Here is a 576,716-nt window from a genome sequence, read left to right on the forward strand (position 1 = left end):
GGACCACTGCTTTTTAACATATTTATAAATGACCTGAACATGGAAACAATGAGGTAATCAAATGTGCCAATGACACAAGATTGTTCAGATTTGTTAAATCATAAGAGGGTTGTAGGAAGACCTTGCAGATCTGGGAGACTGGGCATGCAAATAGAAAATTAAATTTATTGTGGAGAAGTTCAAAATGATGCACCTTAGCAAAGAATAATCCAAATTATAACTACACAATGCAAGGTTCCATATTTGAAGAAAAAGGATCTAGGCATCATTGTAGAGAATATGTTGAAATCTTCTGTTCAGTGTGAAGCAGCAGCCAGGAATGCAAATAGAATGCTGGGGATTATCAGGAAAGAAATGGAGTTCTGGTCACCACATCTTAAAAAAAGATATGGCAGAATTAGGAAAGGTACAGTGAAGGGCAACCAAAATGAGAGAGGGGATGGAATGATACCGCTATGAGGAAAGGCCAAAGGATTTAGGATTCTTCAGTTTGGAGAAGAGATGACTAAGGGGAGATATGATAGAGGTCTATAAAATGAGTGGAGTAGAGCAAGTAAATGTGCAATGACACGATGAATTTACTAAGTTGTACATTTAAAAGTAATAAGAGATAATATTTTACTCAACACATACTTAAGCTTTGGAATTCATTGCCAGAGGATGTGGTGAAAGCTGTTAGTGTAGTTGCATTTAAATAAGGTTTGAACAAGTTCCTGGAGGAAAATTCTATAAACTGTTATTAAGGTGGAGTTACAGAAATCCATTCTTTATCCCTGAAATAAGCGGCATGGAATCTATCTATCCTTTGGGATCCTGCCAGGTACATGTGACCTGGATTGGCCACTTTTGGAAACAGGATGCTGGCTGATGGACCATTACCTTTTATCTTTTCTCTGCTCCATCTTCCTCTGAGACTACATTACCAAGAAGTATTACCTTTTTTCTCTCTTTCCCCTCTGGAGTGTTCTCTGTTTGATGGATTCCATATCACCGGGTTGCTTCTGCATGTGCAGGATCCCCGATCCTATACAATATGCATTTCAGTGATGTACTGTGCATTTTATGGCCATCAGGAAAGCATATGATATCTAGCAATGTGTTAGTGTGAAATAAATATTGTGACACTTTCTATCACATTTCAGGCGATGTCTTTGGTGTGATAAGTAAGTCTTATGCATCAATTTGCTATTTCAGGATCTTACTGTATCTATGTTTCATAAACGTTCTGCATGCATAACTGCTATCGCTGGGTATATTTGGGATGTGCAATGATAGATCCCTTTCATGGCATTATGGTTCAGTAGTTTAGAATCTGAAAACACAAGTGTTCCTCTCTTAAGAAACGTGACAGCAGAAAAAGACCATATCACCTATAATCAGGGGTAGGCAGCTCCTGTCCTGGAGTGTGCCACAAACAGGTTTGGTTTTCAGGACATTCACAATGAATATGCATGACAATGGAGGCAATGCATGCAAATATACCTCATGCATATTCATTGTGGGTAGATTGAAAACCAGGCTTGATGGTGGCACTCCAGGACTGACGTTACCTAGCCCGACCTATCTAGTCAGCAGAGATTAAGCCTTGCTATACTGATTCCCTATTCATACTCAGAATTTAACCCATTCCATGGCTACCTTTTTAATTCGTTATTCATGAATGTAAACTGGTGTGATATCTCAATTGAGATGAATGTCTGTATATAAAAATAATAAATAAAAAAATAAATAAATAATGAAACCATTAATTTGTTTGTTAAATAATATGTACAAGCTATAAGCAGAGAAGATGATACTCTAAATAATTTTGAATAATCTGCCAGCCTGATGGCTCATTCGCAGGGACCTGCTGATTACTCGCCCAGCCAGGGTTGGAAATGATTTGCAATTAAGAACATTTAGCAAAGCTGTCGTCATTTTAGACATCAGGTAATGTATTGTCAAACAGACTTGATAGTAGATGACAAGAATTGAAGAAGCTTCTTAACAATTATGATTTACACACCATATACTATAGTTTCGCTCAAAATATTTATTGAGGTTAAAAGGGGGGGTAATGTAGTGCAATTCTAAATTTCTGTCTTATTTCTGCTTTGACACTTCCAGTGAAATATCCTCTGACGCCGCATATCAGGCACTTCAGGATTGTAAGTGAGGGGATAAATATTGAATATGCAGACATTTCTTCTCTCTTCATTCATTTGTCTCCACTGATACAGCTTTAAAAATGACTTTTTTTTATGCTTTCTAAGATGCTTTGAGAATACAGTTAAGAGCATTTGGCATTTGTTGATCGGATCTTGTATGTTCAAGTCCCCATAAAAAGACTTCATGCACAATGTACAAGGAACAGCCAGAGTATATGGCACTGACCATCTATAGGCATATCTATGGTGATTAATAGACCGTCATCTAAAATTTTACTGCATTTCTGCTGAAATCAGCTTATTACCTGTTGTTCAGATTCTTATTAATCTTTGGCTTTGCTGCTTTGCTGTCTTGCGTTTGGAGCGTGAAGCTGTCAATCAGTCCTCAGCCCTTTGTTCACCCTGAGAAACAATCTTTTCAGCATGGAAGCATCAAATGAATGCAAGAACTGAACAAATACCCCCTTTATCACTCTACAGCCAGACTACAGTAAATTGGGAGGGGATATAAAATAGAATAATTTTGAATGTTAATATATTAATATTCAGTTCTACCTGGCAGCACACAAGAATGATACTACCTCATCAGAAATCTGTGTAGGTCACAGCCTCAATGAGAATGCATGAGATCTATGTGCCTATACAGAGTCTATGATGTATGCAAATATATCACATGCCTGTTGTTTACAGATATCCTGAAAACCAGACCAATTTAGTATGCCTCCAGGACTGGGTTGGGAAACATTGAGCTACAGAAGACAGCAGATGTTATTCTAGCAAACAAATTCATGTTTTCATGAATAACAATTATGTAAGAAGGTGGCCACGGAACACGCTCACCGAGGTGATGAAGTGGACTCTTGTCTTCGAAAGCTTGAGCCTCAATAAATCTATTAAGCCCTTAAGGTGCCACCAGCCTCCTGGTCGTTTCTGCTAGCACAGACTAACACCACCATCCCTCTGAAAGTTAAATCCCGGTATGGCGTTGTACAAGGGCAGCCAGTTGCTTGTTTAAACATTCTGAATAAGAGCCATTACATTTGTGTACAGGGCACAGATTTACTTTTCTCAGTATCTTTAGTGCCACCCTTGCAGAAACATGAGTATTTGTGCCTCAGCCCAAATCATTAGCTGATCGGTTAAATTCGCAAACTAATTACAAAGCCGCATAAAACAAGAAGGTAAGGCTTAAGTTTAAATGCGACTAAAATATTTTGTACTTTGAAAGATGAATTTTCAAAAGTTGTGTGCATAAAAATGTAGCACTTGCATGTATAAAATTTATATGTGAGTATATGCTATTTTAAAAACCTCAGCGTACACATGTAAATCTGACTATTTTTACAAATGTAAAAAAAGGGGCGGGCCATGGGATGTTCTGGGGAGGAGCCAACATTTACATGAGTAAGTAGCTATTTTATAAGCAATTTATTAATGTAAATGTGGCAGCTTGCGTATATTTACTCCTGCTCAATACCTAGTGAAAGTGATAGTAAACATCTCAAAAGTGGAAAAATGACTGGGGGGGGGGGGTCTACGTGAAATGGGAAGGACTTCAGGCTGAAGAGCCATGATTATCCAGCTAAGTCAGATAGCCAGATACATCTACGGCTCTCTGATTTAGCTAGCTAAGTAGTGCTTTTTTGACATATCCAGCTTTCAGGCTGATACAGTACAGTGTGCTCCAGCAGAGCGCACTGTTATCCCTCATTTGGACGCACGTTTTCAATGCACTAGCTTTACCCCTTATTCAGTAAGGGGTAATAATGCGTCAAAAACGCGCATCCATCCCCCCCCCCCCCCCCCGAAACTAATAGCGCCCGCAACATGCAAATGCATGTTGATGACCCTATTAGTTATTCCCACGCGATTCACTAAGTAAAATGTGCAGCTTTTTACTTTCAGAAATTAGTGCCTACCCAAAGGTAGGCGTTAATATCGCCAGTGCCGGCAGAAATTAAGTCGGAGGTCCCAAAAGTTAAAAATAATTTAAAAAAAATAAATTTAAAATCGGCCCGCGGCTTGAAAACCGGACGCTCAATTTTGCCGGCGACCGGTTTCTGACCCCATGGCTGTCAGCGGGCTCGAGAACCGACGCCGGCAAAATTGAGCGTCGGCTGTCAAACTCGCTGCCAGCCGCTGCTCCCGTCACAAAAGAGGCACCAGAGACTTAGCTGGATAAGTAGCATTTTAAGACTTATCCGGCTATCTTAGGGCCTCATTTACTAAAGCGTTTTCCTCATTCTATGTCTATGGGAAAAAAGCTTAGTAAATAAGGCCTTTACTTATCTGTGTAAGTCTGACAAGAGCTACTTAGATGGAGAAATAGTGCTTTTCAGACATATCTGACTAAGTAGCGGCTCATAACTTAGCCAGATAAATCAGAACTTAGGGCCTTATTTTCTAAGGCTATCACAGGCTTGCGCTACTTACATCGGGGCGGAGTCAGCCCCGGAAGAGGAGGAGTCGGGGCATCACCGGGGCCGACTCTGCAAGGACGGCGTGGACAGCGAAAAGGTAAGGAGCCTTTTCGCTGCCTATTTCGTGTCCAGTAACTACACCTTTTATGGCTAGCGCAGGAGCTGTGACCACAAGATTTTCTAAGTTCTGCAAACTTAGAAAATCCAGCCCTTAGCTGGATAAATGCCACTACTTAGCTGGATAAGTCTGAAGTTGTGTGGTGCATGGTTTTTACATATGTGAGCATGTTTGCATGCATATGTACTCATATTTTATAACCTGCGCATATCATATATGTGCACGTAATAAAATACTGTAGCAAACTTTGTGCTTGCCCATATATGGTCTTATATGGGCAAGCACACAGCTTTGAACCTTATCCTCCCTGACTGTTGCTTCTTAAAGATGTTAAGACAACATTTTATGAAATAATCCATGACTTAAATAGATTTTGGATGAAATAGTATATCAGTTTTAGTATGTGTCCTATACGTAGATCTGAATACTGATGAATTAACTTTCAAAATCATTCAGATAATTTCTCCATGGGTACAGAATTTAAATATTATTTATTGAAATTATAATGTGTGGTTTATCATAATAAAGGGGATTTAAAAGCTAAGAGCGGTGTTCCTATTATTGAGCCTACAACGCTATATTCCCAACTCACACACCCCTACCTTCACCCTCATAACATACATAGAGACACTACGCAACTCTGCATCATCATGTTCTCCTTCTTTTATTATTTAGTTGCATGGAAAACACATTTAAAGAAAAAGGAATAAAATTATCTTCTAGTGAGCTAAGAGAAGGGGCGGGGGAGAGCAGAAGGCAGCGCCAGCAGATACTGGGACACTGTCTATCTAAGAAGCTCTTGTCAGCTCATTTACATACAATTCCCAGCTGCCTTGGCTGTGGATCTTTGAGGACACGGGTTTATGCCATCCTGCACGCCTACCACCCCATGATTCTTCTGTCAGAAAGCGTGTGCCAGAGGCCCACCTCATTTCAGCTCCCCCAGGAAGACATTTTAAGTACTGCAGGTCAGCACTGTTTCTTCTTTTTCTTTGCTTCCTATGGCTACTATGCAGCTTCTTCCTGAGGCTCACCCTTCCCAGTCTTATTCCCCACTGCAACCCATTTGAAATATCAAGTCCACTGCCCCTTTTCTACATTCCCCATCCTTCCATCCTCTCTTCTTCCCTGTTCATTGTTGTCATGCTAGATTAGCTTCTTCCTCACATCCAGTATCACCACTCTCTCGATCCCTGTCATCACATCTCCTCTTCTTTCCTCCTCCTCCTTTCAGCTTCAGATTTCAATCCCAATCCTGCGACTTCATAATAACTCTTACTCCATCTGCACATATCAGTCTCTTACCCCTCCAGCCATATCCTTCTTGTCCTCCTTCTGTTCTTTCGTTACATTCCCTAGGGCATGCCTGCTCACTTTCCCGTAACCTTGCCTACCTTCATGGCCTCTTCATCTCTTATATCCTGAGAGCACAGACCTCCCTTCAGAACTCAGCCTCCATATCGGAGAACATAAATCGGGGCAACCTTTTCTCCCACATATCTTATTTGGTGGGCTGTGGTGGCAGGGTCAGGCTGGTACTCTCCCTCCTTCCCAGGCCTGGATTTGTCAATAAGCACACTAGGCCTGTGCCTAGGCTGGTAAACATCGGGGGGTGGGGGGGGGGAGGGAAGCAGCTGGCTGAAGATTTACTGCCTTCCAGCTGTGCTCAATCTCACTCAGCAGAGATTAGCCCCTCCCTTCCCAGACAGCATGCAAGGACAAAATGGGAGGGGGGGGGGGGTGGTGAGCCTGGCGCACAGCGAGCAAAGGGGCATCATTTTGGTAAGATTAGGAGGGGCTGAATGGGCATCATTGGGGGTGAGAAGAGAGGCTGAAGAATGAGAGTGGATCAGATGGGGGGGGGGAGGGGGCACTGTTTGTGAGTGTGTGTGTGAGAGAGAGAGAGAGAATGGACTGATGCTGGTGTGTGTGTGCCAGATTTGGAGGATAGAAAGGAGTTGGAATGGGGAGCAGAATCAGAGCACAGTAGGGATAGCTCCTTCCCCTCCCTCACCCACTGCAATTCAGGTCCTCGCTCCCTTGATCTCAGATTCTATCCCCCAGATCCTGGAATCTCCCTTCTTTCCTCTCCCTTCCCTTGAGATCCTGGAAGTCCCCCCGTCCCCCCCGTCATGTCCTACTGCCTTTCTCTATTTCTCCATCCCTCTCCCATCTCAGATTCCTGATTTCCACCTTTCCTCTACCTTCCCCATCTCCCATCCTCCCCATCCCTTTCTACCTCTCCTCCCCCCAGCCGCAGTCCTTCTCCCATCCCTCGTTCTCTTTCCTTCTCCTATTCCTTCCTCTTATCCCCAAGTCCATTCACCTTCTCCTCACCCCCCATTCTCAGTCCTCTTTTCCTCTCCCCATCCCTGGTCCACTCACCCTCCCTTCCTCTTTTGTCCATTCCCAAGATCTCAGCCCTGTCCTGATATTTAAGATCCCCTTTTCCTCCCCCAATAAAAAAAATAAATTATATAGACACAAGCAAGGTTGGGAAATTACTTAATTTTTATAATATAAAAGACGGAAATGTTTGCCAATGTGCTTGAGATGTTTCCAGTTTTTGCCACAGAGTCTATGCCTGAGCTGCCCCAGCAAACTGTGGGACTCTGCCTCACACCTCCTGAGCTCTGTTGTCTGACCTCACCCAAGGGGAAGAGGAGGGGGGGCCAACACCAGGAAGAGTGCCTAGGGGTGGCAAACTCCTAACTCTGTCTCTGCACAGTTATCTGGCCCGGTTCACCCAGCAAGGGATTCTGGGTCAGGGAGGTTCTCTTCAGCCAGGGATAAGAAAGCAGGGCCCAGAGGGGAGAGGCAGATCCCTGGAGAAAGAGAATTGCACTGACTTGTAAGTTGCGTTGTCACATTTTTGGGGGTTGAACTGCATAGAATAGCAAAGTTGCTTTGGCTGTTACTTTCTACAAATAAAGAGATTTATTAAAGATTTTGCCACAGTCCAGCGTGAAGTCTGTTCCCTGGCTACCCTCTAACCGCTCGGTACCACATAAACCTCTGTCACTTTCCCAGTTTCATATCTTTCTTTCCCTTAACCTCTGCTATGTCTTCTTCCTTTTTTTTTTTTTTTTTTTTAAATCACAGAGGAGGATACTGCCCAACTTTCCTTCAAGCTTGTTATTTATTCTTCTCACCCCCATTCCCACCCTATCTCTCCCAAAATCATTTCCCATATCTATCACATTCTTAAATCTTTTGCTTTCCACTGCACTCTTGGAACTTGCCGGGATCACAGCACTCCTCAAAAGTCCTTCGCTGGAGCCCACCTTCCCGGCTCTCTCTTCCCTGTTACGTTCCAAACTACCAAGTAACTCCTCTCTCGTCACTTGGTTGGCTCCTCATCCACTTCTACAAATAGATCAAGCTTCTCCTACTCACTCTGCAGCCCCTTATTATCACTCTTACCACCTAGATATTGTCGAACTCTATTGAGCGGGGAAGCTGCTCTTATCTGTTCCTTTTCGTTCATCATTAAATTGCAACTCCACGCTTTCGAGCACGTTGTGCCATGTATCTGAGACAGCCTCTCGGAAGTAGCACATCAGGCCCCGGCTCTCACGTCCCACCTAAAAACCTATAGTTTCAGGTTGCCTTTAAATCTTAATCTCTGGCTCTTTCTGATTACATCTCTGTCCATTTTAACTATTTATACAATTAAAAAAAAGAATCAAAAAAACCCAACAAATTTTCTAAAACCTCTCACTTTTCTTGTCTGTCATGACTAGATTGTAAACTCCAAGGTGCAGTCAGTGTCTCTGCTATTTATCTGTACAGTACTGTGTACATCTAAAAGTACTAGAGAAATGATTTTGTTTGATCGTACTTTTCTTTGTGTTTCTTGTAATGACTGTTTTGCTTTTGTAAACTCCATAGAACTTTGAATATTGTGATATATAATTAAATAAATAGTAGTAGGCAGGGGCAAGTTTATTTCTCTGTTGTGATCTCCATTCGGCATAATTGCTTTGCTGTGGACCACATCGATTGGGACTATGTCTTATGAGAGATTATGGGGCGGATTTTCAAAGGGTTACGCTCGTAACCCCGAAAACCCGTTCCTGTGTGCGCCGAGCCTATTTGCATAGGCTCGGCGATGCGCGCATGTCCAGGGGCTTTGGGAAGGGGCAGGGCCAGAGTCTCTAGGCACAGCTGGCCAGCCGTTGCCCGGTGCGCGCAATCTACACCTGCCCGGAGGCAGGCGCAACTTATAGGACAAAGGTAAGGGAGGATTTTAGGTAGGGTTGGGGGGCGGGTTAGGTAGGGGAAGGTGGGGGGGGAGTGTAAGGAAAGTTCCCTCCGAGGCCGCTCCGATTTCAGAGCGGCCTCGGAGGGAATGGAGGAAGGCTGTGCGGCTCGGCGCGCGCAAGTTGCACAAGTGTGCACTGCCTTGCGCGCGCCGACTCTGGATTTTATAACATGCGCGTGGCTGCGCGCTCATTTTATAAAATCGGGCGTAGATTTGTGCGCGCCGGGTTGCGTGCACAAATCTACGCCCGCGCGTAGTTTTTAAAATCTGGCCCTATATGTTTACTGCCAAGCACAAATGGCCATTTTTGTCTTTCTTGCTCCATAACTAATGCTCCCATAAGTATAAGCAACTATGTTACAGTGGTGGGGAGAGGGGGGGAGGAGGGGTTGCTGGTATAAAATATTTATGCGACCTAATCCTTATTGATAAATGAGAATATATATGCAGCACATAAAACATTGCTGAGAATGACATTGTCAGCATTACAAGGTTAATCCTGACCATAGCGTGTTCTTGAAAAATTCCTACAAGGTCTAAAATACAAACATAATAATAGCCCTGCGGGTATAAAACAATTCATGTGATTTAGTGTGAATTGTAAAATGTCAACGTTTCAACTGAAGTAAACTACCACTGCAATCAAAACAAGTAGTTCTACATTTTTGATGCATATACTTATAAAGTTTCACACGGACGTTGCTTAAAATGTTATGAATGGATCATGTAGTTTGACTCTGGCTGTGATATTGTGCATTATTTACTAGGGAAAGTGCATTCATTTGAAATGAATAATGAATCCAAACCAGATCAGGTGGATTCATTTTGATTTGTGGAAAATGAATGCGAGTGGAAGTGCTCCAAAAAAATGAATACAAATATTTGTTTGCATTTGTATTTTTTCCTATTGATGTCTTCGGGACAAGCAGAATTGCAGAGATTTGTTTTCTTCTCAGGGCATCTAGAACACTGCTTAGCCAACAGTGAGGTCACATTTGACCCTAGTCTGACCGGAGGTAGGATGGGAAGGGAGAGGGAGCCAGCCAGGAAACAGGACCAATCAATGTGAAGCATTGTTTTTCAACCAGCCTTTCCTAGTTGGAATATGCATGGATTAACAGTGATGTCTTTTTTTTTCCCCCCCAATTTGAAATTGAAAGTTTGATCAGCCAGACAGTACCATTTTCAGCTCATTTATCTCTGGGTGGGAGGAGAGGGTGATTGGATTTTGAGCTCTTAGAGCTGAACTAAAATTGTAAAAAGACTGAGAAGAGACTGTGAAAAGAAGAAGTGAAAGGTGAGGTGGCCTCTAGCTTTGCTTGTTTCTTCTTGTCAGGCACACACTTTGTTATTCTATGTGTAATCGTTTACCTGTTTTGCAGTAACTACAACACTGCAAAATGAACACTCATGGTGAGCTTTCTGCAATGGGTGTAAGTCAGTGCATTGACACAAAGATGTTTAAGCTATAGAAGTGCACTGCAGTGTATGTGTGTATTAACTGGGAAACCGAGAAACGAAGCCAAGCTTTTTCCTTCTCTGAGTCTCATCTTGTAGTGGGAAAGTGTGTAAATTCTGTATATGTGGCAGTGCCTTTATCTGTGGAATGAAACAGTGCCACCTGCTACCAGGTACAGCCAGTGTGTGTGTGAAAATAGTGAAAAGAGGGGAACACATTTTATACAACTAACGACAAACCCCTTTCCATAGGAAATGGGCACTGGGCACTCCTACAGACTGAGTCACATTTCCATCATGACAAGTGGGGAAACAATGGCAAAGGGAGAGGAAAAGCTTTCCCTCCTTCTGGAATGACATTTAAAATGAAAATCCCAGTACATCTGGAAGCAGTAATAGTGTTACCATCACTTCCCTGCCCAAGCTAAAGATAGATTTTTTTTTCTCTGGGGGGGAAAACCACAGGCACAGGTAAGCATCAAGCAAGAAGAAGCTGAGAATGGAAGAAGATGGTGCTACCTGCTGCCACTGTTGGCTTTAGGCCTAAGGTGCAAAGCAAAGTCATTGGAGGGAGGCATTGACGCAGACGGTGAAGGGGCAAGGGCAGCGTAGAACATCCATAAGTCGCATTGCACTCCTCTATGATGGTTCCTGAATAGTATCTGCAGGGGGTCTCTCAAGAAAGTACTGATTCAGAGGAATCATGTCAGGCATTCTCAGAATCAGAGTTAAGTCACTGAGCAGAGGCTGGGAGAGGGGGATCTAGTTACTAGCATGCTGTCTTCCATTGAGCAGATAGAGAAGACAGAAAGCAATACTGCCAGGGCAAAGAGCAGCCTCCGGGAAGAGGAGGTAGTGGAGGGCTTGAGTGATGTTCCTGGCTTTTCCCGTCCCATCAGCAGCACTCAAACCTGCAGAGAGGGAGAGGAAGTCCCACAAAATATCCAAGGGGTGGGAATACTTCAAAGCAAAGGGAGACCTGCATTTTGCAGAATGCCTTCACTGTTGTCAGTGCATCAGTAGAGGAAAAGTACTGGTGTATCTTGCAAACAATGTCATGCTGCATCACATGAAAAGAGAAAATCCATCATCATGGTCTTCAGGGGAGAGCATCCATGTCACTAGCAACATCTGGACCAGCTGGAACAGTAAACATAACTATCTTTCCCTGATGGCACATTGGTGGCAGCTGTCTGAGCAGGACCAGTTCTAGACAAACTGGCACCCTGTACAAAAACTGAAATTGGTGCACTTGGCAGCAGCTCTGGCATAGCACTCCCACCTTTGGCAATGGCAGTGGTTCCTACGTAGTATACCTACCTATCTCTCCCCCATACACACACACATTTTCCTTACCCTTTGTCTAGCACCATTATCCTCTATGTCCTCCTCATTTTAACCCTGCCCACAGCACCCAGCATGCCCCCCTCTCTCCAATTTCCTGCCCTGCAGTCTCCCCTCCTTTTTTTTGCCTTCCTTCTTACTCCTCCCTGCAGGCTGATCCTTCATCCCCCTGCACAGCATCCCTGATACTTCTGCTTGTAGACATCATATGGATGAGTCCGGGAAGGAAGGGACAGTGGTACCCCCTTGAGCCCAGCACCTTGTGCAGCCGCAGAGGCCGCATACCCCAAAAGTCGATGGCTGAGACAGGGGTAGGTAGGAGTTTTAGTGGGGGTGGAGCAGCAAGTTACAGGTGGGCTATGTTGCATACCCAGGTGATGGACAAAAATCATACCATGAAGACATCTTAGCAGCAATAAGGAAGGTGATGGAGGACTAGCAGCTACAGCTGAGAGACAGGACTCTTGTTCTTGGGAAGTGTTTGTGAGCGAGAGTGGTGCAAATTGGAAAAAGGTGGGAAAAGGTAGAGACTATGAGGATATCTGTTCCTTTGCACACTTACTGCACCTGGAGGCCAAGGAGCAACACAGCAGCTTAGCCCTGAAAGCAGTGATCAAGATGTTCAGGAAAATAGTGAAGAATTTTCATTGTAATGTAAAGCGTGGGCAGCAGTTGCCTGAAAAGCAGGAAGCAGCAGTGGTGCCTGTACACCGGTTGATTCAGGATGTAGGCAGCAGGTGGAATTCCACCTATCTAATGCTGCAGAGGTTAGTGGAGCAAGAGACAATTTTTCATGCATTGGATGTGGAAGGCAAGATAGGTATGGGTTGGGTTGTCCTCCGAGGCATCATGATTGGCAATAGAGATGTGCATTCGTTTCATTCATTTAATTTGTTTCATACGTTTCCCATTACATGTCAATTAGATGTGCATTCGTTTCATATTACAAAACAGATGAAACGAATGCACATCCCTAATTGGCGACACATAACACATCTGGTATGAGTCCTGAAGCCCTTTGAGGATGTCACAGAGAATCTCAGTTCCTCAAGAGCCACCACATCCTACAGAATATGTTAGAGTGTTTCTGCTCTGGGGTCTTCGTGCCACTCTTTGTGCTGCTTTGACTCTCTATTGGTGCCTGGGGGGGGGGGGGTTTCTGCCACTGTGGATGCTTTGGTCCCCTTTTCATGATGCCTTAGGCTATTCATGCCACTTTGTAACATTCTTAATGATGCAATGCTCTTCCCACTTCTAAAGATGCCTACCCACGTTTCATTAGAAAACCTCTGTTTGGAGCCCAAAATAGGATTCTTTTCTTCCCCCATTGACTTTAATGGGAAATGAATAAAACAATTTTTTTTCATTTGAAACTAATGAAACAAATTTTGAAGGCATACAAAATGAATGAATAAATGAACCAAAACACGTTTTTTTCCTGCACACATCCTTATCTACTCCAGTTTGGATCACTGAAACACATTCCTTACTAAATCAAGTAAAGGCCGATGGATTTTTTTTTATGTTCATTAGATTGTAGTATTTTCCCGAAGGATCTTCCATATTTTAGCCCCTCTTGATGTATATGTTGAACAATGAACATACATATTTTTGTAAACAGAATCCATGCAAAATATCCTTTAGATTTATTGGAAAGCCATATAGTACAGTAAGAATTGCACCAAATAACAGTGCAAGTCTATTTTTTCCACTTGCATTAATAAACTTTCACATCTCTATCACAGGATCAGAGCACTGATGCAGTGCGAGACAGTAATAGTTTTGTTACAATATTGTACACATGTTTGAAAAAAAATTGCTTTTTGCTTGTGGCCAATCCTCTGGCAACTTTGGAATCCCATCCAGCATTTTTAAATTTGGCAAACTTGAAAATACTCTAAAATAAGGAAAAAGAAGCAACATGGAGCAACACTGATGTAATAACAACACTTTAACATTTGTAAGATCAGGCAACAGCAAACCTCAGTGAATCACTATCCTAAAATAAGCTTAGAGGCTACAGAATAATTTTCAGTCCGATTCATACTGCTGAGGTATCCAGCATATAGATGCATACAAGGATTGGGTGTGCCAGCAAACTATTGGGGTCATTTATCAAAGGCTTATCGCACGCGAAAAGGCCCTTTTCGCATGCAATAGAATGCAAATTAGGGGGAGGGGAGGAGTCGGTGTGGGGAGGGGAGGGGCGGAGTCAGCGGTGTCTTCGTTGCCGGCGATAACGTTACTAACGTTATCGTCGGCAGTAGCACACCAAATAGCACCGCTTTTCACGGGCACGCCCCCCGTTTTCGCTGGATTCATCATTCAGCGATGAATGATGAATCCAGGCCTATATTGGACCAGCCAAAAAATTACCCAATGAGTGTAGCTTAGTTTGCAACTTTATGCACTGTCTTATTTCAATCAAACTATGTAAAGACTCAATATATGTCTTCATTTCAATTGCTTAAGGGAGATTTGAGCCCTAAGTAATTTACAGGGCAATTTTCAAAGGAAAATACAAATGTAACATACTATTATAGCAATTTTCAAAAGCCCATTTACTTGTGTTAGGTACTAGGGATGTGAATCGTTTTTTAACGATTTAAATTATCGTCCTATAATTTTAAAATCGTCATTAATCGGTAAGGGACTCGATACAATAGGAATTCCCTCGATTTATCGTGAAAAATGGTTTAAATCGAGTACGGGAATTATTTGGGGGGAGGGCAGGAAAACCGGCACACCAAAACAACCCCTAAACCCACCCGACCCTTTAAAACCAATCCTTTACCCTCCCCCACCACGCCAAAATGTTAAATTACCTGGTGGTCCAGTGGGGGGGTTCCGGCGCAATCTCCCGCTCTCGGGCCATCGGCGCCATTTTGGCTACCACTGATAAAAATGGCGCCGATGGCCTGATAAAAAATAACCCCCCCCGACCCTTTACAAATTACCCCTTTGTTTCTCCCACCCTCCCACCCCCCCCCAAAAACCTTTTACATGTACCTGGTGGTCTAGCGGGGGGTCCGGGAGCCATCCCTTCAATCATACCCTCGGTGCCGGTGCCGGACTGGTATCAAAATGGCGCCGATCGCCTTTGCCCTCACTATGTCACAGGGAGCGACCGTCGCTCCCTGTGACATAGTGAGGGCAAAGGCGATCGGCGCCATTTTGATACCAGTCCGGCACCGGCACCGAGGGTATGATTGAAGGGATGGCTCCCGGACCCCCCGCTAGACCACCAGGTACATGTAAAAGGTTTTTGGGGGGGTGGGAGGGTGGGAGAAGCAAAGGGGTAATTTGTAAAGGGTCGGGGTGGGTTATTTTTTATCAGGCCATCGGCGCCATTTTTATCAGTGGTAGCCAAAATGGCACCGATGGCCCGAGAGCGGGAGATCGCGCCGGGCCCCCCCCCCCCCCCCACTGGACCACCAGGTAATTTAACATTAGGGGGGGGGTTCGGGAGGGTGGGAGAGCAAAGGGGTCATTTGTAAAGGGTCGGGGTGGGATTTTTTTTATCTGCTCAGGCCTCACTAAAAAATTAACAATGTGAATTGGAATTGGAACCGATTCCAATTCACATCTCTAACGATCCGATTTTTTTCTCCCTCCATCCGAACCTGATCGTTAAAACGATCGGGCACACGATTCACATCTCTATTAGGTACATGTAATGTGGGTAAAACCTACTGACAATTTAATAGCATATATTGTAGCAATTTTGAAAACTAAAATCATTATAAACAAATCTCCCGCCCACCCCCTTTCTTCTCCCTGGGATGAGTTTTCTTAATCTAGCCAAACTCCCTATGGCTAAATATTGCCCCCATCTATGTCTGGCTTTCAAGAGCTATGCCCTCTTCATCAAGTCATTGAAAGGAGCATGGCTCTTGAAAGCTAGGCACTGATTTGAATTAGTCCAATAGAAAGATATTGCCTACGAGTTGTATGTTGGCTTTTATTTTTACATATTCAAGACAACACAGCAACCACAATACAGTCACAACGTCTACATTTTAAAATATCTGAGGCTGGTACTGTCAATATTTTATAATGTATGCGTAACTGAACTGCCTGCTAATAGACAAGATATCATCCTCGGAAAATAAGAAAGGTGTAACATGTTTAAAAGACAGAATTGACTAACGAGCAGGCTTAATGTACTGCTTTTATAGCCAAAAAAAAGGGGGACTTACTGACGTCTGTAGTTTTCTTGGAACTCACATGGGTTTGTCTTCAGGACAAGCGACTCCAGTGGAGTACATTTCAAGTCTGAAAGACTACTCAGCATCTCTATGTTGTTTTCGGATAATGACAAATGTTGAATCTGGGGTATCTTTGGCAGCTGTTCAAAGGATGTGAAATGATTTTTGCTGACATTTAACTCTCTGCATCTAGAAAGGATAAAAAATATGTTTCTCGTTATTCCACACGTACATGAAGCTAAAGAAAAGTCTACTATTATTGGCTGAAAAATATGCAGTGAAAAACTTAAAAAACAAACAAATCCAAGTGATGGGCCAGGTTAGTGTTTTCTGCTGCCAAGCTTATTTATTTCCAGTTCAGAACTTGGCTAATAAACAGGATCATTTATCAAAATGTGCTATGGCATTATCGCGGGCATTAGGGCCCTAATGCTCGCGATAACACCATAGAACATGCAATATTTATTACAATGCATGGCGCAAATGCAAATTTTTTAAGTATATTCAAAGGGGCAGGATTAGGGAGGGGGTTTGGGCGGGATCAATGAAAATGAGAGGCTCTATCACATGTTTTTAGGCCAGAAATAACTACACCTTTTTTTCTGGCATTAAGCTGCCCGAAGTGGAATTTTTGATAATTATCGTGTATTCCATTTTGGGCATTTTCAGGCAGGGAGAAGGGAAAAGGCTGGAGAAAGGGGAGATAGAGAGAGAGTGCCTCTGGGGGTGGCACCATAACAAGCTGCTATTTATGCTACTATAGGAGGCCCACCCAGTAACGCGAGGTGAGGTTTAGGTAGTAGTGTAGGGGTTAGGGGGCGGGACCACTTTTACATACAGAGTGAGACGTACAAACAGAGCCGTGCACTCTTGTGAAGATTTGATGTCCAGAGTGAGGAAACTCAGACAACAATGACATTTGTACAATGTTCTATCAAGCTAGCTTGATGGACTCTACCTGGGTAATCTTCACATGACTGTACTGTTCTGTTCGTACGTCTCACTCTGCATATCAAAGTGACCCCTAACCCCTACACTACTACCTAAACCTCATCTCGAGTTACTAGGTGGTCCTCCTATAGTAGCATAAATAGCTAACTACTACAAGAGTCTTATAGTCAGTCTCTCTCTCTCTGTGAAATGAGCACTTTGCAGGTATTACTGCAAAGTGCAAAAAGTTAATGTACTTTGCAATAATACCTATGCAAAGTGCTAAGATTTATTTATATTTATTTATTTATTTAACACTTTTCTATACCGACCTTCATGGTAGAGACCATATCAGGTCGGTTCACATCGAACAGGGGAACTGAACCAAGAACAGTAACCAAAACAAAAGGTTGAACGTGAAAAAGCAAAGTTACATTTAACAGGGAAATTAAACTTGGAGGCATAGACTGCTGGAAGGAAGGAAAGGCTAGAGATAGCGGAGAAATTATTAGTATAAACAGAGCAGTCAGGAGGCTCTTATTCTGGGCTTAGGGGTAATATGGAAGATAACGCACATTGCAATAAATAGGCTATTACCATAAAACATGCCCCTCTTCCTATTGCATGCAATATTTACTGCTTTTTGATAAATCTAGGCCAAAGTTTGATATCTGTAATCAAAGAAGCTTTAGGCCTACCTTGGCAATTTTATGGCACTCAGATCTGTCAAGGAATTGTCCACCAACCAAAGTCTTTCCACTCGAATTAATCTGCGTAAGATCCTATGAAAATTTTTTTGCTGATATTGGTCCCCTAAGCACTGAAAAGAAAGGTTCACATTCTAAAAGAAAAAATAAAATCAGAATCAGATTATTCTGTGAAAAACAGATTAACCCCTTTTCTATTCTACTTAACCCCTTTTCTATTCTAGTACAAAAATATAAAAGATATTGACAGATAAAGGCTACTTGGTCCTCCCCAATCTGCCTGCCATGCGATCTGTGGTCTTCTTTTTCCACCACTAAAATCTCCTTGAGGCCTGTGCAATACAGTTTAGAGTGCATATTAAGGGACTTTTGTGCATGCTAAAATTGCAAGCTATGCAAGAAGGCTTTATTGAATATGCTAAATCGGTCCCCCAGTAATTTATCAAGTAGGTGCTAAAATTAGTGCTTATATGCATGTAAAAGAAGGAACATAATAAATTAATGCGGCTGTATCAGGTCTACAGGAAACTGCAGGGTATGTTCTCCATATCTGCTACTTTTCATGGGCTTGGTAAAGCCTGAAATTGTAACACCTGCCTGTGACCTCTGACCCCTTCTTGAAATCCCCTTTTGGGGGGGGGGGGGGGCAGGGTGATTGGAGGAAGCCCCAAACTGGTGCTATACTCATTTTTTGGCATCGTGGTAAGAGCTTTAAGAGGTGAGGCAAAATAAAAAGCTCTTATTTTACATTTACAGCTGGTTGGGGGTTGGGGTGGAGAATTGGGGAATCCACATGGACTCCTAGGGACTTTGGGAAACCACAGGAGGCTGAAATTGATCCTGTGGCCTTTTTAACACTGCACACCAGTGTATGCAAACTACCACTTCACCTGACCAGCTTTCAAAGATCACCTCAATGAGGTGTGGTTATCTTGTTTTGTGAAAGTTTTTTTGCATGTCTGTTTTCATGAAATGACACATTAGTGAGATCCTTTGCATGAGTTTGCATCCTAGTAGCTCATTAATGTGGCATTTAAATAAACCTTTGCACGTAGTAGATTTTGCACTACAGTGTACCACTGTGAATTCCACGTTTGCAAAGTTGTTTTTTTTTTCTCAAAAGGAGGCTTTGCAAGAAAAGTAGCACATAATGCCAACATTTTTTGTTTTGTGCTATTTGACATGCAAAGCCCACTTCTGAGCCAACAATTCACAGCTTAGAAGAGCATTGGTCTCTGAGTGTGGTTTTAATGTGCATATAAAACCTTTACCCAATGCCACGTTAATGTTCTTTTTAGTGCAAGTCCCATTCCATAGGCTCTCATGTGCGTGCTTGAATGCTGCCACTGTTTTGGCTCCTACCACCTCTGCCAGAAGTCTGTTCAAGATTTTACAGTCTCCCTCCCTCGGCTTCATATGATGACCCTTTGTCCCTGAACTTTTCATGCAGAGAAAAATGGTATCTGCTGGTAACTTACTGAAGCCTGCTGGATACTGTAGCCGGCTTCAGTGTATATCATATCTCCTCGTTGTTTTCCATCTGCTAGAGAGTATAATTTATTTATTTCTAAGCATTTGATATTCCACCTTTCATTAAAGGTAGACCCAAGTCTTTGTCTCCTTCATTCTCTGTATGTATGTATGCCTTATAGTACAGGGCATGTATCTTATATGAATTGCCTCTACCTTATCAATGTCCACTCTAGAGAACTGCGTGAAGTACTCAAGGTGTGGTCTCACCAGAGAGCTATATAAGGGTAATATTACTTCCCTCTTTCTATAAGTGATGCCTCTCTTTATGCAACCAAGTATACTGTTATTTTTTCCAATTGCTTTGTCACACTGACTGGTTATATCGAGCCATGGCTCTGTCCTATGAAAGAAAGCACTGGAGATTAATATATTGCTTTTCTACTGTGACGGATTAATATTTGCATAATTCTATTTCAAATGGCATGAAAAATGTCATCTGATTTCCTAGTTTATAGGCTTCTTGCTGAGAACGCTGATACATTCTGGTAGAATAACATAGGGAGAATAATTTTCAAAGGTGCTGATGTAATACAACCGGGGCTGAAATCGGCGCTATTTATAGCGCGTATTTTTTAGAGCACGCATGGCAACCCCACGGGACGAGCAGAAAAACTCACCCTGGAACAAATACCCGCAAAACTGCCTGCACTAAAGCCCCAATGCAGAAAGCTGCGGGGAAAAAGAGGCACTAAAAGAGGGGCAAATGTTGCAGAGTTTATTTAAAAAAGTATATCTTGGATTTTCAAATCCATGGCTCATATTAAATCGTGCACTTTAAAAGATTCCTTGTTTTGATACAAGTGTAATTAATGTATTATAATGATGCGTGCTGTTTCGCATAGGTAAATGCCTGGCCTCTGATGGGGAATAAATGTCCAACAGGAAAATCCGATATAGGTGCTGTGTATGCAGTCAAATATGCAGCAGAATCAGTCAAGGTTGGCATGGTAGACAGGCGCTGTAACTTTTACTCCTTCCCTGACCCAGAAGCTAAAAATCCCGCATAAAAAAACCTCACACATTGACGGTAACTTATAAACAGACGCGTGGCTGCACACTTGTCAGCCTGTGCCCAGGAACAAAACCATTCTATAACAGTCAGGTGTTATAAAATAGCCTGACCGTGCACACATGCACGCAATTTTAAGTGGACACACACCTATGCGCAGAAATGCCACTTCTACCGCATAAGTGAAGGGATTTTAATAGACCTGTGCACTGATGCCATTGCCAATTTTCCCAGCTCATTCCGAGTTCGCCCAGGTAAGGGATAGGATTTCCAAATCCCACTAGTTAAATAGTTAGCCCCAATCTTTAAAACCCCTTTAATCTACCTAGAATTTTTTGTTTTACAACTACGCGTCATCCATAGCAGAAGTAAAGTTATGCAGCAGGGGACTCCACCGTGTGCCTGTGAGCAAAAGCATTTACGAGCAAATTTCAAGTTAAAATCCAGGAACGCCCATGCCCTGCCAAGATCACTCCCACACCCAGTGCCATTTTGGAAACTTTTCATTTGTGCGCGTAGTGGCCCAACTTGAATGCGTAACTCCCGGTTTTGTTGCGTGCCAGGCTTCTAAAGTTCACCTTTAATAGTTCTCCTTGCTAGCGTGGCTCTCTGCATTCACCATAAATACATAATAGCTTCCTTTACATGCTATTTGCATGGACCTGTGCTAAACCAGCCATGGGTTTTTGAGCAGGCTTTTTCAGTGCTAAACACTTTATCACATACATGTGCATGATTAGCATGGGAAAACCAACTTAATAACATGCACAAAAACCCCACGGATGGTTTACAGTGGCTTATTACAACAGCCCCAAAGGGACTTAGGCAGGTAGAGTAGTGCTTTACCCGCAGAAATGCCCTTCAGAAAATCACGTCACCAATACGCGCATAAAATTACCGGCATTAAAACTGTCTGCTTGTGCTTTTATGTGCATGGGAGAAAGCATTCCAGTGGGTGGCGTCTGGGCAGGGTTGGAATTTACATGTATAAGTTTTGATTTTATAAAGTATGCTCGTATTTTCTCCCAGAAAAGTGCCAGACACCAACTACAGGTGTCATAGTATGTGCATAGTTTTGCTGTGCTAATTTTCAAAATTAAAGAACCCACATCCCCCTAGAATCAAACCATTTATCCTGTTTTTCTTATATTTTTAATTGACCTTAAATTTCTCTAAATAGAGGAAAAATTCACAAAATTTCTATAACGACAAAAATCCTACTACATCAAAAGGAAAATTGTGGTGGAAAGCGGTTGTTTCATAAATCTGAATCAAGAGGTGCCAACCAGGTTACCCCTGTTCTTTATTATAATCACGAACAAACCACCGTCCACCTATTAATCTTTAATAATCGTTTTCTCCAAAATTGTGAATTTTTGTCAAAAAAATGGGAATAGCCCATCACCCACAATAGATTTAAAAAAAAAATTGTTTTTTTAATAATGTCATAACTTTCTGCATCGATGCTGAACTCTTTGCATTGTGAACAAAATCCCAAACTTCTTAGCTCAATACACGCTGATCAATCACTGAGGAAGAAATCCATGGTAGCGCTGTAACCCGATGTGGGCCAGGTTTCGAAACGAATTCTTCTTCGGGGAAACTGCTTACCCCAAAAATCATCTCAGCTTGCTTTAAGATGCCTGTTTTGTCCAAATAATTTTTGCTCTTTCATTTCTCAGCTCGTTCATATAATGCTGCATGTATCATCTCACAAAATGGTGAACCTAAGTTCCCATTCATGGCGTTCTCTTTTTAAAGGGACCCAATCATGTGACCTTCTATTGACGTCAAAGAAACCAGCCTCCTCCTTCAAAAACCCATAGCCAATAATATCACAGCAACAATAGCCAAGCCACCTGGTCATTCAGTCCTGCCAGAGATTCTGTCTTCAACTTAAGGATCCAGAGCTGTTCTCTGTAATTGAGTAAAGCAGCTAAATCTGCAAACGGCGCTGTACTAGCCACTTTATCAATCACTGTCCACATTACATCTACAAAATGATGTCCTTGTTCAATACAATGCCCCACCAATGGTGCTGAAAGAGTCTTATTGCTGATCCTGGATCTGTGTTCCATCATTCGCAATTTGACAGGTCTCTTAGTCTATCCTACATACACCTTCGGACAACCACATACCACAATGTAGACTACATTAGTCGTTGTACAATCTGTCAAGTATGTATGCCTCATTTCTCGTCCAGTATTTGGGTCTACCCACACATCTTTTTCAATAGTGTTATCACATACTATACACATTTATGGTGACCTCCTCGTAAAGGTACAGTAACTTTACTGTTCGTGATGTTCGCCCTTACCACCTTATCCCGGATGTTTGAACCCCGGGTGGTCGCAAACATAGGCATATTTATTTATTTATTTAAATGATTTATATACCGGAGGTTCCTGTATAGTATACATATCACCCCGGTTTACAAAGAACAGTAACTATCGCTAAAAAATATAGCGGTTTACATAGAACATAGAACATAATAAAAGAAGTTTTTACATTGAACAAATCTAAGTAAGCAAAGTTTTTACATTGAATAAATTAATTGAAGCAAATAGTGTATGATATTTAACCGTTAATAAACAAGCAGTTAATAAATCAATGAATAACATGGAAAAATGTGAAGTCAATATGAGTATATGTATGTAGTATGTATGAATTCAGCATGTGTAAATTTCTGATTGAATAAAATAATAGATCTGAATAAAACGTTGTGGGCTTGAAAATACTTTTCTTCGTGTTCTTGGCTCTAGGGGAAAGCTTGTTTGAACAGCCAAGTCTTAAGTTTCTTTTTAAATGTAGGGTGGCATGTTTCCAAACGAAGGTCTGGAGGGAGCGAGTTCCAAAGTGATGGGCCAGCTGTGGATAATGCACGTTTCCTCAAAATGGATTTCGCCGGTTGTGTGATTAGTCTGTTTTGATAGGCGCTTCTGGTTGGTTTCACGGATGTGTGTAATCGAATTTGAAATGTTAGGTTGAGAGGTGCGATGTTGTGTAAGGCCTTATGAATCATCATTAAAGATTTGAACTGGATCCTGTATTTAATCGGAAGCCAGTGGAGATGGTGGAGAATAGGGGTGATATGATCTCTTTTTTTGGCATTTGAAAGAATTCTTGCAGAGGCATTCAGGACCATCTGAAGTGGTTTGATGGTACATGCTGGAAGGCCTAGGAGGAGGGAGTTACAGTAATCAAGCTTTGGGAGAATGATGGCTTGTAAGACCATGCGGAAGTCTCTGTAAAGGAGGAGAGGTTTAAGTTTCTTTAATGTTTGAAGTTTAAAGAAACATTCTTTTGTTGTGTTGTTGACGAATTTGTTGAGGCAGAGTTTGCTGTCTAAGATGACTCCCAGGTCTCTAACTTGTTGCGAGGTGGAGAGCCCTGCGGTGTCCGGATGTTGGTTAGTGGTAGAAAGTGAGGAGAGGGTATAGTTTTCCGGTGAAATGATGAGGATTTCAGTTTTGTTTTTGTTTAGAACCAAGTTGATGCTGGTGAGTAGATTGTTGATAGCTAACAGACATTTATTCCAGAATGATATGGCTTTTTGTAGGGAATCTTCTATAGGGATGAGGATTTGAATATCATCCGCGTATAGGTAATGTCTTAGCTTAAGGTTAGTAAGAAGTTGACAGAGTGGGAGCAGATAAATATTGAAAAGGGTCGGGGAGAGGGATGATCCTTGTGGTACCCCCCTTTTGGATTCGATGGTGTGGGACTCTTTGTTATTTATCTTGACCTTGTATGATCTGTTCTCCAAAAATGATTTGAACCAGTTAAAAGCTATTCCTGTAATACCGATGTCTATTAGGCGTTGCAAGAGGCATGAGTGGTTAACAGTATCAAACGCTGATGAGAGATCCAGGAGAGCGAGGAGGCAAGGTTGGCCCTTTTCTAGGTTGAAAATGATAGTGTCTGATAATGATGTTAATAATGATTCGGTATTCATAGTCTTACGAAAGCCAAATTGGTTTGAGGTGAGGATATTGTTTTCGTCAAGATATTCTGTAAGTTGTTTGTTAACAACTTTCTCCATAACTTTGGCAATCAAAGGGAGGTTTGCTATGGGTCTAAAGTTAGCTGGGTCTGAGGTGGGTAAGTTGGGTTTTTTGAGGAGCGGCTTGAGCATGGCTAACTTGAGTTGGTTCGGGACATGTCCTTGGTTGAAAGAGCAGTTAATAATGTCTGCTAAAGGTTTGGCTATGGTGTTGGTGATAAGACTAAGTTTGTTGGATGGAATATGGTCTGATGGATGGGAGGATGGTTTTATCTTCTTGAGAATGTTCTCTATTTCTAGAGTGGATGTGAGCTCAAAAGTGTTGAGCACTGTTAGTGAAGTGTTGTGTTGATTGACATTTGGGTGCGATGGTTGTTGATCTGTTGGGAGTGGAGGTTGTTGAGTGGTTGAGAGTGGTGTTTGTTGAGCGGGTGAACTCGAAGATTGAGGGGTGAGGTTGATTACGTGTTTTGGATGTGTAGATGGTCCCTTGAGGGGGGCTAGGAGTGAGGTGATTTTGTTGTCGAAGAAGTCTGCCAGTTCGTTTGCTTTATTGAGTGCTTGATCGTCTGGAATGATGGGTGCCGGGGGTTTTGTGAGGGTTGATACATAGGAGAAAAGAGCTCTTGAATCAAAAATGAGGTGGTGGATTTTTTTGGAGAAGAATAGTCTCTTTGTTGTGTTGATGTTGTTTCTGTAAGAGTTAAGGCATGATTTGTAGGTGAGGAGGGTGGTTGAAGATGGGTTTTTTCGCCAATTTTGTTCCTTGCATCTCAGTTCGTGTTTAAGATTTTTTAGCTCCTGTGTGAACCAGGGTCTCCTGTTGTCTTTATTTGGATTTATAGATTTAATTGTCATGGGGCAAATTTGATCTGCAACCTTTTTAGTGATGTTGGTCCATGATGAAGTTGCTGAGTTTATGTCGGATAGGTCAAGGTGCTCTAGTTCCTTGGCCAAGTGTTCACTGAGTTGGTCTCCAGAGCACTGTTTCCTAAATGATATAGTTATTGGTAGTATGGATTGTGGTGGAAGATCTTTAATTTTTAAAACTGATGATATAATTCTATGGTCTGACCAAGGTATTGGAGTGCAAGTTGGAGTGGTGTGGGTTGTGATACCTTCATTTATGAAGATAAGGTCCAGTGTATGGCCTGCTTTGTGTGTTGGTTCAGTCACTATTTGTCTGAAACCCATATTGTTGAGAGAGGAGAGAAGAGTTTTACAGTTGGTAGAATGAGGTTGAATATCTACGTGCAGATTAAAATCTCCCATGAGGATGGTAGGTTTTCTGGAATTTAGGTGTTTTGCTGTAAGTTCTATGATGGGGGATGTCCTTAAAAACATCATGAAACATAAGCACATGCCAGTGCTTTTTGATTGAAGCAATTATGGCTGTAGCTGAAGTGCTCTGCTGTAACACGTAGACCAGCCGGTCCTGTTCTCTCCAACCACAGTATTGTAAAAGTTGTTCCCGGTCGCTGTATTTAGTTCTTTCATATGCCTGTTGAATTACCTTAAAAGGATATCCCGATTTTTGAATCTCTCTGTGAGCAAAAGTGCTTGTTTCTCAAACTCATCATTAGAGGAACAAATTTGTTTGATTCTAAAAAAATTGCGAGACTGGTAGCCCTTTCTTGAACGAAGGAGTGGGGTGGCTTTGGTATCGCAAAAGATTATTTTTATCCGTAGCTTTCCTGTTCACAGTTGTCTTAAATTGACTTCCTTGTACAGATACCCAGTACCTCCAGCTAAGCAATACTGGAAGCACTATATTGGTAGGTAGGTAAAACATAAATTATTATCCAATGAGTTGATCCAAAATATAAAATCATCTAAGGACTCTTTCGAAGCATTCCATATTAAGAAACATCATCAATGTAGTGGTACCATCTGATGATCTTGGACCACCACTGAGAGCCATAAATGAATTTATCCTCGAAATCTGCCACATAAAGGTTAGCTACCGAAGGAGCTAACGAAGAACCCATCAGAATTCCATGATCTTGATGAAAAATTTCTTCTTTAAAACAGAAGTAACTATTGAACAGCACTTTCCACCACAATACATTTTTCCTTTTGATATAGTAGGATTTTTGTTGTTATAGAAATTTTGTGAATCTTTCCTCTAAATTTAGAGAAATTTAAATTTAGAGAAATTTAAGGTCAATTAAAAAAATAAGAAAAACAGGATAAATGGTTTGATTCTAGGGAGGAAATGGGTTCTTTAATTTTGAGAGTGTGATTATTACCCACATCGGTGGATTTAAGGCTTTGGTGTGCTAATTTTCAAAGCAGACTTACACATATAATTTGCTTTGAAATGATTGCGCATATTTGCTGGCTAATTTATGCATGATGGTAGAAAATTATCCCCCGAGATGACAATTTTCAAGTGTAAATGGCTATTTAGCCGGGCAAAAGGGGCTCTTTGCCCTCCCTATACATGCCCCAAATGAAGAAAAGATGTTTTATATTCAGACATCTACCAACAAGGACTGAATTACATAGTCTGGGTAGAACAAAAAGCATGGGTGTAGCTTGCTTGTTACGGCGGTTACTACCCCAAATCAAGCCTGATACTTCACTTAGAATACATTTCAAGCGCAGCCCACTGCTTCAACAGCAGGGGGAATGAAAGGAGGATTTATAGTCAAACAACCAACAAAGACTGAATTCACAGGCTGGATAAACAAGCGTGGGAGAAGCTGGCTTATTACAGCGGGTACTACCCCAAACCAATTAGCTGGATACTTCACTCAGATGCAGCCCCAGCACTGCTATCTATGATGGTGGGGGGTGGAAGGGAAATAGAACCAACAAAGTTAATTAAAGGGACAAGAGTAACAGAAAACTATGAAAAAAAAAAAAGTGTGAAAGCTTGTTGGGCAGACTGGATGGACCATTTGGTCTTCTTCTACTGTCATTTCTATGTTTCTATGCTTTTACCTGCATATTTGTGGAGGCATCCCTGGGGTGGAGTTAGGTCTGGGGAAGCAACTATGCATGTTGTTCTGGTCAGAAAAAATTATCTGCAGAAAAAGCAGACGCAAATCTACACCCACATGACTTCTGGACTGTACTACACCTTCTACACCCTTCTGTACTGTACTTCTGTACTGTACTGTACTTCCGGACTGTACACACCTTCTACACCCACATGACTTCCAGACTGTACTACAAGCTACAATATTATCGAAATTGGACTACCACAACGCTTTACCAAATAACTCACTTCAACCACTACAGATGCTACAAAATGCAGCTGCACGCTTGCTTACTAACACGCACCGCCACGAACATATCACACCAGCGCTACAATTCCTACACTGGCTTCCAATTGCCTCAAGGGTATTATTCAAAGTGCTTACCCTTATACACAAGTCATTACATAACCAAGACATGCACTGGTTCTCTGATATTTTTACAGTCCATACTTCAGACAGACCAATAAGAAAAATGCACCAAGCTAAACTCTCCTTCCCTACGCTCAAAAATACAAAATATGTTTTAACAAGAAAAAGTACTAGAAAGAACATGCAAAATCAGAGGACAATAGTGCCCCGGGGACTTTTCCCCTATCCAAGCAGCTTTGAAAAATGCCCCCATAAAGTTCTGCACAGTCCTAACAACATTGAGCTAGTACCAAGACTCCAAAATAATGTGATATTCACTTGGAAGAATTCCATCCAGAGCAATGTCTTGGGATATAACCAAAAACAAATTGCTGCAACCGCGCTTACTTACATCCTGCACCATTCTCCAACCCTCCCCAGATCTGCTCGCAGCACAGGCCAATCTCTACCGCCGCGTTCCCAATGGATCCTCGTGGCGGCTGAGACGCTCCCACCAGCTACGTTGTCTCAGGCCTTCCTAGGCGTGCGCGTGTCACCGGGCCCTCCTTTGAAGCCTCTTCGGCGGGAACCTCGGGGGTGTCCCTACTTGATGATGTCATTGGATCAAGGTACTTAAGCTCCACCTTTACCCTCAGCTAGCCAACTTGGCAACAAGTTCCGTACGTCTCTACTAGCTCCTGTTCTGTGTTCCGGTGACTATGCTGTTGGAGTCCGTTGAACATTGAACTCTGTCTGGTACCCGCTCCTCCGGGGCCAGTGGCGCTCTCATTGGGGACCTTGTCTCCTGGCCTCCCCCACTCCTCGGACTGGCCCTGTGCTTCCTGAAGTCCTACTCTGTAAGGTTCTCTGCTCCTCGGGGCAGCCCCTTGGAACTCCCTTACCACTCAGGAGCTACTCTAGTGCTTCCCTGCTCCTCGGGATTGTGCCTACATGCTGTCTGGACTGTCAGCGCTTCCCCGCTCCTTGGGGCTGTGTCTCTCTACTTCTCAAGAGACTCTCAGCACTGTCCCGATCCTCGGGACAGTGCTGAGAGTCCCGATCCTGATCCTCGGGACAGTGTTTACTGTGACTGTCCGCGCCTCCATGCTCCTCAGGGTTGCGCCTATGAGCTATGAGACTACCTGCACTACCTGCACTACCTGCACTTCCCCGCTCCTTGGGGCTGTGCTTCGCTATCTACAGAGACTGCCGGTGCTCCCCGCTCCTCAGGGTCTACCTACGTCATCGGAGACCTGACTCAGGCTTCCCTGCTCAACGGGTTAGCCTGTGTCACTACACCCGCATCTCCCTCGCTCCGCAGCTCCACTCCTCGGGGGGGGGGTGTCTCCGCTATTCCTCCTTCACGCCAGTCTCAAGTCTCCCACTCTAAGGCCTGCCTGGCGCCTTCCCCTCCGGGGATTTCAGTCAAGGTATTATCGGCAGCCCACTTGTCTTCTGGGGTATCCCTCCTGACTCCTCGGGACCCCTCCACAGTCTTACCCAGAACTCCCTGCTGAACCTGACCTCGCCTCCCATCGGTGAGGGCCTGTGGGGCTCCTCCCCACAGGTTGTAACAACTCATACCATGGGCCAAGAGTCAACCAACCCACAAACCATAACACAAATGTTCAGTTTTAAACTTTACCACACAGTTCTCCCAGTTTTCTTGCAGTCTTTGTTGCCATATTTCTTGTTCTGTTAGCTTTAATTTTCTTTGCAAAATATGTGCTTCCCCTCTCATGAACAGTTCGTCTTCTGAAGGACCTGTTTGGAAAAATACCCAAGTTTATGCTATAGATTGTTTTTTTTTACAGTTCTTCTATGATTTGTTTTATTAAATCTCAGGGATGTGTAGAACAAATATTTTCATTTTGGTTTGGTTTTCACTATATTTTTTTTGGGAGGGGGTCATTCTTTTTTTTTTTTTCATTTTGTTTTCCAGGTTTATATTGGTTCAGTTCATTTGCCTCACCGAAATAAACATTTAAAAAAATATTCCCCCACTCAAGAAAAATGAAATGGGTCCTCCCTAGACCCCTACTGCTGCTTCCTAAGGCATTTTCAGGGCTGCCTTGGGATTTTCTGACACACACCCCCCCCCCCCGACCCCATCAAGATGGTTCAGGCAGACCTACCCAGCTGAGCTGAGCAAGCAAGGGGCCTCCCTGTGCCCCTTCTCCCCTGGAAATCTGTCAGGGCTGGGAGCCTCCAAACTTCGATGGAACGGAAACTGTAGAACTAGGGGTCACAATTTGAAACTCCAAAGGGGTAGATTTAGGAACAATGTCAGAAGGTCATTTTTTTTCACAGAGAGCATAATGGATGCTTGGGGTTTTTCGTAGACACCGTGCATTTGATTCAAATGGGCTTTCGGCTCAAATATCCCATTCATTTTAAACAAATGTACCTTCCTGTTAATTACTGTTAATTGCTTCCTGGTACTTCAAGTGTATTAGTAATTATGTAAGACCTTTGAGAAACAATCTCATCAATGATAAAGTTTTAGAAGACCGGTGTATAAAAATATTGTGATTATTAGATAGGAAGAGGACAATTTTCCAATGGAATTATGCAGATAAAAAGCATTTCACCTGTGTTAATTGGCTGTCTCAAAATTGTTCTCCCTTAAGGGCAGATTTTAAATGCCCGGCGTGCGTAAATCCTGGCTTTTACGCGTGTGGCCGGGCCTTACACGTGCTGGGCGAATCCTCCAAGAGGCCCGGCCACGAGTGTAAAGGCCGAGACATGCTCAGGTGCTGGGCCCCTTGGAAGGGGTGGGCCGGAGGGCGTGTTTTGGGCGGGGAAGGGGGGGCCAGGACAGCGCCATCGTTCGCTGTCTCAGAGCCTTGCGTGTGCAAGTTACTTCAGGTTGGGCCCTGAAATAACTTGAAAAATAAAAGGTAAACAATTAAAAAATATTTTTTAGAGGGTGGGGAGGAGAGGGGGTAGAAAAGTTTATTTATTTATTTATTTATTTGTGTTTTTTCTATACCGGCGTTCACGGAGTTCGTATCATGTCGGTTTACATAAAACAAAAGTTCCCTCCCAGTCCGCTCCTAAATTGGAGCGGACTGGGAGGGAACTGGGGAAGCCCGACGATGCGATGCCGCGCGAATTCGCGAATTTCGACCCCCACATGCACACGCCGACTGGGATTTTATAACATGCGCGTGTCAAAATCAACCCCTTAATGTAGTTAAAACTTCTTGAGTTGTACTTTTAACCTCATCAAAAGGAGGCATTCCCAGGGGTGTGTTCGGTCCTGGGAGGAAAAGTATGCCTGCATACAAATTGCATTTTCAGCTCTACATGCATTATTTTCATGAATAAAGATCCTGCAAAAACCAAAACAAAGCGGGTGCAAAGTGCTGCAGGTACGGGTCTCAAAGAGAAAGCACAGGTGGCACTTTTGCTTTGAAAATTGACAGGAAGTCTTCGGGTAAAAAACACTCCCAGACTTTGTCCTCAAAGTCTGCAAATTGCCTTTAAAGCAAGGATTAACATGAAGAAGAGACGGCTGCAAGAGCACCCAAACACACCCCGTACTTATTCATCTTCTTCTCTCACCCTTTCAATAAATCGATTGAGAACTTTTCCAAAAAAAAAAACAAAACAACACTGTTGGGGGGTAATCCAAACTGAAATGTATTTGCATGTTCAGGGAACATCCTTTCTTCATTTCACACTGTCCAGAGGATATACCCTTGAATGCCGCCGACACAAATGTATTGGCCTAGTCCAATTTAGGACAAAATTGTATTTTTATTTATTTATTTGTTTTTTTTTAAAGTTCTTGTAGTTCACTTCTCCATAGCTTGGAGCGGGTTACAAAAATCATTAGAACTGTTTGAAGAAGAGCTGTGCTGCTTTACCTGCTCTTACCCTGGGACAACGAATCTGGGACCCTCGAACGTCATGTTCCTTCAGCTTGTGCCAGGTAAGGTACTTGTGTGTGTCACATGGCAGCTCAAAAGAAAGAAGACAAAAGAAATCAAAGATAACATTCCTTCTGAGTAGTAAACTGCTGTATTTAATATTTGATCATTTTGGTTTTTTTATCAGTAGGAAAAAAAAATTATTGTTGTACTTAATTGCTGTCCATTCAGTGCCTATAAAGCTACAGATCTGCAGAAAGAAGACTTTATTCACATCTGTTAATTGAAAAAAAAAAAAAAAACAGATTAAGACAAAAGCCTTGTTTTCAACTGAGTGCCAGGATGTAATGTCAGGGGCATCTGTTATCAGCTGCCAACCACACATCAATTCACAACAAAAACTTGAACCTTGCGAGATGCAGAGGTCGATTTCAAAACCCGCGCGCTGATTTTATAACATGCGCACGCCACCGCACGCATTTTATAAAATCAGAAGTCCGCACGCACATGCGTGCTGGATTTCAATATCTGCATGTGCGGGCGGCCTGCAACTCGTGCGTGCGGGGGGGCGGGGGGAGGGGGAACGTTCAAATTACATGCGGAGCTGCGATCCTCCTTTTTTTCCCAGTTCCCTCCTAGTCCACTCCAGTTAAGGAGCGGAGCGGGAGGAAACTTCTCTAACCCCCTACCTAACCTTCCTCCCCTTTCCCCTCTCCACCCCGACCCCTAACCCCTACCTACCTACCCTATTTTCTTTTCTTCTGTAACTTACCTGCTCTGATGAGCAGAAGTAAGCTACATGCGCCGGCCTGCTGCTGGCGCATGCTTCCCCGGGACAGCGTTGAGTAGCACTGTCCTGGCCTGCCCCCTGCCCAGACCCCACTCTCAACCCGTCCCTTTGGAGAGACCCAGCACTTCGACCTGTAACGGGGTTACGCGCATGGCCAGGCCTTTCCAAAAATTCATATCTATAGGAAAGGCCAGGCCTTTCCAAAAATGTGTGCAGTGCCCACAAGGCACAGCCACGCACGTAACCCCCGTTATTTATGCTCGTGGCCCTTTCAAAATCGGGCCAACAGTTTGTACAATCCTGAATTTATTTTTTTTTTTCTAAAGGTGCAGTGACTCTGAGGTTCTGCTGAGTTTCATGCAAAAAATTCCAAATGAGATCTCATTCTTGTGTTTTTCTCAAACTCAAAATGATAAGATCTCTAGTTTCTTTCTTCAAAATAGCGTGAAAGCAAAGGAAATCAGCATTAAAAGAAAAGGCATAACTGAAAACAAAATAAACCTTACATGACATGTCAGCTAAATCAAAGTCTAAGCACTTGAATAATTAGATTAAATGATCTTACTTAAACCTAACATTGCTAACAAGGAAGAATAATTAAGAGAAACAAACAGGACCTGTTGAATGATCTTCCAAGAATTTCTCCAATTTAGCTATAATCTCTCCAATAAAGTTGGAATTTCCCCAATTTTGCAGGAAACTTTGCAAAGAAATTTGCTTTAAAGATACAACCCTGGGAAGCATCTCCAGATCAAGTTTACGGTTTATCTAAGTGACCCAAAAAAAATCAGGGAATATCCTATTTTTCTGATTAGAAAAATTTAGCCAACTACTTTTAGAAGTTAAATATGCCATCATATTTCATTATACTATAGGTTTTCTGATACTTCCCTTTCTTTCTAGACCCAAATTTTGAAGATGTGAATGAAAAAGAGTCAGTTCTGCATACTTAAAAAAACTAAACTAAACAAACACGGCTTTGGAAAAATTTTAAAACCAGCAATTTAATTTGCAAATTTATATATCATGTGTCCAAAATACAGATCTGCTCAAGGCAGTGTACAATCAATATCTCACATCAAATCCCAATATTACAATATATTAAAATAAGCAAAGAATATAAATAATTAAAAATAACAAACATAAAAGAAATAATGTACACATCAAAGGACAAATCATAACGAAATCCTAATTTATGACCCCAAAATGAATACATTTACATTATAAAGTACCTGAAGAACATGGCAAGTAATAGATTTCATATAAAAAAATATAAACAACTTATCCTTTCTGGCATGTAAATTCCCTCTATATAGATTCTGTGCCAGTCAAAAAAAATGACTGGCACAGAATTCCTTTGTTGATCATCTTCATGAAGTACCACTTTCAATATGAAGGTTGGCAGTTCTGGTGTGCCTTTGTTTTTGTCCATGTTTCCAAATCTTGACTATTTTTTTAATGACATCAACCTAGACTGCACTCTGTTTTACTCTTCTCTTCTGACCTCCATGATGCTCTTTAGTACTACATTAGCTACATTACCACCAGAGTCTCTGAGTACATGACCAACAGATCTGATTCTTCTGCTAGGGGTCTTCTACCTCCAATCATTTCATGATCCCTTTCATTAGATATGATGTCAATATATAGTATCATAGTTTGTGAATTACATTTTCCTTTCTTATCTGGCAGTGTTTCTCTTCAGAGTTGTTAACTCTCCTTGATGATGGACAAACTTTTATCATTTTGTTGAAATTTCTATTGTCTTCTCTTTAGCTTATCTTGACCACATGCATTCCAATGAGAGTGCATATCCATCCTTCATTCAACCTCTTTCTCTCTTCAAAACTTTAAAAAAGAGTCACAGAGAGATTTTATCATCTGGGCCAGGATATTAGTTTGATGATCCTTCGTCTCTAATTATTACGACTTTAAAGAATTTGTTTTCATTTTGTGACCCCCATCCTCAAAGAAGTGTTTGAGTGGATGTCTCTCTTGCTCCCCACAAGCTTGTCAGGCATGAAATCAACCATTGGAAACCAGGAAAAGTATCATACTGAAAGACACCTGAAAAATGGTAGCAAAGCACAATCAAACAATTCTTAATCCCAAGGTTGATAAGAGGACTTCAAGACTTGTAGCAATTTGTAAAACATTAAAATATATTTTTAACGTATTCTGTGAAACATCAAGGTCATTATGTTGTCCTTTTACACGGTAAGCTCAATAACCAAAACCACAGCTGAGAAAAGGTATTTATACCTATCACAAACCAATCTTTCTTAACATTTAACTAAAACACTGGTTCATTTACACTAACAATACCAGAAAACTGTTGATAAGACACAGTTCCCGGTATTGTCTTCTTAGCGCGTACTGTTTTTCTTTTTTTTACAGTATTTTAAGATACCTGTATACCTAATAGGGCATACAGTGATTTTCTGAAGCATTCTGTAATTTTTCCATGAATTGTCAGCAAATTATTAGAAATAGAAACATAGAAATGATGGCAGAAAAGGACCAAATTATTCACCCAGTCTGCCCAGCAAGCTTATGTCAGTATCTGCTGCACTGTGCAGGTTACCCCCATGCTTATCAGTTTCCCAGACTGTAAAAGTCAGGGCCCTCGGATTCTGTTCATTCCAATTCCCCTTTTCCCACTGCTGTTCAAGCAGAGAGCAATGTTGGAGTTGCATCAAAAGTAGCAGGATTAGTGATTAAGAGTTGTAAGTGCCACATCAGCAAGTTACCCCCATGTTTATTTGTTCCCCAAACCGTAAAAGTCAGGGCCCTCATTTGTTGCTGTCTGATTACATAGTGTATCATTAATAATCAGTAATTAGCCATTCCTTAGGTATCTGGAATGTATCTTTTCCCTATATTTAATATTCGTGGAAATAGTTTGTCTTAGGGGAGGGTAGGTGGGAAGCAGCATTTGACTCAATTGATCTTCCTTTCTCCTTCTTAAGACCATAAGTAATGTTATGCTTCATCAGAGCAAGGTCCATCAAGTCCAGCATTTTGTCTCTGACAGCGTCCATTTCAGATCACAAGTACCCGGTAATTCCAAAAAGTAAGTCATTTTTTCATTCCCAGGGATAACAATGGCTTTCCCTAGCCATAATGGGGTAGATTTTCAAACCAGCGTGCGGGCGTATATGTGCGCGCGCTACCCGCCCGATGCAGGCGGTGCAAGTTATAAAATCAAGGGTCGGCGCCCACAAGGGAATGCACAATAGTGCACCTTGCATGAGCCGATGCCTGCGGGCTTCCCCAATTCCATCTCCCCCTTAACTAACATTCCCACCCCTTCCCCTAACCTTTCCCCCCAGCCCTACTCTAATCCCCCGCTCCCCAATTTCTTAGCTCACCTTTTGTGCCTGCCTGGAGGCAGGCACAGTTTGCGCACACCGGCAGCCTGCCGGCATGCGATCCTCCGACACAGCAGCAAATAGCCGCTGTGTCGGAGGCCTCTGGCTCCACCCCCACCCCACCCCCAGACCACCCCTTTAGTAAAGCCCCGGGACTTAGACGCGTCCCAGGGTTTTACGCGCGTCACTGGACCTTTTGAAAATAGGCCCGGTGCGCATAAACCACTCTACAGGCGTAATTCCTTGAAAATCCGGCCCAATGTTTTAGGGATTTTTCCTCCAGGAACTTGCTAAACCTCTTTTAAAACCCCGCTGTGGTATTCACCATTACCATTTATCCTCTGGTAGCAGATTCCGCAGCTTGATTGGGCGTTGAATGAAAAAGCACTTTCTACAATTTGTTTTAAATTTGCTAGTTGTTAATTCAATGGAGTGTTGCCTTGTTTTTAGTATTATTTGAAAGAATAAATAGTCATCCTTTATTAACCTGTTTCATGATTTTATAATCTTCTATCGTGTCCCCTTGCAGCCATCTCTTTATCAAGCTGAAGCACCCTAACCTGTCTAGCCTCCCATCATAGGAGAGAAGTTCCATCTCATTTATCATTTTTGTTGCCCTTCTCTGCACTTTTTCTAGTTCGGTCACCCTCATCTCTAGTTGAGATGGGGGACGACCAGGAAGATAATCAAATTTGCAGATGACACAAAATTGTTCAGAGTAGTTAAATCACAAGCAGATTGTGATAAATTGCAGGAAGACCTTGTGAGACTGGAAAATTGGGCATCCAAATGGCAGATGTAATTTAATGTGGATAAGTGCAAGGTGATGCATATAGGGAAAAATAACCCATGCTATAATTACACAATGTTGGGTTCCATATTAGGTGCTACAACCCAAGAAAGAGATCTAGGCATCATAGTAGATAACACATTGAAATTGTTGGTTCAGTGTGCTGCGGCAGTCAAAAAAGCAAACAGAATGTTGGGAATTATTAGAAAGGGAATGGTGAATAAAACGGAAAATGTCATAATGCCTCTGTATTGCTCCATGGTGAGACCACACCTTGAATACTGTGTACAATTCTGGTCGCCGCATCTCAAAAAAGATATAATTGCGATGGAGAAGGTACAGAGAAGGGCTACCGAAATGATAAGGGGAATGGAACAGCTCCCCTATGAGGAAAGACTAAAGAGGTTAGGACTTTTCAGCTTGGAGAAGAGATGACTGAGGGGGGATATGATAGAGATGTTTAAAATTATGAGAGGTCTAGAACAGGTAGATGTGAATCGGTTATTTACTCTTTCGGATAATAGAAAGACTAGGGGGCACTCCATGAAGTTAGCATGGGGCACATTTAAAACTAATCAGAGAAAGTTCTTTTTTACTCAACGCACAATTAAACTCTGGAATTTGTTGCCAGAGGATGTGGTTAGTGCAGTTAGTATAGCTGTGTTTAAAAAAGGATTGGATAAGTTCTTGGAGGAGAAGTCCATTACCTGCTATTAAGTTCACTTAGAGAATAGCCACTGTCATTAGCAATGGTAACATGGAATAGACTTAGTTTTTGGATACTTGCCAGGTTCTTATGGCCTGGATTGGCCACTGTTGGAAACAGGATGCTGGGCTTGATGGACCCTTGGTCTGACCCAGTATGGCATTTTCTTATGTTCTTATGTTCTTATGGGAGACCAGAACTGCACACAAAGTTAAGGTGCAGTTGCACAATGGTTCAATACAAAAGTATGTATGTATTTATTCGATTTCCACCTTTCGGCCACTTCAATGCAGATTACATTCAGATACTTTAGCAATATATTTTCCAATTTATTTATTCCTTTCCAGATCATTCCTAACACTCTATTTTCTTGTTTGATCACTGACCCGCACCGAGTCGAGAATTGTCCTTTTTTTCCACAAGGATTCCATGGTCCTATTTCTAGGTGCTGACTCCTAATCTGGAACCCAGCATTGTGCCCCTGTAGTTGGCATTATTTTTTCCTTGCATGCATCACTTTGCATTTTTCTACATTGAAGTTCATCTGCCATTCAAAGGCCCAGTCTTGCAAGATCCTTCGGCAGTTCCGTACAACCTGTTGCTATTTTAGCAACTTTTAATAATTTCTTGCCATTTGCAAATTTGATCACCTCAGTCATGGTTCCCTTTTCCAGTTCATTTATAAATACTGTATGTTAAACAGCATAAGTCCAAGAACAAATCCCTGTGGTATACCACTACTGACCTTTCTCCATTTGAAAAACTGACCATTTGTCCTTCCAGCTCAGTTAGAACCAGTGCTGGGATTTTGACCCTTCAGGCCTTCAATAATTACCCGGCAATTATTTCTAGGGACCCTGTATCATAGGCTCTAAATCTTGTCCATGGTTGCCCATGGCTCCCTCCCCACCCACCCACCCCAGGGACTGTGAACACCACCTCTGCAGCATCCTCTGCCCCAGACCCAGGATATTCATGTACTTGCTTAATCACCTTTCTAAATTACAGAGTCAAGGTGATGCTGCGTCTGAGATTTTGGGCGGTTTTATGTTCCTCTTTTAGTTACATATGCAATGACTGTTTTGTTGTCTACCGATATCTGCAAAGAGGGATGTAATGGAAATCTCAATGTTGTCAACGTTTTATCAAAAGTAAGAGGTTGTTATTTATTCTAAGTTCCAGTCCCCATCATCTTTTATGCTAATCACTGCATCCCCTAAGATGTTCTGGGGAGAGGCATCTATTGCTATAAAAGAAGCCAGCTGTTTCTAGATCACCAGGGCTGGCCCAAAGCCGGTTGTTTTATTTCTAGCCAAAAGGTTTCTGATTGTGGGAGCCTTCTGTTACTAACTGAGAACTATAAATCAAAGAGAAGACTGCCACAGGACATGACTTTGCTCATTTTTGTCCGTAGTCATCTTACCACAAAAATGATATTCATTTTTAAAATATAATTCACAGGGAGGGCCATTTTCAAAAACATTTTAGCTAGCTAAAATACTGATTTTCCCCAGATAAAAGGGTTGTCTGAATACTGATGGCTTAGAGTGCACTTAGGTCTCCATGAGGTGCATGCTTTTTGAGGTGGGGTGTGCTCTGGGTCGGATTAAGAAATAGCCTGCTTAACTTTGCAAATGCTCCCGTGCTATTTCCCGGCAAAATTCAGCCCATCCAAAAAACAGGTGGCAAAGTCCAGGGGCCAGTTGTACTGGCGAACAATTTTCACAGGGAAAGTGCACATTCCCTTTGACAATCTGTACAAAGTCCGCGGGTGCACAGTTCACATGGACTTTGCACCTGGCTGGGCTGTTTTGAAGCTTGTACCCTAAATGACCCTTTCTGCAAGTGAGAATAATTTTGTATTCTAGCAGGCGGGAAGCTAGTACAAAAACGTATTCTTTAAGATTGCCTTAAGAAAAGCTTTCTGGAGAATCATAGGTAAAAACCAGAGCAGTACTATAGCGCAAATGATATCACAGGCTGTGACCAGATAACCCCTTGCATATTTTTCATTTAGACTTTGGTTTCACTAGCAAGACTTTTCTGAGACAAGATAGCCACCAAACTAAGGCCTGGATTTATGAAAATGCACTAAATATCACATGAATATCGCATGCGGTAAAAAAATGAGTGTTTCTATGTAAATGAATGTTTGTCCGCTTCGCAAAGGTAAGTATTGCAGTTTGCGGTGATATTGCACGCCACGAAACTGTTTTGCGGTTTGCAAAGTCACATCGCGGTTTGCGAATTGGTATCACGTTTAGCGAAAACATCATCATGTTGTGCGATAATGTCTCCAATATAAAAGCACACTTCCTGCACCTTCTCCTTTGAGGGTGTGTTTGGCGTTGGAGGTTTTGGAGAGGAGGTTAGTGTTTGCAGAGGGTTTTGGAGGAGTTGTTAGCGATATCTGAGTGAGTAGTGCTGTCTATTTGTTGTCCTTTGTTTCCCTTTCCCTTTGTCTTTTGTCCTATTTGTTGGAGTACAAGTTTGTCTTGTTAGTCTATTTCTGTGTGGAGGAGGTTAGGAGTGGAGGAGGTGAGGTGGAAGTGAGGAGTGGTGGGAGTGAGGCATGGAGGAGGTTAGGAATGGTGGAAGTGAGGCATGGAAGAGGTGAGGAGTGGTGGAAGTGAGGAGTGATGGGAGTGAGGCATGATGGAGTGGAGGGGGTGAGGAGTGGTGGAAGTGAGGAGTGGCAGAAGTGAGGAGTACAGGGAGAGAATGGAGCATGAGAGGAGTGGGAAGAGGTGAGAAGAGGAGTGAGGATAGTAGAGGGAGGAGGAGTCAGAGGGAGTGGGAGGAGGAGGTCAGGAGTGGCAGGGTAGGAGGAGTAGAAGTAGGGCCAGGGTTAACAGCAGAGACAGGCAGGAGGGAGGAGATAGGAGGGTGGGGGAGGGGGAAGGGGTAAGTCTGGAAAGAGTGCTGGGAGGAGGACAGCAGGTAAGAGAGATAGGACAGAGGGGAAGGGAGCTGGTAGGGCAGGATGAGGTGGGGGGATGAAGGGAGGGGAGACGAGAGCGGGACGGAGAGTGAGGGCAGGGAGGATACTCCGGGACCGGAAGTGGCACCCCCGTCAGGCAGCCAGGCAGTACGCTAGTAGATTCAGTGCACAGGAGAAGGGGCTGCTCATAGCAGGTGTCCTGCGTAACTATGCACACCTCTTTGGAAACAAAGCAGCCAAGACCAGCAAGTCAGCAAAAGTGTACATTTGGAACGACATAGCCCAGACCATCACCCGGCACAGTGGCATACCGAGAACTTGGGAGCAGGTATCTCCTAGGTATAGAGATGTGAAAGCACAACTGAAATCAGAAATAGCATCTCGCCGAAAATATCAGCAGTAAACAAGAGGAGGGGCACCTTGCCCGACACTGATCACAGAAATGGAGCAGAGGTTTCTGGAGCGTCCAGGACTGGACATTTTTGAAGGCTTGGAGTCGTGGCTGGACGTCTCACACGTCGCAGCTGGTAAATTATCATGAGCCATAAAGGCCCACCCAGCAACTGCTAGACACATACTGGGGTAGATTTTAAAACCTGCTCGCTACCCGGCGCGCACAAACGTATGCCCGATTTTATAACATGTGCACGCAGCCGCTCGCATGTTATAAAATCCTGGGTCGGCGCGTGCAAGGGGGTGCACACTAGTGCACCTTGCACGCGCCAAGCCCTAGGGGAGCCCCGATGGCTTTCCCCGTTCCCTCCGAGGCCGCTCAGAAATTGGAGCGGCCTCGGAGGGAGCTTTCCTTCGGCCCCCCTTCCCCTCCCTTCCCCTACCCTGCCCCCCAGCCCAAAAAAAAAAATACCCCTGTACCTTTATCCCAGAAGTTACGCCTGCAAGAGGCAGGAGTAACTTGTGCGCACCAGCTGAGTGCCGGCTGAGTGCCGGTGCGCGATCCCCAGGCCCAGTGGCCGAAGAGGGGCCTCTGGCCATGCCCCCACCCCACCCCACCCACGGACCGCCCATTTTTCAAGCCCCGGGACTTACACACGTCCCGGGGCTTTACGCGTGCCGCCGGGCCTGGCGCGCATAACCCCCCGTACGCGTGTAAATAAGAAGGGAGTAGGATCAGGGAGGTGAGACACTGTGACAGTTACATATTGAAGCAAGCAATCGAGTTAGGGAGGATTTTCATCAGAAAGAGAATGCATTGCAACCAAATGAAACAAGGTGAGGCCAGCAACCTCTTCAGAAGGTGGACGAGTGATGGTGTTTTAAATGGAATAGCTCAATTATAGTAACAGATTCAGAAACAGTTCCTGGAGCCCCCACAGTGGGGCACCCGACCAAGGTATATTAACGAGGGGTCTGGGGGAGCCCACAGAGGGTGAGAGAAAGCAGAGGTTGGGGAGGGGGCTAGTTAGAAAAGGCAGCCTTTTTTTTTTTTATGGAGGCAGTGCAGAAGAAAACTAAATGAAATAAAAGATAAATGATATTTTGATCATTCTGCATTCGTTTAATTTCAAAAAGAAAAAGAATTAGGAAATGTCGGCATTTTCTATTTTGTTTCAGATGACATCACATCTCTATTAGGAACATAAACCATGATTTATTTTCACAAAACATGAATTAGGAACATAGACAATGTTTTATGCTTATAAAACAGCTAAAAGGTGTGCTGGACAGAGGTAAAGTTACAAACATACAAACACGACAACAGAAAAAGCAGATACCGTCTATCTAATCTGCTCATCTGTACAATCCCCTAGCACGCCGTCAGAGCTCCCCTGTGTTTGTCCCACGTTTTTTATGAATTCCAGAACATTCTTTGTCTCACCACCTCCGCAGGGAGGCTGTTCCATGCATCCGCCCCCCTTTCAGTAAAGAACTATTTCCTTGGTCTACCTCCTCTCATCCTCATCCAACGATCCCTTATTCCAGAGTTTACTTTCCGTTGAAAGAGGCTCGCCTCCTCTGCATTGATACCTTGGGGGTATTTAAAGGTCTCTTATTATAACTCCCCTGTTCCGCCTTTCCTCTAGTCTAGGGTGTGCATGTTTAGGTCTTTGTCGGTCCCCATATGCTTTATAGCGAAGACCAGTGATCATTTTATACTCATCCTCTGGACCAATTCCATCCTAATTTATATCCTTTTCAAGATGGTTTCCAGAATTGTTCACAGTACTCCAAATGAGATGTTACCAGCAACTTCACACAGAGGCAATATCACCTGCCTTTTTCTGCTGACCATTCCTCTATTGATGCAGCCCAGCATTTTTTAGGCTTTTGCCATCGCTTTATCCACCTGTTTGGCCACCTTAATTTAATTAGATGCAATTATCCCCAGATCCCGCTCTTGTTTCAAGTATAGAATTCCAACCCCTATATATACTGTACTGATCCCCTTGGGGTTTTGCAGCCCAAATGCACAACTGTACATTTTTTAGCATGAAATCTTAGCTGCCAGACTAGACCATTCTTCAAGCTTCACTGACTTCCTCCTCACGTTTTTCACTCCTTCCTGGCTGCTGTCTACCAGATTTTGGTATCATTGGCAAAATGACAAACCTTTCCCAATAATCCTTCTGCAATATTGCATATGAAAATGTTGAAAAGAACCAGTTCAAGGACTGTATCCTGAGGTATACCTCTGGTAATGCCCCTCTCCTCGGACTGAACTCCATTTACCACACCCTTTGTCACCAGTTTTTTTTAACCCAGGACCCATAAATATGCTTCTCTTTGGAGCAGGCAATTATTTGCACAATTATCTCCATTGCAACAGTGCCACCTTCAGAATTATCTCAGTGTATAAGACCTGAGAACAGATGGCCGCAGAATATTGGCCAGACAGGAGTTGCATGACAGCAATGTGATAGAGGGATGGTGAGACTTATGCTCTGAAATGCAATGTATCTGGAGAAGTATAAGGCAGCAACTTTAGACAGTTGTGCATGCAGCAAGCACTGCACAATAGCAACAGTTGTGCTACTATAAGTTCCTTCCCCAAAGAGCTTACATAACAATAGAGAATTGCACATAAGAACATAAGAAAATGCCATACTGGGTCAGACCAAGGGTCCATCAAGCCCAGCATCCTGTTTCCAACAGTAGCCAATCCAGGCCATAAGAACCTGGCAAGTACCCAAAAACTAAGTCTATTCCATGTTACCATTGCTAATGGCAGTGGCTATTCTCTAAGTGAACTTAATAGCAGGTAATGGACTTCTCCTCCAAGAACTTATCCAATCCTTTTTTAAACACAGCTATACTAACTGCACTAACCACATTCTCTGGCAACAAATTCCAGAGTTTAATTGTGCGTTGAGTAAAAAAGAACTTTCTCCAATTAGTTTTAAATGTGCCCCATGCTAACTTCATGGAGTGCCCCCTAGTCTTTCTAATATCCGAAAGAGTAAATAACCGATTCACATCTACCCGTTCTAGACCTCTCATGATTTTAAACACCTCTATCATATCCCCCCTCAGTCGTCTCTTCTGCAAGCTGAAAAGTCCTAACCTCTTTAGTCTTTCCTCATAGGGGAGTTGTTCCATTCCCCTTATCATTTTGCATTTCTTGACTCGTGGACTCTGGGACAGAGTTTCTCTGATTGAGGGTTCCGGTTGTCCTCGGGCAGAGGGCCTAAGGCTTGGGAAACTAGACTCAGGTACTCAATGCTTAAACCATGTTTTTTAGGCTTGATAATTTAACTCCTGAGTCAGAAATGGAATAAAAATTAACTCATATTTTGGGGCTATTTGTCTATTGCACTGTGGCAGCAAGGTCTGAACCCTTGGGGTTTTTAGCTATGGCGCTCCACTATGGACCCAATAGACCTGAGTCCAAGACCCCTGAACCAGGATCTCCAGATCCAGGACCACAGTGAGGCCCAACACCATAAACTAGCACTAACCCCAGAAATGTGAGGCAGCTTTACTCTAATAAAACAGTACTACTACTACTACTACATACTGTATGGCAGCGGATAACCTCAGTTCATGTTAATAAAGGGGATCATTTTCTTGATTTAAAACTTGGTGACATTTTCCTTTCCCAAGTCTCTCCTCCATAAGCTGCATACTGGAAACCATTTTGGAAAATGCCGGATAAACATAGGAATTTATGTGAGCAGAAGCAAATTAAAGGGCATTTGTGAAACACCAGAGGCTGTTTCCTCAGAGGTTTGCAAATGGGCTTTCATAATTTTTTTTCCCCTGCTTCTTCTAGAAATTAATATAAAAAAGTAATAGGCCACAATTCACTAAATTGCAGGACAAGATGATGGCAGTTTAAATCTCATATTTTCTACGATTTTATTTTCTAATTGGAAGATTAGCATACTTTAGGCATTCTGGTAATCTCAAAAGGGGATGGGGGAATTGAGGGGGGGGGGAGGGAATTGCTGGCTAATATAAAATACAATTGTCAGGCCATTGCCGCATTGGTTCTGGAGCAATCTGGACACTTTCTGGGCCGTGATACCTTTGATTGAACTAATTTTAAAAAAGCGTTGGAGAGCCTGAGCTCAGCTTTTGAAACTGCACAGATCTGAAGAAAGGACCTAGGCAATCTTAGAAACACAGGCCCTGCAGTATATTTTTCTTTAGCCCAATAACATATACGAAGAGACTCTTGTTTTCAGTTTTTATTTTATTCTGCCCGGTAATTTCAACATTATGACAAAGAAAATTCTATGAAACAGTCACTTTGATATAAAGTCATTCTTCTTTTGTTCTAACATTGAAATTCCCGGGCAAAATAAAATAAAAACTGAAAAAAAAAAGTCCCTTACATGTATGACAACCTACAAAGTATCCAGTTTTTAATCATAATAAAAACTGTTTATAGTTTGCTGTTTGTTTTAAAGAAAACATGATGTTTTTAAAGTTCAGTTATTTATGTTAAATTAATGGAAACCATCACAATCACAGGGCCACAAATATGCCACAAAAATAAATAATGCAAAAAAACAAACAAAACAAAAACCAACAACAACACAGCAGTATGGATCAGTTTAATAAGGACTTAAAGGGACTGGTTTTTGGTCTTTATAGCATGCAAAGTTCAACATCCAAAACTAAACAATCATCAGTCCCAGATGTGAATTTTTTCCCCCATTTTCTTGAAACTATTTGAAAATTCGTATGAAATAATTATCAGAGTGATGAATACAAAAGTCATAGATGCTTCCCTAAATGAGAGCTGTAGGAACAAATTTCACCGAAGATAAAGCAAGGGTAAGTCATTTTTCTACACCACTCTATGTTGAAACAAGTTGATTTAGGAACAGCAACCCAGCACTGTGTTTCAGCAGATGTTTTGCTTTTATCATGAAGAACATTACCCAGACAAAAAAAAAAAAAATCCGTATATTTTGTGTCATCAGTTTTGCTAAAAACTACCAATTGGTCTGTATTTCTTTGTAATATGAATGGGACTGATGCCTATTTAGTTTCGGATCTTGAATACAGTCACCGAAAAAAATAATTATACGATAGTCCCCATAAGTCTGTATGAAATGTGATAGTCTGAACAGCTGTTTTTGCATCATGCTAGAACAGTGAGCATTCCACAATATTCTTGTTATTTTGTCTTGCATTCATTGGCTGTTGATCAAGTACTTACTGGAGACGATATGCCAGAATCCCAGCTCTGCTGTAGTATGTCTCGGTTTCTTGATAAAACTGGTAACAAAGTATTTGCATCACTTAAATCAGAGCAGTGCGAGGAGAATGATCTAGAGAAGCTATAACTGCTTGTGTTCACACCTGAGGAGCTGAGGAGAACATTGGAAAACATAAAACTGGCAGTGTAGAAGCTTTACAAAACCCTTTTAAAAAGGACATGCTAGCAGTTTCCACAGTATTACAAGGTATAGACCGTAAAACAGAAAGGTAAGATTTAAACGACACCATCTTCTGCTTTGAGGTTGTAATTTTTAAAGTCTCTTAGGCATATAAAACTTAGTTTTATGCTCATGTTTCTTTGAAAATAGTTCTGGTGAGGAACATGCATAGAAGTAGGCACACAGCCCGGCTGACGCGTCCAAAATAAAGGCTCTGGGGGATGGAACTGGGGCCAAGTTGTGACCTAGGCATAGAGATTTTCATTTTAAAAGGTGCGCCCCATGAGTCACTGTGCACAAGTTTTGCCCTGCCTGGGAGAGTCATAAGTTGATGTGGGTGGGTCATGTGTGCGCGCATACTCAGCCAATCACACACAGATTTTCAAAGCAAATGTGCACGTGTGAACTCCCTTTTGAAATAGTAAAGCCTGCAAGCGCAATGTAACCCAGACCTTATCGCTATGCAAGCAGTTTCAACATTACCGTCTAAAGGTATGGGGGGATTCTCAGCAGATATGTATGTAAAAGCAGGCAAAACGATTTAGATGCTCTGGGCAGGGATTTATGTGCATACTTTCAATTTTCAAATACGTGCATGTAAACCCACAAACCCAAAGTTATAGCTGGTCCCTTACGGGTGTAACTTTGCGTGTCTATGCCATGCACACCCACACATTTTCAAAGCGGATTTATGTGACCAGGAATTGCTCCTGCCCCATGAAGAAACTAAAATATAGTAAGGAGGCAGATCAGAAGGGAGCCCAGGAGAGGTGGGGGTTTTTTTTCCCCCCATTTCTTATGGGGATCTGATTGTTTTCCCTGTTTTTAATTTTTTCAATTTTTAGCAATTTTTTATTTTTCATTTCAAATCAAAAGAAATGAAACAAACAAATGAAACGAAAAAAAAAAAAAAAAAAAAAGAAATGAAAAACTATCTGTGCACACCCCTAGCATTTAAATTTCTCCTTCACACGGTTTTCCCCCACTGAGATAGCACAGCTGAGATTAAATAACCCTTTAATGTCAAATGGGTCTTAGCTACTTTCACATTCTATATTTCTATAAATGTGTCACAATCACTGCCGTAGGAAACAATCGGGCACATTTTCAAATGGCCGCGCGCATGAATGACGGGGGTTACACGCGTGTCCGGGCCTGGCGCCTGCATTTTCGGAAGGGCCCGTCACGCGCAGAAGTGCCAGGCCCTGAAAAAGAGGTGGGACGGGGGCATGGTCTGGGCAGGACGAGGTGGGGCAGGGCAGGACTGAGGCCGGCTAGGACAGCGGCTATTAGCCGCCCCCCCCCCCCCCCCCCAGGGAACTCTGCACTGGCAGCCGGCCAGCGGGAAGACACTATTTGTGCGCCGAGGGAGCAGTGAGAGGTAAAATAAAAAAAACAAATTGGCCATAGTTAGCTTAAGTTAGGGGGTGGGGAGGAGAGGGAAGAGGGAGGAAGGTTAGGTAGGGGGGTAGGGACGTTCCCTTCCTGTCGCTCCTGAATTGGATAGGGCTGGGGTGGATAGGTGATAAGATGCGCGCAAAGGTGTGCGATTGTTATAAAATCGGGGGTCGGCGCACGTGAGGGGGTGCACCCTGCGCGCGCCAATGCCCGAGGGCTTCCCTCGTTCCCTTGCCCCTAAACTTAACCTTACCACCCCCTCCCCTAACCTATCCACCCCAGCCCTATCCTAATCCCCCCCCCCCCCCCCCCCCACAAATTTTAATTTACCTTCTGCGTCTGCCTCGGGGCAGGTGCAGGTTGCGCACGCCGGCAGCTTGCCGGCATGAAATCCCCCTGCACAGCGGCAAATGGCCGCTGTGCCGGAGGCCTCTGCCCCCCACCCCCCCCCCGGACCACCCCCCACTCCCCACCCCTTTTGTAACGCCCCGGGACTTAGACGCGTCCTGGGGCTTTACATGCGTGCGCTGGGCCTTGATAAAATAGGCCCAGCGCACGTAACCCCCTCCACGTGTGTAAGTCCTCTGAAAATCTGGCCCTGTGTGTCCATGATTCAGACAGAAGTCTTGTAATGGAAAATTGCTGTATTCCAAAAGAACGACAACTGGGCTCGCAGCTTTTCCCTTGATTTTACATCTTTCCAGCAGTTAGGCCGATGCAATATAGTGCGCTCAGTCGGGCACACTGCTTTATCCGCGGTTGGATGTGCGTCCACAGCCCCTTATGCTATAAGTGGATTAGTGCGTCCACAACGTGCATCCAACATGCAGCAAAACTAATAAAGCTTATTATATGCAAATGCATGTTGATGAGGCTATTAGCTGTGCTCCCCAGATGCAAAAATAAAAAATGTGCAACAGACCCGCATATTTTTTCTCTCAGAAAGTTGTACAGAAAAGCAGAAAATACTGCTTTTCTGTACATCCTCTGGCTTAATATCGTGGAGGAACTAAAAGTTTAAAAGATTTAAAAAAAAGAAAGATGGCCAGTGGTCAGGTTAGGGAAGCAGACGCTCAGTTAATGAGCATGCATTTTCCGAACCCGCGGCTGTGCACCGGTTAGGAAAACGGACGCCGATAAATTCAGCACCCACTTTCTCAAAACGCCGACAGCCGACCTCTCCTGGGTGGCCGCAACCAAGAAGGCACTAGGGGCATGCAATTGACCCTAGTGCCTCCTTGGCAGCATGGCCCCCTAATTTAAATATTGCATGGCACCCCCCCCGGAGAAGTGCCCGGGCGTGCATTAGGAAAGCAAGCGCTGAACACCGAGCACCCGCTTCTGGCACACGTTTATTGCATCGGCCCCAGTGTGCCATGCGCTGTCTGTTTCTGTAGGTATTCAGAAGGAGCAGCCTGATAACGCTGCTTTTAATGGAAACTATAAATTGAGCTCATCGGGTAATGCAGAGGGTGCTTGTCCCATTGGTACCCTGCCTTCTGCACCACTATTGTGATCTAACCTGCAGTTTCCGTGTATATTTGCGCAACAGCAGCCTTGGCACATTCTGCACTGACCTGATGAAGAGAGCACAGAGCTTCTCAAAGCCTAATCACAAATATATTGGGCTATTTTAATAAAACAGTATCATCTGCAACTACTTAGTGAAGAAGAATGCTCAATCTTACAAGTACCCAAGTGCTGTTTAAAACCAAACATTCAAAAGACAGTTTTCTGAAGTTAGTCAACTCACTGTTATGTTAACTGTATTGTATGGTTAGAAATGAAAAGCTGCTTTTCTTAACTTTAACTACCCTACTTAGCTTATTTGAAATGAACTGCTTACTCAAAGACTTGCAAATGGTTACTAGAAACACCTGAGTTCTCACTGCTGCTCTGTCCTAAGTTTAAAATTACAACTAGTTGTGAATAGACTGATACCTAATGGATCCCAAAATATATCACAATAATACTGTATAAAATACAATTTTTATTAAACTTTTTTTTTTTTTTTCATTATTTCATAAAAACTGCCATTATTTTCATTTGTTTTCTGAGCTCAGAAAACAAATGAAAATAATGACAGTTTTTATGAAATAATGAAAAATTAAAAAAAAAAAAAAAAAGTTTGTTTAATAAAAATTGTATTTTATACAGTATTATTGTGATATATTTTGGGATCCATTAGGTATCAGTCTATTCACAACTAGTTGTAATTTTGTTTCATATTGTATACTAGTTTTTCTCCCTTGCAATTTTTCTCATTCTAAGTTTAAAATTAACAACTTCACTTTTTTTTAAACACTTTGCTCCAGTTGTAACATGCAAAACAAAGGAAAGGGTCTAGGTGCTTGAGGATTAGGTACTTCTAAGTTGATGCACAGCCGCCATCAATATTCTGCCTCTCATACTCCCCAGCAAGTCATTTAATCCTGTAACATTAGCTGCAATGGCTAAGAGTCTATATTTCACAGTTCATTCTCTTACCTTTCTGACATGTCTTCCTGCTGTTGTTTCTCAAGACGGGCGTGCAAACATTTCCTACGTCTCTAACAGCATTTCTCACCATGCTGCCTCTTGGGGGCCATTATTGCATGACCATTGATCTCGCTGCAACAGCCTGCTCGCCCCCCACCTGCCCTTTTACAGGGTGGTTCGCAGCGGTCCATAGGAGTCACTTTCTCCAGGAGATAACTGGCTTGTTACCAAGGCAACATGCTGTCACTTTCGCTCAGTGGAGCATCAGCTTGGCGGGCGTAAGCAAGCAGAGCTTCCATAATGCAATGCAGCAAATTGAGCAACTTGGCAAGGAACTGGAGGTGTAACTGTAAACTCCAAGACACTTAGGGCTGGTGGCCACACGGGAGACATTTTAATTCATCAGTGAGTTAGAAGAGCAACAGTGCTTCAGTTGAATTTTAACATTTTGAAGTGAAATCATAAGTAAGGCCTCGGTTTTAACGAAACCCGTCTTTGAAAGTTGAAAATCCATCAAGCACTTTTTTGGAGAATTTTATAACATTTTGGAAGTAAAGCACGTCAAGCAGCATTGTCTGAATTATCAAGAAGGCTCCTCACCCAGTAAAAAATGTTGCTAGCAATAATTTATGGGTTTGACAGTTGCTTGGATTTGATTGATTATAAATATTACTACCCTTATCATAAGGCTTGGGGGCGACTGAACGAACTGGCAGTTATGATCCTTGAGAGAAACATGGGGGTATCCTGCAAGGAACAGCAGATACTGTCCTAAGAATCTTGCCGGGCAGACTGGATGGGTTATGTGGTCCTTTTCTGCCACCATTGCTATGTTACAACTAGTTTAAACGATAACTGAATGCTGCTAAATAAAATTATCTCTGGATCGAGTAAAAAGGTTTCTCTCAAGTGGAACACGCTCTAGTCTAGCGCATTCCAATACTGCACATTAAAGGGCAGATTTTATAATGTGCACGCGTTCGTCCACGTGCAAGCGCTTCCTGGCGGGCACACATGGACGCGCCGATTTTATAACGTGCACATTGGAGCACGCACATGCGCTAGATTTTATAATCCGTTGCATACATGTGCATGCGACGCGTGCAAGGGGAAGTGTACTTTTGCAAACTTTGCACGGCCATGCAATCGGGCCTTCCCCAGTTCCCTCCCAGTCCACTCCAATTAAGGAGTAAACTTGGAGGGAACTTCCCGAACTCCCTGCCTAACCTTTCCCCTCTCCACCCCACCCCCTAAAACTAACCTACCTTGGCTCAGTTTTTTGTTTTATTACTTGCTGCTCCTCAGGAGCAGAAGTAATTTATGCGTGCCGGCCGGCTGCCAGCGTGCTTCCCCGGGACAGCGGCTAATGGCTGCTGTCTCAGCCGGCCTTCGTCCCTCCCCGCCCAGAACACTCCCCCGGCCTGCCCCTTTGAAATGGCCAGACACCTGGGCACGTACTGGGGTTTATGCGCGAGACCGGGCCCCTTTGAAAATTCGCGCAGCAGGCGCGAGGCCCAGCCTCGCGCATAAACCCCAGGATTTACGCGTGTAGGCCTTTTAAAATCTGCCCGTAAGCATGGCAACCTCTAGCAAAAGGAGAAACAAAATGCAAGGTGGAACCTATTAGACAAATATTGCATCATTTCTAGAATACTCTAAACCAGGGCACTATGTATAAGTACAATGTGTCCCTCCCAAGGAAGCTTCCAAGCTAATTGGGAACCTGCAGCTGTGGGAGATAACAGTAACTTATATGAGGTCATATCATGTGTCAGCACCCACGTATTTATTTATTTATTTAAGGGTTTTTATATACCGCAGTACGTAAAGAAATATGTCACCGCGGTTTACATTTAACAATAACTTAGCAACAAGCTTTACATTGACATTATTAATAGGTATTAAATAAAATACATTACATATAACAGTTTTGACGGAAAACAGGCTGTACAGACTGTGGACCATCCAATAATGTATAACATACAATTAAAATATTGATGTAACTATTAAACCTTTACAAACTTCTTCTTAATATAATCCCCACTTCTTCTTAATATAATCCCCGTTAACTTTAGCTCACCCGTCCCCTCAAAAGCAAAACCACAAAACAAATAATAATAAAAAGCACTGAAAGGCATTGCAACAAGACCTGTCATGAACAGGTTGTGAAGCACTCCCTGCAATAACTTATTTATAACTGTGGTGCGGAGGACATAGGTCCTCGAGGTCAAGCAGAGTAACACTATACAGTTAGAGGGATTTCTGAAGGCAGGCACATCAGCAAAGCAAAGTACACTGTACGTGCCATTTTTAATTTAACCGTACATACCAGGATCCTCTTATGTCTTCTGAAAGGATTCGTCCTCGCAAGAAACTTCATATCAAGCAATTACTGTCTCAGACGACCAAATTGTTTTCTTTTTACTTCAAATTTACAATAGAGAAACTGTATTTATTTAAAAAGATGTATTTGTTGACCATGGGTTACAAAAAAATAACAATTTATATTTTTTTTTTCTGTATCTACATTGAATCTTGTCTACTCATTTGCAAGCACTCTGATGGCAGTGCAAATACTTAGGCTGGGATGACAGATAAAAGCCCCAAGGCCAATCAAATCTGTCCACTTTCCCTGCCTATTGTAATAGCACATCACAGACCTTATCTCAAATCGTTTAAGAGCCTCTGTGTTTGTCCCAGGCTTTCTTGTGTACATTACTACCATCCTGATAAGTAGGCAGTTCTATGTATGCATCAAGCTTCCTGAAATCATTTCTAACTCTGCCCCCTTCCAGCTCTATATCATGAGCCCTTCTTTGGAATCTTTCTTTCCACTGAGAAATTATTTCTTTTTGGGTACTGGAATATCTTCTAACATATACCCCTTCTCCCTCTGTTCCTTCATGGTACACATGGTTCCTTTAGGTCCTTAAGCCTCACATCATAATCCAGGGTGGCCAACTCCAGTCATCAAGAGCCACGAATGGGCCTAGTTTTCAGGATATTCAGAATAAGCATGCATGAGATACACTTGCATACAGACCAGTCTGTGGCTCTTGAGGAGCTGAGTTGACCACCCATGTACCATTTTGTTAATTCTCTTCTGGACCACCTTTATCTGTTTTTCTTCTTTCTTTTGGAGTATTCCAAATGAGGTCTCATCAATGATTTGTACAAAAGTATTTTCACTGCCAATTTTCTACTGATTCTAACTCTCCTTATATCTTGGTCTTCCTCTGACTCTTCCCACTGCCTTGTTATACTGTTTGGCAACCTTGAAGTCCTCAGCTATGTTTGATAATCAAAAGTATCTCACCCCTATCATTTATTTGTCCTCAGAGGTTTTTTTTTTTTCTTTCTGCAGTATATTTCAACTGCCATATTTTTGACCACCTCTCAAGCTTTTCTAAATTTCTTCTAATTTTATAGCACTATTGTAGATCATAAAGTACACTGCAAAAAGATATACCTTGCCTTCTAACTTCCTGTATCATATCACTTACTATGCAAGATGGCTACCATTGAGTTTTTAAGAAATCCACTAATTGTATACAAGATGGCTGCCACTGAATAACCCAACTCTTGGTGCTCTGATGAGTTTACAATCTTGTTGTCATTTCCTTCACTTATTTATTGTCATTATGGGGAAGAACAAGGCCAAAATCAAATCTTGCCCTACTGAAGCCACCTTGGCTCCACTAACACTTTGTCCAGCAAACAACGAGTGTTGGAGACGCTGGAATCATTGGGTTCTCAGAGGAGATGAGAAATTCCCTTACCAGCCTGGAGGCATTGTTGAGCTTAGGGGAAAGGTCTCCCAGCTGATGAATGCTGGGGAACCTGGAAGTGATTTGCTATGCCCAGTGTCATCCAGCAAGGCTGCAGGAGAGAACAGAAGGGGGAAACACACTGGAGACAAAGTTAACTGCAGGAGCTGCAGAGTTTGAAGTTCTATTAGAGACTGAAATGATGGGTTCAAATGACTGGCAGTGAGAGGAGTTGATTCACCCTCAGTGATTGTGGGCCATAAGACTCTCATGAATGCCTCAGGGAACACTTTGTTGCCAAGCTCTTCCTCACTACCAATCCTTATTTTGATTAAATTTATAATGGACCCCCCTGAGATTGTGTTCTTGAAAAAGATATGGACAATTGAGGAATAATAGAATCTTCCCTAACTGGGTGTGCAAACCAATTATGTACCTTTACAGCTAAAACAGTCACTAAACTTACAAGGCAAGATAAACATTTAGAGGACTGTAACTGAAGGCTCCAGGAGTTATGACAGTCAGTTTGCTATCTTCCAGGCAACATAAGCTGTCCTAAGTAAGAATAATTTTATGCTGCAGGCTAAAGTGAAAAACTTAGAGAATGCCAACAGAAGGAATAACCTAAACCTTCTCAATTTTCCTAGAGCTCTGTGTACTACTCCTCTCGATATGTTTGAAAAAGGACATTTTGGATATTTTGAATTTTCTTCCTGAGGCTATGCCACTGACCATCAAGATATACTACTTACCTTCCCATAAAGGTGAATTTTAAAAGCTTGATGCATGCCAAAACAGGAGATACGTGAATATTTTGGGCCAGCGAGTGCCAACAGATTTTAAAAGCCACCCAGATACGCGCATATTTCCTGCTATGCACAGTGGGAGGTGCAGTGGGAGGCTATCCTACCTTTTTTTTTGCTTTATTTTTACATAATTTTTTATTTTTTCTTAGCTAAGTATTTTTATGGCTATTACTATAAGTGATCGGAATGGATTTTAATTATGAGGAACTGAGATTCCAAAATAAAAGTTATAAGTAAAAATATAGAAAAAAAAAATTAAGCGGAAGGACAGGTGAGGAGGTTTTTTGACCCATGATTGATACTGTAGTATCCTCTGGAACATCAGTACCCAGTGCGTTTAAATTTCTACACTGAGGTTCTTTTCCTCTTCAGTATTGTATGGTGAATCTGATTTTGTGAGGTAATTTTGCCTTTTTGTTTAAGTATTGCTGTTGTACTGTGTACTTTATTCTGAAGCCTGGCTTATTGCCTAAGGGCTTCTGCTGCTGCTAGACAGAACCAGGTAGCACCACTCATGCTCACCATGTCACGAGCCACTAACAGGATTGAGTAATTGAGCCTGGAGTGGAAGCCCTTCTAACCATTGCTGCTGCACAGTACACTTTATCCTGAAGCCTGGCTTACCTCTTGAAAGCGTCTTCTGCTGCTAGATGGAGCCAGTTAGCTCCACCCACACTCACCATGTCACGTCCTCATGGGCTACAAAAGCCTCATGGGGTGCTAAAAGGAGTGGCCTACAGGTGGGCATGCCGGCAGTGGGTCACCGGTGAAGGGCCCTGGCAAAGGGCCTTATCCCATTGCTTGTCCCTTGGCCTTTTGCTTGGGGTTTTGCTATTCTCGATTATGGGATTGTAAGCTTAGGCTATCCCCGTTGTTTGGGGAAGAGGGCGGTATGGTTTATTAACTAAAGTTAATTTATATAGAACTCATCATTGCAATTAGATATTAGTACTTCCTCTTCAATTTGATTATCATTAAATGCTAAATGTAAATCTTTTTGTTTCTTAGAGCAAACGCTATCCTTGGCTTTCATCAACAGCTGTTCCATAAAATCCAAGGTTGATGTTCTTACGGCTTTACTGCTGGATAGTAATTTAGACATGTGGGAGTTAATATTTAAAAGCTAGCCAGTTAACTAACAGGGTCATTTTTCAAATCGCATTAGGGCTTTATTGTGGGCGTTAGGGCCCTAATGCCCATGATAATGCCATAACTATGTGTTATTTTTCGCAGCGCGAGATATGTATGCAAACTTTGAAAATTTAATCAAAGGGGGGGAAATTGGGTGGGTTTTATGAAAATCAGGAGTGCTTAAAGTTGCGTGCAATAGCATCATGCATGTTATAATGCCGGAAATAACTACACCTAGAGTGCTATCAAGCTAGGGTGAGAGTACATTGTAGAAATCTCATCTTTGTGTTCTTTTCCTCATTCTAAATCACATCAAATATTCACTGATATGTACTGTGCTGTTCGTACCTTTGACTGTGCATGTATAACTGGCCCCCAAACCTTAGGCCACCTCCAAAATCTCACCTCAAGTTACTAGTTGACCCTCCTACAGTGATATAAATAGTTGACTAATATGAGGGCCTTATAAAGAGTCTCTCTCTCTCTCTCTCTCCAGGTGTGATAAATTTACAGTAAAATACCTATGTGAAGCACATGTTGCAGTAACTAAAAAATTACCATAATCACACCTTTTTTTTTTTTTAAATCACAGGCGCTATTCATGTGAAATTTATAGCAAAATGATAAATCTAGGCCTAACTTAGCTGAATAGGCATATCTAGCTAATTTACCATATTTATAGCGTAATGATGAGCCACGGCCAGAAAAGGGGCGGGGACAATAGTGTGCAGCCGCCCACATCGTGGTGGTGCATTTTCGCCCACCACGGTTGCGGCTATGCCGCACACTATCACCCTCATAGTACCATTGCAAAAGGTGTTATTATTTCCGGCTCCACTGCCGGCAATAATGTGTAAACCATTATTGCCGGCAGTGGTATCGGCATAAAAATGTTTTTACCCTGCCCAAACTCTGCTCTAGCCCCTCCCCTTTCCCTCATTTAAATGTTAAAGTCACAATAACGGCCCATTGCAATTTGAAAAATGACCCCCTTAGATAGGATATTCGGCAGCATGGCTATGCTGCCGAATATCCCCCTAAAAATCGCTACTTAGATGAGTTATATCCCTCTAAGTTTAGACCTGCTAGCAAGTTGTCAATAGGCTTTTGGGATACTCAAGACTAATGTCGCCCAATGGGAGTATTACTTCTCAAGTATGCACAGATTTTTTTAGGAACTGTTCAACATCAGATTTCTAATAGTTTACTGCAGTGTTGCTATGGGACACATTTGATTGCGCTTCCAAAGCGGAGGCTGAGCGCGTTTGGCCATTAGAACCCTGTCCCACCTGGGTCCTTTATGCATTGAAGGACATTTTTGTGGATCCTCTTATAGAAATAGCTTATTTGCCCCTTTCTGGAGCTTTTGTTCCTGAAGTTTTAAAAAGATCTGTATAAGTCCTGTCAAAAGAAAGGTAGCTCATCAGCAATGCGTTGTGCGCCTGCTCACGGACCTGGCCGCGAGCAGGCGCTTACCTTCACGGCTGGAGCCACCAACATCACCGGCGTTCCGCTGTCCGGAGGCCGCAGTCCCCCGGACTTCCCTGCGGCATGGAGGCTGCCATTTTCACCGCCCCTGCGGCTGCCCAAGACCGCGCCTGACTCTTCTTCACCGTGGCAGGGAGCCGCGGACTTCGAAGCTCCTCTTCAGCGGCAGGACACCGCCACTCCAACGTTGGGGCCTGCCTGTGGCCCAGCTTCCTCCTGTGCAGCAGCATGGCCGCTCTCCAAGGTCCTGCTCCCTTCTCCTAAGGGGCGAGACCGCGCCTCTTTCCCCTTCTTAAAGGGACAGCGCAGGTGTGGCCCTCTTTGGACTCCTCCCTGGGCATTCCTGGTCCAGCCCTACAAAAGGGCTCCTCACTCACTCACTCCTCGCCTTGGCAAGGAGCCAGTCCTCCTGGGAGTTTCTCCTCATCGGACCACTGCATCTTGCTCCTGCCTGGCATCTTCGTTCCTGTGAGTCCTGATGTCCAGGTCCTGAGTACCTGTGCGCCTCAGGAGGTTCCTTGTTTTTAAGTGATCCGAGTTTCCAGTTTCCAAGTTCCGTGTTTTAAGACTGTATCATGTTACAACTCTGGAGGATCCAAGGGGTAACTTGTTCCTGACCTGGTCTGTGTGGTCCAGAGCTTGCCCCACTCCTCTCGTGGTCCGCGACCAGCGGTCCGGCTGTGTTGGGCGCATTGAGGACACTGTGGTCCGCGACAAGCCTACGGGCTGTGTAGGACACCTGAGGGACCTTGCTCTCCACGTCTTTACTTCAGAGTTCCAAGCTGACTTCCAAGCTCCATTCCCAGACAAGGCTTCATCTCACCGCAAGGGCACACATCTCTCTTCCCGCTATGGGGAGCGCCCCCTAGCACTCCCTTCCATCGCAGTGCAACACAATGCATCCATCTAATTTCTGTCCAATTTCTAATTTATAGGGAAATAATTAGAGAAAGCAGTTTGTATTCAATTAAATGATTTTTTGCAATTTTTTGACTAACTACCAGTGTGGATATAGTTTAGGACGTAGCTCTGAGACATTACTTATTTTAGTGTTTGAATACTTATTGAAAGATGCAGGGGTGTTGCTGTTATTACGAAATTACTTGATATGTCAACTGTGTTTCACACTGTTAATCATAGGATGGCACACCTTACCGCGGGTGTGCCATCCGTGGCAGACCCGCGGTAAGGCCCTTTCACCTTTCCACAAGGACTCCAGTGTCTGGTTCCTCCTTGCTGACGGTGGTGGGCCACCAGCTCCGTCCTCGGGCCTTCCCCGGTGCCTCTGGCCCTGCTACAGTCTCCAGCATTCCCAGTCCTGATGCCACTACTCGTCGAGCTTCTCCATGTGGCCCGCAGAGAGACACCACCACTCGCGCCACGCCCCTCCCTAGGCGCGCGCTGATCCTTATGTAGGGACCGAGGCGGGAACCTAGCCACGGCCTCAAATGATGATGTCATAGTATTTAAGTTCAGGCTCCACTTCATAGCGTAGCTACGGGTACTCGCTGGTCGAATTTGCTTTGCCTGACTATGCTCCAGCCTATCTCCAGTCCCAGACCTCTGCTTTGCCTGACTACGTTCCAGCCTATCTCCAGACCCGTACCTTTGCTTCGCCTGACTACTCTACCGTCTATCTCCAGTCCTAGACCCCTGCTTCGCCTGACTACATTCCAGCCTATCTCCAGATCCAGACCTCTGCTTCGCCTGACCACGCTACAGCTTATCTCCAGACCCAGACCTCCGCTTCACCCGACTACGCTACAACCTATCTCCAGCCCAAACCCTTGCTTCGTCTGACTTCCTATTGACTATCTCCGTGATTAGACCTTAGCCTTGCTTGCCATTATCTCTAGATTGCCACCAGCCCTGACTCAAGCCTATTATTGGACGCCTCTTCTGTCTACTTCCTGGACGTGAATTCATCAGGCTTTGGCCTACCTTTGCTCGAGCTCCCTCTGTTTGCCTTTGTTCCATTGATGCCCAAGTTTCCAGGACATCATCCAGTCCAAAGTAGAATATCATCCCTCGCCTGCTGACTCTGGGCTGAACCCACTTCTCCTGCAACTTTGCACAGAGGCCCACCTAAGTCCTGCCAGCCCTGGCACCCAAGGCTCAACCCGCGGGGTAAACAAGAGCTGGTGTAGGTGAAGCTCTAGAGGCCCTCTGCTTTCAGCCCACTCCACCTGCCCAACGGTGTGGACCCGTAGGTCCTTACCTATGGGTTGCATCAATCCTACCTCGGCTCATGGGTCCACCTCCAATGCAACAGTTAGATTGAGAGAGCTGGGAATGGGTGGTGAAGTACTCATATGGTTTACTTCCTACTTGTCCTCTCAAAAAAAAAAAAAAAAAAAAAAAAGGCTAAGGTTGGTGATTTGGGATCTGATTGATTTCTTTCTAAGATGGGAGTCCCACAAGGCTCTGTGTTATCTTCAACACTATTCAATATTTATTTAAGACCATTTTGCACCTTAGAATTATTGAGTATTTTTTTAAAATTATATTCAGATGATATCCAGCTGTTTTTTTCCTGATCTCTGGCAATATAGCTGATTGAATATCACAGTATTTACTAGTGGTTAACAATTGGACTTTTGATAATAATTTGGTGTTACATTTTTCTAAAATAGAGGTCCTTTGGATCTCTAGGAGGCCAAGACCTATTGATTTCTCATCCTTTCAATTAGTGGTGAAGTTATTGTATTTGTTGAACATGCTACAAACTTACGATTTTCAATTTGATTTGTGAATTATAAACATCATATTGTCTGTCCTGTCATTAGGCTTTTTTAAAAGCCTAATGAAATCACCTGAACTATATTTTAGGTGAAACAGATTTTGATATGATTGTACAAGCATTTATTTTGACCACCCTGGATTACTGCAGTAAACGTTATTACTACAAAATTCAGCAGCTCCATTGATAGTAGGTATATCTTCTCATGATTATATGCTTCCTTCGTTACATCATCTTCATTGGCTTCCTATTTCACAAAGGAAAATATGTAAACTTCTTGTTCTGTTACTTAGATCAGTTCAGGAGGGTATTCCATCTTATTTATCATCCTGTTTATAGAATATATCCCTTCCTTTTCACTACATTCTGACAGTAGTCATTTTATGCAAATTCCAAGTATGAAGGTAGCATAATTCCATGAAATGTGGTCATGTTTTCTCTAGTATTCAGCCTATTCTATGAAATGGCTTACCAGATGAGCTCCAGATTTTGTCAGATGTTAAAGTATTACAAAAAAAGTTGAAAACCTTTTATGGTATCTGCTGATTTGGTTTAAGCTTATGTGGATTCTTTTATGCTTTATATTTCATTATTTCCTTTTAGTTCTATAGTATGTTGTTTTTATGTTATGTATATTATATGTTATGTGCTGTCTGTGTTTTTGTTTTATGTTGTATTTTATACATTCAGCAAGCCTTTATTATAGGTGGACAAATATTTTAAATAATTAATGTAAATAAGTTGTTGGGGGAGGAGGTGGGAGAGTGGAAGGTCAGGTGAAAACCGTTGCAATTATCCTTACAATTACCTCGTTGATGATGCTAAGGTTGAGGAAATTTTCCCGGCTTTGAGGCACAACTTTGTTGGATTTGATTTCCTGCTTGTGTCATCATTCTATAAGCGACTTTTCCAAGACTACGAATACAGGACTGATTTGCGGTTTGCCTGACGAGGGGAGGGTGGAGAGTGGAAAGTCGGGTGAATGCAAACCTTGCAATTACCTTGTGATGATGCTAACGGGTGAGGATAATTTTCCCGGCTTGAGGCGCAACTTTGTGGATTTGCATTTCCTGCTTGTGTCATCATCTATAAGCGGACTTTCCCAAGACTACAAATATAGGACTGCTTTGCGGCTGCCCTGACGAGGAGGTGTGGAGAGTGGAAAGTCGGGTGTGAAACCTTGCAATTACCTTGCAATTACCTTGTTGATGACGCTAAGGGTGAGGAAACTTCTCCTGGCTTGAGGCACGACTTTGTGGATTCGATTTCCTGCTTGTGACGTCATCAATAAGTGACTTTCCAAGACTACAAATACAGACTGCCTTACGGCGCACCGTCAACGCCAGCACTCCGCCCAAGCCGCGCGTGCCTAAGGGGCACGCGGCTTTGTCTAAGAATTGGACTGAGAACTTTGCAAAATATTATGATACAAGCCGTTAAGCCCGTTAAAACGGGCTACATCCCTCTGTCTCTCACCTCCCCCTCTTTCTCTCTCCCCTCACTCTTCACCACCACCCCCCTCACCCACTCCTCCCCACCCACTCCCTCTCCTATCACTCAGTCCCTCCCTCCCACTCAGTCTCACTCACTCCCTCCCCCCTCTCTCCTCCCTCCCTCACTCACTCAGTCCCACTCACTCTCACTCAGTCCCCACACTCCCTCCGTCCTCTCCCTCAGTCCCACTCCCTCCCTCCTCTCCCTCAGTCCCACTCCCTCCCTCCCTCTCTCCCCTCAGTCCCACTCCTCCCTCAGTCCCTCCCCCTCACTCAATCCCTCCTCCCACTCAGTCACTCCCTCCTCCCTCCCTCTCACTCAGTCCCACTCACTCTCCCTCAGTCCCACTCCCTCCCTCTCTCTCCCAGTCCCACTCCCTCCCTCAGTCCCCCCTCTCCCTCAGTCCCACTCCCTCCCTCTCACTCAGTCCCTCCCCCTCACTCAATCCCTCCCTCCCACTCAGACCCTCCCTCCCACTCAGACCCTCCCTCCCACTCAGTCACTCCCTCCCACTCAGTCACTCCCTCCCACTCAGTCACTCCCTCCCACTCTCTCTCTCTCCCGTCCCTCCCTCCCACTCAGTCACTCCCTCCCACTCTCTCTCTTCTCCCTCCCTCGCTACCCCCTACCCGCCCCCCAACCCCCCGCCCGCTACCGCCGCCGTCGCTACCAACCACCTACCGCCGCCTCTCGCTACCGCCGTCCCCCCGCCGCCCGCTGCTGCCACTGGACGCCGCCATTTTTTTTTCTTTCTGAAGCTGCCTCAGAGCGACGTGCTCGCCCGCACATGCGCGGTAGAGCTGGTCTCTACTGCGCATTTGCGGGCCGTCGGTCACAGGCCATTTATAAGGTAGATGGGAAAAAGAAAATGAAACCACTTTAAGAAGAATCATGAGTAACACTATTACCTTTTTATCACTCTCCTCCGAATCCTCCGTCCAGGAAGGTTTTAATGTTAGAGATAGAAAGCGAATTAAGCAACCTGAGATTATTTATTACTCTCAAAACAAATGCCTCATACAAAATGGAAGGCTAAGGTTAGGGAAATGGCTACATCCTCTCCCGTGCCTGAACCTTTCCAATCTCAGATTTTGACTTTTTTTGCTTCTGCAACAGAAAAAAGTCTGATAGAGCAAGCTGCTGAAGGATTAGGAACAGAGCGGGTTCCTACCTTCCAGGCAGAAATATCATTGTCCCGGAGCCCTGACTACTCCTCCTCCACCTCAATTAATTCCAAAGGACTTCTACAAAACAGAAGAGAAAGGAGAATGGAACCAGTTAATAGTGGGGGAAAGAGAGGCTGGATCTTTGAGTAATGGTCATATATTATAACCAACTGAAATAACTCTTGATTCCCTCTGGCAGGCAGTAAAAGCCTTAGAGAAGGCCATAGTTGACCTGACAAAGGTAACTATGGACTCAAACAAACTATTTCAGAATATTGAGTCTTCCCTTGTCAAAACAGATGAAAAAATGGAACATATGAGAAAAGAATGACAAATATTAAAACATGGCAACAATGGTTTACAAGAGCTGAAATCTACGGTAAAAAACTTGAAGAAATAGAGAATACCTTAAAGTATCTCAATCTTAGGATTGTGAATTTCTCTAAGCATGATCTAATTACACCTCAAGATATGCTAAAGGAATATCAACAGATTCTAAAAATGCTATGCCTGTTTTTTCCAAAATTTATTACATCCCATCTAAATTAAAAATTGCTTCAATGGGTAAAGTACAAGATAAATCCCTGAATTTGACTGAAATAACTGAAGCATCATCTGATACAATTATAACATCCAGGGCTAATTTACATGTTACCTTTGCTTTTGCTATGGATCAAGAAGCAATTTTTTGTTTATATATGAGAAATTGATCTGTTCCATTTCATGGAGATAAGGTATGGATTTATCCAGACTTTTCTAGGTTTACGCAAGACAAGAGAAGGAAGTTCTTAGCATTTAGAAATGAAATTGAAAAGAAAGGGGGAAAAATGACGCCAAAATTTCCATGTAAGTGTGAGTTGTTATGGCAAAGTCAAAAATATATTTTTTTTGAAGTGTCACAATTGCAAAATTTTCTAGCCTCTTACCCTAAAGAGACTGTTAATTTGGATGTCGAGGCATAATAATGAAATCAGTTGCATCTCTTTATTTCAATTGTTAAAGGGGGATTAATGTCCCTTCTTTTTTCCAATTTTCTGCTTAATATGTGATGACCTTTATCCTGGGTTATTACTATAATATCATTATTAGGAAACATATAAATATATTGTTACCCAGTATGAGAATATAAAATTGTTATGGTTATCTGTATTTAACATTATTATGGAATTGTATGAGAAAATGCATAAATAAAAAAAATTAAAAAGTTGTTGGGGAGGAGTCTTTTGGATAGAGCCAGGCAGAGGTGTAGATTCAGAGTAATGAATAATAGTGTCCCAGCGTATCCTTTTTTCTATCTTTTGCTGGCCTCCTGTGATTATGAGTGGGCAGTATTTGTACTATCTGATGCAGCTGGGAACTCAGTTTCTTTTGATTATTTAAAGGTATACTTTTATGAAAGAGTTTTTGTGAGGAAGATTTATTATATTGTAATTTTTTTGTTTGTGGGATGTGTATTTTGATTACATACATTCTTATGTGATCCACCATGCACTATGGATATGAGCAGAATATAACATTTTTCAAATAAATAAATAGCTGGAAGATTTGAAGTTGAAACTCACTGTCAAGTCTTTCTGATAGATGATTCTCTGTTAGAGTATATTCCCTGATTCTTCTCCCTTATCTTATTGTGGACTTGAACTATGAGAATGATAGACTTGTTTTTTTTTTAATTTTTATTATCATTTTCCTTTTTTCCCTTTTAATTTTGGATGCTGTATACATTTTCCTTATTTTACTATGTCATGTAATTTATTGGTTATAAACGTAAAACATATTAACGAGATGATAAAGGAAAAAAAAAAAAAGAAAACATTGAATAGAAGCAGTCTCATAACTGATCTCTGTGGCAGCCCTTTGGAGTCTAGTAATTTTCATTTCCTCAGAGTTGATTCAGTTAATAAGCATCCTCTGTTGCCTATCAGTCAGTTTCTAAGCCAATTTAGCATGGTATTTCCCACTCCCAGGTTATCCAGCTTATTTGAGTCTCTTGTGAGGGATACTGTCAAAGGCCTTATCAAATACTCTCCCTTACTTCCCTGGTGGTCACCTGGTAGTAGCAATCAATGAGATTTGTTTGATGTGACCTTCTCGTGCTGAATCCAAACTGCTTGTTATGTTATCCTGCAATCTACTGGACACGAGATATTCCACATCTTTCTTTCAGCAGGGCTTCCATTTGATTTTCCTACCACCATGATCGGGCCTACAAATGCTAGCTTCTGGCCAGCTCCTGCTTGCAGTGCGACAGTTCCCTAACTCCAGTCCTCTGGAACCACTCCTGTCTACAGCGAACAACTGAGAAACGCTGGCAGTGGAGCTGCCAGTGCCTCTCCAACTCCTTTAATATCCTAGCCTGCATTCTGTACAGCCCCACTGCCCTGTCCACTTTAAGGTTTTTTGTTTTTTTTTAGTTCCATCAGGAATCTTTTTTCCATGAATAAACAATGTGCCACCCCACTACTCTTGTTTGTACTCATGTCACTTTTCTGCTATCCCATTCTAACCCCTTCCTCTGAACACTGCACACGAGTATTTGCTTCAAATTTATGGGGGGTTTTTTCCACAGTCTTTTTCCACACATCCTAATATTTTCTCTCTCAGTCTTGCCATCTCACTCTTGCATTTTCTCCTGCCACTAAACTATAAACTATCTTGTCTCCTTGCAAGTGAAAACCAGTTTGCCAACATCATGTGCTACCACACACAGTATCTGTGATTTGCAGTCACAAATAAGCAATAACATTCCAAGAAGTAGTCACCTTTAAGTGTTTGTTGAATATAAATAAGGCTGAGATCAGGCCTGTTGAGAATTGATTGTTTTGATCACTTTAAAGAATAAGCGGCAACCGGTAATTCTGTGCCCAGCAAACAGCTTAAGAGCAGCAGCTAGGGGGTTGAATGGGTGTTAAAGCCAACCATTCACAAACTCTAAGCTTTGGTTGCCATAAAATGATTGTTCTTCTCACTTCATGGAAAGGTGAAAACACACAGGCATGATCCGTTTGAGGCAGGCTCTGAACTTTTTCTTCAGGAAGTGCAAGGCATCGTTCGTGGCTTCGGGTTCCAGTTCCGGTTCTTCGGCAGCCTTTAGCCAAACTTACGGACAGGAGAATGAAATCACACTGCAAAGCATCCTGGATCACAAAAGCAAGGAGTAAGTGAAACAATACTTTGGGTAGAATACAAATGCAAAGATCAGTCGTATTTTTATGAAAATTCATTTTCTGTAACTTCGCAGTGATCCTGTGATCCATGTTAAATAACTATTCTCTATGGTACAAAGAGTAATTACATTGCTGATAAAACTTTAAGACTCATTCATTAGAGAAAGTGAAACTTCCTTAACACAGCTAAGATGAATCGGTTATTTACCTTTTCAGATGATAGAAGGACTAGAGGGCACACATGAAGTTAGCATGTGGCACATTTAAAGCGAATCATAGACAATTCTTTTTCACTCAGCACACAATTAATCTCTGGAATTCATTGGCAGAGAATGTGTTTAAGGCAGTTAGTGTAGTTGGGTTTAAAAAATGTTTGGATAAGTTCCTGGAGAAGTACATAAACTGCTATTAATCATTAAGGAACACATTCACCACTTGATACCAGGATTAGTAGCTTGGGATGTATTTAATGTTTGGGTACTATCCAAGTACTTGTGACTTGGATTGGCCACTGTTAGAAACAGGATGCTGGGCTTGATGGACCCTTGGTCTGACCCAATATGATATATCTTATGAAAGTAGGGTTACTGTTCTGAATATTTTTCCTTTATCATTTCCTCCGTTGTCACTAATAACAAGTTATAATTCCATTTCCTCCACAGTATGTTTTATTAATATGCTGCAGCATGGCGTGCAACCACTACACTATTATTTTACCATAATGCTAACTGACAAAACTGTTCGGAGTGCTATACACTTTGTAAGAATAAGAAGACTTAGATGCATTACAGTATGACTGCAGTCACACTGGTTACAAAAAAGTACCTTCAGGTATTAATGTCTAGAAAAAAATGATTCTGATTTTATCCTTGGCAATACGGTTTTGCTTCTGTTATGGCAATACAGTAGATTCCTTACATTCCTTTAAAGTCAGACCGGGGGCGGGCAATAAACATTTCTGCCAGTAAAACATGTGCTTTAACCACAGAATTAGGGGTTCTGATTATCGCCCACCCTCAGGGTGGCGAGAAATACATGTATGGTTCTGCAAACACTTAGCTTTCCCCTCACTGTGTCTCCTGGGGCAGGGAGAGGGCGGGGAAATCAAACAATCCACGCAGGTTTGATTGTTCAAAAGTACATGCATTATCTTAGGCAAAAATAATTACACACAGAGAGACAGGGGCAAACCTCTCGGAGGAATTTTTAAGTCGGTAATAAAGAAATAATAGCCACATAGTTTTGCTATGATTATTGGTGCAAACCCCACGGGTAAAACTTGCCTTTGGGATTTTTGCACCAATGCTGGTACTCTAAATATTGACTCATTAGATTTATTCTCAGAAAAAATATTTAGATATTGTGTGAATATCCAGGCTTTTCTGTAACGTGTAATCACATGCATACATCTTAACAGAAAAAGTTACAATTATTAAAGAACCATACAAAAATAAAGGAGTCTTCTGGAACAATGCTTTTTTCAAGCATAGACTGGCAAAACAAGTGAAAGTGGGAACTAATTACTCAATTTCTTCTACCTAAGGGATTTGGGGTTCCTGAATAGAGAAATAACTCTTGAAAGATAAGGTTTAAATGAATATTAAAGCAGATAAGCAAGGCCTTTTCTGAGAGTTAGTAACATGATTCTCCCATTCTAAACTATGAATGATAAATATTTCTGTATCTTATAATATCACATTGACAGATTTAGTTTATTATTTAAGAGAAGATTTAAAAAAATCTGCCAGTTCTAGTGCTCATTTTGTTCTATAGTTGTTCATTCAATCAAAATAAGATACCTTATACAAGACCTTTCCTTTAGCTTTCATAAATAATGAATGCATATGCCTGAATGGCCTGACTTCAGTACGTGTACAGGATGTATAACTGCTTCTGAAAGGGAGAATACTTCATATTAATATCCACACAAAATTATATCTAGAAGTATGAAGGCACATGGAGGTGGTGTGAATATCCTAATATCTGATAAGGATGTGTTAGCAGAGAACAAGTATTAGAATCCAGTTCCTGGCATCACATTACTAGTCTCATGCTTTGAGACTACTCCTCCATCATGTATCATCTTCTCTGAACATTCCAACAGAAATGCAAATATCTTTTTCTTGAGTGGACATAGTCAAGCTAAAGCTAGTAGATCTGTAAATTGTAGTAGGGGTGTGCAGAGGGAACATTTTTACTTTGGTGTTCATTTGTTTTGTAGGGCACCTCCATTCATTCCATTAGCTTTAAACAAAAACTTTTTTCGTATGTTCGTTGTATTTGTTCATTCATTTGCCATTATAGTAAATGAGGGAAGAAATATATCTTATTTTGGGCTCCCAAATTGGGATTTTGTAATCATTTCTAATGACTCTGATGGGTGCCAACACATCAAGACTATGTCAAAATGGCACAAAAAGTGGCATGAAGACCTCCCACGGGCCTGCAATCAGGCAAACTGGTAAACTGGTATCAGTAGTGGCCTGTGTTGGGTTTGTAGCGAATTGGACCCTTGGTCATATCGGAGTTGACTCCTCCCACAGGGAGGGCCCCATGGGGAACCAATACGATAGGCTAGAGCAGACACAGATGGAAAAGTCTTTATTATACTGCTGTAGTAGATGGTATCCAGGAAGGTAAGGCACTGATCCACGAGGTGCCAATACGCTCATCAGGCTCAGTGGTGTGTTCTCACCCAGATGTTCACGATAGGCAGGAGCCCGCAGAGCGGGTAATGCCGCAGCTGGTGGGTGGAGTTGGAGCGCCAGTTCGTAGAGGTACTCACGGGAGAAAGGCATCTTCTTGGTGGTAGATAGGAGGGGCCGAAGGTCCATGGTGCAGGATAGGATGAAGCAGGCCCTCGAGGAGCGAGTACCTGGTGGTCCGATATCCTGAGAAGAGAATAAGAGAAAGACTCCCGAGGAGCAGTTGTCTTGGTTAGTGAAGACCCCGAAGGGAGATAGAAGCGAAAGATCCCCAAGGAGCAGGTGCCTAGAGCTTCTGAGGGAGCAAAGCCCTTAGCGAAATGGAAGTCTGAGCAACAGTTTAGACTGGCAAAGTAGCGAAGCAAAGTCTTTGCTAACTCATCAGAAGATAGGAAGTTGCAGCCTTAAATACCCCCACAGAGGTGGGGAACTTCCGGGGCTGGCCCAGGTATTTCCTGCACTGGTCCCTTTAAAGAAATGGCTGTCATCACCGTGCGCGTCTAAGCAATGTCAGGGGGTGGGGCTTCGGCAGCAGCAGTTGCATCGGTTCTTCGGTAGGAAATGAAGGCTTCTTGGACCGGAAGAGTGAGCCCGAAAGGTGCCCTTGTCACCTTGTATGGGCCTCCTGGGCCCGTTCCTGTAACCTCCAATCGATCCTCCCTGTGAGGTTAATAAGTCCCTCCAGAGAACCGGGAAGCTCCCATGCCGCTAGTTCGTCCTTAATCTGTGGAGATAGGCCCTCCAAAAATATGGCATTTAAATTGTTCCCTTACCAGTTTAATTCTGTAGCCATAGTGCGGAATTCTATAGCATAGTCACAGGGTTCGAGAGCCCTGTCGAAGATGAAGGAGGTCCGCACCCATAGCTGGCAGCCTGCCAGGCTCCTCGAACACTTGTTTGAAGGTGGAAACAAACTGAGTCAGGTCATATAGCTGAGGATCGGAGTGCTCCCATAAGGGTGAAGCCCAAGCCAGGGCTTTGCCATCTAATAGGGAGAGGATAAAGGTCGTCTTAATTAAATCATTCGGAAACAGCGATGGTTGTAGTGTAAAGTGCATATGGCACTGGTTTAAGAACCCCCGACAGTGCTTAGGATCCCCAGAGTAACGGGGTGGATTAGGCAGTGAAATCGCTGTTCGATAGGCTCCAAGGGCCATTGGTGAAGCAGTTGGTGTGGGAGAAATTGCGTCTAACTTCTTCAGAAGGTCCTGGGGAGGGTCAAACGATGGACATCTGCCATTACTAATTCTACAGAGGTCTGAAGGCTTTGAACCCTCTGAAGGAGACCAGGGAGTGACTGGAGTACTTTCAATTCTTCAGCTTGCGAATCCAGTTGAGCATTCAGTCGGTCAACAGAGGTAGATAGTGCTTCCAGGAACCTTTGTTGTTCTTGACTCTTCTGGGCCAGGCCAGGAATGGCCTGGAGTATGGAAGTCTGAGGTGGGTCCATGGAGTTAGCAATCTGTTGTGTTTGTAGTGAATTGGACCCTTGGTCATATTGGTTGACTCCTCCCACGGGGAGGGCCCCGTGGGGAACCAATACGATAGGCTAGAGCAGACACAGATGGAAAAGTCTTTATTATACTGCTGTAGTAGATGGTATCCAGGAAGGTAAGGCACTGATCCACGAGGTGCCAATATGCTCAACAGGGTCAGTGGTGTGTTCTTACCCAGATGTTCACGATAGGCAGGAGCCCGCAGAGCTGGTAATGTCGCAGCTGGTGGGTGGAGTTGGAGCGCCGGTTCATAGAAGTACTCACGGGAGAAAGGCGACTTCCTGGAGGTAGATAGGAGGGACTGAAGGTCCGTGGTGCAGGATTGGATGAAGCAGGCCCTTGAGGAGCGAGTACCTGGTGGTCCAATATCCTGAGAAGAGAACAAGAGAAAAACCCCCAAGAGTGATGGTCTTGGTTAGTGAGGACCCCAAAGGGAGATAGAAGCGAAAAACCCCTGAGTAGCAGGTGCCTAGAGGTTCTGAGGGAGTGAGACCCTTAGCGAAAAGGAAGTCTAAGCAACAGCTTAGACTAGCAAAGCAAAGTCTTTGCTAACTCACAGGAAGATAGGAAGTTGCAGCCTTAAATACCCCCACAGAGGTGGGGAACATCTGGGGCTGACCTGGGTATTTCCCGCGCTGGCCCCTTTAAAGAAAGGGCTGTTGACGCCGCGTGCGTGTAAGAGAAGTCAGGGGATGGGGCTTCGACAGCGGCAGCATTCCTGCCATGGAGGAAGGGTTCTCGGCCTTGTGGCAGGCCCTGGGGAGAGCAGGCGCACTGTCCACCCTCGCTTCATCATCTCTGGGGCCGGTGGGCCGCCGCGGAGGTGGGTGAGCATGGTCGGCCACGGCCTCGGTGGTCGACCAGCGTAACAGCCGGAGTTCTCCAAACCACTGTCAGAAGTACAAAACAGCAATAAAACTTGCCAGATCATCTCAAGGCTTCAGAGCACCAACAGCAGTGGCATGAACCTCCCAAGGCTATACAAGAGGGATAAAGTGCCACCAAATGTGGAATTAATTGCTCAAGGCACCATGAAGGGGGAACAAAGCACCACAAGAAGCAGAAAATTCCCCAAGGCAATGATAAAGGTGAAAGCAGCTGAGTGGCATGAAGACCCCAAAGCATTATGAGAGTCACAAAGCAACCACCCAGAGAGGCAAGAACACCCAAGGATCTAAATGAGGGGCAAAGGGCACCAACCAAATTAGTAGAAAGCCCTAGGCAGGGAAAGGTCCGTGGAAATTCCTGGAGGATACCCCAATGTAATTTCTGAAGGAGCTGGCTGTTTGGGCTTGGAGTTTGTATTCACTGGAGGTTAAGCTGTTACTTTCTAGAGGCTCCACTAGCTGTTTAATGTCCTGTGATTTAGAGAATCCAGGATACAAATCTTCTTCTGAATCAATTTTTACAAATACTCTTCCATTACCTCACAAGCAGTAATCATGGAGGAACATGGTCCTGGTGGTTCTGGGTGCTGCATTTCTGCAGCCCTTGACATTTTCTGTGATATAATCCATCAAAGACAAAATACTGAATGAGACCAATCATCACAAGAACCCAAAAGGGAACAGAGTTTGAAGAAAATGTCTAAGAGAGCATGAAATCCTTAAAGATAACTAGGTGATTGAGGCCTTTGTAAAGCATTGGATGGCCAGAACAAAAGCAAAAGTCAATAAATACCATAGGGGAAGGGGATTTGGAAGAAACCTTGTAGACAGCTGGAGCAGCAGAGGAAGCACCCTAAGCTACCAAGACTGGCTTAGAGTAGCAGCAGCAGCAGCAGTGGTTCTGGTGATTATTAAAAACTGAAATAGTAGGAGTATTTATTTATTTGTTTATTTAAAATCTTTTCTATACCGTCACTAAGTTATATACCATCGCAACGGTTTACATGCAGGCACATATTTAATGTAGGTAAAAGTGTACTATAGTACATTCTAATAGGTGCCGTCAAACTTTCGGTTACAATAAATCATTAGACAAAATAATTTTTAGAGAAGTAGGTCATGACTAAGTGTACTGAAGGTACTTTCACGGGTAAATTTATCATACATAGTGTTATCAATATGCTTACTGTGATGTAGAGTTCATAGACTACTCTACTGTATCGTCCTAAGTACTGTGTGTCGGTGCTTATCTGCCTATTCCTGAATATTTCCTATTCTCCCGTCTCTTTGTAAAATGCTTGTTTAAAAAACCATGTTTTTAAACTTTTCTTAAATGCCTTGAGGTCACTTTGTAATATGATCTCTGGAGGCATTGTGTTCCATATTGTGGGTCCTGCTAATGATAAGGCCCTTTCCCTCACTTGGGTTAGTCTTGCTGTTTTTACTGAAGGAATGGTTAGGAGTACTTTATTTGCTGATCGAAGGTTTCTGTGTGGGACGTGTACCCGTAATGCTGTGTTTAGCCAGTCTGATTTCTCATCATGAATTAGTTTATGGATGGTACATAGGGTTTTGTATTTAATTCTGTGTTCAATTGGTAACCAATGTAGTTCCGCTAGGGTGTCAGTTATATGGTCCCTCCTTTTTCCGGTTAGTATTCTAGCTGCTGTTTTCTGAAGTATTTGAAGTGGTCTTAATGTTATATTTGGTAGTCCTAGCAGAAAGGCATTACAGTAATCCGTGCTGGTGAAAATTAGTGCCTGTAGAATTGTTCGGAAATCATTTTGAGTTAGTAGTGGTTTTAGTTTTCTGAGTACCATGAGTTTTGCATATCCTCTCTTTACTTTTAGTGATATGTGCTGTTTTAGATTGATTTCAGGGTCCATTATTATTCCAAGGTTACGTACTTTTCCAGCTAGTTCAATTTTCTGGTTGTCTTTGAGGATTATTGAAGTTTGGCTGATTTCAGTATTTTTCTGTTCTAGGTGTAGAGCAACACAGTGAGAGGAGTGGCTGTAAAACCCCCAAAGTGTATCCAGGGCCGGATTTAGGCATAAGCAACCTAGGGAACCACATTCTGAAGGCACCAAAAAACTGAGATTGCCCAGTTGCTCTTTCATTTCAGGGAGGTGAAATCCCCTTCCACCCGTAATCTATGGTAATCTGGGTGTACCTTGAGAGCTAAGGTGGAGGAAAAATGGTATCAAATCCTAAGGAGTGGCGCATCAGCTGGGCAAAGCAACGGATGACCAGGGCAAGACCAAGTCGATAAGTACCAAAGGGGAAGGAGATTTGGAAGGTAGCTTTTAGACAGTAGGAGCTGCAGAGGAAGTATCATAAGGTGCCAAGACTGGCTTGGAGCATTGGCAGCAGAAGTGGTGCTGGAAATTAAAAACAGAAATGGACGGAGCAGAAGAATAGCTGAAAACCCCCAAAGTATTCCTCAAGTGCTGAGGCAGGAGGAAGAATGGTATCAAAAGCTTGAGGAGTGATGTAGCAGATGGTCAGGGCAAGAGCAAGAGTCAGCAAGTTCTGTAGGGGGAAGGGGATTTGGAAGGATCCTCTTAGAGGAACATCAGAAGGTACCAAGACTGGCTTGGAATGGCAGCAGCAGCAGTGGTGCTGGTGATTTATAAAAAAAAAATGAAATAGTAGGAGCAGAGCAACACAGGCAGAAGAGTAGTCAAAACCCCCATTCAAGATGTACCTTGATGCCTGAAGCAGGAGGAAGAAGAATGGTATCAAAAGCAGAGGAGTGGTGCAGCAGATGACCAGAGCAAGCCCAAGAGGTGACATGTGCCATCGGGAAAAGGGATTTAGATAGAAGCTCTAAGGCAGCTGGAGTAGGGGATGCCTGCCCCAGTCAGAGATATCGTTGAACCTACCAGTAACCAGGCCTGGATTTGCCAATAGGTACACTAGGCCTGTGCCTAGGGCAGCAAAATTCGGGGGGGGGGGGGGGGGGGGGGGGGAAGCAGCTAAATATTTCCTGCCTCCCAGATGTGCTGACTCTCACTCGGCAGAGAACAGGATGAAAGGGATGAGGCTACAAGGGACAGAGCAAAGGAAAAGTGATCTACTCCCTTATTCCAGACTTCACTGCCCCATGCCCCCAAACCCCAATCTGGGGAGTGTGCTCCATAATCCAGTCCCCCCTTCCCTGTCATTCAGAGACAGAAGGGGAAGAGGTGAGCATGGAACAGGTAGAGCAGAGTAAAACAGCCTGTGCCTTGGACTTTCGGCTCATTGTCCCTTTGCCTAGAGGTGGCAGAATCCTAAATCCATCATTGCTAGTAGCATATTTCTGTGAAACTGTAATGATCAAGCAGCCCCTGGAGTGGTGTGAAGGGCCTAAGGAATGGTGCACCAAATGTGCAGAGCAATGCATGGCCAAAGGAAGACCAAAAGTTGGCAAGTACCGAAAGGAAAGGGGATTTGAAATGAATCTGGAATAGAGGCAGAGTGGGAGAAAACTGTCTCAGTAGGAAGAATGTGGTTGATCTTATCAGTGGATTAGCATATGCTTTTATCAAACTGTAAATATTGAGCCATGTACATGTTATGTTCACATATCCGGTACAATGAACTTGTAAAAGGCTCATTAAATCGGTTATGGTTCCATCTGTTACTTGTATAACTAATGATAATAGAATTAATATATGCAAATGAATGCTTAATCCAAGACAAACTGCTTAGAATCACAAATAGTATAAAGGTGTTACATTGAGTCACAAATAACATAAAGACTTCAAAACCTCCATAGTGTACAGTGCAGGGAATCACAAACAGCACAGAGGTGTTGAAATCCCCAATCAGTGGATTGCGGTTCATTACAAACAGCACAAAGGTATGGAGTGCAGTCTATCACAAATGTGTCTAAACCACCAAGGCGTATAGTGTGGTGAATTGCAAAAAAATAGCACAAGTGTCTAAACCACCAAGATATATAATATAAAGATACACAAACAGCACAAAGGTCTAAACTACCAAGTCACGAACAGCACAAAGGCCTAGATAAGTCTTTTCAGCAAAAAGAAAGGTATAAAAAATGGAGTGGGAGGAGAAACTTGTAATTTTTTTTTCTTTTTTCACATTTTTTTTCTGGAGCCAAAATCTCCAGTATAACCAACAAACAGGGTAGGAGAACTAGACTGGGATTGTAGAGGGGTAGAACAAAATGAAGAAAGATAAGAGGTAGGATGGGAGAATAATTTTTTTTTCATATTTTTTTGGGGTGCAAAACAGTAAAACCAACATCCAAGCAAACAGGGTGGGAGAACTAAGCTGAGATGGAAACAGCAAACAACATTTAAGCACCAAAACTCCCATGCTAGGTCTCAGTTGCAAAAGCCTAGGTCTAGGCCCATGACCTAGCTATGATGCTGGGGCCTGGTGTAGGCCAGGTCCTGGTCATCAAGGCCTAGGCCTGACACAAAGGCCAGACCCAAGGCCAGGTCACAGTCATAGAGGGCCAGGTCTAGGCCTGGATCCAATGACGGGGCTTGGCTGAGATCAAGGGCTAACAGTAAGACCAGGCACCAATGCCTGGACCTGGCCAAAGTTGAGCCTTGGTGACCTAGGTCTGGGCCAGACTCCATGGCCTGATTGAGGCCAGGCTCAGGCCTGGGCAGAGGCCCAAGCATGATTACTGAGCCTGGGCAAGACTGGGTCCCATTCGTCAAGGCCTGGGCTTAGGGCTTGGTGCATAAGCCTACACCAGTGCCGGGGCCTGGCCAAGACAGGGTATCAGTCACCAAGGACAGATGCTGGACCTAGACCTGGGTCCATCAGTGGGGCTCAACAGAGGATGGGTCCCAATGCCGAGCTCAGGGCCTGATGCTAGAGATCAGTAGATGCTAGGTCTTGGTCATTGAGACCTAAAGGAGAGTCCCAGTTCCCAAGGCCCAGGCCTAGCCTGCTTCTGAAACTAGGTTCCATTTTCTGAGATTCAGGTTTAGAACCAAGGCCAATTCATGGTCAACAAAGCCCACGTAGGCCTGGGTCCAATGACAGGGTTCAGCTGAAGACTAATCACAGTGCCAAGGCCCGGCCAAAGCCAGATCACAGTGGCCTAGCCCTGGGCCTGAGGCTGAATGCAGTCATTGACCTCCGGGCCTGGGACATAATGCTGGGGTCCATTTGAGGCATGGTCCCAGTTGCAAAGGCATGAACCCTGGTCTCAGCCCTAATGCTGGGGCCCAGCTTAAGATACCCTCTCATAGGCTTGCTCAGCTCTAAGAAACCAGGAAATAATCGTTTCCATTGCTATGCCAGACTTCTGGACATCCTCCCTATCAACTTGCAGCTTGAGACAGATACAAAAATATTTAAATCTGGTCTGAAGACTTACCTATTTGACTTATATGTGATTGCAAGCCTCACTTTTAGGTCTTATGTGACATTTATGCTTTACTTTGTCAACTAGACCTCGTTCATGTTTTATGTCTTACTTGATTTGTTTTAGTTATTACGCAAAGAACCATGTACACCTAGCAATCCATACATTATTAAACTGTAAATGGTCCCAGTCACCGAGGCCCAGACCTAGGCCCAGGTCCAATGCCTTTCCCCAATGACTTTAATATAAAATGAAAAATCAATGAAATGAATGAACACATTTTTGGGGGGGGTTGAAACTAATGAAACAAATTGGAATTACCCCCCGTAAATGAATTAATGAACAGAAACTAAAACTTTCCCTCTACATGTCCCTAATATTAACAGCATGACCCACCAAGTTCGTATATCTGTGGACTGGCATGTAGGTACAACAATAGCAGTAAGATCTCTAAGGTGGTACATCTGGGGCATTGGAGGTAGTCAGAGCAATAGCAGTAAGACCCCATAAGGTGGTACATCTTGGAGCTGGCAGGTAGGCAAAGCAGCATCCTTTCCAGAAGGCATTTATGAGTCAACCTAGTGATATGGTTTGATCATGTTATCCTTTAACTCCATTATTTCTGACTGATTAGCCTATAATTTATTTGTTTTTACACTATGTGTTTTATGTCACATTGGGTTTTTTTTTGTTTTTATTGATTATGTATGTAAGGTTGTACCCTGCTCTGATTGTATGAAGGGCAGGTAACAAATGTTTTAAAATAAATAGCAGTAAGATCCTTTAAGGTAGTATATAAGGGGCATGGCAGTTAGGCATGATGCAGCAAGAGCCCTAATGGTACATGGCAGGTAGGCATAGCAATAGCAGTAAGATTCCTATGGTGGTACATTTGCAGTTAGGCAGAGTGGTAGCAAGACCTTCAAGGTGCTTTTAGTTGTCTTGCCAATCATTCGGAAATTCTGGAAACCCAGAATTGATTTTCAAAAAGATCAGCGTTTCCATCAACTCTGGTGCCAGATTTGAGCAATGTCCCCTGCCATTGAGAAGCATGTTTACTGAGCATGCTGGTTGGTGGATAGAAAGATGATGCTGAGCCACCTTGGCTAGGTCTGGCCAGACTGCAGACTAATGTGCCCAATATACCAGCACATCTGTGTCCATTTCCTCAATGTGCTTTGCGAGATGGCACAATCCAGGAATCTGTGCTGGGATGGAGCAAAGGACTCTCCTGCCAGCTGCTTTAGTCTTGACCTATGTCAGGAGAGATGGTCCTTTGTGAGCAATGTGACTTTGGTGTATTAAAGCGGGAGAGGAAGTGATATCTGACAAGGTACTGTGCATGCTTGCACTGTTCTCTGAGGTGACCATTACTTCCTGTACTACTTTTTCACTGTGCCTCTGTGTCATTGGCACTCCTGTTCATTCATCCTAGCTACCAGCTTCCCCTTCGTGAATGTGCGATACTGGGCTGGTCTGTGAGACTCCTTTTCACCCATGGATCACAAAGTATAGCAAGCATGTATGTGTTGATTTTGCCAGAGGTTTCAGTTTCTCTTGAAACTCCTGTTGCAAGGAGACCAGAAAATGCAGCACTTCTGCTTTCATTCCCTTTTGTTCACAGAAGCCCTCTAACATTTCCTCCAGAATGTTTACTTTAAGGATAACCCTGTCCGGGGTCATCCCCAGTTCTGGAACTCTGATCCTCCATGACTTCCTTGAAGGGCTTCAGGATTTGTTCCAGCTACCTCATCACTACCCAATCATGGTGCAGTGGGTGCGAGACACATCTATCTCTGGTGCAAGAGACAGATCATAAAGATGTGTCTGCTGTGAGATCACTGTAGCACAGAGAAGATCAGAGGCAGCCAAAAACCAATGCCAAATCCAAAACTTTCTAACCTTTTTTTAAACTGAGAGAGCCTTTAAGCACATGGCCTTCTCTACAAACTACTAGAGATGAACTACAGAGCTTCTTAAACATGCTCAGAGTTTACAGCAGGAGGATATTAGTGTCATTTGATGCAGCTAGCAGCTATAGGTCAGTTTAGAAAGATTTTCACTGTAATTTGTCTTCTGTGTGATTTTCTTGATGGTGAGACCGCACCTTGAATACTGTGTACAATTCTGGTCGCCGCTTCTCAAAAAAGATATAATTGCGATGGAGAAGGTACAGAGAAGGGCTACCAAAATGATAAGGGGAATGAAACAGCACCCATATGAGGAAAGACTAAAGAGGTTAGGACTTTTCAGCTTGGAGAAGAGACGGCTGAGGGGGGATATGATAGAGATGTTTAAAATCATGAGAGGTCTAGAACGGGTAGATGTGAATCGGTTATTTACTCTTTCGGATAGTAGAAAGACTAGGGGGCACTCCATGAAGTTAGCATGTGGCACATTTAAAACTAATCAGAGAAAGTTCTTTTTTACTCAACTCACAATTAAACTCTGGAATTTGTTGCCAGAGGATGTGGTTAGTGCAGTTAGTATAGCTGTGTTTAGAAAAAGATTGGATAAGTTCTTGGAGGAGAAGTCCATTACCTGCTATTAATTAAGTTGACTTATATAATAACCACACTATTATTAGCAACGGTAACATGGACTAGACTTAGTTTTTGGGGTACTTGCCAGGTTCTTATGGCCTGGATTGGCCACTGTTGGAAACAGGATGCTGGGCTTGATGGACCCTTGGTCTGACCCAGTATGGCATTTTCTTATGTTCTTGGCTCCAACAAGGCCCTGACAAGGTTGTGAAGCTACAGAGGCAAGAACTGGTTGCTGATATATTTATCAGGTTTTTTTTCCTCAGCAGTACACAACCATACACCAGTGGGCCACAGAATTGAATGCGAAACATAAACAAATGAAACAAATATTGTTTGTTTCATTCATGGAACCCTCCATTTGTTTTGGGGGGGGTCCCATAAATTAAACAAATAAGCGGTACATCAAATGTAATAAATAAATAAAAATAAAACAAATGAATATCTCTAGATTGCAGTCCCTTTCGCATGCATTTAATTTTATTCATCTGTGCCACTGACAGGGTGCAGCAAATTAAAATATGATTGCATGGATAGGGCAACTAAATTCTGTTTTCAGGAAAATTAAACAACTGTGTGCTGCAAAGTTCAAGATCAAAATTATCATCAAAGTAATAATAATTTCTGTTTATTGTATAGAAAAGAATGTCTTTTATTCAAAGCTGCAGAAGAAAATAACGTGCAGCTTTTAAGGAAATTAATTGGAGAAGATATCATTGATCCCGGTACAAAAGGTACAGGATTAAACCTTTTTCTAGAAGAGAAGTTATTTCCTCAGAACTGTAATTGTTAACAAGTGTGTACCAATGTCATTTTTTGATTTGTATTTCCAAGAATCCGAGAGGAAGAATGATATATAATACAAATTTCTATATCTTTACATCATTAATATATTTGTATTCCTATTCACAAAGGTGCAATACTGTTTTAACATGGAAAATGAGCATAATAACGGGCCGATACAGTAAAAAACGAGAGAACGCACAGGACACTAGCGCGTCTCTAGCGCCTCTTTTCAGACCGGAGCGGCGGCTGTCAGCGGGTTTGACAGCCGACGCTCAATTTTTCCGGCGTCGGTTCTCGAGCCCGCTGACAGCCACGGGTTCGGAAACCGGACGCCGGCAAAATTGAGCGTCCGGTTTTCGACCCGCGAGCCTATTTAAAATTTTTTTTTTTTACTTTTTTAAACTTTCGGGACCTCCGACTTAATATCGCCATGATATTAAGTTGGAGGGTGCACAGAAAAGCTTTTCTGTGCACTTTCCCGGTGCCCTGAGAAATTAGCGCCTACCTTTGAAAGTAAAATGTGTGGCTTGGCTGCACATTTTATTTACTGAATCGCGTGGGAATACCTAATAGGGCCATCAACATGCATTTACATGTTGCGGGCGCTATTAGATTCAGGGGGGGGGGGGGGGGTGGGGATTGGACGCACATTGGACGCACATTTTGGACATGCTATTACCCCTTACTGAATAAGGGGTAAAGCTAGCGCATCCAAAACGCGTGTCCAAATGTCGGCTAACAGTGCGCTCCGTACTGTATCAGCCCATAAGTGAATAGACCACACTGGAAATAATGAAGGCTATGGTTATTAGCACCCATTTTTACAGGTTAACACATAATGCACCTTAGGTAATCATCCCAAAGCTTTGAGTAATTCTGATGGTGACTATGGACTGGATAAGATTAAAAACAAAACAAAACCTCTTCCAAAGTTAAAATGGCAAACCAATGATATTTTGGAAATGTTCTGTTTTATTGCAAGTTCTTTAAACCCTAATGACTCCAAACATTAATAAATATTCTATTATGCCTTCTAGGAACATTTGGAGAAAGCATTTTGCATACTGCAGCACTATACAATAACCAAGAATCTTTCATGATATTACTAGATGCTTACCCCTTCCTGATTAATAAACCGATGGATTGTGATATGTATAAAGGTATGCGAATGTGGTAAAAGAACATACTGTAAACAGATTATACATATAATGAAGCTTATTGATATGCAGCTTAGCTTTTTCCTAATGTTTAACATTTATTGTAACCTATACCTTTTTAAAAAAAATCAAAGCCCATTAAGCACAATCACACATTTTCCTCAGCAGCATTCTGTTGCAAGAGTACAACAAAAGTGTCTGATGCAATAAATCTAATTAAAGATGTGAAACTTTTTCCTTTGTGTAGGGGCAGATCAATTTTCTGAGTATTCCTGAGTTTTCTTGTTGAGTGGAAATAATATAATTTTCCAAGTTTTTTTTTTCACATTAGAAGCCTTTTAAGAGCACGAGTAATGTGTATGAAATTACATGCTCTCTTTCATGTCAGAAAAGTTTAAGGGAGAATCAAGCAAGCAAGACCTGAGGAATTAGTGCTAACCTAAACAGGGCTAAAGTTTTTTTTCTAATTTTCTAATGATTTTTATTAGCAATTGAGAATAACAACACATAATACAAACTCATAATATATAACACGACTAACAAAATGTTGCGCGTCCCGCTAGTGCCCAGCTCCCGGGTCCGCTTACCCTTCCTCCACGCCAGTCAGTCCCGGGTCAGCCTCCCTCACATCTGCCACCAGCTCCACTCGGCCACAGCGTTCTGCAGTGGCATTTCTCGACGCTTCACCACCCAGCTCCAGCCAGGCCTCACAATGGGACTCGGCGTCCTCCGTGGCATTGGCCCCGCCCGGCCTCTTGAAGGGCCTAGAGCGGGTCCCAGCTCCGTGACACACCCTGATTGATGCATATACTTAAGGAAGTGGTCAGACACCACTTCCTTGCCTTGGCAATCGGGTCGATAACTTATTGATAGCATGTTTGCCTTCCTGCGTTTCATGTGTCTACTGTTCAGTCTCTGTTTCAGCGTCTCCTGTGTCATCAGTTCCAGCGTCTCCTGCTTCTTCGTCTCTCCATCCCTGGTAGTACCCTTCGGACTGATCTCATGGTACTGACCTTTGCTTGTTCTTGACTACTCTTTGCTCGCTGCCTGCCCTGACCTCTGCCTGGAACTCCAACTACTCTCATTTGCCACCTGGAATCTGACCTCCTGCTTGACCTGATTATGTCTGAACTGACCTCTGCTACCAACCCTGCCTGGCTGACCATTCTACACCAAAACTCTAGCCTTGATTCTCGCTATACACTTGGACACTCTATTTTCGCCTCCTGAGACCTCTGAACTTCCTTGTCTGAAACTGATCATCCACCCTTGTTTGTGGTGGGCACTCCCTTGAACTTTTTCTCTAGGAGACCCTGCAAGGCTCACATAAGACCAGGAGGCCCGGGCAACCAAGGGCTCAACCTGAGGAAACCCCGGGTTGCTATTGATGAAGCTCCAGCTAGCCTCTGTCTCCTCCTGTGTTCCACCTCCTGGTGGCAGGCGCTCTCCAGGTCTGACCGGAGGGCGGTACCAATCTTTCACCAGGCCAAGGGTCCACTCCTAGTGCAACAGGTTGCCAAGGCCATAGATTTGGCAGAGTCTCCTGCCTTACAGGCCATCCCTAGCCTAGCAGCTCACATCTGAGAACAACAGCGAACTCTAGAAGCATTGACTTCATCTGTGGAGAGACTACGGTCTCAACTTGAAGAGTCTCTTAAAGCCAACTCCAGGGGCTGGGTCCAACCAGCACCCTCGTGGGCATCCTTGGCCCTTCCTGCTCCATCCTGCTTCAGTGGAGAGCCGCGCCTCTGTCGAGGTTTCCTCAACCAATGGTTTATGCAATTCTCATTACAGACTGAACTGTTTCCAAGTAAGAATGCCAAGATCACTTTCATCCTCTCATGCCTTGAGGGGAAAGCCTTGTCATGGGCTTCCCCACTTTGGAAATATTCGGATGACATCCTCCGCCAATTCTTCCACTTCATCTCCATGTTCAAGCGACCCCGGCTGACAGGCAGTTGCTGGTCACCAGCTCCTTCATCTCTATCAAGGCTCACATTCGCTCACCGAATTCATAGTAGAATTCAGGACATTAGCCACCGAACTGGGATGGCAAGAGGACTGCCTACGGGCAATCTATCTGGATGGCTTATCTCCTGCCCTCAAGGATAAGCTGGCTGCTCGCGAGATTCCCACATCTCTAGATGACATCATCACCTTGTTTGACAAGATTGATCACCACCTACGTCAGCGACATCAGGAGGTAAAAGCCTCTCGCCCTTCTACCTTATGCCCAATCCGTGCCATCAGTCCTCAGCTGAAGACCATACCGGCACCTCCTCCATTGACAGAGGAACCAATGCAGATCAACCGCAGGTGCTTGTCCCCTGAAGAGTGCCTTCGACGAAAGAGGGAAGGCCTTTGCCTGTACTGTGGCGGTTCCGGACATCTCTTACAAGCCTGTCCAGTTCGTCCGGGAAACTGCAGAGCCTGAGTCCGGCAGGGGTCCCAAGCTTGGGTGCCACTGTTGCTGGCTCCCAATTACTACTTCCTATGTCTCTCTCCCGAGAGTCACGAGCCTTTGCCACCACTGCCCTTGTGGACCCCGGGGCGAGTGGCAATTTCATCTTGGATGATATCATCAAACTCCTCCAAATTCTGCTCCATTCCTCTCAGGATTGTGTCCATTCAGGGAGAGCACCTTCCTGGATGCATCACTCATCGCACCCTAGCCTTTTGCCTCTCCGTGGGAACTCTCCATGAAGAAGAAATCTTGTTATATGTCCTGAAGCGTTCCACGCACCCAATAATCCTCAGACTTCCATAGCTCCAGGTGCATGGTCCACAATTTGATTGGCAATCCCTACAGCTAATCCAATGGGGGACCCCATTGTCAACACCACTGCCTACATCAAGTGTCTCCGGCAGTCAACGTGTTGAACTCTTCAACCCTAACTGGGTTGCCTGCTCCATATACAGACTTCCAAGATGTATTCTCTAAACAGAATGCTGACATCCTACCTCCACACTGGAGGTTTAATTGCCCCATTGAATTCCTACCAGGTAGCATGCCTCCCAAAGGCAGGACCTACCCTTTCTCTCTACCTGAGACTAAGGCAATGTCCGAGTACATTAAAGAGAATCTTGACAAGGAATTCATAAGACCCTCTGACTCTCCGGCAGGAGCCAGTTTCTTCTTCGTGAAGAAGAAAGATGGCAGTCTCTGCCCTTGCATCGATTACCGTGGGCTAAAAGCTGTAACCCACAAGGATTGCTATCCTCTACCACTCATCAGCAAACTTTTTGATCGCCTCCAAGGAGCCCAGATCTTTACAAAGTTAGATCTCTGAGGGACATACAATCTCATCAGGATCCAACCAGAGGACATTTGGAAGACCGCTTTCAATACTAGGGATGGCCACTATGAGTACGTAGTGATGCCTTTCGGACTTTGCAATGCCCCTGCAGTCTTTCAACACTTGATGAATGAGATCTTCCGGGACCTACTATAATTGTTTGTCGTTGTATATCTTGACGATATACTAATCTTTTCCAAGGATCTAAAATCCCATCGTTCTCATGTTCACAGTCCTTCAACGCCTCAGGGATAACCACCTCTAAGCGAAACTAGAGAAGTGTATCTTCGAACAGACTCGTCTTCCGTTTCTGGGATATATTATTTCCAATCGTGGTTTTACAATGGACCCTGAAAAGCTCCAAGGAATCCGAGACTGGCCTCAACCTGTAGGTCTCCACGCCCTACAAAGGTTCCTTGGATTCACAAACTATTACAGGAACTTCTTCGCCAATTACTCCACATTAGCTGCCACACTCACTGCCATGACTAGGAAAGGCAGTAACCACAAGGAATGGAGTCCCAATGTTCAATTCGCCTTCCAGGCCTTGAAAGAGGCTTTCTGCACTGGACCTTGTCCACGTCACCAGGATCCTAACCGCCCCTTCACCGTCAAAGTCGACGCCTCCACCATTGGGGCAGGGGCAGTCCTGAGCCAGTACTCCTGCATAGGTGTCCTAGTACCCTGCTCCTTCTATTCGCACAGGTTTCCCCTGTGGAGCAAAATTATATGATCGGGGATCGTGAACTCCTAGCAGTAAAGTTAGCACTCCAAGAATGGCATCCTTGGTTAGAAGGAGCACAGCATAAATTTTCAATCTTTACAGATCACAAAAATCTTGAGCACTTGAAGGAAGCCCAATTGTTGAATCCCAGACAGGCCCACTGGGCGTTGTTCCTTGTACGCTTTCATTTCAAACTTCATTACCGTCCTGCAGCCAAGAACACATGAGCAGATGCTCTCTCCCGCTCTCTTGAGCCAGAGGATATGCCTGACACCCCCAGGCATATCATTGACCCTGCCTGCTTAACCCTCTCAGTCACCCATACAGTGTCAGAGGGGAAGACAGTGGTCCCACGATGTTTCTGTGAACATGTCCTTCGCTGGGCCCATGATTCGAAGTTGACCAGCCATCCTAGCCGGGCTCGGACCCTTGAAATGCTTAGGAGATACTATTGGTGGCCCAACATGGTCAAGGATTCCCGCAATTATGTGGACTCCTGTCCCATATGTGCGCAACAGAAGCCTCCGACTGGCTGTCCATGGGAACTCCTCCAACTGCTCCCAGCGCCAATAGAACCCTGGTCAAGCATCTCCACTGACTTCATTACTGGCCTACCTCCATCCAAGGGCCACACAGTCATTTGGGTCATCATTGATCGATTCTCAAAAATGGGTCACTTCATCTCACTCCAGAAGCTTCCCTCAGCTCCTGAACTGGCTAAACTTTCCTCAAACACGTCTTCCGCCTACACGGGCTACCCAAAGAGATAATCTTGGACCGAGGCCCACAGTTCACCGCCAGATATTGGAAATCCTTGTGCAAGAAATTCGAAAGCACCTTGAGTCTGACTTCTGCTTATCATCCCTAGGCGAACGGCCAAGCAGAAAGAACAAACAGGTCCTTAAAGATCTTCTTACACTCCTACTTTAACGACCAGCAGGACGACTGGTCTGACCTGTTACCCTGGGCTGAGTTATCTCACAATACTCATGTCACCTCCGCTACAGATGTATCACCCTTCTCGGTGGTATTTGGCCACCAGCCACATCTGCGCCTACCAGTCCCACTCTCAGTGCCTTCACCTGCAGCCCAGTCAACAGCTCAAACAATCAAAAGGTTATGGAACCAAGTTAAGGAAAGGCTGAGCCAAGCCGCCGAACGAACTAAGCGCTTTACCGATGCTCATCGTTGCACCGCTCCCTTGTTCCAACCATGCCAAAAAGTCTGGTTAAGCACAAAACATATTAGATTGAGGCTGCCCTCTCAACGACTAGTGCCAAAATTCATTGGGCCATTCCTAGTTCTCCGCCGTGTCGGAGCGGTAATGTATCAACTCCAGCTACCAAGATCGATGGATATCCACAATATCTTTCACGTATCCTTGCTGAAGCCACTCGTACTCTCCTGGCTATTCTGTAGGGCTCCTCCTCTTCCTCCACAAGTCTCCGCAGAACCGGAGGAGACCCTACAATTCAGAGAGGTTCTGGATGTTTGAAGAAGACATGGCCATTGGGAGTATCTCCTATCATGGGGGGGCTTCGGACCAGAGGAGAACTCCTGGGAGCCCTCCCACCACATCTACAAGCAGCAACTCCTCCAGAACGTCCATCGAGACCAACCTGTCAGACCAAAACCGGTAAGGGAGAGGCCAAGAAGGGGGGTACTATTGCGCATCCCGCTCATACACGACCCGCTCCTGGGTCCGCTTACCCTTCCTTCATACCAGCCATTCCTGGGTCAGCCTCCCTTGCGTCTGCCACCAGTTCCACTCGGCCACGGCATTCCACAGTGGCATTTCCCGACTCTTCACCTCCCAGCTCAAGCCAGACCTCATGGTGGGGCTCAGCATCCTCTGTGGCGTTGGCCCCGCCCTTAGGTGCGTGGTGGGCACTCCTTTGAACTTTCTCTCTAGGAGACCCTGTGAGGCCCACCTAAGACCAGGTGGCCCGGGTAACCAAAGGCTCAACCTGAGGGAACCCCGGGTTGCTATTGGTGAAGCTCCTGTGCTTCGCCTCCTGGTGGCAGGCGCTCTCCGGGTCCAACCGGAGGGCCGTACCAATCCTGCACCAGGCCAAGGGTCCACTCCCAGCGCAACACAAAACAGCATAAAGTGATAATACATCAATCTTGTTTCCATATCTCACCGCCACACACAAACACACACACTCACCCTCACTAGCAACTAACATGCAAGAGACAATTGCTATTTAAGGAGCCTTAGTACACATTAAACACAGCATCCCATAAACAAAAATAATTTCTACAATCTAACATTGATCAATTGCCCTGCATTTCTCGCTGACATACCAGTTCCAACGCTGCAGATAGTTTCATCGCCATCTTCCAATCATTAAAGACAGGGAGTTCCTCATTATGCCAATCCAAAATAATTGTTTTCTTTGCTAGTGTGAGAGCAACTGCAATGAACCTCCTTCCTCCTTTCGGTAATATAGCATCTTTGTCAAATGAATGGAGATACAAGATAATATTCCATACTATTTGTCATGCTACAATCCTCTCCACAAATGCACAGATTTTCCACCAGAGGTTTTGTATTTTGTGACTATTCGTGAGCATATGACTACAACCCTCACTCAGGCGAATACATTTCACACATTCATTGGATTCCCTCAATTGCATTTGAACATATTTAATTCTAGTTAAATAATAGCCATGCACTACCTTATACTGGATCTCTCTTAGACTAGAGGGAGAATATAGTGATAGATAGTAAAAAATGCTTGTGTAATATCCATCTCCTCCTAATCTGATCCACAATCATCTTTCCACCTATTCACAAGCTGAGCCACTTGATGCTGATCTAATTGTTTTTTTAACATTAAAATCCAGATCTGGATTTTATTAAATCTGGGATAGTCTCCAAAAGAGCCCTAATCCCATGACAGACCTGTGAGCTGTAATGCCTTAATGTGTAAATATGCAAAAACATTTTTAGCTGATAATTCATATTGTTTGCATAATTGTTGAAATGAATATAAACTCCCTATATCCGCATCTGCTAGCTGTCCAAGACAATAAAGTCCATTCCATTCCCAAGAGCAGAACACTGATGTAGTGAATCCCACCCTAAATTGCAAAAAAGGGGAAACAATAAAACTTTTTAAAAATTTCTTATTACTCCAAATAAAAGCAGAAATTTTGGACCAATATATTGGAATCTTCTTTATTTATTTATTTTTTATTTAAAAGTGTTTGTATACCGTCTTTACAAACAGTGTTTAATCAAAACGGTTTACATAACTAAATAAAAAAAACAAACGTAAATAAAGATTAAACTTAAAAGAAACATAAAGATTATCAAATTATAAAAGCTCAAAATTACAAAAAAATATGCAATAAAATAAAAAATCTAAAACAATGAATAGTTTACATAAAAATAAATCAATATATAATAATGTTGTGCTCTGTATGATGGAGAAGTAGTTATGTTATTTAGAGTGTGATATATGGAAAGCAGATTGAAATAAATGTGTTTTTAGGGATTTTTTGAAGTGTTTGGAGTTGGATATGGATCTTAAAGAGTCTGGTAATGCATTCCATAAGATTGGTCCAATGACAGAGAATGATATTTTTCTGGTGATGTCAAGACGGGCCTGTCGTGGTGATGGGATGTCTAAGAGGTTTTTGTCCAGTGATTTTAGATGTCTGGCGGGTTTGTAAATCCGGAGAATGGAACATAAGGTAATTGAATTAGGAGTGTAGATGAGAGAGTGTATAATGGACAGGATCTTGAATTGTATTCTGTATTTAACTGGTAACCAATGTAATGATTGAAGTATCGGAGTGATATGATTTTTTATGGAAGAGTTTGTTAAGATACGTGCTGCTGCATTTTGGATCAGTTGAAGTGAGTGAAGTGTGTTATCTGGGAGACCTATATAAAGAGAATTACAGTAGTCAAGCCCCGAAAAGATGAGTGATTGAAGTATAGTCCGAAAGTCGTGAAAGAAAAGTAGAGGACGAAGCCGTTTCAAGAGTTGAAGCTTATAAAATGAATTTCTGGTAATTATGGATATGTGTTGTTTTAATGAAAGGTCTAAATTGATGGTTATACCTAAGTTTTTTGCAGATTTGGAGGTGGGGATAGTGATACCGTTAAATACCAACTGAGGGGGGGGACGGGACCTATGGATGAATCTGTAATTGATGAGAGGTGGACTATTTCTGGTTTTTTTGGATTTAGTTTTAGTCTATTGTGAGAGAACCATGTGTCAATAGAAATTAGATGCATGATCATCCCCACACACTCATTCACCCTTTTCTCTTTTCCCTGATCCACACACACCAAGCAGCCCACAATTACATCAACAAGCACAGCCAAAACCCACCCATATTCACCCTTTGTCCTCCACTCCCTCAATACACCCTTATTACTCATTACAATATATGTGAACAATCACAGAGTTGAACAGGCTCATGTAACCACAGCCCCAAATTATTTCTGCTCTCGGCACCAAGCACGCTTCCATGCTTCAACCCTTGATCTCCCGATGTCAACAATGCCATAGTGCTGCTGCAGTTTCACCAACAGTAGACTGTTTCCACATTTGCCTTGCAGGTTACCTCCCAAAAACAGTGAGCTCAACTGAAATAGTTTACCAGGGCAACCATGTTGACATTATTTCTAATCACATTATGAAACACCGACTTCCACAAACAATTGGTAACTGAAGAAAATGAGAAACAGTGCTCTATAAACCATACTGGAGCACGCAAACTAAATGAATCAGAGTTTTCTCTCTTTGTCCGATTCTCAGCAACTGATATGTAGGTTTAACTGTTTCCGGCATATCTCTAGATGATAAACCACTTCATATCAAGGAAAGCAATGGTTCCAGTTCAATGAGCATAAAATAAAAAGCTCATCATGATCTTCCAGAGCATAGATAACCCCGTCTTAATACCATCATCACTTCTCAGCCTACAGTCACTCCAACTTAATGCGCCAGCGAATTCACAAATACTTGCGCATCTTTACCAGTGGCGAGTAATTTAGCATCTCTGGCATGGAACACCATGATCTTGGCTGGAAACTGTAGTGAGAATTTAATACCTTTGTTGAAAAGCTGTGTGCAATAAGGCGTAAATTTTTTCTGGGCTACCGTAATCTTGGCCTAAAAATCCGGAAATATTAACAGTTTGTTGTTTTCATATTTAATTTCTGTATTCTTACAATAGGCAGTCAATATGTTCACGTTGTCAGAGTAATTCAAATATTTTGCAATAACGTGGCACAGTCTAGCCAGGTCCGAACCTCCAGCTTCCAGACGATACGCCCTTTCAACTAATATCGGTTATTCAGCAAGCGTAATATTGAGCATTTCAGGAAGTCATTTTTTGCGGACTATTAAATGTTCCTCACTTTGGATTGTCTCCAGAACTTGCAAAATTCTTAGGCTATTGCACCAACTGCAGTTCTCGAGGTCATCCAGCTTTTCCTCGAGTGTGTTTATTTTTCCTCTTTGGCTCAGTTGTCTCAGATCTTAACGCATCCAGTCGGTCATCATGATCAGCTAGTTTGTGTTAATCCCCATCATCACCAGATTATAAACTTCAAATTTATCGCAGAGTTCATCTACCGAAGACTGAATTTTCTGCAGTTGGTCTGTTAGTGCAGCTGAGAATGCCTGTGTAAGATCTTTTATGGCTCCATTAGTTAGGCCTTCCATTGCCACACCAGTCTCTGACCCCATCTTGTCATCCATGATGGGAAGTTTACCACACCTAATCTCTTTGATCTTTCTGCCATCTCACCAGATTTTTTGGTAGTAAGATTATCCATTCACTCCTGCACATGCCACAAGTGGAATTTGTGAAAAATGTTCACTTTTTCAGGCAATTAAGTAACTTGTCCTCCTGTTTCCCTCTCCCTGGTCCTCCCCACCAAGGCACCTTCTTGAGAACTTTATTCTCTGCACACTTTCCTCCCTTCTTCCCTCCTCCATGGCCTCTTTCTGAATGCTTGACCCCCTTCTACCAAGGCCCCATCTTATGTAAATTCTCCCCACATGACCCCTACCTGAGTGCTTTGATGCTTGTCATTTCTCCTTGCAGCCCCTTCCCTGGTTCTCTCCCTCCTTCCTTCTCCCCACAGCCCAATCCGGTGTTCTTTTATTTATTTAGATTTATTTTTTTTAATATGAAATTCACCCAAGGTGGGATAAAACACATTCAAAAGGTAACATAGATTATGAAGAAGACTGTTACGAAATAGAAGGTGGACCCCTATTCTGAGGTAGAGTTAGCGCTACCCAAAAAGGGAGTCAACACTTTTAGGTCTCTACCATTGGAGGGCAAGGCCTGAGGATGCAGACGTAGAATGAAGACTTCACCCTGGAAGCTCGCGATCCCCCCAGGAGGAGCCCATAGGGACCCGGCCGCTGGGACTTAGGAGACTCCCTGAAGACTGAATGTAGGTCTGGATGCAGGTGCCTCCTGCAGGTCATGGATTCCAGATGGCTGGCGCCTCCAGCAGGTCGTAGTCAGTCCAGGAGTGGGAGTCAAAGAATAGTCAAAAGCTGGTCCAAGGGTCGAATACCAGAGGAGGGTCATAAGCCGGTATAGGGACAAGTCAAGAGCGTGGTCCGAAGCCGGTCCAGGAGCAAATCAGGAGAAGGGTCTGAAGCTGGTCCAGAAGAAAGCCAGGAGAAGGGTCCGAAGCTGGTCCAGGATCAACCAGGAGAAGGGTCCGAAGCCAGTCCAGGATCACAGCCGGTCCGAAGGTCAATAGCTAAGGAATCAGTCCAACGGGGCAAGGAGCAGGAACATGATGACAAGCAGAACCGAACCAGGAACATGGAGCTCAGGCAGACCTTAGCTAGGAGCCTCAATACCAAGGCAAGTTCTGAGGAGCAGACCTTGCCTTAAATACCAGAGGCGAGGGAGAAGTCCCAGGAAGGAGCTACGACAACTTCCTGTCGTGGCCCCTTTAAATATCTTCTTCAGCCGTGCGCGCAACTCTAAACTAACCCAGAGGGGCGGAGTCTTCCCGACCGTGCAGGGCCATGTAGCTGGCCTCAGCAGCGGCCATGGCCACGAGGAGAGTGCCGAGGGAGGCTTCCTGCCCCAGCAGGAGCCACCGAGATGACCCGATGCAGCAGGTGAGCCTTTGGTCCCGGCCGCGGACTGCTGCGGCCGGGGGCCATGACAGTCGGGCCCGGTTGAGGACCGCCGCGGCCGACGGCCATAACAGAAGACTTGATGAAGTCTATATTCAGAAGCATTTAGCCAGATAATTCAGAAGTTATCCAGCTAAATGAATATATGAGCAATTATCCGGCTAAATTCTATCCAGATAACTTATTATCCAGCTAAAATTTGGCCGGTTAAGTTAGGGGCATTCTGGGGACATAACTGGGAGGAGCTGAATTAGCCAGATACTAAGCTAAGTCTGGTTGTCCTGTAGACCTGTCCTAGTTGCGTCACTGAATGTACAGGCTAAGTTAGCTGGGTAGTTTTATCTACCTAACTAGTCAAGCCACACAGTAGCTGAATATAAACCTTAATAGTTCTATTCAGTAAGGACTAAACTTGATATCCATCAACTAGGTAAGATGTAGAACAGGACTAAATTTGAAATGTCAACAGGACTAAGAATGCAACAGATTTCAGTAAATCCAAACACAAGACTAATTAAGAATCTAAACCCAACAATAGCTTGCAACAGCACTTTTAAAGCATTCCTATAAATACAAACATCTCTCTAAAATATAAGGTTGCAGTAGCAACTTTCAGCACCCCAGAAGGTACCAAGCAGTTTATAGTACAACCTTCTGCTCTCCTCCCTCTTAAAGCCCTTTCCAAGTGTTTCCCTCCTGTGCTCTCTTGCCCTCTCCTCCCTATGACCATGTCTTTGCCCCTTTCTGAGTGCTGAACCTGCTATGGCCCTTCCCTCCAACCATGGCCATACTACGCCCTCGGTGCAGCTTTTTTCCATCACTGTCAGGCCTGCAGAACAGGCAGAGCACATGTAGCAGCAGCAGCCAGAGATGCTCCTCAAGGTCCTGCCTCTGCTTGCTGCTGCTCTCAGGCTGTCTGGAGCAATGGCCGCTGAAGGTGCTGGATATAATGCACTTCCCCCTCCTCCTCTCTGTGTAGCATCAGACTCCATATGGTGACAATCAGCTGCACTCTTTCCTGCCTCCTCTCCATGTCAGTTTGGGTTTCTTGCAATCCTTGGCATGGGATCAAGCAGCGGGATTAGGCAGCAGAAGCCTTAAAGCAGATCTCCTTAGAGGTGAGATCAGCTTGCTCTATCTCTAAGCATCTGTACTTTGGTTGCTTCTTTTCCTGTGAACCCCTATGATGGCCATGGGCCCCAGGTTGGGAATCACTGATCTAAACAATTTATAGCAAAAGATGAAATCTTCACTCAATGTCCTACTTATCTTGGTCAAAAAAAAAAATATAGCATGAAACCGTGGGCCATTATTACCTATAGCAAATTACTGTTTATTTCCTAAGAATATTCCCTAATTTCATAAAGGTGCAAGTCTTTTTATGGTTTTCATGGTTTTAGACTGAAAAAAAGTGAACGCAGAAAGGAAAACTGTGACACTTAATGATAGTGTCAGTTATAAATTAGTAGATACGACCAGGAATCTAGGAGTAATCATAGACTATGAATTGAATTTTAAAGCTCATATTTTGAAGAAAGTTAAAGAAGGTTTTAGCAAATCGATGATGCTAAAAACGGTTGAAACCTTATCTTTCTAAGGAAAACTTTAGAACAATACTCCAAGCTTTAATATTGACCGGTCTTGATTATTGTAATTCTACCCTGTTAGGACTTCCAAAAGCAACACCCCATCCTTTACAGGTTCTTCAAAATACGGCTGCTCGCATCCTTTCGAACACTAGAAAAATGGATCATATTTCGCCGGTTTTAAAGGATTTACACTGGTTACCGGTTGAAAGCAGGATAATTTACAAAGCTTTATGTATTATTCATAAAATATTATATAGTGACATGTCTGCTTGGTTAAACTCTACACTAAAATTACATGTCCTTCAACGCAATCTAAGGTCGACAAATAAAGCACTTCTGACAATTCCAACAGTCAGGTCCGCACATTTAAGCGGTCAGAGCATGGGCTATCTCTATTGCTGGGCCAACTCTTTGGAACAAATTGCCCTTAGAGTTACGGTTACAAGAGAACTTGAAGAGGTTTATAAAAGATCTGAAAACATGGCTTTTTAGACAAGCTTTTGAAATGGTCAATGAAGTTTAATCCAGGCCTTTTATGCTTCTAACCTGTTCTTATCTTTTTTAATGTTAATTTTATTTCTATTTTAATGCTTTTAATTGATATTGTATTTTTAATCTTCTTCCTTTTATCATGTTCTTAAAATGTGATCTATGTAAACCGTAGAGATGGAACTTGTTTCTGTGCAACGGTATATAAAAACTGTACAAATAAAATACATACCACTGAAATACAATTTTTAGTGCTTTTCAAAGTCACTGAAACTCTTATGCCCATGGTTTAATTAGGATCAGATTTGGGGAAGGGTGCAGCATGGTTTTGGCCCTTACCCTATTGAAAATTACCTAGAAAGTAAGATCATTTTCAATCAAGTCACAGTTAAAAAGCACTCCAAATCCAACCCATGCATGTTCATGACCTGTCCTCTCTTGTTTAAAATAAGAAATGCTAAATGAGGCCAACTGTCAACAAATTGTTTTTCTATTTCAGTAGTTTTATAATTTCATTTAGATTGTTCTAGTTCTTAAGAGCATGTGTTACTAAATAGATATGTCTTTGTACAGGGGAAACTGCATTACACATAGCGATTGTGAATCAAAATGCTGCAATGGTCAAGGAACTCCTGGCCCGAAAAGCTGATACTGAAAATTCTCGTGCAACTGGACAGTTTTTTGCACCAGGAAACAAAGGACATTGCTACTATGGTACTGGCACCTATATTGTTTTAGTTAATCCAGTATTCCTATGTTATCTATGCTCTATCCAATTATTTGTGCAAATGTTGGTCTGTCTAGATGGAATTAAGAGATGAAATCCAGCACATATCAAAGATAATTATTTATCTTTTATAAATATCAGAAGTATGACATGGTCTGCATTAGGCCTTCTGTAGCTTTTTTTCAGTTGCAAATTTATCTGAGTAGAGAAATCATAGAGCAGGAGTAGGCAATTCTGGTCCTGGAGTGACACAAATAGATTAGGTTTTCTGGAAATCCACAATGAAAATGCATCAGATATATTTGCCTTCACTGTCTCCATTGTATTCATTGTGGATGTCCTGAAAATCAGACCTGTTTCTGGGACCCCAGGACTGGAGTTGCCAACTCCTGTTATAAAACAATGGGACTAAAATGAAGAGGGAGTGCTGGGGTTGGGTTGTGGAGTGAACAAACTGCTGGGGACAGGCTGGAGGAAAAAGAGAGTGGCAGGAATAGGCTGGATGGGGTATGGGGGGAGAGTGTTGGATTGGCTTGGAGTAGTAATTTGATCATAAATGTTTCGTAGGTCTCTACTAGTAAATTATGCTAAATGCATTACTGTTCGAGTTGAAACTTAATTACAGAAATATTCTAGATGATTGCAAGACACGATTGGGGTAATTTTTAAAGCTATTTATGCACATAAACCCCAGTATTATGCATGCAAATGATCTTTTAAAAATTGCCTGGGAGGTGCACTTAAATTATGCACCAAAACAATTTTGCACTTTCTTTTATGAGCACTACAAAAAGGCATTCCAAGGGGGCGGAGTTAAGACGAGGAAACCATTTATATGCACACGTTTGATTTTCAAAAGTGCACATAAATCTACATGCACACATTTATACCTGCTCCTCTGCGTGTGTTTGGGTGTGTGTGTCGGTGCTGTTTCCGCACATACCTGGGAATTTTCAAATCAGATTTATGTGCGTAAATTTGCTTTGAAAATTTGGGCTAAAGTCTGTGTACTTTCTGCACGCCGTCACGGTCGGCGAGCACTTGGATCTGAGGCATGATTGATGCAGCCTAGCAGGCGATCCCGCTAGGCCCATGCTGTCACAGTAGGCAGACACGCTTGGGGATTGGGTCTGGGTTTCATCTTTACCCACCCCTTTCCCTGCAGGTTGAACCCTTGGGTTCGGGGGGGCCTGACAGGATTTAGGCGAGGTCCCAATGAGTGAAGGAAGTCCGGGAACAGGCCAATGGTCAGGGCAGACAACATACAGGCAAAGTCGGATACCAGGCCGAAGTCGGGGCAGGCAACATTCAGGCAGAATCAGATAACAGGCCAAGGTCAAGCACGCGTGGTCAGTCTGAGAGGAAGTAAGGGTCAGGGCAAGGAGCAGGTGAGAGCGAGGCAAGGGCAGGGGATACAGACAGAATCAGGAACCCAAGCAGGCACATGCAGGACCAGGAACAACAAGAGTAACAACACACACAGCAGCACAGGAGGAGGCGCTGTCTTGTTGCCTTCAGCCAGCGCCACAGGAAGCCCTGGCTGAGGGACCTATTAAAGGAGCCCAGAGCTACAGAAAGTTCAGCCATGTTCTTTGGATGCAGCATGATGAGGGAGGTGCTTCAGGTGAGAGGTTAGGGGCATTACACGCCCGGACCTCTCATTCCTGTACAGGCCATTGAAAATTGCCCTCTATATGATTTTGGTTTTCCTTATTTTCTCAAACCTGTCCTAGGTTCAGGAAATTCACAATGTCTGTGCATGGATAAAATGTGCATATCATGGAGACTCAGTATATGCAAATTTATCTCATGTATATTCATTGTGGATATCCTGAAAACCCAGCTGGCTGCGGGGTCCCCCCCCAGGATAGGTTTGGAAAGCCCTGGATTAGACAATCCATGTTTTCACACTAACTCACAACCCAAAACGGGGTTTAAACAGCTTTCCTTGCCACATTCTTATATTTTGGATGACAAGCCAAGTTTTGAAACTTATGTTTTTTATAACTTTCTCACCTCAGGGTTCTCACGTTGCAGGTGGAACGTATAAAATATTTCGAATTCTTCAAAGAGTCCAAAAGTGGGTTGCTTACCGACCCTGGTGGATTGAAACAGTGTGGCACTAAAAATAAATATTTCCATAGCAAAATTTGTACTGGTCCACAACATTAAAGCTATTTTATTCTGCAGAGGAAGCAAAGCTAAAGGTTAAAAAAATGTATTTGATCATCACACAAAATTAAATTAATCACATAAAGCTCAAAAGCAATTGAGGTGCTTGCTGCATCAATATAGTTTAAATATTGAGTTAGCTCCAAAGGTTTTATTACATCTTTCTCTCTTTGTGGCAAACCAGCGCTATTACCTTCGAGGACAACCTTAAAAAAACTACACGCAACAGCATATACACACCTATATGGCCATGCGTAGATTTATGATAGTATTTTATAACCCAGGCATATCATATACATATTATAAAATACACATATCTTTACCCCGAACACACCTGTGCATGCAGTGCATTGAAAGAGAGTACTTCAATGCATTGAATGCACATTCTTTTCCCATTGATTATATGTGCATATTTTATGTGCGAAAATACAGTAGGAAAATACAGGAAGACGGCATATTTTAAAACATTCGTGCATAGATGAAATTAACCAATTTACCAATGACTTCATCAGTTTGCCCAGTCCTTCTCCAGGTCATCGAGAATGTCCTGATTCTTTAATCTGAACTACCCCAGGTTACCCAGGCCTCCCGTCCAGCGAGTGCTATACAATAAACAAGTCTGATATCAGTTATGCAAGATAATTAGTAGGTGTAAAATTGAGCAAGTAAGTTGCCAAATGTACATGTGTTAGTGTCTTTTATAATAGCAACTTATGCACGTAACCATTTGCCCCATGGTGGAATGTCCCTAGACAGCCACATTTTTACATGCATATATGTGCACGAAATGTAATGTATGAGTGCACTTTTGACGTTTATACAACAGAGATTATACATGTGCAGGCTACTTCCGTATATACATGCTATTTTTGCATACATAGGGATAGATTTTAAAAGGGTACGCCCGATTTTATAACTCACACGCAAGTTATAAAATCGGGAGTCGGTGAGCGCAGTGGGGTGCACAGTTGTGCATCTTGCACGCGCCGAGCCCGCGCCGTCTTCCCCCGTTCTCTTTTTGTTTTATTCATGTTTTCTGTTTCAGCAAATAACATCCACAATTTATAAATGTGAATGCTGTTTGCAATCAGTGCACACTAAGGGCCAGATTTTAAAAACCTTACATGTACCGGGCCTATTTTCAAAGGCCCGGCCATGCGTGTAAAGCCTCGGGGCCTTGGGAAAGGGGCGGATAGGGCTAGAGGCCCCCGGCACAGCGGCCATTTTCTGCTGTGCCGAGGGATCATGTGCCAGCAGGGTGGGAACTGGAGCGGACTGGGAGGGAACTGAGGAAGGCCATGGGCATTGACGCGCGCAGGATGCACAAGTGTGCGCCCCCTTGCATGCGCTGACTCCCGATTTTATAACATGCATGCACCTGCGCACGCATGTTATAAAAGCGGGCGGCCATGTGGGCGCGCCAGGTAGCGCGTGCCCATCTTTGAAAATCTACCCCTAATTGCAGATGGTGCACACTGCTGAAATGGATAAAACAAACATTTTCATGCTTTTGGGAGACATTGACAATTTATTTAGTATTTCATAAAACAAAATTAAAATGACCTAATTTGGTTTGGATTGTATATTTAAAATGAATGCACATCCCTACTTAACTCTGTATTATTTAAAACACGTCAGTGCGTTAGTTCATGTTAATTTTCATGCAGAGTAATCCTAGTCTAAACAAAAATATATTAATGAATTATGTCATCTGGAAATCCATGCAAAGTTGTTCATAAATATTCATCGCATTATCATAACTAGTATTAGGTCACACAATTTGCATTAGCCTGTAGGCCAATGCATTTGTGTTAAAATTTGGTTTTAATATCAGGTTTACTATAGGCTTAACACCCTTTAGTAAATTGGGTGTTAAATAGGGCACTGATTGCATTACAATTATACATTAATACATGTTAAGGGACAATTTTAACATAGCTTAGTTCATCAAATCCTTATTTTGTTCTGTAGACACACATACGCAGATACATGCCTTCTAGTCAACTCATATTACGTATTAAGAATAAGCTCCACTCTGTCTCATTTTCAAGATAACTAAAATATGCAAATTAGTCTTCTCCACAGACCTAGTGCAGACAAATATATCTAATGAATATTCATTTTGAATGTGCCAAAAAGCAGAACAATTTGCAGCCTTCGATGGCTGGAATTGCCTATTTTTGTTCCCACAAACAAGAGTGTCCAACTCCAATCTTCAGGAGCCATAAACAGGCCTGATTTTCAGGATATCCATAATGAATATGCATGAGATATATTTGCATTCAAAGGAGCAGTGCATGCAAATTGATCTCATGCATATTTATTGTGGATATCCTGAAAACCAACCTGTTTGTGGCTCTTGAGTACCAGAATTAGCCACTGCTGCCACAAAGGTCAAAATTACTACCCCAAGGGGACTCCAAGTGTCTTCCCCTCCAAAATAGCTTGATTAATGCTAACTATGGGACCTGAACTGTAAAGAGAAAGATTTATCTAATTAATTAGTTTCACAGCAAAACTCAGCAGTTCTGCAGTATGCCTTGCATGAAAGCATGTTATAATAATGATATTGTGCTGATAATGTAGACTTGTCTAAATGTTTCTGACATATAGCACTAATACAATGTTTATGCTTCTCCAGGAGAGTATGCCCTGTCTTTCGCTGCCTGCATTGGCAATGAGGAAGTGGTTCAGCTTCTAGTTGAAAGTGGAGCCCCACTGCACTCACAGGACACACAAGGTATGAAAAATAAGAGTAGGAAAATATTTTGTATCTGCATTTAGACTGGACAGACAGAGATATATATTTTATTTTTGAAATGTATCCTCTGTATAGTAAGGTTAGGATGAGCATTTGGTTTATTTACTGACTTTATATCTAAAACTTCGTTAGTGCTTGGTGACTAATCTGCCACCTCTTCATAGTATTTGTTCTCCAGATCAGTGTTTCCCAACCACCGTGCCATAGTGCACTGGTGTACCTTCAGACCTGACCAGGTGTGCCACAGAAAAGTCACCACTTCCTGATTCTCTGATCCTTTCCAGTCCTGGGCTCTGCTCTCTCAGTGCCTCACAGCAAGAAAAGCCAATAATGGTTCTTACACTTCCTAGACATAGCATGAGCCCTGGAGTGTGGTAATTTGTGGACAGTATGCAGGGCATGGATAGCTGGGCCCCGCTTTCAGTACCATGCGCTGTGGCCAGCGCACAGCTCAATACGTGATTGCATGAGCGTCCATAACCCCCGCTGCAAAATGGGGATTATCAGGTTCAAAATGCACGTCCAATTGAGCAGGTAGCTAATAGCACTCATCAAAAAATATTTCCCACGTGGCCAATGTGCCCTTGCAACATGGCAAAGTTTAGGCCAGCCCAGGACTGGCATAAAGATCTGCCACACTTAAGGCCATTGTAAAAAACCCAAAATTCCTGCTTTCTATGATCCCTCCTGTTAGTATCATTGCTATACCAAGTAGGAGGGACCACAGAAAGTGGAATCATAAAAACAAAAATGTTTGCTAAAAACAAACAAACAAATAAATGAATAATTTCTGGCCGCCCAATACACACCCACAACATATACGGTCCAGGCCGTGTATATTGTGCCAGTAGTGAAAGAAAATGGATCTTATATTGAGTGTCCGTTTCATAACCCGCACTGACAGCCTCCTCTCCTGGGCGCCCGATGCCGAGGAGACACTAGGGACGCACAGTTTCCCCTGGCGCCTCCTCATCTCCCCCCCTCCCGAGTTTCCTTCTTTGAGCTCTTTTAGCCTATTACCCCCCAGGCTGATTTTTGTTAGCTCTGCCTTGGATTTGAAGCACTGCTCCAGAACACACCTTAGGAGCAGAGAGAATAAAAAGCAATCTAGGTAAAACTTATGGAGTGGTTAAGTTTTAGCCATTGAGATTCAATGCCAAGAACTGTAGAGTCATTTGGGGTGCAGAAATCCATAGGAGATGTACATGATGGGGGCTTAAAGTCTGATGTGCATGGGCTGGGACAGAGACCTTGGGGTGATAGTGTCTGATAGGGATGTGAATCGTTTTTCTGCCGATAGAAAATATCGGACGATATTTTCAATCTCATCAAATATCAGGGGGTCCCCGATAGCAATAGGAAACCCCATGATTAATTTCGTGGGTTCTCTTATTGTTATGGGGGGGGGGGGGGGCGGGAAGAAAGGGCACTTACAAAAACACAGCCAACCCTTTAAAATTAGTTCTTTAGTATCCCCCCACCCTCCGGACCCTTCCAAACCCCCCCCCCCAAATATTTAAGTACCTGGTGGTCCAGTGGGGGTCCCGGGAGCGTTCTCCCGCTCTCGGGCCGTCAGCTGCCAGTAAACAAAATGGCGCCGATGGCCCTTTGCCCTTAGTATGTGACAGGGTAACCGTGCCATTGGCCGGCCCCTGTCACATGGTAGGAGCAATGGACGGCCGGTGCCATCTTAATGGCACCGGCCAATGGGTCGGATACCCTGGGTGGTGGATGCTTGGCACGCCCTCCTCCCAGCAGAGGTAGTGAGGACAAGGAGGGTAATGGAATTCAAAAGAGTACGGGATAAGCACAGAGGACTCCTAGTGGCTAAATGATAACCTGCACGAAGCAACAACTACCCAAAGAATATACCAAAAAATAAAACAAAAACCAAAGATTGCTGAGCACACTGGATGGACCACTTGATTCTTTTTTTTTTTTTTTTTGCTGACATTTACTATGATACTATGTTTCTAGTGAAACTTCTGGTGAAATTGTGGTTTGGTTATTTCTGTTATATCAGAGTTTGCAAAATATAATCTGGCTGATACAAAAGTAGCAAGTACTTAGTGGTGGAAAGAAAGTCATAAAAGAAGGGGGTCACAGTATGAAGGTGGCTGGTGTAGACTCAAGAGTAGCAGAAGGAAATATGTAGTATTTGCTTTCCTAGCATTCAGTCTCACTTTGTGTCATGCAAGGAATCATGCCAAATATAGATACAGAAAAGACAAATATGTTTCTGGATAAACAAAGTTCAGACTGACACTTTAAGTGACCTCTAAAGTCCTTCGAGCATACCAAGCTTGCACTTAAGAAGTTCTTTAAGAGGAGTTTGTTCCTACTGTGTAACAAATGACCTCATCTTGTGGGAAGACAGTATTAGGACTAAGTGCGCTATCTGGCATTCAAAGAATAATAAATAACAATCAAAATGATAGTGAGCTCAGACCAATTCCTAATCACTGGGTCTCCTCTCGTTTCAGGAAATACTGTCCTCCACATGCTGGTGCTACATCCTAATAAGTACATGGCCTGTAAAATGTACGACTATCTGCTTTCTCTCGTTCCAAAAGAGAAGATTCTCCATTTGGAAAGCATTAAGAACAAGCAGGATTTTACTCCCCTGAAACTGGCTGCGCATGAAGGAAATATAGTGGTAACGTATTTTTGCACGCTCTGCTCTCAGGCATTGTGTTAATGTACATCTCCAGTACTATTCAAGCCAAACATGACAAGCATTTCTTTCACTTTCTTTATTTTGGGGAGGGGGTAGAGAGTGATAGTTTCCTCCTGCTCTTTTGGGCTTCCAACTCATTCAGAAAGAGCGCGGTTTGGTCCCATGAGCCTTTATTCACAACTCTCTGAGGTTTTCTCCCCCCTTTATTTTCATATTCCTCTCCGGTCCCAACTCAGCCCCAGACATTGCAACGACAGTCCTTGGTCCGGGGGGCATAAACTGCCTCTCCCTCCAGAACACGGCTAATGTATCCCCTAAGTCTGGCAACTCGTTTTAATCATTTAATCAATTTATTGATTAAATGATTAAAACTGAACATGACTGAACATTTTCTATCAAATAGAATATTTATTTAATAGAACATTTATTTAATAGAACATTCTCTTCTAAACTGAATCAGACACTACCAATCAATCACTACAATGTTTTACTTCTTGCTAAACTGTTTATCTTTCCTTTAACTCTAATCCCAGTTAGAATAACCCCTGTTTTATTGTAACTTTTTCTTCCGTGCACTTGTTATACTCCTGTAATGTATACTCTTATGTTTTAGTTATGTACATTATAATGTATTGATCACCCCTTGTTTTATGTAAACCGACATGATACGAACTCCCGTGAATGCCGGTATAGAAAAACACAAATAAATAATAAATAAAAATTGATTTTGTTTTCTTCCCCATCTTTACAAAGAGCTCCCAAAATAGGTTGCAAGTAAACATAAAAACACCACCATCATTAGAAAAACATAACAAGACATAACTTACACTGAAATCAACATTTCACAGATAATAAGAAAGTATCCTAAACTTACTGAAATGTAAATAGAAAACACTAAAATACAAATAAATAACCAAATGAACTATCATCCTAGTTGTTAACTCCTCAGTAGTCTAAAGATTCTGCAGAATGTATAAAATAAACACCTAATCAGAGTTAAAAAGCCATGTTTTCAGGGACCTTTAATCATCCCCTACTAGGTGAAAGAGTCTCAATAAAGAAATCATTTTTAGAGCAGTCATCCTAGCATATAAATGGCTGAGACTTCATCCACCCACTGGGTAGTTCTGTACCATCTCTAGGCCTGGGTGGCCCAAGAAACAGAAGCCTAGCCTAGGGCAAGAATCAATCCCAGGTTATCCCCTTGGCAATATGCAGTGCTTGCCACTAAGCCACTAGGCTTCCCAGCCCACTTGTACTTTTGTATGCAGTAAGAGGTATTGTGCATAAAAAGCAGTGCGTCTATTTCATATTAAGCAAGTATAGAAACTCTTTGTAAGAATAACATATGATGCATAATACATAACTCATTTGCTATGAATATTTAACAATAAAAGTAGGATAAGCCTTTATAAAACTTTAATGAAATAGTTTATATCTTGAAAAATAATCAGCATGCACATAGAATCAAGTGCAAGATTCCCCATGCTTCCTTGCCAATGCTCCTCAACCCTGATCTGGAGGGATTACCTCTAGGAATTGGGGGGTAATTCGGTTTCCAAGCTTATTCCACTTGGGTGCTCTGCTAATTCTGCTAACAAGGGGTCTGATTAATGCTAGATGTGATAGTGTCTTGTACCAGGGCTGGATCTAGGTAGAGGCAACATAGACAAGTGCCGAGGGTGGCAGATTCTGAAGGTGCCCAAAACCTGAGATGCTCTGATTTCTGGGGAGAAAACATCCTATCCCCGGTCTTCTGCCTATGGGCATCATAATCTTAAATCCAGCTCTGGTCATGTAATAATGTGGATGCCTATTGCCCTGAGATCCAGATTGAAAGCATCAATTTAGCTCATACAGGAAACCAAAGATCTTTCAGGTGGTATCAACTGACCCCAAATTATTTAAATTTATGACCTAAAGATGAAAGCTCTGCATTTCTGTCATTGTAAACAAAACAAAGAAAAACAGCTTAAATCATGCTGCAATGTATATATACTCTAAATTAGAGTATTAACTAGCCAATAAGTTAGATCTTTAAAAAAAATCTACAACAGATTTTGGTAGAAATGACACCTTTATACAGCTTAGGAATAGTCAATCTTTATCAAGATACCATCTTCACACAATTGCTTTACAGGTTTTGTTTTAGATAATTATACTTTTGGCAGAGTAAAACTGTTCCACAATTGCAGCTACAGACTCCATTCCTAAGTGGATCAAGTTTTGGACCTTTTAGTCACTGCTCAATTATGGGGGGAAATGTGACCCTTCTAAAATCCCCAGCCTACACTCATTCTGAAAGCACATTTATTCATTTATTTATTTAAGTAATTCTTTTCCATACCGACATTCATGACACAGGTCATATCACATCGGTTCACATCAAACGTGGGAGTTTAACTTAACAATAATCATAGCTAGAGAGCTACTGATAGAGTTAAGGGAAGTGGTAAGTAGTAAGTTACGAAGAACGAGGGTTACAGGAACTTGGAGGTTGGAAGAGAGGAAGGAGAGAGGAACAGTTGAGTTACAGTAAATATATGGAACAACAATAACAGTAAATATATGGAATAACAATGGTAAGAAGATCAGTTAAATGATATGTGTTATGACAATATATATAAAATAAATATGTAGAACAATATATACAATATAGAATAAAGAATACAGAATGTAACGTTACTGCTTATATGGTTATTGATAGGCTTGTTTGAACAGCCTTCAAATCTATCATATCTTTCAGATTTAAAAGTCTGAAACTAAGGACCTGATTTATACAGGATTCTGGTCTTATGAAACACTTGATCAGGGCTAGGTCCAGGAGTACCACAAACTGGTTTGGTTTTCAGCATGTACACAATAAATATGCATGATATATATTTTGCATGCACTGCCTCCATTATATGCAAACATGCATATTAATTGCATAGGTCCTGAAAACCAGACCTGTTTGTGGCCCTCCAGGACTGGAGCTGCCTACCCTTGCATTCAATAAAGTCCTGAACATTTAGGGGTTGATTTTAAGACCCGTGCACGCGTGTCCATGTGCGCGCAGTCCCAGCACGCTCACATAGATCACCGGTTTTATAACGTGCTGGATTTTAAAATCCGTGCAGGTGACCCGCAACCCGCATGCGCAGGACATAATCGGCCTTTTTTCCAGTTCCCTAACCCCCTACCTAAATTTCCTCCCCTTTCCCTTCTCCACCCCGACCCCTAACCCCTTCCTACCTACCCTATTTTTTTTTTGTTCTGTAACTTACCTGCTCTGATGAGCAGATGTATGTTAAGTGTGCTGTCCTCCTGCTGGCATGTGCCCCCCCCCCCCCCCCGAGACAGGGTCGACTGGCACTGTCCCCGCCCACCCCCAGCCTGCCCCCTTTGGAGAGGCCCAACACTTTGGTGCATAATGGGGGTCACGCACATGGCTGAACCCTACCAAAAATGTGCGTGGTGCACACAAGGCCCTTTTAAAATTGAACCGTTAGTGCAGAGGTGGCCAACTCCGGTCCTGGAGAACCACAAGCAAGCCAGGTTTTCAGGATATCCAACATGAATATGCGTGAGAGATCTGCATACAATGGAGGCAGTGCACACACATCTACCTTATGCACATTCATTGTGGATATAGCCTGAAAACCTGACCTGTTTGTGGCTCTCGAGGATGAGGTTAGCCACCCCTGATTTAGTGTGGGGGGGGGGCTTTTTTTTTGTCCCATTTCTTTCCCAGTGGTCTCTGTGGTTGCCCCTTTCTCGATGGTATGCTCTGTCAATTCAGGAACCCTTAGTGATCTGAGATGAAACCTCAGTACTCTGATACCCAACCTCAGCATTGCTTATTAGCTCAGTAATGATAGGCACTTTCCCTTCCTACTCGGGCCTAGGTTTACCTGGCCCAGCTGTCCTCAACAGCCTTGGGCGTTCTGAACTCAGATCCCCTACCCTGTAGAGTGACTGCCTGTGCCATGGTGGCTAGACCTGAATATTGATAATAATAGCTTTTGGAAGAAACTTTGGGCATACAAAAAAATGCATGGCTGCTTCATGAAGTGAAACCTGACTGATTACCAATGTCATAATGCCTCTATCGTTCCATGGTGAGACCGCACTTTGAATACTGTGTACAATTCTGGTTGCCACATCTCAAAAAAGATATAGTTGCAATGGAGAAGGTACAGAGAAGGGCAACCAAAATGATAAAGGTGATGGAACAGCTCCCCTATGAGGAAAGACTAAAGAGGTTAGGGCTGTTCAGCTTGGAGAAGAGACGGCTGAGGGGGATATGATAGAGGTCTTTAAGATCATGAGAGGTCTTGAACGAGTAAATTTGACTTGGTTACACTTTCAAATAATAGAAGGACTAGGGGGCATTCCATGAAGTTAGCAAGTAGCACATTTAAGACTAATCAGAGAAAATTCTTTTTCACTTATCGCACAATAAAGCTCTGGAATTTGTTGCCAGAGGATGTGGTTAGTGCAGTTAGTATAGCTGGGTTCAAAAAAGGTTTGGATAAGTTCTTGGAGAAGTCCAAGTTAACTTCGGGAATAGCCACTGCTATTAATTGCATTAATTTTTATAGTTGGAAATTCAAACAGCTACTGTGTACCTGTTCGGACACAGCATTACCCCACCCGTAGCCCCTGAAGCAGGCACGGAAGTGCCGAAACATGGCCCATGTCGGGCTAGCAGACGCGTACCCGTGAGAAGAATTTGAGACGGCTGCCTGGATAAGTATATATACACCAAATAGCGGGTCGCCTCGAAAAAACGGGCAATTAGGGGTTTTTTATGACAATCACTGACGTTCTAAAAAACTAAAAACAAAAAAAAGGGATTTACAAAAAATTGAGATAATAAAGAATAATAGACGGGGCGAAAGATAAGGGCACCCACCAAATGGGTAGTCCTTTAACATAGCCACCGTACATAAGCAACACCAGAGCACTAGTTGTCCCTTGCATTGGTGTAGGTGTATGATTAATTGCATCAGTAGCATGGGTTTTTCTTGGTGTTTGGGTAATTGCCAGGTTCTTGTGGCCTGGTTTGGCCTCTGTTGGAAACAGGATGCTGGGCTTGATGGACCCTTGGTCTGACCCAGCATGGCAATTTCTTATGTTCTTATGATCTCATTATTGCTAGATATTATCTTGGGTTAGTACAATATTTATTTTGATAACATTGCCGGATTCTTCAGATGTTTCAGCACCTAATGAAGAAACAGCAGCAAGCCTTTTGGACATTTGGACCTGCAACAACTACTCTGTATGACCTAACAGGAATTGATACATGGAATGACAGAAATTCTGTTTTGGATATTATTTGCAACAGCAAGAAGAATGAAGTGAGCACATTAAACCTAATCATGGTGGTGAGGTCTAGTAGCCATATTGGGCTTGGCAAAAATTGGACTTGTCTACAAATTGTGATTTCTTTTAACAGACCAACATAAAGATTTTGTAGCCTGGCCTGGATTTGCCAATAGGCACACTAGGCCTCTGCCTAGGGTGGCAGAAATGGGGGAAGGAGGCAGCAGGGCAGCAAAAGATTTGCTACCTATCATCTATGCTTAGTCTCACTGCTTCCTGTTCCAGCTTTTCCCCCTCTCAGTGCAGAGAACAGGAGGGGAGGGGCTGAGACTGGAAGGGACCAGAGCAATGAAAACCTTCTCTACTTTACTCCAGCCCCTCCCCTCCCCTTCTGGAGGAGAGAGGTGACACAAGAGCACACAGCAGGCAGCAAAGAAAAGCTGAAGCAGATAGAGCAGAGCAAAGAAGGTTATGCTTTAGATCTGCTCTGTTATCCCTTGTCCAGCAGTGGGAAGGGAGCAACAGTACCAGCAGTGCTAAATCAATCACTGGTTGTAGTATATAAGCTTTCGAGCTCTAAAGAAGAGGCCTATAAGGTCCCACAGTCATATGCTGCTACTTTTTGGTTGGTCTTTTTAAAAAATGTTACAAACTACAAAGACTTTAATTCTCCAGCTATAACTTCACACCTTTGTCATATTTAACCTGCTTGATTCCCAGAGATTAATAGATTGGCAGGCAAAATGTTTCTATCATATCCATTTCCTTGTTTTCTCTAAAGGTAGCCCATTTTTCAACCATATAAAAATGCCAAAGCTGGTCCAGAGTTTTGAATAGAAAATTAGCAAATCGCCTTGCCTCACTCTTCATAGTTCCATTGTACAACACACTTCCACGCACCGCAGCTTGCACGCCAAAAAAGTAGTTTACAATTGCTGCTAGCACAGGAAATGTACTGTTTGTTGTCACAAAAGCATCTATTTCTCTTTTGCTTTGAGGCAAGAAATCTTTTGGAAGTAACCCCTGTGAAGGAACTTCTGCACTACAAGTGGACCCACTATGGTTATAAATATTTTCTGTTCTGGACTCTGCTGTACATTCTGTACATAGTCGTTCTGACGGCATGCTGCTTGTATCGTCCCCTGAAATCAATAACTATTGAAGGTGACGTAACCATCAAGGTCATAAAACCCCTAAAAGTAAGAAAGCTTTCTTCTCGGAATTTGAAGTCAGAAATGTTGGCATGGCCTTAAATTTATATTTTCATAGCAAATTGTGCCTGGTTGCTCGAGCATCTTTGTTTCAACAAAGATGCTTGAGCAACCAGGCACAAGTTAAGTGCCTGGTTGCTCAAGGAATGTTACTGTTTTTAAATGTTATTATTTTTATATTCCTCCTTTCGTGACTCTTCAAAGCAGATTACCTTCAGGCACCGTAGGCGTTTCCCTACCCGAGGAAGGTTTATTTTATGGTGAGATTAAGCCTCCTAGCAGGTGTTAGGGGCACTATGTCACCGTTTTAATCTAGATCTAAGTACTTTTATGCTTTCTCTCATCTTAATTCTATATGTACTATATATAAACAACATTCATGAATTTGAAAAGGCATATTCACTTAATTCATAGGAAGCATATTCTGCACCTGAGGATTTTATCCGACTGGCTGGTGAAATATTAACAGTCCTGGGAGCATTCCTGATTTTGTTCACAGAGGTAGGTTGGGCTGGACCAGGAGTTTTTTGGCACTGTTGTTCTGTATGCAGGTCTTCTGCCAAATGTAGCCAATGAGGGCTGAGGATATTTATTTATAAGACCATAGCCTCTGTCCCCAAGGGGAGGATTGAGTATACATGGTACAGGCCACTCTGTCCCAGTTGACCTTCGTCCTGCCCCTCCCCACCCAGACTGTGCCCCCCAGCCTGGTCCTTGATCAGGACCCGGCCTTTGTGCGTGTAAGTATCGATTTTTATGTACGCCGGGCATTTAAAATTCAGCTGTCTGCTTTTGCCTTTTATTAGTAATGAAGAGCAATTTATGAATTCACCATATAGGCCTCTTCCTATTAAGAAATTGTCCTGTTTGTCTACAGAGAATATCTGAGGAAGGTGACATTTTTCATGAATTCTTCCACAGAGGCAAAAAGCACCAAGGTTTTGTCATTTTCCCTTTTTACAGGTTTCTCATTTCCTAAACTGAAGTATCAAATGTACACTTGTTCACAATGCATCATACCCTAACAAGGCAACATGGAAACTAAAATAAGAGTCTTTGTAATGCACTATCTGACCTTTCAAAGCTTTGATTTTGTCTATCCAAAAAAAACAAAACCTGCATGTTGATGGGGCTTTACCTTTTCCCACAGGAAAAAAAAAAATGTGCATGGTCCTATTAAAATCTGGACTTGCTTTTGGTCTAGGTTCCTGGGCTTATGAAGAGAGGGCCTTGGCAGTTCTTTGGAAACACGGTAAATGGGGGACCATTTCATGTTACTATGTAAGTATTTGCTCAGAATGATATGCATGAAAGCTTATCAAAAGCACCAAATTTAGTTTCAGAAAAACCTTTCCAAAATAACATTAGACATTAGATTGCGTATGATCTCTGAACTTTACAATACCAAAACAAAATCTATTGTAACATTCAAAAAGCATCAATATTTGCTGTATAACTCACCCTTAACATTAATACGTGCAAACTTGTACCACTAAACCTCCAGGAAAGTGTGCTAGGCTTCTAGCTAAGGGATCATCATACAGGGTATGAATTGACACATCTCAATGACAGCCAAATCTTTAGCCCATACTATACTCATCCACGTAAATTTTAAAAGGAACACACATATTGCGGTGCAAGCAAAAATACACCTCATTTTATAAAGCATGTGCGTAGCATTTAAAATACTTTTGCCGTATGTACTTCTACAGCCTTTATGCATGTAATCTTGCACACAAAGAGAGAGAGAGTGCACACCTCTGTATAGGGTCAGTGAGACTCTCTATATAGGTACCACTAGAGGTAAAAGAATTTGTACAATGTAGCTAGCACTGCAGTAAATAAATCAACTTCTCGTTAGACTTTTCAATCACTTATAAGGACTATAGTTCTTTACTGATGTCAATTTTACTATGAATACCTCTGAATGTGTCTGTAACAACACCTCCCCAACCCCAACCCACCTCCTGAAAACCCATCCGATTCAAAGTGCCCCTCTAGAGTGGTACCTATATAGAGAGTCTCACTGACCCTATACAGTCTCCCTCCCTCCCTCAGGCTCTTGTGCCTCATGAGGAGCAGTAGCATAGTTACACAGGCAACATACATGCATTGCCTGCATAAAACTTGTGGTTACGTGTGTCAGTTTTGGATCCATCCTGGAACACCCATGACCTGCCCCTTTTCCACCTCCTTATTCTGGGCACACGTACATGCCTGTACACGCTCCCTTGCCGGCTTCTTAAAATTTGCATGGCTCACATTCAGCCCACAAATATGCGTTTGTGGCAGTCTTTATGCGAGCAACACTTTTAAAATCTACTCATAATTTTTATGAATCTATGGTTATAACATATTATTAACGATATAGCAACCATTACGAGCTTCCAATTAGTCCTCTATGTGATGGTCCTTTAATCATAAGCCTTGAGCATTTTCCTGGAGTTGGATACCAAATTTTATATATTAAAATTTGGAGGAAAATTATGTAATCAGCTTTATAATCAACTCATTATTCAATCAAAAAGTGTATGCAAAATCTACTTTGAGACATGTCCAGATAAATGCAAACCTATCCTTTGCATTGTTCCCCCAATTAACATGTTCACCTTTATAGTAAGATGCTTTTTGTCTACTAAAAAGAAATGAAAATGTTGTTTGCCATTACTAAATATCATTTACCATGGAACTTGGCTTTCTTTTGGACCTCTAACAAATGATAAACATAAAAATTCTCACTGAACAATATTAATCATTTGTCAGATCTGTTGGTTCAGAGTAAGATATTGCTACTTCCCTGTTATGTCATATTTTTTAGTGTCTACTTCCTTGCAGAGAAAATGTACAATTTTAAAATAACAGTACTGTAATTACATCTGATTTCATTTCAGGCTGCTCTACGCCTGCTTCATAGTGACCATTTTAATACTGAGGGTTTCAAACAGCACAGGAGAAACCGCTGTAATGCCCATGGCTCTTATAAGTGCCTGGTGCAATTTGATCTACTTTGCCCGTGGATTCAATTTTCTCGGTCCCTTATGCATTATGATTCAAAAGGTTAGTTATAAAAGTATTTCTACCAGTGTGGCACAGAGCTAAGAAGAAATGTCTCTGTCCTCAAATGCTGCAGTGCCATGGAGAACATGAGCACTTTTTTCTCAGTTTCTTCTTTTATGGCTCTTTATGTATCAGTATACATACTGCAAAGTGAAAAGGAGAATCATGCTGGCACCTAATACAGAAACAGATGGAATTTGACTTCAAATACTCTCAGAACATCCTAGAAGAGAAAATATTGTCTAGTCAATTCTATCTGTAATGATGATAGCATCTATTGTAAAAATGTGTGTAGGGATTTGTATTTGTTAAGTGTTCAATATCACACTCTACTCTGTTTATGACAATTGGAAGAAGATGGACCCAAGTGCTGCCTTGGATTTAATCAAATCACTATCATTAACCAACAGGGATGTGCAGTAGTTTGAAATAACATCAGAAATGTCAACATGTCCTTCATTTCATGCCAATATCTAGATGAAACCACAGGAAAAAAATCCCAAAATGTCAGTTTGTCATTTTATATGCACACTTATTTGTAAACAGCATTAACTAAAAACTAAATAAAAACTAAATGCAATATCAAAAAATTACGAGAAACAAATGAAATATAAACGAAACAAAGCAAAAATCTTTTTTGCATTCACATTCCTGTTAACCAGTTGGATGTAAGTGAATATGAATACCCGGAAAGAACCACTCTCTCCCTTTGATACAATACCAGTTTACTAGTTGTATGTCCCTTTTTTTTTTTTTTTTTTTTACACACTTTCAATTTTCAAAGGAGTTAAGTGCATAAAATTAGCATATACATGCATAAGTAGCTTGTATTCGTGCACATGCTGTTTTATAAACATGAAAAGTACTTGCATATTTTTGGTTTTGTGTGCACATTTACCTGAGCAGAAAAAGGGATAGTCGAGGGACGTTTGATGTTGTGACCAAGAGGTTCACACATAAGCTGTTATTTTATGAGATTTATGCATTTTCATTTCTTTTTTTTTTTTCATTTTTATTAACATTTATTAATCGCCTTTCACAAAAGGTCAAGGCGATTTACAATAAGAACATACATAAAATGATTATAGAACATATATCATAAAAAACATACCATGAATCTCATGTAAATAATAATTGAGAACATTGGTCGATGTCAACAAACATTACCCATATTCAATCATATCAGCAATTGTTGAAAACATTTAGCAATATCCACAAACATTACTCATATTCAGAATCACCAAAATCATACTTACTCTATAAGCAATAATCACAGACTTCTATAAGAAGAAGCAATTAATTTAGAATGCCTGGATATATAAGAACATAAGAAGAACATAAGAAAATGCCATACTGGGTCAGACCAAGGGTCCATCAAGCCCAGCATCCTGTTTCCAACAGTGGCCAATCCAGGCCATAAGAACCTGGCAAGTACCCAAAAACTAAGTCTATTCCATGTAACCATTGCTAATGGCAGTGGCTATTCTCTAAGTGAATATATTTAACACATATCAAAAGCACGGTGGAGCAAGAAGTCTTTCAAAGTTCGCCTGAATTTTTTCAAATTATCAATAGCATGGAGTTCAAAAGGGAGGAGATTCCAGACCACTGGGGCAGCTACCGAAAAGGATGTCTCTCTAGTGGTAGATAGATGCGCTAAATGAACAGAAGATACCTCAAGTGAACAACGTTGAGAAGATCTTAAACTTCGCGTGGGCTTATAAATGCGAAGCAAAGCATTAGCCCAGGTTGGAAAATCAGGGCTAAGAAGTTTGAAGATTGTCATGGCTATCTTGTAATTAATGCGTTCAGAAACAGGTAACCAGTTTAAACTGGATAAAACAGGAGACATGTGATCATACCGTTTGGAATTTGACAATAGGCGAGCAGCTGCATCGAGAAGTAACTGGAGCGGATAAAGCCGAACTTTTGGTATACCTATCAAAAGACAGTTACAATAATCCAAATGAGTAAACAGTATAGCACGAATCACTGAATGAAAATCATTTGAAAACAGTAAATGCCGAAGACTGGAGATTAAACGAAGTTTAAAAAATCCAGTTTTAACAATTGCTTTGATTTGAGGCTTAAAGGAAAGGGTTTCATCTAAAAGAACCCCAAGACTCCTAACAGGCTTATTTAGAGAAAAAGAATGATTGGCAATGGACAGAGTGTTATTTAATGGGACAGAATGAGGACGATGAATTAAGAGAAACTCAGTCTTATTGGTGTTAAGGGATAATTTATTTTGATGTAACCATTTCTTGATGCAAATACATTAGGCAGTTTATTTGCATGATTTTTCATCTAATTAACTATCACAATTAAAATCAGACTTCTTTCTTGTTTACTATTGTTGGGTGGGTGAATTAGATGAAGTAGTAGTAGGAGGATCTCTGTGAACTGGTAGTTATTGGCAACTGGTGATTTCAAGTATGCACACATTTTAAAATATGCCTGTTTTTTCATGGAATTCAAGGTTTTATGCATACAAGGTATCTTTTTTTTGCACTTAAAATATATGCCTATATGTTTATGAAATAGGTAGAGAAAGAACCCACTTTCAAAGAATTGCTAATATTTGCGTGGACTGAAACATACGTGCATAAGTTGGGTGGTGGATATACACGTATTTTACAACTGCATAGACCAAATACACACAGGCTATAAAATACTTTAGTAGATCGCTGAATGCCCATATATGTGTGTATATGGAGCCGTGTGATCTTTGAAAGTTATCTTTTTAGTAGTTGTACAGTGAAAACACAATCTAAAGTCTTAGGATGCATTTTTCTGGAGCTGATGTTCTCAGACAACTGGATGATACCAACTGTCCTAATGTCTAAGAAACATCAGCAAAATGCAGAATGCATGCCAAGTTTCTCATTTAAATTCCAACTACACAATAATCAAGTAGGGGAAAACTCGATTTCAACCAGCAAATGCATCAAATATGAATTAGAAGTCACACTGAGGGAATCTGTTGCACTCGGGGGTGGACCCTTGTCCTGAGGCAGTGGAGATCCACCTCCTGGAAGGGACCAGGAGGCAACTGCCTCCAGGGGGCGGAGCACGGACGGAGATAGAGGCTAGGAAGAGCTTCACCACTGGAAGCCCGAGGTCCCCCCGGGAGGAGCCCGTAGGGACCCAGGCCGCTTGGACTTAGGTGGGCCTCGCAGGGTCTCCTGGGAGAGTGGAAATTCGGCGTGCCTACAGACAGGAGGGGAGCACGGTCAGGTTCGAGACTGGAGGTCAGGTGGAACAAGGAGGACCAGAATAGTGTAGGTGATAACAAGGCTAGGAACAGCCGGCTGAAATAACTCTATCATCAATTTGGATAGCCTTGCAATCACTGGAGGCAGGTGGCAGGCAGGCAGGTCAAGGAACAGACTGGAGTCAGAAGACAGGCAGCAGGCAGACGGGTAAAGTAGCAAGCCGAGGTCAGTACCAGAGAGTCAGTCCGGAGGTACTACCTGGGAGACGAACAGATGAACAGAAACAGGAGGACGCTGGAACTAGGAAGCAGGAACAAAGCAGGAACAGAACTGGAACAGAAGGATCCTGGAATGAGACTTGGAACAAGACAGGAGCAAGTACAAGCGCGGAGGCAATCTAGCATAAGCCGACCAGATTGCCAAGGCAAGGAAGTGTAGGCAGGGACTTCCTTATAATGAAGAATCAATCAGGGCACGCCGCGGAGCTAAGATCCGCCCTTGGCCCTACAAGAGGCTGGGCGGTTTGCCCGCGCGTGCACGTAGGGGCGTGGCCAAGATGCTGAGCTCTGGCGGGAGGCCTGATGCGCAGTGGAAGGCCCGGCGACCACCGCCGCAGGTCGCTGGGGCCTGGAAGTGCTAGCAGCTGCCGCTAGGGAGGCCGACCCAGGACCTGCTTAGGAACCATGAAGGTGAGCAGGGATGGGTGCGGACAGGGCGTGTAACAGAATCCAGAAGCTCTGGTACTTGAACTGGAATCTTTTCATTAAAGTCCATGTGGGCTTCCCTGGATTTCTAATGGGCACCCATTATACCTGTGCCTAGGGCGGCAAACATTTAGGGCAATAGGCTGGCTGTCTTCCAGTTCTGCTCATCAGCTTCTAACTCCTCATCTTACTGGAGATGAGGAATTAGAAGCACCAAAAGTGTCTTGTCTGGCAAAACCTAAATCCGTCCCTGTCTGTGGTGGATTCCATGGCACGTCTGCTTTCCACCAGAATGAAGGGAGGTATTTTCCAGAGTTGCACTGAGGGCAAGGTTGGGAAAACAGTGTGTATGGATGAGATTTCCTGATCTGTGTGCAGTGTGCACTGTTTTCCTGCAAAAAATCTGCCTGCAGAAAAAGTAGATGCAAAGGCCATGGGTTCATTGCATCTATGGGCACATTGTACTGAGGCCAGCTTGAACATTTCCCACCCATGTTATAGTGAGCCTGGAGAAACTATTCAAATCACTTGCATAGCACTGCAGAGTACACATCCCTGTTTAGCTGGAGTAAGGGGCTCCCATAATTGTGTACCATTCCTCCCTCACTAATCACCCACGTTCATGCAATTCCCTGAAACACAAAACATAGGCTTCAAGTTATGGGTAAGCACCTGGCCACAGCTTTATCTACTTAAATCCATTTTCTCATGATACTCAGCTGGGATTCATCTGAGCTTATCATTAAATCTGGATATTTTGATTGATTCTGGTGGTCACCCACCCATGTGGCCATGGGAGGTGGCCCTCCCGCTGCACAGCAGGGGCAAAGAACAGTCCTGACCTCTTTTCACTTTCAAAGGAGCAGTTAACTTTGTGGGCCACAAGGCCCCCAATCCAGCTGCGATTGGCCCGACCTCCCCACTTTCAATTTCTGGTGTAGGTAATTAAGGTCTCCTCCCCTGCCATAAGAGCAAGTAGTAGCTAGACCTTCTGCCCAAACTTTAAAGTTTTGCATCTTGTTCACTTCAGCAGAATTCAGAGGGTCTGTCCCTGTTAAAAGCATGTGAATGGGTCGCTTCAGCCATAAGTCATCATCATATATGAACTGCAACAATTTTACTGGAATTTGACAAACAAGCAAACAGTAGGTACAAAATGACATACAGGCCCAGCTGATCCTTCAGTTTTAGAAAAGCTGTGCCAAAAAGGTGCTATCTCCCCTTATTCTCCTCTATCCCTGCCACAGAAAGGGTGGGACACACTGTGGTGAGGAGCCACGAAAAAGGCCAGGGCTAAGATCCCAGCTTTCTTTTATTCCCGCCCACCCACCAACACCTGTTGGTTCACCCTGGGCAGCCAGGCCCTGCACTGAGCATGCTGGGCCAGGGCTAGGGGCCAGGATACCCCCTCCCCTCATCCTCAGTCAAACTCTCGCCCATGAGGCCAATATCCACGTTAACCCTCGGCACCATGGCAGAGGCAGCAGCAGCAGCCTTGGAAACATTGTCAGAACGTATTTGCATGCCCAGCACCAGAGTAACTCTGATAATATCTTTCTGGGACTGAGCAACAAGGAAGGGTTCTCCTCCATTAGGGTGTTTCCAAATGACCTGGATCAGCCATTCTCAGAGACAGGATGTTGGGCTTGATGGACCACTGGTCTGAGCCAGCAGGCACTTCTTATGTTTATAGTTAGCCTTAAGGACTTCTGTATTGCAAGTCTGAATCAAGCCCCACATAAAACCATAGTCAAAATAGCTTCTGAATTTTTTCAGTGAATAGACAGATGCAGTAAGATAAATTAAATTTTCAGTCATTGTGCCTGGAGCATCAGTGATGCACAAGCATTTTAAACTGAGCATGTGATTTTATTAACCAGATATGCCCGTAGGATCCAGAATTCTATTTAATGCAAGGGGCAGATTTTAAAAGCCCTGCGCGTGTAAATCCAGCCAGATTTATGCGCGCAGGGAACTTGTGCACCAGCGCTCCTATGTTGCATAGGCCGGCGGCGCGCACAAAGCCCCAGGACAAGCGTAAGTCCTGGGGCTTTGCTTGGGGGCATGTCAGGGGCATATCGGGGCATGTCGGGGGTAGCGCAGCATTCGGGGGCGTACCGGGGGCGGGGCCGAGGCCTCCGAACCAGTCCCCGAGCCGGGGAATGGCGTGCCGGCAGCCGGCCAGTGCGCGCAAGTTATGCCTGCCTCGGGCATGAACAAATCTACGCCCACGCCTAACTTTAAAAATCTACCCCTAAGTTGTCAAGTGAACTGACATGAAACCAAAGTTTGAAACTAATTGTAATTTGAATAAAATACATCTCTTTGTAGTTTCTTCCCTGCCTTTCTGCAGTGACAAGATAAGAATGCAGATCTAGCTACAATCATTTGCATCGTTTGGCATATATAAAATGCAATTGATAACAAGCATATACTATTTTTGGAGCATGCAAAATTAGGCATGGGGAAGATGGCGACCTAAGCAGGTATGCTAGCAAGAGGCTCCTGGAATTTTTCTATTTCCGTGTTGAATTATGCCTCACACCAAAAGGAAAGCCAGGGAACGGTGTGGGGAAAGCTCCTCCACACCATTGGAAGTCACTCAACCCTGAATAGGAAGCTTCTTTGCAGCGATTCCTCCAATATCGTCCGGTGTGCAGGTCACTGGAGGATCGGTCGAAGAGCGCGTGCCGTCGCCCCTGACCGGGATATCTTTAACCCCCGGATCACCAGAGAGACCGGAGCCGCCAGCCCGAGACAGAGTATTGGCAGCAGGAGACCGTTAGCCTACCGGAAGGTCTCCGAATTGAGGCAGGAGTGGTCGGACAGAGAGAAATATCGTATTTGCTTACCATCTCAGAGCAACGAGTGAAGGTAAAGCCCCGTGGGGGGAGTTGGAGGAGAGGGGCTGGACTTTGCTGGAGAGCTGGAGTCTTTGGGCGTTGGCAGCAGCTTAGGTTTAGCAGCGTGTGGAGGGGGTAGAAAAGGAGCCGAGAATCTTCAAAGCAACAAAAATTAGTACAGCCGGCTGAAATAACTCTATCGTCAATTTGGATATTTATTTATTTATTTAAGGCTTTTATATACCGACTTTCTTGATACAGATCAAATCAACTCGGTTTACATCGAACTAAGCAGAACTATAATCAACAATTCAACAACAGATATTTAGAAGGAGCATAAAAGTTACATTATAACAAGGTTGCCTTAACTGGGAGAGGGAAAAAAAGAGGGGGAGAAAGAAAGATATATAATTGTATACAATAAATTACTATATACTATGGAGTATGGGATAGGGGCAGAGGATAGCCTTGCAATCACTGGAAAAAGCAATAATGGGACTTACAAAAGAAGTGCTGGATGTCAAAAAGCAAGTAAATTTAAATGCAAACGAAATTGCTTCTCAGAATAAAAAAATAGAAAAGAAATGGAGGTTCATTTACTAGAGACTGAAAAAACACAAGCAGCTATAACTCAGAAAGATGGAGATCTGGATAAAAGACTGGAAAGGATAGAAAATAGCCTTAGATCACACAATCTAAGGTTTATTAATTTTCCTGTTTTGAGAAATATACCACCGCTGGATTTATTTAAGTTGTATGTTTCTCATACATTGAAAATTCCCGAGGAAATAAAACCTGTTATTACTAAGTTGTATTACCTATACGCAAATGATCGAAATCAAGATAATTTGTAAGACCAAGATCAAGCACCACCCAGTTTAACAACGTTATTGGAGTCATCCCAAGAGATGGTAGTTTCCCCAACCAAGACTGCTACTAGTTTCTTTTGCTTACCTAATGGATAAAAACAATATTTTCAAACAGTACTTTAGAAACAGTCAAGCTTTCTTTTTCGGCCAAAAAATGTGGTGCTATCCTGACCTGGTGAAGCAAACACAATTAAGGAGAAAATCATTCCTAAATATGAAGGTGGAAGCGCTCCAAAAGGGTGCTACACTTAAATTACAATTTCCGTGTAAATGTTGTTTATTTCACCAAGGGTAAAGATATGTTTTTTTTCGAATCACGCCAGCTGAGGTCCTTTTTGGATACCCACTCCACACCTAGTTAAAAACCCATTGTTTGGTGAAACTGGTACAGTTGTATGGAGGTTCTGCTTAGGTTATCCAGTATGTACGAATTAGATATTACCTTGATGAAAGCGCTCTAGCTCTCCCGTATTTCCTCTATTTTTTAAGTGCAGAGAGTTTAATATTTGTAAATTTGATGGATAACAATATGTACATTCTTGTCTAGCTGTACTTAAATGATTCCTATAACAAGTGGATACTTGTAAAATTAATAAAATGCAATAAATAAAAAATAAAAAAAATAAAAAATTAGGCATGGGGCTATGGGTTCAAGTAAAAACATTTTTGCATTAGATAAGAATGAATTTTTCATTCATACTGTAGGGGTGCTAATCTTTTCTTCAGAATTTAAACTATGGCCTTTTTTTTTTTGTAGATGATATTCGGTGACCTACTTAGATTTTGCATCATCCTGATCATTGTCATTATAGGATTTTCTGCTGGTATGTTTCGTAAATCTTGTGATGATTTGTTACCTTACTATGTCATTTGATTATAAACCTTGCTTAATTCTGACATCTTCTAGACCTTAACATACCAGGACATCACATGAATAGACTGTTACTATCTTAAAAGAAAAAGGTAACACAGGTGTCATTAAGTCCACTTAGATATGTGAAAATAAGAGGTCAATAAATAAAGTGGTAAGTGATACATTGTGAGCAGCTTTCAAAAGCCATGCTTCCTTCATCCTCTTCTTCACAGAGAGAAAGAGAACAAAAGAAATAAGAAAAGGCTTAAAATCCTCCTATAAGATGTCACATCCTAGCAGTTCCATTGAATGGGAATTGATTTCTAGGACTTTGTACCTTTACCTCTTCATCCACCCCATGCAAATTAAACGGTGGGATAATTAGGAACCATGGGAACCACACAATAAGAATGAAAACAGGAGTGGTACACAAAAGGGCAAGAAGATAATAAATATAACATTAAATAAATTAAAAATGTTTTTAAAATTATAAATGTAATATCAATAAATACAAATACATTAAAAATAAAAAATCAAATGTAAAATCTGATTTGTTGTAATCTGCCTAGCATATGTTCATTATAGGCAGAATATAAGTGTTTTAATAAATACATAAACACAGTGATGGATCCAATACATACTACATGGCCATTTTTCGACAAGATGTCTACATCAGGGGTGATTACATAAATGATTATCCTTAGTCCCCATCAAGAAACAATACAAATCTATCATCAAACTAGTAGAATTGTAATAAATAAATGCTACAAAAATTGTATACTAAAATCATAGGAAATAAAATGTACATAAACCAATACTACTATAAAAATATTTAAAAATAATACACATTTAAAAATGGTATCACATAAAAGAAATAAATGAAAAGAAACAGAAACATGATAGAGGGAGAGGGAGCAGATATCTGAGCATGCAGGATGATTAAGTGTAAACAAAAAAAATGCATGAAAGAAGATGGCAGCTGGATGTACAGTGCTTGCAAATTATATCTATTTTCAGAAATTTTGGCCATCTTGTTCACCACTCTGAAAACTTATTTAGAGTCCCATTTATGTACTAGACTAGAGGACATGCAAATCTAGTATAGTTTAGATAATCAAGAATCCCATTATCTTCTAATCAATTCCTCCTTTCATTCCAAATGGCATGACCCATAAACTGGGCAGGCTGCAACCATCTGTTGCTAAAGGAGGGGGGAAGCGACAGCAGCACACACTCACATATTCAAAGTATTATAGAGACCAGATATGGAGTAAAAATTGGCAGTGGCTTTATTCATAACAATATACAACCTCTACAATGCACCCAAGTCATAACATAGATAAAGCTGTCAGAGTGCCCCCTTCCACGCAGGCAGCAGGTCACATCCGGCACCGGTGCACGCCACAACCATGCAAGGCCCTGCCTTCCGGGAGGTAGTTATTGTCAGGGCATGCTGGTCACCCGTCTCGCCCAAGCAAGTTGACTGCCCAAGCGAAGGATGGGGGCATCCGGTCTGCCGCCATTACGGGTCCAGCGGGCCCTGGCGACAGACAGCCCCATTGCACTGAAATTGGGTATACCACATGCTATGCACTGCCTCCAACTGGTGACCCCACCCCCTCCTGACTCGGGTACCCCCACCATAGGGCCTGGATAGCCGTACGGCTTATCAGGGACCTTCCCCCCCCCCCCCACACACACACACTACAGCCAATGACTAGGAGCCCAACAACACCCTGTGCACAGCACACTTCAAATTGTTCAAGAACAGATCCTGTCCTATATCCGAGAGAAGCACCCCATCATTGCAGAACAACTCCATGCAATCCACACATATCCAGTCGTGGTGTCTTGTGTGCAAGCCAATCTACTTGTTTAATTTCTTCATCCACCGCCCCCAGAGTGGCGAGTTCTGGAATTGGTGACGGCAGATCTCTGATCAAAAAAGCCTGGTGCAGGGCATTAAGGACAAGATGATCGTGATGTTATTCCTCATATTGTCCATGAGCAGGCACCCCAGTGTAGTTCTCAAATCATTACCTCCAAAGTGTATGATTAATACCTCTGGAGGGGCAAATTTTGTTACTTGCTGCCTCAGCAAGGGGACAAGCTGATCCTAACGCATGCCCCTCTGACCCAGCCATCACACTATCCTGTTCATTAGTACTAGGCCCAGCTGTCCGCCAATGGTATTTTTTTTTGTGTGTGCTGCTCTGCCCAAAACACAACCAAGAGTCTAGTAATCCATATCACCCAACATCGCAGGTGGGGGCCTGAAAAACAGAAGGCGTTAGAAATTGCCACAAGGGGGGGGGGGGGGGGGGGGGAGACAATCCCTGCCTGTAGATTCCTGACCTAAATCGCTAAGGTGAGCCAAGTCCCAGTGATCCGATTACCTGTCTAATATAGGCCAGGTAAGCCGGGGAGCGCCATCTGCCGATACACTAAATGGTGGTATTTGACAAACCAGATGCCGCTGCACTGGAGGCTGCACCAATTTGGAAAGAGTGAGTTCCAAAACTGTTCTGACCTCAGTCCGGCCACATCTAGGGTGCGCTTAAGGATTGCATTAAATTGATACTTGCTCAAAGGGAGTGAGCTGGAATGCAATAGAAACTGTATCCCCCAGATGACCTGAGTGCCAGATAGCGCGTCTCATTGGCAACGGGACATGTAATCAGACCTGGTACGTCATCGAGTGTGACTGACGCCGCCGATCAAGATGATCGGTCTTAGATCTCCATATCCGGAAAGTCAGTTTTTCATTGGTGATGGAAACATCGGAAGCACAGAGACTGGCACGGTCGTGTTTACAACCGACCACGCAACTAATTTGCTCATGCGACATACAGCAAAGAGTGCAATGCAAAAGACGGCTCGGAATAAGACCAATTCGAAATGGTCCAGTACCATCAAAGGCAAACAGTGCCATAGGGCAAGCAGGTGATTGTGTAGGATAGGATGCCGTGCGTCAGGGACTTGTGGATTGTATTTGCCCCAACCTGTAAGGTCACACCTAATTGCGAAATCCCTTACCGGGTTGGGCAAACCTTAGACCTTTGCAAAAAAGGCTTAACCCATTAGATTGGTTTGCATTGTGCCTTGGGATGACCTGCGCTGCTTGGCCTGTGCAATATATTCCACCATCTTGTGTCAAAGGCTCAGGTCCTCTGACCAGTCGGAGGTTTCCAGGAAATCCACAACTTTGTTGTACCCCCTCAGGTATGCTTGCCAGATAGATCATGCAATCGACTGATAAGAACATAAGAAAATGCCATACTGGGTCAGACCAAGGGTCCATCAAGCCCAGCATCCTGTTTCCAACAGTGGCCAATCCAGGTCATAAGAACCTGGCAAGTACCCAAAAACTAAGTCTATTCCATGTTACTGTTGCTAATGGCAGTGGCTATTCTCTAAGTGAACTTAATAGCAGGTAATGGACTTCTCCTCCAAGAACTTATCCAATCCTTTTTTAAACACAGCTATACTAACTGCACGGACCACATCCCCTGGTAACAAATTCCAGAGTTTAATTGTGCGTTGAGTAAAAAAGAACTTTCTCCGATTAGTTTTAAATGTGCCCCATGCTAACTTCATGGAGTGCCCCCTAGTCTTTCTACTATCCGAAAGAGTAAATAACTGATTCACATCTACCCGTTCTAGACCTCTCATGATTTTAAACACCTCTATCATATCCCCCCTCAGTCGTCTCTTCTCCAAGCTGAAAAGTCCTAACCTCTTTAGTCTTTCCTCGTAGGGAAGCTGTTCCATTCCCCTTATCATTTTGGTAGCCCTTCTCTGTACCTTCTCCATCGCAATTATATTTTTTTTTGAGATGCGGCGACCAGAACTGTACACAGTATTCAAGGTGCGGTCTCACCATGGAGCGATACAGAGGCATTATGACATTTTCAGTTTTATTCACCATTCCCTTTCTAATAATTCCCAACATTCTGTTTGCTTTTTTGACTGCCGCAGCACACTGAACCGACAATCTCAATGTGTTATCCACTATGTCACCTAGATCTCTTTCTTGGGTTGTAGCACCTAATATGGAACCTAACATTGTATAATTATAGCATGGGTTATTTTTCCCTATATGCATTACCTTGCACTTATCCACATTAAATTTCATCTGCCATTTGGATGCCCAATTTTCCAGCCTCACAAGGTCTTCCTGCAATTTATCACAATCTGCTTGTGTTTTAACTACTCTGAACAATTTTATGTCATCTGCAAATTTGATTATCTCACTCGTCGTATTTCTTTCCAAATCATTTATAAATATATTGAAAAGTGAGGCACTCCACTGTCCACTCCCTTCCACTGAGAAAATTGTCCATTTAATCCTACTCTCTGTTTCCTGTCTTTTAGCCAGTTTGCAATCCACGAAAGGACATCGCCACCTATCCCATGACTTTTTACTTTTCCTAGAAGCCTCTCATGAGGAACTTTGTCAAACGCCTTCTGAAAATCCAAGTATACTATATCTACCGGTTCACCTTTATCCACATGTTTATTAACTCCTTCAAAAAAGTGAAGCAGATTTGTGAGGCAAGACTTGCCTTGGGTAAAGCCATGCTGACTTTGTTCCATTAAACCATGTCTTTCTATATGTTCTGTGATTTTGATGTTTAGAACACTTTCCACTATTTTTCCTGGCACTGAAGTGAGGCTAACCGGTCTGTAGTTTCCCGGATCACCCCTGGAGCCCTTTTTAAATATTGGGGTTACATTTGCTATCCTCCAATCTTCAGGTACAATGGATGATTTTAGTGATAAGTTACAAATTTTTACTAATAGGTCTGAAATTTCATTTTTTAGTTCCTTCAGCACTCTGGGGTGTATACCATCCGGTCCAGGTGATTTACTACTCTTCAGTTTGTCAATCAGGCCTACCACATCTTCTAGGTTCACCGTGATTTGATTCAGTCCATCTGAATCTTTACCCATGAAAACCTTCTCCATTACGGGTACCTCCCCAACATCCTCTTCAGTAAACACCGAAGCAAAGAAATCATTTAATCTTTCCGCGATGGCCTTATCTTCTCTAAGTGCCCCTTTAACCCCTCGATCATCTAACGGTCCAACTGACTCCCTCACAGGCTTTTTGCTTCGGATATATTTAAAAAAGTTTTTACTGTGAGTTTTTGCCTCTACTGCCAACTTCTTTTCAAATTCTCTCTTAGCCTGTCTTATCAATGTTTTACATTTAACTTGCCAATGTTTATGCTTTATCCTATTTTCTTCTGTTGGATCCTTCTTTCAATTTTTGAATGATGCAGCAGGTCAAGTATGTCCTGGCTCCAATGCCCCAGAGGTGTACAGGAATCGAGGTCCAGAGCAAGCCTTCAGAAATCTTCCGACTTAGAACGAGAGACAATCAGCAATCTTGTTGCGAAGACCGGGAATGTGCCTTGCCCGTGCTAATGCATTTCTCTGCAAACACCTCAAGAACATTAGCCTCAGTAGTTCTGAAACAGTCGGCAGTCTGCGAGATTCACTCCTATGCGTATGACTGCTAGGTTGTCACACCAAAATATCACCTTTCTGTCCGCCAGTCACATGCCAAATATGGAGTGCCACCACTATTGGGCATAACTTAGTCCTGGGGGAATTCTGCGCTACTGCAGAGCACAGAATTTGAACAGAATTTGCGCAGAATTCCCCCCTGCACAGAAAATAGCAGAGGAGATCCCGACATGCCGCAGGATGTGCTCCATTTGCGGCGAAGATGAAGGCCCGGTGTGCCGTTCGTGGTGAAAAGGGAAGACCCCTGTGTACCATGAATGGCGCCCCCAGGCCTTCATCTTTGTCGTGAACGAAGCGTGTCCTGCGGCACATGGGGACCTTCCCTTTTCACCACGAACGACGTTCCGGGCCTTCAGCTTCGCCGCAAACGGAGTGCGTCCTGCAGAAAACGCGGGGGAAGGATGCCGGTGAGAGAGAATGTGTGGGTGTGTGAGAGAGGGGGGGATGCTTGAGTGTGGGTTTCAGAGAGGGAGCCTACATGAGGGGAGGGGTGTAGGGGAGGATGAGAGAGAGAGCATGGGAGGTAAGAGAGGGGGTGGAGGGGATGCTTGAGTGTGGGTTTCAGAGAGAGGGAGCCTATATGAGGGATTGTGAAGGAGTGTGTGTGTGTGTGTGTGAAAGATTGGGAGCTCGTGTGTATGAAAAAGGGATTGTGTGTATGTGAGGGTGCTAGTCTGTGTGAAGGGATTGTGTATGTGTGATATGGAGCCTGTGTGAAGGGTATGAGAGACATAGGTAGCCTGTGTGAGGATGTATGTGTGAAAGAGAAAGGAGCTTGTGTGGGTATGTATGCAAGAGAGAGGGCCCTGTATGAGGGGATGGGTGTATGTGCACGAGAGAGTGAGGGAGCCTGTATGAGGGTGTGTGTATGTGAATTACAGAGAGGGAGCATGTGTGTGAGAGAGGGAAGGACATAGGGAGTGTGTGTGAGGGGCAGTACTGAGAATGGGGTCAAACTCTGGGACTGGCAATAGAGTGGAAGGGGTTGAGCCTAGAGGTGGAGGGGAGAGATACTCGGCAGGTGGAGGAGTTGGGGCCTGAGAAGGCAAAGTGGCCAGGGGAGTAGGGAGAGCGAGTGGAAGGGACACTCTTACAGTGAATTTCAATGGAAATTCTGCTCAAAATATTTAAAATTCTGCATCTTTAAGTAATAACTTTTATGTATTAATTTAAAATTACTTAAAACTGTCATGTAAATTGTGTTATTTTGACCAATATAAAGTTTGCAGAATTTTAAGTATTTGTGTGCAGAATTTTAATTTTTTTGCGCAGAATTCCCCCGGGAGTAATAACTCCAGGAAGGTGATGTTTGACGTGATCCCTGAATCTGCCTAATTTGGCCATCTCCGCACACCAGCTGCCTTGATAGTATAGGCCAAAGCTAACATCCCCTGAAGCATTGGAGAACAGCTCTGGATACTGGTAGGGGTAGCCACGCCACTGAGCCATTGAAATCAGTCAGGAATTTCTCCCATACCCCGAGATCTTTGTGAATAGTGCGTGTAACTCATAGGCAGTGGTACTTCTTTGTGACTGTTATGGGCGCATTAATCAATTAATCATAAAAACACCCACCCCAAAAGAATTACCCAAGAAGCAAAAGCCAGGCTCCTGATTAGGGATTGCATAGCGGCTAGGGTTATCTTGCAAGCCAAGCGCATGTTCCAGATCAGTTTGACCGGCTCCTGATTTTTATTGGCTGGCCAACATTTGAATGGTGTCGAGCTCGATGCCCAGGAATGTTAACACTTTAGTTGGCGGTTCCAGCTTGTCCTCTGCCAGCAGAACGCCAAAATCTCTAGTCATGGTTTGAAAGCCGTCTAAGAGATCGCGGCACGCATCTGAGTTGCAAGGGCCCACGAATAGAAAATCATCCATGTAGTGAATGAAGCCTGTCAAACCAGGACAACTCCCAATGCAAGAAGGTGCTGAAAGTCTCAAAGGGTGCACACGAAACAGAGGACCCCATGGGCATGCACCTATCAAACTAATAGGCGCCCTCAAAGAAGAACCCCAGCAGAGGGAAGTCATGTGGATGCATCAGTAAGAGCTGGAAGGCAGACTCAATGTCCACCTTAGTCATGAGTGCCCCCTCCCCACAATCCCTGAGGAGGTTGAGTACGCTGTCGAAGTAGGCGTATTGAACCGTACAGGCCTCTTGGGGGATGAAATCATTCACTGCCCGACCAGCTGGGTAAGAGAGGTTGTGTATAAGTCTAAACTTACCTGACTCTTTCTTGGGCACCACTTCCAAATTGATAAAACCATCCTGTCAAAGGAAGGCAGGGGAAAGGGGCCTGCCACCCTGCCGAGACCACTCTCCACCGCTAGCTTCTCCCTCACAACCTTGCCAGAGGACCCTCATAGGGGATGCTGAAGCCATCCTTAAAAGCCTTGTACAGAGTTTACATTGCATTCCTTCTGGGGTAAATGCTAAGACCTGTCACCAACTGCTTTCACCTAACTAGAATCGAGGCTCTAACATAAAGGCTACATGCCTCTACCACCGGGAGCTATCTTTGTACATTTGATGGCAGGGTGACTGGTGGCGCAGGAGTGCAAATCTGTTTGTACTTACAATCCTGCATCATACACCCCCATTTTTGTTATAATGCCAACAAGCTTTGGCAATGGGACTGGACGCCTGACCCCCAACCTTGGGAGCCCCTTTGGGGCGGAGAGGAGCGATTGGTCACTTGAGCCTCCCAGCTGTCATGTGAGTAAACCACAACTTGATATTGTGAGTGCCCCAGGACATAGATGGGGTGCCCACCGTCTTCTCTCTGAACCACTCATCATAGTTCAACCAAGCAAATCCCTCGTATGTAGTGTGAGCACTGACAATGGTGTCTAAGCAGGACCACATTGCCAAGTGCTGTGAGGGGGTCAGCTTGGCCAACTATCGATGCCAGACCTGCAAAGGACCGCACCCAGTTATTAATAGTCCTCGAGACCCACAGGGGCTTCCTGCTGCCTGCACCCCTTGTGCAGCCCTTCCTCCCGTTTGTGCTCATCCATCAGACTAAGTACGTCAACATATTGGCATCAGAGTGAATGTGGGACACCCTGCCAAAGCTTCTTCGTAGTGTTGAGGGCAGGTAGACCGGCAGTAGCAGCTGTGGTGTTCTATGACCCCTCCCGTGTGAACCGAGGAGGATACAGATGAGGAACTCCTGCTGCCTGAGGAGTCAGAGTGGTGGGAGTGCCTCCTACTTTTCCTTTTTGTGCCTCCGCTTGGCAACTTTGTTGCCATCTGCAAGGAGTTGGTCGGCAGCTATCTCCGGTGGTTGATTAGAGGTCTCCCCAGCCCCAACCACAGCAGTAACAATGTTGGACTCGCCTTCAGCAGACACAGGGGCTGCTGACTGGAGCCCAGGGACTGGAGCTGGATCCACATTGGTGGCATTCTGGAGGTCCAGTGAAGTCCAAAGGACTGGCCCTTCCCCATAAATGCTGAAACACAAGCCAGAGCCGGGGCCAGGCATCCCCCCAGGGTGCGAGGGAACTATCGCCGTGTGTTCCTGCAGTGCAGGCAAGCTGCTGCCCTTGGCTTGCGGGCACAGAGCATACCCAGAAGCCCATTGCCCCGTGCGAAGGAGGCGCCCCCAGGTTGCCATTGGGATTGGGCCCCCTGATAGAAACCAGGAGGGCCCGAGTATGGCCACACAGGCCAGGAAGGAGTTACAGCCTCTGTAACTCTCCAAGCTGGTATCTGCACTGAAGGTGCGCTGTATGGAAAGGCAGGATTACTTGCACGGTTGGGCTTCCCCAACCAAATACCAACCTGTTCTCGCAGGGATGAAAGCACCTGGATGGCTGGCTGAGTGGTCCCCACCCCACTGGCTGGAAGGCCGATAGGGAGGACAGAGGGATGTAGCTGCCTTCAGCAGGGTGACTACCCCCAAGAAGCCCCAATCCCACTCCCTCACTGCGCTGCTTTTCATTGGATGGATCAAAGCTGACTGGCGGGTCCCCTAGGGGAAATGGGATCTTTCTTCGGCTCTTGCCTGAAGTGCTTTGTGGCCTCCTGATCCTGTGCCCCCCTCCCCCCAAGGGGTTTTGGATGGCAGTGTACCCGGCGATTCTGCCTGAGGTGGGTCTGCACAGTCAGGATCCCCCCCCCCCCCCGTTGAGTAGGGTGGCAAGCCAGGGCTCTCGGTTTATGACCGCACGGCATGGCTGCAAAATTAAAGGGCTTAAAACGCCCTCTCTCTCTTTTTTTTTTTTTTTTATTTCCAGCAGTCCAGGGAGACTAGAGACTTAGTAGAAGCTGGATTTGAATCCTGGCTTCTCTGCTTCACAGCCAGCTATTGTAAGAACTTCTCAAAAGGAGAAGGCAGTAGTGTGGGGAGCAGTAGCAAAAAGAGATTGAATCCAGGTGTGCTACTCATAAAAAAATCCCCGCCCCGCTGCCCCCGTTCCCTGGGACAGCTCCCGGGCTTCAAATGGCCATCACGGGATGTCCCAACCCCTTCCCCGGGCCCATTCCATCATCGGGGCCATTCCCCTGCCCGGCCCCTCTGCCCTTCTTCCTGGCCTTGCGGCGCTCGGCCACGCATGCCCACACCGCGGAAGTGACATCAGTGTGTCGGCAGCGTCATTGTGCAGCACTGATGCCGCTCCTGCCCGCGCCGCCCCACACCAACGTGAGTGCCGTGATCCTCCTCCCCCCGCCGTTCCAGGCATGGCACGGGGTTAACAGCGGCAGCCATGTACCAGCCTGGCACCATGCCTAAAGCAGGGCTGAGATCTTACAAAATGATCCGATTTCTCACTGCCTTTTCTTGGCCAGCAGAAGCCACACTATTAGCAACAAAGACTGTGATCAATAGAACAAAAAAAAAAACCCCATTTACATTAATAGGTGGTATTTGCTGATTAAAGGCAAAGAAAACAAATGAAATGGTATTCCACGAATACAGAGCATGCTCCTCCACTCACCTTCCAATATCTGTGTGTTCATTGAATTTTTCTTTATATTACAGCCTTTGATGTTCACTTCCAAGCCATGAATGTGACATTGTTTCCATATTTCAGCGACTTTCCAATTACCATCTTTACGCTCTTTCAACTCATGATGGGTTTAACAAATTTGCCAAGCACACCCACAGTCAAAATGCCAACAATTATCATCATCCTGTATCTGGTTTACATGGTTTTTGCTTATATTCTACTTTTGAACCTTGTAATTGCTTTGATGGGCGATACTCACTTCCGGGTGAGCAATGAGCGGAAGATTCTATGGAAAGCACAGGTATGAACAAACATTTGCTTAATCTCTTCTCCATTATAAAATTGACTGATCTGTAACACACACCTTGCCTAATTTTTTTTTTTAAACCCACATTGAACATATCAGATATAAAATGGTATAAATAAATAGCCCTCTGCTTTGATGGCTCACAAGCCAATATAAAATCAGCCATGCATATGCGTGCAGGTCGTGGATTTTATAACATGTGCGCCTATGTTATAAAATTGGCGTGACCATGTGCGTGCGCCAGGAACTGCACGCACACATCCTTTAAAATTTAGTCTTAGTTGTCAATGCATCATAATAGATAAGTTTTCCAAACCCTCTCCTGGAGGCACACCTAACCAGTCACGTTTTTAGATATACATACTGAATATGCCTTAGAGATTTACATACACTGGAGAGGCAGTGTATGCAAATCTAACTCATGTAATCCCAACTGGATAGGTGTGCCTCCAGGAGAGGGCTGGGAAACACTGCAATAGGTTTTTTTCTTTTCAAAGTATCTATACATGCAAATCTTTCCTTTATGGCAATTAAAGATTACTATACATTTGGGTTGCAGATGCAAAGCTTTTATATAGCTACTCTGATCAATTCTGCTTATATTTATTTAAAATAAGCACCTTTTACCAACTTGGTCAAAGTTGAATTATTGCTCAAGACACATAACTTGACATTTTAATTTTCTCCCCTAAACCCAAGGCTTGCATATCTTAAAATGGCAGTGGCTAAAAAAATGTACAAATGTGCTGCATTAAAAAAAAAAAAAAAACCAAACATTCACCTGCAGCAAAATTCTCTTCATGGCTGATACTCATTTAAACCTTGCACACAAATTCCAGACTTTTCTCATTCTTAAATCAGTAGCACTACCAATTTTCTTTTCAATACCAACTTATATGTCCTTAACCCTATTGCTTCTTCAGTCTTACTCATTGCTGCCTTTCCTTTTTCCTCTAAGTGGTGGGGGGTGAGGGGGGAAGATAATGTGTGAATCTCTACAGTAGATTCACCATCCAGTTAAAAAAAAATAGATTTTTCACACTTGTGTTTACTTGGCTCTTTTTTTTTTTTTTTTTTAAAACGGAAAGGCTTCAGTTCCAGTAAAACTAACCACCATTGACATAGCAACATAGTAATGATGGCAGAAAAAGACCAAATGGTCCATCCAGCCTTCCCAGCAAGCTTCCTTAGGAAGCAATTACAACGTCATGCAGGCTACCCACATGTTTCTCTTAAGGGTAGTAACTGCTGCTCCGTGCAGTTATTCCAAGCTTTATGACACTAAAATTTCAGCTAGCAACATTTTTTACTGGGTGATGTGCTTCCTTGAAAATTCAGACAATGCTGCTTGACGTGCTTTGCTTACGAACTTTGCCATAGAAGCAGTCCTGTGCTTTTTCCCCTTATACCTACTTATCAGTAACCCAGGCTGTAGAATTCAGGGCCCTCTTGGTTGTTGTCAGAATCCAATTCCCCTTTTCTCCCTTCCCATCCTTGACTTCCTCGGGCTGGTATATCGGATTTGGATTTTCAACGATCCGGTGTGAAAAAACACAGCATGTCTGAGAAATTCTACACTTTGGCAAATTCCAGCTAGCTGAAGTCAATAAGATAATCTAGTTGAAAATACAATTTTGTAGCTACTCGCACTACTACTACTATAAAAATGTTCCCCTAATCTCTTAATATTACACAGATCCTTCACACACTATTATATACCTGGCGATATTCCTTGCATACAAACTTAGGGCATTGGAAAATGGACTTTTACATACTTAGTATATAAGATAGAGTGGCTGTGAACTCAGAAAACACTGCTTTACTAATAATCATCACTTTACTTAAGATTACTGCAACCATACTGCTGCTGGAGAGGAGAATTCCAAGCTGGCTGTGGCCCAGAACTGGAATACCAGGAGAAATAATAGGCCTGGAGGAAGGGAAATGGTACTTCAGGTAAAAAGTGAAATCTAGTTATCTTATAAGATTAAAATATCCAATTAAATTCTAGACTCTTTCTGCACAAATAGGACTTGCATGCTAAGAAAGAATAAATCAGTGTACCAGATGTTGCATACCCTTTGCTTCACCCACAGCGCCCCACTGCATTATCCTAATATAATTTTTGTACTATTTTGAAGGTTATTCAATTCGGAATTTAACAGTACTTTACACATTATTTAAATTTATTATTTATGGCCGAAATGCACAATAGTGAAAAACAGTGTCAGATTGACCGTATTAAAAGGTAGGTTTTAAGAACCGCGCGTGGGCACCCATATGCGCACGGTTGCCGGCTCGTGCACATTGATGCACTGATTTTATAACGTGCTCGTAAATGCACGCATGTTATAAAATTGCCTACCCATGTGCATGTAAGTGGGGGGGATTTTAGTAGATGCATGTGGCGACGCAATAGGCCTTTTCCCCCAATTCCCTCCCAGTCCGCTCCAGTAAATGAGTGGACATTCTAAACTCCCTAACTAATCTGCCTTCCTTTTACCCAACTAGCTCCAACCCCTAAAAACCCCCTAACTACCCTAGAAAGTTTTGCCTTTAGACTTACCTGCGGTCTACAGCAACAGCAGGTCACGTGGGCTGGTTGGATCCCAGCGCGTGCTTGTGCGAGACTCTGCCTAATGGTGCTGTCCCGGCCAGCCCACGCCCATCCCCGACCCCTTCTTCTAAACCCTTCGCAATGTGCATACCGGGAGATACGCGCGTGGCTGCGGACCTGTGAAAATCTGCGCGGCAAATGCATGGCCCAGCCACGCGTATATCTCCGGGAATCGCCACGCGGAGGGATTTTAAAATTAGCCCCTTTAGCGTACTGCATTTCGTGAGGTGCGTGATGCCTGAGCAACCTTTATTATGGAAAAAGTGGATTGCTGAAAAATTAGTAACAAGCAGGAAAAACAAAGATGTTGCCAGGAGGAATGAACAATTTTGGATGACAGGAGGAAAAAAAGTTCAGAGAGGAACAGTTAATCGTTATAGAGTCAGGGCTGGTATACAGGCATTTCATGCTATTTTGAAACCAGTGAAAACCGAAACCCATATCCAAAGCAGGCTGTGTCTGGCGAATTGGTTACAAAATTGGGTTGAAGAGGACTTCCTTCATTGAGCGCCTTCCAGGGATTTTTTTCATTTGGTCAATTTGAAAACCACATTTTCAAAATGATCGTGTTTGGTCAGAAAATGTGACGAGGTACGTTATTGCTAAATTGTCAGAAACCCTGCTTGTGTTGATCTTTTTGCATGTTCACAGTGGAAAAAAATGTGGGTAATCAGAGAACATGGGGAATCTTGGGATGGTGCCTTTTTGGAATTCAATTTTAGCTGAAAATGTTATCCCATTTTTGAGTGATCCGGAAAATGTTTTGGAAGTAGGTGAAGCTACTTTTGTCCATAATGCACCACACATGCGAGCCAATGCCACACAACATCTGCTTAAAGACAATGGCTTTGACTTTTGGGGTAACAACGTTTGGCCAGAGAACTCTCCAGACTCGAACACTGTCAAAAACATAGGTGCCATTATTAAGGACAAGATGAAGAGTTTAATATTGAAGAAAAGTGGTCAAGAATGTTATTCCACCAAAACTTTGCATTGAAATTTGGAATTGATCATATTACATTTGGAAAATGAAATAGATTTCAAAATTGGTTGCGTTCATACCCCGCTCATTTTAAAACCATTTTGCAAGCAGATGGTAGGCTCACTAATTACCAGTTATGTTTAATTCAGTTTTGAATGCTGACTAAAATGGTATATTGCGGGTTTCTATCAGATCTCTGCTGCAATGGGGGAGGTAAAGGTTATGCAACACCTGGTATAAATTATCTCTGTATGAAAACAAATATCAGGTCTTTATGTTTTAACCAATACTGTAATATAATGGAGGGATTTAATTTTTGCTGATAAGAGTTCTTCAAGTCATATTTTATATATTTACCATAAAGTCAACCAATTATCTTATTTTATAAAATTACTAAACTGTGGTTCTTATATAATCTGAATGCTGTTAAAATGTTTTCCAAAATCTGAGGCAGGCTTGCTTTAACTGAATGCATCTATAGAAAAAGATGGAGAGCTGAAGTGTAACAAAAATGTTAAAAAAAAAAAAATAAATAAATAAAACTCAGACACCCACAGCAGAAGGTTAGAAGCCATAAAACATTTGTATATATTTTTGACCAGCTCACTTTCATCCACACCTGGCCTTCCATCCCAATCAGAGCTCACCCCAACCAATCATTTACACTGGCATTTATGATGAAGAGAAGAGTAGGAAGAAAGAAAGTAGGTGAGGGAGGTTGACCAAGTGGAAATATTTCTGACCCCCAATTGAGGTCAGTGGGCATGGCTGGATTTGAGATGATGACGCACATAAGTAGAGGACTTGCAGCAAGGCATTCCCTCCTTCTCCTCTTTCCTGGAAATCAGAGAACAGCCGTGGGAGCCTCAGTTTTTGAGTACCTTCAGAATTTGGCATCCAAGGCACGTGTCTGTTACCTAAATCCAGTGCTGTGTAGGATCTTCTCTCCAGATAGTGGCTTATAGAAGAAGAAAACTGGCTCTATTAGTGACCATCCTCAGGAAGAGTCCGGGGATGTGTGCATCCTGAATCCTACCACTAGGCAGAAATGTTGGGTGAAGGCCAGAATTCCCTTTGCAGAACCATCCCTACTTGTGGCCATGAGCAAATGCTGCACCCAGGAATCCAACCCAGATCTCCCCTATGGGCTGGACCACACAGCCTTATTTCATTTTTAATTATTTTTTATTTATTGAAATATTTTGAACACAAAAAAATTCTTTAATGGAAATTTTATTTTATTTTTTTTTTATTTCTGGTCTATTCTTCTGCAGGGTGGAAGAAAGAAATGACCCTCTCTCAAAGAAGAAACAAAAGCCAGGCTTGGATAATGCCAATACTGCGGACGGCATTTCCAAAAGACAAATGTGCTAATGATTTACCAGCTCAGATAACTGTGTTTTAATGTTAGAGTGATAAACTTGCTTACTTAGGTGAACTTAATTCATCTGTTTAACTGCACGTTTAACTCAAAGCTGAATTTCTGGTTTCTACCAAGTGGTGAGTTTGCATTGCTGGTAGCAGGTATTACAGCATATCACTGACGTAAAAGATAGGGCAGCTCAACACACAATCTCACAGAATAGGATCCATCATCAGTATCAAACTTTATTATTAAAGTAAAGTACAAGTTTTCACATTCCTGTACACAGGGTACAATGTGCTCTTCAGAGAAGAAGTGCTGCTAATTTTCTATTACATCGGTTGAAATTCATCTGGGAAACGTGCAGCTGTTTTCTCATACACAAGACCAATGACAACATGCCAACATCATCATCAGACACAGTCAAGGACTGAACACAGACTGTCTATTAGACTAGTAATTTAAACACACATTTGAAAAGCACATTGTTCTACAGGGAAAAAGAAAAAAATCACCATTGGGGTAAAGTTGACGACTATTCTGGTAGTGCTCAGTGTCTGCATATGAAGAGCAGTCAGTGCAGTACTTGTCAAATATTTTTTAATACTGATAATACTGTTAAGGAAAAGAGCTTTTCACACGTACCATAATTTGATTTTGAAATTTGGCAAACAATCACAATAGCAACAATGCGAATATTGGAATACTGACAGCTTTACTCCACAACACAAATACTGACTTCCTGCTTGAAATGTAATCAGAAGAGATATTAAACAGTATCATACATTGCAAACCTGCAAACATTAAAGGGTATCACTTGCAAACAGTGTGCTTCCTCTTGGACTCTTGTTTTCTAACTAAAGTGCTTCAAAATCATGGCCACTAGAGTTCAGTGCTTCTGGGTGCATGACTCTTCCCATAAACAAAAGGCAACCTTGAAGGAAATAAAAGGAACATATTTTTTAAAAATGTGTCCTTGAAGTGTTTAATGCTTTTCACATTTTTCATAGTACGCAAATGCTGAAGGAAAGTAAAACCTCAATGGGCCCTAACCTGAAATCTCTAAATTAAAGTAAACTGGACATTTAAAATTGTACAATCCTTAAGATTGCTTCATCCCTCCTTCTTTCACTGTAAGTACTAGATTGACTGTATTTAATGTTTTCCATTGGCCATTCCTATGTGGCCTAAAATTATTCCAAAATAGTATTTTTTTTCTTATTTATTCCAGGTATTTAAGATAGAGATTCTTCTCCAGGGATACATAACAGCATAAAATAAGCCTCACCTTATTGTTAATGTGTATAGATTACTAATAGTTCGTTTTAGAAGCTATACACTTTGAGTAATTATTTTATCTGATCAGGCACTGCTGCAGGGGCAATAGCTTTTTGTGACCAGAACTGTCAAAGGCAGGTTTAATCCTCAGCCAAAATTATGTAAGGAAGGAAAATGCTGGAAAAAGATAACTGGTTGATAATGCTCACAGTACCTGAATATAATGCATTTTGAAGAGTGGAACAAATTAAAACATTAAGGAATTCTGTCACTAAAATCCTTGCAACTCTGTGTGGATCATGAAAAGAGGATGCTTTGCCACACTGGTAGGGGAGACAATGTGAAAAAATGCACTGCCACCAAAAGGCAAAAGTACTCACCTGTTTTTCTGTTCCTGATCAGAAAGAAGAAGGGGTGGTCGATAATAACTTGTGGGTACAGCACTGCCATCCTACTGATAGCTATCATTCCTATAGATCAGCAACAAAACCAAAAACACACCATATTACCTAACGCATTGCCTTTATCTGCCACCATTTAGAATGTAAACAGGAGTAACTTCAGGACAAAAAGCTGAATGCTTGGCAGCGAGATGACCCCCAAAAACCCCACAATTTAATCTAAACTGAAACAATGTCACTGTAAGCAAGATAACTCTGTAGTGGGAGTAAAATGTTCAAGAGCAAGAGCTGCAGATAAACTATGAAGCTGATTCCCCAACCAACTAGTAGAGTGAGTATTCGCGTACATAAATTGCAAAGCCCAGTATTCCCCGCTAGAAGTTTTAGGTGTTCTATTTATTCATATTGTTTATGTACATAAATGTTTTACACACACAAGAAAATCAAAATTAACAGGACTCTCTCAAGACCATGTCTGAAAAGTGCTTGTTTTGGACTCCACAGTAACTAGATGCTGCCCTTGTTCATGAAAAGAAACTAGGTTATCCACAATGAACATGCAAGAGATATTTGCATACAATGGAGGCAGCGCATATGAACAATATGAATATGTTTTTTTGCAGATTATTTCTACCCTGTTCGCCGAGTTATCCAGGTTACTTCTACCATGTTTATTGTAAAACAAGACTTTGTCTCTGTTATTTTTTTGCTGGCTGTAATGTAAACCGAAGTGATAATTAACTTTGTTAGTTGAACTCCGGTATATAAAAGTTATAAATAAATAAATATAAATATACCTCATGTATATTCATTGTGGATATCCTGAAAACCAGACCTGTTTGTGGCATTCTCGAAGCAGAGTAGCCCACCCTTGTGCCAAGCGATCTTAGACAATTTTGTACCAAATGCAAAAGCTAAGCCTTATCTGGTATGCTGAAGCAGTCATTAAAGAAAACCTATTCTGTAAACACTAGTTTCTCAATGTCATCCTACTGGGTGGGGGGCAGAGGGCAGGGGGGTGGTAAAGCAAATTCCTTAATTCAGTGGTTCTCAATGCAATCCTCTGAAGATACCTAATCAGTCAAGATTTCAGGATGAATATACATTACATTTGCATGCACTGCTGCCATTTGTATGCCAATCTCATACGTCTTCATTGTGGGTATCCTGAAAATCTGAACAGCTGGGTTTGTACCACTATTAAATTAAATAGCTGGTATGTGTTAGTGGCGATGCAAGAAAATGGGAAAATTTGTAACCTACATCATTCATAGGAACGGAATAAAAAAAAAAAAAAATCTTCACAAACCATGTGTACTATTCCTTCAAACAAAATTTCAAAACAGACTGCCAACTTGCCCAAACTGTTTGCCCTGGCTTTGCACGGGATGCATGTTGTTCCACAAAACTGCCCAATGCCAGATCACACATCCTGGTACAAATCGAGCTTTGATGTTCAACTCTACTTAGTTTTTATTTTTGAAAAAAAACCCGAACATTAATTAGTTCACTATTTAGTATTTCAGAAATCATGTACTGTACCAGAGGCTGCAGCAGCTTCTGACCCTTCCTCATTAACTTCTAGAAAGGCCTTGTGAAACGCCTCGGAAAGGTAAATCTCTTGATCTGCTACACAAAACAAAAGATAAAATGTAAGTGGGTGCATCATATAAGCTTAGACAATTCAATGTGCATTACTTAAATCTACATTGTAAAACGTTTGCCAAAATGAAACAACAAAAAAAACAAACAATTGGGCTTGATCCAATCTCAGCATTTACACATCTGCTGTGCAGAAGGAATTTGAGCTTTGCCGATAAGAAGAAGTGACTAATCAGAATGTTTTCCAGAGAACAGACTAGCTCCATCTGAGAGATGTGTGTCAGCTAGGATTGTTAGATATTTATGGATCCAAAATTCTAAGCATGTTTTCCTTTCTTCTGTGACTTGTTTCTTACCTTTCATTTGTTCTACTTTAGGTTTCTAGTTCAGATTTGATACAATCAATTAGCTTTCCCCTTGCTGCCATTAGTCACCAATCTGGATAAATCTGGCTGCCAATTTAATAGATCGATGGGCTTTCATAGGGTTTAAATGTGTTGCAACTGGATAAAAAGATTTCCATTAATCTTAAATACTTTATTTGCAGCGAAGAGAGACATTGAAATTAAAGGAAAAAAAGAGGGTCTGTTGATAGAATACCACTACAGTTCTGTATGTTTCTTTGAAAAGGGTCGTTTTAATTCAGACCTGTTAGTTCTCATTTTTACAATGACAATACAGGAACTGTTAATTATCAGTCTACTCATTTAGGCCTACATTCATCATTTTGCTATAATTTTCGCATGAATAGCACCCGCGAAAAAAAAAGGGACGTGGTTAGGGTAATTTTTTAGTTACCGCAACACGCACTATTTTTAGCACTTCGCATAGATATTTACCGCAATGCATGTATATTTGTCGCACTCATGCTATTTTCACTTCACAAGCTGAGAAGTGCCCATACAGGCATTTCTATGTTTTGTGCTGGGCTGCACGCCTGGCGAATGAGCCTCTTTTCTAAGGCTCTCATATTTGTCATTTATTTATATCACTGTAGGAGGGTCAACGAGTAACTAGAGTCACCTCTAGTTACTCGTTGACACATCAGAGAATGCATCAAGCTAGGGCAAAAGTACATTGTATAATTCTCATATTTGGGTACCTTTCCTCATTCCAAATCACATCAAATGTTCACTGATGTGTACTGTGCTGTTCGTACCTCTGACTGTGCAAGTAAAACTGGCCCCCAAACCCTAGACCAACACCCAAACCTCACCTCGAGTTACTAGTTGACCCTCCTACAGTGATATAAATAAATGACAAATATGTTTGCCACCCAGAGGCTCTCTCTCTTCTCCCTGAAACAAGATTAGTGATAAATATCGCAAATCCTGGTTCAGGCACATTGCACAGCTTAATGCCAGGAAAAAAGATGAGTTATTTCTGGCATTAAAATGTGCGATAACTTGCGTTATGCTATCACACACAACGTTAAACACCCCTCGTTTTCGTAAACCCCACCCAAACTCCTCCGCTTTGACTACATTTTCAAAATTTGCATATGCATCGCAAGATGTGAAAAATAACATTTTGATGGATGACCCTGTAAATTTGCTTTGAGGTTGTTGGTATCATGTGTTTAGTCACCACTAAACAATAGCTAAATAGCACCAGCTATACATCATATACCAGACTTAAGCTTCGTTTTGTGGTAGTTCTCACGTTTAGACATCATTCTTTTTTGAACACCAGATCATGAGGTTCCAAGAGACTGTCTAAATGTTAAAACTGAGGATTTTATTTCATTTCTGTATTTTAGAAAGGCTCAGAAGAGGATAAGAATGTCTCACTATTTTAAACATATCTCCTTGACCTTTAGTAGATCAACACATTTTTTTTGGCATTAAAATGAAGGGCTTAAAACAAAAAATAAAAATGTCATTTTTCAGAAAATGTTATAACTTTTTATAACCAATTTATTAATGACTGCTAATCTTGATTCATCATCTCTATTATATTTTGTTGTATTTTTGTACATACACTACATGTGATTACAGCATTTTGGGATATACTTGTATGAACAAAACTACAGAAAAGCAAACACTATTGTATAAAAATTTACTATAAAACCAGAATAATCTTGCTACATCTTGACAAGAATATGTTAAAAAAGCCTTCATTTTGGTTCAACTGTATGGCATTTATTTTCATATGGCCCAGTGGAATATGGAAAATCTAATTTAATAATTTCATTACAAAATATTTTGTGGTTAGATAATACTTCCTTCTTAACTTTGGCTCCAAGAGAAGGATATTTCAGCGTTATCTATTTTGCATTTGTTCAAGTCACAAAATTATAAACCATGGCAGTGCCTGATCATGAATGGAACAAGACTGGAAAACTCTTAAGAGTGAGGTACATTTAAAGAGGTGTGAGGGGCAGGGCTGACGTAAGAGGTGGACAAGCTGTGCAACTGCCCGGGGCATCAAGCTGGGGGTGAGAGGGCGCCAAGACAAGGTTTGGTCAGTCATCACCTGACCGAACCATGCAGAGCTCTACAGATACAGAGCACCATGTGGTTCAAACAACCAATGAGTGAACCATATGGCTGCAGAAAGAGGGGAGCCGGCGCTGTGACAAGAACAGCAACTGGATTTGAAGTGCTGGGCTGGGGTTCAAAGGGGAGAGAGAGAGCAGAGACTCTTCTCTGGAGTAAGCTCAGTCTCCGTCATGCCATTAGATGGGACCTCCACCACCCCCTGGGGGCATTGTTGTGCTTGGCGTCAATCCTAGGCATGAAAGGCTTGAAAAGTATTTGTCCACGAGTCTTGTTTGTAAAAGCACGCAATGAAAACTACTAAATATTAAAAGAAAATAATAAAAGTTTGTGCAAAAAAATCTTAGTGGTTCCAATTCAAAACTTCTAACTGGCTTACAAAGACTCTGTTGCCAGTTTTCGAGTTTAGTCCAATTTAGAATAAGAACACAAATGCCGTGCTGGGTCAAAGCAAGGTCTATCGAACCCAGCATCCTGTCGCTGAAGGTGGCCGATCCAGGTGGCAAGTACCTGGCATCCCATAAAGTAGATCTAATCCCTGTTACTCACTCCCAGGATTAGCCATAGCTTTCTTTAGTCTGCCAGCCTAGTAACATGTTATGGACTTTCCCTTTAGGAACTGATCCAAATCTCTTTTAATCGCCTTGATAATGTCTTCTGATTATAGATTCCATGCCATGATAGTGCACAGAGTGAAAAAGTACTTTCTATGATTGTTTTTGAATCTGCTGATTATTTCGTGCACTGTCCCCTTGTTTAAATATTATTTGAAAGAGTTAAATAAACATTCTTTAGCCATTCCACCCCACTCATGATTTTATACATTTTTATGTCGTCTGCTCTCAGCTGTCTGGTTTCCAAGCTGAAGAGCCCTAACCTGTGTAACCTCTTATCATAGGAGAAGTGTTCCATCCCCTGTATCATTTCACAGAGCTCTTCTGCTATGTTTTTCTTGATATGGGGTAACCAGAACTGCACACAATACTGAAGGCTGAAGAGGTTAGGACTTTTCAGCTTGGAGAAGAGACGGCTGAGGGGGGATATGATAGAGGTGTTTAAAATCATGAGAGGTCTAGAACGGGTAGATGTGAATCTGTTATTTACTCTTTCGGATAATAGAAAGACTAGGGGGCACTCCATGAAGTTAGCATGGGGCACATTTAAAACTAATCGGAGAAAGTTCTTTTTTACTCAATGCACAATTAAACTCTGGAATTTGTTGCCAGAGGATGTGGTTAGTGCAGTTAGTATAGCTGTGTTTAAAAAAGGATTGGATAAGTTCTTGGAGGAGAAGTCCATTACCTGCTATTAATTAAGCTGACTTAGAAAATAGCCATTGCTATTACTAGCAATAGTAACATGGAATAGACTTAGTTTTTGGGTACTTGCCAGGTTCTTTTGGTCTGGATTGGCCACTGTTGGAAACAGGATGCTGGGCTTGATGGACCCTTGGTCTGACCCAGTATGGCATGTTCTTATGTTCTTATCTCTAAAGACCGAAGCAAAGAATTCATCCAATTGTTCTATTTCCTTGTTCTCTCTGAGCATCTTTTTTGCCCCTCAGCCCAACCGACTTCCTCACAGATTTTATGCTTTGAATGTATGTGAAAACATTTTTTTTAACAGCATTTATGAATGTTTCCAAACCAAGAAGGATTTGGCCAAAGCACTTCACATAGAATTACAACACAAACACTGAATCACAATATAGTTAAAACTAAAAACAAACAATTTCAACAACTATCAATGGCTGAGCATCCTCCTTCCTCACCTATCATTCTCCTGGGACATCAAAAGAGTTTTTGCCTCACTGGCAAGCTTTTTCTCAAAGTCTCTTGGCCTGTTCAGCTACTGTTTTATAGATCATTTATCACTGCTTATTGTCTATGTCTATTTTCATCCTTGGTCTGAATTCCATTTTTTGAACAATGCCCTTTTAGCTTTAACTGCCTCCTTTACTTCACCATTAAACCACACCGGCAGTCATTTTGGCTTCCTTCAATCCGTTTTAATGCATGCAATACATTTTATCTAGGCTTCCAAAATGGTATTTTTAAATCATATCCCTGCCTCGTGGAAACTTAACCTCTCAACAGCTCCTTTTAGTTTTTGTTTCCCTAATTCTATCAGTCTCCCATTTTAAAGTTGTATGTTCCTATAGTAGTTTTACTTAATGTCCTCCTCTCCAGTGATACTGTCAAATTTGATTGTATTATGATTGCTATTGCTTAGTGACCCTACCACTGTAACTCCTTGCACCACATGGTGCGTTCCTCTGAGGGCCAGATCTAAAGTAGCTGCTCCTCCATCTATTCTAGGACCAGCTACTCCATGAAGCAGTCATCTCCTGATAAGACACTGACCCAGTCAGTACTGGGGGTAATTGAAATCTCTCATTATTATTATACTGCCAAATTTATTTACTTTTTAAAAAAATTTCAGCTAGCATTTCATAGTCCATTTATTCATTTTGGCCAGGTATACACCAATTGCTAGACATGATTCCACAGTGCATTTTGTCTCCTGCAGGATTTTTAGCATGCTTAACTCTAGCCTTACACTAATTGGATCTGCCCTATCATGTCAATATAATTTATACCCTAGTATCACAGTGTCCCAGTTATTCTCTTTTCTCCTTGTTTCTGAAATGCCTATAATGTATTCTCATATAAGGTTATACATTCTAACTCACCAATCTTACTATTCAGACTTCTGGTATTCACATACAGACATTTTAAAAGTATGTTTTTATTTGTTCTTTCATTTCTCTTTCTATTCACAACCAGTTTATTAGCAAATGGTACAGGCCATTTAGAGTTCTTTACCTCTGGATGCTCTATCTACATCTGTCTAGGCTACGTCAGCCTTAATCACCCCCTCTCTACTGGGATATTCTAACTTCCCTCTTTTGCAAGTATCGTTGAAAGATACATCTCTCTGAACAATGAGGGGTAGATTTTCAGACGAGCGCGAACAGCCTACTTTTGTTTGCGCTCCAGGCGCAAACAAAAGTACGCTGGATTTTAGTAGATACGCGCGTAGTCGCGCGTATCTACTAAAATCCTGGATCGGCGCGCGCAAGGCTATCGATTTTGTATAGCCTGCGCGCGCCGAGCCGCGCTGCCTCCCCCCGTTCCCTCCAAGGCCGCTCCGAAATCGGAGCGGCCTTGGAGGGAACTTTCCTTTGCCCTCCCCTCACCTTCCCCTCCCTTCCCCTACCTAACCCACCCGCCCGGCCCTGTCTACACCCCCCCCCTTACCTTTGTCGGGGGATTTACGCCTCCCGGAGGGAGACGTAAATCCCCGCGCGCCAGCGGGCCTGCTGCGCGCCGGGCCGCGACCTGGGGGCGGGTACGGAGGGCGCGGCCACGCCCCCGGGCCGTAGCCACGCCCCGTACCCGCCCCCAAAACGCTGCCGACACGCCCCCGGAACGCCGCGACGACCGGGCCCGCCCCCCGACACGCCCCCGACACGCCCCCCTCCGAGAACCCCGGGACTTACGCGAGTCCCGGGGCTCTGCGCGCGCCGGGAGGCCTATGTAAAATAGGCTTCCCGGCGCGCAGGGCCCTGCTCGCCTAAATCCGCCCGGTTTTGGGCGGATTTAGGCGAGCAGGGCTCTGAAAATGTACCCCTGAGCTTCTCAGCAACTGTTTGCCTCCCCCCATAGTCTAGTTTAAAAGCTGATCCATCTCCTTTTTAAATGTTAGTGATAGCATCCTAGTTCCACACTGATTAAAATGGAGCCCATCCTCTACTGGACACTGGAACTCAGCCTGCCTAAGGTCCTGCACATGGAATGGGGAGCATTCCTGAGAATGCAACTCTGGAGGTTCTGGATGTCAGTCTGCTACCCAAGAGCCTACATTTATCCTCTAGAACCTATGTCATTGGTACCCACATGTACCATGACAATCAGCTTTTTCCTAGCACTCCCTAAAATCTTATCCGGGTGGCGCTTAAGGTACACTACCCTTCACACTAGGCAGATAAGTTAAGTGATCCTCACACCCATCAGCCACCCGGCTATCTACATTCCTAATGAATACATCACCAACTGCAATGGTTGTCCTAACGCTTTCCTCCTGGGCACATGTCCCTGGATACACATACTTGGTGCACGAGCATAAAGCATCACCTGGAAACCATGTCCTAGCTACAGGATCACTTCCTGCTACACTCAAGTTGATGGTGACCTGTCAGATGACCTTGCTCCTCCAAAGCAGCACAAGGATTGCTTGAATGGATTTGGGACCACTTTATTATGTCCCTGAAGGTCACCTCTATATACCCTTGTCTGTCTCAGCAATTCCAGGTCTGCCACTCATGTCCAGAGATATGACTCATTCACTGAGAGGCAGGAGCTCTTCGTATTGAGTGCATACACACAACCTGACCTTTTCAGATCGTGAGTAACATTTGCAAACCCAGAATTCTAATACTTACAAAGAAATACTAACCTTTACTAGTTCACAAAATAAATCGAAGTCTATTTTCCCTAATCATACACAAATTCTTTAGACTTGCAAACAGATACTAGCCTTAAAAACTTATACATAGAAACATAGAAATGACAGCAGAAGACGACCAATAGGCCCATCCAGTCTGCCCAGCAAGCTTTCACACTTATTTTCTCATACTTATCTGTTACTCCGACCGCTGAGTTCAGGGCCCTTATTGGTAACTTTTTGATTCTAATTTCCTTCCACCCCTGCCACTGATGCAGAGAGCAGTGCTGGAGCTGCATCAAAGTGAAGTATAAGGCTTAAAGTTTGAGGGTAGTAACCGTCATATCGAGCAAGTTACCCCAATGTTTGTATACTCATACTGCTCAGATCAATGCCTTGTTAGATGTTGTCTGGATCTAAATCCTATTTCTTCATTCTCCCTGCCGCTGAAACAGTGAGCTGTACTGGATATGCTTTTCAAGTGAAGTAACAGGCTTAATTGGTTCGGGGTAGTAACCGCTGCAACAAGCAAGCTACTCCCACACTTATTTGTTTACCCAGACTGTGCAATTCAGTCCTTGTTTGTTGTTGTCTTCATTACCCCATAATGTGCACAGTCAGTAAAAGTTTAACTGTTTGTGCTCTCTCTCAATTCAACTTACCCCCAAGCTGATGAAGGTTCTGCATCAGCAGACCAAAATAAATTTTATTCTGGAATATGTAACCTTGAACACTTAAAGGTGAATTTTCAGAAGAGTTGCGCACATAAAAATCAGCATATATGTGCATAAATAGCATATACTATTTTAAACTTCAAAATACACATGTAAAGGTATGCGAGTAAATATGAGCACATTAAAAAGGAGAGGGCCAGAGGCGTTCCAGGGCAGGGCCAACATTTACCTAAGTTGCTATTTTATAAGCAATTTACACATATAAATTGGCAACTTACTCACTTATATTTATACTTGCTCTATATCAGGAGTAATAGTAAAAGTCTTAAAAGTGAAATACTGACTGGTGGGGGTGGGGTGTCTGGGTGAAATGGGGGGAGGTTGAAGAGCCAGAAGGGTCTTGACCTAAAAAACGGACTGGGTAAGCTGGTAGACTAATTGATAAAACTGGTATTTTCATTACCATGTGCATGTTAGAAACTCTCTCAATGTACTGTGCATGCATAAAAGCTGACTTACATTGAGTAAGTGTGTGTAAATTATGCAGGTAAAAATTTCCACACGTGTATTTTTAAAGTTGAAGCAAAAATACACGAGTTTAGCAGTTGTACTCTATTTATCAGGATACATTCTGATTTACCCAGCTAAATCTTGAAATCAGCACTTAACTGCACAAGTTTCAAATTAGCTGGACAAATTCTGATGTATCCAGCTAAGTAGCCACTACTTAGCTGGATAAGTCTTAAAATACAACTTATCCAGCTAAGTCAGATAGCTGAATAGGTAGCGCTGTTTAGACTTATCCAGCTATCTCACTTAGCCAGATAAATCAGAGATTGTCCGGATAAGAAAAATAATGGATTTCCATGTACATGTATGCGTACTTTATAACCTGTGTACACCGTATAGGCACAGGCTATAAAATACTTGAGTAGAATTGCGCACACCCATATACATGCATATATAGGCAGGAATGCACATGTTTTAAGGTTTCCTCCCTATATGGCAAATACATAAAACAATATAGCCGCATTTACAAAAATTAAGTATGACTCATTTTTCTAAATTTGTAATTTTTGCAAGTTTAACCTTACTCAAACACTTCTGTTAAAAAAAAAAAAAAGAAAAAAAAAAGGGAATGGGCATGTTGCTCATCTACCACTTCTGCATATTTTTCAGATACATTTCTAAGGGGGGTCATTTATCAAATTGCGTTAATGCCGTAACGCATGCGATAAGGCCCTATCGCACATGATAATGCCGTAACACATGCGATAAATACCGCATCGCAAAATGCATATGCAAATTCATAATTAGTCATCAAGTGGGAGGAGTTTGGGCAGGGGTTAATGAAATTAGGGTGTGCTAGTGCTGCATGCGTTAGACTATCGCATATTATTGTGGGATTTTTTTGTGGGAAATAACTACACTTTTTCTTTTGGGTGGTACACCGAAAAAAGTATTTATCACAGATCACGCTATTATCACGGCAAATATTGCATACGATAAAAACTGTAATGATCATAGACACCTTCCAGGCCCAATAAAACCACTGTTGTTACCCAGTCTACCTTCCTAAAGCCATATTGTTTATGGCAATCATGTTTTTCGTGGCATACTCGATGCATCAGCAACGTGCCCCATGCTAACTTCATGGAGTGCCCCCTAGTCTTTCTATTATCCGAAAGAGTAAATAACTGATTCACATCTACCCATTCTAGATTGTCCGTCATCAGCCACCACGTGAGACTGTCCTGCGCCGCCGTTGTAAGCGGTAGAGGAAGAAGGAACAGCTCGGACACTGGGTTCCATCGGGATAGCAATGTGTACTGCAAGGGCCGCATATGAGCAAAGGCCCAAGGCACCAGCTCCAAAGTTGAAATCATGGATCTGAGCACTTGTAGATAATCCCGGACCCTGGGAGTACCCTTGAGTAACAAGCTCCTCACCTGGCCTTGTAACTTGGATATGTGTTCCATGGTAAGAAAACTCGCCCCTGCTGAGTGTCAAACAGAGCTCCCAAATATTCCAAGGATTGAGAGGGTACGAGTCTGCTCTTTGAGAGGTTGACCATCCAGTCCAACGACTGAAGAACCTGTAGCACTCTGTGGATCACGTCCCTGGCCAGCGACTGATTTCGCCTGAATCAGCCAGTCGTCCAAGTATGGATGAACCAGAAGACCATCCCTTTGGAAGTGAGTCACCACCACCACCACCACCAACACCTTGGTGAAGGTCCTGGGCGCGGTCGCCAGACCAAATGGTAGAGCCCGAAACTGAAATGCTGTCCCAGAACGCAGAACCGAAGAAACCTTTGGTGATCTGGATGGATGCCTATGTGAAGGTAAGCTTCCATAAGATCAGTGATGCTAGAAATTCTCCCTTTCGTACTGAAGCGATGACAGACCGCAGGATTTCCATGCGAAAGTGAGGAACCTTTAGACACTTGTTTATACTTTTGAGGTCTAGAATGGGCTGAAAGGATCCCTCTTTCTTTGGTACTACGAAGTAAATGGAGTAGCGCCCTTTTCTTTGTGCCTCTGGAGAAACTGGGACGATGGCCCGTAACTGTAGAAGCCGCTGCAATGTCTCTTGCACCGCTGTTCGCTTTGTGGCATACTCGCAGAAGGAGACTAGGAACCGATCTCAGGGCAGTCGTGTAAAATCTAAAGCGTAGCCTTAATTTATCACAGACAGCACCCACTGGTCTGTAGTCACCTTGGTCCACTCCTCAAAAAACAGGGACAACCTGCCCCCTACTGCTGGGACCGAGGAGTGGACCCGCACCCCTTCATTGGGAAGACTTGGGCCCTGGAGAAGGCTGAGCCGACCCGGGTATGCCGAATCTTCGGCCCCGAAACGGCTGGGACTGGACGAAAGGAAGAGCTGGGCGCCTTTGCTGGACGATACCTTCGATTCCCTCAGAATCTGGCCCAAGATGAGATGGAACTCCGAGAACGAGGCCTATCCTCCGGTAAACGGTGAACCTTATTTTCTCCCAGGCACTGAATCATATCCTCCAAAATCTTTCCAAAGAGCAGTTTGCCCTTAAAAGGTAGAGATCCCAGCTGCGCTTTAGACGAAACGTCCGCCGACCAGTGTCTCAACCACAAAAGCCTGTGGGCAGATACCGCCGACACCATGGATCTTGCCGACGTCCGCAAGAGGTCGTGAAAAGTGTCCGTGCAGTAAGGCACCAAGGATTCTAGCTGGCTCGCCTGGGCAGCCTCCTCCGCAGAGAAGCCTGCATTGACCTGTAACTGCTGTACCCAGCGAAGACTCGCTCTCAGTGCAAAATTACTGCATATAGCCGCTCGAACTCCCATGGCTGAGACCTCAAAAATCCTTTTGAGTTGTACCTCCAACTTCCTGTCTTGTAGGTCCTTAAGCGCTGTCGCCCCTGTGACCGGAATCGTGGTTTCTTGGTCACTGCCGAAACCGCCGTGTCTACCTTAGGGACATGCAACATTTCTAAAGCCTCCTCTGGCAGAGGATACAGCTTATCCATGGCCTTACTGACTTTCAATTCGAGGTTTGGGGTATCCCATTCCTGGACTAATAGATCCATGGCCGAGAAGAACGGAAAAGCGGTGGCAGGACCTCTTAGGCCCAGCAACACAGGATCCATCTTCCCGAGCTTGGAATCCTCTGGAGGGCTGTCTATACCCTGCTCCGTTAAAATAGCTAGGATAAGTGGAAGCAGCTCCTCTTTACGAAAGAGGCGTACCACCTTAGGGTCATCACCCTCTGTGACCTGCGAGCCCCTCGCCGCCAGTTGTGGATCCAGATCCCCCTCATCTGCACCATGTGGAATATGGGGCTGAGCATCTGGATCTGAATCCTGCATAGAGGAATCAGTACCCCCCTGTGGATCCCCCGGGCAGAGGGGACGCTTAGCCTTGACAAAACCAGCACCCTTATGAACTGTTGCCCGCTTGTGATTATGGGACTTAATCCACAAAGAGGCAAGCTTTCCCCCTTCCTGCATTTTCCCTGCTTTTTTTTGCCTTAAATGCTTTATGCAAAAACACAATGAAGGAGGAAACATAGAAACATAGAAATGACGGCAGAAGAAGACCAAACGGCCCATCCAGTCTGCCCAGCAAGCTTCACACCTCCTTTTTTTCTCTCTCATACTTATCTTTTACTCCTGGCTCCTAGTAACCTTTTGATTCCATTTCCCTTCCACCCCCACCATTAATGAGGGAGCAGTGCTGGAAGTGCCTCCAAGCGAAATATCTAGCTTAGTTAGGGGTAGTAGCCCCTGTAATAAGCAAGCCTCACCCATGCTTATTTGTTTACCCAGACTAAACAATTCAGACCTTGTTGGTTGTTGTCCGTACACAGATCTACCTTTCCCCATTCCCCCCTGCCGTTGAAGCAGAGAGTTATGCTGGATATGCATTGAAAGTGAAGTATCTGACTTTCTCCCCTGCCGTTGAAGCAGAGAGCTATGCTGGAATCGGAGGAGGAATCAGAAGCCCCCTCAGGTCTGTCCTCCGTGTCGGGGGAGGCAGGCTGCACAGATTCCCTATCTTCGGGAAGCCTCGCCTGAGGAGGAGGAAAACCCACCTCCCCCATGGCGGACTGAGTAGCAGCACGAAACGTGTGTAAGATGGCTCCGTTCCTGTGCTTAACTGAAAAGGATCTGGTGCAGGCTAAGCATCCCCTGCTGCTACTGCAGAGACTCCTACCTTTTTTTGATTTTCCTGCTCCAGAAAACCCCTCTCCCCCCCCCCCCCCAGCAAACACTTGGAACACAAACCTGTGCAGGCCAAGCCGCACGCGCAACACACGGCCCACCGCGACGTCAGAGAAACCAGTAATGCACACCACACCGAAAAAAAGTTGAAAAATCAGCTTCCCCCCCCCCCCCCCCCCGACAAAAACATGGCAAAAATCCCCCCTGCGATGAGAGGGAGAGGCGGCCCGACAAAGTGAAAGTAAAAAACGGAGGGTTTTGTTTTGTTTTTTTACAATTTAGACTTGCCTGAAGTGGTCCACGGTGCTGATCTGGCCTGGGTGGAGTGAGCCGGGCTCCCAGGTATCGCACCCACGCTGCCCAAATTGAAACAATAGGGTCCTCAACCCTCGTTGGCAGCTGCCTCAAACCAGCAGGGGATGGCCCTCTCAGAGCCTGCCGACCCTCTGGGAGGCTGAGCACAAGAAATTGCTGAATCAATACTTTTTTTTTTTTTTCATTAAAGAAACAGTCCTCTAATACAGACCAGAGAAAAAACCAACTAACTAAATCTGACTATCTCAGAAAATTAATATCCTGACTAGACTGTAGGTTTTGCACCTCCACCATCTGCTTGGAGACAGAGTAATACTGCTGGACTGTAGGTAGCACTCTCCTATATAAGGCGGAGCTTTGTTTTAAAAACATCTCTGATCCGGGTACATGCAGGGAACTGCTGTACAATCTAGGGGACAGGGTCTGCATTGCATTTTAGGCGCTTCACTTGTACACTAACCTAACTTTCCCTTCCACACGGCTGTGTTCTTGCTGAGTGTTGTCACAGAGGGTCAGCTGCTGAGTGACAAGTAGGGAGGAGGAGTGAGGAAGTAGTCTTTTCTCCACAATTTTCACAACCAATGAGCTGAGGGTGTAGAGGGGGCTGCTGCTGCTGCAGGAGAGCAGGCACACTTCCACACACTGACTGCCATCCCTGTAGTGGGCTGTCTTCGGGATCTGGATGGTACCTGTATGGTCAAATCCTTACCTTATACATATTATACTGACACCCAAGCCATTGCAGTACAGGGGTGGCAGGCAGTCTGTGGAAGTGTGCTTGCTCCCCTGCAGCAGCTGTAGCCGTCTAGGCTCTCAGCTCTTTGCCTGTGGACATTGTGAAGAAAAAGACTACTACCCTCACTCTTCCTCCTTACTTGTCACAGCAGCTGACAGTGTCACAACACCCAGCAAGAACACAGCCTATGAGCTTTCACGTACCATTTCTGTGACGACACAAATAAGGGGGCCAAATATCAAGTGTTGTGTGATAATGACTAACCTCCCCTTAAACACCACACAAGCTCTGCAGGTACACAATTTGTGTTGGCCAGCAAGCTACTGTCCATGTCACATACAGGTCCATGTAAGCCGAAGTGAGCTAACAGTATGGTGTGTGAAGAAGGCAACAGGCTATAATGAAGGTCCCCAGTAATGAGCTTCTTTACTGCTGGCTGTCTTCCTTAGAACCATACACTGAGCATTCACTTGTATGGTTTCTCACATCCAAAATATTGTTATATCCAATATAAAATATAAAATATAATAATATAATAAATATAATATAATATAAAATATATATAAAATATAAAATATTGTTATATCCAATATCCAAAATAAAATCACATTTCTCACATCCAAAATATTGTTATAATATTTGTTAAGTTTCATACTATATTTGTTCTTGTATTGGGAAATGTTCTTTACTTTGTTACTCTCTGCCTTTACTCACATTGTTAATTGTAAACTGGGTTGATGTGATTCCTATCATGAAACTCGGTATAATAAAAATAATAAATAAATAAATAAATAAATGGTGCAGGCCATAGTCTTGCCTGCTAGATAAGTGCCAAGTTTGAATGTGCCAGGGCATTCTAGCATGCAAGGTCAAGTGGAGGCCAAACCTTGTACCTTCTGAACCATTAACAATAAAACCACACAATGAAAGGAGAGAAACCGTAAGTTTATTTTTCAAAACAGTCACCACTTTATTAGCAGACATCTAATGCACTGTTTGAAATAAAAAGTCTATGACTTAGTTAATCACATTCTGCAAGGACAAGATAGCAAATAGCACAACACATTGTAAATTTCATGAACTGCACATTCTGTGTACACCTGTACATAAATAATTAGAAATGGCCGGATTTACTCGCGCGCCTATTTTGCATAGGCCGCCGGCACGCGCACAGCCCCGGGATGCGCGTAAGTCCCGGGGCTTCGTAAAAGGGGCAGGAGGGGGCTTGTCCGGGGGCGTGTCCATGGGTCAGGGGGCGGTTCGGGGTGGGACCGGGGGGTGTGGCGCTGGCCCGGGGGCGTGGTTGAGGCCTCCGGACCAGCCCCCGGGTCAGGTGATGGCCCGGAGGCAGATTTACACCTGCTTTCGGCGTAAATCTGCCAACAAAGGTGGGGGGGGGGGGGGGTAGAAAGAAAGTTCCCTCCGAGTCCGCTCCGATTTCGGAGCGGCCTCTGAGGGAACAGGCAGCGCGCGCCGGGCTCGGCGCGCGCAATTTGCACAAATGTGCACCCCCTTGCGCGTGCCGACCCCGGATTTTATAAGATTTGCGCGGCTACGCCTGGTGAGCGAACAAAAGTACGCGCTTGCGTAAATTTATAAAATCTACCCCATTGTGTTGACATGGAAAACTTATTAGTAACTCAGGCCCTTAATTCCAATTTCATGCAGGTCCCCACCAGTCCCTCGCTCACCCACTCCTCACACCATCACTCTCTCAAGCCCCTTCCATCCCCAGCAAGCCGTTCTCCCACAACCAGCCAACCCCACTACCAGTCAAGTCAACACTTCTTCCCACCCCTTTCCTCTCTCCAGCTAGCCTGCACATTGCACCCCCCACCCAGTTAGCCTTCCTCGCCCCAGCCAGCATCCCCAAACTCCAACTAGTTACATCTCTCCTGCCCCTCTCCTTCCAGCTGCTGCAGTGTAATTTTGCACGCGCAGATTTACAAGCATACTTTCAAAACACAAAAGTGTGTGTATATCTTGGTCCCGCTCCAACTCCATCCCCTGGAACACTTATTTAATATGCATATAAAAGTTCATGCAAAACCATGTGATGTACGCATACCGGCCAGGGCAATTTTCAGAGCTACTTATACACGCACATTTTAGGGCCTCTGATAATTATGCATGCTATTTAAACTTTAAAATAATACTAAAATCAATCGCTACAATGTACTTTTTTTTTTTTTTTTTAAAGCCTTACCAGATATTGCAGAGAGATCGGCATTTCTGTCGAAAACTTCTCTGATCCCAAAACTCCTCAAAACTTCTTTCAGATCCATACTTTGTTCTACTTTGAACCTAAGAACATATTAAATAGAGAGAAAACAATGAACCTACCAAACTTCATTTCAATATATATATTTCTCTATTTAAAGACAGAGAACCAACCTTTCTTTTCAGACCAAGAACGAACACACAATGAAGAGGGTATCAGAACCCAAAAAAAAAAAAGACCATAACAGAATATACAAATCAAAGAAACAATATCCTCCATTTCCAACAGTCTTCCCAGACCTTATAACGTTTCAATATATTTAAAACATTTATAGGCTGTGCGGTCCAATGTTGTCAGTGGCTTATAACACACTTGAACAAATCTGTTGAAGTTGACAATCTGTTCATATTGTAAGATCTCTTATTTACAAGCCAGTATACCAGTGCAGAATGGAGAGCCCTTACATACTTGAAAGAGACTGTTAAATGTAATCAGAGTTCAAACTTGAAAGCTTCCTTAAGGAAATTAATTTTAGTTGCTTCTTAAAGGTGGTAGAGTAAGGCTCTTTCTGCAGCTACTCAGGAAGAGAGTCCACATTAAGGGCCCAGCTCACAGCCTTTCAGGAAACTCCACAAGCCTAAATGACCATGTGGTTGGAACATCAAGACGAGAGCAGCCAACGGATCTTAGCTCCTTGACTCATCTAAGGTTTCAGGAGGGAGCCAATATCTATTAGCTTATCATTACCAAGAGCTTTGTGTAATAAAAGCTCTTTGTGTAATAAAAGCTCTTTGTGTAATAAAAGCTTTTAAAAAAAGTTAGCTTCCACTGGACCAGGAAGCCAGTGGAGGGTGTGCAATACAGGCATGATGTGGTAACTATGGGTGGAGCCAATCAATACCAACACTGCTGTTTTTGGATCTTCTGTAGTGCTTGAAAGGTGGGGAAAAAAAAGGCTCAGATAAGGAGATACAATAATTAAGTTTTGTGAGAATAAGTTATTGCAAGACTGTATGAAAATCTGTGGGATTTAGATAGGGTTTCAAACTTACATTAAGAGTTGCAATTTGAAGGTAGGACTTTTTACAACAAATTTAATTTGAATATGGAACAAGAGGTCTGATTTGAGTATTTCTAACCTGACCAGTAACGGGAACACTGCAATTATCAAACTGAAAAACCACTTGTGCAACTACTGGCGTTATTCATATAGCTCGATATCCTTGTTATATATTGGCAAAACCACACGTTCGATCTGTACCATAATCCAAGAGCATATGAGCTATGTATGCCGGGGAAGGAGGGAAGCACCGTTAGCTTCACATTGGAGTCCGTTAAATCGTACCCCTTGAGAACTTGAAATCTGCAGTTTTAGAAACCCTCAGAAAAGATCACTAGTTGGGGAGTTTTCACTTTTTCTAGTGCAACAGAAACAAAAGGTGGATTTTTAAATGGTAAAGCAATGCTGGATGGTTTAAATAAGGAAACTGAGTGGTAAGTATTTTATTAAAGTTTTTACAAAACGTTTTATTGAGACAGGTACATTTATTTTGGACACCGTGACATTTTTATTCTACGGTTTTTGATTGGCAGAAGAATATTTAAAAGCTATAATGTAACAACAATGCTTGCAGCAGCCATCTTTAACCATGAAACTGTTGTCCGGTTCTTAGAATGAGAATTTTTCATCTTTTTGTCTCTTTTTGAAAGTTGGTTTAGATTTGTATTTAACTTTTGTTTATGGTAAGTTTAGATGATATATATATGTGGCCCCTGATGCAGCCGCTGGTGCACTGAAACACTGCAGTGTTGAGCAGAGCAGTTTTTTTTTTTTTTTTTTAATCAAACTGCCCCCTGCCTCTCAGTTTGGGAAATGCTGTCATGTGAGAAACTATCATGGGTGGAAGTTGGAAGTTTGTTGGAAGTTTCTGAAATATGCCATATCGTCTGGTTAAGATAAGCTGTTTAAGTGTATAAAGGCAAACTATCTCACAAAAAAAAAAAAAAAAAAAAGGATCGAGTTAACAGTTTTCAAAAATCATATATAGGATGTGAGATGTTTAAATTTTATTTGCAACTCAAAATACTAAAAGTTAATGGCCGGATTTTAAAACCCTGGTGCGCGTAAATCCTGTGGTTTATGCGTGTGGCCGGGCCTTACGCACGCCGGGCCAATTTTCAAACGGACCCGGCCACGCGCGTAAACCCTGGTATGTGAGTAAGTGCTGGGGCCTGAAAAGGGGGTGGAGAGGGGAGGGTGGGCTGGAGGCACTGGTACAGCAGCCGTTTGCCACTGCGCTGAGGGAGCACGTGCGGGCTGGCGCGTGCAAGCTGCATCTGCTCAGAGGAGCAGCAACTTAAAAAAACCAAACAAAAAACAAACAACCGAAGGTAGGAAACATTTAGGGGGTGGGGAGGAGAGGGGAAGGGGAAGGGAGGTTAGGGTAGGTGGTAGGGAAGTTCCCTACCAGTCCACTCCTTAATTGGAGCGGACTGGGAGGGAACTAGGAAGGGCAGATTGTGTTGCCGCGCAAATTTAGCTCAACTGTGCACCCCCCTTGCGCACCCCACCCCTGATTTTATAACATGTGCACACGTTATAAAATTGCATATCCATGTGTGCACCGGGTAGCGTGCGCACATGGACGTGCGTGCGTATTTTTTTTTTTTTTTAAATCTACCCCTAACCTTTTGCTCTAAAGACTGCAACTCGAGACTAAATTGGAATTCAGGTTTTCACAAAATAACTGGTATATAATTATAAGTAACATAGTAAATGACAGCAGAAAAAGAACCAAGTGATCCATCCCAGTCTGCCCAGTAAGCTTTATTTATTCTTTTAATCTATTCTTATAATGTTAATATAGCAACTACGTTGCAGGCAGTTTGCTTTGGAAAAATAGCACTTTGCATGATACACGTTTAGATTCACATGAGAAGTAAGAGACAAGAATTTAGTTATACCCTGCCTTGTTTGTTACAAGAGAAACTGACTAATCTAGAAAGATCAACATTTATTCTCATAAGGCAATAAAGCTTATGTTAATGAAAACAAACAAACAAAAAAAAACACGCAACACTAGCTTATTAATACTGTCTCTTCTTTCAAAGATAGTTTGAATTAATTATCATAAAGTAGTAAATTATGACATGCATTATGTTACAGCATCAAAACAGATGGCAGTTTCTACTTACAGGCGAATTTTCAAAAGGAGTTACACACGTAAATGTGATATACTATTGTAGCAATTTTCAAAAGCCATTTACTCGAGTAAAATACATTAAGAATATGCCATACTGGGTCAGACCAAGGGTCCATCAAGCCCAGCATCCTGTTTCCAACAGTGGCCAATCCAGGCCACTGGTACTAATGCAAGTAAATCCTATGGGCAATTCAATGGCATATACTATAGCAATTTTCAAAAACCCACTTATTCCAGTAAATGTATTTACATGCGTAAAATCCAGTTTTACGCATGTAAATGCTTTTTAAAATCAGACCCCTGGTGTACAAAGTATCATGAGTAGAAACAAATGACGTATACTATTTGTACCTGCAAATATCTGTACTTACAATGATGCAAACTAATGTCCTTTTGAGGGGGAAAAGTGAAAGTTCTACAAGTTACTATGCCCATGCAAATACTATTTCATGAAATGTTTTCAGTTACTGGACAAAAGCAGAATGCACTGTAAAACAAAACCAGCAGAAGGTTTCATGCTTTGTGTAGTGGCAGCAGGAAAAGCTATTTTGGTGAAATGACTAAGGAGCCCATGCTGGTAGCTCGCTGGATTAAGATCTTGATTAATTTACTGGAAATGGAAAGGATTTATGGGAATTAAACATTTATAAGCAAAACCTTTTTTTGTAGCAGTTTGAGAGGTTCATAGATTTGCCCTCCTGGGTTCTCCAAGTGGCCATTCACCATACTTTTCCCTCTGGATGATACTGGGACGATGCAATAACTTGTGGGTTAAAAACTATGCGCTGAGTTTCAGTGCAGAGTTTTAAAAGCATAGGTTAAATTTTTTTTTTTTTAAACTCATGATGCAGTTTAAAAAAAAAAAAAAAAAAAGCAGACTGGAAAATGTGCTTACAAACCCCGGTTAAAATGTGCGTTCAGCAAAGGCTGAAAGCATATTTTAAACTTGTGGGAAGTCTCTCATAAGTGATTTATGCACACAAAACCTGCTTTCAGGGCAGAAAGTTTTTTGAGCTCATAAACCATATTTATGCATTGCATGTTCTCTGCACATAAATCCTGATTTCCATCCTGGTGTCTGAATGTCAGCTTTTGTCCATAGTCTGACACTAATATTGGAAACTTTACTCCATCTCTGACTAGGATGAAAACCCGAGTTCCTGGGCACTTCTCTGCATTAGGTGGGTGGGGGAGGGAAGAGAGAGTAGAGGTAATGCCTTCATTTGCATGAGATTTCCATAAGAGAGCAGTAAGCAGGATGCACGGTTTTATTCGCCTGTTTGTGTAGAAAACTCCTTTCTGCATTGGGAGTAATATATGCACATAAAAAAATGTGCATAACAGAAGATAAAAACTGCATTCTGCTGAATGCACCTTGTTGCATCTGCCCCACAGAGTATAATAAAGACTACCTCAGACTGAATTAACACTGTAATCAGAAATGTGAATGTATGAACAGATGTTTTAGCTCGTCACATTGTACATTGGCTTATTACAAAAAAAAACAGACTGTCATTTTCTGGAATATAAAATGTTTTTGTAAAAAGAACCTGTAGAAACAGGATTACACACAAATCCTCGAAAAACATATTACACTAATTCCTGTGTTTAAGCCAATAAAAATACTTCGAGGGACGGGAGTAAAAAAAAGCCATCACAAGCACAACTGTAGGCCAGGGCCACCTAAAGGAGTACAGTGAGCACTACTGGCACATGTAGGGCTACAGACATTACATGAAGAGATTTCCAAACAGGTTCTTGTATTTCTAAGCCTAAACTTACTAAGGAACATCAGCCTGAGCAGCCACTGAAAGCCTAGAAGCTAACAGTAAGAAAGTGTGCTTTTCCTCAACAGCAAGATAGATTCAATCCACAGCTAGAGGTTCAGCAGAGCTGGGGAAGGTCTTAATGGTGGGGCTTGAATTGTTACAGACACTTCAGAGACTTCAAAAGTATTAGGCCTTATTTTGTTCAGTAGCTTGGGAGAAATAGGATTTAGTACTGGCTGTCCAAGTGGGTGAACACATGGAGGCCTTCCTAAAGTCTCAGATTTATGTCCACTTGCTGATGGTTAACGTAGGACTTATATCAGCTTCCCACTTAAGCTGGTATCTGAATTCAAATGCTTCTGACTTGAAAGAAGTCAAACCTGAGAGTTCTCCACCATTGGCAGAAATGGTCTCAAAAGTGGTCAGGTTGGAGATACTGGAATACTGAGGCTGTGCCTTTAATCAAGCACAGCGCCAAGCTCAGCTTTTACCTAGAGACTTGTTCTTAATAAGGTCCTCCACAGAAAAGGACATTCTCACTAGTTAGCCAGGCAAAAACACAGCACATTCTCCAGGACTGGAAGACATTAGAGTTTGACAAATGAGAGGAGTCAGATCTGTGATTTTAGTCAGATCTCTATAAATAAGCTTTACAACCGGATTCATTCTAAATTTCCATACGAGACTGAGTGGGGAAAACCTGAGATGCCCAAGGTCATTGGGCGCCACATAGGACTTTTGTATCCCAATACAATATATGTTCTTATCTATTAATATTACAGTTTAATTCTCGCTAAAAATGTACAATCGCCAAGGAAAACAAACAAACAACATACGAGCACTGCTGCTCTCAGCATCCCAGTGGACAGTGTCTGCAGGCTACATTTCATAGCTTGCCAGCTTAAGGCCGGTCATAAAATATTTACGAAGTGTTTATTTAGTGCATTGGCAAAACCCTGCAGAGCACCTCTGAATCCCAACAGAAATCAACCACAGTGAACGTCTGCTGTTAATCTTTGCAATTTACCAAGGGTATCACTGCAACAAATTTCCAACTTGCTTTTCTGAATATGTATCAGTATGTCACAGAAATAGGAAAAAAAAGAGGGGAAACAGTAGGAGATGTAAGGAACAGATTTCTAGATTTTGATTAAAATCTCTTCCATCTGGCATATACTAAGCAGGTACAGTAAACAGAACTAGATTACCAGCTACTTAGCATAATCAAATCATTAATTTCCAGAAGTACATGGTTCACATTGTGGTTTTTTTTTTGTTTTTATGATGAGTATGACCCTGACAACACATTTCTCCTCTGAAGGTGCTGTTTAATTACCCCCTCCCTCCCCCCCCCAAAAAAAAAAAAATCCCAACCTTGATTTGATCACAGAACTTAATATTTTTCTGTATGCATAAACTACAGATACTGAAATTTACTTCATGAATTATCTGTTATACAAGCATCTATAAATGAGTAACTATTTTAAGATAAAATACAGGTCTAAAGAAAGACCGATACTCATTTATGATAAAACTACAATAGGCTAAGCATCTACATACTGTTCTGAAACAGCAGCATGTTCATTTAATATGTTGGAGAAAGGTAGAGAACTCAGCTTGCACGTCATCCCTCATTACTTGGTAATAAAAATGCAAAAATGTTCATATTTACAAGATAACACAGGGTCAAAAACTACACTAGCAAGGAAGAGATTAGGTAGAAAAAGGTAATATGCATTTTGCTTTGCGGTGGAAAAGCTGAGCCTTTATCCTTAATCCTCTCTAGACTAATGCTGTCAAGCACCATTTTATTTATGTACTGTTACAGCATTCTATGATACTAGCTGCGGGCTACAAATTATAGCACAATTTACAGTTATACTGTATAGTCTTCAGATTAGCTTGGGTACAGCCAGGAACAGAACTTCCATTCATAGTAAATGGAAGAATGCAGCAATCTCTCTCAAATGCATTAAGAGAAAAAAAAAATCCACTATGCTCCTTGAAGTCTATAAAATATTACCGATACTCATAGTCAACTGACAAATTTGTTCTGCACAACAAGCAAGCAGATTAATGGAGTGCCTCAGGGATCCATCCTGGGGCTGGCTCTGCTCAATATCTTTGTGAGCAATATCATGGAAAGGTTATAAGTGGAGAGCCCCATTTGGTTCTCTACTAGTTCAGGATTAAAACATGCATTTGGCATTCTGCACCTGATGAAGTGACTCTGTCCTTGAAAGCTCATGCCTCAATAAATTGGTTAGTCTATAAGATGCTACCTGCCTCTTGTCATTTTTGCTACACCAGACTAACACTGCTATCCCTCTGAAGATCTTAACCAAATGGTACAGGGTTTCTACTAAAAGTCATGTGAGATGAGGCTTATGCACCTAAAGAGATAGGGGAACATGACAGACATTTAAATACCTGAAAGATATATTAATGCACAAGTAGTAAAGCTCTTTCAATAGAAAGGAAGTTGTAGAACTTAGGGGGTCAAGATTTGAAGCTCCAAGAGGGTAGAATCAGGAATGTCAAATATTTTTTCACTGAATAGGTGGGGGGATGCCTGGAATCCCCCCTCCTAGAATGGGTGGTGGAAGCTAAAATTTTAAACAAACTTTATAACATTAAGGGATAAACCAAGGATTCTTACCTGAAAAAAATAAAGGGATATCAGAATCATGATCTAATGGCACCACAGATCATAGGGATGGCCAAGGTGTAACCTGCACAGAGCAGCAGTTACAATCCAAAAAAATATGGCAAGACTACATCGGGCTTTCCAAGAAGACAATGGAGAAACTTGCATGGAGTAACAGTGGTTAAAAATCAATGAGCATGGTGCTGCTGGATGGTTCGGTCAGAGGCTTTGTGGATTATTAGAAAACTTGGTGGGACATGGAAAGGGACGTGGGTGTTGATTTAGTGTTGGTCACAGAAGAAGATGGAGTGGGGAAGAATAGCCCAGTAGTTACGAGCAGCAGGGCTGTGAGCCAGGGAAGCCAGAGTTCAAGTACAGCTGCCATTCCTTGTGACCTGGGGCAAAACGCTTTACCCTCCATTGCCTCAGACACAAACTTGGGGCCTGATTTACTAAGACTTTTCCCCTATTCTGGGTCTATTGGGAAAAATGCTTAGTAAATGAGGCCCTCAAGATTGTAAGCCCTTTGGGGAAAGAGAAATACCTACAGGACCCGAATGGGACCCACTTTGAAAAATGTCTGAAAAGTGAAACAAATTAAAAAAAAACCAAAAAAAAAAAAAACCACACCTGAAGTGGTAAGCAGTGGTGGGAAAAGTGTTGAGGATGGGAATTTATTTATTTAGTAGTTTTTATATACCGATGAACGTTGGGAACATCTCATCGGTTCACAATAAACGAAATGCAGCGAAACGGGCTTTACAGTGAAACACAGAACTATGAGCATAAAATTTGTAATGTTATCTACCCAACTGGAGGAATTGTATCTGAGCACACTTGGACCAGGTTAGTAAATGATGGCAAAAAAGGACTACGTTACTATGGAAAAAATTGTTTGGAATTAAATGTTTGCACCCAAGTGCTTGTATAGATATGAGCAATTTACAAACTAAAACTAGTAAAAATCTAAATTTGTACTAGAATAGCAACCTTTAAACATTTGAAAATAACTTGCAGCTCTAGTTGCCCAAGATACTCATGGCATTTTTAAATATTTTCTCCATTGTTTGTGCCATTATGGACAAAATACCCAAAATGCCAGAGTAAAGTTGTTCATTGCTATAGGAAAATTGGTTCTTACCTGCTAATTTTCGTTCCTGAAGTACCACGGATCAGTCCAGACAAGTGGATTTATGCATTCCTACCAGCAGATGGAGGCAGAGAACAAAACTTTGAGGCACTGCTACATAACCGAGAGTGCCACCTGCAGTTGCTCAGTATTGACTCGTATCCAAGCCAAGATGTCCACCTTAAACCCCAATAAACCTTGGGTGGATAGAGACAAAGCTGGAGCCCCCTGCAAACTAGGCCCCCTTCATTTAACAAAACATATACCAACTGAGGGCCTTGAAGGGGGAGAGAAGGGAGCTCAGTCGGAGCCCTCCAAGCACTCGTGGTAAGCCCTGACTGAAATCAGCTGCTGCAGCTAGGGCTTCTGCAGAGAGACTGTCAGCTGGACTGGGGCTTTAAAACCCCGTGTATGGCTTAGACTGGCTTTGACTGTCTTCTGATTGCTGTATTTTATTTTGCAATTGTTTTGGGATATATGGGGCGCAAGAGGAAGGCCAAGATCATCACCTCCTCTCCAGCTACTTTAAGACTCGGTCCGATGGATGCTCATCTAAGTAGGCTCAACTTGCCAAGAGAGGACAGTGTTAGAGACATATTAGATGTCTCTTTAAGTCCTGGTGCTGGACCAACTCCTATACAGCCCCCAGGATTTACAGAGGAGGGCAATTCCATTGAAAATGAAGCAGCAAGTGTGAGTTTTGCAAATGTAGGTGAGTTATATGTAGATTCAGCAGCTTTACAACCCTTGAATATTCATCAACAGGGAGTAAATGGAAGCCCCTCTGAAAACATTGGTGGCATACAGGAGACTGCTGTAGATGCCACCAATGTTACTCTGGGTGACTTGTGGAGAATGCTGCAGAAACTAGATACTAATGTAACACAAATGAATTTATCCTTTTCAGCTATGGTAGGTGGAATTAGATCAATGATTAAAGATCAGGGGAAAAAATTAACTGAATTGGAATCTAAGGTAAATAGTTTATCATTGAAAATTCAGAACGCTCAAAGTGTTGAATCTAACTGTATTTCAGATAATACAGTGTTACATAATGAGATAGAGAATTTGGAGAATTGTTTAAAAGTTAAAAACTTGCGGTTTGTAAATTTTCCTTATACAAGACTTGTCTCCTTATGAGATGTTTGTAAAATATCTTAAGGAAAATTTAGCATATAAAGATAATGAGATTCCAATCATTTCTAAGATCTATTATTTTCCTCTCCAATTAAGAGACACTCCTGGGAATCAGGGAGACCCTACAATCCCCAGGAGTGTCTACTTTTTTGGAAGAATCTATTGACATCATAAATAAGAGAGCTACTCTTCTTGTATCTTTTTCCCTAGAAAAGGATAAAGAGTTTATTTTTGAAAAATCTCTAAAAAAAATAGGGAACTATTATTTTGTGGTAAAAAAAATGTATGTTTTTCCAGACGTTTCAAGGGCCACTCAGGTTCGCAGGAAACAGTTTTTGGTTTTGAAAAGTAAGACTATTGAATTGGGTGCAACTTTTTATTTAAGGTTCCCATGTAGATGTTTAGTCAATTATCAAGGCAAGAAATTTATTTTTAGTATGCCACAACATCTAGAAAGTTTTTTGAGAGATAAAGAGTTAAAGGAAAATCAGGTTGAAGCAGCAGAAACAGGTCTGTAAAAATAAAGATTTCTACCCCTCTCCTCGTTAATTGTATTATGTAAGTTTTTTTTTTACCGTATAAAGACCCTCATTTATTGGATAAACAAGCCGTTAAGCCCGTAACAACAGGCTACATTAAATTTTTTTTTTTGGTCCATTTCCTTTCCACCCTCCCCCCACCTCTCTCTCTCTCACCTCCCCCCACACCTCCCTCTCTCTCACCTCCCCCCACACCTCCCTCTCTCACCTCCCCCCCCACACCTCCCTCTCTCTCACCTCCCCCCACACCTCCCTCCCTCTCACCTCCCCCCACACCTCCCTCTCTCTCTTCCCTCCCCCCACCTCCCTCTCTCTCTTCCCCCCCCCACATCCCTCTCTCCCCTCCCACCTCACTCCCTCCCCCTCCCCTCCCACCTCACTCCCTCCCCCTCCCCTCCCACCTCACTCCCTCCACCTCTCCCTCCCACCTCACTCTCTCCCCCTCCCCTCCCACCTCACTCTCTCCCCCTCCCCTCCCACCTCACTCTCCTCCCAGCTCATCCACAACCGGCAGACAGGGGGTGTCCCTCCTGTGCGCGTGCCGCCGCCGTTACTGCTCCTCCCTGCCTCTCGCACGCTGCCGCCACTACTGCTCCTCCCTGCCTCTCTTTCGTGCGCGTCGCCGCCGCCGCCACTATTGCTCCTCCCTGCCTCTCGCGCGCTCGTCTTCGCCGCCACCGCTGCCGGTCCTGCTCCTAAGGAGCAGGCGCCATTTTTTTTCCTGACACGCTGCGCTCTGGCCGATGTGCGCGCATGCGCAGTAGAGCTGCTCTCTACTGCGCATTTGCGGCACGGTCAAGCTTCGTTTATTAGTATAGATGTGACAATCAAATTTACTTTTGACTGTATTAGTCTTCTTGTAATAAGTTTTCCTGTTTATTGCCTTTTTATGTTAATTTTATTTATTGTTTTGAATTTAAAAATTGAATAAAGTATAAATTATAAAAAAAAACAAACATATACCAACTATGTATAGTTTATTACTCTGATCAAATCAAATGCCAGTTCAATCAGCTTAGCCATAGCCAGAAGCGAGGAAGCTTTTCGCCAGAAGGGGCCAGGTCTCTGGACTGATCCGTGGTACTTTAGGAACAAAAATTAGCAGGTAAGAACCAATTTTCCTTTCTTGTTCGTACCCTGGATCAGTCCAGATGAGTGGGATGTACCCAAACCCCTCTATTCTGGGCGGAAACCCGAAAGACCCACGTGCAATACACTCTCCCTAAACATCACTTCCTCTGCAGCACGCACATCTAAGTGGTAATGTTTGGTGAAAATGTGAAGAGAAGACCATGTCGCTGCACGACAGATCTCCTATGGAGAAAGCAGTTGACACTCCGCCTCACAACCCTTCTGGCACCAGCCAGCCCGTGCAGATGTAAGCCAAAGTTATCATCTTTTAACCAGTGAGCAATCATGCCCTTGGAAGCTTTATTTCCCTTCATTGCTCCATTAAACAGACAAACAGATGATCCGATCTCTGAAAGGGATTTGTCACCTTGAGATACTGCAAAAGGATACAATGCACATCCAATAAGTGAAGTTCCCTAGCCACTGAATAATTAGCTGCCAAGTTCAAAAAGGTGAAAAGAGGACACTACCTTCGGCAAAAAGGAAGGAACCGTGCATAGAGAAACCCCATCATCCAAAAAACGGAGGAAAGGGTCCCTACACGACAAAATTCGCCTAGCTGAACAGATGGCCATCAGAAAAACAGTCCAGGATTAAATCCTTCAACGACACCCTTCACATTGGCTCAAAACGTGGCTCACACAGCACCTGAAGAACCAAATTCAAATTCCATGTTGGACAGATCTTCCACACCGGAGGACGCAGATGCTTCGCCCCTCTCAGGAAATGAGCCACATCTGGATGAGATGCCAACAGTCTTCCCTGAATCCTGCCACCTGGACCCGAAGGGAATTATATGCTAACCCTTTAGATAACCCACACTGCAGAAAGTCCACAATCTGCAGGATATCCACCTCTAAGGGGTGCATTCTATTCAGCAAACACAAGGATTTGAATACTCTCTATACCCTGACATAAGCCACTGAAGTGGAAGGTCTTCTCACCTGAAGCAAAAGTTGCAATCACCGGCTCCGAATATCCCTTCAAACCGAGCCACCACCTCTCAAAAGCCAAGTTGCTAGACAGAAGTGATCCTCCCGGTCTGAAAATATGGGTCCCTGACGAAGTAACCCTGAGAGATGAGCCAACGAATGGGTCCATCTACCACCAGATGCAGAAGTTCCACAAACCATGGCAGACACAGCCACTCAAGTGACCAGAATCACTCTGCCCAGATGAGCTTCGATGCATTGCAGCACCTGTCCTACGAGCAGCCTCGGAGGAAACACATACAGCAAGAGGTGTATCAGCCACAGTTAATGAGCATATTGATGCCCTCCAATCCAACCTCTGACTGAAAAAGTGATCCATTTTCAAATCTGCCGGAGTCACCATGAGGTCTATCACTGGTTTGCCCCACCTTATTTGTAGCAAGGTGAAGGCTTCCGTCAACAACTCCCATTCCCCCGAATGCAGGCGTTGTCTGCTGAGGAAGTCCGCTTGCACATTGTCCACTCTGGCCACATGAGAAGCAGCCAGTCTCTCCAAATGTTTCTCCACTTACACGAACAGCTCTTGCACCTCCAGCGCCACTAGACTATTCTTCGTACCACCCTGTCGGTTGATGTACGTTGCTGTCATTGCATTGTCTGAGAATACTCACACCGATTTGCCCTGAACGAGCTGAAGAAACGCCAACAAGGCCTTGCACACTGCCCTGGTTTCCAGTCGATTGATCGACCAAGCTGCCTCCTCTGACGACCACTGACCCTGGGCCAATTTCCCTTAAATTACTCCCCCCATCCAGAGAGGCTGGCATCTGTGGTTATTGATACCCAGTCATGTATTTCCAGATCCGCTTCCTTCTCCAGATTGTGCCGCAAAAGTCACCAGAAGAGACTGAACCTGGCATCCTCTGCCAATGGTAAAGGAAGCTGAAATTCCTTTAATGGCAGATTCCACTGGGATAACAGAGCCCCCTGTAGAGGACATATGTGAACAAAAGCCTATGGCACTAAATCCAGCATAGAAGCCAAGGACCCCAGGACCTGCAGGTAATCCCAGACCTTGGGCACAGATTAGGTTCCACAACCAAAGAACCTGACTCTGCAACTTGAGGACTCTTTCTGAAGTCAGGAACACCTTCCCTGGTCAGGTATCGATGTGAGCGCCCAGCTATTCCAAGGATTGAGTCGGCTTCAGATGACTCTTTGTGAGGTTCGTCACCCAGCCCAATGCCCACAGAAGCTGGAGTACCTGCTGGACTGAATAACCACAGTCTACCTCTGACTTTGCTCGAATCAGCCAATCACCCAGATACAGGTGTACCAGGACACCCTCCTTCCTGAGAGCCACCGCCACTACCACCATCACCTTTGTGAATGCGCGTGGCGCCGTTGCCAACCCAAAGGGAAGAATTCGAAATTGGAAATGCTCTCCCAGAACCATGAACCTCAGAAACCGCTGATGTACAGGTTGAAATGGGATATGAAGGTAGGCCTCCGACAGATCCAAGGACGCTAGAAACTCCCCTTTGCGCACCATCACTTTCACTGTGCTCAGTCTCCATCTGAAAACGTGGCACCCAAGGCAGAGTTTACCTTCTGCAGATCGAGAATGGGTGAAAAGGTCCCTTCCTTCTTTGGCACCACAAGGTAGATGGAATACCTACCCTACCCCCTCTCCTGAGGGGGCACCAGAACAATGGCACGTAGAAGTTGCAAGCGCTGAAGTGTGTCCTGCTCTAACTCTGGGAAAAGCAGCAGGAGACTACAAAAGCGTCCTTAGTGGCTGTGAAAATTCTAAGGTGTAACCATCTCTTACTACCTCTAGGACCCACTGGTCTGATGTTATTCTGGTCCACCCCTCATAAAAAAAGATAAAGCCTCCCTCCGATAACTTCCCGAGAGGTGTGGACCACCACACCTTCATTGTTCGACCTTACTTCTGCTCTCCCCTTGGGACCCACCATCCCTTGGGGACCTGCGATGATTCTGAAAGGGCTGCTGTCTGCCCGAATTCTATTTCTGCGATGCCTGACAGGGGCTCTGCCTGCTCGAAATCTCCTAGCCTCTCGAAAAATAGGCTTGCGGCAGAAAGGACTTCCTAGGACCCTTCCTGTCTTTAGACAACTTATTGCCTTTTGAATCTCCCAACTGCTTCATGAGCTTCTCCAAATCCTCCTCTAAGATGATCTTCCCCTTGAAAGGGAGGTTTGACAGCTGGGCCTTAGACCACACATCTGTTAACCAATTTCATAGCCACAAGAGCCTTCGTGCTGCCACCCTCGAGACCATACTCCTGGCAGAAGTCCAGACCATCGGCCACATAGGCCACTCCCACCTCTAAACAGGCCACCTGCGCTGCTTCAGATGCCTTTCCTGAATGCTTATCATGTGCCTTCTGCACAACGCTGCCAAAGGGCCAAAGCTGAGACTTCAAAAAGCCACGAGCAGAATCTCCAGCTTCCTATCCTGGAGATTCTTGAGAGCTGCCACTCCCATCACCGGGATGGGTAATCTTCTTAGTAACAGCTGATATGATATGGCTGCATCCACCTTGGGAATTCTCCATAACTCTAAGGTCTGTTCTGGCAAGGGATATAATTCCCTCTTAGCTCTTGCGACCTTCAGGCCCCCCTCAGGAGATTTCCACTCCCGATCCAACTTCTTCACCTGGTCCCCACAATCCCTCCAGGAGCAGATTCATTCCTTCCTTGTCAGATTCTTCCTGGATATCTTTAATGCTGAGCTCCTCTAGAACCTGGGGAATCAATGGACCCAGTTCCTCTCTCTGGAACAGCCGGACCACTCGCAGGCCATCTCCTTCCATGACCGGAACCGCCTGAGGGTCTGGATCTTGCAAGGGATCCCCCAAGACCTCCAATGGATCCCGGTCCAGGTTTTGCCTCTGATCTCCCAGGGCACTAACAGGATCCTTGTCCGGTACCACGGACCCCCTTGAAGCTGCTCAGGATCATCCAGGCTATCCGACAAATCACCCTCCTCCGGGGTTCACCAGAGTCCCAGCATCCATAGGATCCCTCCAGACTCCATAGGCCCTCTACCCTTCTTGGCCATCCAGGACTTCCTAGGCAAGGACCACTATGCCCCTAACTCCTTCCTGGCTAAATAAGCCTTATGAAGGAGAAGCACAAAACCTGTGGAAAAAGCCTCCAGGTCACAAGCCCCACTCCATTCCCTGCCACCAGCAGGTTCCTTTCCCACCAGAAAAAGCATGGGATGGGAATCCCGGAGCTCAGAAATGGAAGCCCGCATTTCCGCATGTGCAGCCAAAATGGCCACCGGCTCCTCTGACCCCTCCCCTTGCTGGAGCCTCAGGAGCTGAGACTCCAGCCGCCTGCACTCTCTCACTGCTCCCCGGGAGTCCTGCCCCCCCCCCCCCCCCCCCCAAAGCACATTCGTGGAAAAACAAGGCCGCATTGAGGTAAGTTTGCCTCAGACTGCAGCCGCAGTAAAGTCTGCCACACTGCACAGGAGCTGGCATGTTGGGGTGGTCAGGCCTAAAAATAAAACGCAGCTGCCACGATAGACACTCGCTGCTGCCCTGGTGCTGAAATTCAGCACTAACTGACTCCGATGGAGGATGGCAATTCAGCCCACTCCCTCTAGCCTGCCTCTCGGCAGGAAAGCAACAAAAACCCACTCCTTAGCCCTGCTCAGGGCTGCTGCTGATCTCCTACTTCAACTTTTTTTTTTTTTTAAACTAAATTAAAGAGAGACAGGGCACAAAGAAACAAACAAGGGAAGAGCTACTCTACTCCCCTGCTTCTGGAGATAGGAGGCTGAGGAGTTAGGCCACCGAGGAAGACAAAGGCCCAGAAGAGGCAAGGGAACCAGGACCCCTGGCTATTTCCTCCCCTCCCCCACCAAAAAGGGGCAGAGTCCTGACAGGAATTGCCAAACCCCCTGCTGACCCACGAAGGAACCTAACACCTCGAGGGAGCTGAATCTTCTTATCCTTTTTCCAAACACCTCCAGACTGCAAGTATGCACCTCTACCATCTGCTGGAGACAGAGAAATACTGAGGGACTGCAGGTGGCAATCTCAGTTATGTAGCAGTGCCTCAAAGTTTTGTTTTCTGCTTCTATCTGCTGGTAGGGATGCATAAACCCACTTGTCTGGATGATCTGGGCTACGAACAGGAAAGATTTTTTTTTTTTTTTTACACATGCTATGGTCTCTTTAATATAACTTTTTATTTTATTGAATAAGATCTAGTATGACAGATACAGCAAGGTTTCGTGGCATAGCCTAGTAGTTAGAGCAGTGGGCTGTGAACCAGGGAAACCAGGGTTCAAAATCCTGCAGATTCTTCTCGTGACATTTGGAAAGTCACTTTACTCTCCATTTCCTCAGTTATAAACAGATTGTAAGTCCTCTAGGGATGAGAAAATACCTACAACAGTCCCTAAATTTAATTTGTTTTGAATCATCACAAAAGGCAGAATACAAATAAAGAAAAAAGAAGCCATGTTATCGAGGTCAGCCTGTTTAGATCATTACAGTAAAATAAATGAATTGCCTTGCTATGCTTTTCTTTCTTATAATTTCTCATCTACCTCATGGCCTATGCCATGGGCTCCAAAAACAATGCATATCAATGTACATCTGCTTTTGGGAAGTAAATATTTCATTCTAGAAATCCTGATACTTTGCTTAGTTTCCTCCTCCTCACTAAAATAGACAACAATATAAAATATTCTAGTGTCTCACCTTGGAAGATAAACTTCTACTTTTTGTTTCTTTACAGAGTTGGCCCACTCTTCAATAAGTTGTGCTTTCAGGAGAGGCTCCAACGTGACTAAAGGTACTTCTTGCCTGGAAAGAATTATCATCATACTTATCTCATCCCCTTCGTATGGCATTTCTAAAACTTGGTAGATACCTCCTGCCTCATTGGATCCGTCACTGAATTCTCCTAAACAAAAAAAAAAACAAAAAATGTAAAATATTCATAAGGAATCCTATATATCCATTTGTACCTTCATATAAGGAAATCTGGAAACAAAAAACAGATTACACAGAGCTACCATATTTCTCAGACTACGATGCACAAAGGGGGGGGGGGGGGGGGCGGTGTTTAAAACTGTCTTGCATCTTCTAGTCCAAAGGTACTCCCTCTCCTAAGTGGCTGGCAGGGCCTATCCCATCAGCTATTGATGACAGCTAGGAAGCGAGCTTGAGAGATGCACTAGAGCGTATGGACACACAAACAGAAATAGCTCCTTTCTGGGTCACAGTCACTGAAATATTGATCTAATTGTTTCATGTCAAAACAGTGCTGCACTTTACAGAGCTACTAGATCTTATTCAGAAAAAGGTTACATTAAAGAGACCGCAGCATGAAAAGGAAATTCTATAGCATCATCATTCATTGTGCCATTATGGGGGGAAAAAACCAAACAAACAACAAAAAAGCAAAAATCCAAGCAATGGGCAGGTTTCAGAGTAGGAGTTAAGTCAAAAGAAGTAACAGAGCTAGAAGGGAAGTGTGTAGAATTGAGATTTTATCTGCTGCAGGACTAAGGTTGATTTTTAATGTCCTATTTCACATTGCGGACTCTCTTCCATTGTTATTTTTTGCATTCATTTTCCTGAATTTTATCTTTTGACAATTTATCTTTGCTACAAATTGATGTTTTTGTCTTTTCATTTATCTTCTAACCATAATGGAGTTACAAAATTCTCTTCTCAATAGCTGAATAAACAAAAAGAAACATTAGTGAGTGCTGCTCTCTGGACATCTACCCTCCAACCAATTCAGAATAAAATAAAATAAAACCCAACACACACATACGTAGGAAAGAAGTGGGGCCTTCACCAATTTAAAGCAGTCTTTTTTTTTTAAACACTGCAACCTCTTGTCATAAGTTATAATTGTGTCTCATTACTACTTTTTTAAAATCTTTATTACAGCTAGAAACTTCATGTAAGCAAAATTAATTGGCACAGAAGGAACAAAAAAAATCAGTTCCACCTAGAAATCTCCATGCCTGATGAATCTGATTGTGTTGGACTTTGGCTCACCACCATTTTTGAGATGATTATAACTGGATTACAACTTTAAGAAGGTATTTGGATTTCTATAAATTATATACATATAGAAAACATCTTGCAACTGACTTCCTGGCCACCAGGAAGATATTAGGTTAAATCCCCCAACAGAAACAAAAAGGGAACAATTTAGACCTTAAAATCTCAGAACATCAGATGGCAATATGATTGATAACACTGTTCTCATAGACCAATCACTCATTGAGGTCTCATTGAACAATGACTTTAGACAGGTAGACAACTAGTTCCATGAAAGTGATCCAGAACAAGAAAACTCAGACCCCGGAAAACCTGCTAAATACACTAGAATTTCCCCATATGGATGAGAAACCATTTTATATAAACACTAAACGGACCAAGGAATAGAATGACAAAAGCATTAAACAAAACTGCACCCCTCTCAAAATGAAATCATATGCCTTCTCCACAGATGCTTACCTTCATACTCCAAAGAACTTTTAAGTCCTAAAATGCCAAGGGTGAAAACTAGAAAGGAGATGTCTCCTCTTCAAGGAGTATTTTGTACCACTACAATACAAATTACACATGACAACATACCAGAATGTTATAATAAAGTTCAAAAACAAAAAACTTCCATTACAGTATGCAAGCCAGAAACGCAGCTAAACACTATTTGAAATAATAAATCTGACAACCCCCATCCCCCCCCCACAATTGACATCTCTACATCGAAAGAAACAGCAAATGAAATTGCATCCTTTGATAATAAAATCAAGGACTTTCACTGAAACCATAGAGAGACATCTGCCACCCAGAGACAAAGATAAGCTTGACCCTGCCACATACACCTCAGGTATGGGAATCATTTACCCCAATCATGGAATAAGGTCTCCGAAATACACTGGCTGCTCTACACCCAATAACTTGTTCACTTGATTCTCGCCATCCAAGTTAGTAAAGCTAGCAAATGAGGGCTTCACATCCTGGGCATCCAAAATATAAAATTCCTCCCTTGCTGACAGCTTGATTCTCAGATTTAAAAAAAAAAAAAAATGCTTTAGTGCAGCCACTAATATAAGACAAATCTGTATCCAGACAAACCTGAAAACTACCTTCTGGTGTCCAATATCCCCTTCCTAGGGAAATTAATGGAAACAAAAATCATTAAGAGCTCAAATGAACGACTGGCTAGTAGGAAAAATCCCCCCAAATTTGGCTAGGCCCATACCAATATGGATTCAAAAAAGCAACAGAACAGAGAACATGCTTATTGTCCTGCTGGATGATCTAAGGTATTGCGACAGAAGCGAGATGGCAGTCCTAGTGCTATTTGATTTCTCTGTCGCTTCTGACATCATATCACAAAGCTATGTTCTTGACTAGTAAAAGCTGGCCTAAGTGGAAGAGTCCTTACCTGTTTCAATTCATTTCTGTCAGATGATGTTCATTTTGCTGAATCCACATCAGTACCCTAGATTCAAACTATGGGATCCTGCAAGGTTCCATACTGTCACCAGAGCTCTTATGCATCTCAAAACCACTGGCACATCTAATCCTAATTTTTGACATAAAAGAATACAACATCTATGTGGATGATGTCCAGTTTGTGTTGCCAATTGATTTGGACCCACTTATAGTGATAATTAAGCTAAGCAAGTGTCTTACAGCCATCCACAAATGAACAAAAAAAAATTAACCATCTAATCCCAACAAAATGGAGCTCCTCTGGGCATAAAATATGCCTAGACAAGTTCTTGATTTAAAAAATCCAATTCAGAACCTATGAGCTCCCATTAAGAACAGGTTGAAAACTTTAGTCTTGCTGGACTTGGAACTCACCATGTTCCCGCAAATCCAGGTGACAGTATAGCACTGCCAGTTTTAATTACAAACTTGCAAAGACTGTACCCACTCGGAGAAGAAAAACCTTCTCAGTTTTTCATGCCACCCAGCTGGATTACTGTAATGCACTGTGCAAGGGGTCCAACAGATATGGTCCCTCACCTCAAAACTCCAGACAATGCAGAACTCTGCTGTATGACTGATAGAAGCAGTCATGTGATCACATCACACCTGCCCTAAACAAACTATACAGACTACCAATACTGTACAGCACAAAACTCAAAATGGACACTGGATGTTCCAAGCTTTAAGAGGAAACAGGCCCATCCTACTTGAGCAAAAGTTTATCCTTACTCATGTTCTCCAGCCCACTAAGAGCCTTACTTTCTTCCTCAATATCAATTCCATTGTCAAAAGAACAGACACCCACAACAGATCCTCCATGGGAACAATAGTTGTTCTCTGGAATTCCTTCCCTGAAGAGCTCTGACAAATATAGGACTACTCCCATTTCAGAAAGCAAATAAAAGCCCAACTCTGGTCAAGTTTCTGATACCCTATGCATAACACAAAGATGCCAACTGACTACGAGAAACTGCCTGGCATCACCTCAAATGCTTTAGACGTACAGATGCAAACATTTTTTCTACTCTTTTTTTTTTTTTTTTTTTTTTAAACAGTTTAGTCACTAGTAGTTTTGTTATGCTACTACTAAAACTCAGTCAGTGTTTGTTCTAGTTAATATAAACTCTAAGATACACCTTTTATTTGCAAAATGTTGTAAATTTATTTTGATGTTATTCTAACCTATTATACATTTTTTCTTATTGTAAAGCTGCAAATGACCTTTGTTTATATGCTCCTATTCTAATCTGCTGTAAAGTGCTTTGAGTTAAATTTTTTTTATTAAAAAAGGTGGGTATTAAATCCAGGTACTAAAATTCTATGATACACCATTTATAATTTAATCAGTCTTGTCAAGCAATGTGCATTTTACAAATATTTATGTAATAGCTTAATCTAATGTCAACAACTAGGAGGTCTAGAGCACAGATTCTCAACCCAATTCTCAGGGTTCACCCAGTCATGACTGGTTTTCAGGATTTTTATGCATGCAGCTGTATAGGAAAATTGGTTCTTACCTGCTAATTTTTGTTCCTGTAATACCACAGATCAGTCCAGACCAGTGGGTTATGCACTCCCACCAGCAGATGGAGTCAGAGAGCAAAGCTTCGAGGCACTGGTATCCCAAGTGTGCCACCTGCAGCTCATCAGTATTTATCAATACCCAAGCAAAGTATAATTGACAAAAAACCATCTAATTCCCGAAACAAGGACGAACAGGAAAGCGCTCCCTCAAGAGTCCGAAACAAACGACTCCAATACCTGAAATTCAGGTTTGAACCACGGTTCATAACAAAAACCAAAATATTAAAGAATCATTCTGATAGATTCCCTATGTATAGCAGCTAACCGTTTGGTAAATCAGTCTTTCGGCAGTAGCACCCGGCCGGTATCCTGGACTGATGTGTGGTATTACAGGAACGAAAATTAGCAGGTGAGAACCAATTTTCCTTTCCTATACATACCCAGATCAGTCCAGACCAGTGGGATGTACCAAAGCCACATTACACTGGGCAGGAACCTGAAAGACCTGCTCGCAAGATGCTCTCCCTAAAAACTGCTTGGTCCGGATCCCTAACATCCAGACGATAATGCCTTGTGAAGGTATGCAGGGAAGACCAGACTGCAGCTCTAAAAATCTCCTCAGGCAACAACTGACACTCTGCCCAAGAAACGGCTTGCGCTCATTGAGTGAGCTTTCAAACCAGTCGGGTCGGGGTGACCCTTCCCGATGTAGGCAAAGCAAATAGTTTCCTTCAGCCAGCGAGCCAAGGATGCCTTAGATGCCTTTTCACCCTTCTTCGGACCAAAAGTTGATCCGATTTTCGAAAAGAGTTAATGACCTTAAAATAAAGGAGACTCCAGCGGACATCTAACAGATGAAGATCTCTTCCCATAGCGTGGTCACGAGCCCAATCAGGGAATCCGGGTAACTTCACGGACTGATCAACATGAAAGGCAGAAACCACTTTCGGCAAAAAGGAAGGGACCGTGCGCAGGGACACCCTATCAGCCAAGATGCGAAGGAGGGGAGTGCAATTCTGAAGTACACCTTGCGGAACAGATGGCCACCAAGAACAGTGTTCAAGGTGAGGTCCTTTAAGGAAGTGTGTCCCAGAGGCTCAAAAGGGGGATCATGAAGCACCCTCAACACCAGATTGACATTCCACTCTAGGCATAACTTGCGAAGAGGACGACAAAGGTGCTTCACCCCTTTCAAGAAACGGACAATGCCCAAGTGGCTGGCTAGAGGCCTGCCACCTACCCGCCCTAGGAGACATCCCAGGGCCAAAACCTGAACATGCAGGGAACCATAAGCCAAACTTTTATATAATCCCTGTTGCAAAAACCCCAAGACCTGAGGAATGGTCACAGACAACGGTACTACACCCCTTGCTGGTCAGACCAGACTTGAAATACCTTCCACACTCAAGCATATGCCATAGATGTTGAGAGCCGCCTGGACTGAAGCAGGGTGGAAATCACCTGTTCCGAATAACCTTTCATCCGTAACCACCACCTCTCAAAACACCAGGCTACAAGAGAGAAGTGATCCTCCCGATCCGAGAAAATGGGCCCTTGTTGCAGGAGGTTCAGCAGATGAGCTAGGCATAGCGGACCGTCTGTCGCCAATCGTACCAGGTCTGCAAACCACGGCCTCCGTGGCCACTCCGGTGCCACCAGAATTACCGAACCAGGATGGTCCTCTATGTCCCAGAGAACGCACCTGATCAGGGGCCATGGAGGAAAGGCATACAGGAGGATTCCGGTTGGATACTTGCAGACTACAGCATCTACTCCTACCGCCCCAATTTCCTACTTTCGGCTGAAGAACTGGTCTGTCTTGGCATTGACACAGGTCGTCATGAAGTCCAGTTGGGGAACTCCCCATTGGGCACAAATGTGCTTCCAACCCTCCTGGGATAGTTCCCACTCCCCAGGATCCAGCTGTTGACGACTGAGTAAGTCCACCTGCACGTTGTCCACGCCTGCCACGTGAGAGGCTGCAATGCCTTCCAGATGAAGCTCGGCCCAAGCGAAGAGGTGTGCTTCTTGTGCCATGGCCGGACTCCTGGTTCCTCTCTTGCGATTGAGATATGCCACCATGGTGGCGTAATCCGAGAAGACTCGAACCATTCTCCCCTGCACCAGGGACTGGAATGCCAACAACACTTTGTGGACTGCCCATGTCTCTAGGCGATTGATAAGACCAAGGACCAGGTTCACTGCGCCGCATGACCGAGGCACACTGCTCCCCAGCCTTGAAGGCTCGCATCCGTTGTCACGATCACCCAATCCGGGACTTCGAGGGGCATCCCCTTCTGGTTGTCTTCCGACAGCCACCATTGCAAGCTGGACCTGATTCGCTGCGACAAAGGCAGGGGCAACTGGTATTGCTCAGACATTAGAGCGACAGTAGATCTCTATGCAACGGTCTCAGGTGAGCGAAGGCCCAAGGCACCAAGTCCAACGTTGAAGCCATGAACCCCAGAACTTGTAGGTAATCCCACACTCTGAGGATTGGAAGCTGTAACAAGAGATGCACTTGTTGCTGCAATTTGTACATTCTGTTCATGAGAAACACCCTGCCCTGGAGGGTGTCTAAACTAGCTTCCAAATACTCCAGATACTGTGAATGAGTCAGGTGACTTTTCGCTTCGTTGATTACCCAGCCTAGGGACTGGAGACAGTGGATCATACAAAACTGTCTGCTCGCCTTCCGACTTGGTTCGAATCAGCCAATCGTTGAGGTCGCCGCCACCACGACCATCACCTTGGTAAAGGTGTGCGGAGCCGTTGCCAGTTCGAACGGCAACACCCGGAACTGAAAATGCTGACCCAGGATCTTGAATTGTAGGAATCTCCGGTGAGTGCTACGAATCGGGATGTGTAGATAAACCTCTGTGAGATCCAAGGAGGCGAAGAACTCTCCCTTTCAAACCGCTGCAATGACTGTTCGAAGGGTTTCCATTCGAAATCGGGGCACCTTCAAGCAGCGATTCACCTTCTGTAGGTCCAGGATGTGTCAGAAAGTGCCCTCCTTTTTGGGAACCATAAAATAAATGGAGTACCATCCCCTCCCCCGTTCCCTCTGATGGCACAGGGACGATCGCCTTCAGGGCCAGCAATCGAGTGTCTTCTACTGCGGCTCGCTTGTTGCGGGAAACGCATCACAATTCCACAAATGCCGGCATGAGAGACCGAGAAAATTCTAAGGCGTAACCCTTCTTTTACCACCTCCAACACCCAGTGATTGGAGGTGATCCTGGCCCACTCCTCGTAAAATTGAGACAACCTGCCCCCGATCATCCCATCTGAGGAGTGGGCAGGCTTCCCAGTTCTGGTTCCCTGACTGAAACCACCTCTGGAAGGATGACTGGAGCCGTGAAAGGACTGTGTACGTGAAGATGTCTGTCTGGAACCAGAGGGTGGAACACTCCTCCCTGACCTGCTTTTTCGGAAATCTTGAAAACGGATCAAGGGTCGAATGATTTCCTGTAGGGCTTTCTATCTTCCAGCAGTTTATTGCCCTTGGAATCCTCGAGAGATTTCATCAGCTGATCCAAATCCTCTCCAAACAGCAACTTCCCTCGAAAAGGCAGACTGCACAGTTGCAACTTGGAGGAAGCATCCGCTGCCCAACTGTGGAGCCATGGAAATCGCCGAGCCGCCTCAGAGGAGACCATAGTCTGGGCCACTGAACGCACAGAGTCATATAAAGCATCCGCCACATATGCTACCGCCACCTCCAGACGAGCCGCCTGAGAAGCTGACAAAGTCCCAGAAGACAAAGGGTCCTGCGGTTTTTGAATCCAACATAAACACACTCTTTGCATCATACTGGCACACACTGCCGCCCAGAGTCCTAAGGAGGAGACCTCGAACACCTGCTTCAAATGCAGCTCCAGCTTGTGGTCCTGCACATCTCCGAGAGCAGTTGCTTCCGCCACAGGAATGGTCGTCTTCTTGGTCACCGCTGATACAGCTATATCCACCTTAGGTACCCTGAGGCATTCTAAATGTTCCTCCATTAGTGGGTAGAGTTTTTGCATCGCCCGGCTGACCTTAAGCCCTGCCTCCGGGGATTCCCACTCCCGGCTGATGAGCTTTTGAATCTTCTTCGGGATGGGAAAAACACTAGATGGACCCTATGAGACCGTCCAGGACTGGGTTCATTCCCTCGCTGTCAGAATCTTCCAGCGAGGGTCTCACCCCCAATTCATCAAGCACCTGGGGAATAAGGGGTTGCAATTCCTCCCTCTTAAACAGCCAGATTACGCAGGGGACGTCCCCCTCCGCACTAGGTTCTACCGGATCCTGATCGTCTGTGCCCATTATCTACATCTGGAGAGACTTCACCCTGATCTGGAGTGGTGTCCCTTGGGGGCGGAGTGGAGTCGTTCCCCTGCTGGTCAACTGCACCCACTAGATCCTCTTGAGCCAAAGTTGACCAGGACGGACGACCATCAGTTCGCAGATGGGGACGCTTGGGAACTCCCACACTCCCATCCTGGGCTCTGCACTTTGCGAGCTTCCGAGCCAGAAATGCTTCATGCATGAGCAGCACAAATTCCGGTGAAAATTCCCCCGGCCCCATCTTGTCATTGCTAGAATCAGTGTCCATGTCTCTCGATTCCTCCGGTCTTGGAGTTCGTGCAGTGGGGGACAGCGGGGGAGGGTCATCCTGGGAGACCTTTTCCACAGGGTGTGCAGTGGGGGTTGGGCTCCTTCCGTTAGACCCAGCCGCCGAGCCTGACCTGTGTGCAGACTTTTTAGGTTTAATCCTCTTGTCTGAGGCCCTTTCCCCACCCAGTGCACAGTCCCTGCACAGTGAGTGGGTGTCTAAATAAGCTGACCATATCCCGCAAGCCTACAGGGGTCCACCAGAGGAGTTTCTGCCATGTTCCTCCTGCAAAAAAAGGGGCATATATCTCCCCCCCCCCCAGAAGAAAACAGGTGCTGCCATCCAGCCCTGGTGACTCCCAGCAAAAATCGGCCCCAGGAATGCTGGGGAGCCACGGGGGAGGTCGAAAAAGAAAAAACAAAATGGCCACCCCGGTAAAAATAGCTCCGGAGCCAGTGGTAAAAATAAGGCAGGGAGCCTCTTCAGGGGTCTGCCTGGCTCTGCACCACTGGGCAGACTGACCTACCCCAGGAGCCAAGGTGAACAGGGAACTTGTAGCTGGGTTTTTTTTGTTTGTTTGTTTTTAAACACAAAAACTTTAACTTCTAGTAACATAAAAAAAAATAAAGCCTAAGCTAAGAATAATAGAAAAAAAATCCCCATAGGGGCTACTTCTCTGTACCGCAGACACTGAGGGGGAGCCTTCGGGTCACTGAGGGAGCCGGAACCACATGGGCTAGCACCGCCAGGGGTAACCAATCCCCTGTTCGCCCGGCTCTACATGAGGGATGGCCCAGACACTGAACCTAGCACCTCAGGGAGCAAGAAAAATCTGTCTCACACAGAGCTGCAGGTATACACGACCACCATCTGCTGGAGTCAGAGAAATACTGATGAGCTGCAGGCGGCACACTTGGGATACCAGTGCCTCGAAGCTTTGCTCTCTGTCTCCATCTGCTGGTGGGAGAGCATAACCCACTGGTCTGGACTGATCTGGGTATGTACAGGAACTCATGCATATTCACTGTGGATACCTTGAAAACCAGCCTGGCTGGGAAGTCTTTGAGGAGCAGCTTGAGGACATCTGATCTACAGTATAATAGGGAACCCTATACTTTCAGTCCATTAAACCTAGGACATGGAATGGAAAGTACCCACAAGCTGTCTATACCCATCAGTGAGGGTTTGTTCTTTGTTTCTCAAGACTACTAGATACAGAGCTTTCACCATCACCCAGAGACGTCCTAACACAGAAACTTAGAAATGACGACAGAAAAGGACCAATTAGTCCATCCAGGCTGTCCAGCAAGCTTATGGTAGTATCTGCTGCGCCATGCAGATAACCCCCATATTTATCAGTTTCCCAGACCATAGAAGTCAGGATCCTTGTTGGTTGCTCTCTGAATCCAATTCCCCATTACCTCTTGCCATTGAAGCAGAGAGCAATGTTGGAGTTGCATCAAAACTATCAGGCTTATTAACATCAGCATCGGCAAGTTACCCCCATGCATGCATTTCTTCATTTCCATCCTCTAGCCTTTAGGGATCCACAGGGTTTATCCCATGTCCCTTTGAATTCTTTCACTTTTTTTTTTGTCTTCACCAATTCCTCTAGAAGGGTATTCCAGGCATCCACCACCCTCTCTCAGTGAAGAAATATTTCCTGATGTTGGTTCCGAGTCATTCTCCCTGGAGATTCACTTCAAGATCCCCTAGAGTTCTACTGATTTCTTTCCAATGGAAAAGGTTTGTTGATTGTGTATCATTAAAATCTTTCAGGTATCTAAAGATCTGTATCATATCTCCCCTGCACCTCCTCTCTTCCAGGGTAAATGTATTTAGGTCCTTCGGCCTCTCCTCATAAGTCATTTGATGAAGACCCCCACCATTTTGGTCGCCCGCTTCCATCTTGTCTCTGTCCCTTTTGAGATACGGTCTCCAGAACAGAACCCAGTACTCTATATGAGACCTCACCAAGGACCTGTACAAAGGGATTATCACCTCCTTTTGCTTAATGGTTATTCCTCTCTCTATGCAACCCAGCATTCTTCTGGCTTTAGCTATCGCCTTGTCACATTGCTTCACCATCTTCAGATCTCCAGACACAATTACTCCAAGATCCCTCTTTTGGTTCGTACACAACAGCCCTTCACACCCCATCATATACAGCTCTTTTGGATTACCATACTCCAGATGCATGACTGCACTTCTTGGCATTAAATCCCAGTTGCCATATCTTCAACCATGGTTCAGGCTTCCCTAAATCATATTTTCATTCTCTCTATGCCTTCCAGCATGCCCTGAGAACAATGCTAAAATATCACCTCTTTCTACAAATGGGTTAAAAGGATTTATTTTACTAGAGAATATAAGGCCATATTTTTTAATAATGTAAATTATTTGATTTTTAGCATCATTCTCCCTGTCTTATTCATAAAGCTTTATATAACAATAAGTCTGATTGGATGAATACAACACTTGTTTTTCAAATCCCAAGAAGAACTTTACGCTCCACAAACACTGGTCTCCTTGAAACTCCATCCCCTAAAACATCCAGTCTCATCTCAACAAAACAATGTGCCTTCTCAATAGCCGGCCTGCTACTATGGAACACCCTTCCAATTGATCTAAGACTTGAATCATCCTCGCAAACTTTTAAAAACGAACTAAAAACATGACTTTTTCTAAAAGCTTTTTCAACATGTTAAAAAAATTATTCTCCAAACTCAACTTAATTATCTCTCATTCTCTTTCTCCTCTGTCTTATTATCTCCCTTATTTTGTATAATATCTCTGCCTCTACTTTTCACATTGTGAAACCTCTCTTACTTTTGTTATATGTGAACCAATGTGATGACTTTTGTTGAATATCAGTATACAAAAAACAAATAAATATATTTTTATACCTTGAGAAAAATAAACAGGACAGCTTTCAAATTAAAAAATGCATGTACCTTCTAGAATACAGACCTTTACATTTCCTAGGATTTAGTCTGTGCACACAAAAAATGGACTCAACTACTGGCAGAAAAATTCTGATAATTCTAACAGTCTAATCCATGTCAGCCTGTTTATTTCAGCACAGAGTTCATAACCAGCCAGAGCTAGTTTGCATCCTTTGAATACTGCACTGGCACTCTGTGACAGATTAATCAATTAGGGCAAAAAACAGTAGAACGCCCCATTTTTTTCATGCTTTTATTCTTCTCTGTATTAGAAGTAATATGTGCCTTGCAGACCTCCACTGTGCAGATAATTATATTTCCTCCTCATTAGAAAAGGCATATGCCTAGGGCCATATGTATTTCTGATTGCTATTTTCTTGGTTGTTTATAGCATGCAGATGTGAATACCCCACTGCTTTCACAATCAGGTCACTAATGTTATATAATGCAACCTAAAAATACATTCAGTAGATTTAGTTGAGCTGGAATGGATTATAGTAACTAGCTATATACATCACAGCTCCTCCAGTACAGTTTTGTGCAAGACTGCTTATAGTTATTATTAAAGACAGATAAAAAAAATGTAAATGTTTGATATACCAGAGCGACTGGTTTCTAGTACATGTTTATCAGAGTATTTGACAGTTTCTTCCACGCTACCAGTATTACAGTGGAATACTTAGCCAATCTTATCTGAGGACTCATGGAATGTTCCAGTACAACTTATGCATAGTAAAGGGCCAATGCAATAAAGTGCGCTCAGCCTAGCACACAGGTAAACCCACGGTTGGACGTGTGTTTTGGACATGCTAGACTAACACCCGATGCAATAAGGGGATTAGCGTGTCCAAACACGTAGCTAATAGCGCTCATCATATGTAAAGGCCATTATCCCCAATGCAAAAAAATAGCCGTACATCTGATACGCACATTTCAACACGGCAAATTCAACACCAGCCTAAAGCTGGCATTGAGTCTTACCATGTGTCAAGGGTTCAACATAAAATAAATAAATACTGCTTTTCTGTGGTTCCTCCTACTGAGGTACTTTAGGGGGCTGCAAGGAGCAGATTGGCTACTATGGGAGAGGAGAGGCGTAGCCTGAGAACACAGCCCCTGTTGTCTCTGAAAACACACACATATAACCTGAATACACAGAAACATGCATGCGTTAACGGAAATTAAATGAACGCACACATAAACAAAGAAATCATCAAAGAGCAAAAGACTAGATAGTATTCCTGCGGAGTGAGAAAACGGACTGGAGAAATTACTTACCTGATAATTTTGTTTTCCTTAGTGTAGACAGATGGACTCAGTACCAATTGGTTATGTGCTCCCCTGCTATCAGATGGAGATGGAGTCATATTTCAAAGCTGACGTCACCCTAGATATACCCCTGCAGTGATCTCAGCCATTCAGTATTCTCTTCAAAAGCCATTGTGGACGTACTATTGAATAACTTGATTAAAAAGGGATGACCGTAACTGTACTCAACCAAACATTAGCGCTGGGTCCCAGCAATATTACAGATGCCCTGATCTAGGGATAGGCCAATGGCTTGCCCATAAGCATTTGGAATATAGATTCACCTCATGGGTGATTCCTTGGCACCATTGATGGGCAGCTGTGGGTGGGATGCTGAGTCCATCTGTCTACATTAAGGAAAACAAAATTATCAGGTAAGTAATTTCTCCATTTCCTAGTGTGTAGCCAGATGGACTGAGAACTAATGGGATGTACAAAAGCTACTCCCAAATGGGGCGGGAGGCTGCCCACGGACCTTGCCAAGGCAGCGTCCTCTCGGGCCTGGACATCCAGGTAATAGAACCTGGAGAAGGTGTTCAAGGAAGACCACGTCGCTGCTCAGGAGACGTTGACGGGAGACAGTAGCTTAGCTTCTGACCAGGATACTGCCTGGGACCTAGTGGAATGAGCTTTAACCTGAAAGGGTAATGGCTTCCCTGCCTCTACATAAGCTCCCATGATCACTTATTTATTTATTTTATTTATTTATTTAAAATTTTTATATACCGACATTCATCCAGGATATCACATCGGTTTACAGTGTAACACAAACAAACGCCAGGCATGGCACTTTACATTGAACAAATAAAACAAGTTAACAAATGAATAAATGAGGGTGTGAATAACAAGGGGAAATTTGCATTAAATAATCAACGAGGTTTGTAAATATATACATATGTACAAAAGGAAGACACTAAGAGATAAGCAATTTAGGAGTGCTAGGAGGAGAGGGGGGAGTGGCGAGCAGTGGGAAGGGAACCAGGTGAGGGGGGGAGAAAAAGTGTATGAGGTGAGGGGGGGAGAAAAAGGTAGGAGAAGGGCGAAGTGAGGGGATAGAGGGCCAGAAGAGGGGGACAGAGGAGAGGAAGGGTGGGCAGTGGAGAGGAAGGGAGAAATTAGGTGTATGCCTTGGCGAAGAGCCAGGTCTTGAGCTTCCGCTTGAACGATTTAAGGCATTCCTCTTGCCGTAGTTCAACTGGCATTGTGTTCCAAAGGGTCGGCCCGAGCTATGGTAGCTCGCGAAGTTGCTTTGCCTTGTTTCCTTCCATCATGAAAAACAAACAAGCAGTCTGTCTTGCGCACAGGTTCCGAGATTTCCAGATACCATACCAAAAGCCTACTGATGTTTAAGTGACTTAGGAGGTGGTAGTCTTCAGTGACCTTGTGTTTATCTAGGGATGGTAAGGAAATGCATTGATTCAAGTGAAACTCTGAGACTACCTTTGGCAAGAAGGAAGGAACCTTGCGAAGCTGTAATGTTCCTGGAGTCAATGGTTCCCAACATGACAACGCCTGTAGTTCAGACATGCAACGAGCCGAGCATATCATCACCAAGAATACAGTCTTCAGTGTTAACAGGCGTAGGGACAGACTGCGCAGTGGCCGAAAGGAAGGCCCTGCTAAAAAGTCCAATACTAGATTGAGATATCCTAGCGGGACCGGCCACTGTAAGGATGGTCGGAGGTGTTTAACCCCTTTTAGGAAACAGGCTAAATCCAGATGTGCTGATAGGTGGGCTCCATTCACACCTTGCTTCTGAAACAGGAGAGAGAGCCTCTACCTGGACCTTCAAGGAATTTAGGGACCACCCTTTGGTTTAGGCTGTCCTGTAAAACTTCAGAACCATGGGGATTTTGGTCATCTGAGGGGGTACCCCACGTTCCTCACACCAGGCCTCAAATATTCTCCAGATCCACACGTTCGTCAAGGACGTCGAGAACTTCCACGTGCGGAGCAAGGTGGCAATTACTGCCGCCAAATATCCGCTTCATCAGGCGAGCTCTCTCAAAGACCAGACCGTAAGACAAAACAGAACTGGGTCCTTGTGAAGGATCGGACCTTGTTGGAACAGGTCCCTGTGCGGAGGGAGGCATAAGGGGCTCTCCAGTAGAAGCCTCTGCATGTCTGCATACCACAGGCGTCTGGGCTAATCCGGGGCCACTAGAAGAACTAATCTTGCGAATGAGCTTGCCCAGCAGAGGCCTCGGAGGGAAGACATACGGTAAGTCTTCCTCTGGCTAGGTCTGGACAAGGGTGTCTATCCCTTGGGAGCACTGATCTCTTCTGTGACTGAAGAATCAGGAGACCTTTGCATTGTGAGATGCAGCCAGCAGGTCGATGGACAGGGGCTGGAAGGCTCTGGTTGACAACGCCCATTTCTCCTGGATCCAGACTCTCCCTGCTGAGAAAATCTGTTCTGGCCTTGTCTTTTCCTGCGATGTGGGAGGCTGAGATCCCCTATATATTTCACTCGGCCCATTCCATAAGGGGATCTCTATTTCCAGAGACACTTGGTGGCTTTTGGTTCCTCCCTGGTGGTTGATGTAGGCTACTGTTGTTGCATTGTCCGACATCATGCAGACTGCCTGGTCCTGGAGTTTGTGGCTGAATTGCGGACATGTTAATCCGACAGCTCAGGCTTCCAAGCAGTTTATGTTCCAGTGTGCCTCTTCCTTGGTCCAACATCCCTGGGTTGTCAATTCCTGTTAGCGAGGCTCGTGTCAGTCATGAGGATTAGCCAGTTTGGTGGGACAGGCTTACACTCTTGCTTAGGTGAGCTTCCTGTAGCCACCACTGGAGCCAGGAACATACTTCCATTGGTAAGTGGCGGCGAGTTGAGTAGTCTTGAGACAGTGGGTTACAAGTTGATAGCAGGGAGCATTGGGTTGATGCCATCAGACCGAAGACCTGGAGATAGCTCCACACCCTGGGGCGCATTGTGTTCGTCAACCAATGCACTTGGCACATCAGCTTCCTTATCCTCGAGGGTGAGAGGAAGACTGTCACCTGCTTGGTGTTGACACGGACTCCCAGATACTCTAAGGACTGGAAGAGCTTGAGGCTGCTTTTGTCCATGTACATAACCCAACAAGTTCCTGAAGCAGGGATGCGACCCTGCTGGTCACCTGGAGGCTCTCTTCCAATGACTTTACCCGGATCAGGCAGTCGTCCAAGAAAGGGTGCACCAGGATCCCTTCATTCCTCAGTTCTGCTGCCACGACCACCATATTTTGGAGAATGTTCTGGGGCCGGTGGCCAGGCTGAAGGGCAATGCCTGGGATTGATAATGGCGGCCCAGTACCGCAAAACATAGGAAACGCTGGTGGTCTTGCCGGATTGAAATATGAGGGTAGGCCACTGAGAGGTACAGGGAGGTTAATAACTCTCCCGGTTGTATTGCCATTATGACTGAGCAAAGAGTTTCCATGCAGAAATGAATTATCAACAGATGGCTACTGACACTCGAGGTCCAGGATGAGGAGAAAGGAACCCTCCTTCTTGGGTATGATGAAATAGATGGAATAATGCCCCTTATTTTCCTGGGGTGTAGGTACTGGAATTATAGCCCTCAAATTGAGGAGCCTTATCAAGGTAAACTCCACTGCCAGTTTGTTGTGCTGGGAATGGCAAGGTGACATCATAAACATGAACCAAGGGATGCTGTGAAATTCCAGAGTGTATCCTTCTCATATGATATCAAATACCCATTTGTCCGACATGATCTTGACCCACTGCTGATAGAAAAGGGATAGTAGACCCCCTTTCCTTGTCCCGTGGATGGGTTGGGACAACTTCATTGGGAAGTTCGGGCCGAACCAGGCACGATCCAATCCCACTTTTTGGTTTTCGGCTCCGAAAACACTGAGACCTTCCTGAGGGCCGAGATGTCTGAAATGACGATGCTCGGAAACCCCCTACCCTTGCCCCGACGGGAACGTCGTCAGTACAGCGCGCCGAGCAAGGAGACTGCAGGAAAGACTAACGTGTCTGAATCGGAGCAGTCCTTTTACTTACCTGGGCTCAGAGCTTACCGGCTGAGTACAGAGACTTTCTCCAGCTGTGGGGAGAGAGGGCTTTGACAGTCACCACCTCGTTCGGCTTCTTGCACCCGCTGCCTTTCAGCTGCTTCAGTAGCAAAGTCCACGCTGGGAACAGGCTACTGGACCAAAGCACACCTCTGAGGAATCTTTGAAATCACCTCAGGAATTCTCAACTGGGGGAGGGACCTTTAGGTATCACCGCAGGAGAGCAGGGCTTGATCTTTCTTCAATTTAAAGGTAAATTTTTCTTCTAACGAGTACTGCAGTCTCGCTAAACACCAATGCTGGTGTAGGGATAGCACGTCCACATCTGCTAGAAGACAGAGATACTGAATGGCTGAGGTCACTGCAGGGGTATATCTAGGGTGACGACAGCTTTGAAACCTGACTGTCTCCATCTGCTAGCAGGGGAGCATATAACCCATTGGTCCTGAGTCCATCTGGCTACATGCTAGGAAAGCTCATATTGAGCACCCATTTTCCTAACGCGTGCACAGCCACAGCTCCTCTGGGTGCCAGATGCTTTTTAATGTGGCAGCTAATTAAAATACAGCATTGTGCGCCCAGAAGAGGTGATGTGCTTGTGTTAAAAGAACCGGTGCCCAGTTTGGACATATGTATTTATGCATGCGATATTGTATTTGTAGTTAGCACATATAGCAGAAGTTGCTTACCTGTAACAGGTGTTCTCACAGGACAGCAGGATGTTAATCCTCACATATGGGTGACATCACAGGATGGAGCCCAATCACGGAACACTTTTGTCAAAGTTTCTAGAACTTTGACTGGCACCTACTGGTCATGCCCAGGATGGCACTAACCCTGCAACCAGCAGGGGTCCCCCTTCAGTTTTGTTTAAAAGCTATAGTAAGTGCCAAAATATAAAATAAGAAAAACGTAACAAACCCAACACCGCAGGGTGGTGGGCAGGTTTCGTGAGGACTAACTAGTCCAGTGAGAACACCTGTTACAGGTAAGCAACTTCTGCTTTCTCACAGGACAAGCAGGATGGAAGTCCTCACATATGGGTGAGTACCGAGCTGAGGATGTCCGAGAAATGCACCAAATGTACCCAAGATGTGCAATAGACACAAGGACTTGGGTGGAATTTGGGAGAGGGCATCCTGAACCCTAATGGGTAGGTAGAACCGTGTTGGTACATCAAGTTGCAAATAGGCCGAAGATGGAATCTTGTCTTCCAGCCTTGTCTAAACAATAATGGGCAGTAAAGATATGGCGAGAACTCCAGGTAGCAGCCCTATAAATATCAGGAAACGGCACAGAGCATAGGTGCGCTACTGAAGTTGCCATGGCCCTGACAGAGTGTGCTTTAACACGGTCTTGAAGTGGAATGTCTGCTTGCTGATAGCAAAAGGATATGAAGTCCTCTAACCAGGAGGAGAGAGTCTGCTTACCCAAAGGTTGACCCAATCTGATGGGATGGAAAGAAAAACAGTTGGGTGGATTTTCTTTGGGTAGCTGTCTAGATAGAATGCTAGAGCCCGTTTACAGTCCAGGGTATGCAAAGCCTGTTCTCCTGGATTGGAATGGGGCCTGGGAAAGAAGGTGAGTAGTATAATGGATTGATTAATGTGAAACTCCGATACTACCTTAGGCAAAAAACTTAGGGCGAGTGCGGAGTACTACCCAGTTGTGCAGAAGTTTAGAGTAAGGAGAGTAGGTAACTAGGGCCTGTAACTCACTAACTCTGCGAGCGGATGTGATTGCCAAAAGAAAAAAAAAATCACATTACATGTGAGATAGCGAAGATCACAGGATTGGATAGGCTCGAATGGTGGTTTCATGAGCCGACCCAAAACCAGGTTGAGGTCCCAAGAAGGGGCCGGAGGGCGCAGTGGATGTTTGAGTGGAACAAGCCCTTCAGAAAACGTATTACAAGGGGCTGGACTGAAATGGGAACATCCCCAACACCTTTATGGAAGGCAGCTACCGCACTGACATGCATCCTGATGGAAGAAGTTTTTAGACCCAATTCTGACAAGTCCCAGAGATAGTCTAGAAATTTCGTGGTGGAACAAGTGAAAGGATCAAGGGACAGGGAAGAACACCATGACTTAAACCTGTTCCATTTGTAAAAATAAGATTTTCTCGTGGAAGGCTTTCATGAAGCAATCAAGACACGGGAAACTGAGTCCGAAAGGTTAAGTGCCTGAAGAATTAACCTTTCAACATCCAGGCAGTCAGGGACAAGGCCTGAAGATTGGGGTGGCGTAGGCACCCGTCGTTCTGAGTGATCAGAAGTGGGTCCTTCCCCAGGAGAATTTGTCTACGAATGGAGAGGTCCTGAAGAATCGGAACCACACTTGGCGTGGCCAGTGAGGAGCTATCAGGATCATGCTTCCCTTGTCCTGACGTAACTTCACGAGAGTCTTTGAGAGAAGTGGAAGTGGAGGGAATGCATATAGGAGACCGGGTGCCCATGAAAGGGAGAACGCATCTCTTGGTAGTGAGTGTTGGCTGAGAGTGAGAGAGCAAAAGTTCTCTACTTTGCAGTTTTGAGGTGACGCAAAGAGGTCTATGTGAGGGTAACCCCAATATTGAATATTGAGTTCTCTACTGTGGGGTTGAGGGACCACTCGTGCAGTTGAAAGATGAGACTCAGCTTGTCTACCAACACATTGTCCACTCCCAGCAAGTAGGTGGCCTTGAGGTACATTGAATGGGAAAGGGCCTCCGCCCATATCTGTGCAGCTTCCTGACACAGGAAGGAGCCTGTTCCTCCTTGTTTGTTGATGTACCACATGGCCACCTGGTTGTCTGTCTGAATCAGGATGACCTGGTTGGAAAGGCGATCCTGAAACACCCTGGAAATTCCAGGAAATTTATTTGGTGTTTGGCTTCCTCTGGAGACCAGGTGCCTTGAGTTTTCAGATTGGCAACATGTGCTCCCCAGCAGAGGTTGGAGGCATCGGTTGTAAGGGTTATTTGAGGATCTAGAGCCTGGAAAGGAAGGCCTTGGAGAAGATTGGACTGATTTTTCCACCAAGCCAGAGACAGGCGAAGCGTGTTGGTGATGTGGACAACGGCTGACAGTGGTTGAGATGATTGAATCCACTATGACTTGAGCCCACTGCATGACTCATGGCAAGACGAGCCATTGGAGTGACATGTACTGAGGACGCCATGTGTCCTAGCAAAACTAGGAAGTGACATGCAGTTGAGCATTGTCGAGACTGCAGTTGATGGGTGAGAGAAGTGAGTGAGAGCTCATTCTCAAGAAATGCTTTTGCTTTGAAGGTGTCAAAGTCTGCTCCTATGAACGACAGGGTTTGTGATGGGACTAAGCTGGACTTTGGATAATTGATGAAAAACCCTAGGGAGATCAGGGTATGCAAGGTGAGATGTAGAGATGTCAGAGCAGCTTGCTGGGTGGGAGCCCTGATCAACCAATCGCTGAGGTAGGGGTAGATGTGGACACCTTGAGTCCTGAGGAATGCTGCTACTACTACGAGGCACTTGGTGAAGACTCGTGGTACAGATGCCAGGCCGAATGGTAGCACTTGATAGTGCTTTGGGCCTACTAGGAATCGCAGAAATTTGCGATGAGATGGAGTTATTGCGATGTGTGTTTAAGCATCCTGGAGGTCTAGAGAGCAGAGCCAGTCATCCCTTTGCAGAAGGGGAAGGAGGGAACCCAAGGTTACCATCTTGAACTTTTCTCTTTGTAGGTAAGAACATAAGAACATAAGTATTGGGCGAATGCCACCTAACATTTTTGGGATTAGAAAGTACCGAGAATAGAAGCCAAGGCCCTGTTGGGAGTAGGGCACTGGTTTGATTGCTCTGGATTGGAGGAGGAGAGAGACTTCCTGATCCAGGAATAGTGACTGATCGATCTGATGTTCTCCACATCAGCCGAGGTAGGGAGTCCGGCAGAATGGCAAGAAAGTTGAGATGATAACCTTGAGTGATTATGGCAAGAACCCACTGGTCTGAGGTGATTGTGTGCCAGATGTTGCTGAAGTGGCACAATCGACCTCCCACTGGTACATGCAGTAGTGGAAGCTGAATGCTGCTCTCTAGGAAAGAGTCAAAAACCAGATGCTGGACCTGGCTGAGGGGTTGTCTGTATTTTTTGCCTGCGAGGTTGCCTGGACTGGCCTTTCTGGTAAGGCTTAGTAGAGCGACCTTTGGACTGTGGAGGATATGATTTCCTTTGGTGGTAAAAAGATTTTTTGGGATCCTTTCTGAATGTTTGCTTAGCAAGATATTCAGAAGGCAACAAGGAGAGTTGGCGAAGAGTCTCATGGTGATCTTTGAGCTGTGCCACTGCTTGCTGTATCTGTTCACCAATAAGATTGTCACCAGTGCAAGGCAAGTCAGTTAGTCTATCCTGGACCTCAGGTCATAGGCTCGAAGACTTTAGTCAGGCCCACCTCCTCGCAGAAATAGCTGTTGCTGATACCCTGGAAGTGGTGTCAAAAATGTCATATAGTAATCTTATTTCATGTTTGCCCGCTTCTAATCCTTTTTGAGCCAGGGCATGTAATTGCTCTTGAAACTGCTGAGGTAGGGACTCAGAAAAGTCCTGCATTTGTTTAAAGAGGACCCTGTTGTACTGGGTCATATGGAGTTGGTAAGAGGCAATGCGGGATATAAGCATTGACCCGTGAAAGACATGCTGACCTATGGCATCCAGGAACATTTGCTCTTTCCCTGGAGGGAAAGAAGAAGAGTAAGGCTTAGAGCATCGGCCTTTCTTTTGGGCTGACTCAACCACTGAATGGTGATCCAATTGGGTTTTTTGGAAACCTGGAATTCATTGGACTAGGTATGTGGTGTCTGCTTTTCGGTTAACAGGTGCCACCGAACTAGGATGCTCCCAATTCCTCTTTAGAAGATCCACGATGACGGCATCATGGATAGGGATAGAGGTGATTTCTTTAGGAGCATCCAGAAATTGCAGAAGTTCCATCATCTGGTGTCTATCATCCTGTTCTGTCTGAAGTTGGAATGGAACCAATTCAGACATTTCCTTCTGATATAATTCATAATTCTGGTTCAGAACTGTGGCTTATTCAGCCATTTCCAGAATCCTCAGAGGGCTGATTCACACTGACACTGCTGAACTATAGTGAATGACTCAAAGAATGTGAAAGATCTGGAAACTAGCAGGCTCTGCAAAGCCTATAATTAAAGGCCAGGTGGGCATCAATGACAATATCTGCACCACAATACAGGAAAGCTTGGTTCGCATGCAACTAGGATGCAAGCTTTTGTCTTACAAATGCATATCTCAATGGACAGGAGCCAGGTGAAAAGATTCTTCTTTTAAGGTTACAGTTTTAATTAAGTCCTGGCGCCAGCAAACGGAATTCAGGCCTATCTCCTATATAGGACACAGACTTGCTATCTGTTTACACAACAAAGAAGATCAACAGGATATCAGAAGGAACAAAGTGCATCAAAGCCATGTTGATAAAGGAACTTTTTATGGTGGGAGGGTGTGTCAGGGAAGACAAGTAAAGAGTATGATTTTTACAAATGAATGAAGGATGTCCTCACAAGCATTTTCTATGCATAATAGGTTATCATGAGAACAGCATCATGTGTTTTTTTTAATGAGTTTTTGGGCAGTTACGTGATTCTAGAAACTTCGGCAAATGCTGTATCTTTGACTATAAAGGAGAGCCACTTCTGTTATTCTGGGAGATGCTAGTTATTTTGAAAGATAGAGGGCATTTAGCATACAGCATCTCCCAGGAACACTTGGTAAAGCCAAATAAATTTTACTTTGTACCATTGTACTGAGTCTGAGTGTTCTTGTTGCCCTGGCCCTGTGTCCAGAAATTATGGACACTTCACAAAATTAATGTCCTCTGGAGGAGAAGCTTCCTGCTTTCAGCAGGAGGGTGGTGATGGTAAGTCTTCGGTATCCTGGGACGAGTCATCGGTCCATGATTCATAGGTTTCATCACCAGCACTCCTAGGATCCTTAGAGGGACGGAATGATGGTATTCCTTAAGATCCTGGTTGAGGCATCGATCGAAGGCATTGATGGAGGCACAGAGGGCATCGATGGTAGCAAAGATGCTATCGGTGACTGAGGCATCGGTAGGACTCCCGATGGAGGAAGGAATAACTGTGTTTCTCCTTCTTCTGTCGATGAGAGGAATTGGGGAGGAGGGCACCGGACCCATCGGTGCCCCCGGATCCATCGGAGGAAAAGCGGCGAGCAGCGTTTCCATCCTCCTCAGTAGCGGTGCCAGTGCTACAGAAATTGGATCAGTAGCCGGTTCAGGAATCGGCACTGGCATCGGAGGAATCTTGAAGCCTTGTATCACTCTGCCGATGGCCTCTTGAATCATCTGATCCAATTCATCTTGGAAACCTGGAGAGCGAAGCCCCGATGCTGGAGGAGGCAGCGGAGGCGTAGCCGAAGTGACCAACGTTGGAGGTGGAATCGCGGCTCCTATCACCTGCCAGGTGAAGGTTGCCTCGGTGACCCGGACCCAGATAGGGACGTTGCCTTTTCTGGACAGGCTTTCTTTGGCAGGCGACTCAGACTGTGGCGACGTCGAGGGCTTGCCTGCGTCGATGGTCTGAGACCTACTGTGTCGATGCTTTTCCAGACAATCTCCTTGGTCCTTTTCCTGAGGAGGAACAGAGGGAGTCGATGGCCGTGGAGTCGTTGATGCTGGTCGGACACCGGTCGGTGCACAATACTGGCGCGACGTAGACTGTGTCGGCTCGGATGACGTCGAGGCTATGGATGGCGTCGGGGTTTGTGACCGAAAGAGGGGTTCCATCTTCTCCACTCTAGCCTTACGACCTTTTGGTGTCATAAGGGCACATATTTGGTGCAAGTAAGGACATCATGCTCGCTCCCTAAGCACATTACACAGACCTTGTGAGGGTTGGTAATGGACATTGTGCGAGTGCAGTCGGGGCATCGACGGAACCCCGACACCATGGCCCCTCAAAAAATTTAGCCGCGATGCGGTCGACGGCCAGTAGGCTGCGAGGGCCAAACCAGATGGTAATCGACCGGAATCGGGTAAAAAAAAAAAAAAACTTATCGGACCACTGCGGAAGTAAAAATTCAATATGGGGACCCCTGTGGGGTATTAAATTATTAAGTAATTCCGTGATGAAAATTCCTGTCAGGAATCTCTGTAGAGCTCCTAAACCCGCGTGGCTACTGCTGCGTGGAAAAAAGAAGACTGAAGGGGGACCCCTGCTGGTTGCAGGGTTAGTGCCATCCTGGGCATGCCCAGTAGGTGCCAGTCAAAGTTCTAGAAACTTTGACAAAAGTGTTCCGTGATTGGGCTCCATCCTGTGATGTCACCCATATGTGAGGACTACCATCCTGCTTGTCCTGTGAGAAACAGGTCATGACAAAGATTTTACAGTTAGTAAAAAGGATGTGGTACAAAAAAGTTTAGTTAGCTCCCTAAACCTTACAAACAAAAATGGGAGACTTTGTTATGTTGAAAACCTAAATTCCTGGACTCAAAAATGGCACTTGCTTCCTATGATTAGAACATACTCACTTCAAAAGATTTAAGAAAAAAGAAAATCAAAAAGAAAATGTTAAGTTTTAATTTTTTTTTTACCCAAAAATGCGTCTGAACACTGTCAGAAAATAAAGGACAGGGAGGAGCAGTGGGTGAGAATTGTTAACAAGGCAAAAATAAAAGGCAAAAAATAGGTTAAATTTCTCTGTCCCAAAAGTCTGAACTTGATAAATCAAATAACTAAAATTAGAAATGCCTCTGCAAGGCAATAAATGGACCTAAATGAACACTGGCAATCTTCATCTTTGTTTTATACAACTGGGCCTCTGCCATGGTACAAGTTCTCTGCAATGACATTACATTTATATGTTAAAAATAATGGTGAATAAAAGACAACTCAATACATTTCAGTTAAATTTTATTAGCAAATCAACAAAAGCTGATTTGCCCTTCTCTCCTTTGTGATAAAGGAAATTTTGCAAGGTACAATTGGTAATCTACTTGTACAAATAGTAGCCAACTATTTTTTTTCATACCTAAGATATGGTTAACACAACTTAAAAGCAAGAACATGCAGCATTCAAACAGGCCTTTCTGCTGCTTACCATAGTAAAATTCACCCTGTTGGTACATCATGGGAATCTGTACGTCACTTTCATCATCTTTGGTAAATGAGAAGGCCCTGGTGTTCTCGGGCCTGAACTGTGACTTCCAATTGCCCTTAAAGTAGACAGCATTGACAAGGACCATCTTTGTAAAGGCAGTAAAATCCCTCGATGAGAAGAGATCAGTTATACGGTCTGTCAAATTAGAGAGGAAGTGCTTACTGATCACCTACAGCAATCTCACATTAAAATTCTCTAGTTCCCACACAAATACAAGAGGTGACAACATTGTATACATATACATTTTCAATTTTTTACTACTGTGTTTTTATAATTAAAATAAACACTGTTTTATAAAACTCATATGTTTAAAATATAACTAATTTAATCAACAGGCTACTTGTGGGCGTTTAAGAAAAATGAATATACAGATACCAGTATCTCTCGAATTAATGTAACTACACCACAATAAAATAGCAATGATAAATGATTAAATAAGTCAAAGCTTCTAATTTTAACCAACATTTTTAGCATTTTCCATATTATGTTTTGGTATTGATGAACAAAATTTGGAAGATTTACAAAAGATCTAGTAACATTGCTACTCCAGAGTTAAAACAGGCTTTGTAATCTCTTTATAACATGAATACTATGTACAACATGCATGAATCTGAAGAGTAATTAAAGTAGCATTCTTTTCAGAATTGATTTAAGTGTTTGGATTTGTATGATCCATTATAAAAAGGGAATAGGTTAATAGGTTCCGATAAAATAATTTAAAGTGTCAGTATATGGACTCTGCTTTCCGTACTTCTTCAGAACTTCCGACCCCTCTTTCAAATCACAGATTCACAATGCTCTCCCCCTTTCACAACCCTCAATATACAGCAGCATTTACATTCTGTGGGTCTTTTATCCCTTTGTGCCTTCTTCCTGGAATGACTTCCCATACAGAAGGTAGTAGAGATTTGAAAAAAAAAAAGAAAGGGTAATGGCATATGAAAAGCACAGAAGATCCCTAGTGGTGAAGTAGTGAGAAGGAAAGCCAAAAGATCAACTGGGGTCTATGAAAATATGCCAGGAATGAAGCTGGGCCTTACAGTTCCTGTCATTATACTCTGTTTCTGTGGTCACCTCATTGCAGTTATCTGGTGCCTCACATGGGTTTAATGAAGCGGCAGAGAGCAGAGCAGAAAAATTTAACATTTTGGCACAAGCCATCTTAAAATATTTGAGATAACATACTATAGGTTTCTCCTTAATGGGCATGGATGGAACATCTTATAGCCTATTTATATTTGTGTTTTCTCGCTGGAAGTAAAAATGTATTTCTGGGTGGCACTATATTGGTGAACATTTTACTCTTGAAGGTCAAAACATGAAGGCAAATATTAATAGACAGATTTGGAAGTTAGAGGGGAACACTTAGATTTCACCTAAGATTTACATTAATTTAAACTCAATATAGGTTTGTGTATGAGCGAGATATAGCCAAAAAGCCCTCACAATCACAAAAATATTTAAAAAATAATTTATTTTTTTACAGTGTTGCCTCTGAAAACACCTCTTTATGCCTTGTTACTGTTTTTAAAACTTTCAAAAAAAATTCTAAATAGCACAAGGGAAAACAAATGAAACTTACTATTTGTGTGATTCTCCACCCATTTGTTGATGTGATTGGCTATAGTTGAGCCCTGACTGAAATCTACATTTTCTACGTGTGCCCTGAAGTACTTTTCCATCAACTGCAGAAATTTGTCATGGAGATGAAATCCATTCTGTACATAGAGGGAGTTGGCAATTTTCATTACATAGTGGTTTTCCTCTGCAGTTAATCTATCAGAAAGGTCCTTTAAAAATGAAAACTCCTCACCTACAAAAACACACAAGACATGCAAAAACGGTTGAGAAAAAAAATGTAATGAACTGATCAAATTCACAAAATTATTAAAATATCCTATGCACTATAGGGAAAACAAGAACAGTGCTCAAAACTAGAAACTGGGAGAATGAATCCATGTTTGATCAATTTCTGTCTTCCTAGAATAGGAATATTTACTTATCAAGTTTTACTACTACTATTTATTCATAGATGCAGGGCCTAGTGCAGTTGGTTGTATGGAAACTCTTATCTTGATCAAAATTCGAAGCCAGTGAGTTATAAATGGATTTCCTCCTTTCATTTTTGAAAATTTCAAGTGGGACAACAACTTTTTTCCTAAATGGTTTTGAATTATGATACTTCTCTACTCAGTTATAAATACAAAGTTTGAAATTGATAGTCCTTAGAGTTCTACAAAGTTAAGCATTTCTCCCACTGGTGCCTACAACAAGATTCTTTATTAAAAGAAAAATACTGCTGTCAATTATGCATACCTACATTTGCCGAAAGTTAAACTAACCATTATATTCCCGAGCAAGAAATGGGGGAAAATATATGAGAAAAAAAAAAAAAAAAGAGAGACACACGCAAGTATACCATTTTTCAAGGAGTCAAATCCCATGGAATGTCTTATTTCCTTCAGAGTAGATCCATGGGCTCCAAGTTCCACCATTCCCAAAGCAATGCCAATGCTCAAGGGAGAAAATAATATATTCTCATCTCCTCCGGTTGCTCGTAGTTCATGGTAAATCTTTACTGACAACTCAGAAATGGCTTCATCAGGTACATTTACACTGAAGGTCGAAGTTTCCAAAACCAGCAAAGACAATAATCCAAGGAAGTACATTGTTCAAGCCTGCAAAAGAGGGTGGAGTTAGAACCTTTAAAGTGAGATATGAAAACAAGGCACAAAAAATGATCTTATTTTCAATTTTTAAAGTTGATTCAGACATGGGATTATAGCATGAATACTGCTGTTACTAGCATACCAATGAGTTAAAATAATTATTTCAGAAGATATCTACAATGCATACCATGTACAGTTTTAAATGTAGTCCCTTTTAACCAATGTTCCCTCTAATTTTTGAAAGAATACATGTGTAAAATTTCTTTTGTACAAATTTTTATAAAGCCATGCTCAAATTTGTGCATTACTAGCCAGTATAATGCAAATCTCAGGATTTCTTGTGCACACTATATTTTGCTGTGCGTGTTCACGACCCGTGTGCATGCTAACACACATACAGTATAAGAACATAATATTTGCCATACTGGGTCAGACCAGACGTTCAAGACCAGTATTGTGTTTCTAACATGGCCAGGTTGCAAATATAGGGCAGAATCCCAAAAGGTAAATAGATTACATGCTGCATATCCCAGGGATAAGTTGTTCATTTCCCCAGTCCACCTTAATAATGGTTTATAGACTTTTCCTTCAGGAACTTGTCCAAACCTTTGCTAAACCCAATTACACTAACAGCTTTCACTATGTTTTCTGACAATGAATTCCAGAAATTAATTATGCATTAAGTAAAAAAAAAAAAAATCTTCTGTTTTAAATGTACTACTTAGTAACTTCATTGCACGTCCCCTAGTCTTTGAACTTTTTGAAAAAGAGTAAACTACCAATTTGCATTCACCTGTTCTATTTCACTCATTTATAGACCATCATATCTTCTTCCTCAGCCACTTTAACTTCTACCTTATCAAAATAAAAACTGTAATCAAAACAAAACTTCCATTCCAAAATGGTCAATTGTAGGTAATAATCCAATAAAAAAGGTATCACCTACACTGGTGGTGGTAGGGGGTGGGAGCACACAGCCATCCATGCCAAATTGGGTTACATCATTCTTTCTACGGATATCAATATATACATATACCCACACACACAAAGGATCCTGGATTCCTTGCCTGGTGTAAAATTATCTTGCCAATCAATCAGCTCTTGAACCAGTTGCCAAGCCACCAGGCAGTCATACTGCTAATTAGTGGCTCAAAGCCCCAATTTTGTTTCTCATCAAATTGCTTAAAAAAAAAAAAGGAGCATGCGTACATATATGGACACAGAAGCAGACACCCCAAGCCCAGACACACTGCACTGAGGTAGAGGCATACCACACCCAGAAAAAATGCAGACACAGATCCAGAGAGAAAGACACCACAGAAATGGTAAGGGATGGAATTTAAAAAAAACAAAAAAATATATATATCGTGTATGTGCCAGTTAAAATTTTTATGGGCTGGGAAAAGTTTGCTTACCATAAACTGTGCTTTCCATAGAAAGCAGGTTAAATTAGTTATAATATGTGGTGATTTCATCCAGTGGCACAGAAGTGATTTCTCGCATAGCTTGTAGAGCTTCAGCTCTACCGAGCATGTGTGGGAATTCCCACTCAGGCATTGCCTAGTGATCCCCACCCCCCCCCTCAGTTGATTTTAAAGCTAATTTTAGCTAGGTAGTTGACTCTCCAGGGAGGTGTCTAGTTATCTAGTATGGCCAATTCATCCTACTATCTATAGAAAACACTTACTGATAAACTTGCTTTTTCTCCCATCAATAAACAGAGCTGCATTAGCCATAAAATGTGGGGAATCCCAAGTGATGGTTGCAACAGAGCATTTAGTGAATAATCAGTCCAGACCCCACCATGAAGAGTAGACTACTGGGTGAACAGGCTATGCAAAACTGCCTGCCCAAATTTAAAACAGTCTTTGAGAGATTGTCCAGACAGTAATGGGTCATCAATATGTGTACTGGTGACCACGAGTTGCAGCTTTGCAGATTTCTTCAAAAGGCATGGCTCACAGATGAGCCACTGATACAGCTATGGCTCTAACTTGAGGAGCCTTGATGGTGTCTAATCTGTAGGCCTGCTAGCCTACAGCAGTGCAGGATGCAGTCTGCTAGTGGCCAATGTATGTTTGGCTACTACTATGCCCAATCTACTGGGATCATAAGAGATGAATAATTGAGAAGGCTCCTTCTCTTGTAGTAAGCCAAGGTATGAAGGGCTCTCTTGTCTAAGTACATGAGGTTTTGGGAAGAACGTAAGTAGCATGATGGCTTGACTAATATGGAAAGCTGACACAACCTATGGTAGAAAGTTCAGCTGGGTGCAGAGCACTATCCTATTGTAAAATAATTACATATAAATAAGGAGGATAATAAAGACTGAAGTTTACTGACACTACTGAAACCAGGAAAATTACTTTCTATGTTAGATATTTGAATGAGACTGTCTCCAATGGTTCAAAGGGCAGTTTCATCAATTGTGCCCAGATCACATTTAGTTCCTGCAGACTAGCGTGTTTTATAACTCGTGGTTTAGTATGCCTCAAGCCTTTCATAAACTGATACTGATGGATTAATGGAGATAGCATGTTCAGACAGAGGGTAAGTCTAAGCTACGTACCTCTTACTGATTAGATGGCAAGGCCAGATTTTCAGAAACCAAGGGCAAATAATTTAGTAACTCTTTTGGTCACATGTGAACGGATCCAAATTGCGTTGACATCAAGTGGAAAACCTATTCCATTTGAAACCATAAGCTCTTCTAGATGGTTTTTTGGCACACTAAAAATATGTCCTCCATTGCTTTAGGTAAGGACAAGTCATATCACTGAGCAGTCAACATCAAAGGGAGGGAAGTTTCAGATGAAATAGATTTCCTTTTTGAATTAAAAAGTATGGATCTGATCCGGTGGTTCAATATACTGTTTAATAAAAGAACTAGTGTGTGTGTCTCCATACTCTGAGCCTGACTGGTGGTCCCTCTCGGGATCTTCCCCTGGGGGCGTGGTCATTTGCTACCAGCCCAAGGATCCACCCACAACTACCTCAAACACTAACAAATAGGAACGCCATTTCACCTCCTGATGCACCAACTTAACTAATGATGGACACATCAACGAAGGGGTGCCCATTTATCTACACTGAAAACACAGATGTTATGATCTCAGACAAAACACAAATGTCAAATCAACCTTCTAGAATTAGGAGTGATAAAAAATGCTGCTCACATATTTACACCTCAACTTCGTGGAATGTGTGCACTGATGCACACGGACAATCAGGTAGCGATGTTCTACATAAACAAAGAAAGAGGGTCAGGATCCAGAACCTTGTGCAGAGAGGAGGGGCAAATTCTGGATTGGGCGGAAGCTTACTTCCTCCACTTGCGAGCGACCTACCTACTGGGAGTTGCAAACACAGAAGCAGACAGACTCAGCTGAATATTCTATCCCCTGAGTGGGCCCTGCACCAAACGGTGGCGGATGATCTCGCCACATGGGCATGTCATGTATGGACCTGTTGGTGACAGAATACAACAACAGGAAGTTACGTAGGCTCTGTTCAGTCTACCCAAGTCCTAGGAGACGTTTCTCATCCCCTGAGTGGGAAACCTTTTTTACGTGAACACCCCAATACCACTAATATCTCGAACAGTACAGGTGCATTGCGGACAAAGCTATCTTATACTTATCACTCCAGCTTGGTTGCGACAACCATGGTTGTCTTAACTCGTTCAACTGTCCATTCTTCCATCAATCCCCTTAGGGAACAGCACAGACCTACTTACACAAAAGGAAGGTACTTTGTTACATCCAATGCAGATCTCCCTGTTACACTATTTGCATTTGCTATTCGCAGCCGGACTTGCAACTTCCTCTATCAGAGTTCATTTAAGTGCAATAGCGGTGATTCATGCACTGGAGGATGGGCTCTCCATTTTTACCTATCTGTTGGTCTCTAGATTCATGAAGGGACTCATTCATGTTCAACCTCCAATCTCTAAGCCTCCGATTCCTTTGAACTTGAATGTTGTCCTAGAAAAGCTCATGCTCTCTCCAATCGAGTCCATGGAGTTAGTCGCTATGAAATACTTAACTTGGAAGCATTGGTTCACTATTCCCCACACTTACAGTTTTACCATGACAAAATTACTTTGTGAATGCATCCATCCTTCTTACCAAAGGTTATATCAGTTTTCCATCTGAATCAAAATGATTATACTGCCTACATTCTTTCCAAAGCCTTTTAACACCGAAAGTGAAAGATTGCCACATACCTTGGACTGTAAGAGAGCCTCAGCTTATTACAAAAAGAAGCCTCAGATAACCAGACTTCTCAACTGTTCATGTCATTTAACCCAAATGCACCAGGGGTTCTGGTGGCAAAAAGAACTATAGCAAATTGGAATATTAAATGCATTCAGTTCTGCTATTCGTCCTTTTCCTCAAAGCTAACTGGGTCAGAAAAAGAAATCTAGTTAGAGCCACGGCAGCTTCCGTTGCACATCTTTACAATGTAACCTTGTTGGACATCTATCTACTCTTTTACATCTCACTACTGCCTCGACCAGCTGTCAGCATCAGACACCTCGCTGGGTTCATCAGTGTTGCATCATACCATGGGAAGTCAAGGTTGTCCATGAACTGGGTGGGTTGCACACAGTACCATTACGAACCGATATCCTTTCAGAAACATTTCTCAATCAGGTGACTGTGTATGTACTTATAGCAACCCCAAGCTGGAGACTCCCAGAAAGCATGGCTAAAGCAAGTTTGCTACCATAAAACGGAGGTCCGTAGATAGCAGGATGCATTAGCCATGTGGTGCCACCCTCCTCCATGGATTGCCTCTTTTTTTTGCATTGCTGCACTGTAGTAGCTTTTGTATCAACTGAAGGGAAGATGTGATAAAGCGGGAAACCAATGTGCATGTGTGCAGAAAAACAGCTCTGCATTCTAAGAGAAAGCTCTGCCCCATGCTGCCCAGATGACATCACCAAGAAAGCATGGCTAATTCATCCTATCTATGGAAAATACTGCTTAAGGTAAGCTAACTTGCTTTATCCGTTGAAACAGAAAGGAAGTAAACCATTGAACATCCCTGTCATCCTAAAATATACAATTTTTTTTTTTTAAATGGGATATTATAAATACAATTAATATATTCATACATAGAAAAAGAAAACATGAAAGTGGAGCCTTTTGCCTTATTTCAATATAAGCCAATCAAAATAGCAGCATTTATACAGTTTTTCTTTCTTTTTTAAAAATGGATACACCTGCTATACCTTAGCAGTTATAATTTGGATCTGAAGATAGAAAAGACATTGCTACAAAATAGGAAATAGTAAGAAAACTGTTAGATTTTTCTAAATCGATTCAGTGAAATTGTTTCTATTAAATATAGTTATATTCAAACTCATGTAATTAAATTGTAAGCTAATATGGCATTTTAAGTGCATGAATTAAGAAGCGGCATGCAGAAAACTAAGATACCCAAATTACATTCCTGCTCTATGAAGCATTTACATGTTTGAGAGCAGGAAGTACTGACCTCAAGAAAAACAAAAAACAAAACAGAGGAAAAGAACAGAACAAGATTATGTACTGATGGGATAAACCAAATCCTCTGCATGCCTAGACCTGTTCATTAATTTATTTTGGAACTCTTTTGTCCATAACAATGCAAGGGCAGAGAAGAGTTGAGAATTGACATTGTAGCTAGAAATCAAGTTAAGACAAGATTTATTTTTTTTTTTAGCATCTAGACGTAGTACATCTAGAAATAAATGAAAAGAGCCATCAAGTTACATTTCCTCCCTGAAAAAGCGGGTTCTGGTTTTACTTCTTCTCTTCTTTATTTCTATAATAATGTGTGTACAAGTAACAGATCAGATTCATGACTTGGCAGCTAGTGTGATAAGTTGCAGGAAATCTTTTCTGCAAGGACTTCAATATCCTATTTCATGGAACCATATTGCTACCACCCATCATAAATCCAAGGAGCATAACATTTTCTAGCAAGAAGGTGCAAAATGGATAGCACTGGAAAATTAAAAATAACTCATCAAGGGAACAAATAAGAAGTACAGGAAGTCACCGTAAAAGCTTTCACCTATCACTATCTCCATGACAATTCTATCTTCAGCTCCTTTGCTGAGAAAGCCAACAATCCTGCTACTGGTAATTGAAATGATATTTTTAATGATGTAGATACATGAGTATTAGAAAGGTGTGGGATAGAATTTAATTTGTAGTTTCCAGTTGCCATCAAGTTGTAATTACTTCCATCTATTACAAGCTTAGATAATGTCGAATTGAAAGGATCAGTATCCTTTGCTACTTAAAAAAAAACACACACATAACTTGGATGATCGTCACTAAAGGCTTTTACATAACTTTTTCTGAACTGAAAAATTATGAAGAATAGAATTAAATCAGAGGAGAGTAAAAAAAAATGGTGTGTTTAGTGTTAATATCCTTTTGATTGGGGGGGGGGGGGGGGGTGAATCACCTTCCCTGCCCCAGAGAGCACTGGATTCATTCAACCAGGGTGGGGGAATAAAGTCTCTGGGTCCCATGGATTGGGGGCAGGCTCTTCTGTAAGGCTAACTAGGCAGAAGTTACCTCACACAAAAACATATTCCAGAGTAACTGGTTGCACGGTAACTTCTGGGATTTGAACTGCTGGCTCTGGAGGTAGTGGACTAGAGCTCTGCAGAGAGAGCCATTCTACCTATGAGGAATTGGGGAAATTGTAGTGTTACCTTCCCAAGTACCGTGGGCTGGGCTATGTCCAGCCAGGCTCCCATTCACTATATGTAAACCCACTCCAGTCACCCGGCTATTCTTAAGTGCTAGCCAACAGAGTTCTCTACTGGCACGTCATCTCCTCAATGTTTTATGGCCGGGTCTGAAGTATAGTGAAGTGGATTGGGTCTTCCCATCAGATTACCCAGTAAGGAAGACAGCATCTTTTAATTACCTTTGATTGTTTTCCCCTGCAAATTCTAAGTCAGGAAGCACAGGTTTAGTTTTACCTTTTGTCTTCTGGCATTAAAGGTACAGCTGCTGTGTAATCCTCTAGAGCCAGACACTGGTGCTCCAAACAAAAGGAAAAGCTTACTTGGAAAAATAACCAGATCAGCAAAAAATTCAAAGTCCATAGCAGAAACAGGTAGAATTGGTTATGTTCAGTTAACCCCTAAGTTTGATGTAAACCGGCCTGATATGAAGCTTGTCATGAAGTTCGGTATAGAAAAATGTTAAATAAATAAATAAATACAAACAAACAATTCACAGTCCAGTCTTCTTCACTTAGTCGCCAAACTTCAGATCCTGCACATTTTAAGTCTCTCCCAAAATTAGCTCTCCATTCCATACTTTCCAGGCTTCTGAGATTGCAGTAACAAGCTACAGAAGTTCCTGAAATGTTCCCAGGAAACCCACACTGGCAGAAATGACCCAAGACAACAACTTTCCCTCCCCTCAGATAGTTGAAGTTTCCCAGTCCCTGCATTGGAGCTCCAAGACAGGAACACAGACTCCTGCTGGACCCCAATATATCCCAAACATCCCTCCACTCCCCTCACAGTGCCTGTGAAGCACAAGTTCCAAATCTTCAAGAGACTCCAGCAAAACTCCCAGGTCTCTTCAATTTATCTCCTCTCATGCCTTGTAGGAGAAAGTTTTATACTTCCAATTTATTCCAACTCCCTTCAGAGAAAGAACCATCCTCTCACTTATATTTTACATATACCCCTTGAATTCTCCCTGAACCTCCTAACCTAGGTTTCCCACTATATTTATTTAGATTCCGCTTTTTCGCATTTTTTTCAGAGCTTCAAAGTGGATTACATTCAGGTACTGTAGGTATTTCCCTATCCCCAGAGGGCTTACAATCTAAGGCCTGTATTTATCAAAATGCGATAAGTATCGTATGCGATAGCAAAAGGGGCGTGGTTTATGCTAATAGACAGTTTATCGCAATGTGCGCTAATTACCTATGTGAAGAGCTAAGTTAGCGCAAATTGCGATAAGTGCCAGAGAGGATAGAGAGAGAAGAGAGAGATACTAACTATAATGTCCTCTCCCTAGATAGGGATACAAATACCTATGGGAGGCCCACCTAGTAACTCAAGGTGAGGTTTAGGTATTAGTGTAGGGGTTAGGGGCCACTTTGACATTCAACGTGAGATGTACGAACAGAACAGTGCTCTTGTGTGAAGATTTGATGACCTTCGGAGTGAGGAAACTCATTCCAAGATGAGATTTGTGCAAGGTTCTCTCAACCTAGCTTGATGGACACTCTACCTGGGTAACATCAAGCTAGGTGGAGAGAACATTGCACAAATCTCATCTTTGGGCGAGTTTCCACTCTCCGAAGGTCATCAAATCTTCACAAGAGACCACTGTTCTGTTCGTATGTCTCATGTTGAATGTCAAAGTGGCCTCTAACCCCTACACTAATACCTAAACCTCACCTTGAGTTACTAGTGGACCTCCCATAGGGATACAAATACCTATCTAGGGAGAGGACCTTATGGCTAGTCAGTCAGTCTCTCTCTCAGCTTCAAACCTACTAAAACAGGCCTTTCAGGAGACATCGCAAAATGCACTAACACCTTACCACCCCATAACACAAGCTATCACACAGCTTAATGCTACTGAAAAAGGTATAGTTAAAATTGGCAAACCCAGCCCACTCCCGCCCCTAACTCCTCCTCTTTTTCAAATTTGCATCGTACCATACGATATGGTGCTATTGCATGCGTTAAAGTTGTTTTCGCATGCGATAAGCCCTTAACGCATGCAAAAACGCCTTATCGCATTTTGATAACTGAACCCCTAAGTTTGTTCCTGAGGCAATGGAGGGTAAAGTGACTTGCCCAAGGTCTCAAACCCTAGTTTCCTGGTTCATAGCCCACTGCTCTAACCACTAGGCTACTCCTCCACTCCCAAAAGTTAGAACACCTTACTGAACCCTCCAAGCTGGAATATTCCACATTCTAACCTTAGGCCCAATCTATCACACTGCTGGGTCACCACTAGTGGCCACACTAATATATAACAGATGGAGAGTAAAATATGTATAATTTCACCATGTTCCAACCTAGAGAGCATAACCAAAAACATGGTTCAATCAATCCAATAACTACCCTTCACTTCTTCAAGAGTAGAAGCAAGGGGAGAGGTGATAAGAATATAAAGGGCAGAGAATGGAAGCATGACCATGAATGATACTGCAGACCATAGATAACAGGCTGGTACCAACAGCTTCAACTTCCCAGAAAACTAGGTTGGTGCTGACAGCTTGCTGATGGGCAGGTACTGTACAGTAAATCTACAGGGTCCAAGGAGACCAGATGGTTGAGCAACAGCCTAAATTTTGTTAGATGATTAGATTACAAAGCTTGGTGGCAAGACATGGGAGTTGGAGGCTGGGGGATTAAAAATGGAATCTTGTATGATTAAAAATACCCCAAATGATAAAGAACCAATGAGTAAATAAAAAAAAAAAAAGTTAGCTTGGATAAGAAGCAATGATTTACAAAAAGTGGCGACTACAACTATATCCTTGTTTTTTTTATACCTTAAATTTGTGTTAGTGGAAGGATGAAGGAAATGCCTTTTCTGCTTTATAAAGAATTTCTCAGATGAGCACACCAAAGATTTCTCCATTCAATCCTCAAAATCTAATTTGCTGTCTTCCAATCTTTTGGCAAATAAATACAAATGTGGTCTATTTCCACACACTAAATTAAAACAAAAATTGATTGCTTCATGGCCATCTTGCCTCTCAATCTACAGCAAGAAGAGGCACGAATAATCATTGTTACCATTTTGGCTTTAATGCTCTAGCATGGTGGCAGAAGAAGATGTTCAAGTTAATTATCTAAAGTTCCATGAAGGAAGGGTGCTTTGGAAGAATTGGAAGGCAAGTAGAAAGCAAACAAGCTTTGTCTCAAGCTCAAAATTAATAGCAACAAACTTCATTTTATATTGTTAAGCAGAAACTCAATTACTTGACAGCATTAAGAAAAAAAAAATATATATACATACATATATACACACACACACACACACACACACACACGAGACTCCATCTCTATAAAATTTGTCACATTTGTTAGTTGGTCACTGTCTGTAATGCTCCAAAAACCATATGCACTAAGTTTTCAGGACATTAATGATAGATTGTGTTTCCTTAGGGTGTACTTCCAATATCCCACCAAAAATCATGCCTGAACCTTAACTGAAGAAGAAATACAATGGCTATTTTGCCATTCTTTGCATAGCATGAAAATTTAGTATGCATTTCATGCAGGTAAAAAAAACTTTTTTTTTTTTTTTTTAACAGGTGAATAACCGCATTCTGATCATTGCCCTACATAGGGATGTGAAAGCCTCTGGGAGAAGTAAACATATTCATCTATCCACTGCTAAGGAAAGCAGCACTCCCAGGGACAAGGGAGGATGAGTACATGCACATGCAAGGCTTCTCCCCCCCACCACCTTTGTCAGGCCCTTATACTATTTAAATAAAGTCAACATTCTGGAATGTACAAAAATTAAATTTCATCTCCCCCTCCACCACTCTACACAGATGCAATTATGCACAAGAATTCAATTAACAGGATTGCTATGTGCCAGTGAGCAAGAACTATCATGGTAAAGTAAGCACCAAGAACATCCTTCCTCTTCATTTGCATCTGTAGGTGGAAACAGATCAGCAGAAAGCAAATGAGAAAACCAGCTGAATATCTGATGGTTGGAAAATGGTATGTGAGGGATAGAAAGTAAACAAAAGATTTTATGAAGGATCAATAAAAAATCCTCTTCAATCAATCTACTTGCCTCGTTGAAATGCCAGCAGAAAGATCCCATGGATAATTTTAATGATCTTTATCTTAATGTAATCCTGTTCCATGTAATTTTCTCTTAATTTATTGTAAACCGATATGATGTACCCACGAATGTCGGTATAAAAAAGTTAAATAAATAAATTAAATAAATAAATAAACAGTTCTAATGGTGAAACCTCCATATATGTATTCCCAGCCATCTTGCTTTCCCACCCTGATTTAGCAATATGTAAGTTTGTGGCAGCAAAAAGGTTAATCTTGTTGTTCCATTCATAGCCCTGAGTCATAAAATAGACTGCAATTACTTTGAGAAATGTTATGTAATAAGTGATTTTATTATCTACCCTAGGGTAAAGACTAACAGTGAACAACAGGAACAAATTTATTACTACGTTCACAATTATATGCATTGAGGGCGAGGGACCTCTTTCATAAGGCAACTACCTCCCAGGTGGCATATTCAGTTACACACCTATACTTATACGCTGAAAGGTACATTTTTAAACCCACAGCAGGCGTCCATGCATCTGCGGTTCGTGGCATGCGAACATGAACACCCTGATTTTATAACATACATGCGTCAACATGTGCATGTTATAAAATCCGCGCGCACGGGTGCCGTCTCGCACATGTAAGGGGGGAGGGGGAAGGGATTTTGCAAGATGCATGCGGCGACAGACTAGGCCTTTCTTAAACCCCCCTAGCTAACCTGCCTTCCTTTTCCCCCTGTCCTCTCCGATCCCTAAAACCCCTTCACCTAACCTTTTTGTTTCAAGACTTACCCCACTCTGCCATACAGCAGCAGGTGGCGCATGCTGCCCGATCCCGGCACGTGCTGTCCCGGCCCCGCCCTTACCCCGCCCACACCTCACCCCTTTTGTTTAGCTGCTTCTTCTTCGGCGCATACGGGAGACACGCGCGTGCCCAGGGGCTTTAAAAATCCCCATGGTGTGCGTGGGGCTGGGCTGCGCACGTCTCTCCCGGCTTTTACGTGCGCCGGGCCTTTTAAAATTAGCCCGTTACCGCTTAAAGCTTCTGTTTAATTTATTTATTTTTATACACAGACATTCATGTGGTACATCACATCAGTTGACAAAAAGTAAAAATTTAGGATACAAAAATATCACACTATAAAATACAATAAAAAACTTCAACAAATAAATATGCAATTAAAATATCATAAAATACCATTAAGCACTTAAAAATAACAAATTATGTTATAACTAGGATGCGTGAGAAATTCGGTACGTATGTAAGTGTTATGTGACTGCTTGTTGGAAAAGCCAGGTTTTAATACCCTTCTTAAATGTTTTGATATTCGGTTCCATTCTTAAATCTTGGAGAAGAGTTCCATAGCTGAGGTCCTGTGGATCGATATGGCCCTTTGTCTTACAGAGTTTAAATGAGATTTGGGGGAGGGGATGGGTAGTGTTGCATTACTTGCGGAACGAGTGGTTCTCTGCGGGGTGTGAAAGTGCAATGCAGCAGTGAGCCATTCCATTTTATCGTTGTATAATGTTTTGTGGATTAATGAAAGCGTTTTGAACAGAGCGCGATATGGGATTGGAAGCCGGTGTAAATCTTTCAGAATTGGAGTTATATATTCGGATCGTTTGGAATTTGTTAAAATTCTGGTGGCTGAATTCTGCAACTATTGAAGGGGTCTAGTGATGGAGGCAGGAAGTCCTAGTAGAAGGGCATCGCAATAATCTATTTTTGAGAAAAGGAGTGCCTGGAGGACTGTTCTAACATCATGTCTGTGGAGAAGTGGTTTTAATTTTTTCAAACATGTAGCTTAAAGTAGCCATCTTTTATTAGTCTATTTATCCGGTTTTTACAACTTAATTCACTGTCGAGAATGACCCCGAGGTCTTTAACTTCATAGGAGATCGGATTTACGCGCGCCTATTTTGCATAGGCCGCCGGCGCGTGCACAGCCCCGGGACGCGCGTAAGTCCCAGGGCTTCATAAAACGGGCGGGGAGGGGGCGTGCTGGCGGCCCGGTCGAGCCAGCCGGACCAGCCCCCGGGTCGGGTGATGGCTCGCCAGCAGCCCGCTGGCGCGTGCAGATTTACGCCTGCTTTTGGCAGGCGTAAATCTGCCAACAAAGGTAAGGGGAAGGTTTAGATAGGGCCGGGGGGGGGGGGGGGGTGGTGGAAAGAAAGTTCCCTCCGAGGCCGCACCGATTTCGGAGCGGCCTCGGAGGGAACAGGCAGCACGCGCCGGGCTCAGCGCACGCAGGTTGCACAAATGTGCACCCCCTTGCGCGCACCGACACCGGATTTTATAGCTACGCGCGTATCATAAAATCCAGCGAACAAAAGTACGCACTCGCGCAAATTTATAAAATCTACCCGTTGGGATACAGTCCTATGCTAGAACTAAAGTGAAAGATTATATACAAGCTTCCATGAATAAGATTTTCTGGTCTCAATATATAGAAGTTGCAATTTTACAAACTAATTTGTGAGAAGGTGAGGGTTTATGCAAATGTTTATTTTCAGTAATATTTTCTATTTTGTTTGTATTTCATTTTTTCCAATGATGGGCTAGATCCTTATGGGAAAATATTATTAGGTATTGGTTATATCTATATAAAAGCTAGAAACCCAATCCAGAATATTTGGTTGCTGTAGATTGAATGTTGCAGGAGATTGTGTACACAGGCAAAGCAAATACATAGGTGATTTTTTAAAGAAAAAAAATTTCTAAACAACATTTTGATAAAAAGTTTGACTCTTATCCAAGGTATAATTTTATTGAACAAAAAAGAAAGCCTCATATCATATGTACCCTGAAAGCCAAAATGAAAAATATGATTGGAGAAATGAAAGTTCATTTCCCCTGACACTGGAAATCACAGGTACTTTGAATCTTTTATGCAAGTTCAAAAGACTTCCTCCCTATTTACAGAAAAAAAAAAAAGTGTTAACATAAAATAAGAACATAAGAAATTGCCATACTGGGTCCATCAAGCCCAGCATCCTGTTTCCAACAGTGACCAATCCAGGCTATGAGTACCTGGCAAGTACCCAAACACTAAGTAGATCCCATCCTACTGATGCAATTAATAGCAGTGGTTATTCTCTAAGACAACTTGATTAATAGCAATTAATGGACTTCTCCCTCAAGAACTTATCCAAACCTTTTTTAAACTCAGCTACACTAACTGCCCTAACCACATCCTCTGGCAATACATTCCACAGCTTAATTGTATGCTGGGTGAAAAATAATTTTCTCTGATTAGTTTTAAATGTGCTACTTGCTAACTTCATGGAGTGCCCCCTAGTCCTTCTATTATCTGAAAGAATAAATAACAGATTCACATCTACCCATTCTAGACCTCTCATGATTTTAAAGACCTCTATCATATTGCCCCTCAGCCGTCTCTTCTCCAAGCTGAACAGCCCTAACTGCTTTAGCCTTTCCTCACAGGGGAGCTGTTCCATCCCCTTTATGATAATGTGGTGCAGTAATCTAAATTTGTTAGAATTAGAGCTTGAACAATTGTCTGGAAGTCAGATAATGTTAAAAGAGGTTTGAGTTTAAGCATGTGTAGTTTAAAAAAGCATTTTTTGACAGTCTCAGATATTTGCGTGGAGAGAGATAACTTTGAGTCGATGAATATTCCTACATTCTTTGCATAAGGTTTTATGGGGTATTTGCTGTTTGTCAAATAGGAAAAGTTGTGGGGGTTTATGAATAGAATCAGGCACTGTTGAAAGATAAACTAACTCAGTTTTGGCTGCATTTAATTTTAATCTGTTGTGGGACAACCAAGTTTTTATAGCTGTTAGATATATTTGCATCAAGGACAATGTATTAGACCAGGAGTTAGAAAAAGGTATAATGAACTGAATGTCATCAGCATATATTTTGAAATTTATGTTAAGACCGTCAAGAAGGTGGCATAATGGTAAAAGATATATATTGAAGAAGAGCAGAAAGTGATGATCCTTGTGGAACTCCTGTTTCAGTTGTGTACCATTCTGATTTGTATTTGCCTAGGGTGATTCTTTGTGGTCTATTAGATAAAAATGTAGTAAACCATTGGAGAGCTGTCTTAGTAATACCAATTTGTTGGAGATTGGATAGTACAATAGTGTGATTCAAAATAGTGAAAACTATTCTAAAGATCAAAATCAGAGCATATAGAAAGACATGATTTAATGGAACGCAGTCAACATGGAGTGGCTCAGGGCTCTGTACTTGGACCAGTGCTTTTCAATATATTTATAAATGATCTGGAAAGGAATATGAGTGAGGTTATCAAATTTGCAGATGATAAAAATTATTCAGAGTAATTAAATCACAAGCGGATTGTGATACATTGAAGGAGAACCTTGCGAGAATAAGATTGGGCATCCAAATGGACGCAAAATTTAATGTGGACAAGTGCAAGGTATTGCATATAGGGAAAAATAACCCTTGCTGTTAGTTACATGATGCTAAGTTCCATATTAGGAGCTAACACCCAGGAAAAAGATCTAGGCATCATAGTGGATAATACTTTGAAATCGTTGGCTCAGTGTTCTGAAGCAGTCAAAAAAGCAAACAAACAATGTTAGGAATTATTAACAAAAAACAGAAAATGTCATAATGCCTCTTTATCTTAGAAGAATTCCAAAATGAAATTGCAGACCTGCTGTTAAGCTGACTTAGAAAATAATTATTGCAATTACCAGCATAAGTAGCATGGGATAGACTTAGTTTTTGGGTACTTGCCAGGTTCTTATGGCCTGGATTGGCCTCGGAAACAGAATGCTGGGCTTGATGGTCTGACCCAGCATGGCATGTTCTTATGTTATGGTGAGACCGCACCTTGAATACTGTGTATAATTCTGGTCGCCGCATCTCAAAAAAGATATAGTTGCGATGGAGAAGGTACAGAGAAGGGTGACCAAAATGATAAAGGGGATGGAACAGCTCCCCTATGAGGAAAGGCTGAAGAGGTTAGGGTTGTTCAGCTTGGAGAAGAGACGGCTGAGGGGGGATATGATAGAGGTCTTTACTTGTTCAAGACTGCTCATCATTTTAGATATGAATCGGATATTTACACTTTCGGGTAATAGAAGGACTAGGGGGCACTCTATGAAGTTAGCAAGACTATTTGGAGAAATTTCTTTCACTCAACATACAATTAAGCTCTGGAATTTGTTGCTAGAGGATGTGGTTAGTGCAGTTAGTGTAGCTGGGTTTAAAAAAGGTATGGATAAGTTCTTGGAGGAGAAGTCCATTAACTGCTATTAATCAAGTTGACTTAGGGAATGGCCTCTGCTATTACTGGCATCAGTAGCATGGAATCTTCTTAGTGTTTGGGTATTTGCCGTTCTTGTGGCCTGGTTTGGCCTTGGAAACAGGATGCTGGGCTTGATGGACCCTTGGTCTGACCCAGCATGGCAATTTTTTATGTTCTTATGATTTTAAATGACAGGTTACAAATTTTAACTAATAGATCTGAAATTTCACTTTTTAGTTCCTTCAAATCACTGGGGTGTATACCATCTAGTCCAGGTGATTTGCTACTCTTTAGTTTTTCCAATCTGGCCTACTACTTTTTCCAGGTTCAGTGATTTGTTTCAGCTCATCTGACTCATCATTCTAGAAAACCATCTCTGGAACTGGTATCTTCCCAACATCCTCATTAGTAAACACTGAAGTAAAGAATTAATTTAGTCTTTGTGCAATGGCCTTATCTTCCCTAAGAGCGCCTTTAACAACTCAGTCATCTAATGGTCCAACTGACTCCCTCATAGGTTTCCTGTTTCAGATGTATTTTAAAACGTTTTTATTATGAGTTTTTGCCTCTACAGCTAACTTCGTTTCAAATTCTCTTAGTCCAGTCATGTGAAGACAGACTATTATAATGCATTTTATGAAAGGTTGGCCAGGTATTTCCTTGAAAAGGTTATAATCTACAGAATATGGCGACCAGAGTGACTTTTGGCTCCTCTAAAAATGATGTGACCTCTTTGCTGGAGTAGATACATGAGCTTCCAGTGGGATGTAAAGTGAAATTAAGATTCCACATATCACTATTAAAGCATTACATACTGACCTGCTGTAATATCTAGCAAACCTGCTGATTAGATATGGAACTGGAAAAACACTTCATTCCCCTCAATGCTTTCTCAGTCTATCCTTTCCAGTCAAGATCAGGCTTAAGACAATGCAACACACTATCTTTATGTATCAGGCACTGTAGTTATGAAATGGACATGCCATTAGATGCAAGACTATTTTAATTTAGGAATAACGTTAAGACAGTCTATTAGCCAGATGTTCAAAATCTGGTCAGGTGGGTTTTTTTTTGTTTTGGGTCTAATTTTAGTATAATTGTGTTTTTAGCATTTTATGGGAGAAGACTGTATATGTTATGCATAACTGTGTAGTTTTAAGATAGAGGGTTATTGACTTGGAGTAGATTTTTTTTTTAATTCTTTATTCAATTTTTCAAATTTTTACAAAACGGAAAAGTATGACAGAGCATATTGACTCACATCACATCGAATTAAGGCAATTACAACAAAAGGAAAAACAAAAAGTTACAAATTTTTTATACCACTAATACTTCACAATCTGCAAACGTTTCTGTTAGTAAAGTCATAAGGTAATATGGAGATCCAAGACTTTATTAGGACATTAACTTTTTTTTTTTTTTTTAATTCTTTAGAAAGAAATAGGAAGGCAAATGATTCTTATCCTTCTTATAGCACCTGTCAGTTAGGTAATACTAGCCTCTTCCATATGACTATCCAACAATTGCCTTAATTGAACTAGTTCAAAGAAAATATATTTATTATTTTCTAATTTTAATATACATTTACATGGATATCTAATATTAAATTGACCACCCATTTTCCTTGCTCATACCAATGAAAAGTTTCCTCCTAATCTGTGTCTCTCTTGTTATATCTGGATATATCCAGACTTTTTGACCAAAATAATTTGTTCCTATTTCGTAGAAATAATCTTAGTATCATATCTCTATCTGTAGGAAATATGAAAGACACTAATAATGTTCTACGAAACTCTATTTGACCTTCCAATGAAGTTTCCAAGAAGGTAGTGAGGTCAATTCCCACATCCTGAGCTTGCGCTGGTGGAGATAATTCACTCATTTCTTGGTGTAGCAGCAAAAAATATTTTGAAGACTGGGGGTATCGCTTCTATAGGCACTGAAAGAATTTCAACTAGGTATTTTTTAAATTTATCCCTAATTGGGACCAGCTTAACAGAAGGAAAATTTAGAACCCTAAGGTTCAAGTACCTCGACTTGCTCTCCAAATTTTCTATTCTTTTTGCTGCAATATCTTCCTCGAATCAATTTTGTTTGTACTTCCTTAATGGATGTTATTTGCTGAGTCATATCTTTCATCTTATTCTCTTGAACTTTTATTAATGGCTCCATTATCTGAATCTACTTCTGTGAATTGTTCACCACAGTAACTAAAGAGGAAATAGATTTTTCTAACGCTACAAGAGCATTCCATATAGAGTCAAGAGTAATCTGGCACTTACTGATTAAAGCATCTTGCTTTAATCCAAATTCCTTTTGGACTATGCTTCTTTAATTATTTTTTTGGCATTTAACTTCCTTCCAGCTTTTAAGCTTCCCAAGTTTTTACTCCTTGTTAAATGTAACTATCTTATTCTCTTCTCTTGTTAATTACTTTTATTTATTGCTTCTGTTATACCCTTGTTTTATGTAAACCGATCCGATATGGTTTATTTACTATGAAGGTCGGTATAAAAAAGTGTTAAATAAATAAATAAATCTGGATAATTTTGGTATGGTAAGGCTCTGTCTTACCCCGCTTTGCCAGCAGACCTCTATCCGTGAGGATTCGTCTGCCATGTCCTCTCTCCTCTCCTGCTTGTTGAATGCTCCGCTCAAGCCTGGCACGGTCTTTCCTGCCACTCCAGCAGTTACAGCCTCCGTGCTGCCTGCTGAGGCCCCCCCGGGTGCAGGTAAAATGTCTGCTATCATACCTCCAATCCCAGCATCGATCCCCCTTCGGCTAACAACTGCCGCGGCTCTTGATTCTGGTCCGGAAGTTTGCTTTGGTACGGAGGGGAGGGAGTCTCAGATGCTCCCGAGTTTAACGAAGCTTCTTGTCCATGAGGGCCTGGCCCTGTCCCATAGCCAGCTCTTCCGTGGACAGTCCCGGTGTAGAAACATTTGTCGGCATGAAGAACCCCTTGATTGTAGGTTGGGAAGGGGTAGGTACGGTAGGTGTAGAGGTGTCCAACTGCACCCTACCCTTCCTCGTCGTGAGAGGCATGATTTTCGAGGAAGAGTCATCAGACCTAGGAGCTCATCAAATGCTGACCTCTCTTCTCGGCGCCATCTTGGATCTCTGAGTAGATGTATTATTTTCCATTAATGGTTTTCTGTGTATGTTTAATATTTATAGCTGCTGGTTTACATCTTTTGTGACTCATTTTGATTTTATGAAAGGCAAGTGTTATTCATTTCCTTGAAAAACTGAATTTGATCTCAGAGTCTTGCGTGTTCTAGGCTATAAAGCTAATTCATTTAGACTTTCCTCATAGTTGCAGTACCACAGTTCTGGTAGGATTTATCACCTCTGGTAAAAGGCCTTTCAAAAAAAAGACAGGGAAAACATAGCCAGCCGCCACTCCCTCTGTACCAGGAACAACTCTTTTTTTCAAAGATGGCATCCATCTTAGATTAACGGAGTAAGAGTATATACGCTTTTGTGCACAGAATGTATTTTTGCCCACCAACAAGCTGGACAGCGTTCAGAAGCATGGCTTGTGTGTGTACATATGTGTGCACCTACAGGAAATGCATAGAAAATAAAACATTTTAATTGCATCCTTTAAGATTCCTAAGTAACAATTTTGGGTAAAATAATAAACTACACCTTAAGAAAAGATATATATTCTTGAATTACTCAAAAAAAATAATACAAATATGCTTAGAGCATGGCTGTCGGTGGCCAACGATAGAGATGCTAGCCATATGGACCAGGACTATAAAAAAAAATAAAAAATATATAATCTGTTTTCCTTCTCCATTAATTTTGTGTCTTGCTTCACAATGGCTTTTGTCTCTCTAGAACACACATCCAAATATTCAAGGTAACTGGTATCATTGAATCATTAATCACACTGTGGAACCACATGTACAAATTCTCATTAATGCATATCACTGTTTGTAGGAACTCTGAGCTACATGAGTTTGTTAAACCTACAGACTCATTTAAGTAGTGTACAGGTCCAAATTGCTTTAATTAATCACGAGGTCAATTTTTGAAAATTTTTTTGTGAATTTTTCAGTTTTTCTTAAAATATTTTATATTATTTTATAGACCCAAAACATTGTAGGCTGTTTCACACATCTACTTCCATCAAATCAACCCACTCAAAATGTGGGCACCTTTTTTTACACTTAAACGTCATTGAAGGCAAAGAGAAAGGATTTTTGATGTCAAGAGAAGCACGGGCCCTGAGAGTCCCGCATCCTAGACATCCTGTCCTGTACATCTTGCCTAAAATTCATAAAAACTTGGAAGCCCCCCCAGGGCGTCCTATAGCGTCTGGTAGAGGCGCTATTTTAGAGCCCCTTTCAAATTTCTTGGATTTTTTCCTAAAACCGTTCGTAAAAGAAGCGGCTTCTTTTCTTCAAGACACCTCTCACATGTTAAGGCTGTTGGCAGAAGTACTAGCATTACCAGCGGACTGCTGGCTTGTCACCTTAGACATCACATCATTGTACACAAATGTGCCCCAAGATGAAGCGTACAATCTGATTGAAGGCATTCTACACTCCCGTCCTCGTCCACATAAGGTTCCCACCAGTTTCCTGTTAAAATTGTTGAATCTAGTGCTCTTTAAAAAATTGTTTAAGTTTGATGAGACTTTCTACTTACAAATTCAAGGAGTAGCGATGGGGGCTACTGTTGCCCCCGATATTGCTAATCTTTATGTTACCAACTTTGAGATCCAATATCTTTATACATCCAGCTGGTATCCTAAAATGGTAATATGGAGACGATACATAGACGATGTCCTGTGTATTTGGCAGGCATCAGAAGTAGAATTACTTGAGTTTTTACAATGGCTAAACCAATGTAATCCTCATCTTCAATTTGTTGCCCATCATCATCGGCACACTGTATCTTTCCTAGATACACTCATCCAACGGGATGGACAGAAACTGCACACCACATTGTTTCGTAAGGAAACAGATTGCAATCATCTTCTGCAATATTCGAGCTACCATCCCAAAAAATTGAAGGATGGACTTCCTATTTCACAGTTTTTACGTTTGCGCAGGATTTGTTCTGATAAAATGGAATTCATTGCACAGGCTGGTGAATTAACAGAACATTTTGCACAAAAAGGTTATCCTAAGGAGATAATCAAGAAAGCATTCAAACGGGCTCTATTTGCAAACCGCGAGTTGTTACTCCAATATCAGCAAAAACCTTACAATCAGGAGTTAACTTGCGTTCTACGCCATTCCTCCCGTAGCCAAGAAGTGGTGAAAATTATTCAATCCCATTGGAAAACACTCGCTCTCCATCACATTTTTGAGTCTACTCCTAGATTTGCATTTTCCAGAGCATCGAATATTCGGGATCTGGTGGTGCACTCTACATTTCAATCTGACGATCCTCCCCAGAGACAGGGGGACACCAAGTGTGTGGACATTGCGACATGTGTGGGTTGGCAATGACGGGTACAAAATGGAACCGTCCTAATTCTGAAATGACGGTATGCCAATCCGCTCTGACCAATTGTGATTCACAGTGTGTGATATACGTGATACAATGTCCTTGTGACAAGATATGTGTGGGCCGCACAAAGAGAAAAATCAGAACGCGGCTAATTGAACATATGAGCTGCATCAAGACTGGCAAACTCACTGCACCATTAGTACAACATTGTACTCAATTGGGCCATCAATTTACAGATCTTAAATGGTCAATTTTAGAACAAGCACAACTGCAGACTCGGGGCGGCGATATACTCTTTCGGATAATAGAAAGACTAGGGGGCACTCCATGAAGTTAGCATGGGGCACATTTAAAAATAATTGGAGAAAGTTCTTTTTCACTCAACGCACAATTAAACTCTGGAATTTGTTGCCAGAGGATGTGGTTAGTGCAGTTAGTGTAGCTGTGTTTAAAAAATCGCCGCAAACACTTTTGGACACATCGTTTAAATGCGGCTGAGCCAGTGGGACTCAATGATAAAATTAATTGGTATTCACTAATATGACATTGTTTTTGTTTTTCTGTTTTTTTGAAGCTCTGAAATTTGTTGTTTGGCTAATATTGAGATTCAATGGCTGCCACTGCCTCGTTCTGAGTATAGCTTTAATTGTGTGGACGATGTGATAGAAGCCTATAACCCTGAAGAACCGTTGTGAAGGACAATCTGTTAGAAGACTATGGGCGGCGCAGCCGCACTTCCCCTTTGGGTATTTAAACCGGATGTTCCCGCCATGTTTTGCAAGAAAAAACGCGGCCAAGAGGACCGCACATAACAATTAGACATAAAATGGAACCTGAAGGAAGATATCTCTACTGACCCGAAATTCTTGCTGGAAGAGCTGATGTTCCTGAAGTAGGACCAGGACGGTCTACAATTTCGTTAGAAGAACCATTGCCCCTGAAGGAGGACCAGGACGGTCCGAAACACGATCGTGTCGGGATGTGAGACGTTTGCAAGGGATGTTTGCAAGTATACCTTTGGGATACCTATTTGATGTGATGAGTAGACTGTTTGGATTTTCATAACACATTTAAGTGTAAAAAAAGGTGCCCACATTTTGAGTGGGTTGATTTGATAGAAGTAGATGTGTGAAACAGCCTACAATGTTTTGGGTCTATAAAATATTTTAAGAAAAACTGAAAAATTCACAAAAAAATTTTCAAAAATTGACCTCGTGATTAAAGCAATTTGGACCTGTACACTACTTAAATGAGTCTGTAGGTTTAACAAACTCATGTAGCTCAGAGGTCCTACAAACATAGCGATATACATTAATGATAATTTGTACATGTGGTTCCACAGTGTGATTAATGATTCAATGATACCAGTTACCTTGAATATTTGGATGTGTGTTGTACAATTTTGGAGGTTCTGGAACAAAAAAAAATAAATTGGGGAGCATTTTTTGTGTGATTGAGATTGTTTTGTCTCTCTAGACCAGGCATGCTGACTCATGTTTAGACTTAAGTACCAACTACTAATATAACCAGATAGTGGACCTTAATTTTTGTTTTTGGATTCGTTGATTGATTATATCAATATGTAATAATACACCAACACTCAAAGGACTTAAGTCCGGATTTACCATCCAGTGACCTATGATTAAGTGTAAGGCTGAGTCTTAGAGCGCAAGCTAATACGATGATGCCTATTATGATGGTCATTCTACCAAATACTAAATTTTGTTGGCATTAGAGTGAGAGCTTCTGAAACAAAAATAACCGGATGAGTGTTGGTGTATTATTACATATTGACTCATGTTTAGAGCCAGGCCTCTTTGGTATTTATCATATAGGGACTGTTATCTAGTTTTACTTTACACCTCATTCTTTCTGTTGCATCCTAAAAAAGCAGTGTTAATGATGCTAATACTCTCCTAACCCAGAGTTCAGAAAGCTGCAATTGGTGGATGAACGGAGGAAAACTTCAGGAGTACCTGACCTTCCTTCTCCCAATTAGCATGAAGGCAGGCATATTCTTTTTCTAAAGCAAAAGAAAATGCTTTAGATGGCTGCCATCTTTCCATAAAAAGTGTCCTATGTACAATTTTGTGCCAAAACTATAAAGAAAGGATTCTATTTAGGATTTGTGGGGACTCTTGGGAGTTATGGAAGGAGAGGGGTAGGTTTCTGGGATCTGTTGAATTTTATGATTAATTTTGTAAGCTGCTTTGATGCTGTAGGAAAAGTGAAATATTACGTTACCAATCCATATTACAAGAATTCAGATTTTTGTATAGAATTATAGGAGACACCAGATGTTTCACTACTGTATGCAACCAAATATGAATATTGACTCCGCAAGAGGGACGCACACATGTATGTTTCAACAGAAAAACAAGATGAGGAACTTTTGACCAAAATGATAATACGTGCCTAGGTTATCTGATATGCCTGTTTAATATAAGGGCTATAGTTCTTTTCATAAACAATGAGCTAAGACTGCCTAGGACAGGGACAAGTCACCAATACGAAAACAGAAGTTTATCAGACAGGTCAGCTCACCTCACAGAAAAGCACAGACACAGCAGGACACTTCTGGTCAAGAGGTTACAGGACCAAGACTATATCCCTTTCCAGAGTTTCCACACAGCAGGAGCAATGACCCCCCCCCCCCCAATTGCAGTCTGAAAAGGAGAAACGACCCCATCCATCCTGCTGCTTGACTATGCATGAGCTTCTTACATATTCATGCTTTGCCTGTTAAAAGCAGCTGGGGAGAAGGCTCAGGGGGGCAACCAGCAGAGGAATTCCAGACACACCAGCAGAAGATAACACCCGAAAAATCATCCCTGCTCCACCCCTGCAGCAAAGCAGAAGAACTCCTGTGTCCTAGAAATCTGCACGTAAGAGTCTTGCCTGTTATCAGACTGCTGTTCTCCATAGCAGAGACAAGCCTCCTCAGTCCAGCAAGCAACAGGTACCAAGAATGCAGGTTCTCTTCAGCAAAGACTTGTCTCCAAGACCTCCGGTCAGAGACTGTTCCAGGGTGAAACAGAAGGCAGTCTCCTAAAGTTATGGGGTTAGCTAATTACTTGTATTAATATACCCAAAGCAAGTTAAAATGTCTGATATGTTTGTTTACTAATGATGCAAAGCTTTACTCAGTATAAAACGATGCTGAGCAGCAAAGACTGTAGAGATCTATTGTCTAGTTTATTCTAACTGCTAAACCCGAAAAATCTGACAAATAAAAGTCAGATTCTGTAGCAAACCCTGTGGTCTTTTCTGAGCTATTTGGATTGCATAGATATAGGAGGTGATAAGAGGTAATTGTCTGTAGCACCGCCCTTCCAGATAGGTGTGGGGAAAGGGGAAAGAAATGCATCAGACAGATTACAGAACACCCATATAATGCTTACAGAATTTTATTAACTGTTGAAAGCCTTTTGGTATTCAGCTCAGCTCCAAACTTGCCATATTCATAGTATGTACATGAGACTCCAGTTGAAAGAAGACGATTTGGGTGCATTTGCACATGGATGTGGATAAGTGCAGCAGTGATTTTTGAATTGTTCTACAATACTGCATTACTGTTTACAAACTATTACAGCTTAATCAAGTTAAATATAGAGTGCTACATACCAAGGGCATCTTGGCACAATGCTACTGATAAAGCCTAAACAGGAAAATATACCCATTAATAATTCTCCTGACTTGCTTGTCCTATAACATACACCAATTTAAAAATAATAACCTTCACAACTTACAGCTAATTCCCAACTCCAATTTAACTGAAAGGGCAAAAGCTAAGTTGCATACCATATGCAGCTGCCAGCTGTAATCACTGCTGTTTAAGTCCAAAGGCAGAATTACTGCATGTAGTGAAGCGTGGCTTTATTAATGATGAAAGCTGCCACCTTAAAAAGACATTGCTGCAGTCCTTTAGACTGATTTTGCAAAATACTCTGCAGAATGTACACCATCCTGTCTATCCAGAGCCATAACTAAAGTCTACCCCCCTTGGATGTCATTATTAAGCTCCAAGGGAGTAGACTAAGAACATAGAAAATACAATTTTCCTACTAAAGGGTGGTGGATACCTGGAATGCCTTTCTGGAGGAGGCGATGATGGTGATTGAGACAAAAAAAAAAAATAATAAACAGAAATCAGAAATATGAGATAAACAGAGGATCCTCTGATACAGAGGATGTAATGAAACTCTGGCGGAAGCTGCATAGAGTGGTGGCCCAGCATGAAACATCAGTGGGTCAACTGCTTTGAGCTTCCAAGAAAGCAAGGGGAAACCTACACAAAGTGCTAGTTATGATCCATAAACAGCAATGGTACGATTGCACTGGACCTCCAAGAAAGAATTGGGGAAACCTGCAGTGGCACAATAGCATTGGTCTTCCATGAAGGCTGGGATGACCTGCATAGAGCATGGATAAATCTCAAACTTCAATGAGCCTAAGGAAGTCAGGTTACTGTTGTGTAAACAAAAAAAAACCAAAAACCTCACATAGCAACTGGGGGTAGCAGGAATTATTACAAGATTTAATAACCAATTTCCCTGCTCACTTATTAACTATTGGTTTTGCAAGAAGGAAAGTTGAAGATGGCAAAGCCTGAAAATGTCTACTAAAGAAGGTAGTGAAAACCACAGATGTGGTAGATTTTGGGCCTCTTTGGGATAGAGGGGAAAGATGAAAAAGACACGGAGGGAAGTGTTGTGTTGTATATAGAAATGTTTATATGAATCTACCAAAAGTGGATGAGTCTCAACTGGGCAGACCATTTTGATCTTTATCAGCCATCATTTACTATTTTACTATGTAAAGCCAACAAGTGCTAAGAGCTTGTCCCTATTGTGCAAACTAATGGTCCAAGGTATGTAAGAATTTTATTTAAATTTTTCCCCGCAAGAGCTAAGATGGCCGCCAACAGAGGCAGATGCTAAGAAGGAGCTCTCCATCCTCAAGTTACAAATATATTATATTACCTCTCCTTTTCGTTGGAATATGCCGCATACTAAGAGGAAGGCTAAGGTAAGGGAGATATCAACTTAATCTCCCTTACCAATAACCGCACAGCCACGGATTTCTTCCTTTTTCTTGTCGACACCTGGAATGACGCCGGAGGAGAGGGCTGCTGCGGAGGCCAACTGAGCGGGAGACGGTACTGTTGGCAGAGGTAATATCATTAAGCCCCGGCTCTCCTAGGACTCCCTCCCCGCCACAACATTCAACCTAAATGGGATCCGGAGAGACTGAAGGTGCTTTTAATATTGCTAATAAAAAAAAAATATGAGGAGAATATTGGTCTTGCTCAGATGGGACCAGTAACCCCGCTGACATCAGGGGGCTACGGAGATTTAATCTGTATGATTTTGGAAGGCTTGAGGAGTGGAGACCAGCTTGTGGGGGGAGAAAGAGAGTCCAGGTCGGTGGAGAATTTAATTTTACCTCACAAGCCAGCAGAGATTATCCTTAGTTCACTGTGTTGGGCAATGAAATCGCTGGAAACAGCTATTGTGAACTTGACTCAGATTAATCTGAATTCTCAGCAGCGTTTCTCAAACCTAGAGAACTCAGTATCAACAAATAAGACTAATTTGGAAAAGTGTGAAATGTGGTTAGGAAAATTATAAGTATTCCAACAAAGATTTGTAAGGTCTGACCTAATAAATGAGAAGAAATTGGAAACTATTGAAAATTCTTTAATACCTTAACCTCTGAGTTCTCAATTTTCCTCAATTAAAAACGATTCCTCCAAAGGAAATGTTTAAAGAACATCCTGAAGATGCCTAAGCAAATCAATACTTGTGTTCTCTAAGGTTTATTATCTACCTTCAAGATCTAATTCAGTTATTTCAGATGGAAATATCTTACCGGAAAGATCTTTAAATCTGACTGAAAAATACTTGAGACAACTTTGGAAACTGAGATACCGTTAAGATCAACATTATTTGTGTCATGTGTATTTTCATCAGACTGGGACGCAGTTTTGCATTTATTTCTTTGACACCGCTTGGATATTTTCCATGGACAAAAAATTTGGATCTACCCGGATCTGACTAGAATAACGCAAACTAGGAGAAAGTTTTCTGGGACCGAGATCTGATGTTGAAGCAATAGGGACTAGATTTTTGTTAAAAATCCCCTGTAAGTACGAAATAAATTATTCCAATCATGAGTATATTTTTTTTTAAGTTTCTCAGCTCAGAGCGTTTTTGGACTCTCACGCCCCAGTGACCACAGCAAATGGCTAGGAGAATTGTAATGTAACCGGTTGTCGCCTCTGATTACTAGTGATGTATTGGATCCTACTGTTCCTCAATTTTTTTCCGCTCATTTAGATTAGCTCTCCCTGTTTCCTGATGATACAGATAAGGTTTCAAGATAGTATATCATTTTAACATATGATGTATTACAATATATCTGTATTCTATTATAATTTGTGATAATGTTAGAAAATGCATAAATTAAAAAAAAAAATTTCCCTGTTGATGCATAACCCAAGGTCCACCAGGGATCACTTACTCAGCCCTGGGGAGCATTTGAACTTTCTCCCAAGGTGGGGAAAAGTCTCCTGGGCCAAAACTGGGCCAAGGACACTCCCATGAAATAAATGTCCACTCAATATGTATGCTCCAACACAAAAATATAGTTTACTATGGTTGACTCAGAATAAAACAAAAAATAATAAATGGTTAGACTGGTATATTTTTTATATATCATATATAGCCATTAAATCTTGTAGGACCCTTACTCCTAGAGTCAGTACCAAAATCAAACTCTCATAAGAACATGCCATACTGGGTCAGACCAAGGGTCCATCAAGCCCAGCATCCTGTTTCCAACAGTGGCCAATCGAGGCCATAAGAACCTGGCAAGTACCCAAAAACTAAGTCTAGTCCATGTTACCGTTGCTAATGGCAGTGGCTATTCTCTAAGTGAACTTAGAACCCCCCCGAATCTCCTCCCCCTCCCGATCCTCCTACACCCCTGCCCCACCCCTTATCTTCCCTCCAATACAACCTTCCTCCTATACCCCGCACCTACCTATGAGCCCTGCACTCAGCCCCCTCATCCTAAATGTTTTTATCGTTTATTGTAAATTGTTCTTTTCAGTTTGTAATCATTGCTCCCCATTTCCTACGTCCATTACTCCGTCCACAGTTTATTAAGTCATTCCAATATTATCAAATTGTATTAAGTTGTTATCTTGTAAACCGGAGTGAAGGCAACCCGCTATACTTCGGTATATAAAAGCCTCGAACTAAATAAATAAAATAGCAGCAGGTAATGGACTTCTCCTCCAAGAACTTATCCAATCCTTTTTTAAACACAGCTATACTAACTGCACTAACCACATCCTCTGGCAACAAATTCCAGAGTTTAATTGTGCATTGAGTAAAAAAAGAACTTTCTCCGATTAGTTTTAAATGTGCCACATGCTAACTTCATGGAGTGCCCCCTAGTCTATTATCTGAAAGAGTAAATAACCGATTCACATCTACACGCTCTAGACCTCTCATAATTTTAAACATCTCTATCATATCCCCCCCTCCGTCGTCTCTTCTCCTGAAAAGTCCTAACCTCTTTAGTCTTTCCTCATAGGGGAGCTGTTCCATTCCCCTTTCCAGATCATTTATAAATATATTGAAAAGTAAGGGTCCCAATACAGATCCCTGAGGCACTCCACTGCCTACTCCCTTCCACTGAGAAAATTGTCCATTTAATCCTACTCTGTTTCTTGTCTTTTAGCCAGTTTGCAATCCACGAAAGGACATCGCCACCTATCCCATGACTTTTTACTTTTCTAGAAGCCTCTCATGAGGTATAGGGTCACTTTACTTTATTTCAATCCACTATATTTTATTTTTTATATTATCTTTTTTTGTTAAAGTAAAACAAGTCTCAAGCATGCTGACAAACTGTAAATTATCAAAAAACCATAGGAACCAACGTAATACGTTGTGAAGCAATAATGTAAATGTCAAGTCACAATCAAACGTATTTCAAAAAGGAATACTCATCGCAAAATAGATCGAAGTCCCGAATCCCGACATGATCGTGTTTCGAACCACAAGGGCCTACTTCAGGGGAAAAGACTCCTTCCAAGCTTCCTAACTTTTGACATCCTCTGAGATCTATTTTCATTCCATCAGCATAGTTCCAAATAGCTATTACTTCATCCACTTCTTTTTACACGGTCTGCGTTCAGACTCGCACATTGTGGATGAAGTAATAGCCATTTGGAACTATGCTGAGCCCTGTAGCAAGTTCCTGCTGGCAATATTTGCCTCCTGGTCCAAGCAAATTCTCACCACAGTTAAAGTACAATTCTGCTTTACTCAAACTCTCATAGATCCTTATTCCTTTCAAGCTTCTTATGACACTGGGAGAATATCTCTGCTTGAACTCCTGCTTCTCCCACTGCAGCCCCTGAGAGAGGGTCACAGCTACATCTTCCTTTAAGCCCTGTGACTCTGGAGAAGCCCCAGACCAAGGACAGTCAGGGTTTTTATAACCCTCTCCTGAAATCAAGCCCTTAAGGCAGAGCTTTCCAAACTTTTCATGTTGGAGACACACTTTTTAGACAAACATAATTTCATGACACAGTAGTTCAGTCTACTAGCAAAGCAGAGGTTAAAGGTTAAATGAACAAAACATATTTCGACAATTTATGTACGTTTCCTTAAATATATACATACATTTTTGTGGATTACATAATGTTACACTCATACTGACCTCCACGCAGCTCCCATTCATTCTCACACACACAGAGAGACCCCAGGCAAGCAGGCAGGCACCAATTTATTCTCACACACATCATACACCACACACAGGCAGGCACCTATTTTCACACAGACAGACCCCAGGAAGACACCCATTCGTTCTCATACACAGATATAGCCTCAGGCAGGCACCCACATACACCCCCAGGCAGACTCCTATTCATACACTTGCACACACTGAAGGCAGACCCCCCTCTCTTTCTTTTGCCAGCAACCTCAGAGCTCTCTCATTCCTCTGCTACTGCTGCCATGTGCATATTTGGGGAGGTGCTGATTGCTGCTACTGGCACTGAAGCCTGCTCTACTGCCTCCTCTGTGCAGGCCCCGCGGTATTAAATATTTGCTGGCTTCCAATTCCTCCATGCCGATCTCGTACATAAAGTGCTACTCTTGCACATTCCCAAAGATAACATATGCCAGTCACTAAATAGATTTTTTTACTTTTCCTGTCCAATCTTAGTTTTCTAATCTGTTGGTCACAGGCTTTTTTCCCCCACCTTCCCTTTGTTTTTTTGCCAATTCCTTTTACAGGGTCTTTTTTTCTATTTTTTTTCTCTCCATCTGTCTTCTTCCCTCAAACACACAATCAGGTTCTCATTCTCACAGCAGCCCTGCTACCGAATTTCCTCCTCTTCGAGCCGATGCAACGTGGGATTATGCGGCGGCCCATTAATGCTGCTCTTCTTCTGTACATGGCAGATGTGCCTCCAATTTCCTGCCCATGCAGCTCCGGCAATGTTTTTCTTCCAGAGCTGCTCAGGCAAAAGGAGGAAGAGTAAGCATGACCCTTTTCTTCAGGCCGTGGTGAGGTAAGCTCCACCACAGCCCCACTGATTTTCCTACTGTAGTTCCCTGCTTCCACTGGCCCTGCTGGTATGTGGACCAGGCGACACACTGTTTGGAAAGCTCTGCATTAAGCTCTCCACCCAGATCAGGGGTCAGGAACCTATGGCTCGCGAGCCAGATGTGGCTCTTTTGATGGCTGCATCTGGCTCGCAGACAAATCTTTAATAAAAAAAAATAAAAATCTAACAAAACCCCCCGCCCTCCTGACACCCCCCCTCCCCCCCCCCCCAAAGACCTGCCAAAAGTCCCTGATGGTCCTGGAGCGGTCTCCTGGACTTGGGCTGTCGGCTGCCAGTAGTCAAAATGGCGCAGATGGCCCTTTGCCCTTACTATGTCACAGGGGCTACCGCCACCATTGGTCGACCCCAGTGACATAGTGAGGGCAAAGGGCCGTCTGTGCCATTTTGACTACTGGCAGCCGATAGCCCAAGTCCAGGAGACCGCTCCCGGACCACCAGGGACGTTTGCCACAAGAACCTGGCAATTACCCAAACACTAAGAAGAACCCATGCTACTGATGCAATTAATAGCAGTGGCTATTCCCTAAGTATAATTGATTAATAGCCATTAATGGACTTCTCCTCCAAGAACTTATCCAAACCTTTTTTGAACCCAGCTACACTAACTGCACTAACCACCTCCTCTGGCAACAAATTCCAGAGCTCTATTGTGCGTTGAGTAAAAAAGAATTTTCTCTAATTAGTCTTAAATGTGTTACTTGCTAACTTCATAGAATGCCCCCTAGTCCTTCTATTATTCGAAAGTGTAAATAACTGAGACACATCTACTCGTTCAAGACCTCTCATGATCTTAAAGACCTCTATCACATCCCCCCCTCAGCTGTCTCTTCGCCAAGCTGAACAGCCCTAACCTCTTCAGCCTTTTCTCATAGGGGAGCTGTTCCAGCCCTTTTATCATTTTGGTTGCCCTTCTCTGTACCTTCTCCATTGCAACTATATCTTTTTTGAGATGCGGCGACCAGAATTGTACACAGTATTCAAGGTGCGGTCTTCACCATGGAGCGATACAGAGGCATTATGACATTTTCTGTTCTATTAACCATTCCCTTCCTAATAATTCCTAACATTCTATTTGCTTTTTTGACTGCTGCAGCACACTGAGCTGATGATTTAAAGTATTATCCACTATGATGCCTAGAACTTTTTCCTGGGTGGTTGCTCCTAATATGGAATCTAACAACGTGTAACTACAACAAGGGTTATTTTTCCCTATATGCAACACCTTGTACTTGTCCACATTAAATTTCATCTGCCATTTGGATGCCCAAATCTTCCAGTCTTGCAAGGTCCTCCTGTAATGTATCACAGTCTGCTTATGATTTAACTACTCTGAATAATTTTGTATCATCCGCAAATTTGATAACCTCACTCGTCGTATTCCTTTCCAGATCATATATATATATATATATATATATATATATATATATATATATATATATATATATATATATATATATATATATATGCATGCACTGGTCCAAGTACAGATCTCTGAGGCACTCCACTATTTACCCTTTTCCACTGAGAAAATTGACCATTTAATCCTACTCTCTGTTTCCTTTTAACCAGTTTGTAATCCACGAAAGGACATCGCCTCCTATAACATGACATTTTAGTTTTTGTAGAAACTACTCATGAGGGACTTTGTCAAACGCCTTCTGAAAATCCAAATACACTACATCTACCGTTTCACCTTTATCCACATGTTTATTAACCCCTTCAAAAAAATTAAGCAGATTTGTTAAGCAAGACTTCCCGTGGGTAAATCCATGTTGACTGTGTCCCATTAAATCATATCTTTCTATATGCTCTACGATTTTGATCTTGAGAATAGTTTTCCACTATTTTTCCCGGCACTGAAGTCAGGCTCACTGGTCTATAGTTACCCGGATCGCCCCTGGAGCCTTTTTTACATTGGCCACCCTCCAGTCTTCAGGTACAATGGATGATTTTAATGATAGGTTACAAATTTTAACTAATAGATCAGAAATTTCATGTTTTAGTTCCTTCAGAACCCTAGGATGCATACCATCCGGGTCCAGGTGATTTGCTACTCTTTAGTTTGTCAATCTGGCCTACTACATCTTCCAGGTTCACAGTGATTTCGTTCAGTTCGCCTGAGTCATCACCCCTGAAAACCATCTCTGGAACTGGTATCTCCCCAACATCCTCATTAGTAAACACGGAGGCAAAGAATTAATTTAGTCTTTCTGCAATGGCCTTATCTTCCCTAAGAGCTCCTTTAACCCCTCTGTCATCTAATGGTCCAACCGACTCCCTCACAGGTTTCTTGCTTTGGATATATTTTAAAAAGTTTTTATTATGAGTTTTTGCCTCTATGGCCAACTTCATTTCAAATTCTCTCTTCGCCTGTCTTATCAATGTTTTACACTTACCCCGACAATGCTTATGTTTTATCTTATTTTCTTCAGATAGATCCTTCTTCCAATTTTTGAAGGATGTTTTTTTTGGCTAAAATAGCCTCTTTCACCTCACCTTTTAGAGGATCAGTTATTCTGGGTCAGTGTCTACAACTCTCATTGAGCAGGAAAGAGATTGACAAGGGAACATCTGGTGGAGGGAAGAACACTGGAAGAATAAGCTGCGAGATGAGGGGAAGAGAGCCTTGGAGGGGGAAGGAGGGTTGGATAAGCTGATGCGAGAGAAAAAAAAAAAAAAAGAGTGCACTACTGATTCGGGTTTTCGTTCTTAGAGATTTTAAATTTGGCAATCTGGAGCCCAAGAGCTGCTGCTCTTAACACAGACTTCCTGCAACTGCTGAGATTTGTAGTAATCATGGAGACTGATATGTTGCTGCAACTATTAGCAGCTGCAAGCAGTCAGCAATGCTGGATGCTCAAAACTGCCCTTGGATTCTGTGAAGTAAAATCCCCCCAAATCATGTCTTAGTTATGGTGCACTATTATTATCCTCCAAATGGAATTCTGCCAGAAACTAACTAAAAGATGCAAAATTTTATGCTTCAAGAAAGTTGTAACTTTTGCACAAAGCTGGAAATTATATTATTTTGATATAGTATGCAGAATTTAAATATTATGTGAGAACTACCCCAGAAGAAATTGTATCTTCCATTGAATTTGGTTGACAGTTGATGCTGTGCTGCTCCTCCATAAACTGACAAGGTTTAAACGATTCAGTAGCGATTGAAATAAATGATTTTCTCAACATTTTCACAGATTGCATAAAGACATCAATTACTGAAGCTCGTCTTGTAGGTAAATGATTCACAATGATGGATTACTCATGTAAAACGGCCAAATGAACATTACAGTTTGACTCTAGGGTAAGAAATATTGCATATCTGAATTGATTATGCCTCCTGCAAGCTCCAAAACAGTCATCATATTTAAATAAGTGTCTCATTGTTGCCAACATAAAAAGCTAGCTTTAAACAAAACAAATTCCCCCAGCATCTTCTGTATTTCTTTTTTGTTCACAGTAATTTGTAAAAACAAACAATCTTCCACAACAAGAGGGTCTAGTGATACATAAAAGTTACCTTAAATTGCACATTTTAAAAATACATGTTTCAGCAACCAGACTGAATTCCTTTCAAAAAGAGCAAATCTGGAGTACAGGAGTCTAGTGGTTAGAGCAGCAGACCAAGTACTAGAGAGGCCAGGGTTTAAATCCTGCTTTCCCTGATGCTCCTTGTGGTTTTGAGCACCCTCCATTGTCTCAGGTACAATTTTAGGGACTCATTTACTAAGCATTTCCCCCCCTTAGACACAAAATGGAAGAAAACCTTTAATAAATGACGCCCTTAGACTGCAAGGGGGAACAAGCAAATACCTACTGTATCTGAATATAACTTGAAGAACCTAATCTCAAATATACAAATAATTCAAGCTTTGAAGATTAAAACTTTTTTTTTTTTTTAACTGCACTATTTTTCTATAAGTTAGTGTGAATTCTTCACCCTATTTATTTGGACATTTCCTGTTGTGTAAGCCGACTGCCTTATACTCCCATGGCAAACTTTTAGTTCTGTTCAAGTAAAGCTGTATGTAAGGGCAGTTGGCCTGCTGAATGAAACCTCCCCTCAAAATTACTTATTTGCAAAATGGAATAAAAGCAAGTTCTTTTTAGCGTCAGTGATTTTCAATGCACTTTTAATATGGCTAATAAAACAAATCGGAAGGCTGTCCCACGTAGCCAAGGCAAAAACAACAATGAGACAACCTTACGCCGTGGAAAGATTTATTATTTGTATTACAAAGCCCGACTCCGGCCGAGTTTCGCCAATTAAGGCTGCATCAGGGGATGATTCCTGATGTCAAATAGAACTACATAGGTAGATTCTTTTTGTCAAATTTCAATCTTAATCTTGCATATAATTATCTCCCTTCGCGATCTGTCAACGTGTCACTCTCAAATTTGTATTGAACAAGGCAAAGAATAGATCGATGCATCTAAAATATTTTGTGTTATCTCAAAAGCATCGGGATAAGTCCTCGTATCGCTAAGGCATAAGGTTGTCTCATTGTTGTTTTTGCCTTTTAATATGGCTGACATCATTACTTTATCTTTGCACTATAAACCACCCATGTGCACATGTATAAATGCATACAGAAAATAGATAATGACTTTTTAATTAAATGTGGATCGATGCTACAAAACGAAGCCTGTAAATGATGTAATCAGCTGAATTGTTTACAAAGCTATAGCATACCAATGTATACCCTTGGAAATTAAAAAACAAAAAAATTCCTAAAAAGTGCATTTTTGGAGATTAACTACATTTTCAGCAGTGTTGTACTTCACATATTTTATAGGCTATACAGTTAAACATAATTATACTTGTGTTGTGTGGTTGTACAGTTTTTGCTATACATCTTCAGAAAAATAGAACTAGTTTCTGGTTTTAGTTCTATTTTTTTGGTAATATCAGGAGGTTTGGTCCCAGTTGGTCCCAGGGTTCAAACAGCTGTTATTCTAATGGGGTCAGGTGGTAGGGGATTAACCCTTTTCCCCTCCCCAATATTATACAGGTTCTTGGTTTCAGTCAAAAGGCCAAAGAGGAAAATCCTCAGCTCCTGAATCAGACCTTACATTTTATTATAGCCAAAAAAAGAAAGGAAAAATGATAGGCAGACTAGACGCATAGTCTATTTAAAAAATGTAAGGCCTGTCTATTGCAACAATAATTGTTCTAAGCTGGTTACATGCGCATCAATTAAATACAAAATATACATTTAAAATTAACTTGTAAAAATAAATCTTGACTTACTATAGTTATTCAATGATTATTACTTCTTGATCAATTTCATTGGTAAAACAAAGCAAATAAAATTCAAACAAGATTAACAAGTTAAAACTAGCAAAAATATAACAAAACAAATCAAAATAAAACTTGTTAAAATATATCATAATGCAACAACATTTAAATGAATAACGTTACAAAAACCATCAAGATCAATAAATAAAATAGAAGATAAAATGGATAAAATGATGAGGTACAGAAAGGTTGAGCAGAATCTTTAAAAAAAACAAAACCCCACAACCAAATAAATTTAAATCAAGTAGTACTCAGTTAAGGGAAGGCTTGTACAAACAAGTGAGATGTGAGTGCCTTCCTAAATTTCAAGAACTCTTTAAATAAGGACATAAGAAGTTGCTATACTGGGTCAGACCAAGGGTCCATCAAGCCCAGCATCCTGTTTCTAACAGTGGCCAATCCAGGCTACAAGTACCGGGCAAGTACAAATACTAAGTAGATCCTATGCTACCTATGCCAGTAATAGCAGTGGTTATTCCCTAAACTGACTTTATTAAAAAGAAGTTAATGGACTTCTCCTCCAAGAACTTATCCAATCCTTTTTTAAACACAGCTATACTAACTGCACTAACCACATCCTCTGGCAACAAATTCCAGAGCTTAATTGTGCGCTGAGTGAAAAACAATTCTCTCAGATTAGTTTTAAATGTGCCACATGCTAACTTTATGGAATGCCCCCTAGTTCTTCTATTATACGAAAAAGTAAATAACCAATTCACATTTACCCATTCTAGACCTCTCATGATTTTAAACACATCTATTATATCGTGCCCCCCCTGGCCCCAGCAGTCTCCTTCTCCAAGCTGAACAGGCCTAACCTCTTTAGCCTTTCCAGATAGGGGAACCATTCCATCCCCTTTGATCATTTTGGTTGCCCTTCTCTGTATCTTCTCCAGTGCAACTATATCTTTTTTGTGATGTGGCAACCAGAATTGTACACAGTATTCAAGGTGCGGTCTCACCATGGAGCGATACAGAGGGATTAAGACATATTACATTTTATTCACCATTCCCTTCCTAATAATTCCTAACATTGTTTGCTTTTTTGACTGCCGCAGCACACTGAGCTGACGATTTCAACGTATTATCCACTATGATGCCTAGATCTTTTTCCTGGGTGGTAGCTCCTAATATGGAACCTAAAATTGTGTAACTACAGCAAGGGTTATTTTTCCCTATGTGCATCACCTTGCACTTGTCCACATTAAATTTCATCTGCCATTTAGAAGTCCAATCTTACAGTCTCACAAGGCCCTCTTGCAATTTATCACAATTCGCTTGTGATTTAACTACCCAATTTTGTTTCTACAAATTTGATTACCTCGTTCATTGTATTCATTTCCAGATCATTTATAAGTATATTGAAAATCACCGGTGCAAGTACAGATTCCTGAGGCACTCCACTGTTTACCGTTATCAACTGAGAAAATTGACCATTTAATCCTACTCTGCATCTTGTCTTATCTTGTTTGTAATCCATGAAAGGACATCTTCTCCTATCCCATGACTTTTTAGTTTTCTTAGAAGCCTTTCATGAGGGACTTTGTCAAATGCCTTCTGAAAATCAAAAAATACACTACATCTATTGGTTCATCTTTATCCACATGTTTAACCCCTTCAAAAAAAAATGAAGCAGAATTGTGAGGCAAGACTTCCCTTGGGTAAATCCATGCTGACTGTGTTCCATTAAATCATGTCTTTCTATATGCTCTGATTTTGATCTTTAGAACAGTTTCCACTATTTTTCCCAGCACTGAAGCCAGGCTCACCAGTCTATAGTATCCCAGATCACCCCTGGAGCCCTTTTTAAATATTGGGGTTACATTGGCCACCCTCCAGTCTTCAGGTACAATGGATGATTTTAATGATAGGTAACAAGTTTTAACTAACAGATCTGAAATTTCCTTTTTGTATTCCTTCAGAACTCTGGGGTGCATACCATTTAGTCCAGGTGATTTGCTAATCTTTGGTTTGTCAATCTGGCCTACTACATCTTCCAGATTCACAGTGATTTGGTTCAAATCATCTGACTCATCACCCTTGAAAACCATCTCCGGAACTGGTATCTCCCCAAGATCCTTATTAGTAAACATAGAAGCAAATAGTTCAGTTCATTTATTCTTTCTGCAATGGCCTTATCTTCCCTTTGAGCCCCTTTATCCCATTGGACACTCTGACTCCGTTGCAAGTTTCCTGCTTTGGATATATATTTTTTTAAAGTTTTTATTATGAGTTTTTGCCTCTAAGGCCAACTTCATTTCAAATTCTCTCTTAGCTTATCTTACCACTGTTTTACACTTAACTTGACAAAGCTTATGCTATTTCCTATTTTCTTCAGATGGATCCTTCTTCCAATTTTTGAAAGATTTTTTTTAATGGTTAAAATGGCCTCTTTCACCCCACCTTTTAACCATGACAATAATCATTTTGCCTTCCTTCCACCTTTCTTAAAGCATGGAGCACATCTGGCTTGTGGTTCTAATGGTACACTTTTAACCTTTGCAGCTGCACCTTTTAGGTTTTTTCCTGTTTTCATTTTATCAAAGTTTTCCTTTTGAAAATTTAGTGTTAGAGCTGTACATTTATATATTGCCCCCTTCCAGTCATTCGTTCAAATTTCGCCATGTTATGATCACTATTGCCAAGTGGCCCTACCACCATTACACCTCTCTCACCAAATCCTGCAAGCCATGAAGAATTAGATCTAAAATAGCTCCCTCTCTCATCGGTTCCTGAACCAACTGTTCCATGAAGCAGTCATTTATTCAATCCAGGAACTTTGTCTCTAGCATGTCCTTATGTTACATTTACCCAGTCAATATTAGAGTAATTGAAATCTCCCATTATTACTGCACTGCCAAATTGGTTAGTTTCCCAGATTTCTCTTAGCATTTCATTGTCCATCTCATCATTCTGGCCAGGTGGACAGTAGTATACTCCTATCATTATACTCTTATCCAACACATGAGATTTCTAGCCATATAGATTCTACTGTGTATTTAGTCTCTTGTAAGATCTTTATCCTGCTAGACTCTGCCCTCCTGGACATATAGAGCCATACCTCCACCAAGTTGATCCTATCATTGTAATATAATTTATACCCTGATATAGCACTTCCAGCAGGTCTCTGAGATGCCAATTATATCTATTATCATTCACTGCTATACACTAACTCTCCCATCCTAATTTCTTAGGCTTCTGGCATACAGACATTTAAAAATGTGTTTTTGGTTTGCAATAACAACCTGTTTTTCAGTTGATAGGGCGAATTTGGAATGCTTTAGCTCAGGTGATTCTTTACTTATAGGCACATGGACTACTTTTGCTTTTATTGGAACTTCTCTGTTGGGTTGCCCTAACGTTCCTGTTTCATTAGTATCCTTTGAAGATAACTTCCTCCAAACCATGTAGTGCTGAGTGATTGTTGGCTCTTGTTCTAGTTTATAAAAAAAAAAAAAAAAAAAAAAGAGGGGGGTGGGGTGGGGCGGGAGAAGAGCAATTTTTTTTTAAGTTAGTTCCAGCAGCCTGGTTCCACTCTGGTAAGGTGGAGCCATTCCTTTCGGGGGGGGGGGGGGGGGGGAGAAAGACTCCCTCCTTCCCCAAAAGGTTGTCTACTTCCTTACAAAACTGAATCCCTCTTCCCTGCATCATAGTCTCATCCATGCATTGAGACTTCAGAGTTCTGCCTGCCTCTGGAAACCTGCATGTGGAACAGGGAGCATTTCAGAGAATGCAACCCTGGAGATTCTGGATTTCAGCTTTTTACCTAAAACCCTAAATTTGGCTTCCAGAACCTACCTCCCACATTTTCCTATGTCATTGGTGCCCACATGTATCACAACAGCCAGCTCCTCTGCAGCATTCTTTAAAATCCTATCTATGTGATGTGTGAGGTCCGTCACCTTCGCACTAGGCAGGCAAGTTTCCACATGGCCCTCACATCTACCAGGCACCTAGCTATCTACATTTCTAATAATCTCAGTGTGAGAGGACAATGTAGCACCTAGGGACCAGCTCCTTGCTACAAGATCACTTCCTGTTATCCCAGGGTGATTCTCTCCAACCAGGAGACCTTTCTGATCCAAGGCAGCACTGGAGCTGGGTCTCTGCTACTATGTCCCTGAAGGTCTCATCAATTTATCTCTGTCTGTTTAAACTCCTCCAGGTCTGCCACTCTAATCTCCACAGATCAGACTTGTTCTCTGAGAGCCAGGAGCTCTTTGCATCGGATGTACACATCTCTCTCACCGGTGGGTACAAAAAAAATATCATGTAACACTCTATGCAAAAGACTAGAAAACCCCCCTCCTGCTGCCTTTATCTTAATTTTGTTGAGCTCCTAGTTAAGTTTAGGATGCTATGGGAGTTGGAATATGAACAATTAGATTCCTTTAAATTTACAAGTGTATTCACTAATTAATCTGGTAGTGACATACAAGGGGATGATTAAACTCTCAGAAAGGCTAGTGCAATTACAGTATGATTTAGATAAGGCCCTGATTGATTTTTAATGAGTGTCTCTTGTCTACAAATCAAAAGGATGAGTTAGGGGTGGGTGGGTAAGAGATCTAGAATTAACTCCCTCTGGCATGCTTATTATCTCAGACACACATAAACTCTAATTTTTTTTTTCTTCCACTCTGGGTCAAGGTTCCCCATGACAGTCAAGACCAAAAACTGGGTGCAGATTTGGGCAGAGTTTGTTGGGATATCTTCGACTGCAAGTTGTTTGATGCTGTTATCTTTGTGCCAGTAAGGGTGGGAGGTGATAATAGTGGAGATGTTTTTACTGTTCTTTCCGATAGTTTCTTGTATAAGAAGGACCATCTGGATGTGGCCAGAGGTTCTGGTGCTGTGCATAGAGAGTGAACTGCCACATTCTGATCTTTAATCTACAAAACTGTTTCTCTTATACTGGAGGTGGACACAGAATCTGACAGTCAGGACCAAGGCACCAAAACAGAATCAGGAGGCAGAGGTGTAGTCAGAAAGGCATAGTTCATGCAACATCAAGAAACAGGCCAAGGTCAGGGCAGGCGGAGTTCATACGCAAATCAAGGCGCAAGCAACAAGTTGGGGCAGGCAGCACACAAGGCAGAGTCAAGGATCAGGCTGGGTTTTTAGGAGAAAGCATCAAACAGCAACGCACTGGAACCAAACCTGTTGCTCAGGCATCGGCTCCGAGGACTGAGCTCTGAGGACTGAGCTTCCTTGATAGGAAAGCAGTAATGTAAAGGTGCGCCCACAGGAAATCCTGTATGCTGGGCCTATAAAATCTGCTGAGCTGAGGAGGCCCTTAGAGTTGCAGGATGCATCAGATGATCAAGACATGAGAAACCATGCTGCACTCAGGATTGAGGTATAGAATGATAACCACAGTGCAGCACCCTGCGGTCAGCAGATTTCATGTCCCCAAAAGGTTATCTATTAAGCAAAGGAGGTCAGAGTTTCTCATGAACATCCTCCCGGATGTTGCTGGCCTAAAGTCTAGCCACGCGTTTGGCTCAGATGGAGTCTGCTGATGTTCTTGCAACAGAATTGAAGGACTCAAAAAGAACATAACAGGTGACGGATAACTTCTTCCATAACTAGCTAAGGTTAGGGGGGGGGGGGGGGGGGGGGGAGGTCGCGCTGGGGTCAGAGCATATGAATGGCTTCAGCTTTTGTATGCAGTCAAATATACTGACCATGTAAAACTAACAAGTTATTCAGGCAGTTAATATGAAGCCCTGAAACAACTTCTTCCCAAAATCATCATCAAGTATTCTGTGGTCCTTCCTTGGAGGACAAATAGAATGAAGTCTCATTTTCTTCACTTTCTTAAACTCTGATTCCACTACCGGCGACTGGTGTGGAAGCTGATCAATTACATAATGGGGGACTTGTGCATCCTTTAAAAAGGTCTAGCTTTCTGGCTACTGTAGTTCCAGAAATAGGCATTCCTCACATTTTCATCTGTACAGTATCCAAAGCAGCATACATCGTAAGAACAACTAGTTCTGATAGGATATCCAAAAGTTTTCAGTAGCTTCATACCCTCAGAACGAGCATTTTTATCCTTGCATATATTAATATTGAGCATTTTGACCTATTTTTCAATAAACTTGGGAACGAGAAATCTTCCAGAGAAGAAATGTTAGCTGGGGGATTCGGAAGCAGATCAGAGGGAATCCCCGTGGAACCCTTCTGTGAATTCACTAGAGATGGAACACTAGGCCAAGATTGTTAAAATGACAGGTGATAGAAGTAGCTTCTCTGGATGTCTCAGTGAGGGAGAAAGGTTGATGCACAATTTCCGAACAAGACACGAACTGCAGAGCAGAAGTTAGGATACACAAATTGGTGGCAATACGGAAACCGCAGTTTAGGACAGCAACAGGGGAAAAGAAAAAAGCAGTAGTTGAAAAGATCTCAGAGTCTTCTGAGAGTGACATGAAGCTTCTCACTATATCCATCACTTCTTTGATAAGAGTACTGAGCCCTCCAAGCTGGTGTGGGAGAAGGAATATCCTCCTCTGATACCAGGACTGGTTCCTGCTCCACGACTGGAGGCCTATTGGTGTAAAGTGGAATAACAGAATAGACAGGATCTGGTGTCTCCAGAGGCAAGTCTTGCACTAGCACTTATGATAGTGAAAGCGCACTCATTATCAGGAGGTAACAGATGAAAGGAATCATCGAATACCAAAGACCTGGGCCACCCAATATAAAGTTGAATGGGCAAGGCAGCCTGCAGAATTTGAGGTTCAAAGATCCTTGTAGGCAGAGAATGCCTGGAGGCAAAAGATGACACTTTATAAAACTATATGGAAGAGTCCTTAGAAGAATGCACCAGCAATATGATTGGAACAGTGATTGAATGCTTCCTGGGTTTTGACTGTGTCATGTCACAAGTCACCACATGTTTGGAGCTGCGATAAGAGGAGGACTCAGAGTAAGATGAGGAACAATGCAGGAGCTCTGGACCCTTCCTGCATTGGGGTAAAAAGCATCAGTTGACACTGCTGAGGCACCACTGCATCGTGTTAAGAATGCTGCCTGCATTGATGTACTGTGCGTTGAGCCCGACCTCTATGCCATCAGCGCCAATGTTCCATGCAGATTGTGCCGATGCATCTTGATATTTATGCTTCTTTGGTGCATGTGGAGGTTCCATCAAATAGTACCATTTTGACAGACATATTGTAGCAATTTTCAACCAACACCACACCTTCCATCTGCACCAATGGGGAGGGTCCTGGAGGAGCTATGGCTCAACTCCCTACCCAGTAAGGTAGAGGAACCTGGACACTGGTATGAAGATTTGCTGCAGCTTCTTATTGACTGGTGAAACCCCTCTATTTTTTCCCCGCCATGGAGCATCGAGACCACGGGGGCATCCAACCGCAGGCGTGGCAATTTGCTTGATCACGATTGGGCCCAAGCAGCAGTAAGTTTGTGTCCATTGGTTAAGGACATAACCTTACCACAAATGCAGTTGGTGAAGCCACTGACAGTCACCACCTTCTTTCTCCTGGAGAAGGCAAGAAGAGAAGGAAGTTGTTCCAGAAGTATCTAGCTCCTACCTTTGAGGACCTCAGTCTTTTTTTTTAGTAGCATTGAAAAGTATGCTGCTGAGACAGCGAGACAACAAAAGAAAAAAATATTAAAGAAGTATAGAAGAAAAATTCTGAGGAGAGAGAGTACACATCCATGCATTAGCTTGGACAAGAAAAGACTGAGGAGGCTCTCATGGGAACTCCTGTACATGCTCAGTAGAGTTCAAAGCTCTATTCGTTTGAGCACCATTTGGTGCTGCCAGATGACATCACCCATATATCATGGCTAAATTCAGCTTGCTTTGCAACAACAACAAAAATAAATAAAATTACAATCCTTGCATAATATGGATTGTGATTTGAAGACACCTTTTCAGATATTCTTAGCTCTATATGCAAAACAGAAATTTGCACATTACCACTATGACACAGAGGATGATTGTCTGCAAAACATAGCTGTCATAATACTGAATTAAATAGCTGTTTGTGCACATCATATTTAAAACTACAATGCTCTGTCTCACTGTGTAAGGTGCCTCTTAAAATGTCTTCATGTGTATATTTTTTTACTTTCTACCTTCTAAAAAAAATAGAAATCAAAATGCATTGAAGTAGGAGTTTGTTTCACTGACCTACACAACATGCTCTACACTTATCATGGCAAGCAATTATAGAAATATTCCAAAAGTAAAACAAAACAAACAAAAAAAGAACCCACAACCTTCAGACCACTAGGCTCAATAATCATTGTTGCAAAAGGAGCTTCCACCAACTGGCTGAGGTCATTCACAGGCCTGGATTTAAGAACAGGTGTACGACAACTGTGCACCTAGGGAAAAACATTTCCTGCATTCCTTCCCCCTCCACCCTCAAAGCCTGCCCTAGCCCTTAGAAGGCACTCCTCCTGCTTCATCTCCACTGCCTCTACCTAGAACTGAGCGCCAGTGATCCTCAAAAGCACAGCGATTGTAGGGACTAAGCCTGGCTTGCAAAGGCTTGTGCAAGTACTCCAAAGTTAATGGAGCAAGGGTGGTCTGAATGTCCAGTCTCTAAGCTTGGCAGGAAGCTTCATTAAAAAAGTCTCTTATGCTACAAAGTCAGAAATCAAAGAAAATCTAAGTCTAAAGTCAAAAAGTCTCTTAGTTTTTCAGCCATCTTTAAGGCTTCTTTTCCTACTCAGGACGTCATGCACATGCATAGGATTCAAAAGTTGACATTGGTTGTATACTACCACACCACTAGCATAGAGGAGAAATTACTACTTACTTGATAATTTCCTTTTCCTTAGTACAGACAGGTGAACCCAAAACCAATGGGTTATGCACCTCTACCAGCAGATAGAGACAGAGAAAAGCTGACATCACAGTATATACATCCCTGCAGTGACATCATCCCGCCAGTATTCTCTCCAAAAACCAACTGTGGACAAACTAGCAAAACTTGATTATTAACAGATAACCATTCCAGCACTCAGCCAACAGGAAAACGCTGCGCACAGAGAAAGTGTGTAATGACACTAATCTAGGGACTGGATTGACACTTACCAGTACACCTTGGAACACAGCCATGCGGGAGGACCATAGCACAACCATTCGACAGCCAAGGGTGGGAAGTTGGAGTCACCTGTCTGTACGAAGGAAAAGGAAATGATCAAATAAGTAATAACTTCTTTCTTAGTGTACAGACAGGTGAATCCAAAACCAGTGGGATGTACCAAAGCTACTCCTGAACAGGGCATAAGGCTGCCCATGGTCCAGTCAAAACCACACGCGCAAAGGCTGCGTCGTCCCGGGCCTGCACATCCAGGCAATAATACCTGGAAAAGGTGTGTAAAGAGGACCACGTTGCAGTTCAATAAATGTCGACAAGAGATAATCTAACCTCCACCCATGACACTGCCTGAGCCCTCGAGGAATGAGCTTTAACCTTACTAGGCAACGGTTGCTCACCATCCACATACACGGCCATGACTATCTCCTTAATCCAGTGGGCTACTGTAGCCCATGATGTCGACTCACCCTGTTAACTCCCACCATGGAAAATAAACAGCCGGTTCATTTTCTGAGAGGTTCAGAAACCTCTAAATACCTCAAGATATGCCTTTTGACATCCAAGGGCCCTAACAGGCGATATTACTCCGCATCCAGAGACAACAGAGAAATAGATTGATTCAAGTGAAAATCTGAGACCACTTCTGGCAAAAAGGAAAGAACAGTACGCAGCTGTATCGTCCCTGGAGTCACTTGTAGAAATGGCTTCCAGCAAGACAAGGCTTGTAATTTGGATACTTGACACACAGTTCAAATTTCCACAAGGAAATTAGAGATTAGTAACTTCAAGGAAAAGTTATGCATCGGTCAAAAAGTAGGGCCCGCTAAAAAATCCAAAACTAGATGAAGACTCCACAAGGGCAGCGGTAACCGCAAGGGAGGACAAAGATGCTTCACTCCTTTCAAGAAAAAAACGGGCCACATCTGCATGAGCTGACAAGGGCCTACCATTCACCTGATCTCGGAAACAGGCAAGAGCTGCCACCTGTACCTTTAAAGAATTAAAGGGTTAACCCTTACTCAATCCATCCTGCAAATATTCCAAAATAAGCGGAATCTTAACCAAATGAGGAAGATCCCCTCAATTTTCACACCAAGCCTCAAACTCACTAAACCTGCACATAGGCTAAGGAAGTGGAGCACTTTCTCACACGTAGCAAAGTGGCAATCACCACAGTAGAATATCCATGCTTCAGCAACTGAGCCCTCTCAAGGGCCATACCATAAGACAAAATCGATTTGGATCTTCGTGAAGAACAGGCCCCTGCCATAGCAAATTCCTGTGCACTGAAAACTGGAGGGGAGAGTCCACCAGAAGGCTTCGTAGATATGCATTCCATGGTTTCCTGGGCCAATCTGGTGCCACCAGAAGCACCATTCCCCTATGACATTCAACCTTCCAAATCATTCTGCCTATCATGGGCCACCGGGGGGAAAGCATACAGCAGCTTGCCCTCCAGCCATTCCTGCATGAGAGCATCGATCCCCAGTGACTTCTGATCCCTCCTGCCACTTAAGAATTGGGGAAGCTTTGCATTGAGAGAAAAGACACCAACAGGTCCATAAACGAAAGGCCCCAGCGATCCATTATTAGCTGAAACACCTCATTTGAAAATTCCCATTCTACTGGATCCAGACTGTCTGCTGAGAAAGTCTGCTCTTACATTATCTTTACCTGCACATGCGAGGCCGAGATCTCCTGAAGATGCACTTCTGCCCATTCAATAAGCTGGGCTATTTCCTGCGACCCTTACTGGCTCTAAGTTCCTCCCTGCCCATTGATGTAAGCCACTGTTGTTGCATTGTCTGACATTATACAGACCAATCGACCTTGCAATCTGTTGCCAAACTGCAAGTTTTCCAATTGTACTGCCTGGGCTTCCAGCCAATTGATGTTCCAGAGGCTTTCCTGCACTCCAGAGGCTTACATTGTCAGCTCCCAACAGTGAGTGCCCCAACCTTGGAAGTTTGTATCTGTCATGAGTACTAGCCAGTCCAATGATCTTACAGAAGTTTCCTCTCTCAGATGATCCGCTTTTAACCATCACTGTAGTTGAGAGCAGACCTCTATCAGCAGGTGGAGCCGAATCAAATAAATCTTGAGACTATGAGCTCCAATGAGACAGCAAAGTGCGCTAAAGAGGATGCACATGTACCCTCGCTCACAGTATCACCTTGAGGGTTGCCATCAATCCAAGCAACTGAGGTTAGGACCACACCATCGGGTGTACTGAGTTAGTCAATAGACACACCTGCACCATCAGCTTCTGAATAAGGCCCTCCAGCAGGAACACCCTGCCCTGCTTCATGTCAAACTGAACACAGATACACTCTAGCGACTGTGATGACTGAAGATTGCTCTTGGTCAGGTTTTAAGAACCAACCTAGCTCCTACAACTAGGAGATCACCTTGCGCGAGACTCGGAGGCTCACTTCCAGACTCTTGGCCCGAATCAGTCAGTCATCCAAGGATGGGTGTACCAGAATTTCATCTTTTCTAAATTCCACCGCCATAACCTTGGAAAAAGTTCTGGGCATGGTGACCAAACCAAAAGGTAGCGCTTGAAACTGATAATGACGTCCCCAAACCACAAAACGCAGACATTGTTGATGCTCTAGTTGGATGGGAATATGCAGGTACTCCTCGGACAAATCCAGAGACATCAAGAACTCCCAATTGTACTGCCATAATCAATAAGCATAATGTTTCCATGTGAAAATGAGTCACATGCAAATGACAGTTGACTCCTTTGAGATCCAGGATGGGATGAAAAAAAGAGCCCTCCTTCTTCAGCACCATGAAATAAAATGGAATATTGGCCCATATTTTCTTGAGATGTGGGCACTGGAACCATAGCCCGCAGGCTGAGGAATCTTGACAACATAACCTCCACTGTCTGACTCTTCTGAGGAGTTACAGGGAGACACCATGAACACATGTCTCAAAGAACACTGTGAAACTCCAGTGCATAGCCAATCCATATCACCTCCAGCACCCACTGGTCTGTCATGATCTCAAACCACCTCTAACAAAAAAAGGAGGTTGCCTCTCTCTATCTCATGATTCCGGAGGTGGGTCAGCAGACCTTCATTGGTAGGCTCGGGGTGCTCCATCACCTGAATCTGTACCCCATCTGGGCTGCCTGGGACAAAAGGAATGAGATCTATCCGAAAGGTAGAATCCTCTGAAAAGCCACGCCTCTGGAGGGGTGAAAACGTCTGAACCCCCTAGTATGACCTCTTGTGCTGAAGGATCGTGGCGCCTGTTTCTTATCCTCTGGTAAATTGAGGAACCGGGGACTCCCCACTTATTGACCATTTTCTCCAGCTTACTCCCAAATAAGAGTGAGCCTTTAAAGGGCAACTTCGTACAGTGAGACTGAGGTTGTATCAGCTGACCAATTTCTCAACCATAACAGACACCTAGCCACTATTATTGAAGTCACCCCTCTAGCTGAAGTGTGGACCAAATCATAATACCGCTATACACTCCAATGTGAAACTGCACCTGGAGTATTGTGTGCAGTTCTCAGACAAAGGTGCACAGAAGGGAGATCAAAATGAAAGGGGATGGAGCGGTTCCCCCTATGAGGAAAGGCTGAAGAAGTTAGGGCTAATCAGCTTGGAGGAGAAAATGGCTAAGGAGGAGGGGTGAAAATGATAAGAGATCTATAAAATCATGAGTGGATTAGAATGGGTAAATGTAATCAGTTATTTACTCTTTGACTAGGGGACACTGAAGTTAGTAAGTACTGGATCTATTTACTGTTTGGGATCTTGCCAGGTACTTGTGATCGGGACTGGCCACTGTTGAAAACAGGGTACTGGTCTCAATGGACCCTCGGTCTGACACAGTATGGCAATTCTTATGTTCTTAAGATGTGTTGGAATATATTAATATATTTAATGATTCTTGATCTTAAAGGCTACTTGATTCTCTTTGTGACTTAAAAATGGATATAAGAACATTGAAACACACACCATGTCTGCAAATATAAATGAATAGCAGCAGTTACAAATCTCATTTACAAATTGTTTGCAGGCAAAAGGTATATAGCCTGTATAAGAGCATTATACAATATCAATTCCACAACTCTAATCAAATTGTTTTGAAAGATTAGCAACAATAAATCAAACAAACCACCACCTCACTATTATACATGCAACCCAAAACAACCTGCTCTCAGAATCTGAGAAAATGCAATACATAGCACATAGAAAGCAGGGCTTGTCCAAATTCTCTGTACTATGTAACTTCCGACAGATTTAAATACATAGAGCCCCCACAATTTTACACATCTCTCTCAATATACCATGCCCATTAGTGGTCAGATCCATTTAAATCATCCCCTCCCTCTCCTTCAGTCAGCCAGATTTCCAGTGAGAGGTTCTGAGGTTTTCCAACTGGCCAACAAAACCCTTCAACTGAACGTAAGTGATCAAAACACAGCTGGAGACAAAAGCCCAAACATACCCGATGACCTGAAAAATATTATCAGCAGTCAAGTAACATCCTTAATTTTAGTGTGGACCCAAAACTGAATTACTGTGCATGAGTACAAGGTGCAAATCAAGTGACACTTCTCTCTCACCCACAATCTTATTTCTTTAATGTCAGTACTAGAGAATACACAAATTATAGATAAACAGGGCCAATTTGCCTATGTGTCTGAGTTTTATTTGAGCATCACAGCACTACCTCAAGAGAGAAATACTCCAGTTTAAAGCTAACCAGAAACCCCCTAAAATTCTTGCAGACTTAGGCCTATCTAAAAAACAAGAGTGCCCAACAGATTTCAAATGATTATATGCAATAAGTATTACAAGAGCCAATAAAATACTTCAATTTGGAAATTCCATAGATATCATTCTAGGAGTAACATCTTACAATAGACAGATAAAAAAAACCCTACCCATTAAAAAAAAGAGAAGAAAAAGGGCAAACAAAATTAAATATATGCAGTAAATAATTGTAAACAGCCTGGAAAAAATGTTGAATGAAAGCAGCATCACAAATTCAGAGAAAATAAAGACAAAGTTTACTTTCAAATGCTTAGGGACCTTTGTTTTCAGTTATTCACTGTTTTGCACACCATTACCCTATCTGCTGGTTATGCTACATTTGGGATGCATTGTCTCTGCAAGCATTCTGCAGGATGCTTCCTAAACCGGTAAATGAAGTGTAGATATCTTTCCTGCACCCGCCCTAAGCTGAGCATTGTATAGCTTTGAGCCCTTCCAATGTGATGTACATATTGCAGTAGTGTCCGATTGCTACATCTAGAGCTTAAGGTTGCTACTAATGATCCATGAGGACAACTGTATGGGTGCTTACAACTGGGATGCTGTCCATTAAATGCCAAGGAACACATTTTCACAAAATAGCATTTAAAAAAATGGAGACAAATGTAATGCTTGGGCAGTAACACTGATTTATAGCTACTGAAGGACCTATTTATTACTTTAGTAGCAAGTTTAGAGACCTTTGTTTTCAGTTTTTAATTGTATTTTCCCTGGAATTTTATCAGTTTATTAGAACAAACAAGGGAGAAAAATTCTGTAGAAAAAAAAATGATTTTTCCCACTGATTTTTCTTCTTTTTTGTTATAATGCTGATAAACTCCCAGGAAAAATAAAATAAGAATTAGCATGTACTTGTTTAGCAGTCATTTTATAAACTTGGTGGCCTGTGTTAGAAATAATTCTTCAAAAAAACATACAATTAATGGCATAAGTTCATAATCAAGCCCATATACCCAGACTGTAAAATGAATACTCAAAAAACTCATTTCACTCAACTTCTCTCCTAAAGTCTGTCCAAACCTGCTGTAATTCAAGATTACAGTGCAACTTCAGAAGTTGGCATTGCAATCAAGTCAATACAAGACGGAGTTTTATAAGTCAATTTAATAGTTTTATTAAGGCGATGCTTTATTGTATGTGCTGATCTTTGTCATTGTACGACATAGGGGAAAATCCAAAATATTATGCATAGGATGAAAAGCTGCAAGCTAATGGTTAAAAACAGATACTAAGATGGCAAAGATATGTTTAAAGCAGCAAAGATGGTGCTGGGAGCGTGGATAAGTAAAAACAATACTATACAGGAATGTCTAAAAGTTGAAATGAGATGTACAATCAATGAGAAAATAAAAGGAATAACAATGACAAAAGAATCAAAGGTTGGGATGGAGCTTCAGCGATGAGACAGAGGGAGGGAGATGATATACTAATCTTAAACTATATGTAATCCTAATTTGTCATATTTATTATTGACCCTATGCCACGCATATTTAATTTAAGCCTTGATTGACTCCCCCTCATTATTAAGTTGTTCACCTATCAATTTTATTTTTTACATAATTGTTCTATATATAATTCTTTGGCATATAGTTTTTTAACTCTTACTATCTTGTTCTATGTAGAAAGTTAAAGTGTTTTATGTATACGCCAAGGTGTATGTTAATATGTTCTCTGTACACCAACGTGATATCTTGATAAACGGCGGTATATAAAAACCAATAAATAAATAAAATAAATAAATATGAAATGATAGCATCTAATCATGAAGCATATTACAATTATTGCAAACTGTAAAATACACAAATTATTCCTAATTCAGGACTAGCAAAGCAGGCAAGCATATGAACAATTGCTCACTTCCTACAACAATTTAGTACTGCATATATTATGTATGGCCAGCCACAAATTATTCAGTCACTATATAAAACAGTCATTGTTTAAATAATGAGGCAGAAAATAGTTTCAATCCTGGTAATCCCTTGCATATCATCTCTATCAATACTTCCGAATTCAGCGCCAGTCCGGTGGCTCAGTTGTGCTGTACCCTGCGCTGCAGAGGTCCTGGGTTTCATACCCAGGGCAGATCTTCCACTCCCTGGGGGTGCCACATTCACAACCTCTAGGGGTGAAAAGTCCCAGTCCTCGCCCAACGCTAACGCGTAGGGTTTGGACTGAAGACCCGAGATTACAGGGAGCACCCGGCATTTAACAGATATCGCAGTCACTAAGCAGATATAAATATCCCCCCTCCACAAGACAACCAAAAGGTGTTTGGTGGTGGTTGTTTTTTTTAATACATCCAACAACCCAAAGACTAAATATTTATTCCTAATATATTGACAGCTATAACATATACACATGCAATATGTTTAACACAATGAGCTAACGGAGGGAGGAATGGATGTCAAAAGGCACCGGGAGTTTCATCTGCCACTAGGTTTTGGGGGCTTTTCTGCAGAAAGCCACGCACTCGGCAAGTATAAATATAGCACGGTGCATCCTGAACGCTTTGCCGCTGCCGAGTCTGTCCCTGCATTTCCCTTCTACTGGCAGTTAGCCTTTACAGTTAGTTGCACGTCTAAAACCAACAAAAATTAGATCGCATTCATACGACCCAAATCTCTACCACAGGCAGCACGCTACTAATGTTTGGGGGGGGGGGGGGGGGTTAAACATGCACGTAACGATGTTTCCCGTATGCTTCCAAACCAAATCGAAAGTTACCGTGGGTTGAAGTAGTTACTCGCTGTGAAGAAACCCCACACATTAATAAAAAAAAAAAAAAAAGCCCCTCTTAAAAATAAAATCACATCACGGCCAACTGAGGTGGCGTTTCGCAGACACTTGTCAACTTCACCAGACACCCTGTCTCAAAATATTTACGAAGCAAAACCCCGAGGCAGGCAGCACTGTCATGTATGCAAGCTAAAAGGACTGAAGAGCGGACTGCGAGAGCCGAGGCAAAAAAAAAAACCACCTCGACGCCCCGATTCCTGCGAGGGCGACAGCACAGACCTCCCGCTACTGCTGGAGAGCAGACACTAAGCAAGTGCCAGAGACCACGCGCCGCCCGGTTACCTCGCGCAGCAGACGACGGGATATGCAGAGACGGCGCGCGCTACCACGCAGGAGCCCTCCGAGACACCACCGCTCGCGCCCAGCACTTCCCCAGCACTGCCTCTCACTTCGTTCCCCTCCCCTAGCTCTTCCCTGAAAGTAAGCCAACATCCCTCGCGCTCCGCTACGCTGCCCGCTCCGCACTTCGATTGGCTTCCACCTCCGACAGCGGCGCGCTACGATTGGCCGAGCCCGGCTGTCAATCTCACCCCCATCCCCCCCCTGCCGAGAACAGCTCGCGCAGAGCTTTGTGGGATTTGAAGTATTCCGCTCCTCCAGCGGCAACGTGAGAGAGGGCGTGAACGGATCACAAGTCCCATAATCCCCTGCGGCTGGACCAGCCTTCTTTTGCTAAGGTAAAAAAAAAAAAAAACAACCTTGTGGTCTGATTCCGGGCTACGCCTTTTTTTTTTTTTTTTTTTCACCGCGGATACTTCCTATAACGAACTTCCGGCGCAAGTGAACCAATACAAGAGTTTTCAAGGCTCGGGGGGGGGAAGTTGGGCCCACAAGACGAGAGAAGTAGGTTTGGTGGGGCTTTGATTTCGGTTGGGTCTGGGGCAGCTCGAGCCGGTGTTTATGGGGCGCGCGCGCGCCGCGGTCGTTGGCGTCTTTGTTCCGCTTTTGCTGTTTGACCTCTGGCTTCCCTCTTCTATTTCCCCCTCCCTCTCTCTCTCTCGGCCGCCGAGAGCGAGACATCTGTGCGCAGGGTTCGGTCGCCGCCGCCGCCGCTCATCTGTTAAGGATTAAGCGAGTGCCGTCTCCGTTGTTTGGTGAATGCGGACCCGGCTCGGGGCCCTGCATTTTTTTCCAGCTTAGGGTGAGCTGAGAGTATTTTTGGTAGAGAGGAGTTCAGGGTTGGCTGGGAGTGGAAATGTTTTGCCCGCGAACGATTACCTTAGGCCGGGCCCCCCCCCCCCGCCCCCCCCATGGGGGTTTCGCCTGGCGCTTCCCGGATGCAGGCTGGGTAACCTCTTCGTCTGGCGTTTGTTTGGAGGACGAGCGTTGTTTTTTTTTGGGGGGGGGGCCTGCGCCGAAAGATGGCTGCGTGATTTGCATTCTGGTCTTGACCCGGTAACGACCTGTCTCTCTCTCAAATCATGGGTCCTGCATAGTAGGTTTTTGCCTGGAATGTAGATGGGATGAATTTTATCTCTTATCACGTTTAGATTTCCTTTTCTTTAAACGCTAATTGTCTATATATATACTCCCCAGTGTTACCTGGTGCAATTCTTTTGATTGGAAGAGGTGGTTGGTGTGATGGTAGATAAGGAAGGTGCTCACTGATGCACCCAGTGAAGTGTTGTTATGCTGTTGCACACCCCCTGGGTCGTAAGGAAAGTAGTGAGTGTCCCTTAAAACGAGCAGCAAAAATCAAATCTGTAGTCTGTGGAGAGGCAGGGACATCTTGGACTGGCTGCTGCTAAATATGTTTTCAGCCTTTCATTTTAAGAATTTACCGGTGAACACGGGCTTGGCATAAATGGTATAACTGAAAACATGCTAATCCAATGAGTAATTAGGGATGGGATCTACCACACCTGTAAATTGTGTGCTTGATTTTTGTTTTTCAAAGGCTTCTGCTAGTTTCTTACTAATTGACTTCTTTGATTAGGTCACTAAACTGTGTGGTAGAGAAGTAAGGAATAAGTAGTTCTGAGCCTCATTATGTATTTTTTTTAAATTGGTATTAGGGTTTACTGTTTTGATTCTGTCTTATCAGAGAACTAAAGGGATTGGATGGTTCAGTGAATTTACACAGGAATTTATAATTGTTCAAGTTTTAGGTTTTTAGTCCTGACTCTAATAGCTAGTGGCCAAAAGTTGTTTCATGGCCTACAGAATAGTGTTGGTGGCTTAAATTTTCAGTTAGGATATGGCTGAACTCTGTTCATCTTGGAGGTTTGTGTATTTATTAACCTTAGAAGTAGTCCTTTCAGAACAAGGCTTAGCCACAAGGGTAGGGCTCGGAGCTTGCACTTCCATTGTATGTTTGAATAAATAATTACTGACTTTTCCATTTCTCTTAATTTGGAGTTGTATAAAAACACTAAACTCATTTTTAAAACTACCAGGAAAGAGGTAGATCCACTAGAAATGTTTTTAGCTGGGCTTATAATACAGAAATATTTAAGGCTTTTTTTCTTAATGTTCATGCAATATATTGTAGTGAATCCTGAAAAAATGGCAATCTTAAATTGTGATGCCTTTCTCTTGATCCAGCATAAAAGATGTTTTAGTAAAAGCACCTTTAAATTTATTTGGTCCCTCAGGAGTAATGTATCTCAGAACTTTTTGTTGGCTATCTTTTTAAATAAGGTTCCAATTTTGGCATCTTGCCTTTAAAACCTCATTAAACTTCTGCTTTTATGTTAAATAACATTGGGGCCGATGCAATAAATCAACGTGGAAAACGGGCACTCAGTGTCCGCTTTCCTATCGCATGCCCAGCACCTCTTCTGGGTGCACAATCGAATAGTTAAATGAGGGCAGGTGTTAATTTCTAAGCATAAAAATGTATGTTGGGCGCACATTTTTTGGGGGGAGCTCTGGCTAATAGCCTCATGAACATGCACTTGCATGTGATGAGCACTGTTAGTTTCATGAGAGGGGGTGTTGGATGTATGTTTTGGATTCACTAGTCCCATTATAGAATAAGGGGTTGTGGATGCGCGTCCAAAACTCGGGTCTAACCATGGCTTAAACAGTGCGCTCAGCTGAGCGCACTGTATTGCATCTGCCCCATTGTAGTAGTATATAGTTATGGAACGATGGTGCCTAGCTATATGAAGGGTAACATTGGTTTACACTGAAACAATTCAATTTTGATCACATACTTTGAGTTCAGTGTAATATGGCTAGTGACCTTGCCAGAATTCATCTCTGCAGAATCATTTATGAAGGGCACTTGCTTTTTAGAGCCGAAGATGAGGGCCAGTTGTTACTAGCATATGGTGTAACATGGATAATTTATAGAAAACAATGTATTCAGTTAGGCTCCAATCTTTCTAAAAATTATATATCTTCACCTTGGTGATTCTTTTGTGTTCTGATTTTTAACATTGAGAACACAAAGGTGGATCATGTCCTTTTTGGAAAGTAAATTTTAATTTCATAACTTCTGTAGTGCACACTTCTATTAAGGATCATTTTCATGGTGATAATAGAAATCATATAAAATTTTTAATGTTTTTTTTTAATTAAGATATAATTTTTCCAGATGAGCAATACAATATGAATCAAAACTAAAAATGCTAGGAAAAATTGAAGTAGATTTCCAGTGTAACTTAAACAATCAAAATCTGTTAATATTACAGGATTTATATTGATAACAGTGAAGAGAGCTTGATTTATTGGGAAATATAGTACACTACAAACAAAGCACATGTACTTCTCCAGTTCCAAGAAAAGTATAATGTTAGGAAACTTTTAATACATTATTTGGTAGCTACCTTTGCAAAGTAAGAATAAACTCTCACTATGTAGCTTAAGAATATAAGACATGTCATACTGGGTGAGACTAAAGGTCCATCAAGCCTGGTGGTCCTGTCTGATACTGGTCAACCCAGGTCCCAAATGCCTGCTAGGATCCCAAAGAATAGGTCTAGCCCTTGCATGCATCCAGGAATAGCAGTGGCTTCCCCAGGTTTACCTGGCTAATAGTGATATGGACTCTTCCTCCAAGAATGTGTCCAAACCCATTTAAACCCAGCTACGTAACAGCTTTCACCACATCCTCTGCAACAATTCCACAGTTAAATTCTATGCATAGGAGTGAATTTTCAAATGAGTTATGCATGTAAAAGCATATTTTAAAATCTGATTTATTCACGTAAAACCTTTTGGAAACTATCTCCTGAGTGAAAAATACTTTTCTCTGATTTTGTTTTAAACATGCTACCCATTAGTATTATGGAGTGTCCTTAGTCCTAGTACTATTGGAAAGGGTAAATAACCCTGTCTATTGATGGATGAGACCAAGAGCAGCCAGCACCTATGTAAACCATATGAGAGAGTGAAGGGAAAGGCAGCTCATGGAAGAGAAGTATTCTGCAGAATTAAATGTGAAGGAGAGTCCACTAGTTAAGAGTGGAGCGTTAAAGATCTAAAGGGTAAGTTGCATCTGGAATTTTGTAGGTATTGAGAGGTAGATGAAATGAGAATTGGAATGGGGTAAACAGCCTAAGTGAAAACCAGAATTGTAGCTTTAATTTTTATTACATTTTATCACTCATCTTCCTCAAGCTGATTTGTCAAATGTTATTGGAGGAATGCAATATATTAGGAATGATGGTCTGATTTCTTAAAGCTGCTGTTACTTAAAACCTTTTTGACTGTTACATCAAATACTTTCCCCAGTGTGATGCCATTTTATTTAGTACATTCTTTAGTGTTATGTTCTCCATTGTAAAATGCTCTTAAAAAAAACAACCCAAACTTATTCTCTAATATAACCATTGCTTTAAAAGCTGCTTTAAAAAAAAAATTACTTAAGGGCTTGGACAACTTTGAAACATAGAACACAATGGCCCATCGACATCTTCTCCCTCAGAGATCCTCTCTGCTTGTCTATGCTTAAGTAATGATACTGTTCTGATCTCCACAGCCTTCACTGGGAGGCTGTTCCATATGTCCACCCTTACTGTAAAGAAATATTTCCTTAGATTATTTCTGAATCTACCCCCTTTCATCTTCATTCCATGATCTGTCATTTCAGAGCCTCCTTTCTATTGAAAGAGATCTGCCTCCTGTGTATTTATTCCTTGGAGGTATTTAAATTTCTTTATCATATCTCCCTTTTTTTACATTTTTTTTCTCCAGAGTATGCATGTTTAGATCTTCAGGTCTGTCCCCCATATCTTTGAAGACCATTGACCATTTTAGTAGCTGTGGTCTGGACTGACTCATTCTGGTTTATATCCTTTTGAAGGTGCAGTCTCCAGAATTGTATACAGTACTTCAATTGTCTCACCAGAGACTTTTTTTATACAGAGGTAATTCCTCTTCCTATGCATCAAAGCATCTTTCTGGCTTTTGCCATTGCCTTATCTATGTTTGACACCTTAAGATTATTGGATATGATCACTCCTCAGATCCTACTCCTGTTTTTGTGCACAGAATTTCACCCTGCTTTTTTAGCATTAAATCTTAGCTTGCAGACACTCGACTGTTCCTCCAGCTTCACTAGATCCATTCTCTTGTTTTTCAAACCTTCTAGAGTGTCTTATCTTGTTGATGATTTTGGTATGGTCCACAAACCTTTCCTGATAATCCTTCTGCAATATTGTTAACAATATTGGACCAAGGTTTGATCCTGCAGTGCACTGCTGGTAATCCCCTTTCCTTGGGGTGAACTCTGTTTACCACTACCTTTTATGTTGTCTCTCATTTGACCATTTTCTAACCCGGTTAGTTACTTTAGGAGCCATATCACTTTTGCAGAACTGTCAAAAGCCTTACTGAAATTAAACTACATCTAGCACACTTCCTGATCTAACTCTCTGGTCACCCAAAGAAATTGGATAATTCTAACAGGATCTACCTATGGTGAAACTATGCTGCCTTGGACCCTGTAATCCACTGGATTCCAGAACTGCACCAACTACTATTTTTAGCAGTGATTCTATTAATTTACTTATGAGTTCAGGCTAATCAGCCTGTAGTCTTCAGACTCCTTACTTCCATTTTTTTGGTGAGGAATCTCCTCTGCCTTCCCCCTCCTCCTTTAAAAACCACTTCAGTCTTTAAAGAAGAGCTGCCAGAACTTCCCTGTTCCCTTTAATACCCTCATCGAAGTCCTGTCGCTTTATATGCTTTGTGCACAAGGAGCTAGCAAGACCATCTTTTTTGAAAAGGGTTGGAGATCTACTCCTTTCCATTCCTGTTTGAGTCCATTTTCTGCAGTTGTACTGCAAGCCCTTTCTCTGAACACTAAAAAGAAAGCATTCAATAAAACTAGGCGGAGATATTGTAAGGGCAATAAATACCTTTTTTAAAAAAAGGTAAGAGGAAAGAATACTGTTTTTGTAGAGTGGCTAAAAAATGAGAAATTAGCATTCATAAATAAGACTGCAGAAAGAGGAAGGCAGGCAACAATATCTGGGAAAAGCTGAGGAGCTGGGAAAGTAGGAAAGCAAATGCACAAATGGAAGAATAAAATAGCTAATATACAGGCTGATACAGTAAAGTGCGGCCGCGGTTACCCTGCTTCTAACCCGCTTTCTACTCAAGATTTGGCCGCGTTACTCCAACCCGCGATTCACTATCCCTTTTAACCCATCCTTACCGCTTCTTTAAATCAACGGGAAACCCTTTCTGCCTATGGCATGTATATGAGATGTAAAGATTGGATTAGCTATTCCCTCCATACAGTTACGGGCGCCCCGATTATCGCTTTTTTAACCTGCAGTTTTGCCGCGTGTTTAACCTGCTAACTTACCACCTACCCTTACCCCTGCGTTAGTGTGGAGCGTCAGGTCAGAGAGACAAAATTTCATGGGCAAACGACCCCCTCACCCCCCGGGACAAGAGCCAGGATCGGGCAAACTTTCCCCCAGCCCCCGCTCACCTGCCCTGGTTGCGTCCATGGTGCCGGTCTTCCGTGCGGGCACGCTGACAGCTCCGGAGCAGGAAGGAAGGACCCGTTTAGGTTATGCTTGGAAACTCTTGCCTGCCCAACCTAAAATCCAACGTGCCGGGAAAGCCACTCTTCAGATCACGACTAATCCCACCCCCCAGCCCCCGCTCACCTGCCCTGGCCGCGTCCATGGGTGCCGGTCTCCGGGGCAGCCCCAGTCCTCTCTCCTTTCCTCTCGGGGCAGCCGGCGGCGAGAGCAACCCGGGGCGGATCGCGAGGCGGCTTCCAGCAGCCCCCGCCGGCGAGGGTGCATGAACGCACGCCGTGACCTGAGCGCCGGGCTGGACGTCAGGTCACGGTGTGCGCCCATTCACCGTAGCCGGCGAGGGCTGCTGGAAGCCGCCTCGCGATCCGCCCCGGGCTGCTCTCGCCGCCGGCTGCCCCGGGAGGAAAGGAGAGAGGACTGGGGCTGCCCCGGAGACCGGCACCCATGGACAAGGCCAGGGCAGGTGAGCGGGGGCTGGGGGATGGGATTAGTCGCGATCTGAAGAGTGGCTTTCCCGGTGCGTTGGATTTTAGGTTTCTTTTGCTTAAAGTTGGGATCCACTTCCTGGTACCTGTCAGTAAAATGGATTGTGCTTCATGGACGCGCGTTGGACGTGGCTTGCATTTGCATGCCATTTAAATACAGTATTGAGCGGTATGTGATCCAGGCTGTGCGTGCGGCAAATGCGGGTGTGCCCGGCACTAACGCACCTCTTTCCACCGCACCTTACTGTATCGGCCTGATAGTAAAAAGTGAGGGTTTTGGTTTTTTTTAAAGATACACTGACAAGAAGTGGAAAAAATGGAGTTGTAAAGACACAAGTGAAGGTGGGGAAATCTATAGAGGTTGATGAAGAGACAGTGGCATTTGCTTAATGAATATTCTACTTTCCCTTGCTTATCCAATCCAGTGAATGCTTCCCTAAGGTATTCCCCTATCTTAATAAAACTAGTTTTGCTGGAATAGTTAAACTTTCAGTGCTCTGTGCTCACCTTGAGTGCTACTACTGCTTTCCTGTTTCATATCCTGACTTGAGTAGTTCCTCCATCCTACCATCTAGTATGATCTAATTATGCAATAGCTGCTGGGTGCATTGTGATGCTTTGATTATAATTGAAAAGCATGAGGACAAAAAGTAAGTTTAGAGGAGTTTGCATACTTAATGGAAATGCTTCATAGGTGCTTCATCAGCAGTCTTTTGCAGTTGGATTGCCTTCCATGATTGTTGTATGTTAATCTAAAGGTGGCTGATGCCATTTTGAGATTGTAAAACAGTTGCAGCTTTGGGCACACATTTCGAAGTAGAATGGATGGCCCTGCGTAGTTGATTTGGTCCATTGCACACAGTTTCTGCACGCCTGCTTTTTCATTTCCTGGTGCTGTCATAAGGTTTGGAAGTCTTTGTAACACCTTCTTTTAGGGCAATCTCCTCCAGGTTTTTGTCAATGTTGCTCTTTTTCATGTTAGTCTGAGGGGTTTCCTGATTTGCTGTCTCTACTGCATATGCTTGGACTAAGCTGAGAGAATAAAACTTGCTTTGGGAGTCTGGTGTCAAATATCTGGGTGATGTGGCTTGCCTCCTGAAGCTTTCACGTGATCATCTCCTCAGTGCTCATGGTGCTTGCAAGTGAGAGGGTGCTCATCATGACTTGTTTTTTTTACTTAATTTAGAGGATCAGGCAGTATTGCTAGTACTTGTTTAGTATCTTGAGGTGTCTTCTGTGCATTGTCCATGTGTTCTCTATATAGTCGAGTAGAGAGCATAAGCTTGGTTTTTGTTTTGGTGTCATAATTGTCAAGCCTCTGTTGGCCCAAGGCTGCACATGCTCATTTTGAGTCTGTGGTACACTTCTTTTCCAGCTTCACGCTAAAAGTTTTATTTATTTTATTTAAAATCTTTTCTATACCATCGCAACGGTTTATATGTAGGCACATATTTAATGTAGGTAAAAGTGTACTATAGTACATTCTACATGTGCCGTCAAAGGTTCGGTTACAATATATCATTAGACAAAATAATTTTTAGAGAAGTGGGTCATGACCGAGTGTACTGAAAGTACTTTTACGGGTAAATTTATCATACTAGTGTTATCAATATGCTATTTGTGATGTGGGGTTCATAGACTACTCTACTGTATCGTCCTAATTACTGTGTGTCGGTGCTTATCTGCTTATTCCTGAGTAATTTCTATTCTCCCGTCTCCTTGTAAAATGCCTGTTTAAAAAGCCATGTTTTTAAACTTTTTCTTAAATGCTTTGAGATCACTTTGTAATCTGATCTCTGGAGGCATTGTGTTCCAAATTGTGGGTCCTGCTAATAAGGCCCTTTCCCTCACTTGGGTTAGTCTTGCTGTTTTAACTGAAGGGATGGTTAGGAGGGCTTTATTTGCTGATCGAAGATTTCTGTGTGGGACGTGTACCCGTAATGCTGTGTTTAGCCAGTTTGATTTCTCATCATGAATTAGTTTATGGATGGTACATATGGTTTTGTATTTAATTCTGTGTTCAATCGGTAACCAATGTAGTTCCGCTAGGGTTTCAGTTATGTGTTCCCTCCTCCTTTTTCCGGTTAGTATTCTAGCTGCTGTTTTCTGCAGTATTTGAAGTGGTCTTAACGTAGTATTTGGTAGTCCTAGCAGCAGGGCATTACAGTAATCCGTGCTGGTGAAAATTAGTGCCTGTAGAATTGTTCGGAAATCATTTTGAGTTAGTAGTGGTTTTAGTTTTCTGAGTACCATGAGTTTTGCATATCCTCTCTTTACTTTTAGTGATATGTGCTGTTTTAGATTGATTTCAGGGTCCATTATTATTCCAAGGTTATGTACTTTTCCAGCTAGTTCAATTTTCTGGTTGTCTTTGAGGAATATTGAGTTTTGGCTGATTTCAGTATTTTTCCATTCTAGGTGTAGAAATTCTGTTTTATCAATATTAATAACAAGTTCCATTTGTGTCAGTTGTGTTATAATGCTTAGGTACATGTTAGCTAGATTTAATGTTTTCTCTATTGTGTCATCTATAGGTAGAATTAGTTGGATATCGTCAGCATAAATGTAATGTATAATTCCTAGTCCTGCCAGTAAGTGGCATAATGGCAGCATGTATATGTTAAAAAGGGTCGCAGACAGGGCTGATCCCTGCAGAACCCCTGTTTTGAGGTTGATTTTTTTCTGATAATGTGTTATTGATCTGAACTTGGAAAAACCTGTTTTTTAGATATGAGCTGAACCAGTTTTGCCTTGTAGTCCGATTTCTTCTAGTCTATTTAGTAGGATTTTGTGGTTAACTGTGTCTAAGGCTGCCGATAGGTCAAGCATTATTAGAATATAGTGTTTACCGCTATCAAAGCCTCTTAGAATGTTATCTGTTAGAGAGAAGCAATGTCTCAGTGCTGTAGTGTTTTCAAAATCCATGTTGTGATGGATACAGTATGTTGTCATCTAGGTGTTCAGCTAGCTGTTTTTGTACTGTTTTCTCAATTAGTTTAGCTAATAAGGGAAGATTTGATACTGGCCTGTAGTTTTATATAAATCTTTTGTAATTCCCTATGTGTTTTTCTATGGAAATAATTCTCATCAAAAACACATTATCTGCTGTTGAGTGTTCCTGTAAGCAAAGTCTATTGTATATGAGGCCACCTACCAAATGAGAAAATTCCTAGCACTGCAGATTGCTTCTCTGAAGAGGGATGATGTTGAGTAATTTTTATGGCAGGAAACAGTCTTTTAATATATAGTGCATTTCACTAAAGGAATCTTTTATAAACTTTCCCCCATAGGTGCACATGCAGGGAAATTATAATGCTTAAAGCCTATTTATAATGGTTTAATTTGTGTGATAAAATTTAATGGTTCTATTTGAAGTTTGCCTTTTTTCTTTTGTTCCCCCCCCCCCCCCCCCAACCAGGCTCATAAGTTCTTGAAATCATTCAAACGTTCTTGTCCAAGGAAGAAAAAGAACCACTGTGAATGAATGAAGAGTCCTTTTTGCCTTTGTAGCATAGTTTTTCAGCATCTGTAGATCTTTGAATGAGGATGACAATGGAAGAGATGAAGAATGAAGCAGAGACCACATCTACGGTTTCCATGCCACTTTATGCAGTTATGTATCCAGTTTTTAATGAGGTGGGTGCCCTTTCTGTAACAAGGTGCTTGTCAAAACTGATGATGCATTACCTGGGGTTCTCAGTGCCAGTCTTAAGATGCTGAGCTAGCAAGAGGGGAGTTTAGAAGTGTTGGGGAATCTGCTATCTCTAGTTGATCGGGATGGTACACAGGTTTATCTTACTAGACTGACAATTTAATGCTTCCTCTTGATGCTAGACACTTATCTGATGAGTGAAATGAAAAAAAAAAATAGGACAAATACTGTTTAGGATTTATAGGTTTTTACCATTGACTTTCCACTCCAAATCTACTTTTACAAATTTGAATTCATTTCTAATCCTAGTGGAGCAATTTAGAAAGTTTCTTTCCAAAAATGGAACTATTTCCAGTTTGCAAGATAACTTTTTTTTTTTTTTTTGCCATACTTTAAGTTCTAGTACTACAACAAATTATGATTTGAAGATAGGAGATCTGGGCAGTCTCAAGCACTGGTTACAGTACATTCGGATGGGTCACTTATCTCTGAAGGCATGCATCTTTACACCAAGCCACTGACTTGGTTCCCTAGTTGGCAAGATTTCTGAACTCTGTATTGCAAAATTAAACTGTTTATGCTAGCTGTATGTCTAGAAGTCTAAGATAGGATTTAGTTAATATTAAACCTATACAGCAAAAAATGTTTGAGGCACAATGACTGTACTCATGGACAAACTTATGATAAATAAAAAGTGTCCTTTACATTTATTTAAACTAATATTTTGGATTTAAATGAAAATGAGGCATTTGCAATACTTTTCTTTCTGATGTACTTGGGAGAGGTTTTAAAACCATGGTGTTTGTTTCAGATTTTTAATATACTGACATTCGTTAGACACATTATATCCGTTTACAATGAAAACATAACAGCAGAATTGCTTTACAGAGGAACCAAGATTAAAAACATTAACAATAGATAACGTGGGGGGGAGGGAGCTGGGGGAGCCATTATAGATGATGGAATTATTTTAACTATAAATAAAGATTAGAACTTATTTACAACGTTTTATACATGCATCAGCAAACTACTTTTTAGATAACTCTCTAGCTACATGGGAAACATCAATAGCTTAACAGTAAGTTCAAAGGAAAAGATAAAACTTCTAGGTTAATTTTTAGCCTACTTTCCAGAGGAAGGGAGGCTTACTGATGGCCACCCCCCCCCCTCAATACATTTCCTATTTAGAATCTCTTGACACCAAATTTTCAGGACATGGGGGGGGGGGGGGGGGCGGGCTAGGGAGCATGGGGCGAAGATGGTGCAGGCCCCGGTGACGGTGAGTCTGTGTATGTAGAGGTGGGTGGGTGTGTGTGTGTAAGACTGGGAGCCTGTGATTGGGGGGGGGGGGGGGTATGGTATGTGCCAGAGAGAGGGAACCTATGTGAGGAGCTTGTGAAGGAATATGTATGTGTGAGAGATTAGGAGCTGATGTGTGAGAGAAAAGGATTGTGTGTAAGGGTGCTTGATTGTTTATTTGTGAAAGAGGGAGCCTGTGTGTGTGTGAGGGAGAGGTAGTCTGTATAAGGGTGTATGCATGAGAGAGAGCCTGCTTTGGGGGAGGCAGCAGTACTGAGAGAGTGGAAATGGTGGAACAGGTTGAGCTTAGAGGGGAAGGGAAGAGAGTGGAGGGTAGAGGAGTTGGAGCCTGAAAGGGCAAAGATACTGGCCAGGGAGAGAGAGTGGAAGGGACACATACAGTGTACGTCTATGGAAATTCTGCTCAAAATATTTAAAACTCAGCATCTGTAAGTCATAACTTTTTTTCTGTATTTTAAATTTAGACTGTCATGTATATTTGTTGTTTTGACCAATATAAGGTGTGCAGGATTCCCCCAGGAGTAGTGTGGATCCACAATTACACGCACATATTTATGCCACCTATATTTTTTTTCTTTTTTTAAACTTTCAATCTATACCAAATTTTCAGACTGTCAGAGGGGTGAAGAGGATTTAGATACAGGTGTTTTACACTCCCACGTAGGACACTCATGCATTTTGGAAAATAGGCTCTATTAGTATGTGAAATTTCTCGATCATTTGATTAGTTTAGTACTCCATTCTGATTTAAAATCTTGAACAATTTGGTTTTCTTGTTAAAAAAAAAACATAAAATTTTATCAGGATTCTGTTTCACGGAGTATGCACAGAAAATAAAGATCTCACTAAAGCTCATTGAACGCATTGCTAATGTGTATGTTGCTGCTTGTACTTTTTAAAGATACAATTTTATTCTAAGATGAATTATAAGGTACACACCACATTTTGCTATTAAAGCTCCATATAGTCTTGTAGAGAGGTTTGTTTGTTTTTTTTTCCCCTCAAAACTGGCTTCTGAATTAAAGAAATTCTTGGATACCACCTTTTTTGCTGCTAACCTTCCTGTTGACCTGAGAAACCAAATATTTGTCATTTTTACAAAGTGCTGTGTTGGAGCAAGGCCCAGTCAATTAGCTTGGAGGATTTTCAGCCTTTTTGTTAAAATGTACTTTTGTCTCTGTTTCTGCTCGTGAACTGTGTGGATGGGCAGGAAACCCTCCCCTCGAGCACCGCAGCATGGCCACATGGTCCAAAGGCCAGTCCTATAAATTACCACAGCTACTGAAAAATGTTCTACTACATTTTGCTGTTGCATGGTTTTCCCACCATAAGGTTTTGCAAGCTTTCGTTTTGTCTGTCTTCTGAAGCTTTTTCCTGACTTTTCTTTGTTCACCTCTTTCTGATGTCCTCTTCCAATGATACTTGCAAAACAGGGAACTTAGAATATCTCAGGCTAGAAGAGCCCAGATGGATATAGATAAGGCAGAATCATTCATACCTGTGCGCTCTAGCTTCTAATAAGCAGGTTGTGAATACAAACAAAATACCAGTAAAATAGAGAATTGTATTCTGGATAGTTTATGAACGTCTTTTTGGATTATTGAATATTTGTATTCTGTATTTTGAAGGTTGTACCTCACATCTCTATAAATATTTAAAAAAAAAAAATTACTGCCAGAAGATTGAATAGGTTTGAGAATTATAATGTATGGTATTATACAAACATATAGACATTGTAGGTATTTCAGAAACATGGTTGAAGGGGGATAACTAATTGAACACTTAAGTCGGAGTGTAGATTATATTGATGTGAAAGGGCAGATTGAATTGATGGGGAGGGATAGCAATTATCGTGTGTGTGTACAGAGAGAGATATGAGAGAGAGACGTGTGTAATCCATCTTCCATGGCATAAATACCTGTTCATTTCTGGAACTCCACCTAAAAATGAAGGTGAGAAAGTAGTCTGACACTACTTTTTTTTTTTTTTTTTTGTATTAAACATTTTTGACAAACTTTCAAGAGGTATGTGCCATTCATCAAGTCGGTGCAAACTTATTTGGAGATAAGGGCTGGATTTTTAATGGCCCGCATGCGTAAAACACAGGGGTTACGTGCACGGCGGGGCCAGGCTGCGTGCGTAACCTGTTGCGCACACAAGAGCTGGGCCTCGGCAGAGGGCAGGATTAGAGGTGCCCGGTACAACGGCCATTTATGGCTGTGTTGGCATACGCAACTCACTACAGCTCCTTTGCCGGAGCAAAAAAAAGTAACAAAATGGGGGGGGGGGGGCCCCTAAGATAGGGGAAGGGAGGTTAGGGTATGGGGTAGGAAAGTTCCCTCCCAATCTGCTCCTTAATTAGAACAGACTGGGAGGGAACTGGGGAATGCTCCAATGCGTTGCAGAGTGAATATGGACAAAATCCACACACACACCCCCTCCCACCTGAGTGTGCTGCCACCCCCGATTTTATAACATGCGCACACCGGCGTGCGCATGTTATAAAATCGCACATCCATGTGTGTGCGCCGGGTAGCGTGCGCACATGGATGCGTGCGCTTTTTTTTTAATCTACCCCTAAATATGCAAGCAAATTCCACCCTACCATATGTTACAAAGCAACATAGTTATTGACAGTAGATATAGACCAAAATGGTCCATTTGGTCTGCCCAACAAGGTGTTTAGGGTTAACTACCTCATGCAGGTTATCCCCATGCAGAAATTGGTCCCTAAAGAAGATGTGATTCTAATTGTCAGACAGCAAGTGTTCATGTTGTATAAAATGTAACAGCTAGTGTGCCAAATACTTTCTGCTGAATAACAGAACTAAATGGAAACTAAATTACCATCTCTTCCTAAGAGATTTGAGTTAAAATTGTTTGAGAAACATTGATATTCTGTAGAGAGAGCACAGAACCAGCAGTGTACTATTGGCTCTGTGCACAATTTTAAAAGTTTCAATTTAATATTGGCACCAAATGCAGAAATCTTCATTCTTGGAATCCTTTTGATGTACTGACATTCTGGTATGTACTAACTACACCCTGTGAGAGACCCCCAGGTGTTTTAATTCAGGCTGTGATTGTTTTAGTTTGAGGAAAGATTCAGATCTTATTTTTCTGAAGGATCACTCCAGCATCTTCCAAGATATCCCTGCAATGAAAATGCAACACTCCTACTTTTTGTGGCCTAGCATCAGGTGCCTCTTTCTGAAAACTGTAAGCATGGGGAGGAGCAAAGCTTATTGTTTAAGAAGAGCTTGGAAATTTCATGGGTCAGTAAGATTATCCAAAAGAAAAACTCACTTTTGTGATGTCTTCAGTCCTGCAGTAGCCTGTTATTTGGAATAATCATTTCCATTTTGTTGGGATTGAAAAGCACTATTGAACTGTGAATGCAATGCCAGCAGTTGCATTTAAACACTGCAAAGTTTGCTAGTTGATTGAAGACTGTCTGAAGTCAAGTACCTCTGAACTGTAGGGTAGATTGTGGCTAAAGTTCATTTACAGATTTAACTGAAACTACTGAATTTATATCGGAGGTTAAGGGAGCAGAAGCTTATACTTTTTATGAGGTAGTTTTAATTTTAGTAGTATAGGTATACAAGATTTTTAACATTTATAAATGACCTGGAAATGGGACCGTGAGGTGATCAAATTTGCCAATGACACAATTGTTCAAAGTTGTTAAATCACAAGATGACCTTGCAAAACTGGGAGATTGGGCATGTAAATAGCAACCGAAATTTAATGTGGACAAGTGCAAAGTGATTCTCTGAGGATAAGCAGGATGGTAATCCTCACTCATGGGTGACATCAGATTTATTTAAAAACTTTTCTATACCGTCACTAAGTTAGGTACCATCGTAACGGTTTACAATAAGGCACAAATATTAATATTGGAAAAGATTATGAATTCTATCATTGTACATGTGCCAAGACTTTACGGTAACAAAGTAGTAATAACACATCCAATTATGAGTTTTTTTATGTCTGTTTATTTTGAGCGGGAATAAAAGAGAAACTGTCATCTTATTCTAGATATTTGAGATTAATGATTAAAATAGAATATGTACCCGTGTTGATTTGGGTAGTGTGTTTAGGGTGAGCTGCCAATCGCAGATGAAGCCCCGCTGTAGAAAATTGTCTAAACTTTTTCTAGACTAGGCACACTGAGCATGCCCTATACCACGCATCCACATGGGGTCCCTCTCCAGTCTGTTTCCGCAGAGCTGTAAGGCTCACTTTGGCTATTTTTGGCCTTGTGGAAAAATTTGGCTTTTCTTGCGGTTTTCGTGGTTTCCCCGGCCTACCAACCGAATTGCAGCCTTCCCTCTCCCTATGTTTTCACAGTTGGGCCCCACATAGCCTGCAAGTGTCCTCCTTTGACCCTCTGCCTGGTTATTAGCGCTAGTGGCCTCTGTCAAATTCATACCTCGGTACTTTCATGCAGTCTGTCAATGCTATCGATTCTCACATCTATTCTTTCAGTGCCATCAATGCATGGGTCGATGCCTATATCGGTTCCATCGACACCCAGGTCGGTGCAGTCAATGCCATCGGCACCAGTCTCATCCATCGATGCCCACGTCATTTCCATCGGTGCTTTCGTCAATCCTATCGATGCGGCCATCGAATCCGTCATGCCGATATCAATTTCCCAATGCCATCGATGTCTTTTTGATTCTTTGATGCCTCACTGTTTCCATCGATACCTATGTCTGTGCCTCAGACTGTTATCGTTGCTCTGCCCCAGGCCATAGACATTTTTTTCATCTATATTTTTGACAATACCTTCGAGGCCGCTTCTATGCCACCATCAATACAGTTGATACTGACATAGCACCTACACGCAGTGCCCTCGCCTAAACACAGCACTCGTGCTTTGGGTTCTTAACTAAAGCCCCGTATTAGCCTATGCACTACATAGTGCCAGAAGCAGTGCAAGCATGCTGACCATCCATTTGCCATCGAAGATAGCAAGGGCATCCACCTCGGCACTGGGGAAAGACTGGGCCAAGCACCGTGGCACTCATTGTGACCATCCGCCACAGACGCCATCCAAGACATCGGTGCTATCCTACTCTGTGTTGGAGAATGCCCAGGCCAAGCAACATCGCTACTGCCACCGCCCACACAGTGCCTCCACTGCCACCACAGTGCTGGCAGGCCTCTGTGCTCCAGAATGACCGGACCGAGTTCAGAGGAATTCTGCACTGCCGTTATGATACATCGAGCCGCTACAAAGAGGGCCGGGTTCATGAGTCATAATGACTCTCCTGTACCGACACTGTGGAGGGTCAGAACCCCGCACCGAATTACTGTGGTAGCGCCAGACACGCTCAGCCTGTCTCCTCTGTACCTGCGCTACCATACTAGGTTACAGAGTTGAGTCAGATGTTTACATCCTTCAGGTTGTCCCTCTATTCCTCCTGAAATCCACGGAGCCATCGATCTTCACCGGCTCGTCATGCTGCAATCCACGATGGATGGTAAGTACTCTCTAATCCCGCTTCAGCGACAATCCCATTGAGACCTGTTCTCTAAATTGGGCCGAAAGGTTCTAGGTCGTCTTGTCTTCCAAGAACCATATTAGTGTCACATATCGCTGTTGCTAGCTATGTCTGACACAATACCAAGAGAACCTCTCTACCAATCATTTGGGATTGCATCAGGACATCCTCCCGTTGTCAGCAACGGGACTCTGTACTGATTAATACTCTGGCTTCTGGTTCCTAATTAAGGACTGAAATACCAGATGCATTTGCTGATCTGCTAAACACAAGATCCAGCAAACACTGCCTCAATTGCAAATCCACCTCGAGGCCTGGCGACAGGTCTCGACATTTTCTTGTATAGCACACAGAAATGCGGATAAGACTTTTACCACTCATGCTCCTGTGAGAGAGTACATGATATCCAGATTACATCAGCCCCGCCAGTTGGACACCACCTGGTCTCTCAACTTGCCAGATATCAGAGTGGCCACCCCACTTGGTACCAAGATTCAGGGCACATTTAAAACTAATCGGAGAAAGTTCTTTTGTACTCAACGCACAATTAAACTCTGGAATTTGTTGCCAGAGGATGTGGTTAGTGCAGTTAGTATAGCTGTGTTTAAAAAAGGATTGGATAAGTTCTTGGAGGAGAAGTCCATTACCTGCTATTAAGTTCACTTAGAAAATAGCCACTGCCATTAGCAATGGTAACATGGAATAGACTTAGTTTTGGGTACTTTTGCCAGGTTCTTATGGCCTGGATTGGCCACTGTTGGAAACAGGATGCTGGGCTTGATGGACCCTTGGTCTGACCCAGTATGGCATGTTCTTATTTTCTTACATCATTGATTGGATCCTATTGAGAACTATATTGTAAATCTAAAAGTAGCCAATTTTGGAATGCAGTTCCAATGTGACTTGCAATTTTTGGACAGTCTCTTAAGAGGGGTAACTTGTTTCCCTAAGGATGCTCCTGTGATCCACTTCAGCAACTGTTAGATCAGGTCATATTGGATCTGTACAGTCATTCTCACATTCCCTGAGGAGCAAGGCTATGTTTATTTGGTTTATCAAAAATAGAATATTTATGCAAGTGTATGTATGATTTGCATGCTTAGAATCCTGGAAGAACACTTGTAGATGGCAAAATAGACTAGTCAAATAGAAGTTCTATAATCCGTATAACTTTGGAAATTTCTACTTCCATGAGAATAAGTGGCATTTAACTGTCTTGTTTTCCTTGCAGCTAGAACGAGTAAATCTGTCTGCAGCTCAGACTCTAAGAGCAGCTTTTATTAAGGTGAGACAACTTTGGGTTTTGAACTGTTATACCGCCTTCAGTTTTTATGTTAAACTATGAACATAATCCTTTACTCCTTACTCTTTAGAGAATCAAACTTAATTGTACAGTTTAATTTTCTGTTTGGTATATTATAGTAATGGTAGGTTTTTCTTACTCATAGAACTAAACACTGCAGCAAATTTTAAGGAGAATTATGTACTATTAAACATAGTAAACAATCAGATCATCTTTCTCTCTCGCCTGCTGTCCAAGTAACAATGTTCCTAGAGGCTTATTTGGTGCTTTTTTACATAATCAGGCCGAGCATGTGTTTTATGTTAAAAGGTGAACCTCTGCATTGCAAATTCTTACATATGATTGAGCTTGGCTTTTTTTTTAAACTGTCAATTTATTGGCAGGAAGTTCAGGTCCTTGTCTTGCTAAGGTGACTTAAATGTAAATCCTTCAGTATATGAACAATTGGGATTCAGTTTTTGGCATCATTGGCCATGCTGTATCATTATTTATAGTAACTACTGGCGCATCATTAAACCCAGTTGTGCGAAACATCTGAGTAGTATGTGGTGTTACTGTTAATGAAATAAAAGTTTGAGAAGCTTTTCAGTACTGTGAGTGCATTTGTAATACTGTTTAAATATTTGTGCAGGATAGATAAAATCACTTAGGAATACAAACCAGTTGATGCAGTGCACAGAGAAATTAAGCTTGCAGAAAGGCATACAGTGTGACTGGAAAAAAAAAAAAAGCTGAAACATAAAAGGCAGTTTCTTAATGTAGGTTCTCAATAGAAGTCTGAACAGTGCATTGATGCACTGAAAGGGAACTTAATACTCATTCTAAAGGGAATTGATCCTAGAGTACCAACTTAAAACGAATGATGATCACGTTTAGCCGTTGGACTACAGGACGATGGAAGAGACTACCAAGGTTCTGAGAGCACTAATGCCATTTCTGGTTAATCTTGGGCAAGTCTGTTAACTTGTGTCCTTTTTATTTTGAGATGGTGATATCAGTGATCAACTGAAGTAAACCAGTGTGTGGTACAAACTTCTGACTGCAAAGCCCTTAAATTCTATTTAATGGACTGGCTCTGTGACACAGAGAGGTTAGATCTTACAGATCTGGTCCACTAGGGTTGGGAATGCTGCAAAGGCCGTGTTCATAACCCTGGGATGGCAGCAGGGAGGGAGTCTGCCATTGCTCCGTGGAAGGAGCAAAAGGTGCATGTCCTCTGGCAGAGGATTGTTGCTGCAGTGACTAAGCTAAGTAAGTTGAGAGGAAATGAAGAATTGAGGTTGGGGTGGGGAGGGAGAATCTCTGGGTAGTTGCAAATGAAGTTTGATAGTGGTGTAATGCAACAGAGCAGGAAGCCTAAAAATGAGAGGAAACTACTGGTTCAAAACAAAATCCATTTTGGGTGAAACACCAAACCAGAACCCATTTTTGCCAGCCTTTTGTGAAATACAGTGAGTGTTTTATAAATGTAGGGGACTCTGATATCAAAAAAGGAATCTGAATGTTGACTGCCTCTAAGAACCTAAGGGTGTGTTAAGTCATCCTCTCACTCCACCAAAAAGGTGCTGGTAAAACAACTTTAATAAAGTGGAACTAAAGGGAGTTGTGTAGTTTGTTTTTGTTCTTTTAGATAGCACTAGCTATAAAGGCACTCAAATTCTCTATCATGATTATCTTCATATCACTTGGCTGAATGCTCTTGATACCAACCTCCTACAAAAGAAGTTACCTATGAAATGAGAATCTAAATGGGTTATGAATTCTTTTTATGTGGATACTGCCATAAAGAGCAGAGTGAATCCAGAGTAGTTAGTGTGTGCGCTACTCAGGCCCATGTATAAGATTTTTCTGTTCTGACTTCCACTATGCATTTGAATAGTGAAATGCAACCTTGTTATGCTTTTTTTTCAAGAACTTAATCTTTGCATTTGCTAAGACATTTTTAACTCTTCCCCCCCCCCCCCTTTGCATAGGCTGAAAAGGAGAATCCAGGACTCACACAGGACATCATTGTAAAGATCCTGGAGAAGAAAAGCGTAGAAGTGAACTTCACAGAATCCCTCTTGCGTATGGCAGCTGATGATGTAGAAGGTATACGGTGTCTTTGGGGGAAATGAAATGGAAGTGACGATATGAAAGTGCTGTGTAGGAATCTCTCACTGAGATGCACTGCTACCCAAGACAGATATCAAGGGTTCTTTTCAGTTGTGTACTGCCTCAGTAAAATCAATGTTCCTGTTTTAGGGGGAAAAAAACCCCTTTGAACAGCAGGCGCAACACTCAGGAAATCTATTTTTAAATCAATTTAAGTTCACTTGGAAAAATAATTGATTCAGTAGATGTTATATTGATTCTAAAACTTTTGTAGTCCTGTTATGGCAGGGGTGGGCAAACTGTTTTGTCCAAAGGCCACATTAATGACCCTAATTGGGGGGGGGGGAAAGAGGCAGTAATTTTTCAGGTGGATGGGGAAATGTGAATGGTGGTTCCCATCTAACACAGGCAGGCTTCCATGCAGCCCTTGCTCTCACCGCCACAGGCAGGATCCTATCACCATGCCAGATGTGGCCCATTAGACTTAGTTTGCCTACCTCTAGCTATGTATTTTACCCTTCTGTATGATGAAAGCATGGAAAGCTTTTCCTTTTAGTTCAGTGGTGATTGAAATTAAATTGAACTGTCTTGGTACTATTACAATAGACAGGATATCACATTTTTTTTTTAAATTGAAAAGTAAACTTCTGTGAACCAAAAACTATGATTCAGTGAAATTGTAAGAGCAAAAAAACTTAAGGAAGCAAGTAGACTTACTAGTTCTTACCAGCTTGGGAACTCTATTTTCACAGCTGAATGGAGGCAAAAGGAATGCTTCAATGCAAATAGGCTGTACATGATGATTCTCAGATTTATTGATTTGCACTAAGCCATCTTCCCATCCCTCCACAGCTTCAGCCTTTTTTTTTTTTTTTTTTTTGCTGGGGGGGAGGGGGTTTCAGCTCCATGTAAACCTGCCTCAGCTAGGCCTTCGGTACTATTTATTTAAAAGCTTATATTCAGCATCTTCCAAATGAATCTGTTCAGCAAGCCTTCATTTAGTTACCCAGGATGTCCCTTGATTTTATTTCCCCTTACTCCTTTCTCAGGAGTAAGGGGAAATACTCCCCTTTTGGTGGGGGGGACTGTGAGCCGCAGTCCCCTTTGTAATCTAATATATGCATTGTGAAGCCTGCCTATGGGTGGTGCTGTTGTATGGTGGCAGGGATTCCCTCCCCAACTGGATGATAAAGCTGCCTCTAAAGGCACACCAGCCAGGTCCATGAATCTAATCTACTAGGCTGATAGTCCAAACAAAACTGCTACTAGGCTGATAGTCCAAACAAAACTGTTCAACTGCTTCTTAAAATTTGCACATAGACAACACTATAGCCACACTATTTTCTTAAAATGTTGGCATGTCGTGCATAAAACTGTATCTGCAAAGAGCATGTATCTTGATTTTATAACCATTTTCTTAAATATTTTATTTTATTCCCTTCAGAGTATATGATAGAAAGACCAGAACCTGAATTCCAAGAACTGAATGAAAAGGCACGAGCACTTAAACAGATTCTCAGTAAAATCCCTGATGAGATCAATGACAGAGTGAGATTCCTGCAGACAATCAAGTAAGCACTGCATTCATGTGCACCTGGAAGCAGTACCAATCGTACCACTTTTTTTTTTTTTTGTTGTTGCATGTTCTCTTGCAATGATAAAATGTTTTGCTATATGGCATACAGACTCACTATGTCTGGGGTCTTTTATTTATTAGCTTTTATATATCGACATTCATGTGTACATCATGCCGGTTTACAATATAACTGAAGGAGGAAATTACAAAAACCCAGGGTGGGGGGAGAGGGAGCAGATACGAAGAGAGAAGGGACGAGAGAAGAGAGGGAAAAACAGGAAGAGGAGAAAAGGAACTGTACCTGATGGAAAACAGAAGAACATAAGTAACATTGCAAATTATACACTCAATAAGGGACTGTGTATAACCTTATATAAATTATACACTCCAAAAAGTATTATATACAATAATAAAAAGTGTTATATACAATGATATACATTATCTTTAGTACATACAGGAGACACTATATGACATTACAAATTATACATTCAGAAAGGCAACTATATATAGACTAGCAGGGTTGCTATAGGGAAAAGTAAGGATTAAAGGATAGCGGAGGGGGGTAAATAAAAGGGTTGCTATAGGGAAAAGGTAGGGTTTAAGGACTGGGGAAGTGGGTATAAATGGGGGTATATAAGGAGGTGCAGAGAAATGGGAGACAAAACAGAGTATAATTAAAGGAATAAAGGAGAAGGCTATGAGTACAGTAATGACAAGGAGTAGAGGGAGCAGGAGGACTACATAGGATCCGGATCAGGGGAGGCCATTTTAAAGAGCCGTGGTTTAACCCCTGTTTTGAATTTCCGAATGCATGGTTCTAGTCGGAGCTCAAGTGGCATAGTGTCTCAGAGGGAGGGGCCTGCAATGGATAGGGCTCTTTCTCTGGTGGAAGTGAGGTGAGCACATTTAAGGGAAGGGGTGTAGAGGGTTCCTGAAAGTGCGGTTCTAATAGGACGATTGGAGGAGCGGAATCAAAGAGCATCCTCAAGCCAGGCGTGATTGTGGTTGTGCAGGGAGTTGTGAATAATGGTGAGGGTTTTGTATCTGATGCGGGAGGAGATGGGAAGCCAATGGAGTTCCTTAAGAATAGGGGTGATATGGTCGGCTTTGCGTGCATTTGTAAGGATTCTTGCCATAGCATTCTGTAACATTTGCAGGGGTCTAATAGAGTAGGGAAGGCCTAGAAGTAAGGAAATGCAGTAATCCATTTTTTATAGCATTGTCACTTGCAGGACTGTGCAGAAGTCTTGCAAATGGAGTAGGGGGTTTAGGTTTTTTGAGGATATGGAGCTTGAAATATCCTCCCTTTATGATTGTATTAATGTGGTTTTTGAAGTTTAGTTGGTGATCTAGGGAGACATCGAGATCTCACACGAAGTAGGGAAAAGCATTTGAGGGGAGGGTGAGGTCACCAAGCAGATGGTGGTGTCCGGTCAGGGTGATTTGAAATGATGAGTTCAGTTTTGGAGGAGTTTAAAGCAAGGTGGAGGTTAGAGAGTAGGGTGTTAATGGAGATGAGGCATGTTTCCCAAAAAAGAGATTTGGTGAGGGGTTCTTGGATAGGGATGAGGATTTGGACATCGTCTGTATATAAGAAAAACTTAAGACCAAGGAGAGGAGGTGGCAGAGCAGTAACAGGTATATATTAAAGAGCGTGGAGGATAGTGAAGAGCCCTGTGGGACGCCTTGGGTAAGGGGGATGTGTGGTTTGGAATTTGCAATTTATACAGCGTGGCCTCTATTGAGGTAGGAAGAGAACCAGTGAATGGCTGCCTGAGATACCAATCACAGGAGGATTTTGTGACTGATAGTATCGAAGGCAGATAAAATGTCAAGAAGGGCAAGAATAAAGGATTGTCCATGGTCCATGCCCTTGAGGAGAGTCAGTTAGTGAAAGTAATAGGCTTTCCGTGTTACGAGACTTACGGAAGCCAAATTGAGAGGGGTGGAGAATATTATGGTCTTCCAGATAGTCAGAGCTTTTGTAAGATATATTTAGTTTACCATTTTTTACTGTGACTTAAAAGGCAAATCTAGCTTCAGTTGGAAAAAAGGTATTCCTGAACATATTTGCTTATTTTCTGCCGCCTCCCCACCCCACCCCCGAATATATTAACATATTAGTGCATAGCCTCATATGTTAGATCTACTATCTTTAAACACTTTAGACTCCAGTTATCACCAAGAGACCCTTCTGCTTGAATGCTTGTGAAGTTAAAAACTGAGGTGATCTAGAGCAGTAGTTCTCAACCTTTTTTTGGCTGGGACACACCTGACATTTCACATGCGTGACACTAAACATGTGACTGTCATGGTGCTAAATGTAAACATGTACTCTGCATCCAGAGGAACCCCCTCGACCCCCAGCAATGAGTGCAGAGCAGAACGAAGGCATTACCCTGTACAACTCGCCATACAAAAAGGATATTCTGGTTCTGGTGACATCTCAGTAAAAGCAAAACAAACTCCCTTTACTACCAGGCACAATAGCCTTCCTTATGAAAAGACAGTAATTTTACCACTAATGCATATCCTATTGAGAAAACACAACAATTAGATTGATACAAAAGCCTACATGCTAGTAAAATACCTCACCTCGGGGTCACACCCAGAACTGACCTTCACCAAATACAGAGAAAACACATTATAAATATGAAGACAAACACACTAAACATGTGACTGTCATGGTGCAAACAGAATGTTAGGAATTATTAGGAAGGGAATGGTTAATAGAACGGAAAATGTCATAATGCCTCTATATCTCTCCATGGTGAGACCACACCTTGAATACTGTGTACAATTCTGGTCGCCGCATCTCAAAAAAAGATATAGTTGCGATGGAGAAGGTACAGAGAAGGGCAACCAAAATGAGAGGATGGAACAGCTCCCCTATGAGGAAAAGCTGAAGAGGTTAGGGCTGTTCAGCTTGGAGAAGAGACTGCTGAGGGGGGATATGATAGAGGTCTTTAAGATCATGAGGTCTTGAACAAGTAGATGTGACTTGGTTATTTACACTTTCGAATAATAGGACTAGGGGGCACTCCATGAAGTTAGCAAGTAGCACATTTAAGACTAATCGGAGAAAATTATTTTTCACGCAACACACAATAAAGCTCTGGAATTTGTTGCCAGAGGATGTGGTTAGTGCAGTTAGTGTAGCTGGGTTCAAAAAAGGTTTGGATAAATTCTTGAAGTCCATTAACGGCTATTAATCAAGTTTAAGCTTCAACAGCAAGAGGAAATGTGGAAAAAAGGATTCACACTCACAAAGAGGGGAGTAGCTGGCTTGTTACGGCGGTTACTACCCCAAATCAAATAAGCCTGATACTTCACTTTCAATGCATATACAGCATAGTTCTCTGATTCAACGGCAGGGGAGAAGAAAAGAGGGTTCGCACTCACAAAGCGGGGAGTAGCTGGCTTGTTACGGCGGTTACTACCCCAAACCAAATGGGCCTGATACTTCACTTTCGATGCACATCCAGCATGGCTCTCTGCTTCAACGGCATGGGAGAAGACTTATACGTCACGCATATCCAGCATAGCTCCCTGCTTCAACGGCAGGGGAGAAGAAAAACAACCAATAAGGGCTAATAACATAGTCTGGGTAAAACAAATAAGCATGGGTGCAGCTTGCTTATTGCGGCGGCTACTACCCCCAAACTAATCAAGCTAGATATTTCACTTGGATGCAGCTCCATCACTGCTCTCTACATTAAAGGTGGGGATGGAAGGGAAATAGAACCAAGAGCTAAGAGAAACAGATAAGTATGAGAGGAAATATGTGTGAAGCTTGCTGGGCAGACTAGATGGGCCATTTGGTCTTCTTCTGCCGTCATTTCTATGTTTCTATACTTAGGGAATAGCCACTGCTATTAATTGCATCAGTAGCATGAGATCTTCTTAGTGTTTGGGTAATTGCCAGGTTCTTGTGGCCTGGTTTGGCCTCTGTTGGAAACAGGATGCTGGCCTTGATGGACCCTTGGTCTGACCCAGCATGGCAATTTCTTATGTTCTTAAACTGGAATGGAAAACCAAAAAAGCCACTCTGCATGCAGTGCGAACCTGGAGAAATTCGAAAGAGAAATATAGTACCTAACAAACTCTCAAGATTTGTAATATTGCGCACAAACTAATCCGCACAAAGTTACACCTGCATTATGAAACTCACTCAAACAGTAACACTATATCTATGAAAAGGCAACTCTACAAATATTAAACCAGGCCCTACACCTCCTGTTAGGAAAACAGAATAAGCCAAGTTGCTATAGAGCCCCACACAGAAATAATTATAGAACTATACTAACAAATGTTACAAAACAGCTGATAGAATAACACCCAACAATTAACTCATAAAAATATTAAAACGTCCAAATATCAATAAAATATTTCAAAACGGCAGACATTGCATAATACCCAATAATTAAAATGGCAGCCAGTCAAGAAAATAAACTTAGTCACCTACTTACCCTCTCCAGCAACCCTTACCCCTTCTAGGCCAATAGCAAACACCAGAAGCAGGAAGGGCTACTGAAGCTCTGTTCTCAGTCCTCTTCCTTAGCACGCACACACATGTGCTCTTTTATATACAAGCGTTCAGTGTCACACACATGCTCTCGCACCCATTCACACCCTCACACAGAAGCTCTCACCGCCAAACCTCTTCTTCCTTCGCTGCAGGGATTGGCTCCAGTTCCGCTGTGGCTTTACTCCGGCAGGCCTTTTTCACCACCACGGGGATGGGTTCCCGTGCTGGCCTTGCTTGGTCAGGTTCTTCTTCGACGCCATGGGGATGAGCTCCCATGGCGGCCTTGCTTCATCTGGGTTAGACACTGCCATTCCTCCCACCCCCGGGCTATGCACTGCCCAGTCTTCCTGCCTCACCGGCCAATCAGAGGCTTCCTCCCTACTCCCATTGCAGGTAGAAGGGAGGAGGCTTCTGATTAGCTGGAAGAATGAAGGAGGCTTCCCATTGGGCATTGGGGGCAGGAAGAAAGGAGGCTTCCAATTGGCCCATGGGGGCTGGAAAAAGGGAGAAGGGAAGTACAACCGGAGCAGTGGGACACCGGCAGTATGTTGCGACACACTGGTTGAGAATCGCTGATCTAGAGGTTACAGCTATGGGCCTTAAAGGTAAAAAATGTGTGTTCTAGAATTTACTTTTATTATATTTACTCTGTAATCAATTTGTGATCTTGTTATAGCTCTCTGAAAAGGTAGGGTTATTTAACAGAAATCTAGCTGTATTACAAGTCTATATTCACTCACTAAAATTAGTTTGCAGATGGCACCTGTGCTGGCTGAGGTTTGTACCCTCCAGAGTTAGAAGGATCTGTTCTTGTTAGTATGTCATGTTTGTCAGGAGTCTCTCATCTATAATCTAAACTCTTTAAAACAAGATAGACACTGCTAGAATTTTAATTGAAAATGTATTTTTCATTAGGAAAAAAAAGCAGCTTGATCCTAAATCAAAAACTTACTTCATCAGTTTTCCTTATTCTAACTGTTTTTGCCCATTTAGGCATGACCTAAATTATTTTTATCATAAGAGGAAATTGATTTTTTTTTCCATTGTTTAGAGTAGTGAAGTCTAAAGTTTCATATTGGTTAAGTACTGGTTTTTATAATACTAAGGTCACTTGATCTTATGGAATACATTTTTGTTTTGCCGTATGTAGTTTTAATTTCTATATTATACATGTAATCTTTGTGATGGCAATTATAGATCAATGCTACAAATTATGAAACTGATGGGATTGCCTGTCTTTTTTCTTTTTTCCCCATTACTAAACAGGGATATTGCCAGCGCAATAAAGGAACTTCTTGATACCGTGAACAATGTCTTTAAGAAATATCAATACCAGAATCGCAGGGTAGGTGAACAGTGTTAGGTTAAGCTGTGAAAATGAAGAATGTAAAGTTCATGGAGTACCAAGACATGAAATGTAGTGACCCCACTCTGCTCTTCTTTAATTGGGTTGATAGCGGAAATGAGAAGGTCTCTGGGAAGTGTAGTATTGAAATTTTATAATAGGAATGGCATCTTGTCTAATAAGAATTAAAGATTTATATGTGTGGCTTTTTTTTTTTTGTTTTGTTTTTGGAAAGGATTTGCGTATTCACAAAAAAAAAAAGGATTGGCAAATATAAGGGGTGGTGTGCTTCACTTATGATATTCATGGTGAAGCCTCACATTTGATGCCTCATCTACTACAGGCAATGTTTGATTAAATTTTAAATAATTCACTGGTGTGTTCTTTAGATTGAAATATACATATTTACACAGTATATTTTACACAAATATTGGCACTTGAAGTGCAAGGTAGAAAGTCCTTGTTCAGATCTTTTTGTGCTCCCATGTTTCTGTCTCTTGCTTGTTTAAGACCTTTTTATGGCTTCATTTTTTTACATCAAGTTTCAAGGTAAAGCCATTTTTGTATTTTGTGCTGACATAACTGTTCTTATGAGGCTTCTCCACCTCATAAGATGTGGTAGTTTCATGTCATCTTTGATCCCAAAGCTGGTCCCTGTTGTTGCCAGTTACAATTGAAGTACAAATGTTCCTCCTTACGTCACTCTAGCTACTCATCTTCTGTTACCCACCCCATCAGCTATCAAATGTGTACTCAGGTTATTTCTTGTACTGCTAAACTTTTTTTTTCACTGGGCCAAAATTGATCTTTGGTTTTTTTTTTTTTTTTTTAATTGTTATACTTTTAGGCACTTGAACATCAAAAGAAAGAATTTGTAAAATATTCCAAAAGCTTCAGTGATACTCTGAAAACCTATTTTAAAGATGGGAAGTAAGTAGATGCTTTTTGGATGTATGTTGAAAACCTTTTATTACAGTGTTTTGTCTGCCCTCTCTGCTTTCTCAAAACCAAAAGGTTGGAGTGGCAGGAGCTCACTCCCCCCCCCCCCCCCCCCCCCCCCAATGTGTCTGTCTAATCTGAATAAATGTGACTTAACTACCTCTTCTGTAGTAAAAATGCTTTTGCATACATGTAATAAAAAGGAAACCTTGGGAAAACAGTTGTACCATATTTTCCATGAACTAGCTTGTGTCTCCATGAAAGTACAGTACCAGTCAATGTTGGAAGACCCAAACCCGTCTTTAATTGTAAGACATGCAAGGAAACAGGAGTACAGACTTTCTGAGCACGTATCCTGAAAACTAATTCCAATAAGATATGTTGGAAATTCAAAAAGATGTTTGCTTATTTCGATGATATAGCATTTAAGTTGAGACCACCTTATAGAATAGAACAAAAATTAGACTAGTACAGAAAATATTCCTGAAAATGCACCCTCATGAATGATCAGGTCATCTCGAGTTTGTGGAATTGATGTACAGAATGCAGCACAAGGTTGTACTTTCAGTTCATATGTTGAAATGCAGCTGCTTCATTTCATATTGGTTTGTCTACTAGTTCATGTGTAAAGACCATTTTTAAATTTGTTCCTCAAGCATATGCAGTTAGTTGACTGGCAGTACCGGCGTGGGGCATAGATCTTTAGAGCCCCTTTGTAAATGGAATGCAGGATTTTAAGGTTCATGAAGATTTCATTCTTAACAGAAATTCACTTATGGATTTAAAAAAAAAAATGTGGAAAATTTGAAAATCAATATGTGGCAGTATCCCAGAACATATCAGACTTTCTGAATAACTCCCTGATATGCAAGTTAAATGAATGTTTTATGCAGACTAGAAGCATAAATATGCAAAGGTCTCTCTTTTCAGATGCATTATAACTGAATTTTCACTGTACAGTTCTCAACTCAAGGCTTTGTTTAGTGTAGTACACAGAATACGCTATTTGTTTCATTTTAAAATATTAAGCATATTGACTGTCTGAGGTTTGTTTTATCCATGCTTTTATTTGTTAATTTATTTGCTTTTTTCTTATCACAGGGCAATAAATGTGTTCATAAGTGCCAACAGACTAATTCATCAAACCAACTTGATACTCCAGACCTTTAAAACTGTAGCCTGAAAACTGTACATGACAAGCTGTAATTCTCAGTGGTGGAAAGAACTACCTTTTATATGTAAATTTTAAAGTTTGACTGTATAAATTATCGTTCCTGTTGAGGGACGTAATGCCAGGATGTCAAATGGGATTATTGCCAGCTTACACCATATTTTTGTAAGATTTAATTGTAGCTTAATCATAATCTCACGAAGATTTTGCATCACTTTTTGCTATTATCATTCTTTTCAGAATTATAAGCCAAAAGAATTTACGCCTTAATGTGTCATTATGTAACATTCCTTATAAGATTTGTAAATATTGGTGTTCTGTTTCTGACATTTTAACTTGAAAACAAAAAAGCTGCAAGATTATGTATTTAACAATATTTGGTGGCAAATATTCAATAAATAGTTTACATCTGTTAAACTTTATTTTACTTATTCTGTGTGTGAGAATAAAGTATGATGATGACTAGTCAGTTGCCTGAACCCATAATTTGACTGACAGAAACCATACCCACTTTCTAAGCAACTACACACCATGGTGTGCATTAAAGGATCAGTGTATTCTACGAGTGTACTGAGGCATAATGCCAAGGAATTGCACTGTTAGTGTCTCTGAAGTGTTAATGGTGCAGTGATATATAACACGGGGATGGATTATCATACTGGTAAGAAGTCCTGGACCCAAAACGTTTACATGGACAATTTTGTACATTTTTGTTTTTTTAAATTGGGTCAATTTATGTTAATCCTAGCAAGGCTAATGTAGCTAATGATACTGAACATTGTTAAAGCTCATTAGCCATTGATTGGTGATTGTAATGTCACTGTGTATCAAAGATGCTGAGGCATGGACATGTGTAGGAAAAATCATTCATGTTTCTCACATTTTAAAATAAAATTATGATGAGAAGCACTTTGCCTTGGGTGTTTTGAGGCACTAACCAAAACTTGAATGACTTGGGTACCTAAGATGTACAGATTATACACAAGCTGAAGTATTTTAATGCTAATAAAATTGTCTGGTTTTTTTTTTATTGGCTTCTAAGGTTTACTAGAATTTCTGATGTCCCAGCAGCTTTACCTAACCACAACAAGAAAGAGCAGTCTCATTTGCCATTAATTTTGCAACTTTGTCAGTACTGAAAGCTATATTGTACAGTTCAAGGATATACTATAGAATACAAGACTTTCATCTGTCAGGAAAGGTAGTCCATTTTGCTGAGACATGGTACTTGAGCGCATAACACAGAATTAATACTGGATAAAACAATCCAGAGAAAAGTTTGTTAAAACATAAGAAATTCCAGGCTGGTCAGGTATTGGTCCATCAAATTCAGCATCCAGTCTCCAACCTTGACCAATTCAATTCACCTGGAAGAGGTACTCAAAAGATCCTAATTGGGAGATGCGATCCCAGTGTAATCCTAGTAATAAAGCTTGTGTTCCCCAAGCATACCCAGCTAAGAATTATTAATGGACCTAGTTTCCAGAAACTTGTCTAAACTTTTTTTTTTTTTTTTAAACCCAGCCATACTGGTGGCCTTAACCACATCCTCAAACAACAAATTCTACCATGCCATACAATTCCCTTTTTTAAAAGGGCTCTGAGGAATCCAGAAAACTACAAACTATTGAGCCTGATGTATTTGCCAGGTAAAATGTTAGAGGCTGTTAAACAAAATTACTGAGTTTACAGGTAAACATATCATAAGGAAGAGCCAGCATGGATTTAGTAAAGGAAGCTCATGCTTTAATCTATTAGATTTCTTTAAAAGTGTAAAGAAGCATGTGGATACAGTATGTCTAGTTTTTCAGAAGCCAATTAACAGACCCACACATTAAAGTCATGGAATAGGAGGCAATTTTCTACTGTGGAATGGTATTTAATTAAAAGGATAGGACACAGTAGATCTAAATAGTCCTGTTTTCCCAATGGAGAGAGGTTAAGCAGTGACGAATCCCATAGATCTGTTCTGGTACCAATATTCAACTTATTCATTAATGAATCTGGAAAAGGGAGCAATGAGTGAGCTCATCTTATAAATTATGCAAAATATATTCAAAATCAAAACACAGACTGAAAGTACAGGGGGATCTTGTGAGGGCAAGGAACTGGGTGCTTAAATGGCAGATGAAAGTCAATATAGCTAAGTGCAATGTAATGCACACAGGATTATTTTTCTCCTTGTACAAAATTCTGGGTTCCATATTATTAGAAGCTAACTTTGAGGTCAATAACCTTGAAGTCATTTTGGACAATAGACATACTCTGCTCGATATCCAGCAGTGGTCTAAAAAGCAAATGGTTTAGTTTAATGAATTGCCTTTCTAAAAAAAAAATCAAAGCAATGTACATCCCAAAATGCCATATTCATATTTTATTTGTAAAAGAATTATGAATAAATCTATTCTCTTCTTCCTTCCCACCCCTTCTCTCTTCCTCACTGCTCCCCTACCCTGGTTTTTTGTATTTTCCTCCTTCAGTTATATTGTAAACCGGCATGATGTACCCACGAATGTCAGTCTATAAAAGCTAATAAATAAATATAATGCCTCAATGCATGCATACTTGAAATTAGTTTGGGTGAACTGGTGGAGGGTATTGGCAGTCTGTCGCCAATTATCAAAACTTTCCTAGTACTTTGCCCAAACTCCCCTCCGTTCACCCAGACCGTCTAACAATACTGGAGAAGACTAGTATATGAGCTAAATCATAAGCAGGTGGAAAATTGCATGAATAAGTTGCCAAATGTATTCACATAAATCTTTCTGTGCTTCTGCTCCTTTCTGTCTCACTCTCAGCCATCACCACTTCCACATCTCTCATACTTCTTCCATCGCTTGTCACTCTCAAACCTTCCAGCTTTCCAGTCTTTCCCCCCCAAATCATACCTCTGGCTCTTATTTGCTCTTTCTCATTACTGCTACCCTCACTCTCCCTCCTTTACCTATGGTTTTCTCCTTCCCCCACACTTTTTGCTCTGTTGCTCTCCTTTCCCTTTCACCACCTCTTACCCTCCTCACTCCTTTCCCCCCCCCCCCAAATATTACCATCTCTGGCTTACCTCCATATAAATTCTCACACCACCCTCTCATTGCTGGCTCTTTCATGTCCCCTTAGTTCCCCCACACTATTTCATATGCAGATCCCCCTTCCCATACGGCTTTCATGCAACCCATATCCTGGCCTCTCTATTACCTCCACCCTAGGTCCCCTCACAGCTGTTGCAGAACATAAGGTAGATGGACTTTGGGGAGGAATAAGCTTCCAGACAATCCAATTTGCATTGCTGACTTCAGCCAGGGAGGAAGACTACATTCATTTCCTCTTCACATCCCTCCCTGACCTGTCCCCCAGCAATAATTCCCTTCCTTAATTCTTCCAACATTCACCATTTCCTGGCGTGTAGCCAGATGGACTCAGTACAAATGGGATAGTATCCGCGTGCTAGCAGTTGGAGACGGATCTGACGTCAGTACGGGGGCGTATATAGCCCCACAGGAAGCGCAGCGACTCAGTAATTTCCGTCTCCAAAGCAGTTTGGAGTGCCTGCACGCTAGTCGAGCGTGCTTTCCAAGACTACTTTGATTTTTTTTTTTCTCTTTCTTCTCATTTCAGATTCTACTTTGTTGTTTCTTGCCTCTTCAGGCTTAGAGCCCCGCGCTCCTGCGGTAGATACCCTCGGGTTCCTCCCCCAGCGAGCTCCCGGGGTGATTGCCGTGCTCCCCCGGTGGGAAAGTCCTCGGTCCTGCCGAGCCGCGGCAGTGACATAGCCCCCGGGCGACGTTCGGGTGTAGCCTACAAGGCCCTCGGTCCCGGCGTGGACGAGGTAGCGGGTGCATATCCTCAATCGCGGTGGCGAGGTGCTCCCTTCCCCCGCAGCCGGAGACCGCTTGTGTTCCAGCCGAGAAGCGCCGACGCTGGTAAGGTGCACCGCTCTTCCTACGGGTCTCCGAAGCACAGAGGATCGGCGGCGTGGCACGCTGTGGGAGGACGCTATCTTGGGCCTGGTTCAGGTACTCTGTGCCCGTAATGGGCGCGGCTTTTCCTCCTCCTTTTGAGTTTCTGGCTTATTGTGTGCCTATTGCATGCCACTGTGCGTATAACGCTAGCCGCCTATTGCTGAACGCTTATTGAATGCATATTGAGCGTATGTTGCTGGCCGCCTATTGCTGACAGCCTATTGAATGCATATTGAGCGTATATTGCTGACCGCCTATTGCTGAAAGCCTATTGAATGCATATTGAGCGTATGTTGCTGGCCGCCTATTGCTGAACGCCTCTTGAATGCATATTGAGCGTATATTGCTGGCCGCCTATTGCTGACAGCCTATTGAATGCATATTGAGCGTATATTGCTGGCCGCCTATTGCTGAAAGCCTATTGAATGCATATTGAGCGTATATTGCTGGCCGCCTATTGCTGACAGCCTATTGAATGCATATTGAGCGTATATTGCTGGCCGCCTATTGCTGACAGCCTATTGAATGCATATTGAGCGTATATTGCTGGCCGCCTAGTGCTGAACGCCTCTTGAGTGCATATTGAGCGTGTATGGCTGCCCGCCTATGACTGAGAGCCTATTGCCCGCACACTGTGCGTCTAGCGCTAACCGCATATTATTGTTGAGCGCCTTTTGCTGCCGCATAGGATTATTGAGCGCCTGTTGTATTGAGCGCCTTTTGCTGCCGCATAGGATTATTGAGCGCCTGTTGTATTGAGCGCCGCTTGCTGCCGCTTTTTCTTATTGAGCGCCTGTCCCTCGATGGAGCGGGACGCAGCGGAGTCTGCGGCGCCGGCGCCCCCTACCTCGGGCATTGCTGCCCTTGGCCTCTGCTCTGCATGCCAGCTTCGGACCACGCGCAGTGATGACTCAGACTCGCTTTGTGCCCAATGTGAGGTGGCCGTGCGACCCTGTGGTCTGGACCAGCCACGGTTTGTGGACAGTTCCCCAGGGGCTACCCCAGAGTTAGGGGGCAGTCTCGACCAATCCGGAATCCCGGGGGAGCTTGTACCCCGGCGATTAGAGGCTGCTTCGATTTCCTGGGTGGATCTCTTTAAGGGAATTCATGCTTTTGTACAGATGCAAACGGCTGCCCAGCCTGGCCCGGTGGTTCCGGCTGTTCCTGTCATTCCTGTGGTGGCTGCGCCTGCTGCTGCGGTGGGGGTTCCTGCAGATCCGGTTCCTGGGCCATCACGCCCTTATCGCGAGCGGCACTTCCCGCCGCTGGACAGTCCGGATCAGTCGGACCAGGAGGTCTCGCCGGACGAATCCGAGCTCCCGGACGAAGGGGACCTTCCTCCAGGGACTGAGCCATATAGAACCATGAGGCGGTTCTTCCCTAAAGAGGATCTCTCCGACCTGGTGTCTCGGTGCCTGGCGGAATTGGATATTACAGGTCCCAGGGCTTCGGTGCCCCCGGCGCAGAACCCCCTGCTGGAAGGTCTTCGTCCTACAGCCCGCCATTTTCCTTTCTTACATGCGGCACATCAACTGATCGATTTGGAATGGGCGGCACCAGCGGCTGCCTTCAAAGGGGGTCGGGCGCTGAGGGGCATGTACCCATTGGTGCTGGCTATACAGGAGCTGCTGGCATGCCCTCAGGTGGACGCCTTGATTAGCGCTGTGGTCAAGGGCACTACCATTCCCGTGGAAGGGGGGACAGCCCTCAGGGAGCCTCATGACCGGCGACTGGACGCCATTCTGCGACAGACCTTTGAGGTGGCAGCTTTATCTTTGCGGATCGCCACCTGCTGCACGGTGGTGACACGTGCCTGTTTGTCACAGGTTCGGAATAACGCTCCAGCGGCGGACATGGAACCCGCTCTTTCCTTTCTTACAGATGTAGCATCAGACTTGGTCCGCACAACAGCTAAAGGGATTTCATCCTCCGTGGCCGCCAGGAGGCAGCTCTGGATCCGAAAATGGTCAGCGGATGCGCCTTCCAAAACACGCCTCACTAGATTGCCCTTTAAAGGCTCCTTTCTCTTTGGCAGCGACCTTGACAAACTGGCCAGTGCATGGGGCACCTCTCCAGTGCCCAGATTGCCGGAAGATCGGTTCCGAAGGGGCCAGCGCGCCTTTCCAAGGCCCTCCAGGGGCAGGGGTTCACAGCGCTTTGTTCCTTACAGGGGTCGCTACCAGGCGCCACGTCCTCCGGCCAGGAATCAGTCCTTTCGGGCCAAGCAGCGTCGGAGGGGAGCGGGCTCGGGTCCCGGCCGCGCCTCCCAATGAGGATGCGCAGACTCATCTGGGGGACGAAGCCATAGGGGGCAGGCTAGCCCTCTTCTACCCCAGGGTGGGTCGAGATTACGTCAGACCAGTGGGTCCTCGCCGTGATCCGGGAGGGATATTACCTGGATTTTCATAGTCTCCCCCCGGACAAGTTTGTGGAATCGTCCTGTCCCACGCACAAGAAGGCAGCATTGGAAGCTACACTGGCGAGGCTCCTGTCCTTGAAAGCCATCATCCCAGTACCTGCCTGGGAAGTGAATTCTGGTCATTATTCCATCTATTTCATGGTACCCAAGAAAGGGGGTACCTTTCGGCCTGTCCTGGACCTCAAGTCCGTCAATCACTACTTACGCGTCCCGCAGTTTCACATGGAAACTCTACGCTCCGTCAAGGCCGCAGTACAAACAGGGGAATTCCTCACGGCATTGGACCTGTCAGAGGCATACCTGCATATCCCAATCCATCCGGATCATCAGCGCTACCTACGCTTCAAGGTCCTAAGCCGCCACTTCCAGTTTCGGGCTCTGCCCTTCGGGTTGGCAACGTCGCCACGGACATTCACCAAGGTGGTGGTAGTGGTAGCGGCGGCACTCAGTCGGGAAGGGATTCTAGTCCATCCCTACCTAGACGACTGGCTGATCAGGGCGAAATCACGAGAGGAGAGTCTGCGGACTACCGACAGAGTGATCACCCTTCTGGAAAGCTTGGGCTGGGTGATCAACCTCAGCAAGAGCTGTCTGCAGCCTTCCCAGTCCATAGAGTATCTGGGAGTACAGTTCGACACCCGGGCGAACACTGTCAGTCTTACGACCAAGAGACGGTGGAAGCTTCGGCAACGTCTCCAGTATCTGATGGGAGCCAGTCAGCCCATGGCTTGGGATTACATGCAGGTCCTGGGTCTCATGGCATCCACCCTGGAAGTGGTGCCCCCGTCGACGGGACTATTCCACGCACCTTCCTCTACCGACCAGAGTTCGGACCCAGCTGCGGTGGTGGTTGCAGTCCAACCACCTGAGCAGGGGGTCAAGGATGTCCTCGCCCATGTGGACCTTGCTCACCACGGATGCCAGCCTGAGCGGCTGGGGAGCACATTGCGAAGAACTCACCGCACAAGGGCGATGGAACAGAGAGGAGTCAACTTGGAACATCAATCGCCTGGAGGCCCGGGCAGTCCGCTTGGCATGCCTTCGATTCGCTCACAGACTACGGCACAGAGCGGTCAGAGTGATGTCCGACAACGCCACCACGGTGGCCTACATCAACCGGCAGGGCGGAAGCAGAAGCCGACAAGTATCTTTGGAGATCGCCCCGCTGATGGTTTGGGCAGAGGCGAATCTGCGAGACATCTCCGCCGTCCACATTGCCGGGAAGGACAATACCACAGCAGACTTCCTCAGCAGAGAAAGCCTGAATCCAGGAGAGTGGCAGCTGTCCCCCACAGCTTTCCAGATGATTGTCGATCATTGGGGGATTCCGGCCATGGATTTACTGGCGGACAAGTCCAATGCTCAAGTACCCAGATACTTCAGCCGCAGGCGCGACCCATTCTCGTCCGGCATCGATGCCCTGGTCCAGCCATGGCCCCCAGGGACTCTACTATACGCCTTTCCTCCGTGGCCTCTGCTGGGCGCTGTCATCTGCAAGATTCAGAGACACCGGGGCCTAGTTCTTCTGGTGGCACCAGACTGGCCAAGAAGACCCTGGTACGCGGACATGAGAAGGCTACTGGCAGGGGAGCCCCTTCCCCTGCCTCCTCTCCGGGACCACCTACGTCAAGGTCCCATTCTTCACGAGGATCCGGCTCAATTCTCTCTTACGGTATGGCCCTTGAGAGGGCTCGATTGAAGAAGGGTTACTCGGAGCCCGTGATTGATACCCTCCTCCGGGCTCGCAAGTTTTCCACATCCCTCACATACATCCGGATCTGGAGAGTATTTGAAGCATGGTGCGACACTCATGGCACCAATCCACATGCAACCACTATCCCCATTGTGTTGGATTTCCTGCAGGATGGGCTTCAGAAGGGTCTGTCCCTCAGCTCCATCAAGGTTCAGGTGGCTGCGTTGTCTTGCTATGGTCCCAGGAGGGATGGCAAGACCATCGCCAGGCACCAGGATGTTTCTCGCTTCCTGCAAGGAGTCAAGCATATTCGTCCGCCACTGAAGTGGTCTGTGCCTTTGTGGAACCTCAACCTCGTTTTGGATTTCCTCGCCGGATCCACCTTCCGGCCCCTTCGGGGCCTGTCTCTTCGTTCTCTCACCTTGAAGATGGTATTCTTGCTGGCGGTGTGTTCAGCACGCCGCATCTCCGAGTTACAGGCACTGTCCTGCCGTGATCCCTTTCTTAGGATCACTCCAGAGGCTATCCACCTTTGTACGGTTCCCTCCGTTCTGCCTAAGGTGGTTTCACAGTTTCATCTTAATCAAACCATATCCTTGCCTACCACGGCGGGTTTGCAGAAATCTGAAGAAGGTCGTTTATTACGCCATCTCGACATTGGCAGAGTGCTGCCCAGGTATCTGGAACTTACACAAGACCTACGAAAGACGGACCATCTGTTCGTCCTGTACAGCGGGAAGAAGCAAGGTGAAGCGGCCTCGCGGCCCACCATCGCCCGCTGGATTAAAGAAGTCGTTCGAGCCGCCTACGTGGAGGCTGGGAAGGCTCCGCCTCTGCAGGTCAAGGCTCATTCTACCAGGGCCCAAGTGGCATCTTGGGCTGAATCACGGATGCTGTCTCCGGCAGACATCTGTAAAGCAGCGACGTGATCCTCCCTTCATACCTTTTCCAGGTTCTACCGTCTGGACGTCCAGGCCAGGGAGGACTCAGCTTTTGCGAGGGCGGTTTTGCATGGTCCTCAGGCAGCCTCCCGCCCAGGTGGGAGGTAAAGCTTTTGTACATCCCATTCGTACTGAGTCCATCTGGCTACACGCCAGGAAATGTTTAGATTACTTACCTGGTAATCTTCTTTTCCTTAGTGTAGACAGATGGACTCAGCATCCCGCCCCGCTGCCTGTGTGCATGAGTTTCACCGGTTCCAGGTAAGCCATGCCTTTGTTTACATGAGAGCGTGCACTTTACCAGGTGTCAACGCTTTCCGGTTGGGAATGCTGGCGGTCTCCAGCCACTGTCAATCGGTCAGGGGAATCCTGTTTTCACTTTTCACTTTTCACTGAGCGTCAGTACACACATCCATAACAGCTTTTGCAAGGAAGATTACTGAGTCGCTGCGCTTCCTGTGGTGCTATATATGCCCCCGTATTGACGTCAGATCCGTCTCCAACTGCTAGTACGCGGATACTATCCCATTCGTACTGAGTCCATCTGTCTACACTAAGGAAAAGAAGATTACCAGGTAAGTAATCTAAACATTATTGTTTTAGCTTCTGCTTCCACCACCTGTCCTGGAAGGAAATTTCATGCATCCTCTGCCTGTTCTGTGAAAAATATTTCTTAAGATTGCGCCTCCCGACTACCTCCCAGGGAGCCTTATTTTATGACACCCCCCCCCCCCTGTGCTAGAGTTTACTTAAGAACAGAAGATTTGCCATACTGGGTCAGACCAAAGGTCCCTCAAGCCCAGTATCCTGTTCCCAGCAGTGGCCAATCCAGGTCATAAGTACCTGGCAAGATCCCAAAAAGGTAAATAGATTCCATGCTGTTTATGCCAGAGAGAAACTGGATTTCTGCAACTTCACCTTAATGTTTTGTAGACTTTTCCTCCAGGAACTTAGCCAGACCTTTTTTAAATGTAGCTACACTAATAGCTTTCACCACATCCTCTGGCAGTGAATTCCAGATCAAAATGTTTAATTGTAATTGGTTTCCCTACTTTAAAATTACATATTGGGGGCCCCTATTTTCCTTCTGATCTTATGTTTCAGTGTGGGGGGGAGCTGTTATTACTGTATAAAAGGTGAATAATGTGAGGGAGTTATTCAAATCATTATAAATTGTCAGTGGAACACTCCAGGCATCATACTAATACAGGTACAGAGTGCACATGGAAGGAAGTTTGAAAAACATCTTGACCATATGCTTGCACCTAATAACTTAAGTTTGTCAGCAACAGCTCTGGTGTCTCATCTGCTCTGCCTAGTTACTTCTGTTCACATTGGCAACTGGGAAGGATCCTGAGCAATCGCATAGCGTGAGCTCTTGTAAGATAGCGTTCCTTATCCGGGGTAGTTTTTTGTCATACTCTTCTCTCTTGAGTAGATGTGCATGCAAGGTCCCCTTGTTTTGTTCACACCCAGCATGTTTAACCACCAGGTTTTTGGCATGACTGACCCTGGATGCTCGGTGAGAGTTTCTCAGGAAAGATTCATATAATATTTAAAAACAAACAAAAAAAATTGATCTGGAAAAAGCAGTAACAGGACAAGAAAATTATTCACAAGGAAAAAGTAGCAGCAACTTACTTCAAAATACAGGAAACTCCCTCGATATGAAAGGCAGAAAATCTTTAAAGTTCTATGCAAAAAGGAACTGCTTACATCACCAATCTTCCTAAGTCAGAATGTCCACATTTATTAATCTTATCACAAAAAAAGGGCAAATAAACTTGTAATGAATATGTGAGACTACAAGTAAGATTCATCGATACATCTTTAGATTTCAGGATAAAAAGTAGGTCCCTATTTATGTAAAGAGCATGTTTATAAGCTCGTCCAATTATGCCCTGAGCATATCTACATTCCTAAGAACATAAGAAATTTCCATGCTAGGTCAGACTAAGGGTCCATCAAGCCCAGCATCCTGTTTCCAACAGAGGCCAAACCAGGCCACAAGAACCTGGCAATTACCCAAACACCAAGAAGATCCCATGCTACTGATGCAATTAATAGCTGTGGCTATTCCCTAAGTAAACTTGATTAATAGCTGTTAATGGACTTCTCCTCCAAGAACTTATCCAAACCTTTTTTGAACCCAGCTACACTAACTGCACTAACCACATCCCCTGGCAACAAATTCCAGAGCTTTATTGTGTGTTGCGTGAAAAAGAATTTTCTCTGATTAGTCTTAAATGTGCTACTTGCTAACTTCATGGAATGCCTCCTAGTTCTTCTATTATCTGAAAGTGTAAATAACACTCACATCTACTTGTTCAAGACCTCTCATGATTTTAAAGACCTCTATCATATCCACCCTCAGCCGTCTCTTCTCCAAGCGGAACAGCCCTAACCTCTTCAGCCTTTCCTCAGAGGGAAGCTGTTCCATCCCTTTTATCATTTTGGTTGCCCTTCTGTTTATCTTGAACAATAAAATTTTGATGTTGAAGATGAAAAAATTGCCCAATAGGTTTTTTAAATTTAATGTTTTCATAGGCTGCTGCTAGGTTAGCATGTATTTGTCTAAGAGCATAAGATTTTTAATTAGATCCTTAAACCTGGCAATGAGGAGGTAACTTTCAGAATAAGCCGAATACTGGGGGTGGGTGATTTCACCCCCAGAAATGAGAGTAGTGGCACAATCCCGGTTATTGGGTGCCCTCAGAACTTGGTGCCCTAGGCACTTGCCAAATCCAAAATCTCTCCTTGGTTACCTGCATAAAAATTAGCTTATATGCGCATAAGTAGCCACTATTTTATGAAAGTTGATACTTGTACCTTAGATTTCACACACATTTTTGCACTTGTATATTTTTTTTAATTGGTAGGAAAAGCGCTTTCAATGCACTTCATTTATTTGCACATAAGCATATATATGCAAGTATTTTATATTATGCGCCTCTATGATATACGCAGGTTATAAAATACTAATGTAGCACTCGGCGCAGCCATGCAAAGTTGTTTGAAAGTTATCCTCTGCTTTATGGGTCAATAATTCACATAGCACTCATTCCCTCTGCCATGCAATGTTTGGCTTTACTGATGTATATTTACATTGTGTGGTTGCGGCCCAGAGAAGCAGACCTCTGCAGGCCGCGAGCAGCGCCTCTGTTTCTATGTGTATGATGAATGAGGGATAGTGTGTGTGTGTGTGTGTGTACGAGCGAGTAATGGTGTCGGCGAGAGAGGGAGGGAGCCTGCGTAAGGGTGTGTGTGTGTGTGTGAATGAGACAAGGAAGAGGAACCTAAGTGTGGGTAAGAGAGGGAGTCTTAAGTGAATGAGGCCTGGACTGGGGAGAGGAGGGGGCAGAAGATTCGCCTAGGATCCTCGCTGCACTGGTCCTGCTCTGATGCATTTGAATCTTCTGATGAGGGACCTTACGCACTCCTTCAATCCTGTCCCTCCGAGGAGGTTGGGCAGCTTTGTTGAGGTTGCTAAGGAAACCTACACAGGCACTGAGAACGGGAGAAGCAAGAGCCTCCTAACCATGGCTGTGAATGCAGCTCTTCCTCTATGGAAACTCTAACTTTAAAAAAAAACCAAACAAACACATCATACCAACCAACTGTGTTTAGCAAAAAAAAAAAACCAAACAAAAAAGGATTGCATATTCAGCAATGGGCTCAAATAAATATGCTGAGGTGGCAAGGTAAGCTGCAAACGCTGTAAGTCGGTGTCCATTATTATTTATTTTTATTTTAACACCTGGTTTTCAGATGGTGCCAGCTTCGCTTTCCGCACGAGTTGTTTAGAAAGCAGGCCAGACGCATGAAACCTTTGGCACGTGGACACAGAATGGGACATGTGCCTAAGTTCTGCTGTCCCACTACTTCGCTTGCTAGCTCTGTAGAAAGTAGTTAGATAGCTCGGTGTAACGTTTGATCTTTTATTTAAAAGAAGAGGGTTTTTGTTTTGTTTTTTTTACCCCTGGGACCATAAGCGCTAATCTTCATTTATCTGTTCAGTAAGAGCAGAAAGAGTGAAAGGAACGTGAACTACTGTACATACAAATGAGGTTGAGTCTAATTTGAGGGGGTGGTGGTTTGACCCTTTACAGAGCAGAACATTCAGAAGCAAGAAGAAATGCTGGGGATCAGATTGAAAACAGACTTAGTATTGCAGAGTTTATCACCATCCAGAATCTCTTTATGGTAAGTAATTATGTTTTTCAAAGGATTTTGACTTAGTGTGTGTGTGTATATACAGGGGTACTAGATACTTGTGTTTTTGCAGGTTTACTGTTAGTAAAACAACATTAATGGATCATACTGCAGAAATCCATGGCATGCCCAGCAGTAGCAAACATGGGAAAAAAGCCCAATGTATATATTATTTATTATGTAATTATCTCTATTTTATAAATTGCTTGCAAAGATGCCACATACTTCTAAAAATATAATGCAGTATGAACATAACTACCAATAATCAGAATAAAAATACAAATTCTGAAACAAAAATGTACCATAAATTTATAGTAAAGTTAAAAATAAAGCCATGAATCTACCTGAAAATGATAGTTCATGACAATGGTATAATTGTAATGTTTTGTACTCTCCTTCCCAGTCAAATTATGGAAAACTAAGTCAAGAAATGTATGTGTGTAGTGCCTGTAATCTATTGAACAAAGCATATAGTTGTTATGGATAGAAAAACACTCGGAGACCTGCTTTCTGTCCTAGAATCAACATATATATTAAAAATCATTGAGTATTAAAAGTTGTTCACACATCATCGTTATCTTTCTGATAAGTTCCAATAACTCTTTCACAGAATCCTTAGAGCCTTGATGGGCATAAATAAACCACAAGAATCCCACATGTACCTAATCTCAAAATAAAATTTCCATGTTGGCTATTTGATGCACTTGTGTCATAAAACTCTGGGTTTTCTGATGAATTATTCACCCCTCCCTTCACTTTACCACCCCTAAGTTCATGCCTAGTGGGCAAATCTCATTTAATCAGATTCTTTCATCCAGGTCTCAGATATAGGTAATAAATCTTCTTGAAATTGTAAGATCAAGTCATGAATTATCGTAGCCCTATCCACTATATTTTGGTTTGTCATCAGCCCAGGGACACACACTTTATGCACCTTGTGTGATGCATTGCATCTCCAGCTCTGTCACATGTATCCTGGACACTTCACTCTTTGGTTTGTTGCTTGGTGGTTGGTGTGGGATACAATTTGCTCTTACTATGTTGCGTTCACAAGGAGGAGTCAAATAAGGAAACTTTTCACATGGTATCAACTTATTTAGTGACTACCCCTTGTATTATTTATATTTTGTAGAGGTAATTTTCACACTGTCTGCACTGGGACCTAGACGGCAGATTTTTACCCGTGGGTTTAGCAGCAATTTTCAAATCAGAAGTACGCACGAACTTTCTCTTTGAAACATCCTGTGGGGAGAAAGTACACGTGGTCAATGGGATGTGATTTTTCTACGTGTCTACTTTTGCTGGAAAAAGTTACAAGCAAAGATTTTAAAATGCCATCTACGTGGATCCATTTCTTTCTCCAGCCTAAACACCACCCCTGAGAATATCTCCTTTTGATCACAATGCCAAGGGCATCCAAAAAGAGAATCCCAAATTAAATACTTTCCAATTATTCCTCAGGTAATGCAGCAAAGAGAGAGAGAGACAGATGCAATAATGGCTGCTTGGAAAAAGTAAATCGAATTTAGAACTAATTATTTCTCTTAGAATTGTATCCCTACATCAATAGATAAGGAGGAAATAGGATTAGGAATTCTGCACTAATACAGTATAAATGTGCTCTTTTGTTTACGTGACACTAATGGAACATTTGATTGCCAGCATTTGGAAACCAACTAATGAAGTCCAGTTGCCCAGAAAATTATTAGTGCTTGATTTTTTTTTATTCTCCCAGGAGAAGCAGGATGGTAGTCCTCACAGATGGGTGACATCATCAGATGGAGCCTTTTTTATTCCCATGTTTATATATTAATAATGTCACAATCCACTAGTTAAGAAACAACTACAATAAAGTCAAAATATAATATCATATAATTATATATATTTATACACCACCACACATTCTAACAGATGTACATAAAAATGGTGTTCAGAAACTAAATCAACTTGCTCAATTATCAATTGCAGTACTACAATTTAAAAAACGTTTTAGGATGTCTTTATCGGCTGTTATATTCTATATTTCTGTGGCTTTTAAAATCACAATGACATGATTTTGGACTTGATTCTCCCAATTTCATGACTTTGTTTTTAATCAATACTTTTTTTGTCACACTTTTTCAATCCTACTATATGCTAAAAGCAGAGAGGAGAGGAAGTATTTTGGAAGGGGGGAAGAATGGAGAGGGAAGGTGGTTTGGGATACTTGAGAGGGCAAGATGAAGATTGAAGAATGAATTCGGGATCAAGGGAGGGGGATGTCCCTCTCCTAATTCCATTCTTACACCCCTTACATCCGCTATCTGTCTCTCCCCATCCCTGGTTATCTCTCTCATCCTCCAAATCCCACATGCCCTCGCTTTCTCTCTGTCATACACACACCCATAGCATCAATCCTTTCTATCTGTCATACTCAAAGCATCAATCCCCTTTCACTCACATACCATACACAGCCCTTCCCCTCCCAGTATTTCTCTCATCCCTCTTTTCTTCCCTCAAAGATGCTCCTCCCCTTTCCTCCCTCTTGTCCTTTCTCTCGCTCCCTCCTTCAGGCTGAATGGAGCTGACAGAAGGAGAAAGAGAATAGTGACATCTCTCAGGTTGCATCCTCTTCCAAAGCCTGCCTCTTGCTTTAGTCTCTGAGGGACACCCTACTGCCATGCATTTGAAAGCACGAGTTGAGCCCTGTGGCAGAATGGAGGATATGGTCCAAGTCACCTTCGCTCTCCTCCTAACAGCCCCGATCAGTACATGAGGAGCAACATGAGGGAAGTCAGGAGGGGAGGAGGGCATAAGGGTGCTCTATACCCAGTCAGCTGTACATCCACCCCAAATCATCTCTTGCTTCCTGCAATTCCATGAGTACCTGGCAATTCTGTGGCAAGAAGACTCTCCAAAGACTCTCAATCAAGCCCGAAACATAACACTTCACATTCAAAGATAATTTTAAGTTTCCCATTCTTCCTTTATGTTTAAGTTATTTTACCCATGTATTCTGTTCCAAGTTTTAAGTCCCTGTTCTATGTAACTTGCATTCTACATGCATGTCTTGTTCAGTTATAATGTAAACCGAGCTGATGTGCAATCCTGCATGAAGCCCGGTATATAAAAATGTTAAATAAATAAATAAGAACTGGATTGTGTGGCCATTACCAAGGCTACAGTAACAGAACTGTGGGAAATCAGGGTCCCAGGTTATGTCTACTAACCAATGGCAGGTCAGATTTTAAAATGCTCAATGACATCACAGTGTGCTCTGAGCTGCCCAGTTCTCTATAGGAAAGCACAAGAAACTGGAGCTCTTAAGTGTCAGGTGTGTCAGGAGCACATGTAGGGTTGCCAACTGATGCCCAGGACAACAGAACAGGCTGATCTAGTCCTGGTTCTGCCCCACTGCATTGCATGAATTTCTGGTTGGCCCATTGAGTTCCCTAAGAAAATCAGAACTACAAATTCATGCAAGCAATGGGGCAAAACCAAGGACTTTATCAGTCTGTTCAGTATACCTGGGGTCAGTTGGCAAACCTAAGCACATTTAAAAATATGGCCCATGGATCATTGGGTGCTCTACTATCTGTGGCAGTCATTTGAATGAAACTGAATGAAGAGTTGAACGATTATTAGGGCAGAGCATACTTATAGATGGGGAGAGGGTAGACAATCACACACAAACACACAATTTTATAAGACTGCTTTCCCTGTAAAGATCTAGGCTAAAAAAAGTTATTCTAATCATCTTTAATCTTATTTTCAAAAAGTGTTAATTATGATAAGTTGGTTCACCTAGGAAGTAATAGATACTGCACAGCTATGGCAACACTCTTTCCTGGACTGGTGCCAGAATGGGACAGAAATAAATATATTTGGGGCTGAGGGCTTCAGGAAGTGAATAAAAGGCACTTATAGTATGTTTTTAGCAAATACGCTTATCTAGGCATGTCCTTGGATGAAATGGATGATGTTCTCTTCCCATAACTCTTGAATATCTTTTTTTCATTCCATGATGACTGTTATTTTTTTTGTCTAAATTTCCAATGAATATCTTTTTTTTTTTTCCCCTGGGTCCCCTTCATGGGGAAAGGGGAGGAGGGGGATAAGGAAGGGTTAAAAGGGTATCATTTTATTCATGGAGGCATAAGGAACAAATGGACTCTATGACATTCAGATCAAATGTTGGACATCATATAAAGGCCTTGTAAGCTGTTAAGGGGATAGAAGGGAATGAGAAGTGAGAGGTGGAGGTAATGAAAGATTAATTATCTCCTTTTATGACCTTGTAAGACCATTGCGTGTTGTGCCAAGCAGCTTTAAGTTTTTGTAATCACTACTGGCATAAAAACCCCCCACTTTTTAATTAGATTTTCTATTTTTTTCTCTTTATTCTATTACTCTGTGAACTGCTCAGGCATAATCTTGCCTTCCAAAATATGTACTAGTTGCATCAAGAAACACCATTTGAAAGAATACACTCTGTATTTCAACTGCTTAGTCTGATGAAAGCAGCTCAAGGGTAAATGAATAGTTATACATACCCAACTGAAGGCCCTCGTTTCACCATCCGAAAAGGACTTCCTCAGGGGATCTTTGCAAGCAAACACACACCGGCTATTCAAAATGCTCAAAACTGACAAGCCTTCACTGTTTCTTATGTGAAACACTTCAGTAGCGAATTTTTTAAGCATTTGATTGTAGAGCTCAAAAAAACGCCTCATAGAGAAGAAGCCATCTTTGACTGGCGAAACGAGGGCCTTCAGTTGGGTATATATAACTATTCATTTACACTTGAGCTGTTTTCAGCAGACTAAGCAGTTGAAATACAGAGCGTATTCTTACAAATGGTGTTTCTTGGTGCAAGTAGTACATATTTTGGAATGCAAGATTATGACTGAGAAGTTCACAGAAAAATAGAACATCTAACAATAGGGGTTACAAAAACTTGAAGCTGCTTGGCACAACATGTAACGGTCTTTCAAGGTTGCTTGTTACTTTGGTGGTAAATTATAAACTGGCTTTTTCCCCCATTTTAATTGTAATTGTATTTAATGAAATACACATAGGGGTAGATTTTCAAAAACGGCACGTTGGCGTACTTTTGTTGGCGCTCCAGGCGCAAACAAAAGTACGCGGGAGTTTAGTAGATACACGCGTAGCCGCTAAAATCCTGGATCGGCGCGCGCAAGGCTGCTGATTTCGTATAGCCGGCGCGCGCCGAGCCGCGCAGCCTGCCTCCGTTCCCTCCGAGGCCGCTCCGGGGAATTCCCTTTCGCCCTCCCCTCACCTTCCCCTCCCTTCCTCTATCCAACCCACCCCCCCCCCCCCCCCGGCCCTATCTAGACCTCCCCCCTACCTTTGTTGGGGGATTTACGCCTCCCGGAGGGAGAAGTAAATCCCAGCGGGCCGCTAGCGCGCTGGGACGCAACCTGGGGGCAGTTCCAGAGGGCGTGGCCACGCCCCCGGACTGCCCCGGGCCAAAACCACGCCCCCGGGCCCGCCCCCAAAACGCCGCTCCGATCGCCCAAGCCCCTGACACGCCCCCCTCAAAAAACCCCGGGACATACACGAGTCCCGGGGCTCTGCGCGCGCCGGTAGGCCTATTGAACATAGGCGCACCGGCGAGCAGGGCTCTTAAAATCCGCCCCATAACTTTCTTATTTCATCACTATGGGGTAGATTTTCAAAAACTGCGCATTGGCGTACTTTTGTTGGCGCTCCAGGCGCAAACAAAAATACGCGGGATTTTAGTGGATACGCACGTAGCCGCGCGTATCCGCTAAAATCCTGGATCTGCGTGCGCAAGGCTGCCGATTTCGTATAGCCGGCACACGCCGAGCCGTGCAGCCTACCTCCGTTCCCTCCGAGGCCGCTCCGAAATCGGAGCGGCCTCGGAGGGAATTCCCTTTCGCCCTCCCCTCACCTTCCCCCCCCCCCCCACCTTTGGGGGGTTTACGCCTCCCGGAGGGAGAAGTAAATCCCCGCGGGCCGCTAGCGCGCCGGGACGCGACCTGGGGGCAGTTCCGGAGGGCGCGGCCACGCCCCTGGACCGCCCCTGGCCAAAACCACGCCCCCCTCGGAAAACCCCGGGACTTACGCGAGTCCCGGGGCTCTGCGCGCGCCGGTAGGCCTATTGAACAAAGGCGCACCGGCGAGCAGGGCTCTTAAAATCCGCCCCTATATGTTACAGATATTCTCTAAAAAAATGTGTGATTTGAGAGTTCCTGTTATTATAATTATAACACTAATCGCCAGTGATTTGAGTTTTACCACCATAGTTTTACCTGTATGTATATGTGTGTGTATATATATATTTGTCTCATTAACTATTCTTGAGTTAAGCAGTAGTGCACAATGATTTGACATATTTAGTTCTTGAAAGAAGGTATGTACTCAGTATTATCACAGTTCTAAATTTGTAGAGCTAATAACTTTGTTTTCTAATTGGCAACTCTCCAAAATTATCTTTTGCAAATTCAGCTTTAACATTTTTAGAGGGTCACTTTGATGTTACTGTGCAATCTCACTGCACACTTGTGTCCTGTCCAAGTCTCCAGGGTTAAATAGACCAACATGCATGACCAAAGAAGAATTTGTGGAGCAAGCATATGTCACTGTTGGCCATGGTCTGAAAGAAGAATACGGGGAGCTGTTTGATAGGATAGACGTGACACGAGATGGCTTCATCGACTGGGACAAACTGACTTCCTTTATGCTGCTGGAGCTGTCTGAGAAAGACGAACGATCAAAGTCACTGGTGGTTCCCCATTGGAAGAACATCCAATTTCTTTTACCACTCCATAAAGACACAATTCAAAAAATAGTTTACTTAAAGGGCTCAAAGCGTTACCTAACTCTAAGCAAGGATGGATTACTTGGAGTTTGGGGAGAGAACTTAAAACTACAAAGAAGTATACGCATCGCCACAGATACCGTCAAGTTGAAAGATCTGTGGGCAACAAGTTTGATCTCACTAACAAATGTAAACAAGGTACATATTTTTTGAAAATTGAAAATGGGGAAATTAGTCTGTTAGAAGATGCATAATTGTTAAAAGAAAGCTTCGCCTACCATGCACTTGAGTTGATATTGCTTCAGAAGTCAAGTAGGTGGGTTCTATTACCCGCAATGTTTAACCTGCATATTTTTCTTTTAAGTTGTGTTTTTAAAATTATTTTAGCTGTTCCCACTTTATTTTTCTAGGTCCCTGGGGAGTAATGATATTATTTTAGGTGTGATAGGTCATACCAATTGTGTGCTCAGTTGGCCCATGTAGCACATATGATAACATTTGTGGTATTGCCAAATTCAGGAGAAGATTTAATTTCTGATATGCTTGCCAACCTGGCAACTTTGAAGGGAAACAGGAAAATGCAGAGGAGCTGAATGAAGAATTTTCAAAGCAGTTTAGAATTCTCAGTAAATATGCAAAGTGTGCCTTGCTGGTTACCACAGCTTCTTCTGAAATATTGTATAGTGCTTTGCTTAGTATAGTAATTTTTAGATGGACTAAAGAAGGCTAGAAAGAAAATAAGTTAAAAAAAATAGAAAGTGGTGAAAGGTCATACAACAGCCATTCTTAAAAAAAAAAAAATGCAATTTGCATGAAGGATCATAAGCTTAACTTGGGCACCATGTTAGTCTGCCAAATTAAAAAAAAAAAAAAAAAAGTTGATATTGTCATAATGCTGATGAATGTTTGAAGATGCAAAGTTTTGGAACTTCTTTCTTGGGAATCTAAATGTGTATATCATTATTATTATTTGAATAGTAAATAGCAATACTGCATAGGATGAGTTCACATTTTGTCAGATGAAAAAAAAGGAGTAGAAGAGAAAAAAGCAGGAGAGGCTTGGTGTAAATACTCAGTATGTATTAATGATATGGGAGGAAGACCCTTGGCCTAGCGCAGGATTGTTACGACCCTCTGAGGGATCCCAGAGGGCGCCTGCCGCCAGGAGGTGGAGCACACAAGGAGATAGAGGCTGACTGGAGCTTCACCAAAAACCGTCTGGGGGCTCTGCGGGTTGAGCCCTTGGATTCCCAGACTGCCTGGGCTTAGGTGGGCCTCTGGGGTCTCCCGGACACATGACGGAGAGGTGTGCCCATCAAGAGAGAGGTGCACGGCTGTCGGTGAACAGGTGAGCTAGACCAAAACCAAGAGTACTGGAGACCACGGGTACGAGGCAGGAACTGAAGGTCATCTGTATAGGATAGGCAGAACCTAATGGTCTAGCTTGAGGAAGGCCGCAGGCAGCATCAGAGCAGGCAGGCTTGGTGATCACAGGAATAGCCAAGAGAGTGTCTGAATGAAGCACAAGGGTCAAACCCAGGGTATCTGAGAATGGTCAGCAAAAGCAAGGGTCAGTTCCAGGTATCAGTTCGAGCGTGGTCAGTGGCAAGCAGAGGTCAGTTCCAGGCAGCGGTCCAAACGTAGTCAGAAGTAAGCCGAGATCAGTACCGTGTATCAGTCCGAGGAGGTACAATCTGGGTAGCGGAATGTGGAACAGGAATCGAACAGATGCTGGGACACAGGAGGAATCACGGGAACGCAGGAACAAGGAATGCAGGAACACTGGAACAAGCACAGGAACAAGGAAAGCAGGAACCCAGGACGGCAATTAGCTTCACACAAGTGTGATCACCTGTTTGCCAAGGCGAGGAACTGAGGGAAGGACGGATGCAACAGTTTTACATTTTTTAGGAATCCAACCAAGGTTGTTTCTCTAAGTGTAAAACTATTTGCATATTCATTCACATGAAAATTGATTAAGGTTACCCATAAATAGTCATCCACTGTTTCATCGGAGGTAGACCTTTGGGCCGACATGGGGTTGATGCAAACCGTAGGTAATGACCGTCGGCAGTTGGAGTGGGCTGATAGGCAGAGGTCGCTGGAGCTTCACCTATACCAGCCCTCATTCCCCGTGGGTTGAGCCCTTGGGTGCTGGGCCGGCAGGACTTAGGTGGGCCTCAGTATCTAGATGCAGTTGGAGTTGGTTCAGCCCAGAGACAGCAGGTGAGAGATGGTACAGTCTTACTCCTGACTCAGGCACCAATGGAATGAAGGCAGACAGGGGGCGCTCGAGCAAAGGTAGGCCGAAGCCTAGAGAAACCACTTCCAGGGAATAAGAAGAATAGGCATCCAATGGCAAGCTTGAGTCAGGGCTGGCGGCGATCTGAAGGCAGTGACAAGCAAGGCTGAGGTCTGATCGCGGAGATAGTCAGTATTGTAGTCAAGCAAAGCTGAGGTCAGATCACGGAGATAGTCAATATCATAGTCAGGCAAGGCGAAGTTCTAGGTTTGGAGTAGGCAATGCATAGTCGAACAAAGCAGAGGTCTGGGTCTGGAGATAGGCAGTAGCGTAGTCAGGCAAAGCAGAGGTCTGGGTCTGGAGATAGGCAGTACTGCAGTCAAGCGAAGCAGAGGTCTGGATCTGGAGATAGGCAGATCTGGATCTGTAGTATAGGCAGGCAAAGCAGAGGTCAAAGTCCGTGAAATCAATCCGAAGCATAAGCAGGGTAGGAACGAAGAGACAGGAACAGGAACAACAAGGAACAGGAACGCAGGGTTGAGATGAATCTCTAGAAGCAACGAGTACTCAACCAGCGAGGGGACCTGTTGCAAAGGCAACATTAGGGAGCGGAGCCTGAGCTTAAATACTGAGATTAGGTTGACATCATCATCCCGGGCTGCGGCTAGGTTCCCGCCGCGGTCCCTGCTTAAGAGTCAATGATGTGCACGCGCCTACGGAGGGGCGAGGTGCGAGTAGTAGTGTCTCCGCGGGCCACGCGGAGAGGCCTGACGAGAAGTGGAAGCAGGACCGGGAACGCTGGTGACTGAGGCAGAGCTGGAGGCACCAGCGAGGCCCGAGGAACGAGTTGATGGCCCACTGCCGCCAGCGAGGAGGAACCACTGGCTGAAGTTACAGTAGCGAGGTGAGGGGGCCGTGCCGCGGGTCTGTCGTGAATGGCACACATAACATCCACAGCATGAGGGAAACAGAAAGCTGTTTAGTTCCATTAAAACCTTTATTGGTGGGTATACTCAGGATGCAAACTGTATGTTCAGGCAGGTGATAAGGAAAAAAAACAAGAGAAGGATAAAAGAAAACACAACCCAGTGACACAGTGGGAAGGGGGTAGATCGGTTGTTACCAGCAGGCTAGAACTCCTCGGAAACCAATTGGATTGGTGCCACTGACCAGCATGGCCATGCGGGTCATAGGAAGCCAGATGTTTGGGCAACACCCTCACTAGCTTTAGTAACTGTTTAGATGCTCACAGAGCTTGATGGTATGACGTAGAGGGGTAGGTATTGTATTAAATATGGGATTTGTAAGTTCATCTAGCCAGGATGGTAAAAGAACCAAAGAGAGAGAGAACAACAAAAATTGACTTGGATGAGAAGCAATACCTTACAAGCTATGGCTGGCAGCTGGGACATAGCCTTAGCAGTATGGACAGGAATAATTAGGCAGAGTGGATAGGTCATTAGGTCTTTTTCTACTGTCATCTAGTATGTTAGAATGTATGTATTAATCTAATGACTTTGGGTTCAGTAATTCTTCTTCCCTCTCCTGTAGATCGCAGTTGCATTTACAAGCAAGGAGATTTGTTTCTACGATCTGAATTCCAAGCATGAGTTCTCTTGTCAGTACAAACTTCAGGGCTTGGAAGGAACACCGATATGTATGGATTATTGGTACAATCCTGACGATGGCAATGAAGCCGTTCTTACGTTCGGAAATATTTGTGGGCAGGTAACTAGAAGAACCAAAACTAAACGGTCTAAGAGGGAAACATATTTTTCAGCTTTCACACAAAAGAGAGTAGGGTAAGTCTTCTGTGATGGACAAAGCAAAAAAAGACCTCCCAATTGCCAGGTTGGGGTGGAGCCCCTGCAATTAAACCTTACTCAGCAATAACATCACAAATAAGGATTTATTCACAGATAACTAGAAGAAAGTCAGGTCCTAGCTTAAACACTGCAGGTTATTTAAGAACAAAAAATAGGTTTCACTCACATTTAGGTGCAAGGATTTACCATTTCATAATCTGCTTGAGGGTCTAGGTCTTCACTTTTCCTTCAACAGGCACAATATACACACTATATATGGTTAGGGAGGGAACTTTCCTATCCCTAACCCTACTCTTCCTACCTCTTCCCATCTCCACCCTGACCCCTAAACCTATCCTAGCTATCCCTTTTTTTTGTTTGTTACTTCAACTCGGGGCATGAAGTTAGTTAAGTTGCGTGCGCTGCCCAGTGAGTCATCGGGACAGCACAAAATGGTAGGGGTGTGCATTCGTTTTGAACTTAAATGGAAAACGCAACTTTTTTTTTTTTTTTAACTTAAAAAAATGATGAGGCGTAAACGATCGGATTTCCAACTTATTCAACATAGCTATGTTGAATACGTTGGAAATCGCGATTGTTGATCTAAATAAAAATTTAAACCCCTCACCCTCCTTAATCCCCCCCCCCAAGACTTACCAAAACTCCCCAAGCTGGCCAAAAGTTCCGTGAGGGTCCGGGAGCGGACGCGTGGGGAATCACGTGACGTTGGCGTCACTCCGACGTGACGCCGGCGTCACGTGGTCCATTGCGGTTCCGCTCCCGGACCCCTCGTTGGACCCAAACGGCACTTTTGGCCAGCTTGGAGGGGCCTCTTGACCCCCCTCCAAGCTGGCCAAAAGTGCCTTTTGGGCCCAACGAGGGGTCCCGGAGCGAACCAGAGGGGAATCACGTGACGCCGCGTCACTCCGACGTGACGCGGCGTCACGCCGACGTCACTTGATTCCCCTCGGGTTCGCTCCCAGACCCCTCGTTGGGCCCAAAAGGCACTTTTGGCCAGCTTGGGGGGGTCAGGAGGCCCCTCCAAGCTGGCCAAAAGTTCCTTTTGGGCCCAACGAGGGGTCCGGGAGCGAACCCGAGGGGAATCACGTGACGCCGCGTCACTCCGATGTGACGCCGACGTCACGTGCTCCTTGCAAAGGAGTTCAGGAATGGCGTCCTGACCCCGCTGGACCACCAGGGAGTTTTGGTAAGTCTTGGGGGGGGGGGGGGGGCGGGATTAAGGCGGGTGAGGGGTTTAAATTTTTATTTGCACATATGGACATAGACTCAACTTATGGAATTCTCCATATGTCCATATTGACCGCAAATGGGACCCCCTTTCGACTTATGGACTTATGAACTTAAACTTTTGGTCTGCACATCCCTACAAAATGGTGCTTTCCAGGCCCTTTCGCCCAGACCACGCCCCTTTTGCAGGGCCTGGCAATTCTGTGTGCATAACGGGGTTTATGCGTGTGGCCGGGTTCTTCTGACAATATGCGCAGCGCACGCAAGGCCAGGCTACTCGTATAAGCCCCCGTTTTTATGCGCGGGTCCCTTTTAAAATTGGGCCGTTAGTGAATCAGGCCTTTAGTGTGTAGTAACATGATTTAACATGCACCAAGTTGCTTTATGGCACATTAATCACTTTAATGTGTGTAAAAAAAAATGTATGCCAGTAAACAGAACGAAAACAAAAGGCTGTACATCCCTACGCCCGAGCCCTCTAATTGCTGGGAATACTGAGGTGTTCCTTCTTGAAAACCTGAAGATCAATCAGGTTCTTCAGGGGCATGGCCAGTGGATTCATAGCAGGCTCCGTGCAAAGTCTACCTGAGCTTGCTTTTGCTTATGCCACTCTGTGGCTCTGAATACAGAATACCAGTTTCCAGCTGGGCAGATTCAGGTTTCAGGCCCGCCAAAATACTTCTTTTTTTTTCCCCTGAGAGCCATTTAGATTTAGAGGTCTTCATAGCATGGGAAAACCTTGGCAATGTACATCTCTATGCTTTCCGAATATAATAGATTGTAAAAATATCTGCTTTGATTTATGCAACCAACACCCTGATAAGGTGAGTTAAGTTAAAATTCAAGGTAGTTTATATGAGTTCCAAACCCGAAATACTGAGAAAAAGTGAAATATAGGTCAGCCTGGTGGCTCAGTAGGAGGACTATTCACTGCCATGTTGTCAGAGCAAAAAATTTCCACAGCCAGACTTGAACCAGGCTCTGATCATTTCAGGGTTGTTGCGTTCTTTGCAGAAACCCAGGCTCAGACTGCTGATAGCCCTGTGTATGGCCCTGCCCCTGAGGATCCTTATTGCTCCTCAGGGAATTCAAAAGGTTTGCTGGGACACCAGGAAGGCACTTTCAGCATTTAGGTGGCTCAAAGTCCAAGTGACATGCGGGATCCTGGTAGAAGACCCGTGATATTTTGTGATGTGAACGTTTTGAAGCTCTGAGTTAATCTTGTAAGTAGAAGTTGTGTCTCAAGTATTTACTATGTCTGTCCATGGAAAGGAATTCCTGTGGAAACTGGACTGGATAAACAGACTGGATTTAAGCCTTGCACAACTGTGAGTGTTTGCAGCCCTGTCTTAAGTTACCTGTTTATGTTGTCCTATACTGCAGGGGGTGTTTATTTTATTGCCTTCTCTGTTAATAAACCAGCATCGGGACAGCTCTTCCGGTAGGGGCTTCAAACCTGACAATTGTGGAGGGATCAAGTCTTCCACTCTCTGGATTGGCCAGGGCTGAGGATACTGCAAAGGCGGCAATCACATCCCTTAGAGGGGAGGAAGTCATAGGCATTGCCCACTGGTGACACCTAATGGCTGGATTTGGAGCCCATGACTGCAGGGTTCTGGAAGTAGCCTTATGCTTGATCCAAGGACTGTCAGTGCTGTGATTGGAGGGTATAAAACGGGGGAAACATTTCAAGAGTGGTTGTCAATGAAGGCTCCTGGTGTCAGAACCCAGCCCTGGTTTCATTTGAACTAGAAGCCCAAAGGAGCAAAAGGAACCTGCCAGGTCAAAAAAAAAAAGGAAAGAAGACATAAAATAGAGAAAGTGTTTCCATAGTGCAAACTTATTTCATACAGTGATACTGATCTGTGTAAGCGTGTGCTTTGTGAATATGTGTGGGATGGCTGAATCCTCATATAATACTAGAATTACAGTAACGAAAGTGCTCAGATAATGGTCTTGGAGATTGATAAAATGTTTTCTGCCTTTTCTTTTTTTTTTCCCCCCCCAACTGCATCTTCCACAGGTTCAAGCCATTGCTTTCACCACAGCACTGATTTCCTTGTTTGAACGTCCTGATAGTTCTACTGGAGAGCAAGACACGACTGCCTCCATTAGCTGGCATGAATTAGTCTCTGGACACCACAAGTGCTGCTACGCTTTAACGCACAAGCTCCATGCCCAAGACTGGGTCCGGCAAGGTACTGGGCTAGTACCCCTAAGGGAAGCCAGGAATGCCAAGCTCATTAAATACAACACATATGAACCTTATGCCAGAAAAAAAAAAACATTTTCAAAAAAGATGTTTGTTTTGCTTAGAAAAAGATCCAAGAATCTTTAGCATCTCATAGAGGTTTGATGACTTTGGTCAGATGTCCATATCACTGAAGGTATCATAGCTATTGGCACTATTTGGGTATTCTAAATGGTAGTTTCAAAAGGGAAATTAAGATCCCAATATTATTCAGTAGCGCTAGGAGTGGGCAAGTTATCCGCACTGGAAAACTTGTCCCGGATATTTATTTTTATTTTAATTTTTTATATACCAGCATTCGCGATGGGAGTCGCATCATGTCGGTTTACAATTAACAGGGTGTGATAAGAGGAGAAAAACTTAGAACATTAACATGTGATATAAGAAGAAATAGCAGTTACAATAAAACAGGGACATAATGCAACTTGGAAAGTAAGGAAAGCGATAGAAAATTAACAATGTGATAAAAAGAGTAACAAGGTAATATACCGTATATAATAAATTTATATAATATAATATAATATATAATATATAACATACCGTATATATAATATACCGTATATAATATACCGTATATAATAAAAGCAACATAAAAAACCTGCTCATTTAATGAGAAATAACATTATGGAGTTGTTAGAGTTTATGTTTACCCTGAGGGGAGGTCTTAGTTGATTTGGTTGAGAGAAAGTTCAATTTGTGTCTGGAAAGGCTTTCATAAATAACCAGGTTTTGAGTCTTTTTCTGAATGTAGGAAGGCAGGGTTCCTGTCTCAGTTCTGGTGGGATGGAGTTCCACAAGGTAGGTCCTGCTGCAGAGAAAGCCCTGTCTCTGAGCGTCGTATGGTGAAAGGTTTTGGCAGGTGGAACCTGTGGTGAATCTCTGTAGGACTCTCTGATAGGTCTGGTGGAGGTGTGTTTTATAAATGGGATTTGGAGGTTAAGCGGAGAGAGTTGATGGAATGCTTTGTAGATGATGGTGATGGACTTGTATAAGATTCTATAGTGCACTGGCAGCCAATGTAGGTCTTTGAGAATCAACAGATATTCAACAGAATGCTGCCAATTAGGTGCTCTGCAGAATATATTTGGATAAAATCCTGGCTAACTTTAGGGCAGTTCTCTGGCCAGACCAGACTTAACCACTTATGTAATACCGCTGACTCTAAATATTGGAGTGCCCTGGAATACCTCCAAGTAAGCCAGCTGGCTACGCAGCCAGACAAGTTGCAGGCAGGCCGAGTGTGGGAATTCTAAAAGCCTGTGCTTTCTAGTGATGTGAATCGTTTTTTGACGATTTAAAAAAAAAATCATCAGATATTTTTTAAATCGTCAAAAATCGTCAGTCGCGATACAATAGAAATTCCCCCGATTTATTGTGAAAAATCGTAAATTGGGGGAGTGGGGAGGGCTGCAAAAACCGACACACCAAAACAACCCCTAAACCCACCCCCACCCTTTAAAACAAATCCCCCACCCTCCCGAACCCCCCCCCCCCAAAATGTTTTAAATTACCTGGTGGTCCAGTGGGGGGGGTCCCAGCGTGATCTCCCGCTCTCGGACCATCGGCGCCGATGTCCCAATAAAAAAAAAACAAAAAAAACCCCACCCGACCCTTTAAAATGACCCCCTTGACCCCCCCCCCCCAAAACCTTTTAAAATTACCTGGTGGACCAGTGGGGGCACGGGGAGCGATCTCCCTCTCTCAGGCCATCGGCTGTGTTAATAAAAATGGCGCCGATGGCCCTTTGCCCTTACCCTGTGACAGGGCAAAGGTAGCGCCGGCGCCATTTTGAATATTGGCAATACGGCCCGAGTGCAGGAGATCGCTCCCGGACCCACGCTGGACCCCCAGGGACTTTTGGCCAGCTTGGGGGGGGGGCCTCCTGACCCCCACGAGACTTGCCAAAAGTCCAGCGGGGTCTGGGAGCGATCTCCTGCACTCGGGCCGTATTGCCAATATTCAAAATGGCGCCGGCGCTACCTTTGCCCTGTCACAGGGTAAGGGCAAAGGGCCATCGGCGCCATTTTTATTAACGCAGGTAATTTTAAAAGGTTTTGGGGGGGGTCAAGGGGGTCATTTTAAAGGGTCGGGTGGGTTTTTTTTTTCAGGCCATGGCGCCATTTATATTAGTGGCAGCTAAAATGGCGCCGATGGCCCGAGAGCAGGCCATCGGCGACCCTCAGCCCCTATGACATAGTGAGGGCAAAGGTAGCGCCGGCACCATTTTGAATACTGGCAATACGGCCCGAGTGCAGGAGGTCGCTCCCGGACCCCCGCTGGACTTTTGGCAAGTCTTGTGGGGGTCAGGAGGCCCCCCCCAAGCTGGCCAAAAGTCCCTGGGGCTCCAGTGGGGGTCCGGGAGCGACCTCCTGCACTCGGGCCGTATTGCCAGTATTCAAAATGGTGCCGGCGCTACCTTTGCCCTGTCACAGGGTAAGGGCAAAGGGCCATCGGCGCCATTTTTATTAACGCAGCCGATGGCCCGAGAACAGGAGATCGGTCCCCGCGCTCCCGCTGGACCACCAGGTAATTTTAAAACCTTTTTTGGGGGTTCGGGAGGGTGTTTTGATTATCGGATCGGGCGCAGCCGATAATCAGAACTCAAATCGGGCTGGGCGATAAAAATTTTAAGATTTGGATCGGAACCGGAACCGATCAGATTCCGGTTCCGATTCACATCTCTAGTGGTTTGTACAGCCAGACAAACCATTAACATATTGATTCCTAAACTATTTCTCACCTTTAGCAATGAACCTGTCAGAAGACTGAGGAACACCAGCAGGACTGTACCTGGTGTGCTGCCACAATTTACATTTTATGAGTCCTGATCATTGCTCTCAATCTTTCATCTTTCTTGAAAAGAAAAGGAAAAATGTTGATTGCTCTTTTGGAAATTAGCCAAGGATCTATGATTAATAGCATTGCGGCAGATTTTCAAAGGGTTATGCGCGTAACCCCCGAAAAGCTGCCCCTGCCTGGGCACAGCGGCCATTTGCCACTGTGCCCGGGATCGCGGGCTGGCTGTCGGCCGGCGCGCGTAACTTCTTCAACAAAGGTAAGGGGGGGGGGTTCCTAGGTAGGGCTGGGGGGTGGGTTAGGTAGGGGAAGGGAGGGGAAGGTGCAGGGGGGGGGTGGTAGAAGGAAGGATTTCGAAGCGGTCTCAAAGGGAACGGAGGCAGGCTGCGCGGCTCGGCGCGCGCAAGTTGCACGATTGTGCAGCCCCTTGCGCGCGCCGACCCTGGATTTTATAAAATGCGCGTGGCTGCGCGCGCATTTTATAAAATCGGGCGCGGATTTGTTCGCGCCAGGTTGCGCGAACAAATCCTCGCCCGTGCACAGGTTTTAAAAACTGCCCCATTATCTGTAGCTATTTATATATAGCACCATAAGCGTAGGCAGTGTAAACATTTTCACATGTGCACTTTGTGCCTGCCTGAAATATTCTACAATCTGTTAAGTATCGAGCAGAGGGAAATTTAGGGATGGATATGGGGAACTGAATCAGGCAGAGATTACCAATTTATAGCCGTCTGCTCCAGAGCAGATGCCATGCTACAGGCCCAGAGTGTAAGAACCCATAGCTTCCACTTCTAACAGCTGCTTCTTAACCACAGTGTTTCCTCCTCCTCATTGAAAGGTGAGGGCTTTCTCTTTGCTAAAAGATCTCACTACTAAAAAATATCCCTTAAGTCCCTTTTTCTCTCTGCCTGCTCCAAGACTTGTCTGTACCGCTCCAAACCTCTCCTGTGTCTTGCTTGCTTTTTTTTTTTTGTTGTTGGCCTTAGTTGTATCCCGTTTTGCAGTCAGCATTTTCTCCCATCTTTCATGTCTTCTTTTGCCTACTCTCCTAATGTATTTCCTTTTCCTCCCAGTACACATACATGGCTTTTTTTTTTTTTGAAACCCAGACTCTGTGTCCCTACTGCCCTGTTCATCTCTGAAGCATTCAGAACATTTGAAACATGCAGGTCTTTACTATGAGGCTTTTTGTATGCGCCTGTGCTGCTTAACAAGGTTATGTGGACTTGGCTTCTCATCACAGGAAGTTTAAACTGCAATAGCTTTAATTCTATGGTTTAATGTCAGAGCCACTGTTAACTGCTTAAAAGACTCAGACTGAAATGGTCTCCCTATGAGATTATGATCATGTAACTTCAACAATCACCATCAGCCTTCCTCCCTCTCTCCCCAAGAACAATCCTGTAAATTCATGGGATAGTAGTGTTACTGAGATCCTGCTGGCCTTATGGGGACAATTTAAGAAGATTGGCACCAGCCACACTGGAAAAGCCGAGGGGGACACACACTGTACTGGCTGATTCTTACAATGATCAGTAATGTGATGCCTGTTTCTTATCACCAGTTCTGGTATACTAGGTGGGACACCATGTTTTCACAAAATTATTTAGCCCTCCATCACCTTTCCCCATATATAGAACATGCAATAATTTAACACTGAAAATGATATTCCAGTCATGGCAGATTCTGAAACCTTTTACTGGATCAGCATACAAATTATCTTTTGCACCCTCTTTACATGCATTGTGCCCTGCACTCACATCCCCTGTTCCATCAGGATTCTCCTACAGCCCCATTTCATCACCTCAAACAGCCTAAGTTTGCATTGCTGATTTCAGGGAGATGGGGGAGGAGACTGCATTCATCTCCCTTTCTCATGCTCCCCCCACCATGCAACCTCCCTCCTCAACTTCCCCAGCGTATGTTCTCTCCCACCATCACCAACCCCTCATTGCACCACCATCATTCACCTCGCTCCCATTCAGCATTTACCTCCTTTTTCCACCCCATCAATCACTTACAGCTCCCTGACTGCGCCTCTCCGCAACCCCCCCCCCCCCCCCCCCCCCCCCCCCTCCCCGACTCTGCCCGAGGCTGAATTCTGAGTCCTGGTATCACAAGCTGTGGCTGTGGCTGTATGTAGTCCAGCCCCTCCTCTCCTGATGAAACAAGACATCAGGGTAAGGAGGGAACGAGAGCAGAGCATAGCACACAGCAGAACAGAAAGCAAATTGCTGTGCTCCCTTGTCCAACCTCTCTGTTCCCCTTTCTCACCACAAGCTGCCTGCAGGCTTTGCTCAGTCTCCCACCCTCCCCCTCCTGTCAGGGGGGGAGGGTGGGAGTTTGGAGCAGTCACTGCAAAGAAGAAAACAATTGTTCTCTTTTCCAGCCCTTCCCTTCCTGTTCCCTGTAGAGAACTTACAGAACACCTGAGATTCATGGCACAAACCTTATGTATTCATGGCTAGCAATATCCCTGGTTTGAAATGATGTATTCTTCCATCTACACACTCGCCTATAGAACCAAAAGTCAGGCAGACAGAATAATAGTCATAATTTAAATTGTACTGCACAATCCTAAATGGAATGCAAACCAAAGGTTTCTGTTTAGTAATTGTCACAGAAGCTCCTCCTAGCTTGAGTTTATCTATAGCTGCCACAGTAACTAGAATGGTACACTCTGCTTTGTGTATTGTATCATTATGAGAGCATAGGCTCTGTACACCTAGTACATCATGATAGCAGTGGTGGTTCAGCTGATGCCTGTGTCTAAGACACTCAGAAGGACATCGGTGTATCTACTGACCCTTGCTTGCTAGCTGAAACTGCAACAATCAGGGCCATGATGAGATACTTCCATTAATGCAAACTCAAGAAATTACAGTTTCAGAAACCAGATAGGACGTAATGTGTTAGACCACAAAAAGATAAAATAAGTTAAAAGGAAACCAACAAAGTAGTTGGTTGGGCCTTGGACCTTTATAAGGGTAACGTTCAAATATCAGTGATGTCAGGACTGCCCAGGTCCTTTCCTCAGGCAAGCAATGCACGCTAATGAAGGGGTCAATTTTCAAAAAACGCACAATACTTCACTTAGGTGCTCAAATTTAGGGAGATTTTCAGCCCAATTTGGAAACCAAAGTTTTCAACTGAAAAGTTCCCTAAATTTAGGAATTTAAAACAGGGGTACCTAAATTTAGGTCTGCAATTCATTTGCCCAGATTTAGGAGCCAAAATTAGGTGCCTAGTGTTGAAAATCATTGATCGGCGCCTATTTTGTTTTCCGTGCCCCAACTCCACTCCCGTAGCTGCCCGTTATTTTGCAACCTGAAATTAGGGTCCTAAAGTTAGAGTCTCGGCCCTAGTCAGTTTTCGAAGGGAATGATTTAGGTGCCTAAATCATTAGCTATATAAACCCTTTAATAGACTATTCTGTTCTGCGGAATAATCTCTTTTTACTGCTCCCATGATTCTGGAGAACAATTTACATTAATCAGGGTGGGAATGGCCTAAGATGGAACATTAAGACACCATAAGTGAGAGAGAATCTTGATGGTAAGTGCTAATATCTTCATTAAGAAAGCTACACTTGGAATACAAATAGGAAAGATAAATTACTGCTACCACTACTACTTATCATTTGTATAGCGCTACTAGACATGCACAGTGCTGTACAATTATACATAAGATAAGACAGAAAAAGAAAGGAAGAAAGCCAAGACAACTTGACATTTTCAGATACAATAATGCAATGATTATAAATAATAATATTATATGAAAAGTGACTTATTCCTTTACATTTTTTTAAAGAAACTGAACTGATTTGCACTTTCTGTGCATTAATAAATAATTAACATAATAACTTAATTTTGAGCAGAAATCTGTTAATTTCATTCAGATACATTTTTTTTTCTCAATATTTTGGGTTGGCACAGAAAGCACCAGGCTAATGCAAATAGTCCAGTTCCTTCACATTCGTCCCTAGGTGCGTACGACATGATGCTTACACTTTTTCTCAGCACAGCTTAGGAAAATATTGCAGAATCATATAGCAATGGTGCAGTTTTAATTAAAGCAAAGCGAAAGTACTTGAGATTTAATCAGCAACATAAAGGAGAGAGACAGAGAGAATTATGTGCCTGCAGCAAATTATGTTAATTTCCCAGCTACTGAGGCACCTCTCACGTTTAATTGTATTCTGCGTGCTGCAAATTCTACAGCAACGTGTTCAGTTTTTAAGTTTCCCTCACGCCCTGCCCTAACAGACTAGAATAAAGCAATTTCATCAAGTGAAGAATTGCCCGTGTCCAGTCATTATGCTTTAACAGGTGCAGCTCTTTAAATATATGTAAGGATTTCGACTGGCTGCCAAGCCTCTGCATTTTGACCGGTGGGGAACTTCCTGTAGGACTGGCAGCCCAGCGATTGCTCAGCCCGGCTACAAAACCTGATGCACCTCTTTCGGCCAGACACTGGAAGGAGGGTGGCTAGAACAAGCAGCCTCTCGGAGACCTCTTTTATCATTGCCATTGGAAGAATCACAAATTCTGCACTGTATTCCAACAGACCTAACAAGACAGGATGAACTACTGCTCCTACGTGTTAACCGTTATTGCCGCACTACCCTCTGTCTTTCATTCCCTTGTAACACATGGGGTTTTCCTTCCATCTTCTAAGCTGATCCATTTCTTTTTCACACTCTGTCTCTTCCTACGTCCCTACCTTTCTCTGACCCAGCTGTACCACCCAGATTATTACTATTGCCTCAGGGTGGACTGAAAAAATGTACAGGAACCGAAGGCGCGGCAAGTTACTTAAAGTGCCCCTCCTAATGGCATTCGCTCATAGTCATGTGATAGTTAAATAAGAAATTGTTGATTAGGAAATTGGAACAATTAAGAGAATTTTTCTCTAGGAAAGCTTTTACCTGAAAAAAAGGGTTAGCTTGGTTCATGCTGTAGTTTTACATATGAGAAATTAATCAAAATTATTTTCTTTTTCTGTTCAATAGTCAGCTACAGTTCTTCATTGGAAGCCTTTATTTCTTGCACAAACAGCAATAGGAACACAGTGGTACTAGCTTGGAGAGAAAGAGGGAAAACTCATTTAAGGACCACGTCTTTCAGCATCGGTCAGGGAATCCATGCCTTTGACTACCACTCTGGACTCAATCTGATAGGTATGAGAAATAATTTAAAACCACTCCCTTTTGTGGATAGCTACGCTTCTTCCTGCATCTGTGTAGGCCTCTAGACAGTCACTATCAGTCCCCAATAAAATCCAGAAAACGAATCACTTTGACAGGGGGTTCCCCACCATTGAGACTGTAGTGCCAGAAGACTTGCAGATGGGTTGCAAGGCGAAGCACCGCCATGGTCACTGGGTTAGGAAAATGAAGGTCACAAGGCAGATCAGTCCAAATGTAGCGTACAAATTGTTTTCAGCATACAGCATCACAGTGATAGTATGATATCTAATGAAAAAAAAAATCACACTGTGGTTTGGGCTTGGAAGTCATTTTATTATGGATTGGATTGTGTGGTTTTGCTATACTGTAGTTGGAACGCAAGTTCTGAAAGGAAGCCTATGAGCCCCCTGTCATTATCTTTTTTTTTTTTTTTTGGATGAACCAGTAAAGATTATTTGAGTGGTACTATTTCTTTACCTACTTTGCCATATGGTTTTCCAGCAACTACCGCTATTGGCCCCCAAACATTTGGGCAACAGCAAAAGAGGACAAAGCATCAAAAAGTATTTTCCATAAGGTTGTTTATTCAAATTTCACATGAAGAGGCTACCTAGAAGAATATATGCTACAGGGACATGCCTCCTACAGTGAAAACAAAGAGTTAAATTCATTTTTCAGCAAGGAAGGAAGCAACCAATCATGCTTTGGGTTGACTACGCCTTCCTCTGGAGCTGTGAGTGCACATTACTTTTACTCACTTGCTAAAAAGAAGGCTTAACTCCCAATGCAGTAAACTAATATCAAGCTAATGCACTGGGAGTTTAAAAAATGTGCTAACCTGATCATGTATGCACAAAAATGTGCACACAAACAGGCGGATTCAAAAAAAACCTGTGCTGCCTCGCTCGCCTCGGAGCGCCGGCTCTTCCGCAGGTTTTTGTTTTTTTTTTGAATCGGCCTGTTTGTGCGCACATTTTTGTGCATACATGATCAGGTTAGCACATTTTTTAAACTCCCAGTGCATTAGCTTGATATTAGTTTACTGCATTGGGAGTTAAGCCTTCTTTTTAGCAAGTGAGGAAAAGTAATGTGCACTCACAGCTCCAGCTTTTGCATGTGATGAGCGCTATTAGTTTCAGGGAGGTAGGCCGTGTGTTTTCCACACGCTATTGCCCCTTACAGTATAAGGGGTAATAATAGCGTGTCTAAAACGTGCGTCCAAATGGGGGCTAAGTGACGAGCGCACCGTTCTGTATCGACCTGAAAGCAAATAGAAAACAATAGTCATGTGCCACGAATCCTGTTTGCACTGCATAAAGCATGATTTATATATAGAAAACATGATTGTTGCATGAAGCATAATGTCTGCGTACAAATCCTGTTTTCTGTGTATAAAACACAATTTATGAGCAGGAAGCATGATTTGTGCACAAATTGGGTTTTCTGCACATAAATCCTGAATGCAGGACCCTCACACCATGAATGCCAGATTCAGTTCCATAGCCTAACATTGGCCACGGGAGCTTTACTTCGCCTCTGACCAGGAGTTAAATTTTGAGCGTTAATAAAACCTGAGCTAAGCCTATGAGGGGTAAGAGCTAATGCTGTCATTAGCATGTGATTTTGCAAGGAGGAGCATTAATTTGTGTGCACATTCAAGTGCATGGTTGTGTACACATTTCTTTGTGCGCCAAACTCCTTGTTAAATTATGAAGAAAGTTCTGCGCACAAAAATGTGTGCACAACCGCTCGCTAGCCTGTGTGTACAGCCCTCTGCACCTTATTACATCCGGCCCTTGGTGAGTTTGTTGACCTGCGATGGGTATGTGCACATTTCTGGTATCTTTCTTTACTGCCACTTGTTGTTAGCTGTGTAGAGTTATACATAGCATTGCCTATCTGAAATATATATATTTTTTTTTTTTTACTGAAAACTTAGAATAAGTGTTACCGGACAATTCAGGGATGTTAATTTTGATACCGGTGCGCGGGCACACATACATGCGCATATGCTGGCTCGTGTCAAAGGATGTGGCCATTTAACATACGCGCGTACGTGCGCGCATGGTATAAAATAGGCTGTATGTGCATACAATTTTATATGGACAGGAACATGTGTGCACAAATGCCGCCTCTCCTGCAGATCTGAGGGGATTTTAGTAGACACGCGCACGATGCAGTTATCAGTTTTGCCAGTTCATTCCCAGTTTGCCCAAGTATGGAATAGGACTTCCTAAACCCCCCTAGTTAAGTAGTCTCCCTTTTACCCTGTTAGTGCCAACCCTTAAAATCCCACTGCCTAGCCTAGATTGTTTTATTGTATGACTTGCATGCCATCTATAGCAGTAGTAAAGTTACACAGCAGGGGACCCAGGCTCGTGCTCGTGCATGTATATACTTCTGTGCACATTTCATGTGCCCAGGCGCGGTGGCACGATAGCATTCAATTTCCGGTATCAGCGGGAAATTGAATGCTATCGTGCCACCGTGCCATATTTGAAAATTGACTGCAACATTATTTAAGCCCTTGAAAAAATATCGTTGAAATCCGAAACACGGTCCCGTGTCGGGCAGAGCCACCGGGCAGAGTTACCTCGCAGTGGAAGGCTTTCATCCACGATACAGCTCTAAGAGAAGTAATGCAGTGAAGAAAAGTGCGAAGAATTATGGATCACAGTGTATTTGCACAATAAGGGGATATGTTGCAATTTCAAAATATTTAAAAAAGATGTACTTTTCATGACCAATGATTATATATAAGGCTGAGTGTGTGTAAGTGAAATTGAATACTATACGATGAAGCCTGTTATGAAGGTCATAACATCACAAGTTCTTGAGAGAATATTAATTATACTGGGCACAGTATAATCATATGTTTACCAATGGTCCAACTTTGATAAAAAAAAAACAAACTCCAAGGTTCCCATGGTGATATAAGTGACTGCCTAATAATAGACAGTAGTGCAACATGGCCCTCCACTTTCCAGTCACTTCTACTTGGCATTATATCTGGAAAATACAAACATACGAGCTGTTCCCAGTAACAAAACCTTATCTAGATTCACCTAGATATATATCTGTTTTTATATATACATAGCTATCCCCGCCTGAAAATCTTTGAAACACTAGTTAATACATAGCAAACTGAATTAAAAAAAAACAAAAAACCGAGAATGAATAAGCTTAAATTCTCATTAGGTTTGTCATCCATTTATTCTGAAGATACAGGAGAACTGACTATCAAATAGCCCTTAGTTGGAAAATGTGTGCTGTAATACTTCTTTTCCCCCCCCTGCTTTTCAATAGCTACTGCTGGTGTTGATCACAAGGTTTGCCTGTGGAACCCGTATGTTATCTCTAAACCAAATGGGATTCTACAAGGGAGCATGGCCAGCGTAATAGCCGTCCAGTTCATGGTGGGGCGAAAACTGCTCTTTAGCTTCTCTAAAGACAAGGTAAATGCTAAACTAATATGTGACTATATAGGAGATTTTTTTTCTTACCTTTGCATAAAGCAATCAATCCTAGTGTGATCTTGGAGTGACACAACCATTAGTCATAACTGCAAAAACTGCCTACTTGCTTAGCTAGGGCTATCACCACAGAAAAGCTCCCAGTGCAGACATCAACCTTTTCACCATAGAACTCGAAGCATCCATCGAGTACAATAATTCACTCTTTATTAAACAAGACCATAGTAACCCTCAATTACAGCATTTTTCTACTCTATGATGGCTTAGCCTTTTTTTATTCTCATGATGCAGAGCCATACTCAGAGTAAAAATGTGACACATACATCACAAAACAGAGTAAATAAAGTGCTGACTGGAGAACATGGAGGACAGAATTTATTAAAAACACAGTATAGTGATCCCCAATCATCATTTCTCTGCTAGGTACGCTAAACAAATTTAATCATACATGGGACAGACACAAAGGGTCTTCAGTGGCAGAGAAAATATGAGAGTAAGATCACTGCAGCTCTCTATTCCATGTCATCACCCAATATAATTTCAAACGTCTCCAGTTTTTGCAGAGCATGGCAGCTAGACTATTGGCAGGAGCCTAATCCACTGACCATATTATGCCAATTTTGCATCAGCAATACTGGCTCCCGCTTGAGAGCAGGATAAAGGAAAATGTTTTACATTTTATTTTCAAATGCGTTAACCAACTAGCCCCTGAATATCTTTCCCAACTTCTACTTTTCTACCCTTCCACAAGGGAACTTCAGTCCTTCCAATAGTACCTGCTATCTTCCCCTCCACTGCCTTGAGCTAGACTAACATGCATGAGGTTTTGCACATTCAGCTGCTTTGCCCCGAAAAATATGGAACAGTTTACCTATAATGTTGCAACGAGATACTTGTTACATCGACTTCTGGAAAAATGTCAGAGCCCGACTGTTTAACCAAGCCTTCCCCTAGAATTCACAACAGAGACTCATCCTAATCCACCAGAAGTCTTCTCCTTCTTCCAGGCTACCACTATCCAAAAGATTCGTAGTTTGTGCACCACCACTGGTGTTTAACTTACTTCTTAACCATATATATATGCAATTTTTATCCAATGCATCCACTTCCTTATTCCTACCCAGTGTACCACTGCTTTGTATATATTTGTTAGAAACCTACATCATATTTGTTTGTTATCATATCTGTATATATATCCATTACTTATTTACTTTGCACCCTGTTATTTTATTTAATCTGCCTTCGGGCTGCCTTTAGAAAAGATGGAATAGCAAGTACTTATAAACACGTAAGTAAATAAATAAATGGAAATAAATCACAAATCTGGTGTGACCTGTGACAGCATAATAGGCAGACTGGGTGAATCACCTGGTTTATCATTTGACATGTTCCATGTGTCTATGTTAATGATTAAAGCAGGGAGAAACATTTTATTTAGCACCATAGCCTTCTACTGACAGAGAAACACCTTCACTTCGGTCATCAGAGGTATAGCCAATGTTAGTCTGGTGTAGCAAAAGTAACAAGAGGCGGGTGGCACCTTATAGACTAACCAATTTAGGGGGTCATTTTCTATCCCTGTCACACCCAAAGAGGGACTTTTTGCACGGGAAAAGTCCCTTTTCGCGTGTGATAGCTAGATAGCCGCGGAGTCAGGGCGGCGTCAGGATCGGAAGAGGGGAAGTCGGGGTGGACGCGGCGGAAACTTTGCTGGAGGCGCTATTGGGTGCGAAAGCAGGCAGCGATAGCACCGCGGTGGTGCGATCGCTGCCTGCTTTCGCAAGCTCACCCCCCCTCTTCGACCCCCCCCCCCCCCCCGCTCCCTGTTACTGTGGGATTCAATGAGCTGGGAAAATCCAGGCCTTAGTGAGGCATGAGCTTTCCGAGGACAGAGTCACTTTGTCCGATGTATGACTCTGTTCTCAAAAGCTCACGCCTCACTAAGGCCTGAATTTTCTAAGGTTACAGACCTTAGAAAATCCGGTGATAACAGGGGGGGGGGGGGGGGGGGCGGGCCTGTGAAACCTGGCAGCGATGGCATCTCCACGGTGCTATCGCTGCCGGCTTTTGCACCCAACAGCGCCATTGTAAAAGGTGGCGCTGTTGGGTGCAAAACTGGCAGCGAAAAGGGCCCTTACCATTTCACCGTCAGCGACGTCTTCGCGGCGTCCACCCTGGTGCCGCCCCCGACTCCTCCCCTTCCGGTGCGGACGCCGCCCAGGACCCACCCCGATCTAAGTATCGCCTGCGGTCCCTTTTGAAAATGACCCCCCTAAATTGATTACTCTGTAAGGTGCTATCTGCCTCTTGTCATTTTTCCTTCACAGGATAAATAATTGAATGAAATGGCTTGGAAATAATGATCAACAAACAAACAAAAATCTGATACCATTTTATTGGATTAACATATACATTTTTTGACTAGCTTTCAGGAGCTACACTCCCTTTATCAGGTCCAAGAGCCTGATGTTTGAATATTCAAGTGACTCACAGACTACTTTACAGCCGTGGTGTGAAGAGGAAGGGGAGAAGAGGAGAGGATTAGTAGAATGATAGCAAGATGGCAAAAAGGCAGGGGAATTATGTTCTTGGTGTGATTCACGTCTACATTGAAACATTATTCTCCACCTTTACCTGCTTATTCTGTTTTGTCCTGAGGAGGAGAGTGTAGCTCCCCAAAACTAGTGAAGAAATGAATGACATTAGTCCTAAAAAAAAAGATATCACTTCATATATTTTTTGTTTATTGACCTTTATTTCTGTGCATTCAAGTGGACTAACAAGGCAACCCTGCTACTTTATTCATGAAATGGCTTAAAATTCTGTGTTTACTGTAGACTGTTTACTAAGGCAATGATGTCTGATTGTAAATAGAAATATACATGGAGGTGAAATATCTTCTGAATTTTCAGTATGAAAGCTATAGAGATCTGATAGATGGCTTTTTGCATATTCGATGAACACTAAACAGAAATTAGTTTAGCACCTGTGGAAAAATAAAATAGGACTGAAGTTAATATTATTTGTTATCCTACAGGTGCTAAGAATCTGGGATATTCATCATCAACTGTGTATCCAGCGCATTGCTGGTATATTCCCAAAGACTCTGGAATTTTCTTCTGTTTTATTTTTTCACGAAGCTCGAGGATGGCTTTTTGTTTCTTTCAACAACCAACTGACTTTGCTGGAGATGAAGCAGGAGGCTGGCACAAGAGTCACAAGTCATGAAAACCCAGTCACTTTTGTTCTCTACAATTCCATTTTCAAGCAGGTAGCAAACAGGTTTTGCATTTTTTCTACAAAGCAACTTAAACGTGTGCACCATTTCTTTTAGTTGTGATTTCCTAAATTTGATTTGAAAAAGTTGCCAAAAGTCTTCTCAAGTTTTGTTTTAACAAACTTGCAGCTGTCCATAATTGTTCAATTGTACTTGAAATGGATGTCCTTTCTGGAAGGTGCTTTATATACAATCAATTGAGTATAAATGCAATGGTTCATATTTCTAAAATTTACAAAACTGCTTCTAGGAAAAGGTCACTGCCCACTGTTTAATGCCTGAACAACTGAGCCCACTGGAAAATGCATCTTTACAGCCTTCTTACTGTATGACTAAGGAGGTTTTGAGAAATGTAATTAGTGAAAATCCATTTTGACAGTGCATTGTAAACAAGTGGTACACTGAGGTAGGCTGGAGTGCAATCATAATAAAATAATTAATTTAGCCGGCATGCCACTTGATATGGAGTCAATGTGATGTTTCTTTCCTCAATACTTTAGTGATGCATTTGTAACCTTTGATATCATGGAGTGTTACCTGCATCTCAATAAAGAGTCACAACCACTATACAACAAAAAGCATCAGTGATGAGTACTTTTGACGTGTAACCAGGGCTGTAGCTAGCAGTGAGAAAGATGGATATCAGTACAAAGCTCCTTAGGGATAGAAAAATAAGTGAAATGCACATTTGGGCATGCAGTTCATGAACCGTGGCACTTGGAGATGATATGATGACTGGGTATGTGACTCTCTTAAGAATTTTATAATAGAGAACATAAGAACATGCCATACTGGGTCAGACCAAGGGTCCATCAAGCCCAGCATCCTGTTTCCAACAGTGGCCAATCCAGGCCATAAGAACCTGGCAAGTACCCAAAATCTAAGTCTATTCAATGCAACTGTTGCTAGTAATAGCAGTGGCTATTTTCTAAGTCAACTTAATAGCAGGTAATGGACTTCTCCTCCAAGAACTTATCCAATCCTTTTTTAAACACAGCTACACTAACTGCACTAACCACATCCTCTGGCAACAAATTCCAGAGTTTATTTATGTTGAGTGAAAAAGAACTTTCTCCAATTAGTTTTAAATGTGCCACATGCTAACTTCATGGAGTGTCCCCTAGTCTTTCTATTATCCGAAAGAGTAAATAACCGATTCACATCTACCCGTTCTAGACCTCTCATGATCTTAAACACCTCTATCATATCCCCCCTCAGTCGTCTCTTCTCCAAGCTGAACAGCCCTAACCTCTTTAGTCTTTCCTCATAGGGGAGCTGTTCCATCCTCTTTATCATTTTGGTTGCCCTTCTCTGTACCTTCTCCATCCCAACTATATCTTTTTTTTAGATGCGGCGACCAGAATTGTACACAGTATTCAAGGTGCGGTCTCACCATGGAGCGATACAGAGGCATTATGACATTTTCCGTTTTATTTACCATTCCCTTTCTAATAATTCCCAACATTCTGTTTGCTTTTTTGACTGCTGCAGCACACTGAACCGACGATTTCAATGTATTCTCCACTATGACACCTAGATCTCTTTCTTGGGCTGTAGCACCTAATATGGAACCCAACATTGTGTAATTATAGCATGGGTTATTTTTCCCTATATGCATCACCTTGCACTTATCCACATTAAATTTCATCTGCCATTTGGATGCCCAATTTTCCAGCCTCAGAAGGTCTTCCTGCAATTTATCACAATCTGCTTATGATTTAACTACTCTGATCAATTTTCTGTCATCTGCAAATTTGATTACCTCACTTGTCAGGTATTTCTTTCCAGATCATTTATAAATATATTGAAAAGTAAGGGTCCCAATACAAATCCCTGAGGCACTCCACTGCCTACTCCCTTCCACTGAGAAAATTGTCCATTTAATCCTACTTTCTGTTTCCTATCTTTTAGCCAGTTTGTAATCCACGAAAGGACATCGCCACCTATCCCATGACTTTTTACTTTTCCTAGAAGCCTCTCATGAGGAACTTTGTCAAACACCTTCTGAAAATCCAAATACACTACATCTACTGGTTCACCTTTATCTACATGTTTATTAAGCCCTTCAAAAAAAGTGAAGCAGATTTGTGAGGCAAGACTTGTCTTTGGTAAAGCCATGCTGACTTTGTTCTATATGTTCTGTGATTTTGATATTTAGGTCACTTTCCACTATTTTTCCTGGCACTGATGTCAGGCTAACTGCTCTGTAGTTTCCCGGTTCGCCCCTGGAACCCTTTTTAAATATTGGGGTTACATTAGCCAGAGATTAAACCTTTCTTTTTAAGCTAGCTTATTTTAGCTGTTCAATTTATTTCACCTGTTTCTCACAATTTTTATTAGAATTGGTCTTTTTCTTGTTGTTTTAATGTTATTTATTTCTATGTTTTAAATTTTTAATCTATGTTTTTAGTTTTTTTTATAGTTTTCATGATTTTGTATATGTTTTTGATGATTATGTACATTATTCTGTTCATCGCCTAGGCCTTTCTGCGATAGGTGTTCCATAAATCCTAATAAATGTAAATGTACATGAAATGGGGTGGAACGAGTGGAGGAGAGGAAGAGGATCAGGTTTACGGCAAGAAGTTGGTGGGAATGGGGGTGGGGAGGGAAAGGGGTAATATACTTGCCAGCTCCAGGGACTAAAATGCCTACTTATAGTTCTATTTGTACCAGAATTCTATCATTTACCTAAAAGCTGAGATTCATTCATGGAAGGCACAATATAGTGTGGTGTCATGTTTGTGGCCGCACAGTAATTTTGTGGATCCTATCAAGCTATCTTGTAGACCTTTTCTTGGAAATTAAATACTCAGTGTAGATGTGGAGGGCCAGTCAGAGAACTATCAAATCAGACTTTTTTAACCATTAAATTCCAGCCATTCTAAGCTTAATAATCGTATGAAATTTCAACCAATGTGGTTGAACAGAGGAATGTATATAAAAATGTGTAACTATGTTTGCATGGAAATTAAAAAAAATTGCACAACCACAGCATAAAAAGGCATAAAACCGTTATGCAGAATATTTAAAACCTGAATTTAATTTGGTTGCAATTTAGGTTTTGTTTTTTTTTTTTTTGCTTCTGTTGTAGGTAATCAGCTCAGATATAGGATCCATAGTTACCTTCTGGATGATTGACACTGGGCAGAAACTCAAACAATTTACTGGTTGCCATGGCAATGCTGAGATCAATACCATGGCTCTGGATACCACAGAGACCAGGCTTTTAACTGCAGGCACAGATGGAATAGTCAAGGTAGGGAGAAACATTTTACACCACTACCATACATCTGTATTTCCCAGCCCTCTCTTGGAGACGCACCAGTTCAGTTGGAGTTTTCAGGATTGCCACAATGAATATGCATGAGATAGATTTGTGAACACTGGTTCTCCAATATATTCATTGTGGATGTCCTGGAAGTACACCTTTTTTCATGTACACTTACTGCCTCATATCTCTTTTTTCATGTACACTTACTGTCTTAAAACATACATATACAAGAACAATTTCATAATCTACTGATAGTTAATATAATATATACAAAAGATGTCATAATGGAAGCAGAAATCATGGAATGCAGGACTTTAAAAACTGGATAATGTTCTCAGTGGAGGAGATTTTGGTTCACTGTAATATATTTTTATTTGTTACAGACCTCAGTACATTGTTATACATGTAAGGTACCCTAGGCCTTACTGCAACTTAAGGGGGACAGTTTTTCAACTAGCCTCCATAGCTGTACATAGAGAAACTCATTTTCAGTTTTTCTTTTATTTTTCCTTGGAATTTCAATGCTATAACAATAAAAAAAAAAAAAAGTCGGTGGAAAAATGATTTTGTTATAACACACAGGAGAAAAATCTGTGAAAATATCTTTTTTTTTCACTGATTATTTTTTTTTATAGCATTGAAATTCCCAGGAAAAATGAAATGAAAACTGAAAATGAAGGTCCCAAATTGTACAAAATGCGAGTGCTTATAGTGTGCATACTGTATGCTAACTTTTCATAGAGACTGGCAGTGGAGGAGGAAGAAGAAGGTAAGAGAATGGCAGGAAGAGATGGGGATTGAGGGGAGATGGGGGAGGAGAGAGAGGGAGAAAGTTGTCTTCAGATGTAGGCTGGGGAAGGGGAACGGGCTGCTCTTGGGCAAGACCAAAGGAACCCCCCCCCCCCCCCTTCACACACACCAAATCAGGTTAAATAAAAATGTTCCTAATGTTTTTTTAAAGCAAATAATTAAGCATAATTTAGTTTTTTTCTGCTTATATTATTGATAATTTTTTTGTGTACAGTTTTTCAATAGGCTAAACACTGGAAACTACTGAACACGAGTTCTAATCCTGACTTTCTATGTCACTCTATAGCTCCCGGTTTGAAAGTTACTGTCATAGCTTAGATCTTGATAATGCCCTTGCTTTCTTCATAGTACATAATACAGTGCTGAGGAAAAGCCATTGAGAGTTCATGCTGCAAGATTCCTCTGACGCAGGAATAATTCCGAAATGCATCCCGTGTTGTGATTTTTTGTGAACATTGCACCATGAAGAAAGCATGATTTTGAATATTGTACTATGAAGAAAGCAATGGAGTTATCAAGATCACTAAGCTAAGACTGTAAATTTCAAACCAGCGCACGGTGCAAATGTGCATGCGTTCATCGGCCCACACCCAGGGACGCAGCTATTTTATTACTTGAGCGTGCACATATGCACATATTATATAATAGCTTAGCTGAGTGCACATTGCACCAAAATTTAAGTGGGAATGCGCTATCAACATTTCCAGTTTTACCAGTTTGTCCCCTGTTCGCCCAGTTAAGAGAGAGATCTTCCAAACCCCCTGTTTTAATAGCCTTCACCCCCCCCAGTTATCCTCTCCCTTAAAATTCTGCTGATCTGCCTATTTATCTTTATTTTATAACTTATAGGGCATAAATAGCAGAAGTAAAGTGACTAGGTGGCGACATAGGTGCACGCCAGATCGCATAAGCACTTGCATGCACGTCTCAACTTAACGCCTCAAAATGCCTATTCCCTGCCCAGACCATACTCACACCCTGCCCCTTTTTGAAAACTTCTGAGGTGTTCATGCTGTGGTGTTTACGAGCGTATCCAGGTGTCTTTTAAAATCCACTTGGCACGCGCAAACCCAATATATTTGTACATCCCCTAATTAATGCCCATGTTGGATTTTTAAAACTCAACTTTAAGTGTTTTGTTTCAATTTTGAATATGTTCATGCATACGTTGAAACACTGTTTTAAAAATCAATATGGACAATGATGAAAAACTGTGGCTGCTTTTTTGAAGGTCCATATTTTGTGTTTTGACATAGTAACACGCTTAACACAGTGGTGGCAAGATTTTCATAGCCTGAGCTCTTCGAACAATTTGATCTTTTTTGTGTTTATTTAAAGGTGAATTTTAAAAGCCCGACAAATGCCAAAACTGGGAGATACATGAATATGTCAGGCTGGCGTGTGCTGTGTGGATCTTAAAAGGTGCCCATGTACTTGCTGTTATGCGCACGAATGAAAAGTTCCAAAAAAGGGGCGGGCATGGATGTGGACTGGGCGGGCATGGGCGTTTTTGGATTTCAACTTCAAATTACCACGTAACCACGCCCACTGGTGTGCACCAGGGTCCTCTGCTGCGTAACTTTACTTTTGCTATAGAGGACATGTAAGTAATAAATAAAGATAAATAGATTGGTGAGGTTTTAAGGGGTAGGGCTAAGAGAGGAAGGGAGGTTATTAAAATAGGAGGGTTTGGAAGTCCTATTCCTTACCTGTGCAAACTGGGATTGTACTGGTAAAAATGATAATAGCATTGGTGCATGTCTTTTAAAATCCCCCCACTTCCATGGTAGAAGCGGCATTTGTGCGCATAGGTGCACCTCCACTTAAAATTGTGCACACATTTGCACGCATTTAGGCCATTTTATAACTTACGCACATATATGCATGATTGTTATTAAATGGCCATATCCCTGGGCACAGGACAACAAATGCATGCACATGTGTGTCTGCACGTCTGCTTAAAAGTTAGCATCATATTGTTTCTACATACAGAGTCATGATTCAGCAAAACATTTCAGATTGACCAATCACAGTATTATTACTGCATTTTATTCTAGCAACATATGCCTTACATATCTTACATCATTATTAGTCAACGGGTCAGCATGACCTAAGTTGTAATTATAATCATCTACTGTGCTGGCTCAATAAAAACATACATGTTTTCTCATCCAGACAGCTAACGTTTCTTCCCAATCAGTCCTCAAGACAAAGATCCCTTAAGTTTGAAATTATTTATTGTACAAGCAGTTTTTCATTACTTACAATGTTTGCATTCCAAACGTGTATCCTCAGGCAAAGATCTTTGTAGCTGGGGATAGGTAGGAGAGGGGAGAACGGAGTTTCTTGGGTTGCAGGGTGAGAAGGCAAGAGGGTTCTGAGGCTGATTTTAATCTTTTTAGAACAAAGCGATAAGAAGAAATGTAAAAAAGCTAATCATTTCACAGAGTTTTGCAAAGTGCTGCTGGCTTTGAAGCTCACATGTGCAAGACTGAAACTTTCCCAGAGAGCTGTTACAGAAAACGCCTCCACAAGCAGGGGACAGGGGGCAAGGTCCAATGGCAGCGAGCCTAGGACCCATGTGACACAGGAGGAGCATGAAGGGCAATCCCTTGAGCCAATAGGGCACTTAGGAAGATTCAGGTTAGATTGAGGGGCTTTCAAGCTCTTCAGATAGTGAGAGAAAGCAAGGGGGGAGGGAACGTCTCTTAAGGGCAAAGCTCCCTTAAAGGCAAGGCTCACAGACTTTTATCATGGGTTACAAGAAGTAAGAACTGCACTAGACACAGTTAAACTGCAATGTATATACAGATACATACATGTACCCACTGCTGGGGACAGAACACTTCCCGTCTGGTATCACAAAATACCACTATATCACTTCTTATATCATTATGCAACAGTGCAAAGTTCATTATAACTGGATCTTTCGATGTTCAGAGAAGTTCGCAATCATCTCGGTCCCTCAGTCATCCAGGCAACATATTCTTCAAACTGTTTCATCAAGCTGAAATGAAAGACAGACAACACAAACAGAGAGAGAGTCTCTAGTGTGGACAATGGTCCATGGAGTTCAAGTCTCTTCATGCTGCATGAGAAGCATTACCTCATTGATGGGTCTGTAGAAGATCTTGGCTGTTTTTTAGAAGGACGAGGTCACCTTCTCGGATGCTGGGTTTGCTGGATTGCCACTTGCTTCGATACTGGAGAGTTGGCAAGTACTCTTTCTTCCAATGACTCCAAAGGGGGTTGGCAAGCTGTTGGACTTGTTTCCATAGACGCCTGTAAAGATTCCCACCATCAAGGTCTCCATGCGGCATGGGAATGTCGATATTCTTTTGTATTAAAAGCATGACAGATGCAATGTTCGACTCTTTACGGGTTCCTACGAAGTCGGTTCCACAATCGAAGCTGGTCTGAGTGGCTGAACCCCAGAGTTGAGCGTATACATGGAACCTTCTTGTCTCATTGTAGATGTAGCTCAGAACTACGTTGCTGTCCATGTGAAGGTGGACAGCATCATTTTGAATATCCATTTCGGCTGTCGTTAACTCCACTGTTTCCACTGCTAGCACCGCTCCACATAATTCCAGACATGGTATGGTGTGGTTAGGCAGTGGTGCTAGCTTGGCTTTGCCAAAGATGAAGCACTCACGCACTGTTCCTTCTCCGCCTGTCACTCTCAAAGGAGCTACCAGTCTTGCACAGCTATGGCCTTCACAAAAATTTCCATTTAAAGCCAAGGTGCGCAGAACAACAAAGAGAATTTTATCTTCTTTGCATGTATAATCCAATTTATTGAAGAAACATCAGGTATATAGGTGTATCAAAAATGATAATTTAATATGTTTGAATACATCACTGTGCTCGGTAGAGTGTTCATTTCTTAAGCAATATGGTCCCCTCGGGAAGGACTCAGCTGTGAAGTGCAGGAATTTAAAATTAAAATACAATCAGCACAGTCAAATCATAATAAATCTATATAAAAAATCTATTATAGACAAATACATGCTAACCAAGACAGCACCCTATGAAAAATTTATTTAAAAAACCTATTAGGCAATTTTTTTCATCTTCAATGTCAAGACTTTATTGTTCAAGCTAAATGGATGTTCCAACTATTTTTGGAATGTGGATACCCATGGGGCGTAATTAGATGTGCTTATAAACATGACCTTTACATAAATGGGGACCTTATCCAGAAACTAAAGATGTATCGATGAACCTTACTTGTAATCTCCCATATTCATCTCAGGTTGGATCTATCTGCAATTTGATCCACTATCATTGGCCGATCCTTGCTCCTTTAAATCGCTTTCATGACCTCCCCTGATTTGCTTTCTATTGGGGCCAAAACTTGCGCGACATATTAGTCTCCTCTGACTTTTCTGAGTATCCTGAACTATCTTAGTGATTCTCTGGACACCAACCATGCAGGGGTTGTCTAGCATGTGATTTCTCTTACACTTAACATCGTTCTGTCATCTTTCTTTAAAACACCCATATCAGTTGCGATTGTTCACTGATTGTACTTCGACCTGGGTAGTCTATGTTATAATTTGCCCTTGTAACCTTCTTTATGTTGGGAAAACATCTTGGACCCTCAAAACCCATATCTGTGAACACTGTAGTAGTAGTAGTATATGGAGACATAATGACAATGCTCCCCTCACCACACATTGGTATGAAACTAATCATTCAATTTCAGATCTCCATTTTTTCACAATAATTCAGTCCCTCCCCGTCCTAGGGGTGGCAACAGAGATCGATTACGTCTACAAATGGAAGAGAGATGGATTTTTAAATTACACTCTTTACATCCCCTGGGGTTGAATCGCAATATTGATTGGTCTGTATTCATATAATCTGACTCCTATGCTATGATTGGTTCTTTTCAATCAGAAGACTCTTCTGTGCTTGATTTCTGGTCTATATTTGTCATGCCACATACAAAGCGTAAAGCTAAGTTAAAGAATAATTTTCCTGCTAAAGAAAAAAGAATCCAGCAACCCAAAATTGAGAGCTTCTTCGAACTTACCCCGAAGACGCTGGAACTGAGGGCCGCTGGGGGAGAGAACCAGGAGCTCAGTTTTCTCTCCATGACTGAAGGGATCTCACTTAGCCCGGTGGTCCCCAAGATGCCAACTCCACCGTGAGGTTAGGCAGGGTTTGAATTGGAAGAAACATTGTGAACTCAGATGTCGAGGAGGAGAGAGCTGCTGTCCCCTGAGCCTGATTAAGGAAGCGGAGAGTTGGCGAGTGAAGGAGGTAGTGGAGCCCAGATTGGAGGGGCTACCTCCAGACCCCCATCAGTGGTGCCGGCACGGAACATCGTGGAAAATGCTACACCTCAAGACACGTAATATTACAACCAGGAATTGTTTTCTCTTTGTAAAAACCCCCAATTGTGACACTAGACTCTTTATGGAAGACTTTAGTTTCCATAGAATCTGCTATTTCGACTCTAACACAAGCGTTTTTGGAAATGAATAAGAGAGGGTTAAATACAGAGAAAACTTTGAATTTACAACAAAAAAAAGTGGAGAAAATAGATGCAAAAATAATAACAATGGAAAATATTCAGAGCAATTTAATTAGATCAGAAGCTATTACAGAGAAAAAATTTGAGAATTTAGAGAATTCTCTTTGGTATTTAAATCTTCGGATTATAAATTTCCCTGTAGTGAAGAAAATTCAGCCGATGGAGATGTTTAAAGAATATTTGTTGGAATGTTTAAAGATCCGTAAGGAAATAATGCCAGTGGTCACCAAAGCCTTTTATGTATCTAGGAAGTCCATGATTTCAATGGGAGAAGAGGAAACACAGGAACAATAATCATTGAATATTTCGGAAATAATTCAGATGTCATTGCAGATAGAAATTCAAACAAGGGGTATACTTCTTGCTTCATTTGCATTCGCTCAGTCAGAAACCTCGTTCTTAAATTTTTCTTCTGAAATAGAAAAGCTCAGTATCATGGGCAATGTGTTTGGATTTACCTGGATATTGTTCGCTCCACACAAGAGCGAAGGAAAAAGTTTCTACTCATGAGAACTGAGGTGATAAATCGGGGGCCAGTATGGAGTTAAGATACCCATGCAAATGTCTATTAAAATATCAAGAGGAAAAATATATCTTTTTTGATCCGCTGCAATTAAGGGGTTTCTTAGATGGGAAGGGTTGAAGTGTGATACTAATGAAAGGGGTATGTGCCTTTTGTGACGGTTTATTCCTTTATTTTGAAGTAATGATGTATAATGAGCTCTGTAATATGCTTGTATGTACATCTTGGTCTCAAATTTCCTTGACTATTAAAGATCTGATTTAATTTAGAATTAATATATAATTGTTGCTTATGAGAAATGGTATAAATGATCTTTATTCTTATGATATATGATTGTAATATATCTGAAAATTGCAAAAATAAAAAATAAAAAATAAAAGACTTTTTTGTGCCATTTTGAGAGTTCTTTACCTGTCTACCTAATGCTATCATTTAGATGTCACTGTGAATCCTGTTAATAAACAACTTGGTATGTGCTAGTTTTTGGGTTTTTTTTTTAATTAATTTTTTATAGGGTGTTGCCTAGGTTAGCATGAATGTGTCTATAATAGATTTTTTATATAGATTTATTATGATTTGACTGTGCCAATTGTATTTCAATTTTAAATTCCTACACGTTACAGCTGAGTCCCTCCCAAGGAAGCTGGCAGGTAAAACATGTTGTGTGTCTGGAAGCGCTAGGCCTGCACCCGGGTCTGCTTACCTCGCCCTTGCTTTGACCCTTGCTCTCCAGACACTCTCTTCGCTCATCCCGTGACCACCAGGTCCACCTGCTTTGACACTGCCCGCGGCCTTCTTCGAGCTGGACCACTAGGCGCTGCCTATCCTACCCAGAGGACCTTCAGTTCCTGCCTTGTTCCCGTGGTCTCCAGTACTCTCGGTTCCGGTCTAGCTCGTCTGTTCACCGTCAGCCGTGCACCTCTTCTCTTGGTGGGCACACCTCTCCGTCATCTCTCCGGGAGACCCCCAGAGGCCCACCTAAGCCCAGGTAGTCCGGGAATCCAAGGGCTCAATCCGCGGAGCCCCCAGACAGTTTTTGGTGAAGTTCCTGTCAGCCTCTGTTTCCTCGTGTGCTCCGCCTCCTGGAGGCAGGCGCCCTCTGGGATCCCTCAGAGGGCCGTACCAATCCTGCACCAGGCCAAGGGTCCACCTCCAGCGCAACAAAACATGGCCATGTTAGGAGTCCATATTGCTTAAGAAATGAACAAACTACCGAGTATAGTGATGTATTCAAACATATTAAATTAACATTTTTGATGCACCTATATATCTGATGCTTCTTCAATAAATTGGATTACACATGCAAAAATAAAATTCACTTTGTTGTTTTTCTGTGCACCTTGGTATTAAACAGAAGTTCTTATCTTAAAAAACTATGATCCTCACACATTCCTTGTTTGATTTATCTACCACTGTGAGGACCTTTATCCACTTGATGACTTTCTGCTATAGCATATTTAACATGCCATTTGTTAAAGACTTTATAACTGCAATAAGAATGTTAAAAATGCTGTTGCATTTGGAGGTCCATGGGACTGCCCCACGGACTGCCATGCTTACCTCCAGCCCCGAGCCTGAAGCAACACCTTCTGACATCGGGGAAGGTCCCCGAATGGACATGTGACAGGCCGCCACGTTCAGCATGATTCCGACACTACTGCTCTTCTCATCCTAAAATGCATGCTCACCCAACGCACATTCATTTAAAGAGCCTGCAGTGGGAAAAGGCCAGAGATGCCCATTGATGACTTCATCATCATAGGCCTATAAAAAGCCATGGCAACAACTCCTCCTTGCCTCGGCAATAGGTCCACTACTGCGGAGTAGAACAAGTTGCATCAGTATTCCTGGTCTTCATTCCTGTGTACCTGGTCTTCCTTCCTGTATTCCTGGTCTTCCTCTCTTCAGTTACTGGTTCTTGGTCCTCCGTTCCTAATCATCTTTGTCCTATGGTCAGTCTTCAGCTCTTCATCAGGTCTTTGTCTTGTGGTCAGTCTTCAGTTCTTCAGTGTCTTCCGTGTCTTGCCTGCTCGCCTGTGCTGCTCCTCACCTCCCTGCCTGCCTACCCATCCTCCTTTCATTGGACAGATCTCTGGTTCTGACTTCATCCTTTTGACATTGGACTAGAACTCTGCCTGCCACTGACCACTGCCTGACTCATGACTACAGTTGAACTCTGCCTGCCACTGACTACTGCCTGACTCCTGATCATGTCCAAACACTGCCTGCCTTGACCACTAGCTGCCTCTGATTATGCCTGGGACCAAACCATTTCCACGGATATCAAGCTTATCAGCAGAGGCCCATCTAAGACCTGTCAACTCTGGCACTCGAGGGCTCAATCCAAGAGGAATGAGGTTTGGTGTAGGTGAAGTTCCAGTTGGGCCTCTGTCACAGCCAGCTCCTCCAGCCAACAGTGGGGACCTGCAGGGCTCCTCCCTGCAGGTTGCGCCAACTCCATCTTTGTCCAAGGGTCCACACTTGCAACAAATGTGAGTTAACGAGCACATTTAAAGTATAACCATCAGAGTTTAAATTTTGCATTAACTCTGATGCAGGCATTAATGTGATCTTCTACATTATATTTAAGTGAATTGCATAAATACCTACAGTACCTGAATATAATCTACTTTGAAGTGCTTGAAAAGCAGAATATAAATCAAACAAATAAATCTAGTTTGCATAATTATGCATATTAGCTCATTTAACTTTTGTATGTGTAAATGCATGTTAATGATGATATCTTTACACTAACGTTAAGACCATAAGGAAACATTTCAGCCAGGACTAGAATCAGCAACCCTTTATCTAAAGGCAGCAGCTCTCCTGATCAGAAAAAATATGGCCCTTTGATTAGTTGAGCTGTGGAAAGCTTCTCTCTTTTTTCAGCTGCAGTTAACATTTCTCACAGTAGAGGGGGGTTCTTCACAATTTTAACAAAACCATACCAGATCCTCAAAACCCACCATTTCTTTTCTGTGATGATCTGTAAAGATTATCCCTGTTCTGAAAAGTTTTGAATGATCTTGTTTTCTGTTTTGGTTTTTTTTTTTAAGATTTGGGATTTCAATGGGCACTGCCACCATAAACTAAACGCGGGCAGAAACCAGTCAGCTGAAATCTCCCAGATCCTGGTGCTGAAGAGGACCATTTTAGTTATGGGGTGGGAAAGGTACTGTATCTCTCAAATTTAAAATGCAATGAGGTGATTGAGATCTGTTGAAATTCTGGAAAAACGAGTTTGTTTTAAATGCAGTTATGTTATGATATGAGGAAATGAATTAAAAAAAATACAGACTTTCAATGCACATTTTCATTCAAATTGAATTGTCCTGACATCTGGAAACACAATTTAGACTTGATATATTTCTCTGGTAATTCTGCAGTGTGGTGATGACTCAGTTTAGGATGAAATTGAATTAGAATGCAGCATCTCTTGAAGCTGCCCCAGTCGCTCTTCTTAGATAAATGAAACATTGCAAACAGCATCTCCGACTTCTCCTCATTTTGCCTTCTCTCTGAAAAGTTACATGAAGCAGACTGGCAGGATCAAAAGGAAAAGCATGAGAAAGTGCCAGCTCTCCAATCTATAAGAACATAAGAAAATGCCATACTGGGTCAGACCAAGGGTCCATCAAGCCCAGCATCCTGTTTCCAACAGTGGCCAATCCAGGCCATAAGAACCTGGCAAGTACCCAAAAACTAAGTCTATTCCATGTTACCATTGCTAGTAATAGCAGTGGCTATTTTCTGAGTCAAGGGAATGGACTTCTTCTCCAAGAACTTATTCAATCCTTTTTTAAAGCCAGCTACACTAACTGCACTAATCACATCCTCTGGCAACAAATTCCAGAGCTTAATTGTATATTGAGTGGAAAAGAATTTACTCCAATTAATTTTAAATCTTCTACTAGCTAACTTCATGGAGTGCCCCCTACTGTACTTCTATTATCCGAAAGAATAAATAACTGATTCATATTTAACCGTTCTAGACCTCTCATGATTTTAAACACCTCTATCATATCCCTCCTCAGCTGTCTCTTCTCCAAGCTGAACAGCCCTAACCTCTTTAGTCTTTCCTCATAGGGGAGCTGTTCCATCTCCTTTATCATTTTGGTTGCCCTTCTCTGTACCTCCTCCATCGCAATTATATCTTTTTTGAGATGCGGCGACCAGAATTGTACACAGTACTCAAGGTGCAATCTCACCATGGAACAATACAGAGGCATTATGACATTTTCTGTTTTATTTATCATTCCCTTCCTAATAATTCCCAACATTCTGTTTGCTTTTTTGACTGCTGCATCACACTGAGCTGACAATTTCAATGTGTTATCTACTATGACGCCTAGCTCTCTTTCCTGGGTGGTAGCTCCTAATATGGAACATAACATCGTGTAACTACAGCATGGGTTATTGTTCCCTGTTTGCATCACTTTGCACTTATCCACATTAAATTTCATCTGCCATTTGGATGTCCAATTTTCCAGTCTCACAAGGTCCTCCTGCAATTTATCACAATCCGCTTGTGATTTAACTACTCTGAATAATTTCGTATCATCTGTAAATTTGATTACCTCACTACATATTCCGTTCCAGATCATTTATAAATATTTTGAAAAGCACGGGTCCCAGTACAGATCCCTGAGGCACTCCACTGCCCACCCTCCTCCACTTAGAAAATTGTCCATTTAATCCTATTCTCTGTTTCCTGTCTTTTAGCCAGTTTGTAATCCACGAAAGGACATCACCACCTATCCCATGACTTTTTATTTTTCCTAGAAGCCTCTCATGAGGAACCTTTTCAAATGCCTTCGGAAAATCCAATTACACTACATTTACTGGTTCACCTTTCTCTAAATGTTTATTAATTCCTTCAAAAAAGTGAAGCAGATTTGTAAGGCATGACTTGCCTTGGGTAAAGCCATGCTGACTTTCTTCCATTAAACCATGCCTTTCTATATGTTCTGTGATTTTGATCTTTAGAACACTTTCCACTATTTTTCCTGACACTGAAGTCAGGCTAACTTATCTGTAGTTTCTCAGATCACCCCTGGAGCCCTTTTTAAATATTGGGGTTATATTAGCTACCCTCCAGTCTTCAGCTACAATGGATGATTTTAATGATAAGTTACAATTTTTTAGTAATAGATCTGAAATTTCATTTTTTAGTTCCTTCAGAACCCTGGGGTGTATACCATCTGGTCTAGGTGATTTACTACTCTTCAGTTTGTCAATCAGGCCTAACACATCTTCCAGGTTTACTGTGTTCTAGTTCAGTCTATCTGAATCATTACCCATGAAAGCCATCTCCAGAAATAGTATCTTCCCAACATCCTCTTCAGTAAACACTGAAGCAAAGAAATTGTTTAATCTTCCCGTGATGGGCTTATCTACTCTAAGTGCCCCTTTAACCCCTTGATTATCTAATGGTCCAATTGACTCCCTTGCAGGCTTTCTGCTTCGGATATATTTTAAAAAGTTTTTACTGTGACTTTTTGCCTCTATGGCCAACTTCTTTTCAAATTCTCTCTTAGCCTGTCTTAGCACTGCCTTATATTTAACTTGCCAACGCTTATGCTTTATCTACACTCATCCGTTTATTCTGTGTGAATGTGTTTCCTTATGTTTCCTGTCTGATCATGGTAAAATATGGCAGACATGCCTCAGATTTAGGATTGTTTGCAAATCAGGCATTCCATGCATCCACCTCCCTTTCAAAAGGACATGGGATAAACACAGAGGATTTCTAGTGGCTAAATGATGGAGATGAAGAAAAGGAAAATTTGTGACTGGGATAAATGTACAGGGCAAAAATTACCCTAAGAATAAAATAAAATAAAAGATACTAATAATAATTTAAAAAATGAGAGGGATTGCTGGGCAGACAGGATGGCCTGCTTGGCTCTTTTCCTGTTGACATTTACTATGTTCCTATGTTGCTCTTGTGGCACAGTGTAGTTAAATGTTTTTGTGAAAATGATATCACTGATTTCTTTGAGCTAGGGGGGAGTGGCAGGGGAATAGGTCTTCCTCTAGTTTGTATGAATATATGGGAGATGCATGTAACGTTTAGGAGGTAATTTTCAAAGAGTTTTTGGGGATTGCATAAGAAAAACTAGCGTACATGTGCATAAATAGCATGGACATGCGACCATGCTATTTTATAAACCCAAAGAGGATGTGCGTACTTGCAGTGTTGCACATAAATGTTAACAGGGAAGTAAGGTGGAGATACAGGAGAGTTCCAGGATGGGGGTTCAGAAGTATGCATGCAAGTTTTTTTTTAGTAAGAGATTTAGCAAGTAGCACATTTAAAACTAATTGGAAAAAATTCTTTTTCACTCAACGCACAATGAAGCTCTGGAATTTGTTGCCAGAGGATGTGGTTGGTGCAGTTAGTGTAGCTGGGTTCAAAAAAGGTTTGGATAAGTTCTTGGAGGAGAAGTCCATTAACTGCTTTTAATCAAGCTGACTTAGGGAATAGCCTCTGCTATTACTGGCATCAGTAGCAAGGGATCTTCTTAGTCTAATCTACGCCCAATTTTATAACGTGTGCGCAGCCGCACATGTTATAAAATCCGGGGTCGGTGCACGCAAGGGGGTGCACACTTGTGCACCTTGTGTGCGCCAAGCCCTAGGGGAGCCCCGATGGCTTTCCCCATTCCCTCCGAGGCCGCTCCGAAATTGGAGCGGCCTCGGAGGGAACTTTCTTTTCGCCCCCCCCCCCGCACCTTCCCCTCCCTTCCCCTATCTAACCCGCCCCCAGCCCTACCTAAATCCCCCCCCCCACCTTTATTATTTAAGTTGCGCCTGCCTCTTGGCAGGTGTAGGCCTTCAGAGGCCTCTGGCCACACCCCCACTCCGCCCTGCCCCTTTTTTCAAGCCCCGGGACATACGCGCGTCCCGGGGCTTGCGCACGTCGCCGAACCTATGCAAAATAGGCTCGGCGTGCGCAGGAGCGGGTTTTCGGGGTTACACGGTTAATATACGTGCATAACCCTTTGAAAATCCACCCCATACTTTTGGGCAGAAATAAGCTGTATTTTATAAACTATGCAGCTTCCACCACACAGTTAAGAACATAACAAATGCCAAACTGGGTCAAACCAAGGTCCATCAAGCCCAACATTCTGTCTCTGACCATGACCATTGCAGGTTGGAAGTACCTGGCAGATCCCATAAAGTAGATCTTTTTCCTATTATTCACTCCCAGGGATAGCAATAGCTTTCCTTAGTCTACCTGGCTAATAATGTGTTATGGACTTTTCCTCCAGGATCTTGTCCAAACCTCTTTTAAACCCCACTATGCTATTGCCTTGATCGCATCCTCTTGCAACAGATTCCACAATTTAATTGTGTGCTGAGTGAAAAAGTACTTTCTACAATTTGTTTCAAATCTGCTGCTTTGTTGTTTCATGAAGTGTCCCACTTCTTTTAGACTTTTATGTAAGGGTAAATAGCTGTCCTTTATTTACCCATTTCACCCCACTCATGTTTTTATAAACTTGTCATGTTCCCTCCCAGCTATCTCTTTTCTAAGCTGAGGAGCCCTAGCCTGTGTAGCTTCTTATTGTAGATGAACACTTCCATCCCCCCTTTATCACTTTTATTGCCCTCCTCTGCATTTTTTTTCTAGTTCTATTATGTATTTTTTGAGATTGAGCAACCAGAACTGTACGCAGTTATCGAGGTTGCACCATGGCTTAGTAAAGAGGAAATATGAAATTTTCTATTTTATTTTCCATTCCTTTTTGGATCATTCCTAACATTCTATTTGCTTTTTTGACCACTGTCGCATACTGAGCAGAGGATTTCAATGTATTGTCTACAAGGACTTCAAGGTCCTTTTCCTGGGTGGTGACTCCCAATACAGACCCCAACACTATGTACCTGTAGTTGAGATTATTTTTCCCTATGAGCATCACTTTGCACTTTTTCACATTAAATGTCATCTGCCATTCAGGTTCCCAGACTTCCAAGTCTCACAAGATCTCTCTGCAGTACCTCGTAATCTGCTGCTCATTCATCATTTTATTTTCCAGATCATTTATGAATATGTTAAATAGCACAGATCCCAGTACCAATCCGTGTCAATACCTGACCATTTACCCTATCCTCTGTTTCCTGTCTTTAAACCAGTTATCAATCCACAGTAGGACATTGCCTCCTATCCCATGACTTTTTAATTTCCTGAGAAGTCTCTCATAAGGACTTTGTCAAATGCCTTCTAACAATCCAATTACACTATAGCAATTTGCTATGTTTACATGTTTGTTTACATTTTCTAAAAATCTAAAGGATTGATAGGGCAAGACTTCCCTTTGCTATAACAATGTAGACTCATTCCCATTAAGCCATGTGATCAGTGATTTTGTTTTTAAGAATGGCTTCTCCGATTTTGCCTGGTACTGACATCATGCTCACCAATCTATAGTTTCCTGGATCACCCCTGGAGCTCTTTTTAAAAATTAGCATTGCATTGGCCACCTTCTAGTCTTCAGGTATCGTGACTGTTTTAAATAATGAATTATAGATTACTAGTAACAGGTTAGCAATTTCATGTTTTAGATCTTTTAGAACTCTGGGGTGGAAGCCATCTGATCCCAGTGATTTGTTATTCTTTAGTTTGTCAATCTGATCTACATCCTCCATTGTCACAGATATTTGTTTTAGTTGCTCAGGATCTCCACCATTAAAGAATGTTTCAGGTGTGGGTATGTTCCCAACATCATCTTAGTAAAGACCAAGGCAAAAAATTCATTCAGTTTTTCTGCTATTTCCTTTTTCTCTCTGAGCACCCATTTTGCTCCTTTGTCTTCAATCATTTAGCAGCCCAACTGACTCCTCACAGGCATTTTATTTTGAATGCACATGAAAAACTTTTTATGAGTACTTTTGCCTTATTTGCAAGTTTCTTCTCAAATTCTCTCTTGATCTGTCTTATTACTGTTTTACATATAATATATCAATGCTTATGCTATTATCTGTTTTCATCATTTGGGTCTGCTTTCCATTTTTTGAATGATGCCATTTTAGCTTTAACTTTCTCCATTACCTTACCATAAAACCACGCTGACAGTCATTTGGACTTCCTTGGACCTTTTTTAATACATGGAAGAGTGGGAATCAAAGTAGTGACTGGTTGCTCAGAAAACAGTACTCTCACCTTTTTAGAACAATTAAGTAACCTTTGCAAACTCATTATTCTAACACTTGCAAACAAATGCTAATCTTTTCTAGCTCACAGAATTACTAGAAAGTCTATTTTCCCTGTGTACAATTATTAACCCTTACAAACTTACTAACCTTCAAAACTAGCACACAATATACACAGCCAGTAATAGTTTAACTCTATAGGAATTATTTTCTCAAGATTTAAATGCTCTTTCCCAGTAAATCCAACCTACCACCAATAAATGAGGGCTGTGCAGTCAGCACTCCCTCTGGACAGTTTATAAAATACTAGCATAAATCTCCGCATGCCCCCATATAAGTACAAATGCTGTCCCGTGGACAGTTTGAAAGTTGGGCTCCCTAAAATAAATCTAATGATGATCTAGAAAGTTGTACAGTAGTCTTAGTGCTATATAATTTCATCCCAGGACAGATTTTAGACAGCTCATAGGATATATTATCCTTTCACTACACAAAATTCACTTTCTCCTTAGCATCTGGCTCCTTCAATATTTAAAGGAATCCTGTGTATATTTTCGAGAGAGAGATTGTAATGGTTAAATTTAGTCCTCGAAGTCTCTGGACAAAGAGCTTCATTAATCAGCAACAACTAGTATAATTTATTTATTAGTAACAAAAAAAAAAAAGGTGCATGAACCATTAATATGATCCATCAAGCAGGGAACAGTTATTGTGCCATGAGATGTCTGACTGAACATCTCTTAATGAGTGACAGGGTATATAAAACTATATTAGAGGACTTTATCATTTATTCCCTGATTTTCTAAGTACTTTTTAGTGTGAGCAGCATGCCAATAGACCCTACCAGCAGTCAGACACCAGAATTATAAACAGGTGTTGCTGTAAAGGGGGTGCATATCAAGACCCCCTTAAAAACGAGGACCAGACATTTAGTCTGGTCTATCTTAAGGCACAGCCCAAAGGGGAATCCTGGACCCAGGGCATTTCCCTATGCAGGGTATTTAAAGAACATGCCCAGCAGGGAAAAAGACAGGCCCTGGGGACGAGGAGAAGGCAGCTCCTAAACATGACTGTTTATTGCTAAAAATTTTTTATTTAGAACTGCTGAGGTAAGCAGGACCTTTCTCTGTGTTTTCTATTATGCTGTAAATAATAATAAAGCTGATTCTTTGGAGAAAAGGCTGGAGCCCAGACTATTCTGTCCGCCGGCACTCTTCTAAAGCCAAAGATCACTCACACATTATCACAGCTGCAATTTCAATCACCATTTTTCAGCCTATACCTATTTGTAAATGTTGTAGTTAAAAATGTTATGTACATCTACACGTTCATCTGTTAAATAATTTTATTGAAATCTGTTTATTAAGAGCACTTGACAGAAACAATGTAGGCTCAAAGCACATGGTACATGTTTTGTTCTGATACATACCACATGTTACCATGCCTATATTTAATGATTTTCTAGAAGCCTTGTTATTTATATGGAGCGCTATCCAGGGTAGCTTACAAGAGCAAAGCATAGCAGGCTACAACTAGTTTGACAGATACATGGTCAAGGAAATGCTGAATAGAAGATGCAAATTATGAGATTGGGGATGGTTATTGTATTGCTAAGTTGAAAAGATAAGATTTTAATTTGGATAGTTGTGTAATGGCACATTCCATGTGTGCAAGAAGCAGATTGTTCAAGAGGATGGATACATTTATAGGCTATCAGAAGGATTTTGAATTGACAATGGAATTTAACAGATAAATAGTGAAGGCATGCTAAGAGGGTACAGGTGACTGCTGAAAAAGAAGGATGAACAGCACAATTTTTGAAAAGTTGGAGAGGTTGGAAAAAAAAGGAGACTAGCTAACAACCCATAACAATAGTGCAAGTGAGAAGTGAAAACAGCTTGGACAAGTAGCAAGCATCAGAGGAGAAAGCGAAGCAGATCCCCTGTATGTTTTGGAGCTGGTATTTAAGTTCTATACAGGGGTTGGAAGAATGGAATCTGAAAAAGAAAAGAGAAGAATCAAAAGCGACCTCTAGATTACAGATAGAATCAATGGAAAGAAACCCACATGATGATAAACAAGGCGCTAAGTGGCAGGGAAGAAGGGGAGGTATGCTTTAGAGGCACTCATCAAAAGACAGCAATCGCAAAGAGACAGGATGAGAGAGCAGCACAGGGGAATGGGAGCCGAAGAAATGACAGATCTCAATGTCATCAGTGAGATAGAAATACGGGCAACCAAAAGATGAAAGAAGGAGTCACAGACTCTGAGTACAGCTAGATAAAAGGAAGGGAATCCAAGGACTAAACTGTAGGAACAGTGGAATTCAAGAAGGCTTTTTAAATGAGATCATGAAAGGAATGGATTATGAGCCAGGAAAATCAGTCGAGAACAGAACCAGAAACACCAAAGATGGAGAGAGTGTCCCAAAAGGATACCATGGTGTTGAATGCAGCTGGCAAATTCAAGACAGGTAAAGTGAAAAGCCTTGTAAGTTAGATGATTTAGAAAGTGAAGTAGGACAGATTCAGAAGAGTGCAACGATCAGATAAGAACAGAAAACAAACCTATGTAGTTTTGAAAGTTCATGTACTACAGACAACATCTTTTGGCTCAATAAGATACCACAGCCTTTGACGATTGCTGTTGAATGCTGTAAATGATAGTCATTTTATTTCCCTTTTTCTGCATTTTGCAGGATAATTACAGTTTTCCGACTGAACGCTTTAACTCGTTGTCTTGTTCAGCCTTCAGAATGGAAAGGAGGTGTGCAGCACCAGGAGGACATTCTTTGTGCTGCTCTATTACCTCCACAAAGTCTCGCCACAGGTAGGACAACGCGGAGACACTAATGTATTGCATTCAAGGTCTCAAAGCATCTTCAGTATCTAGTGTGGCCCTTGAAAATGGACGTTAGTCTGCAGTCAGTTTGTGAATATTGGGGAAATTCAACTGTTTATTAATCAGTTTTATTGAGGAGGTTATACACATTTTTACACATCCTGGAATACAATACCACTCATTTATTTATTTAAAATCTTTTATATACCGACATCCGTTTGCACATCGTATCGGTTTACAAATAACTTAATAACTTTTAGGCATTGCCTTTACATTGAACGGTAACTGTGAAATTAAGGAACAAAGAAACTACTAATTGAACATGCTAATAATTTACAAGGAATAGATATATCAGAATACATCACTCCACAAATAATCCAGCAGTACGGTTTGTTTCATTTGTTTTTATTCTTTGCTTTGCTGTTTTCTGGGAGTTTAGTTTGTCCTAACTCCGTCTGTGAGAGAGAAGATTTGGAATGGGCTGGAGAGGGTTTATGGCCAGTGGTTTATTATGGACTTTGGACTGTTGATTTGGTCTCTACCCCTTGAGAGGGGGATAGAGATGAGGTTAGTTATTGTATTTGATATTGTATTTTGAAGTATTGTTTGAATATGTTGTATTTTTCTGTTACTTTGTTGTAAGCTGCTCTGTGTCCTTTTTTTTTTTTTTTTGGAGGAGTGCAGTACATAAATACAAAATGTAAGGTAATCTAACCATACCTGGAAAATGGAAGAATCTCAAATGAATAATCCCAAACTGAACTTCCTCACTCCCTCTCCTAAACCCATCCTCGTGTACTAAGTTTAAATGCAGTAGTTACACTTCCACAACATTGCCCATGAAACCCTCTTCCCGGGTTGAGGTGGCAGTGGGATAGGGGAGGGGGAGGGAAAGAAGAGAGAGCATGCTGCAACTGAAAGGAACGGCATAGGCTGAAGCAGTGCAACACGAGCTGCCATCCTGGGAAGGATATGCCTGAAAAAGTCATCAAGCTCTGTTGGAAAGATATGAGTCCTTAGTTTCAAGTTGCGGATTTGCATATAACTGCTGAATTCCAGCCGAATATCACTTTACAAACAACTAGTGGCAAAATCCTAAGTTGTGGGACTTTGAATAATGTGTGTTAGAAAATGTATTGAAAAACAAGTCTTTTCAAACTGACAGATCCTCACCCTGAATGACATGGGGGGGTCAAAACCAAGAGGCATCTGGTTCTTAGGCTATGGAAAAAAAAAAAAAAAAAAAGATCATGCAGAATAAGAAAGCTTGTGCTTTCTCTCTTACACTCTGCCTGGGTTTTCGCCTTGTGACTCAGAGGAGACGTTTCTCTTAAAGTGGGTGACAGCTGAACAGTAGGCCATGGACTTAGCCGAGCTCTAATTGCTGAGTAATAAGCAAGTCATAAGCTTGGTTATAAATTCTAATACCAGAAATCCTTTCCACTGAGGGAAAAAGCCTCTGGATTTTGGCTGTGCAGAGCTGGAGTTTTGTTCCTGAGGAGGGCATGGGTACTACAGTAGAGTTTGGTCCCTGAGGACAGATATGGGCCCAACAGCAGAGCAGAAGAGACATCAGCAGCATTCTGGATGCAACAGCAAACTCCCCCCCCCCCTCATTTCTGACTGGCAGTACCCACTGGCCTAACTGCATTTCCTTACGTGGGTGAGACTCGGGGTATAGTCGGAAGGGGGAGGCGGGGGGTAACTGTATTGTATCAAGGGAAATGCAAGAAGTTCTTTCTTTTCTGTAGAGTAATACCTTGCGGGGACGACCCCAGAGTAACTAAATATGCCGTTTGATATCTTGTAGACATGTCTATAGATGTGTAGTCTAATAAAACTTGCACATGTAAATACTGCCAGCCCTGGGTAAAGTTCCATCCAGTTTTGGGGTTTCCTGGGATGAAGAGAGGGAAATCTCGCCCACTAGCACCTTCTTCCTTAGGTGGAGGCAACAGGCACCAAGCACACAAGGACTGATGGAGTCCACCCAAGGGAGGGCTCCTGTCTGGTCGGTCCTGGACCCAGAAACACCCCACAAGATAATTGGACCTGGGGAATTTACACCCAGAAGGTCTCAACGCATGCACTAAGATTCACATTTCATTGCACTTTTCTTCTAGCAGTTTCATCACAAGAAAAGGGCATTGTTCATTTTTTCCTTTTTGTGACTTTCTTGCATTGATCTTCTGCCACAGCTCTCACCTCTTTCCTTTCTCTGGACCTTAGTTTACTGCCATCTCTTTCCTTCCTCCTGGGCTCCAGTCTGCTGCTGCAGTCCCCAGGGCATCCTTATCTCTCCCTCCCTCCCATATCCTGATCTGCTGTTAACGCTTCCTCCTCCGTTCCATCTCTGGCCCTAATCTGCTGATACAGCTACCTCCTTCTCCCCTTCCTGACTCTAATCTGCAATAGCATCCAGTAACTTTGCTTTGTATTGACAGATACCAGTAATTTCATATTTTTTCCTGATTTATCCTGCTTCCCATAAAACTAGGTCCCTAATTCTAGCAATAAACTGTTCAAACAAATCATCTTAGATATCAACATCCACTAATCTCTAAATAAGTCAGATTTAATTGTTGCTCAGGAGCTGGACCCTTGGGCCGAGGTGGGGTTGATGCAACCCATAGGAAGGGTCCTACGGGTCCCCACCATCGGCAGGTGGAGAGGGCTAATGGACGGAGGCCAGCTGGCACTTCACCAATACCAGCCCTCATTCCCCGCGGGCTGAGCCTTTGGGTACCGGGGTCAGCTGGACTTAGCTGGGTCTCCGTATGTCGTCATCGATGGAAGGATCGAGGTCAGCCCAGAGGCAGCAACAGAGGAGAGTAATAGTCTGTACTAGATGAGGTGGAGTCCCGGAGACCCGGGCACCAATAGAACCAAACACAGACAGGGGGCGCCCGAGCAAGAACCGGCCGAAGCCTGAATAGGCCAAGTCCAGGAGGTAGACTGAAGAGGCTTCGTAGGGCAAGCTGGAGTCAGGGCCGGCGGCAATCTAGAAGCAGTGGCAAGCAAGGCTGAGGTCTGGACGAGGAGAGAATCAAGAACATAGTCAAGCAATGCAGAGGTCCGGGTCTGGAGAGAGGCAATGGCGTGGTCAGGCAAAGCAGAGATTTGGGCTTGGAGAGAGTCAACAGCATGGTCAGGCAAAGCAGAGGTCAAAGTCCGAGGAGGCAATTCGAAGATAGGTTAAGGATCAGGAACACAGGAACGAGGAGGAAACCGGGAACAGGAGTCAGCGAGGATCAGGAACCAGGAACCAGGAGAATCTCTAGGAGACAACGAGTACTCAACCAGCAAGGAGACCTGTTGCAAGGACAATCCTAGGAAGCGGAGCCCGGGCTTAAGTACCGGAGCTCCACTGATGTCATCATCCAGGGCCGCGGCTAGGTTCCCACCGCGGGCCCTACTTAAGACATAGTGAAGCGCGTGCGCCTAAGGGAGGGACATGGCGCTTAGTGGCATCTCTCTGCGGGCCACACGGAGAGGCCCGACGCGGAGCACCAGGATCTGTAGCTGAACCGGAGGTACCAGGATCTGTAACTGAGCTGGAGGCACCAGGGGCGGCCCAAGGATGGAGCCGGCGGCCTACCGCCGCCAGGGACGAGGTTCCAGGCACTGGATTCACTTGAGAGAGGTGAGGGGGCCGAGCTGTGGGTCTGCCGTGGCCGCATGCATAACATAGTTACTTTCCATCTTTTCTAAATTATTCTCTGGGTCAATAATAAAGATATCTTGCATCATCACTAAATGTGTTTCCCCTGAACCTAGAACATCTATATCAAGCTTAGCCTCATCCCATATCCCTGGGTATCTCATGGGGAATTACCTGGTACATATAACCAAGGAATTTTTACCAACATAACAGCACTTGTGGGCAAAACTATATCATATAAATATATCTTCAACTTTGACCATAACCTCTCCAACCATTTTGTGATGTTACCCTACTAATGCAATTAATCTTGACTGAAGTCCAGTGCATCCTGTGCAAGAGTTTATAGGCTGTCATTGCAGTTCTGGAATCTATCCGCAAAGTTAAAACAACTCTTTAGCACCCTTCTTTTCAGATGTACCCTCAACTCCCTTTCTAAAATATGCTTTACACAGCCCAAGCTCTTAATCAAGCTGTTACTGAGAAAACCATACCCCTATGATATGGCGTTGAAAAATTCCCCTTTTGACTTCAATTACAAAATCTGGTGGTTTGCCACAGATTTCCAGAACATTTAATGTGCCTGCCCTGGACAGTGGTGCTGATATCTTTATCGAGTACGTAGCCTGGCTTGTGTTAAAACCTAGATCTTTTGTAAAACTATTAAGTGAACCCATACCTGGCCCATACCTCATCTGTTTCCTACAGGAAAAGCTGGAAAATTTGAACTTTCAGATAGTGGTAGGCATTGCGGAGTGTAGGTCTTGCTGGACATGTGGCTATGCCAAAATGATGAAACCAATATTATTTTAAACCCGTTCCTCATTTCAGATCATGCAAAAAACTCTCATGTCACTGCTTCTGCTAAATGTTGTCTTTTTAAATTCTCTAATAGGAAGTTATGATGGTGAAATAGTTATTTGGAACAACAGTACTGAAAATGCTTCCCGTAAACTTCACCACGACGCCACGAGAGTTCTGAAATCCAGGTCAGGTGAGAGACTCCTGCAGTGCAGTAACATTGCTTCTATTCTGCATGCAGTATTGTAAAAAAATGCTCCCGAATGATTAACAATTAACTAAAACCTAAATTGTTGTTTTTATTCTGCATCTTATCAACATGGCAAATAACAGCCATAAGATTTTACTTTTGTGTTTACTTTATTTTTGGTTTGTTACCAGTATTTGTGCATCAGCGTTTTGGGACAGGTTTTTCATAAAGTTTCCTAACTCACAAAGTACAAGCATATTTTTCAGGGCCCTCTCCCACTCCCCCCACTATCTATCTGATCTTCAAACACAAACTATCCGCATAGTTTTTGTTTGAAGATTGGATGATTATGTGGATAAAAAGTATGTGTGTACTTTAAGACATCTCAAAAGAAGGGGCAAAATACACGTCTGCTACACATGTAATGTGTGCACATAATTTTCTCCCCCAATCAAGTTACACTCCCTTGGGAATACCTCTTTTTACCTTGGCTAAAAGTACACATTGTGAAACTGCACACGTAGGAGGTCATTTTTGGAAGAATTTGCACATGTAAAACGACTTTTGAAAATTGCTAATTTTATGTGCCTAACTCCTTTGAAAATGTACTCCATAGGCTGAATTTTCAAAAGCCTTTGAGCCGGATTTTCACAGGGATATGTGCGTAAATCCAGAGGATTTACCTGCGTAACCAGGCTTATGCGCGCCGGGCCTATTTTTGAAAAGGCCCGTTGACGCGCATAAAACACCGGGAAGGGGGCGTGGCATGGTCAGAGGCTCCCAAAACAGTGGCCTGCCCTTGTGCACGCCGACCCCTGATTTTATAACACGCACGCGCCTGTGCGCGTAAGTTATAGAATCGGGCATACATGTGTGCATGCCGGGTAGCGCGCACACCTTTTAAAATCTACCCCTTTATGCGTATAAATGGGTTTTTAAAAATTGCTCCAATATATACTTTTATGTGCATAGCTCCTTTGAAAACTCCTCCTTAGATGGATTCAGCATTCTTCCTCTGCAAACTTTATTTTTACCTATATAGTGCCCAACCAGGGCACTGATGCAGTAAGGTGTGTTGGGCTGGCCATATATGTTAGCAAATGGGTGTGCTCACATTTCTGTGCATATGACTTTGGTCCTGATTTAACAAGGAGTTCAGTGCACAAAGATATGCATTCAAACCTGAGTAAAAATGTGTGCACAAATTAGTATTCTTCCATGAAAATCCCATGTTAATCAAGGCATTAGCTATTACTTGCTGTTGCAGATAAATGTGTAGGCTTAACACATGTTTCCTTAATGCTGGAAATGTTTAGAGATGGCGTAAAGTTTCTGGGGCCAGTATTAGTCTATGAGCGCTGAACTCCTGGATTTATCTGCAGAAAACATGGAGATCAATATTCAAAGCACATTCAGTGCTATTTAGCTGGATAAGTGGGACTTATGCAGCTAAGTAGTGACCGTTGAATATGCGCCCATGTTAAGCGGCTGCTGCTTAGCCATACCAGTCGCTTAATGTCTAAAATGTATGCACAAAAAAAGAGGGCATGCATTGGTTGGATTAGGGGGCGGAACGAGTCAGATGTGTAATTTATATGCCTAACTACTGATATTCGGAGTTAGGCGTATAAGTGTATGTCTAAGTTTATATGTCTCTAGAGCAGGTCTAAGCTTAGCCGTAGACTTATCCGGAAAAGTGCACACATATACTCGTATATTCAGCGCCTTCGCCATGCCACTGAATATACATCGTAACTTAGTTGCATAAATTATATCTGGCTAAGACCTAGATTCATCATTTTGCTATAAACATCACAAAAACAGCGCCTGTGATAAAAAAGGGGCATGCTTAGGATAATTTTCCTGATACTACATCACATAGCTACTTACTACAACAACATTATGTGTGTGTGTGTGTGTGTGTGTGTGAGAGAGAGAAAGAACCTCTGTAAAGGCTTACAAAAAAGTTAACTATTTATACCACTATAAGAGGGAGCACTAATAACTTATGGTAAGGTTTGTGGGGTGGGTTTAGGGGGGCAGTTTTACATGCACTGTTAACGTTCAAGGGATGCGCTAGTCAGTTAGTGGACCCTTGGACTGGGCTGCAAGGGTTGACAGAATGCCAGGCCGGGAGGTGGAGTCAGAGGCTTGATAGGACTTCACCCGGGACCCGGAATTCCCCTGGGAGGAGCCCGTAGGGACCCAGGCCCTTGGGACTTAGGCTGCGAGGAGGAAGTTCAGAGACAGATCAGAGGCAGGGCCAATGCACCGTGGACAAGGTCAGGGCAACAGTCCAATGGAGAGAGTCCTGTAGCAAGACGGGGTCTAGGCCGGCAGCAGGCAGGCAGGCAGACAGGGTGCAGAGTACTGAAGCAAACTGGGATCGAGGCAGGCAGAGTACTGAAGCAAACCGGGATCGAGGCAGGCGGCAGGCAGGCAGGCCGGAAACCAGGAAGACAAACGAGCACGTCACTGAAGCAGGTACAGGAACGGAAGGCAACTAGTATTCAGAGAACCTCGTTGCAAGGCGTTTAGTCTGAGACTGGACGCTGGTTAAATGCGGTCCGGGGCATGATGTCAGCAAAAGGGGCCGTCCTGAACTTCCGGGTGCTGGATGCACATAAGGGCCTTCCGCGCGCGAGGCAACAAGGGGGGGGGGGGGGGGGGGGCGCGCGGAGCTTCTGGCGGCCTGGACGGCGTTCTCCACGTGGCGAGGCAGGGGCCTGGTGGCCTACTGGGCCGGGGACCCGGCGCGGTCCTCCGTGGACCGAGACGAAGGTAAGCGGACCCGACCCCGAACATGGGGGAGGTGGTCGGGACCGCAACATGCACAGTCATATGTACAAACAGCACAGTTATCATCAGTAAAGATTTAATGAGATTTAGAGGGATGAAAGGTAAAAGAAGAGAAGTATTTTACACTTTATTCTCTACCTACCTTGATTACGGCTAGTTAGAGAGAACATCAAGCTAGGTAGAGAGAACATGGTACAATTCTATTTTTCTTTTTACTTCTTAGTCAATGGCAAAAGAGTTTAAAACAACTCTTAATCTTTGAACATTTGACAGTGAAGAATAAGATGCCATGAAAATATGATGACTTTATGGATACATGGCACGAATATATTTTTGCTATGACTTCTAAAGCCAGAAGTGTATTGCTTCAACTTTGACAAGAATCTGAAATTGACTTTGGGGAAGTTACCACAGATTTGGGAGAGTGAATGGGAGTACATGAGAGCCTATCCTTTGAGTTTAGGAAGAGATGCCATATTGGAAAGCACTTGGACCTTGGACTAGTTGGCTAGATTATGGGTTGTGTGAGGGGGTGAGGGGGAGGAGGGGATGGGATGGTTATTTTCTGGAACAGGTGTACTAGATATTGTTTTATTAAAAAACATAAATAAAGTATGAAAAAAGACAATGTGTGCTGAAGTTCAGCGCACATTGTATTTGTACATCTTATTACATAGGGGCCCTGGTGTTTGAGAAATATAACTATTTATGGTACCTATAGTAGAAGGTTGCATTGGGAATATTAATGGGATTGTCTTGTGAATATTCAAAAGTGTAACTCATAATGCCAAAACAGAATAGTTTAAACTCCTTTTGATTCTAGTAAATTCAAATGATATTTTCTAAAATTAGGCATGCCGTTAAGCATCATTTTTTGAATGGGTTGGAGAATCTCTAGAAAGGCATTTCATCCAAGAATCGTAAAGGAGAAGGGGGGGGAGTGATTGAATATATATGTATTTATTTATTTAATTTTCCTATATACCACCTAAAGCACAACCTTACTAGGCAGCAGTTTACAGTGATATGAACAAAAATTAAAACTAACATCAAATTACTCATGCCAGGACACAACTAATCAGAACTAGCAAAACAAAATATTATAAGAATCTGAACATATAAAATAAAACAAGTAGCTTAAGGTCAGGGAAATGCCAGTTTAAAGAAATGAGTTTTCAACTTTTTCATAAAATGACTGTAGTATGTAATCTCCTGTAACTTGTTAAGCTTGTTAAGAGACCATTCCATAAGGAAGGACCAACAATTGAGAAGGCCCGCGTATGGGTCACCTGAAATTTTGCACTTTTGGTAGGGAAACGACCAAAAGATTTTTAGCAGCAGAACGCAAATTGCATGAAGGACTATATCTACTAGTTAGGTAAACTGGGCCATCTTCCAGAAGTGATTTAAAAACTAAGGACAGGACTTTAAACTGGATTCTTTGGGTAATGGAGAGCCAATGAAGAAGCTGGAGCACTGGAGGAATATCATCCCTTGCAGAGCAAGAAACAAATAAACATGCTGCTGTGTTCTGTATTAATTGCTGAGAGTGTACCATATCTTTTGGCAGGCATATATAAAGAGTTGCAGTAATCAGTTGTAATTAGAATGAAGGCTTGAATAACCGACGGAATTTTAAGGCGGGAATCATGTGTTTTAAAGCATGCTAAGTTTAAAGAATACAGGTTTGACAATGGCCTGTAACTGAGGCTTTAAAGACAATGCAGAATCAATCAAGAAGCCAAGATCTTACTACATTAGAAAAGTTAAACGGAGTTCCCTCTACAATGACCTGGTTCAAACTGGACGGCAACATTGACTCACTGATCCATAAAGCTTCAGTCTTGGCAAGATTTAGGCAGAGTTCATTCCGGGCTAACCAAGATTTAATCACAGATAGATATTTAATTATAGCATCACCTGCAAGAGAAGGAGAAGATCCAGCTGGGAAGATTAACTGTATGTCGCCTGTATAGATTCCATATTCCTCCTCATGGGCTGACATGATGGAACATAATGGCAACAGATACAAGTTGAACAGCATGGAGAAAAGAGCTGACCATTGAGGTACTCCCTTAACAATTGTCTTCCATGTGGAATGACTGGAGCCAGTCTTCACAGAGAATTACCATAACAATAAAAAATACTGAAACCAGGGCAACGCTGTGCCTCCAGTGCCCAGTGTATTTAGCTTTTGTACATAAGAAGATAAGAAATTGCCATACTGGATCAGACCAAGGGTCCATCAAGCCCAGCATCCTGTTTCCAACAGTGGCCAATCCAGGCTACAAATACCTGGCAATTACTCAAACACTAAGTAGATCCCATGCTACCTATGCCAGTAATAGCAGTGGCTATTTCCTAAGTCAACTTGATTAATAGCCGTTAATGGACTTCTCCTCCAAGAACTTATCCAAACCTTTTTTAAACCCAGCTACACTAACTGCACTAAGCACATCCTCTGGCAGCAAATTCCAGAGCTTAATTTTATGTTGTATGAAAAAGAATTTTCTCCAATTAGTTTTAAATCTCCTACTTGCTAACTTCATGGAGTGCCCCCTAGTGCTTCTATTATCCGAAAGAGTAAATAACCGAGTCACATTTACCCATTATAGACCTCTCAAGATTTTAAAGTCCTCTATCATATCCCCCCTCAGTCATCTCTTATCCAGGTTGAACAGCCCTAACCTCTTTAGCTTTCCTCATAGGGAACTGTTCCATCCCCTTTATCATTTTGGTCTCCCTTCTCTGTACCTTCTCCACTGCAAGTATACATTTTTTGAAATGTGGCGAACAGAATCGTACACAATACTCAAGGTGCGGTCTCACCATGGAGCGATACAGAGGCTTTATGACATTTTCCATTTTATTCACCATTCCCTTCCTAATTCTGTTTGCTTTTTTGACTGCTGCAGCACACTGAGCTGACGATTTCAATGTATTATCCACTATGATGCCTAGATCTTTTTCCTGGGTGGTATGGAACCTAATATCATGTAACAACAGCATGGGTTATTTTTCCCTATATGTAACACCTTGCACTTGTCCACATTAAATTTCATCTGCCATTTGGATGCCCAATCTTCCAGTCTCACAAGGTCCTCCTGTAATTTATTACATTCCACTTATGATTTAACTACTCTGAATAATTTTGTATCTACAAATTTGTTTACCTCACTCATCGTATTCCTTTCTAGATCATTTATAAATAAATGGAAAGCACTGGTCCAAGTACCAATCCCTGAGGCACTCTACTGTTTACCCTTTTCTACTTAGACAAATGACCATTTAGTCCTACTCTTTATTTCCTGTCTTTTAACCAGTTTGTAATCCATGAAAGGACATCGCCTCCTATCCCATGACTTTTTAGTTTTCTTAGAAGCCTCTCATGAGGGACTTTGTCAAACACCTTCTGAAAATCCAAATACACTATATCTACCGGTTCACCTTTATCCACGTGTTTATTAACCCCTTCAAAAAAGTGAAGCAGATTTGTGAGGCAAGACTTCCCTTGGGTAAATCCATGCTCACTGTGTTCCATTAAACCATGTCTTTGTATATGCTCTGTGATTTTGATCTTTAGAATAGTTTCCACTATTTTCCCAGCACTGAAGTCAGGCTCACTGGTCTATAGTTTCCTGGATCACCCCTGGAGCCCTCTTTAAATATTGGGGTTACATTGGCCGCCCTCCAGTCTTCAGGTACAATGGATGATTTTAATGATAGGTTACACATTTTAACCATGGTGAAAAGATTAGAACAGGTTTATAACTTGAGACAGAATCAGGAGGTAAATTGACATTTTTTAGGACTGGTTTGACCAAGGCCATCTTAAGGCATGCAAGAACAATCCCTTGGGCAAGGGCTAAGTTCTTTGTAACTGTGATTGCATTCTGAAGGAGAGGTAATAAGCTGATTAAATGACCTACTGGGCAAGGATCTTGCAGACAATGGGAAGCTCTAAGCAACTTTAAGGACATTTTGACCTCTGTGTTAGTAACTACCTCAAACTGGGACCAGCAAACAGGTCAACTGAACCTCCGTGTCTGATGGAGATGGAACCATAGGGGCAGCTGCCCTAACTGAAAGGATGGCAACACCTTTTAGAACATAAGAACATATGAAATTGTCATACTGGGTCAGACCAAGGGTCCATCAAGCCCAGCATCCTGTTTCCAACAGTGGCCAATCCAAGCTACAAATACCTGGTAAGAACCAAAACACTAAGTAGATCCCATGCTACCTATGCCAGAATAGCAGTGGCTATTCTCTAAGACAATTTGATTAATAGCAGTTAATAGACTTCTCCTCCAAGAATGTACCTAAACCTTTTTTAAGCCCAGCTACACTAACTGCACTAACCACATCCTCTGGCAATACATTCCAGAGTTTAATTGTGTGTTGAGTGAGAGAGAATTTTCTCTGATTAGTTTTAAATGTGCTACATGCTAACTTCATGGAGTGCCCCCTAGTCCTTGTCCAATTCACAATCCAGACTGCTATTAGAGGAAGCATTGGGGTCTGAACAAAACAAACTGTTGACAACTTCAAAGAATTTCTTTGGATGATTAAGGAAGGTTTGTAAACAAATTATAGTAGGATTTTTTTTTTTTTACAAGAAATGAAACTGGCCCTTTACTGAGAGCAAATCAGAATAAATTGAGCTTTGTTGGATTTAATGCTCTGATGCCATCAGATATGTTCAGCTCTTCTCATTTTCCTTTTGAGCCCAATGAGCTCGGGGACACACTTTCTAACCAAGAAGGATTGCAACTCATTTTATTAAAAAAAAAAAAATGAGAGAACCTCTCACAACTTGAAGCTCATAGCTTAAACGTAATGAGCACTCCGTAGACTACAACTGTGTCTAGCACCTGCATTTTATAATTACTTAAAGCACAGGGGAGTGAGGCAAAGAACTAATGCTTAGGCTGGTTTAGTATTTTAGTTTCCCAGAAAGCTTACATGGTATTATTTATTTTAAAGCAATAGTGCATGCTTTTAGTCTAACTTCCTTTACAAGCATATATTCTGCCACTGTTAATGCTTATAGGGCTATCAAATGGCAGAGTCCATACTTATTAATAAACTTGCATAAAAAGTCCAGGACCCAAGTCAAAAAAAAAATAACCTTTTGACTTTCACATGGTGACTAGGGGAGTTAGGATTTAAACCTGGAACTTGGGGTTTTGTGGAGATCACGTGAGCCAGCGGGGAAGACGGATGTGGGTGCCCTAGCTCCGGTTGCCGGCCCCTGATCCTCGCCCATCCCGGGCCCACCCAAACGATTAGCCCCACTAATTGGCTTGATCAGCACGATATTACAGCTCTCCATATTGTCCCGGACAGCGATCATGGCGACCAGAATGGTTCGTAAGGAAAAGGACAGGGAGAAGGTTAGAGGCGCTGAGCCGCCATCTTCCCCGGATCGCCCGCAACAGGGCCTGCCGGTGGTAGGCCCTGACCTTGAGCAGATCAAGACGGCAGTCACTGCGGCCATTGGCCCCGAACTTAAAGCCATTGCGGACCAGTTAGCCGGGTTAACGCAGTCGATCGCGGGCTATGAGGCGCGCTTCGGGGAGCTGGAGACGAGGGTGTCTGAGACACAAGACGACCTCGTGGTGGCGAGGAGGGATATCGGGGCCCTACAAACCACGGTGGCGCAGCAGGCTCAACGCTTGGAAGATCTCGAGAATCGGTCGAGGAGGTCGAATATTCGTCTCATCGGCCTCCCGGAGTCGATTTTAGACGTTAACTTACCGGCTTATCTTGAGAAATGGCTCCAAGAACAGCTCAATTTGTCATCTCAAAATGGCCCGTTGAGGGTGGAGAGGGCGCATCGCTTGGGCCAAAGGCAGGCCGAACAGGCCAGACCGCGCCCCGTGATCGCTAAGCTGCTGAATTACGCTCATAAAATTGAGATCCTGCGGGCCTTGAGGGGCGGCCGGAGTCTGATGTCGGACGGGTGCAAGATTCTTCTGTTCCAAGATTTTTCATCCGGGGTCTCCCAGCGTCGGCGCGCCATGGCCCCGCACTGCTCGCAGCTCATTAATCTGGGCCTCCGGGCGACCCTCATCTACCCCGCGAGACTGCGAGTGGCGACGGCCGCTGGAGTTAAGTGGTTGGAAACCCCGGAGGCGGCCAAGATTTTTGTCGAATCAACCAAAGCTGATGCTCCGGCGAACGGGTGAGCGGGCATGTAAGGGCACACGTGGTCGGAGAGCTGAGGGTATTGCTGAGAAGCGTTGGCCGCAAACTGCTTGCAAAGAGTAATTTTTTTTTTTTTTTTACTGCATCTCAATTTAGCCCTGTCCTGGGTTTTTTTTTTTTTTTCTTTTTTACTTTGCTTTGTATGGCCGATTATCCTTGCTGAGTGGTAGACAGTGGCCTGGGGTCAACGAGGTGCTGACACAGGCTCGTATTTCGGCCCTAGTAGCAATGTGCTCCCTTATCATTGGAACTTTTCTTTTTTTTTCAGTTGGCACTACCTTGTTGAGGGACAGACCAGACTTATGGCATTTTTTTTTTGTTTTTTTTCTCCTTTTTAATTATTGTTTTTTTTAATTTTTCTTCTTCCCCCCTTTATCAACATCATGGGGGAGCCTCCCTTACAGTTTTGCCTGGGACTCCGCCGTTGGATTGATTGCTGCCTATTGAAGGGGACCACTGCTTATATGGCTCATTGTACTGCATTCCCGTTTCTCTTTTGTATTATATGACCACCCTTGGGGTTTCTTTTACTGTATTTCGAGACGGGGGTGTGGGGACACCAGGATGGGAACTGCACTTGTTATTAAAGTACTTATTGTCCACCATGATTTTCACCCCTGCTATAGAGTGCTTTTCTTAAGCTGCATTTCTGGTGGGTATCGCTTCTTCTTGCTCTGTGCTTACTCTGTTCACTGTATGGGGTTTTTTGTTTTTTTTTTTTGTTTTTTTTTTTGTTTTTTTTATTGCTATTATTATTATTTTTTTTTCTTTTGCTGCCATGTACCAGGAGGGTTGCTTATTAGCGACGGCCTTGGTGGGGGCCTGGAGATGCAAGCAGCGGGAAACGGTGGGGCGGGGATGGGGGGGGGGGGGGGGGGGGACGGCATGATAGGAGCCCACCCGTGTAGGGGAAGGCTACGTGATCTCCACTCATACAGCACGGGCTTATGTTTAGCTTGGTGCTGGGTGGTTTGGGAAGACATGTGGGGGGGGGGGGGGAAGGGGAGGGGGAGGGTTGGGGGGACCATCGTCGACGGTATTTTGCGGGAAACATTCCTTGAACTATTTTGTTATGGTTCTTGTCTTTGGTCTTCTGTAGTAGTGTTTGGTGCCTGGGCTCCGGCTGGGAGGGTTCAGGCGAGTTTTTCAATTTATGCTCTGCTTTGTATACCTGCTTATGGTGTGAGACTCTAGTAATTCCACTCGTGTAGTGTCCTGGAATGTCTGTGGCATAAACTCTCCTGTTAAACGTACTAAAATCTTATCCCATCTCAATAGGAAGGGAGCCCTGGTGGGTTTTCTACAAGAGACTCATCTCACTGATAGCGAGCACTTGAAACTTCGCAAATCTTGGGTGGGACAGGTGACCTACGCCTCGGCGACGACCCGGTCAGCGGGTGTGGCTATCTTGTTTCATAAGAATTTGCCGCTGCAGATTAGTAAGGAAATTAAGGATCCGGAGGGGCGTTTTCTTATAGTGGTGACCGAAGTTTATCAGCGGCAAGTGGTGTTCTGCAATGTCTACGCACCAAATACATACAACGCTAAGTTCTTTCGGACGATAAATCGGCTGCTTCTCCCCTACCTGACTGATACTATTATTGTAGGAGGGGACTTTAACACAGTTAAGGACCCTCAGGTTGACGCCTCGCATGTGACTCGGCGGGAGGTGGGGATGGGGAAAGGTATTGAGTTGTTGGAATCCTCCTTACAGTTGGTAGATGTGTGGAGGACGCTCAATCCGGGGGTTAAAGAGTTTACCCACCTGTCTCGGGTGCATGCGACGTACGCCCGTATCGACTATCTCTTACTGAGTGGCCACGCTTTTCCACTGGTGGGGGAGGCTGGTATTGAAACTATTGTCATTTCCGATCACGCCCCGGTATGGGTGGATCTCCAATTCGTACCAGTACCGCCGGGGGGGAGGACTTGGAGATTCCCCTATTTCCTAGCTGATGACCCCAAATTTCAGAGTTATCTTTTGGACAAATGGTCTGATTATGCGCTCCTGAACAAGGCACACGAGGAGGATCCCTCTTTGTTTTGGTACACGGCTAAGGCCGTCCTACGTGGGGATATTATTTCCTATGTGGCCCATAGACGGAGATCCATCAATGCGCAAGTTCTAAAACTTACTGATCAATTACGGCGGGTAAAAACCCAGCTCCTGTGTAACAATACCGGTCCTCTTCGCGACCAATATTACTCTTTGCAATGTAAGTTGAATAGTGTTTTACATTCTCGGGCTAAAAGGAGTATATTGTACTATCAGTTTCAATTGTACAGATATGGAAATAAGGCCGGGAAGCTGATGTCTAATTTGATCAGGGCCTCTAAGGGGGCGCGATATGTGGCGGGTTTGAAGAATGCGTCCGGTCAGGTTGAAAACCGCACTCCGACTATCCTAACTCTCTTTCGTGATTACTACGTTAAGTTGTATAGTGCGGGGGACTGGAATGAGGACAAATGCTCCAGGTTCTGCGAAGCTATAGCCCTCCCTGAGCTTACATTAGAGCAGCGGCAGAAGCTTAATGCCCCCATCACTGATTTGGAAATTAGGGGTGGTATCCTGCATTCTAAACGGTTGAAAGCCCCCGGACCGGACGGCTTTACGGCTGAATTTTATCGCAGTGTGATTGATAAAGTTAGTAGCCCTATGAAGGCTTTTTTCATGGATATAATTACAAAAGGTGGATACCCGCCGCAGATGAACACGGCCCATATCACTATGATTGTAAAGCCGGGGAAGGATCCCCAGCGGGTAGAGTCGTATCGGCCGATTTCCCTGATTAACTACGATCAGAAGTTGTTGGCTAAGATTTTGGCAGATCGACTGGCAGGTGTCCTCCCGGATTTGGTAGGGAACCATCAGGTGGGGTTCGTACGCAAACGCTACATCCTTTCGAATGTTCGGAAAATTCTTGCGGCCCTTGAACTGGGTCATTACTTGCAGACCCCATCCATTACGATCAGCTTTGACGCGGAAAAGGCGTTTGATCGGGTGGAGTGGCCATACCTGTTTTATGTTCTCCGCCGTATGGGCTTTGAAGGGTTTTTTCTTCGGGCGGTGCAGCTGCTTTATACAGATCCTCAGGCTTCCATTTTGGTTAATGGGGGCTGTTCGGCTCCCTTCCCTATTAGGCGGGGAACGAGACAGGGGTGTCCCCTTTCCCCCATGTTATATGTGCTGCAGTTGGAGCCCCTCCTGTTGACCATTCAAAACACGAGGGGGATACGTGGGGTCCGGCTCCACAATACCATCTTTAAATGCGTGGCATTTGCCGATGACTTATTGGTGTACTTAACGGACCCTCAGGCTTCGCTTTCCCTATTACTGGACGTTATGGGAAACTTTGGGGAGTTTTCGGGACTGCGTATTAATTGGGGGAAGTCTATGGCGCTTGCTGGCCCGGGGGCGGTGCGAGAGACCTGGACCGGTTCGTTTCCTTTGCAATGGGCTTCCCCTACGCTTCGATACTTGGGTATTAATATATCGGCGAACCCGGCCAATGTCTATTCGGACAATATTCCCTCGCTCCTTCAGATGACGATGGATTTATTGCAACGTTGGGGGCCGCTACCTTTGTCCCTTATTGGCCGAGTGAACTTATATAAGATGGTGGTTTTGCCCAAGTGGCTCTACGTTTTGCAAAATCTACCAGTCCATCTAGCCCGTCCAGATAGGAGGGCGGTGGATAAGGCCCTGGGACGTTTTCTCTGGAAGGGGGGCAGGGCTCGTGTGCCATTAGAGTGGCTGAAGAGGCGCTGGGGGGCTGGGGGTTTAGGGGTCCCGGACCTGCAGCTATATAATCTGGCGTGTAACGCACGTATTATCCGGGACTGGCTGTTAGATGAGACGGTTTTCACGTCATTGGAGGCAGATAGGGCGAGTACTTTCCCTATTGCCCTCCCTTGTGCGCTGCAGTTGGAGCGGCGTAGTTTACCTTATGTGTTCACGAACTCTGTTTTGGTTGCGCCTCTTAGACAAACGTGGGAGACACTTACTAAAAAATTACATTTACCCCGAATGTGTGCATATCTATTATCTGTTGTGGGAAATCCTGACTCTTCTCCGGGCACTCAATCGAGAGCTTTCAGGAGATGGTATGGGCTGGGGGTCACCTATTTGGGGCACCTATATCATTCTGAGGGGCGACGACTCACCTGGCCGGAATTCCGGGAATTATACGGCATGGCGAGTAAAGACGTCTTTCCCTATATGCAATTAGATCATTATATTAAATCTTTACCGCAGGCTTTTCTGCAACTGCGGGTCTTTCAGCGGGTGGAGGAGTTTTTGCACCTTTCCCAGACTAAAGCCCCTTCCCTTTCTATGTATTATAAAGGTTTAACTAGGCTTGACAGTTTGGATTTTTTTGAGATCCTGGCAGCCCGTTGGACTGCAGACGGGGAGTTCCAGATGACAGCCACTGTGTTACGAACCTGCTATCGTGGGATCTCTCAGATCACGAGCAACTGTGCTTATCGTGAACTGCTGTTTAAATTTTTAGGACGGGCGTACATTTCACCACAGCGAGCATTTCAACAGCATATTGCGATTTCAGCGTGCTGTCTTCGATGCCCGGGCTGTACAGGTACGCTGACCCATGTTTTCTGGTCTTGTCCTGCGGTTTTGCGGTTCTGGTCCCGTATTGCTAAATATATAGCGGGGATATTGGGGGTTTCTATCCCCATAGAGTCCCGGTGGCTGCTGTTTGGTTCTATCCCGGAGATGCGGCTCCGTGAATTGGGCACTCGCCTTTTTATACAAAAGGCGAGCCTGGTGGGAAAGAAGGTCATTCTTGGACAATGGCGAGAGGTAGATCCACCCTCCTTTTGGGTGTGGAGAAACCTATTGTTTAATATGATGTATATGGAATCTCTTTCTTCAAAGGGTCCTCCACAACTGCGTAAGAGATTCTTGGCCGTTTGGGAACCATATATCCAATCGCTCCCACACCGGGCTCGGAGCCGAATTCTTAATGACTGATGTCGGTTGACATGACCTGCTGGAGTTTCCTATTGCTTCACTTTCACTGCTGGACCTGGACTTGATTTGTGTTGGTCAGGACTCCCATGAAGGAATCTATTGGACTGGATCGACGATGGTTGGAGGGTGGGGGGGCGGGCGTATGGGGGTTCTGGTTGTTATTATTCTGACTGCTGTCAGTAATGCTGGGGGCGGCGGCAGAACAAACCGCACCCAGACAATAATGTGTTGCTGTTATGCTTTCAGACAAAGTTAATAAAAATGTTTAAACATAAACCTGGAACTTTAGGTTTAACATCTGAATATGGACTACTATGTAAGTAAATGACAATACTTCTACACAGACTATCATATCAGAGCTACAATTCTAGCTGTTGATAGTTTTGCCAATTTATTTATTTATTTCCAACTTTTATATACTGTACACTCAGCAAAAGCTGACCAGAATGGTGCACAAACGTTTTACCTAGCATGGTTATGCCTGATTTTTCACTCTATCGGTGTCTAAATGAAGAGGCTTACAATTGAAAAGAACTACTACTACTACTCCTATTTATCATTTCTCTGCAGCTACTAGACATATGTTTATGTAGCACTGTATAAATACTTATAAGATACAGTCCCTGCTTAGCAGAGCTTCACCACAGTTCTTCTGTCTATGATTAAAACACATGATTTGTAAAGCAAACCAAGAACCTCTGACAACATTTAAATCAAGCTGTGCATGAGTAAGATATTGTTACTTTACCCAGGCATTTAAGATTTTTATTTGATACTAACAGTCTCAGGGGGTCATTTTCTCAGCTGCGTTGAGGCTATACCATATGGTAAACAGCGTACACAGGGAAAATATACAGAATTGAAATTCTGCATGTTATCCACCCCTCTAAAAAAAAACCTAGCGCAATGTGGGTATTAAAATGAGCTGGTATGCATGCAAACACATGCAAATCAGATCATAACTAGGGAAATATTATGTTAACAAAATAATACAACTTCCCTTGAAATTAGCACACTGTGCTACTTGATTGAAAGTTGAAGCTAAATTTCCCTGGGAGTGTGGGTACGAGAGGTGATTCCCATAGACCTGGAAACAAACTAATGTGATTCCAGCCTTGCTTAAAACAATATATCTTTATTACAGCTTCACACATGCATAAAAGTAGACTGTCTTCCCTTCAGACAGTGTACTCGCTCAATTCACAGTTTGTACTGCTTCCCTCAGTGCTCACACAACTTCGTCTCAGCTCAGTGTTTGGATAGTGTTAATCATCAGGAGCTGCCTTCCTCCTGGAGACCTGGGCCTGGTCTGGTTATCCCCACCTGGATCCCAGCTCTTATTCCCCCGTTTCTGGTTATGCCCTTTGAGCTCCACCTGCCCCACAGGATCCCGTCCATACAGCATACTCTCTTTAAGCAATTTAAGGTGGACCAGGCATCTAGCCTGGTCCTGCACCGGTAAATAGGGGAACACCGAGGGCACTGCCTCACAGGGACCATCAGGACAATAACACATGTCCTGATGCTCCCAGGTCTTCTTTTAAAGGGGTTGGTGCAACTTTCAGGCTCCCCCTTCTCCCAGCAGGGGGGGGGGGGGTGTCTAATGAAATCTCCTTTCTCCCCTCTCCCTGCCATCCCCTGAGGCAACTAAAGATGGTAAAAGTAATTTAAAAATGATTTAAAATTGCAGGCCTAGCTCCACCCTCTTGTGTTGTAAAAATTGGGCCTCTGCAGACCTCCTTCTTCCATCCTAGGCCCACCACCCAGAACCCTCCCCCCCAGCACTTACTTACAGATCCTTGGTGTACAGAGCTTGCTGGAGCACCCCCAAGGCATCCAGCTCCGTCTGTGCCGTCATCAAAATGATGCCAGCTGGCCCCAGGCAAGACTTTTTCCCTGACATCTGATGGGGCAAAAATCTGCCTGAGGCCAGCCAGTGCCACTTTGACAATGACATGAAAGAAGCTGAAACTCTAGGGGGCACTCTGGCAAACATTGGACACCAGGGAGCTTGCAGTAAATGAATTGAGAGGAGAGGGAGTCCTGGGTGTGTGGATTAGAGTGGAAGGACCAGGGTGAGGAAGAGATCCAAGGGGGCTCAATACACAAGTGAGTGGGGTTTGGCGGTGGGACTAGGCCCACAAATGTTTTAAAATTTACTTTTAGCAATTTTGGTCACCTCAGGGGGTGGCAGGGAGGGAGTTGAGAGGGGATCTCATTAGACCACCCAATGGCTGTAGCAGGGAATTGTTCCAGTGGTAAAATAGTACCTGGGAAAAAGACCACAGGACTCACAGACCTGCAGAACTGAGAGAAAGTACTGCAGCTCAGGAAACAGACCCCATAGCGAGGGCAATTTTCAGAGGCATTTCCAAACATAAACAGTGTTTTACATGTGGAAATGGGCTTTTTGAAAATTGCCCACCCTCTCTGCCCATGCTCATAGTGCCAGTATATGCGTGCTTTTAAACAGAGAGAGGAGGCGCTCCTGGGAGATGTCAGTATTTACACACAGATGCATGCAGTTATGTGCATATGTGTATATGTACCCTTAGAATTTCACTGGCAAAAGCATTTGTATATATTGCAGGTCTGTGTGAGTACTTTTTCTGACCCAGTTTTCAACGTTTACCCTTTGAAAATTGCCATAAAAGGTCTACAGGTAAAAATACTTGCAGAGTTTATACTTTGGCACACAGTTTGAAAGTTGCCCTCTGTTTTTCTGCACACACAATAAGGATTTGGGGGTGGCTGTACTTAAAAGAGATTTGTATTACAGATACCCAGATTCAACGTCAAACTTCCAGGAGAAGTCTTCCATCTGCATTTTCTGGAAGATGTAGAGGATCAGCAGGTGGCATTTATGATACAGACACTGAAAACAATAATGCTGTAACCAGACTTTTCTTCTTAGAAGCAAGAACGAATATTTCTGCAACAGGTAAAGCATCCTCAATGTAGAGAAATGATTATTGTTTCTATAGTTCTGCTTTATGGATTTGCTCTTTAAAGGAAGGATTGTTACCAATGGAGGTAGGTCAGTTCTAGCATCCTTGACCTAATCTATCTGCAGGTGTTGCATCAATTCTCCTTTTCCTAGAATGCATATTAAACTCCAAAGGCATGACCTGTTAGCAGACACTGAGAAATTACTTACTTACTTGATAATATCCTTTTCTCTAATTAAGACAGGTTAATTATATACTAGTGAGTTATACACCTCTATCAGCAGATGGAGATGGAGTAAAGCTGATGTCACAGTATATATACCTGCTCTCTGACATCAGCCTGCCAGTATTCTCTGCAAAAGCCAACTGTGGACAAACTAACAATACTTGATTATAACCATTAACAGACAACCACTCAAGCACTCAGCCAACAGGAAACACTGAGCTCAGACAAAGAGTGTAACATCACTAATCTAGGGACTGAAATTGACATTTACCAGTTATCCCTGGAAACGCAGCCACTCAGGAGGACAACAGAACCACAAACCGGCAGCCAAGGGCAGGAAAGTGGATTAACCTGTCTTCACTAGAGAAAAGACATTCAGACAGATTAATCTATGACCAATGGGATGTATCCAAGTTATTCCTGAAGAGGATGCTAATTTCAAGGCAAGTTGCCCGCTGTTGGACCAACACAGCACGTGCGAAGGCTGCGTCCTCTCGGGCCTGCACATCCAGACGGTAATACCTGGAAAAAGTGTGTAAGGAGAACCATGTCGCCGCTCGGCAAATTTCAACAGGAGATAACAATCAAAGCTCCACCCATAACGCTGCCTGAGCCCTAATGGAATGAGCCCTAATCTGTTTCAATAATGGCTGCTCAGCATCCACATACAAGGCTGTGATAACCTCCTTAATCCAGCAGGCTATTGTAGCCCGCGACACTAGCTTACCCTGTTTACCCACACTGTGGAATACAAACAGTCAGTCAGTCTTCCTAAGAGGTCTAGAAACCTCCAAGTACCTCAAGAGATGTCATATGACATCCAAGGTCTGCAACAGACGATATTCATCCACATCTCTCTCCCTGTCCAGGTCAGCAGGGAAATTGATAGATTTAATGGAAAGTCTGATACCACACTTGGCAAAAAAGACTGAACAGTTTGCAGCTGGACTGCCCCCGGAGTCACTCACAGGAACGTTTCCCGGCAAGAAAGAGCCTGCAATTCAGAAAGTCTACATGCAGAGAAAATTGCTACAAGAAAAACCATCTTCAAGGTAAGTAACCACAAGGAGAGGATATTCAGTGGTCAAAAAGTGGGACCTGTCAGAAAATCCAGAACCAGATTAAGACTCCATAACGGCACCGCAACCACAAGGGAGAACGAAGATGCTTCACCCCCTTCAAGAATCAGGCCACATCCGGTTGGGCTGAAAAGGGTCCACCTTTCCCTGACCCTAGAAACAGGCAAAAGGCATCACCTGTACCTTCAAGTAATTAAGGGCCAAACCCTTAATCAATCCATCCTGCAAGAAGTCCAACATGAGCGGGATCTTAACCGAATGAGGATGAACCCCTCATTCCTCACACCAAGCCTCAAATACTTGCCAAAGCAAAACATAGGCAAGAAAGTGGAGAACTTCAAAGCTCGAAGCAAGGTAGAAATCACAGCAGTGGAATATCCATGCTTTGGCAACTGAGCCCTATCAAAGGCCATATCATAACACAAAATCAAGTCAGATCTTCGTGAAGAATAGGACCCTGTCATAACAGATCCCTTTAGACCGGTAACCAGAGAGGAGAGTCTGACAAGAGTCTCCGCAGATCTGCATACCATGGCCTTCTGGGCCAGTTGGGAGCCACCAGAAGCACCATCTCCATGTGTGTCTCGATCCTCCAAACCAACCAACTGAACAAGGGCCACAGTTGGAAGCTTGCCCCTCAGCCACTCCTGCACTAGAGCATCGATGCCCAGAGGCTTTGGCTCTCACTTGCGACTGAAAAAACGAGGAACCTTCACGTTGTGTGATGTCACTAGCAAGTCTAGATATGGTAGGCCCCAGACCCTGTCGTCGCATTGACTGACATTTCTTGGACCACTTGACCTTGCAAGCAGCCGACGAACCACAAGCATACTAACCAAATGGCACGGGCTTCCAGACAATTGATGCTCCAGAGAGACTCCTCTGCACTCCGGTGCCCCTGCGCCATCAACTCCTGACAATAAGTCCCCCAACCCTGGAAGCTTGCATCCATCATGAGCACCAGCCAGTCTGGAGCTTGCAAGGAAACTCACTTCCTTAGATCTGCCTGCAGCCACCATTTCAGTTGGATGCCAATCTCCACCTGTAACTGACTGTATCGAGTAGTCCTGAGATTGTGGACTCCACTGTGCAAGCATATGCGCCCTTGCCCATGGGTGGCCGCCATCAAACCGAGTATCTGCAGGTAAGATCATACCTTCAAGCTAACTGCTTCTATCAATAGTTGCAGTCTGGAACTTGCAAGGAAACTCACTTCCTTAGATGATCTGCCTGCAACCACCATTTCAATCGATGCCGATCTCCACCGATAACTGAAGCCATATCGAGAAGTCCTGAGACTGTGGACTCCACCGTGCAAGCAGTGTGCACTGAAGAGGATGCATATTCACCCTTACCCATGGAACCACCTCTAGGGTGGCCACAATCAAACCAAATACCTGCAGGTAAGACCATACCTTCAGGTGAACTGCTTCTATCAATAGTCACACCTGAGCCATCAGCTTCTGAATGCAGATTTCCTGCAGAAAACCCCTGCCTTGCTTCATGTTGAAACAAACACCGAGATACTCCAGGATCTGAGATGACTGTAAATTGCTTTTGACCAAGTTCACCACCTAGCTCCTGCAGCAAGGAGATCATCTTGTGCAAGGCTTGAAGACTCTCTTATAAGCTTTTGGCCTGAATTAGCCAATCATCTAGGTTTGGGTGGATCAGAATGCCATCCTTTCTCAATGCTGCCCCTACCACCACCATGACTTTGGAGAAGGTTCTGGGCAAAGTGTCCAAGCCGAAAGGCAGCACTTGAAATTGATAATGTCGCCCTAAAATGGCGAACTGCAAAAACCATTGCTGCTCCAGTCAAATGAGAATATGTAGATATGCCACTGACAAATCCAGAGATGTAAGAAATTCCCCCGACTACTGCCATTATCACTGAGCATAAGGTTTCCATGCAGAAAAGTCACTCACAAATACCAATTGACTCCCTTTAAGTCCAGAATGGGATGAAAAGAACCCTCATTCTTGGGCACAATGAAATAAATGGAATAACAGCCTGTATTTTCTTGTGACATGGGCACTGGAATCACTGTCTGTAAGCTCAGGAGCCTCGACAACATAGTCTCTACTGCCTGCCTCTTTTGTGGGGAGCTGCAGGAAGATTTCATGAAGACATCCTGAGGAATGCTGAGAAACTCCGCAGCATAGACTTCCCTTATCACCTCCAGAGCCCACTGGTCTGATGTGATCCTGACTCACCTCAGATAAAAAAGAGAGAGGTGACCCCCTATCTCCTGCTCCAGGAGGTGGGTTGGCACACCTTCATTGAGGGAGTCAGGAAGCAGCACCACCTGGCCCTGCACCCTGTCTGGGCTACCTGGGCCGAAAGGACTGATACCTACTCAAAGGTCCAGCCCTCTGAGAAGCCACTCCTCTGTAGGGTCAAAAACATCTGAAACCCCTGGAATAGCCTCTTGCACTGAATGAGCATGGTGCCTGCTTCTTATCCTCTGGCAACCAAGGAACCTGGACTCACCTCACTTATTGACCATTATTTCTAACTCACTCCCAAATAAGAGTGATCCTTTGAAAGACAATTTTGTAAGATTAGACTTTGAAATTGTATTGGCTGACCAATTCTGCAGCCACAGCTGATGCCTGGCTCTATCACCGAAGCCACCTCTCTGGTAGAAGTACGGACCAGATCACAGCCCACATCCACCAAAAAGGTGGCTGCTGGTTCTGTCACTGCCCTGGAATTCAAATCAGTCTTATCGACCTCCTGAGATAGAAGCAAACAAGCATGAGCCACCAGGGAGCAGCAAGAGGCTATCTGCAAATTCATTCCCACTGCCTCAAAGGCCTGCTTAAGGATAGCCTCAATTCTCCTATCCTGAGCATCCTTCAGTGCCACTCCCTCTTCTACCGGAATGGTCATCAGCTTAGTGAATGAACACACCAGCACATCCACTTTCGGAAAACATAACTGCTCTCTTGCCACCGGATCCAGGGGGTACAGACTTCCAAGGCTCATCCTCCCTTTAAAATTAGCTTCCAGAGTGCCCCATTCAAGATCAATCAGTTCTTGAATAACATCCATAATAGGGAAGAAGCATGATGCTTTACACAAAGTCACCAAAATGGGATTCTTCTTTGGCTCAGATATAGGATCAGCACCCAGCACTCCTAGCATCCTCAGTGTCTGAGAGATCAGCACTGACAACTAATCTCTGTGAAAGGTGCACAACATCATTCTATAAGGTTCCAACCCGGAGGAATTTCCCTATCCTCCAGGGAGTATGGGATCACCTTCCTTATCCATGCCATCCGGATCCCTATCAGTGTGACTTGCAACAGGCCAAGATGCCTTCCGTTTTCCTGTGGCAGCTTGTGATCCTGAACTTTCAAGTTTGGCTGGCTCTGCCAAATGTGCCTGAAGAAAGGACTGTAGCCCTTGAAAAAATTCCACCCAAAAGAAGGCGGAAGGGTCCATTCCAAAACCAGGGATTGTTGGTCTGGTGTCCACTGAGTTGCTCTCCCCTGCTGATGAATCAGTTAGGGCAGTCTCAAAACTCTGACAGATCCTCCTCTGGTTCCCTTCCTGTAACCTGCTGGGAAGGACCAGGCTCAGCAAAATCTGTTGGAGACAACTTGCCCGGAGCCTCTAAGCAGCACTAACAAAGATTAGAGGGGATCCTAATCTTTGATGCCCAAATATGGCAAGTAGTGCAAATCGAAGGCGCTTAGGCTTCTTTGCTACCGGCATCATAGATAAGGACGTCCAGTAGCAGAACGCTCAGTAACAAACATTTGACAATTGTGTGTTCAACTGAATGTCCGTACCAGGCAAGCCCGGACAGGACATCCCAAAAAAAAGACGCCCAAGAATAGGACAGATGCCCAAGTATATATATATATATATACATATATATATATATATATATATATATATATATATATATATATATATATATATATTTATCTAACTCTTTTCTATACCGAACATTAAGAACATAAGATCATAAGAAATTGCCATGCTGGGTCAGGGGGTCCATCAAGCCCAGCATCCTGTTTCCAACAGAGGCCAAATCAGGCCACAAGAACCTGGTAATTACCAATGCATTTTGATGAATCTAGGGGTAAGAACTTTATGGAGGACCATCAAGTACTCGACCATTTACAGTTTGTGTTTAAATCTGTTTATTAACAAGTTTGCAAAAGTTAACACAATGAGTCAAACATATGATACATATTGGGGTAGATTTTAATAAAGTACGCCCGCGCGTACTTTTGTTCACGCACCAGGCATGAACAAGAGTACGCCGGATTTTAATAGATACACGCGTATCCTTTAAAATCCGGGGACGGCGCGCGCAAGGCTGCCCAAAATCGGCAGCCTGCGCATGCCAAGCCACGCAGCCTGCCTCTGTTCCCTCCGAGGCCGCTCTGAAATCGCACCTTCCCCTCCCTTCCCCTACCTAACCCACCCCCTCAGCCCACCGTATCATATCATGTCGGTTTACAAGGAACAAGGGGGTTATAACTTAACAAACCATTTAAACAAGAGGCAAAGTTACAGTAAACAGGGTAATATGAACTTGGGGGCTAGGTTAGCCGGAGATAAAGGACAGAAGAGTTAAACTTAACAGACGGAGGTTAGGCGGGGTGCCTAGCCGACCATATAGCGAGGTCTGTGTAGATGGCATTTTGCATGGTTTAGAAAGTTAAGGGAAGGCTTGAAGGAATAGCCAAGTCTTGAGTTTTTTCCGAAAAGTTAGAAGGCAGGGTTCCAGTCTGGGGGCATGGTATTCCAAATGGCAGGTCTCGCTGTCGAGAATGCAGAGAGAGAGAGATTAGTAGATACAAAACTTTGTAAACCATTGTGATGATGGTATATAAAATTATTCAATAAATAAATAAATAACTCTAGATACTCCATTGAATGCTCGTACCACAAACACCTAAAATGTGAACACCCAACTATGTGGTCCAGAAAGACACTCAACCTGAAAGCGCAGGCGCAAAGCTACATCAGGCACTACTTTTGCGGGAGACTTGCTCAGAAGAAAGTGTGCATGCTGCCGCGGCCTAGCATGCAATATCCTAGTGAAGCCTGAGAGAGGTGCCTAGCTCAAAGAGCTACTCAACCCATCAAAACTACTGTGACTCCCCAAGTCCCCCACAGAGACAAGAACGAATGTCAGATCAGCGTGCCGAGGCTTGGAGACCAGAAACAGAAGAGGAATCCCTAAAAAACCCCAAAAAACTCTTTATTTGAGCTCTGCCTGTCCCAGTCAAGTACAGAGTCTGTCTCCAGCTGTGGGGTGAGAGGGTTAATGCCTTCACCACCGCGCTCGGCTTCCTGTATCCACCAGCCTCTCAGCTGAGTCCCTCCTGGCAGCTAAGTCCATGCCAGAAAACTGGCTATGGGACCGGAGCACTTGACTGAGGGAGGGATCACCAGATATCACCTCAGGAGAAGCGGTGCATGATCAATCCTTCTCTTTCTCCTTTTTCCTTTTTTTTTTTTTTTTTACACAAGCAATTCCCAGTAGGGAGATGCATATCCACCATCTGCTGGAGACGGATAATACTGGCAGGCTTATGTCAGAGCAAGAGTATATATACCGTGACGTCAGCTTTGCTCCGTCTCTATCTGCTGGTAGAGGTGCGTAATCCTCTGATCATGGATTAACCTGTCTGAATGCTGAGAAACGTCATATTTTATTTTCTTCCATAAGAACATAAGAATGGATAAGCTCTGCCAGATCAAATGTTCATCTCGTGCAGTAGCCTGACTCTAACTGCAAAGCAGCAGGTACTTAGCAGAAGCGTATAAGAAATATAGGCATGTGCAGAGTTGCCCATCTGTTATCATGCCTTTCTAGTAGTCATGTTTTAGGGATTTATTGAACCCATGGCCTGGGTTAATTCATTGTTGGAGGATAAGATAAAGGCAATTAGCGCAGCTGGTTTAAAAAAAAAAGTTTGGACAAGTTCTGGAGGAAACCTCCATAAACTGTTATCATCTCTGGGCATAAGCAGTTTAGAATTTTAAATAACGTAGTATATAAATGTTTTAATAAATAAATAATATTTGAGATCCTGCCAGGTACTTGTATCCTGGTTTGGACACTGTTGGAAACAGGATATTAGGTTTGATGGACCCTTGCTCTGACCCAGTTTGACAGGTCATGTTTCTTCCACAAGTTTTATAATCTGTTTTTGAGCCTAGTTTTTATTTATTTATTTATTTAGTATTTCTCTATACCGACCTTCATGGTTAAATACCATATCAGATCGGTTTACATTGAACAAGGGGACTGTAACAGAAAATACATTTCTTTTTTAAATAAGTGAATAAACAGAAGAATCAAAGTTACATTCAACAGGGATGGTAAAACTTGGAAGCTTAAGCAGCTGGAAAGAATAGTTCTACAATTTACCTTCACAGTACCTTGATCATGGCAAATGTTCAATCTTGGGCTGGCCCAGTGGATCAGGTGTTCTGCACCCCAGGTCACCTGGAGTTGGGAATATTGTTCTCAGTTCTTGGGGGGAAGGGAGTCATAGTCACCAAGAAGGGTGACATCCAGTGGCTGGATTAAGAACCCACGATAGAGGGCAGGGCCGGTGCAACACATTGTGCAAGCCGTACACTTGCACAGGGCGGCAGCGGCAGCCTGGGTCCACCAGTGGCCAAAATGGAGTGGAGGCTGTGGAGCCACCCAGAGATCACCACCCCACAGGCAGCCGATGAAAAAGCTGCGGGACGCATTGGAGGCTTGCCAAACCCCTGTCTGATCCGATGTAGGGGGGGAAAAAAGCACAACCTCTGTGCAAGCTGGCAGGAGGAGCAGCGGCAGCATTTGAGTGACGTCATCTCCTGCTGCTGCAGGCTCAGTCTTGTGAGAGGAGCAGTGAGATTTCACAGCTCCTACCGCGAGACTGGCTCTGCAACAGTAGGAGATGACGTCACTCAAATGCTGCTCCTGCTACCAGCTCATGTGGGATGAGGGAGAAGCCCAACTGTAATAAACTGTGCTAGAGAGTCCCAGCAGTTGAAGTGGGAGGAGGAAGAGCCTGGGAGTACTGGGTGAGAAAGTGGGAGAAGAGCATGGGGGGGGGAGGAGGAAGAAAGTGATAAAAGCATAGGAAGGGGAGGATAGAGCAAGGGAAGGAGAGGGGGAAAAGAGGGGAAAAGCTGAGGTTATGAGGAAATAAGGTGAGAAAGGGGAATTATTTGAGATAGTAAGGGGTGAGAAGGAGAAGAATCTCTAGAGGGAGTGTGGGAAGGGAAGGAAGGGAAGAGCCTTTGGAGGAAGAAAAGGGGTGAAAAGTGGGGGAATGAGGAAAGACAGTGAGGGAAAGGGGAGCAAGAGCTGAGATGGTGAGGTAAGGGGATGAAAAGTAAAGGAAAGAACCAAAATAGTGAGGCCACAGTCCACTCGGTGAACCCCTATCTGTCCACCAATGGCCTAAGTAGAGAAGAGGCTTTGGGCTATTGGTGGACCGCATCCCACCAGCAGCTCAAGTGGAGTGGAGGCCACCTTGTGATCCCGACCTGATAGTAGCCTGTGTGTGTGAGACAGCATGTGTGTGTGTTTGTGTATGTGTGTGCATGTGTGTGTGTGTATATGTGTGGAAGTATGTGCATCTGAGAGAGGAAGCATGCATGTGTGAGCATGAGTATGTATGAGAGAAAGAAAGTGTTGATGCATATATGAGAGAGAGACAGGAGAAAGTCTGGGTGCCTTCCCTCCACCACTAAGCCCCAGGTATGGAGAGTGGGAATTTTTTTAATTTCCCAAACACCAGTAAAATATTTCAAAACAGCAGACACATCAAACACCTAATAATTAAAACTAATAAGGATTAAATACAAAATTCCCACTCTCCATACCTGGGGCTTAGTGATTTATCTCCTGCCACTTTAAAAAAAAGCGACGTGACTTGCAGGTGGTGACCTCTTTTTTTGCGTTGAGAGAACATTTGCTATCATTGGTTGTTCCCTTGCGGCCTGTCCTTCACCATTAGTGGGACCACCTCTCGCATAACATCTGAGGCAGAGGCTCGCCCGCTACTGGAACCCCTGGGATTTGTGGGATCACCTTCATCTGCCGTAGGGCCTCTGACCAGAGAATCTGTGGATAAACCAAAGTGGCAGTGGATGGGGAAGCGAGGCTTCAGACTGAAGCGTCAATCTGTGGACACCAGTGTGGCCATAGCGGAAACCACTTGAACAGAGGCTGCTGTTTTTCTTTCGATCTGTTGAATCCCTTGGACTTTCATATTTGAGAAATCTTGGTTTCTAAGTTGTTCGCCTGAATGGAACTGGACTGCCTTTGAAGTTTTTTTTTTTTTTTTTTCATTACTGGGGGTGGGAGGATTCAGGGTTGTACTCCCTCCACGGAACACCATGAATGCCATGGTGATTACATATTGTGGGGTGGGTGAAGAGAAGGTTTTTATTGTTGTATAAGAACATTTTGGACTATGGATGATCATGGGCTGCATATTGGGATAAGTTTATTATGGATTTCTCCTTCTCAGATTTCATTGCATTATTGTTTCTTGATCTTATTGGGGGGAGGTTTTTCGATGGGTTATGGCAGGGGTTAAATTTGTATCTCTTAATCTCAAAGGGTTGAATTCCCCCTATAAGCGGTCGGTTCTATTTAAGGAACTGCTCTCCCTTAACGTGTCCATTGCATTTATCCAAGAGACCCATCTGCGTAATTGAGATGAGAGGTTGCTTTTGGCCCCGCAGTATGATCCCATCATTCTTGCTGCTAACACTCCTGCTCATAAATATCATGGTGTGGGAATTCTCATTGCTAATGGTTTGGGAGCTCAGGTGGATTCTGTTTATCGGGATGCTCATGGGCGTTTCCTTATTGTTCATGTAAGAATTAGTGGGGAACTTTTGATTTTGGTTAATGTATACTGCCCTAATGTTATGCAAAGAGAGCTTTTCCAGGAGCTGGATTCCCTTTTACTTAATTCTCCTTGTGGCAAATTAGTAGTGGGGGGCGACTTTAATTTAGTGCTCAATCCGTTGGTGGATTGCTTGAAACCCGGAGCCCATTGCTTGGCGGTGGACCGGAAGGCCTTATGCCGCTTTATGGCCCATTGGAACCTGATTGATATATGGCGTGAGCAACATATGGCTAATAAGGACTATCCCTTTTATTCAGCCCCCCACGACTTATATACTAGAATTGACTTTTTTCTGATTGACAGCTCTCTTAATCATACTGCTTCCACTTCGGGGGTTGGCTGTATTTCCTGGTCGGATCATGTCCCAATCTGGTGGGCGGTGTCAGGGTTCCAGGGTTCTTCTGGCTACAGGCCATGGAAGTTGAATGAATCCTTGATAAAATCTAGGGAGACGGAATTGCAAGTTAGAATGGCCATTACTGAATATCTACAACTAAATCCTGTCTCTGATACCTCACCTGTGGTTAGATGGGACTGTCTCAAGGCTGTGGTGCAAGTGTAACCCTTGAGGTTCAAATTTCTTTATGACTCCTTGTGTCTGAAACCTGCACTTTGATTCCCAGCCCAATATCAGAAATGAATCCACACGCTCTTTAGTGGGTAACAGTTTTATCTTTACTGGGATGAATGGCTGAAATAAATCTGTTCACTTCCTAAGCATCTGCATTTTTCATATAAACACATGTATATAGTACAAGAGAAAACTCAACTTTGTCATAAACTCATGTTAAGTATTTCAACCAGAATCAGCATGTGATAATAGCACCCGACCTTAAGCAGTCTCTAAACAAGCAAAGTTCCAGATTGTACCCTACTGTCAGGTCGATACTCTAAGGCCGCGGTAGAAAGAGTGCGGCAGTGCCGGGCGCACCCTCGTTCCCCGCACGCACAGTTCTCTTCACATACCACTTGATACTCTATGTAAATTACTTGCAAATGCAAGCCGCGTCTGCGAAGCGTTAGGCGAAGGTTAGACCCGCGCAACCCATTTTATGTATAGGCGCTAATTCGTTCATTAAATAGCTAATTCATTCATTTACATATATACATGCTGCGTGCGGAAAAGGTTACGGGTCGGTTTCAAGAAGCGCTAAGGACGCGTGAAACTGGAGACTGTATCGCAGGATCGCCTTACGCGTCCCAATTGTGCGCCCACAGCGAGTTAATCTCCAACCGCACCTTACAGTATCGAGCTGTGTGTGTCCATTTGAATTTAGAGCTGAAGATGGCGTCAGTGCTGCTCTTTGCTTCAACTGTCAAATCCACAATACAGCAGCCTCTATCCGAAAGAAAAGCTTCAAATCCTGACAGGGCACAGTTCAATTACTCCCAAGCCGTCCACAGCAGGGCTTAATCAGTACAGATAATATTTATTAGTTCAGAGCAGGGCAGAAAACTCTGTTCAAGCTGTAGCAGTGATCTGTTGCACATGCCCAATACAATCCAATTTTGAATCTCTTTAGGTAAAGTAAATAAACAACTTCAATACATCTCAAAACAATGTTAACTAACATAAATACATTACACATGAATACAATTATAGAGGGCTGCTCACCTTAATCAGCACAGATAATATTTATTAGTTCAGAGCAGGGCAGAAAACTCTGTTCAAGCTGTAGCAGTGATCTGTTGCACATGCCCAATACAATCCAATTTTAAATCTCCTTCCCCCCCCCCCAGCTCTTAAAGAGACAGCACTCTATTGTCAGTCTTTTAATGTCACAATGATGATTCAACATTTCTCTGCCCTAGTTCCTAGAGGTATGTTACATGGTCCCCTCCTAAAACCTGACGTCCCCGGCAGGTATTTATGTCCACAGCTTATATATTAACTCTGTTTGTTTGCTCAATATCTCTTGCATCATACTACTTAGTTGCTGCATGGATATACACACCTCTAATGGATTCCTTGAATATGACTGACTCAATATGTTGTGGCTGTGCAACCCCTTGGGCAATTGCACTTCAAAGTCATCGAATCTACTAGGCAGTCTCCTTGGTCTCTGCGATCTTTGAGGTAACGGTAGAAGTCCTATTTTGGTCATTGATTCATCAAGAATTTTCTTCTTCCCCGAGGAGGATGCATGCTGTTCTTCATTGACTGAGCTGTTCAAATCGCATGAATTGTTATGATTTACTGGTATACTAACTTCCACAGGATCCTCTTCCCATGACTCTGGATGAAACTCCTCCGCATTAGGATTTAATGTTCCATTTGACTGAATTTCACCAGTAATTGGACTCTCTTCCAGTTCAGCTGGATCTGAACTTCCGCTCCATGATAGAGCCATCCATACTATCCTCAGCGTCCTCCTTCTGCTTTTTCATCAATTGCTTGGTACTATTGAATGGTTCACAGTGAATATCAGCCTCTTCTCTTCCAGAAATAAATCCACAGGGGCGCAGTAGATCCCTGTGTAACGTCCTTTCGGGTCCATCCCCTGTTTCTGGCTTCACCACATAGACTGGTATACCTTCAATTTGTTTTACCACAATATACACTGAAGACTCCCACCGATCAGCCAATTTGTGCTTGCCCCTCAACTTCACATTCTTGACCAATACTCTATCATCCTCTTCCACTGAGGATGGCATTACTTTCGCATCCCATCTGCGTTTGTTGGCTAGTTGATGTTTCTCAGCTTCCTGAGTAGCCAGCTCGTATGCATACTTCAACCTCTGACGTAACTCTCGTGCATATTGGTGATGAGTTTTAGCGTTATGACCCACTGGACTGATGCCAGAGCATAAGTCTATTGGAAGTCGAGGTTCTCTTCCAAACATGAGAAAAAACGGAGAAATTCCAGTACTGTCATTCCGAGTACAATTATAGGCATGTACTAGTGGCCGAACATATTTTCTCCAATGTTCCTTACGCTTATCTTCTAATGTACCCAACATTTCTATTAAGGTTCTATTGAAGCGTTCTACGGGATTTCCTCGAGGGTGATATGGAGTGGTTCTGGATTTAGTGCCTGCTATTCTACATAGCTCTGAGATGAGTTCAGATTCAAAATTGGCTCCTTGGTCACTATGGATTCATTTTGGAAATCCATAGTGGCAGATGAAATTCTCCCACAGGGTAACAGCAACAGTTCTTGCGGTCTGATCTCTAGTGGGATATGCCTGAGCATACTTAGTAAAGTGATCCGTGACTACCAAAACATTTCGTGTATCCTTGTCGTCAGGCTCTAAGGTGAGGAAATCAATGCAAACTAGCTCCATGGGGGCGTAAGCTTTTATATTTACCAAGGGGGCTGCTTTTTCTGCCCTAGCTTTTCTCCGCACACATCTTTCGCATGTCTTCACCCATTGCTCTACCCCATGTGCCATTCTCGGCCAATAAAAATGTGCACGTGCTAAGTCCAAGGTCCGTTCACAACCCAGATGGCCAGTTTCATCATGTACCCCCTCCAGAGCTCTCTGACGATATTTTCTTGGAATCACAAGTTGTTGGTGTGGTCCTCCACTCCTCATCACTTTTCTGAAAAGTACCCCCTCTTGAAGACACAGTTTTTGCCATTCTCTGAAGAATAATCACAATTCTGGATGCTCCCAATTCCTGTCTCGATCTTCAAATTTCTCACCTCTCTCCAGCATCATTATGACTTGGGATAAACATGGGTCTTCCCTCTGGAACACTCTCCAGTCACCCAGGGTAAACCCAGGTAGGGTGGGTTGTCCAGGCCACAGGTCCGGGTCATCAAAATCATCTGGAACAGCATCTCCTCCTGCAGGTAAGATTTCCACCAAGGCACCAGGGCTGCACTCAAACTTGGAAGTAGAATGAGGTGTAATGGGAGTGTCGTAGTCTCCCGAATCTTCTGAAATATGTGTCAAAATAGAGACATCATGCTTCTGGAATGCCGCCTTACATATTACCTTAGATAGAGTGTCCATTCCTTCTTGATCTGTCTTCACACGAGATAGCATCTTGGCAACCCTCTCCTCATATTTCAAAAATTCTTCATCATCTTCTTCAGGATCATGTGGTCTCCTAGACAACCCGTCAGCATCTATATTGGCTTTACCAGATTTGTATCCGATGTCAAAGTTGTACAGGGAGAGGGATGCTAACCATCGATGACCTGTGGCATCCAGTTTAGCAGTCGTCAGGATGTAAGTCAGAGGTTTATTATCTGTCACTACTTTAAACTCTGCACCATATAGATAATCATGAAATTTTTCACAAACTGCCCATTTAAGGGCTAAAAATTCCAATTTGTGGATAGGGTAATTCTGTTCACTTTTAGTGAGCCCACGACTGGCATATGAAATCACTCGCAGTTTTCCTTCTTGAATTTGGTAAAGTGCAGTGCCTAGCCCTGTAGTGCTGGCATCAGTGTGTAATACATAAGGTAGCTTCCAATTTGCGAAAGCCAACACAGGGGCAACCGTGAGTTTTTCCTTTATAATTTCGAATGCTTTCTGACATTCTGAGGTCCACCGCATACCCAATGGCTGCTGGCTTTGAATCTGGGCTTCTTTCCTATCCTTTCGACTGTTAGTCCCACCAACAGATTACTGAGCGGCTTCACCAAGCGTGAGTATTGATTCACGAATCTTCGGTAATAGCCCGCAAATCCTAGAAAAGATCGCAGCTCTCTAATGCTTTTAGGTTGTGGCCACTTAGTAATGGCTGAAATCTTCTCTTCATCAGGGAGCACCCCCTTCTCTGAGATATGATGACCCAAATATTTCACTGACTTCTGAAAGAATTTACATTTAGATGGAGAGAGCTTCAATCCGCATTTCAACTGTCGTAACACCCTCATCAATCGATCCTCATGCTCTTCCAGTGTGTCCGAGAATATTATAAGATCATCCAAGAAGGCCACAACTTCATGTAGATTAATATCAGTCATTACTTTCTCTATCATTCTTTGAAAACTTGCTGGAGCATTTGTCAGTCCTTGAGCCATTCTCTTAAATTGCCAGTTTCCAAAGGGCGTGGTGAATGCAGTTTTAGGCCTATCCATTTCTTCTACCTCAATCTGATAGTACCCACTCTTGAGATCTAGTACTGAGAACTACTTGCTACCTGATAGGAGAGTGAATGTCTCCTCATTTCGAGGCAATGGATAGGAGTCTTTTCTGGTTATGCTGTTCAATTTACGATAATCAACAACCATCCTCAAGGTACCATTTTTCTTTCTAACCAATACCACAGGTGAAGCATAAGGGTTATCAGACTCCTCAATCACTCCTGTGGCTAATAGCTCCTTCAGGTGCTGCCTGAGATCCTCAAAGTCAGCTGGAGATACATGACGTGTGCGCTCTTTGAATGGACTTGGATCCAACAGGGTGATTTTATGCATTTTTCCTGGAATACATCCAATATCAAGTTCATGACAGGAAAATGCTCCTTTTGCCTCTTGATTAATTCTCTTTTCTATATGCTGTTTAAACTCTTCAGATATTGGAGAATCTCCGAAGTCTAGCAACACCTTCTCAGACTCCATGTTACCCTCTCCAATAGCTTCTAGTTTAGCACCATCCTTATAGGTCGAGCCTGTAACGTTCATGGTCCTCACTATATCGACTGGCTCACTTACACCCAATGTCCTTCTAGGAGGCAAACTGATGCTACAATCTGATATATTCTTCAATAGCACCCTAGCCTTTGTGTGCGACTTACTGCTAGTTCGGATGAGTTGAGGTTGTACTAGTAAGCCTCCGGGGTAGAGGATAATTTTCTTTAGCTGAGGGGTAAACCCAGGAAGGTACTTCAGATGAGGCAATCCGGTAGTTTCCTGCAGCGCAGGGTACGCCAGACAGTCTTTCCAATAGAATAGTAAATACCTCTGGCGTGCAGATCCAGTAGGGGCCCGCAGCGTGGGGTATGCCGAAGATGACTGTACGAGGCAGATGGTGTAGAGGTGGTCTGAGGTCCTGGAGCCCCAGGATTACTTGAAGAGAAAATAATAATCTTCCTGCAGCGGAGGGTAGATGTAGCAAATTCTGCTGGTGAGAATGCGGTAGTGGCCAGAGGCACGGGGTACACCACAGAGAATACCAGCAAGGCTTGGCAGAGATGAAGCGAGGTAAACTCACAAACGGGCCGATACAGTAAAAGTCGCAGGAGAGCGGGCGAGCGCCCGTCTCCCGGCGCGCGCTCAGGCCACTCTCCTGTGCGAGCGCCCGTCTCCCGGCACGTGCTCAGGCCACTCTCCTGTGCGCGCGATTCTGTATTCAAATGAGGGCCCACGGCAAAAAGAGGCGCTAGGGACACTAGTGCATCCCTAGCACCTCTTTTTGGACAGGAGTGGCAGCTGTCAGCGGGTTTGACAGCCGACGCTCAATTTTGCTGGCGTCGGTTCTCAAACCCGCTGACAGCCATGGGTTCAGAAACCGGACGCCGGCAAAATTGAGCGTCCAGTTTTCAACCCGCGAGCCGCGGACCGATTTCAAAATTTTTTTTTTTAACTTTCGGGACCTCCGACTTAATATCGCCATGATATTAAGTCGGAGGGTGCACAGAAAAGCAGTTTTTACTGCTTTTCTGTGCACCCTACCTACCTACCCTACCTTTGGGTAGGCACTAATTTCTGAAAGTAAAATGTGCGGCTTGGCTGCACATTTTGCTTTCTGAATATCATGGGAATACCTAATAGGGCCGTCAACATGCATTTGCATGTTGGGGGCCTATTAGGTTGGGGGGGTTGGATGCGCGTTTTCGACGCGCTATTACCCCTTACTGAATAAGGGGTAAAGCTAGCACGTCGAAAATGCCTGAAAGCTTGATTCCAGAAGGACAAGGCAGGAAGGCCCTCTGAGGAGCGGATAGCCTAGGAACGCAGAAGAGCCCCCGAGGAGCAGGTACTCAGACCATTCCCCACCGAGACAGGAACAGGAAGTCCAAGGAGAAGCGGATTCAGCAACGAGAAAAAGTCCTTGCTAACTAGTCTGAGTGTAAGGCCAGTCAGCTTAAATACAGCGAGGCGGTGACGTCATGCGTAGGGGATACCCCCGAGGTTCCCGCCATGACGTGTATTAAAGATGGACCATGTGCGCGTGCGCGCGCTAAGTGACTCCAGGAACAAAATGGCGGTCGGCATTGCCCACGCCGTCCTGGGGACGCCAGGGAGGTCGGCGTTCGCTGGCTGAAGCTGCCACTCTTCCGAGAATTGCCAAAGTAGCAAGAAAAGAGGTGAGCACGAGAGGTTGCAGCCGTCTGCGACCGGACGCAGCAGGTACAGGATAAGGGGTTGCAACAATAAGCCAAATCTTTTTCTTCGCATCTGTATAGCTCTAGGCAAATCCTGAAACTCATGGACACAAATTTATTGTCATTTCTATATCAGACTCTGTATAAAAAATGATCACTAACAGAGGTCTAATTTATTTTCCCAACCTCTGGCAACAAAGTTGCTACTTCTGGAAGATCTTCATTATCTGAAATGTTTTCACTGAAACCCTAACAAGTTAGAGCAGCAAGCTAAGAATCGGAGAAGCCAGGGTTCAAATTCCACCGACACTCCTACACTGCTTGAGACCTTGGTTACAAACTTAAGGGCCTTACCAAGCATTTTCCCTATAAACACAAAATGGAGAAAAACATTTCATAAATAACTCCTTTTGGAAGCCCTGTAGGCATAGGGAAGTATCTACTGTACTTGAATGGAACTCACCCTGAGCTAATAATAAAAAGGTGTGAGCTACACCTACATAAATAATATGAAATACAGTATTCCTTACTCAAACTAAGGCCTAGATTTATCAAACTGCACTAAATATCGCATGCAATCGGAAAAGGGGTGTGTTTTATGGTAATAGCCTATTTATCACAATTTGTGTTAGCTTAGCTTGCACATTGAGGTAATACCTACATAATTGCATTTCTCTACCTGCAAAGTGCTGAGAGAGAGAGAGAGAACATGCAAAAATGCCTTCATGCAGGTGAAAACGCCACAACGCGATTTGATAATTGACCCCATAAAAGAATAATTATATATCTGACATTTTTCTTATTAATACTATTATTTTCTCCTCAGCTCACTCAGGAAATCTCTAAGCCCCCTCCTAAAACCCAACCATTCCTAATATTTTTCAATCCAGTTTTGAGAGTGCTTCGTTTTGTCTAGAAAACAAGGCATTCCCTTTGATGAAGGTGTGAGATAAAGCTTTTGTAACTTCTGCTTGCCCCCTTCCTGCCAATGTCATCTGCAGAGGCCTCCTTAAGCAACCTTTCCTGCATGGATGGATTACTTTTGTGCTAGGAGGAGCCCTGGGACTGAATCCTGTTCCTATGTGGTGCTGAATTCCTCAGTTGTTCCAACTCTACCAGCCTGTGGTGGCTCTACCCCCCTCCCTGCTGATGTCATCTGGAAAGGCCACTTAAATGGGGATTGGATAGTTTCCAAATGGACAAACCTAAAGGGGGGTCAACCCCCTTTGCAAGGGACCGGGGATGACGCAATCGCATGCTGCATTGCACGCACGGATTAGCAAATAGTAAGGGAGGGCAAGCCCCGGCAGGCGAAACGATTAGAGAAACCGATGGACGGGAGGTAAATGCATGCTGCTGCAGTTTCACACAGAGTGAGGGGCCGTCAGAAATGTCAGGCTCCCGCAGCAGACACGAGGCAGGCAAACAGAACATTCAGACTCCTACCAGGGCGCTTTACAACATCCCCTGAGTCAGTGATGGTATGGAGGAGGAGGTGGGTAGCAGGACAAAGTGGAGAGTGCAAGAGGGAAAAAGTGCCCCCCACCTACTCACATATATACATCCTCCCCACCCCATACCACTCGCGCCCCTTACACAGGTGGGGTCGGAGAGTGACGCGAGCAGGGGTGCAGCATCTAGTAAATCAGCAGATACATTTCTTCCGTTGCAATGGATTCTTTCTTTTGCTTATGTATAGAATCTGACTTCATGTCCAACTTCTTTTTCCGTAAGTCATTTTTGAAATGTATATGTTTCTAGGAGTTGACTTTATTAGAAAACAGGACAGCACTGTCTAAAGCAGTGGTTCTCAACCTTTTCCCCATGGCGACACACCTGACAGACCATGCTCACATGTGTGACGCACTGCTCATTACAATTCACGGCAGAAATAAAAAATAAAGGTCCGGTAATTATTTTTATTGTTAAGAATGACATAAGGGAAAGATACATATTCTGTCTGAACAGAAATTGCAGAAATAGTAAACATCGCACACCAAAACAGCAGCAATTTCTAGTACTCAAACAGTAAACACCTTACCTAAGAAAAGGCAACACTGAAAATATTACACCAGGCCTTAAGACACCAATATACCTCCTATTAGGAAAATGGAACAAGCCAGGCTACTATAGAGCCCTACACAGAAACTACACGCCAGCAGAAAACCTCACCTGAATCACATGTGCTGACCCTCACCTAACAAAGAAGAAAGAGACCATAAAGTATAACTAGAAGTATGCAGACAAAAACTGAATTGGAAACTGCAACAAGCCAGAGTCTCTGTATGCAGTGTAACAAAGGAAAAAAAGAAACACCACCAGTCCTTATAAAACAAATCAAGAAATATAAAATCAATAGTAGCAAAACCAAACTAATAAAAAGAACAGATTATTTCGAAACAGCTGATGAATGGAATATCCAATAATTAAAAACTCTTATCAAAAACTTCTAGATACCAATAAAATATTTCAAAATAGCAAAGGCCCAATAATGAAAAATAATAAGGATACAAAAACTGTTTTGCTCTGCATACCTGGGAATGTTTGATATTCAGGTGCCCTGAGATTGTTTTGAATTAGCAGGAGGGAGGGGTGGTTTGCTTGCAACTTTCTCCTCTTTCTCTCCCTCACACTGGCTCTCAATCGCTCACATACATGCTGTCTTTTTCTCTCACATACATTCACATGCTTACAAACATGCTCTCTTTCTTTCTCTCATTTACACACAGGCTCTCAATCACATACTACATGCTCCCTCACCTAAACCAGCTCTCAATCACACATAGACACACATGCTCTCTCTTTCTCTCACTTTCACACATGCTCTCAATAACATACTCACATGCTCCTTCACCTAAACCAGCTCTCAATCACACATAGACACACATGCTCTCTCTTTCTTTCACTTTCACACATGCTCTCAATCGCATACTCACATGCTCTCTGACCTAAACCAGCTCTCAATCACACATAGACACACATGATCTCTCTCTTACTTATACATGATACACTCATACATACATATGATCTCTCTCACACACAAAGGATCTCAATCACACACACACACATAGGGGCAGATTTTCAAAGGGGTACGCGCGTAACCCCAGAAAAGCTGCCCATTCCACTCCCTGTGCGCGCCGAGCCTATGTTGCATAGGCTCGGCAGCGCGCGCAAGCCCCAGGATGCGCGTGAGTCCCGGGGCTTTCCTGGGGGGGGGCGTGTCGTGGCCGTCCGTCATCGGGGGGTGTTCCGGGGGGCGTGGCCACGGCCTCCGGACCAGCCCCCGACTGGAACATGGCGCGCCGGCAGCTGGCCCGCGCGCGCAAGTTACGCCTGCCTTGGACAGGCGTAACTTTTGAAATAAAGGTAGGGGGGGAATTAGTTAGGGCTGGGGGGCAGGTTAGTTAGGGGAAGGAAAGGGAAGGTGAGGGGGGCGCCGGAAAGAAAGTTCCCTCCGAGGCCGCTCCGATTTCGGAATGGCCTCAGAGGGAACGGAGGCAGGCTGCGCGGCTCGGCACGCGCAGGCTGCCGATTTTGCGCAGCCTTGCGCGTGCCAACCCCGGACTTTAAAAGATACGCATGGCTATGGGCATATCTATTAAAATCAGGCGTACTCTTGTTTGCACCGGGTGCGCGAACAAAAGTACGCGCTCGCGTACTTTTTAAAAATCTGCCCCATACTCTTTCACACAAACAGGTTTTCAATCACAAACTTACACATACAGGTTCTAAATCATACACTTACATTCATGCTCTCTCTCTCACACAGGCTCTCAATCACACACATACTCTCTTTCACATATACAGGCTCTCAATCATTCACATACATGCTGGCTCACTCACACACACACACTTACTGGATCTCAAACACATATGCTTGCTCATTCACTCACTCTCCCCCTCCTCCCTCCTCCTGATATTTCAGACAATGTTGCTTGAATGTGCTTTGCTTTTGGAACTGACCATAGAAGCAGTCTTGTGCTTTTCCCCTAATGACCTTAAAGTCAGGGAATTGGAGCGCTCCTGCCCTTTTCTTCATTGGAGACCCCTATGGAGGCACTATGGAGGGCTAAGTGTAGTCGGGGGGAGATGGGGGTTGTAGGGAAAGCTAGCAGCGGCATTTTGTACCTTCATTTATTTCCATTAACTTTCTCAAACAAAAGTTAATAAAACTACATTTTGGTGGTTTTTCTTTGCATGTCATTTTGTAAATGAAACGCAAGTGTTTTGTTGCATTTTTTTTCATTTCATTTAAAAACAAGTGCCCACCCTGAAACCTAATACATTTTTATTGTGCAGAAAGTGAGTATATAAAACAAAAAAACCAGATTTTTAAGCAGTCAACTGAAAAGACATGACCTATAAGTCACAATACATCCTCAGTTAGTGGAAAGTAACTTTTAAGCCCAAGGCTACTTGTAATAAAATCCCATGTGCTTGACATTGTAATTTACTGTGCACATAGGAGTTCTGTTATGTTCTGAATGTCTATGAGAAAGTGGTTGAACTACTGCCTGTACAGTCCTTCCCAATGCCGCCTCTTTGGCGAAAAACGGTGTCCATGTCAGGGGACATTTGAACCTCTGTAATGTGAAATAATTGAAAATACAGGAGTTTCTTCATTAATAAACTGTTTATAAGTACCTACAACTGGACAATTGACTTCCTTTAAGGGACCTTACTCTGTACCATGCTCTTTTTACTATTGCTATAATACTGAGCTTGGAGCTTTACCTCTATATCCATTTTGGCTTTATCATGCAATATACCCATATCACAACGATATTTATGCCTAAAACCTGCCCCAATTAAAATGAGCTGCTTTTCATGTGATTTGCATGCATACAATTATCAAATGCATGCAAAGCAAGTCATGCATACCTAATTCTATGCTAATCAAATATTGCAGCTTGCCAGAGCCATATTATTTACTGTAAAGTTGACTGCAAATCAAAAGGTATAGCTAACATTTCCCTGGAGCATCAAGACACAAATGCACAAACTGATGTTCCGGGTCTGCTATTTAAAGGGCCACTAGCAGCCTAAAATGATCCCCCTCCCATGGTGAGAAAACCTCCTCGTAGGTCTGGTTAGACTCCCACCGCCTACGGAGGTGGCCCAGTAGGGTCAAAAGTCTAAAAAAAAGATGTAAAAGTTTCAGACCAATGCTCCGCCCCTTCCAAGCCCCTCCCCTTTTGAAAAACATTACCCCAATTCAAACTACCTCCCCCTGGCTCAACCCCCCTCTTCACCCTCCCTTCCTTAGAAAAAAACCTGGTTACTACTATGGGGCAAAGGCCAATTGGCATCATTTTTCAAGATGGTGGCGACCAAAACTAAAAGCTCTTGGCTCCACTAAACACCAGGGATTTCTTCTACAATATGAGGAGTTTGGGTGGGGGAGTTTGAACCGGGGTTTTGTTTTTGGAGAGGGGAGAGTCAGGGTATCTCCATGTCACTTTTACATCTTTTTAAAGATTTTTGCCCCTGTTGGGCCACCTCTGGAGGTGGCAGGGAGATGGGCAGGGGTCTAACCAGATCCAACCAGATTTCTCAAGATGGGATGGGGTCATTTTGGGTTCTTGGTGGCCTTTTAAGAAGATGGGGCTCTGTGCAAAGGGGGCAGCCATCGCACATTTTTCACAGCTTTCCAACAATAGTTTTTCATCCAGATTTCTTCAGGGAGAAACTATTTCACAGGGAGCCATCACAATATTTTCTCATGGGAAGGGAAAAGTACTGTGGAAACGCTCCATCCCCTTGTGATATTTTCCCTTCCAGTGATAAAATATCTTGGCATAGTAAATGACCAGTTTGAGCCTTCCTCCTATGTGTTCTTACTGTTGTAAAGAGAGTTCATTTTTCCTAAACCATAATTTTTCCTAAACCATAATGACCAGTTTGAGCCTTCCTCCTATGTGTTCTTACTGTTGTAAAGAGAGTTCATAATCCTAAACCATAATGTCCTTTTATTTTAGGAGGGGCAAACTTGGTGTCTTGCGGAGGTTCTGGTTATGTCAGGTTTTGGAATATATTCAGGCGCCAGCTGATGGCGGAGTTTGCAGCTCACAATGGGTCTATTGTCATGACTGTCGATAAAACAAATCATTACCTGATAACGGGGGACCTGGAAGGATGGATGAAAGTATGGGATATACAGGCAAGAAATGATGACTCTTTTTTTTTTTAATGTAAAACCATTATTCTATTGATGAAAGAACTAGTTAAGCAGGTTCATTTTTTAATTTCAGCGAATGGGCTCTTAGTTTAGAAGAAACAATTAAAAGACCAGTTTCAGTGTTATGTAGTAACTTGTATAATATTTCAGTCTGATAGATATTGCTCCTGACCTTACATTTCAATACGCTTCTTTGACTGTTCCAGTGCTGTCACTGACTGCATGCTTAGACAAATGCCAGGTTGGTCATTTTGTGTCAGGGCAAAGGGTAGGTAACTCTGGTCCTGGAGGGCCCCAAACAGGTCTGGTTTTCCGGAAATCCACAATGAATATGCATGAGATATGTTTGCATATAATGGAGGAAGTGCATGCGAATGTACCTCCTGCATATTCATTTGTGGATATCCTGAAAATCAGACCCACTTGTGGTATTCCGGGACCGGCATTGTCCACCCCTGTCTTACAGCATGATGGGTTGATGTTTTGTGGTTGGCCTTCATGGCTGGCAACATTTCTAGAAACATTCCCTTTTCTGCTGACTGACCATAATAATGAACAGATGCTGCAAACAAACTGTTGATGATCCATGGCTGTCCTAGTGAATGGACCTGGAGGAATGTGTTTATCATTGCTGAATGGAAGGAGATTTCATTATAATCAGGAAAGTGCCATAATAAATGGTCACATTTATATGAATAAGTATCCTTAAAGACTGCAAGCTGATCTCTGTCGAAAAAGAGAAACTTGTCTGTCCTATATTTTTTTTATCTTGTTGTAAAGTTTCTGCTTTAAACACTATAATTTCATTTTAGCAGTTAGCACCATCTTCAGTAATTTCTCTCAGTTGTCCTAGATTTCTAAAAGAATTGTTTTCCTTTCTTGTGTAAAGTTTTAATTGTATTTTTCATAAGCCAACTCAGCCAAACAGAAAGAGAAAATAAGGTGCAGCAGTATCTCAGTATAAAGCAGACACTTCTGATACATAAAGTATAATAATATTTTATATTAAGCATTCCTTTATCAAGAAAACTGACATTTTTCTTTTCTGCCAGGAGTACTGCCTTGATGTCACAAACAGTAAGGTTACAAATTCTCCCCCATTGGTAAAATCCTTTCAGCCTCACAAAGACTGTGTCACTCACTTGGAAACATGTAGCTATGGCCAACGCCTGCTGGTTATCTCTGCCTCTGCGGACTGCAGTATATGCCTCAGTGATGTCTATGGGATGCCAATAGGAATATTTGGCCAGGTACCGATGCTCATATTGTACAGTATTTCCAGTTCTAGTATAAAGTATTTGGGAAAGTGAGGACTTTCTTCCAGTACCTACAGGAGGAAACGGAAAGGGATACAGCCTTAAAGCAAATATTTTATTACAGTATAATATCTGACATAATTTAGCTAGTATAAACCATCTATCTTGCAATGCAGCTCACTTATGACCTGTTGAATTAAAATATGCTTAGGATTGTATGAATATGTAAAACTTAATTTTGACAAATAATTGGCTAGACCTTAAGAGAGTTTTATAAGAAATTAGAATTTAATAAGTATGCAAATCTTCCAGACACATTTATCTAGGTTTGGTGTCATCTTTTCTTATAATCTGTATCAATCTATGTAATCTGCATACACCTGAACAAGTCATTCAGATAAGGGCATTGAGCCAAGCAGTTGTTGCAGCACTTTCCACTGATGGAGCCTCTATTTAGTGCTCTTTGGTACTGTGAACAATTCAACCTCTTCAGTACTGTTTGAATTTCACTAAGTTTCACTGAATTAATCAGATCAGGCTAGAACTGTACTGACTCTCATACAGAACTTTGAAACTAAGGAAATTGTTCTGAAATGACATGAAAAATACAATGGAATGCTCAGTTTCGTTTCATGTTTTAAAACGAAATGATAAGGAAAACACAATGAAATATATTGGATTTTTGCATTCATTTCAGAATGTACCCTTTGCCGCCATCATGGCTGATATGGCCATAGAACAAAATGTCAGTGACCACAGGACTGGCTAGCACCATTTTGACAAAGAGACCCAGTAGGGCAGGAGCAACCTGGGTCACTCCTGCCCAATTTCAACTTATTCAAACCCACAGATAGGGTAAGATGGGAAAAAGAATTATGGGTATGGGAAAGGCCAGGGCAGTTTAATATTTTTACTGTGGCAGCACTGGGGAGAAGTAGGAAATCCTGACCCTTCATTTCCTTTGGGGTTCTTTTCCATTTTTTAAAAAAGTTTATTTCAATTCAAGATCTATTATCCAAAACTCTCAAAATCGAGAAAAACCATGGCCCCTGGGCCATATGCCATTATAATAGAAGAATTTTTTATCTGAAATTTGGGGCAGCATGGTCATCATAACCTAGTGCCTCAGCCTCATCCTACCTTGTTCACAAGTCACTTATGTGCAGACGCAGACATAGCAGACCAGCATCATTTCTCTCCTCTCTTTCTAGTACGGGGTAGGCAGCTCCAGTCCTCAAGTGCTGCTTTTCAAGATAGCCACACTGACTGTTCATGAGATGCATTTGCATGCACTGCTTCCAGTTTATGGAAAGGCATCTTGTGCATTGTCATGGTGGATATCCTGATTGACTTGCATCACTTGAGGACCGGTGTTGCCTGCCTCTGTTCTAGTAATTCAGATGATGTCTAAACCAGAGGAATACAGTTACCACTGTTAGCAGTGAGGGCAATTTTCAAAACCTTTTCTGGGGGTAAAACTTTTTTCTTCTTCTCAGAAACAGGGTCTATGAAAATTACCCACCCCTATGTGTGGGCCAAATTACCAAGTATTGCAGAAAGGTGTCATTCCTGGGGGCGCAGTTGGGGAGGAGCATACAGACATGCTCATACTTTTACATTCTATAAAGTATGTATGTAACTTGATCCAGAAAAAGAATCAGCACAAAAAGAAGGCGCAGGTAGTTGTTTATAGGCAATTTTCAAAGGAAACATTTTCTGTTTGAAATTTGGTGCAAAGTTGGCAGGCAAAGGCTACTGTGCACTTCTCTGGGCAGTTTGAAAATGTTCCTCATTATGTGCAAATTGACCCCTGGGTTTATTATTTGGTGCTCAATAAACAGTCACACTTTGTCATTGTTTCTCTTTTTGTTTTTTTTAACATATCGAGAAACTCTCATTATCTGGAAATATCCATTATCTAGAATGATCTTGGTCGCAACCATTTCAGATAAAATATTCTCTAAAAAAGCACGCATCCCCTTGCGCTGGTTACAACTGCAGTGGGGAAGGGGGGGAATGGGAGTCCCGGACCTGCAACGCTATGCTGTAGCTGCAAACCTGCGATTGGTTCGAGACTGGGTCTCTGGGCACTCAAATTATATAGAGAGGCTGGCGGAACAGACTTTGATGGCACCCTTGGATGTACGCTTCTTACTCATGTGTCCCAATGGAGACCTCACTGAGTCAGTTCGCCGAGATCCGCTGATTGCCCCTCTAAGACATGCTTGGCGTTACCTGACCCGAAAGTTAGGGATTCCGGCGTGTACCGCGCTTTTACTGCCTATTATTGGGAACCCTCACTTTACACCGGGCTCACAGTCACGAGTGTTCCGCAATTGGCGGTCAGCAGGTATTACCATGCTGGGTCACGTGGTGGATCCTTCTGGGGTCCCCTTCTCTTTTGCAGAACTTCAGGATGAACATGGCCTGCCGGGCACCCATTTATTTGGTTATATGCAAATACGGCATTATTTTACCTCTATCCCAGCCAAAAATAGGGTTCTGGCCCACCTGCAGACCCTGGAGCGGTTCTTCCGATTGAGTAGTGCTCGTGGGCCTTCCTTATCCCGGTATTATCATGGCCTTGGTGGGGATTCTACTGGCGAGCTATACCAATCTTTGGTGGAGAGGTGGAGCAGGGATGGAGGGTTCCGGGTACCAATAGGGGTCATCAGGACCAGTATGAAAGCGTTGCTGGGGAACCACCTCTAATATGTATTATCGAGAGATGCAGCTGAAATTGCTTTACCGGGCTTATGTAACCCCGCAAATTGCATTTCACGCAAAATTGGTTCAGACTGCAGCTTGTCCCAGGTGCTCTGGGGCCCATGGGACTATGTTACATGCCTTTTGGGAATGCCCGGGAATTAAAACATATTGGGGTAAAATTGTGCACTATTTAAGGGGGTTGCTAGGGTTGACTTTGCCCTTATCTCCTTACATGATTTTGTTTGACTGTATCCCCAGGCCATTGGTTAGGGGGGTGGGTCTCCGCTGGTTTCTGCGAAAAGCCTTTGCAGTGGGGAAAAAAATTATCTTACTTAATTGGAAGGAGGCCACGAGCCCCTCCTTCTGGTCGTGGCGCAATCATCTTCACCATATGATGCAGATGGACAAACTGGCCGCTCAATCAAGCCCTCAGCGGTGGTGATGATTTCTCCAGGTGTGGAACGATTACGTACAAGCCTTACCGCATCGAGCTCGAAGTTTGATTCTCAATTGCTGATCTGCTTTGGACATGTTTGCCCACCAACTTGTGCACCTATAGGACTTGGACCATTTTGAATAGCACATTCATAGCCTCTGGTCGGGGGGGGGGGGGGGGGGGGGGGGGGGGGGGAAGGTTTGTTAAATGTGTTGCAGCTGTTATATGTTTTCAAGGGTATTGGTGATATAGAAGAAACCGTATGTCGCCATTACCGTGTGTTATGTACCGCATTTTCTTAATAAAAATTGTTTCAAACAAAAAATATTCTCTACCATTGTTAAAGCGGTTTAGTGGACTCTTAGGCTGGCCTGACGGAGAAGATGGAAATAGTCTCCGGACTAGCGGAACAGGCCGGGAGGCAGATACTGGACGGATTGAAGAGAAGGATCTTCACCCTGGAAGCCCGCGCTCCCCCAGGAGGAGCCCGTAGGAGCCGGGCCGCTGGGACTTAGGCGAAAGGAGAATCCGATGAGAAGATCCGAGGTCAAGGCAGGCAAGTCTGGAACAGGACCAAGGCTGGCACTGAAGGCGGACACGAACCAGGACTGGAACTGAAGCAGGCAACTGGAACAAGAACTGGGATCAAGGCTGGAACTGAAGCAGGCAACTGGAACAGGAACCAGGATCAAGGCTGGAACTGAAGCAGGCAACTGGAATAATTACAAGCAGGAACTCCAGAGGTACACTGTAATGATAAGCAAACTTGTTGCAAGGCAGTAAGCTGATTTAGGCACCAGCCTTAAATATTTGCCAGGATCTGACATCAGAAAGGGAGGCGGGGCGCCCAAGGCAGGAAAGGCCCTTTAACTCCTGGCCTTTCGCGCGTGCGCACCCCCAGGGAGGAGGCCCTTTAACTCCTGGCCTTTCACGCGCGCGCACCCCCAGGGAGGAGGGGCTAATGCAGCAAAGGTAAGGTCCCAGTCGCGGTACTCGCGACCGGGGCCGCAACAGTACCCCCCTTCTTATGCCCCCTCTTCGAAGGCCCAGGTTTACAGGGATGCTGGCGATGGAATTGGAGCAGTAGTTCCTTATCTAGAATGTTACGAGCTGGTTCCCATGTGTTGTCCTCTGGGCCACATCCCTCCCAGGCAAGTAGATATTCCCATCGTCGTTGGTGGAAGTGGACATCCAGAACCTCCCGAACTTGATAGGTTGGCTCATTGGGCACGGAAGGATCCGCCGCATCAGGAACTTGATGATGGTACCTGGAGAGGATGAGATGTTTTAACAAGGAGTCATGGAATACATTATGTATACGCATCGAGGAGGGTAGGCGTAGCCGGTAAGAAACGGCCCCCACACGCTCAACTATACGAAAAGGGCCACAGTATTTCAGAGCCAACTTCCGGGATGGGATTCGGAGTTGCATGTTCTTTGTGCTGAGCCACACTCGATCTCTGGGAAGGAAGATGGGTGCCGGCTGTCGGTGACGATCTGCCCAATTTTTCATGACCCTGGCTACTTTGGCAAGTCTCCCTTGGATGGACGTCCACAGAGATTGCAACTGCTGGGCAGATGCCTGTACTGCTGGAATTGCACTAGGAAGCGGCAGAGGTGGTCGTAACCGTTTCCCATAAACGATGAAAAAGGGTGAACTGCCTGTGGCTGCATGAGAATGGTTGTTATACGAGAAATCTGCCCACGGTAATAACTGCGCCCAGGTATTCTGTCTTTCGTTGACGAAGGAGCGAAGAAAAGTCTTCAAAGAGCGGTTGGTGCGCTCCGTCAGCCCATTGCTTTGGGGGTGAAAGGAGGTGGACAGATTGAGTTGCACATTGAACTTTTTACATAATGCCTTCCAATACTGGGCGGTGAACTGCGGCTTGCGATCAGAGACAATGTCCTGGGGCAGACCGTGGATCCTGAAGATATGTTGAGTGAACAAGCTGGCTAGTTCGAGAGCCGACGGTAACTTGGATAGGGGAACAAAATGGGCCATTTTGGAGAACCTGTCTATAGTTACCCAGATGACTCTGTTCCCTTCTGAGGCTGGAAGGTCCACCACGAAATCGGTGGCGATGTGGGTCCATGGTTCCAATGGAATGGGCAACGGTTGGAGTAGACCCCAAGGCTTCCCCGTCCGCGGCTTCTGTATCGCACAGGTGGGACAGGAGTCTACGAAAGCGTGGACATCTTTCCTCAAGGTTGGCCACCAGTAGAAGCGGTTTACCAAGTCAAGAGTCTTCTCGCGGCCAGCATGACCCCCCGTAAGAGAATTGTAGGCCCAGAGCAAGACTGCCTTTCGAGACCGTCGGGGAACCACCGTCTTACCAAGAGAACATACAGTGGTCCCAGAAAGATTGATCTTTGCGGGGTCTAGGATGTATTGGGGCTGGTCCTGCTCTTCCTCCAGCTCCAGCTCCATTGAGCGCGAAAGTGCGTCCGCTCGAACATTCTTGGAAGCCGGCCGGTAGCGTAGTGTGAAATTGAAGCGATTGAAGAATAGAGACCAGTGGGCCTGTTGAGGGTTTAAGCGTTGGGCTTGGGACAGGAACTCCAGGTTTTTGTGGTCCGTATATACTGTAACGGGATGGATGGCTCCCTCCAACCATTGTCTCCACTCCTCAAAGGCGAGCTTGATAGCTAGTAACTCCTTATCCCCAATACTATAACTATTCTCGGCAACAGAGAATTTCCTGGAAAAGTATGAGCATGGCATGAGCTGACCGGAGTCAGTGCATTGACTAAGCACAGCTCCCACTGTGATGTTCGATGCGTCCACCTCTAATACAAATGGACGAAGCGGATCAGGGTGACGAAGACATGTATCCTGTAGAAAAGCCTCTTTGAGGATTTTGAACGCTTGACAGGCTGAATCAGGCCAATCCACCGCGTCAGCTCCTCTCCGAGTTAGGGCGGTGAGAGGAGCCACGATACGAGAATAGTGTGGAATGAAATGTCTATAGAAATTTGCGAAGCCGAGGAAACGCTGCACCACCTTTAGCCCCCTCGGCCGGGGCCAGTCTCTGATGGCGGCTACCTTTTCAGGATCCATCTTGAATCCGGTGGTGGAAACTATGTATTCCAGAAAGGGAAGAGACTTTTTCTCAAAGCAGCATTTCCTCAACTTGGCGTATAATCCATTGTCTCTGAGTAACTGTAATACCTGACGGACATGTAGGCGATGAGAAGACAAGTCCCATGAGTAGATTAATACATCATCCAGGTACACGATGACAGACGTATTCAGTAAATCACGAAGTACCTCGTTCATGAGATGTTGAAATACTGCCGGGGCATTACATAGTCCGAAGGGCATGACGAGGTACTCATAGTGCCCATCCCTGGTGTTAAAGGCAGTCTTCCACTCGTCCCCTGGTCGAATACGGACAAGGTTATATACGCCCCGCAAGTCCAGCTTTGTGAAGATCCTGGCTCCCTGTAATCTATCCAGGAGTTCAGGAATCAGTGGGAGTGGATAACGATCTCGCTTGGTGATGGCATTGAGACCCTGATAGTCAATGCATGGTCTTAGCGACCCGTCCTTTTTATCTACAAAAAAGAAGCCCGCCCCTGCTGGAGATTTTTAAGGTCGGATAAATCCTTTTGCCAGGTTCTCCGAGATGTATTCGGACATTGCCCGAGTTTCTGGTAGTGATAAGGGGTATACTCTTCCCCGAGGAGGTGTCGTTCCTGGTAAAAGCTCAATGGCACAATCAAATGGCCAATGATGAGGCAGGATCTCCGCCTTCGTCTTGGAAAATACATCAGAGAAGTCGGCATATGGTGCAGGTAGAGCGATGGTGGTGTGCAAGAGAGGGAGAACGGACACTCTCGGAACCTTCAGGCAGTTAGCGAAGCAGAAGGGACTCCATTTCACGATCTGTAATGTGTCCCATTAGATAATCGGAGAGTGCTTCTGTAACCATGGTAGGCCTAACACCACGGGGTGGACGGCCTTTTCCAGAACAAGGAAGGCAATCTCCTCCGAGAGGATCGCCCCGGGGTGTAAAATCAAGGGTATCGTGGAAGCAGAGATTCTCCCTGGAAGAAGTGTTCCCCGGATGGAGGTAATCCACAGCGGTACCTCTCGAGGCTGAGTGGGGATCTGTAACTGGCGTACCAAATCCTCCAGGATGAAGTTGCCCCCTGCTCCAGAATCCAAAAAGGCGAGGGTCTCCAATGATCCCCCTGGGTATTCGAGTGTGATGGGTACAGTACATTGAGGAACGGTACCAGCACAACCTAGGAGGAGCTCCTCACGACCTCCTAGGTTCTGGCATTTTCCGAACGCTCTTTACAATGAGCGAGGGGCAGAGCAGGCACTGGATCTGGCATGGCGTCCAGATGATTAGCAAGTCATTCTACAGTCGCTGCAAGAACATCCATGCAATGCTGCTGTTGCTGCACACGCTGGGCAATTCCAGGGATTGCCTGAAGGCCTGACAAATCCGCCGAGTCCATGGCCTTGCAAACTGTTAAAGCGGTTTAGTGGACTCTTAGGCCGTCCTGATGGAGAAGATAGAAATAGTCTCCGGACTAGCGGAACAGGCCGGGAGGCAGATACTGGACGGATTGAAGAGAAGGATCTTCACCCTGGAAGCCCGCGCTCCCCCAGGAGGAGCCCGTAGGAGCCGGGCCGCTGGGACTTAGGCGAAAGGAGAATCCAATGAGAAGATCCGAGGTCAAGGCAGGCAAGTCTGGAACAGAACCAAGGCTGGCACTGAAGGCGGACACGAACCAGGACTGGAACTGAAGCAGGCAACTGGAACAAGAACCGGGATCAAGGCTGGAACTGAAGCAGGCAACTGGAACAGGAACCAGGATCAAGGCTGGAACTGAAGCAGGCAACTGGAATAATTACAAGCAGGAACTCCAGAGGCACACTGTAATGATAAGCAAACTTGTTGCAAGGCAGTAAGCTGAGGCAGGCACCAGCCTTAAGTATTTGCCAGGGTCTGACTTCAGAAAGGGAGGCGGGGCATCTGACATCAGAAAGGGAGGCGGGGTGTCCAAGGCAGGAAAGGCCCTTTAACTCTTGGCCTTTCACGCGGGTGCACACCCAGGGAGGAGGCCCTTTAACTCCTGGCCTTTCACGCACTCGCACCCCCAGGGAGGAGGGGCTAATGCAGCGAAGGTAAGGTCCCGGTCATGGCACTCGTGACCAGGGCCGCAACAACCATACTTGGCTATTCATCCATTCAAAAGAAAAAGAAATACAGCAAAATATAAAACCACGGAGTTTAGAAAATTATATTAAGCCTTTAGATATTATATGCAATGTGGCCCCATCGTATTCAGGAAGTAGAGAACTGTATCCGTCTGGGTAATTTTGTACCAAGTATTCTGTCTGAAACTAAGAAATAGGTGGCAAGTGAGGTCAATATGCATTGTAAGAAATGTGTTTGTACAGCATATGTGGACGATATGAATATAAAATTACCAGAGTCCTTCATCCATTCCTATGCTTGCTATGGTTTCAAAAAGGTAAAACTTTTCTTCGTAGAAGAATCTGACACAATTGCTGCCCTTTGTCTAGTGAAAGGATTATGAAATCTTTCACTTTTCATGCCATCTTAAAAAACTGCAAAAGAAGTACATGAGATTAGTACAGAAGTATAATTTGACTCCACTATTTGGAAAAAAGAGGATTTCTATTTGCCTGCATATAAACACATTGCTCTTCATAATGAATGAGTTGAAAGTCAGCAAATTTGTTGGCTTCTAAAGCAATTTGCTGTGGCAAAACTTGTGGCTGATGTACTAAGCAGTGCAAATTTGAACATAGGTGGTTTCATGAGCTAAAAGGGTAAATAATGCACATTATCTGTGATAGTCACTGTTTTCCCTTTTAACATGTGACATTTAGCTGTTTGCTTTGTAAATAGCACAATTTTGTGTGTAGCTTTAGGCATACAAAATGTTATTTACATTTATAATTAAGGCGTTATTGTTTTGCAAAATTATGCAAAGCAGCTCATTATAAGATCATTACAAAACAATGCAAGAAAATAACTTTGCAAATGCAATTTAGCAAAAATACACTTGAGCAAAAATTAATTCAGGTGTAGTTTATTTCTTTAGCACATTTATTTACTGCATAATCAGTATAATAGCAATGAAAGCAAATTACAAATAAACACTCATAATCATAAAAAAATAAACATAACAACAAAACTGAAAAACCTGAGCTAGTTAAAGCTTTTACAAAGTTCTGTACGAAAGCCATGTGCACTCATTTTCTACTACGCTTTCTTTGCACAGAGGTCACAGTAGAAAAACAGCACATGCTATTTGCTAAAGTGTACGCTAAGGGGTAGATTTTCAGAGGGGTCTGCGCATAAGATACGCGCGTACCCCCCGAAAACCTACCCCAACCCCCCCTGCGCGCCGCCGAGCGCGTAAGTCCCGGGGCTTGGCAAAGGGAGCGTGTCGGGGGCGTGTCGGGTGGGCGGCACTCATTTCGGGATGGGGCGGGAGGCATGTCGGGGGAGTGATGCCGGCCCGGGGGCATGGTCGAGGCCTCCGGACCAGCCCCTGGGTCGGGTGATGGCGCGCCAGCAGCCCACTGGTGCGCGCAAATTTACGCCTGCTTTTGGCAGGCGTAAATCTGCCAACAAAGGTAAAGGGGGGGTTTAGATAGGGCCGGGGGGGTCGGTTAGGTAGGGGAAGGGAGGGGAAGGTGAGGGGAGGTGGAAGGAAAGTTCCCTCCGAGGCCTCAGAGCGGCCTCGGAGGGAACAGGCAGCGCACGCCGGGCTCGGCGCGCGCAGGTTGCACAAATGTGCACCCCCTTGCGCGTGCCGACCCCGGATTTTATAAGCTACGCGCGTATCTTATAAAATCCAGCGTACTTTTATAAAATCTACCCCTAAGTTTGGTGTACTTTAGAGCATCAGCTTCTGACTGATGTAGAAATGAGACAAAACCTTTATTACAAAGGGATTTGCTAAAAAAAGAACCATTGCGTATATTCACAAACGGCGTAATTTTATTAAGTTTTATAATGTAGAAATGCTAGATTTTAATCTAAAAAAAACAGGCACATCTTACAACTGTCTCTGAGGCCAATGTACTATCCTGTGGGATTTCTTGTAGGCTGGCAGCCTCTTTCCTCGTTAATTTTTGCTATGGATGCAAATAGGTTCCAGGGCAAACTTGCATGAGAAACTTTGCTATGGAGCCGGCAGTGAAAGATAAGCACTCCTCATTTTAATGTGGTTATATTTGTTGTGAAAACCAGCATGCAAAGATGTCTCTTTACTGAATTCTGAACTTATGAACTGCTTTGGGTGATAATGCATCACAGTAGCTTATCCATTCAGAATGTAACTAAACTTTCACACATAGGGGGATAACAAAGAAATGTTTACTACTTGTGAGGGAAGAAAATTGCTTATTTTTTTTTGCAAATGGGCCTTACGTGCAAAAAAAACATGCAAAAGCCCAAAACGCAGGCATTTTTTGGGTGTTTCAGGGTGTTTTGCAAGTATTTAGAGAAAGCAGCGAGGGCCTACTGAGCTGCGATTATAACATGGGGGAAACAGTGCGCGGGATAGGAAGCATAGTGAGAGAGGGGAAGAAAGGGGGAGGGGCAAGCAAATTGGGCGGGAAAGATATAGGAGAGGGGGAGGGGGGGAGTTGAATAGGGGGGGGTGGGATAACGGTCAAGTTTAAATTTGAGTAAGTTGATTGGGTTGAAAGCGTGACGTAAGAGAGAAAAGCGGCGGAAGGCGAAAGCGGTGAGAAGGAGTGGAAGCGAAGCAGCTTTTGGCCCACCCGCCCTCCCTGTTTTTAAGTTTGATATTGTATTGTTGCTCTTTTGTGTATGTCGCAGTGCGGCGGAAAACCCGAGCCCAGTTCATGTTTACTGTTAAAGGGGGTGTTGGGTTAGGGAAAAGGGGGGGTACCCCGTGTAGTTGAGGGGGCTGCTACACGGGAGGATCGCTGAACCGTGGGGGCCAGGGTTCGCGGTCGAGCTTGCTCTCGCTGGTACGAGGCGGAGCAGGCGTGGGGGAAAAGGGGGGGAGTGGGCGGCTCCACCATTGGGGTTTAAGGTGGTGGAGAAATGGGGGCCAGGATGGGGTGGGAGAGGGATGGAAATAAGGGGAGGTCCTTTGGATCATGGTTAATGTTATTGTTAGGGCTCGGGTTATGTTGGTAATAGACTGCGGCCAAATTAAAAGCCAATCGGTGTTGAGTTTTTATTGGGGGCAGGAATCGCGCACAATTGTTTCATCCCTATGTTAATGCATGTAGGCCCACGTCTGCTGAAACTGCAGCTTAGTACATTACCTTTTTTTATTACGTGTCCCGAAACCTGCTTGAGAAGTGTCTCAGAGATGATCTACTAGCCAGTGGAGAGCTGGAAATCATGTTAAGTATAAGTCATTAGCATTGGTAGATGCTCACTTCCAATTTTTTTGAAACTTTGAACCTGTAAAACTTTGTAAATAGTTTTTTAAAATAGGTTTTTTAAGAGGCTGGCAGCCTGTAAGAGAAGCTTGCTTGGTTGACTTGCTGGTTTTCTCTTGAGCTGTTTCAGACTGGTAAATAAATACATCCATCAGAATGCAGTGAATTGTCTTCTGGCTGGGTAACCCATTTTACCCAGGTTTACATTTGTGCTGTACTTTCAACTTTTTTAGGAAGAGCACTGGCAAATTAAAAGCTGTTCTCTTCTCCATCAACTGGATTCTTCATTAGAAGAAACCATGGATAATAACAGAGCAAATGAAGATGATATGAAGAAAGAGCCAATCACTGCCAAAGCACCACCACTCCCGACCATACAACACGCGGCGTGTTTAATGGATGATAATACTGATTTATCATATATGTAAGTCATGTATCAAGATACTAAACTATAACTATTTTTGCCTTTATATATGTATTTGAGAAAGGAATAAAGGAGCTAATTTTGCACTTTCCCATTTCAAATTAATGGAGAAAGAGAAAGTGAAGGAACACTGATATTCCAAAAGTGTCCTTGGATGAAAAAGTCCATTCGTAAACTAAGCACTGCTTCCGCTGCCCTAGCCATTGTTCTTAATGTTGTTTGGTAAAAGCAGAACATCAAAATCCTAAAGGGAATAGAAAACGTTTCTGACCTCACATACGGTTCAATTAACTTAAAATTTGGGACTTCAAAAAATATGCATGAGGTAAATATTCATTAGCTTACGTGAATAAAAATAATCACATCCCTTCCTTAGAAAGCACGATTCAGAGACTCTGCGTATCTTGAGAAATGCAAATAAAGCAAAAATTGCCTACTTGCAGGAAGTGTTCTCCAAGGACAGCAGGACACAAGTCCTCCCAGGCGGGTGGCATTATCTGACAGAGCATGGCCGGTGAACTTGACTTCATAGCTTCCAGAAGATTTTGGCATGCTCTGCTGAGCAGGCGTGGGCCCTCTCACCGGGCCCCTTCACTTCTTAATATAGTTAACAATATATATATAGGAAGGGACCAACTCCAAGGAGAGGCGAATGGCTTTCCTGAGGACTTCCCATCCTGCTTTCCTCACCGATCCCCCTGTTACAGATAAAGCAGCTTTCACTTTCTCCGAAGAGAACAGGGATGTTGAGTCCTCACAGGTGGGGAATCCTTGGCTACAGGCTGCCTTCATTGAAAGAGGGAAAACTTGAAAAATAAACAGTGCCAAAGGCCAAATTGTAGCAGTGAGCCACTTTTGCCATTTTATGCTTTTTTCTTTTTTTTAAAGAAATTCTGTAGGATTCTAAACCTCCTCAGGACAGATTGACCAAACCTAGTCTTTATCTAAACAATTGTAGCATCCTCTTAGGTCCACCCTAACGCCTGTCCCTAGCTCAGGCCTTGGGTTAGGAGGGTTGGAGTCCTCTGACCAGCACCTCCAGTGAGGCTGCTTGCATTGGTCGGTGGCCTACATAAAAAGCAGGCAGAGTAGGAATTCATTGTGGGAGGTTTCAGTTAGTTTTCATGGAAGGTTTGGAGTTCCACAGTCTCTAGTAGGCCTCACAGCCTGATGCCGAGGAGAAAGGGAAAAGGCACAACCCTATTTCAGTATCCAAATGGAAGGGATGGTCTCCGAAAAGAAAAATATTGTTATTAGAGGATTTGTTCCTGTTTCTGGGAGGTCAGAAAAGAGCTGTGTTTCCTGGCCTGCACTAAGAGGAGGGACATCAGTGTCTTAATTAATTATTTATTTTAAAATGCTTATTAACTGCATCCCCGATACAAAGCTCATTTGATGTGAAAGTGCAACATAAAACATGCATAATCCATAACATTAAACATAATAAGAATAATTCATAACAATAAAACAATCTTAAGAAACAGATGGATTAATAACAACACAAGGCAAACAAAACTAAGCACTGCTACCTCTGAATTATAATTGGGCCGCTCAGATATATACTGTTTCCCCTTCTGACCCAGTTGTTCTCAACAGATGTGTCCTGAGGTCCTGGGAGACGTGTCACAGGGCCAGCAGGAGGCTGCTCTCTCCTCATCAGCCCAGGTGGGAGTCAATTGACTTTTCCTTTATCAGGCCTGGCAGGAAGATATTCTCAACTTCCTTCTCCTCTTTCTGGCCCAGTGAGAGACTTTCTTCCTTCACCCAGATCAGAGCGAGACATTGCCAGCCCCTGCTTTTCTGGACCCGATGGAACACCCCCTTTATCTTCCCCTGCTGGCCATGGAAGTGATGTTGCTGATGCTCTCTTGTTGGGGGTGGGGAAGGGAGTTGGGGATGCTGGGCAGGGAGAGTTGAGCAGGGGAGAGAGGGAGCTGAGGAAAGAGGAAGAGGATGTGGATGGGAGGAGGCAGGGATTGGGAATGCTAGGCAGGAGTGTGAGTGTGAGGGGATGATTGAAAAGGAGTAATTGGGAGAAGTGAGGGATGATGGGGGCATGGAGGGGGAATGATGGAGTGTAAAAGCCATAATATGTCAGTTTGGGGATGGGCATTTCTTCTATTTTTGTACTGTGTTTAGTGTAGGAGGAAAAGTATTTCTGTTTTCTAATTCTCCAGTTTTGCACTGCATGCAGAGTGGCTTTTTGGGATTTCCATTCCAGTTTTTGTCTCCACATTTATAAAATGTGGTCTTTTATTCTGTATTTATTTAGTTAGTTAGTTAAAATCATTTATACCCTGCACCCTCCATAGTTTGTGGCGGGTTACATAAAAATATTCATAATACCCAAACTGACAATAACAACAACTAATTAAAACTCAAATAGGGAGTCTAAATATCATCAAGAAAAACTCTTGTTGGAAGAATGTTAAGGAAGGTCCTAGTAACCTGTGCTGGTGTTTATTAAGTCATCATATGAGCTGTTAAAGAGAAACATTTTAAGGGCTTTACGGAATACCTTTGGGTCTTCGATACTGCGTTCATTTATAGGTAAATGGTTCCATAGTGCCGGGCCTGCTATGGAGAAGGCCCATTCTCTTGTATGGTCAAGGTGGGCCATACAAACAGTGGGAATTTAGAGAAGTTGTTTGTTGGCAGACCACAGGTATCTGGAGGGAACAAAGATTTTGCAAATAGCATTTGTCCATGGTGAGGCAATGTTATGAATTAAGTTGTGGGTAACGTATGCAAGCTTTTATTGAATGCGCCATTGTACTAGTAGCCAGTGTAATATAGTCACAAATGTAAGCTCCAATAAGTAATCTTGTGGCAGAGTTTTGTGTGATCTGGAGAGCACGAATTGCAGCAATCTAAGGAGGAAAAGTTGAGAGATTTTATTTTTATTTTATTTATTTTGAGTTTTTCTATACCGGCATTTGCGATGAGAATCGCATCATGCCGGTTTACAATTAACAAGAGGTGAAGGAAGATAACAAATAATAAGAAACTTTAACAGGTGCTCAAAAAGATTGCAGTTACAATAAAACAAGGGAATTACAAAACTTGGGCAGTGAAAAGGTGAAAGGAATATAACCGTGAGAATAAATTTACCAATTAATGGTGTGAACCAGGTTATGGAGTTTGCAGAGTTATTGAATTACATGTTGAGGTACCATTATTAATTACCCTCTTAAGAAATTCTAAGATTGAAGTACTGTCCTAAAATCAGTGGGATTTAGAAATGGTTCAGATATTGTAGGAGTTTTATTTTGGTGAAAGAACTTAGTATGGTGCAAGCGATGTGAGGTTTCATGGATAGTAATGGATCAACAATGACACCTAAATTTTGTACCTTCTTTGAGATGGTGAGTGTCTGGTCGTCATAAGAGAAAGAATCTGGAATGCCAAATTTAATGCATCAACCTACTATGATAACTTCAGTCTTCATTACATTCAGTGGAAAACAGTTGTGAGACAGTCAGCTTTTGATACTGTATATTTAATAGGGATGTGAATCGTTTTAGGACGATTAAAATTATCGTCCGATAATTTTAATATCGTCTTAAACCGTTATGGAACACAATACAATACAGATTCTAACGATTTATCGTTATAAATCGTTAGAATCGTGAGCCGGCACACTAAAACCCCCTAAAACCCACCCCCGACCCTTTAAATTAAATCCCCCACCCTCCCGAACCCCCCCCAAATAACTTAAATAACCTGCGGGTCCAGCGGCGGTCCGGAACGGCAGCGGTCCGGAACGGGCTCCTGCTCCTGCATCTTGTCGTCTTCGGCCGGCGCCATTTTCCAAAATGGCGCCGAAAAATGGCGGCGGCCATAGACGAAAAAGATTGGACGGCAGGAGGTCCTTCCGGACCCCCGCTGGACTTTTGGCAAGTCTCGTGGGGGTCAGGAGGCCCCCCACAAGCTGGCCAAAAGTTCCTGGAGGTCCAGCGGGGGTCAGGGAGCGATTTCCCGCCGCGAATCGTTTTCGTACGGAAAATGGCGCCGGCAGGAGATCGACTGCAGGAGGTCGTTCAGCGAGGGTTCCGGCGCCTCGCTGAACGACCTCCTGCAGTCGATCTCCTGCCGGCGCCATTTTCCGTACGAAAACGATTCGCGGCGGGAAATCGCTCCCTGACCCCCGCTGGACCTCCAGGAACTTTTGGCCAGCTTGTGGGGGGCCTCCTGACCCCCACGAGACTTGCCAAAAGTCCAGCGGGGGTCCGGAAGGACCTCCTGCCGTCCAATCTTTTTCGTCTATGGCCGCCGCCATTTTTCGGCGCCATTTTGGAAAATGGCGCCAGCCGAAGACGACAAGATGCAGGAGCAGGAGCCCGTTCCGGACCGCTGCCGTTCCGGACCGCCGCTGGACCCGCAGGTTATTTAAGTTATTTGGGGGTGGGGGATTTAATTTAAAGGGTCGGGGGTGGGTTTTAGGGGGTTTTAATGTGCCGGTTTTTCGATTTTTCGATTTTTCGATTTTTTAACGATTTTTCACGATTTTTCACGATATTTTACCCCCCCCAAACGGCAACAATACGATTCCCTCCCCCTCCCAGCCGAAATCGATCGTTAAGACGATCGAGGACACGATTCACATCCCTAATATTTAATACAGTATATTTAATACTGGAAGACCATGAAGATTGTAAGGGAAAGAAAAACTGGATATCATCAGCCTAGATCTTGTAGGTAAGTCCGAGAGTTGAAAGTAGACAACAGAGCGGAGCAAGATAGATAATAAAGAGAACAGAGAAGAAACCAGATCCTTGGGGAACATCAGTGGTAAGAGAGTGCCATGAAGAGCTGGATGAAGCTATCCTGACCTGTTGAGATCTATCAGAAAGATACAAGGAAAACCATGAGAAGACAGTGCCACTGATGCCGACATCTGAGAGGTGAGAGAGCAAAATATTGTGATTTATTGTGTCAAAGGTGGAGCTTATGTCAAGGAGAATTAACATATAACAGGTTCCTGAGCTGAAGCCCTTTATGATAGAGTCAAAGCTCGATAGTAGAATTTCTGTATTATGATGCTGACGAAATCCAAACTAGTATTAGTCAATGATAGAATGTTTGTCCAAAAAATATGTAAGCTGGTGAAGTTCGGTTCTGTGTCTGTGACTGAGTTGAGGTATTTTACTAGCAGGTAGGTGTTGCGACCGTTGGTCTTCGACGGCTTTGCCCTACCTACCTCTTACTACTTGCGGCTCCCCCCGCTCACTTCGGACTACTGGCTGCCGCGGCGTCTGTTTGCCGTCCTCTCCGGCGTCCCCAGACCGGCTTTGGTGCTGCCTCCCGCCATGCTCCTCCAAGGTACCTTAGGGCGCGCACGCATGCTGCCCTCATCTTTATTTCAACGTTGGCGCGAACCTCAGGGGCGTCCCCCTGATATGACGTCACGCTGCCCGGATATTTAAGCCTACAGTATTTGCTAGCTCATCCAGTTAGCAACGGTATCTCTACGGATGGGATTTGCTCTCCGACCGAAGCTGCTCTGCCACTCCAGCGCTATCTAGAAATCTTACACCCTTCGGGGTTTGCTAACAGGGTATCCGCTCCTCGGGGGCCTCTTCTGTTTCTTTCAGATGCTACCAGGAAATCGGTACTCGCTCCTCGAGGACCCATGTTCCCTGAGTCGCTGCCTGCATCTTCAAACCCTTCTAATTGGAAGACTTCACTAACAGTTTCCATCTGTGAGTACAACTACCATCTATTCCACAGTACTGCTTCCCTGGAACCAGGTACTCGCTCCTCGAGGGCCTGCCCTCTGTTCCAGTACCAGACCTCTTGTCTAGTGGAATCTCTCTTGCTCCTATGTGAGTACAATACCACTGAGTCTCTCTACTCTAAGGGATCAGGTACTCGCTCCTCGAGGGCCTGCTCTCCCTGTCTCAGAGCTTCACCTATTCTAGCTGGGACTGTATATTTCTCACTGTGTACTCATAAATCTCAGTCTCTTTCCACTACAGCACAGCCAAGCAGAGGATCCGCTGTTCCAGCGTCCTGTGGGAGACCTGCCCAGCCGGGCTCAACATCTACTACTCACTACTGCCACCTCTGGTGGTTTCCAAAACTGTTTAATAAAAGATTCAATCTGTGTTTGTGTGTCCAGAGTCTAGCCTGACACCGTGGTCCCTCGCGGGACTGCCCCCCTGTGGGCGTGGTCAGCTGCTTCAGTGCCCAAGGATCCACCCAAACACCAATAACCATAACAGTAGGCATTTGAATCAGCCTTATTTGTTGTGTTTTCTCACTAGTACATGCCTTGCTGGTGCATTGTTACCTTTTCAGAGGTAGAGCTATTGGTGCTATGGTATGGCAGGTTTTCTATACATGCTGTTTCTTTTTTTCTTAGGATTTTCTGTAAGTTTACAATGTGCCTGCTAGTAGAATTGTGCTGAGGTTACACGAGAATAAGAATATCTTTTTTGTATGGTGAATTGTACAGGAAAATATCCTCGTTCTGCTCTTCTCCCGCTGGGGTTTGGTGGGGTTCCTTTGGATGCAGCACATGTGTTTACATTTAGCCCCGTGATGGTCATGTGTTCAGTGTGTCATGAATGTGAGTATCATATCAGGTATGTCCCAACAGAAAAAAGATTGAGAACCACTGACCCAATTCATGACAATAATGAAAAGACTGAAGAAAAGCAAGAGTTTTTTGTTAAATGTCCTCCCCATAAATAAATACATTTTTTATGAAGTCCAAATTCAGTAGACTAGCAAGTGGCAAAGTTATATGGATAAATTTACTTTGATAACTTCAGCCAAATATTCAGTAAGACAAGCCTCCTGCTGAATATACTTGGCTAACATTATTTGTGTTCCCTACCCACCTCTCTAAAATAAAGTTTAAAACAAAAATGTATTCACATATCCTAAAACACAGGTGGGACTTGGCTTATACACACTGTGGGCTATTTAGGAATACAACTTAGGATTCAGTTACATCCCTCATCCCTTTAACTGTTCCATAAATCTGGTCCAGGATTTAGATACACAGTGAATCTTCATTTCTTCAACAGACACAATAGGCACAAGTCATATTACTTCAGTACTTCAACATCTAAGAACAGGTGGAAGAACTTAAGGGTCTTCTTCGGGAGTGCTCAGCTTGGCCTCCGAGCCCTTGGAATGCTGGGAGTGCTGGCGTGTTCCCTGAGTTCCTTCCTATAGTCCTGAGGACCAATCAGGTTCCTCAGTGGCTTGATCACTGGAATGCACCAGCTATATGGAGGGCTGCTTGAGGTTATATTTCCTTAAGCCAATCCATGGCTCTACATCCAGAAACACCAGCCTCTGCCTAGGCAATCCCTGCTTCGAGACCCGCCAGGGTACGTTTTGCCCTACAAACATGGCAGAAAAGCTCTGAGTAATGAACTGTAAGTTGACACGTTCAGCATATTGTGCCAAGGAAAGATGTAAATGATGTGTGTACATTAACTTGAGAGAGAAATAATTCATTGTATGTAGCATAGTGTTATAGTCAGTTTGAACCTGTGTGATAAATGCCTGTAACATAATCATTATAGTGTCTTTTGATCTCCTGAAAGTCCTGAGGATCCACTGTGCACGTATGTGGGCTGTGTGATAGAGAAGATAAGAGGTGTATATACGTGAAATCGTTTGCACGCGTGTAGAAATTGTGCCAGGATGCAATTATGACTGCACGAAATGTGACTGAATGAGTGTAAGAGAGAGAGTGCAAAGTTGTGAATGAAGAAAAAAAGAGACTAGTGGATGTTGTATATGATAATGTAGGTGTAAAGTTAGACCAAAGAATGTATTAAGAGAGTGAATTTATAACATCCTGCATAAGGCTAAAGTGCGTGGGTGCTTTCTACCTGCAGACTTTAGTCCGAATTTTCATAAGTCTGCTTTGAAAATTCACTGGTGTCCCCAGTCCGTGCCTTGACACACGCGGATGAACATACACCTGCTCTCAGGTAGGTGGAACGTTGTAAGTGGAGATTTACGCACATGGCTTCAAAAATCCAAAGTATGCATGTGAATCTTTTCCCTGCCTCAACTCCACCTCCTGGAATGCGTCTTCCTACTGCAGACTTTTACCTCCTGAACCCACAGGTTGATTTTCAAAGGCAATTGATGTGCATAAGTCAGGGTTTTATGTGCATAAAGTGCTTTGAAAATCAAGCCCTAGCAGATCAGTACTGCGATGCTTACTGGAAAAGTGACACTGGCCCTATAAAAGAGGTTTTTTGGGGAAACTTTGTCACTGTTTAATATAGAGGAAACAAGGATGGGGAAATACCGTGCCGTGTAGGAAGTATATAACTGAGATGTTTGGGAGTAGAGAGTGCACGCTGAGCTTGGGTGTACTGTGTGGCTCTCTCTTGTATCCTGCCTTGTGGCCTTCAGGCCTGTTTTGTCTGTTCCAAGCCTTGCTGCCTTCGGGCTTCTGTGTTCTTTGTTCGGTGTTTCCCTTGTCTGCTGTTGTCTACGTTCTGCCCTGGTCTGCCTTGTTGGTCTTGTCCTGTCTCTTCCAGTATCCAGTCCTGCCTGTACCAGAGTCTTGTCCTTGCTTTGCCTTACCTGTGTCTTGTCTAGTTCCAGATCCTGCTTAGCATCCAGTCTTGTTTTAACCCAAGTCTGCCTTGCAGTCCTGAGCCACTCCCCAGGTGGGTATCCCAGATTTTGGGGCCCATAACAAGTACAGGAATGGGCAGAGCTCGATTTTTTTCATACTGGCTATGCAGGTGTGGGGCAGTTTTTCCTCTTTATAATAGTTAGATTTGCTAAAATTACTTTTTGGTTTGCCTGAGAAAGAAAGAGGGTTTATATCAGCTAATTCACCTATACTTCAAAAAGTGAAAATTTAGTTTTAAACATGCCAAAAACATAAGTAGGGTTCCCAACTCACTCTAGGTCAACCAAACCCGCTGGTTTTGCCCTATTGCATGCATGGAGTTGTAGTTCTGATCATCTAATGGACATCAGTGGGACAAAACTACAACTCCATGTATACACTGGGACTAACCCTGGCCTGGTTGACCTGGGGTGAGTTGGCCACTCTAGGGAATGATGTGCCTGCATGGTACGCTGACCTGCAGTTACTCATGTTTGGTTCTGAGGGCCTCCTAGGTGAACAAAAGGTGTGGATGTATTTGGCTGGAGGTGTTTATGCATATGTCTAGGGGCAGATTGCAGAGGTATGTGGTGGTTCCTTTTCTTGTTTACTTCAGGTTTTTTTTTTCTGATAGTGACAAATATTTTATTTATCAGAATATCTTATGAATTTTTGTTTTTAGAACTTTTACTATTTGGCAATTTTTTTCTGTGTCAAATCTATCTGCAGTTCAACAGTTATTACGTTTATGTCTCTCAGTTCACCAAGTTATTACAGTATCTGAAAAGGATCTATCTAATTTAATTAAATATTTGTATTCATTAGTGCCTCCAGGGGAAGCTTATTCTATTAATTAACAGCTAATGGCAAGAATTCACTTATCACTCAATTTCTGCTGTTTAATTTGTTTTCAAGCTCTCCTGCTTACACAAATAGCCCCAGCCTCATTCTCCTTACTGTACAGAACAACCAAACACACATTCATACTATATGAATAATTGTTATTTAATGAATATCATTTCTGCACATATTTTATAGCAGATTTAGGATGAAAGGTATGTCTTTCAAAGACTTTACAGCCAACGAGAAGAAGATTTAAGGAACGTAGAGGACTGTTAAGTGGAATCTGGTCCTCGACTTGCCAAACTTGCAGATTTTATATCTCTGTATCCCTGTGCTGTGACCACAAGGCAACAATGGTTACTTCCCGTATTTCCCATCAAACTAAATATAAATAATTACCAGCTTCTGCCGCCGTTCCACGTGGTGATCAGCGGTTGGGGCGGGATGCAGTGTTCTTCTTCTCTTCTTGGATCTTCCAGTCTTTCCCTCCTCTTGCCCCTTTCTCTTACCTTTCTTCTCCCATCTTCCTTTTAATCCTCTCTTCCCTCCTTCTCTGTCTTATTCTCTCTTATCCTCTCCTGGCCCTGCTCCTTGTCATTCCTGTTTGGCTTCTCTTCCTAAGATGAAGATATAGGAATACTCACGGCCCAGTTACATGCATTGCCATGCGGTTTATACTTAGTGAACTGAGCAGCACGGTGCAGTGTTAGTCACTGCCATGCTCAGCTACATATATGTGTTTGCTGATAAGGCAAAGTTCTAATATGTTTTCCCGAGTGCGGTTCGGCACTGCTAATACCTTTTCCATTGATTGTATGTGCCTCTTGGAGAGTTTTATGACTAACAGTGTTACACATCACCAGGTAAGGAGTCACACAGGGATAAGGAAACTAACTAGGATCGGTCTGTTTGAGCTCAGATTTTTGTCCACTTTTTCAATCTGCAGAACTCTGACCCTTATCAAAATCTCAGTGCTTTGATCCAGCTAGAGTTTGCCAGGATTGCTTCAGTTTGCCTTTTTTTAAATGAGCTTTCTTGGATTTCCAGTGCAGACTGGTTTAGATTTATCTGGTGTACCAGGATTGAGCAGGAAGATTTCTCATAAGCAGATTACCCACCTAACCCACAACTCTGAATTTACAGCAGACCTATTCCTAATTTGATGAACAGGGTCAACGATGAGCAGGAGTCATGGAAGGGGTTGACTAATATTTGGATGAGCATGTCATTTCAGATTTAAGACACACAGAAATAGAAGAAACAAAGAACATAGAAACATGATGGCAGAAAAAGACCATATGGCCTATCTGCCCATCCACACCAACTGCTCAGCTCTTCAATCCCTACCACTGTGGCCTAGAAAATGGATACTAATGAACTTTCCCAGCTTGCATGCCACTTGCATTAAATTCACTCAGACTCACCACTCCATAGAATACAATATCTATGAATGCATCACAAGGATATCTGCATGCTTGGTACATACCATTATTTTATATTGTGAGGTCCTAGGGAGGCCACACATTGTATATTGTGCTCTTTGCTTTAAAAAGGATGCACAGTAGCAGAGCTAGAAAAAATCCTGCAAGCTGCAGTAAATTTAGAGAGAATGTGTTAAGGTGCGAATGTGTTTACAGATGTGATATTGCATGCAAAAACAGAAATGCACATACCAGGAGTCACGTTTGCAAATTTTTATGAACAAAATTTTCTGTTTTTTTCGCATGCAATTTTGTGTTTGCAAAGGAATTTGCAACAATTATGCAAAAACAATAATGAGCTGAAGAATCACATAAATATTTATTTATTTATATTTATTTAGTTCTTTCATATACCATCGTTCCAAATAAAGATCACAATGGTTTACAACATAGCATACATATGACTTAAACAATGACTAACTATAATCACATAATATACATAATATACATAGGCATGAGCATTGACAATGTAATCAAGTGAGATATAGGCCTACGGGGTGTTCTAGAGTTTTAAGTAAAGGTACTGGGATAAGAGGTTAGTGGTTTATAAGATAAGTTTTTGATTTTTTATTTTGACATCGTTGGGGTGTGATGGGCTGTTTAGGTCTATAGTTGGTTTATTAATGTCTTTGACCTTATTGGTGCTTGTTCTGAGCACAGGTAGTTTTATGTTGTTCTTATTGGTGTTTGCTCTGATTTCAGGTACATTTTAAGGTAGGATATAGACATTTTTAAATAACCATGTTTTTAGTTTACTTTTGAATTTCTTTCTGGGGTCAGTCACAGTGTCTTGGGTAGTGAGTTCCATAGTATTGGGCCAGCAATGGAGAACACATGGTTTCTTACTTTTGTTAGATGAGTATTCAGTAATGTTGGCACAGCTAATAATCCTTTATTCTGAGATTTTAGCAATCTCTGTGGCTTGTATGGTTATCATCCTATGGCTGCCAGACCTGGGTTATCAGGATGGATGGCTGTATGTATTATTGTTAATACTTTTAGTGAATTTGGGATTGTATAGGTAGCCAATGTAGAGCTATCAGTGAGTGCGTGATGTGATCAAATTTTCTTGATCCTATTAAGAGTCTTGCTGTGGCATTTTGTAGAAGTTGTAGCTTTTTTATTAGACAGTTAGATACTCCTAGTAAAAGAGAGTTAAAGTAGTCTATGTTAGAGAAGATGAGAGTTTGCAGGACCGTGCGGAAGTCTTCATGGGTCAGCAATGGTTTCAGTTTATGTAGTAGGCGCATTTCTGCAAAGCCTGTTTTAATTAATTTATTTATTTATGTGCTTTTCCTTTGTTAGGCTTTCATTTATCTGCATTCCTAAGTCCCGTACTTGGTCAGAGGGTGTAATTTTAAAGTTACCTAGGTCTAGTGGCTAGGGTGTAACTATGACTAGGTTTCTTCTTAGCAGTATCATTTCAGGTTTGTTTGTGTTTAGGGTTACTTTGAGTTGAGAGAGTTCATGTTGTATTGCCTTCATGTGTGTCAAGAGTGTCAGTGCTGTATTTTCAGTAGATTTGGTGCATGGTATGTAGAACTGAATGTCATCAGCATATAAATTGAAGACAATTCCTAGGCCTGATAGCAATTTGCATAGAGGAAGGATGTAGATGTTGAATAGAATTGTCGAGAGTGCTGAACCCTGGGGGACACCTGTATTGATCTGGAAGGTGTCAGAGCTTTGGTTGCCCAGTTTGACTTGGAAAATTCTTTTTGATAGGAAGGAGGTGAACTACTTGATAACATTGCCACTAATCCTGATTTTATTCAGCTGATGGAATAGGAGGGTATGGTTAATAGTGTCGAAGGCTGCTGTTAGGTCTATTAGCACCAGAGAGGTGTAGTTCATTTTTTTTCTATTACAGTTTGCAAATTCAACTCAGACTTTATTGCAAATTAAATGCCATGAACATAATTTCCATAATTTTTAAATGAGCCAGTATTGCATGAAAAACCTCTGGTGGGACTGGCTCATTCCCATGGCACCATCCACAGGTTGGGGCATTATTCACTTTATGAGGGAAATAATGATAATAATGGCCATACTGTATGTGTTTAGCATGTGACCTTACACGTTCTTGTGAGTGTGGTAAGCAAAAGATTAAGATAAAAATGTACCTAATGCTTGCACATTGCAATTAAGGCACAAAGTAACTCAGCTTCATAAAATATTGGCATGGCTTAAATTACATTTATTTTGACACAATATTGTTGTTTTTTTTAAATAGGATAAGCCCATGGGAAAATACAATATTAGGTAAAACGTACAAAGAAAGCAGAACAGACAGAGAAAAACCATGCATGTTATTAAGAGAGGAGACAATGCAAAATTCAATTGGTAAGCAATGTATTTATATAAATTCAGTGTTTATAAAGTTGCATATCAAATGAGTTTCCTATAATCTGTTCACTCATGTTTAAAACTGAAAGATTAAGCTGAACTGGAAATACAGAAAGAAGAAACACAATGTGGTTAGGAGGCTCAGATCAGCTTTTATATATTTTTCTTTTTCTGAAATTCAGCATTAAATGGGAACTCACATAAAAACCAAGGCAAACTATTTTCTGGATGTGTGAAAATGTCAGTGTGCCCAGACAGTAATAGGGATATGCACTGGAAAAAAATATAATTTAGGTTTGGTTTTTTTTGTTTTGGATTTTGTTTTCTTTAGGTTTTGGCTCATTTAATGTTTATTTGGGTTTGGTTCATTTCCTGAACTGAATTAAACATGACAATTTAGAAAAATGGAAAAGAAAAAGAAATGCCACGCCCTTCCCCCTAGCTCACACTTACTCCTCTATCTCACAAATGTACACTTTCTTTCTCTCTCACACACACACATTCTTTACACTCTTCCTCCTTATCCCTGTGATCCTCCATCTCTCGCCCCTGCCAGTGTTCAAGCACCAGCCAATCTTCACTTGATGAGCAATGGTGGACAAAGGATGGCTGGGGGTGCACACTGTAGGGAATGGAAGATCATTGGTACTGGGAGGAGGACAGAGAGAATGGGACTTTTCTTTCTAAACCCCCCCCCCCCCCACCCCGCCTTGGTGATCCTGGTCCTTCCTCTTAGCCTCTTAGCCCACCCCCCATGTATCCACCCCTTGTTCCCCCTCCAGTGATCTTAGGGCATACCAGGTCTCATCCCTAATCCCTGGCAGTCCTGGAGGCCCACCCTCAGAAATGTATCCTATCCAGCAACTCCCCTCCTTTTCTTCCTTCGTATGAGACATAGGCTTCCAATCCAAGCCAGAACTAGCTGGCTCTTTTCTGCCTTGGGGATAAAGGCGAAGTAGCATGCACTACCCACTCTTGTCAGCCTCTTCCAAAAAGCGCAGTCTGCTCTTTACCTCCTCAGAGAGGAAGGAAGGGTCAGCGCCTCATATTCTCCTGCTCACGCCTCTTCTATCCTTTCCCTTCCTCACCTCACTCACAGGCTATCCCCAAACACTTCAGCCCCTCACTCACACTCCATAGCACCTTAGATCTTCTCACTTTCCCCTTCTCTTTCTCTCACCCCCTCTACTCTACTCAAGCCTTAGCCCTTCCAGTCTACTCACTCTTTTCCTCTTTCACACCCTTACTCATTCACCCTCCCTCCCTCCAATCCCCTCCCTCCCTTACGTCCTCCTTTTCCCCCCATGCTCTGTTTCCTCTTACCCTCCTCCCAGTGTGATCACTAGTGGCAGAGACAGCAACGTCCAGGACGCCAGCACAATAAGCAGCAGTGGAGCCCGTAACCAATAGCAGCAGATGCAGTGAGGCTGACAGGCATTCAAGCCTTGGCCATGCTCCCTCACAGCCTCTTCAATTGTGCTGGGAAAATGAACAAAAAAATCAAGATCATTTTGCTGCCCCCGCCCCCCTTCCATCTCTGGGTGAGCAGCTCCAACTGCTCTTCTCTCAGGGGCTGGGGGCCAGAAATGATGCATGCATGCTGCTCCCGGATCCGCTCCATTTCCATGGGCGAGGCAGAACCGGATTACACTGCTAGTTCGACTCTGCATCCTTGGATTCCAGAGAAAAAGGGGGCAGAACACTGTTCGGGGCCACTCTAGCAGAAATGTAGGCCTAATTAACAGACCTGATCTGGTAAAGTTTGAACCTGGTGAGCAGCAGTGACTGAAGCTTTGACGGTTGGCACTACTGCTCACAAATGTCAAACTTGTGCTGCCTCGCCGCTTTTTTGTGTGCGTTCGTTCTTGGCTCTGCAATGTCTGTTTTACTATCATGCCTTCCTTTCCTGTTGAAGGAAGGGGAGGGGGTGAACAGTAGGGAGGGGGAACGCTGGATGAGGGAGCAGAGTGGCTAACCTCTTTTTCTGTCTGCTCCCTCAACCAGCTCCCCTCCCTCCCCTCTTCTTCCCGTCAGGCTGTCTGGATCTGAAAGGCTGGAGCAGAACACCCCCCCCCCCCCACCTGCTGCTCTGCCTAAATCTGAAGAGAAGTGGTGGAACCCGGTTCCAGGCTGCTCCCCCACAAATTTAAGCACTACAGGAGGGAAATGGTGGGGTGTGGGGGAGGGGGAGGAGTTCACCTATTCTTGTGTCAGAATGACTGCTCTCAGAAGGGAGCCAGAAGCCTCCAGGGGCGGATCGGCCCACCGGGGGGATCGGGCATCCCCCCGGTGGGCCGATCGCTCCAGTCTCGTGGTCTGGCCGTGCGCGGCCGTGACGGAGCCGCGCTCGGCCAGACCACGTGACGTGTCCTGGGCCGGCCTGGGTGGCGAATACCCGGGCCGGTCCGACATTGTGAATCCGCCGCTGGAAGCCTCCCTTCAACATACACTAGCTCAGGTTTTCCTTGAGCGTAAATCTTATTGTCCAGCTACAGCGACGCTATTTCCCTGACTGGACAATAAGCTGCTTTGAATTTATTTGCCTGCGACGCCCTGCGGGTTTCACTGTAATGTTACAGTATTAGGAGGTTCCCGGGAGCAGTGTCACTTAGGAGTGGGAGGGAGGGTCAGTAAGGGGATCGCTGTGAAGGGTGGACTCCAGGAGACGCAAGGGGACTATAAGGAGGTCCGAGAGTCTAGGGAGAGGGCTCCAGTGTGATTCACAGGAGAGGGAATTCTCTCCAAGAGGCCTGGAATTGGCAGGGATATCCATCCCTCGGACAGCAGCTAGAAGATCTGATCCTGGCAAGCCAGCCCATCTGTATATGTGTGTGATTTTGTTACAAGAAGAGGATTCTTTAATATTCGGGGGTGGTCTGAAGATTCAGCGGCCTCTCTGAGAATAACAGAGGAATCCATGGTGGTTTGGAAAATGAGTTTAGAAGCATCGAGAACTGTGGCCACCTTTGTGATTTGGGGAGTTAATGAAGCTGTTTCCTTTCTTGATTGTGAACTCTTTAGACCAATTTTTTTTTTTTTAATATTTTGTAATTACTGAGACTTTTGATTTGATAAGCAAATTCTCATTTTGCTTGGAGCACAGCACCTTGAGCCTGTACTGGTTTTACTTTTTAAGAGTGATTCCTGTCCCCAACAGAAAATCTGCATTACCCAACCCTGTCGTGGCGTAGACTTTCTAATGTTCTTCCAAACAAGACTATATGGAGGAAAACATTTTGGAAAAAATGAAGAAATGGAAACTTAAAAGTAGAACTTCTAATTGTGGCAGTGTTAGTATACATGCTATGTATACTTTTTGAAATATTGCATCATGCACAGAGGACATCATTTTCTACCAGTGCAATGGTGGCATTTTTTGCAGTTGTAGCAATGCAGATGCAGGACAGTGCTAGGACCTGCACTCCTGTCCTCAGTGAAAGAAATTCCTGTATTACACACGTTAGCCTGCATATTTTGATGGGACCTCTAGCTGGGGAGGAGTCTCTTCTTTTTTTCAAAGTGCACTTCCGAGTATTATAAGCAACTTCCATGCAATATTCCCTCTGATGTGCTGGGGCCCATCTAACTGCTGTCTTATGATTTGAACTGCATGGGGGCCTTGTAGTCTTGTTGGAGCTGCCAACTCCACATGCTTGAAACCACAAGATTGCTTGAGTGCACTCAGCAGTTCGACCGGTTTTGGGAGACTTGTAAAGAACACTGCTTCCATTAGTAAGTTGTTGAACATTAGGACACCATGAACCTAAGGACAGATTTAAAGACTAGCAAAATTAAGGTTAAAAAACAAAAAGTCTGCAGGTCAATTTACTTGCACAAATTTACAAATAAACTGGACACATGATAACACTACAAGGGTGATGGATGATTAGTACAGCCTCCTAGTGAAGGCATTGGGGGTAAAAACAATAAGAGAATTCGGGCAAGTGCAGGATAAGCACAGAGGCATCTTGGTTGTGGGGAAGTGAAGGCAAAGTCAGAGATCAAGAAGGGATCATGGTATTGCAGCAGGAAAGGGAATTGGGCAGGCTGGATGGACCTTGGGGTCCTTAGCACTGTGATAGTCTGTGCTTCTCTGTTTCCAATCAGCACAAGTTTGAAACTTGTGAGAAGAAGTGCCAATTGGCTAGGCTTCAATGTTGATTTTTCTGTATATCTTGCACCAGTTTGAAACAGCACATCTTTTGGCCAAGATAGTTTTTGGAAGGGGGAAAACTATGCAGGCAAAAATTTTAGTAAAATGCATGCTAGTACTCTTCCTCCCATGAGTTAAATCAAGGATGGGGCAGAAGTCTTCCAAGCCTTCTTTGTCCGTTGTGCAAGTAAATTGATTTGCAAGCTTTTTGTATTTTTTTTAATCCTAATTTTGGCAGTCCTTAAACTGTGTCCTTCCTGTCTTGTGATTTATTTGTCCTCTCCATACAACTTAATATGTTTACTGCATTCTGTCTGTTCAGTTGTGTTTTAGTATGGCAGTAGTCTTTCCATGCTTCCTGGGAATAAAGGCAATAGATGCATTTCAAAACTAGGCTTTGACACGAAGGGCTCTTTTCAAAGGATTCCACCTGCTGTGTGACTTTGGCAAAGTCATTTGAAAAAGAGAGACAGCACAGTCTAGCTTTCAACCGCGTCAGGCTGCTATTACTCAGATTTAGCTATAGCCTATTAATAATTCTGCTTTTCTTTTTTCTTTTTTTTTTTTTTTAAGGCACTTTCAGCTCCTTAAATATTGGAACACTGCAGGATATCACTGAAGTGAGCAAACCTGATTTTGTTTTAAATCCTGAGAAGTACTTTGGAGAAAAGACAGAGGAGCGGTGCCCAGAAAACATGCAACTTCCCGCTCTTTCAGAAAGTAAGCCCTTTATTCATTTTCACCACTGGACTCAACACGATCCTCTTAGCAGCAGAAAGCAATGAGCAAAGGTCACCAGTTGATGAGTTCTTACCCTCTGTGCCGTTGTGTTGCAGTGAAGGGCATAACAACATCATTCCATCTCTTTCCGCTTAGCTGCTCCTCATGCTGCAGACACGATGACGTCCGTCAGAACGTGAAAGAAATGTTTCACTTTAAACAGGAATCCTGCAAAGCAGATTCCATTTTCAGTTGTGCATTCATTTCCTGCTGGTTGCTATGATCTGTTAACATTTTTCCTTTGTTTTGTTTGGGTCAATTGAATGTAGTTTGTTCAGTAAAGGTCTGATCTTCAGAGAGGATTTTAGGAGCATAAATTTGTTTCAAAGCAGCAGGCCTAGTTAGGTTTTTCAAGATATCAGCTTTGCTCCTTGTTTCATCTTTGGTTTTATTCTTAGGTAATAATTTTTTTTTTTCTGTTTGCAGATTTAATGTCTTATATGTTTGTGCCTTTTTAAATTATAGATGTATACCTTTTTAGATTATAGCAAACACTTATTTAAAAAATGTCTCTGTGCTGCTTGTGTAAAGTACTTCACATATATCATTATCCCTGCAGGGGTTTCTAATAAGGGTCATATGATGTATTTATAGTCATGCCGGTGGGAGTAGCTAAAGGAGAAGTTTTAAAACTTTAAACACTAGTACTTTCCAGGAATGGTGTAGAATCAAAATGCTAAAGAGAGTTTCTAAATGCTTTTGTGTAATGACTGACTTGAATGCACTTAAGAATGTAAGACAAGGCATGCTGGCTCAGGCCAAGCGTCCATAGCCTCCAGCATCCTGCCTTCGACAGTGGCCAGTCCGGATCAATAGTAAGTGCCTGGCAGATGCTAATGGGGAAGTTCATTTCATTTTGCTCACTCCCAGACGTAAGGGATGGCAATTCCCATCTGCCTGGCTGATAACAGTTAATGGACCGGTGCTCCAGAAAAATGCCCAAACCTTTTCTAAACCCAGCCATGCTGTTAGCCTCCACCATATCTTCCAGCAACAAATTCCACAGCTTAATTGTTTTATTTTTTTGCAAACTGTAAAATGGCTCCTACTCAACTGTAAACGAGTCATGTCCCGGAATAGACTGAATTCCCATTGATTGCGCTTCTTCTTTTCCTTTGGGATAGGCCTTTTGCTTTAAAGAGAGTGCAGAGTGCTTAGATAAGTATCTGATTTACTTTTTTACTGTGATGTAGGATAAAGAAACTACCTTCTGCTCTGGGGCCAGGTGAAAAATTCAGTTGCATTTCCGCGAAGGGGTTGGTAACTAAATAATAACCGGGGTTATGAGTTAGTTCTGCTCACGTGCTAACCTGTGACACACTGGGGGCCATGACGAGTAATAATAGATAGTGCTGGCGTAACCTTTTTGGTTACCAAAATCCACAACAATGTGGCACAAAGACACAGAATATTTTTGCTTGTTGTGCAGTTTACGTTTCCTAAGTGACTTAGAGCTGGGTAACTCCTATGGTAAACTCTGCATTACGTCTGCTTGTTTTTATCTGGGAAATAGTTTTCTCTCTCCATTCATTACCTTCTTCTGGATAGGAAGCATAATATATTCTTCCTCTACATTTATTTAGTTTTTGCTCAACAGGTTCCCCCTGATACTTTGAGCTTCTAACTCTATTGGAACCAGCTCCTACTGGATCTATGGTGCCATGAACCTTTACTTGCAGCTACCTGTGTGTGTGTGTGTGTGGGGAGGGGATTTTTGATCCTCTCCTACTCCTATCAAGCATTAGAGTGACAATCCTTGACCAAGGCCTGCATACTTTGCCTGTCTCTGGAATTCAGCATGCGTGCATCCTGGCTCTAGTCAGTAGGTGTCGCTGTTTTACAATGACTGGGACTCTTTCTTTCCTAGGAGCTGTAACTGCTGCCATCTCCTCCATGTTTGTAATCTTACAGCGACTCACAGAAGTTGATTTGACTTCAGGATTGTTACAAGTGTCAATCAATCTCTGAGCACGCTCCCTTCTCCTTTTGAAATTAGTGCATTCATTAAATACACACCTCACTTTTTTTTTAAAGGCAGCTGGGACACCAGGGTATTTAAGAAAAAAACTGTACTCACCATGCAGTGCTTTAGAAGAACAAATGGCAAGTAATCACTATGCCAAAGGCAGGCAATTCTGGCCCTCAAGCACCACAGGCGAGTTGGGGTTTCAAAACATCCACACTGAATATGCATGAGATGCATTTGCATCTATCTCCACTGTATGCAAATAGATCTCATGCATATTCATTGCGGCATTCGAATACCAGAGGTGCCTATCCCTGCCATATGCTATGTGACTATTCAGTGAGCAAGGAAAGAAAAGTGACGATATTGTCCTCATTACAGATTGTATGTTGTGCTTAAGTATGACAAAAACCAAAGATTTTATAGCGCTACATTCAGCAATGTTTTTCACAAATGGTTTGTCATATACCAAGTTCTTATGAAGTGCACATGAATAATACAGCTGTGGTTCCATCACTTTTCTAGCATTAAAAGCAGCATTTGATGAGAAGAGCCTCTTCCCAAGAGAAATTCTGGAGCGTGAGCAAAAAGCAAGACAGAGATATCAGAAAATATCTCATGAAGATAGGATAAAAGTGAATAAGAAACCAACAAGACTAAATGAAAAGTAAATCTTCCTTGTCTGGTGAGAGAAGATACCATAAAGATGACCATCATAGTCTACAGGATGAGAACCATTACAACATCCTAAATCATAAAGGACTGTCTATAACCTTTAGCTAACTGGATTTAGACTTACGGACTATGCCAGAAAGAATGTTGTCTTTTCTTTCATATTTTTTTTAAAATTAAAGCTTTATTGATTTTTCATGTATTGTATACAGCTTTTCATAAAGATTAAAACAATAAAAGCATTGGCATTCCTTGCACATGAGTTGTAGTAGATTTTTTAACAATCACAGCAACGAAAACTGAGATATTAAACCAGAATTTTATCACACAAAATGAAATAGAATTAAGTCATAACAAACACTCTCATTTCCAACACTGTGTTTTCCTGCTAATGGTGCACTGTTTCCTTCTAGATTGGCTCAACCTTCACCCCTTACCTCCCTGCCCGCCCCCACCCTCCCATCCTTCCCTCCAATGCCACCTTTCCACTATTGTTCAGAAGATACTCAGAGGTTATTTGCTCTAATGTTTACCAACATGGAACCTGATGGATATATAAAGTACACATTAAAAGAAGAAATACCCCTCCTTCATTCTCTTCCACCTGCTGTAACTGGACTATATTTTATCAAAATCTTTGATAGCCGTAATTTTACTCAATGTATGTATTTGCTCTACCCTCGTTATAACTGAGTTTAATTGTGGTACCTTTGAGTCCCGCCATAATCTAGCAACTTCACTTCTAGCCGCAACCCATATGAATTTTATTAATTTCTCTTCGTATTGGTTTCCATGTGTGGTGGAAAAATTTAACAGTACATGTTGGGGTAAGAATATAAATGAGCAATTGAGCAAGCTCTCAACCCAGTGGTTGATCTTGTTCTAAAACTGTTACATTAAAGGACAGGCCCACCAGATGTGTAAATAGGTTCCATCTTCTCCACACCCCTTCCAGCAAGCCTTGGATCCAGTTAATATTCCATCCAGTATAATCGAACTGGTGTCAGATACCAACGATAAAGAGTTTTATATCCATTTTCTATTAGTGACGCTGATATAAGCCCTTGGCCTACTGCCTGATAGATAAGATTTGTTGCTCCTGTGTTAGTTCTATTCGTAAATCTAGTTCTCACACCTTGACAAAGGCAGGTTTTAATATCCAAGTCCTTGTTAAGAATGGTATAAATTTTTTATAAAGTTCGGGGACACTTATTTGTGTTTCTGCACATTGATTCAAAATATGACACGCCTTGTCTCAGCGAGGTCCCTATATTTATACTTTGTGCGAAGTGTTTAATTTGTAAATAAGTAAACATATCCTTTCATGTTTTAAGAGGACTGTCTGTGTATTGCTCTTCAGCTTATGATATGTAAGTACTACAACCAATATTCTCTCTAATTTTTTCCAGGATGTGTGTGAATGTTCCCTACTTTTGGGTGTATAACCTTTGCACCTGCACAGTGGTGGGGTGGGCCAAGCCCAGAAGACTGTTTCTATCATAGTGCCACTTCTTACCACTGTTACTAGCCCACCATCAAAGACCCAAGTTCTGTCTGGTCTTTCTCCTTCATTCTCTCCATCTTTCTCTTCTCAGATTCCATCTCTCTTCTCTTCATTAACATCTCACATCTTTCAGCTCTCACCTACCTCTCCATTTTCCTCTTTATTAACCTTCTGTTCCTTTAGTCTCCCAACCCTTCCCCTTCCTTCCATCTACATAACAATCATTATCTATATGATGCCTCCATTTCCATTTGTAATCTTCACCACCAACAGCCTTCCATTTCCCCTGTCCCCAGCATCTACCCTTCTGCCTCCTCCTCATATGACATGACTTAATGGGGAAAAGCAAGCATGGATTTATCAAATGGAATTCTTCCTTACCAATCTATTAGAATTAGGTATAAATAAGCATGTAGATCAGGGTGAACCAGTCAACAGTGTATCTAGATTTTCAGCAGGCATTTGACAAAGTCCCTCATGAATGATCCCTCAGTAAATTTGTAAGATAGGACAGCATTTCCCAACCTTTTCAAGCCCAAGGCATACCTACATTAACAAAAAAATGTGTGGCACACCAACTTCCATAGAGCAGGCAGTATGGACATGGAGAGGACTTATATGGCCAAAAGAAGAGCAAGAGAAACACAGAATGCCCCACCAGTGTCTCTTCCAAATTTTAAAACAAAGGGAGAGAGAGGGGGCAGAGATACACATAAACCCATTACATCGATCAATGCCTCTATATACTATAGAATAAGAGAGAAGTTGGTATGGTACAGGCAGCCAGTGAAGTTAGTTACCTTTGCTGCAGCTGACTGCCAGAGATCCTTCACTGCTGCTATTTCCAACACTCAGAGTATATCACATCCAGTGCTCACTGTACATTTTCCCCATCTAACTCCAGCTGGAGATAGGACAGAGGCTGGAAGGATGCAGAAGAGGTTCAGGGTGGGAAAGACTAAACAACTACTGGCATGGTTAAAATGTGAGGTGAGAGAGGCTATAATATCTAAAAGAACATCGTTTAAGAAATAGAAAAGGGATCCAAATGAAGAAAACAGCATAAGCACTGGAAAGTCTGATGGAAAGCATTGATAAGGAAGGCAAAAAAGAATTTGAAAAGAAGCTTGCCATGGAAGCAAAAACTCATAATAAAAATTTTTTCAGGTACATTCAAGGTAAAAAGACTGCTGGGAGTCAGTTGGACCAAGGGAGTCAGGTGATCAAGGAGGAAAAGGGACACTTAGGTAGGACAAAAGCCATAGCAGAGAAACTAAATGAATTATTTGCTTCAGTATTCACTGAGGAAGATGTAAGAGATATACCCATGTCAGGTGATTCAGAGAAACTGAAACAAATCTCAGTGAACCTGGAAGATATACTAGGGCAAACTGACAAAATAAAAAGTAGCAAATCATCTGGACCAGATGGTATATATCACAGAGTGCTGAAAAAACTGAAAAATGAAATTGCGGACCTGATAACGTAAATTTGTAAACTATCGGTAACATCATCTATGGTACTTGAAGATTGGAGGGTTGCCAATGTAACACCAATTTTTTTTTTAATATAAAGTTTTATTAATTTTCATTAATGATAAACATCATGAAAACAAGAAAATATAAAATACAATGTAATATAAACCTATAATCCAAATATAACAAAAATACACCATATTGGTCATTACATGTCATATATACCCTATAATTGGGGGAGAACAAAGTAATAAACGAATATAAAATATCCAACAAAATTTATAGGCAATATATTAAAAGGATTTGGGAGTGAAACATTTTTTAGTGGGCGTCTGTCTCAGATTTTAAGACTGATTTGTATCTGCTAGAAAAGTTTCCAAATGCATTGGATCAACAAAACTGAATTTCTTTCCTTTATAGTTAACCCAAGCATAGACATGGGAATTTAAAAAAGAATGTAGCACCTAATGCTAACACATGACTTTTTAAGGACAAAAAACTCCTCCTTTTTACCTGAGTGGCTCTAGCCACATCTGGAAAAATTTGGACTCTATGTCCGCAAAATAATTTATTTAGAACATTTTATATACCGGCATTCGTTGTGGACATCATCTGTAAAGAACTTCTTAAACAATTTTTCTTTATCTTGCTCTGCCACCAATTTTTAAAAAGGGATCAAGGAGTGATCCAGGAAACTACAGACCAGTAAGTCTGACGTCTGTTCTAGGCAAAATGGTAGAAACTATCACAAAGAACAAAATTGCTGAATATATAGATACGTATAGTTTAATGGGACACAGCCAGCATGGATTTAGCCAAGAGAAGTCTTGCCTCACAATTTTGCTACATTTTTTGAGGGCATAAATTAAACATGTGGATAAAGGTGTGCCAGTTGATATAGTATATCTAGATTTACAAATAACATTTGACAAAGTTCCTCATGAGAGGCTTCTTAGGAAATTAAAAAATGATAAGATAGGGGGCAGTGTCCTATTGTGGATTGCCAACTGGTTAAAAGATAGAAAATAGAGAGTAGGACTAAATGGTAAATTTTCCCAATGGAAAAAGGTGAACAGTAGAGTGCCCCAGGGATATGTTCTAGAGATGTGAATCGGAACCAGAATCGGTTCGGATTTCAGTTCCGATTCACATCTCTATAGATGTGAATCGGAACCAGAATCGGTTCGGATTTCAGTTCCGATTCACATCTCTAATATGTTCTGGGACCACTGGTTTTTATTATATTTATAAACAACCTGGAAATGGGAACAACAAGAGAGGTGATCAAATTTGCAGATGACACAAAATTATTAAAAGTTGTTAAATCATATGAGGATTGTGAGAAATTGCAAGAGTACATTGCAAAACTGGGAGACTGGGCATGCAAATAGCAAAAGAAATGTAATGTGGACAAGTGCAAATTGATGCACTTAGGGAAGAATAACCCAAATTATAGCTACACAATGCAAGTCACCACTCAGGAAAATGATCTAGGTGTTATTGTTGAAAATATGTTGAAATGTTCTCTTCAGTGTGCAGCAGCAGCCATGAAAGCAAATAGAATGCTGGGGATTATTAGGAAAGGAATGGAGAATAAAACAGAGAATATCATAATGCCTCTGTATCACTCCATGATGCGACCTCATTTTGAGTATTGTGCACAGTTCTGGTCACCACATCTCAAGAAAGATATAGCAGAATTAGAAAAGGTACAGAGAAGGGCGACCAACATAATAAAGGGGATGGAACAATTCCCTTATGAAGAAAGGCTAAAGAGGTTAGGACTTTTCACAAGCCTGAGCATAACACAATCATAGCATGCAGAAAGGACATGAAATATCTGTAGAAAGAAGTGTGACTGCTGCCGCTCAGTCTTTCTTCATGTTCAATGTATAAATTTATTAGTGACTATGAGTAATGTACTATTTGCAAAATAGTGCACACTCTTTCCAAAACGTAGAAAAATGAAAACCAAAATGTTACGTCAAGAAAAATCAACCCCCATACGACACAACATGACATGACATGAATCAACATTTTTTGGCCTGCACACCCCTATTACCTACACGTCTTACCGCTTGTATTACTGCTATACAGAGCAGAAGAAAGAGAAGTAAGACTAGATTTGTTATCGAATAGTTCACGCTCCTAATGTGAGGAAGTAAAGGATGGTCTATGTTTTCATGGACTGTCTATTTGTTACATTTTATGTAGTCAGAGCCCTCTGTATGAGTATGCGACTGGTGAATATGCTTTGGACGGAGTCCTGCAGTGTAGGCGTGTCAGAGAAGAAACCTATATATGGGGCATATGAAACGTCATTTCCCATTGTCTCTATCCTTTTTGTTCTGTATTAAACTGTTGTCAGACTTGGAAAGGCTGAGCACTTATTAATATGCATAAGGGAGAGACAGGATTTTCTATTGGAGGTACCAACATTCTGCCTTTGTTGGTAGGAAAGCTGTAAATTAGATAAGAAAAAATGTAGACTACATAGATAGGAAAAGTTTTTTTTTTAATGTTTTCATAAATGTTAGCCTTCTATGACAGCAGTTGATCATGCTTTATACTTTTGTAATAAATAAATCAATGAAATAGTCCTCTCTGACCCATGGTATTATTCAATTATATATAGTGACCATCATATTAGGCATCATCGAATATGTTTTCACATACTCAATGTCTCTGCCTTATATATAATCATAGGTTACTGAATTTCCCACTGTTTAAATATTTTTTTCAAGAACATTTTGTAAATAAAATCCAACATAAATAAGCAAAAAGTCAATGTTACTAATAGCGCTACTTCAGAGATATTTGTGCTTATCTTGTGCCTGTGTATTCAGTTTTCTCGATAGTCGCACTGAAAATTGAACACCTTAACTTTATGAGATGTTGCTCATATGGTTATAACTGCCGCGACAGGCCACACTTACCCTCCATTCTGCCGACTCCTTCCGCGGCAAGGATTCCATCATTCCCTGGCATGCAAATGCACCGCGCATCAACATAAGAAGGCCCCACGGCAGGAAACTCTCCAGCAGCGCCTTCCAATGACATCACGCAGCAGGGTATTTAAACCCCTGCTGCGCTTACCACTTGGCGTAGAATGTATGCCTCATCCAGCCTTGCCTCGTCCAGCCTTGCCTTGTCCTAGGAATTCTTATCTGGTGAACAAATGGCACAATTATCTTCCAAACGGACTCTACTAATAATTGTGCAAGCTTCTACTCATGTTTTCCAAGATTAAGGATACTGTTTTGAGTGATACATTAACTATACTCTGTCTTTGCTCCTCCTCTCCCATTGACTATTTCTTTCTTTAACATTTCAGAAGAGTGCAGTGCTGAACGGAACTGCTGGGGGAAATGCCATATTTCAGGTATGTTTTTGTACATTAAAATTAAATGAACAATGGGATGAGTAAATACTTTTGTGGTAGGTTATATCTGCATTTACTTATGGGCTTTGAATAATGTATTTATAATAGTGGCTTTTTTGTTCTAATATTGCATTCAGTGTTTTAACATGCAGTATGTTCTGTGTATCACCTTCTGGAGAGGTATGCAATGGGTTAAGGAATCTATTGTGTTTCATAGTGTCTTTTATAAAGCTATTCATTTTAAAGGAGTTGAAATGCAAGCTATTTGATCAGCAATTATTTTCCTGATCACTTTATCATAGAAAAGGCCCTTTAACCAAAAATGGAGCTTAATGTACTTTACATAAAACCAAGTGCATACAAAAATTGCAAAGCCAAAATTAAAAAATGATCTTGACAGTAACTATATTAATTAGAAATATTGGACTAAGCATGCACTTTTTTTTGTAGGTACAGTACAAATCTTCTTTAAAATTAGTCAGTGCCATATGAGCTAGAAATGATTTAAATGCAATTTAAGAAATTAAGGATGGGTAGCTGAATCTGTGATGTTTTACGAAGTGCTACCTTCCCACAACAGTAGGCTAGATGGAACTGTCCTCACAAAGAACTTGAATTCATGGTTAAAAGACTGGCACAGAGAAGAAGGGTTTGGGTGCATTGGTGTTGGGGGATGGATCTGGGATGGATCTGCTTGTGGCAGACAGAGGAATAGAGATGGGTGAAAGATACAGTGGGTGCTGGTGAAAAGAACTTATATGCTCAACTACCCAACATTTTAGAGAACCATACACAATGACAACTGTATATATTGAATGGGCCCATTGATTTTATCTGGAATCATTTACTATATGACCAATAGTCATTTTTCTTAGCGAGGGTTTATTTGAGAATTGCATTTGCATGCTACTCCTGGAACAGCACTGAAGTAAGATGAGCTGAAGCTATGTTTTTTTCCCAGTGCAAAGAAATCATTAACCATCTTCAGTTCTAGTATATCTTGTTCAAGTTTGAAATTGTCATTATTGTGAATGCAAATTTGACACATTTGTTGCTAACATGTATTCAGAAGTCAGAGTCCAGAGGCCATTATCGAGTTTGTCCACAGGGCACTCTTTCAGCATGCTTCTCAGCTTTTGCATTTGCCTTCAGCTACAAGACAGGACTAGCTGTAACAGAGATGACCCATGTAGACACTGATCACAGAATGCTCACTCTGTAACTAGACAGTAAAACCCCTACATTTTCATTTTAGTGATCTACGTTTAATTAACATGGATAACAGACACTGTATACTAACACAGAGCAACCCTGATTAGTCATTTAATGTGATGTATTTAGAATACCATCCAGCTGTGGGTTTGCTCTGTTCAAAATCCTGAAGACCTTCATCAAATCATCTACCTGGGACTTTTATCTCCTTCCCTATTCTCCATCTTATGCCAACCTCTTAACTCTACATTTTACATGATTTCCACTATAATGACATCTTTTAACCTGAAATGATACTAGAAGGAACACCAATGCCAATTTAAATATTATTGCTTCTTGGCACAATGAAGACTTTTGTGAGAGTCGCCTTGTATCCCCATAGCAAATGTACTTAGTGTGTGACATGCCTGAAATGTGTTGTACCTTTCCGTGATTTGATATACTTCTGCAATGAGCACTGTTTTAAAGTTCCTAGGCCCTTAAAGAGAATTCATACATGTACTATATATGCCTTCTACATGCTGCTTTAGAAATATGATATAGAAACATAGTCTGCCCAACTCTATTCCTGTTGCAGTGCTAAAGACCAGGGGTGGCCAACTCTTGTGCTCGAGAGCCTCAAACAGGCCTGGTTTTCAGGATATCAACAAAGAATATGCATGAGATAGATTTTCATGCACTACCTCCATTGTATGCAAATCTATCTCATCATTCCTTGTGAATATCCTGAAAACCAGGCCTGTTTGTGTCTCTCGAGGACAGGAGTTAGCCACCCTTGTTGTAAACTTGACTTGACTCTGGCTTTCCTCTTGCTTCTTCTTACTTCATCCAAATGTATAGAGTTCTGTAATAATTATATAGAACACTGTAGCCAATATGGAAATGGATTCTTTTACAAAATTAGAAATCTTCTAAAGGATATTTCCATCCAGTAATGCTTTTTGACTCAGGTGTACAATTTCATTTCAGTTCCAGTGCTGCAATGAGAAGGGCCTTATTTCACAGCTTTACCCTGATCTTGTCTGGAGCATGTGCAGGCTGTACTCCTGTCACAGGTCCCTGGAATGATACCACAGCAGGGCTTGCTGTGAATTTATATAATAGCATTCGATCAACTCATGTGGATGAAAATATTGTGTATTCACCAATCAGCATTTATTTGCTTCTTGGCATGGTACAGCTAGGGGTAAAGGGAAAAGCACGCCATCAGATAAGAGAAACTTTAAACCTGCAGGAAAACCAAGAAGGCAAGTTTTTTTTTCTTCTTCTTAAAAACTGTACTGCATGGTGATGAAAAGTTGATTGAATTAACCCAAGTTTGATTCTTGTGAGCAAGAATGCCATTTTAAGGCCGCATTATTATCCCTGGTACTAATCCATTGCAATCTTTCGCATCCCATATCATACAGCATATGACCATAAAACAAAACTGTGCCGGCCTCAGGGCTGGCTGGTGCTATTTTGCAACCAGGACCTAGTACGGCAGGAGTGACCGGGGATCTCTCCTGTCCCATTTAGATTGCTGTGACCCCCATGGATGGGATAAGCCAGTACCTGTGGAGAGAAGGAAAGGGCTGGAGGGGGAGGGGGGAAATAAAAAAGTTATGGCAGCTCTTATTTACTTTCTTTGTATTTTCTATTTGATTTTTATTCTGCCTTTTAGGCGCTTCAGAGCTGATAACATTCAGGGACTGTAGGGCTTTTTCACTGACTCTCCATAACGAGTCAATGAAAAAAAAAAGTTTTCAGCGGTGGTTTTTCATTTAATTTTCAAATGAAATGGGAGTTTTTCATTTCATTTAAAAATGAACGCACGCCCCTATTCTGCTGTTATCTTTGAATTTATTTGAAAAGTCAGGCCCATCTCTTTGTTATGTAGAAGAATTTGGTTAGCAACATGCAAGGCTATTCAAGGCATCAGTCAGTCGTGAATTGGATCAATATCTTGAATTCTTACACGTTCTTTGCTTCAAACTGGCACAGGTGTTCTGAACAGCTCTTGAGCATATGACTCAAGTATTTGTTACAAGAGGATCAACACTTTTATAAAACAGCAGGGGCTTTTTTTTCAAGAGCGTGTCTGATAAGTATGCCTAAGCATAATCTTTGGAATTTTGTGTCTATGGGTAGCCCAGTCATAATGTTCTCTTAAAAACACTAAGATTAGATATCCTCATTTAAAAAGAGGATTGTGTCTGTCAATTGACTGCAGTGGTATGAGTTTATTTAGGAAACAGTAATAATGTTTAACACTTAGTATACAGAGCTGCCTGTATAGTCAGTGCTACACAAAATAATTCAGACAATGTATGTCCCCTATATGAAGACTACGCAAGCTTCATTTTCATTTAAATATTTATTGAAGGCTTTTTATATACCGGATTTCTTGATACAAATCAAATCAACCCGGTTCACATCGAACAAGTAGAAACTGTAACCAACCAAACAGTAGACAAATTGAAGGAGAATAAAGTTACATTATAACAGGGACGTGTAAACATGGAGTTTGGAAATAAGAAAGGGGGAATAAAGATTATAATATACATTGGAATGGGTGCTTATTTATATACATAGTTATTTATATACATAGTTAATTTGAACAGTTAAAAGTTGAACAGTTAAATATTGGGGATTTATGATTCAAAGTCATGTATTGACTGGTGAAGAAGGGAACTAAATCCTGATCTCAAAGTTTCACAATTTCGAGTTGTAACAACTAGGCTAAATGATCACAAAATAACACAATCCGCTCCACCCAGAAGGAAAAGAGCTTACTTTCTGATATATGGGTGTCCACATATATGCTTGATCAAAAAAAAACAAAGGTCCCCACTCCTGCTAGAGTTCTCGTGTCCACCCCTGACGTGTCCTGAAAATTTGGTGTAGCAAAGGTTATTAGGGACAAACATACACACACAGAGACACACCAATCACACAAGACTTCTTTTCCTGCCAAAATTCACATCATAAAAGAAACTTGCAGAATATCTAAGTTTAATCGATGTTTGACAAAAATTAACTTGTACTTTGCCAGAAGCCAGTGCAAGGGTATCAAGCCAATTTAGCTCTTGCTTTCATATTTCTCTTCTCAAAAATATTAATACACAAATGATTTTTTTTTTTTTTTTAGGTGAAGAATTCTCTAAACTCAAAGCACTTTCCTCTGCCATCAATGACCAAAAAAAAGAATTTGCATTTGATCTTGCTAATGCCCTCTGCATTCAAGAAGGATTCACAGTGAAGGAACCATATCTCCATAGCAACCGAGAATTTTTTCAGAGTGCTATAAAACTGGTGAATTTCCAAGATTCAAAGGCTTCTGCAAAGGCAATAAGTCAGTGGGTAGAAAGTCAGACCAATGGCAAGTTGAACTGGTTTTACAGAAATAGTTTCTGATGCTTTATCCTTTTATTTGCAATAGTCTAATCTACATATTTGAATTTCTTGTTTGCTTATTAAGGAATTTCTCATGACAAGTTGGAAGCAAGCTTGGATAAAAAAGGGAGCACTTTAAGTTGTAAAACTGATGATTATGATTTTTAAAGAATACTACATTCGGAAGGGTGCTTTTCCGAAAGCCTGAATTTAAAAAATGTAGGGAAGATTTGGTTCATACCAGGTGTAAGCTTGTGACCTTACTCTGCTGTTTTTGAATGATGAAATAACTACTATGGTAAAACATTAAATGGAACCTTGAAAGACAAGTGGTTTGTTTCTCACACTTCCTGGAAATCATTAATATCACTAAAATCTGTAATAGAATAGCTTACATAATGATGCATGTGCTTTTATTAAAACCGTGACTTTTTGGAATTGCCCAATATGCTATACATTGTACTTTTCATAGGGGCTCTGTATTTAGGCCTCCATTCTGTGCATTTAAAGTTACAAATGGAAATAAATCTATATGAGGCAGTCAAATATCCCAGAAGCTAACCTGATATATATATATTTTTTTGCAGCATGTGAAAAAAAATGAAGGCTGAATATCTATAGGCAGCCATTTATGCAGCTCGTTAATTTTGTGTGAATCGAGGCTTATTTATTTATTTATTTATTTATTTAACTCTTTTCTCTACCAACATTCATGATACAAATCATATCATATCGGTTCACAAGGAACAGGGGGATTGTAACAATAATATTGAAGAGGAAGAAAAGTTACAATAAAACAAGGTTATGTGAACTTGGAAACAGAAATGTGCTGGAGACAGAGGAATAACGTTGCAAACTTAACAAGGCTATACTGGAAGTGCATTGGGTCGGAAATAAGGCACTCTAAATATATAAATAGAACTTATATACAATCATGAAACTGGCTAACAATGCGGGGCTGTGACAGTATTGGAGGGAGGATCAGCAGGGGGTGAAGGGGGACTTTCTATATGAAATTAGTGTTATTTTTGCTTTGTGATAGCTATCACGTAATAACCCTTTAGCAGAGAGAAAATGTACTGTACATGCTGTATTAACTGAGGACTGATCAAAGCCTTTTAATAATAATCTTTACAAAACAATGACATTGACTTTTTTTTTTTTAATGCAGGCAAAATCAGAAACTTGTTTTCAGGTGAAGATTTCAGTCCTCTCACTAGGATTGTTCTGGTGAATGCTCTTTACTTCCATGGGGAGTGGAAATATAAATTCAGTCCAGAGGACACCAGACTGATGACATTCACCACGAAACAAGGTTCTGCCACTAAGATACCAATGATGCATCTTCAGCTTAGAACAAAGTTTGGTAAGTGCAAAATTAATCTCCTGTATTTTATTTATTGGTGAAATTATGCTTGATTTTTTTTCATATCTTTGTTCCAGGCTATTTTTCAGATCAAAATTTGGGCTATCAAGTTCTGGAGCTGCCTTATAAGGGAGACGAGTTCAGTTTAATTCTGTTACTTCCCGATGAAAAGGTGGATATAGAAGAAGTGGAGAAACTAATAACAGTTCAGTTGATTAAAGAGCGGCTTACTGAACTAAAAGAGCAGGAGGTAGAAGTAAGCCTTCCAAGGTGTGTCATATTGTGTTTATGTGCTTTTCTTGCTATTACTTGGTATATTCCCATAGGTATTCTATGGAAAGAATATTTCAGATAAGAGAGCAAATGCTTAAGACCATGAATGAACATCACTCAATAACAATTTCATAACCCTGAAAATGGAGATTGATGACCAGATAAAGCTCATTCAAAGACTGGACACAAAAGTCAATAATCTCGAGAACTAGTCTTGGTCTTCCAGAAAGATCAGAGTCACAGCTGATAATTGATTTTCTGGGGAAAACATTTATATGCAGTATTTAGTGAAGGTCAGTTCCCTGTGGACCTTGTGGTTGAGCCGGCCTGCCCAAGTCTCAGGAATTCTTGCACGTGATTTTGATTAAAATCTTCAACTTTAAACACAAGCAGTTAATCCTCCATATAGCCCAACAGAATGGCTCACTGACTAGTAATCATCAGAAATGTATGCTGCTGCTAGAATAATTCCCTCCACTATAAAGGGACAATATCCAAATACTTTTTTTAACATAAACTTTTTTTTATGCATTTAGAATATTTTGCAACCTTCAAGTACATCCATAATGGAAATGAAAAAGATGATACTTAAGCCACAATTTTGTCACGGTGTTTCTTCTCCACTTTTACCATGCTAATCCGATGTCAGACTTTGTGCCAATGGTTATTTGCGGTGTATTCATCTTCCCATCAGATCTTAGTCTTCACAATAATCCAAATCCAATGTGGCCGCATTTTGGAAAAGAATCCTTCATCAGGGAACAATAACAACAAACATAGGGCCTCATTTTCTAAAATATCGCAGGCCTGCGATACTTTAGAAAATCACGCTAATGGGGGGCGGGGGGTCAACCCGGGAGGGGCATCTTCGCGGAGTCGGCCTCGGTGACGCCCCAACTCCTTCTCTTCCGGGGCCGACTCCGCCCCGATTTAGGTAGCGCAGGCGTGCGCTACCTTCACAAGCTATCGCAGGCTTGCGCTGTTAGCGCAAGCCTGCGGTAGCCTTGGAAAATAAGGCCCATAGACCTGGATTTTCTTTCTTCACGCAGGTTTGTGAATCCCGGAGCTAATGGGGGGGCGGGGGGGGTGAAGTGGGGGGCGGACCTGCGAAAACCAGCAGCGATCGTACCTCCGCGGTGCTTTCGCTGCCGGCTTTTGCACCCAATAGCGCTACTGGCGGCGATAAGGGGCCTTACCTTTTTGCCATCAGTGAAGTTTCCCTGATACCGCCCCAACTCCTCCTCTTCCGGTGCTGATGCCGCCCCGACTCTGCCCCGATCTAGGTATCGCACGTGATAGGGTTAGAAAATAACCCCCTTAAAATGTGATGGCTGCGAAACTTGCACTCTGTTCAGGATCTTACATTATAATCTTCAAAGACGTCGGATTAGTATGGTGAAAGTGGAGAAGAAACGCCGTGACAAAATTGTGGCTTAAGTATCATCTTTTTCATTTCTGTATGGATATACTTGAAGGTTACAAAGTATTTTAAATGCATAAAAAAAGTTTGTGTTAAAAAACATTTTCAAATTGATTGATTGCCATAATAAAAAAAATTGTCTTTTAGGTGGATTGGATGGCAGTTGATGATTAGAGTAGTTGTCCACAGTAACCTGGAGAGTACATTATGTTGGACCATTTATGAAACTACCACCTTCCTCCATTGATTATATTTTGTATTCACAGTCATTTGACCATGGTGTAATAGGGTGTTACGTAATTGATTTATTCTGAATTGGACAGAGACAGCAGCTTAGAGAGGTAAAAAAAAAAAAAGACTTCACAACCATAAGATCCCTTTTGCACTCCACTGCCCAAACTAGATGCAGGTTATACGGAAGGATGAGAAAGTTATGCTGACTTCTCTGGAAGAGGCAGAAAAATGTCTGCTCATCTAAGAGGAACTTTGGTTTTCATCCATTTTCATCCTTGGAATCTTACAGGACAGGGTTATTATAAATGACATTTACTGAGGTGCAGTAGAACGTTTAGGTCTAGATTTATCAAAATGCTATAAATACAGAGGAAATAGCACCCGCAATAAAAAAGGGGGCGTGGTTAGGCTAATTTCCCTGCTCCTGCATCACATAGGTAATTTCCATAAGGTGCGATAAATTTATTGCACCAGCGCTATTTTTTGCATTGCATGCTGCTTAATCTACCGCAGGCGCATTACCAAACGAAAAGGTTTTTATCGCACATGCCATTTGGGAGAGGGGGGGAGAGAGAGAGAGAAAGAGAGAAAAAAACCAATATGTAACTTTACTATTTATAAAGAACACTAACCTCTCCACTCATGAGGTAAATACTTCACATCAATTTTTTAGTTTTTTAATTCTTTAATTTTGGGAATTAGTATCAGATACTAAGATGATCTCTCTGTCCAATCTCCAGGCTCTTGCCTGCAATGGGCTTCAATCCGTATCATCAATGAGCACAATGTTTCATGTCATTTACTATTTCAATACCAATTTTCACTATTTTTACTTATCTTATATTGAACTTCCTTGTACACTCTTCCCTAGCTCATTGTGATACCTCTGTTTCACACACCCATTTCACACACCCGACATTGACAATGTTTCGGCATCAGTATATGCCTTCTTCAGGGGACTAAATTCTCTCTACAATGAAAGAACACCATAACTCACATTATTAAACATTCCTTCCATTTGTTTTTCATTCAGTACAGCTACTTCAGTGGTGCATACCTTCTTTCAGCCTACATTGGCTCCGCATCGCGGCTCACAACATGGCGACAAACGCTTACCTATTCATACCGGAAGTGCGCTTTTTAAAGCTTCCTTGTACACTCTTCCATAGCCCACTGATGCCGAAACATTGTTGATGAGGGGTTAGTGTTGTTTATGATACATGAGGGATATAAGCCAGTATTGATCTACATATAAATCCACTTTACTATTTATACCACTGTAAGAGGGGGCACTTTAACTTGGGGTGGGGTTTGGGGGTTAAGGTAGGTTTGGGGGGCAGTTTTACATACACAGTCAGAATTACGAACAGCAAAGTTGGCATCACTGAAGATTTTCTGCTGTTTGAAGAGATGAAAGGTAAAAGAGGAGTTGATTTGTACAACGTACTCTCTACCTAGCAACTACTTTAGCAAAATGAATCAGTCACCAAAGATGTCTATACAACAGTACTTCAAATTATTATATTCAGAAGGTTGCTTAAATAGAAAAGTTTTCAAAGACTTTTAAACAACTTCAAACATGTTAAGTGAAGTTATTCAGGAAAGGGGTTCCGGTAGAGCAGGCTGACGATGGAAAAGGTATGTCCTCTGGTCTTACCGAAGTGTGCACATTGTGGGGAAGGCACCTCTAGGAGATCACGCTGGGCTGAATGTAAAGCTCATAAAGAGCAATATATATGCAGGATGGCATTAAGTAGAGTAGAGGAAGAGCTACTTAGTTTAAACTTAACCCTCCACTGGATAAGTAATCAATGGAGAGTCTGGAGAGCAGGGGAGATATGAGCTCTGATGTTCCCAGAATTCTGTACTATCTGCAGAGCTTTTATGGTGGTAAATGAGAACCCAATGTAAACAGAGTTTTACAGTAGGAGAGTCCTCTCAAACAAGAGTTTGCAAGACTGGGCAGAAGTCAGATGGCATCAATAAGGGTTTTAGCCTATGCGGCATTTGCAGTTTAGAAAAAGCCTTCCTCACCATGGGCTCACGTCAACAGGTTGATATCTAAGATTACACCAAGATAAGACTGGAATATCATGGCCTTCCAAAGAAAACATCGAGGGAGTGGGTAAGATGGGAAATCTGTTCAAAATTACTATTTCAGTTTGGCCAGCACGCCTCCTGTCCTGAATCCAGAGCTGCTAAAACCACTCTGGGCTAATTTTTGGGAATGGTCCCCCTTTTATTTTTTTTTTTTCATATTGATCCCACCACAGCCCCATTTCACACAATTTCTACACATACCTCCAGCCAACATAATATTTCCCTCCCAGTTGCCGAATCCCAGCCTCAAACCCTGCTCAGGCTCCATCCCGGCTCTCACCGCCATCTCTGAATTCATGCACTGTCTCCTTTTCCTGCACAATCCAAGGGCTGCTCTCCCCCCATCTAGTCTCCTAGTCCTTGCTAGTCCTTGGTCTCACTCTCTAAGTCCTCGCTATCCTCTTCGTCACTCCCCTCACCAAGAGCTTCAGGCAAGCCTCTTCCTGTGGTTCTTACAAGTAAAAGGAGAAGCCAACAAATAAACATACCAAAACAATCCCCCGCAACAGAAAACTGTATTTTAACAAGTTTTTCATTTTCATCTGTAGATTTATTTTATAGAATTTAGCTAAGCATTTGACATTAATATTCAAATGGCTTGTCTGGAATTTTTGTGGTTAGCTCGACAAACCCTGAGGTTTAAATTCCTCCACTGCTCCCTGGTTAATCATTGCCCAGGCAAAATTTACTGACACATAAAATGAAGTAGCACTGGGGGCATTTCCATTGTATGGTTCCACTTTGTCTGTGCAATACTGTTCAGACAATATTCTCTAAAAAAAAAACAAACCTCTCTCTGGGTAAATAGTAGGGATGTGCAGAGCAAAATTTTATGTTCATATTTTTTATGTCCGAAAGGGGGTCCCACTTGCGGCCAATATGGACATAAAAAAAATCCAATGAGTTGGGTATATGTACATATGTGCAAAAAAAAAATTTAAACCCCCTCACCCTCCTTAATCCCCCCCCCCAGACTTACCACAACTCCCTGGTGATCGAGCGAGGAGTGAGGACGTCATTTCTGCAATCCTTGGCGAGAAGCATGTGACGTCGGTGGCACGTCGAGTGACGCGGCGTCACGTGATTCCCAGCTCGTTCGCGCCGGACGGCTCGTTCGGCCCAAAAAGAACTTTTGGCCAGCTTGGGGGGGCCTCCTGACCCCCCCAAGCTGGCCAAAAGTTCTTTTTGGGCCGAACGAGCCGTCCGGCGCGAACTCGCCGGGAATCACGTGGCGCCGCGTCACTGACGTGCCACCGACGTCACATGCTTCTCGCCAAGGATTGCAGAAATGGCGTCCTCACTCCTCGCTCCATCACCAGGGAGTTGTGGTAAGTCGGGGGGGGGGGGGGATTAAGGAGGGTGAGGGGGTTTATATTTTTATTTTGGCTCAACAATCGCGATTTCCCACATATCGAACATATCTATGTTCGATATGTGGGAAATCCGATCGTTTATGTCGAATCAATTTTTTAAGTAAAAAAAAAATATGAGTTGCGTTTTACTAATGCGGTCAATCCGAATGCACACCCCTAGTAAATAGCAGTCCTAAAATTACCTGTCCGGGTAACTTTAGACCAAATATTCAGCCAGCGTGGATTCGGACTGAATATCAAGATAAAGTTAACTGGATATGACAAGCTGAATATTGACCTCTCTGAAATGGTACACACATGTGTCTAACTAGCACTTCTGCTGCCCGGTCCGCTGGCTGACCAGCCCAACAGGTGATGCCAGCAGCACCCAAAGCGTCCCTTTTCTCTTGGCACCTTGGGCGACTGCCAAAATAAAGCTGTACTTCCGCATTTTCCTGTGAGAAGAGTGCCGTGCATTTATTGTAAGCCTACATAAATAGTATCTAAAATAATAAAATAGGCTATATTTCTCTACTGTGATAGATAAGCTTTTATGTGGCCTATAAACATTAACAATTATTCTAAGGTACTTACAAATAAAACACTATTTTTATTTAAACACTATTTAAAAAAAACACTATTTAAAAAAAAAAAAAGAAAATAACTCATATTGAATGGTTTAAAACAGGCGTTTGCAATACCATCTACCGTGGAGTTTCCAAATAATGTGGTTCGGAAGCTCCAAGTGATGCAAAATATGGCCGCTAGAATCATCATGGGCCGATCTAGGCGGGAATCAGCTGCACCCCTTTTGTTGAAGTTACATTGGCTACCAGTGAGGCTGCAATGTAAATTCAAGCTTTTGGTTCTAGCATTTAAGATCTTGAAAAGCTTAGGTCCTCCCCACATGTCTGGTAAGATTAACTGGAGCTCTTCTCTTAGCCATACACATTCTCAGTATTGTCATCAACTACAGCTCCCCCCAGTTAAAGCTTATTGACGTGTTAAGTTGCAGAATCACTCATTTACTATCTCAGTGCCCAAAGTTTGGAATGAACTACCATTATCTATTAGAGAGAGGAGTTGGATATAATGCATTTTAGACATAAGGTGAAAACCTGGTTGATGGAGTCAGAGGCAATTTAACAATGATTGCCTTATGATGGTGTTTGTGGCAATTTAACTTAAAGAAGAAATATCAATGATGGCCTTACAAGGTGTTTTAATAATTTGATGTTATATTATTTTTGCTTTTATGATTGTATTGTTGTATTTGTTATAACCATGTACATTGCTTTGAAAAATTTCATAGGAAAAGCTGGATAGCAATTCACAAGTTTTATATAAATAATAAAATAAATAAATACATGTACATATTTTTTTCACTTTGTATAGGTTTAAAATAGAACAGAAATTAGATTTAAAAAAATCCCTACAAGCTTTGAATGTAACTGAGATATTCAACCAGGGCTGTGACCTTTCTGGAATTACAGGTACAATATTTAATGCTTATTTGACATTTTTCTTTGATTAGATCATTAAGGGCCATATTTATCAGGCTGTTTGCAATTGGCTAGGAGATTATATAAAATCTGCTGAAAAAGAATTTCTTATCCTTTCATCCCCATAATGCTTAAAGGTTCTTATCATAACAAAGGGCTTGATTCATTCAAAATCCTGACACAGGACCTGATTTATTAAGGCTTTTCTCCCATTGTGTCTATGTAAAAAAAAAAAAAAAAAAGAATACCTAGTTAAGTCAGGCTGCTAGAAATATTTATGGGCAAAAGATTTTCTGCAAAACTAGTGAATAAAACATAGTTACTTTGAGGTCTATATTCAGCAGTGTGGGAAGCAGGAATTTATCAGAGTAAAGTCACCTGGGTAGCTCGAGGTGAGAAATTCAACGGGCCTTACCTGGGTATGTCTACTGCTGGATATACTCACCTACAGTTACTTGGGTGACCAGACCTACCTGTGTACATTGGTAGTGCTCAATATCAGTGTTACCTGGCTAATCTTAAGCCCCACCCCAGAATTCCCTCTGCCCTCCTTCTTTTTACCTAATTAACGGGCTGATTCAGTAAAGTCCGCGGGAGAGCGGGTGAACGCCTGCTCTCCCGGTGCGTGCAATGTTAAAAATCAGCAGATGGAGTCCTATCTGTCAAGAGCAATACCTTGCCAAAGTTTCCCCTGTGGTGCCTGTGGTTCGGACAGTTACCACAGAGCTTCCACGTCTGCCACCACAATATACCAAATTCGTAGAAGTTTTCAACAAACAGTTGGCGGATGATTATGCCATACACTTGATCCCCGGCAAGGTTCCACTCAGAAGCAGAGTATACCAACTTTCTGCTCCTGAAACAGAGGCTATAAGCAAATATATTAAAGAGAACCTGGACATAGGCTTCATTTGCCCCTCTTTCTCACCTGCATGGCTTGGATTCTTTTTCGTGGGGAAGAAGGAGAGCTCATTATGTCCCTGTGGTCTTAACTCTATTATCAAGAAGAATCGCTATCTTTTTCCCTTGATATCTGAGCTCTTTGACCATCTTTGGGGCACACAAATATTTACCAAGCTGGACCTTCAGAGGAGGCATATAACCTGATCTGAATCCGAGAGGGTGACAAGTGGAAGATCAACTTTAACACCCGGGATAGATACTATGAATACCTAGTAATACCTTTCGGGTTGTGCAACGCCCTCACAATCTTCCAATTTATGGTAAATGAGATCTTCCAGGTCCTTCTCTACTCCTATGTGGTAGTTCACCTGGATGATATTCTAGTCTTTTTGAAGTCATTGTCAGATCACCTTTATCATGTGAAACAGGCCCTCCAGAGACTCCGTTAGCACCACCTCTATTTCAAGTTAGAGAAGTGTATCTTTGAATAGGAAGTACTCTCCTTCTTGGGATATATTATCTCTCGCCATGGCTTCTGTATGGACTCTGATAAATTAAAGTCATACTGGAGTGGCCTTGGCCAGTAGGCCTTAAAGTGCTGTAGTACTTCCTGGGATTCACAAATTACCAAAGGCAATTTATCCATGATTATTCCTCCTTAGTGGCCCCACTCACAGCCTTAACTAAGAAAGGCTCAGACAACAAGAACTGGACAATGGATGTAATCCAAGCTTTCAAGCATCTCAAAGAAGAGTTCATCCTTGAACTGTGCCTACACCATCCAGATCTATCCAAGCTATTTATCTTGGAAGTAGATGCATCTACTGTTGCATCCGTTGGTCGCAGACGACTGCGACCGCTCTGCCTTACCTCTTTTTCTCCCTTTCTCTCTCTTTGGGCAAGATAGCTGCCTACGGTGCCGAGTGCCAAGAGCCTCGGCATTTCAAAACAAGCATGGGCGTTCCCATCCACCATGCTCACTCCCCTGACCTCCTTGGGTGTGAGCGCACACATCTCCTAAGCTCAAATACATGTCATGGCGGGAACCTCGGGGGCAGCCCCACCGAATGATGTCAGTACCTTCGGGTATATCTAGCCTCCGCCTCCACCACCACATTGAGTTAGCAAAGACTTTGCCACTCTGCTCTAAGCTGCACGTTTAGACTCCACTTTCACTCTGAGAGCCTCACTCCAGCAAGAAGCTCTAGACACCTGCTCTTCAGGGGTCTATCGCTTTCAGCTTCCCTTTGGGGCTTCTTACTAACTAAGACAACCGCTCCTCGGGAGTCTTTCTCTCTATTCTACTTTCAGGATATTGGACTTTGGGTACTCGCTTCTCGAGGGCCTATCCATCTTTATATCCTGCACCACAGACCTTCGGTCCCACCATTCTACCATCAGGAAGACGTCTTCATTCTGTGAGTACCTCTACGATCCGGCGCTCCAACCCTACCCACCAGCCGCAGCGTTGTCCGCATTGCGGGCTCCTGCTTATCATGAACATCTGGGTGAGACTACACTTCTGAGCCTGTTGAACGTACTGGCACTTCGTGGATCAGTGCCTTACCTTCCTGCTTTCACCATCTATCTACAGCAGTACATCCATACTGTGTCTGCTATCTGTGTCAGCTTATCGCAGTGGTTCCCCACCGGGCTCCTCCCCATGGGTGGAGTCATCTCCATTGCGAACAAGGGTCCACAATGCCACAAACACAACACTCTCTGAAGCCCCACGGTATATCGTCAACCCTGCAAAGATTATGGTTGCTGCCACATTTTACAGTTCCTCCTGGGAAGAATGTGGTTTGCCAGTGCCGATGACAGAAGGTTCTTCAGTGGGCCCATGACTCCCGCTTGGTGGGACAGCCAATTATTAGTCACTCAACATTACTGGAGGCCTCAGATGAAGACCTATGTGAAGCATTATGTGGAGTCTTGCCCCACATGTGTCATGAATAAAAGTGTGCGAGCACAACCTTGGGTTTGGTTACAGCCCCCAAGGAACCCTGAACTCATTTGGCCACTGACTTCATCACTGACCTTCCACTCTCTGGCTGCAACACCACCACTAAATGGGGTGTATTGGATAGATTTTCTAAGATGGTTCATTTCATGCCCCTCCCAGATCTCTCCACATCTGAATTGGCTAAACTCTTTGTCCAACACATCTTCTGTCTGCAAAGGCTCCCACTTCACATCCCCTCAGACCAGGAAGTTCAGATCACAGCCCACTACTGGAAAGGCTTGTGCAGGAAGTTTGGAGTTACACTGGATTTTACCTCACCCAATGGACAAACTGTAGGGATGTGAATCGTTTTTCAACGATTAAAATTATCGTCCGATAATGTTTATATCGTCTTAAATCGTTATAGAACACGATACAATAGAAATTCTAACGATTTATCGTTAAAAATCGTTAAATCGTGTTAGTGCGCACTAACTCGAGTTAGTGCGCACTAACTCCCCGTTAGTGCGCACTAACTCGATTTAGTGCGCACTAACTGAAAATGATACAAATAAACACTTTCCAGGTCACTGAAGGTCAGTTAGGAATGAATATGTGTTCCTATTGGCTGGCTGCCCTCTTATCTATTGATGTTACCAAGGTTACCACTGAGGTGATGGTTGGGGGGATGGGAAATGGAACTGGAAACTAACGAACACCAACAGAAAATGAAACAAAGTGTTCACACTTCCCAGGTCAGTAAAGGTCACTTAGGAATGAATATGTATGTATGTATTCCTATTGGCTGGCTGTGCTCTTATCTATTGATGTTACCAATATGGTTGGGGGGATGTGAAATGGAAACAGTTGGAAGCTTGACAAAAAAAGTAATGTAATGATCAGCACTCACGTGACTAGAACTTGTTTGTTTATTATTTTTGTTAGCAGGCACCTGAAATGCTAGTGCATGTTGAATTTGCCAATCACTGTGCATTTTAGAAAGGTGGTCCTGGCTGGAACTGTACACAGTTCAAATATATGTAATTGATTGTTGGTAAGTGTATTTTTTAAGTAGCCACACTGGCACCAGTATGTTTACTTTTCCTCCTACTTAACTCACTAGCTCAGCTTTGTAAGAAGGGCTTCTCTGCTTGTGTGTTGTTTTTGTTTGGTGTGAGGAGAGCAGAAACATCAGATCTTTATTCAATCTACTACAGTCATCTCTTACAGTGCCCTATCCCTATTAATACCAGGAGTGTTGTGATCTTCCTGCACACAGTGCCCTAACCCTGATACCAGTCTGAGACAGCTCCCTCCCTGCATTACTAGTGAGAGGCTGGCTTCACAGACAGGGGGGAGCTGCCTGACCCTCACTCCTGAATTCCCCCATGTCCCAGCTAGTGAATGGTGTGTGGGTGAGGGGGGGGGGGGAGGATGGTGAAGTCTGAGACAGCTCCCTCCCTGCATTACTAGTGAGAGGCTGGCTTCACAGACAGGGGGGAGCTGCCTGACCATCACTCCTGACTTCCCCCATGTCCCAGCTAGTGAATGGTGTGTGGGTGAGGGGGGGGGGGGGGGAGGATGGTGAAGTCTGAGACAGCTCCCTCCCTGCATTACTAGTGAGAGGCTGGCTTCACAGACAGGGGGGAGCTGCCTGACCCTCACTCCTGACTTCCCCCATGTCCCAGCTAGTGAATGGTGTGTGGGTGAGGGGGGGGGGGAGGATGGTGAAGTCTGAGACAGCTCCCTCCCTGCATTACTAGTGAGAGGCTGGCTTCACAGACAGGGGGGAGCTGCCTGACCCTCACTCCTGACTTCCCCCATGTCCCAGCTAGTGAATGGTGTGTGGGTGAGGGGGGGGGGGAGGATGGTGAAGTCTGAGACAGCTCCCTCCCTGCATTACTAGTGAGAGGCTGGCTTCACAGACAGGGGGGAGCTGCCTGACCCTCACTCTTGACTTCCCCCATGTCCCAGCTAGTGAATGGTGTGTGGGTGAGGGGGGGGGGGGAGGATGGTGAAGTCTGAGACAGCTCCCTCCCTGCATTACTAGTGAGAGGCTGGCTTCGCAGACAGGGGGGAGCTGCCTGACCCTCACTCCTGACTTCCCCCATGTCCCAGCTAGTGAATGGTGTGTGGGTGAGGGGGGGGGGGGGGAGGATGGTGAAGTCTGAGACAGCTCCCTCCCTGCATTACTAGTGAGAGGCTGGCTTCACAGACAGGGGGGAGCTGCCTGACCCTCACTCCTGACTTCCCCCATGTCCCAGCTAGTGAATGGTGTGTGGGTGAGGGGGGGGGGAGGATGGTGAAGTCTGAGACAGCTCCCTCCCTGCATTACTAGTGAGAGGCTGGCTTCACAGACAGGGGGGAGCTGCCTGACCCTCACTCCTGACTTCCCCCATGTCCCAGCTAGTGAATGGTGTGTGGGTGAGGGGGGGGGGGGGAGGATGGTGAAGTCTGAGACAGCTCCCTCCCTGCATTACTAGTGAGAGGCTGGCTTCACAGACAGGGGGGAGCTGCCTGACCCTCACTCCTGACTTCCCCCATGTCCCAGCTAGTGAATGGTGTGTGGGTGAGGGGGGGGGGGGGAGGAGGATGGTGAAGTCTGAGACAGCTCCCTCCCTGCATTACTAGTGAGAGGCTGGCTTCGCAGACAGGGGGGAGCTGCCTGACCCTCACTCCTGACTTCCCCCATGTCCCAGCTAGTGAATGGTGTGTGGGTGAGGGGGGGGGGGAGGATGGTGAAGTCTGAGACAGCTCCCTCCCTGCATTACTAGTGAGAGGCTGGCTTCACAGACAGGGGGGAGCTGCCTGACCCTCACTCCTGACTTCCCCCATGTCCCAGCTAGTGAATGGTGTGTGGGTGAGGGGGGGGGGGAGGATGGTGAAGTCTGAGACAGCTCCCTCCCTGCATTACTAGTCAGAGGCTGGCTTCACAGACAGGGGGGAGCTGCCTGTCCCTCACTCCTGACTTCCCCCATGTCCCAGCTAGTGAATGGTGTGTGGGTGAGGGGGGGGTGGTGGATGGTGAAGTCTGAGACAGCTCCCTCCCTGCATTACTAGTGAGAGGCTGGCTTCACAGACAGGGGGGAGCTGCCTGACCCTCACTCCTGACTTCCCCCATGTCCCAGCTAGTGAATGGTGTGTGGGTAAGGGGGGGGGGGGTGGATGGTGAAGTCTGAGACAGCTCCCTCCCTGCATTACTAGTGAGAGGCTGGCTTCACAGACAGGGGGGAGCTGCCTGACCCTCACTCCTCCGGGGTATTGTGATCTTCCTGCACACAGTGCCCTATCCCTGATACCAGGGGTGTTGTGATCTTCCTGCATGCAGTGCCCTATCCCTATTAATACCAGGAGTGTTGTGATCTTCCTGCATGCAGTGCCCTATCCCTATTAATACCAGGAGTGTTGTGATCTTCCTGCATGCAGTGCCCTATCCCTGATATCGGGATGTGTGCAAGAAGATCACAACACCCCCAGTATCAGGAATAGGGCACTGTGTGCAGGAAGATCACAACACCCCTGGTATTAGGGATAGGGCACTGTGTGCCGGAAGATCACAACACTCCTGGTATTAATAGGGATAGGGCACTGTGTGCAGGAAGATCACAACACCCCCAGTATCAGGAATAGGGCACTGTGTGCAGGAAGATCACAACACCCCTGGTATTAGGGATAGGGCACTGTGTGCAGGAAGATCACAACACTCCTGGTATTAATAGGGATAGGGCACTGTGTGCAGGAAGATCACAATACCCCTGGTATCAGGGTTAGGGCACAAGTTCTAGTCACATTGACTGATCACATTACTTGTTTTGTCAAGCTACCAACTGTTTCCATTTCCCATCCCCCATATACTGTCAGTAGGAAACTTGGTAACATGAATAAATAAGAGGGCAGCCAATAGGAATACATATTCATTCCTAAACTGACCTTAACTGACCTGAAAAGTGTCAAATTGTATCATTTTCAGTTAGTGCGCACTAACTCCCAGTTAGTGCGCACTAACTCCCGTTAGTGCGCACTAACTCGAGTTAGTGCGCACTAATCGGAAAAAATGATTTTTAACGATTTTTTAACTAAAAAATCGTGCCTAAGACGATTTTCTTGCCCTGCCACACGATTTCTATCGTTAAGACGATATGGAAAACGATTCACATCCCTACTGAGTAGATATATCAAAGTCTAAAGGCCTTTCTACAAGCCTATGTGAACCAACGGCAGGATAACTGGGCCTCCCTCCTCCCATGGGCCAAATTCCACAGAGTTCTCACTCTTCTATATCGTGTTAGGGTGACATCTCCATACACCCAGACCTGTTCCGATCTCTGATCCTTGCCTGGCAGCTAACCTGATGGGATAGAAACTACTGTGGCAAAAGACACATAGTCTCCTAGAGCAAGCAGCAGAATATTAAAAAAACCACGCAGACAAGAACCGTTGCCCAGTGCCTCAACATTGCCTAGGAAGTTTGGTCTGGCTTAGCACTAAAAATCTACAATTGAAGATGCTATCTCTGAGGTTTGCACCGCGAATAATGGGTCCATTTCCCATTGAATGATAACTGGGTGCTGTGCCTTAGAAATGCAAACTACAGGCATCTTTATGAATTCATGATGTTGTTGAAGCCTGCCATTCTCTCTTGGCTGAGCAGACCGCTCCTCCAGACCACTGAAGTAGCTACAGAAAAAGACACTCAATTCAAGGTCCAGGAGATTTTAGATTCTTGAAGAGTCTGAAACCATTTGTAATATCCTATTTCCTGGAAGAACTATGGTCCTGAGAATTCTTGGGAGCCAGTCTCCAATCTACAAGACCTCCCCCCCCCAACTCATATCTGAATTCCACAAGAGATTCCTCCATAAACCCAAGCCCAGAACACTGGGGAGGGGGCTTTGGAGGGGGGTACTGTTAGAATTTCCATCTCAGGGAAGGGGCCTGCAAGCTATAGCACTTACCCTGATGCTGGCATCACTTCACGGCCTGGAAGCCACCAGCTGCAGACCACCACCGAGATCAGCAATGGATGCCACCGTGCTGCATCCTTCATGACTCTCCCTAGGAGTGTGTGTGCTTGACCTCCTGAAAATTAAAGAGCACACAGTGAGAAAAGACATTCAGTGACTCCTGATCACATCACCAATCTCCAGCTACTAAAGGCTCCTTCGGAGGGCTAGCAGATATATCGTCAATGGGTCTCCTGCTTTGAAATGTGTGTTGCCCTAGTTCCTGGTGTCCTGCATTCCTGGTTCCTCCTTATCTAGCCTTGCCTCGTCCAACTTTGCCTTCCAGTTTTGCTTCATCCATCCCGGTCTTTTCAAACCTTCCTTGTGAAGTCTTGACCTTTCCATCCTTCCTTGTCCAGCCTTGCCTTGTCCTAGTCATCTTGCCCAGCATCTTTAGTGGATCTTCATCCATCCTTGTCCTCTCCTGATCTTGATCTTTTGCTTGGACCTGACCATAATTGCCTGCTAACTGGATCTGACCCCTTGTCTGGACCTGAACATGCTTGCTAGCTGCCTGCCCCAACCTTGGCCTGTCACTGTCTCTGTTACTCTTTCGAAAAGACAAAGACCAGGGGACACACAATGAAGTTACTAGTAATACATTGAAAACTAATAAGAGAAATTTTTTTTTACTCATCGCATAATTAAGCTCTGAAATTCATTGTCAGAGCAAGTGGTGAAAGCTATTAAAATAGCTGCATTTAAAAAAGGTATGGACAAGTTCCTGGAGGAAAAGTCCATTAACAATTATTAAAGGAGAGTTGCTTGAGATACCTCTTGGGATCCTGGCCACTGTTGGAAACAGGATACTGGGCTTGTTGGACCCTTGGTCTGACCTAATATGGGAAGCCTTATGTTCTTATGTCCTAACTCTGATGTGCCTTTGGTCTTTCATTAACTTCACCGCCCTAGGGACCTGCCTAATTCCTGCCAGCCACCAGAATCCAAAGGCTCAACCTGTAGGGGAGGCAGCTAGTAAAGTTGAAGCTCCAGACTGCAGTGCCACAGGGTGCTTTTGTTGTGGTTACCGAACGTGGTGGACCATGGCCGGTCCCATCTACCTTTTCTCCTGCGAGCCAGTGCTTCTCCCGGCCGGCCGACCACGGCCTCCCAAGTGGCTCTAAACGCCGCCACCCTGCTTCCTGTGGAGCTCTCCCTAGGCGCGCGTGTGCAGGAGGCTCCGCCTCTTAAAGGGCCCATGGTGGGAAACTCTGGTCCAGCCCCTTATGATGACATCAAGACTGAGGGCTATTTAAACCCAGCCTCAGTCTTCAGTTTCTTGCCTTAGCAATAGGTCGTCTCCTCGGAGTGCTAGTTGCTGTATCCTGTCATCTCCTGGTTCCTGCCTGAAGTTCCTGTGCCTGATCGAATGGAAGACCGCCTTTAATACATGTGATGGTCACTACGAGTACCTAGTGATGCCCTTCGGCTTGTGCAACATGCCGACGGTCTTCCAAAACCTAATGCATGAAGTATTTCGGGACATGCTTAACAAGTGTGTGATCGTCTACCTCAGTGACGTCCTAATTTATTCCAAGGACCTGAGTACCCATCGTGCTGAAGTTTGTCGAGTTCTTCAGCGTCTAAGAGACAGCCATTTATTCGCTAAATTGGAGGAATGTCTCTTCGAGCGGGAATCTTTACCCTTCTTGGGGTTTATTGTCTCCACTTCTGGCTTCCGAATGGACCCGGACAAGCTAGCCAGCATCTGGGAGTGGCTTCAACCCATGGAACTCCGCTTGCTGCAACAATTCCTTGGCTTCGCCGACTTCTATAGGAACTTCATTCCACAGTACTCTCGCATCGTGGCACCACTTACCGCCCTAACCAGAAAGGGTGCTGATGCCAAACATTGGCCCCAAGCAGCTATTTCAGCTTTTGAGGAACTAAAACAGGCTTTTCTACAGGAACCTTGCCTTCACCACCCAGAACTTTCTCGTCCCTTTATTGTGGAGGTGGATGCCTCCGACATAGCCGTAGGGGCTGTGTTCAGCTAACACTTCCCCCAGGGAGCCCTGCTACCATGCTCCTTCTTCTCCCGCAAATTCTCCCAGCTGAGAGAAATTACGGAATCTGAGATAAGGAGCTCCTGGCCATAAAGTTGGCATTTGAAGAATAGAGATAGTGGCTAGAGGGGGCGCGACATCCCATCACAATTTACACTGACCACAAAAATTTGGAATACCTCAGTAAGTCACAGTGTTTGAATCCACACCAAGCCTGCTGGTCTCTCTCCTTCAGCCGGTTTCACTTTGTCCTACGCTATCGAAGTATACCGAAGTATAGCAGGATGCCTTCACTCTGGTTTACAGTGTAAACAACTTCATACATAAAACGTATTTATAACGCACAAATATGTAGATAACATTTCGGCAAAAAGCAAAAAGTAGAAACAGATATAAAAGCGAACGACTTACAAATCGGTTTTGCTGTGATTTAACATGTGATGTTAGGCAATTAGGGAAATAGTTTAAGAGTAACGTCGCAGGGGTGTGTTAGAGCGATTTAATCATAGGTGAGATGGTTAGGTAGAAATGGAAAGGTTCAAGGGAGTTAGGGAAGTAAAAAATAAAAATAATAAATACATGACATAATTAGAAGAGAGATGGTAGAAGAGATATGTCAGGGTGAGGAGGATTTAGTAAAGCATGGCTGTTACAGGGAGTGAGTCTTAAGATGAGGGATTAGATTATCCAACTCCGTCTGTGAATGTTTGTCTAAATAACCATGTTTTAAGTTCTTTTTTGAAAGATTTGGAGTCCCTGATTGAACTTAGGTAGTTTGGTAGAGAGTTCCATGCTTTTGGTCCTTAATGGAAAGACTATGTTGGCTCTTCCTTTTCTGCACCCTGAATATTTTTTCAGGCTATACTAAATATATTTTTTATTGCTGGATATTATGATTATCTCCTTTTACAAGATTTGCTATTTGGCAAGACCCAGATATTTCCCTGCTATTTGGGCTCCAGAGATCTAAATGAATTTGGGTGAATCAGGCTCTTAAAGAATGGCTTAACTGGAGAGATTTACACTATATACAAACTGAGAAATGGATAAGAGCCATGAGATTCATTGTCTCTCATGCAGCAAAGTGATGTGAGGATTCTTGACCATGATCTAGGCCAGTCCGTCACAAGCCGTCTGTGATTCTTCCAAACCTTTCAAAATGAACAAGGCTCTTCTTTTGTTTATTTATTTATTTATTTATTTAAAATTTTTATATACCGGCATTCATGTTGCAAACACATCATGCCGGTTTACATATAACAGGGGTGTACAGTAAACAATTCAATAACCTATTTGTGTAGAAGGAAGCAGTTACAAATAACAAGGTAATAGAACTGGGAGGAGAGAAGAAAAGAAAGAGAATAACATTAGGTATAGGTATTTACATTAGTAATAACATTTTTACATGTGGAAGTGGTAGAATCTGGCTGAATAGAATAGATTTTTTTTTTGTTATTTTAATGATTCCCATCTTTACTTGCAAAATATGTATATGCTTAATAATCATTTTTACTGGCACTTCTTTCCATTAGATTCAGCTGAAATACATGTTTCTGCAATCATCCAAAAAGTTTGTCTTGAGATAAATGAAGAAGGAAGTGAGGCTGCAGCAGCAACAGGTACAAATGTGCTTAATGGGACATTTTATGGGAGTCATTGCTGAATAGTTAAATATCTTCAGAATTCAATGATTCTATCTCCGAGGAGATGCTATTTTATCTGTTTCACACACTGTTGAAAAAAAGACCCAGATGGTCTCAAATCCTTATGTCCTACCACATGAGCATTCTGACACTGGCCCAATAAAACGTATCACAACATCCAAACACCCCTCCCCTAGAATAAAAATAAGATGTGTTCCCTTTTTATACTTTGTGCAAATAATAAACTTTTTTTATTTAAATCTATTACCTCTCACATTTTTAAGGTTTGTAACCATGTGATTAGTGAAGTATGGCCAAGTTGCCAGAACCCCCAAATTGTTACAAAGGCTACTCTCATACAGAATTGTTCATGGATTGCCTCATATTGAACTTTCAACCATCATGGGCTTTGGATTTTTTTTTTTTTTTTTATTACGACAAATTGCACCCTATCATGAAATGCCCTGTTAGTGAAATCTGCTAAAGTCAATGGTTTTGACATTTTGATACTTTTAAAAAGCATTTAATAGCTAAGAAGCACTCAGTGCACACATGTATGTGTTTGAAGCTCTATGAGGCTAATTTGATATCTGATTATTATTCTAGAAACCTATCGGCACGCACAAGTTCATTGCATTGGATCGTTACACACACAATTATCTTGGCTGCAGCACTTAGGGAATTATTTTCTGAATGTGTTCCCTTGTTCTGCATCTATGGATTCATTCTGAGCGGGGGTGGGTGTTGGGAGTGAAGAGCCCTCGATTCTATAACGTCTCCAGTAACAAGAAAAATATTATCTTTTATTTCTTCAGTGCGATGGCAATAATACACAAGCTGATCACGTGTGGCAGCAGCCCATAATCCCTTTTTATTTATTTATAGTCAACTTATTCAGGTGCTTTGAAGCGGATTATTTTAGGTACAGTAGGTATTTCCTCATCCCCAGAGGTCTTTACATACTCAGAAGAGGTCACTCGAACACTGACTGCTGTCCTGGGTTACCTCAGTGCAGTATTGCTGTATAGTTAGTTGAATAATGCTGCACTTTTGTCCGCAGTACAGAAAAGATTATTATTTTTTTTTTTTTTACTTTTGATGTATTGACTTTTTTCCTTCACATCATTTACTTTGTCAGCTTTTAGACTTCAAATTACCAGGTGGAATGCAATGGGTTAGCACTTAGCTACAGTAAAGAAAATACACTTGATTTAATGACCGAGACTGCCAATAACATATAAATCATTGTTCTGTACCCGGTTGCAAGCCACCATTCCCGAGCAGACAAATAGAATTACTTCTCAAAAGGGTCATTGCAGGTTTTCAATATAATAAATGACTGTAAACAAGCTAATAACTGCAATCTGTTAAAACACAATGTAGTTATGGCAGAACAATGTGACTTTCAGGTGGCTTTCAAAATGAGAAGACTTTATGAAGTTTAAATCTGAGAAGACATACTTCGTGTAACATGTTTTAACTTTTGTAAAACTGGCAGGATATTTTAGGATATTTATTTATTCTATTTGATGCTTTTTTTATACCGGCATTCATGACAGTGTCATATCATGTCAGTTTACAGAAAACTGGGGAACGATAACCTTAAATACATTAACATAGTAAAGAAGTAAAAAAGTTACAATAAAACGAGGGTGAACAAAACTGGGAGAAGAATAAGGGGTTAATTTTGTAAGAGCCCACATAAATTTGAAATCAAATATGCGCATAAGCTACATCAGTTTTCAAAGGGAAAGCATGCACATATTTCCCTTTAAAAATTATCCCACCAAAACTACCTGTACACAATTATGCTAATTTGTGTGCAGATTTTTTTCAGTACCCATGCAAAAATATGCGTGCAAGTGTAAATTCCTCCTCATCTATACCCGTAGGAATGCTTCCGCTCATTGTGGTTAAATTTACACACATACTGGTTATAAGTGTGTAAGTTTACCCAATTATCGGGCAGGAATTCTATAACAGGCCATTTCAGGGGGTAAAGCACTGTTTACCCATGGAAATTCCTTTGAAAATTACCCACCCTAAGGCCCATGTTCAGCGCTTCTTAACTATATAAGTAAGGACTTATCCAACTAGATGGCTGTGGCTGAATATCCGGTCCCGTTCAGTGACTGCCACTTAACAGGCTAGATACTTATCTGGTTAAGTAGTTATCCAGATATGTGGTAGGCGGGATATAGACATTCCAGGGAGGACTTACTTATCCGGCTAACATAGGGGGACATTTATCAAAGTGCTATATGGCATTTTCGCAATGCAAATGAGAAAAAGGGGAGAATTTTTGGCCAAGTGGGCTGGGCTTACAGTTTTGTGAAGCTGTATTGCATGGCTTTAACTACACCTTTTTCATTTGCGTAAAGCTGTGTGATAGGGCTTAATTGTGTGTTTTGATGTTTTTGCAAATGCTGTTTTAATGGTTTTAAGCTCCTAGAGAGCCAGCCTAGCTATCAGAACCCTCCTACCACCACTGGGAGAGTGGGAGAGAGGGAGGGAGAGAGAGAGACTGACTAGCCATAAACCCCTCACACTAGATAGGTATTTATATCTCTATGGGAGGCCCACCTAGTAACTCGAGGTGAGGTTTAGGTATTAGTGTAGGGGTTAGGGGCCACTTTAACATTCAAAGTGCGATGTACGAACAGAACAGTGCTCTCTTGTGAAGATTTGATGGCCTTCGGAGTAGGGATGTGCAGAGGGATGGCATACGTTGCATTCGTAATTCGTATTCGTTGGGGGGCAGATACGTTGCATTCGGCAAGGGGGGCCCCCGATACGTTCATATGTTCATTCTTATTCATTTCCCGGCTAAAATTGAAATAACTACAACCCCCCCACCCTCCTGACCCCCCCCCCAAGACTTAACCAAAACTCCCTGGTGGTCCTGCGGGGGTCCGGGAGCCATCTCCTGCACTCACGCCATTGGCTGCCGGTATTCAAAATGGCACCGATAGCCTTTGACATTACTATATCACAGGGGCTACTGGTGCCATTGGTCAGCCCCTGTGACATAGTGAGGGCAAAGGCTATCGGCGCCATTTTGATTACTGGCAGCCGATGGCCCAAGTGCAGGAGATGGCTCCCGGACCCCCGCAGGACCACCAGGGACTTTTGGCAACCAGTGTGGGCTCTGACTTTTAAGGTCTGGAATACTTATACACAGAAATAAGAGATAAAAAGCACCTGACTGCTTCTATGGTGAAGTCCAAAAGCCAAGCACGTTCAAGCAGCATTGTTTGAATTTTCAAGAAGGTGCCTTACCCAGTAAAAACTGTTTCTAGTAGTAATTTTTTATGGATTTGACAGTTGCTTAGTTTTGATTGTAGCTATAACTACCCTTATCATAAGGCTTAGGGATAACTGCACAGAGTGGCAGTTACTACTCTTAAGAGAAACATGGGGAAAACCTGCACGGTGCAGTAGATATTACCATGGGAAACTTGCTGGGCAGACTGGATGGACCATTTGGTCTTTTTCTGCCATTATTCCTATGTTACTATGTTATATACTGTATATATAAGTAACATTGTTTTCAGTATTTCTCCCTTTGGGGTCAGTATTTTCAAATACTGATCTCACTGTTAGTTCATATTTGCAATCTCTCAATTTCTTTATTGAAAAAAGATGCTGCCAAAAATTAAAATAGTTAAAAGGAAACTAACAAAGTAATTGGCTATTTTATTAGGATAATGGGGCTTTAGGAAGTCAATATTCAAAAGATTTTTTGGCTAAAATTGAGTTTTAGCTGGATACATCTTAGCTGTTATAAAATTTTGCATCTTTAATTAGCTACATTTGTGTGGGTAAAATTGCAAGCCACACAAAATGTAGCCAGGTAAAAAGGGGGCCAGGTCAAAGGCATTCCTGGGGTGGGCTTTCAAATGTGTCTAGATTAGGGGTGTGCATTCGTTTTGAACTTAAACGGAAAACGCAACTTATTTTTTTTTTTAACTTAAAAAAATGATGAGGCGTAAACGATCGGATTTCCAACTTATTCAACATAGCTATATTGAATACGTTGGAAATCGCGATTGTTGATCTAAATAAAAATTTAAACCCCTCACCCTCCTTAATCCCCCCCCAAGACTTACCAAAACTCCCCAAGCTGGCCAAAAGTTCCTTTTGGGCCCAACAAGGGGTCCGGGAGCGGACCCGCGATGGACCACGTGACGTCGGCGTCACGTCGGAGTGACGCGGACGTCACGTGATTCCCCTCGGGTCCGCTCCCGGACCCCTCCTTGGGCCCAAAAGGAACTTTTGGCCAGCTTGGGGGGGCCTCCTGACCCCCCCAAGCTGGTCAAAAGTGCCTTTTGGGCCCAACGAGGGTGCCGGAGGGAACTCGCGGGGAATCACGTGCCGCCGCGTCACTCTGACGTGGCGCCGACGTCACGTGATTCCCCGCGGGGTCGCTTCCGGGATCCTCGTTCGGCCCAAAAGGAACTTTTGGCCAGCTTGGGGGGGGGTCAGGAGGCCCCCCCAAGCTGGCCAAAAGTTCCTTTTGGGCCGAACGAGGGTGCCGGAGGGAACTCGTGGGGAATCACGTGACACCGCGTCACTCTGACGTGGCGCCGACGTCACGTGATTCCCCGCGGGGTCGCTTCCGGGATCCTCGTTCGGCCCAAAAGGAACTTTTGGCCAGCTTGGGGGTGTCAGGAGGCCCCCCCAAGCTGGCCAAAAGTTCCTTTTGGGCCGAAAGAGGATCCAGGAAGCGACCCCGCGGGGAATAACATGACGTCGCGTCACTCCGACGTGACGCCGACGTCACGTGCTCCTTGCAAAGTTGGTCAGAAATGGCGTCCTGACCCCGCTGGACCACCAGGGAGTTGTGGTAAGTCTTGGGGGGGGGGGGGGGGGTTAAGGAGGGTGAGGGGTTTAAATTTTTATTTGGACATATGGACATATACTCAACTCATTGAATTCTGTTTATGTCCATATTGACCGCAAATGGGACCCCCTTTGGACATATGGACATATGAACTTAAACTTTTGCTCTGCACATCCCTAGCCTAGATAGCACGATATTCAGTGCAAATCAGCTAAATTTAGTTGGATTATATAACACTCTTAAATCTGTTCACTCACATTTTGAGTGGGTAGATTTAGCAGAATATTCAGCTGCACAGTTATCTGGTTAAGTGTGGCTAATTATCCATTCAAAGATAGCTGGGTAAATTTATCCAGTAATCTTACTTGCTCTGCAAGTTTTTGAAACTCGACCCCTCAAAGGTCCCTCCCTCTGGCAAGCTTGCATCTTTAAATATTTGTTAGCCTTATCAATGTACCACATCTAATCAACTATTTTGTTAGTCTTATTTTAACTAATTTTCTTCTATTCATCTATACATTTCTCTATCTTTTTGTCCTTTGATTCAGTTTAAAATTAATTAAAAAAAAACAAAAAACAACTTTATTTCTGTACTTTCAGATGTCAATATGCCAGCAATTATGAGTATGGGACATTTTCAGTTTGTGGCTGATCACCCATTTATGTTCATTTTGAAACATAATAAGACAGGTAAGATTACTGAAGTAGATGTTCTTAAAAATCATTCAAATAAAAAACACAAGAGGCAGTTATCCTGTAACAGGACCGCACAACTATAAATCAACTCAGCAGAGAAGAACCTCAATAATTATTTATGTGAGTTTGTTTTGTATGTTAATTTTATCAATGAATGTTTATATGTAAACCGTTATGATCTTGTGAACTTCACGTGGAATGACGCTATATAAAACATCTAAATAAATAAATAGACATTTAATCACATAATTCATGTGAGGCACATAATCTGGCAAAGGCAAGATGAAATCTCAGCTTGTGATTCTGTTTTAACTCAAATGATGAAACAGTAAGTTTTAACCAACTCTCAGTCTTGCTGATATCCCTATTTTCTTCTACTTTTATATTGCAAGTAAAATGTCACTCGTAAAAACTTTGTCCAAAAATGTTTCCAATGTTGTGGGTTTAACACAGCTGGAGATGTGACAAAGTAGCTTATCTAAGTAATTCTGTGGATGAATTTTGTTGATTGACCATTGATGATCTTGAAAACATTGCCACAGGAAATCATCTTCCTATCCCTGAGCCATGCTCCCATGGATATATAGCTAATATGATAGACAAAAACTTCAGGGGAAAAGCGTTTCAGGTTAATCCCAGTAAGAGTAAAGATCTGCATAATGCTTGCAGTTCTTTTATCCCTACCTCTGAGATATAGTAGGGCTGCACGAGGTTCGGAGAAGGGCTGCATCATGACACAGAATGAATCTCAAGTGAAGAAAGGTCAGGAGAAGAGATACCAGAGAGGATACTCAGAGGCTCATATACCAAGAGTGGTTTGAAACAAACATGGAGGCAATAGCCCACTCAAATTGCTTATGGATCAGTGGCATAGCCAGAGGTGGGCCTTGGATCTTCTGCCCCCCACTCTTGGGTCAGACCCCCCCTCCCCCCCCCCATCACTAGCGCCAGGAAACTTCATGCAACCAATTGATTGTGGACCAAGAAATTAAAGATCATTTTTTTGTAATCATATGATCAAGATACAGAGAAGGGAAACAAAAATGATAAAGGAAATTGCATGGCTCCCTTATGAAGAAAGGCTAAACAGATTAGGGCTCTTCAACTTAGAGAAGAGACAAATGAAAGGCGATATGATGGAGATTTCCAAAATCATGAGTGGTGTGAAACAAGTAAAGAGGAAATCGTTATTTACTCTTTCAAATAGGACTAGGACTAGGACACACTCCATGAATCTAGTGGGAATCAGATTCAAAACTAATTTAAGAGTGTACTTTTTCAATCAATGAACAATCCCCATAAGGGATGGAACAGCTCCCTTATGAAGAAAGGCTAAACAGATTAGGGCTCTTCAGCTTGGAAAGGGGATATGATGTAAAATCATGAGCGGAGAGGAACAGGTGATTAGGGAACAGTTATTTACCCTTTCATATAGTGTCTGCTATGTTTCTAGGACTAGGGGACTAGCAGGTAGCAGATTTAAAACAAATTAGAGAAAGTATTTTTTTCACTGAACACACAATTAAGCTGTAGAATTTATTGCTGGAGGAAGTGGTCAAGGCATCTAGCATACCTCGATATAAAAGATATTTGGACAAGTTTTTGGAGGAAAAGTCCATAAAAAGTTATCAGCCAGGGGATGTGAGGAAAACCACAGCTTATCCGTGGGAATGAGCAACAAGGAACTTGGGATCTGCCAGATACTTGTGGTCTGGATTGGCCACTGTCACAGATAAGATGCTGGGGTCAATGGACTTTCATCTGAGCCAGCATGGCATTTCTTATGTAATTAGTGAAGTCTAGGAGTATAGCTGAGTTTAGAAAAGGTTTGGGAGGTCAGGTCCATCAGCAACTATTAACCATGCAGACTTAGGGATCACAACCAGGGACTAGATCTCCCCATTTCGGATCTGCTGTGTACTTCCAAAAGACTGAATTGACAATGGTCAGAGACAGGATCCTGAGCTTGATGGGCCATTGGTCTGACTCAGCATGGTGCTTCTTAGATTCTTATGTAAACTGTGCAAAGACAGGCAGGGCCTCTAACTTCTGCAGTTAAGTCTTGATCTGAAGCACGTTGCTAGAGTCCTTTCTGAAGCCCAGTCTGGGACAAAGAGATGTTGGAGAATATGAACTTTCCAGATCACCCAGTCTCTTCTTCAGGTGTGATTGTATAGCTGGGGAACAAAGTTTTATTTAATTAAAAAAAAAAAAAAAAACGTTTGTAGAGTGGGAATTCCTGCAAAAGAGGGTATCTGGAGATACCCTTACAAAACTGAATTAGCATCTATTAGAGACAATTAACTGAATCTTGAATTAATACTTCAACAGTACTAAGAGCAAAAAGTTTTATATCTATTGTTATGAAAGTCATAGCTACTTAGATTATATTTGCCATAACAGTGAGTCTTACAAACTTTAAAGGCAAAATTATCTTTTCTGAGTCATGAAATCCTTCTCCAAACCCTCCCCCTCAAAAAAAAAACAGAGTATTGCTCAGAAATGGATATTGATTCAGTGTGCAAAAATGCTGATACTAATTTCAGTGAACTTTCTCTGAACCAGTCAACCAAACCAGTGACTGTAAATACGGAAAATAGAAGGAGGGTTGGGAGGTGGGTAGTGAAGTGAAAGAAAATTTGTATTATAAGCTGGATAAATACCACAAACCATTCCATTATATTTATAATTCAGTCTTCAACCTTTAGGGTGGTCTGAGTCATCATTACCAAACTGTATATCAATATGAAGAGAACTGTGTATAGCAAAGACAGAGCAGGAATAAAAGAGTTTGTGACTTAAATGGCTGTAGTAGATCTTAATATATTAAAATGATGGTATACCTGGTTTCTCCTCTAAATACCTTATTCAAGCTGTCATACTACAGAGAGATATATAATGGGCGAGTCCAAGTCGGGACCGTATCTATATTATTGGATCAATACAGCTGTTGGAGATTAGAAATGTTTCTCTGATGATTGCCCTGGGAGTGTCACGGAATAAGCGTGGAAGTCTTTTCCCCTGAAGCAGGACCTTAAGAGTGGGGGTCCGAAACGCGATCGTGTTGGGCTGTGCAGATGAGTATCACTGCTGAATTGCTTTGCATTTAGACTGAAAAAAGTGACATTGTTATCATCTGACTTTGATTCGCAGTATTTACATCTATTTGAATTTTGGAGCTCTCATCAGTTTGGTGGAAAGAAAAGATTTATGATATAATGAAAAAAATCACAAAAAAAAAATATATATATATATAAAGTAAAATGGACCTGAGACCATAAAGAGAGTCTGGTAAAATACCTTGATCCTATGAGTAGTGGTCCTACAAAATTATATATCTCTCTGTAGTATGACAGCTTGAATAAGGTATTTAGAGGAGAAACCAGGTATACCATCATTTTGATATATTGTTTACATTTTGGTTCCTGGAGTACACACGTGGTGTGTGAGAGCCGTTGGGTATGATTGATATTGTAGTAGATCTTTTCAGATTACTGTTGTTACTCATAACATATATTTTGCCAATACAAGGAATAACAGTACTCAATCTTTGTTCGTAAATGAACTAAATTCATGAACACCACAACACTCAGGGAAGATAACTTTCAACCTGCATGTGGCAGCATATACCCATGTATGTGGCTACAAATAGATATATATACGTGTTATAATACGTGTATCTCTATCCTGCAAAATACATGCGTATGTAGGCTTACACGCAAATACATACAATGCATTGAAATTACAAATATCAATGCATTGGATGTATGTAGTTTACCCACCTATGGTGATATGTAAACTTACCAGTGAAATGGGATTTCTCCAGTGTGCCAGCAGGTGAAGGCAGAGCACCTTTTCATGTTTTCTTACATCACCTGGAATATCTGGGTGGCCCTTCAATAGTCTATTGCCTAGCTCCTTCATCTATGTCTTTTCTCTTTTTTCTCTTTCTCGAGTTTCTCTCTCTTTTTTTTTTTTTTTATGACCGAACCTATGTCTCTAACAAAACATAAAAAAAGGTATGTCCTTCCAGGACCTCTTAACAAGCTGCCTTATGCTTTCTTTTCTTTTTTTTTTTTTTAAAGACCTCTGGAGAGTGCTCTCAGACCTTCCCCTATTATCCCTTTTCTATGACATCTTCTCTCTTTTACTTTATTTTCCTGAATATGTATAGTTTTTCTTTTCCTTTCCTTTAGTCCTGATCTATCAGGACTAAAGGAAAGGAAATTGGGAGGTCCATATTCAGACACAGTCTGGCTAGCAAAGTTAGCGAGATAAACTTATCAGCTCTTTTCCAAATAAAAGACACTCTTTGAAAGGCGGTTTAGATTTCGAGGCAGTATCTGCTGCCCACTGCCTCAGCCACAAGAACCTCCTTGCTACCACTCCTGTTGCCATTTGCTTAGCTGAAGTCCTAATTAAATCATATAGTGTATGTGCCAAAAAAGGTGAGTTTGATTCTAACTTGGCTACTTCCGACACTGCAACTTCCTCAGGGCTCAGCACCTCTGCTTAGTGCTGCTGTAGCCACTTCAATGCCATAGCTACATACCCGCCCCACAAACTGCAGCTTGTAGGGAGAAACTAGCAATCTCAAAGGTCTTCTTCTCCAGTAATTCTATCTTTCTGTCCTGTGAGTCCTTAAGGGCTGCACCCCCTTCTACCAGGATCATTGTTTTCCTTATTAATGCCACTACCAGCACATCCACTTTAGGCACCTTGAATAGCATATCTGCTGCAATGGATAAAGAATGCCCATTTCCAGCCTTTTCCTTAGGTCTGCATCTGGTGTCCCCATTCTAGCCTGATCTTCTCTCTTTGATGGATGGATACAATGGGAAGGCCTTTGTCGGCTTTCTAATACCTTGGAGAAAAGGGACTTCCTGTGATCCTTTCTCCTCCTTCTCCTTTTCTCCTTCTTGAAGGCTTAAGGCCTGCATAGCTTTCCCAATGAGGGAGCCTAATTCTTCCCTTCTGTAAAGCTGGACTGGGGCCTCCTTTCCCTCCCCACCTCCTTTTTTGTCTCTGAGCCTCCAGAGAGGCTTCCTCCCCCTGGATCACTACCTGACTCAATCAAGGAGAAGGGTGGGGGTAGAGGACACTTTCCTTCCTGTCTGGGCCTCTTTGCTCCTAGTGCCCTCTGATCCAGGGTACAAGGCAATGATCCAGGGCTCCCATCCTGGTCTGCAACTCTATTTTTCATCTTTCTATAGATCTGATGCATTAATAAAATAAACTCTGTCGAGATGCCCCAAGTCCTTACTTGGCTATGACTGTCCAAGGTTCACGGGACCAACTGTCGTATTACTCGATGCTGCAGGCGGACCAGCAGCGACTCCCTACCCCGTGTACTCTGCTCTCACTGCTGGCTCTCATTCGTTCCACTGAGCTGGCGACAGCTGTTCCTCCAACAGTGACTTGCTTTTCAGCTCTGCCCCTCCCCAACGCACCTGGTTTTCTCCCAGGAAATCAGGGCCATCGCATCAAGGACAAAAAAAGCCCACTTTTGAGCTTTTCTTTTTCCTTCACCCCATTGAAAACATTTCCGGGCTCTCTCGGCCAATGAGGGGGGCCATAGAAGGGGGAATTTTCTCTGCTTCCTGTCTTCTTGCTCCCTCTGAGTGAATCTCTCATTCCTCAATGGTCCTGCCCTATGCAGATTGCAGTTCCCCCCTGAAGACCCAGCCTCAACTGGGACCTGGATTTCTTTTATTTTTTTTTGGAAGGAAAAACAGCCAGCTGACGTGATCTCTCTTTTTTCTTATTTGTTAAATGTTGCAAATAAAAACAAAGCAATAAAGAACAGAGGCTATCTCCTCTTTTTGAAATCCTCAGCTACCCCTCACCTACCACCACCAGCTGGAGACAGAACCACTGAAGGGCTGCCCAGCTGTTCCAGAAGATATTGGCAAAGGTGACTTTAGAAAAAGTGAAAAGGTTCTCTGCCTGCACCTGCTGGCACACAGGAGAAATCCCATTGGTTTGGACTGATCTGCAGGACAAAGAGAAAGTTAAAAATATATGTGCCCCCAGCTACACACACTCTTGCCACCCCATCCACCTCCATATCCCTACCCATCCCCTTCAGCCACCCTCACCCTAACCACATATACACCAAGCAACACAGTATGTAAAAATGATAAGATAAATTGATTTATGCCTTATTAATTGAATCCACTTAAAATAGTGCCAAAATTTTAAATTCATGCCATGAAAATACTGATAAACACTATTTTTAGTACCTGCCAAATATACCTAATTGCCCCAAAAATAAACCCTTTAGTATAAGAAGCCCTAATTATAAAATATATTATAGCATCATTATAATTGAAATCACTTGAGCCAGATGTGTTAAAGTGTTTCCAGTTCTTTGTCTACAGGGAAAACACTTAATACATAAAACCTTTATTTTAATGTTGCGATTGGTGGTCCACTGGCCTGTCCAGTGGACCACTGCTCTTACCTCAAGCCTCGGACCTGGGATACCCGCCTCCACCACCAGGGGGAGGCCTCCCCGTGTGTGCAAGGCACATCGCCACGTTCAGCCTGCCTTCTCTGCTGCTCTCATCGCCGCTGGGCCGAGTTGTCTGGTCGCACGGCAGGACCCTGCACAGGCATTGCCGCTGTCATTGCTCCTGCCTCAGGCTCCTCCTAGGGGTGCGCTTGCACCCACACCGTCCCTCTTAAAGCACCCACGGTGGGAAAACACCAAAGGCGCACAAAGATGATGTCACCTGCAGAGGCCTTTAAGAGGCCAACTCGGCAGCCCTTCCTTGCCTCGGCAACAGGTCGACTCCTCCAGAAGTGCTTTGCCTGTGTTCCTGGTTCCTGCTTTCCACTATGTGTAGTTCCTGCGTTCCTGTGTCTTGTTCCTGGTTCCTTGGTATGTCTTCATGATCAGTCTTGCCCCAGTGGTCCCTTGTTCTCCTTCCTCCTCCTTGTTCCTCGTCTCTTGGATTGAACTTCTGGATTGACCTCGGACCAGACTTCTGGCATTGATTTGGATTGGATCTCTGGCTTGACCTCAGATAGGACCTCGACGCTGCTTGACCTCTGCCTGCCCCTGACCACTGCCTGCTTCTGCTTCTGACTGAACGCTGTCTGCCCAGACCACTGCCTGAACCATATCTCTGCGAGAACGCTGCCTGCCTCTGACCACAGCCTGAACCTGATCCTGTTGACTGCTACCTGTCTTGACCGCTGCTTGTTTTGATGTTGCTTTCTTCTCCGAGCTGGCCTGCAACAACTTCATCCAGATGGATCTTCACCTTTGCAGAAACCCACACCTAAGACCAGCTGTCCCAGCATCCGGGGGCTCAACCTAAGGGGGAACGTGGGCTAGTGTTGGCGAAGCTCCAGTTTGGCCTCTGCTTCTGCCAGCTCCACCTGCCAACGGTGGGTCTTTGAGGGGATCTTCCCTGCAGGTAGCACCAACTCCCCCTCAGCCAAAGGGTCCACATCGCAACATTTAAATTTCAGATTCACACATAAGCTAAGAAAACTCATTCCCTCTGAAGCTACTAACCCAGATTCTGTCCTGGAAAATGGAAACAAAATAATACAAATCACAAAGAAATTGGACTAGGAGTTATCTTTATCCAAAAGTAAAATCAATGTAATCCTATTGTAAAGTATGATAGCAGCTCTCCAAAAAGCACATTTAAATGAAAGGAAGACTGCAAAGGAAGTAATTGAAATGCTATTAAAACATCTTATTAGGCCTTCTATTATACATAGTCAAAGCAGCAGGGAATGAGGTGACTCAGAACTCATTAAATGGAAAAGAACCATAAAACCTATCAAGTTCACCTGCATACTGTCATTCTACTGCAGGAGAAATTGGATCACACTCTTCAGCTCTTTTTATCACAGTACTCCTAAAATATCAAGCTAGCAAGTGATAGGTATTAGCCATTCTCACATACTGCCCTAAGGGTTGGAATTTACTTCTGAAAGATATCAAGAAATTACATAATTTCCTAATATTCTGGAAAAATTCAGACATCTTTTTAGTTTTGCATTGTAGGGCCTGGAGGTTCAAGGATCTGATTTTTAAAAAGCGTGCATTTCTTTGCTTATGTTGTTAGGAATACATTGTGCCCTTAATTGAGGATGAAAAAAATGTAATGTTTTCTTTCTTAAGTGATTGCTGGATTTGTAATTGGATCAATCTGTTATGCTTAATATCTCTAGGCGTGCAAAGGCTGCAAGTACTTTTTACTAGAGATGTGCTTCGTTTTTTTCTACCGGATCGTTTTTTGACTCGGATACTTCGTGGTAAAATTCGGGTTTTCTCATTTAGTTTTTTTGAAAAACGAAAAGAGGAAACCCGAAACCGGGCCAAAAAACGAAGTGGGAAACGAAGCTAAAAAAAACCCCACCCCAAGCATTTAAAATCATTTTCGTACATACATACAAACTCCCCCCACCATCCCGATCCCTCCCCAAGACTTACGAACATCCCTGGTGGTCCAGCGGGGTCCGGGGTGCCATTTGTTCCTCCGTGCCCATGTGCGCCATTGCCAGCCTTGCTCAAAATGGTGCCGAATAGCCTCTGAACTACCATGTCACAGGGGCTACCGGCGCCATTGGTCAGCCCCTGTCACATGGCCATCGGCACCATCTTGTGCTCCTACCATGTGACAGGAGCTGACCAATGGCCAGCCTTGCTCAAAATGGTGCCGAATAGCCTCTGAACTACCATGTCACAGGGGCTACCGGCGCCATTGGTCAGCCCCTGTCACATGGCCATCGGCGCCATCTTGTGCTCCTACCATGTGACAGGAGCTGACCAATGGCGCCAGTAGCCCCTGTGACCAATGGCGCCGGTAGCCCCTGTGACATAGTATGGGCAAAGGCTATCGGCGCCATTTTGATTACTGGCAGCCGACAACGAAATCGCTCCCAGACCCCCAGGGATTATTGGCAAGCCTTGGGGAGGTCAGGAGGGGACTCCTGACCCCCCCCCCTATGTCACAGGGGCTTTCGGCGCCATTGGTCGGTTCTCCTACCATGTGACAGGGGCTGACCAATGGCGCCGGTAGCCCCTGTGACATAGTAGTTCAGAGGCTATTCGGCACCATTTTGAGCAAGGCTGGCAATGGCGCACATGGGCACGGAGGAACAAATGGCACCCGGGACCCCGCTGGACCACCAGGGATGTTCGTAAGTCTTGGGGAGGGATCGGGATGGGGGGGTGGGGTGTATTATAGTTAATCTAAATGTTTGGGGTGGTTTGGGGTGGTTTTTAATTTAAAAAAAAAAAAAAATGTGCCCCTCTCCCCATGCAAACCCGAAAAACGAAATTTCCCCAAAGTTCGGGGAAAATCTTTTCGGGTTTCGGGGCCCCCGAACCACTACGAATTAGGCAATTTTGTTGTAATTGCCTAATTCGTGATAAACGACTGCACATCTCTACTTTTTACTAGCAGACTTTGCACCAGTTTTGAAAGTGAAAGCATTCGAGGGTGCTCACTTGGAAAATTATACCACCCACACATGTTTATAACTTGTTAATTTGTGTCGGAAGGTTATCTGAGAAAAAGTAAAGTGTATACTTTTGAAAATTAGAAAGCACGCGTTCCAAGCCCCGCCCTAGCCCCACCCTGGGAATGCCTCTTCTCACTGCAGGTAAAACGGTGCACAAGCTTTTATTTGCACATTGGGTGGGCAAGTTCATAAAAGCCCATTTTTGTGGATAAAGTACTGTTTTACCCTCTGAAAGAGCTTTGAAAAATCCATTCTGAGGGAAAACGAAGACATTTTCTTATCTGTCTTTGGCTGAGATATTCAGCTTTGCAGCCACGCTACTGAATATACTCGGTTATGTTAAACTTAGCAGGCTAACTTTATCTAGATTACTTTAGGGTAACTGAAAAACAGTCCTAAATTTATCTAGCTAATTTAGGATTACATTTAATAAGCCTCAGAAGGCGATATAAGAACATAAGAACATAAGAAATTGCCATGCTGGGTCAGACCAAGGGTCCATCAAGCCCAGCATCCTGTTTCCAACAGAGGCCAAACCAGGCCACAAGAACCTGGCAAGTACCCAAAAACTAAGAAGATCCCATGCTACTGATGCAATTAATAGCAGTGGCTATTCCCTAAGTAAAATTGATTAATAGCCATTAATGAACTTCTCCTCCAAGAACTTATCCAAACCTTTTTTGAACCCAGCTACACTAACTGCACTAACCACATCCTCTGGCTACAAATTCCAGAGCTTTATTGTGCATTGAGTGAAAAAGAATTTTCTCCGATTAGTCTTAAATGTGTTACTTGCTAACTTCATGGAATGCCCCCTAGTCCTTTTATTATTCGAAAGTGTAAATAACTGAGTCACATCTACTCATTCAAGACCTCTCATGATCTTAAAGACCTCTATCATATCCCCCCTCAGCCGTCTCTTCTCCAAGCTGAACAGCCCTAACCTCTTCAGCCTTTCCTCATAGGGGAGCTGTTCCATTCCCTTTATCATTTTGGTTGTCCTCCTCTGCATTTGCACATTCTCCATCACAACTCCATCTGCGGCGACCAGAATTGTACACAGTATTCAAGGTGTGGTCTCACCATGGAGCGATATAGAGGCATTATGACATTTTCCGTTTTATTAACCATTCCTTTCCTAATAATTCCTAACGTTCTGGTTGCTTTTTTGACTGCTGCAGCACACTGAGCCGACGATTTTAAAGTATTATCCACTATGATGCCTAGATCTTTTTCCTGAGTGGTAGCTCCTAATATGGAACCTAACATCGTGTAACTGCAGCAAGGGTTATTTTTCCCTATATGCAACACCTTGCACTTGTCCACATTAAATTTTATCTGCGATTTGGATGCCCAATCTTCCAGTCTTTCCAGGTCCTCCTGCAATGTATCACAGTCTGCCTGTGATTTAACTACTCTGAATAATTTTGTATCATCCGCAAATTTGATAACCTCACTCGTCGTATTCCTTTCCAGATCATTTATATATATATTGAAAAGCACCGGTCCAAGTACAGATCCCTGAGGCACTCCACTGTTTACTCTTTTCCACTGAGAAGTTAAATAGCATGTAATGTCCAATAACGCTGTTTATCACTCAATATCTCACAACAGGACAAAAGATTTCCTTCCCCTATAGAAATAAGCTGCTTTGCATGCACCATGCATTAGGTAATTGTAAGCATGCAATTGCATTTTATTTTGTTTGCATAGGCAAACCTATGTAAATAAAATAATGGGGCTGACTTAGAAAAAAGTCAGCCCTGTTATTTTATCGTTTTTGAAGGAGTTGTAGATATTTTTCCGAGGGACTTCAGGATGCTAATGCAAGTCCCCGACACTCACCCGGAAAAATGAAAGGGTCAGAGGGCCAAAAAATGACCATCCCTTAAATATAAAAAAGTCACCCGGGGTTAATGGCAACCCCTGTCCCCCCCCGCCCACCCCAAACACCTACTGAGGCAGCACTGGCCCCCTGAAAGAAAAATAACCCAAGGCCAAATGCATGTTGACAGCTGGCTGCCTTCCCCACCCCCTCCCCTTAAACCCCCCAAAAAGGCCCCTTTGGCATAGGATCCGCCCAGCCCATCCATACCCCCTTTCAAATATAATTAAGTCCCTGGTGCCTAGGGTTCCCCACCCCCAACCCCCCCAAAATGGAACCCTGGTGGTCTGGGGGGGCCCCCCACCCCTTGCCCCTAACCCCACAGGATCTTGAAATGTTATCTTCGTCAGGCAGCTGAGAGCCCAGTGCGCCCCCTAGCCCCAGGACCAGTCAACACCGTTTTTCAAAATTGTCCGTAGGTACTGAAACGATTGGTACTGGTGAAGGAGCTTCAGAATCTGTTAGTGTATGGCCCATCACATGCACGACACTCATGGCACATTAAGAACATATTAATCGCAAAATGGATATCAGATTGTGCCTTGCGTTTCTCTGCCTGAACTAGACTTCATGGGTACTTGCTACATCCTATTATTCATGGTTTTGTGGTTCAGCAGCCCACTTTAGAAATTAACGTTAGGTGTTGAGGAAGCTTGCTCAGGAAAATGTACAGCATTGACTTGGCAATGCTGCTTAAAAAAAAATAAGAACAGAAGTTGTTTATAGAAATGGAGCGGTTCACCCCCAAAATGTTTCAGAGATTTAAGCAGAAAGGGACAATGTTCAGCCTCATGTACTGGTTGCGTAAACCCAAATCAGAATTTTGTAATCTAGCATTTTATGATATTAAGTATTTCAGGTCCTATTTCTTTTAGGGTGTAGTGTATATCGCATTATTGTGATCCCCTTATTTGTCTTTTTCTTCTTTTTTGGAGGCTGCTTATATAACATTTCTTAATCAAGGTTTCTTGATATTGAAAAAAAAATCTTTAATTTCTATTTGTAAGTGGAGATTTCACTGTGTATGTATGTATACATACAGATATATAAATATACATATGTACATGCCAATATGAACATTTTTTCTTCTTCTAGGGACAATTTTGTTGATGGGGAAGATAACAAATCCTGACATTCAAAACTCCAGAGGACGAGACAAGGAATCACTGTAACTAAATAAACTTATGGAGAAAAATTCCCAACAGTGTAATTTTTTTTCACTAAACATTTCAATTTAGAAAATGTCCATAATATCAAGATTTGCAATATTATATTCTAAAGGAAATATCCCAGAATATTTATGATTTCAGATTGGCCATTGATGCTTTTCAAAATTACTCCTGATATATGGTAGGCTTTTTCGGCTGCTGCTGCACACTGTGCTGATGGTTTCACTGTGTGGTCCATAGTAATTCCAAGATCGCCCTCTTGATATCAGCTTTCCAGAGTGTACCGCAGCAGAGAGTATTGGTAGTTTGGATCTTTAAACCCATAGAAACATAGAAATGACGGCAGAAAAGGACCGAATGGTACATCCAGTCTGCCCAGCAAGCTTATGATAGTATCTGCTGTGCATGTAGGTTACCCCCATGCTTATCAGTTTCCAAGACACTAATGGCCCTCGTTGGTTGCTGTTGAAGCAGAGAGCAATATTGAAGTTGCATCAAAGTATCAGGCTTATTGGTTAAAGGTAGCAACTGCCGCATCAGCAAGTTGCCCCCATACTTATTTGTTTCCCCAGACCATAAAGGTTGGGGCCCTCGTTAGTTGCTGTTCAAATCCAATTCCTCTTTTCCCCTTGACATGGAAGCAGAGAGCCATGATGGATTTGCATCAAGAGTATGAAGGCTTATTGGTTAAGGGTAATAACTGCCGCACCTTTGCAATTGCCTATGTTAAATTCCACTTGCCATTTGGATGCCCAAATTCCCAATTTTTCTACATCCTTCTACAGTTTTACACAATCAGCTTGTGTTTTAAGTATACTAGGAGCTGCATCTAGCTGCAGTATTTTATTAATTTTTTTATTTATTTAGATTTATATTCCGCTTTTCGCACTTTTTTTTTTTTCCCAGCGTTTCAAAGTGGATTACATTCAGGTACTGTAGATATTTCCCTATCCTCAGAAGGCTTACAATCTAAGGGGGTCATTTTCTATCGATAAAAAAGTCCCTTTTCGCATGCGATAGCTAGATAAGGGGAGGAGTCGGGACCGGAAGAGGAGGAGTCGGGGCGGCGTTGGGGCGGACGCAGCGGTAACTTCACTGGCGGCAATAAGGTAAGACCCCTTATCGCTGCCAGTAGCGCGCCCAGTAGCACCACCTTTCACCTTTGTGGTGCAATCGCTGCTGGCTTTCGCAGGCCTGCCCCCCGCTTCGCCGCCCCACCCCCCGTTACCATGGAAATCAGAAAGCCGTGCGATCTTAGGAAATCCAGCCCTCAGTTTGTACCTCTCGCACATGTTAAACACCATGGGGTAGATTTTATAATTTTGCGCGAGCGCGTACTTTTGTTCGCACACCAGGCACGAACAAAAGTACGCTGGATTTTATAAGATACGCGCGTATCTTATAAAATCCGGGGTCGGCGCACGCAAGGGGGTGCACTGTTCCCTCCGAGGCCGCTCCAAAATCGGAGCGGCCTCGGAGGGAACTTTCTTTCCACCCCCCTGCACCTTCCCCTCCCTTCCCCTAACTAACCCACCCCACCCCCCCAGCCCTATCTAAACCCCACCCTACCTTTGTTGGCAGATTTACGCCTGCTGAAAGCAGGCGTAAATCTGCGTGCGCCAGCGGGCTACTGGCGCGCCATCACCCGACCCGGGGACTGGTCTGGAGGCCTCGACCACGCCCCGGGCCGGCGCCACACCCCCAGGGCCGGCGCCACACCCCCAGGTCCGCCCCCAAAATGCTGCGTCACTCACAGCCCGCCCCCGAAACGCCGCATCACTCGCGGCACGCCCCCCCGACATGCCCCCGACACACCCCGCCATGCAAGCCCCAGGACCTCCGCGCGTCCCGAGGCTTGCGCGTGCCGCCGAGCCTATGCAAAATAGGCTCGGCGCACACAGGGGGAGTTTGGGGTAGGTTTTTGGGGGGTATGCGCGTATCGTACCCGGTTACCCCTTTGAAAATCTACTCCTGTATATCCTGCAGTAGAGCACTGTCATGGCAATATTACGCAATATAAGCAATATTTTGTATGCGTCCCCCATCTATGTGCTTAACAACTTTGTTCTTTCTTTCTATATTTCGATTTAGCTCATGTCCTTTTCATTGGTAGCTCAAGGCTTGTAACATTCAGGTACTGAAGGTATTTCTCTGTCTCCAGAGGGCTTACAATCTAAGTGGCCTATTTACTAAAGGTTTTCTCCCATTCTATGTTTATGGGGAAAATGCTTAGAGGCATTGGATGGAACAGGGAAAGCCATCGGGGCTCCCCTTGGGCTCGGCGTGCGCAAGGTGCACAAGTGTGCACCCCCTTGCACGTGTCGACCCCAGATTTTATAACATGCGCGCGGCAGCACACGCATGTTATAAAATCAGGTGTACATTAGTGCGCGCCAGGTATCCTCGTGCACAAATGTACCCCGCGTGCTTAACATTTAAAATCTGCCACATTTTTTTCGGGAAATTTTATATGCATACATTTGAATTTTCATAAGTAAGCACATAAATCTAAACCCCTCCCTAACTCTGCCACCTCTACTCAGTTTTGGCAAACGTTTGCACATGGTAAATTTACCCACGTATTGGGTGGCCACGTTTGTTTAAGGTTATTTCTGCACATAAAACCTTGTTTTATCTGCAGTAGTCTCTTTGAAAATTACCCTCCCTAGGTATTAGCATCCAGACAGAATTAGCTGTGCCTGGTTTAAAAGGCTCTGTGCTACTTGCTTCTTAGAATCATTTTATCAAGCACTGGAAGAAATGTTCTTTTAGCTATTCATTGAAATGTTTTTTTTTCTTTTCTCTGCTAAAGACATATTTCAGTATATAATGCTGATAACTACAAAGCCACTTAACCCATTACTGTAAGAGATTCTTCTCCACAATCAAGCAACAGTAGATAAAACCAAGAAAATCAATACATGTGCACTTTGCAGGCAAATGCATTATTTCATTACAAAGTGACCTATAGCTAATGACCTTGTGGACACCCTGAATGATAGAGGCTGCCATATCTGTTGAAGCAGAAAAGTAATGGCAATTAGGGTTCTGAATTGTTTAAATTAACTTCTAGCATTTTAGTATTAGCTTATACATGGTGACTGAAATTGGCTTTTTTGAGCTGTGCAATTATTTTTTGCCATTGCTTTCCTGGGAGTCTACTCTTCATTTTTATCGGATGTGCATCAAAATTACCAGCAAGATGACTGTGCCTATCAGAGAGAAACTGTCAGCAATTTGCTAACTAATGGTTTGCTTTCATCTTGGAAAGAGCAACCAAGAAATTAGGGAGGATAATTTTAAAACAAGTGCACACGCACCCATATATGCAGCTATTTGGACACGCATGCGAATGCACATGCATTTTGTATTGTATGCGCAAGTGCACACAGATTATATAAAGTACACTTAAATCTACCCAGCATAATCGCGTTTCTAAAAGATATGTGGCATTTATTTTCAACATAGCTAGATAAGTAGCATTTAACACTTATCCGGATATCTTTCTTAGCCACGTAAGTAGCAGCTCTTGAGACTTATCTAAGTGGCAGAGAAGACCCATATGACTTTGGGGCATGGGGAGGAGTGATTTAGGTGTATTGACATTGGCGTCTGCGCAAAAGGTAGCCTTTAAGTAAAAGGCAGGTACAGTTTGAAGCTGGGGATAAGAGGGCTACTCCAGCAGGACTACAGTTCCCAGATTTCCCAGCACCTAGCTTAAGAAAGGTGATGGAACTGATGGTGAAGTTATTACATCGAGCCTATCGTTATATCCCCTCTTTTATGTCAGGTTTTCTCCTGGTTCCTCCAGGTTGTGTTGGAGGGGATGCTGTTTGGATGGGTTGTATATTCATGTTTGGTGGGAATGTTCCTTGGTGTCTGCTTTCTGGTTAGGTATTGGGATTATATCTAAAATGCTGGGGATAAGTATTAGGCTAAGATCCAGGCTCTGCTTGTTGGGGAGATGGGAGGATCTAAGCCTCTCTACTACAGAAAAACCTGTTGGCCAATCATTTGGTGCATGCTAGTAGATTCACCATAGTGGCCAATCATTTGGTGCATGCTAGTAGATTCACCATAGCGGCCAATCATTTGGTGCATGATGATGCTAGTAGATTCACCATAGCGGCCAATCATTTGGTGCATGATGATGCTAGTAGATTCACCATAGCGGCCAATCATTTGGTGCATGATGATGCTAGTAGATTCACCATAGCGGCCAATCATTTGGTGCATGCTAGTAGATTCACCATAGCTTTGATGTTGAAGACAGCTCCTTCTATTGAAGTGTGGCATAAGCAAGTCCTGGGTATTGCCTACATAGAAAAGTTAATATACATGCTGAAATATAACCAGATCATGTATGATATGATTTGGGCTAGTTTTGGGGCCTACTGGAGTAGTCGGCCCTGAGATCTATTGCTAGCTTTGTAGAGAGTTATATGCTGCTATATAATGTCTTCATTATAAGGGGATCGATAGTCGTGCTATAAGTAATCACTGGATGTTTTTGGCTATATCTGTGCTCAGTTTACTCTGTGGTGTTGTCTGTTGTATGCCTTGTTGGAAAAAAAAAAGAAAAGTGTTGCAAAAAAGGGGCTGAGTCAGAGGGATAATTCACCAAAAGGCTGCTAGTTCCTATAAAAGGAGCCAGAGGGAAAGAGCAAGGAGACATAGGAGAGGAGGTAAAGAGAGAAAATGGTACCTAGTCTATCAATGGAGAAAAGTGCTGATAAGGAAGAGCCAGAGCAAGATGGACATTCTAATTTCTAAGATAAGTCTCTTGCCTAGAAAGCAGCAGGGATTTAGGGAACCTGTTTGGGAGACAGCAAATGGTAGACTTCGGATCAATGTAATAGAAACCACTGCAGAATGCTAGCTCTAATAGAGCAAAACTCATGAGAAACCCAGAGGGGGACAGCTCTAAAATAAAAAAAAAGATAAAAACAGGTTGAGTAAAACAAAGAGCTTTTTCAGACCCTAGGGAACGCTAACCAAGCCTGTAGCCAATTTCAAGGATAGGAGTTTTGCTCTACTTTAAGTTTTAAAATTATAGCTAGAACATAGTTGGGGAGAGATAAGTTTGATATTAGGGACAGCAGGAAGGCTGAGCAATATACACCTAGACACATTAGGCTGAAGCTCCTTTAATCGGTGCTGGGGTAGTTTGCGTGTGTTAATTGGTTAATTTGTGGTTTGAAACCCCTAATGTTTGGAGTGCTGAAATCATGTAGTGAAAGGTCAGTGCTTTGGAGCCATGCTTGATCAGCTCTGTCCTTACATTCATTTGGGACTACAGTGTGGTGTTTAGAAAACCCTGAACTTTTTAATTTTGAAGTGTATTCTGTCATTGTCTGTAACCTGTTCTGCAAGCTATATAATGAGATCTCCAGACAGTAAGGGTTACTGTAATCAATCACTTGAAAACTCTGGCATGGAATCCTTTTAATCTATTTCAATCAGCCCAGGATTTGCAGTACTATGAGCTGTATTTTTCTCCTTATGCTTGAATCTGGTTGGAGATTTAGAAGTTGAGCTGTCTTATGCTTCACTAATCCCTGCTTCAAACTGTTACTGCTATGGTTGAGTGTTAGCCATCAATGAATAAAAAGAATTTGGGGAATTGAATTGTGGCTTGGAGTCATTACTAAGGGCTGGAATGGTGGAAGGACTTTGGGGAACAGATGTAGGACACTACAAAAGTTGGCCCAAAGAGTTGGGAGTCCACTTCCAGGTTTTTTTGTTCTGGATAAAAAGCAGGGAGTCTTTTGCACAGAGCCTTACCTATTGATTGAGACTGGGGCTAAACTCATGACACTAAGGATTGGCCACATGCTAGGGATAAGAACCCTTTTCCTTACTGGGAGAGGTTTTAAGATTTAAGAGCAGGGAAGATTCTGGCAACAGAAAACTCACTGATGAATAGAGGGCATGCCACCTCTTTAAAGTCCTAAAGACCCTTATCTTGAAATTGCCCACTCTAACTGTAGAAATCAGCCCCACAGAGACCCTGAGACTGCGCCCCATGTCACAGGAGGGCACATCTGTTTTGAGGGTTGAGGAGCGAGGGCTGGTAATGGCGAAGCTCCAGTCGGCCTCCTAGCTTGCTCTGCCTCCCGACAGTGGGGTCTTGTAGGGCTTGCCCTGCAGGTAGCATCAACCCCACCTTGGGCCAAGGGTCCACCACCAGTGCCACAGATTGCCAAGGCCATGGACTCGGTAGAGGCATCTGACCTCCAGGCCATTCCGGGTCTGTCCTTGAAGATTCAGGAACAGCAGCGGTTTCTCGAGGCATTGGCCTCCTCCGTCGAAAGACTTCATGCCTGATTGGATACTCCTGCAAGTACTACAGCATCTATGTCCAGACTGGGTAGCCCACCGCCTGCAGCCTTGCCCGCCAGTGCTCTGTTGGCTCTACTTGCTCCACCCTATTTCAATGGGGATCTTCGTCTCTGCATAGGGTTTATTAACCAGTGCTATATGCAATTTGCTCTGCAGCCGTCCATCTTCCAGGATGAATTAACCAAGGTTACTTTCATCCTCTCTCGTTTGGAAGGCAAGGCTTTGGTGTGGGCTTCTCCCTTATGGGAGTGTTTGGACTCTCTCCTACAAGAACTGTCACGGTTCATGACCCTGTTCTGTCGAAACTTCGACGATCCTGGCAGGCAGGCTATAGCCAGCACTAACCTCCTACGCTTACGGCAAGGTCAGAGAACCATCAATGACTATCCCATCGAGTTTCGGACTCTGGCTACTGAATTAGCGTGAAAAGAGGATTGCCTTATAGCCATTTACTTGGATGGTCTTTCATTCCAACTGAAGGACGAACTTGCAGCCCGTGAACTTCCGTCCTCACTAGAGGACATTATCGATTTAACAGGCTGGACTTTATTTTGATCACTGCCTCCAGGAGCATCACCGTGAAGCTCGGACACCTCAGGTGTTGCAGTGGAGTGATCCCATTCTCCTCCTACCAAGAGAACCATTGCCAGTGGAGCTCAGTCTACCATCAAGATGGAAAAACCTATGCAGCTGGGTTGAGGGCACCTTACTCCGGAGGAACGTCTTCGACAGAGGGACTCCGGACTGTGCCTCTATTGTGGGGCTTCTGGCCACCACCCCCAGACTTGTCCCATTCATCCGGTTGGGGTCCTGAACTTGGGCACTACTACTCCGGCCCCTCAGTTGTCCTTACCTGTTACCTTGACATGGGACTCCCACTCTTTTCCAATGATGGCTCTAGTGGATTCTGGGGTTGGTGGGAGTTTTATTCTGAAGGACCTGGTACATCTCCTTGGCATTCCTACTCATGCCATTGAAGTTCCTCTACGTATCACCTCTATCCATGGCGAACCGCTTCCTGGGCAGATCTCTCAGATTACTGCACCTGTCCGGTTGCTCACCGGAGCACTCCATGAAAAGGAGATCGAATTCCTTGTGTTGGAAAAGTACATACACCCCATAGTTTTGGATTTGCCATGGCTCCAGCACCACTCACCCCAGTTTGACTGGGGAGCCTTACAACTCATTGAATGGAGCTCAGCTTGTCGTCAACGGTGCCTGAAGAAGGTGGAACCTACTCCTGCAGTTCCCCTTGCAGTAACCATTTCTGGTCTTCCGCCTCCATATGCGGACTTCGAGGATGTCTTCTTTAAACAGAAATCAGATATCCTTCTGCCCCTGTGCAAGTTTGACTGCCCGATCGACCTGTTACTTGGTACTACTCCTCCCAGGGGTAGGACTTACCCATTATCTGTGCTTGAAACCCGCACAATGACCGAAGACATCCAGGAAAACTTGGCTAAAGGATTTATCCGACCATCCACTTCGCCTGCGGGCACAGGCTTTTTCTTTGTCATGAAGAAGGATGGATCTTTAAGGCCTTGTATTGACTATCGTGGAATAAATGTAATCACCCACAAGGACAGGTATCCTCTGCCATTGATCTATGAATTATTTGATCGTCTCCAGGGTGCCACTTTCTTCACCAAGCTAGACCTGCAGGGTGCCTACAATCTAGTCCGTATTCGCCCAGAGGATATTTGGAAAACAGCATTTAATACAAGAGATGGGCATTATGAATAACTTGTCATGCCTTTCGGACTTTGCAATAGGGATGTGAATCGTATTTCGGACGATTGAAAATATCGTATGATATTTTCAAAATCGTCAGAAATCGGGGGCTCCCCGAAACCGATAGGAAAACCCCACGATATTGTTCGTGGGGTTCTCTTATCGTTTTGGGGGAGGGCGGGAAAAACGGCACACAAAAATAATCCTTAGACCCACCTCGACCCTTTGAAAATAATCCCTTAGCTTCCCCCACCCTCTCTACCCCCTCCAAAAAACTTTTCACAGGTACCTGGTGGTCCAGTGGGGGTCCCGGGAGCGATCTCCCGCTCTCGGGCCGTCGGCTGCCACTAATCAAAATGGCACCGATGGCCCTTTGCCCTTACCATGTAACAGGGTATCCGTGCCATTGGCCGGCCCCTGTCACATGGAGGGAGCACTGGATGGCCGGCGCCATCTTTAAAAATGGTCCTCTGTCTCCTCTGCTGGTCCTTGGCGCACCCTTGCTACCACATACTGGGAGTTGTCTCACAGAGGCCCACCTAAGACCAGCTGGCCCCTGCACCCAAGGGCTCAACCTGTGGGGAACGAGGGCTGGTACTGGTGAAGCTCCAGTAGGCCTCCTAGCTTGCTCCACCTCCCAACGATGGGGATCCGTAGGGCTTTCCCTGCAGGTAGCATCAACCCCACCTCGGGCCAAGGGTCCACCACCAGCGCAACAACCAGCCGGTGGCCCGCACATAGCTTACGCTCCCTCCCCCCCTTCCTAAGCAGGAAGATCAGTGGGTCGTATGGCCCGAAGATAGCAGGAGGCCCTCAGGGCTGTGGTGGAGTTTATCTCACCACGGTCTGATGATAACAGGAGACCATGATGTGTGTGAGCTTGTATGTATGTGTGAATGAGTGAGAGCCTGTTTGTGTGTGTGTCTGTGTGAGAGCCTATGTTTGTGGGTGGGTGAGAATGGGAGCTTGAATGTGTGTTATGTGTGGGTGAGAATGGGAGCTTGAATGTGTATATATGGTGAGAATGGCTGCCTGGGAGTGCGTCTCTTTGTGAATAAGAATTGGAGCCTGGGTGTGGGTCTGTGTGTGCATAAGAATGGGAGCCTGCAATGGGGGAGGTGAGAGAATGAGAGCTTGAGTGTGGGTGTGCGTACGATAGAGCATGCAGAATGAGAGCATGTTTGTGTGTGTAGAGCTTGTGTGTGGGAGAGAGAGCATATGAGCGTGAGAGCTTGTGTGTGTGAGGGAGTCTGTGAGAGAAAGCGTGTGTGTGAGTGAGAGGGAGGAAGGAAAGAAGACAGTATGAGAAGAGAGACACTAAAAAGGAATTAGGAAATGAGCAACAAGGGAAAAATGGAAAAAAAAGCCCAGGACCAACTGATTAGAAAAATACAAAGATCAGACAACAAAGTTAAAAAATGTTTTTTTTATTTTAGCAATTTGAATATGCTATCCTTTGAATGTGCATTTCTTATATTTTTGTATTTTGCTCTACTTCAGTATTCCACTGTTCAGAGTCTAATTTCTCAGGCTTTCTCTTTTGGTTTTATCTACATGTTTCTGTTTCTAATTTGAGAAACAAATAAATTCTGTATTATGTAAAGGTCAGTCTCTGTTTTGCCTGCGTGTGTGTGATGGAAGGGCAGTATTTCTGCTCACATGTAGTTTCTCTGTAGAAGTCTAGCTTGTTATGTTATTCCAGTAGGTGAAGTATTAATGTTCTAGGGCCTGGTGTAGTATTTGCATTGCTGCTTTTTCATAAGGTTGCTGTTATTTGAATCCTGAGAGTCAGTTCTGTGACTGTATAGTATGGCAACATTTCTAGATGTCTCATTCTTTGCAGGACTTTGTGTTACTTCACAAAATAGCAGTGGAGGGATATTTTTTGCTGAGGTGACACCAGAATTTGAATATTTTTTTTATGTTAGTTGTAATGTGAATTGTCCTAGCTCTGCTCTGCACTAGTTCTGATAATTAATGATATTTTAAACATAGAAATGAAATGACGGCAGAAGAAGACCAAAAGGCCCATCCAGTCTGCCCAGCAAGCTACGCAGTTTATCCATTTTTTTTTTTTATCTTCCCCCCCACCCCTTTTATTCTCCCCCTCCCCCATCACTATTGGCTTCCAGCACCCTCCGGCCCCAATTCCCTTCCACCCCTCCACCAATGCAGAGAGCAGTGCCGTATTCGCATCCCAATGAACATCCAGCTCAATCAGGGGTAGCAACTGCCGCAATAAACGGCCACACCCCTGCCCCATACTCTTACCCACCTCTGTTTTGCTTGTTTGTTTTTTGTTTTTTTGTTTTGGTTTTTTTGTTTTTTGTTTTTTTTGGAGATGGCAGCCCTCCAACCTTCCACTCCGTGAAGGTGGAACACAAACCACTGGCATCCCGCTCCGTGAATGCCTCTGTGGCTACTGCCGCTCCGTGCAGTATTTTGCTGCCTGAAGTTATGATGATTTCTGGCTTTCTGCAAAGAGGATTCCTGAAAGAATACATTAATTTTTGTTTTATTACATGATTGATTGGATCTGATTGTTTTCTTTGCTTTTTACATGATATACTTGTGCAATTATAAACTGCAATAAATATAAAATAAATTAATACAGATTAATGAGGAATTTTTAATGCTGGTAAGTGCTTGAAATAATTGAGATTAAATATTTTAAAGTTTCATGCATGATACATAATGGCTGTTGCAAACTTCTTAGAAGGCCATTGTAGGGTGCAGTATATGGCATTATTTATCAATAAGAATTCAACTAGTAGGTCTTAGACCTGCATGCCTTGCCTACAGCCCACCCATGTTAACCTTGTGTCCACCCAAAAAATAAATTCAGGCTACGCCACTGCCTTATTTATTTATAAAAATGTATAACTCACTCTATCTACAATTATAGGTAGGGTACGAAATGACAAACATATTAAAACTTATAACCCTCAAAAGATTCACCAAAAAATATACATCCAAACATCAAATACTGTTCATCATATTTACATTAGTTAGGTTTCTAATGTTGGAATAATAAGCATGGGCAATATTTTTATCTGTATCATATGGATAGATCAGAGGATTCAGTATCATCTGACATATCCAATATACATAATGTAAGAAACTGGGAAACTGCCTACGAAGTTTCTCTTTGAAAATCTGGGGGCCACCTGGACCCATGGGTGCTTGCACGCTCACAGACTTTGCTCCTGCTTTGTAACAGGTTCAAAGTCAACACTATACAGCAGTGGCATAGCCAAAATTGTTTTTTTGGGTGGGCACAAGGTTAGCATGGGTGGGCTGTAGGCATGCAGGTCTGAGACCTACTAGTTGTTTTCTTATTGATAAATAATGCCATATACTGCACCCTAGAATGGCTTTCTAAGTAATTTGCAACAGCCATTATGCATCATGCGTGAAACTTTAAAACATTTTGCCTCAATTATTTCAAGCAGTTACCAGCATTAAAAATTCCTTATTAATCAGAATTTATTTTATATTTATTGCAGTTTATAAATGCACAAGTATAGAAAACAATCAGATCCAATCATGTAATAAAACAAAAATTAATTTATTCTTTCATAAACCATCTTTGCAGAAAACCAGAAATCTTCATAAATACAATAAAATATAATTAAACAGAACAGGTGCAGTGCAGAGCTAGGGCAATTCACATTACAACTAACATGAAAATTTTTTTTCAAATTGTGGTGTCACCTCAGCAAAAAATAACCCTCCACTGTTATTTTGTGAAGTAACACAAACCCTTGCAAAGAAAGGCATCTAGAACCTTGTCATATAGTTACAGCACTGACTCTCAGGATTCATATAACAGCAACCTTATGAAAAAGCAGCAATGCAAATACTACATCAGGCCCTAGAACATTAATACTTCACCTACGGGAATTACAGAACAAGCTGGACTACTACAGAGAAACTACACACTAGCAGAAATACTGCTTTTCAGTCACACACACAGGCAAAACAGAGACTGATCTTTACCTAATATAGAAATAAGAGACCACAAATTAGAAACAGAAACATGTAGATAAAACCAAAACAGAAAGCCTGAGAAACTAAAGTCTCTGAACTGAGGAATATTGAAAGAGCAAAATACAAAAATATAAGAAATGCACATTCCCATAGATGGCATATCTAACATCTCAAAATATATATTTTTTTTTTACCTTTGTTGTCTGATCTTTGCATTTTTCTAATCTGTTGGTCCTGGACTCTTTTTCCAATTTTTTTCCCTTGTCGCTCATTTCCTAATTCCTTTTCAGTGTCTTTCTTCTACTACTGACGTCTTCCCTCCACACACACACGCTTTCTTTCACAGACTCCCTCACACACTCAAACTCTCACTCTCATATGCTCTATCTCCCCCCCCCCCCCCCAAAACACACAAGCTCACATTCTCTGCAGACACACATACAAGCTCTCACTTTCTCACCCCTCCCCAGGCTTACATTCTTATGCACACACAGATGCACATCCAGACACCCATTCTCACCCATAAACTGCTGCTCCTATTCTCACCCACACATACACATATTCAAGTTCCCATTCACACCCACACATACACATATTCAAGCTCCCATTCTGATCCACACTCACAAACCCAGACTCCCATTCTCATCCACACTCCAATTCTCACCCACACATACACACATTTAAGGTCCCATTCTCACCCACACATACACACATTCATGCACCCATTCTTACCCACATATTCAAGCTTCCATTCTCACCCATACACAAACCCAGGCTCCCATTCTCACCCATATATATACACACATTCAAGCTTCCATTCTCACCCACACACAAACCCAGGCTTCTATTCTCACCCACACACAAACCCAGGCTTCTATTCTCACCCACACATACATACATTCAAGCTCCCATTCTCACACATACACCCACCCAGGCTCCCATTCTCACCCATACATACACATTCAAGCCCGTGCACAGCTTCCGCTTCCTCCCCCCTCCCAAGCAGGAAGATCAATTGGCCTCTCCTGCTGCCACTGGCCTCCTGCTATCTTTGGGCCATATGGCCCACCGATCTTCCTGCTTGGGAAGGGGAGGAAGCGGAAGCTGTGTGCGACGCTTCTGCTCCCTCCCCCCCCCCCCACAAAATAAGAAGATCGGTGGGCCATACGTCCGCAGGATTGCTTCCCCATGTGTGCCGTGCAAATGCACAGAATGGCGCGCCGGCCCTAGGTCCTCCTCTTTGCCGTGCGGAGATGGGATCCCTCGACGGCCTTGCAGGTCTGGTGCTCCACTTCCAGTTCCAGTTGGGTGGGCCTGGGTCCAAATTGGGTGGGCAGCTGCCCACCCAGGCCCACCCATGGCTATGCCACTGCTATACAGCAGACACAGGAAATTCAAAATGAAATCCCAGCATGTTGTTTGCCGGCTCCACTCTCCCCCTTACAATCTTGTACCCTCCCCCAAGTCGTGCCCTCCAAATATACAATTAAAAATTGTTCATTTATATTAAGATTTTATATAAAAACATTCAAAGTACTGTCTTCTGAGACTAAGGGCCAGATTTTGTACTCTACGTTCGGGCGTAGATTTGTGTGCGCAACCCGGCGTGCACAAATCTATGCCCGATTTTATAACATGTGCGCGCAGCTGCTCGCATGTTATAAAATCCAGGATCGGCATGCACAAGGGGGTGCATACTTGTGCACCTTGCATGCGCAGAGCCCTAGGGGAGCCCCGATGGCTTTCCTTCCGAGGCCGCGAAAACACTGCCAATTCTGTCCCCCTCCCCGCCCCAACTCCTCCCCTTCCCCTAATTTGCATGATATCGCATGTGAAAAGGCCATTTTCGCATGCGATAGAGGCTTATCACCCGCAATATGGCCATATCGTGTGCGATAAGCCTTTGATAAATGACCCCCTTAATTAGAAACCGCAAATAAGTCAGTCTCTGTATGCAGTGCAACAATGGAAAATCAGAAACATGCTCACAAAACATGCTCACAAAAGGAGAAGAGAAGCAAAAATCCTCAAAAAACAATTATTATATACAAAAATATTTAATTCACATTCAATTGTAGCCATGTACAGTTTGATTTAAATTAAAAAAAAAAAGATTTTTAGAAGTCATTCCATCTTGAATGAGACAAAACGTTTATTCTGAAGAAAAGAATAATAAGTTATTCCATTTTTAAAGAAAGTTTATTGTTTGTTGATGGACAGTAGAGTTGTTTTGGTGGACACCTTCTGAGACACTAAAAAGTTGCTTTTCCATCTGAAAACACCATTTGAAAAAACTGAACACTTTGGGCACATGATGATAGTCAGAATACAAAGTTGAGAGTATAAAATGCAATCTCTTGTCCATTTGTTGCCCTTTAATCTTAAAAACAGTTTAGTTTTAAAAATTTCACTTCTTTAAAAATCTAAATCAAACTGTACGTGTCAATAATTGAATGTGAATTAAATATTTTTTGTATCTAATTGTTTTGAGGATTTTTGTTCCTATTTTCCTTCTGTGAGTTCGATTTTTTGTGTAGATAGCTTGACTCCTTTTTTTGATTTTTATAAATCAGAAACATAGCCATTCCTCATAAAAATTGTTACTTACGTTTCTCTTGTTAGAATTATGTTATGTTAAACTAATATCTTTCGCTTTTAATTCTCCCGTACTGTAAATCCCTGTTCATTGTAACTTTATCTTCTAGTTAATTGGTTACCCCTGGTTATGCTGTAAACCGGTACGATAAGACCTTCGTCTTGAGAATCGGTATATTAAAAGAATTTAAATAAATAAATAAAATAAATAAAACAACAATAAAATCAAGAACTATAAAATCATCAATCATTTATATATTTTATTTATTTATTAGGTTTTATATACCGTCACTAGGACATGCCATCGTAACGGTTTACAACATAATCAAAAAATGGAATGATAACAAATCAGTGATACTAATACAAATATTATCATAACAGTCTTCCTGTAACATAAAAAAATGGGGAAGAGAAAGACTCAGAAATCAACAATAAAATCAAGAGAATTAATTGTAAAATAGTAACATCTCTAATCAAACAGAATTAAAAAAAAACATGGAATATAGGCCTAAAAGTGAACTAAAATAATAAAAAACAAAGTAAAAGGAGGATAAAAGGTATAAGAAACAATCAGAGGCTGGCTAAGGCCGATAACAGCATAAAAATAAAGTAAAATAAAATAAAATAGGATCATAAAGCATGGAAGGCTCAGGCTGTGTATGTCTTATTAAAAAGCCAAGTTTTTAAATCACACTTGAACTTTTTAAAATTGGTCTCCAATCTTAAAATAGGCAGCGTGTTCCAGATTTTGGGTCCTGCCAATGAAAGTGCTCTCTCCCTCACTTGGTTCAAGTACGCTGAATGTACAGATGGTAAGGATATTAGGCCCTTATTTGCTAAGCATAGATTTCTCTGTGGGCCATGTAGTCTAATAGCTGTATATTATAATCATAATAGTAAAACATATTGATACAAAGAATAAATATTTCACAACAGCTGACAAATAGAACATCCGATACTTAAAAACTCATAAAGCTTTTCCAAATATCAATAAAATATTTCAAAACAGTAGATAGATATAATTCCCAATAACTAAAACTAATAAGGATTTAAAAAAATCCCCAGCTTTCCATACCTAGAAACTTCTGATTTCTAGGTGTCCTAAGATTCACTCTGTCGCACACACTTACACATTCTCTCATAATCTCAGTCACACATGCTCATTCTCTCTCTCACATGTTCAGTCTCATACACAAACACACACACACACATATATTCGCTGCTCACATGCTCAGTCACACACTCACACATGCTCGCTGTTCACATGCTTAGCCACACAGATACCCACTCGTTGCTCACATGCTCAGTCACACTCACACACACTCACTGCTCACATGCTCAGTCACATACACACAGATGCTCGTTCGCATGCTCAGTCATATACACACACACACAAACACACACACACACACACACACATATCTTGCTCTCTCACATGCTCAGTATCACACACTCACACATTTGTTCCCTCTCTTACATGCTCAGTCTCACACACACACACATGCTTCTCACTTGTTCCTCTCCTTTGGAAGCACAAGGAGCAGCTGCAGACGCCTCTTCTTTCCGCTCATCAGACTTTCTTCTAGCTTCAGACCCAGCTGCTCCTTCTCCTGATCATGGGGAGGGGGCACGGAAGAATGATACTGCTTCTTTCTGCTAACCGGCCACACATCTCCTCCTGCTCCAGAAAACTGGGGAAGGTCGAGTCTTCTTTTTACAGCCTGCACCACACTGTACTGCGCCTTCTGTTCCCGCTTGGAGGTGGGGAAGCCAATGATGCTTCTTGCCGAGCAGCACCGTGCTCCTCCTGTTCCTGGCTGCCAGAGGGGAGGGGGAGCCGACGCTTCACTTTGCAGTGCCGCACTGTTTTGCTGCTCTCGATTGGAGGGGGAAAGGCGATAATGATTCTTACAGCCCTGTGGGCTGTGCTGCTTCTAACTACAGGGCAAGATGAGGGGAAGAGAAGGACTTGTATGTGTAGGCTGCTTGGGCAGCACTGATTTGCCCTGAGGAGAGGGTGGAGAGCAGGATCAGGCACAGCAGCTCTTCAAAGCGCCCGGGAGGAAGAGCTCTAGTGGAAGGAGTGTGACAGCGCCCCAGAAACATGGCGCCTATGGCCAAGGTCATATCGGCCATAGGCTAGCTATGGCTCTGCACTCAGCCTGGAGTTAAGACAGAGGCTGGAAGGACTCAAAGAAGGAGGCTGAAGAAAGGGAAGATGAGGAAATGCTGTGTGTGTAGCACTCCAGTGCTACTGCAATAGTTTAAAACTCTTCTCTCAGGTGACATGAAGGCTATCAGGGTTTACAAAGATATCTTCTCTTCAAAATGGGCTCTAGAGGCTATTTTGCTTAGTGTATTGGTGCAGCTCTTAATAAAGGCCACTGACCACAACAGCTGAATTGTTTACAACTTGTGCAATTTATCTGGCAAGATGTTATAACACTGACAAATGTCATTCAGGCCGATGTAATATTGATGCGCATTACACAGGTGCTCATGATTGAGCACCCCACTCTCTTAACATACGCCAATCCACCTCTCATAGGTGCCCAATTTAATATTTAAATGGGCTTATAGGTAAGTTTTAGAGGTTCAAGAACCTGTCTGCTACAGGGCATTTCCAGTTCCCCTCCTACCTCCCTTCACAATTTTAAGTTCAGGAAAAGATAACATTTTCTCCACAGAATTAGACTTTTATTTATCAGATTTGGCAGGATTAGCATTTAGAAGATAACAACAACAACACATGTCTCTACTATCCTTGCTACTGAGCACCAGTTTACCCTAAAGAAAGTTCTGTACCATGTCATAAAGTTTAGCCTGCCTAATATATTAATACTTATGGCTAATTACTTACCCCTGATCCCAGCTTCAGGCAATTTCCCTCTGTTTACCTCTGAAGCAGGCTCTGGCTGGAGGTCTGGAGAACCGTCTGGAGAGGAGGCTTGCTTCTGGGTCTGGCACTGGCAGAGCTGCTGGGCTTCTCTCTCTGCTTCTCACCGTTTCAGAGTCCACGTCACAGTCAGACCCCAGGCAGGGCATTTCCTCTCTCCAGTCTCCTGGCCACACCTAGTCTTCTCCGTCCTCGATAGCAGGGGATGCTGGGGCTGCTTCGGGTCTTCTCCCTTTCTCTTTATTTTCTGCCAACTTTTACTTTCCAGCTGATAAATATGCATAAGCTTGTGCATAATCATGTAGCGGGTAGAGGGTATTTGACACATTGCAGATCTTTTCCCTCTCCCCTTTACTTCCGGTGTGTGTGTCCTGCCATGTCTGGAGTAAGGCTGTTGGCCACATCAGTGTTTTCTCCATTTCAGAGTGCTCCCCCTTTGTCCAAGAGTAGGGGCCCCTCTAACCTATGGACTTCCCTTGGCTGGACAGTGATTTCTGATTTTTGAGCTAAAGTTGCTGCATTGTCCCTCTGTCTTGGTTTTATTTACACAGGAGCTTACAAACCAGCAGATATTGATAAGTATCCTTCAGTTCTGGCTAAAGTTCCCAGCTGGGCAAAGTTTCTTCTTTTTCCACTGAGATGGTGTTTTTGGCATGTCAGCACACTTATCTGCATCCCTCTTTGGCTATTATGATTCATATTGGGTGCTTTCAGTGGTTAAACATGGGATATCTCCTTACAGGTTGCTGCGGTAAAAAGGAGGTGCTAGGGAAAATTGTGTGTCCCTAGCGTCTCCTCGGCATCGGGCACCCAGGAGAGGTCAGCTGGTTAGGAAAATGGACGCTCAATTTTACAACCATTCATTTTCCTAACTGTGTGCAGCCACGTGTGTCAGATGCACATTTGTGCTGGTTTGGACACGCTAATCCCCTTATTGTATGAGGGGTTTTGGATGCGCAACCAAACACATGTGTCCTTTACATTAAAACATATGTTAATTCACTGTTTGATTCAGTTTCACTTTCCCAGTACTAATCCTAATTTTATAATAAATCTGCACAGCATTCGAGGTTTGTCAAAACTGTTCAAACATCAATTCACAGTTTTAACTCACTTTCAATCTCTCCTCTTGGTACTCACATAAACGTACCCCACTTTAGCGATCCCTCCACCTTAAAGTTCACATAATGTTGTGCATGGTCCTCTTCTGAGAGCCACTGGAAGTTCTGTTGGAGAGTTGGGTTAATAAACATAGCAGCCATTTCACTGACATCAGCAGTAACTTCCTTCCTCTTCAACTCCTTCTTAGTCTGACTCACATTCTCTCCAGGCACAAACCCAGTTCCCTTAGACTGGACCAAATTTGTCTTCTGCCTGGGATTACTGAATTATACCAAAGGGTTTACTAACAGTAGGTTACATGTGCAATAGGTGTGGCTGCACAAAGCAGGGCCCAGCTATTCATGCCCTCCATGCTGCCTGTTAATTCCTTCACTCCAGGGCTCATGTAGCTAGGAGGAAGAGGCATGCATGATTACATGTTCTCAGAAAGGAGCTGCTACACATTTAAGAGCCACTGTTGGTGTCTCTTGCTGTTGTGAGGTGCTAAGAGCAGGGCTCAGGTGTTGGTCTAGAATTGAGCAACAGGCAGTGGCACATCTGATCAAATCTGAAGACACATCTGGTTGAGAAACATTGCCTTAGAAATCAAGCTCATGTCACTTCTCCTCTCCTCAACTGCACTTCCTGTTTTGAGGGAGGGAGGCAGGGCAGAACCGGCAGCTGATACCGAGCTGTGCTGTCCCCTGTCGCCCTGCCCCGCCTCTTATCTGTACTCTGATTGGAAGCCATGGGGGAAAGGAGGCAGGGCACAGAAAAGCCTTTCCTACAGCTCTCTGGCTCTGGTAGATCTCCCGGGTTGGTCTCCTGGAGAGGTGCTGAAATGAGGTAACGTAATTCAGGGTGGAGGGTGAAGGGAGGAAGAAAAGATATGGAGGCGGGGCGGATTGGTCTGTCAGGGCTCAGGCTTGCTTTTGGAAACTGTTAAAGCACAAATTGCAGGGAAAGCATACAAGGGAGTAGGACAGATAACCCGTGGGCTGGTTTTGATAAAACTCCAAGCTATTTTCCTGAAATCTGCCCTGGATGGAGGGTATAGGAGAGGAGGGGAGAGACACACAGAGGTGTACACAGAAGAGGCAATGGGGAAGGAAAAGAGAGACAGGAAGATACAGAGGAAGAGAGAAGAGACACAGGGAGGCATGAAATGAAGGGAGAGACATACAAGGAAGAGAGAAGAATGAGAAAGGAGGGACATAGAGGAAAGGGAAGGCAGAGGCATTAGGCACAAGGAAGGGAGAAGAAGGGATACAGGGAGGGGAGAGGGGCATGATGGGAGAGAGGGGGCATGGGAAGGGAGAGAGATAGAAAGGTGGAGGGGGGAGAGGCTATGGTTGATGTGCATATGATTACGGTTGAAATAACTTCTTCAATTTTATATTAAGTGTGCAAATGACAATAAGATGAGATGAAGGGGGAAGTGAGCATGTGCTGAACATCTCCCTGTTCCTCACTGGCAACTGTGCTTGGAAGAGAAGGGAGATTTTGGGGCCCATAAGGGAGTTACAGTCATGTACAGGGATGTATTGGGGGCGGTTGTATCTGATATCGGGGAGCCCGGTGCCACAGATTAACGCATTTTAACAGCCGGAACAAGTGAGCACATTTGCACCTTCCCCACCCCCATCCTTAATCCCATTCCTCTCTCCCCATCCCCTCCATTCTGTTCTCAAATTCTCTTTTCCTCTCTGGATCTTTGGATCTCTGGATCTTTTCCTCTCTGGATCTCTGGATCTTTGGATCTGAATTGTGGGAGGAGAGATGCACTCTTCTTGGCTTTTTATCCATTGCCAGCCCACCTTTGCATTTCAGCCATTTAGGCGCCCCCAAGGAGCTTTCTGCCCCAAGCAACTGTGCCTCTGGCACGCTCCTAGACATAGCTCTCTGCATAGGTAAACAGCAACATTTTTATAGGTGGTAGCTTAGACTGTCTTAAAAGCACTTCTGGTTTATAACCTGTAGCACAACTCCACCAGATGGGCTGTTGTTGAATTTCAGTTTGATTTCTCAAACTTAAGTTTGTCGAGCAGTAGTTACATCCCAGACAAAAAAAAAAAGTTTATTTAAAATATACTCAGGCTGATGCTATATTGTGCACTGAGCCTAGTGCCCAGGCTAACGAGCTCTTGGATGCACATTCTGGACACGCTAGGCTAACACCCGATACAATAAGGGGATTAGCGCGTCCAATCCAGTGTGTAGCTAATAGCGCTCATCACATGTAAATACATGTAGATGAGGTTATTAGCTATTACCCCCAATGCAAAAAACCATCGTGCGACCACGGAAATCTTAATGCCAGCGCCAGGGCTGGCATTAAGCCTTTATGTGCTCCAAGCTGTCTAAAAAAACCCCACAAAGCTACAAAAAAACCCCCAAAATGCTGCTTTTCCGTGGTTCCTCCTACTTAGTATCATCCCAGTACTAAGTAGGAGGAACCACGGGAAGCAGCATGAAAAAAAGAATTTTGCCGGCGGTCAGGTTAGGGAAACGGATACTCAGAGTGTTTTCCTAACCTGTGACTGTGAGCGGATTAGGAAAATGGGCGCTCATTAAGCGTCCCTTCTCCTACCTGGTGCATAGCCACTTCTCCTGGGCGCCTGATGCCATGGACGTGCTAGGCACGCACAATTTATCCCTAGCGCATCTTTTTTAGCGTGACCCCTCATTTAAATAATGCATCTCGTGCCTAGGAGAGGTGGCTGGGCGCATGTTAGGAGAGTGGGCGCTCAGTCATGAGCGCTCATTTTACGCGAGCCGATATTACATCAGCCTGACTGCTACTCAAGGGTCAGCAGAACACCTTTGTGGGTTGGGGGGAGGGGGTTTACCAAACAAACCAACTTCCATTCCTGACTCCTAAACTCCCTATTTGCTGTTGCTGTGGGGGACAAAAAGTTGGTTAGGCCACTGCCCACTCTATTTCACTGCCTGTGCTGATACTTGATTCTCATAGGTTCCTATTGGTGCTACTTGATATATCTGCAGCATTTGATACAGTTGATCATACTATGCTGTTACATCACCTATCTGAATTTGATATATCTGGTGTTGTGAAAGACTGGTTTTCCTCAATTCTTTCAAAAATAAGCGTTCAGGTAATCTCTGGTAAGGGAACTTCTGAGGGGTTCAATAGGGTAGCAGACAGGGATCCTCCCTGTCTGCTACCCTATTTAATATGTATATTGCACCGTTATGGCAGGTACTGGGAAAATTGGGGGTAGAATATCGGATGCTCGCAGATGATATTCAATTTTGGTTCCAAATTAAGGATTCTCTGAAGGAAGCATTTGAGACGCTGGCATTGTATTTGTCAACAATAAAAATATGGTTAATTCAAAATCAGTTAGCATTAAACATCAGTAAAACCGAAATTATATTCACAAAAAAGTGTTTGGATGATGCCAGTGGGTCAAAGATGTCATTTGAAGGAATAGATTTTGTATTATTGACAGTCGTACGTAACTTGGGAGTCCAGCTGGATTGTGAATTAGCTATGAATGATGTAAGATGGTGAAAATTGTGTACCTCAAGTTGTGTATGTTGCATCGATTAAAGCCATATATGGAGACTGATGATTTTTGGTTAGTTATGCAAATGATGGTACTAAATAATATTGACTATTGTAACTCACTTCTAGGATTACAAAAACGTGATTAAATTGGTACAGATGTTACAAAATTCTGCAGCCAGAGTACTTTGTGAAGTGGAGAGGTATGAACATATTGTTGGGAAGCGCTAGGGAACGGTTCCACTTTCAGGGAGAGAGTGTGAACTTGGACCATGGCTCGACCCCAGAGGAAGTCCGAAGAAGTGCCGAGGCAGGCAAGGCGTGTCCGAGCATGGGCTGGACAGAAGCAAGGCTGAAGACAAGCGGGGGAATCTGGAACAGGAACAAGGCTGGGCACGGCCTCCGCTGGACCTACACGCACCAGTGTGACCCAGCAACAAAATGCTGGTCACGAGAGTAGCCCTCCGGCCATTTGAAAGCCCTTTCGGATCCTCCGCTTGGGAATGATGAGTGTGTGAGGACAGACGGAGACTGAGGGCAGGAACATGAAGACTCAGAAGAAGACTTGGATATTCAGATGAAGACTTGGATACTCAGGAAACAGACAAGACTTGGAGACTCAGATGAAGACTTGGACAAGGACTCCGGATACTCAGAAGACCCGGACAAGGGTTCAGGTACTCAGAAGACTCGGACAAGGGTTCAGGTTACTCCGAAGACTCGGACAAGGATTCAGGTTTCTCAGAAGACTCGGACAAGGATTCAGGTTGCTTGGGAGTTTCAGGCAAGGATTCAGGAGTCAGGTGAAAGTACTGGGTGAGAACTGCATCACAGCACGCCTACACAGATGCCCATTGCTGGTCGCGGACCACGCTGAACGCGAAGCAGACTCCAGATGAGGTAATGGTAGTTGAAACTGGAACATGATGAAGATTCAGTAGAGGCCTGCACCGGGGCACGCCCTACACAGCCACCTGTGGCTGGTTGCGGACCACGCTGAAGCGGAGCAGGTTCTAGCAGAGTCTTAGGCATGGACAGTAGCAGGCACAAGGGGATTCCGAAGACTCTGGGACAAGATACTCAGGAACAAGGCTTTAAAAACATAAGTCTCTCGGAGGCTTGCGTGGCTGTTGAGAAGAAGGCCTTGTACCACGAAGCACCCTACACAGCCTCTCCAGGGCTGGTCACGGACCACGACATGGCACGCCAGGAAAGGTGGGCACAAGGAACCTGGGAACTGGTTGCAGAAGTGAAGACAAGGGCACCAGGACCAAAGCATCAGGAACACGGAACGTCTGGAACATCTGAAACTTCAGGATGTGGAACATCAGGACTTTCAGGAACGAAACCACACAACAACAGGACATCTGGAACATCTGGACATGGAACATCGAGATTTTCAGGAACGGAGGCACAGACGAAGGCAAAGGAGCTCCAACGAGAAACACAGGATCTTGAAGAAGCGATGGACCTCAGAAGCCTCCTGGACCAGTGGTCTGGACATCCAGGAGCAGGCTGGCTCCTTGCGAAGGCCCAGAGGAACAGATGAAGGGCCCCTTTAGAGGGCTGAAACAGAACAGGCTGATGATGTCATCACAGAGGGCTGCAGGGCTTTTCCCGCCACTGGCCCTTTACAGGAGAGAGATGCACGCCCGCACCTATACAGAAGGAGGAAGTAGGTGAATACATCAGTGTGCAGGCCGCGTGGAAAGCCCAATGAGGGACTGCTCCCTGCCGCTTGGGAGATGGACGCAGGCAGCGGCGGCTTCTCTGCCGCTCAGATGGAGGATCCCGGCAGCGGCACCGGCTGCGAAGGAGCAGGAGCGGCGGCTTCGGCCACGAAGGAGAGCTGACGACGGCATCAGGACCGTGGGGGAGCCAGGACACAGCGGCATGGCCTGCTGCGAGGGAACGGCGTCTGCGGCCCGGCTGGCCGTGGAAGGTAGGTGGGGGACTGCCCACGGCTTGCGGGCAGGATCACAACACATATCATGCCTGTACTTAAGGATCTTCATTGGTTGCCAGTAGAATCCATTTTAAAGTGTTTGTAATAATACAAAAGGTACTCTATAAATTGGAAAATGGATGGTTGAGATCCTGATTACAGTGGTATGTGCCTTAAAGGGAATTACGGTCTGTGGATAAAGGTCTTTTAGTGATTGCCTCAGTGAAGGAAGCTAGCTTGAACATGGTGCGTGAACGAGCAATTACAGTGGCAGGACCAGTACTCTGGAATTCAATGCCGGAGTTACAACTAATGAGAGATCATAAGCTATTCAGAAAAGTGCTAAAAAACCTGGCTTTTTAAGGGGGCTTATAATGATATCTAAATGTAAAGGGACAGGGCTGAAGAGTAAGCAGCAAAAAGGTTTAGAGGTCAAGAGTCATTTAATTATGTTGCATGTTTTAAATTATTTTGTACTGGTATTGTATTTATTTATCTTAAAATTTTAATATGTGAAAAATTTGTAATCTGCCTAGATTGACAATAGGCAGTATAGAAAAAATAGAAAATTAAATAAAATAAATACATTTTTAGCATTATTTTTAAAATCATTGCTTCAGAATAGATAACTCAGTCTTTTGGATAGGTTAGCATGTTGTCTGTTGGAGTATAGTACAAATCCATCCTCAAAAGAAGAAGAAAATATTTTGTTCTTTTTTTAAAATTCTTTATTTTAAAAATTTTTTATTGAGGAAGCAATACAACACATAGGAGTGAATTTTGAAAGGAGTTACATGCGTAATAGTAGCAATTTTCAAAAGTCCATTTATGCGCATAAATCCTCTTGAAAATTACCTCCATAGGATTTATGATAATCAGGTCCTTTTATTTTGAAAGGTAGGGAACACAAGGGAGGCTTAGAGAAGTGTTGCCAATGCACTCCAGGCAGGGCCATCCTTAAATGGGGTCAAACTAGGGCAACTGCACTGGGTCCTGAGCTGCCATATGAGTCCCGCCCTGACATCACTTCTGATCCTGAATACTGGCACAATACTACCACATGGGTATTTACTCTCTGTAGATACCCATGTGGTAGTTCTGACGTCAGGAACACTAGCAGATGATCCAGTAAAGGCCCCTTCTGCTTTTCAGTCTGACAGAGGCCTGTTCCAGAAGATTCACCCCTGGCTCTACACCCCTCTGAGGTCATCCCTGACTCCAGGTCAACCAAACAAGCTAATCCAATCCTGGTTTTGCCCCATTGCATACATGGATTTGTAGTTTTGATTTTCTTAGGAAAAAGCAAGTTTGCTTACTGTAAACGGTGTTTCCGTAGACAGCAGGATGAATTAGCCATGCTGTCATGGGAACTGTCAATCAGGCCCGGGAGGCGGAGCTTCAAAGTGGTGTCAGAGCTTTGCTCTCTGAGGCTGCGCGTAAGTTCCCACGCAGGAAACCAGAATCTCCTCAGTCTATAATAAAGCAAGCATAATAGGATATAGAGTAGTGTCGACTGCTCAGGGAGGTGGGTGGGTCAGCATGGCTAATTCATCCTGCTGTCTACGGAAACACAGTTTACGGTAAACAAACTTGTTTTTTCCTGTCAATAGTAGGGCTGAATTAGCCATGCTGTCATGGGAGTTCTAAGCTCCCCATCACACTGAGTTATTGAATTATGGTGTACTGTTCGTGGAAGCGTGATATCGTCAAGGTGGCAGTCGACTATGTCCTTTATACTGTTAATGATTGTAGAATTGCTCGTCTCACTTTGGCATCTTCAGCCGTGTGCTGGTCCAAGCAGTAGTGGGACGTGAATGAGTGAAGGGATGTCCATGTGGCTGCCTTACATATGTCCTATGGTTGGACATGCCTCAGGTGTGCTATTGAGGTGGCCACTTCTCTTACTTGATGAGCATGGGGGCATGAAGACAGAATTGTATTTTGTTTGTTGTAGCAGAATTGGATGCATTGAGCAATCCAACTGGAGATGGAACGTTTAGCTACCAGTAAACCGGGTGCATTTGGATTGAAGGAAACGAATAGCTGAGAGGCTCTGGTTTGTGAATGGGTCCATTGTTTGTAATAGGCTAATGCCCTTTTGCAGTCTAGTATGTGCAAACGTTTTTCTCTTTCGTTTTGATGGGACTTTGGGCAAAAAGTAGGCAGTTCTATTAATTGGTTCAGGTGGAACTGCGAGACAATCTTCGGTAAGAACGAAGGATGAGTTTGAAGGATTACCTTATGATGGTAGAATTGAAGGTATGGGCTATAGTGAACCAAAGCCTGCAACTCACTAACTCTGCGAGCTGACATTACCATTAGAAAAATGACCTTCCATGTGAGGTATTTAATGTGAGCCGAATCCATGGGCTCGAAAGGTGAAAGCATAAGCTGTTCCAGGACCAGGTTCAGATTCCACGCCACTGGTGGTCTGGATATAGGGGGGCGTAGATGTGTAAGATCCTTAATAAAACGAGGTATCATTGGGTGTGTTGAGATGGGTTGGCCTTGATGTGGTCTGTGGAACGCCGCTATGGCACTGAGATGGACCCTGACAGAAGCAGTGGCTAGGCCTGTGACTTATAAGGTGTGGAGGTAATCCAATAAGGCTTCCGGGGTGCAGCTCAATGGGTTGATACCTTGAGTCCTGCACCAGTAGGCGTATCTCTTCCATTTGAAGTGATAATTTCTCCTTGTCGAAGGTTTTTGGGATGCCAGTATGACATCTTGCACCGTGAAGAAAACCCCCTGTTCTGTTAGGAGGATCTGCTCAACCTCCATGCTGTTGGGTGGAGGGAGGAGTGCATCGAGTGGAGGAGGGTTCCCCCCTCTTGAGAGAGGAGATCCTCTTGGTCTGGTAGCCGGATTGGTGTTTCTATGGTAAGCTGCAAGAGATATGTGTACCATGGTTGTCTTGGCCAGGCGGGTGCAAAGTTGAGCCGCATTTTGCATGCATTTCTGTATAGTTCTGGTAATCAGTGGAATTGGGGGAAAAGCGTATAGCAGTTTCTACGTCCATGGAATGAGAAAAGCGTCTTGGGCCGTCTTCCTTGGGCTGGGCCATATTGAACAGAATCGAGTTACCTTCTTGTTGAATTCCAAGGCGAAGAGGTTGATGGTTGGTATTCCCCATGTCGTGAAGATTATTTGCGTCACTCGTGGATTGAACGACCATTCGTGCAGATGAAATATTCGGCTTAGTTTGTCCTATCGAGTGTTGGCAACGCCGGGTAGGTATGTTGCTTGTAGCTGAAATGAATGGCGGGCTGTCCACTCGAGAATGATGATCGCTTCCTTGCACAGGTTCCATGACCCGGACCCTCCTTGTTTGTTTATATAGAACATGGCCACTTGATTGTCAGCATAGACCATGATTCGCCGCCCTCTCAGGTGAGAGACAAAGGTTCGCAATGCATACCGTATTGCTCTGAGCTCTAGTAGACTGATTTGGAAATGTTGTTCCTGCAAGGACCACAGGCCTTGTGTCTGTAGTTGATCTAGGTGTGCTCCCCACTCCTTGCAGGAGGCATTCGTGGTGAGCACTGCATTGTGCGGCAACAGGTTGAATGGAGCGCCTTTGGTGAGCGTCGTCTTGAGCAGCCACCAGTCTATGTCCTTTGACATTGCTTGGGCTAAGGACAACTTCCATTTTAATGGCTGAGAGTGTTGCTTCCATTGCCGTTTCAGATCCCACTGCAGACGGCGCATGTGTAGCCTGGTATTTGGTATTGTGTGAATAGTTGCAGCCATGTGGCCCAAGACTGTCAGTACCTGATGTGCTGACGGTGAATGCGTGATACTGAGCTTCTGTAGAAGTCGTCGTATAAGGAGCTTCCTGTCTTCCGGAAGAAAAGCTCTGCTCTGGGTTGTGTCCAGACGAGCCCCTATGAATTGAATAATTTGTGTGGGGATGAGGTTGGATTTTTTGTAGTTGATGACCAAACCCAATTTGTCCAGACAAGTGATCGTGTTTTGTAGCTGAATCCGTAGCGTGTTGAGGTTGGAGGATACTATTAGCCAATCGTCAAGGTAAGGAAAAATTATGATACCCTTCTGATGGAGGAATGCCACCACCATAGCCATGCACTTTGTGAACACTCTGGGGGCCACTTATAGGCCGAAAGGAAGAACCTTGTATTGGTAGTGCTGGCCATTGAACTGGAAAGACAAGTAGTGCCACGAGGAGTGATGTATTGGAATATGCGTGTAAGCATCCTTCAGATCTATGGAGCACATCCAATCATTGGATTGGAGCACTGGGAGAATGGATTTGAGGGAGATTATTTTGAATTTCTCCTTGACTAGGTATTTGTTCAACTCTTGGAGATCCAGGATCGGGCAGAGATCTCCTGATTTCTTGGGAATTAGGAAATATGGAGAGTAGAAACCTGTATTCTGGGATGATGGAGGTAGGTGGCGAATTGCCCGTTGACTCATTAGGGATGCTACCTCTATTCCCAGTTGGATGTGATTTGTTCGGGCTCCTCTGGTTGATAGATGAGGAAGCGGGGGTGGGGTTACAAACTGAAGTTGGTAACCTTGTTGAACTAAATCTAGTACCCAATGATCGGTGGTAATTTTTTCCCACTCCTGGATGTGTGATGTTATCCTTCCAGCTGTTACTGTGTGCGATGGTGGCATGGCTACCCTTAAAAAGACGGAGGTGTCTTGGAGGTAGATGGAGGTTGCTGGCCCTGTGGTCGTTGAGCTCTAGGGCGTCCTCTTCGATTTTGGGTCTGTTGGTGCTGTGATCTCTGTGATGGTTGGTACGCAGGTGGGCGATATGAAGCGTACGGGCAGTATGGATGGTGTTGGAATGGCTGTCTTTGCGGAGGGGCAAAATAACGCAGCGAGAAAGTAGAGTAGGCCGGCATATTCGTGAGAGACTGTACTGCTGCAGATTGCTCTTTAAGTTGAGCCACTGTTTCCTGGAAACGGCTGCCAAAGAGGTTGTCACCTCTACAGGGTAGGTTAGCTAATTTATCATGTACATCTTCTCTAACTGAACTGGCCCAGAGCCAAGCTATCCGACGTGCTGCAATCGCGGATGCTGAAGCCCGAGAGGAAGTTTCAAATGCTTCATAAACTGTGCGTAGAAGGTGACGGATTCCTTCCTCCATGTCCTGGATGGGTTGAGGAATGGAGGCTGCCAGTTCAGTGGACAGAAGATGCTCCTTTAACATCTGCATGCACTCATTTAAATATTGAACTATGTAGAACTGGTGTTGCTGAATCCGTGCTGCTAACATCGCCGCCTGAAAGGATCGTTTGGCAAATTTGTCGAGGAAACAATGCTCCTTTCCCGGAGGAGTGGCCAAGTGCAGTCTTGTCTTCTTCGCTCAGTGTATAGCTGATTCCACGACAATGGACGTGTGTGGCAACTGAGGAAGCATGTAGTATGGAGACTACCTCATTTTAAATTTTAGATCCATCTTTCTTGAGATAGCTGGTATTGTGAATGGGGTTTCCCACGACTTCTCTAAGACTGTGTCTAAGAACTGATGTGAGGGTAGAGACGTGGGTTCTGCTGGGAGGTCAAATATCCTCAGCAGGCCCAATGTTTCCGCTCTGGGATCTGGAACTTTTTGAATGTCCAGATGAAGAACAGACCCCATTTTTTCCAAGAATTTTGGATACGTCAAGTCCTCCGGCGGGGAATTCGGTTCTGGAGGTTCCTCCGGCGAGTCCAAGGGGATACCCTGTAGAAGTATCCGAGGATGACGGCGGAGGGTCTGGAGTCAGTGGTTGCTGAAAATATCTAAGGGTTCGTGCAGTTGTCGTGGTGAAGAGGACGGAGCTGTCGGTGAAGGAGATAGTGGATGGTCAGGCGATGAGTGTTCCGTAGGCTTTGGTGAAGGAACAGTGCTGCTCGGCAAAGATGAAGGAAGCAGGTAAGTCGATTGGATAGACTCAAAAAAGCCAGAAAGGGCCTCCAAAAGCTGAGTAAAAGCTTGTTGAGTTTGAGGAGGCATAGCAGGTCGCACCCGTCTCATTGATCGCTGTGATGGTAATGCTACCAACAAAATGTCCAAGTCTGGTGCTGCCTGTTTCCATTGCTGGGTACGAAGGACCTATGATGCTTTATGTTTCTTGGTTAGAGGTTCTTGCAGAACGTCTCTGGTGGTAAGGTGTCTCGAGCTGGATGACATGTCGGAGAAGACCTGTAGCGATGAAGCGGATGAGGATGAAGAATGGGATGTTAACTGAACCCCTCACCCTCGGATCTAAATTGAGATTCCAGGGAATCTTGGGCCCCCGAAGACGTAGAAAGTCTGGATTCCCAGGGGCGTGGTTGAGGATCCGTTGTGACTTTAGACTTTGATTTATGAGATATGCTTTGCGTCGAGGTGTCATGCTTGGACGACGTGGTCTTCTTACGCTTTGAGGACTGTAGCTCGGGTTGTGCTGATCTTTTCGCTGTGTGCTTCATGTGCGCTGAAAGATGCATCGACGGCACCATGCTCTGCGTCGAAGCCAACGAGGCGTGCGCCCTGGGTTTGTCTCCCTGCTTCGAAGCAGTGGCAGTATGCGTTGTTGACGGCGTGTCCTGCGCTGGATCCAGCCCTTGCTTTGAAAGTGGCGGGTGCGTTGCAGACAACGCATGATGTCGGCACCAATCCGCATGCTTCGCTGTCGGCGCTTTGTGAGTCGCTTCGGCACTAAAGCATTGTCGGTGCGTCGATGCTTTGTGCGTCATGTCGGCACGTTTGTGCGTCGGCGGTTTGATTGAGGCATGGGCCTTTCCCTGCACCGCTGACTCGGGTTCGGAACGGCGCAACGACACTTCAGAGCCCTGCCGAATCCGATCCTTCGCTCGTTCCAGGTCTCGACCCCTCGATCGGTGTATTTTGACCTTGTGCCTGGAGGTGGAGGGCTCCAGTGGGGGGGGGGGGGGGGGGGGGGGGGGCATACGATCCTCCCTTGCCTGCCTCAAAGCCTGAATTTTATCTGCTCGTTGGCGATGGGCCCTCGGGGACATGCAGCTGCAATGTTGGCAGGTTTCCTGCTGGTCTGGGCCCAGGCATCGATAGCATTTGTCATGTTCATCTGTGATGGACATGACCTTACCGCAAGAGCAGGGTTTAAATCCCAATGGCCTCGGCATGTCCTCCTGTTCGTTTTTTCTTCTTTTCTTGTTCAAGTAACTTTGAAAGCTGAGACTTAAGCTCCGCGTGCGGAAAAAACAGACTGAGGAGATTTTGGTTTCCTGTGCGGGAACTGACGTGCAGCCTCAGAGAGCAAAGCTCTGACACCACTTTGAAGCTCCGCCTCCTGGGCCTGATTGACAGTTCCCATGACAGCATGGCTAATTCAGCCTTGCTATCGACGGGAAAAATATATATGCATACATTGGACACATGGCAGAAAACACTAAAAGGGGCTGAATTATCACGTTTGAAACCTGGGAGTTGCAAAGTCTCAACCCTGCATCTTTCATATGTATTCATAATTCAATCATCTTAACAAAATATATCTAAAATAGAAAGTATGCTCACATTTATCTCATGCTTGGATTAGAAATGGCTGAGCATTTAGGATGCAAGTTTTTAAGGAATTTTCTTGGGAAACTTAAATATCAATAGGGGAACAGATTTGTAGGTGGATGTAATATTCAAGGAGGGGAAGAGAGGGTAATCAGTGGGAACATCAGTGGACCTACATTTTCCAAGAGCCACACTAGGTCTGTGTCTAGGACAGCAAACATCTGGCTGGAGACAGTAGAATTGCTCCTTGCCAGCTGTGTTAAATCACACTCAACTGGAACTCTCTGCATCCTGCTCCATGCCCTTCCCTCCCAGGTAGTATGCAGTGAACAGGAGCAGAGGGGATAGAACAAAGAAAAGCTGCTGGTTTCCTAATCCAGCCCCTCTCCTCCCAGGCAGTTTGTAGAGAACAGGAGGGGAGGGGGTGAGACCTGATAAAGCAGAGCAGGGAAAATCTGCTCTCTCTAATCCAACCCTTCCCTTCTGTCCTGTTACTGCCATTGCTCTCCTTTACTCACTTTCCCACTCATCAGTTTACTCAGTCTGGACCTCTGTTTTTCTAATGTAATATAAAAATGGAAGTTTGCCAATATGCTTCAGCATTTTCTAATTCTTGCCATAGAACCTAATAAATAAATACAATTGAACTATTGCAGGAAAATATGAAGTGGTGCCTTGGACTTTTTCTGACCTGCTGCTTGATCGTGGGGGGGGGTAGAGAAGAGTGATAGCTCCAAGAGCACCTAGGGGTGCCAAAAACCTAAACCCATCACTGAACATTAGAACCACACATTCATGCAATGGTATAAGACAAGACCCCCTCCTGTGACAGCCTATTCAGTTAACTTGCGCTGAGCTGAGTTGGCAGGCAGCATTAGGGCTCTAGCATAGCTGCAGGGAGTAATTAGGCTCAAGTCATCAGTTCTATAATATAATATTGCTGTAAGGAGTGATTAGGCTCAAGTCGCCAGTCCTATAAACCTTCTTGATTTGGCAGGTATTTTGTCTTATTTTAGGCTGGTTAAAAATGTTTGTTGATGATTTTAGATTGTCTTATTTTTATGTTTCTGTTATTTTATTTGTTACTTGTAATTATTGTGTATGTTATTATGTAAACCACTTAGAGATCACGCACAGAGGGGATCAAAAAATTGTAATAAACAAAGTGTCAGGAGCAGGCACGGATTATCTGTTGTTCTGGTAGCTGAGGCAGGGCAGCGCTTTCCATCAGGTCTGTGACTAAGAGCAGGCAAGTACTCCTAGCCCTCGCCAGGGTTGGCGAGGGCTAGGAGTCCGCGAAAAAGGAATGGGAATTAGCGGAAGGGGAACAGGACCAGAGATAGAACAAAGGGGGAGGCAGATAGGGTGCAAATATAATTGCCTGCCCTGGGTGCTTAAAACTCCTAGTTACAGCTGTGGTGTGCACAGTTCAATATCAGTCAAGTCCCAGCAGGTGAAAGAAGGCAATAGGACCGGAGACCTGACCCGGCCCCCATCAGACACCAAACAAAAAAAAACCCAAAGTGATTGATCGCTTTCCATAATTCCCCAGCTATCGCTTCCCCGCGCACACCGTAAGAAGCTCGATAAATTTAGCCGCGCGGCTGTTGAAAACGTCTTCGGAAGGTCGCACCTTTGTCGCCGACTCGGGAGCCGCCGCCGCCGCCGCCGCCGCGTGTGGTACGATCGCCCGCGGCCGTTGCCGCGGTAACGGCCGCGGGCGGAAGAGGTGTGGTCGTTGCCATAGCGACGAGGGCCGCGCGCGCGGGCCCTGTGTGAGGAGGCGGCGCCGGGGAATCGCTCGGTAGCGCTGGAAACGGGGACCGCCAAACTCGGGCTGCCACGAAGTTGAAGGGTGGGTAGGTTGGCAAAAGTCCCTCTTCCGGCACGGGCGCCGGCTCTTGTGGCGAAACGTAACCCGGGGGGGGGGGGGGGGGCAGACCGCGCCGATAGGGCGGCGTTGTTGGCGGTCTCTCCTAGCGGGCCTGCCGGCCCGGCGCCCTGCAGGTGGTCGCTCGCAGGCGCCTCTGACGCACGGATAAAGGATGCCCTGATGATGGTCAATGTGCAGGGCCGGCACTGAAAACCTCTTGGAGCAACCCTTAAGGACGAAACGCTTCCCGGAGGTGTTTAGTGTTGAAAATGTGGTGCTGGACAGTCTCTGGCTAAAATATAAAAGTTGCCTGTTCGGTTTATCAATGAAGGGAAGGTAAAGATAAACTTTTATTTTCTTCTCAAGTTCATTATGGCTGTAAAGTTGGGGTTCAGCAGCCCCTTCTTAAGGCACACACCCAGCCTTTGAGTCTATGCCTTGACCGCAGAGCAGCTCCTATGAGCTCCACAAGGGCTTAGAGCAGCAGGTTTGAAGCACAATTATTTTTCAGAAAGCAGATTTCACTGAGCTACAGAGAGCCCTAATGCTTTATTCATGGTGCTGGAGTTTGCCAAATGTGAATGTTTTAATAATTTCAGAAGAGTATGTTCCAAAGATTATTTAAAATAAAAAAAAAAAAAGGTAAATGGTGAGGGAGCAGCTTTCTGAATTAAAAAAATAAATTGTAAAAGACCTTTTTTTTTTTTTTTTAACCGTATGGGCCTGGTTTACTAAAACTTTTCTCCATTTTAGGGGCAATTTTCAAAGGATTCTTCTTTACATATAAACAGGAGTTTTACTGAGGAGAAGGCCCATTTGAAAATTGCACTACCTGCAGTATTGGGGGAAAAGCGGCAGACTGGCTCAAGTAAATATGGGGAGTGCATTTTGAAATCCCTGTGCATTGTTTAACCTGCATGCTTTGCACCTGCGAAGTATGTAGTTTAAAAAAACTTCTTGCAATGTGGCCATGCAGGATTTTCAAAGGAATATACTACAGGGAACTTCCCTCTCAAAACTGCCTTGCAGGCCCCCGGGTTAGTTGAAAATTATTTTCTTTGGGGCCAATGCAGTAAAAGCGCATAGAAAACGTGCGCTCACATTGAACACCCATTTTCTTAACGATGAAATATGTTAATGAGGTGCCATGCTAAAAAGTGTGCGCTAGGGATAAATTGTGTGTCTCTAGCGCACACGCACAGAGGGACGCCCAGGAGACATAGCTTTACAAGTTAGGAAAAATGGATGCTCAATTTACAAATTTGTGTTTAAGGGGAAAAGCTTAACAAATAAGGTCTGAGCTCTGCATCTCATTATGGGCCAGATGTACTAAAATGTTTTTGCTTTTTGTATCTATAAGAAAAAAGTTTTGTATTGCTGTTATGGGTTATCTTTCCCTCTCTGGCTTCCAAGGAAATTAATTGATCATTGTGCTAATTTACATTTCCTCATGTGGGCAGCAAGGAGGGAGCTGGTGTTGGCCCACTTAGCTGAAAAGAGAATGTGGTGTTGATCCACTTGGGCCGATGAAGGTGGGTGAAATAGGAGGTGGTATTAGTATTAGTACATGTAAACTAACTGAAGAGATGTCTTTTACATCAGGCAGAGACAGATTTAAGCATAAGCAACATAGGCATATGGCAAATTCTGAAGGCAACCAACAACTGGGACTCCTCACCTGCCCTCTAATTTCTAGGGGCAAAATCCTCCCACTCCCAGTCCTCTAGCCCTGTTATCAGGCAAAGTGAAATTTTCATGAACTTGTGTTGAGAAAATTGGTATGTGTATTACAAAAAAATAAGTGACAATATACTGAGCAGGATTATACAAAAATTCTAGTTATTGCTGTGAAACTATAATATTAAATTGAATCAATTTTGCATTTAAATTTTTTTTGTTCAAAATATTAATCTTCACGTACTCTTTTAAATATAAAATTACATTGCTCCATGGTGCTACTGCACCTTGCATGTGGTGTGCAATTCTGGTCACTGCATCTCAAAAAAGATATAGAGGAATTAGAAAAGGTAAAGAGAAGGGTGACAATAATGGGGATGGCACAATTCCCATATGAGGAAAGACTAAAGACTCTGGGGCTTTTCAGCTTGGAGAAAAGATGACTGAAGGGAAATTTGATAGAAATCTATAAAATGAGTGGAGTGAAACAGGTAAACGTGAATTGTTTTTTTACTCTTTCAAAAAAGTACAAAGACTATGGGACATACAATGAAGTTACTAAGTAATACATTTAAGACAAATAGGAGAACATATTTTTTTTATTCAATGCATAATTAAACTCTGGAATTTGTTGACCGAGAATGAGGTAAAAGCTTTTAGTGTAGCTGGGTTTAAAAAATGTTTGAACAAGTTTCTGGAAGAAAAGTCCATAAATCATTATTAAGCTGGACTTGAGGAACTCCATAGTTTATCCCTGGGATAAGCAACATGGAATCTATCAACATTTTGGGAGCCTGCCAGGTACTTGTGACCTGGATTGGCCACTGCTGGGAACAGGATACTGGGCTTGATGGACCTTTGGTCTTACGCAGTATGGCCAATCTTACATTATATTGAAACACATTTAGAAAATAAAAATCATAAATGGCTCTAACATCTACTAAGTTAATTAAAAAATGACATGGATTATGATCCAATTTAGTCCATATACCGTATTTCAGACTAAAAAAGAAAAATCTTTCATCGTTGAAGCCTGTGACATCCTTCAACCAGTGCAACTTCATCAAATAATTTGGGCTTTCATAAAAGTTTGCTAACCAGCTCTGTCAATCATCTTTGGCATACTTCTGTCCACGGAACTTTCTTTGGCATATTTTTACTCCATAAATCTTCCATCAAAAATTCTATTTCAAAACTTAATTTGGCTTTTTTTTTTTCAAGTGACTGCAGTAGTTCAGGCTTCTGCTATCTTAAAACCAAAGACAAATGAGAAAAAGACAGTTTAGTTATTCTTGACAGCCTAAAGAGATAGATGTTCTCTTCACATCTTTTATAAACAATTCCTTCTTGGTCTTTGCTGAATAATATTAATGACATGTTTACAAATAGACAGTGAAGTACTTTACAATATACACAAAACATACATGTACAGAAACAAGACATGGAAAGACAATATTCATGAGAGGCAAAAATGGCTCTTGAAAAAAACCCCCCCCAAAAAACCTTTTCTTTAAATTTGTATGTAGATTGATCCTATTTTAGGTATGAGGAGATTGGGGTTTCGCTGTATTGATCATCATTTTAAGCTTTTGGCAACCTAATCCTGATTTATGTAAAAGTGTACATACAGTATAAATATATTGGCTTTATTGCAGGTTGTACAGCATAGGGGAACTTAACTGTTTATTATATAGCTTTTAGGTAGAGCTAAATTTATTGCCTTGGGGGATTGTATACTAAAGTGCATTAGCATCAACTTAGTGTATATTAAATGCCCAACATCTATGTTAATATACAGGTTCTTAGGGTGGTAATGTGTCTGCATTACTTTAATGCAGTGCATGTTGAGATTAATGTCAATGCCCATGTTGATGGGAAGCAGATGGACTCGTTACACTCAAGATTTGATAATGCTTGTAACAGAGCTGTAGCCAGCCTATGGCCAATATGGCCTCGGCCATAGATGCCATCTCTCTCATCCCATTCAACTTTGGGTTCTCGAGCTGAGCTACCCAGGGTAGAATAGCTGCCGCACCCGCTCCTGGTATACCTCGTACCCTCAAGGCTGTCATTTGGGGGTGGTGGCCCAAATTGGGACAAAAAAAATCAAAACTGTCACCTTCCCCTTCTGCCCGCATCTGCGATTCCAAGAGCAGCAGCACCAGCCCTCCCACTCCGCCCCAGAAGTTAAAAGTGTGGCTCGCAGAGCGGTAGAAAGCAGCATTGGTCTCCTACCCCGGGAAGCCAGGAGGAGCGCGGACTGCATTGCAGGGTTGACCTCCTCCAGCCCTCCACCCACTCCACAACCGGCATTAGGAAGAATGTGGCTTGAGGGGCTGAAGAAGAAACATTGGCCTCCTATTCCCCCTCTCCCCACCAGTCAGGAGGAGCAAGTACATTGGGGGGTGTGTGTGTGTGAGAGAGAGAGAGAGCAGAGGAGCACATGTGTGTGCATGATTGAGCATATATGTATGAGAGAGAGCAAAAGAATGAATGTGTGTATGTACATGATTGAGAATGTGTTTGTGAGAGAGCAAAAGATTGAATGTGTATGATTGAGAATGTGAGTGTGAGAGAGCAAAGGAGTGAATGTGTGTGTGTGTGTATAATTGAGAATGTGAGAGTGAGAGAGCAAAGGAGTGTGTGTGTGTGTATAATTGAGAATGTGAGAGTGAGAGAGCAAAGGAGTGTGTGTGTGTGTATAATTGAGAATGTGAGAGTGAGAGAGCAAAGGAGTGTGTGTGTGTGTATAATTGAGAATGTGAGAGTGAGAGAGCAAAGGAGTGTGTGTGTGTATATAATTGAGAATGTGAGAGTGAGAGAGCAAAGGAGTGTGTGTGTGTATATAATTGAGAATGTGAGAGTGAGAGAGCAAAGGAGTGTGTGTGTGTATATAATTGAGAATGTGAGAGTGAGAGAGCAAAGGAGTGTGTGTGTGTATATAATTGAGAATGTGAGAGTGAGAGAGCAAAGGAGTGTGTGTATATAATTGAGAATGTGAGAGTGAGAGAGCAAAGGAGTGTGTGTGTGTATATAATTGAGAATGTGAGAGAGAGAGAGCAAAGGAGTGTGTGTGTGTATATAATTGAGAATGTGAGAGAGAGAGAGCAAAGGAGTGTGTGTGTGTATATAATTGAGAATGTGAGAGAGAGCAAAGGAGTGTGTGTGTGTGTGTATGGTTGAGAATGTGTGAGAGAGCAAAAGAATGAATGTGTATGATTGAGAATGTAAGGGTGAGGGAGCAAATGAGTGAGTGTGTGTGTATGATTGAGAATGTGAGGGTGAGGGAGCAAGCAAGTGAATGTGTGTGTGTGTATGATTGAGAATGTGAGAGTGAGGGAGCAAGAGAGTGGATATGTGTGTGTGTATGATTGAGAATGTGAGTGTAAGAGAGCAAAGGAGTGAATGTGTATGTTTGTGTATATGATTGTATGTGTGGGAGAGCAAAGGAGCACGTGTGTGTATGTGTGTATGATTGAGTATGTTTGTGTGATTGAGGGAAAAGAGCACATGTATGTATATGGTTAAGCATATGATAGAATGAACGAGTGTATGTGATTGTGCATGTTCGAGAGCAAACGAGACTGTATGAGCATGTGTGAGAGAGCAAATGTGTGTGTGTATATGATTTAGCATGTGAGAGAATGAGCTTGTGTGTATGTGTGTGTATGATTGAGCATTTGAGTGAATGAACACATGTGTATGACTGAGCATGTGAGAGAGTGAACAAGCATGTGTGATTGAGTATGAGTGAGAAACTGAATGAGCATGCTTGTGTGTGTGTATGACAGAATGTGTGAGACAGAACAAGCATTTGCATGTGTATGTGATTCAGCAAGAGAGAGAGTGAATGAGCGTGTGTGTGTTAGAGAGAAAGAAAGTTAGTTTTAATTATAAGATGTTATTTGATGTATCTACTGTTTTGAAATATTTTATTGCCATTTGGAAAAGTTTTATATGAGTTTTTAATTATTGGATGCTGCTCTTTTCATCAGCTGTTTTGAAGTATTTTTTTTACTATGGTTTTACTATTATTATTGATGGTTTTTGTTTTGTTTGATGCTTTGAAGACTGGTGATGTTTCTGTTTTTCCTTTGTTGTGCTGCATACAGTGTCTGGCTTGTTGCGGTTTCCAGTTCAGTTTTTCTCAGCATGTTTTTATTTATACTTTATGGTCTTTTTATTCTGTATTCAGTGAGGATCTGTCTGTGTTCTACATGTGTGACTGAGGTGAGGTATTTCTGTGTAAGGATTTATAGCAGACCGGCTCATTTTGTTTTCCTAATAGGAGGTGTATTGGTGTTTTAGGACCTGGTGTAATATTTTCAGTGTTGCCTTTTCATAGGTTGGGTTGTTACTGTTTGAGTGCTGGCAGTTAGTATTGTTTTGAAATTGATGATTTAATATATTGTAATTGTAATTCTGTTTACTCATGGCTTTCCCAGGGCCAAGCTCACACCCAAAATGTGTTACCATTGGCCTAATACCATATGGGTTCCAAGTGTCGGTTTTTTTTAACTTTTTGTAGGGTTTTCTGGTTGGCAACACAGTAGTGTATGTAAATATAATATACATGTTATAAGTGATATTTTTACCCCAGAAAGTCCTTTTTCGTGTGAAATCTGTTATTATAAAAACATAATTTGTAATTGTGTGTGGGGATGGCACAACCTGGAAGAAGGGGGGTGCAAGTCTGTAAGCTTCACCTAGGGTGCCTAATACCCGTACACTGGCCTTAGGGAAGAGTGTAAGTTATGACTGTGGAAGATGAGAGAGGAGGAAGGAGAAGGAGGATTTGGGGCTAAGGGGTTTTCAAGAGCAAGGATTCAGCTGTTCAGGGGATGAACAAGCGGACCAGAGAACTTGAGATGGTAAAAGGAGCAACTCAATGAGGAGGAGATGGAGGCCTGGCATAGAAAATTGGAGGGAGAGAAGGGGGATGAAAAGCAAGTTTGCTTATCGTAAACTGTGTTTCCGTAGATAGCAGGATGAATTAGCCATGCTGTATAGGAGAGCGTCGCGATCCCGAGTAGGCGGAGTTTCCTCAGCTGAGCACAGAGCTTTTGACTCTGTGCGGCTGCGCGGTCGTGTTCCCGCACGGTTCCCTCCCGTCTTCAGTTTCTTTGTAGCCAAGCGAGAGGCGAGTTAGCACACTATGTGTGACATTGTTAGGACTATCTAGGGAGGAGGGAGGGAATGCATGGCTAATTCATCCTGCTATCTATGGAAACACCATTTATGGTAAGCAAACTTGCTTTTTCCCGTCGATAGCAGGGCTGAATTAGCCATGCTGTATGGGAGTCCCAAGCTCCCGGGTTGTGTCCCATGTTTATCTGTCGTTGAAGTGATGGACAACAACATTTTGAAGTAGTAGACAGTCTTATGTCTTTTTCAGTGTTAATAAGATTGCTGTGCTTAATGCTGCATCAGAGGTCGTCTGTTGATGTAGGCAATAGTGAGACGTGAAGGTATGAATGGATGACCATGTTGCTGCTTTGCATATATCAGTTAAGGGAACTTTGTTCAGGTGGGCAACTGATGCTGCAGTGGCGCGTATCTGGTGCGCCTGAGGCTTTGAGGTAAGTTTAGTGGAACATTTATTATAGCAAAAGAGAATGCATTGCAATAACCAATTAGCTATAGTCCGTTTGGAGACTGGTTGTCCAGGTCATTCGGGTTAAAAGAGAGAAACAGCTGAGAAGGTCTCAAAGTGGATTGAGTCCTTTGTTTATAGTAAGCTAATGCTCTTTTACAGTCTAGCGTGTGCAAAAGCTTTTCACGTTCATTAGAATGAGGCTTCGGCATGAAAATCAGTAGCAATATGGTTTAATTGATATGAAAAAACAATACTATCTTAGGCAAAAAGGAAGTGTGAGGACGAATGGTTACTTTGTCATGGTAGAATTCTAGATAAGGAGAATAGTGAACCAAGGCTTGGAGTTCACTGACTCGTCGTGCAGATGTTATAGCGATCAGAAAAACTGTCTTCCATGTTATATATTTAATGTGGCTGGAGTCCAATGGTTCAAGAGGAGGAAGCATTAGTTGTTCCAAAACCACGTTTAAGTCCTATGGTATTGGTGGTTTAGTCACCGGTGGGCGAAGTCGTAACATACCTTTCATGAATCTGGAGATTAATGGGTGATTGGAAATTGGAAGTTCGTTAAGAGGTTCATGAAAAGCTGCTATAGCACTGATATGAACCCGTACCGAGGCGGTGGCTAATCCTGCCTCATGAAGTGTGTGCAGGTACTGTAGAAGTTGAATGGCAGTAGATGAGAGAGGATTTATATTTTTTGGAGTACACCAATTCAAGTACCGGAGCCATTTTCCCTTGTAATTGCGTCTGGTTGAAGGTTTCCTTGAAGCAATAAGGATATCTTCTACCTGTGAAGATAGGCCTAAATGGATTAGTATTTGCCTTTCAATCTCCACGCCGTGAGGTGAAGTGACTGATTCATTGGATGAAGTAGAGAGCCCCCTTACTGGGTCAGAAGACGTGGAAGGTTTTGGAGTGTTATCGGTGGACGTATGGAAAGTCTCATGAGGTACACATACCATGACTGTCTTGGCCATGCTGGGGCGATGAGAATCATGTCCGATACATCTTGAATGCATTTCTGAATTGTGCGAGAGATGAGTGGAATGGGAGGGTAGGCGTACATTAAGCCTGGTGTCCATGGAATGAGAGAGGCTTCTGGAGCGAACCGTAGGTTGCTGGGATAAATGGAGCAAAAGGTTTGGACTTGTCTGTCTCTGTAGCAAAAAGATCTATTTCAGGGAAACCCCTATTGTTGAAAAATGTTTATTGCCACTTCCGGATTCAAAGTCCATTTGTGCCGATGAAAAATCCGACTTAGACGATCTGCTATTACGTTGTCTAGACCAGGAAGATAAGTGGCTTGAATGAGTACCTGGGCTTTGATGGCCCAGTGGAGAATTCGAGTTGCTTCTTGACACAGTGTCCAGGAGCCAGACCCTCCTTCCTTGTTTATGTAAAACATGGCTACTTGGTTGTCTGTGTACACCATTAGGCTTAGTCCTCTTATTTGAACCGAGAACGTCTGCAGAGCTTTCCAAATAGCTCGTAACTCTAGCAGATTGATTTAATATGAAAACTCTTGAGGAGTCCACAGACCTTGAGATTTCATATCGCCCAGGTGGGCTCCCCAACCCTTCCTGGAGGCATCTGTGGTCAGTGTGAGCTGATGATGGGGTAAACGGAAGGGGGCCCCCAAGGAAAGGTTGCTGGGTGAGAGCCACCAGCGAATATCCTCCTTCATTGTGTTGGTAATTTGGATCTTGTAAGCAAGTGGTTGTAGAAATTGAGACCACTGGTTCTTTAGACCCCATTGTAAGCGGCACATGTGTAATCTGGTGTGGGGAACTACATAGATCGCTGCCGCCATATGTCCGAGAAGTTGCAGAACCTGGCGTGCTGATGCTTGGTTTTTGTGAAGTAAGCTGGGAGGTATGCTCTCTGCTCCACTGTATTGAGGAGAGCACCTATGAACTGAAGAATTTAAGTAGGGTGCAGGTGAGACTTCTCGTAGTTGACTAGAAATCCCAGCGTCTGAAGGCAGTTGATTGTGCGTAACTTATGTTCCTTCATTGTAGACGGATCCAACGCTACTATCAAGCAGTCGTCCAGATAAGGAAAAATTTGAATCAAAGATTTCCTGAGGTGAGCCACCACCACTGCTAGGCACTTTGTGAATACCCTTGGGGCTGAAGATAGGCCGAAAGGGAGAACCTTGTACTGGTAATGAATATTCTGCACTTGAAAACAGAGGTAACGCCAAGAAGATGGGTGAATTGGTATATGGGAATATGCATCCGTCAGATCGATGGAACATAGCCAGTCTTTGGGCTGGATCAGTGGTACTTTATTTTTGAGAGAAGTCATTTTGAATTTCTCTTTCTGGATATGTTTGTTGAGTGATTACAGATCCAGAATGGGCCGAAGACGCCCTGACTTCTTGGGAATGAGGAAGTATTGGGAATAGAACCCCTGATGATGTTGATAAAGGGGAATGATATGTATGGACTGTTGTAGGCTGAGCAACTCCGCTGTAAGGGATGTTGCATGGGACTTTCCCATTTGAGTTGGAGGGATATGAGGAAGAGAGGGGGTGGATTGAAAGTCCAGACGATAACCATTTTTTATGATGCTTAGTACCCATTGGTCTGACGTGATAGACTCCCAGTTGTTTAGGAAAAATTGAAGGTGTCCTCCTATGAAATTTGGTGGTGGTGGTGGCTCTATCAATTTCAAAAAGACGATGGCTGTTTTTGTTGGGGTGTTGGCATTTGTTTTTGTTGCCGTTGCTGTCTAGGAATGCCCCTTGAAGTAGTTTGAGATGTGTTTCTGTGAGGGACATATGATTGAGGTCTGTATTGAGAATAGGGTCTATTTTATGGTTTTGCATAATACCGACGACGGTAAGGGTAGAACCGCTCTTGAGGTTTGTGAGACTCTGCTGGAGTTGTTAGAGAAAGTACGGCAGCACTTTGTTCTTTTAGATGAGAGACTGCGTCTCCAAATTTATCCCCAAAGAGATTGTCTCCTGCGCATGGAATATCAGCAAGTTTTTCGTGTACGTCCAGTCGAATTACGCTTTCTCTAAGCCAAGCGAGACGTCTGGCCGCTATAGCAGAAGCGGATGCCCTTGCTGATGATTCAAATGACTCATAAATTGACCGTAGTAAATGCCTGAGAACTTCTTCTATATCCAAAAAGGGTTGTGGAAGTGTTTTGTCTTCCGATAAACAAATTAGACGCTGCTTTTGTAGTGACTCAAAGAGATACTAGGTTGTATAGAATTGATGGTGCTGTATCCTGGTTGCGCTCAAAATAAGAAAACTGGAAGAAATGTGACTAAGTAATAACAATATCCCAAAATAAAGTCACACATGTCACGCAATTCATTGAATGAGGTATACCCTCATAAGTGGGCCGGTGTACACTTCCGCTTAACAGCGTCTTTAACTTTTATGCACTGATGCCAATGTGGCTGCCCATTTACATTACAATCATAGGGTAACTTTTTTTTTCAAACGCGTGATTAGCGCTGCCGCTTATTTCTTAAGGCAAAACTTTATACTGCCGTTGTTTCTCAGTCTCAAATTTAACACGATTTTTTTCAAGAAATTTTTCAATAACCTCCAACTTGAAATTATATTCTTAGAAATGAATATTCTTATGAATAGATGTACTTATCTCTTTTCAATAGAAAAAAAGCTAGAGTCCATGGAGCTCATCTGCTCGCTCTGCTAACATGCCCGACACCGCTGGTGCTTCTTCAGGGGCTTGAATGAACGTTGGAGAGTAGAGCAATCTATGCGGCATATAAGAAAGCTTTCTTATATGCCGCATAGATTGGAGAACGTTGGAGAGTAGAACAATCTATGCGGCATATAAGAAAGCTTTCTTATATGCCGCATAGATTGCTCTACTCTCCAACGTTCATTCAAGCCCCTGAAGAAGAAAAACTTCGAAACACCAGCGGTGTCGGGCATGTTAGCAGAGCGAGCAGATGAGCTCTATGGACTCTAGCTTTTTCCACCTGATAAAAGGGATTCCGAAGCATATAACTGCTCAACATCAACTTCAGAGCTGACATCATTAGAGGGTTTTCTCTTTTCTTCTTTGGAGTATGCTCCACCTGTAATCTTTCTTCGCTATACACCTCATGTGCCTTGTGTACTGCGATTTTCATCTTAGATGCTCCATGCGCCGTGTTCTGTGTTTGCGCCGACTTCTGCACCGTAGAAGCGCCGTGCGTCGCCTTCTGTGGAGCTGTCTGCGCCCCAAATGCGCCATGCGTCGACTTCTGCGCTTTAGGTGCGCCGTGCATCAACTTCAGCAACGTAGGTGCGTTGTGCGTCGGCTTTTTCGCTGAAGGTGTGCCGAGTATCGGCTTCTGCGCTGCAGGTGTGTCGTGCGTCGGCTGTGCATCGTGCGCTGATTGATGCTTCGCAGATGTGCCATGCGCCGATCCATGCCTTATGGACACGCCTTGCTTCGACGCATGCACCTTGGACATGCCATGCGTTGCTCCGTGAGATCTTTTTATCGGCGTTGGAGATGTCGATGCGTCCCCCGCTTCTATACTTAGTACCTGTTGCATTCGTGCCTCTTCTCGCCCTCGCTTCACCCTCTCTACCTTGGGAGCGACTCCCTTCGGCTCTGACGGACAGATGCAGCCGTGGCTTCTCCCTGCCTCTTGGTCCCGGTGTTCCCAGGTTGGCTTGACGCTACGGATCCGCTATGTTCCTGATGACGTAAGGGCGCGCGCGTGCTCCAGACTTTGTACCAGCAAGGGCGCGAACCTCGGGGGCGTCACCCTGTAGTGACATCATCCGTTTTCACTTTAAAAGGTCTTTGCTAACCTCTAACGAGTTAGCAAGGAACTCCAACAGGACTTGCTTCAGCAGTCCATGATACTTGCAACAACGATCCGAGTCAGCGAGGGGAATCCTTCTCCACTGCTCGGCCTTTTCAAACTTACCAGGAGTACCCGCTCCATGGGGGCTCTGCTCTCTCTTCTTGATTTCAGATTGCCAAGACGGGATCCGGTACTCGCTCCTCGAGGGCCTACGTCCCTGAATACTCAGAAGACTCCTCATTGCCTGGAAGCAATCGTGGACGTGAACACAGTGAGTTCTATTGTACATAGGAATCGGTACTCGCTCCACGAGGGCCTACATTCCTATAGCTCTGAAGACTCCCTTCCGTCCAAGACGTTATCGCAGGTACAGAGATCGAGAGTTATATTGGCAAAATTGCAGATAGGAACCGGTACTCACTCCACGAGGGCCCATGTTCCTAGAATCCTTTACAGACTCTCTTGTACTCTAGAAGCCATTTCATATACAGCTATTGTGAGTTCTTATTACAGACTGTTTGTGGGAACCAGTGCTCGCCTACGGCTCCTGTTCCTGAATGTACTGAAGACTCTCTATGGCATAGAGACCATTGCAGACATCTACTATTTTGAGTGTACCATCTTGTATCCAGTATACCCTGTCTACTCACTACTTCTAGTCTCTCTCTACAGCCCAGCAACCCAGAGATTATATTCCAATATCAGAAGGACTTCAGCCCTTCCGGAGACATCAACTCACTACTGCCACCACTGGTGGTCCAGCTTCCAGCCTAATAAAGAACTATTTGTGTTTATTTCATATTCTAGCCTAGCCGGTGGTTCCTCTCAGGATCTTCCCCTGGGGGCGCTGTCATCTGCCATCGGCCCAGGGATTCACCATTTCCTCCCAGTGGTCATTCCTTACACTACTGTCACTCTGTGGGAGCCAACCATTACCGACCACTAACACCGCTTACGGAAGTATTATATAGATAGCTAACTTCTCTTTCTATGGGACTTGCCAGCAGCCTCTATATAACAGATTGCTACTCCGTAGCGGAGGCATGATAGATTGCTATCTCAGTTGTGAAGTACAATATACCTATTGTTAGCTCCTCTCCTCAGAAGAGTATCATTGAACAGACTGCCAACTCCTCTTCTCTGGGGAGTTGATCCATAACAGATTGCTAACTCCTTCCCTTACAGGAGCATCTAACAGCAGTTCGCTAACAGATTACTAACTCCGTCCTCCTGGCGAGGTAAGCACTACAGATAGCTAACTCCTCCTCTCTGGAGGAGCAGATCATGACAGATTGCTAACTCCTTCCCCTTTCAGGAGAAAAGCAGAACAGATTGCTAACTCCGCCCTCCTGGCAGGGTGAGCAATAACAGATTGCTAACTCCTCCCCTCTAGAGGAGGAGAGCGTAACAGTACCCCTGCCGGAGCTCCGGATTTTTTGAGAGGCCTTGAGGGTGTGTGAGACCCTGGCCCAGTACTGAGGGGAACTTGGTGAAATTCTGATGGGCCCAAAGAAGAAGCCCATTTTAAGTGGGCCTTACCAGTCTTTGCCTGTCCCGGCGAAGAGTGCACGGACGATGGTGGGGCCAAATTGCCTGTCCAAAGTTGATCTATTTTTGCTGCCCAGTGTCGTTGGGCCCGCGGTGACATCCTTCCGCAGTCGCAGCACGACGCTTGGTCGTGTTCCGGTCCTAGGCAAATATAGCAATAATTTATGTCCATCCGATATGGACATAATTTTGCCACATTGGCAATTTTTAAACCCAGAAGGCTTCGGAGCCATCTGGGAAGAAAATATGAGAAAAAATATGCAAAAAATTTGCCGAAGAAAATTCCTGTCAGGAAAAAATGAAGAGGAAACTAACCCCGCGTGCGATGGGCTTGCTGAAAAAAAGAAACTGAAGACGTGAGGGAATCTCGCGGAAACACGATCGCGCAGCCGCACAGAGTCAAAAGCTCTGTGCTCAGCTGAGGAAACTCCGCCTACTCGGGATCGCGACGCTCTCCTATACGACGCTTTCTGCTTTTCTGTGCACCCTCCGACTTAATATCATAGCGATATTAAGTCGGAGGTCCCGAAGAGTGTAAAAAGTTAAAAAAAAAAAAAAAAAAATAAATAAAAATTTAAATTGGGCCAGCGGCTGTCGGGCCGAAAACCGGACACTCAATTTTGCCGGCGTCCGGTTTCCAAGCCCGTGGCTGTCAGCGGGCTCGAGAACAGACGCCAGCAAAATTGAGCGTCGGCTGTCAAATCCGCTGACAGCCGCCGCTCCGGGTCAAAAGGAGGCGCTAGGGACGCGCTAGTGTCCCTAGCGCCTCCTTTTGCCCGTTTCTACCGCGCCACCTAATTTACATACTGAATCGCGCGCACCAGCGAGTGGCCGGTGTGCGCACCGGGAGAGCGGGCGTTTGTCCGCTCTCCCGCATTTTTACTGAATCGGCCCATAGGTAAGGTACTAGGACTGGTGTTTTTTTTAACATATTTCTAAATGGTCTGATCAGATATGCAAATAAAACAATGATTCCAAGTTGTTAAATCACAAGCAGATTGTGAAAAATTGCAGGAGGACCTTGTGAGACTGGGAGACTTGGTATCCAAGTGGCAGATCAAATTTAATGTGGACATGTGCAAAGTGATGCACATAGGGAAAAGTAACCCACACTGTAGTTACACAGTCTTAGGTTCTACTAAGGACAGGGACATAGATGTTGTCATGGACAATATGCTGAAAATTTCCATCAGTAAGCAGGCAGAATTAGCCATCCGATGGCCCCAAATAGACTCTTTTCTCTAAGATAGAGCTCTGAGGTCTACTGAGCATGAGTGGGAATCCCTGTGTGGGCATTGCCTCATGAAGCTCCTCATTCATTTTTTGCTGAGCTGAAGCATGGATGTGTACTCTATCCCTCCTTATGTTTTTTCTAAAATTATCAAAATTCTTTTTTTCTCTAACTTTTCTTCATTTATTGCTGCCTCGCTGCTTTAGCAGCTCCACAAAAGCACTTTTCAGTGCTAATAAAAAAGAAAATTGAAAAGGAAATCTCCTTCAAGAGACCTTGCCTCCTCGAGATGTTGCAGAAGAAAGAGCCTACAGTTAGCAGCTTCAGACTGCATTTGCGGTGTTAATGTCTATTACCGATGGCCATGAGCTCTTCTATATCTGCTTGGGCCCAGAGCATGACCAGCAAAATTATTATGCCTGTAGATAGACGTCCCTGCATTCTCAGTGCTCCAGGGCACACAGTATTGAGGAGCTTTGTAAATCTCTACAGAGTCTCCGTAGATTCTCCTCTCACAGTGCAGCCTCGTCTGCCTTGCTGGGAAAAATCTAGAGTAGCATTCTTCAAAATCTTCCCTATTGGCGCAGGTTGAAGCCACAGGGTCGAGTTCTGGCACTCATCATGTGTCAAAGAAAAAGTGCCACCAATCACTAAAGCTGCTGGAGCTTGCGTCAAAGAATCATAAACTTTAGAAGTGCGGCACCATTGGCGTAAACTGCACGAAAGACTATGGCGCACTCTGCATCGAAACACTTGATGCGTGGATTTTCAAAGCAGTCAAAGGCCAGTTCATTGCCTTGATTGATTCATGATGCATTGAGTAGCTTGATGCACAATGCATCGAATCATTTACAGTTTGATGTGTCAAAGTGATCAACACCACTGGTCTGCTCAATGGAGATGAGGTCCAAGCACTCCATCTCGGTGCACTTGATGCATGGTACATCCACAGTGAAGCACAGTACTGACTTGATGCATGCTCAAACCTTAGCTTTTCAATCACTTAGTGCACCTGGATCGATGCATTTGAGGCATGATATGCAGCAGTGATGCAGCTAACTCTTTCACTGCCACATTATCGATGCAATCTGGCAGATCCTTTGCTATCAGACTATTGTTCATCTCAGCACAGCAAGTTTAATTCTTCAAAATTCTCAAAGCAAAGTTGCCAATCTTAGTGGCAGCTCGACCAATGCAGTTGTGTACAGTCACCCTAGATTGGCAAGGGAGAGTGTACAAATATTTCTTCTCCCTTCAATCTCCAGACCAATTTCCCTGCCTCGAATATTGGGGGACTGGTATCACCTGGAGCTGCCAGATCCTATCTATATATTTATTTTATTTAAAAAAATATTTATATTCTGCCACCTCCAAAATATATTCAGGGTGAATTACAGAATGAAAACATACACAATAAAATAATAAGGAAACATATTAAAAACAAACACACTTATTATATACAAATACAACATCAGTGACTGTCCTCAAACACTTCAAATAAACATACTTTAAAATGTCTGCATGTGAATGCCAGAAGTCTGAAAAATAAGACTGGTGAGTTAGAATGTATGGCATTATATGAGAATATAGATATAATAGGTATCTTTGAGATGTGAGGAAGTAAGTTAACCAATGGAACACTGTGATATCAGAATATAAATTATATCCATATGACAGGATAGGTGAAATTGATGGAGGGTTGGCACTATATGTAAAAGCTGGCATACAATCAGGATAAAAATCCTGCAGGAAACAAATGCACTGTGGAATCCTTATGGATAGTGATTCTATGTGTGCTGGGTGAGAGTTTAGCAGTGGTGTGTACTGCCATGCACCTGGCCAAGAGGCAGAAACAGAATGTGAAATGCTAGCAGAAATTAGAAAGGCAAATTAAGTTTGTCAATACAGTAATAATGGAAGATTTCAGTTACCCCAATATTGACTGGGTTAGGGTCTCATCAGAATATGCTAGAGAGATTGTTTTTCTAGATGCTTCATGGAGCAGCTGGTCCTAGAAATGACAACGGGGACAACTACTTTAGATGCATTCCTAAGAAGAATGCATGACCTGGTGCAAGAGGTTACCGTGGAGGTGGCAGAATATAAAATTTAAAAATAGATACTCTGGTAGAATGAGGAAATTTAGAAAAAGAAAACTAAATGGAGCTGTTGTAAAAGTTAAAAATTTGCATGAGGCATGGATATTTTTTAAAAATACCATCTTGGAAGCTTACAAAATATGTATCCCATGCATTAGAAAAGGTTGAAGGGTGGTTCTCTGTACTCGTCCAAAGTTTCTGTTGAAGGTAGTCTTGATTTTCCATATCGATCAATCCATCGTATTGCCTACCTTCTTTCTTAGGCCTCTTGCTCAAGAAGGTGAAAAGCCCAACATACTCTGGACTGCATAAAACCTCCATACTATTCATTTCATATGATCCCAACAGGCTAGGAGTAGCAGTTGCTGCACAAATCTTGTCTAACTGGCTGGCTGATTGCCTTCATCACTTCTACACCATAGCAGGACTGCAAGTCATTGTCTCTGTGAAGATTCATCAGTTGAGAGCCATGGCTGCTTTCATTGGTCATTTTGAGAAGCACCTCTGAAGATATCTGCAAAGCTCGAGCTTGGTCTTCCTTTCACACCTTTACATCCCACAGCTATCTTGATTATCTCTTGAAGACCAACAGTAAATTTTGATAAGCAGTTTTGCAACCTCTTTTCTTGCTGTAGTCCACTTTCCACTATGTGGGCTGGGTTGCTTGTTAAGTAAATGCTTTGCTTCAACCCTCAGGTTGGGATTCCCCACATGTCCATGCCAATTCAGTCTGCTTATCAATGGAAAAAGTAATTTTGCTTACTGTAAATGGTATGTTCATAAATTGCAGGATGAATTAGCCATGGAATACACACCCGCTTTCCTGGAGAGTCAACTACATAGCTAGATTAGCTCTGATATAGACTGAGGAAGCTCACAAGGCAACGCCAGTGCAGGAACTTCCAAACATGCTCAGTAGAGCTCAAAGTTCTACTAGCTTGGAGAGATGAATCCATTCAGTGCCATCGGATGACATCACCTCACATGTATGTTGCACTACATTGAAATTTGTCTTGTGAACCTGCTTATTATACCTAGTAGAATCAGGTTGTAATTTTTGTTTTAATGTACTGTATTTTAGAGGAGAAAATAATTGATAGCGAAAACTTATATTCCATAAATTTTTCTTCACCCATAAAAATAGAGTGAGTGTGCAGGCGGCTCACTGGCAGTGCTCTAAACTGCCAAATGGAAAGTCCTCTGTTCAGTCCTAAAATTGGACCTTCAATGCCCTGGGTATGTTGTGGAGGCAGTATTAGCCCCTGGGGAAGTGGGGAGGTAGGGAGCAAGAAGTGGTTGTAGTTATTGTTTAAGGGTGATACTAGTGACCAGATTGAGGACCCATGATTGCAGGATTCTGGAAGAAGCCGTGGTGCGTGGTCCCTTGTTCAGGATTGTTGCTGCAATGTCTTGACTAGCTATGATTGAGTGGGGAGTTGGAAGCTGGGAAACGGGAAATAGGGTAAAATATCACTGGGTAGTAGTGACTGAAGAGTGATGGTGCCAGATCCCAGCTGTGTTTCTGATTGAGCTGGAAGTACAAAGGAGCAGGATGAAACTTGTCTGGTAAAAAAAAAAATACAATAAATATAGATAGAGGGCCTGATTCACATATATCTATGGAAAAATGTTTAGTGACTCATATTTTTGTGCATTTCAGATTTTTCAAATACTTAAATATAAAGTTCAAAGGATTCAGTCCACTATATAATCTTGTATTTTTACTGCTAGGATTTTCAGCAAAAAAGTCTGGAGAATAAGTGAGTTTTTTCTTTTTTTTGTTTAAGGAAAATTCCCCACATTTCTGAATCACCTTGACATAAAAATTAACTAGGAACTGATCAAAACTGAGATGAAGGCAGCAGTCCAGCAGCAAGATGGGGGCTTCCCAGTCTTTTGCATAGAGTGTCACATGTATGATTTTTTACCCACCGGTGAGAAGTTGTACATGTGCATGCGATGCAAAGAGCTCCTAGCTCTCAGAGAACGAGTCCGATCTCTGGAGGTTAGAGTGGCAGACCTGGAGGAGCTGAGTCAGACAGAGAGGTATATAGATGAGACCTTCAGGGACATAGTAGTCAAGTCCCAACTTCAGATTGGCAGCCCTGGTGCTGCCTTGGAGGAAGAAGGTCTCATGATGGGAGAGCATCAACCAGGTGCAGCAGGAAAGGATCCTGTAGCAAGGACTTGCTCTCCAGGTGATGCATTGTCCTTTCGCACTGAGGATATCTCCCCAAGGCCTACTGCCCAGGAGGGAAGGGTTAGGTCGGCTGTCATAGATGGCGATTCGATTATTAGGAATGTAGATAGCTGGGTGGCTGGTGGGCGTGAGGATCGCCTGGTAACATGCCTACCTGGTGCGAAGGTGGCGGACCTCGTGCGTCACCTAGATAGGATTTTAGACAGTGCTGAGGAGGAGCCGGCTGTCGTGGTACATGTGGGCACCAACGACATAGGAAAATGTGGGAGGGAGGTTCTGGAAACCAAATTTAGGCTCTTAGGTAGAAAGCTTAAATCCAGAACCTCCAGGGTAGCATTCTCTGAAATGCTCCCTGTTCCATGCGCAGGTCACCAGAGGCAGGCAGACCTCCGGAGTCTCAATGCGTGGATGAGACGATGGTGCAAGGAAGAGGGATTCAGTTTTGTTAGGAACTGGGGAACCTTTTGGGGAAGGGGGAGTCTCTTCCGAAGGGATGGGCTCCACCTTAACCAGGGTGGAACCAGACTGCTGGCGCTAACTTTTAAAAAGGAGATAGAGCAGCTTTTAAACTAGAACAAAGGGGAAAGCCGACAGTCGCTCAGCAGCGCATGGTTCAGAGAGAGGTATCTTCAAAGGATACTAATGATGCATTAGGGCATCCTGACAGTGAGGTTCCAATAATTAGAAAAATAGTCCAAGTGCCTGTAACTAAAAACTCACCTGAGCTAAAAAAAATTCTAACTTATCCCTATCAATTAAAAAGCAGAATGAAAATACAAACAAAAAACAAACTTTGAAATGTTTGTATGCTAATGCCAGAAGTCTAAGAAGTAAGATGGGAGAATTAGAATGTATAGCAGTGAATGATGACATAGACTTAATTGGCATCTCAGAGACATGGTGGAAAGAGGATAACCAATGGGACAGTGCTATACCGGGGTACAAATTATATCGCAATGACAGAGAGGAGTACCCGGGAGGAGGTGTGGCGCTTCATGTCCGGGATGGCATAGAGTCCAACAGGATAAACATCCTGCATGAGACTAAATACAAAATTGAATCTTTATGGGTAGAATCCCTTGTATGTCGGGGAAGACTATAGTGATAGGAGTATACTACCATCCACCTGGTCAAGATGGTGAGACGGACAGGGGTAGATTTTTAAAAAAAGCGTGTTCGCGTACTTTTGTTTGCGCACCAGGCGCAAACAAAAGTACGCTAGATTTTATAAGATACGCGCGTATCTTCTAAAATCCTGGATCGGCGCGCGCAAGGCTGCTGATTTTGGGCACCCAGTGCGCGCCAAGCCGTGCAGCCTGTCTCCGTTCCCTCAGAGGCCGCTCTGAAATCGGAGCGGCCTTGGAGGGAACTTTCTTTCGCCCTCCCCTCACCTTCCCCTCCCTTCCCCTACCTAACCCACCCCCCCGGCCCTATCTAAACCCCCCCTACCTTTATCCACGGATTTACGCCTCCCGGAGGGAGACGTAAATCCACGCGCGCCAGCGGGCTGCTGGCGCGCCGAGACACAACCCGGGGGCGGTTCCGGAGGGCGCGGCCATGCCCCCCGAAACGCCCCGGGCCGAAATCACGCCCCTGGTCCCGCCCCGCCCCCGAAACACTGCGTCATCGGGTCCCGCCCCGACACGCCCCCTTCCAAAAACCCCGGGACCTACACGCGTCCCGGGGCTCTGTGCGCGCCGGCGGCCTATGGAAAATAGGCGCGCAAGGCCCCGCTCGCATAAATCCAGGCGGGTTTACGCTAGCAGGGCTTTTAAAATCCGCCCGACAGTGAAATGCTAAGAGAAATTAGGCAAGCTAACCAAATTGGTAGTGCAGTAATAATGGGAGACTTCAATTACCTAGTATAGAAAAACGTGGTGTTTGATAGTTTTAGCCAATCACAACGCTATATAAATCTTTGTCAATATTTATACTATGTGTTTGAAGACAAAATCTTTGTCAATGTTTATACTATATATTTAAGGACCATCATACCACCCCCAGTGCTTACAAGTTATACTTGCACTTTCTGCACTTTCACAGGGTCATGTTTAATCAATTGGTCCGACCAATATCAATGTTCAATTTTTTCTTTTCTTTTTGCTATATAGTAAAAAAGGCAACTTTCCTTATTCTCGGGGTTATTAGTCCCAGGGCTGTCGGAGGCACTTGTCCGACGCGCGCGTTTCGCCAAAGCTGCTTCAGAGACATCTGTTTCCGGCTCTCCAGGTCCAGCACTTCCCCTCACTTAACGGGGTATCTAAACAGCATTTGTTTCTTCCCAAATGCTGCAAAGGTCCATGAATTTTTCGGACACCGACGCCTTCTCCCTGCTCAAAAATTTTTGAGCAGGGAGAAGGCGTCGGTGTCCGAAAAATTCATGGACCTTTGCAGCATTTGGGAAGAAACAAATGCTGTTTAGATACCCCGTTAAGTGAGGGGAAGTGCTGGACCTGGAGAGCCGGAAACAGATGTCTCTGAAGCAGCTTTGGCGAAACGCGCGCGTCGGACAAGTGCCTCCGACAGCCCTGGGACTAATAACCCCGAGAATAAGGAAAGTTGCCTTTTTTACTATATAGCAAAAAGAAAAGAAAAAATTGAACATTGATATTGGTCGGACCAATTGATTAAACATGACCCTGTGAAAGTGCAGAAAGTGCAAGTATAACTTGTAAGCACTGGGGGTGGTATGATGGTCCTTAAATATATAGTATAAACATTGACAAAGATTTTGTCTTCAAACACATAGTATAAATATTGACAAAGATTTATATAGCGTTGTGATTGGCTAAAACTATCAAACACCACGTTTTTCTATACTAAGTTATTCCAATCGTGGGATTGTTCATTAAGAGATTTTTTGTGTTTGGTTTAGACTTCAATTACCCCAATATTGACTGAGTAAATGTATCATCGGGACACGCTAAAGAAATAACGTTCCTGGATGGAATAAATGATAGCTTTATGGATCATTTGGTTGAGGAACCAATGAGAGAGGGAGCAATTTTAGATCTAATTCTCAGTGGAGCACAGGACTTGGTGAGAGAGGTAACGGTGGTGGGGCCGCATGGCAATAGTGATCATAATATGATCAAATTTGATTTAATGACTGGAAGAGGAACAGTGTGCAAATCCACGGCTCTCGTGCTAAACTTTCAAAAGGGAAACTTTGATAAAATGAGAAAAATTGTTGGGAAAAAACTGAAAGGAGCAGCTACAAAAGTAAAAAATGTCCAAGAGGCGTGGCCATTTTTAAAAAATACCATTCTAGAAGCACAGTCCAGATGTATTCCACACATTGAGAAAAGTGGAAAGAAAGCAAAACGATTACCAACATGGTTAAAAGGGGAGGTGAAAGAAGCTATTTTAGCCAAAAGATCTTCATTCAAAAATTGGAAGAAAGATCCAACAGAAGAAAATAGGATAATGCATAAAAGTTGGCAAGTTAAATGTAAGACATTGATAAGACAGGCTAAGAGAGAATTTGAAAAGAAGTTGGCTGTAGAGGCAAAAACTCACAGTAAAAACTTTTTTAAATATATCCGAAGTAGAAAGCCTGTAAGGGAGTCAGTTGGACCATTAGATGATCGAGGGGTTAAAGGGGCACTTATAGAAGATAAGGCCATCGCAGAAAGATTAAATGATTTCTTTGCTTCGGTGTTTACTGAAGAAGATGTTGGAGAGGTACCCGTAATGGAGAAGGTTTTCATGGGTAATGATTCAGATGGACCGAATCAAATCACGGTGAACCTAGAAGATGTGTAGACCTGATTGACAAACTGAAGAGTAGTAAATCACTTGGACCGGATGGTATACACCCCAGACTTCTGAAGGAGCTAAAAAATGAAATTTCAGACATATTAGTAAAAATTTGTAACTTATCATTAAAATCATCCATTGTACCTGAGGACTGGAGGATAGCAAATGTAACCCCAATATTTAAAAAGGGCTCCAGGCGCGATCTGGGAAACTACAGACCGGTTAGCCTGACTTCAGTGCCAGGAAAAATAGTGTAATGTGTTCTAAACATCAAAATCACAGAACATATAGAAAGGCATGGTTTAATGGAACAAAGTCAGCATGGCTTTACCCAAGGCAAGTCTTGCCTCACAAATCTGTTTCACTTTTTTGAAGGAGTTAATAAACATGTGGATAAAGGTGAACCGGTAGATGTAGTATACTTGGATTTTCAGAAGGCGTTTGACAAAGTTCCTCATGAGAGGCTTCTAGGAAAAGTAAAAAGTCATGGGATAGGTGGCGATGTCCTTTTGTGGATTGCAAACTGGCTAAAAGACAGGAAACAGAGAGTAGGATTAAATGGACAATTTTCTCAGTGGAAGGGAGTGGACAGTGGAGTGCCTCAGGGATCTCTATTGGGACCCTTACTTTTCAATATATTTATAAATGATCTGGAAAGCAATACAGTGAGTGAGATAATCAAATTTGCAGATGACACAAAATTGTTCAGAGTAGTTAAATCACAAGCAGATTGTGATAAATTGCAGGAAGACCTTGTGAGACTGGAAAATTGGGCATCCAAATGGCAGATGAAATTTAATGTGGATAAGTGCAAGGTGATGCATATAGGGAAAAATAACCCATGCTATAATTACACAATGTTGGGTTCCATATTAGGTGCTACAACCCAAGAAAGAGATCTAGGTGTCATAGTGGATAACACATTGAAATCGTCGGTTCAGTGTGCTGCGGCAGTCAAAAAAGCAAACAGAATGTTGGGAGTTATTAGAAAGGGAATGGTGAATAAAACGGAAAATATCATAATGCCTCTGTATCGCTCCATGGTGAGACCGCACCTTGAATACTGTGTGCAATTCTGGTCGCCGCATCTCAAAAAAGATATAATTGCGATGGAGAAGGTACAGAGAAGGGCTACCAAAATGATAAGGGGAATGGAACAGCTCCCCTATGAGGAAAGACTAAAGAGGTTAGGACTTTTCAGCTTGGAGAAGAGACGAATGAGGGGGGATATGATAGAGATGTTTAAAATCATGAGAGGTCTAGAACGGGTAGATGTGAATCGGTTATTTACTCTTTCGGATAGTAGAAAGACTAGGGGGCACTCCATGAAGTTAGCATGGGGCACATTTAAAACTAATCGGAGAAAGTTCTTTTTTACTCAACGGACAATTAAACTCCGGAATCTGTTGCCAGAGGATGTGGTTAGTGCAGATAGTATAGCTGTGTTTAGAAAAGGATTGGATAAGTTCTTGGAGGAGAAGTCCATTACCTGCTATTAAGTTAACTTAGAGAATAGCCACAGCCATTAGCAATGGTAACATGGAATAGACTTAGTTTTTGGGTACTTGCCAGGTTCTTATGGCCTGGATTGGCCACTGTTGGAAACAGGATGCTGGGCTTGATGGACCCTTGGTCTAACTCAGTATGGCATTTTCTTATGTTCTTATGGTATCACTATGCCTTTTGGGTACATGTTACACTTTTACGTACACTTTATCACAAGCCTCAAATCTCATTGACTATTCTCTCTCACACCTTGTAAATATGTTTGCTCTTAGAACTCTCACAAATAATCATAAGGTCATTCCTGTTTGGGAATACTTCAGATAAATGCCATTGTACTGACACACATTCTTCAGGGTTAACACGAACTAAAAATTCTTTTTGATTTACTACCTTTAATTTTTGATTTTGCCATTCTTGATTTCAGGATGCATTTATTTGTGAAGGTGCTGATGTGTTAGGTGTTTGTGGATGTTGGTGACACATATGGATATAATAGGTTAGAGACTACGCCTGGGGAATTTGTGTAAAAAAAACTAAATGAAAAAAAAAATAAAAATTCTGCAAAATGTTGTATATTTCATATTTGTCAAAATTAACACAGTATAAATCACTGAGTAATTAACTTTCCTGTTCATACCCCAGATCAGTTCAGACACCTTGGTTTTTCATCCCTATCAACAGATAGAGAAGAAAAGCATTACTGACACTGTGCTACGTAAGATAGCATGCCACCTGCAGTCCCTCAATAATTTTCTGTCTTCAGCATGTGGTAGAGGTGCAAAACCTGCAGTCGGATGTTCTAGTGGAAGAATTACTCCCAGGGGTGGCCAGGTTTTCACGTAGATAAGCAGCTGAATTAGCCATGCTGTCTGGGTGCATCCTCCATGCCACTAGGTGGTGGAGCTCTCTAAGTCTCTCAAAGTCTTACAGCTAGGTGCTGCCTCCTGTATCCTGACAGGATTACCTCAGGCTCCCCAGTCAGTTTTTTTCCGCGAGAACGTTAGGTACGCTGAGCTCTTTCTCCAGGAAAAAAGTCTTTAAAAGTTTACAAGTTTTCAGAAAAAACACCACAGGTAAAACAACTACAGAATCTACGACATCAGATGCCTTGTCCAGGATTAAAGTCTTGTTCCTGTGGCAAGTTAATGTTGGCTACAGATAGCCACATCTCCTGCCACTTCTGCCTCAGGATCCATGGCCAGTTGACTTGTGAGGATTGCAAGAAAATGTCCCCTCAGGACCGGAGGCAGAGAGAACAACATGAGCTGAGATCCAGGACTTCGGGCTCTTATGCCTCTTCAGAAGTCTCTGTCCGATCAGTTCCAGCTCTAACACTGAAGAAGAAGTCCCCTTTGAAGCACAGGGCCTCTTCCGTTGACCCCCCCCAGGTCAGGTCATCGACTGCTAAGTGCCAGCCTGAAATCGGCTCTGAACGTGGGGGATGCGTCGGTGGCATCGCGGCCGCATGCTTCACCGACGCGGGCATCAAGATCGACGCATCGACCCTGGCTTCGAGCCGAAGCCTCGAAGCACTGATGCACCAAGAACAGATCGACGCATCGAAGCACCAACACATCGACGCATTGAAGCATCGACGCATCGGCGCAGAGAATTGCTATGTTACCGGCGCAAACACCTTTACTTGACGCATTCGACGCTGTATTGACTCATTCAGCACAGAAACTCCCTAAGAAGCGTCACTCAGGTCACAAAAGACGCAGAGAGGCTTCACTAACACTGGAGATGAGTTCTCATCAACCCACATCTCCACTTCCTATTTTGGACGAGTCCCCGCTATCACTTGAGGCTCTATCTCATATTTCCATTGACTCCAATGGTGCTGACGATTCTCCTTCACCACAAGAGGATCTACTTCCACCCATCCTTCCACCCTTCGTAGACCTCCACTAGATCAGTCTACGTCAGGGTTGTCAAATCAAGTATTTCCCAGATTACTACTCTTCTGACTCAATTTCTACAGTCAATAGAGAAATCTAATGTACCACCACAACTGCTTCCTTCCATACCACAAGCAGATCCGGTACAACTGGTAAAGGTACCTCCAGCACCACGGGATGTCTCAACCTCCCCCATGTCTCACTTGGAGGATTCTTCTTCCAATTCATCAACTGGTTACCCGTTTGACCAAGACGAAATACCTCTGGAGTCTTCTTCACCTCCTGAGGACTTTACCTGTTCTCATTTTATAGGAAAGATTGGTCAATTGCTTAACATACAGACCAAGAGGATTCCGGATCCTCGTAAAGAGATGCTAGGTATCCTAAAGATTTTGGATGTGCCAGCTGAGCCGGTGGCCCTCCCACAACACACGGCTTTGACAGCTTTAATGGAGAAATCTTGGGATACTCCCTTGACAGTTCCTCCAACATCTCGCAAGGTTGACCTAAAATACAGAATGAAAGATTCTCCTTTCTATACTGCTGTTCAACTTCCACACCAGTCAGTGGTAGTTGAGTTGGTGATGCAAAAGGCTCGTAAATCCAGAATCCATTCCAACACGCCGCCAACTAAAGATAATAAGATTTTAGATGACTTCATGGTGCTGGGAAAGCATTTTTAGTTTTGTGAGACCAAACTGGAGTGCGCAACAGTGCCTTGTACATTCACCAGGGTGATGGTGTTGGTAGCTGCAGTGCTAAGGAAGGAAGGCATATTGGTGCATCCTTATCTGGCTGACTGGTTCATTCAGATGAAGTTGAAGGAAGTGTCGGCATTTGGTTCACTTAATCAGGCAGAAATTGCAAACCTTGGGCTGAGTAATGAATCTGGCAAAGAGCAATTTGGATCCGATCCAGTTGCTGGAATACTTGGGAGCCTGGTTTGATACCAGATTAGGTGAAGTATTTCTCTCAGAGGAGAGGGTACTGAAGGTGCAGGCACAGTCCATTGGTTGTTAGGGCTTTCGGTGCCCAGAATCTGGGATTATTTACAAGTCCTGAGTTCTATGGCATCTATGCTAGATCTGGTTCATAGGTGTTCGCACTTATGTGACCTCTTCAGAGGGTGCATCTGTCCCACTGGGCCCGCAATCGGAGGAATTACAGATCCGGTTACCATTACTAGGTGAGGTCAGTTTCTTCTAGTGACTTTCTTGGGCCAATTTATGTATTTATGTATGTATTTATTTATTTATTTGTTCAGTTTTATATACCGTCATTCGGTGCAGCCATCATAACGGTTTACAGAAATCAAACAAAGAATATACAATTAAAACATCGTTGCATAAATTAGCAGTGGGAGAGATGAAGGGAAGGGAGAGAGGTTGGTGGTGAAAAAGGAAGGACAAGGAAATAAAGGGAAAAGGAGGAAGGTAATAGTTTTGGTATTTATTCATCTTTGGAATGGACTTCTAGCGTTGTTAATTATAAGTTCATATTGCTGCTACAATGGCTGATGCCAGATGATAATTCAGTATCTCTCTTGCATGGGTCTGGTTGGTAGTATTGATTGAAGTTAGATTGTTGAATTAAATCATTAATGTAGACTTTGTGAAAAAGGAAAGTCTTAAGATCCTTCTTGAACATTTTTATATTAGTTTGAGTTCTTAAATAAGTTGGTAGCGAGTTCCATTTTTTAGGACAGGCAATGGAGAATGCTCTATTTCTTGTTGATAGATGGGCATCTTTGATGGGAGGAATTAATAGATGAGAGGTGTTATTTGATCGAAGATTCCTATTGTTATTCTGTGGAGTGATTTTCAAGCTTGTTTGTTTATGGTGATCGGAATGTATTAATTTGTGTATAATGGTCAAAGTCTTATATTCAATTCAGGATTTAATAGGAAGCCAGTGTAGTGATTTTAAAATTGTAGTGATGTGATCATTCTTTTTTTTTCCAATTAAAATTCTGGCTGCTGAATTTTGAAGAATCTGCAGAGGCTTGATGTTAATATATGGAAGGCCAATCATGAGGGAATTACAGTAGTCAATGGTTGAGAAAATTATTAGTTGTAAAACTGTTCTGAAATCTACTGAATTTAGAATAGGTTTTATCTGCCTTAGGATTAGGAGTTTGTGATATCCTTCTTTGATTTTGGTAGTTATGTGGTTATTGTAAGATAGGTTATTATCAATTATTACTCCAAGGTTTCTAGCGTGAGTGACAGGGGATATTGGGTTAATTTGATTGTTTGTTGCGAATAGAGGTAGTGGTGTTATATTGGGTTTTTTGTTCATGCTAAGTAATTCGGTAATTTGAAGCTGGGTGAAGACTTGCACATCCTGGATTGGGTGGTAGTGACCACCAATGCCAGTCTGTCAGGGGCAAGCAGTGCAGGGCCGGTGGTCAGTGGAGGAAGCTTCGTGGTCTATCAATTGTTTGAAAATGAGGGCGGTTCGCAAGGCATAGTTTTCTTTTCTTCTGCAATTGCGCAATCGAGCAGCAAGGGTCCTATTGGACAAGGTGACAACAGTAGCTTATAGCAACTGCCAAAGGGGAACCAGGAGTCTCGTGATGTCTCAGGAGGCCCAGGAGCTTTCCTTCTTGGCAGAGCAGCACTAGGTGGCTCTGGCAGCATCTCATGTCGCTGGGGTGGACCATGGAGGCTGGCAGAAGAGACAATCGTTTTCTTTCATTCCAGTTGGGGCATTCCTCAGCTGGACTTGATGGCATTGAAGCAGAATGCCAGGCATGCCACTTTTTCAGTTGTAGGCATGAGGTTGGAGCAGAATGTCTCAATGCTCTTGTTAACCCATGGTCGTCAGGGATTCTTTTATATGTAGTCCTTCCTTAACCCCTAATAGAAAAGGTGCTAAGGTGTATTGAGCCTCATCTGGGGAAAGTGATCCTCATAACTCCGGAATGGCCGCATTGACCGTGGGTCGTGGACTTGGTAAATTTGGCAGTGGATGGTCCTCTAAGGCTCGGGTATCTCCCCAAGATGCTTTATCAAGGGACAGTCTTCTTGGATTAGGTGTCTCACTTTTGTCACTTTTGACAGGAATCTTTTGTGGTTGATAAGCTATTCGGAGGAAGTCATCATGAACTTGCTGCAGGCTAGGTGACCTTCCACTTCTTTGATTTATGTCGTGGTATAGAGAATTTTTTGAGACATGGTGCTTCGGTGAGGGTATTGCGCCTCTTCAGGCACTTGCTGTCTCACTTTCTGACTTGCTTTGCAGAACGGACTAGTGAAAGGGTTTTCACTCAATTTTCAATGAGTCCAGGTAGCAGTCTTGGGCTGCTTTAGAGGTAAGGTGCAAGTGTTATCCCTGGCTTCACATCCAGATGTGATCCATTTTCTTTGAGGCAAGTGCTTCCCTTGCAGAACCTTGGTTTGGTTTTGTGGGTCCTTTGTTCAAGCCGTTCAGAAAAGCGTCGCTGAAGGAACTTATGCCAAAGGTGTCTTTCTAGTAGCGATTTGTTCGGCCAGGCAGATTTCAGAGCTTCAAGAGTTGCCTTGCAGAGACCCTTTTCTACAGATTTTGGAGGATGGGGACCAATAATGGTATCTTCTTTTCACCTCAGATGGTGGAGCTTCCTGTTTTTTGGGATTTGGATCCTTCTTCTTCACATACGTAGGATCTTCACTTGTATGTGCATCAGGTCCTGTTGCGCTATTTAAAGGTCACCACAGGTTTCAGAGGGCTGTTCACCTCTTCATGTTGATTAATGGAATGAATTAAGGTAATAATGCTTCTACAGCTACTGTTGCATGATGGCTAAAGGAAGCCATTGTATCGATTTATGTTTGCAAAGAGCATCTGATCCCCGTGGGGCTATGGGCCCATTCTACTAGAGCACAGGCAGTGTCCTGGGTGGTGTCAGTATGGTGGAAAAGACCAGGTTGCTGCAGGAACTCTGTGGGGTGGCGATCTGGTCTTCTATACACACTTTCACAAAACATTACAGACTGAATGTTCGAGCGCCGGAAGAAGCTGATTTTGGAGAGCACAGGATGTGAATGGGTCTTCAGATTCCTGCTCTGTTTAGGGGGGCTCAGGTGCATTCCATGCGTCTGGACTGATCTGGCATGTGAACAGGAAAGGAAAGTTGGTTCTTACCTACTAATTTTCGTTCCTGGAATATCACAGATCAATCCAGAGCCTTGCCCTCTGGAAAGATTGCTCTGGTTTCTGTGTGTAGATAGTAAGAAATTGAATACATCCAAACCTAAAACAATCTCCTTTATCGATGGAAGGGCTTCAGGTTGGTTGCTCGACTTTTCCCCTGCTTATTTTCGGGGGGGGGGAGATGTTTATGGTTTAATCTTGGCTTGGGTACAATTCAGACTGAGGGACTGCAGGTGGTATGCTATCTTAAGTAGCACAATGTCAGTAAAGCTTTTCTTCTGTCTCCATCTGCTGGTAGGGATGAAAAACCCATGCTTCTGGACTGATCTGTAGTATTCCAGGAATGAAAATTAGCAGGTAAGAACCAATTTTCCTTTTTCTGTATTACATGTTAAATTATTACTCAAATACAGAGTTTGTATTATTTTTGTGCACAATATCCCCATGAGTACAATGTAAGATCATATCATAAGACTATTCCTTCCAGTATTTGCTCACTGTCCTGGTGTGAACCCTCAACATTAGACCTGACCTCCTTTCTGCTCACTCCCACAGGCCCGACATCCATTTCTTCTCTGTTCTTTCCCTCTACTCTCAGAACTGACCATTCTCTCAGATAAACCTCACCAGCTTCCTCACTGGTGTGGGTTTAAGCTGCTGTGGGTTCTATCCTGACTGCTTCCTCCTTCTGGCTTGCATGGTCCTATGCTAATGTTACTACTGCCTCCTGTTTCACATGGGCTGATGTAGACACTGCTAGCTCCCTTCAGACTTGAGGGCTGTGTTACGATTCCTCTCGTAGCTGTGCCACGGGAGGCCTCTCACCTTCTCTGGAGGCCGCTTTGAAGCCGGGGCCTCGCCTGAGTAATCATTCGGATATTGCGTCACAGCCTGGGAGGCCCTCTGTGTCAGCAGGGCCTACCCGAGGCTTACTCCACTGCAGCCTGGATGCTCTGGTGTGGGCCACGCCCTTCTCCTAAGGGGCGGGCCCGTGGCTCCTCTCCACTCTTGTAGGGCCAGAGAGGTGTGGTCCATCTGGAATCCTCCCAGGCAGTTGCCTGCTCCTGGAGTATAAAAGCTCTTCTCCAGCACTCATGGATTGCCTTGCATTGAAGTTACTCATCTCTGGATGTCTCCTCTTCCAGCGCTCCGTCAGGCCTTCATTCTTTGTTCCAGTTTGGTGTCCAGTGTCTTGCACATTCCTCATGTTTCCTTGATGTTGGTTCCTGTTGTTCCTGTCCCAGTCCTCGCTCCTGACTGCCGGTGTGCAGTACCTCGCTTCTGACGGCCGGTGGGCAGTACCTTGCTTCTGACTGCCGGTGTGCAGTACCTCATCCCCTTCCTGCGCTGGTCCCGCTCCTGCAGATGTAGGACAGGGTGGTCCGTGACCAGACCGGTGGTACTGGCTGTGTAGGGCACCCTGAGGGACCGTGCTAATGTCTGAAACTTCCAAGTTCCTGAGTCTACGTCTACAGTCTACAGTTCACGAGTCTTTGTCTTCTGTGCCTGAACCTCCGTCTGCCCATGCCCTGAGTCCGGCTTGTTGCCTTTTGCCATCCCAGCGGCAGGCCCGAAAGGGCCGGGAACGGTCGGAGGACTGTTCATTACCAACATTCCATAGTTGGTTCCAGAGGCATGCAGGTCCGGCTGGGGGTCGGGCCGTCTCTCGCCACCCATGCTGTCACATACTACACCTACCTTTGGCGCGATCCTGATCCACCTGGGATTGTGCCAGGGGCCCAAGGGCACACTCCCTCTAAGGGGGACCGCTCTTCCAGCTCTCCCCATAACAGGCTGATACAATGCTGCTATCCTCTTGTCACTTGCTCATCTACAGTGCAAGCTTTTGCACAGAATATTAAAATTCTGCATGGAAAAGGAATTCTGTGCTCAATCTGCATTGTGCATTTGTGCAGAATTCCACCAAGAGTAACAATCTGTGGTAGGGATAACAATATGAGAGAGAAGGTGTATATAAGTGTGATGATCCTTAAGGGGATTCAAGTAGAGGCAGGTGTTTGAGGGAGTAAGACAGAAGTGTTAGATGTCATGGTAAATGAAGGGTCAGTAATGGTAGTGTAGGGATGGGGGAAAAGAGGCAAGAAGACAAAGGTTATGTTAAATTGTTTGCTAGAGGCATGATAGGCCATAGTTGTTTGCTGAAAACTTTAGATTTAAGATAAATATTTTCAGTATATTAAGAACCTGAAATCATTTTTTCCAGTTCAACATGTTTTGACAAAATATCTGTATTTTATCTGAAAGACTGAGAACCATAATATATTTTCATGCTTTCACTGTATATATACATGCACAAATGATTCATATTTCCTAATCTAGTAGATATTCTGGTCAAATTTTCAGAAAGCAAACAGAAGATCCAAAATAGATTTTATGTTTAACAACTTTGTTCAGATTGCACCAGGATGAATGATTATCTTTCAGATAATGTCAATGGCAAGATCTTGGCAAACTGTTTGGCATTCATGTCTCATATATCCTGGCTGTAGAATCATTTAGCTTGACACTTTACAAAGAATAGGAACATGTGATTTCATACTACATTAGAGGTTAGTAGTTTGTTTCACAAAGGCTGGTTCCAAGTTTTGTAATATCATGAGATTCAATAATTTAAAAAAGCAAAGGTCAACCAAAAATTGTAGGCAATACCTTTTTTTTTATTGGACTAACAATCCATTTGTGGCTTCCTCTCAAGAAACATGCAGCCTTTATCAGGGTGGTACAAAATAAGCTAAGGGATGTGTAATCCAAACTACAATTTACTTTTATATTCAGGTAGCATTACAGACACAGACAGCTGAAGAGTAGGAAAATAGACCAAGAAAACAAAGCAATTCCTCATATCAGAGCATAAATATATAGTTGACCTGCATACAAAATGTACATGCTATACTCAATAAATATTTAGCATCAGTATGTGCTGAATGATTTATTCATAGGTAAAAAAAATAATGATGATGCATGTTTTTCTCCATGGACAAGCAGGATGGCAGCCCTCACACATGGGTGACATCATCCGACAGAGTCCAGCACGGAACTTTGATTTCATATTCTAGAGCATTCAGCATGCTCTACAGCGCATGTGCAACTATAGTCACCTCCCTGCCTCCCAGGTAGGACCCCTCAGTCTCTATTTTTTTTTCTGCAGACTTGTAAGACATTGTGCACGTTTTTGTTTTTTTCCTTATGTATCTTTCAGTAGTTAGTTTGTTTCAATATTTTTCCTTTTTCCCGTCGATAGCAGGGCTGAATTAGCCATACTGTATGGGAGAGCATCGGGATCCCGAGTAGGCGGAGTTTCCTCAGCTGAGCACAGAGCTTTTGACTCTGTGCGGCTGCGCGGTTGTGTTTCTGCGCGGTTCCCTCACCTCTTCCATTTCTTTTTTTCCGCGAGCCCATCGCACGCGGGGTTAGTTTCCTCTTCAGTTTTTTCCTGACAGGAATTTTTTCAGCAAATTTTTTCGCATTTTTTCTCTTCTCATATTCTTCCCAGATGGCTCCGAAGCCTTCTGGGTTTAAATATTGTCAATGTGGCAAAATTATGTCCATAACGGATGGGCATAATTATTGCTATATTTGCCTAGGCCAGGAACACGACCAAGTGTCGTGCCGTGACTGTGGAAGAATGTCACCGCGGGCTCAGACACTGTGCAGCAAAAATTGATAGACTACGGATCGGCAACTCGGCCCCAATATCGTGGAAAGGCCCACTTAAAGCGGGCTTCTTCTTTGAGCCCATCAGAATTTCACAGAGTCCCCCATAGTACTGGGCCAGGGTCTCACACACCCTCAAGGCCTTTCAAAAGAGCCGGGGCTCTGGCAGGAGTACTAACTATTGAAGCGGGGGATGCATCGACATCTCCAGCGCCGATAAAAGAACCTCACGGAGCGACGCACGGCGCTTCCAGAGTGCAGGCATCGGATAAGGCGCGGATCGGCGCATATCACATCTATGAAGCATGGATCGAAGCACAGCCACATGATGAACCTACAGCGCCAAAGCCAATTCACGGCGCACCTAAGCCGCTGAAGTCGACGCACAGCGCACCTAAGGCGCAGAAGTCGAAGCATGGCGCATATGGAGCGCATACAGCTTCACACACTATATCTACGACGCAGAAGCCGACGCACAGCACTTCTTCGGTGCAGAAGTCAGCACAAACACAGAAATCAGTGCATGACGCATTAAAGATAAAGACCGCAGTACACGAGGCGCAGGAGGTGTACAGCGAAGACACATTGCAAGTGGAGCACACTCCAAAGAAGAGAACAGAAAAGAGAAAACACGCTAATGATGTCAGCTCTGAAGTTGATGTTGAGCAGTTCTCTGCTTCAGAATCCCTTTCATCAGGTGGAGTACCACTAAGTGAAAGTTCCTTTTCTACTATTTCTTCAGTCTCCAGGTCTAAGAGACATTCTCCGGCTCTACAGGTTCTGTTAACCAAACGGGTTCGTCCATCTCCTGTTATTTCTCCTAGAACACAACTAAGGGGAACATTGCCTGAAGATATTTTATTGGTGGCAGTTCCAACAAAAGCCCCAAAACAAAAGCTACACATCCCCCCCACAAGGTACTCTGGCAGCATCGGCAATGACTAGGATCTCGGAAGCCTTAACCTCTTTTTTCCAAGATCTAGAAAATTCAAAACAACTGCCACTACCGGACTCCCCTCAAGATTCACCATCTTCACCTTTAAGTGTCGAACCTTTGAAACCAGACACGGAGCAGATACCAGTTCCACTTCTTAGTCCGGATTCCCCGGATTCAATCCATTCTTCCAACTCTTCGACTGGAATGCCATCGGATCCACCGGAAGGCCTACCTGAACCGAATTCTCCTCCGGAGGATTTAACGTACTCCAAATTTATTGAGAAGGTAGGCAATCTCCTCCAATTAGAAATGGGAAAAGTTCCTGATCCCAGGGCAAAAATGCTGGGAATCCTAAAAAATATTTGAATCTCCTCCCGAACCGACTGCCTTACCACCACATTCGGTGTTAGACAGTGTGCTCTTCAAGATCTGGAAAAACCCCTTTTCAACAACTGCAACTTCCAGGAAGACTGATATCAGGTATAAAATGCGTAATTCCACAATTTATACTACTTCTCAACTGCCGCACCATTCTATTGTGGTAGAATTGGCTTTGTCCAAAGCAAAACGTTCGAAAATACATTCGAATGCTCCACCTCGCCGTGACAACAAATGTCTGGATGACTTTGGAAAGAAGGTGTACCACTCTTCCATGCTCGCAACCAGGATACAACACCATCAATTCTATACAACACAGTATCTCTTGAGTCCCTACAAAAGCTGCGTCCAATTTGTTTATCAGAAGACAAGACACTTCCACAACCCTTTTTGGATATAGAGGAAGGTCTCAGACACTTACTACAGTCAATTTATGAGTCATTCGAATCATCAGCAAGGGCATCCGCTTCGGCTATAGCTGCCAGACGTCTCGCTTGGCTTAGAGCAAGCACAATTCGACCGGACGTACACGGAAAACTTGCTGATATTCCATGCGCAGGAGACAATCTCTTTGGAGATAAATTTGGAGACACCGTCTCTCATTTGAAGGAACAAAGTGCTGCAGTACTTTCTTTAACAACTCTAGCAGAGTCTCACAAACCTCAACAGCGATTCTATCCTTACCGTCGTCGGTATTATACAAAACCATACTCTAGACCCTATTCTCAATACAGACCTCAATCATATGTCCCTCACAGAAATACATCTCAGCCTGCTTCAAAGGGCCGTCCTAGACAGCAACGTCAACAAAAAAAAAAACCGCCAACATCTATCACAACAGACCAATGACTTCTCTCAAGAACATATTACCGCTGATCCAGCCCAATGGTTGGCTTTGTTCCATCGAGCTCAAGGATGCATATTCCCATATACCAATTCACCCATCTTCTTGGCATTACCTCTGTTTTCAAATGCAGTATACACATTACCAGTACAAGGTTCTGCCCTTCGGCCTATCTTCAGCCCCCAAGGGTATTCACAAAGTGCCTCGTGGTGGTGGTGGCTCACCTCAGGATATCTTTGATTCAAATATTTCCTTATCTGGACGACTGGTTGATAGTAGCGTCTGATCCATCTACACTGAAGGAACATACGTTACGCACGATCAACTGTCTTCAGACACTGGGATTTCTAGTCAACTACGAGAAGTCTCACCTGCACCCTACTCAAATTCTTCAGTTCATAGGTGCTCTCATCAATACAGTGGAGCAGAGAGCATACCTCCCTGTGGACAGAAGACAAAATCTTACAAAATTAGCGCACAGCTTCACAAGAATGAAGCATCAGCACGCCAGGTTCTACAACTTCTGGGACATATGGCGGCAGCGATCTATGTAGTTCCCCACACCAGACTACACATGCGCCGCTTACAATGGGGTCTAAAGAACCAGTGGTCTCAGTTTCTACAACCACTTACTTACAAGATCCAAATTACCAATGCAATGAAGGAGGATATTCGCTGGTGGCTCTCACCCAGCAACCTTTCCATTTACCCCCTCATCAGCTCACACTCACCACAGATGCATCCAGGAAGGGTTGGGGAGCGCACCTGGGCGATCTGAAAACACAAGGTCTGTGGACTCCTCAAGAGTCTTCATATCAAATCAATCTGCTAGAGTTACGAGCTATTTGGAAAGCTCTGCAGATGTTCTCAGTTCAAATACGAGGACTAAGTCTAATGGTGTACACAGACAACCAAGTAGCCATGTTTTACATAAACAAGGAAGGAGGGTCCGGTTCCTGGACACTGTGTCAGGAAGCAACTTGAATTCTCCACTGGGCCATCAAAGCCCAGGTATTCATTCAAGCCACTTATCTTCCTGGTCTAGACAACGTAATAGCAGATCGTTTAAGTCAAATTTTTCATCCACACGAATGGACTTTGAATCCGGAAGTGGCAATAAACATTTTTCAATAATGGGGGTTTCCCACAATAGATCTTTTTGCTACAGAAACAAACAGACAAGTCCAAACCTTCTGCTTCATTTATCCCAGCAACCTACGGTTAGCTCCCGATGCCTTTCTCATTCCATGGACACCAGGCTTAATGTACGCTTACCCTCCCATTCCACTCATCTCTCGCACGATTCAGAAATGCATTCAAGATGTATCGGACATGATTCTCATTGCCCCAGCATGGCCAAGACAGCCATCGTATGCGTACCTCATGAGACTTTCCGTACGTCCACCGATAACACTCCAAAACCTTCCACGTCTTCTGACCCAGGAAGGGGGCTTTCTACTTCATCCAATGAAGCAATCACTTCACCTCACGGCGTGGAGATTGAAAGGCAAATACTAATCCATTTAGGCCTAAATTCACAGGTAGAAGATATCCTTATTGCTTCAACCAGAAGCAATTACAAGGGAAAATGGCTCCGGTAATTGAATTGGTGTACTCCAAAAAATATAAATCCTTTCTCATCTACTGCCATTCAACTTCTACAGTACCTGCACACACTTTATGAGGCAGGATTAGCCACCGCCTTGGTACGAGTTCACATCAGTGTAATAGCAGCTTTTCATGAACCTCTTAACAAACTTCCAATTTCCAATCACCCATTAATCTCCAGATTCATGAAGGATATGTTACGACTTCGCCCATCGGTGACTAAACCACCAATACCATGGGACTTAAACATGGTTTTGGAACAACTAATGCTTCCTCCCTTTGAACCATTGGACTCCAGCCACATTATATATATATATATAACATGGAAGACAGTGTTTCTCATCGCTATAACATCTGCACGATGAGTCAGTGAACTCCAAGCCTTGGTTCACTATTCTGCTTATCTAGAATTCTACCATGACAAGGTAACCCTTTGTCCTCGCCCTTCTTTTTGGCCGAAGATAGTATCATTTTTTCATATCAATCAAACCATAACTCTTCTGATTTTCATGCCGAAACCTCATTCTAATGAACGTGAAAGCTTTTGCATAAAAACACACTAGACCAGTGGTCCCCATCCTTTTTTGCAAAAGGGACCGGCTTCAAGCAAGACCATTTTTCCATGACCCGGCAGGGTAGGGTGGGGTGGGGCAGGGTCATATGGTCATATGGGGGAGGGGTTATAGAGGGGGTTGGATTTTAGTGCATACTGATCATTTAATTATGACATTTATAATTTGAATGTGACTCAACTCACCATAAGTTCTCACATGCATGACACACTGACCCATGATAGTCACGGGACTAGATGTAAAAGTACAGTTTGCATCCACGGGAACTCTCCTGACCCCACAATAATGGATGTAAAGCAGAATTATGACATTCCCCATACAACTCACCCTACAAAAAAGATATTCTGGTTCTGGTGTCATCTCAGTAATAGCAACTCAAACTCCTTCTACTTCCAGGCTCAATAGCCCTACTTATAAAAAGACAGTAGTTTACCACCAATGCATGTCCTCTTGAGAAAACACAACAAATAAGACTGATACACTTGTATTATGGAATACACTCAAACAGGAGCAACCCTATCTATGAAAAGGCAACACTACAAATATTAAATCAGGTCCTAAAAACCAATACACCTCATATTAGGAAAACAGAACTATCAAGCAGCTATAGATCCCCACACAGAAATAATTGTAAAACTATACTAATAAGCAGAATAAATGTTTCAAAACAGCTATGAACGAATAACATCCAACAATTAAAAAGTCGTAAAAACTATTAAACATTCTCCAAACACCAATAAAATATTTCAAAAAAGCAGACATCACATATTTAAAATGGCAGTCAATCAAGAAAAATAAATCTAAAAAGCCACCTTTACTTACCCCCTCCAGCAGCTCTCCTACTCCCCTTCCATGCAGGCCATGGCACACACCAGAAGCAGCAGTAGAAGCTAAGCTCTATACGAACGGTCCTCTTCCTTAGTGCCCATGTCTTTCACACTCACACCATACCAGTCATGCCCCCATGACCAGTTTCTGTCTCTCACACACCAATCATCTCCCAAACACTCACACCAGTCACCTTCCTGAACAGTTTCTCTCATGCCATACACACACACACACAGGTTTCCCACTCCCGTGCTCTACTTATATATATGGGTTTCTCACGCTCATAATCACTTTCTCTGTCACACACAACACACACACACACACACACACACACACACACACCACTCTCTCACTCCCATGCTTGTTCTCTCCACATGCACAGGCTTCTCATTCCCATAATTACTCTCTCTCTTCTCTCTCTCTCTCTCTCTCTCTCTCTCTCTCTCTCACTCACTCACACACACGCTTCCCACTCCCATGTTCTCTTTCAGATATACAGGCTTCTCACTCCCATGCTGTGTCTCACACACACCCAGGTTTCTCACTCCCATGCTCACTCTTCACATGCACAGGCTTCTCATTCCCATAATCACTTCACCTAATCTCTCTCATGCATACACACACAGGCTTCCCACTCCCATGTTCTCTTTCAGATATACAGGCTTCTCCCTCCCATGCTGTGTCTCATACACACCCAGGTTTCTCACTCCCATGCTCACTCTCTTCACATGCACAGGCTTCTCATTCCCATAATCACTTCACCTAATCTCTCTCATGCATACACACAGGCTTCCCACTCCCATGTTCTCTTTCAAATATACAGGCTTCTCTCTCCCATGCTGTGTCTCATACACACCCAGGTTTCTCACTCCCATGCTCATTCTCTTCACATGCACAGGCTTCTCATTCCCATAATCACTTTCTCTCTGTTACACACACACACCAGTCTCTCTCATTTCCATGCTCACTCTCCACGTGCACAGGCTTCTCATTCCCTGAATCACATTCTGTCACATTCACACACACCAGTCTCTTTCTCTCACACACACCCCGTCACCTTACCAACCAGTCTCTCTCTGTCATGCATGCACACACACACAGGCTTCTCACTCCCATGCTTTCTTTCACCCCCCCCCCTCAATACCAGGCTTCTTATGCCCATGCTTTCTCACATACCCAGATTTCTCACTTCCATGCTTTTTCTCTCTCTCTCACACACACATCAGTCACCTCCCTGAGCAATCACTTTCATTGTCTCTCACATATATACACACACACACATCAGCTGTCTGACCAGTTTCTCTCAATCACACACATGCTCTCACTCACAAACAGGCAGGCAGGCTGGCTGGCTGCTTCTCTCTCTTTCACTCACTTCCTCCCCTTCCCCACCAAGCACAAATGGTAGCTGCAGCAGCCTCCTCCTCCAGCCCCCGCAGGCCAAGAAAGAAGAATCCCATCGGCCGCGGGAGGCTCATGCTGCTGTCTCCTTTCCAGATTATCGTCTGCTTTGATTGCTCGGGGGCCGCTGCTGCTGCCGCTGCTGCTACTTTTCCATGCGGCACAGTCTTTCTCCTTCCTGCGTGCTGCTCTGTGTATCACTTCCTGTTCCGGGTCACGAGGGGGGGGGGGGGCAGGCGCGGGAAGAAGGAAAGGCCAGCCGCAGGTGCCACAGCTTCTTCTTGCACCGCTGCCCTTCCCACTGGGCTTGAACATGCTGATAGCCCGGCGGCAACGGCAGCAGGGAAGGAGGAGCAGCGGGAGAGACCGGGAGCAAGCGACACACCGGCCAGTGCTTGGCGGCGCCGCGGACCGGCAAAAAGCCCCCAACGGGCCCGGTCCGCGGACCGGTGGTCGGGGACCCCTGCACTAGACTATAAAAGAGCATTAGCTTACTATAAACAAAGAACTCAGTCCACTTCGAAACCTTCCCAGCTGTTTCTCTTCTTTAACCCGAATAACCCTGGACAACCAGTCTCCAAACGGACTATAACTAGCTGGTTATCGCAATGCATACTCTTTTGCTATAATAAACATTCCATCAAACTTATCTCAAAGCCTCAGGGCGCACCAGATCCGCACCACTGCAGCATCAGTTGCCCACCTGAGCAAAGTTCCCTTAACTGACATATGTAAGGCGGCAACATGGTCATCCATTCATACCTTCACGTCTCACTATTGCCTGCACCAACTGACAACCTCTCATGCAGCATTGGGCACAGCAATCTTATCAACAGTGAAATAGAAATAAGACTGTTTACTACTTCAAAGGGTTGTTGTCCATCACTTCAAAGACACATATACTTGGGACACAACCCGGGAGCTTGGGACTCCCATACAGCATGGCTAATTCAGCCCTGCTATCGAAGGGAAAAAGCAAGTAAACGGTGTTTCCGTAGATAGCAGGATGAATTAGCCATGCGTTCCCTCCCTCTTCCCTAGACAGTCCTACCAATGTCACACATAATGTGCTAACTTGCCTCTCGCTTGGCTATAAAGAAACTGAAGAGGTGAGGGAACCGTGCGGGAACACGACCGCGCAGCCGCACAGAGTCAAAAGCTCTGTGCTCAGCTGAGGAAACTCCGCTTATTCGGGATCGCGACACTCTCCCATACAGCATGGCTAATTCATCCTGCTATCTATGGAAACACAGTTTACGGTAAGCAATCTTGCTTTTTAAAAAAACTCTTTATATAACTTTTTAGCAGACAGGAACAGTCTGAAAGTCATAAGCAATACACAAAGCACATTTATAAAGATATGGGAAATGCTGTACTCGGGCATTACGTTTGCTCGTAAGCTAGAACTAAAATTCAGAATGAAAAAATTCCCAGGATATAGAGTAATACAACCCCCACATAATTACATTTTGGTGGAGTCTGCCATGGAAAAGGCAAAAAAGACCCATCTTCATTCCAAGACTCCTCCAGGAAAAGATCACCAAATTCTTGATGGTTTTGGAGAAAAGGTTTTCCAGGGCATGATGCTCATAGTAAGAATCACAATGTCAATTCTACAAGGTACAATATATTTATGACTGCATGCAAAATTGAAAATCATTCATTCACTCAGACAGGTGAACAGGTTTTACTACCTCAACTTTAAGATTTAGAAGAAGCTATTTGATAACTGATCTGATCAGTGTCCAGATATTTAGACACCACAGCTTGAGCATCAGTTGCATTGATTGGAGCATGTCACATGGCTTGGCTAAGAGTCATGGCATTAAGATAATGATTAGCTGACCTACTGTACCTAGGTGACTACCTCTTCAGGGAAAAGTTAAGAGAATCGGTATCCCAAATCAAAGAACAAAATGTTGCAGTCCAGTCACTGTTTACATCGACTGATCCTCATCCATCAAGTACATGACCTTTTCTCTCTTACAAATATCCTTACTATCCTGGAAGAGTGTACAGATCTTATTATCAATATCTGTTACCTCCTCTAAAGATGCACAGTCAGAGTTTCAAGCAGGCTCCAACTAGAAGGTACCTAAGAGAATGCTACCAGCAAAAGCTGCAGTTACAACAACCAGTGAAACCTGGAGAAAGTTTTTGATCAGTGGTAAACCACTACTAAATATTCAGGTGGGGGGCAGAATACAACTGTTCCAATACTCGAACCAAATATCAAGAAATCAATGGTTTTGAAAATAGTCCAATATGGTTACCTTCTAAATGTTGCACATCAACCAGTGACACCGCACACTGCAGTACTGCTACCCAACCTTACATGCTTACTGTTTCTGCAACATGAAGTAAATTAGCACTTACTGCAGAATTCAGTACAGAAAATACCTTCCTTTTTTTGCAATCAGGAATTCTATTCCCAATACTTCTTAATTTCAGAGAAGACTGGAGGGCTTCGACTAATTCTGGATCTTTGAAATCTCAAGCAATAATTCTGCAAAGAGAAATTCAAGATGACATCTTTTGACACAGTTCTGCCTTTCATTCAACATAACATTTGGATGTGTTCCCTCGATCTCAAGGGTGCTTATGTACACATCTCGATACATCTTTCTTTTTGGTGTTACCTATAATTCACAGTAGGCGCATGCCACTAACAATACAAAACTCTTCCGTTTGGATATTTGGCTCCCCACAAGTCTTCATGGAATGCATTGCAGTGGTAATGGCTCACTTACATCATCAAGGGATTCAAATATCCCCTTATCTGGAGGTCTGGCTCCTGGTAGCACTGACGAGCCACCCTTCAAGTCCACCTCCAGTCATCTGCAACCACTCTTGAACCCCTTGGATTCATGATCAACTTTGAGAAGTCTATTCTCGAACGCACTCTAGTATTCATTTCATTGGAGCCATTTTAGATACTACTGAGGTATGTGCTCTCTAAGTTGCAAATCCTCTGCCAAATTCAGCATTTACAACAGCCTGCCACATCCTCAGGCTCCTTAGGACACTTGGTAGTGGCATTAGCACATTTGCACATGTGTTGACTAAGGGCTGAATGGAATCCTCCAACACTTCATATAAAGGTCATACCTCTGAGATGAAAAAGAAAATACATTGGTATTTGCAACCATCCATGATACTGAAAGGTGCTTCCCTTCAACCAGTAGCTTACTAGTCACAGATACTTCCACTGTTGGATGGGGAGCCCACACTGGGCACTTCAAAATTCAAGGGATGTAGTCTACTCTAGATCAATGATTGCATATCAACTTACTGGAACTCAGTGATACAATGTGCCCGATGTGCATTTAAACACATCCTCAAAGAGGAGTGTTATGGGAGTCTCTGTTTAGTGGACCCTTGGGCCGACCTGCTGGAGACTGGGAAAGGTGGTCAATGTCTCTAATGAATAGCAGGCCGGGAGGTAGATGCTCTTCATCCTGGAAGCTGGTACTCCCCCGGGAGGAGCCCGTAGGAGCCCAACCGCTGGGACTTAGGTGGCTTCACCCTTGGAAGCCGAAGTCCCCCAGGAGGAGCCCGTAGGGGCCCGGCCGCTGGGACTTAGGTGGGTTGTGGATCAGGACAGGTAACTGGAACCAGATTAGGACAGTAGCAATACTGAAACTGGGTTCGTGTTCTGGAACCAGGCAGGAACTGTAGCAAGCAGGCAGGAACCAGGCAGGTACTGTAGCAGGAACGGAGCGACGAAGCAAAGCGAGTCACTCCGGGGCACAGCGCAACAGGAAACCGGGAGGCTAACCCGTTGCAAGGCAAAGGCTAGATGGCCACGGCCGGCTTATCAAGGCCGCGGCGTCTGATGTCAGGAGTTGGGCGGAGTCACCACTGGCGGGAAACGGCCTAGAAAAGCATCCAAGTGGCGCGCACATGCGCACGCCTAGGAGCCAGGCATCCATGGGAGAGCTCGCAGTAGCGCAGCCCCAGCGGGGACGCCGCCAAACAGGCTGCAAACCAGGCCTCTGGAAGCGGGAGCAGGTCCGGGAGCCCGGAGTTAAGGGCCTACAACAAGGAGGACATAATGATCCAAACTGACAACAAAGAAGCTATGTTCTATGTGAACAAGCAAAATGGAACCAGATCATTGCCTTGATAATTTATTGTTTTAATTTTACTGATGTATATTTAATTTTAGGATTATGATATTTTTTATTATAATTGTCTATGTTTTACCTTCTGTTCCGTTCTGTTGCTGCTTTATCATTATGTATGTTTTATTGTTCATTGCACAGGGCAATTCATACATTTTAATAAATGTAAATAAATATATAAAAATAAATTCACATATGGCAGTGGGCAATAGAAAATAAAGCCACCTGCTTATCAGGCATTGTAAACATTATGATGGGCAGCAGAATATTCTGCCCACAGGCAAGGTCATTGAATCAAACAATAGCCAATTGTATATTCAGACTATGGGGGTCACCCTTGGATTGACCCTTTCCATTGGTACAGAATAGAAAACGAAATCAATTCTGCTCTATTTGACTCAGTACACTATGAGAAGCTCCAGACACCTAATTCACTGGAGCATTGGCCTCATGTACTCTTTTCTGTCAATACCATTTATAGTGAAAACTGTACAAAAATTCATGCAAAAACAAGCCACTATGATTCTGAACTCTCCAGTATGGCCAAGGCAAGCATTGTATGTTTATCTCACTCAATTTTCCATCAGATCTCCTATTCTTTTTGGGAGACAATCCTTGACACCTATCCCAAGAAGAAGGATCTCTACTGCACCCAGCTCTACTGACCCTCAGTCAAACAGCATGAATGTTGAGTGCTCGTTCTTAGCACCATGGTCTCTTCCAGATCCCTTTCAAGATGTAATTCTCTCTGTAAGAAAACAATCATTAGGTGTAATTACTCCTTCAAATGAAATCTTTACTCAGAATGGTGTACTTCCCATAACCTGAACCCATTCAGCTGCAGACAAAGAAACCACTTGTCCTATCTGCACTACCTTTCATAATTAGGACTTGCTGTTTCATCAGTGCACGTGCATCTTGGTGCTATAAGAGCTTACCATTTCCCAGAAAACGGAATACCTATTTCCATGCATCCTCTAGTTTCAAAGTTCATGAAAGGTCTATTACATCTGCACCTGCCACTTCGGAAACCACCGGTGTCTTGGGCATCAATGTAGTCCTTCCTCACCTGATGTAAGTTCTGTTCGAGCTTTTAGAAACTGTATCCCTAAATGTTTGACCTGGAAGGTACTTTTTCTGGTAGCTGTTAATCTATTCTTCGATTCAGTGAATTACAAGCGCTGGTTCATTACCTTCCTTACTTGCAATTTTTTCATAAGGTTGTACCATATTTTCACGTAAATACACCACACATGTTTAAACCCTGTTCCATTGTACATCCTGTGTAAAAGTAGTCCTACCGGATGTAAATTGATGCATAACTTGCACCCATGTGTACCCCACACATATACCACATACTAACAAAGCTGCATTTGGTTGATATATAACTCTAGGGATGTTAATTAGTTTCCTCCATTTTAATGGAAAAAACAGAATGTGTATATATATATATATATATATATTTTTTTTTTTTTTTTTTGTAGCATGTACTATATTGCCCAAGGTACACACTTAATGTAAAAACGAGAATAAACCACGTCCTTGTTTACCCCAAATCAGCGACTTCTTGAATGTAAAAACTTGTATACACCACAGGTTATGTGCGCAAAAATATGGTACTCATAACACACCCCAAATTCCTGCCAAAAGTAGTAGTTAATAGTGCTTCCTACTTTCTTCCCAAGACCTTATGCTTATGAGGGTGACATAACATTGCATACACTGGACTGCAAAAGAGCTCTAGCTTACTATAAACAATGGATACAATCTCACAAAAAAGCATCCCAACTGTTTATATCATATGATCCTAACAGATTTGGCACAGCTGTGATCAAAATAACACTTTCCTATTGGATTACAAGCTGATTTCAACATTGTTTTGCAGCTGCCAGACTCAATCTCACAAATCCAGTCAGAGTACACAAGATATGAGCAACAGCTTCCTCCCTTGCACAATTGAAGACATTTATAAAACAGCTACCTGGTCTTTGGTAGATAAATTCACTTCCCACTACTGCCTAGATACCTTGGCTTCCATGGATTGTGCAGTAGGAAGGGCGATGCTGCTCCATTTGGTACAAAAATAGTCTGCTATCCATGGTGGAGTCTGGATTGCTTATAAGAAAATGCTCCACTGCAGCCATCAACTTGGGATTCCAGCAGGTTGTCTAATTTCAGCTGTGCTTATGGATGGAAATAAGCAAGTTTGCTTACCATAAACAGTATTTTCTGTAGATCAGAGCTTCCCAATCCTATCCTGGGGACCCCTCAGCCAGTCTGGTTTTCAGGATATCCTGAAAACCCAACTGGCTCTGGGGTCCCCAGGACAGGTTTGAGAAGCCCTGCTGTAGATAGGACGAATTTGACATGAGATGCTTGCCTGCCCTCCTCTCTGGATAGCAGACTATCCTCATGACAGCTTTGAAACAGACTGAGGAGACACTGAGGCAATGCCTGTGTGAGAACTCCTGCACATGCTCAGTAGAACTCAAAGCTCTACTAGCTTGGACAGACAGTTCTATTCAGTGCTCCTGGATTACATCACCCACAGATCATGTCTAATTCATCCTGCTATTTATGGTAAGCAAACTTGCTTTTTTCCATTGTTTTTAAGCCAGGCTGAATTAGCTTTGATGTGGGTGATGTCATCCGGCAACACCAGGCTAGTCTCTCCTAGCTAGTAGAGCTTTTAGCTCTGCTGAGAATGTTCAGGAGTTCCTGTGCAGGTGTTGCCTCATGAGCCTCCTTGATCATCTTTTATCTGAGCACAGCACAGGCATGTACTTGATCTCTCTGTATATTTTCTCTCAATCTTGTAATTTTTCTTCAAAAGTTCTTCTTTTTAACTTCTTAGTTACCTCGCTGCCTCAACAGCACCCACAATGGCACTTCTCAATGCTACAAAAAAGAAAAAAAGAGGAAGACATTTCTTGCCTCCTGAAGATTTAGGTAGTATATTATTGGATTTATCCCCACTTTAGTGGATAATACACAGGATTGTTTGTCAAATATTGTTCCACATTTAATTAGCCTATAATTAACATCCATCATGGAGACATGGCACAACGTGTTCAGTTTTTCATTGGATCAAGTTGCAGAGGTTAAGAAACAAACGTTGTTGTTATCAGAGGCATTAATTCCAACTGATAGTCAACGTTGGGATGATTATTTACGACTGAATAAAAAATTGATCCGGTCTGAAGTACATGGAGTGACATTGGTAGAGTACATTAAACAGGAGATCATCCCTCGGGGATTAAGAATACATAAGGTTCCCATGCTTTTTTCTGATGACGAAAAGTTTGTGGGCACTTGGATAGCTATCTTGAACAAGTGCTCTTTAGATTTGATGCTACTTAAAGTCAACAGAACGAGCAGATGTAATGAAGAGCTTAACCATGAAATTCTGGACATTGAGAAAGACCTGAAGGAAGCAGCCACAACGGAAAATAAGTTAACTGAATTTGAGCAGAAATTGAATGATTTCAAGAAAGAACTGGATGAATTTCGGGGTGAAATTAAGGAGGTAAAAATTGGTAAAATCAAAAGGGATCAAGGGGACTATGCTAGTAATAACGTGTATAACTGGACAGATAAAAAGAAAGAGGGTAAGAACAGCGGCAACCAGAAGAAGGTACGGTTTCCGTTTTCATCAAGCGATAGTTCCAGTGGATCAGTCGAACTTGAATCCACTGAAGATAGCAACCGCACTAGGCCTTTTTTAACCGAAGGGGGTATTATAAAAAAGGACAAAGCAAAATCGCGGCAATTTCCTCCAAAGAAAGAACGGTTCAAAGAACCGGGGGATTCCAGATACACAAGGGAGACTCGTCAGAGCTCCAGGAATCAACGGCTATAGTCAACTTGTCCAGTTATCTCCTTAGTCCAGTCCAGACATCAGTTCTAGAGAATGGGCTCTCGTTTGTTCCCACAAATTTTCACAAGTCTTTTGATTGTAGAATTTCTTTACATCGATTCATTAGAAAATTGAACCTCCGATTATACTTTCAGGGAGATTTGGGGGTACAGGACCCATCTATTGTAAGGGGTAAATCAAAGTGGAATCCCCCTGGTCCCATTGACACTTATGTGGCCACTTTCAGGGATTTGGTCCTTCGGGACATTGAGGTGTTTGAACAGTCTCCTGGAAAAACATTTTGCAATCTCACAGTAGAACAACGAATAGCATTAAGAGATTTAAGCGATTGTGATAATCTGGTGATAAAACCCGCCGATAAGGGGGGGGCAACTGTGATATTGGATAAGGAAGTTTATAAAGCAAAAATGATGGATCATCTCAACGATGCGGTCACATACAGTGTTATATTGGAAGATCCTACGAAGGGATTAATTGAGCAGATTAAAGGGCTGGTTTCTTCAGTTAAGACACTTACGGACAAAGAAAAAATTTTTTTGATAGTGGATCACCCAAGAATTCCAATTATTTATGGCCTTCCAAAGATTCATAAAAATTTAAATGATTCTCCAATTCGACCCATTGTGTCATTGAAGGGTTCAGTTTTGGAACCTCCAGCAATTTTTGTTGACAAATTTTTACAACCTTGGTGCAAATGCAACATTCATATCTGAAGGATACCATCCATTTTCTCAATAAATTGGGAGAAATACAGATCGAGGGTGGTCCTGTCATTTTAATGACTATGGACATTGTTTCTCTGTATACATACATCCCCCAACGATTAGCTGCAGACATTGTGAATGAGGCAGTATTACAACACAGAGGACCAAAAAGGATTAAAGCTGAATTATTGAGTGAATTGATAGAATTTGTGATATTCAACAACTATTTCAGTTTTGAAGGGCAGTTTTACCACCAGAACCATGGCATCCCCATGGGTTCCTCTTTGGCATCGGCAGTCGCGAACTTGTTTGTGGCTAACTTTGAAGAAAAAGTCATTTACTTGTCCCCATGGTGGTCCATGATTGGGGCATGGTACAGGTACATAGATGACATCTTCATAGTTTGGAGAGATACACAAGAAAATTTGGAGAGTTTTAAATCTTGTATTAACAATGTGGACCAAAATTTGAAATTTACTTTTCAACACAGTGATTCTAGAATCGTATTTTTGGATGTAGTGATTGAAATAAAGATGGGACATATTTTCACCACTGTAAACAGGAAGCCCACAGATAAGAACAATTTGTTACGATACCACAGCCATCATTCTACAGCCTTTAAAAAGGGTCTTCCAGTATCACAATTTTTCAGAATCAGGAGAATTTGTTCGTCTGACACTGAGTTTGAGAAATAAGCTAGACTCCTTACCAAGAAATTTAAGGATCGAAGATATCCATTGAAGGTCATCAGACGGGCGTACAAGAGATCAAAATACAGTGATAGAGCTCAGCTCCTTTCATACCGGCAAAGGGCACCACAGGAACAATTGGTTTTTGTAATACAACAGAGCACATCTACGGTGCCATTGATTAATTCTGTTAGAAGGCATTAGCACGTTTTGGGTCTCCATAATATTTTTGCGGATCTCCCGCTTTTTGCAACCAGTCGTGGTTCCAATATAAGGGACAAAGTAGTCCGTGCCAGTTTGACAAGGGATGATCATTTATTGAGCAAAAATGGTGAATATAAACAGTGTGGGACATGTTCATTGTGTTTTAACACTGTTGAAGGTAACAGCTGGACTGATGTGAACACTGGTTATAAAGTTATACATAAATCTATGACTAATTGTTTATCAAGAAATGTGGTATATGCCATTGTCTGTAAATGTTTCAAAGTTTATGTAGGACGTACGAGCAGACCTATTAAAACCCGTCTTATGGAGCACAGGTCTCGTATCAACAATAGGGTTATTACAGCCCCTTTGGTTAACCATTGTACGGAACATGGATAAATGTTCGAGGACCTTAAATGGACTATAATTGAACAAATTACAACAAGATCCGAGTGGGAGGATGTAGGGTCCATACTGAACCAGAGGGAACAATTTTGGGTTTTCACATTAAAAACAGAAATGCCTGCTGGGTTGAATGATCAGATCGATTGGCTGTCTCTCCTCTTAATTTGGTTGAAAGGGGAGGATTCTTCGTTTAGCCATGCCTACAGTCACGTGATGGAGTCCCTTTAAACCGGGACGCCGAACAGAGGAGAGCGGGTCCGCCATCTTTTGAAGAGGAGTGTGGAGTGAGCAGTGTGAAGACGAGCTCGTGAGAAGTCTAAATTAATGGACATTAAATGTTGTGCTATAGGGTACAGCAAGAGAGTGGCTTCCCCTGAAGAAGAGCAATCGAAACCAGGCCATGTTGGGGCAAGTGCCGCCAAAGGACTACCTCTTACAAGGATACTATACGCTAAGATAAGTGCTTTTGCAGTTTGAGCTCCCGGCTTAAATCATTGGCGACCTGACACTCTCTGTTCGTAACTTGTGTTTTCACACTGACTTCCAGAAACTAATAAGAAGCATAATTTAAAGAGATAATTTAAAAAAGACATTTTTAAGGAATTCAATAAATAAAAAATTAAAGGGTGGATGGTGGTGCTTATGATTAAACTAAAGAATGGAACAAGGCACTAAGGGTTAGTGTTCCTTGAGTTTTATGAAGCGTTACCGTACACCTATTAAATATTTTTAAAAGCAACATCAATAACATTTTTTAAATAATATGGCACACAGTTAAGTGTGAAACACACAGGTATATTGCATATATAAACATAAAGGTGACAAATATACAAAAAATACACAAAAAAAGAAAAAAGTTAAAGTTTGCTTTAATGGTGTGGGTTTTTAGGTAGTATATCCTCAAGATGTCCAGCAAAAAGAAGCCAACCTTAGTGGTTTTAAAAACTATACGGTATAATACATTTATGACTGCATGCAAAATTTAAAACCATTCACTCTAGACAGGTGAACAGCTCTCACCACCTCAACTTTACAATTTAGAAGAAGCTATTCGATAGCTGTTCTGGTCAGTGCAGCATTGTCTGCATTGCCGGGACAAGAGTTCAGCATGAGCTCTTCGAAATTCCCCCATCAACAAAACAGGCCGAAGCATCAGGGTCAAATAATGCTGCTTGCCCTGCATTGAAGAAGAAGCCATGTCATTCTGCAGAGCCATCGAGGCAGCTAGTGTTGAAAAAGTATAGGCCTTCATCATCTCCTACTCTGACGCACAGGCCTTCCAAGCACGGTGCATTGGTACCGCCACCAGCACTGATGTGTGGTGCACTGATGAATGGTATTGGTATGCTATCGATGCATGAAATTCTGCTACCATCCATATATGCGCTATTTATGCACTCCTGTTCAGCACCGACAGCTTTGACACATTCGAAGCAAGGTCACTCTGTGCCATCAAAACAAGTGGTCTCAAAGATGTCATCAAAGCATACATTTTTTCTACTCCTCCAAAGCTAAAAGCCCAGACTCCTGTGATCCATCCTACAATGCAGGAAAAAAAATTAAAATCAAAGGCTTTGCATATTGGTTGTTTCCTGAGACCGTTGAACTGCATCTGGGTCTTATTCTTCAAGCATCAGCCCCTGCACATCTTACCAAACTGTCAACCCAACTTTATGCTGATCCACCAGCCCAAGGGTCCACCGACTGCTGCCGCGCAATTGGTGGACCCATGGGCTGAGACGAGGTTGGTGCTTCCTTTAGAGGGGCTTCCCACAGGCCCTTGCCATCAGGAGGCGGACGCTGGAGATGGAGACCCAACAGGACCTTTACCAGCCCTCGTTCCCCACAGGTTGAGCCCTTTGGTGCAAGGGCCGGCAGGGCAGGAGCGGGTCTGAAGTCGAGAGGTAAGACAGAGTCAAAAGTACCAGGGTCGAGGCTGGCAGCAGGCAGGAGAATTCAAAGACGGGCCAAAGGTCGGGGCAGGCAGCAGGCAAGGTGGAATCCAAGAATGAGTCGAAACTAGAGAAGCAAATTGAGGGAACAGGAACACATGAAGACGGAGTTGGAAGACATGGAGGCTGGAACTGAAGGCACGGAGGCTGGAACTGAAGACACGGAGACAAGGAGGCATGGAGACAGGAACTGCAGAGCAACTAGCAACTCCAAGGAATGAGATCTGTTGCTGAGGCAAAGCTTGGGCAGCAGGAGCTGCCTTAAGTAGTGATGGTGGCCCTGAAGAGCATCCGGGTCACAGGAGGCCTTTTCCTGCTGTGGCCCCTTTAACTTGGGGGCGGAGCTGTGCATGCACGCCTAACAGGAGCTGGGGCTGGCAGCGCGGCCTTGTCGGTTCCTTGCCGCTTTAGGAGAGGGCAGCAGCGGCCCGGGGAGCCGCTGAGGAGACCAGGACTGCCGAGGGTGGTGAGTGTAGCTGGCTCAAGGCCCCGTGGCCGGCTGCCATAACACAACATTATACCAATTTTGTGTAATTTTTATTCTTTTTAATTTATTTTCTAATCTCTCTTTTATTTTATATTACTTTTTGTAATCCATTTTGATAAAAGTATATAAATACTTTTAAATAAATAAATAAATATATATTATAGCCTACTGTTAATTTTTTTACTGTTACTTGATCCCGTTATAACTCCAGTTCTTTGTAAATCAACTGTGTTTCTATGTAGTTCAATCTCTATCTCTGTAACACAGTTCCATTTCACACGCTTTTGAACTTGGTGGAAAAGTGTGATCAGAAACAGGTGATGATAAATCCACTTTCATATCTGTCACCTGCAGTGGTGTCTGTGTTGTCAACTAACTCAACCCTTGACATATACAGCACAAATTTCCAGAGATATGAAACAGGAATTATGCTGGTGGCTAACCCGCATGGTGTTCAAGGAGGAGCTCTGCTCCACTCTCTCCGCCATTAAGTAACCTTAGTGATGGACTCCTCCTCAAAAGGATGGGGTACCCACATGGGATCTTTTCAAACCCAAGGGACTTGATCTCTCGAATAAGACATTTTCAGATCACTCTGTGGGAACTGAGAGCAATCAGATTCTGTCGACTTTCACACATCTCCAAGGGAAGAATATTTACAAACCAACAAAGTGGTCATGTTTCATATCAACAAACAGGGAGGCATAGGGTCATAGACTCTCTGCAAGGAAGCGCTAAGGATATGGGAGTGGACGTGCAAGAATCAAGCTATTGTCCAGGGATCTCCAACACAGAGCTTTCCAAAGTGTGTGTCGCGACACTTTAGTGTGTCGCCTGCAGTGTGCCGCGCAACCCCGGTGCACGTGACACACTGGCAAGTGGGAGCCAATGCGGCCGCCGGTGGACCTCATCCCACTGGCGGCTGAGCAGTAAAGAATCGCTGTGCTGTGTGCCGCAGACACACAGCAGGAAGATCGGTAGGACCATGGTGGAGCTCACCTCACCACAGCCCGAAGAACAAGGTCACGTCGAAATGTGCAGATGCACGCGGCCCCGGAAGGAAAATGTTGTCGGAGCCGCACGGGCAGAAAGGGGGAGGCGCATCAGCCGCGTGCAGAAGAGGAGCAGCGTTGTTACAGCGTGCGAGAAGAGGAGGAGGCCCAGTAGCAGGGCCCCCACCACGGATCGGTCCGAAAAGATCAGGGCCCCCACCGCGGATCGGTCCGAAAAGATCAGGGCCCCCACCGTGGATCGGTCCGAAAAGATCAGGGCCGCCGCTGCTGCGATCGGCCCGAGAAGATCAGGGCCGCTGCAGAGCCCGTCCTGCAGCGACCCGTGAAGAGGAGGCCCAGAGGCAAGAGAGAGGCTGAGGGCCCGTAGAGTGTGTGTATGAGATGAGTTGAGAGATTGTGTGCGTGTATGAGGTGCGTTGAGAGATTGGGTGTGGGAGTGAGGACCTGAATGTTTGCAGAGACAGCATGTGATAGTGAGAGCCTGTGCTTGAGCAAGACAGCATGTGGGAGTGAGAGAGAGCCTGGGTGTGTGAGAGTCAGACAGGATGTGCAAGAGAGAGACTATGAATGAATGTATGAGAGAGAGCATGTGAGACTGAGAGCCTGTGTGAGAGAGAGAGAGAGAGAGAGAGAGAAAGCATGTGAGAATGAGAACCTGACTGAACGTTTGAGGGAAGAAGATAGATGGAGAGAAAAGAAATAGAAAAAAAGACAATATGAAAGGAATTGGCAAAAAAAATAAGAAAGGGGAGGTGGAACAAAAAAGCCTGTGACCAACCGATTAGAAAACTAAGATCAGACAGCAAAGGTAAAAAAAAAGAAAAAAATTACTTTTTACTGATTGGCACATGTAATCTTTGGTAATGTGCAAGAGTAGCACTTTCTCTATGCGGATCTCACAATGTACGAGATCAACATGGAGGAAGTGGAAACCCACGGGGCCTGCACAGAGGAGGCAGCAGAATGGGCTTCAGTGCCAATAGCAGCAATCAGCGCCTCCCCAATAGCCATGCGGCATCAGTGACAGTGGCAGCAGAGGAATGAGAGAGGCTCTGAGGTTGCTGGCAAAAGAAAGAAAGGGGGTCTGCCTTTAGTGTGTGCATGTGTATGAATGGGAGTCTGCCTGGGGGTGTATATGTGTGAATGCATGGGTGCCTGCCTGAGGGTGTGTCTGTGTATGAGTATGTATGGGTGTCTTCCTGGGGTTTGTATGTGTGAGAATAGATGCCGGCCTGTGTGTAGTATATGTGTGTGTGTGAGAATGAATGTGTGCATGCCTGGGGGGATGGTGAGGGAGTGGTGTGAAAATGAATGGGAGCCTGCCTGGGGGTCAGTTTCAGTGTGTGAGAGTGACTGGAAGCTTGCCTGGGTGTGTGTGTTTGTGTGAGAATGATTGGGAACTTGCCTGGGTGTGTGTGTTTGTGTGAGAATGATTGGGAACTTGCCTGGGTGTGTGTGTTTGTGTGTATGTGAGGGAGCCAGAGAGAGTGTGTATGAGAAAATCCAGGGGAGTAAGAGTTTGTGTGGGGGGTGTGTGTGGAGGGGGAGAGAGTGTCTTAGAGCCTGAGAGTGTGTCAGTGTCTGTGAGAGCGAGAGGTTATGATGGGTATAAGAGCATGAATGTGTATGTATGTGACAGTGTATGTGTGAGAGAGAATGGACATGTGAGTCTGTGTGAGAGAGGATAACCTCCTAATCCTGGACAATATCAGGGTGACTGGAAATCAAGAGCTCCCACGTATGGACAGCAGGGGCTTTTTAAAATCCTTATTAGTTTTAATTATTGGGTGTTATTTGATATATGTGCTGTTTTGAAATATTTTATTGGTGTTTGGGAAATTGTAAAAAATGTATATGATTTTAATTAATAGAAATTCTATTTATCAGTAGTTTTAAAATATTCTTTTATTAGTATGGTTTTACTATTATAACTGATGCTTTATGTTTCTTGATTTTATTTGTTTTATGAGGAATGGTGGTTCTGTTTTTCCATTGTTAATACACAGAGTCTGGCTTCTTGGGGTTTCCATTTCAGCTTTTGTCTAATTTGTGCTCCTTTTTTTGTATTCTGTATTTGGTGAGGGTCTGTCTCTGCTCTGTGTTTGTGACCATTATGAGAGATTCTGCTAGCATAGGGATCTATAGCAATCTGGTTTGTTTTGTTTCCTCAGTAGGTGGTGTATTGGTATTCTAGGATCCAGTGTAATATTTACCCTTGCTTTTTCACAGGTAGGGTTATTGTTGTTTGAGTCCTTGGTGTTATTACTGTTATATTACAATGGGATTGCAGTATAGATTTTGAGTGTCTTTTTTGCGAGGTTTTATTTTAGTTCACAATGTGCCTGGCAGTGGAAGGTGTTTGTGCTGCTGTTACTGTGAGGTGACACCAGCATTTGAAAATATCTTTTAGTATGATGCAGTGGCGTAGCCAGAATTGATTTTTTGGGTGGGCACAAGGTTAACATGGGTGGGCTGTAGGCATGCAGGTCTACTAGTTGTTTTTTTACTGATAAATAATGCCAAATTATGCAGCATAGCATTCACATCTACGCCTAAGTATGAGGTTTACTTAATAATACAAACATAATTCACGGTGATTTGTGGTACTTTAGCCTTCTTATTATTACGATTTTATACACGGCTCCTACCTGTCCATAAATTTTAAGAGAGCGGTTGTGTTGCTTATATTTAAATTGCTAACATCTCAAAATATAGATATATATTTTTACCTTTGTTGTCTGATCTTTGTATTTTTCTAATCAGGTCCTGGTCTCTTTTTCCCATTTTTTCCCTTATAGCTCATTTCCTAATTCCTTTTCAGTGTCTTTCTTCTATTACTGTCTTCTTCCCTTCCACACACACACACATACACGCTTTCTCTCACAGACTCCCTCTCACACACTCAAGCTGTCACTCTCATATGCTCTCCCCCCCCCAAGCTCACATTCAAGTTCTCACTTTCTCACCCCTCCCCAGGCTTATATTCTTATGCACACACACAGACGCACATCCAGGCACCCATTCTAACCCACACACATAAACCCAGACTCCTATTCTCACCCACAAACCCATGCTCCCAGTCTCACCCACACATATTCAAGCTCCCATTCTCACCCACACATACACACATTCAACCACCCATTCTTATCCACATATTCAAGCTTCCATTCTCACCCACCCACACAAACCCAGGCTCTCATTCTCACCCATATATACACACATTCAAGCTCCCATTCTCACCCACCCACAAACCCAGGCTCCCATTCTCAACCACACATACACACATTCGAGCTCCCATTCACCCACATACACACCCAGGCTCCAGTTTTCACCCACACACACTCCCATTCTCATCCACACATACACATTCAAGCACGTGCACAGCTTCCGCTTTCTCCCCCAGAGCAGGAAGATCAGCTGCCTCTCCTGCTGCCACCGGCCTCCTGCTATCTTCGGGCGTCGGGCCGTACTGCCCGCCGAACTTCCTGTCGGGGGGGGGGGGGAGCGGAAGCGCAGCGCACAACGTCCGCTTCCTCCCTCCCCCCCCCCAAGCAGGAAGATCGGCGGGCAGTACGGCCCGACGCCCGAAGATAGCAGGAGGCCGGTGGCAGCAGGAGAGGCAGCTGATCTTCCTGCTTTGGGGGAGAAAGCGGAAGCTGTGCGCGGCGCTTCTGCTCCCCCAAACAGGAAGTTCGGCGGGCCGTTTGGTCCGAAGATAGCAGGAGAACGGGTGGCAGCAGGAGAGGCAGCTGATCTTCCTGCTTTGGGGGAGAAAGCGGAAGCTGTGCGCGGCGCTTCTGCTCCCCCAAACAGGAAGTTCGGCGGGCTGTTTGGTCCGAAGATAGCAGGAGAACGGGTGGCAGCAGGAGAGGCAGCTGATCTTCCTGCATTGGGGGGAGGAAGCGGAAGCTGCGCGCGGCGCTTCCGCTCCCCCCCCCCCCCCCCCCCCCCCCGAACAGGAAGACCGGTTGGCCATACGGCCGCAGCAGCGCTTCCCCATGTGTGCCGTGATGGCGCGCGAGGCGTGGGTTCTCTTGTTCGCTGTCGCGGGGATGGGATCCCGCGACAGCCTTGCAGTTCCGGTGCCAGTTGGGTGGGCCTGGGTCTAAGTTGGGTGGGCACCTGCCCACCCAGGCCCACCCGTGGCTACGCCACTGGTATGATGAGCTGTAAGGGAAACATCCAAGCTCCATTGTTTGGGGGAATTTCAGTGGATGCAGAGAGTTACAGAACTGGAGGTGCAGGATTTATATTGACATTCTGTCCCTTCCTATAAATTCCAGACTTCACTCTCATAGCCATATATAATTAGTTGAATGAGGCTATCAATAATTTTATAGTGTGAAACTGGCCAGCTTTTTAAAATTACGCAGAAGACCCTTTGGACTTTATTAACACCAAATATTCAAAAGCTGTGTTCATCCCATCAAGCTCATATATCTCATTAAAGAGGTAAATTGAATAACAATAACTTTGTTTTATTATTGTTATTCATAAATTATAACAATAATATTAATCTTGGAATATTATATATTTTTAATATAAATGAAAGGTTTTCACAAGATAAGTTATGTCGTGAAACATTTTATTATGTATATATTTAAGGAAACATATGTAAATTGTCGAAATACATTTCGTTCGTTTAACCTTTAACCTCTGGTTTGCTAGTAGACTGAATTACTGTGTCCCAAAATTATGTTTGTCTAAAACGTGTCTCACCAACATGAAAAGTTTGGAAAGCGGATCATCTCAGTCTAGTTTTCTGTCTGCACGTGTGATCTATGCAACAGTTGGCACACTATTTGACTTATGGGGGTCTTTCAATGGCTGAAGTATTTGTGTCAGAGCAGATAGTTGGAGATGTTTTGCTCTACTCAGGATGCTTTCTTGTTCAATTGGAATGAAGGCCTCATGTACACTTTTCCACCAATACCAGTGATAGCCAGAACAATACTGAAAGTACTGAGAAGTCGAGTTCAGCTGATCCTTACAGCTCCAGCATGGCCCAGACAGATTTGGTTTGCATATCTTCTACAGCTTTCCTGCCATCCTTTGATACATTTTGGGACAGAGCCAGCATTGTTAAGCAAGACGAAGGAACTCCCTTCCACCTAAATCTTTCATCCCTCACCCTGACAGTAATTGCAGATCTCTCTTTGCCCAGAGAGTTTGAGGACATAATAGTTTCTGCCAGAAAGCCATTAAATGGAGAAAGTTTTCCATATGGTGTCAACATAACACCTTGGACCTGTTTTCTTGCGAATCCAAACATTTGCATACCTATTAGCTCTCTATTTCTGAATTGGGCCTTGCCACATTCTCAGTAAGGGCTTGATTTTAAAAAGCATTTACATGCTTAAAATTGGGTTTTACATGTGTAAATGCACTTTACGGGGTAGATCTTAAAAACATACGCGCGCGTGTACTTTTGTTCGCGCACCAGGCGCAAACAAAAGTACGCTGGATTTTATAAGATACGCGTGTATCTTATAAAATCCGGGGTCGGCGCGCGCAAGGGGGTGCACATTTGTGCAACCTGCGCGCGCCGAGCCCAGTGCGCGCTGCCTGTTCCCTCCGAGGCCGCTCCGATTTCGGAGCGGCCTCGGAGGGAACTTTCCTTCGCCCTCCCTTCCCCTACCTAACCCACCCCCCCGGCCCTATCTAAACCCCCCCCCCCTTACCTTTGTTGGCAGATTTACGCCTGCTGAAAGCAGATGTAAATCTGCGCGCGCCAGCGGACTGCTGGCGTGCCATCACCCGACCCAGGGGCTGGTCAGGAGGCCTCGACCACGTCCCTGGTGTTTATTTCTGGACTTTGCCAGGGCAACAAGAACACTCAAACTCAGTACAATAGTACAAATTGAAATTTATTTGGCTTTACCAAGTGTTCCTGTGAGATGCGATATGCCCTCTATCTATCTGTAATAAATAGCATCTCATCTCATACAGGAAGAGAACCTTCTTTTATAATTAAAACATACAGTATTGCCGAAACTTCCAGAAAGGTGTAACCGCCCACAAACACATGATGCTGTTGTCATGACAATCTATCATGTATAGGAAATGCTTGTGAGGATCACTCCCCCCATTCTGAGAATTCCTAACCAACTAAACCTGTATATCCTCCCACCATAAAAAGTTCCTTTATCAATCATGGCTTTGCTGGCTTTTGTTCTTCTGTTCTTCTCTTGATATTCTTTTGTTGTGTAAACAGGTAACAAGTCTGGTTTTTGAATAGAAGCTCAGCATGAATTCCGTTTTGTGGCACCAGGATTTAATTAAAGCTGCACCCTCAGGATCTTCTTTTCAAATTGGTTTCTGTCCATTGAAACCATGCATCTGCAAGACAAAAGCTTGCATCCTGGTTTCATGCAAACTGATTTTCCTTGTATTGTGGTGCAAACAGTCATTAATGCCTTTCTGTGCAGAGCTTACCAGTTTCCCAAATCTTCTACATCCTTCGAATCTGTGATAGTCAGAAAGTCTCTCAAAGTTCATTCACCTCTGACAGGCCACAGTACAGCAAAGGCATCTGGGTATTTTTTGGTTGTCTGCTCGGCCTATTCTTCACTGGGCCGGCGCCACGCCCCTGGGCCCGCCCCCGAAACGCCGCGTCACATCCCCGAAACGCCACGTCATTCTGCAACGCCCCCCGACACGCCCCTTTTACGAAGCCCCGGGACTTACGCGTGTCCCGGGGCTCTGTGCGCGCCGGCGGCCTATGCAAAATAGGAGCGCGAGGGCCCTGGCGCGTAAATCCGGCCGGATTTACGCGCGCAGGGCATTTAAAATCCGCCCCTACCTGTGTAAGTGGACTTTGGAAAATTGCTTTAATATATGCCATTGAATTGTCCATAGGATATTCGTGTGTAAGTGCACTTATCATACATAAATGGCTTTTTAAAATTTCTGTGATAGTACATTACATTTATAAATGTAACTTCTTTTAAAATTACCACCTAAGAGTACATCTCAGCACCATAGCAGCTTATCTTCCATTGGTATCGAGATTTATGGCAAGTTAAACCTTCGGTACCATGGGTTCTGAGTGATAACTTGTCTCAATTAATGAAGCTGTCCTTTTAACCATTAGAATTGGCTTCTTGACATGAAAAGTAGTGATTCTTTTAAGAGCAACCTGTAAACTCAGTGATTGGTTCACTTCCCCCACAGGTTCACTTCCCCCCACATATGCATAAGAACATAAGAAGTTGTTATATTGGGTTAGACCAAGTATCTATCAATTCCATCATCCTGTTTTCTACAATGGCCAATCCAGGTTATAAATACCTAGCAAATACCCAAACTTTAAAAAGATCCCATGCTACTAATCCCAATAATAGCATTCTTACACAATAGGGTGACTCTCCATACCCACCCAAAATTTCTTTCAAAAGTCGTATCAGCTTTCCATATTAATCAGTCCATCATGTTGCTTACCTTCTTTCCGAAGCCACACACATATGAATGGGAGAAAGCCCCTCATATGTTGGATTGCAAAATAGATGTGGCTTACTACAAGAGAAAAACTCTGCCGCATTGCCAGGCTTTGCATTACTTTATATATTATGATCCTAACAGACTTGGCATAGCAATCACAAAATGTAAATTGACTAACAGGATTGCATCCTGCACTGTTACATAGCTGCAGGCCTACAAATTAGACTGCTGTTAAAATGTATCAAGTTATAACTGTGGTGTCTTCCATTGTCCATGTGTGAGCAGTAACTCCTGAAGACATCTGCAAAGCTGCAACTTAATCATCAGTACACATATTTATATTCCCATTACTATATGAACAACATCTGAAGAAGTGACAGTAAATTTGGACAAGCAGCTTTATGTAGCCTGTTCAACCAGTAATCTACTCTCCACGGTGGGATCAGAGTTGCTTACACTTCACTGCAACTCTCAGTTTGAGACATCCCACATGACATGGCTAATTCAGCTCTGCATATCGATGGACTCTTGGTCTGACCCAGAATGGCAATTTCTTATAGTTCTTATGAAGATCTTTTGGCTAAAATAGCCTCTTTCACCTAACCTTTTAACCATGTAGGTAATAGTTTTTTGCCTTCCATCCACCTTTCTTAATGCATGGAATACATCTGGACTGTACTTCTAGGATGGTATTTTTTAACAGTGTCCACAGCTGTTGCACACTTTTTAGCTTTGTGGCTTCAACATTCAGTTTTTTTCTATTTTTCTCTTTTTATTAAAGTTTCCCTTTTGAAAGTTTAGCGCTAGAGCCGTGTATTTACTTACTGTCCCCTTTCCATTCATCAATTCAAATTTGAACATATTATGATCACTATTGCCAAGCAGCCCCACCATCGTTACCTCTCTCACCAAACCCTGCCCTGCACTGAGAATTAGATTTAAAATTGCTCCCTCTCTCATTGGTTCCTGAACCAGTTGCTCCATAAAACCGTCATTTATTCCATCCAGGAACTTTATCTCTCTAGCATGCCCTGATGTTTCGTTTACCCACTCAATACTGGGGTAATTGAAATCTCCCATTATTACTGCACTACCAGTTTGGTTAGCTTCCCTAATTTCTCTTAGGATTTCACTGTCCGTCTCACCATTTTGGTCAAGTGGACGGTAGTAAATTCCTATCACTATTCTCTTCCTCAACACAGAAGGGATTTCTACTCAGAAAGATTCGATTGTACATTTAGTCTTATGCAGATCCTGTTGGAATCTATGCCATCCCGGACATAAAGCGCCACCCCGCCACAAAGATGCTCCTCTGTCATTGCGATATAATTTGTACCCCGCTATAGCACTATCCCATTGGTTATCCTCTTTCCACCATGTCTCTGAGATCCCAATTAAGTCTATGTCATCATTCACTGCTATAAACTCTAATTCTCCCATCTACTAAGATTTCTTGCATTAGCATTCAAACATTTCAAAGTGTGTTTTTTGTTTGTATTTACATTCTGCTTTTCAGTTGTCAGGGATAAATTGGAATCTTTTAGCTAAGGTGAGTTTTTAATTATGGGCACTTGGACTACTTTTCTTCTTAGTTAGGAGAGACAAGTTTGTTCTTTGCCACTGGATGATGTCACCACATGTCATGGCTAATTCATCCTGCTATGTACCGAAAACATTTATGGTAAGCAAACTTGCTTTATTCCAACATTTTGCCAGTTATATAAAGGTATTTTTACTCTGAAAATGTTTTTCTCTACTTCTTTACCTGAATCTGTCTTATTCTTTTTCAGTTTAACAGATAACCCATATTTAGACATTTTGCTATAATAAACTTTTCAAGTTTGGAGAAGTGTATACTTTTAAAAACCATGAACACCAATATATCATTCCCCGGTTCCAAAAGTGGATATGCAGCAAAATTAAAATCAAAGTAAGTATATTCTTCTTAATTGTAAGTAATCATTTATATATTCAGTATTTTATTTCACCTATTTTATATTTCTAATAAAGTGCAAACATAAAAATGTAAAAACAAGATCAATGTAAAACACATGTTTTTTTAAATTAATAAATGAATAATAAAACATATAAACACATGGATATTGATCAAATGAGAAATGTATCCCAAGAAAAGTTTAAACCTAACTGATTCTCCTGTGATATTGGGCAAATCACTTCACCCTCCATGGTCTCAGGTCCAAACTTAGGGCCGGATTTTAAAAAGGTTACGCGCACTGGGTCTATTTTAAAAAGGCCTGGCAACGCGCGTAAGTCCCAGGGTTTTACAAAAGAGGCAGTCCGGGGGCGGGGCGGGGGCGGGGCCAGAGGCCTCCGACAGAGCGGCCATTGCTGCTGTGTCGGAGGATCATGTGCCGGCAGCCTGCTGGAGCACACAACTTGTGCCTGCCCAGAGGCAGGCGCAAAAGGTAAGACAAAGGACGGGGGGGGGGGGGGTTAGAGTAGGGCTAGGGGGGAAAGGTTAGGGGAAGGGGTGGGAAAGTCAGGGGGAATGGGGTAAGGCAGCGTGGCTCAGCGCGCGCATGGTGCACAATTGTGAACAATTGTACCCCCTTGATTGCACCGACCCCTAATTTTATAACTTGCGTGCACCTGCGTGCGCAAGTTATAAAATCAGGTGTATATGTGCGCGTGCTGGGTAGTGCGCGCACCTTTTTAAAATCTACCCCTTAGGTTCCTATTTACAAAACATTTTTCTCATAGACACAAAATGGGAGAAAACCTTTAGTAAACAGGCCTCGGAGATTGTAATCTTTCTGGGGAAGAAAGAAATACCTACAGTACACGAATGTAATCTAATTTGAAGTGGTCAACAGTCAAGAAAGGCAGAATGTAAATCAAATATTAAATAAGAACATAAGAAAATGCCATACTGGGTCAGACCAAGGGTCCATCAAGCCCAGCATCCTGTTTCCAACAGTGGCCAATCCAGGCCATAAGAACCTGGCAAGTACCCAAAAACTAAGTCTATTCCATGTAACCATTGCTAATGGCAGTGGCTATTCTCTAAGTGAACTTAATAGCAGGTAATGGACTTCTCCAAGAACTTATCCAATCCTTTTTTAAACACAGCTACACTAACTGCACTAACCACATCCTCTGGCAACAAATTCCAGAGTTTAATTGTGCGATGAGTAAAAAAGAACTTTCTCCGATTAGTTTTAAATGTGCCCCATGCTAACTTCATGGAGTGCCCCCTAGTCTTTCTACTATCCGAAAGAGTAAATAACCGATTCACATCTACCTGTTCTAGAAAAATTTGGTTATTGTTCCTATAGGCAAGCTAACATCACTAAGCGCTCATATTCCTAGCAATTAAAATAGAAAACACACATTAACTATGTAGATGAAACAAATGCAAGTAATGTTCTAGTTTAAAAAGCCCGTTAGACAGGAAAGTTGACCAGAGTTATCATCAAGATGAATGGATAAAGGGGGATCCACCCTTTGAAAAGATACATTGGATAGAACCTGTCTGTTACACATAGTTTTAGCCAATAAGAAATCACTGAAAATGTCAGCCAGCTAATATGTATCATGGGGCATAGTAACAGAAAAAAAAATGGTTAGTAAATAGTATCTTGATCATTAGGTCCTCACAATGGTCAGGCTTGCAAAAAAGGTTTTATTGTGCTCTTGCATACATCACAAAGATTAATAAGTTAAAACCTTGCTAAGAGAATTTTTTCAGGCCATATCACTTCGATGACCTTATGATCAGGATATTAAGAAAAAACATCAGAATTATCCAAGAACATGAAATGTTCGAAATTTGAAAATTATCGGAGCACTTTAAAATAAACAGATAGAGGGAAAACAGTGTGTTAACTGCAGAATTGCAATTTTAGAAAATTTGCTCTCTGTGTGCACTACATGTGTAGCTTTACCCACAGTGAGCAGAGGCATTCCTAGAAAATGGGTTGGCATCACCTTTCACTTATGCACATACTTTAGAATTTTCAAAAGCAAGCACATATTTTTTTCTTGGAAAAACTACCTGCACAAATTAGCAGGTGTAAATGTGGGCGGGTGATTTTCCTGGGATCGTTTTCAAAGTGAGGGTATGTGTTTACATTCTGTTTGAAAACACAGGTATACAAATTTTTAGAAGTCGTTTGTTTCAACAATAAAATGTGCCTTTTATTATTGATGTTGATGTGCTGAATTCAGATATGACAATTAAACCAGTTGATTAGCTACTGTTTCCATGATATTTGTTTTTACATTTTACGTCTGTTTAATGTGTAGATGGGGATACATTTAAAAGCATGGCATGCGCTAAAAGGCCCATACACGCTAGTATGTAGGTTGCACATAAGTGACACGGGTTTTAAAAGCTGCTACTTCTCACAGGACAAGCAGGATGGTAGTCCTCACATATGGGTGACATCATAGGATGGAACCCAATCACGGAACACTTTTGTCACAGTTTCTAGAACTTTGACTGGCACCTACTGGGCATGCCCAGCATGGCACTAAACCTGCAGCCAGCAGGGGTCCCTCTTCAGTCTTCTTTTTTCCGTGCAACAGTAGCCATGCGGATTAAGGAGCTCCACAGAGATTCCTGACAGGAATTTTCCTCACGGAATTACTAAAAACTTTCATACCCCACAGGGGTCCCTCCTTCGAATTTTTGACTCTGCGGTACTCCGGTAAGTTTTTATCCGTTTTCAGTCGATTCCAGTCGAGTTTGGCCCTCGCGGCCTACTGGCCGTCGACCATACCACGGCTCACTTTTTTTCAGAGGCCATGGTGTCGGGGTTCCGTCGGTGCCCAGACTGTACTCACACCATGTCCATAACAGACCCTCATAAGGTCTGTGTAATGTGTCTTGGGTGCGAGCATGATGTCTTGACCTGCACCAAATGTGCCTTAATGACACCAAAAGGTTGCAAGGCCAGAATGGAGAAAATGGAACTTTTCTTCCGTTCTCAAACCCCGACACCGTCTATTGCATTGACATCATCTGAACTGGCACCGTCCACTTTGCGCCAGTATCGGCCTCCGGCCGGTGACCGCCCAGCGTCGACGACTTCTCGGCCTTCGACTACCTCTACCCCCCTCAGGACCGAGGGGATCGTAGAGAGAAATGTCGGCATCGACACAGGAAGTCTCGGACCATCGAGGAAGGAAAGTCATCAACCTCGCCATCGTCCGAGCCGCCATCGAAGAAACCCCGTCCAGAAAAGGCATCGACCTTTTCTGCGACCGGGTCACCGAGGCAACCCTCACCCGGATGGGTATCGGGAGCCGTGACTCCGCCTTTAACG

General features: G+C 43.2%; 6 protein-coding genes across 27 annotated transcripts in view; 5 read left to right on the plus strand and 1 right to left on the minus strand.

Moving 5' to 3' along the window:
- The first annotated feature begins 65,256 nt into the window (after positions 1 to 65,256).
- On the plus strand, positions 65,257 to 135,743 carry LOC115099641 (transient receptor potential cation channel subfamily V member 6-like). The gene is made up of 15 exons (XM_029617372.1): positions 65,257 to 65,417; positions 79,036 to 79,130; positions 80,220 to 80,342; positions 94,150 to 94,290; positions 99,117 to 99,215; positions 101,720 to 101,892; positions 107,112 to 107,258; positions 108,222 to 108,422; positions 108,849 to 108,935; positions 109,639 to 109,715; positions 111,326 to 111,491; positions 119,880 to 119,946; positions 130,493 to 130,761; positions 132,614 to 132,723; positions 135,641 to 135,743. The coding sequence occupies exons 1-15, from the start codon at positions 65,257 to 65,259 to the stop codon at positions 135,738 to 135,740; spliced, it is 2,016 nt and encodes a 671-aa protein (XP_029473232.1). The 3' UTR covers positions 135,741 to 135,743.
- A 211-nt stretch (positions 135,744 to 135,954) lies between these two features.
- Positions 135,955 to 254,700, minus strand: SERPINI1 (serpin family I member 1). Of its 4 annotated transcripts, XM_029615006.1 has the most exons (10): positions 253,271 to 253,407; positions 203,179 to 203,296; positions 199,582 to 199,840; positions 198,745 to 198,975; positions 197,103 to 197,297; positions 171,834 to 172,038; positions 154,588 to 154,685; positions 138,951 to 139,037; positions 137,388 to 137,477; positions 135,955 to 136,663 (listed from the first exon to the last, which is right to left on the minus strand). In XM_029615006.1, exons 3-10 carry the CDS (start codon positions 199,829 to 199,831, stop codon positions 136,587 to 136,589), a joined length of 1,233 nt encoding a protein of 410 aa, XP_029470866.1. In that variant the 5' UTR covers positions 199,832 to 199,840; positions 203,179 to 203,296; positions 253,271 to 253,407; the 3' UTR covers positions 135,955 to 136,586. The 4 variants fall into 4 exon arrangements, with proteins under 4 accessions (XP_029470866.1, XP_029470867.1, XP_029470868.1 ...); XM_029615007.1 differs by lacking the exons at positions 203,179 to 203,296; positions 253,271 to 253,407 and adding an exon at positions 254,531 to 254,700; XM_029615008.1 differs by lacking the exon at positions 203,179 to 203,296 and having other exon boundaries at positions 138,951 to 139,034; positions 253,271 to 253,420.
- On the plus strand, positions 253,723 to 284,323 carry PDCD10 (programmed cell death 10). 4 transcript variants are annotated; one of them, XM_029615010.1, is made up of 9 exons: positions 253,754 to 253,831; positions 257,218 to 257,421; positions 263,836 to 264,053; positions 272,134 to 272,187; positions 274,179 to 274,296; positions 275,744 to 275,870; positions 281,670 to 281,748; positions 282,596 to 282,678; positions 283,789 to 284,323. In XM_029615010.1, the coding sequence occupies exons 3-9, from the start codon at positions 263,958 to 263,960 to the stop codon at positions 283,868 to 283,870; spliced, it is 639 nt and encodes a 212-aa protein (XP_029470870.1). In that variant the 5' UTR covers positions 253,754 to 253,831; positions 257,218 to 257,421; positions 263,836 to 263,957; the 3' UTR covers positions 283,871 to 284,323. The 4 variants fall into 4 exon arrangements, with proteins under 4 accessions (XP_029470869.1, XP_029470870.1, XP_029470871.1 ...); XM_029615009.1 differs by lacking the exon at positions 257,218 to 257,421 and having other exon boundaries at positions 253,723 to 253,831; XM_029615011.1 differs by lacking the exons at positions 253,754 to 253,831; positions 257,218 to 257,421 and adding an exon at positions 253,947 to 254,129.
- Positions 284,324 to 296,430: 12,107 nt separating this feature from the next.
- On the plus strand, positions 296,431 to 427,826 carry WDR49 (WD repeat domain 49). Its single transcript, XM_029616832.1, has 19 exons — positions 296,431 to 296,571; positions 296,980 to 297,073; positions 303,624 to 304,064; positions 307,660 to 307,836; positions 311,185 to 311,359; positions 319,223 to 319,390; positions 322,706 to 322,854; positions 325,910 to 326,143; positions 329,244 to 329,408; positions 339,355 to 339,470; positions 348,156 to 348,286; positions 352,855 to 352,953; positions 369,729 to 369,890; positions 393,307 to 393,488; positions 394,559 to 394,756; positions 406,557 to 406,747; positions 419,901 to 420,010; positions 424,740 to 424,886; positions 427,438 to 427,826. Exons 1-19 carry the CDS (start codon positions 296,540 to 296,542, stop codon positions 427,581 to 427,583), a joined length of 3,117 nt encoding a protein of 1,038 aa, XP_029472692.1. The 5' UTR covers positions 296,431 to 296,539; the 3' UTR covers positions 427,584 to 427,826.
- A 6,058-nt stretch (positions 427,827 to 433,884) lies between these two features.
- Positions 433,885 to 476,390, plus strand: SERPINI2 (serpin family I member 2). Its single transcript, XM_029616465.1, has 9 exons — positions 433,885 to 433,945; positions 436,127 to 436,404; positions 438,288 to 438,518; positions 439,704 to 439,898; positions 439,976 to 440,168; positions 446,673 to 446,770; positions 458,169 to 458,255; positions 463,723 to 463,812; positions 476,288 to 476,390. The coding sequence occupies exons 1-9, from the start codon at positions 433,932 to 433,934 to the stop codon at positions 476,362 to 476,364; spliced, it is 1,263 nt and encodes a 420-aa protein (XP_029472325.1). The 5' UTR covers positions 433,885 to 433,931; the 3' UTR covers positions 476,365 to 476,390.
- Positions 476,391 to 508,921: 32,531 nt separating this feature from the next.
- ZBBX (zinc finger B-box domain containing) overlaps positions 508,922 to 576,716 on the plus strand; it is an 881,823-nt gene continuing 814,028 nt past the window's right edge. For 5 of the 16 annotated variants that reach the window (XM_029616102.1, XM_029616115.1, XM_029616116.1 and 2 more), the window contains exons 1-4: positions 509,901 to 510,183; positions 519,142 to 519,208; positions 543,294 to 543,421; positions 573,219 to 573,358. In XM_029616102.1, coding sequence (XP_029471962.1) covers positions 573,297 to 573,358 — 62 coding nt within the window. In that variant the 5' untranslated portion in view covers positions 509,901 to 510,183; positions 519,142 to 519,208; positions 543,294 to 543,421; positions 573,219 to 573,296. The other 11 variants (XM_029616103.1, XM_029616110.1, XM_029616106.1 and 8 more) reach the window with 11 other exon arrangements.

Source organism: Rhinatrema bivittatum, chromosome 9 (genome assembly GCF_901001135.1).
Source record: "Rhinatrema bivittatum chromosome 9, aRhiBiv1.1, whole genome shotgun sequence".
Lineage (NCBI taxonomy): Eukaryota > Metazoa > Chordata > Amphibia > Gymnophiona > Rhinatrematidae > Rhinatrema > Rhinatrema bivittatum.

Bases quoted from the DNA above. Each gene is read 5' to 3' on its own strand.
- LOC115099641 (XM_029617372.1), top strand. From the start codon at position 65,257: ATGATCCGTTTGAGGCAGGCTCTGAACTTTTTCTTCAGGAAGTGCAAG. The intron at 101,893-107,111 runs GTAACGTATTTT...CGGATTCTTCAG, and splicing joins CGCATGAAGGAAATATAGTG to ATGTTTCAGCACCTAATGAA. The intron at 108,936-109,638 runs GTAGGTTGGGCT...CTTTTGGTCTAG, and splicing joins TCCTGATTTTGTTCACAGAG to GTTCCTGGGCTTATGAAGAG.
- SERPINI2 (XM_029616465.1), top strand. The intron at 436,405-438,287 runs GCAAGTTTTTTT...TTTTTTTTTTAG, and splicing joins CCTGCAGGAAAACCAAGAAG to GTGAAGAATTCTCTAAACTC. The intron at 463,813-476,287 runs GTAAGATTACTG...TTCTTCTTCTAG, and splicing joins TTTGAAACATAATAAGACAG to GGACAATTTTGTTGATGGGG.
- WDR49 (XM_029616832.1), top strand. From the start codon at position 296,540: ATGGGCTCAAATAAATATGCTGAGGTGGCAAG. The intron at 307,837-311,184 runs GTAACTAGAAGA...CATCTTCCACAG, and splicing joins TCGGAAATATTTGTGGGCAG to GTTCAAGCCATTGCTTTCAC. The intron at 319,391-322,705 runs GTATGAGAAATA...GCTTTTCAATAG, and splicing joins CTCTGGACTCAATCTGATAG to CTACTGCTGGTGTTGATCAC.
- PDCD10 (XM_029615009.1), top strand. From the start codon at position 263,958: ATGAGGATGACAATGGAAGAGATGAAGAATGAAGCAGAGACCACATCT. The intron at 272,188-274,178 runs GTGAGACAACTT...CCCTTTGCATAG, and splicing joins TAAGAGCAGCTTTTATTAAG to GCTGAAAAGGAGAATCCAGG. The intron at 282,679-283,788 runs GTAAGTAGATGC...TTCTTATCACAG, and splicing joins ACCTATTTTAAAGATGGGAA to GGCAATAAATGTGTTCATAA.
- SERPINI1 (XM_029615007.1), bottom strand. From the start codon at position 199,831: ATGTACTTCCTTGGATTATTGTCTTTGCTGGTTTTGGAAACTTCGACC. The intron at 198,976-199,581 runs GTATACTTGCGT...GTGTTTTTGTAG, and splicing joins ATTTGACTCCTTGAAAAATG to GTGAGGAGTTTTCATTTTTA. The intron at 139,038-154,587 runs GTAAGGCTTTAA...TGTTTTGTGTAG, and splicing joins CGATCTCTCTGCAATATCTG to CAGATCAAGAGATTTACCTT.